Source organism: Chlorocebus sabaeus, chromosome 11 (assembly GCF_047675955.1).
Source record: "Chlorocebus sabaeus isolate Y175 chromosome 11, mChlSab1.0.hap1, whole genome shotgun sequence".
Classification (NCBI taxonomy): domain Eukaryota; kingdom Metazoa; phylum Chordata; class Mammalia; order Primates; family Cercopithecidae; genus Chlorocebus; species Chlorocebus sabaeus.
This window is the reverse complement of record NC_132914.1, coordinates 12,253,443-12,813,325: the sequence shown is the minus strand read 5'-3', so window position 1 is coordinate 12,813,325 and position 559,883 is coordinate 12,253,443. Positions and strand designations below refer to the sequence as shown.

Genomic DNA, 559,883 nt, shown 5'->3' with positions numbered 1-559,883 from the left:
TATAAATCAACAGCCCAGATCATCAGACTTTTGAGGGACGCTACCCAAATAGAAGACAGACGCCAAAATGTCTATGTGTGGGGAGAGCTATCAATTTTGAAGAAAAAGAAAATATTGTGAGGAAGAGGCAAAAAACAAAATGGACTTAAAGAGAAGTTATAAATATCTTTAGAGAGATGAGAAGATATTACAGCTATGAAACAAGATGGGAAGCTGTTAAAACAACACAACAACAAAAACAAAATACCAGAAGGAAGCACTCTTAGAAATTAAAATAATTAGAGCAGAAACAAAACAAAACAAAAATCAACAAAGTTTAGAAGATAAAATTGAGGAATTCTTGCATGAAGTAGTAAAAAAAAAAAAGACGAAAATAGGACACTGGCCCAGTGCGGTGGCTCATACGTGTAATCCCAGCACTTTGGGAGGCCGAGGTGGGTGGATCATCTGAGGTCAGGAGTTCAAGACCAGCCTGACCAACATGGTGAAACCCTGTCTCTACTAAAAATACAAAAAAATTAGTTGGGCGTGGTGGTGGGCGCCTATAATTCCAGCTACTTGGGAGGCCGAGGCAGGAGAATTGCTTGAACCTGGGAGGCGGAGGTTGCAGTAAGCTGAGATGGCACCATTGCACTCCAGCCTGGGGTACAGAGCAAGACTCTGTCTCAGAGGAAAAAAAAAAAAAAGAAAGAAAGAAAATAGGGCACTGGATTGTCTCATTCCTTCTTTACAACCCTCCTTTCTCTTGCCTCCCTGCACTTTCATGGTGGGATACTAAAACTTCCTTTTTTAGACTTTCCTGTAATTAGATTTGCCTTTTGATACATTTCTGGTCAAGGAGTCATAAGTTTAAGTCTGTAGAAAATTTCTGGAAAGGCTTTATTCTTCTGATACAACTACACCCCTTTCTGCTTCCTTCTGCTTCTTCCTTCATTCTGCCTTGAATGTGGATGGGATGGATAGAGTTGCAGCAGCTATCTTGTAGACATGGGTAAGAGACCAAGAGAGTTCTAGATATTTTTGCCCTGACATTCCCGAGCCTCTGAAATAACACTGATCCAATGACTTCTTGACTTCTTGTGTGAGAAAAAAAATAAACCCCTAATTTGTTTAAGCTACTGTTTAATTAGATACTCTTTTGATCCTAGTTGAATCATAATATAGACAAGAAAGTTTCAAAAACCAGAGTTGTTTAATATTTACCCAGAAGTTTCAGAAAGAGAAAACAGATGATGGGTAGAAGAAAATTATTAAAGGAATAAGAGCAGAAAATATTACAGAACTGAGCTCACTGCAACCTCCGCCTCATGGGTTCAAATGATCCTCCTGCCTCAGCCTCCTGAGTAGCAGGGACTACAGGAGCGTGCCACCAGGCCCAGCTAATTTTTGCATTTTTAGTAGAGATGGGGCTTCACCATGTTGGCCAGGATGGTTTCGATCCCCTGACCTCGTGATCCGTCCACCTTGACTTCCCAAAGTGCTGGGATTACAGGGGTGAGCCACCGTGCCTGGCCACAGATGGTATTATCTCTGGTGTTCTCATATGGTGGAAAAGGTGGAAGAGCAGAAGGGATAAACGCTGCACCCTCACGTGGCAGAAGAGATGGAAGGGCAATGGGCCTAGCTAGTTCCTTCCAGACCTTTTATAAAGGCACTAAACCCATTCACATGAGGGTGGCGGCCTCATGACCTAATCACCTTCCAAATGCCCCACCTTCTACTACCATTGCTTTGGGGTTTAAGTTTCAACATATGAATTTTGGAGTACACATACATTCAAATCAATGTATTTGTACATTGATTGTATTAAATCAATACGTTTAAGTTTCGACATATGAATTTTGGAGGACACATACATTCAAATCAATGTATTTGTACATTGATTGTATTAAATCAATACGTTTAAGTTACGACATGTGAATTTTGGAGGACACATACATTCAAATCAATGTATTTGTACATTGATTGTATTAAATCAATACGTTTAAGTTTCAACATATGAATTTTGGAGGACACAAACATTCAAATAAATGTATTTGTGCATTGATTGTATTAAATCAATACATTTAAGTTTCAACATATGAATTTTGGAGGACGCATACATTCAAATCAATGTATTTGTACATTGATTGTATTAAATCAATATGTTTAAGTTTCAACATATGAATTTTGGAGGACACATACATTCAAATCAATGTATTTGTACATTGATTGTATTAAATCAATATGTTTAAGTTTCGACATATGAAGTTTGGAGGACACATACATTCAAATGGCACCAGGTCACTAAAAATCACCAGGAAGTAGAATGGAAGTACTTCACAGTTTGCTTTCAGATAAATATCAGAAAATTGGCTTTACTACAATAAAATAATATGTAGTAAAAAGAATCAACAGTGCATATATATGCAAAAGGTTTATCAATAACTACTAAACCCCAAATGCTATGTTTTAAGAAGATGGGGACTTGGAGAAACTTAGTAGAATCCAGGATATTCATTCAACAAAATATGTTTAGTTTGGATTACTGGGTCACACTTGGAAATTACTATCATTTCTTTCTGTCTGTTTGTTTTTTGCCTGTTCTCTGTGTACCTAAAAATTGCTGTGATTTTGTCAGGTTCCTTTGAAAGATTATGTGCTTTGAAATGATACAGACCTGGTTCTGGTCTCAGCTGTAAGGTGCAGACCTTTAACTTCCCTGCAGTTCTTTCCTCATCTGCATGGGTGTTTTAGAGCTTATTGTCAGGACTAACTGTGATTCTGTATTTAAAACTTCTGCACTAACTATCAGCGAAATACATATTAAAACCACAGTGAGATATTACCTCATGCCTGTTGGAATGCTGTTATAAAAAAATATGAAAGAGAACAAACGCTAGCAAGGTTGTGGAGAACAGGGAAGCCTTGTGCACTGCTGGTGGGAATGTAAATTAACACAGCCATTGCGGAAAACAGTATGGAGGTTCCTCAAAAAATTAAAAATAGTACTACCATATGATCTAGCAATCCCACTCCTGGGTATATATATCCAAAGGAAATAAAATCGGTATGTTGAAGAGCTATCTGTACTGCCATGTTCATTGCAGCACTATTCACAATAGCCAAGATTTGAAACCAGCTAAGTGTTCATCAACGGATGGATGAATAAAGAAAATGGGGTTGGATAAAGAAAATACACCATGGAATACTATTCAGTCTTTTAAAATGGAGGACATCCTGTTGCTTGTGACCCAGATGAACCCAAAGGACATTATACTAAGTGAAATAAGTCAGGCACAGAAGGACAAATACTGCATGATCTCACTTACATGTGGAATCTTAACAAGTTGAACTCATAGAAGTAGAGAGTAGACTAGGGGTTACCAGGGCTTTCAGGCTTGTTGGGGGGCAGTTGGGGAGATGGTCAAAGAACATAAAATTTCAGTTAGACAAGAGGAATACATATTCAAGAGATCTATTGTACAACATTGCAACTATAGTTAATAACATATATTTTTGAAAATTGCTGATTTTAAGTCACCCCCAAAATGATAACTTTGTGAGCACATGTATATGTAATTAGCTTTATTTAACCATTCCACAAGGTATACATATTCCAAAACATGTTGTCTATAACAAATATACATAATAAAATAAAAAATCCTGACACGGAGCTGGCATTTCTGAAATGTTAATTCCTGGTAATGCCATTTCTCAAATCAAGACTCTACCTGCATGTACATACCACAGTCTTCCATCTTTACTCTGTTTTAGTTCATGAGAGCTAGAGTTACCCTCAAGATTTTCTAGTTTATTGGTTTCCAAACTGGGATTCCCTAGTTCCCAGGGCCTGGGAAAGTTGTAAGTAGGGTCTGTGGGTTGGTTTCAACATGCTGAAATCCTAACAAAAGTCATTCATGGGTGGGAGACCAGGTTAAGAAAGGATCGAGTGTCTTTGCTTTCTCTGTGATATGGACTCATTGTGGTAACTCTGGTTGCATCATGATCATCAGAAGGCCTGCCTGACATTTATACGTCTGATTCCTCAAGACAGAAAGCTTATTAAGCTCCTATTTTAGAGATGCATTTTGGTGGGCAACATCTTTCAAAAACATGGAATTTGTGGGAAAAAATAGAAGTTAACGAATCTAGGGCGTTGGGATCCACAAAGTTTAGGTAACTTCCCAAGGTGCCACATCAGGTTGGTAGCAGTGCCAGGACCAGAACTGGTTTCTGCTGATGCCTCGTAGCCTGCATGTTCCACTGCTTGCCGTGCCATCCAGACCACCTTATTTTCCACCCGGGTCCTTCATGTCTATCAAATATCACCTTGGAAACAGGCTTTTAGTCAGGATATTGTAGCGTCAAGGGCAACTGAAGTCTCCTTTACACTAGGACCCCAGGAATCTTGGTAATGGAGAAGGTATTTCCGATCATTTATTATGATTTGTAAGTTCAGCCAGAAATTTTTCTTCTACTTCCTTTCTCAATTAGGGAAATGTGTGCTTTAGAAGATTTTAAATGCTTGGTTACTTAAGAGAGAAAGAAAACTCTGTTGCTTGTTCATATTATTTGTGTTTTTTTTCCATGCAAAGACAGGAGGTTTTCAGCCAAGGCAAATCAGAGTGGCTGACATTCCCACGGGAAAGTGAGCCGGGCATGAGAACAGGATGTGTACCTGTCTGGAAGCCGGAGCCTTTGATGTACATCCACCAGAGCCCCGGAAGGAAGCTGTTTTGATAAGCTGTGGCCACCAGGTGGCGATACACACACGCTGTCAAGCCCAACAGTTTTTCAGACCTGCTGGATTTTTCCAGATTACTGAAGCAGGAAAAAAACAAGAAAGACAAAACGGGTCCAGTACTTCAGCTCAGAATAGTTGAGTTGAAAAGAGGTGGAGAGCCCCCCAGACAGCTTGCTCTCTTCAGTCGTGTGGCAGAGAATCCACTTGGTGCTCTTCGGATTGTTTGAGTAAGTGTGGAGCTGGCTGGCTCCTCAAGGGAGTGTGGAATCAAGATGTGGCCGGTTCTGGCTGCAACAAAGTCCTGGTTATTCTGCGAGGGCAACAGAGCTCCAGCGTCAGGGCTTCGGCAGAGGCGGTCGCTAGGGCGCACCAGCCCTTTACTTTGGACCAGTCTGACCTTAAGGGGAACGGCAATTTCCCTTTCTATATGGGGAACTCATTTCCTTTGTTGCTTTCCTTATTTTCCTCCCAGGGTCCTTTAATTCCAGCCTGGTTGGGGCCTGGGAGGGGGGGATGGATGAGGTGTGAACCAGCAGTGCCCTTTCTTCCTTATCGCTCCGCCCCCAGGCAACACCCTCCAGCCCCCAAGCCTACCCCCTCCCTCCGACGGAAAAATGCACACGGCATATCCGTGTGTGTCCACATGCTGGATTTCCCGGCCAGTTCTGATGTGAAATATCTTGAAAGTTTGCTTTCAAGGGGGCACTTTGTATTAAAAGAGGATTAAAAAAATAAACAAAATCCCATACCTCCAATCTGAAAGTCTTTTCTTGGTACCATAAAAAACTGAGCTATCAGCCCTCTGGTACCTTCTATTCCAGGCCAAAGGCCACTGCCTGGTGGTGACGACTAACGTGGAGGCACCCAAACCAGCTCCCACGGCATCTCTTCTGACAATCAGTGACTCCAGCAGATTCTAGCAGCACCTACACAGCCAGAGCCACACCCAGGCACTTGCTTTGCTGCAGTTTGGGAGGGATCAGTGTTCCAGAGCAGCGGCTCACCAACCTTAGCGTGCCTCAGTTGCTGGGCTCCCAGAGTTTTTGGGTGAGTGGGTCCGGGGTGCGGCTGGGAAATTTGCATTTTTAACAACTTCCCCCTGAGGCTGATGCTACAGCCTGGGGACCACACTTTGAGAACCACTATTTCAGAGCCAAATGCTGGTGTGAGGAAAGGAGCAGCAGGAAACAGCTGATGGCTGTGGTGTGGCCGGTCTTTCTCCCAGGCGGCGGGGTGGGGGGTTGTGTGTGCCAGGATCGCAGGGTCACCAGGAGGGCCGGTCCTCTGAGGCTGCTGGAAATCCTTATCCCTCCTTTCTAGACTAGTGGTTCTGAGACTTGGCAGCACATTGGAATCACTTTGGGAGCTTAAAAAAAATACTGATGACTGGCTTCTAGCCCCAGACGTCCTGATTTAATTGGTTCGGAATGTGGTTTGGGCCCTGGAAGTTTTAAAAGCTCCCTAGGTGTTTCTGATGTGTAGCCCAGGTCGAAAAATCACAGTGCTAGGTCCACTGCATTCTTATATCTAGTCCCCAGTGAGTGTAAGTTCTCACCAGGCATTCTCAAACCTTCCAGCTGTCTCTCATACCGCCCTGCCTCAGGATGAAAAACACTGGCACCTGTCTCTGAGTGCTGACTTCCTATTTATCCTTCAAGACCCAGGCCAAATATTTTTTCCGTGGTGGAGACTTTTCTGGCTTTCCCTAACAGTTCATCTCCTGAAGCACTCTGGATACACTAGAACTATAACCTTGGTCTTTCACTTCATTGCAATTACATTCACTTGCTGGGTAAGGATGTTTCAGTCAAAAACGGACTGTATGTATGAAGGTGGTCCCGTAAGATTCTAACGGGGCTGAAAAATTCCTTTCACCTAGTGACACTGTAGCCATTGTCATGTTATAGCTCAATTACTTTATTTTAAAAATCAACTTAGTGTCGCCTAAGTGTACTGTGTTTATAAAGGCTACACTAGTGGACAGTAATATCCTAGTCCCTCACATTCACTCACCACTCACTCACTGACTCACCGAGAATAACTTCGAGTTCTGAAACAGCCATTTTAGTAAGTGCCTTACGCGGCTGTATCATTTTTCATCTTTTATACTGTATTTATACTGTACCTTTTTCATGTTTAGATTTGTTTAGATACACAAATACTCACCATCGTGTTCCAAGCGGCTCTGATATTCAGTACAGTTACTTGCTGTACAGGTTTGTAGCCTAGGTGCAATGGGCTCTACACTGTAGCCTATTTGTGTTGTAGGCTGTCGGCTGTACCATCTTGGCTTCTGTGAGTGCACTTGGCGATGTTCACACAACAAAACGGCCTAAGGGTGCATTTCCCAGCTGTCTCCCTGTCGTAAAGCCCTGACTGTATTTGTGTTCATATCTTCCCTCCCTACTTGGTGGTTAATAAAACTTTGTAATTGAATGAATCCCATAGTGGGAGATAATGTTAAAAATGCACAGGTTCTGTTTCTTGTGTTGTTGTTTTGGAGGCAGGGTCTCACTCTGTTGCCCAGGCTGGAGTGCAATGGTGCAATCATGGCTCACTGCAGCCTTGACCTCCTAGACTTGAGATCCTCCCACCTCAGCCTCCTTAGTAGCTGGGACCACAGGTGTGCACCACCATGCCTGGCTAATTTTTGTAGTTTTGTAGAGATGGGCCTTCACCGTGTTGCCCAGGCTGGTCTTGAACTCCTGGGCTCAAGCAATCTGCCTGCCTTGGCCTCCCAAAGTATTGCAATTACAGGCATAAGCCACTATGCTTGGCTATTGCACAAGTTCTGGATAAGGAAGTTTATTAATATCCGTTCTGTACAATGAACCTAGTGCCTCCAGTGGGGTCAGACTTGGGTGGGTGCTTGAGAAGCAAAGCTGAGTGAGCGGTGCACACTGCCTCTGAGGAATGAATTCCTCTGGAGGCTGAGCTCTCTGAGGCTGCCTGTGCTTTCGTCATGAAATTTAGCTTGGGAACTGCTTTCAGAGATACTGACCTGGAGCACAGAAGGACCTGGGTCTCCTTTCTGTCATGCTCTTCTGCGGCTCTCACCACCCACAGGATTAAGTGGGTTTCTTTGCATGTCTTTCATGAACTTGCCCTTGTCTACCTCTCCCAGGTATTCAATTCCTTGACCCTATTTAATGCTTGGATCCTAGTTCCCTGCACATACCATGCTATGGCCAACTTATACCTTTCTATTCTCCTAAGATGACCTTCTCACCTGTTAGGCCAGGTAACTGCCAAGGCTCGTGGGCCTTCCTGACCCCCAGGCTGAGTGCCTTCTCCTGTATTATATTCTCTTAGCATTTTATACATACCTCTATCATTATGTGGAAATAATCCAAATTAGTTTTTTATGAGCCTGGCACACAGTAGGTGCTTTATAAGTGTTGAACTGAGATGAATGCTTACAGAGTGATTCCCAAACTTTATTCTACCTATGCACCATTCACATGCAAAACACACTCCCGCACTTTATATTATGCATGGGACATAGTGTTTCTCCATCCAGGGTAATGGGTTTCGAAGAGGTAGGCACATCCTTCCGGGGGAATCAGGAGATGAGTGGGAGGTAGGCTGGGACTAGTTAGAAATACCCTCCTCTTGCCACCTAGATTCTAATGTGTGTCTTGTTCTCAAGTTGAGAGCTGCTGAATACTATAGGCCAGGTGGTGAGCTAGGCACTTTTCACATTATTTCTAGAATGTTCACAACAGTCTTGCTAGGTGGTTATTATTATCCTCATTTTATGGATGATGAAACTGGGGTTAAAGGATTTGTGCAAGCCACATAGCTGGTGTGCTAGACCGTTCTTGCACTCCTGAGACTGAATCATTTGTAAGAAAACAGGTATTATTGGCTCACGGTTCTGCCGGCTATACAGGAAGCACAGCGACATCTGCTTCTGGGGAGGCCTAAGGATGCTTCCAGTCTTGATGGAGTGCAAAGTCGAAGCAGGCATATCACATGGCAAGACAGGAGCACGGGAGGGAGAGGTGCCAGACACTTTGAAACGACCAGATCTCACTAGAATGAACTCACTTTTGTGAGGACAGCATCCAGGGGTTGGGGCTAAACCATTTATGAGAAATCCACTCCCGTGCACCAGTCACCTCCTACAAGACCCCACCTTCAACACGGGGGATGATAATCCAACATGAGATTTTGGCAGGGCACATATTCAAATTCTCTCAGCTGGTAAGTGACAGGTGGATGCTTGGACACACTACTTTCTGATGTGTTGCCATGCCTGTTTCCTCCAGTAGAACTGGGTTTCCCCTTACGGGCATGGACTTGGTCTTAGTAATTTTTATATCCCCAGCACCTGACACAGAGCCTGGTGGCAGAAGGTCCTCAGCAAACGAGTATTGAACTGAACTGAATCATTCTTGGTCATTTCTCTCTGCTGCCTAGCTAGAAATGTTTGGGATGACACATTTAGACCTGGTGCTGTGGTGCCTTCATCTCCAGAGCCTTCATGGGTCAAATAACTGAGTCTGTCCAGACGTATCGTGACAGCTCTGTGTTAATTGATTGTCGTCTATTGCCTATTAAAATCTTGTCAGATTCTAATTTTACAGTTCCCCCTCCCTACGTCAGGGTTGGATTATACTTCTCCTTTCTAGATCCTCTGTTTTTGTTCTCTTCTGCCATTCTGTTTACATGATCCCTTCTGTGGACAGAGCCTTTTTCTAGTTTTCTTGGTGGAATTCCATCTGTATCACCCCTGGGATGCTTTCTATTGACTGCTTTTGTTTCCTCCTTGTCACATGTTGAGTAATTTTTTTTTTTTTTTTGAGATGGAGTCTCGCTCTTGTCGCCCAGGCTGGAGTGCAATGGCACGATCTCAGCTCACTGCCACCTTCACCTCCCGGGTTCAAGCAATTCTCCTGCCTCAGCCTCCCAAGTAGCTGGGATTACAGGCGCACGCCACCACACCCGAGTAATTTTTTGTATTTTTAGTAGATACAGGGTTTCACCATGTTGGTCAGGCCGAACTCCTGACTTCAGGTGATCCACCTGTCTCGGCCTCCCAAAGTGCTGGGATTACAGGTGTGAGCCACTGCGCCAGGCCGAGTAATTTTTTATTACATGCTAAACATTATGGGCTTTATTGTCTTCCCTTAAAGAGCATTGCGTTTGTTTTGGCAGGTGGTTAGTTTGTTGGTGGGTCTGCTTGACGTCATCTGCCCTGGTGGAAAGGGCGTCCTCTTTCCACCAGGTATTCACAGTGACTTGGAAGCATGTCTCTGGCCTTCCTCACATTTCAAACAGCAGCACTGGAAACCAGCTCAGCTTCCCCGCGCCCGGTGCCCAAACCCAGTTCATGTGTCTGCTCCGTAAATCCAGGAACATGGTACCTGTAACCTGGGCTGTGCACCCCAAGGGTGAGAGTAATACACAGCTGTGCCCCAAAAAATCAGGGTGAGAGGTGGCTTGAGCACCTAGAACCTATTCTATTAGAATTTCTATGTCCCCCCAAGTTTGCTTTTCTTCTTCCTTCATTGTCACCTTCCTCCCCTTCATCCAGAAACACACAGCCAGAGCCTCACATGTGTGATGAGGGCAGCTGTACCAGAACTCCATTGCCATGGTTTTGTTTCTTTCACCGTAGCACTGAGTTAGGTCAGGTCTAATTCTACCATCTTGCTATTTGTTCTAGATTTTCCCATCTATTCTTTGTTCCTTCCCACCGACTCTCCTGTCTCTTTTTGGATTAATGAAGTGCGTGTGAGTATTCTATTTCCTATATTGACTTCTGGCCTACAACTCTGTTTTATTTCAGTTCCTTAGCTGAGCACAGTCTGACTTGAATTAGTAAGACTTTATTTTTGCTTTAAGCAGACAATGTAGTTTAAAGAAATTAAAAGATAAAGTGTTCTATAGTGACTACATAGATTTACCATTTCTGGCACTTTCCTTTGCATATTATAGATCTGTTTCTGTCTGGTATCATTTTCCTTTGGCTTGAGGAACTTTCTTTAATATTTTTCATTGTGCAGGTGATAAGTTTTCTCAGCTTTTATTTATTCATTTTGTCTTCATTTTTGAAGGATATTTCCACTGGATGTAGAATTCTAAGTTCGCAGTTTTTTCTCTTTTAGAACTTCAAAGATGTCATTCTGTTAACTTCAGGATTGCAACGTTTCTGATGAGATGTCAGTAATAATTCTCATTATTGCACCACTGGAGTTAGGTGGGATTTTTTTTTTTGTCCCCTGAATTCTTTTAAGATATTTTCTTCATCATTGTTTTACAACAGTTTGGCTATGATGTGCTTAAATGTGGTTTTCTTTGTGTTTATCTTGATTAAGATACATTGAGATTCTTGGATCAGTGGATTGGTATTTTTTTTGTCACATTAGGAGGTCATTATTTTTTGAAATATTTCTTCTGCCCCAATTCCTCTTTGCTTTCCTACTGAGACTACAGTTATGTATCTGTTGAACTGGTTAATGATGTCTAATATGTAACTCAAGCTCTATTCTTTTATTCTAGTCCTTTTTCACTCTATGTGCATCAATTTGAATAATTTCTATTATTCTGTCTTCAAGTCTTCTAATCTTTTCTTTTGCAGTGTTTAATCTTCTGTTAAGCCCATCTTGTGACTTATTTCAGTTATTTTAGACACATATATATACATATTTTTTTTTTCTTTTTTTTTTTTGAGACGGAGTCGCTCTGTCGCCCAGGCTGGAGTGCAGTGGCCGGATCTCAGCTCACTGCAAGCTCCGCCTCCCGGGTTCATGCCATTCTCCTGCCTCAGCCTCCCGAGTAGCTGGGACTACAGGCGTCCGCCACCTCGCCCGGCTAGTTTTTTTGTAGTTTTAGTAGAGACGGGGTTTCACCGTGTTAGCCAGGATGGTCTCGATCTTCTGACCTCGTGATCCGCCCGTCTCGGCCTCCCAAAGTGCTGGGATTACAGGCTTGAGCCACCGCGCCCGGCCATATATACATATTTTTTAGGCAGAATCTTGCTCTGCTGCCCAGGCTGGAGTGCAGTGGTGCAATCTTGGCTCACTGAAACCTCCATCTCCTGGGTTCAAATGATTTTCCTGCCTCAGCCTCCCCAGTAGCTGGGATTACAGGCTTCCACCACCATGCTCAGTTCTTTTTTTATTTTATTTTATTTTTTATTTTTAGTAGAGACAGAGTTTTACCATGTTGGCCAGGCTGGTCTTGAACTCCTGGCCTCAATGATCTTCCTGGCTGGGCCTCCCAAAGTGTTGGGATTACAGGTGTGAGCCACCATGCCCAGCCAGTTAGTGTAGATTTTTGAGTCCCATGGTTTTCATCTTGTTTCTTTTCATAATGTCTATTTTCCAATGAGTAACTGTTTTTCATTCCTTATGTCCATTTTTTTCCTTTAAATTCTTGAATATATTTAGTCATGTTAAAGTTTTTGTTTGCTAATCCCATCTGTATCACCTCTGGGATTCTTTCTATTGGCTACTTTCTATTCTATTTGTTTCCTCCTTGTTCCACATTGAATAATTTTTTATTACAGGTCAAACACTATGGTTTTATTATCTTCCTTTAAGGATCATTGCATTTGTTTTGGCAGGTGGTTAATTTATTGGTGGATCTGCTTGGATCCATTATTGAGTGTTGGAATTTTGTTTTGTTTTGGTGGGTCCAGTGCGGCCCCTCTCTAGTGCTGCGGTGGCCCAGCTCCACAGGTGTGGCCTTTCCCGGGCCTCTGTTGAAAGCCCAGGCTGTTCATCAAGCTCTTTCCACCATGGACACGGAGAACACAGTGTCTCTTCCCACCGTGTGGCCTCTGGAATCTCTGTTCAGTGCACAGCTCCTACTACCTATTCTCTCTCTCTCTTTTTTTTTTTTTTTTTTTAAAGAAACAGGGTCTCACTCTGTCACCCAGGCTGGAGTGCAGTGGCACAATCTTAGCTCACTGCAGCCTGAACTTCCTGGGCTCAAGGGATCCTCCTGCCACAGCCTCCCAAGTAGCTGGAACTATAGGTGCATGCCACTACACCTAGCTCATTTTTAAAATTTTTTGTAGAGATGAGGTCTTGCTATATTGCCCAGGCTGGTCTCGAACTCCTGGGCTCAAGCAATCCTCCTGCCTCAGCCTCTCCCAAGGTGCTGGGATTACAGGCATGAGCTACTGTGCCTTGCCCCTGCTACCTATTCTCTACGAGGCTTTGTGAAAACGTTAACCTGTACGTGTGCAGTTTTGTTTTCAACTAGATTCAGGTGGTCTCCTCTGCAGATTTTTGGATTTCTGCTCTGTGCAGCTCCTGCCTCTCTCGTACCCTGTCCCACACACTCAATCCCTGCAGCAGCCCTAACCTTCGGTCTCTCTCCTCCATTGTCAGTTTGGGCTCCACTTCCGCGTGCTGTGGTTGGAAAGTCCCAGGCAGGAGGCCAGAGTAAATGTGGGTTTCACCTCTTGTGTTTCTTCTCTCAAGGGTCACATCCCTGCACCATCTGTAGCGTTGCACCTGAAAACAGTTGCATATAATTTGTCCAGTTTTATTGTTGTTTATGGCAGGAGGGCACAACCAATATCCCTTACTCTGTCGTGGTGACAATCACAAGTTAGACGGACATCATTGGTTTATTTTATAGTTGAGGGAACCAAGGCTAGCAGCACAGAAGCACTTTGCTAAAGATCACCTTGGAACCAGCTGGGTAAGGGCTGGTACTCAGGTTAGAGCCCATTAGAGCCCCAATAGGGGCTCTTGACGTTACCTCCGCTTTTTGTTTCCCAGTTTCCTTTCCTACCTTGTTCCCCTTCGAGGAGAATATACGGTCATCTTGTGTCCACCTTGGTATCTCCAATTCTATCATATTTCACATTGACTCTCATTTTCACAGCTTTGAACTTGGCTCTGTCTTATCTGGAAAATTCTACATTGTAGACCTCCTCCCCTTTGTGCTTCCATTTTTGTCAGAATATCTATGTTGCTTATTAATTCTTGTATTTTCTCAGTATCAAGCACTGTGCTTGGCACGTAGACATCTCTTGATAAATGTTTGTTGATGGGACCAAGGAAGACATGAGTATCATTTTATCCTTTTTTTTTTTTTTTTTTTTTTTTTTTTTTGAGACAGAGTCTCACTTCTGTCACCCAGGCTGGAGAGCCGTGGTGTGATCTCAGTCACTGCAACCTCTGCCTCCCAGGTTCAAGTGATTTTCGTGCCTCAGCCTCAGTAGCTGGGATTATACAGGTGTGCACCACTATACCTGAATAATTTTGTGTATTTTTAGCAGAGACGGGGTTTTGCTGTTTTAGCCAGGCTGGTCTCAAACTTCTGGCCACAAGTGATTCACTCGCCTTGGCCTCCCAAAGTGTTGGGATTATAGGCGTGAGCCACTGCGCCTGGCCTTATTCATCTTTTGACCCTTCTCCCCGTGTGTCATTGAAAACAGGTGCGCTTCGAGGCCCAGATGAGGAGCAAAAGTGTGCAGGTGTTGGCAGGGAGAGCCCCAGGCGTGGCGTGCCCTTCACACACAGCCAGAACATGCTTGTCTCTTGATACGGGCTGTTGGCTGAGAATCCATGCATTTCTTTATTATTCTTGTCATACTGGAATTAACCTACAGTCTTTTTTTTTCGCTTTCTATATCTTTCCTTCTCCTGGCAACAGTTTCATAAAGATCCCCTTCATTATCCATTTCAATCATGCCACTAAAATCTATCCACTTCTTTCTTTTAATTTTACCATCACTCTTCCCCCCTACATTTCTAGCACACACTAGAATCTTGTATGCAATTATTTCTGCTGTATCTTTCTCTTTTCCCCATTTCCATCTCTGGACACTATTCTAGAAACCTCTCTGTGGTACTTTACAATTCATCATTTCGATTCCAATGTATTCATCCTGGTTTCTCTGTTTATTGCTTTGCTTGAGGGACTCTGCTTATCTCTTTAAAGCCTTTGATTTCAGGGCCACTTTCCTTGAGCATCTGCTCACATCATTTTCTTCCTTGCCCACCACTGCCAGCCTGGGAAGATCAGACGCCTGCCCTCCCCCTGATCTCTCCTCTTTTGTTTTTAATCCCTTCTTGTTCCATCAGGAATTTCCTCCCTTCTTTATACCACTGCCAAACTTAGGTTTTCAGAGGTGAATTTTGGCTGTTGCCTTCATAAAATAAAAATGGAAACATCATTCCTGTTACGTGTCACAACCTCTGTTCTTTCTTGTACATAGACACTGGCCCACCCTCCTGGCTCAGTTTCCATTTGGTAGCCATGTGGCAGCAGCTGGCATGTGTGTTTAAATAAACCCCGTTCAGTTCTGTGCTCTTGAAACCTGTGTTATTTGGTTTGTTGGGCACTCTTCTTAGATTTCCCATTTCATTTTTTTCTTAAGAATCCGTGGAAATCTTTCTCTACTCCCTCCACCTGTACCTTTCTTGTGGCGTTTAGGAAGCGGATCATATGTTTATACATGGCTTTTCTCTTGAAAATTTCTTTAAGGGGCTATAAGGATTTCTTTTGGGGAATATGCATTTCCATGAAGTGAATCGTTTTGCTTCTTTAGGTCATAAGCATTGTTATGTATCCTCAGATCCAGATCCTATAAATCTTTGGAAGGTCCCTATAATACACTGTAAGCAAAATATTTCACTTTGAAAATTATCTGGTAAGGAAATCCACAGAGCCAGTTCCTTTCCTAGTTCCTGGTGAATAAACTGCTTCAAACAGGTAATACCTAGATTTCTTACACAAACGTATGCCCAGTTAGGTCGTACCTCTTACCTTCTTTTTAGTGTTTTTTTTTTTACATTGCTTCTCTGAATTACTCTTTATCTTCTTTATATGAATTTAATTAGGCTTTGAAGGCTTCTTTTAACATTTCTTTTTCTTTGCTTTCTTTTTTCTGCCCATTCCTCCAGGGCTTGGGATCCATTCATTCACAGTGAGAATTTCTTTTTTTTTTTGAGACGGAGTCTCGCTCTGTTGCCCAGGCTGGAGTGCAGTGGCCGGATCTCAGCTCACTGCAAGCTCCTCCCGGGTTTACGCCATTCTCCTGCCTCAGCCTCCCGAGTAGCTGGGACTACAGGTGCCTGCCACCTCGTCCGGCTAGTTTTTTGTATTTTTTTTTTTTAGTAGAGATGGGGTTTCACCGTGTTAGCCAGGATGGTCTCGATCTCCTGACCTCGTGATCCGCCCGTCTGGGCCTCCCAAAGTGCTGGGATTACAGGCTTGAGCCACTGCGCCCGGCCCACAATGAGAATTTCAACAGCGATTCCTCCCCTACTTCCTCTTTCATGGACCTCACAGAACTTTCCTCCTGGAGCCAGGCTTGCTGGCCCCGATTCCTCTTCTCATTAGAAGTGATCTCTCCTAGAGTCCTTCTTGCAGCACTGACAACTACAATGTGGCTTCTGTTTTCCCTTTTCCTTTATTTCTACCACCGGGTGAAATCAGACTTCTCCTCTGCATTTCCCTGAAGCTCTACTAATCCCCTTTTCCTTCCCTCCCCATCTCAGGTGGCTTCCTTGAGTTCACCAGAGCAGCTGTTCTCAGCTTCCCTTTGCCGTTTCTCCTCTCACTCTGCACCCTTGAACCCTTGAGTCCAGCCCCGCTGGTTCAGGTCATGGCATTAAGGCCTGCTCTTGGGCAGTGTGCCTAGCCTTTCTCCAGCAAAGGCCACACACTAGGTAATTATGGTTTTATTTTATTGTTATTAATTTTATTTTATTAATATTATTTTTCTGTCTCTCACTGTGTTGCCCAGGCTGGAGTGTAGTGGTGTAATCTTGACTCACTGCAACATCCACCTCCCAGGTTCAAGCGATTCTCCTGCCTCAGCCTCCCAAGTAGCTGGGATTATAGGTGCCTGCCACCACGCCCAGCTAATTTTTGTACTTTTAGTAGAGACAGGGTTTCACCATGTTGCCCAGGATGGTCTCAAACTCCTGACCTCAGGTGATCTGCCTGCCTTGGCCTCCCAAAGTGCTAGGATTAAAGACGTGAGCCACCTCACCCAGCAGATAATGTTTTTATTCTCAACACCTGCATGTTTCACTGCCTGATATGCTCAGATGATTTATGGAACCTCATCTTTTTCCATTTCCCTTAACTCTACTGGAGTATAGTTGACAAATACAAATTGTATATAGTTAAGGTGTACAACTGATGTTTTGATATATGTATACATGATTAAATGATCACACAGTCAAGCTATTAACATCTCTATCACCTCACATAGTAGCCATTTTCTCTTATTTTGTGATGGGGGTATTTAAGATCTTACCTCTTAGCAAGTTTCAAGTATACAATACAGTATTATTAACTATAGTTACCGTGCTGTACAACAGACCTCCAGAAATTATTCATCTTGCATAACTAAAACTTTTTACCTTTTGACCAATATCTTCCCATTTTCCCTGCCTATTATCCCCTGGCAACCCCTGTTCTACTCTCTGCTTCTGTGAGTTAGACTATTTTAGATTTTTCCCATAAGTCAAATCATGCAGTATTTGTCTTTCTGAATCAGGTTTATTTCACTTAGCATAATGTCTTCCAGGTTCATCCATGTTGCAAATGACAGGATCCTGCCCTCGGCCCTTTAAGGCTGAATAATATTCCATTGTATATATGTGCTACATTTTCTTTATCCATTCATCCATTGATGGACATTTAGGTTGTCTCCATATCTTTTGAGCCTCATCTTTTGCAGGCTTTCATCTTGTACAGAAAGTATAAGAAAGTATCTCAAACTTTTCTGATAACAGTCCAGTTTTCTATTTCCCAGTCTAAACTCCATAGTAGTCAACCATTATTAGTCTACCAAGATGGTTAATACCTCTCCAAATCTCATTAACAGAATCATAATGTCGTTATGAACAAAGCTCTCAGATTTCACCAGACAGTTATTCGAGTGCTCTGATCCCTTTTTACTGCTAAAGTCTCTGAAATACATCAGATTTCTGAATATTCTGATGGTCTGAACTTACTACTCATTTCTAGGAAGGTCTGCAAGTCTGTACTTTGGGTTCATGCATAATGAATGAAAACCAGGGTCTCCGCCACAGGTCTCAGATGGCAAGGGATTTTAGAAGGTGCTGCATGGTTGCTGTTTCCATTGACTGGGCAATAATGGAGAACTCTTGCTACGTACAGTTTCCTATAGCATCTGGAGCAAAGCCAGAACTTTGACATGTTCTCTTCCAGAACTTCTCTAAGTTTGGGGACCTCATGATTTTTAGTATCCAGACCCATGGGATCAGTACTTCTTTGTTTACATTTATGGTTGGTGTTATGGTCAGTAGAACTGATGACTATTTAATTGGTGCAGTAAGAGGCCACCCTGCTTCAAACCCACTGGGTCCGTATGATTGCATCAGCAGGTATTGGGTACGACCCCTGAGAGCTCTGTTTCCTGCTTTGTGAGACCCTGGCTTCAAGACACTCCTGTTAAAAGGCAAATATCCTGGCCGGGCGCGGTGGCTCACGCCTGTAATCCCAGCCCTTTGGCAGGCCAAGGCAGGCAGATTACGAGGTCAGGAGATCGAGACCATCCTGGCTAACACGGTGAAACCCCGTCTCTACTAAAAATACAAAAAATTAGCCGGGCGTGGTGGTGGGCGCCTGTAGTCCCAGCTACTCGGGAGGCTGAGGCAGGAGAATGGCATGAACCAGGGAGGCGGAGCTTGCAGTGAGCCGAGATCGCACCACTGCACTCTGGCCTGGGCAACAGAGCAAGACTCAGTCTCAAAAAAAAAAAAAAAAAAAAAAGGCAAATACCCTCGAAGAGTCTTATTAGATAATTTCCTGGGGAGGGGCCTGGCCATTCCATTGCCTTTGGAGTCAGATGAACATGGATTCCCATTCTGGCTCTTCTACTTACTAGGTGAATGATCTATAAAGTCTTTGAGCCTCATGTCCTTATCTGTAAAAACAGGCATAACAAAACCTGCTTCATTGGACTGTTCTCACCGTTCAGTGAGGGCTTTGGAAGGGTATTGTTATGACAAAGTGTTATGTAAAGGGCAGTAAATTGTCCCTCTTTTTGTTTTGTCCTCTTGCCTTATCCTTCTTGAGTGTGTGTGTAGAGGAGGGTCTCGCTGGCATCCACGACATACAATAAATAGTCAGGATGGTTACAAGAATATAGCACTTGGGGCAGATGGAAAAATTCGGCCCCAAGGTAGAGAGGGCAGCATAGGGCTAAGGGCAAGAACTATGTGAAATAGGCCAGGCGCGGTGACTCACGCCTATAATCCCAGAGCTTTGGAAGGCCGAGACGGGTGGATTGCTTGAACCCAGGAGTTTGAGATCAGCCTGAGCAACACAGTGAGACCACATCTCTATAAAAAAAATTTTAAAAAATTAGCCAGGTGGGGCCGCTAATGAATGGTGGTGTGCTCCTGCAGCCCTAGCTACTCAGGAGGCTGAGGCTCAGGGAGGATCGCTTGACCCAGAAGGTTGAGGCTATAGTGAGCTGTGATTGTACCACTGCACTCCAGTCTGGGCGACAGAGTGAGACCCTATCACCCCACCAAAAAAAAGAAAAAAGAAGTGAAAGAAACCCTCATGTCGGGTGAAAGGGTCCCTTTCTCCTCTTTTGTGGGAGGGTGGATGTCAGCACTTGTTTTATTACAGGAGGTAGGGAGGCAGTATTGTATGTTTCTTTGATTGACGTGTTGTTGTTGTTGTTGTTTTGGAGGGACTAGAACAGTATTAAGACAAGAAAGCTGCCAGATGCAGTGGCTCATGCCTGTAGTCCTCAACTTGGGAGGCTGAGGCAAGAGGATCGCTTGAGTCCAGGAGTTTGAGGCTGCAGTAAGCCATGATTGTGCCACTGCATTCCAGCCTTGGTGACAGAACAAGAGACCCTGCCTCTAAAGGAAAAAAAAAAAAAAGACAAGGAAGAATGTTAGATTCCAAAGGCAAAGGTATAGGACATAGAATTGTGCACAGAAGGTCAGGGGGCTCAGGGAAGGTAAACAGCGCTCACTCACCAACTTTGCTCAGGACAGACCCTCGTTTTCTCCTTGGTGTTGAGCGTATTCACGTTAGTCTCCCAGCCTAGAATGAATGGAATTTATTGTGTTAGACTGGTGAATCAAAGAGACATGAATGCTAACTGAGGAACAGCTGTGAGACTCTGTTGTGGGATCCCAGTTGTAGCAACTTGCTCAGGTGTCTGCGTGCAGTGTTGGTTGTCAGAGGAATGAGATCGAGTTTGGGAGGGTCTGCCTGTTATCCAGGTAATCTTGGATGTGTTTGCCAGCCTCTCTGAGCCTCCGTTCCTAATATTATCTAATATTACTACTTATATCACATACTCTTTATAATGATTAAGTGAAAATACTTGACCACTTTAAAGTTCCAAACAAATCTTATTTTTCTAAAAAACTTGTATGGAATATTATTAAAGTCCAACCATTTGTGTGTTCCAGATAAGGAAACCGTAGTCCGAAGAGATTCAATGAGTGTTCGAGGCAATTAGCGGCAGTGGTGGGAATGGAATCCAGGGCTCCACGGAAGGGAGTGGAGGCAGGACACTGTGAGCCTCTCAGGCCAGGTGAGTAGGTTCTGACCAGCCAGGGCCACTCAACTGGCAGCGACGGGGGTCCGTGTATGTCAGCTGTTGGGTGAGGAGAGCAGGCACAGAATGAAGTCTTTCATAAGGGAGTTACCGCTTGGCCGTCTTCCCAGAATGCCTGCTAAGCCGAAACTGCCCAAGGGAAGGGGCCTGTGTTGATCCAAGAAGCCTTACTCTTGTGAATTTGGATGGACTGTAGGGACATCAGAGGAGTTGGAGGAGGTGCGATTTTCCTCCTTTAGCCAAGCAGGAGTGTGTTAGATGGGACTGAGTAGGAAGGGGACCAGGGAGCAAGGTGAGGGGAGTTCATCCCAGGTGCTACCCGGGCCTGGCCAGCAGAGCAGTCCTATGTGTGTAGGGGACAGACTCCTCCATGTCAACCATCACCTTGTCTTTAGTATGTTGCAGAGGCAGGGCACCTCTTCTCAGGGATATGGGACGGACAGCTGCTTCCTAACATCCTTAGGAAGATTTTCCCTGGAAAATGATGGACTGAGACAGGAATACACTCAGGAAATAAGAAGGAGAGGTGGCTAAATACCTCACAGTTTTTGTTTTGTTTGTGGACCACACAGGTTTGAATGTTTGAGTTCCTAGCATTTTCCCCCACTCCCTTTTTCTTTCTTACCTGCATTCTCTGGGGGCTTTTTAGGGTTTCTAATTAGCCTTTTCCTGCCCCCACCAGAGTCCCTCCACGGTGAGGTGCTGCAGACTCATAAAGCTTGTGACTTCACCTGGAGCTCGTGATTCATTCTGGCACCTGAAAAGCCTGGGACCAAATGATTCCTGATTTCTGCATTCTCCTTGGGTTCCAGAGGGCTCAGAGCTGTGGTATAGGAGAGGGGCTCTGAGAAAACTCAATGTTAATTTTCAGGATTTTTGTGATCTAGTTAATATCACACTGGCCACTTGAAGTTGGCCAAGGTAGGAGAGTGTTTACACCACGGGAGTTAGCAAATGCTACAAATCAGGACCTTTTTTCCCCAGATACTTCGTTGTTAACCTTTTACCAGCATACTGCTTGCTAAGCGAGGGGTGCAGGATTCTGAGAAGTTTTTGGAGCAGCTTTTATTCAAGTTCCCAGAGACCCCTTAGAGCTCCCCAAGAAGGTTCAGTGGCCTAATACCCTAATTCCAGGCAGCAATCTGTTTGGGTGTTGGATACCCTGGGAGAGACGGGCAGGGGAGCCAACACTGAGTGATACTCTGGGCTGGACAGTGACCAGGCTCCTTCTGTCCCATGCTCCTGGCTCCCATCACCTGTGTGACTAGGGAACCACTCCAGGGCAGAGTGGCCACATTCTTTAATGTGATGGCAAGGCAGGCCCGGGGCTCTGAGCCTCCTTGGAACTCCATGCCAGGACCCTCCTCTTTCCCTTCCTTATCTTTGGATGGCAATCACACAAGACCCAGATGTCAAACTATCTCTAATTCCTAACCAAGGCATGTGGGGTTTGGCAGGCCCCCAGGCATCTGACTATGACTTTGAACCACCTTGACCTTGTTTGTGTGATCAGCGCCTCAGGCATTGTACATGGGCTCTGCTTCCTCCTACCTCTCCAAAACTTTCTCTCCCAACCTGCCATCTCCAACTGCTCGCGAACACAAATCACAACACAACAAAATGAAAATTTATAAACCAACAAAGCAACAACAAAAACAAATGTAACTCCCCTCTAAACGAGAAAACCACAAACAACATCCTCTCCCACCACCTCGGGGGGGAAACTAACTTGCTGCCTTCCAGAAATGATAGAAACATGCTATTGAAAAAGCACTCAACACATGAATCACGCGTCCTCCCACAACTTGATCTGCATGAAAACAGACAACTCATTTGCTTCCATCCCTAGTGTTTCTGCCCAGAAGTTACTATCCTTTGGTGGCCTCAGAACTGGTTGCTCCAAGAGATGGCTGCTGGAGAAGATGCCAGGGGCCTGCTGGTACTGACATGTCCCAGGAGAGGGAAAGGCGGGACAATGACTGAAAGACCCAGTCTCGGAGATGACCGGTGTGGTTCCCATGTCTGCAGTTTCTGATGGGATCAAGAGAGGGTGATGGAGCTGCCCAAGGTCATCCTGGGAGTGTGTGCAGAAATGGGACAGAGACAGAGCCGGTCAAGTCCTGAAGTTCCATTCCAGATGTTACAGTTGGCAAGGCTTAGACCAGGCCATTGCCCTCACAGTACAGGCACATCATGCCCAAGGGAAATGAGGGCAGCTGAAATATCACTTTGCATGGGCAAGAGCACAGCACAAGAATCGAATACTGTGTGCGGATGGGAATCCTACACTGAACCACCAGTCGCCGCCTTTCCTGGGAGTCAGATTTCTCCTCTGTCTCGGGAAGGGCTTGGACTAGATCAGGATTTGACAAACTATGGCCCACACGCTAAATCGAGCCCGCTGCCTGTTTTCGTCTGGCTAGTGGACTGAGAATGCCTTTTACCTTTTTAAATGATTGAGAAGGAGAGTAACGTTTTCATAATGTATGAAAATTATATGAAATTCACATTTTGATAACCATAAATCAAATATGATTAGAACACAGCCATGGCCATTGTTTTATGTATTGTCTATGGCTGCTTTTGTTGAGTGCTTGTGACAGAGACCGAATGTGGCCCACAGTTGAATACGTTTACAGTCAGACTAGATGACTCTGCCAGGCCCTTGTGGCTCTCGCATTCTAGACAGGGCACTTAGGGGTCTTTCCGTGGGCCCTGTCAACCTCGAGTATGCTTGTGAATCCTCCAGTGGTTTCTCAGTGCTGCTTCGGACCCCTTGTCCCGGTTGGTTTCTCGGCAAGGGGCACAGAAAAATGGGAAGAAGGTGATTCTGAACAGGGAAGAGAGAACTATTATGATTCTATTTTGATCAACCAAGAGCGAGATGGCTACTGACATTTATTCTAGTTTCCCCAGTGTCTCTAAAAGCTCACACTCATGGCAGAATTTCTAGTGGGCTTGAGACAAGGACCAGCCTCTGGGAAGGGTCTTTATCAGAGCAGACTCTCAGGAGGGAAAAGACCATTTTTTTTTTTTTCTGAGTTTCCTGTTTCACTCTCTGCCTTTGTGCGTTACAACAGATCGGGAGACACGAATCTGGACAGTTACGCAGCCGGGGAAGGGCCTTGGATGAAGCGCTGCCCTGCGGGGAGCGGGGTCCTGTGGTCAGCTCCTCCCAGCCCCGGTGCGTCCTGGACCCGGGCCTTGCTCTTTGACTCCCATGTCCTGTGCCCACTTGCTGTGTTCTGTGGCTGGGGCCTGTTTACCACCCTCCACCCGCAGCTGTTTCTTTAACCATAGAGACCAAGCCATTCTGAAAATTCTTCCAACTACAACTTGCGGGCAGTTATTATGACGCCACCACCGCTGCTGCTTTGCCCCTCTCGTCACGGGAAAATAAACAAGCAGACAGCTCAGGAGAGCCCATGGCACAGAAGATGTGGTGACAGAGGATGGTGTGGGGGTGTGGTGGGCACAGGGAATTGTCTCCATCCACAAATGCACAGCAAGGCCAAAACACAGCTCAGAGTTTCTTGGGCCACTTTTCTACCCATCTGGGAATCTCCTCTAAACCTCACCTGACAAGTGGCCTCGAGTCTCAGCACTTTCCCTCATCGAAAAGTGCTCTTCTTTCTTCGGTGACTGCTGTCGTGGTCTTCTCACTCCCCACCCAGCATGTCATGTCTGTCTGATTCTCTCCAGGCTGAACATCTCATTTGTCATGATTTCTTTCTCTCTCTCTTTTCTTTTTGTTTTGAGACATGATCTTGCGCTGTCACCCGGGCTGGAGTACAGTGGCATGATCATGGCTCACTGCAGCCTCCAACTCTTGAGCTCAAGCGATCCTCCCACCTCAGCCTCCTGAATAACTGGAACTACAGGCACATGTCACCACACCCGCTGATTAAACATTTTTTTTGCGGAGACAGAGCTTTCCTATGTTGCTTAGGCTGGTCTCAAACTCCTGAGCTCAAAGGGATCCTCCCACCTTGGCCTTCCAGAGTGCTGGGAATACAGGCGTGAGCCACCGTATCTGGCCTCACTGGTCATGATTTCTAGACCCTCCATACTCTTCTTGCCCTTTTGGGGGGCACCTCCAAGAGACACCTAGGTGTGATGGACACAACACAAGCTTTTCCAGGGGTTTGAATACTAGGCCTTTAGCTGTGTGCCTTTGGAGAAATTACTGAAATGTGCTGAGCCTCTGTTTCCCCAGATTTAAAAGGAGGATAATAATTACTTTATAGCATAATTGTCATGACTAGATGAGATGAATGTACAGTATGTCTGGCACAAAGTAATCCCTCAATAATAATATTTATACGCCACTTCTGCCACATTTGTTTCCGTTAATGTAGCTGCTAGAATCTAACACACTATTCCAGACAAGGCTTGAACCATAGTGAGTAGGTGGGCCCATTTGACCTCCTAATGCAGCCTAATGTGATCTTGGCTTTAAAATGCAACACAAAGTAAAGCCGGCTGAGGGATTGGAGGGTTCGGAGGAATTCTGACAGTCACCAGTTGGGCAGCCGCGTAGAGCAAGGGGATTGACTCAGGTCTGTGTTTTCAAACAGTGTTCACTCAGAAAAGCCCCAGGAGTTTGGGAGGATGCCTCAGGGGTCTTCATAAGATAGCAGGGAGGGGCGAATTGGTTGGGGGCTGACTTGTTAGACCCCTTTCCCTTACTCCTAACCAGAGCGGCACCTTTAAAAAATTTCTTTTCCCGGCTGGCTGCGGTGGCTCACGCCTGTAATCCCAGCACTGTGGGAGGCCAAAGCGGGCGGATCACATGGTCAGGAGCTTGAGACCAGCCAGTTGGAGATCAGCCTGGCCAACATGGCGAAACCCCATCTCTACTAAAAATACAAAAATTGGCCAGGCATAGGGGCATGTGCCTGTAATCCCAGCTACTCTGGAGACTGAGACAGGAGAATTGCTTGAACCTGGGAGGCGGAAGTTGCAGTGAGCTGTGATCGTGCCACTGCATTCCAGCCTGGGCGACAGAACAAGACCCCGTTTTGGAAAAAAATAAAAAATTCTTTTACCTACTGGGCCTCTGCATGAAATTCTAATTGATGAATGTTATTGTTTGAAAAGAGCTTGAGACTCTCTGTATTGGATGGTCCTCTACGTTCTCTTCTAGCTCAAAGACAAGGAATTGCTAGGAGTTTTTCATCCGAATTGCTGCTGAACCAGATCTTCCCCATTGTGCTAGTGATGGTGCTACTATGAGTGTAGCATTTACCCTAATTGGGTGTGTATTTTTACCTTCTTAGTTTTGGTCTATCCATCTCATAAGCCAAGATAATTTTGGAACATGAATTCTAGCATTCTACATATTAGTGATACTTTCCAGCTTTGGTTTTATCTGTAAATCTGTTTTGGGTACCTTTTTAACCTTCATCCAGGAAGTTTGTAAAAACATCAGTTAGGACAGGGCCCAGGGCTGAGGCCTTTGCTTCTCTGATAGGGATCATCTTCCAGGTTGATCCAACCATACTCAATAGCCTTTGAAAGGTGTATGTTCAAATGGCTACTGACTGACTGAAGTACAATAGCCTCCAGCCAATATTTCCCCCTTTCATCTCCAGACCATCTTCTTTTCTACACGTATTTAATCCCACTATCTGTCAAGCTCTGGGACTGACCTGGGGAAACAAGGTAAATAAGACACTGGGATTCACAGCTGGTGGACAAGGTGGAAACAGAGAGTAGTCGTCCTAGCCATGTCATGAGGGCTAACTGGCGATGTGTACCAGGAAGCGAGGGAGGCCATGCCCAGCTTTGCTGGCAGTGTCCAGGAGGTTTTCTCAGTCAGGAAGACATTAGAGATGGTCTGATTTAAAAAGGCATCCATGAGAGATGTCCATGCCATGTGAAATCCGGATACAACCTCTCTGGCATCCTTCTGATGTAGGTATTCAATATATAATTTGAAAAAGTGGGGAGCATCTAAAATGCCAGGGAGCAGATGAAATTGAGGTTGGAGAGGATGGAGGCCAGTCTTTGAGGGCAGAGACAGTGGAGGGATGGTCATAGAAGTGGAAGTGGAGAGGAGAGATCTTAGGTGGCAGGAAATCAGGACTTGTTATCATAATAAAATGAAGCGGGAGCGAGGCAGAGTAAAGAGCAATGTGTCTCTCGAATCTTTGTGTCCTGGGCACCGGGGGGCTGATGGTGTTGGTACTCAAGGGTACGAGGAAGGAAAAAGAAGTTTCAGTTTCAGAGGCCTACAAGAGACTTAGTGGAATGTATGTTTTCCCATGCTCTTTTCTCTTCTGATTCTGACTTTGATTTCAGATCTCCTCTACTAACTACTGAATTGAGAGAGGATGACATCTACTCATCTAGGTGTGCGCCAGGTGCAGTGGGAGAGCTGTGGTACGCTCCGTCCTATTTCCCCAGGGTGCTCTTACACCGTGCAATGTCGCCTGCAGTTCTCAGTACCCCGGCTAGATCTGTTCTCAAGTTTGGCCAGTTTCTTTTTTTTTTTAATTTTATTTTAAAAATTATCTTATGTTTGTTAAATTTTTTAAAAATTATTTTCTTGTTTGTTTTAAAATCACATTTATTATTTTTTATTTCTTGGCTGCCGTTCTGACATAGAATGTGCAAATGCCTATGCAAACCATTGTATCTGTTTGGGGGGTGACCAACTCATTTCGGTTTGCCTGGGACTTTCCCAGTTTTAGAAACGAAAGTCCTCCCTCCCCCGCCCCCGCCGCCTCATGAATCCCTTCGGTCCCAGGTAAAAGCAGGACTGTTGGTGACCCCAGAGGTGGGTGAGGAGCTAGGAGCACTTGGTGTGCCCAGAACATCCTAGGCGGCACTGGGAAGGAAATAGAATTGCTAGAACAAAGTAGAGCTCCTACGTCTTATATGTCCAGACTGTGCGGGGGCCTGGGAGGCCACAGGGAGGAGCCCAGGGCAGGTTTGTGTGGGGAGGTGACCTCAGGGCAGGAGTGCACGGCAGAGTGGCTGGGCTTGGAGCACAGCTGTGGGCGGGCTGCAGTCGGTCCAGTCACCTCTCCTTGGGGCTGAGCCAGGTATTCCCTTTTCTGAGCTCTTAATTTAATGGAGCAACTCAAAGAAGAAGAAGACACAACAAAGGATTGAGCTGGGCTCTCCACCCCTCAGGAGTTTCCTGGGATCATGTTTTCCCCCAGGAAGCCTTCTTGTCACTGGAGGACATTCATTGTTGCAGGAAGCTGAGGGAATCAAATAGGGCAACTGTCCTCTGCAAAAACCTTGGGTCAATAAAACCAAAATGACTGCCGGATATCCTGAGAGAGGTGGGCAAAGGAGGCACGTGGATGATTCTTCCTCCTGCTTTTCCCGGTGCTTTTACTCTCTCTCTCTCTCTCTCACACACACACACACACACACACACACACACTTGGGGAGAAGTATAGGATGGTTAAATTTTGTCTCTCTTCACTTCCTATATGAAGCATAAGAAAGCATTTGGCAAATCTAGTCCTAAACGTGTTGCGCAGGTCACATCCAGCGACCCCCTCGCAGCCCCCTCCCCAGAGGTGACATAGTTCTCACAGGGTGCAAGAAAGGGTTATTGAAAACAGCAGGTTTATTTATTTTTTTTTTCCTTAACTTCAGCACTTCTGGTAAATCTCTGATCCAGCATCTAGTGGTTAACCACTGATACAGGAAATGACATTTAACGTTTTTATCACTCAGCCAGAAATGGAAGAACAAGGCGAGTCTGTGTTTAGGGAAGATGGATGGCTGCCCACCACCTTCGTCTTAAAGGCACCCGGCTCTTTTTCTGATTGCAGGGGCTGATAGGCGGCTCACTTCCCCTCTGCCTGCTCGTTCCACTGACGACAATGAGTGGGAATGTCAGGAGAGCAGGAACCCAGGCTCTGTCAGCTATTGACAGGGGTGAAACGGGCAGTATTTGGTTCCCCTTTTTCAGGAGCCGTTGCATGTGGGGACAGGCAGGCCGGAAATAAGTTCGGAGGCTCGTGTGCCAGGCACATGGAACCGCAGCATCAGCCTAGGGTGTCTGAACCCGGGAGGCCACGTGATCGAGATGAGACTGTGAACAGAGCCCCACTGCCCATCGCTAAGCTGGGGACACTCAGCAGAGACCTCATTCACCCTCCAAGACAACCAGCCAAGCAAGAGTGTTGAGCACCGCAAGCCACAGCGAGAGAAATGACAGCCACTTTCACCTGCAGTTTTCCTTGGTCACCGGATTGTTCCCCATTTCTTGCCTTTTGAGGATGAGGGGCTTTCAGTGCAGTTACTAAGTGGGTTTCTTGTAACAACGGCAACAGTTATAGATAGTCACTCACTTTGATGAGTGGTAAGTAGTTTAGATTCATGTTGTTAACCTGCTCTAGGTCTAGAGCTGGTAAGTGGTATGGCCGGCCAGGATTTGAACCTAGGTCCATATATGGCCAAAGCCAACCCTGCCCTCCAGACATCTGATAGCAAGTGCCGCCCTAGGCCCCACGGCCCTGCCCGGCCTTTCGCTGATTAAACAATCTCTTGGCTGGGTGAGGTAGCTCACACCTGTAATCCCAGCACCCCAAAAGGCCAAGGAGGGCAGATGACTTGAGGTTAGGAGTTCAAGACTAGCCTGGCCAACATGGTGAAATCCTGTCTCTACTAAAAATACAAAAAAATTAGCCAGGCATGGTGGTGTGTGCCTGTAATCCTAGATATTTGGGAGGCTGAGGCAGGAGAATTGCTTGAACTGGGGAGGCGGAGGTTCCAATGAGCTGAGATCGTGCCACCGCACTCCAGCCTGAGTGACAGAGCAAGAATCTATCTCAAAAACCAAACAAAACAAAACAAAAAACAAAACCCTTGAGGTGGATCTGGGCATCAGAGTTTTATGTTTCTCCAAATCATTCCAGTGGGCAGTCAGCAATGAGCACCACTGAGTCATGCTGTGATTTCTCGAGCTCAGAGAGCGTGTTGGGCCGGGTTGGCCTTTGTTGCCAGTGCCCAGGAAACAACCCTTAATGTTTGTTACACAAATGAGTCTCTGATCACTCGACTTTGGTCTTCAGGGCAAAACCTGTACCGAGAGGGAATAGAGGAAGAGATGAGTCACACCCATTGAGAGCCTGAGGGTTCTCAGCAGATTCTAGCTGTGGGTGCGCCTGGTGGAGTGGGGTAGGTAAGATCAGGCCAGGCGTTGTTGGCAGAGACCCGTCTTCCCCTATTCATTAGGGCCCCCAATTCTTGGATAACATTTCTCTTCCCTCAGTAGGAAGTAACGTGATCCCATTTTTATGAAAAGGGGCACTCAGGTGCAAAATTGTCCCCCTCCTCCCACTCTTTGCATCTTGCCTGCAGATTCTTCGCCCTGCAGATGCGCCTCTGTCAGCACTCGGAGGCAGGGTGGTTTGGGGCGAGCCCGGCCTGCTCCAGGAGGCAGGAGAGTTAGGGTGGGCGCAGAGGCCACCCAGGTCGAGGCCAATTGCTCCTGGGGAGTCATGTACTGATTTCTGCTCTGCCGTGCTCTAGAGATTCGAGGTGAGGGCCACTCACAGTCTCTTGGAGCCTCAGTTTATTCATTCATGTACTTGTTCTGAAGAGGTGATAAAATTTAAAGTGTTTCGAAAAGAAAATTTATCCTTGCCTCCGTGAAGAGGAGTCGATTGCTGTTTGACTTCAAAGCCTTTCCAACAGCACAGAGTTGCAAGTGGGTGGGGTTCAGCTTTGGGATTTTGTACCAGAGGGAGCTGGAGTCAGGAGGGAGGTGTGGGTCCTCCCCAGGGCAAGTGTCTTCTTCAAGACCCATCTCTTCCTCTCCATGCCGTCTCTGTAGAGTTTTTGCCCTGCAGACCAAAGTGGAGTGATCAGAGACTCGTTTGTGTAACAGACACTGAGGATGGTTCCCTGTGCACTGGTAACAAAGACCTGGCTCAGTGGCGCCCACCGCTGGCTGCCCACTGGAATTATTTGGGGGAAGCATAAAACTCTGGTGCCCAGATCTACCTCAAGAGATTTTTGTTTAATAGGCATTAGCATTTTTTAAAACAAAGACTCTAATTTATTTTACAGGGAGTAGAGAACCATAGATCTAGATGGAGAGACAGACAAGTGAAAAAAAAAACCCACTATGATGCAGAGGATGATAGGCTCTGGTTTTGGCAAATCCAGGTGGCTATGGCAGCACGAAGTCAGGGTTGCTCACCCAGCCCTGAAAGAGCTGAGAAGTAGGAAACATCACAGCTGAGGTCTCAAGAGCAGGAATTAACCCAGGGAATCTCACTTGATGGGGCCAAGGGTAAGGGGCATGAGGTTAAGATGATTTTCAGAGAAAGCAAGGTGAATTTTCTGAGTCCAGGAGTGAAAGGGAGCCTGTCACTTGTATGGGACTGGAAGTAGTTTGGTATGGCGGAAGCAAGCTGGCGGGGAAGCCTGGTGAGGGCGGGAGAGGAGACCAGAGGCCAGCTCATGCGGATATCAAAGGCAACGTTAGCAACTTCGGGCCTTATTCTAATGGTAGAAGGGAGCTGATGAAGAGGCATAAGCAGAGGAAGGACTGCCATCAGTTTTGCAGTGACAGGAAGGGAGCCAGATGGGAGGAAGTTAGGACACGCTTCAGTGGTGGGTTCCAGAACTACGTTAGTGGTTATGGGGATAGCAAGAGGTGAGTGGATTTGGAAGATATTAGGACCTAGAGCCAATTAGACTTGGGGAGTAAAGTGGGAGAAAAGTCAAGGAGAGTTTCCAGGTTTTTGTCCTGGGCAGCGGGGTGGAGGATGATGTTTTTTCTCTGAGGCTCTGCATGTGTGTGAGGAGGATTGGCTCATGCTGTTCACAGAGCCTCAGAAGCTGGACAGGACTTGGTGGGGGGGGGCTCTGCCAGCAACACAGGGTCCCCAGAACCTGTGCAAGTCTCCTGTGGGTGGCCCAGCCCTCCTGGAGCAACATGGGGGGACATGGGTTTTGGTGAGGTGATGAGGGCATTTCTGTATTCTTGGCTACTTTGCTAGTCTATTCAGATTTCCTGGGCATCCTTCCCACTCAAGATGCTCCTTTCCCCAATGAGACCAAGCAGCCCCAGACACTGATGGAATCTCAAACAAACAGTAATGACCGATTTCCATTTTCTGTGACCTACTCCCCATTTTACTACTCTTAGTCAAACCTTACGGCCCACACCCACCCATAGAAGTCCTTTAATGACACATACACCTAAAAATCTCTTTTATTTTCCTGTTGACAAGTTCAGGTCTCGATAGACTCCTATGTCATCCCTGTCCCAGGGACTTACTGCCTCTAAACATTCTCATGAATTTCCTGCCCCACACATTATGTGTCCCCTCCCCACAATCTGTGACACCAGCATCGAAGACCACCACTGAGGGCCGGGCGCGGTGACTCATGCCTGTAGTCCCCACCTTTTGGGAGGCCGAGGAGGGTGAATCACTTGAGGTCAGGAGTTTGAGACCAGCCTGGCCAACATGGTGAAACCCCATCTCTACTAAAAATACAAAAATGAGCCGGGAGTGGTTGTGGGCGCCTGTAATCCTGGCTAGTCTGGAGGCTGAGGTGGGGGAACTGCTTGACCCGGGGAGGCGGAGGTTGCAGTCAGCTGAGATCGCGCCACTGCACTCCATCCTGGGTGACAGAGTGAGACTCTGTCTCAAAAAAAAAAAAAAAAAAAAAAAGGCCACCATTGAGGCCAACTTGAAAGACCGCTGCCCTCTTCCCAGCTTCAGAGCCCATCCCTGCATTACCTGCGGACAATACCCTTCCTCTCGTGACCCTTCCTTTTCATTGTCTTTCCATTTCCTTCTCTGTGCCTCTGCCGTCTACTCTTCTTGACTTTTTGGGAGTCTTCTTTTCTGCCTTACCTGCCATCTTGTTATTTCACAAATACATCAAAAATTATTCTGTGAAGATGTCAGAGTTAGAGCCTATGACCTACTTTTAATCTTGATTATAAGGGTTGTTTAGTTGTTTAATATGACAGCATAAGGAAAATGCTTTGTAAATAGTAAATCAAATACATTTTAGATAATGACAATGGCAGCTGGCTTAGAAGATCTCTGCTTATTTAAAAAATTAGGTGTAAATTACACCTAGAAACAAAGGTTGAAAAATAATGAGATTATATCTCTAAACTCTCCTAGAATCTGGTATCTCCTGAGCTGATCTTTCATAATTCAGATTCCACCCTGAGATGAAGTACTAGAAGATTTACGTAAAATTTCATTTGTCTCCTGTGCTTCTCTTGTCATTCATAAAAAAAATTTGCCCTGCAGACCAGGCAAACTTTTGTACCTTTTGTACCTCTACTTGAAATTCTTCAATCCAAGACACATATATTGGGTATCTTATTATATTCATTCATTCACTCATTTACTCATCCATATCTATTGAGTCCTACTATGTGACAGCCAGTATACTAAGAACTAGGGATCCAATAGTGGGCAAAAATTGGTAGGATTCATGCCCTTGTGAACTTGTAGTTTAAGGTTGAGTGTGGGGAGAACACAGTAAAACAGTCATACAAAACCCATAGAATAGCAGCTGTGCTGAGGGCTATGCAGGAGAAGTCCATAGTGCTATGAGAACAGACAAGCGGATATTTGACCAGGGCTGGGGGTAGGTGACAGGAACACTTCCCTGGAAGTGATGCTTCCCTGCTCAGATCTGAAGGATGAGGAGAGGGAGAGGGGAGGTTGGGGGGTTTCAGGCAGAGGCAAAGACGTGGAGAGAGAAGGTGTATAGGTTTGAGAGACTGAAGGGAGACCAATGGGACTTGAAAGCAGAAGGATCATGGCACCAACTGAGGCTGGAGATGGTCAGTCTGTGTGCGCTTTGAAGGTTATGGCAATGATTTTTTGTTGTTGTTTTTTAATCTTGAGTAGAAATCCTCTGAAATATTTTAATCAAAATGGTGTTAGGTTTGTATAAAGGAGGTTAAAAAATCATTGACCCACTCCTTATCATCCATTCTCAAGGGATCTTGATTTATGGCAGGCATCAAATTCATGACTCAGTATGAAGCAATGGGTTCAGTACTTTGATATGTAGAGTGTTATGGAATCTTAGGGAAGTGAAGTGTCTTTCTGGGTGAGTGATGGTCAGAGAAAGTTTTCAAAAAGGAGGTAATATTTGAGTGGGATGTTGAAAAATAGTAGGGGTTATCCATGTAATAAGAGGTATGGGAAGGGCTAAAGGTTCAGGGAGAAGAAGTGCGTTTGGGGAAGGAGGAATTGCATATCTAATACACAGGCATGAACAAGCACAGCAGGTCTGTATAAAGACCAAGCCTGTGGTGTGGATGGAGAGCAGAGTGCTCTGGCAGTCATTAGGGATGTTTAGCAATATTCCAGCTCTCCTTCTTTCTGTGCATGTGGTAGCTTTGCACTTTTGAATAGACCTGGATTTAGATGTGGCCAATCAAAGTAAGCAGGAGGATGTCTCTCACTTCCAGGTGGGAGATTTAAAAGTGGGCACATTCTTTGTCACATTCTCTTTTCCTTTGACCCCTAACAATGTTCCAGAGAGTGGATGCTTTGTCCGATTGTGCTCTAGAGTGAGGACAATGATGATAGAAGCAGAGCCAACAGCAAAGGACATGGAGAATGAGCAAGAAACTTGCCTGTGTGATAAACCACTGAGATTTGGGGGTCATTACTGCAGCACACTTAGTTTATCCTGACCAATACAGGGACCTGTCAAGAACTGTGAAGGAGACCAAGTGTGGTGGCTCATGCCTGTAATCCTAGCCCTTTGGGAGGCCAAGGCAGATGGATCACTGAAGCCCAGAAGTTGGAGACCAGCCTGGGCAAAAGGACAAAACCTTGTCTCTACCAAAAAATACAAAAAATTAGCTGGGCATGGTGGCATGTGCCTGCAGTCACAGCTACTTGGGAGGCTGAGGCGGGAGGATCACTTGAGTGCAGGAGGTAGGGGTTGCAGTGAGCTGAGATCGCGCCACTGCACTCCAGCCTGGGCAACAGTGAAACCCTGTCTCAAAAAAAAAAAAAAAAAAAAAAAAAAAAAAAAGAACTGTGAAGGCGAAGTGTCTGGGATTTCACATTGTATGTAAGCTCACAAGCTAGCCTGCAGCACTTGGATGCGTGAGATTCCTGAGTTAGAGACAAAGGATTTTTATTGCTCACACAAAACAAGCAGGATGAGATTCCTTTTTGCTTTGGGTGTTCTAACCCTCTAAGTTCACTGTGGCAATGCAGTGACCCAGATGGATGCTGTACCCAGTGGGTTTGTGTTACAGCTAAGAAACCTCACACGTAGGAAACCCCAGTGTTTTACAATGGACTGCAAGCAAATCCACTGAACCTTTTCCTGGAGGGAGATACTAGCTAGATACTAGAAAGCAAATAAACCTTCCCTCTGCTCTGCAGAGAGTCACTATCTTTATTTTCCGAAGCTGTTCACTCCACAAACATTCTTGAAAAGATAGTCTGAAACAACATTTTTCAGTGCCTCTTTTTGCAAGAAGTACAGAAATGTGAGAGACCCATGGAGAATTGTCTCTCAGCAGCATCTTTGCGTAAGTGGAGGACAATAAACGGTAAAAGTCATTTGGAGCCAGATTAGAAAGGATTTTATAGACCATGACAGGGATCTTGGATTTTTATCCGCTGGGCAATGGGAGCCATCAGTCTTCTAAAACATGTCCTATGGAAAGAAAAGGATGGATTGAGGATGGGGGATACTGGTGCTAGGAGAACAGTTGGGGCTAAAGATGTAGGTTTGGGAATTTTAACACAGAGAAGGGAGTTGAAGGCACTGGATTTCATCTCTCTTTGGATAAATTCTATAACCTTCAAGCTCACACCAAAGGACATCTCATTTAGTAGTTTAAAAACATTGTAGCCAGGCATGGTGGCTCACATCTGTAATCCCAGCTACTTGGGAGGCTGAGGTGGGAGGATCACGTGAGTCCAGTAGGTTGAGGCTGCAGTGAGCTATTACTGCCCCACTGCACTCCACCTGCCTGGGCAATGGAGTGAGGCCTCATCTCTAAACAATTATTTTTCAAAAGCAGTGGCTTTTTGTCAGAGAACTCTAATGCCACCTTCCAACAAATGAAACAGATGGAAGCAGCTGTGCTTTGGGTGATCAATGATTGGAGAGCTGAAGCCTTGCCTCTCAGCTCCCCACCTCCCCAGCAGACATCAGGAGACTCCTCTCTGGAGCCCTTGGGATCCGCCAAACACACTTTGAATCTACTTTTTATTTTCACCCCCAATTGGACCAGGCAGGATTAACTGCTCCCTCCTCTGTTTCTTTCAACACTTTGATCTAATCATCCAAGCAGCATTTATCGCCTTGACATGTGTTCGCAGAAAGCATCCTGAATGTCATCTCTGTATTCCCCAGGGCCCAGTTCAGTGCCTGTCATACTTCGAGAAGGTTCTCAACCAGTGTCTGCTGAATTGGATTGATGTGCAAAAACTCATCAATGAAATAATTTCTAGAATTACAGTTTTTGTAAAGCTTTGCAATTTACATTTCATTGAATATAATAGACAATCTTTGACACCCAACCAAGGGCAAATAAGAATCAAGGAAATAATGAAATAAAACAGCTCTTTCTATATGAAACAGTTATATGGAAATGGCTTTAGCTTGTCTAATGTATCAACAAACGCTTATTCAAGCAATGAAGAGTTTTTTTTTTGTTTTTGTTTTTTTTTATAAGAAAGGTGACCACAGTCCACATAAATACCATCCTGCAAATTGGTGTGAGAGGATTGCCAGGCCTTCCTCAGGTGTGTAAATTCATTTCGTTACCTGTGCTTCATTAGGCAAGGAAGAAGAGCTCTGTATTTACTCTGCTACCTTACGTTAGCAAAATATTTACTTTTGAGAAGACAGAATAAATAAAACAGCTAGGCAGGGCGGCTCATGCCTGTAGTCCCAACACTTTGGGAGGCCAAGGCGGGCGGATCACTTGAGCCCAGGAGTTTGAGACCAGTCTGGGCAATATAGTGAGACCCCATCTTTACAAATATTTTTTAAAAAGTCAGCTGGGTGTCCTGGCACATACCTATGGTCCCAGCTAGTTGGGAGGTTGAGGTAGGAGGATTGCTTGAGCCTGGAAGTTTGAAGCTGCAGTGAGTTGTGATTGCGCTACTGCACTCCAGCCTGGGTGACGGAACGAGACTCTCCCCCTCCCACCACCAACACAAAAGAGAATAATTAAGACAAAAACAACGGTAAAGTTGAACATGTTCATCCAGCTGTTATGTCTGTTTGGAGTTGATATGATTTGGTAAAAACAACAGTTCCTTGGGTCCCTGAGTACCTGGTGTTTTCATGGGCTTTATACTTGCCGTGAATCAATCCTACTGACTTTTTTTTTTTTTTTTTTTTTTTTTGAGATGGAGTCTCGCACTGTCTCCCAAGCTGGAGTACAGTGGTACGATCTCGGCTCACTGCAAGCTCTGCCTCCTGGGTTCGCACTATTCTCCTGCCTCAGCCTCCCGAGTAGCTGGGACCACAGGCGCCCGCCACCACGCCCGGCTAATTTTTTGTATTTTTAGTAGACAGGATTTCACCGTGTTAGCCAGGATGGTCTCGATCTCCTGACCTCGTGATCCGCTGCCTCGGCCTCCCAAAGTGCTGGGATTACAGGCTTGAGCCACCATGCCCGGCCAATCCTATGGACTTTTAAGGTAAAAAACACAGTGGGTAGAATTTCTGCTTATCTTGTTCCGGTTCTGTTCCAGCCACTGTCTGTCTGTCTGAAAGAGGGTCAGCCCTGAGTTTGAGTGAGGAGAGGGGGAGGGAGAAACGCAATATCCCATTGAGGATGAGTTCAGGGTTTGTAGGGCTGAAATTTAGACAATTTTTGGAGCCCCCTCTAAGTAAAAGCATGCAAAATTAGTTATGAAAAGTGAATATTTCAAATAACAGAAATTATAACAATATACAAATCTTCAGACACCTAATATTGAAAAAATATTTTTGACATTATTTTAGCTATGTACTTTTTGATTATGTTTTTCTATGACAGCAATTTTGTGCAATTTTCTGTGTAGAGAATGGAAAGATTATTCAATCTTATCTAGCATGGTTGATAAAAAGTTGTTTATTGTTATTATTGATAGCTTATAAAAATTTATTCCAGCTTCACAACTTATGATTGGTAATACCAAGAAAATATTTAGCATTTGTCAAATTTGGGCAAACCACTATCTACTTTCTTTCTGAGAAGAGCTGTTAAGATCTCAGGGCATTTGAGATTTTCTTGTGAATTTCTATCTTAAATACCCTTTGAACTGATGATATTCATGTCCTCATTTTCATAGTATATTATGAATTTTAGTTAGCTTCATTGATGCCAGTATTTTGTGTCATCAGCAAGAAATTTAAATCTTTTCCTATGTATTTTTATGATTCACTCATTAATTGGATTATCAAACAATCCAATAATTTGTTACTTAACATTATTTCTATTTGAAATGTGTCCCTTCTCTTTCTCTTAATGAATCACTTCTTGCCTTTGGTATAATCTAATTTTCTTATTGTAATTGGCTTCTTGATGTTAGAATAATATCTATTGATTTTATTTTTCGTCTTTATTGCTTTTATTTTGCATTTCATTATTTTTTAATCTGAATGTTCTCATAGTTCTTTGATAAATTTATTAAACTTTAATCAGAAGGCCGTAACTCCTCATTTGATTTATTAAAACGTTCCAAAACATCTTTGGGTATTGGAGGGAGGGAAGAAGCAGGTCGGATTAAGATCTTAACTCAGCGTACAGGTTGAGCCAGAGAAAGCTTGCTGGATTGGAGTCAGGATGGTCCAGGGAGGACCAGGCAAGGGTAGGCAGAAGCCTGGGATGTTACTTGTACATATGAAGACTTCAAGAAGGGAAGAGGCAGTTAATTTGGTTGGAATTGCTATAACTTCATCAAACCCACCCAAGGAAAAGGAGTATCAGGATGGGAAACTCAAGAAGAGAGTGGTCAGGCCAGACTGGAGCAAGGTAGTCTCTTTAGAAAGTAACAAGGAAGACCAGCCTGGGCAACACGGCGAAACCTCATCTCTACAAAAAATACAAAAATTGGCTGGGCATGGTGGCTCATGCTTGTAATCCCAGCACTTTGGAAGGCTGAGGCTGACAGATCACTTGAGGCCAGGAGTTTGAGACCAGCCTAGCCAACATGGTGAAACCCCATCTCTCCTAAAAAAGAAAAAAAAAAAAGTACAAAAAATTAGCCAGGTGTGGTGGCGTGTGCCTGTAGTCCCAGCTTCTTGGGAGGCTGAGGCATGAGGATCACTTGAACTCGGGAGGCAGAGGTTGCAGTGAGCCAAGATAGCACCACTGTACACCAGCCTGGGCAACAGAGCGAGACTCTATCTCAAAAAAAACCCTACAAAAATTAGCTGGACATAATGGTGCAGGCCTGTGGTTCCAGCTACATGAGAGGCTGAGGCAGGAGGATCACTTCCGCCTGAGAGGTCGAGGCTATGTTGAGCTGTGATTGAGCCACTGCACTCCAGCCTGGACAATACAGCAGGAGCCTGTCTAAAAACAAAAAAAGTAGCAAGGATACTTTAGAGAAGAAAAGAAGCAAATCATGGAAAGGGCCTGGCTGGTCAGGAAGCCACGTAGGAACACTAGTGCCCCAGGCACATGGTTAGGCTAGAGCATGTTCAAGGTGGGAAGAAGCACCAGGATTCCTCCAAAAGTCAGGGGGCTGGCTGCATTGCAGTTGGTGTGTCTTGGTGGTGACTGGTGAGTTCTCCTCAAGCAGCCCCAGGTTGGAGAAGATCCCTTCCTTCCCCAGGAGACCATGACTAATGGTAGATCCTAAATTCTCCCCTAAGGCAAATGAGTTGGAATTTTCTCAAGTAGATAGAAATATTGATTGAAAAGAGGCAACACTGATTGAATTTTGGAGCCAGAAGGACCTGGGTTTGCATTTGTCAGAGGCGTTCAAACCAGAATGACTCCATCTTGAATAGGGACTGGATAAAATAAGGCTGAGAGCTACTGGGCTGCATTCCCAAGGTTAGGCATTCTTAGTCACAGGATGAGATAGGACATTGGCACAAGGCACAGGTCACAAGCACCTTGCTGATGAAAACAGGATGTGGTAAAGAAGCCAGCCAAACCCCACCAAAACCAAGATGGCGATGAGAGTGATCTCTGGTCGTCCTCACTGCTCATTATGCACTAATTATGATACATTAGCATGCTAAAAGACACTCCTACCAGTGCCATGACTATTTTTACAAGCCATGGCAATGTTGGGAAGTTACCATATGTGTTCTAAAAAGGGGAGGAACCCTCAGTTCTAGGAATTGCCCACCTCTTTCCCAGAAAACGTATGAATAATCCACCCCTTGTTTAGCATGTAATCAAGAAATAGTTATAAGTATAATCAGTTGGGCAGCCCACACTGCTGCTCTGCCTATGGAGTAGCCATTCTTTTATTCCTTTACTTTCTTTTTTTTTGAGATGGAGTCTTGCTCTGTCTCCCAGGCTGGAGTGCAATGGTGCGATCTCGGCTCACTGCAACCTCCACTTCCTAAGTTCAAGCAATTCTCCTGCCTCAGCCTCCCAAGTAGCTGGGATTATAGGAGCGTGTCACCACACCTGGCTAATTTTTGTATTTTTAGTAGAGGCGGGGTTTCACCATGTTGGCCAGGCTGGTCGCAATCTTTGAACTAATTTCAGAGTTTAAAGCAGAAAATATCAGAGTTCTGATCCTCCCATTTTTTTGTTCAGTACTTTAAAATAGATATATTTTTGTGATATTGTGAAATGTGTGTATATATTATTATTATTATTATTAGTTTGAGACAGGGTCTGGCTCTGTTGCTCAGGCTAGAGTGCAATGGCATGATCTCAGCTCACTGCAACCTCCACCTCCTGGGCTCAAGCGATCCTCCCCTCTCAGCCTCCTGAGTAGTTGGGACTACAGACGCCTGCCACCACAACTGGCTAATTGTATTTTTTATAGAGATGGGGTTTCGTGGTGTTACCCAGGCTAGTCTCCTGCTGGGATTACAGGTGTAAACCACTGCACACAGCCTATATTTGGTTTTATACCAGATTCCTGGCGTACAACTTCTAAAATCCTTAGGTTTTTTTTTTTTTTTTTTTTTTTTTTGAGACGGAGTCTTGCTAGGTCACCAGGCTGGAGTGCAGTGGCGCAATCTCAGCTCACTGCAACCTCTGCCTCCCGGGTTCAAGCGATTCTTCTGCCTTAGCCTTCCGAGTAGCTGCGACTATAGGCATGCACCACCACACCCACCTAATTTTTGTATTTTTAGTAGAGATAGGGTTTCACCATGTTGGTCAGAATGGTCTTGATCTCTTGACCCTGTGATCCGCCCACCTCAGCCTCCCAAAGTGCTGGGATTACAGGGGTGAGCCACCACGCCTGACCCAAATCCTTACAATGTTTAAAGTGATATATTTTTGTGTGCTACCGATTGACTGGTGGCTAGCAGCTCCAGGCTGGAGGCTGGTCACCACAAAGACTGAGGCAGCATTAGCATTAGAGGGTGGGACTTTCCTTCCCATGCCCCAACTGCGGGGAGGGGAGAGTGGCTGAAGGTTAAGTTGATCACCAATGGCCAGTGGTTTAATCAATCATGCCGACCTAATGAAGCTTCCATAAAACCTAAATTCCTGGTTTGGAGAGTTCTGGATAGCTGAACACATGGAGGTTCCTGGAGGGTGGCGTGCTGGGGAGGGCGTGGAAGCTCCGTGCCTCTTCCCATACTTCTCCCTGTGTATCTCTTCATCTGTGTCCTCTGTAATATCCTTTATAACACACCAGCAAACGTGTTTCCCTGAGTTCTGCGAGCGGCTCTAGCAAGTTAATGGAACCCAAAGAGAGGGTTGTGGGAACCCCAACTTGAAGCTGTCAGAAGTCCTGGGGGCCCGAATTTGTGACTGGTGTTTGAAGTGGGGGGCAGTCTCTTGGGACTAAGTTCTTATCTTGTGGACTTGTCAGAGGCATTTGAACTAGAGCAACTCCATCTTGAACAGGGGCTGGGTAAAATAAGGCTGAGACCTGGGCTGCATTCCCTGTAAGTTAGGCATTCTCAGTCACAGGGTGAGCTAGGAGGTCGGCACAAGACACAGGTGATGAAGACTTGCTGATAAAACAGGCTGGAATGAAAAAGTGGCCAAAACCCACCAAAACCAAGATGGCAAGGAGATTGACCTCTGGTTGTCCTCACTGCTACACTCCCGCCAGATCCATGGCAGTTTAGGAATGCCATGGCAACGTCAGGAAGTTACCCTATATGGTCTAAAAAGGGGAGGCATGAAAAATCCACCCTGTGTTTATCATACAATCAAGAAATAACCGTAAAAATGAGCAACCAGCAGCCCTTGGGGCTGCTCTGCCTATGGAGCAGACATTCTTTCATTCCTTTACTTTCGTAATAAACTTGGTTTCACTTTATGGATTTGCCTCAATTCTTTCTTGCCCGAGCACCAAGAACCCTCTCTTGGGGTCTGGATCGGGACCCCTTTCCGGTAACAGGCTGGGACACTATCTTCAGGTAGATAGCAATGGCACTGAATCGAAGGACACCCAGCTTGTGTCCGTGTTGTTTGTTGTGTGAAAGCAGAGGAAAAGCAGTTTGTGTGTTTCCTCTTCCGAATTTTACTGACACAATGATTCTTTGATTTTGGAAAGGATTCTGAGTTCTCTGTGCACGGATGCTCCCTGGCTATGATTTCTTGGATTACTTCTTGAATTTCTTTGATTATTTTCCCTTATGTCATTATTTGGATTTGTTCTTTTGATGTGTTCTGCTGTAATGTAATCATAAGTTCAGGGGCAAGACATCAGGTGCCCTATCCTTCACAAGGAACAGGAGAGCACGTGCTCTTGGAGTGAAAGCTGATAAGACGCGTGGGGCCGGGTGGGAAGGAACTGTGTTCTCTTTCCTTGGCTCCATTGTGCATTCTTGCCCTCCACCTTGCCAGCATGTATGAGGTTTCTTTAAATCCTGTTTGTGATTATCTCACCTTGAGAAAGTGAAGTAAAAGGAATACAAGTGCCAATTTGGAAGGATTTGGATGTATCAGACCAGGAATTTCCCACAGAATATTGTTACTGTTATTTAACTTTTGCCCTTGGAGAAAGGTGAAGGAAAAGCCACCTTGATCATGTTAGGGGTGTGTGTGTGTGTGTGTGTGTGTGTGTGTGTGTATTTATTTTTTGCAATTTTTGAGACAGCATCTCACTCTGTCGCCCAGACTGGAGTGCAGTGGTGCCATTGACTCACTGCAACCTCTGCCTCCTGGGTTCAAGTGATTCTCATGCCTCAGCCTCCGGAGTAGCTGGGATTACAGCGTGCACCACAACACCTGGCTAATTTTTGTATTTCTAGTAGAGACAGGGTTTCACCGTGTTGGCGGGCTGACCTCCTGACCTCAAGTGATCCTCCTGCATTGGCCTCCCAAAGTGCTGGGATTACAGGCATGAGCCGCCATGCCCACCCAGGTGTAGATATTTTTTCTTCTTTTTCAAAAAAATTTAGAATTAGAGACAGGGGTCTCACTAGGTTTCCCAGGCTGATCTTGAACTCCTGGCCTCAAGCAATCCTTGCACCTCAACCTTCTAAAATGCTGGGATTACAGGTATGAGCCACTGTGCCTGGCCAGCCATAGTCATTAAGTATGATTTGGTTTGGAAATCAACAGTGTTCATTTAGCAGTTATTTTGTCTGACTTTCTAAGACCCCAGCCCCCTCCAAAAATTCTCTCCTGAAGGCACGGGAATCTCAGGATGATACACTAGCACAACCAATAACAATTAGTTCTCAACTCCTGTGCCTGGATCTTAAAAAGAAACCAGCCAAGGGCAGGTCCCCATTCTGATCTCATGGCCATGGAGAGAGGGATCAGCTGTTTCCCAGCCATCTGGATGAGTGGGAGCACCCTGAGAGTTGTAAGCCCTGGTCAGAATGAATGCTTTGGTGCATGTCTTTGGTTGGATGATAATTTGAGACCTAAACTGATGTTTATAATTTCCATCATAAAAGGAAGGCAAGCAAAAAACAACAAAACAAAACAAAACAGGGGGTGTCTTTCAATAGCCAAGTTATAAGGTAAGGGAGGTAATGAACATCCTCATGCTTCATTCATCCTGAGTGAGAAATACCAGATTGGAAGAATATGCTGCATTGGGACCTAGAGTGGGAGAATAGAGTGATAGCTTCTCTGTCTTTTCCTTTGCTGTTTACTGTCCTCAATAACCTTATCTGTCGTAAGTGGCTAGTGTAGAGTGGCCAATTTAATTAAAACACACAGGAGGACTAGGGAGGATTTGGATAAGCCATTGTCACCATGGGGGCCATATAAGAATGTGGATGACTAATAGCAAAACTCTCTCCACAACTGTGGAGACACCTCCTGCCAATGCTGGATTAACAGAATGATCTCTGGATATTGAGAGAGGCATCATAATGACTATTTTAAAATGACAGTAAGCAGCACATTGACCTCCCATCAGGATTTCTTGTTCCGAAAAGAGATGTCTCCTACAGAAGGCTGAAACAAACTGGAAGGAGCCCCTCCTCAGGTGAGACTGTGACACCTTCCTTGGGCATGTGCATAATAAGCGCGTGCTTGGAAATTTCAAATGGAAAAAAGAGAACATGTGACCGGCCTCATTCTGACCTGTGGTTCTTTTTGCCATATCATGTCTTATCAGACAGGATGCTTTCTTTAGCACCCGACAAAAGCAGTCCTACCCCAAATAGTTTAGGGAAAAAGAGAATTTATTATTCATGTGATGCTCTGGGCCTGGCGGGCTGCTTGTTTTCACGGTGCTGCCATCACGCCCCCTTTCTATGTATGTCATGACCCTGGACCTTCATCTTGGCCTTATGCTCTGAGTCTCTTCCTTTGGGGTCACAATGGCTGCACAACTCCATGCTCACCTCTTCTCACCTTCAAGTCTCAGGGGAAAACATATCAGGTCACTTTTCCAGAAGTCCCAGCAGACGTTCCATTTCATCTCATTGGTGCTATTGCATTGTATTATGGGTGCTACTGGGATTATTGCAGAGAATGCAGTGCTTTGGCTGAGAGAAGGAGAGTTAGATTCTTGTGATGGCTAATTTTAGGTGTCAACTTGACTGAGCTAAGGGATGCCCAGATAGCTTGCAACGCATTATTTCTGGGTGTGTCTGGGAGGGTGTTTCCAAAAAGAGATGAGTGCTTGAATCAGTAGACTGAGTGAAGAAGATAATCTTCACCAGTGTGGGCAGGCATCGTCTCATCTGTTTGAGAGTTCTGATAAAACAAAAAGGAAGATAAGGGCAAATTCACTCTCTCCCCTTGAGCTGGGACTTCTGTTTTCTTCCGCCTTTGGACACTGGAGCTCCTGGTTCTCAGGCCTTTGGACTCTAGGAGTTACACCAGCAGTCCCCACAACGTTCTCAGGCCTCTGGCCTCAGACTGAATTACCGTTGGCTTTCCTGCTTCTCCAGCTTGCAGACAGCAGATGGTGGGACTTCTCAGCTTCATAATCATGTGCGCTAATTCCCATAATAAATCTCTCTCTCTCTCTCTCTCTCTCTCTCTCTCTCTCTCTCTCTCTCTCTCTGTGTCTCTCTCTCTGTGTGTGTGTGTGTGCCCACTCAGTTTTCTTGGACAACGCTGACTGATATACTCCTGAAACAAAAATCTTTAGCTGTAGGCAAAAGAAGGTAGAATGGATGTTAGGGAGGCACATGTAATTGTCCACTCTATCTGTAACCTCAGTAGCCACTAGTTTTAGGCCCTTGTTCTCTGAGATTCTCCCACTTTCTTGTCTGTGGTAAGTTCAGAACACGTGGGTAGAAGAGAATGTACTGGGCTCTTCCCTGAAAATTTGTTGGAAGCTGATGAACTCCAAAGTCCTGCCCCTCTGTTGGGTACACAGTTGCCTGGAGGAGAGGGTTGGTATAAGCAGCAATTTTATATGTGCGGTGGAAGCATGGGGAGAAATATGGGCTCATGGGTCTTCCTGAACTATCAGGCACACAAGAATAATTCGTGTTCAAATCATCTTGCCTCCCAGCGGACGCTTGGTAGCTCATCACAGATCCCAATTTTAGCATCTGACCATTCCCAGACCAGTAAAAGCCTGCGCCTTTTTTCCCTTCCAGTCTATGTCCCCAGATGAAAGCATAGGGGCCACAATACAGTGTCTGGCGATGACTTTATCAACTAGGAATCTGGCAAGGGATCTGCTTTCTGGTAAGATAATAAGAAAGCTTCAGGCCATTCGATTTGGTAATTACTAAAAAGCAGAGGAAAGTAATTTTTTGCTCCCTATTCTCGGGAAAAGAACAAATAGAAGAATGTCACTGTTTTCTCCCAGGGTCTCATAGTTTTGAGAGAGGCTTGACCACTGTTATAACAGAGACACATATTTTTCATGTAAAGACAGGGCAGACTTCAACGAGAGTTTCTCTTGACAGGTCATCTTTTAATTAGGTTCTTGACTGCCAAGCCCCACTGGATGGTTGTGGTGGCTGTGAGGGCCTTTCTCACTAAGGGACCCCCGTGCTGGCATGGACATATCTTCAGCAGAACTCTGGGGGCAGTGCAGGAGGCAAACTTGGGGGACACTTTAAATCCCTCTCAATTGTACAGCTGTTCGGCCGGACTGAACTGCAGTGGTGGCTGATGGAAGCAAGGAGACTGGGCTAGAATGGAAGGAACCAAAGAGATCTCATTGGAACAGCCTTCAAATCTTCATCTTATATTCACTTTTGGGAACATTACCTTCCTTCTTGCCAAGGATTGACAACTCCTTCTCACTTAACCACACAACATCCTTCCTGGAATTATTGGGGTGCATATGATGGCATGGCATAGTTTGGTCAGAGATGTGTCCAGTTAGCCCCATGGTAGAATGACTACACTAGAACATTTTTCAAGAAATAAAAATGTAAAAATATTCATATATCATAGTCAGGCATGGCAGCTCACGTCTGTAATCCCAGCACTTTGGGAGGCTGAGGTGGGCAGATCACCTGAGGTCAGGAGTTCGAGACCAGCCTGGCCAAAATGCTAAAACCCCATTTCTACTAAAAATACAGCCAGGTGTGGTGGCATGTGCCTGTAATCTCAGCTACTGGGGCGGCTGAGGCAGGAGAATTGCTCGAACCTAGGAGGCAGAAGTTGCAGTGAGCCAAGATTACACCACTGTTTTCCAGCCTGGGTGACAAGGTAAGACTCTGTCTCCCCCCCAAAAAAAAAAAGTTAATATATCAAAAGATCAGGCAAAGAATCAGACTACCCAAGGAAACTTATTGGCTTAACTAATCTAAGCAGAAAATCAATTCATTCTGTCACCTGGAGAATACCAAATCTTGAATCTGCGCCACTCCAGAAAGATAGGATGCACAGCATATATTCTTCAGTTTAAAAAAAATCTTCTATTAAATTACGTTTCCAAAATTAGAGAATTCACAGATGTTCTTTATCACTAGTAAAATAATATGAAGAAAGAAGTAAAAAAATTAAGCATCTTTCTCATCATTTCATCAATTCCTTTTTTTTTTTTTTTTTTTTTTGAGACCGAGTCTCCCTCTGTCACCCAGGCTGGAGTGCAGTGGCGCAATCTCGGCTCACTGCAAGCTCCACCTCCCGGGTTCACGCCATTCTCCTGCCTCAGCCTCCAGAGTAGCTGGGACTACAGGCATCCGCCACCACACCAGGCTAATTTTTTGTAGTTTTAGTAGAGATGGGGTTTCGCCGTGTTAACCAGGATGGTCTTGATCTCCTGACCTCGTGATCTGCCTGCCTCGGCCTCCCAAAGTGCTGGGATTACCGGCGTGAGCCACTGCACCTGGCCTGGTGTTCCCAAATTTATTTAATCTTCATTTAATGGATTTTAAGAAGTTTCCAGTTTTTGCCTCTAGATATAATGCTGCAGTAAATATTCTTGTATCATTCAAAACTAGGGTTTTCCAGGCAATAAAACAAAAAAATAAATAAATAGGATTATATCAAACTACTAAGCCTCTGCACAGCAACAGAAACAATCAACAGAGTGAAAAGACAGCCTACAGAATAGGACAAAATGTTTGCAAAGTACTCATCCAATGGGGGACCAATATCCAGAATATACGAGGAGCTCAAACTTCTCAACAGCAGAAAAGCAAACAGTTCCATTGAAAAATGGGTAAATGACCTGAACAGACATTTCTCAAAATAAGACATACAAATGCCAACAAACATATGAAAAAATGTTCAACGTCTCTAATCATCAGGGAAATACAAATCAAAACCACAATAAGGTATCATCACATCCCACTTAGGACGGCATTATCAAAAAGACAAACAAATAACAAATGCTGGTAAGGATGCAGAGAAAAGGGAACTCCTATTCACTGTTGGTAGGAATGTAAGCTGGCATGGCTACTATGGAAAACAGTATGGAAGTTCCTCAAAGAACTAAAAATAGAACTGCCATACGATCCAGCAATCCCACTGCTGGGCATTTACCCAAAGGAAGGGAAATCATTATGTTGAAGAGACATCTGCAGTCCCATATTTATTGCAGCACTATTCACAATAGCCAATATATGGAATCAACCTAGATGAATGGATAAAGAAAAAGTGGTCTATATACATAATGGAATACTATTCAGCCATTGAAAAGAATGAAATCCTGTCATTCATGGTAGATTCCACATGGGTGGAACTGGAGGACATGATGTTAAGTGAAATATACCAGGAACAGAGTTAAAAACTGCATTTCTCAGTCTTATGTGGAAGCTAAAATAAATTGATCTTGTAGAAGTAAAAAAGAGAACAGAGAATGCTAGAGGCTGGGAAGGCTAAGGGGAAGGGGAGGATATGGAGAGATTTGTTACAAAATTACAACTAGGTAGAGGGATTAAGTTCTAGTGTTCTACGTGACTGTAAGATGACTGTAGGTAACAATAATATATAGTTTCAAATAGGAGGAGGATATTAATGTTCCTAGCCCAAAGAAGTAATAAATATTTGAGATGATGGAATTGCTAATTACCCTGATCTGATCACTATACATTATATATATCAAGACATCACTACGAACCCCATGAAGAGGTACGATTATTATCTGTCAATTAGATAGAAAAAAACCAAACAAGGAAAGTCTGAGAAACTGTCACAGTGTAGAAGAGCCTTAGAACAGGGGTCCCTGGCTGGGCATGGTGACCCACACCTGTCATCCCAGCACTCTGGGTGGCCCCGGTGAGTGGATTGTTTGACCTAGGAAGCTGAGGCTGTAGTGAACTGTGAATGCACCACGGCACTCCAGCCTGGGCCACAGAGTGAGACCCTGTCTCAAAAAAAAAAAAAAAAAAAAAAACAGGAAAAGAAAAAGAAAAAAAGATCAGGGATCCCCAACTCCCAAGCGGTGGACTGGTACTGGTCTGTGGCCTATTAGGAACCCGGCCATACAGCAGGAGGTGTGAGGTGGGCGAGCGTGTTACCGCCCTAGCTCTGCCTCCTGTCAGATTGGTGACAGCACTGGATTCTCATAGGAGGCAAGCTCTAACGTGAACTACGGTTACGGATGCGAGGGATCCAGGTTGTGAGCTCCTTATGAGAATCTGACTAACGCCTGATGATCTGAGATGGAATGATTTCATCTGGAAACCATCCATTCCTCTGCCTGCCCCTCATGTCTGTGGAAAAATTGTCTTCCACGAAACTGGTTCCTGGTGCCAGAAATGTTGGGGACCGCTGCCTTAGAAGGCAGGATGATCAAATATTATGTGGTACCTTGGATGGGATCCTGAAATATTAAAAGGATGTAGGTGAAAACTAAGGACATCTGTACAAAATACGGACTTTAGTTAATAATATATCAATATTGGTTCATTAGCTGTGACAAGTGTACCACACTAATGTAAGATGTTTGTAGGAAAAACTGGGTGTGGGATGTATGCAAATTCCCTGTACTATTTTTATAAGTTGTCTGTAAATTTAAAACTATTCTAAAATTAAAAATTCACTTGAAAATATGTGGTACTTTCATTTCCATAGCACCGAGTCCTAGAGGTGGGGTTGCTGGGTTAAAGGCTGTTTGTTTTTCAATTTTTAGTAGCTGTTGCCATCCAGATTTCCAAAAAAGAATGTAGCAATACCCATTCCATTAGCAGTGTGTGAGAGCACTCGCTTCTTCTCATGCTTGCTAGCACAGAATGCTATAGGTTTTTAATTTAAACATTGTTTTTTTTGCCAACCTGAGGAGTGAAAAGAAATGGCCTCTCTTTGTTGCTTTAATTTGGATGAGTATCTTTTCATACATTTATTGGCCATGTGTCTTCCTTCTTGAGTGAGTTGCCCGTTCTGTTGTATTGAGTTGGATGTTGGTCATTTCATATTGTAGATATTTATCCCAGCTATCATTCGTATTTTGATTTTGTTTACCTTTGTCTTTTTTCAAACGATATTTTAAAACATTTTGTATTAGGCTTATTTCTTTTAAACCTTTAGAACTTACCCAAGTAATAATAGTTTTTATAGAAAATTATAAAATATAATAAACCAAGAGAAGAAAATAAAAATCACCCATTATCCTACCACTCATAGCTAACCACCCACAGATAATATTTGTATTTGGGGGATATCCCTCCTGACTATCTTCTACACACACTTCATTCCTTATTTTAAAATATCACCTCTGATGCCAAGAGAGTAGATGTTAGGTGTTCTCATCACAAAAGTCATGACTCTGTGAAGAATATGAGGAGATGCAATTTTTTTGTTTTTTTTAGGGAGGGGGTCTCACTCTGTTGCCCAGGCTGGTGTATGCAGTGGTGTCATCACGGCTCACTGCAGCCTTGATCTCCTAGACTTAAGCAATCCTCCCATCCCAGCCTCCCAAGTAGCTGGGACCACAGGCACGTGCCACCACGCTCAGCTAATTTTAAAAATTTTTTTGTTTTGTTGTAGAGATGAGTTCTCATTATCTCGCCAAGGCTGATCTGAAACTCCTGGCCTCAAGCAAATTCCTGTCTCAGCCTCTCAAAGTGCTGGGATTATAGGTGTAAGCCACCATGCTCAGCTTGAAATACATGTCCATCAGACTATCATGTAGATGATCAATACATACAACTTTATCTGTCAATTAAAAAAATCTAGTATCACCACTGAAGAAGAGAACTCTGAATAGACATACTGATGAGAAGAAAGGAAGAGAAAGAAAAAGGAAAAGACGTTTGGAAATACACAAGTAACAGAGGAGTCACAGATAGTACTGCTCAGGAGGAAAATTTATTGTTCTTATTGTGGTGATTTGAAAGTGCCCATTTTTGGCCCATATTAACCTCTGAAATTGGGAAGTCTTTTACCAGCAGTGGTGTCTCACAAACATTGTGGGCCAAGCAGCAGTCAGACGTAGTCATTGTTTGCTTGTGTGTGAGTTTCTTCAAAGCTTGGCACAATATCTGCACTTCACTTGGATTATGCTCATCGTTAGAAGTACAAATGTTGAATTTAACTGGGATCAGAAATGTCTTCAGAAGGATTACATTATGACACTGCATGGTTGCATTTGAAACACTGCGACCTAAGGCAGGAGAAATAAGCAAATCTCAGATTTCTAGGTAAGGAGAGGACAGTGTGAGTCATTCACATGTTGCACATTACTATCCGTAATACATTCGTTACATGTAGGGGTCTTAAAATAATGGTGCGTCTTATAATTGATAGTGTCTTAAATATGATGAAATACGGTGCTCAGTTATTTGGTTAAGTGATATGTATGGAAAATGCATTTTTTTCAAGAGATTTCAAGGGGTGTGCGGCACTCTCTTAGGTCTTTTGCTTTGCCTCCAGCCTTTTGTCTAGTAGTCCCATGCACTAGTGAAGGCCTGTGGAGAAGAGGTGGGTAGGTGCCGACTTGCTCTGAGGCTGGAACTGCTTGGTGTTCTATTAATAGTTGGCCATGGTCTAAGATAAAAGCATTCTAGGAAAAAGTTTCTAATAAATTTGCTTTTTCTTTGAGAGAAGGTCTGACTCTGTGACCCAGGCTGGAGTGCAGTGGTGCAATCTTAGCTCACCGCAGCCTCAACCTCCCGGACTTAAGCAGTCTTCCCACCTGAGCCTCCTGAGTAGCTGAGACTACAGGTGCCTGCCACCACGCCTGGCTAATTTTTGTATTTATAGTAGAGATGGAGTTTCATCATGTTGCCCAGGCTGGTCTTGAACTCCTGAGCTCAAGTGATCAGTCCGCCTTGGCCTCCCAAGATGATGGAATTACAAGCGTGAGCCACCGTGCCTAGCTTCACGCTTGTAATAATTAACTTTTATTAAAAGTTTAGCTGGTTTCTCCTTATCTCTGTCTCTGGCTGATTTCTCCTCTTCACTCTGTCAGGGATGAAAGCAGCCATGGGTCTCTCCTCTCCTAGAAAGTGTTTATTACTTTCTGGAATTTACTTTGTTTTCATTTCTTTGTGTCCTCAGCTCTTTGTGATGAGTTTTAGAACGTGATTCATAGCTTATTTAGCTTGTTCTCAATGTTAGGGGAGAACCATGGTCTCTTGTGACTTTCTACATTCTAAGCAGAAACGTAATGCCTGGGAATATTTGAAAATACGGAGCTACCACAACCTGCCTCTTCTTAGTACTTTGACCATTTCTAAGTTTTTTGTAACAGAAGTTTGATTTCAGCAAGAACTGGCAAATGACTGATATTAAATCAGGAAATGTCACATGGGAGCAGAAATTCCAGGCTTTGGGGAGCCTATCACCCCTACCTGTGAAGGTGAAGTCTTCTAGACTTCTAGACTTGTCTTTCCCCCGCCCCAGGCGGTGTTCCTGCCGCTCACCTCCATGTGAGGGTCTCTGCAGGTTTCCTAGGGTCCATGGGTTGGTCTACTCTGTCTGAGGGCTGTCCTTTTCACTCATTAAGCAATTTTGAAATTAGCCATTAGATCTCAAAAATGTAATGAAGGGAGAAGAAGAAAAATAGTCTATCCTCTTTTGCAAAATAATACCTATGCCTTCCTCTTGTATGGTGGCATCACCTCCCCTTTTTTTCTTTTTTTCTTTTTTCTTTTTTTTTTTTTTTTACTGGGAAGAGAATCAGCTCTTGGAAGCTCTTTTCAGTTAGAGCCGCAGCCATGCTCTCTGATGCCAGACCCTAAGCTTGCCACCCTCATCCTTGGCAGGGTAGCCGACACTGGGAAAGTTATCAGCTTGCGGGTTCGTGTTTAATTACACCATGTGCTGCTTCAGTTACAAAACTACTTGAATAAGGTTGAAGACAGAGCAATAGACTATCAGGATTAGTTTTGGCTGTGACAAAAACAACAACAACAGAAACCCAGGGTAATGGTTTGAACATGATAGCAGTTTATTTCTTTTTCAGACCAAAAAAAAAAAAAAGTATTGGTCTAGGACACTCCTTGATGTGTGTGTGACTTTGGGCTCATGGTCTCAGATGATGGCATTCGAGGGAAAAGAATGGAAGAAATATAGAGCAGCTGTGCCAAGGGTGCAGGTGTGCTGTCTCTTAGGGAAAGTTCTCAAAGTCTGCGTAGTACCCTCCTAACTCATTCCATTAACAAAAACTTTTTCACATGGCCACGCTTAGCTACAAGACAGGTTGGGAAACATTGCCTTTACTGCAGCCAGCTACATGTCCAGCTAAAAATTAGGGGTTCTATTGCCATAGAGGAAGGAGAGAATGTATCTTAGCGGACAACTAGCAGTCTTGGTCACGAGTCACTCCTCTATCTGTTACTTGTATCTTTCTAAATGCCTTACGTAACTGTAGAAGGTGACTTGGTCATCAATCAGTTTTTGGCGAAGAGTGTTACAGGGTTCCGGTTTAGTCCCAGACTTTGGAACCATTTTTGGGGGAGAGCACTTAATATGTCAATAACCTTACATTCCAGAAACTGTTCCCCTTCCATGTTAGCCGTGTGGGTTTATAGAACCAGAGCAGTGATGTCTTCTGAGAAGGGCATCCAAGGTAATGAAGGAACTGAAAAATCACACCACATGTGGGACAGCTGAGGATATTTAGCCTAGAGGAGAAGCTGAAGAAACTGAGGATATTTCGCCTAGAGGAGAGAAGAGTGGAGGATGACATAATGTTTCACATATCTGAAGGGCTGTCTTGTGAAAGATCTAGATGGACCAGAAGGGCAGAATCCACCCAGTACATAGAAGTTATAGGGAAAGTAATAGAAGTTCAATACACAGAGAGGAATTCTATCATTAAGAGCTATCTCAGAAGGTATGAGCGTAGATTTACTGCTCTGTTCCCATTGCTGGTAGGCATTCAGGACAAAGTAGTCAGCAGAGAAGATTTGGTTCTTGCCCTGATAGCATCTGCAGTCTAGTGAGGAAGACAGAAATGGATCAGATCATCACACATTCATAAATGTATATGGTAAAACATGTCAATTAGGCCTTAGACCATTGACTGCAGAGAAGCAAGGGATAGTTGACCATTTGTAGACCTCATATAGACTGGATTTGTGCTCATGTAGGGTCTAAACTAAATGACTTATGACCTCTCCCAGTTCATTTCTAGAAATGGGCTTTAAGTAGTGCTACAGTGGGAAGAACAGAAAAGATCTGCCTTGGAGGGCAAAGTGAATTTCAAATCTGTGGAACTTCTACAGTGGATTTTGAAAGTTCCACAGTAGGTCACCATGACTGAACCCGGTTTAGTTTTCAGCTTGCAGGTTCGTGTTCGTGCTCATCTCTTGACAGGTAGAGGACATTGGTTGAATGCATTAGAGTTCAATGACTTGAGAACTTGATGACTTAGTCATTTTGGGAAAAGTAAAAATCCTCTAAAATCTGTAAATTTTCTCAAAATTCTGAAAAGTTTTTCCACTGAGGACTTTTTTTTTTTTTTTTTAAAAACCTCCCTTTCGCCCAAGAAAATAACCAGGAAAGAAATCATAAAAACGCTTTTTTCAGATCTCCCAATGTCTAAATATATCAATATACAAAACATGGTAATTTTATGAGTGAAACAAGTTATACATAATGCATTTTTTTGTTCCTAAACGAACAGCATGACTTTATATCTGTAAAGGGCACTAAAAATAAGCTTTGCATGTATTTCAATCCCCTGCCCCTAAATTTTCTTTGAAGAAAATTTTTTTTGTTCTTCCATGGCTTAAAATTTCTGAAAAATAAATGTATCTAGTCTGTTCCTTTGTTCTTACTGCCTTGTAGCTTGTGTTCTATTCCTGTGAAGTTTAGGGGTATGAAATAAACTGTTCTTTTAGCTTAACTGATGTAGAAGGCTTAACTCTGTCTAATGCCTCACATTTACCTGCTAGGTTGTCTAGAGACCAAAGGATGGGGGATGAGTGTTCTGTCAATGGTTTTAACCTAGTTGAGCTCCTTCATTTCATTCCAGCTTTAGTTTCTATGGGGGCCTGCCAGGTGCAATAACATACAGCAAGTTTATCCAGAGGACTAAAGAACCATATAGCTAGACAGTAATTAGTCTTCATGACATCCCTGAGAGACATTCAGGCAAAAAGGCTGTTACTAGTGTGGGCCATTGGCAAGAGGATCAGCTTTTGAAGTCTGGACAGTGTGGTTGGGGGCCAACAGTCTTGGGCTCTGCCACCAATTCTGTGGGGCCATGGGCAGGTTGCTCATCCTCTCTGAGGTCCCCATCTACTCACTGAAGGATGAAGATATTGACACAATCTCCATGGTCCTCCTAGGCTTTAACATGCCATGCATCTATTATCTTGGAAAGATATATTATGAAGTCAGAAGGTCAGAGGATTGATAGAAGGTTATATATATGGTAGAGTTGGACTTTCTTCATTTTGAATGGCACTGTGGTCTTTTGGGTAAGCATGTTCTTTGCTGGACAATCTTGATTTTCTATGGGAAGGATTGAAAATCCAAGGGAAAGGAAAAGAGGGTTGACAGAAGAGAATAACTTCTTCTGGTGCCAAAAAAAGCTCCGTTCCATAGCAGTAATAATTTCAACAACTGCTGTATCCTGTGTGACCTTGGTATCTCTTGGGGAGTAGAGTTGGAGAAGGAATGGTTCCTCAGTTTCTGATGCTGTTTTGTTGGCTTATTTCCTTCAAAAGCCTTCCCTTGAAAGCCTGGCTTAGTTTACAGTCAGCCAGCTTGACATTGGATCTGAGCTAGTCCTGACCCATTCTGATAATGCCTAGGCCCCTCCCCCCTGCCATGGTGATAGAGATGGGCTGAGGAGCTGGGTGGCATTTCTAGCTTAGTGATACAGGAGTCCATAGGATTCCTTTGCCCTTCCAGAAATGATGCCAAGGGCAGGATTCCCAGGCGGCCACCAGGGAGCCAGATCTTGTTTTGTCTCCAGCTTGGTTGGCAGACTTAAGAGGCTGAGATGAGCATCTGAAGTTCGGAGTGCTTAAGGCTGATTCAAAACTTAAGCTGGGTTCTTTAAAATTTTGAGTGAATTGTCACCAACATGCAAAATGTACATACGTGCTCTTTCAAAAATGACTAATCTCCACCCAACCACACTATTTCCTTTCTTGCTGCCCACATTTTAACACCACAAGGGTGGTTCTATTTATTGTCAATAAGGCACTGCTTAGATTTCTTAGATCTGAAAATGAAAATAAATGCCTCAGTTTGTATATGAAGTGACGTGAGTTATTATGCATGCAGAAAGTAATTCTGAAAAACTGGAAATAACCTAAACTTCCATCAATGGGGTGTTGGTTAAGTAATTTATGGTAATTTATAAATGAAATATAAGGCAGAATTTAAAATGATGATATAGACATATCTTTGTTGATAAGGAAAATTGTTCTAATGTGAAAAGCGGTATGTGACAGATGACCCCATTTTTGCAAAATAAATAAATCAATAAATTGCATATACTATAAATTTGAAAAAATCTGTAAGAGAGAACTCACGTAGGCATTTGTAGTTGAGAGATGAGAACAAGAATTTCTGGTGTTCAAATGGCCTAGACTCAGAGCCTTAAGATTTTCATGACACTGTTTAGGTAGCAGTACCCTGATTTCCAAGTCCCAAAATAACCCGTGTATAAAGGATTTGAATGGCAGCTAATCAGGGGTGATGGGGTTTTATATGGTTGTGTTTTCTACTCGCTAGATTGATTCATCCCCATAACCAATAAGCATTTATTGCCTCTGTAATAAAATAGTGAACATAAGATAAAGAGGGTCAGGAGAACATCCTGTGTTAGGTATGTTTTGGTTGAAATGAATTTAAACTTCATGTATAGTTCAAACAGCTACATCTCTTTCCTCCCCTCACTCCCTTTTTGCCTCTGAGTTCTTTATACTCAGTTATTTTGCATAATCATGTCCCCTTCCAATTAATGGTGATGTCTTGACACATGGCAGGTTGGGAGAAACTTTCCAAAAAGAAAACTTGTTCTTTCTCCATTGAGGCTTATAATGCTGTCTTCTTGGCATTCTGGCTCACCTGCAGGAGTCGTGCATGTGGTCTGGAAAGCGAAAGGAGAAAATCAGAAGTAGTCAGAAGAGGAACTGGTCAAGATTTAACCAGTGGAGATTTAACCATCACAGTGGATAATGGAATTGCTATTCTCAGTTCGTCACAGCACTCAAAGAGAATTATTCCTCAACACCCTTGCTGTGACCTCATGGTGGGAGGAGTGTCCCTCTTGCCCCTTAACTTTGGGTTTGGTCAAAAAGTATATTGGTAGATGTGATGGCAGAGGCTTGAAAACAGCCTGTGCACTTGATCTTTTTGTATCTCAGTGATCCATGACGGGAAGAACTTTCCCCAGGCAGCTGTTACCCACTCAGCTTAGGCCCAGAATGAACACACTTGCCTACAGCTCAACCTATAGGCTGGAGCTAAGGACAGGTTGGAGTTAAGCACAGCTGAACTGTAGCCTTGCTCAGCCTAGAGCCACTGAACCACAGTCAGTCTTGCAGACCTGCAGATGTGAGACTGAATTCTTGTGGGTTTTTTTTTTTTTTTTTTTTTTTTTTTTTTGAGACGGAGTTTCACTCTTGTTGCCCAGGCTGGAGTGCGATGGCATGATCTCAGCTCACTGCAACCTCTGCCTCCTGGGTTCAAGTGATTCTCCTGCCTCAGCTCTCGAGCAACTGGTACTACAGGCATGCGCCACCATATGCCCAGCTAATTTTGTATTTTTAGTAGAGATGGAGTTTCTCCATGTTGGTCAGGCTGGTCTTGAACTACAGACCTCAGGTGATCCGCCCGCCTTGGCCTCCCAAAGTGCTGGGATTACAGGCATGAGCCACCATACCCAATGAAATCCTTGTTGTTTTAAGCCACTGGGTTTTTAGATGGTTTCTTATACAGCATTACTGAGGATAGATACATTGGGATAAATCTGCTAAACAGAAACTTGTGGGTCCCTGGCTAGAAAGGGATTTCTGGCCACTTGTGCATATGGGTATATAAAATTATACAGAGATGTTATGACAATAACCTGGGAAATAAAAGAATATGGTCAACCATATTCCCATCCTTGGGAACCAACTGACACTAATTTTTGATCCAGGGCAAGATTTCTTTACCTGATTATAAATGCCTCCCAGCATAATTTGAGCTCTTCAAATTAAAGATAACATTGCCAATATTGTAGCTCTAGGTCCGTGGTCATTCAGTTTGTTGTCAATGCCTGACTATTGAGTGAGTCATTATGAATAGTTTACAAGCTGAGGAGTCTAGACTGTCCTATTGACTCTGGGTTTTCTGTCAATCTAATTTTTTTTTTCATATGCCCTCTTTCCTCCCATTTTAGCTTTGCTCATGTGAAATCCAGGAGGCTGCTAGACAGGTCAGAGGTCATGGTGGAGAATGGTGGCAGAAAACTCACAGAGATGGTGGCAGAAATATTAGATGTATTTTGCTTTCTTTCCAGAATTTTGCAATCTGGGGGTTTCCTTGAAGCTGAAATTATGTTTAGCTTCCTAAGTGCAAACATGATCCAGGTTCACCTTCTCCTGTGCTTGGCAGGAAATGTAGAATCCTTTCTTGGATGCTTGCCTCATGTGCATCAACTGTTAATGCACCTTAGACGACTGCAGCGCAGCCCGGGGATGGCACTCTTGAGGAACATGGGCTCAGGATCATTAGTGCATAGAGGTAGCTTGCCATTTCCCTGTAACAATGAGGAATGAGATCCAGTCAAGGCCTTGACACAAAGCACACCCAGAAGGCAGCATGGATGGAGCTAGAGGCCAGAGCTGCAAGACTCCCCATGCCCCACTGCCTGCCTTTCTTCCTTCCTTCCTTCCCCTTCCTTCCTTCCTTCCCCTTCCTTCCTTCCTTCCTTCCTTCCTTCCTTCCTTCCTTCCTTCCTTCCTTCCTTCCTTCCTCTCTCTCTCTCTCTCTCTCTTTCTTTCTTCTCTCTCTCTGTCACCTCTCTCTCTCTCTTTCTGATGGGGCCTTGCTCTGTCGCTCACTGACTCACTGCAATCTCTGCTTCCTGGGTTCAAGTGATTCTTCTGCCTCAACCTCCCAAGTAGCTGGGATTACAGGCACGTACCATCATGCCTGGCTAATTTTTGTATTGTTAGTAGAGACAGGGTTTCGCCATGTTGGCCAGGCAGGTCTTGAACTCCTGACCCCAGGTGATCTGTCCACCTTGGCCTCCCAAAGTGCTGGGATTACAGGCGTGAGTCACTGTACCCGGCCCCTGACCGCCTTTCAGGTGCACCTGTGGATTTCTGCCTTCCACCTTTTCTACGCAGGATAGTCTCTGAAAGCAAATTTACTTATGGGCTAATTTTTAACATCAAAGATTTTTAAAAACTATGAAAGTAATAAGTTGTCAGTATAGGCAGATTGGAATATAGAGAAAAGTGCAAATAAGTAAACAAAATCACTCATGATCCCACAACCCAGACTTAATCACTGCTGGTGTTTTTTATATTACACGAGCTCACAAGGAATTTGGTGTTTGGCATACAAGTCACTTCCTTTGAGAATCTGTGAATTTTCTTTTCAACTTGTGTCACCCAGGCTGGAGTGCCGTGGCATGATCGTAACTCACTGCAGCCTCGACCTCCCAAGCTCAAGTGATACTCCCAGTAGCCTCCCAAGTAGCTGGGGCCACAGGTGTGCGCCATCACCCCTGGACAATTTTTAATTTTTATTTTTAGTAGAGATGAGGTCTCATACATTGCTTAGGCTGAAAATCTTTTTTTTTTTTCATCTTCTTTGAAACCGCTTATCTTTAATCACTGAAAAATAACTCATCGGGATCTATTTTACTTTTCCATTCCTGATGGCTATTTATTTTTCCTTCAGTTTTTGCTCTCTGAAATAATGCTGCAGTGAGAATTCTTTCCTCAGGATTCTTTCTAGAAGGGGAACAGGAGTCCTCATGTTTGATAGTGAATGGGCGTATCACACACTGCTGTTAATGTATAAGTTGGTATTAGGTTGGTGCAAAAGTAATTGCCATACTGGCAAAAACTGTAATAACTTTTGTACCAATTTAATAAAACATTTTTGATTAGCACTATGAAGACCATTAAACAGTTTCATACCTTTTACTATAAAATTATTGATATGTTAAAGAAATAATTGAATCTGATGAAAAAAATCTGTGCTCAAAAGTTTTTTTTCTTTTTTTTTTTTTGAGACAAGATCTTGCTCTGTCACATAGGCTGGAGTGCAATGTGATGATCTCGGCTCACTGTAACCTCTGCCTCCCAGGCTGAAGGGATCCTCTCACCTTAGCCTCCCAAGTAGCTGGGACCACAGGTGTGCACCACCACGCCTGACTATTTTTTTCTATTTTTAGTAGAGACAGGGTCTTGTCCTGTTGCCCAGGCTGGTCTCAAACTCGTGAGCTCAAGCAATCTGCCTGCCTCGGCCTCCCAAAGGGCAGGGATTACAGGCATGTGCCACCATGCCTGGCCTCTATGTTCAAAATTTGCTTTGCAACGTTTAAAAAAAAGTGAAAGATTGAAAAGATAAAAGCCCTGGCTTAGGAAAATACTTAAACTATGGTTTATTCTTCTGACTGAAAGTAATATTTATGAGAGTTTGAAATGATAATGAAAAATGTTGATTTAAAGTGTAAAATGTAGGTACAAAATTGTAAGTATTGCATGAGCTTGAGTATGGGGAACAATGTGCTGAGGAGGGACCTCTGTCAAATATGTCTTTGCATGGCAAGATAAAATGATTCCCGCCCCCGCCATTCTCTGCATTTTTATACTATCTTAAATACGTTATTTTTATAATTGGGGAAAGAGTTGTGTTATTCACATATCACAGATGGGGTCACATGTCACAGATGGGGTCACTTCCAGGGAAGCAGACGTGGCTGGTCTGTGTGGGTTCCATTTCCTTCCTATCAGGAAGCATTCTAAGCGTCGTAAAAGTCATATGCTAGTGCTCTGTCCCCTTTAAACAAGACAGTGCCTTATTATTTTGTTCAGCTTAACACAATCTACACTCCAGCTTGGTTTTCGTGAGTATATTTTCCCCTAATTCAATATTTCTAGCTTTCAGACACTTCGATGTTTCCTCCCAAGTGAATGAAAGCCCAAAATTGGGTCTAACTCCCAACGTTTTCTCTTAATTTTGCTTCTGTTTCAAATCTCGGGGAATGTCATTTTTTCAGTTGTGTATATATGCATACACACATCTATCAACATTGATGAGATATAATTCACGTACCATACCATTCACACCCACTTAGAATGTACAACGCAATTGTTTTTAGCATTTTCCCAGAGCCATGTACCCATCATGACCATCATTTTTAGGACATTTTCATCAGCCCCCAAAGACATCCTGTGCCCATTAGCAGTGACTCCCCGTTTCTTCCCACCCCACCCTACGCGAGCCAACTCGCTCATCTACTTTCTTGTCTCTATAGATTTGCCTACTCTGATTCATAGAAATTGAGTCATACAATATGTAACATTTGTGACTGGCGTCTTTGACTTAGCATAGTGTTTTCTAGGTTCATCTTTGTTGTAACATGTATCAGTATTTCATTCCCTTTTATGGCCAAATCATAGTCTACTGTATAGATTTACCATTTTTGTCTATTCATCAGTTGACAGACATTTGGATTGCTTTTAGTCTTTGACTCTTATGAATAATGCTACTATAAACATTGTATAGAAGTTTTTGTGTGGACATATGTTTTCATTTCTCCTGAGTATATATCCAGGAATGGAACTGCTCGTTCATATGATAACTTTAGGTTTAACCTTTTAAGAAGTTGCCAGACTGTTTTCCAAAGTGGCTGTACTATTTCATATTCTGCCAGCGGCATATTGAAGATTTGAATTTCTGCACATTTTTACCAACATTTGTTATTATCTTTCCTTCTGATTATAGTCGTCTAGTGGGTGTGAAATGATCTCTCATTGTGGTTTTGAGTTACATTTTTCTGATAGTTAATAATGATGAACACCTTTTCACGTGTTTACTGGCCATTTTTATGTGTTTTTTGGAGAAAGGTCTATTCAGATTCGTTGCCTATGTTTTAATTATTTGTCTCTCTATTGTTGGGTTGTGAGAGTTCTTTATATATTCCAGATACAAGTCCCTTATCAGGTATATGATGTGCATATATTCTTTCTCATTGTGGGAGGTGTCTTTTCACTTTCTTGATGGTGTCCGTTAAAGCACAATAGTTTTTAATTAGAAGTCTGATTTATCTAATTTTTTTTTCCTTTTCTCATTTGTACTTTTGGTGTCATTTCTAAGAAGGCCTTGTCTAACCCAAGGTCGTGAAGATTTACTCCTATATTTTCTTCTAAAAGTGTTACAGTTTTTGCTCTCACAGGTAGGTCTCTGATCTATTTTGAATTAGTTTTTTGTGTATAGTGTGAAGATGGAACTACTATGGACTTAATTGTATCTCCTCCAAATTCACATGTTGAAGTCCTAACAACTCCCAGTGTGACTATATCAGGAGAAAGGGTCTTTAGGAGGTAATTAAGGCTAGATGAGGTCCCAAGGGTGGAGCCCTATTCAGATAGGATTGTGGCACTGTATGAAGGGAAAGAGCTTTCTCTCTCTCTCTGCCTCTCTCTCTCCCTCCCTCCCTGCCATGTGTGCATGTAGTGAGAAGGTGGCCATCTGCAAGCCAGGAACCCTACAATGCTGGCCCCCTGATTTTGGACTTCCAGCCTCCAGAACTGTTAGACAATAAACATCTATGCTTTAAGCCCCAGAGTCTTTGGTATTTTGTGATGGCAGCCCAAGCTGACTGACACAGGAACCCAACTCCATTCTTTTGCATGTGGCTATCCAGTTGTTCTAGCATCATTTGCTGAAAAAAACAAAAAACAAAAAACAGTTCTTTCCTATTGAACTGTTTTGGCCCCAGTTACAGTTAAACTAGCCCAGAACTGAGAATAGACTCTGTGGAAACCACCTGTGAGCAGAGGAGAAACAGGGAAAAATAGTGCCACTCCTTTCCCCAATTCGTAAGTAGATTAGGACATTGTAGAATTTTGATCTGAAACTTTGTTCATGGTAAGCATGAACTTTTCAATCTCCCTTTCTTTGCCAGTGTTTGAGATAGTACCTCAGGACCTTGCATCTGTTTTCCTGGCAAGATAACCAAGCAATGTCAGGCACAAATAGTTTAGCCCCTTAGTAAAGGTTGTCCTAGCGTTCTGGAGTGTAGCTGGTGCTACTGTGAGGAGGAAAGGAGCAGGGTGAAGGGGTGTTTGAAAGAGGACATGTGTATCAGTAGGTACGTATTTAGTAACAATTTCACTTATAAACCTATGGATTTTTACAGAAATCTAAATCCCAACCAAAGAAAGAAAGAGTTGTCTATCCAGTTCTTTTCCCTCTTAGCCCATGGCCAAGTTTAATTTCTGCTCCAAACCAACATTGAAAGAGAGAAAAAAGCAACAACAACAAAACACCCTTTTGCTCCCTGAAGCACACAATGGATGCATTGATCTGAGAACAAGTCAGTTCAATTGCTTGCTTTACCTTGCTGCTGGGAAAAAAAAGCAAAAAGCTCCTATGAAAACACAGCTTGTGGGAAAAGGTGCGATTACTCTAAAAAGCTTTTCTTTGTTTCTGCAGACACGCTACTCCACAGAGCTTGAGTTGTGTAGTGAGCAGGACATGGAGCTAAAAGTCAGGATTCACAGATTGTTCCTGGTTAAGCTACTGAGCCAACCTGTGGCCTGGGAATGCCCAGCAGTCTTCTCCAGGTACCCATAGGAAAAATAGAGGTGAACACAGTGATTCCTCTGCATGGCCATGTTCTTGGATTTCTGCCCTTCAGCTTTGAAGGATATCACCGTGAACCCCCTGAAGACACAGAGAAGAGAATCTTCCTTCTCTACCTTTTGGAGAGGACTTTTTCCCCTTTTCTTTATTAAATCATACATAATCTGATGTTAAATTCAACTCTTCCTGTTGTTTCGGAGATGGGCAGAATCCTTAAACTCAGAAAATATTACAATAGGTATTAAGTGATACCACATTATAAAGAATATGAAGTTGAACTGTTATTCATGACATGCCAAGAAATGGTAAAACCAGGCCCGCTAAGACTAATAGCCACCCACCTCCAACCTTTAGAGAGTTGAGGCTGGGCGTGGCGACTCATGCCTGTAATTCCAGTAGTTTGGGAGGCTAAGGTGGGAGGATCACCTGCACTTAGGAGTTCAAGACCAGCCACGATAACACAGTGGGACCCTTGTCTCCACAAATAAAACATTAGTCCCAGCTACTTGGGAGGCTTAGGTGGGAGGATTGCTTGAGTCCAGGAGGTTGAGGCTGCAGTGAGCTATGATCGCGCCACTGCACTCCAGCCTGGGCAACAGAGCAAGAGATGCGGTCTCAAAAAAAAAAAAAAAAAAGAGATCCAAGAGTGCAGATTCCTTTGGAGGCAGATGTTAGAGGGCTCATAGAGTACAGGAGTGAGGGACACGTCCCCTCACTGTAAGCCAAGTGAGAGGGGCTGTAGGGGGCTTCCGTATACTGCTGGGAGTGCGAGGAATATGAAGACTGAGAAGTGACAGTGAGATAGGCCTGAGCAGGAAGAACTGAAAAAAGAGAGGGAGGGAGAGTGAGTTGCAGTAGGTGCAAGCTGCAGTTTCCTAGACAATGGTGAGGAAAGGCATCCATTATCCACGGATATAGATAGAGCCATGCGGGAGGCAGACAGCCCGGGGCCTTCCTGAAGGGACTCTGTCCAGAGACACCCCTGGACAGACGCGGTGACCAGTGGGAGTAGATCTCTGGGGGAAGCTGAACTTTGTGCCTCCAGAGAAGCCTCATCTGTTTTAAGTAGGATGCTCCATAACTTATCACCTAACTGGAGATACTTTTGAGAAAGAATCCTTTCTCAAATAGCTGCCTACTGCCAGATAGCTGAGGCAACAGGCTTCCATTGGAACTGTCCCTGCAAAGTGGACATACGGGCACGTTTGTGTTAGGTTAACTGAGTTGGAGGTTCCCATGACAACCTGCAGTGCCTTTCACAAAAGGGTCAGCTTTGCATATCTGCCAGGCTCAGCAGGCACCAGCACCAGGTCCTGAGCGTCCCCATCGTGTAAGACTGCTGCTCTTTTCCTCTAATCCCCGCTACCCTGAGTCTGATCCTGAATGGCTGAGAAGCGGCAGCTGGGGAGTGTGGGAGGAAGGTCAGTGGGGGAGATGGGGAGGACGTTGGCCACGCAGCCCTGCCTGGCTACTGGCAAACAATCACCATCTGCAGTCTCGCCCTACTGTAAGAGGCGAGACTCTCCAATTTAAATAAAAGCTCAGGGTTTGTATTAGTACCATAGCCTGGCTACTTAAAATACTAAAATGAGGTTGTGCTTGTGATTGAAAATGACCCATGTGTCCGGGAATGACTCAGAAAGCCACCAGCCCTGTCTGAAATCTCAACTAGGGGCAGAGAAAGAACCTCTTAAAGAGAGGGTTTGAAGGGATAACAGAAGAAAGAGAGAAAGTTGTTTTATGATTGTAACCTATAGAATATATTTCATTTATTAAGATATGACTAAGAGGAAATATGAGCACCTCACCTGAATTGTGCACAACTACTACACAAATTGAGTTGAAGTTTTGCGAACTTCTCCGAGAGGCTGATCCTCAGCATTCCTCATGCCCTGAAATGAAGGAGTGTAAAATTGATCTAGTCTGGTTGAATTCAATTCAGGAGATTTATATCTAGGGCCTAGCACATACTTAGCCCTTGATAAACATCAGTGAATATGAGCTAGTGTAATGATTTACTGAGCATCTACTATGTGCCAGAGACGCGTATTATCTCATTACTTATAATCACCTTATGAGGTTCAAGGTCCCAGCTCCCTTTCTTCTGTCATAGAGTTAGGATTCCAACCCAGTTTTCCTTCTGCTGTCCTCTATCACCATCCCAAGAGGTGCCAACATTCTTAAAGAACAGAGAGAAGGAGATACACTTGTGTTAGTCTGTTTTGGCATTGCTATAAATGAATACCTGAGATTGGGGGATTTATAAAGAAAAGAGGTTTTATTTTGGCTCATAGTTCTGCAGGTCGTACAGGAAGCATAGTGCCGGGATCTGCTTCTGGTGAGGCCTCAGGAAGCTTTCGATTATGGTGGAAGGTGAAGGGGGAGCCAGTGCATCGCGTGGTGAGAGAAGGAGCTAGAGAGAGCGGGGAGGTGCCACACTCTGGTTCACGATCTGAACCAGATCTCCTGTTACCTCAGAGCAAGAATTCACCACGAGGAGGGCACCAAGCCATTCATGGGAGGTCTGTCCTTACCACTAGGCCCCACCTCCACCATGGGAGGTCACATTTCAACATGAGATTTAGAGGGGACAAAACATCCAACCATATCACACTTGATTAATTTTAGAGACTGCTTTGCAGTCAGATGTGGTGGTTAAGAGGAGGGACGTTGGTACCAGATGGCCTGCGTTCAAATCCTGCTTTTGAGCCTTACAAACTGTATGGCCTTGAACAAGGTGGTTAACCTTTCTGTGCCCCTATAAAGGGAAGTGATCATATTGGTTATGTATTTCATAGGGTTGTCGTGAGGTTTAAATTAGTTAATATGTGCGAAGGGCTCAAGAAGATTTTAATATGTGTTTAAAAATGTTGACTGTGTTTTAAAAAAGTTGGCTGGTATTATTTATATGCTTTGATTATCTCATTTCTGAGATGCATAGAGCACAGAACTCGCCATGGCCCATGAGATTATAAAGACTGCATCCTGATACTGAAGGACTCTAACCTACCCTGGGAAGCCTTATGTTGTCCTGTTCTTCTGTGCTCAGCCAGCGCCCTCGCTGCCCCTGTGGGAGGTCAGCCTCGTCTTGTCTGTTGTTTCTGCTCATGTCACCCCACCCTGCCTGCCACTCTCACCTCCCCAGGGTTCTAGGTTCTTCCAGTTTATATTACAGCAGAGATTAGATCTGCATCTGTGAGGACCAATCTTTCATCTTGTTGCTTTTCTCCCCTTTCATGTTATTTGCTTTTCTTAACAAAGGAAACTTGCAACTTCAGGTCAAATTTCCTTCAGTAAAACTTTCCCCCAAGATAAAGTCCTTCCCAGAAAGCTGCTTGGAACAGGAATCTGAGAGCTTCCTTTTTCCTTTTGTTTGTTGGCAGAGTTTCCTGTTTGCCTTTACGGTTGAGCCAGCCTATGCCCCAATCACTGTGGGCGGAAGGGACCCTCCAGGAGGCCTCTGCAAGACTCTCGTTGGAGATGCCTTACTACGAACTCACGAGCAAGTCTGAGAAGCTGCCTTCACTCCTCACCTTGCCTTCCCCATTTTTGCATTTTTCAGTTTATATCACCAGACTGAGTATTGGTTCCACCACCAGGCAATGAAATAGCCTCCTCCCTGATTCCCGTCTATCTTCTCAGTACACGCTGATCTGTGGTAGACAGAGTCTATATTAAGGGCGCTAAATGTGAGGGCAGGCTTCAGGAAGGCTGGCTTCGAAGCGGGCCAAGAGCTCCTTGTTAGGCAGCCAAACCACAGGCGACAATGTTTGAAGTTGTACCAAGTGTCTGGTCAAAGCAGAGATGGTAAAATTTAAAAAAAAAAAAAAAAACCTGCCTTAGAAATTGGGAATTGGAAAAAGATAGAGTTTATTCCATACTGAGCAGCACAGAGAGGAGACAAAGCTGGTCTGAAGGAAGGAAAAGTGTCTGGGAGGTGAGAGCCCAGCTAGTAGGAAACAGCTCCAGAGGGAAATGGCCAGGTGTGTGGTGGGGGGGAGGGGGAGTGGGTGGGGGTGGTGGAGGTGGACGAAAGCTGGGCAGAGGTGCCCTAGAGGATTAGGGAGAGGAAGACACTGGATTCACATGGCTGCAAAGAGGACTCTCAGCTGGAACACAGAGAGTTGACCTGGAGTGTACCACGAGAGAAGACTTGTTCGACAAAGGCCCGTACCAGGCAATAAGGCGTAGTGGATAAGACCATGGCGTTCTTGAGACAAACTGAGTTTAAGTCTCATCTCAGCAATTGATTAGCTAGTGAAATTAGGCAAATTGCTTATTCTGTGCCTCAGTTTTCTCACTTTTGAAATGAGCTAATAATCGTGTCTACCTCTTGGGTTGTTGTAAGGATTAATTGAGATAGTGCATTTCAAAGGGCCTAGCAGAGGCCTGACACAGTACTTGATCAATAAATGTCGACTGGTGGCAGTAGTCAAGTGGTATCTTGAGGGGAGGTGTCTCAATGAGCTGTTGGTCTGGAAGAGGGTAGGGGTGTCCTGAACAAATAGCCAAGCTATGATTTCCCTCTTCATAGACAGTGTCCTGGAATTCCTTACAGGGTGGGAAAGGAATTTCTACTCAAAACAGTTGGTAGATTGGTGTGATAATGAACCTGGGGTGGCCACCTGAAAGGGGGTCAGATTTAGAGTCTGGAGTGAAGAGTCACCTTTAACTCTCTGGGAGCATCTGCAGGGAGAAGTGAAAACCAACTCTGTTTCTGGATGATTCCCCCATGGTGAGTTTTGCATTTGGAGAACAGGAAGTTGGAGATGCAGCATGGCGTGGAGATGAAGTGAACGTGCTGGAACTGTAGTTCTTGGTCGGAAGTGTCCAGTAGAATCGCCTTGAGGCTTGCCAGGACACAGATGGCTCCACTGGGCCCCCCAGATGTCTGACTCGTTAGGTCTCTGATGAGTTCCCAGGAGGTGCCGATACGGCTGGTCTAGGGAGCAGACAGTGAGAACCACGGCTACAGAGTCACACAGACTTGGTTTTACATTTTCATCATTAAGTAGTTTTATGACCTCAGGCAAGTTATACAGCCTCTCTGGTCTTCAGTTTTTTCATCTGTAAATAGGAAAATAATTAAAGACAAGTTAAAACATATATAAAAAGTACCTAGTACTCAAAAAATAGGAACTATGAATGAGTAGAGGTAGGAATGGGAGACTTCAGGATCTGGAAAAAAACTGTAATTCAAAAAGGCACTGGCCTTGAGTGGTGGATCATGCCTGTAATCCCAGCACTTTGGGAGACTGAGGTGGGCGGATCTCTTGAGGTGAGGAGGTCGAGACCAGTCTGGCCAATATGGTGAAACCCCGTCTCTACTAAAAATACAAAAATTAGCTGGGCATGGTGGTGCGTGCCTGTAATCCCAGCTACTTGGGAGGCTGAGGCATGAGAATCACTTGAAACTGGGAGGTGGAGGTTGCAGTGAGTCGAGATCGCACCACTGTACTCCAGCCTGGGCAAGAGTGAGACTCTGTCTCAAACAAAACAAAACAAAACAAAACAAAACAGCACAGAGAGGCCAGGCAGAGAAGCCAAGCTGCCGCTTCCCGTCCTGCTCCCCTCTGCCCACATCATCAGTCACCAAGGTGGGCGGCGCTGGGAGTTTGTGTGGGGCAAAGGCACCCAAGGCAGCTTCCGAGAACCTGGCGTAAGGGAGGACTGGGCTATTTTGAGCAAAATAGGTATTTCTGGTTTGTTTTTTTAGCTTAGTAACTCAAGGCAAAAATCACATCCCAGAACTATTTTAAAGGCAGAGGAAACCTCCACTGAGCTGTAGCCTCCTCCCACCAGGGGCTCTCAGGCCTGGATTTGGGCTCCCAGAAGAACACGGTATATCTGGGCCTCTGTGCTGGGCTCAGAATATTCTCCTGCAGCCCCATCTGTGGAAATGGAATCATGCTTCGAGGTTCTTTGCCTCAGTGAAGCTAGGAGCCCCTCACAGTCTGGTTTAATTTTTAACTCATCATCTGTTTTTCCCCCCTCCTAAGGCTATAAGCACTGCTAAATTATGATCTAGAACATATCTTTATATGCATTTTGTGATATTTGGCAAAGGACTGACTGGCTCAATAAATGGTAAACAATAGAGGGAGAGAGCAAGGAAGGAAGGAATAAAAGATGAAAGAAAGGAAAAAGAAAGGGAGGAAAGGAGGAAGGGTGGGAGAGAAGGAAAGAGAAGAATGGAAGGAATAAAGAAGGGATGGAGGCTGGGCATGGTGGCTCAGGCCTGTAATCCCAGCACTTTGGGAGGCTGAGGCAGGAGGATCACTTAGGACCAGGAGTGCAAGACCAGCCTGGGCAACATGGCAAAACCCCATCTCTACTAAAAATACAAAGCTTAGTCAGGCATAGTGGTGCACACTTGTAATCCCAGCTACTTGGGAGGTTGAGGTGGGAGGATCCCTTGAGCTCAGAAGTTCAAGACCAGCCTGGGTAACAAAGTGAGACCTTGTTTCTGTACAAAATTTTATTTTAAAATTAGCTAGGTGTGGTTGATAGTCCCAGCCACTCGTGAGGCTGAGGTTGGAGTATTCTTTGAGCCTGGCAGGTCATGGCTGCAGTGAGCCATGATGGTGCCACTGTTTTCCAGCCCTGATGACAGAGCAAGACCCTGTCTCAAAAAAAAAAAAAAAAAAAAAAAAAAAGATGGAAGGAAGAAAGGAAGACAGGGAGGAAGGGTGGAAGGAGAAGGAAGGAAGAACACATTTCCTCAGCTTTGCTTTGGTAAGGCTTTCATTCCTCACATTTGGAAGAGCCGACTAGAGGGCACGCTCCTGCTTCTGCAGAGGTTACCCCCAGGGAACAAGCTCAAGGCCTGTGAGATCGCATAGGACACAGAGGAGCATCCTAGTCGCCAAGCTTTGGAACAGGAGGATGAAGGAGAATCAGAGGGAGTTTGAGAGAGGTGGTTTGAGCTTTCTTGCTGTGTAACCTGTAACCTGCCTGATCCCTTTCCCTACCCGATGCCTGCTCCCAGAAGGAAGTGATCTCTTTCTCCTCTGAACCTGAAAACCACTCCCTTTCTATGGACATGGTGTAAGGGCGGGTTGTGGGTGCTCTTGGGTGGCCCATGTGGGCAGAGCAACCGACCACCACTCTGAGCATCTTCTCCTTTTTTCTTTTTCTTTTTTTTTTTTTGAGACGGAGTCTCGCTCTGTCGCCCAGGCTGGAGTGCAGTGGCGGGATCTCAGCTCACTGCAAGCTCCGCCTTCCGGGTTCACGCCATTCTCCTGCCTCAGCCTCCCGAGTAGCTGGGACTACAGGCGCCCGCCACCTCGCCCGGCTAGTTTTTTTTGTATTTTTTTTTTTTTTTTTAGTAGAGACGGGGTTTCACCACTTTAGCCAGGATGGTCTCGATCTCCTGACCTCGTGATCCGCCCGTCTCGGCCTCCCAAAGTGCTGGGATTACAGGCTTGAGCCACCGCGCTCGGCCATCTTCTTTTTTCCATCAGTAAAATCCACAGATCAAAAGAGATTCCCAGGTGCTTCCACCCAGTCTCCAAGCCTCAGCTCATTTTGGTTTCTGAGACCTCAGCAGGTCCGCAAGCGGCAGGAGGCCTGACGGAGCAGATTCACCCCATTACCCGCGTTCCGGGCCCTTTGGCTCTGTGGGTTTGGGCCCAGATGATCTCTCTGAAATTTCATCCCCCACTGTGAACACAGTGCTGGTCAGTGCCTCTCTTCGTTTCTGGCCCCCAACCCCTGCTCAGGAGCCCCAGCGTGTTCTCCATTTTCAGCTGTGTGCTTAGAAACACCTTGACTCTTCTCACACCTGCCGGGTAAGTGGGTTCTCTCCTGCTCCATCTTGCCCTTAGCCCCTTTGGTCTTCTGTTGAGCTCCCTAACCTTTGCGGACCGGGGGCGGGGGGTGGGGACAGCCAGTGCTCTGGAGATAATGGATGGTCTCTAAATTCTCAGGGGGTATTATTAGTATTCGTATTCTAAAACAGAAGTTTCTAAAGGCAGGATCGATAATACTACCTTTTATTTTATTAATAGCTTCCACACTTAGTTCAGCCCCCTGAATACATCAGGTGTCCAGTAAATACTTTACAAATGTTCCTGCCTTCAATGAGGATTTACACGTCTGAATTCATGTAAAGAATTTAGAGTACTGGTACTTAACAACTTCCAGCTTGGTTTAATTTTTCCATTTTCTTCTACACAGGTTTATTTCTTTACCTTTTCCTCTGTTCAAGGCTTTATTTCATTTCTTTCTTTTCCAAGAATAAGATAATATATTGAACTCATAGCTAGAGGTATATAAGTAACTTCCTGTTTAAATTTAGTTTTAGCCTACATTCTTATCTGTTATAATTACAGCATTGAATTATTTTAAGAATCTACCTATAACAGGGAACTCTTCTCTCCCCATGTTCTGCTTCAACCCATAAAGGAAGAAACTTCCACTAACATTGCCACTTTTTTGAGGAACTGCTATGCTATGTATTTGAGTTGGTTTGGGCTGTTGTAACAAAATAGCACACTGGGTGGCTTAAACAAAGAAATGCATTTTCTCACAGTTCTGGAGGATGGAAGTCCAGAGTCAAGGTGTGAGCAGGGCTGGTTACTCTCGTGGCTTACAGATGATCACCTTCTAATGGTTTCCTCGCTTGATCCTTTCCTCTGCGGGGGGTGGGGAGAGAGTGAGCGAGCTCTGGTATCTTTTCCTCTTCTTACAAGGGCTCAAGTGATCTGCCCTGGTTCTATCACATTAGGGTCCTATTGTCATGGCTTCATTTAACCTTAAGTCCCTCCATAAAGTCCGTATCTTCAAACACAGTCACACTGGGATTTAGGACTTAACACACTATTTCTTTTTTTTTGAGACAGGGTTTCGCTTTTGTTGCCCAGGCCGGAGTCAATGGCGTGATCTCGGCTCACTGCAACCTCTGCCTCTCGGGTTCAAGCGATTCTCCTACCTCAGGCTGCCGAGTAGCTGGGATTACAGACATGCGCCACCACAACCGGCTAATTTTGTATTTTTGGTAGAGACAGGGTTTCTCCATGTTGGTCAGGATGGTCTCGAACTCCCGACCTCAGGTGATCCGCCTACCTCGGCCTCCCAAAGTGCTGGAATTACAGGTGTGAGCCACAGCGCCTGGCCCAACATACGAACTTTTGAGGGACACAGTTCAGTTCCTAACACTTGGTGGTTGCTTTTTTATTTTATTTTATTTTTTTGAGACAAGATCTCGTTCTGTCGCCCAGGCTGGAGTGCAGTGGCATGATCTTGGCTCCCTGTAACCTCCATCTCCCAGGTTCAAGTGATGATCCTGCCTCAGCCTCCCAAGTACCTGGGGTTACAGACGTGGGTCACCACACCTGGCTACTTTTTGTATTTTTGGTAGAGACAGGGTTTTGCCATAATGGTCAGGCTGATCTCGAACTCCTGGGCTCAAGTGATCTTCTCGCCTTAGCCTCCCAAAGTGCTAGGATTACAGGTGTGAGCCATCACACCTGGCCTTGGTTACTCTTCTCTATAAGAGAAGGAGGAATTAACTGGATGGATGAGAGCCTGATACACGCATTGGGCCATATTTTTAGGGGTTGGAGCATGATGTAAAGACAGGGTCTCCTGGTGCCCCACCTCCTGCTCCCTGGCCCTTTCTGTTGAGGCCGCAGGATGATGCTGAACTTCTGGCCACCCAGTGAGCAAACCTGGGCTGCCCTCGCCAAGCCCCTGCTCAGGTCTTTCTGCTTTTCAGCCTGGGTGGCCAGTGCTGCACGGCAGATCTGTCTGCCTGCAACTCTGAGAAGGTGTGGAGTGCCCCATTTTGGTCCATGCCATGGTCTCTAATCAAGCTTCATGAGAAAGCCCAGTTCTTTGAATGTGAGCTACTTGACTCCTATATTTTAAGCTGCACCCGCCCCTTGCATTCTAGCCTTTTCCATCCCCTTCCTCTGCTCCCTTTGTTTTCTTCGTGGCACTTTTCATCTTCTGACATTTCTCCAGTTCATTCCTAAGAATTTTTAACACGCTTTCAAACAGCTTTCCAAAAACCATACACTGAGAGGTTTCAATGTTAATTCTATCAAGGAAGGCAGGGGCATATTTAACTTAGGAACAAAAGCTTTTTAGGTGCAGCCAGGGGACAGTATATTAACTATTTTTGAATATGTAAAGCACGGTGTTGCAGAAGCATTACAAACAGTCTCTGGAATTTTAGCTCATGGAAGCTTAGAAGGGAATGGTGATGATAGTGAACATTTATTGAATCCTTCAACATGCCAGACAGAATGCGAAGGGCTTTTTGTCCATTTTTTTTTCCTTGTGATATAGCTAACACCATTCACACCATTTTACAGCATTTTCCCTGCCTCAGCCTCCCGAGTAGCTGGGATTACAGGCGCCCGCCCTAAAGCCTGGTTAATTTTTGTATTTTTTGGTAGAGTTGGGGTTTCGCCACATTGGCCAGGCTGGTCTCGAACTCCTGACCTCAGATGATCCACCTGCCTCGACCTCCCAAAGTGCTGGGATTACAGGAAACTGAGGCCCGGTAAGGTGAAGTGGTTGTCCACCTCAGGTCTGCCACATTCCAGGGTCCCTGTGCATGGTGCTAGGCTTAAGAAAAGAACATTCTAACAATCAGAGCTGGCCAGCGCTGCAATGGCAATGATTACCATGTGGTCTCTTTTCCACTCTGAGCCTGATCCAGCGGAGGCTGGGTGACCATCTGTTAGGATTGCTGCAGAAGGGAGATCGATTTAGACAACTTCTGAGTCTCTTTCCAACTGTAAGATCTTAGGAAAACTTGATGGGCAGCCCCATGGGAAAGGAATTAGATTTGTTCTTTGTAGCTCTGTTCCACAGAGTAGCATTTCTCAGCCTTCTCCATCTAGAAATCCTCAGTGTCAGAGGCAAGTGAATAGATACTCCTGGGAGGTCTGGATAGAGCTGGCAGTGGTTGCCCGAAGCAAAATTTTTTGTGCCAAATCTGAAAAAGAAATGATTTGAATTTTATATTATATACTAAAATATGCTTGTTTGTTTTAATAAAAAATATTTTAAATTGAAACTTTTTTTTTTTTTTTTGAGACAGACTCTCACAGGCGACAGCCTTTGCTGGAGTGCAGTGGCATGATCTTGGCTCACTGCAACCTCCACCTCCTGGGTTCAAGCGATTCTCCTGCCTCAGCCTCCCGAGTAGCTGGGATTATAGGCGCTCACCACCAAACCTGGCTAATTTTTGTATTTTTTAGTAGAGACGGAGTTTCGCCATGTTGGCCAGGCTGGTCTTGAACTCCTGACCTCAGGTTTTCTGCCCACCTCGGCCTCCCAGTGCTGGGATTACAGGCATAAGCCACCATGCCCAGGCTGAAACATATTTTAAAATGCATAGCCATTCGATGCAAAGCTTAAATTCTGTTTCCCTAATAAATCTTCATTTTAATTTTGTTCATAAGGAAAACATACCCTGTTTATTTAATGGGTTTACTGATCCCCAACACATCACCTAGAGTCCCTGGGAGAACATTTCTCTAAGTATGAGAACCAAAACAGTAGTGTTAAGACCAGTGGGGAGAAGTTATAAAAAGGCAGATAAGATTTTATTCCAATGCAAGAGGGATCTTTCTAAGAGCTGCCATTGTCCAACAGTGGAATGAGTTCTCCTTAAAAGTAGCCACTACTACTAAAAAATCTCTAAGCAGAGATGGGTCATGGATGGGGGGAAGCTGCCAGTAGATTCTACTTTGGGAACAATGGTGCTGGAGCAAATTCACAGCCATGATTAAAGGAACAGGCAAAACCCATGCTCTCCACCGCTTGAAGAAGACTCTGCACTTCTGGGGAAGCCATCATTGGAGTATTAAGCACCAACGTGGTCCTCACGATGTGCCAACCCCTTTACCCAAAGTTTGATGTGGCATTTAGTTCTTAGAGTGACCCATATTGTCATCAATCCTATTTTCCAGGTGAAGAAATAGAGGCTCAAGGACATTAAATAAATGCACCAAAGTCTCACAGCTGCCAGGAGTGGAGCCAGGCTTTGACCTCAGGCTGTTGAGTTGGGTTGGGACTGCCTCTCCCTCCCGGTGCCTTCCCTGACCTTTCTGTCCTCACTCCCTCCCCATGATGCCACTGCCTTGGTTCTCAGCCCTGGCCTAGAAGGGATCTTGTATGAGGGAGGAAGACAGGCAGTGGTGGGTGGTCAGGACACCTGGACTCTGGTTCACACCCTGCCGCTAACCAGGTGACCTTGGGAGGGCTGCTTACCTTCCTGTTTGTTTACGTGCTGATTCATCATTTCTGAATCTGCCACGTGGGCCGTCTTTTCCTAAAACTCAAGGAAACTGTGACACATCATGAAGGAGTCCCACTCCACCACCAGTAGGACAGAACTATAGTAAAAACAAAGTAGAACAAAGTAAACAACCGAGAAAAGAAAACCAACAAAAAGCAAAGCACCTCCTGGGAAATGCCTCTCTTTCCTGGGGATTTACTTTCCTGGCAGGTCTCCCAGGCGCGAGACTCAGTACAAAGCCTGTCTTTCACTGGACCAGGGGATGTCTAGTAAGGGGTGCTCTCTTTGTGGCGCCCACCACCAGCATTATAATAGGTTTTATTGGACTCTTCCTACTCACTGTGTATTTACACCTTCACAAAAAAACAGATAATTATGCCCAGGTGGCTGTTTGGTTTCCAGTTGAAATGACCATGTGATGTGATGTGTCGATGTGGGCCAGAGGTTTCAGCTGTGAATCATTTCTGGGTTTCCTGCTGTTATGGTGAGGTGGTGAGGCATCCTCGGGTTTCCCGGGGAGTCTCTGTGCTAAGGCTTCCCCCTCCAGAAACAGCGAGGATAAAAGGAAGCTCCCTACCATGGAGCCACGTTTACCACCGAGAGCTTTATCTTATAGCTCAGGGTGGGTGAGGCAAGTGTCAAGGATTTCTTTCCAAGATGCTTCTAAATCAGAAGAGGATCTTAGGGGAGCTGAACCACTGTAAGAGTCTCACTCTTCATCTCCGTTTCATTTTTTTTTTTTTTTTTTTTTTTTTGAGACGGAGTCTCCCTCTCATCCAGGCTGGAGTGCAGTGGTGCGATCTCGGCTCACTGCAAGCTCCGCCTCCGGGGTTCACGCCATTCTCCTGCCTCAGCCTCCCGAGTAGCTGGGGTCACAGGCGCCCGCCACCGCGCCCGCTAATGTTTTGTATTTTTAGTAGAGATGGGGTTTCACCGTGTTAGCCAGGATGGTCTCGATCTCCTGACCTCGTGATCCACCCACCTCGGCCTCCCAAAGTGCTGGGATTATAGGCGTAAGCCACCATGCCCAGCCCATCTCCGTTTCATTTTTAGAAGAGACTCTCCTCCACGTGAGAGGCAAATGCACTAAGGCTTGGTGTGATCACATATGCTGGAAAACTTGCCTGAGTGTCCTGAGGGTCTCACAGGCTTTTCAGTTTGTAGATTGCAAGAGAAGGCATTCTTTCAATTGGCTTAGCAAGACTGAAACCAGCTCAGAAGAAATGGTCTGTTCCCTTATTCATTCTACAAGTGTGCCTTGAGCGCCTGCTAGGTGGGGCTATACAGATAAAGAAGACACAGTTCCTTCAGGGAGCTCACAAGATGGCTAAGAAGTGTCTTCCGTAAATAAAACCTGGCAATATGCGGACACAAGTGCGGTATCAGTGGTGAATTCAAGGAGCGATAGAGGGAGAAACCGATTGTCTTGAGTAGGATGACAAGAGAAGAAGGACATTCCCGGAAAAGAGCAAAAAGAAAGGAAGGACAGAAAGATCCAAAGAGCTGCCACCTGGGAGGAGTTCAGTGTGGCCACCGCAGAAGGGGAATTTATAGGTCAGGAGAGTATTGGGGGCTGGAAAACTAGATTGGGCAGGTTATGAAGGGATTTGCCAACCTGACTCAAAGAAGTGCGAATGAAGGCAGTGAGAAGGCAGGAGGCTGAAGGCAGGTCCAGTAGATTGAGGAGCCCAGAAGGGTTAAGATGGGAGAAAATGAATATTAATAAATTTATGAAGGAAATATTAATATTAATAACAAACATTATTGAATACTTTCTATGGGCATAGTAATGTGGCTAGGTGCTGCATTTACATTTAATACAGTTACTCAAGGAGATGGGTGCTGTGCTGTAATTATCTTTTTTTTTTTTTTTTTTGAGATGGAGTCTCGCTCTGTCTCTAGGCTGGAGTGCAGTGGCGTGATCTCGGCTCACTGCAATCTCTGCCTCCTGGGTTCAAGTAATTCTCTCAGCCTCCTGAGTAGCTGGGATTACATGCACGCACCACCATGCCCAGCTAATTTTTGCATTTTTAGTAGAGACAGGGTTTCACCATGTTGGCCAGGATGGTCTCGATCTCTTGACCTTGTGAACTGCCCACCTCAGCCTCCCAAAGTGCTGGGATTACAGGCATGAGCCACCGCACCCAGCCTATTATCTTTTATTTTACAGATGAAGAGACTGAGGCTTATGGAGGTAACATAAATAAACCACTCAACGTCCCATAGGTAGGAAGAAGACAGCAGCTGGCTCAAACCTTGCTTGTCTTATCCAAGGGAGAAATAAGACAAGAAATGTAAAAAAAGGAAAGGAAAGTCAATTTACTTGCCTTGAGTTATTTCTCTGACCATTTAATTATATACCACTCATTTAAAAATATTTTATTTATCCTGGCCAACGCTTTTCCCCCTGAAATCTTTGGTACAAAGTTTTGTCTTTACTTATATCTTTTATTATTTCCTTCTCTCTGCAATCTTTACTATGTGTACACAGTTCATTGTGAAAATCTTTTTAGGATGCACTCATATGAAAAGCATAATGCAAAATGAAAATTTGTCTATAAACTATACAAACAGGGCAAACAGCATCTATTTGCAGTTTTCTCTGCACAGGTAGTTTGTTTCTCAGTGCTGAGCTTTGGAGAGGCTATTCACCGAGGATATTCAGAGTGTCTGTTTTGTTTTTCCATATTTTCTGAGCAGTACATTGAAGTTTTTAGAATGTGTGCCTATCCACTGATATTTCGGCATCAACTGAGATGCAAACTAATTGAATAGGACAAAAAAACGAAAATAAAAGGAAAGAAATGATTTACAAAACCACCGTGAGCCTAACTTGTGTACTTATCGGATTTATAAATACAGTTAGCTATAGTTAGGCTTTTCGTATGAGTGGGGCAGGGAGCAAGGCTGGGCTCAGCATATGGATGGACAATAAATGTGTCCTCTTGCAGGTGAGGAGCTCTGAGAACCACATATCCTTGATCCCTGAGCTCTGAGTTCTTTCCCTAATGGGGATCTAAACATTCATAGACCCTTATAGTAACTCCTAATAGAGGTATGTTTTTAGGGGTGGAGCGGGTGGAGTGAAAAGCTCTTCTTGGCCACACTGTGCATCTCTGCCATCCTAGGAGCTGGTGAGATGAGTGGATGCTGAGAGTGATCCACAGGCAGGGAGACCTGGACAGTGGCTCTTCCCCTTCTCCCACATGACGGTGTTCGCAAGGGTAGGAAAGGCTCAAAGTGATGTTCATGTATCTTTTCAGGACTTGTCAGAAAGGACTTCTACAAGGGGCATCTGTGTATGTGCAGCATTCTTCAGAGTCTCATAGTGGCAGAGGCGGCAGAATTGCCACCACCTCCCAATGTGGGCCAGTTCACCAGGTGTTGGTCCCATGTGCTAACATTGAGGACAGACAAGCTGAGGAAGGTGCTCTCAAGCTACCAGGGCACACAGAAGCCACCACCGGGAACTGAGACATGACGCTTCTCCTGGCTACTCATGAAGCAAAGTCCTAATTCTAGGCAGGAAGGATGTTTAGCTATGATACCAAAGTTTCTTGCTAGTGAAGTCGAATTGGAGTGAGTTGAGAGAATTCGGGAGAAAACTAGGAGACCACGAGTGTGGACAACACTTGCATGGAGTCGTATTGCAAGAAAGGTGAAGAGTACAACAGAGAGGGCAGTACTTGGTTGGTAAAGTTCGTGGAAGGTTTTTGTTTTTAAGATGGGAGAACTATTAGCCTTTGGGATGTATGAGTTAGGCAGCACGGGTCATTATGGCTCTATCGAAAAAGAGGATGTCAAGTGAAAAGAGCAAGTGCAGACTAGAACATACAATATGATATGATTTATGTAGAAAGAAAAACTCTATTTCTTTACACGTACATATGTAGTGAGTATTTTTAAAAGTCTTCAAGTCACCGCTACTATTAGCCTCAGGCTAGTGGCTGCCTGCTGGAGTGGAGGGAAGTGACTGGGATCAGGGAGGGAGGCTCCGACAGAAGTACATGCATCTCAATGCTGTTTTTTTGTTTGTTTGTTTTTACAAAAAATAAATTGGAACAAAATATAGTAAATTATTGTGTTAGCTAGATTGTGGCTACATAGGTATTTATTATTGCCTACACTTCTCTCTTTACGTTGAAATACTTATCATGTAAAACAAACAACACGCAAAAATGTCACCATCATCATCATCAACGTCAACAATAAAAAATTGCTCTACTTCTTTGGAGATTTCAAATATAGATCTACCAGAATATATGAGGCATTGGCTATGATTTTTCAAGGTCTTTTTTTTTTTTCCCTAGCCCGATGCTGTGAAAACAAAATTGCTTCAAGGCAAGCGTGTTGAGTGAAAGGATGTGTTAATTAGTTAATGCCCTGTTTTTTGCCACCTCTCTTCCCACCACCAGGGAGGGTTCTGCAGGTGGGGGTGACTGTGAGAGGAAGATGGGTGAGTTTTGGATGATGGTTCATGTCAGTAGAGTATACTTGCACCTTGTATTTGGAGCAATGTTGACACATTTGCTCAGATACTTCTGGAGAGAAGTTAAGGTTGTGGGCAATGCCTGAATGGAGACACATGACTGGAAATTAGAAAAACGTGAAGTGTATCATTGTGAGTTTTATTTTTCCCTTAATAATCACTGAGAAGCAGGCACAACTATCTTTTTCTTGATGTGCACAGCCACTTATGTTGGCCTTTGCCGGGTGTTCTCTGTGGTCTGTGTATGTCGAAAACTGCAATGACTGGAAGGTCTTGTGCTGTGAGGAAGGACAGAGGAGGGGGGCAGGAAAAGGGGCAACTGGAGAAAGCCATTTATAATTTGTCAAGATATAAGTCTAAATATCTTAACTTAAAAAAAGCCAGAAAACAAGCTAAAGGACCTCTCAGAGAGGAAGTTCTAGAAGAGATAGAGCAGACACCCGTTCCTTTTATTTTTGCTGCCCATATTTTTTGAAGATACAATGCAAGTGCATTATAGCTGATGGACCAATGGAAGAAAGTGCTAGAGAAGCTGGTTTCATTTCAGTATAAGGGAGTTTTGTTTTTTTTGTTTTTTTGTTTTTTGTTTTTCAAATAATTGAGTGTGTGTCAGAACCAGGGACAGCCTCATGCAGCCAACTCTGAGGAGGTTTGTACAGATCGAGCTGGGTAGCTTCCTGTCCATGAGGCCATGGGTGGTTTCAGGTTTGCATCAGGAAGGGAGGTTGCATGAGGTCTAATTCAAGGGTAGACTGATTCTTTGAATGGTAGGGGTTCTTCCTACTGTTTTCATAGCATTCTCTCCTCTCCCTACCGTTCCATGGGCACCAAGATAGGAGAGCCTTCTCCCTGAGGGTAGACTGTGAATATCCCTGTCTCCCCACCGTGATACTTAGGGAAATTGTACAGATGCAGACAGGTCGGCTACAAATGTACTTGAATTTTAGGAGAACACTGCAGATTCAGGGAGCTGTTACTGGATGTTCATTCCTGGATATCGTGGAAAAATTCCCTGCAGTTCTCCTCTAAACAACTTGAGAAAACTGAGAAAGAAGGAAAGAAGGAAAAAGTCACAGTGAGGACAATGACACAGCACCTGAAATTGACCTTTTAGGGTTTGGCTTGATTCTTTCTGATAGGCACAAGAGTTTGGAGCTGGACAAATAAATCCAATTGCTTACCTGTTACATCTCATCTGGTTGTTGCAAGAACTGAGATAAAAGCCCAACTCTTCATGACCCGTGTCATCTGGAGCTCAGCAGCTGCCACCAACAGTCAAGCACACAGTCCTGGCCTGAGTTCACCACGGGAGGTTCAAGTGTTTGCTTGAGGACTGCTCAGGATGGAGACCTTTGGAAAGACACCAGCCAGATGTCCAGGCATGCTCAGAGGGGTGGACAGCTGCTGCCTTGTTATCCTGTGATGTGAAGTGCCATTCTAGACCCTTGGAGCTCAGTGGTCAGGGCACAGCCATTCCGATATGGTGTTCAGCCAGCAGAGACAGGGCAGGGTCACAGAGAAGACCTGGGGTAGCGGCACCTGGGGCAGCTCCAGTGTGGTTAAACACTTGAGGATTTCTAGCAAAGGCTTTAGAAATTCTTCCTTTCCTCCCTGGCTCTTTGTTAATGTGCTATATAAATCTACGCCCAAGAAGGGATGGAAAGAAGGAGCTCGTATGGAAAGACGCCAGGCAGCCATTCTCCTCTGTGGCCCTTCACTTTCTGTAACTCCACACACACTCAAGGCAGGGAGCATGTGAGAGAATTACTCCTACCTGAGAGGGGTAGTTTGGAATATTCAAATACGGTATTTAATGGGGCCTGTCAGATTGCTGTAGAAAACTATCCTGGGTTTGATTAGCAGAAACATAGGGATAACAAAAGCTAACAGTTACTTAGCATCCTTTTCAAAGCATTTTTGGACAATCTCTCACCTGCACGTCTCTGCTCAACAGTATTCTTATTTACAAACGATGAAACTGACTCAGCAGTTGAGGGGCTTACAGAGATCGTGGGCCTAGTGATGGTGAGACCAGGACTGGACCCAGGTTCCTGCCTTCCAGTCCCATCTGTCCATTTCCACGCCAGCCTGCCTGCTGTCTGCCTGTTTTTGGACACTCCAGCACATGATGCTCACCTCATAGTCACTCCCGGGAATGGGGCTTCATCTCTCATTTATACCTGGTTTCTCCATACCTTGAACAAATGCACTCAACAAATACTTGCTGAATTAATTTGTTGCACTATCATTTCTCCTAGTAGATTGTAAGGAAAATGGACTGCACTATGGTCAATGCTGCACCTGCCATGTGAACTATGGAGGGATTTTTGTTTCATTTTGTTTTTTGAGATGGAATCTCACTCTGTTGTCTAGGCTGGAGCGCAGTGGCGCGATCTGGGCTCACTGTAGCCTCCGCCTCCCAGGTTCAAGCCATTCTCCTGCCTCAGCCTCCCGGGTAGCTGGGATTACAGGGGCCTGCCACCACACCCAGTTAATTTTGTATTTTTAGTAGAGGCGGGTTTTCACCATGTTGGCAAGGCTGGTCTCGAACTCCCGACCCCAGGTGATCCTCCCACCTCGGCCTCGCAAAGTGCTGGGATTACAGGCGTGAGCCACCACCTCTGGCCTGGAGGGAATTATTATAGTGAATGTTTTGATTGTTCTTAAGAGATAAATAAGCTTCAGATCCTGGCTGTATGCATTAGAAGTCTTGGGACCTGGAGGTAGTTACTTAAATCCCTCTGAACCTCAGTTTCTCTTTTCTTTTTTCTTTTCTTTCTTTTTCTTTTCTTTTTTTTTTTAGAGACAGGGTTTTGCTCTGTCACTGAGACTGGAGTGCAGTGGCCTTGACCTCCTGGGTGCAATGATCCTCCTGCCTCAGCCTCCTGAGTAGCAGGGACTACAGGTGCACACCACTATGCCTGGCTAATTTTGAAATATTTTTAGAGATGGGGTCATGCTATGTTACCCAGGCTAGCCTTGAACTCCTGGCCTTAAGTGATCCTCCTGCCTAGGTCTTCCAAAAACACTGGGATTATAAATATGAGCCACCGGGCCTGGCTTGAACCTTATTTTTATTCTGTGTAAAATGAGGAATACAGGAATGTTGTATGGATTAAAAGAGATAATGTACCTTGAGTGCTTAGCCTTTATACATTAAGATTTTTGGTTCCCATCATAAACTTGAATCACATAGACTACAAGGCCGATCACTACAGAGGAAGGGCGGGGGAAGAGCAAGCCACAGCCTCCTCCTCATATGTTTGGGGAGCCAGAGCATTCTTGCCATTTATCTCTCAGGTGTGTCCAGGTTCTCTTGCACATGACATGCTCTCAAAAAGTCGGGCATAATAGTCTTTCCTGCCCATGGTCACACCCCACAGTATAAACTGGCGGGTGTATGAATTCCACAGACACTCTCCCTTCAAAATAAGTATCATTTAGTGGTCCCTTTTTTTTTTTTTTGAGACGGAGTCTCGCTCTGTCGCCCAGGCTGGAGTGCAGTGGCCGGATCTCAGCTCACTGCACACTCCACCTCCCGGGTTTACGCCGTTCTCCTGCCTCAGCCTCCCGAGTAGCTGGGAGTACAGGCGCCCGCCACCTCACCTGGCTAGTTTTTTGTATTTTTTAGTAGAGACAGGGTTTCACCATGTTAGCCAGGATGGTCTTGATCTCCTGACCTTGTGATCCACCTGTCTCGGCCTCCCAAAGTGCTGGGATTACAGGCTTGAGCCACCGCGCCCAGATAGTGGTCCCTTTTTTGAGTGGACTGTCTTATTAACAAACCCAGGAAGTATCAAATGGTATTTGATAACTAAAGGAATTTGTTTACCTTGCACAATGTATTTAAGTTAAACTATATGAAATTCCGCTGTTGATTTCATTTGGTCCAACCCCAATACCACTGATTTTATTCTCCACTGTTTCTGTATCCTCATTCACTCCACTCATGCCAACTCTTAAGCTGTTTGAACCCAGTTACCTTTAATTCTGACTTCTGGGTTATAATTACTAGCATTTGCTGTTTGTCTTCATAATTATTAAATATTCTCAACATTATCTTGTTTAATCCTCAGGAGATGAGCCAATGATTAAGGAGTATTATCCCCATTTTATAGATGCAGAAAGTCAAAAAGAAGCCAAGCCATTGAACAAGGGTGTTCTGATTCCCGAGTTCAGAGTTTTTCCATTATCTTCCAGCTGTCCCCTCTTATCTCATCAAAGCCTTCCTCATCAGCTACTATATAAGGGCATTTGCCTAGCAAGTCTTCATCTATTTCTTTTTATTTCTGTTCCCCCTGGTTTTCACTCCTAGCTTTCCCTGGCTGTTCCAGCCATTTGCACTCCCAAGGCCAGCTTTAGCCGATTTACTTTATTACATCCCAAAAAGGAAGAAGCCCTGGTGATTGGGTCTGGTTCGCCACCTATTTTCCCAGCTTTTACCCAGACATCTTCGCCATAATTATGACTATCATTTCAGAACTTGGAGGACACTCTTCAATTACCTGCGTTTCCCCTGGCATAGCTGACAGACCATCCGTATGGGCAGAGTGCTCTTGCCTCAATTGTAATAAAAATGTTAATTATTCATCAGTACAGTAGCTGTTAGACAAATGCCCAATTATTATTCATCCATAGCTAAGTAACCTCCTGCTCTTTTTTGGAACGGTGACAAGCGCGGCCCTGCCAGAACTGGCAGAGGGCACAGATCAAAGGGCGCTTTGTGCTTTGCTTTTACCAGGAAAGAGAAGGAGAGCCAGAGCTTCCTGCTGGTGCCCCGGCCTCCTCCCTCACCTGTGCCCCAGTGTAGCTCCAAGACCAAGATCCCGGAGTCAGGAAAGCTGGGAGCAGGGGAGACTTGGAGTCCCTGCCAGCAGGCCACAGCTGTGGGGCATTGGGCATGGCCAGGTCACCTGGCAGAGGCTCTCTGGGTGGAACAGCTGCAGGGGGCTTGTTGCCAAAGAAGTGACAAAATTGCAAACGAGGGTATGAGAGTGGCTTTTGCTTAGACATACACTGTGGCTGATTTTCCTTCACGATAGGTGGCACCTCCCTGCTCTTCCCCTGACGGCCCAGGTGACCAGGCTGGCAAAGTCGTGAAGGAGGACATCTCCTCAGGTGGCAGCCCTTTCCCTCCCTGGTTCTGGTTTCTCCTTCCAGGGACTTTTCTTTGTGAAGCTCCTCCTCCAGGTCACCAAAGCATCAGAACCTTTAGGCTGACCCAGATCTCAAGGGCGGGGGCTTTTCCTGGCTGGATAGCTTTCCCGGTTTCCACTGTTTGCCACCTTTTCCTCTCAAAACTTACCACGAGGCAGCTCTTGGCCAGAGAGACTTGTGCCTCTGCCTACTCTCCAGAGAGCCTTTCTGCACATTCTAAGAGGCACCCAGGCTTTGCCATATCCCCTCTCATGTTCCATCCTGAGACCTCGTGGAACTTGCTGCCGACGGCTTCCACATGGAACCTCAACCCTTTCCCAGAATGGGTCTCCACAGGGCAGCTTCTTCTGCCTGCTGCAGACTCCAGGGGTCTGTGTCTGTGGGACCCTCACATCACTGCACTCAGCCTATCCAAACCACTCTGCTGCCACCTCCTTGTCCTTTCTGCAACACACCTTTCTCCCGAGGAGCACACCCTTGTCACTTTCTCACTGCAGGGTTCCCATTCTCCCATTCTCGATCATGTCACCTCGCTGCCCTGTAACCCACCATGGCTTTCCACCTTCAGCTGTAAAAGCTGAAATCTTGACAATGTGCCTACCTGGTTGGCCCCCCAGTTACAGTCCAGTGACTACAGATTCTCTTTCCTCCTCCTCCCTCTCTTCTGCAGCTCCACAGGTAAAATCTGGTCCTGCCTCAGGGCCTTTGCACTTGCTGCTCTCAGGCTCGGAAACTCTTCACGCAGATATTCACTGTCTTACTCCTTCATCTTCCATGTTCATTCTATACACAGTAATGCCCAGCCGCTCCTCACCCCATCAACCTAACTTTTTATAGCCTTATTACCTCAATATATCATTTATTTATTTTTAGTTTATTGTCCACCTCCTTCTAGTAGAAGCTCAGCTTCACGAGAATAGAGACTTTGTTTTTGTTCACAGACAGTGGAGTGCTATAGACTGAATTGTGTCCCTCCCCTCCCCAATCATGCATTGAAGCCCATCGAGGAGCTCCTCAGCTGGCACCACCATTCGTGCCAACTCCAGAGCTGACTGCCTGGGAGGAAACAGAGGCACCCAGGGCCTCTAGGCCTCTCGGTGTCTCTTCAAAGTCAAAGAACATGTGTGGTGGGAATGAGATGACGGGGAGTCAGAAGGATGGGAGCTGTGGTCACAACATGAAGCACAGGGGTCTAAGAGTTATGGGGGGAGGCTCAGGGTGGGAATAACCAGTTGGGTTACCCAATGTGATGGTGTTTGGAGAAGGGGCCTTTAGGAGTTAATTAGGTTCAGATGAGGTCGTAAGAGTAGGACCCTTATGGTGGGATTAGTGTCCTTATAAGAAGAGACACCTTATAAGAAGAGACACCAGAAGACAGAACGTCTTCTGTGTTCTCTCTCTCTGCCCCCACCCCAGGCCCAGAACCCAGCCATGCTGGCTGACACCCTGATCTCCGACTTCCAGACTCCAGAACTGATATGGTTTGGATCTGTCTCCCCACCCAAATCTCACGTCGAATTGCAATTCCCAGTGTTGGAGGTGGGCCTGGTGGGAGGTGACTGGATCATCGGGGCGGGTTCTCATGAATGGTTTAACACCACCCCACTTGGTACTGTCGTTGGGATAGTGAGGGAGTTCTCGTCAGATCTGGTTATTTAAAAGTGTGCAGCACCTCCTCCTCTCTCTCTCTCGCTCCCGCTCCCTCCATGTGAGACCTGCCGCTCCCTCTTTGCCTTCCACCATGGTTGGAAGCTTCCTAAAGCCTTCCCAGAAGCAGAAGCCACTATGCTTCCTGTACAGCCTGCAGAATCGTGAGCCAATTAAACCTCTTTTCTTTATAAATTACCCAGTCTCAGGTATTTCTTTAAAGCGGTGCGAGAATGGACTCATACAAGAACTATGAAAAATAAATTCCTATTGTTTAAGCCATAGTATTTCATTATGGCAGCCTGAGCCGACTAAGACATGGAGGTTCATTATTTGTTTAAATAAATACATATTTGCTTAAATGAATAAATTGATGTTCCAGGTAGCAACAGGCCAGGAGAGGAAAGTTGGGCTGTTGTGGTTGTTGCTTGTTTGCTCCCATGGCTACTGCTGTCCTTGTGTGAAGTTGTCCGAGGCTATTACCACCTGGCTCTACCTCCTCTTGTTGTCACCTACTGTCTCCTTGTGATTCTTCCACTGCAAACTTTGGAATTTGGCTTCATTCTTCTTTTCCTCCCTCTCAATTTTTAATACCCCAGTAGATGATCTGCTTCTCGAACTGCTTCCTCAGTTTCAAGATCTTATCACCACTGCACTCCATCCTCCCACGGGACTTGCTATCCCATGCTGAGGGGCCCCCAGAAGTCTTACATCCCTGTGCTTCATGCTGTGACCAGAGCACCCATCCTTATGACTCGCCATCATCTCGTTCCCACCACACTTGCTCTCCGACTTTGAAGAGACTCTGAGAGGCCAAGAGGCCCTGCTTCCTTCTGTTTCCTCCCAGGCAGTCAGCTCTGGAGTTGGCACAAATGGTGTTGCCAGTTGAGGAGTCAGGGAGGGGCTGAACCCCAACCTGCACTTTACTCAGCAAGCTGTGCACTGGGGCAGGGTGATGTCCCCCAAAGAAGGAGCATGTTTCTCTTCGTATAAAGAGCAGACCTTGCTAAGTCATGTGTCTGCAGGATTGCATATGCCTAGCGGGATATTTGAACAGAGAAGCAGCACATACCCTAGCAGCAGCCTTGCTATGCCCCAAAGTGCAGTGGGCTGCAACCTTTTTTGGCACCAGGAACTGGTTTCCTGGAAGACAATTTTTCCATGAACCAACGGCAGGTGGAAGGGGGCATGATTTCAGGATGAAACTGTTCCACCTCAGATCATCAGGCATTAGCTTCTCATAAGGAGTGAGCAACCTAGATCCCTCACATGTGCAGTTTACAATGGGGTTCATGCTTCTATGAGAATCCGATGCCCGCTGCTGATCTGACAGGAGGTGGAACTCAGGTGGTAAAGCTTAGTCACCTGCCAGTCACCTCCTGCTGTGCAGCCGGGTTCCTAACAGGCCATGGACTGGTACCAGTCCACAGCCCAAGGATTGGGGTCCCCTGCTATAGTGACTGGCTGTCCAAAACCTTCTGAACTCTTTCCACACTTTGATGGTTTTTCATAGTGTAAATACCAACCTCCCAATGGGGGTGCAAGGGGGAAGGGAGATGAAATGCACACATGCACACACACACACACGCACACACACACACGCACACACACACACACGCACACACACACACGCAGGTCCCCCTTGCCCCCTTGCTGCCAGGGGCAGATGTGTGATTTAGGTGTCACCAACCCTAATGCTTCTACATCAGGCTTTGCCTCAAAACTGAGTTCTCCAGGGGAGGCAGAGCAGAGGCCTCTGTTTTCCAGGAGGATGGTGGCAGTGGGGGTTTGGTTCTCTCGCGGGCAGCTGTGGTGGCCAGTCCCCAAGTGCAAACTTCATGATGATGGCGGAGGCTCAGCTCCTTTGATGGGCCGGCTCCACCGTGTGTGGTGGGGAGTCATTCCTGGAAGCTCAGCCAAGAGTCTGTTTCTTTGCACCTCTCAGGGGTTTTTTTGAGCTATCTATATCACTTTCTGCTAAACTAGCTGGAGCGGATCCTGCTCCCTCTAAAGAGAACGCTGGCTAACAGAAGCACCCTCCTCGCCTCCCTCCCTTCCCTTCCCAGCCCAAGTCCTGTGATCATCTGAGTTACTCTCCCCTCAACACCCTTGATATCTTTGCCTCCCCACACCCATCCTTCCTCTGCACCCGCTCAACAAAATACCTACCCCTACTCTCCTATCCTTTCACACCTGGGCAGCTGAGCAGTTTTTTTGGGGAAATGTCATCGCCATGCACACTGCCACAATTTGTGTCTCAGCCTCAACTGGGTCTTTTGATGCCCAATGCCAGCAACGTTTTATCTTCTTGGTACATCCCTTTCCTATTCTCTTCAACAACTTAAAAACCTTTGCCATTCCTCACACATGGCCTTCTGCACTCTGAGCAGACAGCTCTTTGACTCCCTGCTCTGCTCACTCCATCCCCCTGGAACCTCCTTGCCCATTTCCCCTGCCAATCAATCATACATCCTTTGTGCACTTCCTCCAGGGTCAGAGCCCAGAGCGTCCCCTCTCCTACTTAAAGGCAACCTCATCATGCTGCCTCTGGTCCTGTCATCTCCCAACCTGTTTGGGTCCTACGTCCAGCATTGCCATTTGCTCCTGTATCTTCTGAGATTTTTTCTCTTGTCAAAAAATAACTCAAAAACATCTAGTTAGTTTGCATGTTGGTTAATTATTTTATATGCAAATTGTTTCCTCATATGTGAGGGAATCAGCTCTGAAGCCTAGTTAAGGATTTATAAAAATAAATGGAGGTTGAGGAAAAACTGTAGTGTGTACACAATAAATCTTATCTATGCTTTCTGGGGCTGTTTAGAGGGTGGCAGGTAAAGTTCAGTGGCAGCTAGCAGAGATGGCCAATCTGGGCCTTCTGTCCTTGAGCAGGTTAAAAAGGGATATCAAAGAATGATTTCAGTGGTTTATAGATTCTCGAGAAAACTTTGGGAGTTTGATTGAGGGACTCATATTCCAGACTCTCCCTGTAATGTCTACCAATGTTCTTCCATCAGCGCCTTCACTTCCATTAGGATTTCTCATTGTTGAGCCTCTCATTATGCTCAAATAATTACCATCCTCAATAAATTATTCTCGGCCATGTGAGGTGGCATCTGCCGGTAATCTCAGCACTTTGGAAGGCGAAGCTGGGTGGATGGCTCGAGCCCAGGAGTTCCAGACTAGCCTGGGAGACATGGCAAAACTCCATCTCTGTAAAAAACACAAAAATTAGCCAGCCGTTGTGGTGCATACCTGTAGTCCCAGCTACTCAGGAGGCTGAGGTGGGAGGATCAATTGAGCCTGGGGAGATAGAGTCAGGATTGTGCCACTGCACTCCATCTTGGGCAACTAAGTCAGACCTGTCTCAAAATAAATAAATAAAATTATCCCCTGACGCTTCCCTGCCAGCAACCCTCCAATTTCTTATTTAAACATCTCTGAAAACTCTTCTCCTTTCCGTCTGCATCCTCACCTCCCTTTTGCTTCTTATTCCATATGGGGCTGTCTTCTGAACCCTATCATTCTACCAAAGCTCTCATGAGAATGTCATTCATGACCTACGTACCAAACCCAGGGGATATTTTTTAGCTCTCTTCTTCTTGGATTTTTCTGCGGCCTTTGACACTTTGGGGCTCCTGAGATACCCCTCAGTCCTGGTTCTTCTTCTTCATGTACATCCGCGATCATTGAAAAGCTATCTCATCCGTGGGCTTTCTTTCTTCACACCACAGCCTTAGATGTTGGCATTCCCCAGGGTTTTTCTTGGCCAGTTCTCTTCTCTCTGGACTCCCAGAATCATCGACTGTCGTTTTTACAGCTAATGACTATGTGCTAGTGATTCCCAAACCTGCCAACTATTGCTAGAAAATTACACAGAAGAAAATTACAGTCAAGTGATGGGGAGAGGATTTGTTTTTTGCTAAGAGAGAAATACGAATGCTTCACTGCACCCTTGCCATTTCTTATTCACCTTTCTCTGGGAGTTACCTGGATGTTTATGAGTAGGCGATCAGGTTTGCTAAGGTGACAGTGGAGCACCACTTTGTCTGGATCACTCCTTCACAGTGAAGACTGAGAAGTGGCTGTCTTTTGGTTCACTCCATCCATCTGTTGTCCCATGAGCTCCTCTGTCAATATTGACACTAGTTAGGCACATTGCAGGCAGGGGGTAATATACTCTGCCCCAGGAGCACCACCGTTACTCAGATAGGCTGACTGGGCTTGGGAATGAATGGTAGTGGCCTCTTACATCCATAATCTACCCCATCCAGCCACCTATGAGCCATTTTTCTGCTATTTAAGCATAATTACCGTGCCCCATTGTGTAGCATCAGGTAAAAAGACCTCTTGAGGGGCTGCTGTTGCAGTTTGCAATTTTTGTATGCAGAATTTGTCCTGGGAGCACTGGTAGAATTCCATGGAGGTAGCTAGAGGGATGTGATGCTTTCAGAAGGGTGACCTCTTCCTAAGGCACAACCCCTCCCTGAGAGACATCCCTGCAAACCACGTTCCCTGCAGCATGATTTGCCGCTACCATACATCTGCGCTTTCAATCACCCTTTGGCTCAACATTTTCTTTCTTTTTTTTTTTTTGAGATGGAGTCTTGCTCTGTCGCCCAGGCTGAAGTGCGGTAGTGCAATCTCAGCTCACTGCAAGCTCCACCTCCCAGTTTCACACCATTCTCCTGCCTCAGCCTCCCGAGTAGCTGGTGCCTGCCACCATGCCCGGCTAATTTTATTTTTTTGTTTTTTTAGTAGAGGCAGGGTTTCACCGTGTTAGCCAGGATGCTCTCGATCTCCTGACCTCGTGATCTGCCCGCCTCAGCCTCCCAAAGTGCTGGGATTACAGGCGTGAATCACCGCGCCCAGCCTGGGTCAACATTTTCTTGTCCCCCACCATCTTGTGTACATGACTTGCTCCTCGAAGAGGCCATGGGGGTTCCACATGGCATAATATGGTGCGTTTCTAGTGAGAAAGGAAACAGAAGAAAGAGCCCAGGCCTAGACATAGAAAGAGCGTAAACTCTGAGTTGGAAAAACCTGTTTATGAGTTGTGCTCAGTTATTTACAGACTGTGTGACTTGGGGTAATTACTTATCTGAAACTGCACTTTGTTAACTTTAAAATACGAGATTAGTAATTCACTTTATCACATGATGGTTGCAAAAGTTAAATGAGAAATCACAGGTAAAGCACTTGGCATTCAGTAAATGCCTCCAAATGGCAGCTGTTAGTAGCATCATTAATAGATGCTTAATACATATGTTCCTTACTCCTATTGTTTTCTCATTTCTTTCTAGAGAATTCCCTCAGTCCTGTGCATTTTCCTATTGCATTACATGGTGGATAATTTCTCTTCCAAACTCTCTCCTGTCTGTTCAGCACGCTCAGGCATTTATCATTGCAGGTGGGCATGGATGCAATAATTTTTATGTCTATGGTTTGTCTTAAGCTCAAGTTAAGGTTTCTGAAGTTGGGATTCTGTTTTATAGGTTTTGAATCCCTACTGGCTTACACGGTGTTACAGTCACAGTAGATGCTTAGTAAATATGGAGTGGCACAGATGAATAACATTTCACCTTAGGGTATAATCAGACCTATGCTGGGCTGAAAATACCCCCTTAATCGTCACATTCTATTCTACTCCCAATCACCACCACCCCTGCGCTCCACATCCTATTTTTTTTTTTTTTTTAAAGATAGGGTCTGGTTCTGCTGCTCAGAGTGGAGTGCATTGGTGCAATCTCCATTCAGTGCCACCTCCGCCTCCTGGGCTCAAGCAATCCTCCCATCTCAGCCCCTCGAGCAGCTGGGACTACAGGCACATGCCACCATGGCTCGCTAATTTTTGTATTTTTGTAGAGACAGGGTTTTGCCATGTTGCCCAGGCTGGTCTTGAACTCCTGAACTCAAGTGATCCATCTGCTTCTGCCTCCCGAAGTGCTGGGATTACAGGCATGAACCACCACGCCTGGCCTCTCCACATTCCTTTATACAGTGCTGACCCCACCCAAGCTGGGGCCTACTGTGGTAGCCCAAGCTGGAACAGATTGCTGTGCAAATACTTGGCAAAGTAATCATCTATTTGTGGATAAGCAGAAATTGGCTGTATCCCCAGTAGAGTTTTGAATTGTCACTATTAACACCCATGAGTCACTAACATGGTGGGCCGAGTGATTTTTCTGCTAAGCTTATAGGGCATATTATACTAAAAATGCCACTGGCTTAGTCTGTTTTCTGTTGCTATAACAGAATACCACAGAATGGGTAATTTATAAAGAAAAGAAACTTCTTTCTCACAGTTCTGGAAGCTGGGGCGTCCAAGAGCACAGCATTGGCATCTGGTGAGGGTTGTCCCATGGCGGAAGGGCAGAAGGCAGAAGCGATTACAGGAGACGAAGAGAGGAAATCAGGCCACACCCATTGTTTTTATCATGACCCAGCTCCTGTGATAACTAACTGCTCCTGTGGTAAGGGCCTCAATCCATTCATGAGGATGGAGCTCTCATGGCCAATCACCTCTTAAAGGCCTCACCTCTTCATACCGTTACAATGGCAATTAATTTTAACACATGAACTTTGGGGGACATAGCAGTTTACAGTCTTGTCCATCTGTCCGTCAGTGTCTGCTCCACTGATGTCACAGATATTTAAATGAGCTTCTTTATTTTTGACCAAGCACACAGGGTCTTTAGGTAATTCCTGGATCCCACATGTGGGTTGGTTTGGGGTTTAAATAAGAGGTGTTATTTTTCTCTTCATGGCTTCCAGGACAAGTTATGGTATGATGAGGGAAGTTAAGAGGAGAGATAAGAAAACTAATCCTGTACTTCTATTCCCTAAGCCAGCACTTTGATCTCACATCCTAGAAATGGAAGCAGTAGGAACTAGATGGAAGAGCAGATGACTGGAATGACCCTTAACTCAGTGGAATTTAAGCCCCAGAAAACATTATCTCATTGACCATGCTGTTTCATGTCCACCTTCCAGATCGCTCACAAATTCCTAATTTGACCAGCTCTACTCTGGGACATGCAGGGGAGTGAATTTTGGGAAGCATGGTTCCTGCTTAGTTAGACTGACACAGTGTAAAGTTACCACAGACAGCAGCTTAGTTAGCGTCCTAGGAAAAGAAAAGCCTGGAAGAGAGAAAGGAAAATACCAATTATATCTCTCAATTGTAAAAGTAATTTCTCCCTTCATAGTTAGTATGCAATCTGTGAGTAATAGGTTTAGGTTGTATGAAAATCCTGATGCCCAGCAAAGTTACCCAGTGGCTTCAGCATTTTCTCATGATCCTTGCTGAATCAATGTTTATAAATTATCCAGATTGACCCTTCAGGTCAGGGCCTGTGAACCTTTACCATGACCCTTGGACTCTGTGTCCTTCTTTACTTTGGAGTGGGAGGGAAGATATCTCAGGCTCAACTTGCACTCCAGTCTAGACCTGGACCCCTTGTTCTTTTTAGTGGAGAATGATATTTAGAAACCAAGATCTGGTTGTTGGACGTGCTCATTGCTATTGGTGTGTCATTACACCTAAGCCCTTTCAATGAAAGTGATAAAAAATACGTTTTTACAAATCATGAGTTCATACTGATAATTATAATTCAGATTTATTCTTAGCCTTTAACAAATTTTAAATTTTTAGTTTTTCTCTCACGGTGAAAACTTTGGTTCCCAATAATATTAACATTTTTTATTTGTTTTACGTTACAATATACATAAAATAGTTTCAGAATGTAATGCCATTATTACTACTACTAATAAACTACTAAGTAAAATTTATATTTATTTGCAGTTTGTCCATAGAATATGTGTCCTACTAATGATATATAGAATATATTCTTTGAAAATTACTTGGTTCTGCTATGTGGATATGCTATTGAATCTAGATAAAGTTAGGTTAGTTTAAAAAAATTAATAAACTTTATTTTTTAGAGAAGTTTTAGATTCACAGCAAAATTAAATGAAGGGCACAGAAGGTTTCTATATACCTTTTTTTTTGCACACAGTGCACAATTTCCTTCACAATCAACAGCCAGACCAGAGTGGTACATTTGTTATAATCCATCAATCTACATGGACACATCATTATCATCCAAAGTCTATGGTTTACATAACGGTTCACTGTTGGTGATGTACATTCTATGAGTTTTGACAAATATATAATGATACATATTCACTATTATGGTATCATACAGAATAGTTTCACTGCCCAAGAAATCTGTGCTCTGCCTATTTAACCCTCTTTTCTCCCTAACCCTTGACAACTACTGATCTTTTTATTGTCTCTATAGTGTTGGCTTTTCCAGAATGTCATCTAGTTGAAATCATGCAATCTGTAGCTTTTTCCAATTGGTATTTCTTACTTAGCAAAATGCATTTAAGTTTTCTCCATGTCTTTTATTGGCTTGAGAGTTCATTTCTTTTTAGGGCTGAATAATATTCTATTGTCTGCATGCGTCAGTTTACTTATCTATTCATCTAGTGAAGGACATCTTTGTTGCTTCCAAGTTTTGGCAATTATGAATAAAACAATTTCAAATTTAATTTTAAACTTTATAAGTTTATAGCAATATGTATCCGTGTGCAGGTTTTCATGTAGGCATAAGTTTTTAATCTATTCAGATAAATACCAAGGAGTACACTTGCTCGATCATATGGTGAGAGTGTGTTTAGTTGTATGTGAAACCATCAAACTGTCTTCTGAAGTGGCTATACCACTTTGCAATTTTAGCAGCAATGAATGAGAGTTCCTGTTGCTCTACATCTTCACCAGCATTTGGTGTTTTCAGTGTTTTGAATTTTGACTATTTTAATGGGGGTGTAGTGCTATCTCATTGTTGTTTTAATTTGCAATTCCCTAATGATAAATGATGTGGAATATCTCTTCATATTTTTATTTTCCATCTGCATATCTTCTTTGGTGAGGTATCATTTAAGTCTTTTGCCCAGTTTTTAGATATATACATATTTATTTGCTTGTGAAGATTTTGATGTATTACTCTACTAATACATTATTTATTATATAAACATACAAAAATAAAAAATTGAAAAGTTTGAGATGAAGATGAAATTATATTTTAAAACTATTTACATTACTAAATGATAGCAAATACTTTTTGCTTTCACAAAAATATTAATAATTTAATTTAAAATATTAAATATTAATATTTAAAAATATTAATATGGTTGAAACGGTCTCAATTTTTTTCTTCTATTGATAAATAATATTTTCATATATCAGTGGGGTACCTGTGAATGTTTTTTACATGCACAGAATGTGGAATGATTAAGTCAAGGTATTTCAGGTATCCATCATCCTGGGTGTTTATCATTTCTATGTTTTGGGAACATTTCAAGTCCTCTCTTATACATAGCAGCAATTTAATATATCTTTGCTAACTATAGTCACCCCAGTGTGCTATCAAGCATTATAACTTATTTTTTTATCTAACTGTAAATTTGTACCAAATAACCCACCTCTCTTCATTTCCCTCCTCCACTTTGCCCATTTTAAAAATCATGTTGTTGAATGTTAAAAGGTTTTTTGGTGTATTCAGATAACAGTCCTTTATCAGACATCTCCTTCGCAAATATATTCTCTGAGTCTATAGCTTGTCTTCTCATTCTCTTGACATTGTCCTTCACGGAGCAGAAAAGTCCAGCTTATTGATGAATTCTTTCATGGATTGTGCCCTTGATGATGTGTATAAAAAGGCATTGACATACTCAAAGTTATTTCGATTTTCTCCTATGTTATCTTCAAAGAATTTTATAGTTTTGTGTTTTACATTTCGGTCCATGATGTATTTTGAGTTAATTTTTGCAAAGGGTAAAAAGTCTGTGTCTAGATTTTTTTTTTTTTTTTTTTTTGGCATGTGGCTATTCAGTTGTCCCAGCACCATTTGTTGAAAAGACTATCTTTCCTCTATTGTATTATCATTGCTCCTTTGTAAAAAATGTCTCTCTATATGGGTCTGTTTCTGGGGTCTCCATTCTGTTCCATTCATCTATTTGTCTATTCTTTCACAATACCACCCTGTCTTGATTCCTGTAGCTTCAGAGTAAGTCTTGGAGTCGATAGTGGCAGTCCTCTAGCTTTGTTTTCCTCCTTCAATATTGTATTATTGATTATTCTGGGATTTTTGCCTCTCTATGTAAACTTTAGAATCAGTTTGTCAATACCTACAAAATAACTTACTGGGATTTTGTTTGGGATGGCATTGACTTTGTATGCCAAATTTGGAAGAACCGATACCTTTACAATATTGAGTGTTCCTGTTCATCAGCGTGAAATATCTATTCTTTTATTTAGTTCTTCTTTTATATTTTTCCTGTGTTTTGTAGTTTTCCTCATATAGATCTTTACGTATTTTGTTAGATTTATACCTGTTTCACATTTTTGGGTGCCAATGTAAGTGTAAATGGTAAGGTGTTTTTAATTTCAAATTTCACTTTTTTATTGTTGGTGTGCAGGAAAGTTATTGACTTTTGTATATTACCCTTGTTTTGTGCAAACTTGCTACAATTGCTTATTAGTTCCAGGAGTTTTTGTTGTTGTTATTATTGCTCTTTCAGATTTTCTACATAGATGATCATGTCATCTGGGAACCAAGACAGTTTCATTTCTTCCCTCCCAATCTATATATTTTGCTTACTTTTTTGGTCTTATTTCATTAGCTAGGATGTTCAGTACACTGTTGAAAGCAGCGATGAGACAGGGGACATACTTACCTTATTTCTAAGTTCAATTAACTTTTTATATTTGTGTTCAACCTTAGGCTTTGCTTAAAAAAATTATCTCCCCATTGCTCTTATCTGTATCCTTTCTGTCTCATTTTCATCCATCGTTTCTTGGTAACCCTTTTCACTTATTTCTGAAATGTATTTCCTGTGTTTCTTTTCTTTTTTAAAAAATAAGCAAACATGTATGCTCATATTTTTAATTTCCTTGTCATTCCTAAGCAAAAGTTGGCATACTCTATATTATCTTCTGCATCTTGCTTTATTCATTTAATAGTATATCCTGGAAATCACTTAACGTTATTTATAGAGATCTTTCACATTCTTTTTCATAGCTGCATAATATTCTATTGTGTGACTCTACCATCATCTATTCAATCAGACTCCTTTGAATAGGCATTTGGGAGTATTTCCATTATTTTGTTAATGCAAATAACGCTGCAGTTGGATAATCTTATATATACGTTGTTTGGTATTTGTAGAAGTATCTTCAGGGTAAATTCCTAAAATTCCTAAAAATCTGATTGTTAGATCAAAGGATAGGGGCATACATTGTTTCATTGGAAATTGCCAAATTCTCCTCTGTGTGAGCTGTACTTTTCTTTTTTGAGACAAAGTCTTGCTTTATTGCCCAGGCCGGAGTACAGTGGTGTATCTCGGCTCACTGCAACCTCTGCCTCCTAAGTTCAAGTGATTCTCATGCCTCAGCCTCCCAAGTAGCTGGAATTACAGATGCCTGCCACCACGCCCGGCTAATTTTTGTATTTTTAGTACAGATAGGGTTTCACCATGTTGGTCAGGCTGGTCTCAAACTCCTGACCTCAAGCAATCCACCTGCCTCAGCCTCCCAAAGTGCTGAGATTACAGGTGTGAGCTACCGCGCCCAGCCCATGTGAGTTGTACTATTTTGTACTCCAACCAGCAATACATAAGAAATCCTGTTATCTAAATCCTCACCAACTGCATGTGTTCTCAAGAATTTGAATTTTTACTATCTTGATAGGTGAGAAATTGTATCTCAGTGTGGATTTAGCTTGAATTTCTCTCATTAAACTGAAGTTGAGCATCTTTTTATATGCTAAGGCACACCCTCATTTCTTGACTGGACTATTAATAGTAGCCTCCTGACTGGTTTCCTCGACTTTATCCCTTTCTAATTTTCTGCAATTCTACTAGAGAACTCTTTTTTTAACAAAAGAAATCTGATCATGAAGTACACTTAGTAAAAGTCATTCAATGATGTCCATTGTTTATAGGAAAAAAATCTAAGGTTTTAGCAAGGTGTACGGTACACTTTAAATCAGTTCCCTGTCTGCCTTGATACCAGGGCAGACAGGGAAACTCACCCCTGGTCCTCTCACTCCAAATATGTCTTTAAGCATTTATGTATGCCATTCCTTCTTCTTGCAATTACCAGGAAACTCCTATCCATACTTCAAAGTTCAACTCAGATATCATCTCTTTGATGAAGTTTTTCTTTATTCTCTCAGTATCACTACTTACCTTTCTGGATTCCTGCAGAACTTTGCAGTACTGACTCCCACAACAGCATTCATGAGACTGTGCCTAATTATTTATTTTGAAGGCCATTTCCACTAGTCTTTGAACCCAGGGCCTTATTTTACATATCTGCCTCCAGTTTCAAGCACGGTGCCAGTTATATAGTGAGTGCTAAATGAATATTTGCCTAATGAGCAAATAAATAATGAGTGTGATTTCATCCTCTTGGTGTTTGCTGATATAAAATTTGATATTTTTTCTTTCTCTCTTCTGGGATTTTCTTTTTATAGGATACTCATGTATAGGTTTGGCTGCTTAGCAGGTATGATGAGGCTTATGACATTTCCACAGCTTACTACCATCCACTCTCCTAGACTAAGTTCATTCACCAAATGATGGATCATCCAGTTATTGAATCTTACAGCTGGAAAGGATGGTGAGGAATCATTTGGTTCCTCCTTCTCCTCAAGGAAGGACTTGGGCTTCTGTTCCATTGTAAGTGGGAGGGAAGAGAGGACTGTATGATTTCAGATCTCAACATCATCTCAGTGTACACCTTTCCTTTCAAATATATGTCCAATAGTCCTTAAGATAAGTCATCATGATTTTGGACAGGATGGGTTATAGAAGTGACAGTGATGGCCAGGCATGGTGGCTCATGTGTGTAATCTCAGCACTTCGGGAGGCTGAGGCGGGTGGATCACCTGAGGTCAGGAGTTCGAGACCAGCCTGACCTATATGATGAAATCCCATCTCTACTAAAAACACAAAAATTAGCCGGGCCTAGTGGCATGCATCTATAATTCTGGCTACTCGGGAGGCTGAGACAGGAGAATCACTTGAACCCAGGAGGCAGAGGTTGCAGTGAGCCGAGATTGCGCCATTGCACTCCAACCTGGGCAACAAGAGTGAAACTCTGTCTCAAAATAAAAAAAAAGAAGTGACAGGGGTTAAATTTTAAGGTAACAAAATAGTTAGTTATTTTCAGGTCAAAGAAAGTGCAAGTGCCCCATCACCAGCATTACTCTAACATCCTGCAGATCTTTTTAATGATTATGGTGTAGCTATGACTAAAATGTCTGAAGAACACAGTGAGGGTATTTAGCTGCCTATCCCTTTTCATCGTCTGGTTCCCTGCTCTCTTGCATTATTACAATTTTAATAGTCATCATAATTATGAAATGCTAGGCTGTTATGGCACCCATACTGATGTGATTCAAGTAGAAATTGGCATTTGACCCCATCTCCCAAAAGCCTGTCAAGATAGGGGTTCCTCCCTACTATCCAAGGAAGATGTATGATCACTTTTTAAAAACAGCATTCTTCCCCACCCCCGAATCAGTTTATCTGTGTGCTTTTCCTATTCTCTACTCCCTCCAATATAAATAGATACACTGTTGCACGAGCCCCATAGGGAGACGTCTTAGCGGTTTGGAGAGTGACTGATGCTGTGTCACACATTAAGGAGAGCTGTTGTCAGACATCTTTAATCCTTAAGCAAGTTTGTTGTGCTTACTCCGAAGAATAGTACGACCTGGAAAACTGCCTGGAGAGATGCAAATGATATTTGCATTCACTGTAGAACGTAATTTATTCAAACAGGTACTGTGCCAGATTCTAGAGATAGGGCATGGTCCTTGCCTTTATGGTGCTAATTTTCTACTGGAGGAGCAGAAGAATAAAGCAAGCGAATAGATAAAACCATACAATGAAAAATGTGATGAAGGAAGCAAGTAAGATGAAATAGACGATCACAGGAGTGACTTACTTTTGATAGGTTGGTGGAGGTGGTCTTCCTGGGGAGGTGATGTTTCTGTTGAGACTTGGATGGGATGGGACCAGTTGGATGAGGAGCAAGGCAAGCACCTTTCCGTGCATGTAGATAACATGGGTAAAGGCCCGAAGCAGCAAAGATCTTGGCTTTTTTTTTTTTTTTAAAGGAATTGGAGGAAAGCAAAATAATGAAGCTGGAACTTAATGAGCAAGGAAGAGAGTGGAGCAAATCAAGCTGGGGTTGAATAGGTAGGTGGGGGTCAGATCCAGCAGGGCCTTAGGGGTAACTACTGGAGTTTGTATTGCAGTTTGAGGGTGATGGAAAGACACTTTGGGGTTTTCCATGATCTCATTTACCTTCCTTCTTCTGTTTTAGAGATGGGGTCTCTGTAGGTTGCCCAGGCTGCTCTCAAACTCCTGGGCTCAGTGATCCTCCCACTTCAGCTTCCCAAAATGCTGGATTACAGGGGTGAGCCACTGTGCCCAGCCTGATTTACCTCTTACGCAGATCAGTTTTATTGCCTTGAGAATAATAAATTTATTACCTTGAGAAGGGGCGAGGTTGGAAGGAAGGAAAACAATATAGGGCTGTGTATAACTAGGAAGAGATGCTGGTGGCATATTTGAGGATGGTGGTGGCAGAGATGGAAAGTGGACGAATCAAGAAATATTTTGGATGTTAAACAGGTGAATCTTAGTGATAGACTAGTTTTGTAGGATGAGAAAAAAAGGAAGAATCAGAGATAATTTCCAGATTTCTCCATTCTTGAGCAGATAGGTTGTTGGTGGTACTTATATTTTCTTTTATTTAAATTATTTTTACCTGGCCAGGTCCAGTGGCTCTTGCTTATAATCCCAGCATTTTGGGAGGCTGAGATAGGAAGATCTCTTAAAGCTGGGAGTTAGCAACATAGTGAGACCGAGACTCTACAAAATGTTTTTTAAAAAATTAGCCAGGTATGGTGGTATGTGCCTGTAGTCTCAGCTACTTGAGAGGCTGAGGTGGGATAATCGCTTGAGCCCAGGAGTTTGAGGTTACAGTGAGCTACAATGGCAGCATTGCACTCCAACCTGGGTGACAGGGCAAGACCCTGTCTCTTAAAAAATTATTTTTATCTATATATGTGTATGGATATACACACATATTTAAAAATCAAACAGTACTAAAAAATGCACAATTGAACATATTAGTTCTTTCCTGTTCAAAAACTTTGCTCCCCAGAAGCAAATATCTTCAATTCCTTTAGCTCTGCTCTTGGTACTTATTTCTCAGTTTCTAAATAATCTGCTTACCTTGCTGTTTTCCTTAAATGCCTGTTGATCCTTGGCTGTTTATCTACCGGTAAGAGTGGGGCCCTACTGCATGAGTCAAAGCTTCATGGGCATGGCTGGGCCTTGCCGCTGGTTACCAGGAGGCTTCTCAAGAGGAAAAGTGGCCACACAGCCATGTCTGAAGGTCACTTCTGTGGAGCCCTTCAGTTTCTCCAGTGACGAAACTGCCTGGGGGTTCTTGCCTGGAAACTGGTCCTATTTTTCTGGGCGCAGTGCTGGATATGCTTCCTCCCATAGAGTGTACAGACTTTCTGTGAATTACCCTCTTTTCATCTCCAAATCTCCCTCTCACCCTTCTCTGTGCTTGGTGTCTGGAGCTGGAGCAGCAAGCTTCAATCTCCCTGAAGATCAAACCTCTAGTCTCCTGTCTGACTTACCAAAGGGTTCTGGTCACATTTATTCTGCAAGTGGATGGGTGGGAGAAATCAAGAATTCTGGGTTTGACCGTGTGATGAGATACTCATAAGTGGTGCAGTGAAATATGTGGTTGGGTGTGAGGTTTGGGACTCTGAGAAGTTGTCTTTGGAGAGAGAAGCCTGGCATCACCAGCCCTGGAGGGTACTAAAGGCCATAGAAATAGATGCCATTCACCAGGAGAGGGTGGACGGAGGTGTGCGGAGGGCACTGGCCCCAATTCTGAGGAGCTCCTGCAGTGGAGAGCGGACCTGCTTGTGGGCTGGGACGAAGGAGCAGGGGGAGGGCACCCCTTCTTTGAGGCGAGGGAAGGGAAAAAGCCCATGTCACCTTGTTTGAGAAAAAACGGTACCTGAGAAACCAAGTATCCATTGACAGAAGAGTGAATAAACAAAATATGGTACATCCGTATGATAGATAAATAATAAATTTTATCCCTAAAAAGGAAGAAAATTCTGACATATGTTACCACATGGATGGGTTTGGAGGATATTATTTTAATGAAAGAAACCATTCACAAAAGGACAAATATCATGTGATGCCACTTATATGAGGTACCTAATATAGCCAAATGTATGGAGACAGAAAGTAGAATGGTGGCCGCCATGGGCTGGGTGTGGGGAGAGGGAAGGGCTGGTTATTTACTGGGCACAGAGTTTCTGTTTTGGAAGATGAAAAGAGTTCTGGAAACGGGTGGTGGTGATGTTCAATGTGAATGTACTTAGTGCCCTGAACTGTACCAACGTTTTGAACGTCAAAATGGTTAAAATGATTTATTTCATATTGTGTATGTGTTATCACAAGAAAAAAGAAGGAAATTAGAAAGATAAAATGAAACAGGATGAGATGGAAAAACCAACCAACCAACCAAAACTGGTAGCTGAGAAAAGGCAACAGAACCATGTAAACCTGCTTTGTTAATTTCATCCAGTCCCACCCTCACCTGTTTCGTATCGTGCTTAGGAAGGTGGTATGATTGTTGCAGGGAGTAAATGGAAGGTGAGTACAGAGAGCTAGAGAGAAAGCTGGAGAAAGAGGAAAAATGGAGGGAGGGTAAAGGGGTGAGAAGAGAGCAAAGAATAAAAGTAGAAGGAGGAGATAGAGAAAGAGAAGCTTCCAGTAAAGGCAGGACAGCCAGGCTCAAGGACAAAGACAGGCTGGCCACTCGTTCTCTTGGGCTTGCACTACCCCCATGTGACCAGGACAAGGACGCAGGGTGTGGGCCCCACAGAGCTCTGTGCACCGCTGGAGAAGGCCCAAGTGAAGTAAATGGAAGCAGTGCTCCTGCGCCTGCGGACCCTGATTCTGCAGATGAATGAGATGTCCTCTCACTCATGCAGTCACAGGTAATCCTGATGCCTCTTAGGTCATGCATCGCTGTGTAGAGAGAGTTTATGGAAAATATACGGTGTGTTTCTGAGCTCTGTTGCTGTATCAAACTCACAAGGAAAATGCACGAGAAACATAGATTTGCTGTGTTGCATGGAAGAGAACTCTAAGCGAGATCGGTGATTTTTCCAAAACATGTATTTTATAACACAGTTTGTACTTGCTTGTTTAGACAAATTAGGCAATAAATATAGGCCAGTGGGGAAAATGAAAATCTCCCCAAATTCCACTCTGTCGGGATAACGACTATTAGCAAGTTGATGACTTTCAATTTCTATGTCCCGGCATCCTGAATCTGGGCAGGCTGGTGACTGCTTCAACCAATGGAGCAGGGTGGAAGGGAGGCTCTGTGACTTCTGAGGCTAGCCATAAAAAGCAGATGCTGATCTGCCTTTCTCGTTGGAACACCTGCTCTCGGAGCCCACCACGGAAGGGGTCTGACTGCTCTGAGGCTGCCATGCTGTGAGGATGCCCCTGCTCCACGTCGAGGTCGCATGTAGGCACGCTGGTTAAAAACGCCAGCTGAGTTATCGCAGCCCGAGTGCCAGACATGCAAGCGAGGAAACCTTCAGATTTTTCCAGCCCCAAGCCATTTGAGTCACACACCGCCAATCGGTTCCTCTCAGCTGGAGCTCCAGACATCAATGGGCAGAGATAAGCCATCCCTGCTGTGTCTTGTCCAAATTCCTGACCCACAGAATCTGTGAGCATGAGAAAATGGATGTGGTTTTATGCCACTAAGCTTCAGGGTGGTTCATTATAGTTACAGATAATGGGAACACCGGCACTTCAGTTCTCCTTCTCGGAGACAGCCACCCTTACCAGCTTCTTGTGTGTTCCATTAAGGAAGTTTATGAATGTACAATCACATATTTTCCCATTTAATATATTTTTAAAAGAATTGACTGCATAACAAACACATTCTGGACTTTGACTTTTGTTTTATTTAACAACGTATCTTGAAGATTGTTCTTCAGCTATACATATAGAACTTCTTCATTTTCTCATAGCGGCATAATTTTTGGTATTATTATAATTTAAGTAACTAGCCCTATATTCATAGGCACTTAGATTATTTTCAGCCCTTTAATTGTAAACACAGGTTGTGATTGCTGGGGTGGCATCTGTAATTTTGGTGACATTGACAAGTTGCTCTCCATGGAAGTTATTTTGGTTTTCTCTTCTAACAAAAATGCCTGAGAGTATCAGCTCTCCACAAACACAGTGTTTTGTTTTAAATCTCTATCAGACAAATGTATAGGAATGATATATTCCTGTAGTTTTAGTTATTTTGTTATTATTATTTATTTTGAGTGAGGTTGAAAATCTTTTCATGTGATGAACAGCCATCTGCATTTCTTTTTTGATGAACACTTAAGTTTAAATATTTAATCCATCTTGAGTTAAATTTTTGTATATGGTGAAAGGTAAGGGTCCAGTTTCGTTCTTCTGTATATGGCTAGCCAATTATCCCAGCACCATTTACTGAACAGGGAGCCCTTTCCCCATTGCTTATTTTTTGTTGACTTTCTCAAAAATCAGATGGCTACAGGTGTGCAGCTTTATTTCTGGGTCCTTTGTTCTTTTTTGTTGGCCTATGGTGTCTGTTTTTGTACCAGTACTATGCTGTTTTGGTTACTGTAGCCTTGTAGTATAGTTTGAGGTTGGGTAAAGTGATTGCCTCCAGCTTTGTTCTTTTCACTTAGGATTGCTTTGTCTATTCAGGCTCTTTATTTGTTCCAGATGAATTTTAGAACAGTTTTTCTAATTCTGTGAAAAATGCCATTGGTATGCTCGCTTTGGCAGCATATATACAAAAAAATGACACGGTAGTTTGATAGGAAGAGCATTGAACCTGAAGACTGCTTTGGGAAGTATGACTATTTTAATGATACTGATTCTTCCAATCCATGAGCATGGATTGTTCCATTTGTCTGTGTCATCTATGATTTCTTTCAGCAGTGTTTTGTAGTTCTCATTGTAGAGATCTTTCACCTTCTTGGTTAAATGTATCCCTAGGTATTATTTTTGTTTTTTGTGGCTATTGTAAATGGGATTGCATTCTTGATTTGGCTCTCAGCGTGAACATTTTTAGTGTATAAAAATGCTACTGATTTTTGTGCATTGATTTTGTGTCCTGAAACTTTACAGAAGTTGTTTATCAGTTCCAGGAGCCTTTTGGCAGAGTCTTTAGAATTTTCGAGGTATAGAGTTATATCATCAGCAAAGAGAGATAGATTGACTTCTTCTTTTCCTATTTGGATGCCTTTTATTTCTTTCTCTTACCTGTTTGCTCTGCTAGGACTTCCTGGTGAACACTATTTCTATCCCTTGCCCATTTTCCTGCTGGACTATGGTCTTTTACTTTATATTTGGTGAGCTTTTTATATAGTAAAAATATTAGCCCTGGACTATAATGTAAATGAAAAAAGATTTTATATTAGTTTTTTTTTTTTCTTTTTGGAATTCTTTTTCATGTTGTCAAATTGCTCAATCTTTTCCTTTAGGGTTTCTGAATTTTATGGCATTCATGGTGTGTTAGGTAGGATTCCAAGAATCACACAACTGCAAGAAACTAAAACTCTAAACACTGGCTCAAATAAATAGGATTTCATTTTTTAAATTTCATAGTGAGAATTCCAGAAATAGGTGGTTGATAGCACTGGTTCAGCTGTTCAACAATGTCAGGGCTACTGTCTCTTATTCTACTCTCTTGGCCTCTCTTATCTGATCCCAAGGTGATTTCTACAGAACTAACCTTTCAAAGGAGATGGGGCACCAGCATGTCTATCCATTTTTATTGAGAAAGCAAGAATTTTCCCATCAGATTTCCACTTATGTCTTATTGACCCAAACCAAGCCACACAGACACTATGGCTGTAAGAGAGCATGGGACAGTGGAGAACATGACTGTCAGTATGACCCATCTTTTGGGGTTAGGCTTATTCTCACCCTGAACAGAATTGGGGTTCTGTTTCTCTGGAAAGAAGAGGAAAGTGGACAACTGGTATAATGAACAGACCACTCACAGTGTCTGGGACACTAGAAAAGGTTTTCCCCACTACGAGATTCAATTTTCCATGTTTTCTTCTAATATTTTTATGGCTAATTTTTCACACTTAAATCTTTGATGCACTTGGATTTTATTTTATTATTTAAGGGCACGAATCCAACTTTTTCCTGAGATGAAGACCCAGTTGTCTAACACTATTTATTGAGTGATCCATCTTGTCTGCATTGATTTAAAATTCCACCTTTATCTTAAAAAAACCTCCTGTATGAATTAAGTAATTTTCTTGATTTTCTAGTCTATTCTGTTGACATATTTATGAATGAGTGCCACACTGTTTTAATTAACTAAATTTTAGTAGAATAGACTTCTTTCACTATCTTCCCCCCAGAATTCTCCTGCAATTCTTGTGTATTTATTTTTCAAATGAATTTTAGGATAATTTTGTGTAGTTACAAATAATATTTAATACTTTATGAGGATGATATACATTTTAGATTAATTTAGGAACCATTAACGTCTTTATGATGTTGATCCTTCCTATCTGGGAACACATATTATTTTTCATATGCTAAAGATTTTTTTTTGGAGGGGCGGACCTTCAGTAGCATTTTACAATTCTCTTGTATATATTTTCTCAGTTCCTCTTAGGTGCTTTATCTTTTGCTACTATTGTAATTAGGATCTTTCCTTTCATTATACATTCTAAGCAGATGTTATTTGTATACACAAATACTTGATTTTTGAATATTAATTTTGTACCTAGGCACCTTCAATTTCTTATTATTTATACATTTTCCAATGAATTTTTGTGGGTTCTCCAGGCAAACATCGTAGTATCACCAAGGGTTACACTTCTAATTTTTTCTTCCTATCTACTTGATTTGAGTAATGCTTCCAAAATCATATTAAACGGAGTTAGAAATAGTGATAGTTGATGGCCTTGGCCTTGTTTTATTTAAGAATTGAATAGAGAATATATATATGTTCCTTGTTTTATATATATGTAATATTGTGTGTATGTATATTCATATGTAACATTGTCAAGAAAGTATTCATCTATTCCTATGATGTTAAGAGCTTTTGACCTTTTTGAGCCTTTGATCTTTCTTTTTTTTCTTTTTTTTTGACGTGGAGCCTTGGTGGCACAATCTTGGCTTACTGCAATCTTCGCCTCTCAGGTTCAAGCAATTGTCCTGCCTCAGCCTCTCAAGTAGCTGGGATTACAGGTGCCTGCCACCACGACTGGCTAGTTTTAGTATTTTTAGTAGACATGGGGTTTCACCATGATGGCCAGGCTGGTTTCGAACTCCTGACCTCAAGTAATCCGCCCACTTCAGCCTCCCAAAGTGCTGGGATTACAGGCATGAGCAAAGCCTTGTTCTGAAAAATGAAATTAAGATATAAGTCCCTGCATTTTAGACTCATTGGCTAGATGGGAGATAATCCAAGCAGTACAGAGGAGAGGTGAGTGAGAAAAAGATTTTTTTTTTTTTGAGACAGAGTCTCGCTCTGTCACCTAGGCTGGAGTGAGGTGGCACGATCTCGGCTCACTACAAGCTCCGCCTCCTGGGTTCACGCCATTCTCCTGCCTCAGCCTCCCGAGTAGCTGGGTCTACAGGCGCCCGCCACCACGCCTGGCTAATTTTTTGTAATTTTAGTAGAGATGGCGTTTCACCGTGTTAGTTAGCCAGGATGGTCTTGATCTCCTGACCTCGTGATCCACCCGCCTCAGCCTCCCAAAGTGCTGGGATTACAGTCGTAAGCCACTGCACCCGGCCAAGAAAAAGAAATCTTATGTAGAGAGTGGTATGATGATTAAGTTGGTAAAAGGGGAAGCGTTTTCAGAATGGAGCATGTTGCAGTGAAACACATTTTTGTTTGCTTGCAAATGAGATCCATTTCCATATCGCCCAGGTAATTATCACACGGAATTGCTGCTCATAATTGGGAGTGAAGCTCAACATGATACATTTTGAAATGACCTCCTATTCTGTCACATGCCTGCACTGCTCTTCCTGGAAAGAAATACATTTTTAAAAAGTAATGTTTCCATTCATGTTTGCTTTCTTGTCAACATCTTTCAGACCTGCAGATCCTTTTGTAAACCTTCGTTTTTAATTTGAAAAATAAGGAAACTCTTGATTTGGAGTTAATGAAGAAGAATGTAGAAAACATAGAGGAAAAAGTAGTGTTTTGGCTTCTGGGGAAAGTTAATGTAGGCACAATAATGCTGGCTGAAGACCAAGGCATCTTTTGATGGTTTTAATTGCAGAATCAGTTTGTACTATGATTATTTTAGTATTTGGAAAGAGGTTGACTTCATGCTAACTAATCACCCCCCATCCCTGGGTCAGGTGTGCTTCGGCGCTCAGGAGGCTGACACTGGTTTCTATGTTAGTTTCTGCTTCCTGGAGGGAGCTTCTAATGGACTTGAAACAGACAGCAGCATAAAGAATGAATGACTGAACAAGGTTGAGTGACTCTGCACAGGTGAAAATGATGGCAGAGGAAGACCCAAGAGAATTAGAGTTGATAAGGATCCCACATGCTTTACTGTAGCACAAGCTCTCCAGGGAGTTCAAAGGATGTTACAGTATGATCTGATTACCTCTCCCAGCGACTCTGGACTCTGGGTAATAAGTAGAAAGGAAGCTCTGATCTTTGGTAGTTAAGTGCTGGAAGTAGAACAATAAGAGCCCTGTTCTTCTAGCTTTCCCCAGACACAGACACTGTACAATGGAAACCCCAGTCTTCTCTGGATCCTCTGTCCAGGTGAGGTGACACTGGCCAGGACTCCTTTTGCCCTCCTCTTAGTTGAGTCAGCTTCGGTTTCCCCCTTGTGTTGGAGAAAGTGAATCCCACGCTCTTTCTAATCATAGTCAACAATACTGGCTTTGTGGATTCAGCTGTCCCTCCAGTGCCTGCTCTTGATGAAGGGTGAAAAGTGATAACATAGAAACTGAACTCATTGAGCTGAGCTTGGCTACAAATCAATGACCCAGGCAAACAAGTCTTATCACTTTTCATTAGATCAGTTCTAATCCCTGAACTGTGTAATTCTTCCCAAGCTACAGTCCTTCCCAGATCTCGAGATGCCAAGATGCATTGAAAAGTAACCTGCAGGTGTCTGGGTGGGGGATTTGAGGAGGAATGTGTCACTGATAGATGCAGGTTTGGGTGATTGTTAAGAGTGACATCTCTTAAATAGTTTTAAAAGTTCAGAGGGAGCTCAAGTTGCTTATTTTTGTAAAAGTGAACTGGGGGAAAACTGAAAGGAAGGGGGAAATTTCCCAGAAGTTGAATTTTTGAAGAGTGATGCATTTAATATTTAGCTGCTAATTACTGTTGTCATTATTATAGTTGTATCAGAACAGTGCCTCACATCTTGAGGTAAGGCTCTTGGGTATCATGGCTGCCTGGATTATGCCTCTGAATCTAGAACTTTTGAGGATAATTCATTCCACAGAAGAGACAAAAAATTACCCTCAGGAACTCTTAGAGCAGCTATCTTAAACTTAAGTGTAAAATAAGGTTCCCCTGGAAACCTAGATTGATTCCCACTTAATTACAATGTATGAAGGAGAGAAGCTTGGAGGAACTGAAGGCGTGAGAACAAAAGGAATATGTTGTAGAAACGGTAGAATCACTAAAAGGTAATACAATCTGGGGTCATTTTATGTGATGGCAAAGAATAACACACATTTCTGAGTCATTAAAAAATTAAGATACATAAATATATGTTTCATAAGCCAAGGAATTATACCAGCAGCAAAGCTTCTATCCAAAAAGGTTTTAATTAATTTTAAAAAGTCATTCAGGCAACACAATATTGAAGAAGAAAAAAGTTAGAAGTCTGACACTGTCCAACCTCAAGACTTAATATAAAGCTATAATAATCAAGACAGAGTGATATCAGTGAAAGAACAGACAAATAGATCAATGGAATAGACGAGAGAGCCCAGATACAGACCCGCACAGAAACACACAACTGATCTTTGACAAAGCAACAAAGGCAATACAGTAGAAAAAGAATAGTCTTTTCAACAATTGACACTGGAACAACTGGACATCCACATGCAAAAAGTTGAACTTTGACACAGACCTTATACCCTCATCAAAAACTGATCAAAATGGATCACAGACCTCAGTGTAAAATTCAAAGCTATAAAACTCTCAGAATGTAACATAGGAGAATGTCTAGATGACCTTGGGTTAGTTGATGAATTATTATTTAAAAAATGTCAAAAGATTCTTTTTTTGAGGACCCGGGTACTAGCATGCAGTAGCACTGCCCAGAAGCACAACACCCCTCAGTGATGACTTTTTAGATAAAACGCTAAAGGCACTATTCATGAAAAAAATGGATAAGCTAAACTTCATTAAAATTAAAACCTTCTGCTTGGTAAAAGACTATGTTAAGAGAATCAGAGAAGCCACAGACTTGGAGAAATGTGTGTAAAATACACATCTGATAAAGAACGGTTATCCAAAATATGCAAAGAACTCTTAAAACTCAACGATTAAAAAAACCACAATTTAAAAATGGGAAAAACTTGGACACCTCACCAAAGAAGATGCATAGTTGGCATATAAGCATGTAAGTCCACATCGTATGTCACCAGGGAAATGCAAATCAAAACAATGAGATACCACTACATACCTATTAGAATGACCAAAATCCAGAACACGGACAACACCAAATACTGGTGAGGATGTGGAGCATCAGGAATTCTCATTCACTGCTGGTGGGAATGCAAAATGGTTCAGCCACTTTGGAAGATAGTTTGGTGGTTTCACACAAAAGTAAACATACTCTTACCATAAGATCCTGCAATTGCACTCCTTGGAATGTACTCAAAAGAGCTGAAAACTGATGTCTACACAACAACCTGCACACAGATGTTTATAGCAACTTTAGTCAGAATTGCAAAATCTTGAAAGCAGCCAAGAGGACCTCCAGTTAGTGAATGGATAAACTGGTACATCCAGGCAAAGGAATATTATGAAATGAGCTATCAAACCATGAAAAGGTGGTTGGGCACGGTGGCTCACACCTGTAATCCCAGCACTTTGGGAGGCCGAGGCAGGCGGATCAGGAGGTCAGGAGATTGAGACTATGGTGAAACCCCGTCTCTACTAAAAATACAAAAAAATACAAAAAACTTAGCTGGGCGCGGTGGCGGGTGCCTGTAGTCCCAGCTACTCGGGAGGCTGAGGCAGGAGAATGGTGTGAACCCGGGAGGCAGAGCTTGCAGTGAGCTGAGATCGCCCCACTGAGATCTCGCACTAGCACTTTGGGAGGCCAAGGCGGGCGGATCATGAAATGATCTGGGCCACAGTGCTAAAAAAAAGAAAAAAAAAGAAAAAAAAAAGAAAAGACATTAAGGAAACTGAAATGCTTATTACTGAGTGAAAGAAGCCAATCTTAAAAGGCTACATGTTGTATGATTCCAGCTGTATGCCATTCTGGAAAAGGTAAACTGTAGAGGCAGTAAAAAGGTCAGTGGTTGTCAGGGATTAGGGGGAGGGAGGCATGAATAGGTGGAACACAAGATTTTTAGGTTAGTGAAGCTATTCTATATGATACTTCATTGGCGGGTGCATGCCATTATACATTTATCAAAACTCATAAAGTGTACAATACCAAGAGTGAACCCTAATGTAAATGATAGACTTTAGGTGATAATGACGTATCAATATAGGTTCATTAATTGTAACAAGCGCCACTCTGGTAGGGAGAGCCGACAATAGAGGAGGCTGTGCATGTGTGGGGTCAGGGGAGTATATTGGAAGTCTCTGTACCTTCTTCCCAATTATTCTGTGAATCTAAAAGTGCTCTAAAAATAATTCTATTAACCTCCCTATTAACTGATAATTTAAGTTTTCTGAATTTTATGTACATTTCATGTCATCAATGTACATGACAAATGAATTATTTCTTTATAAAACAATTTTACATTCTAAAATTATTGAGCTCTAAAAATATTGAAATAGGATACATTTGGGGATTTTGCTAAACATTCTAGTTTGGGTGTCACTAAGGGTACAGAAGTCCAGTAACAGAACCTTATGAATATAAGTTAGGAAGCAAGAATTTTCTCCTTGAGTTATTTTTTTTAATTTGATCTGGGGAATATGTGTCTTCCTGACCCTCTACTTCCTAGCTTCTTACTCTGGTACAGATTTATATTAGGTAAAGGTGAGACTGGGCTGGCTGCCCAGAGAGCTAAGCATTTTTTTTTTTTTTTTTTTTTTTGAGGCAGAGTCTCGCTGTTTCACCCAGGCTGGAGTGCAATGGCACAATCTCGGCTCACTGCAAGCTCCGCCTCCTGGGTTCTCGCCGTTCTCCTGCCTCAGCCTCCCGAGTAGCTGGGACTACAGGTGCCAGGCACCACGCCCGGCTAATTTTTTGTATTTTTGGTAGAGACGGGGTTTCATCATGTTATCCAGCTGGTCTCAAACTCCTGGCCTCATGATCCGCCTGCCTTGGCCTCCCAAAGTGCTAGGATTACAGGCGTGAGCCACTGCGCCCAGCCGAGAGCTAAGCTTTTATTAGCCATTGGTGTGAAGGAGCAAAGCCCTTGCATGAGTATTGCAACATGAAGATGTTACTGAAAGGAACGTCCTAGGGGCTGCATTTCGGTACAGCGCATTCTACCTTTTATATTGCTTGGGGAATGTCACGGCTAAGGACTTGGGTAGAATCTGAGCTGAGTCTATGTGTAGTTGGGGCTAAGAACGTTGGCTCATTGGCAAGAGTTGAGCTTGCCAGAGGCTGGAGGTCACCTCAGAGGAAGACTGTGGCCATAAGGACTCATACCGTGGAAACAAGTAGAGGAGCAAGGTAGAATCTGAAGGAAGATTCCAGTAGGTGACATAATTAAAGCTGTAGGTGGGTTTCAGAACCAGAGACTGGTCCTAGTATGCACAGGTGTTGCCTTTACAAAACTGGACAGATCATTGCCACTTGAGCTGGATTTCATCACAGCATTTGCATCTGGTACTCTATCTGTTTCTAAAGGGAGGAAAAGGAGATGTTTTATAACAGGAAGGAATAAGGATGGCTGTGAGGATGTAGGGTCTACCTAGGTAGCAGGGCTGATGGACAATTTTAGTCATTGCTGAACTAGTTCATCTAATGAGTGGCTGGACAACTGGACTGGATGGGGTACAACCAAGAAGAGGTCAAAATGATTTAGAATGCATTGTCGACTCTTGCTTTTTCTCAGTGAATCTTGCCAGTGGAAAGATCTACTTACGTGGATCAAGGAAGGACAAAAGTGCCCTTTAAAAGCAATATGTTTACATTTGATCTATTCAGCCTATTGAATATGAATTAAATCATTAAGAGAAAGTCTTGGGTCTAATAGGATCTCTTTATTTGCGGGGGGCGGGAGGGGGTGGGCGGCGCTGATTTTGTTTTTTCATGTCTTTAAGTTATTGGCTGTTCTCTTCCTCCAGCCAGACAGAACTGCCTTAGAAACAGGACCACAGCAATCATCTGCGGTGATGTGGAAGAGCCCAAATTGTTAAGGACTCTATCCCCTACTTAATTAACTCGCCCAGGCCACCAGGTGTGATTCTTGGCTGTTGATTTATGCATGGCTCAGATCCCAGATTGCCATTCCCCTTCTAGACTTGGTGATTGAGATGATCAGATCAGCCTTACATCCTCGGTTTGTTTCTCCAGAGCTCCCACAGGGACAGTTAAGTCTTGATCCTCTTTCCTGAGAGCCTTTCCCAGTGGCAAGGACAGTAAAGCATGGATGTCCTGAGTCAATCACAGTCTTGCCTTCCTGGAGCTTAAGAAATTTGTTTTGGGATGGGAAGCAAGCAAGAAGTACATTAATAATTAGGCATCATGTCAGAATCTAAATACTGTCATAGAGAACCAGTACCCATAGAAATAAGTAGTCAGTCATCCAGTCAAGCACCTGTTATCAGAGCTAATTTTGGGCTAGTTGTGGTTTGAAATTTAGTATCTAGGAGTGTTAAAAAAAAAAAAGGGACAGATGCAGTGGCTCACACCTGTAATCCTAGCAATTTGGGAGACCAGGGTGGGAGGAGCACTCGAGCCCAGGAGTTTGAGATCAGTCTGCACAACATAGGGAGACCTTGTCTCTATAAATAATAGAAAAAAATAGCCAGGCATGGTGGCATGTGACTGTAGTCCCAGCTACTCAGGAGGCTGAGGTGGGAGCATTGCCTGAGCATGGGAGATTGAGACTGCAGTGAACCGTGATTGTGATCATTCCACTGCACTCCAGCCTGGGTGACAGAGAGACACCCTGTCTTAAAAAAAAGAAGAAGAAGGAGAAGGAGGAGAAGAAGAAGAAACTCTTCCCTCTTTATGGCCGGAGTGCCCTAGAGTGGAAAGAGCTATAGGAAAAATTGAGTAAAAGCTTCCTGTGATGTGATGTACATCCTACCCAGTAATGGATCTATGGTGAATGTCTTAGCCATGTCATATACTCCAAATCACTCTATTACTTCTCCCTCTACTACAGAATTGAAAGTGGGAAACTAGGCATGGAGAGTTCACAAAGGCATCAGTATGCTTTATTTAGTTGTGAAACAGACAAACAGAACTCCTCTTTTTGAGTGTGGAAATCTGGTTCTGCTTTTGAAGGCCACCTTTCTGATTGAATTATGCACTCCCAAGATATCAAGTGTTAAATGGCTTGGGTATGGATTTAATGATACTCACTTAGATGGACCAAGGAATGACCTTGAAGATATGTCTTTTAAAAGTAATATGTTTACATTTAATAGATTCAATTGAATGAATATTTGTTGAGTCATCAAAGAGTCCTGAGGTTTAATGAGGTCCTTTCATTTTGTTGGATATAAGCAGCTGAGACTCGTAAAAGAAAGAGATTGTTTTTAGGATAGAAAAAGGGCTGTCACAGGCAATTCAAACGATCTGGGAACAAATAAAATTAAGCCTTTGATGGATACTTGCCCCTCAAAGTATGTTTTGGAATCTGGTTGATGGATTACTCTGTATGTAAGTCATTAAAATTTTATATTGAAGGCATTATTTTCTATCATACCTCTCTGCTCCTGAAAGACCAGCAATCCCAGAACAAAGAGCAACATCTTTCATTCTACAAACAGAAAAAAATGACTGAATTCCTGCTACTTCCCAAGTGCTGTACTGTACATCTACCATGTATTAATTTATTTAGTCATTATATAACAGCTGAAGGAATTAGGTATTCCCACTGTTTTACAGAGAGATTACACAGCTGGTAAATGGCCAACCCTGACCCTAAAGCCTTTCTCCAGAGGGAAAGATAATAGGACCATTTAAGGTGAAGTTGTGGGCTGAGGGTAGGGAGAAGAGCAGACTAGGTTCCAAAGGCAACATTTACCTATCCACGAATTTGCATAGGGCCAGTTCTCTTCTGCAATATACAATCTGAAATGTAGTGTTTCCAGGACCTAAGTGCAGCCTATTAAAAGCTTGTTTGCATCTCAGTCAGGTGCACATTTTCCTGGGAAAACATCATGAAAGCATATTCCAATATGAAAAGCAACAATAAATTGTTTCACCAGTTTTCCAAGGTGCTTTGGGCCATTTCATAATACTTCCCAGGGCCTATGTAAATATTACTATTTGCTGGATTTGGAATTTTTATATCTATTTGATGAGTGAGACTGTCTCATAATTGTCCATTTTTTTGGTATCATCCTCATGTGGTTTTGGCAACAAGGTTAGCCTTGTAAATGAGTAAGGAAAGTGTTACTTCTTTTTCTACTTTATGGACAATTTTATATAAGGTTGGATTTTATGCCCCTTGGAGGTTTGGTAGAACTTACCCACAAGATTTAGTTCTTGTTTGCCTTACTCTGAGCTCCAGCTATTCTGGTCATGTGTCAGTTCCTTAGAAACTCCTGAGCCCTTTCCTCCCTGAATGCCTTTGTACACACTGTTCCCCTGACCTCACCCGTGTCTCTCTTTGCAGCCTCTTCCTAAACGTCACCTCCTCTGATGCCTTCTCTGATCATGCTATCCTGGGCAGGTTTCCTTCTTCATTTGGTATTCTCTATCTCAGCATCATGAGTATTTTCTTGATAATATTTATCACCATTTGCAGCTATAAAAAAGAATGAAATCATGTCCTTTGCAGCATCATGGATGGAGCTGGAGGTCATTATGCTAAGTGAACTAACTCAGAAACAGAAAATCAGATACTCCATGTTCTCACTTCTAAATAGCAGCTAAACAGTAGGTATACATGTACATGAATATGGAAATAATAGACACTGAGGACTCCAAAAGAGGGGAGTTTGGGAGGAGGTTGAGGGTTAAAAAATTACCCATCAGATACAATGTTCACTATTTAGGTAACGGGTACCCTCGGAGCCCAGTTCCCACTAGTATACAATATACCCATGTAGCAAACCTGCACATGTATCCTTAGAATCAAAGGAAAACAACATTTTAATAAAAAGTAATTATCACTGTTTATAACTGGTATAGTGACTTGTTTGCTTATTTGTTTTATCAATATGAGGGAAGAGGCTAGGTGTGAACTGTTCACCAAATGCTTAACCCAGTGCCTAGCACATGATGAGAACGTAATAAATACTTGTTAAACAAATGGTTGGTCATCCCCATTCATGTCAATTATACATAAAGCTGGAGAGTCCACACAGCTCAGTGTTTCCAAGTTCCCTTCCAGTTGAAGAGCCTATTCTTTGAAAAATTTCCTTTTATCTTTCCTAGTGAGAACCCAGGAAGTTAAGTGTGATTGAACCAAGTTGTCTTAAATTATTTTCAAAATAAACTATAGGGAATTTGGGGAAATTGCTGTACATACTACATTTCCCCCTGCCCCAACTTTGGCTTTCTTTCATTATTTAGCTTCTATAGTCAACAAACTGATGCTTAATTCCTGAGGCTCCCATTTTGTTTATCTCCAGTAATACTGTTTTGTTTTTGTTTTTGTTTTTTTTGCCCTGAAGTCTACTTTATCCAACATTAATATAGCCACTTCAGTCTTCTTATGGTTACTGTTTGTATGGTGTATTTTTTTCTATTCCTATTTTTAACCTCTCTGTGTCCCTATATTAAAACTGTGTCTTTTATAGGCAGCATATACTTGGGTCTTACTTCTTTACCCATTCTGACAGTCTCTGTCTTTCATTTGGAATGTTTAGTCCTTTTACATTTAATGTAATTATTGATTTGATTGCATTTAGATCTATATTTTTTCGTTGTTTTCTATTTGTCTCATCTGTTATTGTTCTCTGTACTGCTTTCCTGGCTCTTTTTGGGTTAATATTCAAAAAAATTTATCTGTTAGTCTTTTTGCATTTTAAGTGATTGCTTAGACATTATCATATATATTCCTAACCTTTTAGAGTCATAGAGTTAATATTTTATCACTTCATGTAAAATGTAAGAGCCTGATAGTCTTACAGATCAGTTTACCACCTACCCCTCTGTCATTTATATCTATTTGATATAGATGTCAAATTAGTTAGTTGTCACATGCATTACTTCTCTGTATATTATAAACCCCACACTACAATGTTACAACTTTTGCTTTCATCTCATTTTGTTTAAAGTTTTGCAATTTTAGGTATCAGCACATGATAAGAACTTAATAAATACTTGTTAAACTAGTATTTCATTTCTAATCATTTCTGGGGCAAGACTGAAAACCAAGGCCTAGTTTGTAGCTCTAGTAGACTCTTCGTTTCTGAAACTGTCTATGTGTATGTATAAATCACTGAGAAACCTACTGAAAGCTTCTTTTTTGGAGCACCCAACTACAGGCTTTCACCTCACAAATTAGACTTGTCCATCCTCTTTTTTGATTTAAATTTCAGTGACCGTCCAAACCTCCTTCGTCTCACACAAACCGGTTCCCTGTATTTCTTCATGCAAAATCAGATATTTATGGCATGTACTTTATTATCACACTCTGGCATCAAGCTGTCCATAAAATTAATCTTTTTTGTTTTTTTTTTCTTTTGCATTTCTTTCTGAGACAGTATCTTATGCCTTTTCTGCTTTGAGTATCTGTTTTTCCTAAGACTAAATTGTCTTTTTGTGTGGTGCTTTTTCATAACTGAACTTGTGCTTTCTGGAACATTTTCCTCTCTTCTTTCTGTCTTCATGTTTATGCTATTGGCTGGTGGCTTTTGAAGAGTGTTTTTAATTCTTTTCCTCTGATTCCTTGCTGAAGTATTTTTCTGGCTCTGTGTGCCAAAGCCAATGAACTCTACAGAGGCATGCTAGCAATGCCACTGAGAAGCTGTGTGACTTTAGGCCAGTCACTCCATTCCCGTGAGCTCTAATTTATGTGAAATTATCTAAAGTTCCTTCTAGTTCTAACATTCTATGTTACCATCACTTGAACTGTACCTTTACTGACATACAAACAGTCTTCAATAGGAAGTGGGGTTGAAGCTGCTATGGTAATATTGTCATCTGTTCACACACACAAGTACACACACACAAGTATACACAAACACGCTCCTCCTCTCTTGTTATTCTCTGACACTTCTGATTTTGATTGTCCTGACTCTTAAATGCTGTTTCTGTTAATCTTTTGATTCTCACCACGTATTTAGCTGCACACTCCTTCCTCTTCAAATACCCTCAGGGCTTGTGTTCTTGAAATCTGGGGGCTGTACTCACTTCAGCTACCTGGTAGCCCTCTGCTCCTCCCCTGGCATTGTGCTGACCTGTGCCTACTCAGTCACAGAGAGTTTTTTCCTCCTTAATCCCTTCACCAGACTCTCTCTTTCCAGGTGGCCTCACCTGGGACCATGGACGTCCGTTCTGCTATGTCCCCAGCCATTTCCAGTCTATGAACAAAGTGGGCTACATTCTTGTGGGTGACAGGATTCCTGAGAAAAGGCCATGAAAAAGTTGGAAAGGTTTATGAAGTCAGTACAGTAAAGAAGAGAGATGGGACTGGCCCAAGGTGAAATTATAACTTTGGGAAAGTGTATTTTCCATACTCTTCCATATCTCTTTCAGATATGTTTCCTTTCTTTGCTACACCACATTTCATGACACGAGTGCTCTCATACTACCTCCTCCCTTCTTAGGAAACACCACTGGCACCTCTACCTACTTCTCAGGACTCCAAATTCCAGATAACTGCCATGTCTGACTCTTTCCTCCAATCAGACTTACTTGTCTTTTTTTTTTTTTTGAGACGGAGCCTCGCTCTGTCGCCCAGGCTGGAGTGCAGTGGCGCCATCTCAGCTCACTGCAAGCTCCGCCTCCCGGGTTCACGCTATTCTCCTGCCTCAGCCTCCCGAGTAGCTGGGACTACAGGCGCCCACCACCGCGCCCGGCTAATTTTTTGTATTTTTAGTAGAGACGGGGTTTCACCGTGTTAGCCAGGATAGTCTTGATCTCCTGACCTCGTGATCCGCCCGCCTCGGCCTCCCAAAGTGCTGGGATTACAGGGGTGAGCCACCGCGCCCGGCCAGACTTATTTGTCTTATGAACACTCCTTAAGAGCTCTATTTTCTGCTAACCAATTCGAGAAATATCTGTATTAAAGGCTGACAATGGTTCAAAGAGTTTCCTTTCCTGAATAATGTAACAACATGTAAAAAGGAATCAGAGGATCTCGATTTGAAACCAAGTGTTTCTGCTTTCTAGCTAGGTGAACTTGACCAAGTAATTTACCCTCTCCTGAGTATCAGTTTCCTTTTTCTTAAAATGAGAGAGAAAACGTTTTTAATGGGGTTGCTATGAGGTTACAGATACAGTGCAAGCAAGCACTGTTTGTAAGTACTGTGCGAGGATAAAGGATTTTGAGGCCAGTTCATTTGGAAAAAGAGACATCTAGAATGATCACTATGCTAAAGTTGCTTATTTTTAAACTTTTTTTCTGTTTTTTTTTTTAAGGAGACGGGGTCTCACTGTGTCACCCAGGCAGGAGTGCAGTGGTGTGATCATAGCTCACTGCAGCCTCTACCTCCTGGGCTCAAGCAATCCTCCTACCTCAGCCTCCTGAGTAGCAGGGACCACAGGCATGGGCCACCACATCCAGCTATTTTATTTTTTCTTTTTGTAGATATGGGGGTCTCACTATATTGCCCCGGCTGGCCTCAGACTCTTAGGATCAAGTAACCCTCTTGCTTTGGTCTCCCAAAGTGCTGGGATTACAGATATGAGCCACCGTGCCCAGCCAATTTTTTTTCCTTGAATAATGAAGGGGAAAGAGAAGAAAATGTGAAGAGAGTAACTGATAAGATTTGATGAGTAGGAAGTAAGATTTTTGGATACAAGTTCCCCTATCTGGCTATCCATCCACTTTCTGGAGAAAGGACTCACCCAGATGAATATAATGAGTCCTGTTTATTGAATGTGTATTATGTGCCAGACAACTTACATACAGTGTCTCCACTTTTCAAAGAAACCCTTCCAAACCCTAGAGAAGGAAATGGCTACTCAAGAATCATGAGCACTTTTTCCAAGATGGCATTGCTGTGGGTGGTAGAGCCAGGTTCCAAACTCGGCTTTGTCTGATTCCAAGGCTGGCGCCCTTTTCCCCATACCACCCTGATCTTACTTCCCTGAGAAAGCTTAATGATGCACCTCAGGAGCCTCACTCCACCCCGGGCATCTGGATCTCCTTCAGAGTGTACTCAAAAAACAAAGAGCAAGCGTGTTCCAAAGTAATCTGAAGTTGATTAGCCTGAAGGCCTCTGGGCTTGACCTGTTAGAACTGCACTGAGGGCTGAGTGGTCTCCCGATAACTGGATCCTCTGTGGGGTACCCAGTGGGAAAGGGAAAGTGCCTTGGCAAGCTTGAGCTCATCCAATGGTTGGCACCGAAAATTACAAAGTGGAGGAGACTAAAGGAGCAGCTACATCGTGACACTGCATGATTATTTGATACTGGCGTAATTCCTGCTTGACTGCTGTGTAAGCCACGTCACATGCCTGAAGCAGAAGAAGCCTTTAGAGCTAAGTGTAGAGCTGAACTAGGTATTCCTCACGGCAAATTTCTCAGCCAGGTGGCCTAGTCCGGAAGTCCCTAAAGTGGCCACCTCTTCCCCTACTCATGTTGAATTTGAGTCCAAGTTTACACCCTTCACAGGGAAGGTTCTTAAGGGTGACTTTCCCTCATACCTGGCCAAGTGCCAATGTCACCATTGGCACCGAGGCAATGTTTGAAGATAACTATGGTGATGAATCCTGTTCGGGGCAGAGAATGAAGTAACTACTAGCAAGGGAGATTTATTTGATTGTTTAAAACCCTGATGGCACTGAAACAGACTAAACCAAACCCCAAATTTCCTTTAAATGGAAAATCTTTGGTCTGCGAATACAGCCATCTCCACGCCCTCCTAGGTTTTCCTCAGGTAGCGAACCGGTATTGGGGGCTGTTAAGGAAAGGAAACGAAAGAGATCCAAACTGAATTGCCCAAAGCAGATTTCAAATTTCTTGGAGAATTTGCATTCATCTCATGATTTGACTAACCAGCTCCAAGCTGATGCAAACGGCGCACACAGACTTTTACTAGGAGGAAGAGATTGAGTGGGAAAGAGAGCTTGTGGATTTCTAGTCTTGGGGGAGGCTCCTCTTTGGGGAGACTGGCAGAGGAAGGATGCTCTGACTTCCGGGTTGTGTCAAAAGGTAATTACCTTATTTTGGCCAAGGTCTTGACTGAGGGCTATACATCGCTTTAAGAGGTGAAGTGGCAATTCAGTTGATTAGAAACAAAAGGTCTAAGATACCTCGGCAATTGTCATTGGGTGATTTTCCCATTCATAATTTTATAGAATTAGAAGACGGAAATTTAGTGCTGGAAGGGCAGTGTGGATATGCGTTGTGGGGAGGATTTAGCAGGCAGGAAAAAGGGAAGGGAAATATCATGTATGGGTTAGGATTGTTACCCATTTTCATCATTGAATGATTTCCATGGTGCTTTGAGGAAAATAATTCTATAAGAAACTGAGGCTCCAACCTTAGGTGAGTTGCCTGAGATAGTGGTTAGATGGGACACAGCGTGGCTGCTGTTCTTCCTGTTGCAAAAGAGGATATTCTCAACCTGGTCATGTGCACCTTTTCCTTTTCTAGCAAAAGGCCGGGCGCGCTGGCTCATGTCTGTAATTCCAGCACTTTGGGAGGCTGAAGCGGGCCGATCACCTGAGGTCAGGAGTTCAAGACCAGCCGGGTTAACACGATGAAACCCCGTCTCCACTAAAAATACAAACATGAGCCGGGCGTGGTGGCGGGTGCCTGTAATATCAGCTACTTGGGCGGCTGAGGCAGGAAAATCCCTTGAAACTGGGAGGCAGAGGTTTCAGTGAGCCAAGACCATGCCATTGTACTCCAGTCTGGGCAACAAGAGTGAAACTGTCTCAAAAAAACCCCAAAAAACAAAAAAAGCAAACCAGGAGTCCAGCAGGGAGCAAGATGGTTGGGAGATTCTCACAGCTTGACCCCCTGGTTCCTGAAATGGCAAGACTTCTAGGGCCTAGCGATGTGGCTCCTCCACATTCAAGGCTCCTTTTTGACGTGGTGTTCAAATTTCCCAGCCCCAAAACTGAACCCAAATAATATTGTTTTGTGCATAGGGTAGCTGAGTCAGGACTTTCTTAAAAAGAAAGAGAAAACAAAATCAAAGAGCTTGGCATAGTAATTTTACATAGAATGAAACCTACACATTTCCTAAAGCTATTGAACTGGAACAAAATCAGATCAAAATATTCTCCGTAAACCTGAGTCAAGCCAATATTTCCCTTGGGTTGAGTCCATTGCCACAAATAAATATCACTGAGCGGTCAGGTGCTCTTCGAGACTGAGAATGTGGCCCCATGAAGGGGGGTGCAGTGAGGATACCAGGTGGGGACTCAGGCTCAGACAACCCCAGGGTATGGGAGGACTCAGGGTAGCCTCTCACCCCGCTGGACCTCTGACCCTTCATCTGTAAAGTGAGGGGGTTGCAATCCTTCCATGATGTTCAAACTGAAACAAAACAAAACAAAAACTATGGAAACTTTTTTTATGAGAAGGTATCTTTTGGTGGAATCCCAACGTGTAGAAATCATAAGAGCAGAGCTGCTCTGAGTGAAGCAGTGGTTGGTGGCTCAGTAGATCCAGACTAAATTACAGAAATCATAGCAGTTAATATGGAATGTGCTGTGCACTTTTCTAAGCACTTTCTCTGTAATCCCTCCTTTAATCCCCACAACCTTCCTTCTGAGATGGGCACTATTATTATCATCATCCCGATTTTGCATTTGAGGAAACTGAGGCACAGTGTGGTTAAGTTCATGGCCTGAGGTCACATTGTCACATAGCTAATGACACCAGGTGTGGGACTTGGATCTGGGCACTCTGACTGCAGACTGCACCTGTGTAAGTGTCCTGTGCTGTTGCTCTCAGGCCAGCCAGCAGCCAGCTGTGTTAGGCACCAGCCTATGTCAGGGATACTAAATCAGAAGGGAATAAACTTGGTACCAGTGAACTTGGTACCAATTCTAGTCGCTGTCTAGAATTCCTGATGTAACTGGCAAAATGAAAGTTGGACATTGACGTTCAGACATTGCCCATCAGACAGAATTCTCAGGTGGACAAAACCAACATCCTTTCTGGTACTGCCCTCTCTCTAATGACAGTTTTGCTCCACACACAGCAAAGCATGTGCTGAGACTGCAGGCTGTTCACCTGGCTCTGAGACCATGGCCTCAAAATGCTTTCCCTACGGTTGCAATAGGCTAAAGTTCTGAGGAAAAAAATGATTGACTGTATAATGCTATTTATCAGGAATGAGTGATTTATTATTATCTAATTTTAAAAGTCTTTCATACACCTCCCAAGAGGCTGCCTAGTTCAGATATTCATAAAAGGAAAGAGAAGAGGGAATATGAACTACAGAACAGTGAAAAACGTTTTACCAACATGACAGACAGAGGAAATCATTTTAAAACACATTTTGAAGATGTTTCCCATTGTAGTAGACATGGAATATATCTCTATCTTTTATACATGACTGTTATGAATGGAAAGATACTATCTTTTGAGATAGTTTTAGATAAAATAAAAACGTGATATTTTCAGTGCATATTTCTTACTTTGTACATAAAAGTCTCATCATTTTTGTTGTTGTGCTTGAGACAGAGTCTCGCTCTGTCACCCAGGCTGAAGTGCAGTAGTGCAATCTCGGCTCACTGCAACCTCCGCCTCCCAGGTTCAAGCCATTCTCGTGCCTCAGCCTCCCAAATAGCTGGGACCACAGGCACGCACCACCGTGTCCAGCTAATTTTTGTATTTTTAGTAGAGACAGGGTTTCTCCATGTTGGCCAGGCTGGTCTCAAACTCCTAACTCGTGATCCACCTGCCGTGGTCTTCCAAAGTGCTGGGATTACAGGCGTGAGTCACCACACCTGGCTAAAAGTCTCATCATTGTTGTTAGTAAAAAATCATTTGCTCTCCACTCTAACTAAATAGATGTTAATTTCATAGTTGAAGTGTAATAGCCCACAGGTGTGTTAAACCATCTCCCTGCTTGGTGTTCCCATTGTCTGATTTCAGTTGGGTCCTTCTCAGGCTCCCAGCTTCATTCTTGAGGCATTTCCCCCTCATTACTTCTTATTCCCTTTGGAATAAGAAGCCCTTTGGGAAGCCCTGGGGTCACACATAACCAAACACCGACTGATTCAGTTGGCCTTTATGTTGCTGTGTAGCTTTAAGAATCTATGACTTGGAGTCTCAGCATCAAATGGTCTTCCAATATCCTAGGCTACCAGTTCAAATTAGAGCCGCTGCCTATACAACTGCCTGGAGCCACCTGATACTGGCAGGGGGTGGCCATCACGGGCTGTGTGTTTCTAGGGTTTCTTTTGGGGTGTCCATAAAGTATTTCTGAGAGACTGTGGTTTACTCAGACTCCCTGGACTGTTGAGAGGCCCAGCCCTGGGGAGGTTGGTCGATGAACAGAACACAGTTGATGATTTCCCACTGTCACAATTTCTCTTAATGTTTCATTTTCATTAGTATATTATATTATTAGTATATTTTTCTATAGTTCCTTTATTTGAATCCTGTGTGCAGCTCCTGAAGACAGTCCCACTTACCATATAACCGGCATGAATTGATTTATGAAGACTTTTTTCTTTTTCCTTTTTTTTTGTATTAACAGCATTTTTGAAGTAAAATTATGTACCATAAAACACACTCTTTATAAGGGTACAGTTCAATAAATTCTAGTAAACGTATAGATTTGTGCAACCATCATGACTATCCAATTTTAGAACATTTCCATTATCTCCAAAAGTTCTCCCTTGCTTGTTTCCATTCAATCCCCACTCCCACCTCCATCCCCAGGTAAACACTCGTCTCCTGTCTTTATAGATTTGCCTTTACTGGAAATTTTATCTAACCGAAACTAGACAACATGTGGTCTTTTGTGATGGCTTCTTTTAATATGCTTTTGAGTTTCATACATGTTATTGCATCTATCAATGGTTTGTTGCCTTTTTGTTGCCAAGTAGTATTCCATTGCCTGGATCTACTACATTTTATTTATCTATTCACCAGTTGATGGATGTGTGGATTGTTTCTGGTTTTTGTCTTTTTCTTTTTCTTTTTTTTTTTGAGACAGAGTCTCGCTCTGCGGCCCAGGCTAGAGTTCAGTGGCATGATCTTGGCTCACTGCAACCTCTACCTCCCAGTTCAAGCGATTCTCCTGCCTCAGCCTCCTGAGTAGCTGGGATTACAGGTATGAGCCACTGCGCCTGGCCTTTTTTTTTTTTTTTTTTTTTTTTCTGAGACAGGGTCTTCCTCTGTCACCCAGGCTGGAGTGTAGTGGTGTGAAAACTGCTCACTGGAGCCTCAACCTCCTGGGCTCAAGCGATCCTCCCACCTCAGCTTCCCAAGTAGCTGGGACCACAGGTGTGTGCCAACACACCCAGCTAATTTTTAAATTTTTTGTAGAGATGGGGTTTCACTATGTTGCCCACGCTGGTCTCGAATTCCTAAGCTCAAATGATCATCCCACCTCAGCCTCTCGAAGTGCTAGGATTACAGGCATGACCTATTATGAATAATGCTGCTGGGCCGGGCGCAATGGTGCACACCTGTAATCCCCGCACTTTGGGAGGCTGAGGCAGGTGGATCACCTGAGCCCAGGAGTTTGAGACCAGCCTAGGCAACATAGCGAGACCCTGTTTCTACAAAAAATAAAAAAAAGCCAGCATGTGGCACACACCTGTAGTCTCAGCTACTCAGGGGGCTGAGATGGAAGGATCGCTTGAGCCCAGAAGTTTCAGGTTGCAGTGAGCTGTGATTGCATCATTGCACTCTAGCCTGGACAACAGAGTGAGACTCTATCTGAAAATAAAGTAAAATAATGCTGCTATAAATATTGGTGTATAGGTCTTTATGTGGACATGTTTTCATTTCTTTGAGAAGATACTTCAGCATGAAATTTTTTGGATATGACAAATTTATGCTTAACTTTTTAAGAAGCTGCCAAACTGTTGTCCAAAGTGGCTGTGCCTTTTTACATCCCCCACCAGCAATGTATGAGGGTTCCAGCTTTCCACCTCCTAGCCAACACTTGGAATTGACAGTCTGTTTATTATAGCCTTTTGTGGATGACTTGTGTGATCTCACTGTGGTTTTAATTTACCTTTCCTTAGTGACTAATAATGTTGAGCATCTTTTTGTGTGCTTAACAACCATTTCTATAAATTCTTTGGTGAAATGTCTGTTTAAATCTTTTGACCATTTTAAAATCGGGTTGTTCATCTTATGGAGCTGTGGAAGTTTATCCTGGATACAAGTTCTTTATCAAATGACTTGCAAATATTTTCTCCCAGTCTATAACTTATCTTCATTTTCTTAATATGGTGTTTTTTGAGGAGCAAGTTTTAATTTTGATGAAGTCCAATTTATTCATTTTTTTCTTTTGTGGATTTTTTGGTGTCATATTCAAGAAATATTTGCCTAAATTAAGGTCACAAAGAGTTTCTCTGACTTCACTCCCATTTAAAACACTTATTAACATATAACTTGCGCCAGCCACATGCAAAGGGCTGGTAGTAAGAACGTGCATAAAATACTCTACCTTTAGAGCGCTCTAGTGGGGGACAGAGGCACATGAGCAATTCACTGCATGGACGCATTTAGTTGCTTTTCTAGAAGTGCTTGCAGCTGGGCCACCGAGGTAGCACTTAGCTCTCCCAGAAGCATTGGAAGAAACAAATGTCAATTCAGGTGGATGATCTGACATGGGATCTCATGACCAAAATTCTGGTTGAGGGAAAAGGCATGAACATCTCAGAGGACTCCAGGAGGCCATTACTAAGAGGGTTGGGGGAGAGGAAATAGTCTTCTATTGTCTCAGACAAGATTAAGTAGACGTTCCTCAGTAGTTTTTACTAACAGAAATCTACCATCTGAATCTGGCAGAGACTGAAGGCCTTAATTAAAAAAAAATAAAAAAAGAGTGAATCTGTTAAGTCCTAACAAACAGGATTATCTGATTTTAATATCAATATCTTGGACTGTTTGGATGGAAGATCTGCTCATCCATCCTCTCTATCCATTTAGAACATCAAGAATGGCACTGTTAGCGTTCTATCTGCTTTCAGCAATCAAGACCGGTCTTGCTAGAGGGTGAGAGACAGCGATGCTTGGAATTCTCATTGCTTCCCACAAGAATGATGACCATGAGGCATCTGGTCATGAATGTCCGTATGAAGGTCCAGTACATGAATAGCTAGCTGTTCCTTCACTTGGTGAAGAGGCTTTTGATCATGTTGTTTACTCTTGATGCTGCCCTGAAAGGGAATAAGCAAATGTCTCACAGAGCAGGACTGGGCCCAGGGACCATTCTAGGGAAGGATTAACAGAGGAAAACAACAAAGAGAGGGGTTCGGTCAGTTTTGCATTACAGTCAGCATTTCGGGGTCTGAAGGGAGACTGCCCTCTCACTACTCAAAGTGTGGTCCCTGGACCAGCACCATCAGCACTACCTGGAGCTTGTTAGAAGTGCAGACTCTCGGCCAGGTGCTGTGGCCATGCCTATAATCCCAGCACTTCGGGAGGCCACGGCAGGCAGATCACGAGGTCAGGAGATTGAGACCATCCTGGCTAACATGGTGAAACACCATCTCTACTAAAAATACAAAAAAATTAGCCAGGCATGGTGGCGGGTGCCTGTAATCCCAGCTACTCGGGAGGTTGAGAAAGAGAATTGCTTGAACCTGGGAGGTGGAGCTTGCAGTGAGCTGAGATCGCGCCACTGCACTCTAGCCTGGGTGACAGAGCGAGACTCTGTCTCAAAAAAAAAAAAACAACAACAACAGTGCAGAACCTCAAGCCCCACCCAGAGAGTAGGGTAGAAGAATAGATCTTCTGTGCAGACTTCACAATATACTACTGAAGCAAAATCTGCTTTTTTCCCTGAGATCATCTGATGATCCATAAGCACTTTCAGGTTTGAGAGGCACTGGTCTAGCCCAGCGGTTCTAGAGTCCTCTGCAAATGCCCTGGTTAAATGCTCATCCAGGCTCTGCTTAATAATTCCGGGTACAGATAGCCAAGGTCAGTTAGCAGATGAGAATGATCCTTTTATTTTTCTTTTTAGATCAGGCTGGTTAGGCAGATAAGTGGGCATAAGTGGATAAATTGCTGTGCTCTAATTTGCAAGGGCAGGTCAGCTGTTAGAGTTACCCTTTAAAACAGCTCATCTTTACAAGCAAACTGATTGCTTAAAAGGTTTGGAGAAAACAAGATGATGACTTTGGTATGTGATTCTGTGTCCACTTAGCCTCATTCCACAGTATATCTACCATTAGGAAAATGCGGCATTATTGTGTGTGAGTACTATTAATGCAAATTAGTTGTCATCAATTATTTTGAGTTTATTGTTTAAATTGCTACAAGCTCTCTTTCACACTAAGATGAAGAAATTGGTAGCAGTGACTCTCAGACTTCAGTGTGCATCAGAATCACCCAGAGTGCTTGTTAAAACATACTGCTCGGCCCCTGCTCCAAAGTTTCTGATTCCGTTTATGGGGTGGGAACTGATAATTTGCATTTCTAGCAGTTCTCTAATGCTGCATTATAGAAATAGTAGCTTCGAATGCATTTTTAGCACCACAAAAAAAATATCTAGACCCTTATTTGATACTGTGCTCTGATCATACAGAATATAGGGCCAAATTTCAGCAATCATTCTCAGGGGATACAGAGTAACTGGGTTAACCTAAATACAAAAGTAAACTAACAACATTTTCTAAGACCGTCGATTTCTTAGACATTTCGAACCTGTGTCCAATTTGCTCAACAGCAACACATTTGCTTCGTTTTTCATTCTTCCCCTTGTTTCCACCCACCTCTGATGGCAGATAGTTCTGGTCAAGTGCAGAATGTTTGATCTTGAACTCCCAAGTGCCCACTGGTTGGCGGGTGGCTCTGTTGGCCAGGTTGGCTGGGACATTCTGAGCATGTGGGCTGGCTCTGAGCGGTGTGATGACTTTCTAGGTCATTACAGTCCTGTATTTAGTCATAGGATCTATCCCAGCCCTTACGCCTTCATCGCCTTGTAGGCTTAGACCCCTGATCTCAGCAGATTTAAGGGGCAATTCTATTGTGTGAGGACCAGGCATTGCTAAGTTCTCAGTGAGCTAATAAACCTAATGGGTCCCAAGCATCTCTGATCGGGGTTCCTCTTGGCAATTTTTCCACCTGTGGCAGCTGCTCAGCTCGGAATAGTTCACTCTGACTTTTCCGGTCCCACTTGTCTAAAGATCGCCTGCAGACTGCTCTGCAGTGGAGGCTTCCTGCCAGAGAAAAACCATTGACTGCCCTTTATGCCATAATTGAGTGGAGACAGGATTTACCTCATCAGAGCACCTTGTCTGACTGTATTTCATATTATTAAAAACAGAGACTCTGGACCTCTTTTTTTTTTTATAAAAAATTTATTGAGATGATGTAATTATAGGCTTTTCTTTAAAAATTATTTGCAACTCACTGGCCCTGAGAAAAGGCATTTTTTTTGTTTTTGTTTTTTCTTTTTTGTTACATTCATTTGATTCAGTCCCTTATAAACCCCACACCTCATAAACAAGAGATTAGAAACTAAACAAAAAGGGGGGGAAAAAGGAAATTCTAGATTCGTTCTGGTTTGCAGGTGGTTGCAGTCACAAAGAGAAATCATCAAGAATGTTCACTTGGCATGTGTGAAAGATTCAGGGGGTCTGCAGTTGTTTAGTGTTGATGCAGTTGGGTCAAGAGTATCAGGTTAGTCTTCTGTGGGTTTTAGGCAGGGATTATTGTGCCCCCCTCCCACCCCACTGGCTTCCTTGTGTCACAGCCTTTATTTCTACTCCGAAGAGGAGCAGGAGAGAGTGAACAGCCTCTAACTAGCACCAAATGCTTGGGCAAAGAAAACTGCCCCTTCTTCTTGATGTGTTTTCCCAAATCTTTTATCTTCAGTTTCCTGGGTGGGAATGGGCCAGACAAGGTAAGCCCAGGCTGGATCCTGATCCTAATTCCATTCTTGGCATGCTGTCTGCTCCTAGGGCAAGTCACTTCACCTCCCTGACCCCCAGGTTTCTTTTTTGCAAAAGGGAGTTACTGTTTCAAAAATGTATTCAGACTTGGAGCCCAGGCAGTAAAAGGTGGGAATGGTGGTTTACTTCATCATTTCAGTAAATTGTCACAGCCATTTGAATTTCAGCTAAAGCGACATTCTCATTTGGACGAGAGATCAGTATCAAGAGACACTGGATAAGAGGGTTCCAAACATACTGTTGAAAGGAGAAAATCCATTGGTCTGTCATTCCTCTTTTTCTGTGGGGATGACCTCACCTCCCCAAAGGATTTGGAACATGGGTGATGCCACCTGAAGCAAGACCAAGTCGCCCTGGGTCAAGATCTTAGAGTTCATGCTACCTTCAACATAGCCAGTCTCGCCAGTGCTTTCTTCTGATACAGAGGAGACGGCCTGGCTAGCTTGAGATGTAGGAATGAGAACTTCAAGACCCAAGTGACAGTACAGATCTATCACATGGCATTTTGCATTTTCTCCATCTCCTGAAAATCCATCTCCTTTGCCTTTTCCTCTCCTGACTTCCGATTTGTCTCCTGAAAACACCCCTAGTCCTTAGTGTTGAAATGAGAAAGTTCATGCTGGATGGATTGGGCAAGTACAATCTAAACTCTGAGAGCAGGGATTATGGCTGATTGAGCTTTGGGTGCCTCACTGTGTCCAGCAGCTACTTCATCAAGGTTTGCTAAATTCAATCTGAAATCTTTAGGGTCTGCAGGGTGTAAATACTGTATCCAGGTGCTGGCACTACCCAGGTCTTCTCATAAAGAACAAATGAAGAGGACATTTGCAGTTAGGGGATTACAAAATCATTATTGGTAGTACAGATGGATATCCCTTACCTGAAATGCTTGAGACCAGAAGTGTTCTGGGTCTTGAATTTTAAATTTTTTTGTATCTTGGAATATTTGTATATATATGAGAAATCTTGGGGATGGACACAAAGTCTAAACACAAAATTCACTTATGGCTCATATATACTTTATACACATAGCCTGAAGGTAATCTTATGATATTATAAAACAATTTGTGTACATTGAACCAGAAGAAAGCAAAGGTGTTAGGTGTGGAATTTTCCACTGATGGTGTCATAGCATTCAAGAAGTTTTGGATTTTGGGGCATTTGGGGGTTTTAACTGTTCAGATTAGGGATGCTCAACCTGTATCTGAATGGGAAATAAAGACTATATTGGAATGAGTGCCTTCTATTTCTTCTTCAAGTGGCTGAAGGTATCATCCTAAGTCTAACTTATTCTACTGGGATATTGCTTTAAATATAGAAACTCTTGGGGCAAAAGGGAATTTCTCTCTGTAATTCAACTGTAAGATTCTTTGAGCAGTGAGAGACTGAGTTCTTGCACTTGGGTGAAGAGGCCAGACTGAGAGGCTCTAACCCGAGCAGCATCATGCCCTGGTCTCTGATTTCATATTCATACAGAGGGATGCAGTACAAATCCCTTTCTCTCCATTCTTAAAATCAGTGGCTTTCACAATACATCAGGTATTTGGCTTAATCTCTGCATTTGAGATCAAATACCAGTCATCTTAGAGGCTGAATTAGGGATCACCATGTCCTACTGAACGCTCTCAAAAGACACCTGCAGTGTGCTGAAATCTGGCAGAATATCATCACCATCCAAGCAGACTGTGACCCGCTCACCTCACATAGAAGGCCCCTGACCTCCTGGAAGGTCGAATGGTGGGGCACCTGTGACAGTAGGAGTGGGTTGGCTACGCCCGTGTGTCTACCTGTGCTCTGATAAGAGGCAGGGACAGACCAAGGCTAAAGAAAGCCTTGATCAGTTCAATTCCAGTGTCCTCGAACCACAGTCCATCTGTTCGCACCCTAGGTTGGTGTCCTTGTCAGTAAGGCCCAGGGAAAACTCCTCTTGCCTGTGTGACCCAAACTCTACGGGTCCAGCTCAACTCAGAAAAGGCTAGGGAGAAGCCCAGGGGTCTGGCAACTTCCCTGGGAGCTGCTGCTGAGGGCACATACGTATCCTGGAGGAGCTGTGAGTTGCTCCCCCAGCTGAGTGGAGGAAACAGAGGGGAACGAGGAGGGGGTGCTTTGTAAGGCAGATCTAATCTGGATTAAAAGAAATTGTATTCCAAATATTGGATTTCTGAGACCTATATTGGAAGAGTCAATTTAGATGGCTAGAAAAGGAAAAAAAAAAAAAAATCTAAAACAGCTTTCTAAAAATATCTGTTATCATCAAAAATACTAAGAAGTGGCACTACCCTCATTTTACAAGATACCATCGATCTTATTTTGAGGTGAAAAAGAGCCACAAATGGGTCCTTTCTGAGACATAGCTATGAAAGAAAGAAAAGTAATGTATCCGAGGAATTTCCTGTCTGCCCAGGCTGGGCAAACACTGATTGCAACTGAGACTGCCCTTTGGGATCCTCCGTCTCCAATGCTCTGTGTCCAGTGGAGACCAAGAAACTTTAAAAAAGGCTAGGAACTGAAAAAAAAAAATCAGGCAAAGGCATGAAACTGACGGCAAGATGGCCTTTGGAATGGAGCAGAGAGGATCTTTCCTCACCAGCCTCTGTTACCTGCTTTGGAAAAATAAATCTCCACTGCAGAATATTTTTGCCCAGTTTCTGGACTGCTGGGCCTGTGTGGTCTTTTCATATTTTCCACTTTGCAACGCTCCCAAGCTAATCCCAACTGCCGAGGCCTTCCAAGTAACTTGGACAGCCTTCCATCCTTATCTTACGCCTTAGATGCATGGTTCTCACAGTCATCTCAGGGGTGGCTCACTGGACTAGCATGTATCTGTCTACAGTACAGCAGCATCTGTGATGATTTTGGCCTCCCTCAGATGGGTGGCCAAATGCTTGGATGTGGGTTTGATTCTGTGCTGCTGGCCACAAAGCACCCAGGTCACTGATTCTGTTTAGGTGCCAACAATCCCCAAGACTCTCCAAGAGGCTGAACTCTGTCAGAAGGCATCTGAATCGCAACAGAAGACAGGGAGGGAGGACAGAGGGGACCAAGGGAAGAACAGAGCAAGAGAGAGAAAAAGAGAGCTCTCCTTTTCATTTTATCTTTTTTAAAAGCATTTTTTTTTTTTTTTTTCAGCCAAGACCCAACAGTAACAGGAACAAACCTGATCCATGTGGCAGGAAAAAGAGGAACCTTAACCCCTCTGCAAGTATTCTCTTTCCTGACCAGCTGGGCTTGCCACACTTTGTGAGATTTGCAAAAAATATATATATAATAGATATATATTTCCATAGGAAAACAACATTGGATGTCTTCCCCTAGATGAATGATGAAGAGTCAAACTGCATGTTCTTAAAATAAAAACAAAAACACCATGAAACTAACAACAGTGGAAGGGTGAGGGTGAGGAATTACAGATGGAGATTCCAAATGAGAAGGAAACGTGACATGCGAGTCCCAGGCTCATGCCCTCTGCCAGAATTCCAGCCCCGCCTTTGCTGGGTGGTTTGTCCAAGGTGCTCCAGGGTCCCTCTTCGTCTGCAAGAGAAGTGTCCCTGCCATTTCCGGGTCGCTTCCTTTTCCACTCTCCTCAGCCCGCCTGCTCCGTCACACCTCCAGCAATCCTGGTGGGCAGGGGCTCCCTGGGCTGCTGGCCCGCTGAGGTGGACTGTTGGTTCCTTCAGCATTCATCTTCTTGGTATATTTGTTCATCCAGCTCCTGGGACTCTAGGTGCTCCAGACGGTCTGTTCGGCCACTCATGATTTCATCTGGGGTTTTCATAAACCTTTGGAAGAAGTGGAGGAGTTAAGAGATTCCATTTTCCTAAAGCTGTCTTCACTCTGAACTCTAGCCTGTGTATAAAGCAAGTCTCTATCATCTTATACAGCTGGAGAGCTACTGAACCCCGAGATTAACGCTAACTTAGTGCAAATTAGGAAAAGGTACCCCTCTCTCTGACGTCTAAAAAGTGGCAAAATGATTATTTAAAAAGACTAGGGCCAGGCATGGTAGCTCAGGCCTATAATCCTAGTGCACTGGGAGGCCAAGGTGGGAAGATAACTTGAACCTAGGAGTTTGAGAGCAGCTTGGGCAACATAGCGAGACCCCACCTCTACCAAAAAAACAAAACAAAACAAAACACAACAACCTGGGTATGGTGGTGTGCACCTGCAGTCCTAGTTACTTGGGAGGCTGAGGTGGGAGAATTCCTTAAGCCCAGGAGGTTGAGGCTGCAGTCAGCTATGATCATGCCACTGCACTCTAACTTGGGTGACAAAGTGAAATCCTAATTATTTATAAAAAAAAAAAAAAAAAGTCTAGGATGTCTGTGAGGTAGTGAGCACCCTTTGGGACCGTGTGGTGCATTACTGCATGACCATACAAGAAAACCTTTGTCCAGACCATGTATATATGTTTCTTTCTTTTACAGGATTAGATTTTACAGACTCACGAGAGCTGTGTATCCACTTCCATTCCAGACTGTGAGCCCAGGAAATGGTATTCAAAACTTACATTTCAAAGAATATAGTTAAATGTTAAGTGAAAAATGCTGACAATAGGACAACTTAGTGGAGCTTCTGGAAAATTAGAAAGGCAAAAAAAAGAGAGAATCTTTTACAATGTTATCACGGATTCACCCAAAATGACAGCAATGAACCTTTGTTAGTCTGTCTACCTTTGCAACTGGGGTGTACAACAAGCGTCATCTTCCTGTTCAATGGGTTAAACTGGAAGTGACATCAATGACATGTTTCGACCGTGATTTACAATGGCTCAGGAAGGCAGCCTGGTTGCAGATATTCCGCCTGCACTATAGGAGCACCCTTTCCAGTCCCCCTCTGTGCCTGCATACTTTTCTCTCCCCGTATACTCTGCCCTGTACCACTATCTTAGAACTTACATTTTCTCTCATTCATCCACGTGCAAAAGCCTACAAGGACCACTCAACAAGTCAAGGGTACATCCTTTTGCTCTGCTCATCGGGTTCTTCTACCATCTTTACCTAGGAAGCTCTTATTTTCCACTGTTCACCAGTATGAACCCACTGCAGTCTAGCGGTCTTGGCTCTTGTATAAATCATGGCACATGCTCTCCTACACATCTTTAGCTTTTCCCTTATCTGGAGCCCTCCTGACTCTTCTCACGAGTTGAGTCCTACTCATTCTTTGTGTTCTGCCTCCTCATCAAAGAGCTGCTTAATGGCACTAGTCCATGATTTCAACACTTAAACATCTATCTTCAACACTGAAACATCTTGTGAAAAGTACTCACAATTCAACACCTCACTTGACTACATACTAGGTCTTACACCAAGAAACCTTCATTTTGTGGCAAGTCTGGCTTCTAACATTTATTTCCTCAAAAAGGACTAATCTCTCCCTCACGAAGAACACTATTCCTTTCTCTTACAGAAGATCTTTTGTTGGAAGCCTATCAGTCTTCTGGCTACTACTGCTTTTCCTGCTCATTGTTGGCAAACTTCTCCAGCAGTATGATCTGTAGCATCTGCAGTCTTTCTCCTCTTTTATCCCCTAACTAAAATTTCTCCCTCCACATCCGAAGTCAATAAGGAGCGTCTCTCAGCCAACTCCACAGATGTGCTGTGCTTGGCCCCCCAAACTACCCCTTTCTTCTTTTGACGACTTTCCCATATTAAGCTTCTGATATTCCACACCAGGCTGTCAACAAGCATTTATTGAAAGGTGTAATACAGAATGATAAAAAATACAATCCTCTACCTTCTAGGAGCTTATAATCTAGTTGTCGGAGAGAAGGGCTTCACACATGTTAACTACAGGCTGAGCATCCCTAACCCAAAAATCGGAAACACTTCTGGTCCCAAGCATTCCAGATAAGGGACACTCAACCTGTATTAAAAATATAAATCATGTAGTTGCTCTAGTTACTCCGGAGGCTGAGGCAGGAGGATTGCTTGAGCCCAGAGTTTGAGGCTTCCGTGAGCTATGACCACACCACTGCACTCCAGCCTGCGCAACAGAGTGAGACCCTGTCTCTAGAAAAACAAACAAGTTGGCCAGTCACAGTGGCTCACATCTGTAATCCAAGCACTTTGGGAGGCCAAGGTGGGCAGATCACTTGAAGCCAGGAGTTCCAGACAAGAGTGGCCAACATGGCGAAACCCTGTCTCCACTAAAAATACAAAAATTTGCCAGGCATGGTGGCATGCACCTGTAATCCCAGCTACTAGGGAGGCTGAGGCATGATTATTATGAGAATTGCTTGAATTAAGGAGGTGGAGGTTCCGGTGAGTTGAGATTGTGCCACTGTGCTATAGACTGGGTGACAGAGAAAGACTTTGTCTAAAAAAAAAAAAAAAAAAAAAAAAAAAAGAAAAGAAAAGAAAAAGCAAATCATATCCCTTGGGGACCCAAGGGAACCCAAGCGATGATGGAAGATGATAGCTATGTGTGTTGGAGCACCCGAAGAAGGCCTCATTCAGGGCAATAGACTTGAGGTTGAGCCTTGAGGGTATAGGTATTAAAAAGGCAAAAGTTAAAGTCATATACATTTCTGGCATAGGGAATCGTATTAGTGTTGTAGGGCAGCTGGCAGTTTGTATTATGATTTCAAGAGGCAGGGGAGTGGACCAGAGACAGAAAGACATTGTTGAGTGAATCCCGATGCGAATCATGAAGTCCAGACATCAGCTTCTACTGCCAGGGAAGCCCTTGCCTTTTTCTCATCTCCCAGATCTCATGAAACTGCTTGTCATTGAAAGACTCCAACCTGGGACCTTCTGGCAACAAGCCCTGGGAAATGTAGTTCCCAGCCTTCTAGCCTCTGCAACACAGAATAGAGTGGGAATGGTGCTGAAGAGCCAATGGTCAATCTAGCACAATGACTGGGATACAGAAAGAGTCAAAGGGAACTCTAGTTTCAAAGTTGGCTGCTTCAAACAGCAGTGATGCCTCTGATGAGTAAAGAATTCAGTAATTCTGGGTGGAATTTATTTTTTCTTTTTTTCTTGAGATGGAGTCTCACACTGTTGCCAGGCTGGAGTGCAGTGGCGCGATCTCGGCTCACTGCAACCTCCGCCGTGCGGGTTCATGCAATTCTCTTGCCTCAGCCTCCCGAGTAGCTGGGACTACAGGTGTATGGTACTATGCCCAGCTAATTTTGTGTTTTTAGTAGAGATGGGGTTTCACCATGTTGGCCAGGATGGTCTCGATCTCTTGCCCTCATGATCCGCCCGCCTCGGCCTCCCAAAGTGCTGGGATTACAGGCATTAGCCACCACGCCCGGCCTCTGGGTGGAATTTCTAATCTGAGACGAGTTTCTGTTTTGAAGGTGTCATGTCTGAAATACTTAAATGTGACATTTAAGTGGACACAGCCTACAAGAAACTCTTGGACATTCACATTTGGAATTTCAGGGAGATTTTAGAGTTGGATGTAGAGATTTAAGAGCCTAACCACTGAAGTGATAAATGAAGTTGTGTGTTGGGGGCAATTCATCCACAAAAAAGGTACAGAGTGGGAATAAAGGGAGCCAAGGACTGCATTTAGGTTGAAGGATGAAGAAAAGGCATCAGTAGAGCCAGAGAAGGGAGGGTTCTTTTTTTTTATTCCTTCTATTCTGTTTCCCTTTCTTGAATAGCCTTTCTCGTTTCTTTTGAAGATCTTAATTGCTTTTACTATTCCTAAGTTACCATTCCTTCCTAATGCTAAAGACCAGGTTCTCCGCTCTTTCCAATAAATTAATCATATCAGTGAGCTCATCGGTTCATACATGGTATCACTTCCTACCTGTATACAGATAATTCACAATCTACATCTCTAGCCCCATCTGTCACTCTCTTCTGTCCCACCTGCCAAAACCCATCACCCAAGACTGTGTTTGTTGATGTCACTTCTACCAACCTGCACTTGGCCCCACTAATGACTACTACCAGCACCAGAGGTCTACTTCTATATCTCCTGACTGGTCCTTCAGATCCCTCCTTCTTCTAATTCTTTCTCCTCTCTTGCATAGTACTTGGAATCACAATCTATGTGGCAGGCTAACTGGTTATCTATGAGGATAACTCATTATGAGGAATTCTGGAAAGAAAAATTCTAGTACAGCAGCTTGTAGACTTTTCTGACTATGATGCATTATAAGAAATAGAAATGTATTTTACATCATGACTCATCACATACATACACACCTGGAACATTTTCATGAATCAACTGTCATTCTTGCTACATGTGATGCAGTCTGGCATTTTCAGCTCTATCCTATCCTATTTTTATTTCATTAAAAAAAAAGCTGTGATGGACCCATTCAATCTATTTTGTGACTCATGGTGGGTCATTACCTGCATTTTGACAAATACTGGTTCAGAAAGTTGCCTTACAGGGTTGGTAACCTGGAAGTCTAGGGTTAATTCCTTGTTTTGCCATTGACTTTGTGCTTTTAACTACACCGGACTTTAATGCCACATAGTATTACTTGATCACTGCGTTATTTTAAAGGTGAGTCAGATTCTGTTCATTTAGTTTTGGCTTTATTACAGGACAGACATAAGTTAAAAAAATAGTTTCCTTAAGTCCTAACAAACCAGTACCCGGTATCCAGTTTGTAGCAATGATTGGCTTTGGGTATCCGATAGGCAGGTAGAGATCTTAACGGTCTCCCCCCACTCCCCGTTCTTTAAAGAAAACAGCATCCTCCCAAAAGAAGGAAAGGAGAAAAAGGAAGTGCTACCTGAACAAAAGCCTTTGTCCTGGCTCCTTCCTGATAATGTTTAGTTTGTAGTAGTGGCGCAGGGCTCTGGACATTTTCTCATAGGTCATGTTTGTTCTGTTCTGTTTGTTCAAAGGAGGAAGGGAGAAAAAAAGCACAAAGACACAATGAAATGAACCTCAGAAAAGGCACTGGGGGAGCTATTAAAATAAAAGCTCTTCAGCTGCTGCCTGTGGCCCTGCCAGTTTGGGAAGCTACCTGCTAATCTGCTGCCTTCCAGGCACATCTGTCCCCACCGTTTAGCTTTTTATATTCCCTGTCACCAAGGTTTACTCCTAAGGTGAATCACCCTTTGTCCGAAGTCCTGGAGCCCTAGCTAATAAAACAGATCCCATAGCAGCCTCCCTTATTTCCTTTTCCCAAGACTGCTCTCTGCTCCGCCTAAGGAATTTCCTGCAGGTTCCCCCTATCTCTGGGTCACCCTTCACCTTCTGACCCACACAGCATTTCTTTTTTTTTGTTGCAATGACCTTTTCTCAAACTTGTGTTTCTGGCCTGTCGTTTTAAGGAAGACAATTTTTTTGTTTAAATTCCTGTTGCGGAAGCAAGAATACAGTGGTTCTGGGCCTGAGGCAAGGGTACAATGTGGGAGTAGCAGAGGGATTTTTCTCAGTGACTCACACATGGAAGTGTCTGTCAGTGGGGCCTTGCCATATTTGGTCATGGTCTGCACTACCCACTGCCTTCTTAGAAGGCTGCAGGTCTGGGCACACCTGGCTGGGCCTCCCTGCCTTCTCACTCAGCAGATTGAGGTTGTGCCACCATCGTGCCAACATCAGGCTTTGCTTCAGGTCCACCTATTGGCTGGCCTGGATCACGGCTACCCACTTTTTACATCTGCACACTTGCGCAGTCTTCCTTACTGCAAAATACTTTATTCAATGCCATTCCCTCCCCTCAGTTTGGAAAATTGTGGGGCAAACTTCTTGCATCGCTTGCTTATAAAGGGGATGTTTTACAGCCAGAATGTAAGTATTTCCTATAAAGAAATGGGCTTTGGGGAACATGGGAGTTTCTAACTGAGCAGAAAAGAAGTGGCACTTCCCAAAGGTCCCCTGTGAGTCACAGAGTCTTGCCGTACTTCCCTTTTACCCAGTTCCTAACAACAGTGGAGGTGGCGGGATCAGGTCAAGGGGAGTGGAAACAAGAGTCACTCATGATGCAGCCCAGTAAACCCGGATATGTGAGTTAATGGGCACCTGGTCTCAGGAACAAATGGAAAGATGCATCTTTAATTATTTCCTTCCCTTTGCAACTGCCTGATTGCTTGCCTAGCAAGGAATAAACTAAATAAGTATGGGCAGATGTAAAAAGCAGAAGATAGACGATTATCCTCCAATCCAGGGATAAAGACTTCATTTCAGCACTAGTTTATGGAGCAGATATCTGCTGCCCTTTTACCTTATGGTTTCCCCACAGTCGAGCCAGTCCGTTGGGATCCACTATCCGGAATATTTTAGATTCTTTGTCCTCCCATCGGATGAAGTTTTCGTACCGGCTGTCAGAAAGCAACTGATAGACGTAATCCCAAAGCAGTCTACAGTCTACAGAGGAAAAGGGCAAGAAAACACTGTTGAAAACGTTTCTTGTTGAGTCACTAACCAGAAGAATAAAAAAACAATCCATCAACTGCTTCTGCCTAGCTTGGGTTGACTGATTGTCTAACTTCCTTGTTTTACAGGGAAGGAATGAAGGCCCAGAGAGAGGGAGGGAGGTCCTGTTGTGTGACCTTTGACCCACTGGAGGCCTCAGAGATGATCCAGGCAACAGCCTCCCTCCACAGATGATGATACAGTGACCTGGAAGTCCACAGAGTCGTGACCCAAACTTAAACCTGGGCAGAGCCCATGTGAAAGACGGGAAGCAAGTTCTAACTGTGAATGAACGGGCTCTGAATGTGTGTTAAATGCAGCCTGGAAGGAGAAAAGGGTGGAAAGAGGGTCCTGATGTTACAGAGAGAGCTGTGTGGTAAAAAATAGTGGGATGAAAAGATTATCCTGGTGTTGGTGGGAGACGGATGGATAAAGATGAGAAGGCTGGGGTAGGCTAAACACACAGCAAAAAGGAGTGAGGAGTGAAAAACGGTGGGAAAAGAAAAATTATGTGGCTTGGTGACTCTGTGGGAACTGTGGCTAGCATGGTTTTAAAAAGAAATACAGATATTCTCATTCTATCACACTTTGGAGGCTTTTAAAAAATGTTTTGATACAATGGATCATGGCAGAAAGCAGCCCAGTGCAAAAATCACTTTCTCCATTTGCAGAACTGATGTCTGAACACTCAGTCAGGCAATGGATATTTATTAAGTGTCAAGTGATTTAATATGGCCTAGGCATGGTGTTGGGCATTGGCTTTCAGCTGTGGGTTAGTAAATTAAAGGAGAAGACATGGCCGGGCGTGGTGGCTCATGCCTGTAATCCCAGCACTTTGGGAGGCTAAGGCGGGTGGATCACTTGAGGCCAGGAGTTTGAGACCAGCCTGACCAATGTGGCGAAACCCCGTCTGTACTAAACATACAACAAATTAGCCAGGCGTGGTGGCATGTGCCTGAAATCCCAGCTACTTGGGAGGCTGAGGCAGGAGGATCGCCTGAACCCAGGAGGCGGAAGTTGCAGTGAGCCGAGATCGTGTCACCGTACTCCGGCCTGGGCAACAAAAGCGAGACTACATCTCAAAAAAAAAAAAAAAAAAAAAAGAAGACATGATGTGCACCTTCCCCTTGTTCTATGACTTTTTGGATGTGTGCTATGAAGGTGTGTGGTTGCCCTCCAGCAGAACCTGGAGAGGTAGCTGGGGACAGATGTGTGCCTTCTAGGTTGAGTTAAAGGTTAATTGGCCTCCAGATGAGGAGAAGCAACATCAATTTCCAGGTGTTCACTGCATGATTCTAGAAATGCCCACTTTTTATAGGCACTCGTCAGAATGGCTGGTGATGGGAGATCCATTACTAAATGCCAAGTATGAACTCAGCACTTTACCTGTATTATTTCCGATCCTCAGAGAGGTTGAAATAACTTGCCTGAGGTCACAGGCATTTGCACTCTGGACTCCTGCACTACAGTGTTCTTTCTTTTTCACTTTGGGCGAGGCCTGGGCCTGGCACATTTGAAAGGGGAGTGTCCAGTTGAGACTTGGAATATATTACAGCCAATACATCTGCACTGCAGAGAAAGACATACACCCTTCTCTGGGGGTATATTTACAAGGGGAATTCAGTTGGGCCACCCTGAACATGTTTGTTAATCTTCCTGAGGTTCCGCTGCCTCACTTATGAAGTGGGAATAACAGCACTTACTTTACAGGATTACTGTATTAGTGATAATGGGAGGGAAGAGAAAGTAATAAAAATAACAACGGTATTTAGTGGGTGCTATTTGTGGGTACTGTGCTGTGGCTTCGACAAGCCTGGTTACATCTGACCCTTATGCCACCTTATGAGGCAGGTGCTGTTGCTATTCCTATTTTATAGACCAGGAAGCTGGGGCTGGGAGGGTTTGATGATTTACTCAGAAGGACACAGCTTATGAATGACACACAGGATTCTTGGCTCTGTATGACCCCAGAGCCCATGCTATGACACACTTCCCAATGCAATTTCTAGTCTCAGAGAAACTCGTTAATGGGTATATGTTCGTAAAATTTTAGGGCTTTGCAGAACAAAGTACACCTGCTCTGTGTACCTTTTCTGAACTCCAGCATTCTCTTTGAACAGCAGAAGACACCGGCAGAAAAATGTGGCATTTTCCAGAAGCTTAATCTTTCAAGGAACTACCATTAAACATACAGCGACCCTAAATCTTTAGTATCCCTTATGGTATCCTTCTGTATTATCTATGTTTAAACATTAATGTGGTGTGTCACTGATCGTGTTTTGGAAAAAGACAAGTGGCCTCCTTCTTAAAACAACGACACCATAGTTCTGGAGTTTGAACTCCATTCTAACAACAGAAGCTGTCCAGACACTTCTATTGCCCACCCCACCTTGCCATGGCTGCATTCTGTATTGCCAGAGGGTGGGCTAAGGTGGGGGGTGTGGAGAAGATGAGTAACCCGAGCATCATAAGTACCTTGAGAAACCAGTGTCCTACTGCAGACTGAGTATAATCTAGCTCATTTTTAAGGCATTGGAAGGAGGATGATTCTAGTTTCTAGGCAAAGCAGTAAAAAGTGGCAAAGTATCTTTTTCCCTTGCAAGCATCTTCTTGTCTTGAGTCACTTCCACTATAAAGGGAAAATAGAGATCTGTTGTGGTCTGAATCTTCATGTCCTCCCCAAATTCATCTGTTGAAATCCTAACTGCCAAGGTACCTTTGGGAGGTGATTAGGTCTTGGGGGCTCCACCCTTGTGATTGGGATTAGTGCCCTTTTAAAAGAGGCCTGAGGGAGACCCCTCGCCCTTCCACCAAGTGAAGACACAGCAAGAAGGTGCTGTCTATGAACCAGAAAGTGGGCCCTCACCCAGATGCCTCATCTGCCAGGGCCTTGATCTTCCCAGCCCCCAGAACTGTGGAGCAGTCCGTGTCTACTGGGTATAAACTACCCGGTCTATGGCAAGTTTGTCAGAGCAGCCTCAAAAGGACTAAGGCCAGAACTCAGCTGTGGCTTAATATTTCAGTGTTTCTCCTACTATCAAATGGCAGATACATTTTAATTTTCCATAATCTCTTCCAACTGGAAGACATCTGACAAAATCAAATCTTATCACATAAAGTGCCTGTAAATTAGGGCTGGGCGTGGTGGCTTATACCTATAATCCCAACGTTTTGGGAGGCAGAGGCGGTAGGCTTGCTTGAAAGCCCGGGAGGAGTTCAAGAACAGCCTGGGCAACATAATGAGACCTCATCTCTACAAAATTTTTCCAGGCGTGGTGGTACATGCGTGTAATCCCAGCTAGTTGGGAGGCTGAAGTGGGAGAATTGCTTGAGCCCAGGGTTTTGGGGCTGCAGTGAGCCATGATCAACCCACTACGCTCTGCCTGGGCGATAGAGTGACAGAGTGAGACTGTATCTATAGGGGAAAAAAAGCCAGTAAATCAGGAGGAACAAAGGCAGTGTGTGTGCAACCCCTCCCATATCTCCCTATAGGTTTACAATCATTTTCACTGCAAATAGGCCGACGACACCATTGGATTCCTCTGGATTGGGAATGTGATTTTCTAGTGTGTTTATTTTAATAAATTTCAGCAATTAAGAAACTACCTGGTTGTCTTTTACAGTTTGATATAAAGACATTTTGCCCATATGAAGGTGACTGACATCATGGCAGCCCTCCTGACTCCAGGCGGAAGGCACCCCACTCAGAAGCCTACCGTAGAGCTAAAACAAAGCAGAGAGTTTTCCATCCACAAGCATGGGGGTTTTCACTGCATGTTTCTGTTGCTTCTCTTTTACTGTAATGGTACATTCCACTACTCACCAAACAGTGAAATGTGAACCAGACCATTTCTCCATGTAAGGGCTTAACCTGCGCTGGGCTACCATGTTGGTTTTTCGGAGGCATCAAACCGGGATCTAGAATGTTATCTACTTATCAGATGGCAAAGGAAGGGCAGGACTTCCAGAGAACGCCGTTTCCCTGTGAGCTTCAAGAACATTTGTATCCGGCGAACTTTTTCCTTTCATAAATGTGAAAACAACCCCAAACAAGCTGCCAATCGATCATTTTAAATGACATTTAATCCAGCAAAGCCAACTTTAGCTGAGTAATAAAAATATGTTGACATTCAGGACATATTGAATTACTCAGTCACTAACGGAGATAGCAGTAGGAATTTTGTGGCATAAAGCAGTTGTTTCAATCTCAGAGTATAAGTGGCTTTTATAACATTATTGATTGTTTTGTTTCTTTGGTAAAAACGATGCCTAGATGATAAAAATAACTGCCTGACCACACAACAGATTTTTTTTTCCTTTTTTTTTTTTTAAACAATTGACATTCAAGCCATGTCAGTTATTTTTGTTTCTAAGATTTCTATTAAATAAAAGGCAGATCCTCCTTAGGTTCCTAGATCCTTTAGAGGTTGCTGTCACGGCTCACCTGGAATTTTTCAGCCTTTTCGGAAGCCATGTCTGCATAGATACAATGTTCTTTGATCATCAATTTAAATGCACAATATTATATAATAAAGCGCACCACACTCTATAAATAGAAGTTCATTCCACTTCAAAACACTTGAACATATATGTATAAAATGTTTTTGGATCACAAGGTATTAATTTTAAGTGCATTTTTCTTAAACTAAAGGGCTTTCTTCTATCTCAAGGCACATGGATATTTTAAAGAAATTTCTACTATTTGCATTTTCTTGTCTAGGAGAAGTAGTTTATGAAAGTGTTTAGCCCAAGTATAGCTCCCTCTCCTTCCTGCTGGGTGAGGTACCCTCGGTATCCGCAGCTAAAGGCATTGTAAAAAATCCCTTCCTGTGGTTAAGGAGAAATATTTTCACTCCCACGTCTGTCTCTTACCAGAGACTCATTGTATAAACTTATTGAGCAGAGATTGTAAAAAGATGGGCAATTCACACATCACCAACATGGTTTCTGAAGAAAAAAACCACGCTAGACAAAACTGATGCTTAAAAAACTTGAGTAGGCAAGTCAAATTATTGAAATAGGGAATATTTAATGATCATGGTTAATTTAAATTTCAGGAAAGCCTCTAAGAAAGTCATTTTATGTTGTTTTAACTGCCCAAGTGGAATTCTAAAGAAGGCCTGGAAATGACAGTCCCATGGGTATAATTACCAACGGAGAGACTGCGTGTCCCTGTTACATTTTTTGAAATTTATTACCTAAAAATTAATATGTTTATTTCCAGTTCAGCAACAAAACACGCAAAGTACCATACGAAATAAAAAGGTGCTACTAAGCTTTACAAATACGGTTCTGAACTGGGGGCATCTGGCAATATCTGGAGGTATTTCTGGTTGTCACACTGGGGTGGAGGGTGCTCCTAGCATCTGGTAGGTAGAGGCCAGGGATGCTGCTAAATATCTTACAATATACTAAGCAACTGCACAAATTACTATTTGGCCCAAATATCAAGAGTGTTGAGAAACCCTGCTTAGAGAAACACGGTTTGCAACATTCAGGGGACCATCTGCTGCTTGGTTTTTTTTTTCTCCTCCTCCTCCATTCTAGACCAGCCATTACCTAGAAACAGAAAGTTGGTCACTCCAGTGCAGCCAGGTGTGTGTTGACACGCAGAGGTGTGTTTACAATGGGCAACTGCTTGTGCTTTGCTGTGGCTCAGGAAAACAGAAAACATATGTGCACAGTGGCACGCTGCGGGAGGGAGAAGTGGAGGCAAATAATACAAAAATCTATGCTTCCTGGCTTCCTGGGGCACAAGAACCACAGCTGCAAACGAGGCTGGACCTCTTCACCTCCGATTACATAAGGTGTGGAGAAGGCTAGGAAACACCGGTATCCGAAACTCACACCGTGCAGCTGAGACCCAGCCCGCAGTCAGAACCTAGCAAGGCCCAGCCTCTGCTTTGCTCAGGTGTGGGTGCAGCCTGGGAATTCACATCCGGGGACTGCAGAGAGGTAGGGACTCTGTATTACAGCACTGTGCGCCCTTACACAAACTGGAATTTCCAGTCTCCTCAAGCCCCTTCTATTATTTTCCACTCAGCCACCATGCTGTTGATGTTTTTTATCTTTTAAAAACATTGTCCTGAAACTTCCTCCTCTTTTAGGGCTCTTTGATTTCTCAGTCGTTCACACTGAAAATAAAGTGCAGTGACTCAGCCGCTGGGAATATTCCTGCTGGAGTGATGGCTCCTCCCCTCCCCAGTGCTCATCTTATTAATCCCCTCCAAATATGGACAGCAGGCAAAGCTTCAGGGAGGGGAAGCAGGAGCACGGAAGTAAATCTCCCAGGAAATAAGAAAACGGAGGTGGCCTTGAAGGGCACCCCACACAGGCCTTCACTGTCAGTGCCCTGTGTGGCTCCGCAGGCAGTTGTGCTGGCCGCACCCACAGCTCCTACACAGTCCCTCTCAGGTGGACAGGCTGGCAGCTCAGCAGTGAGGCAGAGTGGGGACAGTAACTCGTAGCGGTTAACCTTCTTGTGCCACGCATTCACACGCTGTCTCATTAACAGTCAAAAGAGCCCAGAAATGGGTTCTCAATATTACAGATAAGGAAAGGAGGACTCAGGGACATTATGCACCTGCTTGGGAGTCAAGAACTGGACTCCAATCCTGCTGACCTCGCAGTCCAGGCTTTTGCCACAGGCCCACACTGCTTCCCTAGGACTGTTCCGGGCTGGCTGTCTCCAGGAGCTCTTGAAGGTACTGGGCTACAGAGGTCTACAGAAGGGCATCTCCCACAGACAGTGTGGGTGGAAGCGGCTCTTTCACCTGGTACTAAAACACTGGAATCCTTGTGGCTTCTGGGGACATCCCACAACCCTATCTTTTCTTTCCTGCAAACACAGATATTTATGCACAGACGCACGTGTGAGAAGGTGCACATGTGTCTGCATGCCCCACACCTTCCAACAAAGGCCGAGGGCTGAGACTTGCCCCGAGCACTTCCATGCAGTCCCTTCACACTTCTTGTCTATGAAGTCTTTTAGCCGTCAAGGCTGCTCCTGAGGCTCATGTACGAAATTAAAAAAAAAAAATGTCCATAGGCTTCCTTCGAAACAAATTCACAGCAGCATTAAACACTGTGGGAGGAAGTGGAGATGGAAGCAAGATGTCGGAATACAGTGACTTCTCCCGGTCCTTGAAGCCCCTGAGGACAAGCCTCAAACTGCTTTCTCTGGAGTTTCATACTGTTTTCTTCATGTTGCTTCAGAGGCTTCCCGAACTGAATCTCTGTATTTATAATTCATCCAGTCAATAAAACAAAACCAAGGAAGTACACTGTTTGGCCGGGTGCGGTGGCTCAAGCCTGTAATCCCAGCATTTTGGGAGGCCGAGACGGACGGATCACAAGGTCAGGAGATCGAGACCATCCTGGCTAATACGGTGAAACCCCGTCTCTACTAAAAAATACAAAAAAACTAGCCGGGCGAGGTGGCGGGCGCCTGTAGTCCCAGCTACTCCGGAGGCTGAGGCAGGAGAATGGCGTGAACCTGGGAGGCGGAGCTTGCAGTGAGCTGAGATCCGGCCACTGCACTCCAGCCTGGGTGACAGAGTGAGACTCCATCTCAAAAAACAAAAAACAAAAAACAAAAAAACAAAAAGTACACTGTTTTAGTTGGGTGACAAATAAGACCAAATTGATGTCTCCCTGATTAGCATCTTTTTGTTTCTGTTAAGGATGTAACCTTGAGAGATAGTAAACGTATTTTTTAAAGTCCCAAAAGGCTACCATTAAAGATTCCAAGGATTGCTGCAAAGTGTGTTCTAAGAGGGTTAGGAGTGAAGAAGCCTGGAGCTGAGAGGAAATTCTGTGTCTTGCCTGCTGTAGGATTAATGACCCAATTGACCAGTGATAGCCTCACAAATCGAGAAGTTCATGTTCACAAAGATGGAGAGACTTCAGCAAAAGTTGTGAGATAAACACAAGAAAGGTGATACTCTCTATTTGGGCAGGCCATGGGCTTTTAACACCCAAATCTGTACAGATTTAGGTCCCCACTTTTGGGTAGCAAATGAGGGGTTATGAAATGAATGGATTATAAAACAATTCTCAGTGTACCAAGGAATCTTCTTCCTCAGCAGAGTTTTGGATTAAGGCCAAGGACGAGACAGGCAGACAGGAAATCTGGTGGCTTAGGTTTTAACGGAATTAAAGTACTTTAAGAGAAAACTAAAATGACTGAGAAGTTTTCTTTTAAGATTTAGCTGTCTATAGTCAAAGTAGGAGCTTAGTTTGTGTCATGGCATAAAGCAAGAGGACATTGCCTTCCACCAGCAAGGATACGAATTTTGGCATTCAGAGATGCAGTGCCCTATCACCTAGAACAATGCCTAGCACATGAGCAGATTGGCAATAATTTTTGAATCAATGAATGAAGAACTATATAATCCAAAGTGCAAATAAATCATTTCTTTTACTTACCTGTATTTTATTATGTTAATGATGTTTTCGTAACTATGCTGGTTGGTCTGAAAATATGCCTGCAGTCCAGAACCTGTCTATTCTCTTACATAACTGGTTATTGTTCCTTCCACGTGTCTTAAACATGCCTTGTCATCTAAAGTGCGAATAATTCCTTGAGAGCAGGGGGACTGTTTTCTAAGTCTGCATCCTACATCTCCTACATCGCACCTATGATTCCAAGCTTACTGAACACCGGGTATACAATGTTGCAAGGCAGAGAACATCAAATGTTTTCTGTAAAGGGCCAGTTAATAAATATTTTAGGTGTTGCTGGCCATGCAATCTCTGTTGTAACTACTCAACTCTGCCACTGCAGCATGGAAGCAGACATAGGCAATACCAAATAAATGGGTTTGGCTGTTTTCCAGGAAATCTTGATTTAAAAGAGACAGATGGCGGTTGGATTTGGCCCACAGTTTGGGCCACAGTTTTCAATCCTTGCTCTAGAGTCCCACACCAGAAGGGAACAATGGTTTTGGGAAGAACACTGAACAGAAGCTCGAGGCTAGACTCTTGATGTGTCTGAATCTCAGTTCCTTCACCTGTAAAAGGCCCTTCTATGTTTGAAATCAAGTCCAAATAAGGAATTTCCATACATACTGAAAACATGACTCACGGATGACTACAGTCACACCTCAGCCACCTACAGGTGCTTGTGGCCAACATACTTTCTGACTTTCAAACACACTGGTGGGACACAAGCCAGTAAAACTTTTGTAGGTAAAGTTTTAGAAGACTGACAGATGCTTTCTGCTAGGCTCCTTGCTCCTAAATAGCCCATTCTTAAAGATACCAAGTAGAAAACAAGCATAGAAAGGAGCAACTTTTTCACTGTTCCATACACCATTGGTTGCTGCACTCAAAACAGACCCCAGGCATCTTGTCTCACTCCATCTTGTGCTAAACTCTCTCTCATAAACACTAGTCATTCCAACCTAGTAAACTCTTAATAACACTTCTCCTTATCCTCTGCAAAGTAAGTGACACCTTTAAAAATAAGCTACGTTATATTTAAAAAGATGTCATTTGTGATTTGTATTTAAACTGTCAACCACCTACTGAATTTCCTTTCTTGATTATTTTAGTTTTTCCATATGGTAAATACCTAACAGACATACATTTGCATGTATCTTAATTGTACGATGGGATTTCAGTGATATTAGATAATGAAAAGAATTTATGAAAAATTATATATCATATATATAAAAACATATATATATATGTATTTTTTTTTTTTTGAGACAGGGTATCACTCTGTTGCCCAGGCTGGAGTGCAGTGGCATAATCTTGGCTCATTACAACCACCACCTCCCAGGCTCAAGCGATTCTCCCACCTCAGCCTCCTCGGTAGCTGGGACTACAGGTGTGTGCCACCATGCCTGACTAATTTTTATATTTTTTGGTAGAGTCGGAGTTTCACCATGTTGGCCAGGCTGGTCTCGAACTCCTGACCTCAGGTGATCTGCCAGCCTCAGCTTTCCAAAGTGCTGGGATTACAGGTGTGAGTCACAGTGCCCAGCCTGAAAAATGATAAGATTTTTAAATGACCTCAACAGACCTCAACTTGTAGATTTACATTTCTACCTGAAATAGAAAAAATACACTGAGCCTTATCTTGTTTTGCTCCTGGTAGGTTTTCTCCATCTGGAATGACCTCTTTTTCTCTAATCTCCCCACTTGTCCACATTCTAAGCATTCATCCAAGCCCAGGTAAAAGCCAGCCCCCCATGTAGCTTCCCCTGACATCACTACTCTGACCTCCTGTGGTACTTAACAGGAGCCCTTCTAAGATACATGTCACGTGCTTTGCTTTTATAGTTAACTGTGCTCAGCTCTTTCATGATAAAGACTGTGTCTTATACCTCTCTGTCGCCACCCCGTCAAGAATGCAGAACAGTGCCTTATACACAGAAGGTGTCCAAATGCATAAATCCTAGGGCACCTGAACAAATCACATCTGAATAGTAAGAATTTAGCTTCGTTTTGTGCTCCACATTCATGAGTACTATTTGCATCTATACCCTCCAGCTATAGTACTCATCAGTTTGACATTCAGCAGCACCTTCGTTTCTTTTTGTACTGTGCTCATTTAAAAAGCTTTAAGGAGCTAAGTTTTCTCATCTAACAGCTGCTTTATGGAGATTTAAAGGCTTTTTATGGCTGTTCAGTAATGACAGAACTTTTACATTGTACACAGGAATCACCCGATGAATTTCACCTCCAATAAATAGAATCAATTTTACAAGGATCTGAGGAGTCCAGAAAGATATCAGAAGAGTGGAGTACACACAGGGTTATCCTCAAAGAAACAAAAGTGCCTAAAACTCTTGTGTTTTCTTGGGAGGGTTACAGAATCAAGACTGTCAGATTACAGACTGGCAGAGCTGGAAGGAACTTTAGGGACCATCGAGTCCTACCTTCTTCACAGAAAAACAATGCCTTTCAGTGGAATGAGTTAAATTTGGATTTCGTTAAATTAGTTAAAATATACATTGGGAGATTTAAAAACTTGGCATTATAGCATGGTAATCAGTTTTAGGACACTGTGTCATACTGAAGGAGTTAATGCATTCCCCTAAAAGATCTAGGCCCCAGGATTATTTTACATGAATATTCTGACTTCCTAGAGCCATCAAGAAAAGCACATGTTGCCTATTTCTGTGTGCCCTTGAGAGAGCGGGCATCCAAAGACACCCAGGCTCATCATTTGGTGGGTGCAGTATTCTACCAAGCTTCCTAACTGATGAGGCTGCATCCATCATCAAACACTGATATTGGGGAATGAGATGAAAAAAATAGTAGTATAGGCTGGGTGCAGTGGTCCATGCCTGTAATCCCAGCACTTTGGGAGGCCAAGGCAGGCAGATCACTTGAGGCCAGGAGTTCAAGACCAGCCTGGCCAACACGGTGAAACCTCATCTCTACTAAAACTACAAAAAAATTAGCCAGGCATGGTGGCATGTGCCTGTAATCCCAGCTACTCAGGAGCCTGAGGCATGAGAATCACTCGAACCTAGGAGGCAGAGGTTGCCATGAGCCGAGATTACATCACTGAACTCCAACCTGGGTGACAGAGACTCTGTCTCAAAAAAAAAAAAAAAAAAGTAATATAATTTTAAGAGACTAATATTTTGAAATTTACAAACCTACTAAACAATGGAAAAATAACTCCTCAAGTCTAAACCATGTGTCTTTCTTGATTCATGGGCTTATGGTAGATTCCCAAAAAGTGGTGAAGGCAGTGTCACCTGGGAAGTAGACAGGAGAGATCTTGGGAAGGAAGCCAGGCCCACGAGGGCAGCACTGCGGACAGCAGCCATGGGGCAGCAAGGGTTGTCCTGCACACCTCGGTCACAGGGCCCCTATCTGACCTTGGCGAAGGCCTTTGCCTCTTCGGGGCTCAGTTTCCTTTGTGGTTTCCCCTGTACAAATGACCCTTCTACATAAGATGAATACTGCAGTAATGAGCTACCTTAAGAGCGGTCCTGAGAATTATAAACAAGCAAAAGGTATCTGCAAAATGTCAAGTACTACTGCACACACCATGCAAGAAACAAGACAAGAGGGTATATAGACAAGAAGGGTATTGCCTGGAAAGCACAATGCGTCATTTACAGAATTCACAATACACTGACCTCATCCTCCTTCTCCAATTATCTGGGGAAATTCACATGTTTTGCCTAAGCTCTTTGCTTCTTTATCTAGTATTCTTTTTTCTCCAGTTTTATTTGTTCATTTTCTGATTAAAACAATCTAATGTACAGGTAAAAGCGGAGAGATCAATAATATTAACCCCCATGCATCTATCACCCAGACATATAACCACCAGCTAGTGATGGCTAGCCTTGTTTTATGTAGACCCCACCCACACCCTACCCCCTAACTCTGCAGGATCATTTTGAATTGAATCCCAAACATATATCATTTCATTTTTCATAGTTTTTAAAACACATAAGTCATTTCTGTTTGTCATTTTATTTTCTTGATTCAACATCCCTGATGTAAATTATTTGTAATAATGAAACTGAGGCAACACTGGTGGTGCACTTGGGGCCAGAGAAAAATCTAGAAATAAATGACTCAAATAAAGAAGGGACAGTACCAGTGGTGGCTCATGCCTGTTAATTCTAGCACTTTGGGAGGCCAAGGTGGGCAGATCACGAGGTCAGGAGATCGAGACCATCCTGGTTAAGATGGTGAAACCCCATCTCTACTAAAAATATATAAAAAATTCGTCGGGTGTGGTGGCGGGCACCTGTAGTCCCAGCTACTCGGGAGGCTGAGGCAGGAGAACCGTGTGAACCCAGGAGGCGGAGCTTGCAGTGAGCCGAGATCGTGCCACGGCACTCCAGCCTGGGCAACAGAGTGTGAGGAAAAAAAAAAAAAGGGGACAGTACCTCAAGGCAGAGGTAGGCTTGTAGGAGCCTGTTATTCCATTGCCATCAGCATGGCAGCACCTTGATGGTCAGCTGGGACTCTGACCAGGTTATGGGCTCAGGGAGGAGGGGGCATTTCTCTCCTTTCCCTGAACAGGTCTGTTCTCTCCTGCCTCCAGGTCTCCCTCCCACTATTGAAAGCACAATCACTTCGGTGTCACACTCTCTCCCCTGCAAAGCCTTGCTTGGTCCCTCCGGTCAAAACACACCTTCCTTCTGCTTTGTTTCTACAGCACTTCATTACTCTGGCAGAAAGTAGGTGCTCAATGAATGCTGGTACATAAAATGAATGGGAAATGGGGCTTACTTCATTCTGCCTTATATCTTAGTGGTTTTCACCTTTGTCTCTCCCACGATATTCTACGTTCCTTGGGGAAAAAGATATTGCATGTTAAATTAGCTCTGCATCCTACTCCTAATGCATTTATTTGTACACAGCAGGTGCTCAACAAATATCCCACTAACGGAGTAAAGCTCTATGGAAAGAGCTAACCTTGTCACATGGTTAGAGGATTAAGCTTCTGAAGAATGAGTTCACATAAATTATGAGCATCCTAGGAAACAGACAATGTGTAGACATTTTTCCCACTGGTTTCCATTGGTTTCTTCCCTTAAGTAAGCAAATGTGGGCTTCTTATCATACATGAAAGAGAATCTGAGAGTGGTTTCCTCTGTCAAATGGCACAGCAACACCTGCCTCCAATACCATAATCCTGTTTTCCTCTCCTACCCGCTCCCAAGATGAAGGCTGCATGACGTTACTGCTCACAGGATGGAATTAAAGGCCTGAATTGGAGACAAAGCTTCTTTTTGCTATGTCTGGTCATTAATTAGCTGCTGGAAACTTCAGGACAGGGCCATTAGCATGCTCATAAACCTTTTATTTTAAATGTTTTCGCTTAGCCTTGATTCTGATGTGACTCTCCTTGTAAGCTGGACGTAGGACATTTGTTTCTTAACATTTCTGAGGCTCATTAACTACTCGATCCCAGCGGCTCATTAACCAAGCCATTAGGGATTTCGCCTCATGCAGGCAGAAGCCTCCACTTGCCCTCACAGAGCCTTGGAGGGCGCCTAATTGGGAATGGTGCGAGGCTGGCTGCAAGGATCACAGGGGAGAGTGGGGCTTCGTCAGGTCTCCACGATGCTGGAGCAGCGAGAGGGGAGCTCACTCACCTGCTATTCTCCCAATGGGCATGGCGTGCTCTTCAGGGGGGGAGACAGAGACCATGATGTGGTTCATGTAAGCCAGGTCTTCCCGATGAGAGAGGTTGATGGGTTTCCCTTCTCTATGCAGCCCGTCCTCGGAGAGCCTGGATTGTTTGAAATCCACGGAGTGCCGGGGGTTCAGGATCAGAGGGTGCATGATGGGGCTGGGCATCAGCTGGATCACGCGTGTGCTCTCCTGCCGGGGGCTGGATGGCTTCGGGTGGGACTCAGAGGACGCTGGGCAGTGATTATTCTCCATGGGAGACACTGACAGAGGGTAGGACTCCTGGTGGTTGTTCTCCTGGTGCGGCCTGGGTCCCTGAGCTCTCTCAGCTGGGGAGAGTCGGCGGATCATGTTGTCCAGAGGGGACCGGAGGGGCCGCTGCTCGGGGTCAGGAGAAGGCCGGTGATTTGTCGTGATGGGTGACCTGGAGCGGTGCAACAGTTCAATGGTGGGAGGGTTGTGGTGCACATTATCCACGGATGGCCTGGGGGTCCTCTGGACACAGTTATCTGTGGAGCAGAGGGAAAGGCAATCACGGTGAGTTGGCAGAACAGGAACCTCCCCGTGGCTCTACAGGCGGTAAATGGAGGAGCGTGTAGGTATGTGTAAAGAACCTTTCTCCCCAGAATGCAGTGTCTTTTTCACCGCTTAACAATTTAAAGTGTGCATATTGAAACTATTTTTCTATTGCCAGGCAACCTAAGGATGTCTACAAGCATTCCGTTAATCACCTACCTGTGGCCTGTAAGCACAAGGAAGCCAAACATCCATGCCCTATCTTTTGGTCATCATTTAACTCTTCTACATCACTTTCTGAGGGGGAAAGGTTCTTAGGGGTTTCTCTTTAGATGCTTTCATTGACTTACATTTTCACAACTAAAATTTTCATATTCTCTACCTCTAGGAGTTATTAGTATTAGTGATAATGTTAATCATATTAGTAATAATTATTAGTAATAACTATATCTTAGATGTTGGATTACAGCACTCCTGGCTGGGTGCAGTGGCTCCCACCTGTAATCCCAGTTACTCGGGAGGCTGAGGTATGAGAATCACTTGAACCCAGGAGGTGGAGGTTGCAGTGAGCCAAGATCACACCACTGCACTCCAGCCTGGGTGACAGAGCAAAACTTTGTCTCAAGAAAGAAAGAAAAGAAAGAAAAGAAAGAAAAGAAAGAAAAGAAAGAAAAGAAAGAAAAGAAAGAAAGAAAGAAAGAAAGAAAGAAAGAAAGAAAGAAACCCCAACCTTACAGCACTCCTAACCAGGAGATACCACTAGTACCCCTGTTTTACAGATGATAAAACTGAGGCATAAAGAAGTTAAGCAACTTACCCAAGGCCACACAATCTCCTAACAGTCAGTTAGGAGATTAGAACCAGACTCCAGTCAGATTTTAGAACCTGTGTACTCATGACATCTGTCACTGCAACATAGAAACTACGACGCAAAGTCACCAAAAACTGCTCTAAGCATGCACAGTGGCCCCAATTTACAGAATGACAATCTTACTGAACTTGAAAGAACTTTTGGGAGCACTTTCCTTCTGAGTGCACAGACCCTACAAGTGCTCAGAGACAGGCAGAGGTAAGGAAGAAGCAGGATGAATGGACACCTCTAACAATACCTCTAACCCGTCCCACTCGAAGTTGCACGTGTGTGCGAGGATAACATCAGAAGTGTACACAGCTCAGCAACAGAAGTAGCTCTGAGGGCTGGGTTGGGGAATGGACCAGCACACACCTGGCTCCAGAAGTCCCTGCTGAGGTGCAGAAGGACAGAAATGTGCCCATAAAAATGGAGATTTCTACATGGCTGCTCACCCAACTCAATGAACTCTCTCTGGCCACATCTTTTCCGAGGGCAGTCTCACCAAAAGGATGTGCATGCTTGCTGTCCTTGTTCTGGTCAAAGAATTGTCCACAGTTCTAAGTAAAGCAAGTCAAACATATTACCTTTGTCCATTAAGATAATATATATATAAAGAACACATAAAGGGAATTCAGTAATTTGATAGGGTCCGTAAACAGAGACAGACATGGTGGTTTTAAGTTTTACACAGGGTTAAGAAGAAAATGGGGACTTTTTTCTTTTTTGAAAGTTCTACTAGATCTCATCTATCATATGAAACACTGAACAAAAATATTGTTCATAATATTAAAAGATCATCTCCTTGAAAGCAAAGGGCTTATTTTGTGACTGCTGTATAACCCACTGCCGTAAGTTCAAAAGTGCCTCATCATTGGAATAGCTATCAATAGGAGACTGATTTAATAAATTATAGTATATATCTCTAAACAATGGAGTACTATGTAAATGTAAAAAGGAATGAGGAGTATCTCAATATTTTGCTAAGGACTAGCATCCAGAATCTATGGTTAGATACGAAAAGCAAGATGAAGTATTTATGATCTGCCACCACTTATCTAAACAAGGAAAGGGGGAGTTTCAGTTTCAACAACAGTAGAGTGGCTTGTACCAAAGGAACCATCCTACGGATAGAAATGAAAGAAACTGTATTAAATACATTGAAAAAACTTTTTGAAGGTATCAAAGGCAGACAAAAACCAGGATTTCACTTTTGAAAGAAGGGACCTGCACAGGGTGAGGTCCATGTTTAAACAGCTTTCTCCCTGGTTCTGCTGATCTCCTAACTGCCCTATGCTGCATGCTCCTCCCTAGTCTGTGCCGCACACGGCAGTTAGAAGATAAACAGAAAGTTGCTTGAGATAGAGTAGGTAGTTGCCAGAATGGCAGAAAATTGAAGAAACAAATCCCATACAGTGGGAGCCTCAGAGGGGAGAGTGATTAAATGTAAAAGTTTCCTCAAATTCTTGTCTGACTACTGAATAGCCCAAGTGCCAGGGAGACCCTTTGGAGTTCAGTGAAAAGCAACAGTTGTATAATCAAAAGATATGAGCAGAAATCTCAGCTACTGGCTACTGCAGTGGAGAGAGAGTTCAGAGTTTGAGTCTCATCAAGTTTGAAGGCTCTGTAAACACTTCAGGCTGTTTGTTACCCCCGAATGACCACAATGTAGGAGTAAAAACCCTAGGACAAGGGGATCTGGCTAAGGGCAAAAGGCAAAATAGAAACAGATTGGACCTAATGAAACATAAGACCATGCCTCTACAGATTCAAAGTCACTGGCCAGTAATTTGATTGCCTGCTAGAACAAAAGTCAACACTCTTCAGTGGAACAGAACACAATCCAGTGTCTCAACGTGCTCAGCACCCAGTCACAATTTTCTAGATATGAGAAGAAATACAAACATGCTACTCATAATAAGGAGGCAAGGCCATCAACAGAAACAGAACTTGAGAAAATGCAGATGTTGGAATTAGCACAAACAAACAAACAGAAAAACTTTACAGCAGCTATTATAAATAAGTTCAAGCCCTAAAAGAAAACGATGGTTGTAATAAATGATGACACAGAGCCTGCCAAAAGGGAAATGGAATTAAAAAAAAGACAAAATAAAGATTCTATAATTGAAAAGTATAATATCTGAAATGAAAGACTGGACTAGATGGACTTAATAGCAGAATGGACATGAGAGAAGAAAGGGCTAGAAAATTTGAAGACAGATCAGTAAAAATGAAATCCAAACAAAACAAATCCTCAGTGACCTGTGGAACAATATCACATGGTCTAACACACATGTAATTGGTGTCTAAGAAGGAGAATACAGAAAGAAACAGGGTAGAATAAATTAAAAAATAATAGCTAGATTGTCCTCAAATTTGGTAACAACATTATCAACAACAGTAAATTCAAAGATCCAAGAATCTCAAGTAAGATATGTAAAATAAAAACCACACCCAGGTACACCATAGTCAAACTGCTGAAAACCAAAAATAAAGAGAAAATCTTGAAAGCAACAAGAGGAAAAAAAGAAACTATGTACGGGGGAGATTATACTAATATACTATATATGTATAGTATGATAGTATATATGATATATGGTGTATAACTAATACCATATAAGTATATACTTATACAGTATATATGTATACACTAATATTTATAATATATTATATATATGAATATACTAATTATTATTATTATTATTATTATTATTATTTTTTGAGATGGAGTCTCGCTCTGTCACCCAGGCTGGAGTGCAGTGGCCGGATCTCAGCTCACTGCAAGCTCCACCTCCCGGGTTCACGCCATTCTCCTGCCTCAGCCTCCTGAGTAGCTGGGACTACAGGCGCCCGCCACCTTGTGCGGCTAGTTTTTTTTTTTTTGTATTTTTTAGTAGAGATGGGGTTTCACCGGGTTAGCAACGATGGTTTTGATCTCCTGACCTCGTGATCCGCCCATCTTGGCCTCCCAAAGTGCTGGGATTACAGGCTTGAGCCACCGCGCCTGGCCGAATATACTAATTATGACTGACCTCTTTTAAAAAACCTGAAGAGAGGGACTGCTCAAACATACACACAAGAAGGATACAGATGGGAACCTATAGATTGAAAAAGACTTAAGAGATACATTAACCATTTGCAATGTATAGATGCTGTTTGGATTCTGATTCAAACTGTAAAAAACAATTTTTTTTTTTTTTTGAGGCGGAGTTTCGCTTTTGTTGTCCAGACTGGAGTGCAATGGAGCCATCTCGGCTCACTGCAACCTCCGCCTCCCAGAATTCAGGCGATTCTCCTGCCTCAGCCTTCCTGAGCAGCTGGGATTACAGGCACGCGCCACCACGCCCGGCTAATTTTGTATTTTTAGTAGAGACAGGGTTTCTGCATGTTGGTCAGGTTGGTCTCGAACTTTAGACCTCAGATGATCCACCCACCTCGGCCTCCCAAAGTGCTGGGACTATAGGCGTGAGCCACCGCGCCTGGCTGTAAAAAACATTTATGAGATGGTTGGCAAAAAGTGAACACTAGTAGATTATTTGATGATACCGAGGAACTACTAGTTTTCAAGTGATATGATGGTTCTGTGATTGATTTTATAGAGCCTTTTTTTGAGACCTATGTTGATACTAGGTCTTTGACTTGTTCTGGTCAAAGAGCAAGTACTGTTTTTTTTTTTTTTTTGAGACAGAGTCTCGCTCTGTTGCCCAGGCTGGAGTGCAGTGACGCGATCTCCGCTCACTGCAAGCTCCGCCTCCCGGGTTCACACCGTTCTCCTGCCTCAGCCTCCTGAGTAGCTGGGACTACAGGCACCTGCCACCACACCTGGCTAATTTTTTGCATTTTTAGTAGAGATGGGGTTTCACTGGGTTAGCCAGGATGGTCTCAATCTCCTGACCTTGTGATCCACCTGCCTCGGCCTCCCAAAGTGCTGGGATTACAGGCATGAGCCACCGCACCCAGCCTGTTGATACTATTTACAAGGGAAATTATGTATCTGGGATTTGCTATGAAATAATCTGGGATGGTGAAGGAGAGAGGAGGTAGACCACAGGGGAAAACAAGATTGGCCTTGAGTTGACCATCAAAACTGGTGATGGGTACATGGTGATTCATTATACAATTCTCTTTACTTTTGTATAGGTCTGGTATTTCCTGTTATAAAAAGTTTTTTTTTTTTTTTTTTTTTTTTTTTTTTTTTTAATGCTTAATTAACCTTGCAAGGATATAGGTTGGGATGACAAGCACTAACTTCCTCACTTTAACCCAAATGCATATAAATGCTTACCAGGCACCGACTAAAATGATCTGTAATCTTCTGGAGATAAGGCAAACTTTCCTTTTATAGATAATATGGATCTGAATTCTGCTGCCCATAGAAATGTATTTATCTTTTGTTCATGGTTCACTTTTCATTGTCACAGAGTATGATCACTGTAAACAACTGAAGACAGTTCCAGTTTGAACTTTCCTATATTTTCTTCTAAATGCCATTTACAGAATATCTTTCTTTACTTAAAAGCTTATTAAGGTTTAAAATACGTAAAGATGATGAAGACCGTGTATTGAAAAATCCCATTTCCTGAATCCATTTCCCATCTTATAAATTTCAAAACAGTCACAGGCGTTGGTCAGTAATCTGGTTACCTGCAGGCTTTCTTTGATGTCCTGGGCTTCAAGGCTTCGTATGTGGGTGTGCACTCAGGCCAGGCCTTAGGAAGTCTGGGAGGACCAGGAGAGGAAGAACTTTCATGCCAAGGGTAAAGGAGGAACTGATGTAATGTCCTGGAGAGATTTCACTCTCCGTTCCTGCCCAGACCTTGGGAACAATGCAGAAGGGTGATAGTGCTTTGGATAATCCAACTCAGATTCTACTTTGGACTCAGGATCCAGGCGGGAACAGGACTTGGAGGAGCTTGATTTATTTATTTCTCTGCAGATATCACTCAAAGAGGAAGTACTTGATGAAGCTGATAACATTAACAGTAGAGAACTGGATCCGAGGGTATTTAATTCCAGGCTCCTGGTGGTCTGGGCACAACCACTGTCAAGGCTGAGAGGACTGCAGTGAGACCTTGCAAGCTTTGTTTCAGTCTGCAAAGCAGCGCCCGTGTACCAAGTGGGCTATGACGTTCTTAGCCTACTGCCTGCCGCCTCTGTTATTATAAGTTGGCAACAGGGCATGGAAACTTACGAGACCAGAGCCGGCAGGCAGAGAAGCTCCGGACACAGGAAATGCACTGAGCGGACAGTGGGTGCATTAAATCCCCCAGATGTAGGAGTCTTCTGTCTAAAACAAGAAGATTTTTTTGGTCTGGCCTTGATGTCTGGGTTTGTTCTTGGTGAGCTGCCCAGCTGGAAAACTGGGAAATTATCCACATTGCCCTCATTGTGAAGGTCTTGATATGGAAGGGAAATATACAAGGAAGAGGGAGGGAAAGCCAGACATAATTAGTCCCTGTGGACACAGAAGGAAGGGAGGAAGAAAGACCAAGGACTGGCAGGGAACTGTCATTCTGGTTGGAAGTGTTTTCTGATCTCAAACCTTTTTCCTTGTAGACCTCTGTTAGACACAAATAATCCCTTCTTCTCACTGCCAAACAGCCTAAAATAAACCAGGACTTTAAATGTGGTAATTTTCTTTACAAAAAGGTCTGATTTCTTACCCTTTCCTCTTGTTAGGAAAGTTTCTCTACTTAAAAATTCATAAAAATTTGACCCCATTTAATCACGCTATAAATAATAAATAACTAGTAAACCTAAACAAACAAACAAAAATCTGCCTTTGGTGAAAGTTTTGACTGGTAAGTTTCCAGGGTACAGAAAAGGCTAAGATCAAGTTTGCATCTCACACACCAGGATCACATTTCCACCATTGTGCTTTCCCTAAGCCCACAGATGCTGGTCAGAGAAGAAGGTCACCAGGGAGATGCAAATCAACAGGCCCAGCAGGTAATGCTCACTCAAGCCTCAGTCCACTGGGTTTCACTTTCTCCCTATCCCAGTCATTTTGTTAAAATTTAGTGGGAGTATGAATGATACACAGAGCTAGACAGAAGTCATAAGCTCAAGGTCTTGAAGTGGAATTCAAACTATATTTCATATACCACTCCCGGTCTCCTATGCCCATTAGGGGATGAAAATCTCTCCCCCAAAATTCATAAGTTGAAGTCTTAACCCCTAGTACCCTCAGGATGTGATCTTATTTGGAAAGAGGGTCCTTGAGGATGCAGTTAGGATGAGGTCATTTTATGAACAGTCAATATGATTGGTGTCTTTATAAAAAGTATACTTTGGACTTAGAGACATACACAGGGGAAGAAAGGAGGTGAAGATGAAGGCAGAGACCTCCAAGGCAAGGAATGCCAAAGCTTGCCAGCAAACCACCAGAAAAGAGGAGAGAGTCATGGAACAGATCCTATCTCAAAGCTCTCAGAAGGAACCAAGTCTGGCACACCATGTTGACCTTTGACTTCTAACCTCCAGAACTGTGAGATGATAAATATCTGTTGTTTAAGCCACCCAGTTTGGGGTACTTTGTTACAGCGGCCCTAGCTAACTAATACACCCCCTACTCCAGTTACCTGAGGTTCAACCTCTGCTTGGTTTGGAGCCTTTCCACTTTGACTGTGTGCCCGGCATTTCAGCCTATTCATCCCCACAATGTGCCAATGTCACTGAACTCCCTTGGAGGGCCTGAGAAGAAAACTGCCCTAGTTTGGAGTGGATGATTCACATATGTTTGAGGTTACCAACAATAAACCCTGTGTACGCTCCTAGAATTTTATAAGCATTTGATGAAAGGGGCTAAACGAAACAAAATGGGTAACTTGTAGTACTCTGAGGCTTAATCTTCATTACTGCAGCAGGCCTGGGCAGGACTGCTTCCAAACAGGCCACCTTTCCAGGGGATCAGTAGAGAGAGTACATGCACATCTGCCGACACAGGAGGCCTCACAATCGGGGCTGCAGACTGCCTTGCTCTTCACAGGCAGTATGGGGGAGTCTCCCTTGTCTCCATAAAGCAGCACAAAAGAAGTGAATTAAGAAATCAAGAGATTGGATTTCCAATAAGCCAATTAGGTCTGTTTGGGTAAACCTCTCAATCATGTATAAGGCCTGGAGTCACAGGTGGCAGAGAGGTAAGGCAGAGAGGCCCTGGAGTGGGGAAAAGAGCAAGATGACCCCTTAACTGAGGGCTTCCTTCTCTGGAGGTGAAATCAAACTGCTCCCAGCTCCTTATCTCAAAGATCAGATGGCATTTCCCTAGGGGTAAAGGAAGTCTCTTGGAGACTTCCTGCCTGTCTTGTGAGAGTCATTCATGCATATTAGGGATCTCTTGCCCCTAAAACTTCTGGCTTAAGAGAGCACGCTAGCCCTAGGGCTAAAAGCAGCCTCCAGTTGGAGGACCCTGGTGCAGGCAGGGAGGGTGAGGGTCCCTTCTGTAACAGGCCAAGGGCCCAGATGCAAAGAGGGTCTCTGTACAATCCAGTCCCTACACGCCGTCACAAAAAACACATGCTGCAGCAGGGGCAAGGGTCAGAAGGTAAAAGGTCATGCCGCCCTACGCCCTGAAATACAGGAGGCAAAGCAGGAAGAAAGGTCCTGGAGAGGAAAGCAGGACTTGCAGAAGGCTGGAATGAGGCCGGGTCAAGGGAAAAAGGTGTTAAGTGGTGCTCGGGGGCCCAGCTCCCAGGGGGAGCAGGAAGTCAAGATCTTAACCTGTTTCTGATGGGACCTGTCATTACCTGCTGCCAGATTCAAGATTCCCAGAACAGAAAGGGGTGCAAAAAGGCTTACCTTGTAGTTCTTAAGGGAGGAGACAGCCAGAAGTGTAATACAAAGGTTCCAAAGGGGTCATGGAGGACTCAGTGCTCAACAGGTATTGCAAGGTAACATAGAACGCAAGCAGTGCTCACTTCCAAACAGGCTGTGTTATGAGAGTAATGAAGATTGGTACTTTAAATGTATTTTCCCACAGAAACCATAGTGCCCATGAATCCACGAAGGTGTTCTTGGATAACAGCGAGGGAGGCAACAGCCCTTCCCTACGTATAAGGTGCACAAACCTGATGTTTGCACAAAGTGCACGCAGTTGCGATATTGAGAATGGTTAGGAAAAGTGGAAGGAAAAACCAACTGCACAACATTGTCAATAGAGATGTACCACTACTGAAGTACACCTAAAAATGGTTAAAATGGTAAATGTTGTATATTTTATCCCAATTAAAAATTTACATAAAAAGAGGGGGGAAAACAACCAAATAATAGCCAGAAATATTGAATCATGATAATGAGTAACATTTACTGAGTGCTTGGCTATTCTAAGGGCATTTTCCATATTAACTCATTTCTTTCTTTTTTTTTTTTTTGAGACGGAGTCTCACTGGGTTGCCCAGGCTGGAGACTCATTTCTTTCTTACGTCAACCCTTTGAGATAGGTCCTGTCATTTTCCTTCTTTTACAGGTGGAGATCTGAGACCCAAGGCAGTTGCCTGAAGTCACACAGCCGGTAAACTGGGGAGCTGGGATTAGAACTCAGGTAGTCGGGGGATCTAGAGTGCATGCATATACGTGCCAGCATGCTCTCTGGCTCCGTCATGTATTACACGGTTAATATGTGTAACGAAAATGTCAAACCCCAGCCCACAGCCTCCTTGACCCTGCGGTCATCAACACGATTCCAGCAAAACTAGAGAATCGAGTGGTTTTACAACAATCGTGAAAGGATGTGACTTGAGCGACTAACGACTGCATCTACCTGGTGCCTACTAAGCAACTGTAGTGAGGGGCCAGCTTTCAAGGCGTGATCTCCTCAGGGGGTGGGTGATAGCCAGTGCTTCTGCTCTCAGAAGCCGGTGCCTGGCTCAGAACCCACAGTTCTCACAGGCTGGGAGATTTTCATGATGGCCCATCCATCCCAAGGGAGTTAATCATCTACAAGGGTGAATTCAGTCCAACTCAGCATGAGTTTTTAATATTATGAACTAGACATACTTTGGAGTCTCAAAAGTCATCTTTGACATTTTTGGGTATAAATTTGGCAGTAACATAAGCAGGGGACCTGCCACACACTGTACCCCAGTCAGGTGACCTGAAAACTGCTTTGGCGTCCTCATCTCCACAACTTCTACTCATCTTTCAATCATGTGCTCTATTTTCAGGGCGCCTGCACTACAAACATTCATGAAGATGTATTTTGGTCTCCTCATTCCGCGCAGTGGAATGAACGCAGGCACTGGCATCAACCCCACCTGGGTTTAAATCTTAGCGTTGCTACTTGATTTTGGGGCATGTTACTTTATTGCTCTTAACCTTTATTTTTTCATCTATAAAGTGGAGGTAATAATATCACCTTCTTTTATAGGGTGGTGGTGAGGATTAAATGATTCAAACATATAAGAGCTTAGAACAGGGCCGGCACACAACAAGGACCCAATAAGTGTTAGCTATTCTTTTGTTATTAAGAAGCAGATTCATACACCTCATCTTCTTTAATTGTCTCATTAAAATTGTATACAATTTCCTTCCGCCAAAGCAGTCTTGGGGCACTTAGGTTTGGTGGTGGGGCGGGAGGGGTACGATTCCCCTCAATAAAGCAATCATATAAATAAAACTTCTGTGGGCCATCACAGAACCCTCTCCATCTCTCACAAAGAAATGACTTCTCTCAATTATTGAGCCATTCCCATGTGCTAGTTGTAAGAAAAACTGAGATCGATTGTACTTCGAGGCTTGAAATTTCTCACCACTTGTGATTTCCACATTTACCTCGTGATAAAGAGTTGTCCCAGAGCAGAACTGCCATGTTAAACTGCACCCAGTGCTATAGAAACAATCTCCGCCCTGCATATGTGTGAATATCTGCACACTAAAGTGATTAAGAATCACTGCTCCATAATCTGTTTGATGGGGCAGAGGAAAGGATGGGACTGAAGAGCTGAAATTATCAAGCTCCAAGGGGGTGATGGGATGAGAACATTGGAGAAATCCAGATCTTACTCCTTCTCCCTACAGACTGCACATCCAGTCACATTTTTATTTTTGGGACCCAAAATAAAAGAATCTAAGGTATGAAAAGAAGTTATCAACACCCCTGCAACGTGATAAAATAAATTTATTTTATAGTCATTTGCTGGTCTGCTATTTCTAAAGATGCTTTGCCTCCTGGTTTTTGTGAAAGAAGTAATATCATTGTTTACTTTACCTCCTTCCTACATAACTACCTACCTGCATTCTAATTCATATTACAAAGATAAAATGAGTCGTAACAGTCAAGGAAAAAGAATGTCCTTAAACTGAGCTTTTTATGATGAAATAAGTGAATGACACTACTCTTGTTGCCACTCTCAAGAGGGGCAATGTTATCTGAAGTTCTCAATAAGGTGAGACAAATCAGGACAGAAGAGATTTTCTCCTGCTTCTGAGCAACACCAGGCAGGACACTGCTACGATTTTCTAGATTTTAGATGCTCAAGACCCCGAAGGAAGGGAATACGCCTTATCTTCATATCACCCAGGAAGACTCAGACTCCTTGGATGTAATGTGGGGATTTGAGAGCTGTAAGAGACTGCAGAAACCATTTAGTCTAACCCTCTTCTTGTAACTGGGGAGACAGAGTCAGAGAAATGAGAAACTTCAGCCCTTATAATCTGTTCTGGCAGAATGAAGGGTTAGGACCTGGTTTCCTGACTTCCAGATCTCATCCTTTAAAACACTTACGCGCGCACACACACACACACTCACACTCACACCCACTCACCCCAGTTTGTTGAGGATGGTCTGGTTCTGGTTTTGCCTGAATATTTGATATGTTGTCCTTGCTTGCTTACTGATGGAGCCCTGTGTCACTGTCATAAGTGTGTTGGTATGGGTGAAAAATTACAAGGTTAACCAAATTATATAAAATCACCCTTCCTTCCCATAACTGATAAGGAAAAAGGGTGAAAATGCTGGTTTTTCTAGAGGTAAGTGTAATCTGAGGACTGCTTTGCTCAAGGCATGATGTGATTTCAGAATGGACTACATTATAGAGGTAATGAATGTTCACATATAGAGAGTCTGAATTAGCATGATGATCATCCTCGTCTACTGTCAGGGCATGGAGGGGAACCTCTGAGCTAATACCAACTTCCTAGCTTCTAGCACTGTCACGTGGCTACTAAGGAAGGCATGATTTCAATGTAAGAAAGTCATAGAGGATACATGTGGGGAACTGGTGCTAGACTGAGCAAGACACATTTGTACTGTGACATAAATGCCCATTGTGAAATTATGAATGCCTGAACTGGTTAAGTTTGTGGCCACGATGAGGGGAAATCACAAGGCGGTTGAATGATGCCTTGTGTTTGCACTTGACCGTGCATGCTTCACTGTGCCAGGCTGCTTAACAGCTGAGTTGGGCCTTGTTCTCTTTCCATTCTGTCATTCCTATCCACCTACCCACCTACCCACCTACCCACTTACCTACTTACTTATGCCAAGTTGGTAGCAACATGTGTTATCTTGGGTTAACATACTTTTATACGGAACTGTATTCCCAGTTATGTAAAATAAATCACTGGGGAAGTAATATTTGGTATGTATAATTTCACTTGACAGATTTTTTTTTTTTTCAGAACCAGAGCTTTCTGTATGTTAACATATGCCCACATCAATCATCTGTTATCCTTCATAATTAAATGTAACAGCATTGATTCTGGAAACAATTTACGTTGAGCTGGAGTTTTTTCTTTTCAGTGGAGAAGAAGGGAAAGAGAGAGGAAGTAGCTGGAGGCAGGAAACTTGTGCTGATCCATGCACCTCTCTACTTGTTCTCTTTGTCATCAAGGGCACCATATAGCTGAAAGGCAGGGGGATAGGGAGAGGGCCACCTCTTCACGTCACCTCTGTGCCTTGGACAGTTCTTCTCCCTGGATACCACCTGATAAAGACCTACACTTCTCTCCTTGTCATGTGCATCTGTTCATCGGTGCACATGCGCCCTGTCTGAATAGACAAAGGAGGGGGACATATGCTCTCAGACCTTGCTTCCTGGCCATCAGCTTTAAGGAATGGTCTCTGAAAATGCTCTATTTTTAAGAGCTGGGTCTGAAGCAGAGCTAACTGGTCTGCAGAGCAATGACACCCTTGACCTCGGCCTCATTAGCTCTATTCTCTTACATACCGCGCTCACCACTACCGACATAATAATACTTGAGAGAAAGCTCATGACAGCGTATGCGGTGGCACATCTGTATTTACTTGGTTTGAGAGTAGCTCTCAGAGTAAGCCAGCTTTCTCTATTGCTGAGCTCCTGCAAATGAGAACAACAAACACACCTACTTCTGAGTCAAATCAGGCCAAGGGGAAAAGAGGAAGGATCTGGGAGGAGGAGAGACCATAAGCCTCTAATCACACTCAGGAATAAAATGGGGCTAGAAATTCTAAATGAGATTTAAAAAAAAAAATAATGAGAGAAAGAGAGCATGAGAGAGAGAAAGAAAACCCATCACATACCCTTTGTATCTGAAAGGCAGGCTAGGTAATATATTTCTTGCCTTAATGTCAAGCTTCAGTAAACCCACCTCCTCTTCTCTAGAGTGGCTGGTGGCTATTATGCAAGCCGGAAATGCACATGGCAGGAAGAGCAAAAGAATGAAAAACCGAACTGGGGGAGGAGGGCAGCTGCTAAATTTAGCAAGGGTAGAGTGAGGGGAGGAAAGGATGAGAGGAAGGCAGGGAGCCTGCACAAAATGCTGTCCGTTCTCCATCACGGAAGCGAGGGGCCCTGCTGGGAAATGCTTGGCACAAGGAGGTGATGTCAGTCGCCTGGAGTCAGGCTCTCTTTTGTGAAGTGTTAATTAGGAAAAACAAGAAACTTCTCATCTTTTGGTTTCCCAACAACCAAACAAAAATGTTAGTCCTGCTCTTGGGGATGAGCAATCATTTTAAGGAAATGCCCCAAGGGACCACGGTTGGAGGTCCCTAGTAATCTGGACCTAAGGAAAAGTACATATGAAGAAACTGGTGCACGTTTGGACGTCTGTTGTCTGACCAAACCAAGTGGGAGGATGTGGGTATCATGACCCTCAGAGGCACGATCCATCACTGAGTGCTCGAGCTGTTCAACTGTTTAATGCAATGGTGTTCAAGTAAGGTGTTTTTTCGTTTTGTTTTGTTTTGTTTTTCTGAGATGGAGTCTCGCTCGGTCGCCCAGGCTGGAGTGCAGTGGTGCGATCTCGGCTCAGCCTCCCGAGTAGCTGGGACTGCAAGCGCCCACCACCATGCCCGGCTCAATGTTTTTTTTGTTTTTTGTTTTTTTTTTTTTTTTTTGAGACAGAGTCTCGCTGTCACCCAGGCTAGAGTGCAGCAGCGCGATCTTGGCTCACTTCAAGTTCCGCCTCCCAGGTTCACACCATTCTCCTGCCTCAGCCTCCTGAGTAGCTGGGACTACAGGTGCCCACCACCATGCCTGGCTAATTTTTTTTTGTATTTTTAGTAGAGACGGGGTTTCACCGTGTTAGCCAGGATGGTCTCGATCTCCTGACCTCATGATCTGCCTGCCTTGGCCTCCCAAAGTGCTGGGATTACAGGCGTGAGCCATCGTGCCCGGCCTCAAGTAAGGTTTTTATACTCTATTTCCGGGCCCCAGCACCTATTGTGGAACTAGGTCCAGGGCCTGAATTAAATTCTGGTCTTTTGCTTTCTATCAATGATTAAGAGGAACAACCGGGACACTTGAAATAAACACGGACACTGAGTGCACTCTAACCAGCCTCCTGTGATGCCTGATGCAGAAAGCCCTGATCCAACACTGAGTTTACAGATTTGGGTGTTTTTCTTTCCTTCCTCCAGCTTTTATTACCCCCTGCTAAAAACATCTTCAATGACTTCCCATTTCTTTCCTCCATATTCCAGAAATCAAAGTTCTCCACACTCTGGTTCCAAGCTAAGCCCCTTGAACTAGCTCTGCAATGACAAAATGGTGATCATTGTGAAGGCAAGGGTGACGGCTCAGAGGGGTTTATGTATTTTATTTTATTTGGAGTATGTTTGAAATTTTTTGTAATAAAAGAGTGGGGGAAGATAAGCTCTATAATCCAAGTCATCTAATTGCTGTCTGTTCCAAAGCCTTACCCCACCCTTACGTCATTTTCTTTGCCTGGAATGTTCTTCACTTCAACCTTATCAGAATCCTGCTGGATTTCTAAGGGGGGGTCCACAACCTCCAGGTCACTGACCGGTACCAGTCCATGGCCTGTTAGGAACTGGGCTGCACAGCAGGAGGTGAGCGGTGGGCAAGTGAGTGAAGCTTCCTCTGTATCTACAGCTGCTCCCCACTGCTCGCATTACTGCCTGAGTTCCACCTCCTGTCAGATCAGCAGCGGCATGAGATCCTCATAGAAGCACAAACGCTATCATGAACCGTCCATGTGAGGGATCTAGTTGTGCACTCCTTACAGAATCTAATGGCTGATGATCTGTTACTGTCTCCCATCACCCCCAGATGGGACCATCTAGGTGCAGGAAAACAAGCTCAGGGTTCCCACTGATTCTACATTATGGTGGATTGTGTAATTATTTCATTATGCATTACAATGTAATAATAATAGAAATGAAGTGCATAATACATGTAATGCACTTGAGTCATCCCAAACCATCCCTCACCTCCACTGTTGGTGGAAAAACTGTCTTCCACAAAACTAGTCCTTGGTGCCAAAAAGGTTGGGGACCACTGCTCTAAGGCATACTCCAGAGCTGCTTCCTTTATGAGCAGACCCTGTTTCCTGTGCCTGGCTGTCACTGACCCTTCCACCACACCTTTACAGTGCCTACTATACGGTTATGCTTCTGTGTACATCCATCTCACTGCTTCACTTTGATTATGAGCTTCAGGGAACCAAAAGTGTATCTTGCACATCGTAAGCACTCAGTAATTGTCTGTTGAATGAAAAGTGAACTTACACAAATAAGACCAGCTTATCAAGTTAACAATTAAACTTCTTGGATTTGTCTAAACCTCAGGCAAGAAAAGAGAAGCCTCTTCCAGTACCTTCCTCATGGTTCTGATGCAGTATAACCTCCGGCTGTGTGTGTATAGAGTTTCCAGGGTGGAAGAATGGTGAAAAAAGAATCCGAGGTTTCCTCTGCTTCAGAATATGCTGAAGGAGTTCATAGAGCACATCACCTGGAAAGAAAAAGGAAAGGGAAATCGAGAAACAGAAAATTTTTTTCCCAACAACAATTTACGGAGCAGCAGCCATGTGCCTGGCACTGTGCCAAAGATACAACTGGAGAGCAAAACAGGCCTGCCACCTCCTACCCTCACCAAGCTCACGGGACACAGAATGCAGCACTGGAGACTCAAAAGGTCAGAGCTATGTGAAGTTTTAAATCAAACTTTTTTGATCATGAAAATCATATATATATATATATTTTTTTTTTTTTTTTTTTTTTTTTTTTGAGACAGGATCGCACTCTGTTGCCCATGCTGAAGTGCAGTGCCACGATCTCGGCTCACTACAACCTCCACCTCCCGGGCTCAAGTGATCCTCCCACCACAGCCCTCCAAGTAGCTGGGACCACAGGTGTGAACCATCACACCCAGCTAATTTTTGTATTTTCAGTAGAGACAGGGTTTCACCATGTTGTTCAGGTTGGCCTCAAAGTCCTGAGCTTAAGTGATTCACCCGCCTAGGCCTCCCAAAGTGCTGGGATTACAGGTGTAAGCTACTGTGTACGGCCCCAAAAATGTTTTAAAAAGGCAGAAAATCAGAAAGAAGGCAAAACATTACCTAGAATCCCATCACTAAGATACAGAAGCCCTGTTAATACTATCTACAGTTCTATAGTTAGAATCAGGCTTTTAATAGTTGAGTATCCTCTCTTCCCTCCGCACTAGGATTCGAACATTTTCCCACATTACTGAACTGCTTCAGTAGCTGCCTAACAATGGCAGGGAATTTAAACGATCCCAATTTATTGCTCTTATATTTGTGAGGATGTTCTTTTTACATCTATCTTAGCTTGCACTTCAGATTACTCGAAGAATTATGAAGTCATTAAGAACATTTGTAATGCTCCAATGACAACTCATAGATTCTTCACAGAAATCTTCCCTACAGAGAAAAATATGCCTTTCTAACCAACCTCAATCCTAGGCAGGAAAAGAATAAACATGAAAAAAATTCACGAGTCCAGTTAGAGGTGGTAACTGTTCAAGATACTCTATAAGGAACTGGCATGTTCTGAGATGCTTCCCTCCTTTAAAAATGCACACAGGCATTGTTCCAAGGTTCCACAGTCTCTAGAAAATCATCTAGAGATGTCAGGCCATAGTCAGAGGATAGTAGGGGTTGGGTTGAGCAGGCACCTTTCTGTTCTGATATATTTGGTATTTGAAGTGTCCAAGGATTAATTAGCAAAAAACAAAACAAAACAAAAAACAGAAACAAAATCAAAACAAACCCAAAACGTGTCATGGTCTTCTCCCACCCCTTGACTCTTAGATCCAAGTTGAAAATGCAGGTGGGTGCCTCAAAACCCTTTGGGGGTGGGTGATTAATCTTTAAAATATCACAGGCCTCTGACTATCTCCTCACACCCTTCTCCACACACAGACAGGCAGTCAGCAGTAATAACAAACAATGGGCTTTTGTCTCTAATTTTAGCGATTTTTTAAACAAATATTTTAATTACCAACTTAAATTCAAGGCATATTTTGGGTTGAAGATATTGCTATATTATTTTTTCTTTCAAGCTCAGCATGGACCTGAGAAACGTTCCATATTAATGTCTTTTTTTCTACAAACACCCGCTCCTCTATCACTGATACTAAATAAAGCTCCAAGGATACCCGATTCTAAGGGATTCCTGAGGGAATTTTGTGTTTTCGCCTTGACTTTGTTCCTTCCTCTACCTTTGAAATTTGGTTGCTGTTAGTATAACTTTCTGCCACTACTTAGTATCATGACTAAATAAAGCAAAATACTTCAAAGACCTGCAGACACCATGTCACTTAGGTATTTTATTAAAAGGAGATGGGCAGGAAGATACAGAGGTGTCCTGGACCAGACTTTTGAAACTGCTATGTATAAGGGAGAACCATGGCACACATGACTGCATTTGAAAGCTGAGAACGGCTTCGGAATTCATTGAATCCAAACCTAGTAGTCATGGTGATGTCTCTGATGAGGCGGGGATAAGGAGCCTGAAATACAGTCCTATTTTAATGATTCATATTTTAATCTCATACAAAAATAAGCCCCTAATCAACACTTTGTTTCTTTTGGTTTAGTGTAATGACTTCCTGAACTTTTGCTAATTTACATGGCCTCACACTTGCTGGGTTTTATCAATGTTTTTTTTGGTAGTATGCGGAATAGAAAAATGAAAACATTGAAAAATGTGTTCCTGATGATTACTATTACTAAAAAAAAAGGTCAGTAATTAGTGTATCCATTTTGGAAGGGGAGGCCAGGAAATATAAATTTAGTGTCTGTGATGCTGTTCAGCTTGGTTCACTTAACCAGGCGAGCTGGTGTGGTGGTGGGAGGTGCTGACTGCAGAGGTGGGCACGGCTGCCTGTGTGGGAGTCCCAACTCCTGTGCACCAGGTAACCTTGAGCAAGTCCCTGAACTTCTCTGCAAAATGCAAAGAATGGCACCGACCTCCAGCATTTGCTATGAGGGTTAAAGGAGGGAAAGGACAAGAAGCACCCAGAGTAGGGTTTGGTACACAAACTGTTCACTGGACCCCTCTTGGTGGCTGCTTCTGGGCTTGGGGTGGCTCAAACAAGGGCTGGAGAGCAGGCAGGTGACTTTTCCTTCTGTGTTTTCATGAGAGAGAAATAGGAAAGACAGCAGCATGGTGAAGAGGCCATGCTCTGGAGTCAGACTGGTGCCTCCTCAGGCATGCCCCTTAAGTCTCCTCATCTATAAAATGGCAATGTTGATGGCATCTACCTTATGGGATCATTGTAAGGATTCACTAAGGTGGTCTATGTAATGAGCTCATCACGGCGTGAGGCAAACAGGAAAAGCTCAGTAAACACTAGTCATTGCTTTTACCACCACCACCACCAACACCACCGGGAACACTCCCATCATTACTATTCCTGATCTTGTTATAGTGGCTTAGGACAGGTGCGTAGATCTCTAAGGAGGTCTTACATGGAGAACACAGGAGTATCTGGGTCACGGCCAACTTTATGTTCTCCTTCCCGAAAGGGTAAAGAAGGCTAACTGAGGTCACTCTCCCAGTCTTGGGTTCGCTGGATGCCTCCTCCTGACCTGGTGGGTTAAGCCTCTTGGGGGCTGACACGTGGTCTGCTGCACACCTCCCAGACTTCTGCACAGGCTCACTTCAGCCTCCCACACTGACGCTGGCCAAGGGAGCAGGGACAGAGGGGTTCTTCCCGAGTGTGCAGGAGGAAGCAGGGGGAGGGGCGGGTCAACTGGACTCAGCCAGTTTCCTACCTAGACCATAAACCTACTACGAGACTAATAAGGTATCAGGAGTTATCTTAAATGCTATCTATGAGGTGGCTATGGGTGGGAGCATGGACCTGAGGTTCCGGGTACTGGGCCAGGAAAAAACTTAGTTCTAAGACCCAGGAGTGTGGTCTTAGTTGAGTCATTCCATGCACAGACATGTTTCCTCAGCAACCAAGGGCTTGGTCAGGGAATGCGGCCGGCTCAGCAAAAACACGTCACCACCACGGGGACAGAGCCCACTTGCTGGGCATGCACTGTGCACGTATGATGGGTAGTGACAGTGTGCCCCAATAATAACTTGGAATATTAGACCTAGACAGGATTCTAGAGGTTTCTTAGATTGACTCAAACTTTGCTCACTAAGTCTCCCACCTCCCCTTCACCCAGAAAGAAGTGGCTTTGACTAGGTAATTACAGTGATGGGTAGCCGGCCACGGCACAAGCAAACCATTTTTGGACAGCTCTAGTTGACAGAAAGTTTCTCTGCTGAGGTGAAATCTGGCTTCCCCCGCAATCCCTGTACTTTCTTTCTTAGTTTTGACTTCTGAAGTAACACAGAATATGTGTCTTGTCTATAGCAGGTTTCTAAGTATATGAAGACGGCCCTCCATCTTCTTTCATTTCCAGAGTCCCTTCATGCCTCAACACCCAGCCTGCTCTCTTGAGGTATTCTTCAAATTTTCATATATGTAGGAGAGGAGATCACATCCGAAAGGTGTTAACAAAAAATCTGGCTACGTGCTGTGCCTCACACCTGTAATCTCAGCACTTTGGGAGGCAGAGGCAGGAGGATCACTTGAGCCTAGGAGTTTGAGACCAGCCTGGGTAATATAGTGAGATCCCCATCTCTACAAAAAATACAAAAATTAGTGGGGTGTGGTGATGCATGCCTATTGTCCCAGCTACTTGGGAGGCTGAGGTGGGAGGATTGCTTGAGCCCAGGAGGTCGAGGCTGCAGTGAGCTGTGATCGCGCCACCGTACTCCAGTCTGCATGACAGAGTGAGACCCTTTCTCAAACAACCAACCAACCAACCCCAAAACAGTCCCTAGGATAAAGAATATATTTAAAAATAAGTTATATTTATTTGCCTACTGAAAATAAAGAGCATGTGCCACAGTACTGTATATCTAACTTAGCTAATGGCTAAAATTCAAAGGGCATTTTTCAGAAAATTCATAACCCATTTGATTTTTGATTTTTTTTTTTTTTTTGAGATGGAGTCTTGCTCTGTCGCTTAGGCTGGAGTGCAGTGGCGCGATCTCGGCTCACTGCAAGTTCTGCCTCCCGGGTTCATGCCATTCTCCTGCCTCAGCCTCCCGAGTAGCTGGGACTACAGGCGCCTGCCACCACATTTGGCTAATTTTTTTGTATTTTTTTTAGTAGAGACAGGGTTTCATCGTGTTAGCCAGGATGATCTTGATCTCCTGACCTCATCATCCACCCACCTCGGCCTCCCAAAGTGCTGGGATTACAGGCGTGAGCCACTGTGCCCGGCCACCCATTTGATTTTTAATAAATCTCCCCTCTCTTCCCAGAAAAGAAACACAGTGACTGGTCCTAACCACTGCTTCTATTGTACTATTCAATGGAACTGAGCCGTACTGGTCAAAGAACCATGGTTTTCATTGGTTCCTCCATCTGTCTTCACGCATACATACACAGTTCATGTAAACACACGCATATGCAGAGGTAGATGTGCCACGAAGCTAGTGAGATTCGGGGCCCTTCACTTGCGCAGGTCCCTGGGAAGAGTTCCAGAAATATTCATATTGCCTAAATTGTAAGCCTCGGGCCCATAAAATCTAGATATACTCCTGGGTGCATGCACACAAACACACACACGCACACACACAGAAACAAAACACAGTTTTGCATTGGTGATCTTTACGTGACAAGCCAGGCATGTTCTTTGAGCATCCTAAATTCCATTATTGTATTGCAATGTGTTTCAAATGGACAGGACAGAGCGAGTGAACAATACTGCTGTGACTTGGCTGATCAATCTTACTAACGTCTGAGGACAAACAACATACAAGATGCTGTTGAGGGGGGTTAAATTTATTTAAGTTACTTAATTTTAGAGGAAAGAATTTGGGCTCTGCAGCAAGGGAGTCCCAAGTTTGAATCTTGTTCCTCTGTTTGTTCCTCTGTTTGTCAACTGTATGCCCTTAGGGAAGCTATTTTTCTTCTCCGAGCCACAGTTCAGGGCTTAGTTCAGTATTCCTGTGTGTAAAATGAGAACTGTGCCACAGACTTGGCAGGGCTGTTGTAAGGATTAAATGAGATGATACGTGCAGAGCACCAGCCCCACGTCTGCCATCATAAACACTCAATGGATGGTGTCACTTGCAATTGTCATAAGTGTGAACAGACGTGTCTCACAAAATCTGGCAAAAAAATGTTTTCTTTGTTTCAGTACTTTTGTATTTAAAGCACATGCATAAGTTTTACAAAGTCGCATTCATATGGATGGAATTTTGTTCCCCCAGTTGACATCATTTCATACAGACATTTCCAGTTTACAGTTAGCTCTTACAGTCCCCATTTGTGGTCATATTGCCAACTTCTTTTGTTGGGTTTCTTCCCTATAGCTTTTAAGCAGTTTCAAGTTTTTTTCCTGTCCACATGCACACGCCCCTTGTCATCATCCTCCCTGTTAGGTCCTGCTCCTCTTTCTCGCCTCCCTTTACAGCCAAACTTCCCAGGGGAGCTGTCCAACACCATTCTCACTACTTCCTCACCTTCCATTCCGGTTCCCACTCCCACCCTTCTCCAATCTGCTTTTGCTCAGGTCACCTCCCTGTTGTCAAATCCAAAGGGCAATGGTTGGTACTTGGGGAACTGCCTGACTTCTCAGCAACATCCTCACCAGACATCTCTACTTCCTTCTCTTAGAATAGTCCATGGCTTCAGAGATTTCCACCTGTCCTGGTTTGCTGCCTACTTTTCTGCTCTTCCTCCTTCTCCAGCCCTTCAACAGTAAGGTTCCCCAGGTCTCCCCTTCTTCTTGGGCAACCTCATCTACTCCCATGGCTTCAATCGGCTCGTCTATGCTAAATCTACTCCAGCCAGGCACTTCTTCTGAACTCCAGAGCCACATTCCATGATCTCCTAAGTAATTCCTCCTGGAGGTCATACAGGCGCCACACATTTGATGCGTCTAACACAAACATCTTTACAAATGAGATGGTGTTGCTTAGATCAGTAAATGCTCAGACGATCAGACCAAGAACCTGGAAGTAATCCTTAAGCCCTCTCTTCTTCTCATCTCACATGAAATGGGTCACCAAGACTTGCAGACTCTGCCTTTTATCTGTTTCTTGAACCACCTCCTCTCTCAGTGAGCCTCACTTTAGTTAATATCACAACCACTGCTCCTAGACTGCAGCCTAAGAGGCCCTGCCTCCACTTTTCACCTCCCTACCTTGCCACGCCGACCCTCTGCTTAAAACAAATGGCTTCTACTTGTCTTCAAACAAACATGTAAAATCCTGAATATGACCTGCAGAGCCCTGCGTAATCTACTGAAGAAATAATAAATGAGTGAGTGAATGAACGGCTGTGAGGCTACCATGTATCCTATGATATTTACCTTCCCCAAGTGTGTTTGGCTAGTCCCACACTGGGGGTGGTTGGGGAATTTCCAGTTTTTAACTACTATAAATAGAATTGTTAAGGGCATCCTGTTTTGCCCACTATTGGATGGTTTCCTTCGGCTATTTGTTTAGGAATAGAATTATCAGTGAAAGGGTATCATTAGTTTAAAAGTTCTTATTATATACTACTTGTTCTCAGAGGGCTGGAATCAATGTTTCTTATCATCTGTAATGCTGCCTAGAGCCTCTCCCAGGGGGGTTTTGCAACTTTTAACTTCTCAAGTTGAGTAGGTTTAAAGTAGAACCCTAACATTATTAAAATCTGCATTTTTCAGGTGATGATTTGCTATGTACGTAATCTTACACGTAGATTATCTAAGTAACACATTCTTAAATTTGCAAACAGCTCTCTCTTCTCTTCGGTTTTTATTCAGAGGCTTCAGTTTCCTTCTGGCTATTTTTTTTTTTTAAGTGACAGTATACCTGGTGTGGGAGAGGTACTTTTTAGATGTGTCAGAATGTTCTCTCTGATGGACCCTTTCTACTTTTGATGGGTTCAGGATGAAACCCTAGGCTTCGGTCCCTTAACTTACATAATAAATTCAACAGTGAAAACACCAGTGCATAACATGCCCATTCCTGTAATGGGACTGCTTGGTTTTCTAACTCTGCTTGGTCGTAGTTTCTTTTTTCTTTTCTTTTCTTTTTTTTTTTTTTTTTTTTGAGACAGAGTCTCACTGTGTTGCCCAGGCTGGAGTGCAATGGCGTCTCTGCAACCTCCGTCTCCCGGGTTCAAGCAATCCTCCTGCCTCAGCCTCCCGAGTAGCTGGGACTACAGGTGCGTGCCACCATGCCTGGCTAAATTTTTGTATTTTTGGTAGAGGTGGGTTTTCACCGTATTAGCCAGGATGGTCTCGATCTCCAGACCTCGTGATCCACTTGCCTCGGCCTCCTGAAGCACTAGAAATACAGGCGTGAGCCACTGTGCCCGGCCTGGTCCCAGTTTCTAAGCATTCCATTCAATGCATTTTTGCAGGCCAGTTGAATTAACCTTTTAATTTAATATGAAGTGCCTTCTGCGACCACAAAAATAAATTAGTCTTTTACTTAGCAACAAATATTTGAAATTTGGTTTAATATTTATGTCTTATACACAGAGACCCTGAGAAAAAAGGAACAGGCTGTGGGAAAATTTAAATATTATATTTAAGACAAGAATAAATCTGTTAGAAAATAGATATAGTAAGACAATTACAGCTGGATATAGAATATAAGGTAAGATAAACAAAATAAGCTCTCGAGGAAACAGAACTTTATGAAATAAGTATGTGTTTAAAGGAAGCACTGTGCAGTTGGTTTTCCCTACGTTACCATCACATCAACTTGTATGACCAATGTTTAGCGTCATCTGCAGGGCTACCTAGGTCTCTCCAACTTTTAACTTCTCAAGTTTAGTAAGTTTAAAGTAGAACCCTAACATTGCTAAAACTTGCATTTTTCAAGTACATGACAGCAGGGTGGGAGACCACCTCCATTTCACAAATGGGACAAGTGAAGAGCCTAAGAAATAAAATGACAGCTGGGCGCAGTGGCTCACGCCTGTAATTCTAGCACTTTGGGAGGCCGGGCGGGTAAATCATGAGGTCAAGAGATCAAGATCATCCTGGCCAACATGGTGAAACCTCATCTCTACTAAAAATACAAAAATTAGCTAGGTATGGTGGTGCACACCTGTAGTCCCAGCTACTCAGGAGACTGAGGCAGGAGAATCACTTGAACCCAGGAGGCGCAAGTTGTAGTGAGCTGGGATCACAGCACTGCACTCCAGCCTGGTGACAGAGTGAGACTCTGTCTAAAAAAAAAAAAAAAAAAAAAAAGAAAGAAAGAAAATGACTTTCCCGTAAGTGACCTATCTAAGCATTTCTCTGACGTGTGATACACATTTTTTTTGCTTGCTGAAAGACACAGTAAAGAAAGAGCCAACTCTGGTGTCTTCAGACAAGGGTCATGCCTGCTACAACTCCCACGTTTCAGGGCTACAATTTCCCTTCTGTGACCTATATCCTTGGGTTCTCTGACTTAATTCTAAAAACGCCAGTTGACATAGTCCTTCAATCTGGCAAACCTACCATTGCTTAATAGAAATTAATAGGCCAACTGATTCAAGAAGTACTATGTAAAGACCAGTATTTTCGGTTTAACTTTGAAAGAAAATTTTACTATATTTGAAAAATATAAGCAAAGCATATTTCCAAAGACAAAGGTTCTGGTGGGTTGGAAAGGGAAAAAACAATTTGCAAAATCACACTCTAGTATATGAAAAGACTGCAGATTTTAGTCTACTAAAATCCTCAATATATTTAGCAAATCCCCAATACATTTTTGCTGAATTGAAGGAACTCTGAACATATGTTTCTTTCCCTTTTTTAGCATTGATAGCAAGTGAGCGTAACATGAATTAAATTGATAATAACTTGTGGGTTTCCTTGTTCATAGAAAATAATGGGTACCTAAATCCATTCCACCTGAATGTCATGCAATGGATAACCCTAAGTAAGGGTTAATACAAATGCCAACCTGTCTAGACGTTCCTTCCTGTCAATGCGTCTTCTCAGAGTCTCAAAGTAGTCACGTAATCAAATACGTCTCTGAATTTAAATTACTTCAGAACAAGAACAAGTTAATGTGATAACTATCTAGTAGCCCAAGGTCTATGTAAAATTATTCTGTTCAGGTGAAGTTTTATAAAAGTGGGATCCTTTCCATTTATTCTTCAACTTTACAAATGTTATAAATTTGTCATCTGTTATATCCTCCAACTGGGAGACTATTCCAAAGGAAAAATCCCATTTGTCTTCAACCTTGAAATCTTCCGGTTAGAGACCATATAATTATTTAAAGCACATGGCAAATGTTCCCTGCTTTATCCTAGGGGTTGAAAATGGAGGATTCTTGTCCTGGAAGTGGATGTGATAAATGTAATTTGTTAAGCTGGTCAAAGAATATGGCATTCAGGGAGTCTACCGTATTTGACTTAAGGTATAATTGTATTTCAGGTAATTACAATTCATTGGGTCCAGTGCTCTCCTCTCTACATTGGAGAGGAGTTGTGTTAAGGAATGTTGTTTCCATATATAGACAGCATAGATAACTACAGTGTTTGCTAGAAACTTAACACTGTTTCAGTGTTGAAGTTGGGCTGAACTGTTAAGAATGGAAGGGAGCTTAGGATCCATGTGGTGAGAACCACATTTTGTGGATGCGGAAAATAAGCCCAAGTGAAGGGATGTGATTTGTGAAGGGGCCAGGTGTAGAACCCAGGCCTGAGGACTTCCACTACACCAAACTGCTAAAGCCGAAAGCCGAAAGCCCACATCAGAAGAAACAGTGACAAATGTTACATCTGGAAAATAAAAAGGATTTTCAATCTAGATCTTGCCCCTGCCTAAAGAGAATGCCCGTGGCCTTCCTCCTCTTGCTGGGTGATCCCTTCATGAGATGGGTCTTCTCAACTCCTTCTTAATTCTGTCTTATAAACCCATTGACAATACTCCTGTGTTCTGTGATAAGTTTTCCTGTAGGCCCTGCTGGCAGGCATCACCTTGAAATTCTGTCCATGGCTTTCTAGTGGGTGCCTTAATTAAATTACCTTCAGTATATATTTATCTTTATTCCCAGCTCATAAAATTCTACATAATGGAGATGATGTATGATGCTCACATCTATTGTTCCTAGCTCTGGCCTGCCTCTTGTTTTAGATTTCCAACTGGAGAACAGGACAAGTCTTCTTGAATGTACTGGCACTGCGTGCTCAAAAATGAACTCTTACCACTACTTCCAGGTCAGCTCCCCATCTTAGCTGGCCACTTTGGGCCTGAGTATTATTTTGATCTCACTGATCCAGTCTGGGCTTCATTGCCTCCCGTTAGGATCACAGCAAGGACTCTAACTAGCTTTCCTGCTTTAAGTAAGTCAATGAATCTACCCTATGTACTGATGGCAAATGTCTGTTGCAAAAAGAGAGCTCCAATCATATTTTTCCTGATCAAAACTTTCCAGTGGTTTCCAATTCCCTGTAAAATAAAATCCAAACTTCTTAACCTGGGTACTGTCAAACTGGGTCATCATTCAACCTGCATTTGTTGAGTGCCACCTGGATGCCATGCCCTGGTGTTAGGTACTGGAGACTTGGCGGCTTAATAGAACACAATCACTGCCCACATTGAACTTTCCACTCTAGGGGAGGGATCCAGAGTAGCAAACAATCATCAAACAATGTATATAACACTGTATGTGCGTGTGTGTGTATGTGTCAAGGGCCATGACAGAGGTAGAGAATGCTCTAAGATAAAAGAGAAACAGCACCTAGCCCAGACGGAGGTAGAACAAGATGGGAGAAAGGAAGGTGGAGTGGAATTAGGGAAATAGGGATGGGAGTCAAGGGACGTCTTCCAGGAGACAGTCCACCAGTTTGAAATGTGAGGAGGCAATCAGACAATCCGGAGAGGTATGGTGAGGGATGTTTGACCATGTTTCAAAGGGAGTGTCTAGCAAGTGCAGCTTTCTCTCTGAATTCCTCTTCCATGTACACTGGCCTATATCTCCTTCTTAACACACTTCCTCATCTCCTTCTTGTTTACCTCTCCAAGTTTTCAAAGTCAGGCTCCATTACCATGTCTATGAGGTCTGTTTGATAATCCAGCTAGAAATGGCCCTTGTAATCTCTGAACTCCCTTAGCCTGTACCTGTGTACCTCCGGCATAGAGTTGCTTGGTGAATACTCATGGAATGAATGTCTATTGCCACCTCCTAACTGTGATCTAGAGCATCTCAACATCCATTCTAGGGCATCAGGCTTATCAGGCCTTCCTGCCTTTTCTGCCTCTTCTACTCATCAGGTAGGCATTCTCACCATCACCCAAATATACTTGGTGATGCTGTTCCAATTACCCTCTGCCTACTCAATCCCACCCATTCTTCACGGTCCAAACCAACTCCATTCCTTCTCTCCTGAGACCCATCCTACTCTGCTCTCGCCCTCCTCCATCCTTCTTTGGCCTTTAGATCAATGCAATCCTGGCTCTAACCAGACGGTAACTTCCTCGAGAGCAGCACCATCTTTCACATGGCCCACCCGACAAAGACACTGGACAAAGTGGCAAGGAACTGCGGACAGATTTTCACATATCTTTGTTCATAGCTTTGAGCAGAGAACCCAGTTTCACAAATAATGCTGAGAGGTCACTGTGGAGGAAAATAAACCAGCTATAAAAAGGAGCACCTGAGATAGGATGAAGGGGAAATTTATGAAGACTTGGGAGGAAAACTTGCCCAAGGCCCAAGTCAAATCAAGTCAAAACCCACCACTGTATTTTCCTGTTTGCTTTACATGAATGGTTTCATTGGAACACTAAAGAGGTAGGGATTTTTCCTCCAGATATATAACATTGCCTCTTTGAGTATATCTCTGAGTTTCCACTGGAATAGAAAAGGGAATTATTTTGTAATAAGTTCAAAAGAACTATTTAGGATAGTTTTATTTATTTATATGGTGGTTTCATAGTTTTCTTACTGTGAGATTACATAAAGAATTGGTGATCTGAGACAAAATATTTCAGGTATGTTTGTATCCCTTCCAAATTACTTGTTTTTGGAGATACAAATTTTCAAGTTTCAATAACATCTCTTACTTTTGGGGAACTTCTCCTTTAGCATTTCTTCATATAAACGGTCTGTGGCAATTGGGAAGAACAGGGGAGATATGGGTGCTGGGGCTTTATCTCATCTCCTATATTGAGGGATGTTTCCTCATGACGGTTAGTTTATTAACTTCTGGCAGGTCTCCAGGAGTAAATAAAGGTTGAACATAGTTAGGGACTATGCCAAGACCTTCTGCAGGATCCTCACCCTTTGTCAAGTTACATCAGAGTCGAGGTCTGCAATGGGATTCAGTAAAAGGAGGGCCTTGAGTACTTCAGTAACTAATCCCGCAAGAGGCATAAACCTGAGATCACAGTTCCCCTTTGACATATGTAGTTTCCACACAGATACCTTCTCAATATCCACAGGGTTCAGGAAATGAAACGGAGACAAATCTTTGAAGCCTTATCCACACGAGCAATACACTTTGCAGGTAGAGATGTTTGTTACTGAATTGAAATCTTCTAACGCAGTCTCAGGAACCCTTAATTAAACGAGCTTTCTGAGTCAGATGAACCCGAGGAGACCTCCGCTTGTATTTTTAAGGATTTCTACAGGCTACAAGATGCATTACCTCAAACGAGTCCTGCTTCTAAGGGAAACCACTTGAAGCCTTTCTAAACTGGCCTTGGCTACTAGGATCTCCCATTTCCCAGTCTTTATTGGCAGTTCTCCCATTTCTACTTTCTTTTCTAGCCCTTCTGTGTCCTCCTCCTTCCTCTCTTTGTTTTCGGTTGAGCAGTTCACAGCCTGCACTCACTCTCAGGTATCTCTTTTAGAGAGTCGAAGGGCCAGAATGGCATCGTTTTCTTTTTCTGAGACAAGTTCTCGCTCTGTCACCTGGGGTGGAGTGCAGTGGTGCGATCTCAGCTCACCGCAGCCTCCACCTCTTTGGTTCAAGCAATCCTCCCACCTCAGCCTCCTGAGTAGCTGGGACTACAGGTGTGCACCACCACACTCAGCTAATTTTTAAAGTTTCTGTAGAGATGAGGTTTTGCTACATTGCCCAGGCTGGTCTCAAACTCCTGGACTCAAGCAATTCACCCTCCTTGCCCTCCCAAAGTGCTGGGATTACAGGAGTGAGTCACCATGGCCAGCATTCTTTTTCTTCTTAGTGGCACAGTTACAGCCCTTAAGTTTCAGTGTCCGTAGGACTAAACTGCGTTCCTTTTCTAAGCTTAAAATTCTCCCCCTTGGTCTGTAAACGCTTCCTCTTCTTTCCTCAAACTGGCTCATGCCAGTATAATCTTCCTTCAACTTCCTTCCATCGTCATCCCTTCCTTGTGATGACTCACTGTTGGGATTTCTTGGGCAGGGTGAGGGGTGGTAAAGACCAACCACTAACTAACAGACTTTCCAAGTGGAGCATATGCCAAGAGTCCAGACTCTCACCTGAATGAGGAGATCGATAGCGAAAGTCCTCTTTGGTCAGCAGCAGGAGAGCTTTGCCATTCATTTCAAACGTGTTGCTGTCAATTGGCCTTAAAGAAAACTCATTTTCAGCCCACTTGAGCCACTGGGCTACGTCATCCCTGCTCCAGTAAATTGGCTGCAAGCCTGTTGGAGAGAGCGTGAGGCAGAAAGAAAGAGAGAAAGGTCTTGTCAGTTAGACAGCTGGAATAAAGGGAGAAGATCTCTGAATAGTTAACAAAATGAGTCTCCACATCTCAAGAGCCCTTATGTTCAACTCTGAGTCCCCTCTCCAGCCCTTGTTTGAGCCGCCCCACCGGGGGCTTCTCCAAACCCAGAAGCAGCCTCTAAGAGGGGTCCAGGGAGCAGTTTGTACACCAGACCCTACTCTGGGGTGTGCTGTCAGATTAACACTTTTGCTTTTATTTAGAGGCAAAATGAGAAAAAGATCCTTTTTTATGTGTTTAAGGGATGGTAGGTCTTAGAGACCTGCCCTTCCTTGCCCAGTTCCAGGCGCTGTTCCAGGGTGCCCAAGGCACCCATGGGGGCTCAGAACTATGACACATGTCAGCGTGGTTGGAGGGTCCTCAGATTCAGAGCTGATCTGATTGTAGCCCAGCGTCCTTCTGAAGAAAGAATGTTCCAGAGCTGGGCTTGACCTTCCAAAGCTGCCAACTAATGAAATGTTCCCTGACACTTCTTCCAGGAAGAGCAATTCACTCAGCCTCTGGGAAACCATCAGGCTGGCCTCTGCGAATAAGAGGGCAAGGTAAGGATAAAAGGTCTTCTGTCTTTTTATTCTACTCACTGACATGAGAGCTTCCTGGTGGGGTGGTACTTGAACTCTGAGTAGGACCTAAGTGGGCAGGAGAGGGGTACAGAGCAGAGGCTGAGAGGTTGGCTCAGGTTGGCTCTCTGGGAGCCTGTGAGTCTATAGTTTTATTTTATTTTGCTGCTGTGGGAAATCTTTGATCAGTTAGAACAGTGGTTCTCAAAATGTGATCTCGGGACCCATCAGGGTTCCCGAGACCTTTGTGGGGTGCCTATGAAGTAAAACATCTTATCATAACAATATTAATTATTTGCCTTTTTCGCTCTCATTCTTAGGTGGAATGTTCTAGAAGGCATATGACATTGTGATCTTGCAAAGATTGAATGCAGAAACAGAGATGACAGTCCAGACATCTTCCATTAAGCCAGACTTTCAAGAGTCTTTCAAAAATGTGTAACAATGCTACTCTTCTCACAAATTACTTTTGGTCTGGGAAAATGTATTTTAAAATATATGTTTGCATTAATATAGAGTTGGCTTACTATTTTACTTGCTACATTCATAAATATTTTGTAAATATCCAGTTTTAATTTATATAATAATATGGTAACTACAGATAGCTATAACCCACATAAGCAAAAACTCTTTGGAGTCTCCATTACTTTTTAAGAATCAAAAGGAGACATGAGACCAAATTTAAGAACTGCTTGTCAGAAGAAGCTAGATGTTCAATGGATCTTCATTCTCTAAAATCACATGGTGTGAATCAATAGTTCAAATAGAGCAATGGCATCAGTGTTGCTAAGAGGAGCTTCCGTCTTTCAATGTAAGTTACTTAAACTTGCTAAGAAGACTTCACAAGTGTGTTATAAAAGTGTCCCTTAGTTTGATCCTGGAAAAAATCACCTTTCATCCTAAAGCAGGCATGCCAAAGAACAATCTGCTTTGCTACATGGGGTGCTCTTCCTACCTGCTGAAGTGGGGAACAAACGGCTCAAATTCTCCAGGGCCTCTGGACATTCCAAGTGGCTCCTTTGCAAAGTACAGTTTTGAGGAATGGTAGTTGGCTTACTCTAAACCTGTGGAAGCCCCCCAAAACCAAAACCCGTTTTTTGTAGTGCACCAAAAAAAGAACTACTGGGCACTGGAACATTAGAGATGAGCATTTAAGAGTTTTTTTTTTTCTTGGTGTTTTTAGGATAATTTTTTTTTCACATGGAAACAAACGAGAATTTCAAATAATTTATGGTACGTGACTGCTTTATGATCTTTAGAATAAACTACAGTCACTAAAGGTTTTTGTTTTTGACTCCTGACTGGCCAGAAAGTGATGCCTATTAAAAACAGTCCACGGATATGGGAAGTACCAACTCTCTCCAATGACCTTGAAAACACATATCTGGAATCACAGGGAGGTAGGAGTGGCAGTGAGGGTTACTCAGCAAAATCTCCATTTTCAAACTGGTAAAATCCTTAAACCCAACTCCTTACTGTCAATGGTGTCACCTTTGAACAAGAATGGCACCGCAATTTGTTATTATGGACCCTCCTCTCCTTCACACAGGGAGTTCCCATTTGGGGACATACGTCAGGGTCTGGTCCCTCGGGCCTAGGAAGGTGCCTGGAGGTGAGAGGTCCAGAGAACAGAAGATGCTTGGGCAGAAACAGGAAAAAGTACGGGGTGGCTTATTGGAAACAAGGGCCTCAAAGCAAATACAGAACTGAATCCCGCTTGGGAGAGGAAATGAGAGTAAAATGCTGAAGTTTCTGCAGAGGACACGCTGCAATGGAGGGAGGCGGGTGAGAAGGGGGTGGGGGATGCAAGTAGTAATTTGAGGTTCTTTATATTCTATGGAAGAAAATACTCATGAGTAATCTTTTCCCTAAATACAAGAAGAGTCACACTCCAAACAGCTCTGCCGGTTAAGCACAACAGTTTCTCTTTTCACTTCCCATTAATCTCTCCCACAGCCCAGCCCCTGAAGCAACCAGGGCCACCGTGTGGAAACCCCCTCACCAGGACCGACGCGAATGCCCTGGGCTTGTGTACAAGAGGGACCTAGCAAGTTACAGGGGGGACTGCGGCGATCCCAGCAGTCATACAAAAGTGATCCTGACAGAGCAAGCTACCTGCTCCAGGCCACTCAATACATTTATCAGCGTCGCTGTTCTTCCTTACGCATAAAGAGAGAAGTAGGTGGACATGTTCGTCGAGCTGGAAAGAGGCTTGATACACTTTGGTGTTCAAAAGTCAAGTCCCACTGTTACTTGCTTTTTAATTCAATAGAATAAAAAGGTTGTGGTGTAGAATTGAGCCGGGAGGGGGGGGGAAGCCCCTTTTCCTTAAACCTACAGCCCTTAAGACCTTGTGTGTTACAGTGTCTAAATGGAACAGAGCCTTGCACCTGGAGGCAATTCTAATCAGGCTGATTTAATTTACTTAACAGTCATTTACTAAACACTACTATGCACCTAGTACTGCTCTAAGCACTTTATATGAATAGATATTAGCTCTTTCAACTGCATGCTCACACAACCCTATGATAGGGATTCAGATTAGGAAACTGAGGCCCGATGCATTTAAGGGACTTGTCCAAGGTCACATAACCCTAGTAATGAGAGAAGCGGAGATTTGAACCCAGGCAATCTGGTTCCAGAATCTGTGCTCTTATCCATCACACTGTACTTCAACATGCATGTCCCATCCAGATCCAGAATCGAGACTGGTTTTGAACATCAATTAGGGATTCAAAAAAGACTCAGTGAATTGACTCCCACCCATCCAAGACTTAGATCCTTGGAGACTTTCTCAAATTATCAACAGACTAAAAATATAGCCCCAAAATCTGTAGATCCCTGGAGAAGTAGATTTATAAATGGGAAGAGGAGGGAGGTGTAGGTGGGACTCTGCTTTTAATGTATCCAGGAATAAAATCCTCCCTTCACAGGCTACTTGCTCCCAGGCACTCATGGGTGCTTGGTCTTGAGAGTCTTACGTGGCTCACAGCTGCAAACGGAACAGAAGCTGCATGGGCAGAATGAGGGAGGCACATACATAACTTGCTTTATTTACGGCCATCTCTTGCAACTTTAATTCAACAAAGTTGAAGAATATAGATGTTAATGATGATTAGGAAAAGGACAAAAAGGAGAGAGGGAGACCATGATTCTGCACCCATGTTATCCTATTCCCTGTGTACATATCACGCTTCTGGAGGACTATTTACTAAGATCAGCATTTTTAATGCCAATTAGTTTCAGAGAATATTTGAAAAGAAAGTTGTACAGAGAAAATGAACCGCTGTGATTACGAAAGTTACTAAAAATTCTACTGTACTTCTCCCCCACTCCCGAGTAGGTCAAGTATATGGTGTCATATCCTTCGGTGACACACCCAGGCCCTTAAATTTATTTCTAATGTTTCTTCAATTCCATGCTTTAAGGGCAGCCACATTCATTAGTACATTTTCACCTGATTTCAGACTTTCTGAGATATTCTTCAACTAATGATGAAAAACATGTTGGGAGACAGGACCCTGGATTTTATTCCCAGATCCGCCGTGAATTAACATTTGATTCTGGGCAGGACACTCAGCTTCTCTGTGGCTCAGTGACTTCATCTATAAAATGAAGGGCTTAGAGTATGTGATCTCTGTTCCCTTCAGGGTTTAATGTAGTCAATATGCTCCTATTTAATTTGAATCCAAAAAGCCAAAGAATACAAATACAGCCGGGATCTTTTTCTACAGAATTACTCCATGTCCACGGCCATGACCCTGAGATTTTGTAACTTCCTGAAGGATCTTCTGAATCACAGAAGACAGATTAATGCTTAAGAGTGTTTCATTATATTCTAATTCTTAGAAAAGTTATAATCCAGCTATGGCAACAACCAAAATAACTGCCTGCATTGGGGTAGTACTTCAGAGTTGATAAGGTGCTTTCATACAGATTACTTCATGTAATTCTCATAAAAGCCCAGTGAAATCTGTTGCATTCTGATTTTAGTTTAAAAGATAGAAAACACAGGGCTTAGTCATTAGGTGATTTTATTGATTTGAGCAACACTCAGTTCAAGCTTTTCTGCTACAGTAGCCATTCAGCAAAACCACTCTTTATCCAAACTTTCTGTATAAATAGGAATCTGCTCTAGGTTCTACGTGCTGGAGACAGAATCATAAAATGTGAAAGATGGAAGCTCAAGCTTGGAAGTTAAGAGACTGACTCAGGATCAACCTGCCCCTGATTCCCTGACTTTTCCCAACATCCCATGTTGTCTCATAACTTGATTCAATGACACACACCAATTTTGTAACCTTCAACACAGTGAGGACAGTTACCACGTCCTTGCTTAGTCATTTTCCCTCCAGATGAAACATTCTTAATTGGTCCAAAGCTAACTCCTCCACTGCAGTCTGTAGACCCTCACCAACCTGCCTGCCTGTCTCCTCCAGAGATCTTATGTGGCTTCAATTCCCAAATGCAGCAGTAGGAACAGGACTAGCATTTTTCTTTCTCTGGACAACATACTTCTATTGATAATAACAGCTAGCAATTATTGAACATTTACACTGAATCTTATCACTGCAATGATTATTATTCTTTTTTTACAGATGAGAAAACTGTAGCACACGGAGATGGAAGTGATGGTGCCATGACAGGGATCCAGGTGGTCTAGCTCTACAGTCTCAACTCTTAACACCCCACCATAGTGCTTTTTGTGTAGCCTAATAACAGCAAAGCACTTACTTGTAAGCAAGGGCTTGCTATGTGCCAGGAGTCATTCTAAATGCTTTGCATATGTAACTCATTTAATCCCTGCAACAATCCTGTAAGACAGGAACGATCCCCATTTATGGAGGAGAAAACTAGAACACAGGGAAGTTAAATGACTTGGCCAAAGTCACCAAGCCAGGAAATGGAAGAGCTGACATTTGAATCCAGGTGATCTGGCTCCAAGCCCACATTAAAAACTACGTAATTCTCTAAGCTTATTTGGTCGTTTGGCAGGACATCAAATTAAATTTATGACTAAATTTTAAAAAGAAAACATTTCACAGTAGTTAAGCATACAGGCACTGAGCAAAAGCATGGAACCTTTATTTCCCAGCTGTGTGACCTTGTACAAGTTACTTAACCTCTCTGTGTCTTGCTGGCGTCAACTGAAAATGAGGACAACTTTCAACCTGTGAATTAAATATCACTGAATCATAGATAATGTACTTATACAATTTTCAGATGACATAAAACTAGTACAGAGTAAAATTATACAAATGATGATGATATGAAACACACAGGCCAATATCTGGCACAGAGCAATCACTTAATAAACATTAGCTATTGCTTTTGTACTGTTATTATTATAATCACCTTTATAATCTCACTCTACCTGCATATGTATAGCTAGCACTTGGAACCCAACTATAAGAATGTATATTAATTGATACTGCATTTTATCTTATTATTTTTAACCATCATCTCAGCCTGCTGCCGTCTCTCCAGATTTCCATCTATTTCTAGCATCTATACTATAATTTCACATCATCTACAGCTTTGCTAAGCATCTGTCACCTCCACAGGTTACTGACAAAGTACAGATTATATAGGGCTGAGATAGGAGTACCCTGGTGACACACCAGTCACCTCCTTTTGGATGGATACTGATCAAGTTATTGACTCCTTTTCGGAAGAGTTGTTCAATTATCAATCCATCTAAATACTCTGGTTTTTGGACATTTTCCAAGCTCATCCATGAAAGCACCATCAGAAATTCAATGAAATGCCTTCCTGATATCCTGAAATACAGCAACTACAACACTTAGAGCAACCTTATTAAAGAGGATGAGGAGAGAGGTTGAGGAGCAGATGGCCGGTTCCAAAGTGATAATGTCTTCCACTCGTAACATGTATATTTGAAAATCTGTCCCGAATTTCATCCGGAAGTTCCATCAGATTAGCTGTTTTATTTCACACACACATTTTCCCCAGCTTCTCTTCCTAAAATCAGGTTAACACCAGTTTACATTCTTTCAGTACAGCTTCCATTTTTCACAACCCTGAAGGATCACTGCCAGTGGCTTATCTTTCACCCCTCTGAGTTCTCGACCCTGGGACATCATTTGTCTGGGCCAAGAGCCTTACATTTATTCAGAACTTAGTTGGCTTTTCAATCACTTCACCCATCTCGGGCTTCAATTCCCTTCTGCCAGTGTTTGCACTACCTGTTTCAGTCTGACAATCATTCTCCTTCATGGGAGAGAGAAAGAAGTTGAACAGTTTTGGTTTCTTTGCCATTTGCTGATGTTACGCCATCCAACTCCATCAGCAGGCTGACATCATGCTTATTCTTATACTGCTGCCCACACTTATTGTTGTCTTAAGCGTATTCCATGGTTTGCAGCTCACTCAAGTTTTAAAATTCTAGAGCTAAGAAACTCTCCTTTATATGTTTCTTTTCATTAAGTTGCTTTTTCATCCATTATATACATCTTTTTAAAAATCGGAGCTCATTAGACTGGTACTCACAAAACAGTGAGAAGATAAATTGGCATCATCTCTCTGGCAAACAACTTAGTGATATTTTAAGAACCCTGTAAATGTTAACTTCTCAGAATCTACCTTAAAGAAATAACTTAGTATGTGGAAGAATCTTTCATGCACAAAGATGTCTGTTGCAGTGTTATTTTTAATAATGAAAAACTAGGAACAGCAATAAGGAAATAGTTAAATAATAGTTACTGACAATATCTATGATAGAAAATTAATGCAGACAGTAGCATGATAAAGAGTATGTATTCATATTGAAAAATAGTATGTGTACATATATGATAATCTCAATGCATAGAAAAATACAATACAACATAAAAAATATTCAAAACAATTGATACAGTAGAATTGTAGGTGATATTCTCTGTCTCCTTTTCCCTTTTTATTTATCAATTCTATTAAGCATGTGTTACTTTTATATTAAAAAAAGTATTTAAGGGATGGGTGTGGTGGCTCACACCTGTAATCCCAGCACTTTGGGAGGTCAAGGTGGGTGGATTGCTTGGAAGTCAGGAGTTTGAGATCAGCCTGGCCAACGTGGTGAAACCCTATCTCTACTGAAATACAAAAATGAGCTGGGCGTGGTGGTGGGTGCCTGTAATCCCAGCGACTCGGGAAGCTGAGGCAGGAGAATTACTTGAACCCAAGAGGCGGAGGTTGCAGTGAGCTGAGATCGCGCCACCGCACTCCAGCCTGGGTGACGGAGTGAGGCTCTATCTCAAAACACACACACACACACACACACACACACCCCTATTTAAAAATTGAGCTCATCAGAGAATATCCCCAATATAGCCTCATCAAGTTTCTTTAGTTGTCTCCCTTCCTTCTTATTCCAATGAGGGTCATGTGCAGTTGACAAGCCAGGATTTCATTCTCAAGAGCAGCCCAAATGGCTCTGAGTCGTGTCTCCGCATTCAGATCATGAGATCCTAAGTACTTTTTCCTAAATTTTAAAGATTTGCCTGAAGTCAAGAAAACACATCTGTTCACGTCTCTCATTTCCCTTCCCCAATCCTAAGATCATGTTTTTATTCTCACCCTCTCCTATCATTTCTACTTTTCCAGACAATTCCTCATTTGTCAGAGTTGAGTCCAAATTAGCAATGCTCCTCAATGCATCTTCCACCTTCTGGGAGATGAAATTGTGAATTGTTAGGTACATGTGTTAAGAGTTAAAACGTCCACGCAGGTAGCTGAAGGGGATTTCACAGTGATTTGCACATGGTGCCTGGCACGTAACAGTCCCCAGGTAATGCCAGACTGTACGGCCAAAGATTTCCTTTCCTAGGCTGTCCACATCTGAGCCAGCTCTGCAGTCTGTGATTGGCACCCCTCTCCTCCCCGACACATCTCATCACTTACTCCAGCTCCGGCTTTGATGGTCAGGACACTCAACTCTGTGCAGTTCAAAACATTACCAGATGCTTGCGCATCCATGCCATGCCATCATCTATTCTGCGAGGGAGCTAAAGCTGGCACAACCGTATTTTCAGAAGAAACTGAAGCCCAGAGAGACCGAGGGACTTTCCCAAGGTCACAATGAACCTAAAGACCAAAACTCCAGCTCCAGGCTTTTTGTATTATCCAGTGAACTTCCTCTGGGTTAAAGGAAATAATGGATGTAAAAGTGCCTTGCACTCTAAAATGCACTGTAAAAATGCAAGCGAATGAGGAATAATAAACCATAAACTCAACTTCTCATGGCAGGCCTGGTCTAGCTGCAGATCCCGAATTCTGCTCAGGGCCCGCAGAGCACCTTCTGACCTCTGCTTGCCAAGGGCAGGGTTTACTTAGAATTCTTCCCTGTACTCTGCCCTTCAAAAGAAAACCAAGTGTCCTCAGAGCCCTTCAAGCTGCTTCCCAGAGGCAGTTTTCCGGAGCCTTTTCTGCCTCCTTTCCCTTCCCCACCAGCCTGCTCTCTGCAAATCTGCTCAAAACCCCCAGGCCAGCCTCGGATGCATTCTGACAGGCTCCACATCTCGCTCCTCTGGGTCTGCCTCTAACCTTGACTGTGCTATCTGACCAAAGCTGCTTTCTGCAAACAAATTCTGTCACTAGGGAATTGGAAGTTCCAAAACATTTCCTATTTCTGTCCTCAAGGTTAGCCTGTATCTCAGCACCAAGTTTCCAAGTGGAGGTTGGAAGGTTATACTCATGTCTTTCAGCCAGAAGTCCAAGAACAAGAACACTGTATGTTCATGTTCAGATCCCAAGTCACAGTCAATTCCCTCGAATGATTTTTTTTTTTTTTCTTATAAACTTCATTCTGTGGATTTTTCTGACTTTTACCTGGTTTTAGCTACAAAGGGCTTTTCAGCAGAAAACCTGTTGACAGCAAAACTGACCCAGAGCTTGCCACTCAGCCTCGCAAACATGACTTAGAAGATTTCTTCTCATTTTTGCTTTTGGGCAGCAAGTCCAATGTGGTGAAAGGCATGTAGCATTTTAGATCAGACCTTGGGTTTCAGAGTCAAACTGTCCTGGGTTAAAATACTGGCTGCATCACTTACTAGCGCTGGGTAAGTTACGTGTCTGAATCCGTTTCCCCAGAAGTAAAATGGAGTCCAGCACAGTACTTACCTCTTAGGGCAAATGTGAGCATGAAATGAGGTGATCCCTATAGAGATGCTGCACAGCACCTGGTATACAGAAAGTGCGCAATGCATTTTGGGGAGTTGGGTAGGACAAGGACTGGAGAGTAGATGAGCTGCACTTTGTCCCATGTCTCCAGAAGACCAACATACTTTCAGCAGCTCCCTGGGGCCGCAGAAGCTGGAGCGAGCATTCTTAGAAGGTGTGCGACGGCTCTGGCAGGAGCTATGAAGCCCAGTACAGCGCTTTGAGGAGGGTACTGAATGGTCAGAGTGCAAGCTGGGAAAATGACTCAGGTGGGGTTGCGGAAAACAGCCTGGATCAGGGAGAGGCAGGAGGAAAGAAGGCAGAAGGAGGAGCCCACTCAGGCCCCAGGCTAGGCTGAGGCAAGTAAGACATTTGCCTCAGGTGCAAAATTTAAGGGGTGCCTTTACAAAGTTTCAGTAATTAAGTCATGTAACGCAATATTTTAAAAATGAAAATCAATGCAGAAAATGTATAGCGATCTAAGCATCAACATTTTAATTAAAGTCCGTATTTTTAAAAAAAGACAATGGGGAAGGGACAGCAATAAGGGAGTAAGGAAGAGATTAGAGCAAGTACTTCTCAGCTTTAGGAAGAAGGTACAGGATTCTTTTAGAATTCAGCCAGAGTTCACAACCCCCCCCTCTTCAAAATGCACAGGCACATGCACACAAATATTTGCCTGTGATTTCAAAGTTTATAGACTACCTTAAATTTATCCATGGATCCCTGGAGAATCCGTTTAGTATATTTTTTTAGTCTTGTGTATGCAAATGGTTCTGACAATATGTACCTGTGATGTAATGCAAAAACCAAATAAGGTTTCAGAAGAGAAATATATATCTCTCTTGATATTTTGGGGAGAAAAACAGAAAAGAGAGATAGGAAGGGTGTCCTCTTCTCACTTAGAAGGGGGAACAATGAAATGTTTGAGCTGTCATTTCTGTATTTGAAACACACATTCCTGACCTTAAATAGGGAATGTCCCTTCTTCAGGTATTACAGACATCACTGCTAACATATTGCAAGTTTTTCTTCATAGTAGTTAAGGTCAATCACTGCAAATAACCTTACTTTATGTAAAATGAGGCAACTTGGCTATGCAAGGAGAGATGCTATAGAAGGATGAGTTTCTAAAGCAAAGAGGCATTAAGGCAGCATTTCCTATACTGCAGGGCAAAAAGGCCATTTTTATTATCAAACTTACTGCTATGTCTGCTTACAAAGAAGCCTGAGTTTAAGACGAAAAAAAAAGCAGGAAAACAGATATTAAGAGTTGAAATGTTCCTCAAACAGATTTATTGAGAAATCGAAACTGCTAGAGGAAAGTTGGTGCAAGAATGTTTGTAATCCTCAGCGGAAATGGATGGGGTACAGAGAACATAAAGATCCTGCGGGATTTGCAGGGTTCACAGAACACCGATACTCTCCTGAAGGTGCCTGAATAAAGGAGGATGAACATTCTTTCCTCTCTTGCTCTTTTAAACCACACATGGACCATCTCTGGTGCCCGGCACAGTCTGTAGAACATCCCTTTGCAAAGTGTAACCAGAGTAAAATTCATTCTCATTCTGAACAGGGACCTGATCCGCCCGTCACTCGCACGGAGGAGGCTTGGCTTTGTGTGGCTCAGCTGCGCCTGTTCCCATCCCTCTCAGGTGTCTCTATTCTCCTGCGAAATTTTAAAAAGCCTCTTCTCAGGATGGAGACAGTCCGGATAATCACTGAATTCCAGGAGGTGGACAGGAGGTGTGGGCGCAGGATAGGGGGATGCTGGGAGAAGGGAGTGTGAAATGAACTTTTACATTAACAGACCTCAGAAAATACACACAGGGCCCCAAGGCAGATCTGACCTACAACACCTCCAAGGCATGGCTTTTCTAGTAGATGTCGTCTTTTAAGGAGAATTCCACTGCGCCCTCTTCTTCCTTGTCCTCTTCCCTGGCTCTCTGGAGAGCGCTTCCAAGTGCTTTCAAAGGCCCCGTTGGTTGCCTTTGGGTGTCGAATCTACTCTCCACCAAAAGGCTGTCTGGGCTGCCGCTGACTCAGCATTACGCGGGGCAGACTGCTGTGACACACAGGCAGGATGAAATCATTTTAACAGCGTTGCTGACGCCTCATCAAACAAACAAACAAACAAAAAACAAACTTGGAGAAGCAACTTCTATTTAAAGATAATTGTGTTGCATTTCTGTGTGTGTGTGTGAGAGACAGACTTCTTTCTATTCCATTCTATCTCATCTCTTTATTCCTCCTTTCTGAGGACATTCATAGGGAAATAGCTTTTATAGACCTATCAATAAAAAAGCTGTAATCTTTTTTCTCACCAGTTATTAATCTATTCCCCAGTATTAGAGTTGTAAAGGTTACTAATCCTCTGGCTTAAGATGGTCACTTGGCGTCAGGAAAACTAAACACCACCACAAACTGAACCCCGTCTCTCCCCTTCCAGGGCAACAGATACGTAATTGGACGTCTCGTGCTTTGTCCCTGGGCTCCTCTGAGACTCCAAGGCTCATATTAGGAGGCCCTCCCTTGCTGCAGAATACCTTTCTCCTTGGCTCTGTCAGCCCACCTGGGATTTTACATCATTCACTTGGATGCAAGCATGAAGATCTCTGTACCAGAGGAAGTAGGCAAAAGGAAAATGATAAATCAATACAGGCTGTTCACACTTAGCTTTGGTGGGCAGTCAGATGAATGAGTGGGGAGGAATAAGTCAGGTGAACCTCGAGTTTTAAGGGCAGACTCCCAAGTAGGTGGCAGGGGTCCTGGAGGCAGGATGGTAGGGGTGCCAAGAGGTAGGAGCCCTCACTCCCTTTGGCCGTCCTCACTCATGGCTTACGGTTCTTCAAAGGTGCTTTTCATTCTGTGCTAGAAAAGGTATGAGTGTTACAATATAGATGCGAAGATGCTGAGTTCTGGAGAAAGGCCGATGTCTGCTTTTTAACTTTGACATAAGAGTCAGGAAAATCTGTGAAGAGCATGAGAGGCCCATCATGGATGAAGCAAGTAATGCTAATCCACTAAGTGCAAAAATGCTCCCCTGGGGTTGGGCAGAGTGTGAGATGGGCTGAGGTCTCTGGGTGGTCTGCAGGCTGGCCTCCTGCTATCCTACTATTTGTAAAAGCATGCTGTTGGCCAGGTCCTGTGGCTCACACTTGTAATCTCACCACTTTGGGAAGCCAACGTTAGAGGATTGCTTGAGGCCAGGAGTTTGAGACCAGCCTGGGCAACATAGCAAGATCCCCATCTCCTTGAAAAACAAAATAAATTAGCCAGGTATGGTAGTGCATGCCTGAAGTACCAGCTACTCAGAAGGCTGAGGTGGGAGAACTGCTTCAGCCTAGGAGTGGCTGCAGTGAGCAATGATTTTACCACTGCACTCCAGCCTGGGTGACAGAATGAGGCTCTGACTTTATATATATATACATATATAAAGTCATGCTTTCCACTTTTGTTGGCAAGAATTGCTAACTTGATGGAAATATTTAAAATTTATCTTAACCACATTATAATAAAATGAAAAAACAAAATTCAAATCCTGTTTTTGTCAGTTACTAGCTCAGTGACTGGAGAGGGCTGGATGTTGGCTGCCAAATAGAAATGTCCACGTCCTAATCCCCAGAACCTGTGAATAAGACCTAATTTGAGAATGGCTCTTTGCAGATGTCATTAAGGATCTCAAGATCATGCAGGTGGGCTCCAAATCCAATGACAGGTGTCCTTATATGGAAACAGAAGAGAGACGCAGAGGAGAGGAGATGGCCATGTGAAGACAGGGGCAGAGAGTGCAGCAATGCAGACTAAAGCTTCCTTTATGGTTTTTTTCCCCCAGAGACTCCTATTACCCACATGTTGAAATTTCTTTGCGTTTCTTCAATATTTGTCACTTTTTCTTGAGTTGTTTTTAAAACCTTTCTTGTTTCTTCATTTTAAAAAATTTCCTGCTTCCCCCTTGTGTTTCTCTTTTTAAAAAAATCACCTTTTGTAAAGATTCATCTTGTATTCTTACTAGTTTACTCTTGATTTCTGAAATGATTTTTATTTTACTTTTAATTCTTTCCAGAGTTCTGTCATCTCATTTGGAAGTTTTTCTAATTCTGATTGATGTTGTGTTTGCCCCACGCTTCATATCTTTTTCTTACCTTTTAGCTCATTTAGAGGTAAGTACAGTTTTGAATTGTTCTAACGGCATGTTGTTTTGGCACACTTTCTGTAGGGATGCTATTCTGCTCCTTCTGCTCCTTTATCTTATAAAAACTTGGTGTGGGATTTGACCTCACTACTTTTCTGTTGCTCGTTTTCATCTGTAGACAGTTTTCCTAAATTTTTAAGAAATGACATGGTTCCAGCCTTAGCAAGCCCTCTCTTGTTTTCATGTAGCATTCAAATAAATGGCAGCTGGCTTTCTGAAATCTCCTGCTTCTGTTTCCTTTGGGAGACCTTGCATCTAAGCCTCTGCTGCCCCATCCCTTTCTTTCTCTCTCTCTCTTTTTTTTTGAGATGGAGTCTCGCTCTGTCACCCAGGCTGGAGTGCAGTGACATGATCCATGCTCACTGCAACCTCCGCCTCCTGGGTTCAAGCGATCCTCCTGCCTCAGCCTCCTGAGTAGCTGGGATGACAGGCATGCGCCACCACGCCTGGCTAATTTTTGTATTTTTAGTAGAGACGGGGTTTCACCATGTTGGTCAGGCTGGTCTCGAACTCCTGACCTCAGGTGATCCACCTGCCTCGGCCTCCCAAAGTACTGGGATTACAGGAGTGAGCCACCACACCCGGCCGTCCCTAACCTTTTCAATGTGTCTCCACTCCCAGCAGCTTCTCCACAGCTATCTTGAAAGCTGGCCATCAATGTGGCTGGTCAGTTGCAGAGTTCACAGAGACCAGAGAACTCTACACCTTTCAGACCTCCTCGAGGCCACTTGCACTCACTACCGGTACTAGGAATGAGCAAAACCGCTCCCACTTTCAGGCTTTCTGGTGAATACCTCTTGGCTATTTTTGGGTTTTCCCTGTTCCAAAGGCTACCAAAAGTCCCATTAAGGTGGGACTTGGGGATGTCTTGTTACTGGGTTTTGGTTTTGCTATTGAGTTGCTCTGCTCTATCCGTGGGGATTCTGAAAATTATACTGCTGCCTGTGCTGTCCTCCCAGACTCTGTCACTGAAGCCTTCATGCTGGGAAACACAGAGCCCTTTGGCGTCTCATAAAAAAGAGTTCCCATCTTCTGGTTCTCCTGGTGAATCGCTGCTGGCTTTTGTGGCAGTAAGTGAAAGAAATGTGATAATTAATCTAAGGGGTCTCTGGCCCCACCAAAGGGGGTTACAGTCCAAAGTGCAGGAACCACTGCACTCCAGAAACAGAGACAACAACCAGAGGGGATACACAGGAAGAATCAAATGGCTGTGAGCCTCAAAGGGCACTGGCCGTCAAGGGGGGATGATTGGCTTCTCCCATTGAAAGAACTAAGGAACAATTCTAGCGAACATAAAACATCGAAATAGAAGGAATTTCTGGCCGGGTGTGGTGGTTCACACCTGTAATCCCAGCACTTTGGGAGGCCGAGGCAGGTGGATCACAAGGTCAGTAGTTTGAGACCAGCCTGGCCAACACAGTGAAACCTGCCTCTACTAAAAATACAAAAAATTAGACTAGCCTGGTGGTGGGCACTTGTAATCCCAGCTACCTGGAAGGCTAAGGCAAGAGAACTGCTTGAACCTGGGCGGCGGAGGTTGCAGTGAGCCAAGATCGCGCCACTATACTCCAGCCCGGGTGACAGTGCCAGACGCGGTCTCTAAAAAAAAAAAAAAAAAAAAAAAAAACAAAAAAAAACCAAAGGAAACTCTAGTGGGGATTACAACAACAGTAAATACACAGCCTTTTACTGTCTTTCCATATCTCCTATCACTGAAAGTCAAGACGTCCAGATGTCAGAACTATGAAATTTTTAACAATTCACAAAAGTATGAGTGACTCGGCCTGTCAGACATCTCAGCAATGCTAGATTGTGGTGGAGACCTCCCCAAGTTCGTCTTTCCCAAGTTCAGTGATGAATTGAAGCTTCAAGGAAATACGGAGCTAGAGTCGCAGATTTCCCCACGCAAGCACTTAGAAGGAGGGAGCCAGCTGCCCATCTGACAGAGCTCTACAAAACCAATGAGGTGTGTGAACGCCAGAGGCCCTGCAGGTGCGGTTGGTCTTGCTGTCAGCTCTGACTTTGCTTTCCTGCTTGTGGCAGCCTCCTTTCTCACTGGTGTCTTGTCTGTTTGGAAGACTGGACTCATCCCTGACATGCCAGTCTTGTCCGAGGATGCTGTCATGCACTGATAATTTTTAAAAATGGCCTTTTTAATGCAGCCCTTGGAAACTTTGCAAGAAATGTATTGATTTGAAATACTCAAGCTGAATTATTGAGCTTTGGCAAAGGGAAATAAATCTTTCCCATTCCTCCATGCCTGTTGCCAAGCCCAGCTTCCAGGAAGCAATGGCTGTCCTTTCTGGAAATGAAGCAAAGCTCAAACATTCTATCACTTTCCCTTTACTTCCCCCACTCCCTCTTCTCTTCACTGGCAATTCACTGACAAAAGCACTTTACATTCATTGCTCATTTGCCTGAATAGGCATCCGAATTAGTAATGCCCAAATTAGTAATGCCTGGCTGAGGCAGCTTCCTAAATAATGAGGCCTGATCATTTTGGCAGACCCGGAGGCCCGTGGAAAGCAAGCTTGCAGCACGACGTTAGGTTAAACACTCTTCCGGTTTTATAACCAAAATTTCTCTTACAGACCTGGATGCGAACAGTACAGGGTATATGTTTACTGATGCTACAGATAAATAAGACCAGCAGCTAGAAATGGGGGAGAAAGGTAGGGAGAGTGTGCGGGAAAGGGGACGTATGCTGGAGAGTTCTAACACACAAGTCAGGATGAACAAAAACTTCCTGACATCTGCTGTTTCTTTCATTTCAGGCTGAATGATCATCTTACCTGGCGATGTGCCAGGGGAATTCCCATCATTACCATCAAAACACAGTTGGGTCTAACTGCTGAGTTCTCATTTTGTCCACCTCTCCGTTCACTCACCCACGCACCCATCCGTCTAACCTAGGAGGTACCCACTATGCCTCATGTCCCGGATTAGGTGCAGGGCACATCCAGGTGAATGAGACTGGATTTTGTGGTCTGGAAGGGAAGAAAGGAAAGTAAAGAGACATTTTCAAGTTAGTGCATTCGTGCACGGCCAGGGAAGCCTTTCTCAACTGGATGGGCTAACAGCTTTCCAGGCAGAGGAACAGCGGATGTGAGGCCTGGACACATGAAAGAGCACAACTAGTTTGGGGAATGTTGAGTAGTTCAGTAGGATTAGGACATGAGATATATGTGAGTGTGTGTTCAAATGGGGGTGAGGGTGAGAGGTGACAATGCATCTCCATGTTTGTTTTTAAGAGACAGAATCTCTGTTGCCCAGACAAAAGAGTTGTTGTACAGTGGTGGGATCATGGTTCACTGCAGCCTCGAACTCCTGGCTTCAAGTGATCCCCTTGCCTCAGCCTTCCAAGTGGTTAGGACTACAAGTGAGCCACCATGCCCAGTTAATTTAAAAAACATTTTTTTTTTAAGAGATGGGGTCTTGCTATGTTGCCCAGGCCGGTCTCAAACTGTAGCCTCAAGCAATCCTCCTGCCTCAGACTCCCAAAGTGCTGGGATTACAGGCATGAGCCACTGTGTCTGGTCAACATCTCCATTTTGATGCTTAATAGGCATGTTAGGCTTAATGCATGACAATCAACCTCCAGATGTCACTCATCTAAATCTGCTATTCTCACCCTTTCCCATCGCAGAGAAGGCAAACCCCATTCTTTCTGTGGCCAAGGCCCCACACCTTCCAATCACCCTTATTTCCTTCCTTCCTTCCTTCCTCCCTCCCTCCCTCCCTTCCTTCCTTCCAGACAGACTCTCGCTCTGTCGCCCAGGCTGGAGAGCAGTGGTACCATCTCAGCTCACTGCAAGCTCCGCTTCCCAAATTCATGCCATTCTCCCACCTCAGCCTCCCGAGTAGCTGGGACTACAGGCACCTGCCACCATGCCTGGCTAATTTTTTTGTATTTTTAGTAAAGACAGGGTTTCGTCGTGTTAGCCAGGATGGTCTGGATCTCCTGACCTTGTGATCTGCCCGCCTCGGCCTCCCAAAGTGCTGGGATTCCAGGTGTGAGCCACCACACCCAGTCCCTTGTTTCTTCTTTTACACCCCCTTCTGGTCCCTTGGTAAGTGCTATTGGCTCTGCCTTCCAAATGTATCCAGCTCTGCCCACTTCTGCCACCTCTGCTGCTACTACATTAGTCCCAGCCACCATCCTCTCTTGCCTGGATCATTGTTACTGGTCCCTGACTCGTCTCCCAGCTTCCACTGTTCCTTCCCTACATCTATCCTCAACAGAGCTGCCAAAGAGATTCATTCAAATCACATCGCTCCTCTGTTGGTAAGTTTCATCATGTCACTCTGCCTAGAATCCTATCTCACTCACAGTTCATGCCAAGGTCTTTACAATGATCTTCTGGGCCCTACATGACCTGACCTGTCTGTACCCAACCCCCACCATCCTTTCCTGCCACCATCCTTTCCCTCCTTCATTCTGCTCCGGCCACACTGACCTCTCTGATGTTCCTCAGACCCACCAGGAACTATTCCCACCTCAGGGCCTTTGGACTTGCTGTTCCTTCAGCTGATATTCTTCTCCTAGACATCCTCACTTCCTTCAAGTCCTCCCTGGACACTCCTTCTAACATCACATATCTGTTCTCAGACTCCCCCTTATCTTCTCACTTATTTTTGTTTTCTCTTAGCATTCATCCCTAATCTAGCTACCTAATAATTTTACTAACCATCCTGTTTCTTACTTATTGTTTTCATTAGCATGCGAACGGACCTTTGTTTGGAATCCTGCTATATCCCCGGTGTCCCAGGCAGCTTCTGGCCCAGTTTCAGTACTCAATAAATATTTCTGAATGGATGAGAAGCAATGGCACATGACGGAGACAGTGCAGCGTGTTGCTAAGGAGTGTGGGTCTGGAGTCAGGTTTCCTGGGTTTGAATCTTGGTTCTCCAACTTCCTAGCTCTGTGACCTGGTGCAAGGTGCTTACCTTTCTGTGCCTCGATTTTCTCCACTGTAAAACTCGGATAGTAACAGGACCTATGTCAGGAATTGTGAGCATTAAGTACGCTGACATAGGTGTAAAGTTCTTAGAACAGTGCGGAGTACGGATTGTGAACTTGATAAGTGTTAGCTATTATTAGGAAGGCTTTGTCTGCTGTACTAAGGAGTTAAGGCTTTATCCTAAGGCTACAAGGAGTCACTGGAGAATTTTAAACAAGGGCGTAACATAATCAGATATTGTTTTCAAAGGATCACTCCAGCTGCAGAGTAGAGAATGAATTAGAACAGGGCAAGACTGGTACAAGGCGGCCAGTCAGAGGCTGTTGCAGAAATGGAGATGACAGATATTGTTAGCCTGAACTAAAGCAGAAGGGATGAAGAAGGAATGGGCTGAAGATACTATGGGGTAGAACTGATGGAACTTACAGATGAATTCAATGTGGAGGAAGCCGTCAATGACAAATCCAGGCTCCTGATTCCTGAAACCAGGTGAACGGAGGGGCCCACCCATCTCATCCCACAGAGGATGGATTGGCGGGGGATATATTCAGCTTTGTTTAATGTGAGTTAACTATATAACATCTAGGTAAAGAGGCCCAGTAGGCAGTTGTATACATGCATCTGTTATTTAAGAGAAAGGCCCAGGCTAGAGATAAAAAAAATTTGGAAGTCCCCATCGCACTGGTGATTGTTGAAGCCATTGGAGTAGGTGAGTTTTCCAGAGGAAAACATTTAGGCAGCAGGCAACTTAGAAAAGGTGTATTCTTAAAGGAGGGAACAGCAGGGGACAAGTCAGGGGACAAGTCAGAGGACAGTGTATCTTGCAAGCCAGGAGGGTTTTGGGCAGCAGATGCCAGATGGATCTGGCATTTGGGGACTGCAGCCAGAGCAGAGGGGCAACAGGCATAGAAACCAGATCACAATGGGTTGAGGTGCTAATGGGAGGTGAGGAGGAGGCGCCCATGTGGAGAACTCTTTCGAAAACTTGGCTGTGAGGAAACAGATTTGTGGTAGTGAAGAGAGATGTGCAATCCAAGAGGGTTTCTTTGAAGATGGAATGGAACTAAGTGCAAATGAGAAAGAGGCTGAGTGTGGAGGAGGGGAGAAGCCAACTGGGGAGGCTGAGGCAGAGGAGCTCAGGGGAAGGGACCTCTGTATATAGGGGAAGGACGCCTCTTCCACTGGTGAGATGGTGAATGCATGCGAGTAGGGTAGGCTGAGGGCCAGGAGGGAGGAGCAGGGTGACAGCTGATCCTCTGCAGGAGGAGGTGAGGCTGCTTGGGAGCCTGCAGAGGAGGGGTGAGACGATAGGTTAGAAAAGGGCTGCAGGGGTAGGAGGTACCCCAGAACCAGGGACACCCCAAGGCTTGAGAAGCAGCATGAGTGCCAAGTGGAGGCAAGAGTACTGACCAAAGTGAACACTAACATTTCTACTCTCCTTGGAAAGCACAGATTTTAGGCTCAGAGATACCAAGCTTCATATTGTAACTGGTGTAAAACCCAAACCACACCAAATATTCAGTGAGAACATACAGTGTGCCCAGAGACATTTTCCTTAAGAACCATTCCCATTACCCTTTTTTTTTTTTTTTTTTTTTTTTGAGACAGAGTCTCTCGCACTCTGTCATCCAGGCTGGATGGAGTGCAGTGGCACAATCCCAGGCCATTGCAACCTCCGCCTCCCAGGTTCAAGCGATTGTTGTGCCTCAACTTCCTGCAGAGCTAGGACTACACGTATGCATCACCACACTCAGCTAATTTTTGTTATTTATTTATTTTTTAGTAGAGATACGGTTTCGCCATGTTGGCCAGGCTGGTCTCAAACTCCTGGCCTCATGTGATCTGCCCACTTTGGCCTCCCAAAGTGCTGGGATGACAGGTGTGAGTCACTGTGCCCGGCCCCACTGCTCTTTTGAATAAAAACCTTCACAACTCCCCACCAAGGGCACATAGAATAAAACCTCACTCTTCAAAGAGGCATTCAGCGTCCTCACCACCTGGCCGCCAAAGCCCTTTTCCAGACCCTTTTTCCCAGCACTCTCCATATCTGCCTTCGTCCAGATACACACCCCCCCAACACCCCTCCCTGCCGCCCCGCAGCCTTTGCTCACACAGTTGCTTCATCTGTCTGGAACATGCTTTTTTCCTCCCTCCTTGCATGTGGAAACTCACATCTTCTTTAAGGCCTGAAACGAAAGTCACTCCTTCCAGGAAGCCTCCTTCTAAAAATGTCCTTCCTCCTGTCTTTTTGCTTCCAGAGAACTTTGAAGATGGATACGGAATTTCTAGGACGCCGTGTTAAATTAGAGTTATGAGTGCATATGTCTTTTTTCCCGCTAGGCAGTGAGCTCTGAATGCAAGCCTAATTATGTTTGACTTTGTACTCCCCACAGAACCCTTTCCAGTAAGAGTTCATGCTCTTGAGCTGGCATGGGGGCTGGCCAGGCCTCGGGGTGCTGTCTGTGGCGAGGGAAAAAAAGATGGCTTTTTGAAAAGCAACGATTTGTGTATTAAAATGGAACGTACCCTACAAGTATTGTCTTTCTGGCTAGAAAAGTACATGATTAGTGAAGCAGGCATTCAGATCATCAGTGGAAATTAGTCCTTAGCAGAGCATAAGACATTTTTTACCCTGATCAATTGATGTATTTTTTGGTTCTTATTCCTTCCGAAATTTTCCCTGTTTGGTATCTTAAAAACATTTTTCTTCCCGCTATGCCTCATCATCAACTTCTATTTCTTGAGCTTTCATAATACAGTACAGCAGAGGCTGTAGGAACATCACACAAACAGGATCTCTTTTTCTTCTAGGAGAAGAAGTATTGAAAAAATATTAACTTCTGGCATTTAAGGGCAAAAGCATACATTGAGATTCTACTATATAGCTGGTGCTTTGGAGACACTTTCAGTTTCATCTTCACAATAGCTCTGGAGGCGGGATATTACTTTTCCCATTTTCCAGTGAGAAAATGCAGACACAGTCAGAGAAGTTCACTAACTTGGGCAGATCCTGAGTCCAGTGAGGGCTGGAACTGGGGTCTGCAGACCAGCCTGCTGGACTCCAAAGTTCAGGTTCCCTCACCATGTTCACAGCACATCACCAGAGGCTTCTAAAGGCTGGAAAGCATTGCTTCCTCCCCTCCATCCAACCCACTATGGTAATGGCATGTGCTATCCCTGGTTTGGGACTGTGAACATCCTAACTGGGCTGTGAGTCTAAGGGAAGGATGGAAGGAAGCTGGTATCTGGTCAAAGTTCCCATTTGCTATAGGAAAATATTGAAGAAAATGTGGGAGACAATTTATTTAAAATTGTCAACTGCAGTGAGGACCCTTCAGCCACCTCCCTCCCACCCTTCCTAACCCAGCTCTCTATCGTGTGGTGCTTCCATCATCCTTCCTAACTCAGCTCTGTATCGTGTGGTGCTTCCATCATCCTTCGGCTTAGCTGGAGAAAGATGGTTGACTGCAGGCACACTGAGGGAAAGGGAGCCAGGCAGATTTCCAATTCCACATTCCTTAGTCTCTATATACGTTAAGGTCTCTCCTCTATCCAATAAAAACTAAAAGGATCAGGGAGCTGAGAACCAAGTATGAGGTAATGATCTTTTAAAAACATAAAGCTGGCCGGGCACAGCGGCTCAGGCCTGTAATCCCAGCACTTTGGGAGGCTAAGGCAGGCAGATCACAAGGTCAGGAGATGGAGACCATCCTGGCTAACATGGTGAAACCCTGTCTCTACTAAAAATACAAAAAATTAGCTGCACGTGGTGGCGGGCGCTTATAGTCCACCTATTTGGGAGGTTGAGGCAGGAGAATGGCGTGAACCCAGAAGGCGGAGCTTGCAGTGAGCCGAGATCCGGCCACTGCACTCCAGCCTGGGCGACAGAGCGAGACTCCATCTAAAAAATAAAAAATAAAAATAAAACTAATTGTGTTTTTGCTTAAACATTTTCAGAGGCTTCCCAGGGTCTCCTAAACTCCTGCTTAACTTCCCACCTCACCCTCTAGCAGCCCTAGCTCCAGCCACACTGACATCTGACAGTTCCCAGGGGCACTGCGAAGACCAGAGTCTTCACATGTGTCACCCCTTCTGCCTAGGATGAGAGACTTGGCAGACTGTTTTCTGCCTGGTGAACCACATGCACTTCAGAATATACGGATATTCCTTACGGGGCACTTTCAACATGAAGTCTTCTATAACCTACCATCCCAGGAAGGATTCAACGCACCATCCTCAGAGGTGCGGAACAGCAAAAAAGCAGAAACTGTAATAGAACTGCCTTTTGTATCATTTTTTAGTTGCAAACCCTTCAATAATTGCTGGTTCTAGGATTTTCTACTACAGCCAGCATACTGTCCTCTGCCCCTGTCAAATGAATTTATTTGCTGTGTCCTATTCACAAATATCCCCAAGCCTAAAAGTCATCAAGCACACACCAAGCTCTTCACCTGGATGTCTTTCTGCCCTGAGCCAAATTAGGAGAAACGGCTGGCAATACTCCACAGTTTGCAAAGTGCTTTCAAACACATCATCTCATTTGGCCTTCACAGCCACCAGGTGAGTCAGCTGCACGGGCATTACCATTCTTACTTCCAGCTGAGCCACCTGAAGGGAACGGGGCTAAATGGCTTGATCAAAGTGGCCCAAGTAGAGGGAGGGCCAGGATCAGAATAGAGATCTTCAGGCTCTCATTCCAGGGCTTGTCTAATGCACCAACTTGCAAAGCAGAGGTGGCATCACGGGTCAGTGTCCTCTAAGAGGACTCTCCATGTGGACCAGCTGCCTTGCAGGGTGATCCTATTCTATTAGGGTATGATGGGCATCAGGAAATCATGGAGAAGGAATTAGAACCTTGTGCTTTAGTCCTGGCTTTGCCCCCTGCCTCGCTTGGATAGGACTCAGCTGAGGCACTCACTGTCTTTGAGCCTGTTTTCTCATCTGGAAAGTGGGAGTAACTTCTTTTTTTCAATCATGCCCATCTTGCAGGATAGCTGTGAGATCAAATGAGGCCATGGATGTGAAGGTTCTTCAACATTACTATAAAACATCACTAAGTCATAAGTAGGTATCCTATTCTGGGGCATGATTTGACTTCTCCTGGGAAGTATATGAACTGATGAACCACAGGAAAGTGGGGTGCATCATTTTCTGTTGTTTTAGGACGTCTGTTTCCTTCCCCTTTAGGCTTTTGCTGAGACTGAGCTCTGGGCAGCACCCAAGTCCTGCGCCTGTACCACAGCCACCTTGGATGACAGTTCACATCACACTTTCCAGGAAGGGCTGGATGCAAGGCAGAAGCAAGGGGAGAGAGGGGCATTCTGCTCCCATTTCTTTCCCTGCAGTACATTTTTGTCTTAACCCCTGTATTCCTAGACATTTGTGCCCTTTCAATTTCTTGGTGAAAGCCTCCTCGCTGTATACTGTATTTATGTTTCTGTATAATGTTTCCTTGAAGGAAAATGATGCAAACCGCATCTCACAAAGCCTGAGAGAAGGCTGCAGAGCTTGATAAGGAGAGCCATCGATCTGAGCCCTTTATGATGTGGATGCTAAGCTATGCCAGCTTCTGAATGCTGGTGTCAGACCCAGGCATGACTCACAACACACACAGCTGGGCTAAGATCACAGAGAAGTAGTGGAGAGTGTTTGGGGTGATCTGTCTCACATTCATTTTGGTGAACACATTTGTGATCTTTCACGTCTGCAATGCCTACTCTAAAAAAAAAAAAAATTGGTTTATCTGTCAGGTTTGAGATCGAATCATCTGTAGTTTGAACCCAAAGTATTGAAAATGAAAATTTGTTTTACAAGGTTTTGTTTACAAAGCCAAGAAAAGATAAAACATTTTAAGTTGGTACTGCCCTCGACAATGATGATGGATGTACACTTGGACTTTCTAAAACAAGATCTGAATATAATAGAATAAGACACTTAACATGAAAAACTCTATTGAATACAATTTAATCTTTCTTTGATTCCTGAGTGGGTAATTCAGCCTTTTACAGAACTTTGGGGTCACCATGATAAATATCAGCTGTCACTGTACTGGTAAAATATAAAATGTACCAGTTAATAATAGCTTTGCAATTCACAGAAAATCAGATAATGGAAGTATTACCGTAACTGGAATTATGATGTTAAAAGAATCAATGCATTTTTCCAAAGGAGCCTAAATGACCATTTCCAGGAAATAATTCATGCCTTGTAAGGATTTACAAGGAAGTGCTTGGTACTCCCTGGAAAAAAATCAGTTGTTCTTCATTTTTAAGTTTTCATTTTGCATGTGTACTTCATTGTATTATTGCTGTTGTTAATCCTGTGTCCATGGCCCTGGCCTCGAACCACACAGGCTCTTCTTAAACAGAGTGAAAGATTTCTTCGGCCTGTCCTAAATCCAAGGAACAATATGCAACTCTGCAAGTGCATATCACAAGAAGTCTTTTCAAGGTCGTGCTCTTGGTGACCCTTTGCTTAAAGGAATTTGGGCTTGATTTATAGTTGTCAGTTCCGAAGAATCAGGAAAGGGCAGGCAATGAAGGTTTGGGGGAGGGAAAGAGAAGGAAAAAGGGAGGGAGGGAGGGAGGGAGGCAGAGGCTCATACCATACACTACTGAGCCACCAAGGACAGAGTTTCTACACTGTTTCATTAGCACACGAAACCTACTCTGTTGACTGTGAGTCTGCTGTGAGCTGAAAAGAAGTCAGTTTACTTCTTTAGTATCTGGGGTCCCATAATTCTGAGTCATGGCCACATTACCTCTGCTACTGAAAAGGCAAGAGCTGGGTGGCTCAGACAGCCCCGCAGTTCAGTGCCTGTGCTACAGGCAGGAAGGTTTCCACCCAAAGGCCGGCAGAGGGAGGGCAGTTCAGTGCCTGTGCTACAGGCAGGAAGGTTTCCACCCAAAGGCCGGCAGAGGGAGGGTGTGCCCCTGGCGGGTGGGCTGGGGGTGGGGAGAGGAGGGGCAGGGAAGAAAGGGAAGGAGACTTCCTTTTTAATGCTGGTTCTTTTCTCAGTCCAATCCAATTCTCCCCATGGAAGGATAGAAAATTCTGATTTCCTGTATCTCTTCGAAAACAATGAAATCCACTCTCCCCGGAGGGCAGGTTTGCTGAAGCTGTTGGCTCCGGCTGGCATGCACAGCTCTGGCTAAGTAGCCACACGGCACAGCACAGACATCCTGGCGAACTGAAGGCTCACAACCAGTAGCCTACCCCATGCACTCCCTCCCCAGCACCGGGCCACCACAGCCGGGGTTCCTGGGGCCTCCGGAATGTCAGGGAGTCCCTCACTGCCTCTTGGGTGGCAGGAAATCACTAAGCTAGGAGGATAAAGACCAGTCAGGGTCCCCATGCAGCTTTAGGGCTGATTTCTATTTCCCCTTGTGGTGAAAAAGCAGATTTCAAACTGCACTCAAACACAACACAGTCCCCAGCACAGGAGAAATGAAACCCTTTAAATCTTAGGCCTTCACGCAGGAGACTCCCCTGCAGCTTTCAAACTCACAGAAGCCTTTTGTTACAGTCCTAGGAATGTGTACTTAGTAGAGAAAGCGTGGCTTTGTGGTGGCTGTGAAAGAATACTGAGGGCGGGGGGAAGAAGAGACCCGCCTCTGATAAGAAAAGTCTGATGGCAGCCGGTTTCAGAAAACAAGGAAATCCACCCGAGGACAAGGTACCCAGCCACCCCCAGGGCTCTCCCAAAAGTGTCAGAGTGAGAGGCAGGAAAGCACTAAATATATTTGAGTATGTGAGTGGGCGCAGGGGGAGGAGTGAGCTAAAGGGGTTTTACTGCATTGGTTGCTGTCATTTGTGGGGGGTGTCTAAGAATTACTCAATATCCTTCCCCAAGGGAACCTGTGAGGAAATCGGCAGCTGCTTATTGTGATCTAGCCTAACAGCACATAGTACAGCCAAAATACGCAAGGAATTAGAGGCGGAAGGGGCCTCAGGACTGATCACCAGTTTTCTGGTAATACTGGTGCAAAACTCCAGTGAAGAGTGTGCATGCAGTCAATTTCTCCAAAATGGGAGAGTATCGATAATGAGCAGAAACATAATAAAAAGCATTCTGAACAAGTGCAAGAAGACTCCTAATAAATATCTTATTACATGTAACATATTTTATAGCGTTCTATAAATTTTAGGTAGACTAAAACCAAGGCTTAAAATGAGTTAGCATTGGGACATTTTTACTGCCACACGCGTTTGATTGCAAAGGGATGCTTTTAGACAGGGTTAGCCTTCTGCAAAATTCGTAAGTAGGTGATTCCACCTCAGTTTTCCAGTTCTCTGCCCTTTTCCCTTCTAGGTGTCATAGAATAGCAGGACCAGCACAGGTTTTGGACCAGGCAGCTCTGGTTTAAATGCCAGCTCTGTTCCTGATGGGCCTAGGACCTGGTCAGGTCATCTAGTCTCCTGTCTTCATTTCCTCATCTGTAAAAACTGATCCCAACTCACAGGGACTGCTGTGAAAATTTTACATGTGAAAAGTGCTGGACCTTAGCCGGCACTCAGAAATGTTATTTTGCTTCTTTCCTACCTAATCATCCCCTTTCCCATCCGTTTATGATCTACACATTCCTGCTTCATCTCACCACCACCATCACCACTAAAACAAGCATCCAGGAAGGGACTGAAAAATGCTAAATGCTCTGGTGAAATGACCACCAAGAGCTTAAGGAGCCATCTCCCTGGTCTACATGTCTTTCTGCAAAAATCCATGCTCAAGCAGTAAACTGCTAATGGTAGAAATCCAGGCACCCCAGGAAGGGCTGGGAAGTATTTTGAAGGCGGCGAATCCTTTCTGGAAATCTGACACCAGACAGATAAGCAGATAGCTCCAGTGGCCAGGTCACCATAGCATATTCCGAAAGACACTGCTTCTTGGAATTATCACTGGCCTTTGCTAAACTGCCCTTCCTTTTTCCCATCGATTGCCAAGCTTTATATAAACAGAGCATTTCTCATTTTTAGTTAGATTCGAAATGAGTCCGGTAATCTAGATTCCACTAAGGCATGTGGTAAAAGCAGAAAGACTGGTTGAGGTTGAGCTCCTGTTATAAGCAATATCCGGGCAATGATTAGAGTTAGAGAAGACAAAAAACACAGAGGGGAAAAACCGTGAAAAGAATCAATTATTTGCTGTACCACCACTCTGAAAGTGGTTTGAGGCTTTGTTTTAATAAATGTCATGCATTTAAGAGTTTAAAGAACCTTCTGGAAATTGGAGGTGTTTAAAAATGACAAGAGCTACCTGTGAAACAGTAAGATTCCCATTGTTAGAGGTATCCAAGTGAAGGTGGGTAGCCATCACTCAGTGATGTCATATTTGGAACAGGGGCAGAGTGGGAGGCTGGAATAGGTGACCTGGATCATCCGTCTAACCCCAAGTCCTACCATAAATCTATGAAAGCAGCAGCAAACAAAAAGATAATAATACTTTCAAATCTTTCAGAAGGTGTAGTTGTTATTAAAGATTGACCCAATCCACCTTTCCAGGTTAATCCTAATCAGGAACAGAGAGGAAAATCTGACCTGTGGATCTCACTATTTGTGATAGTCAGACATATTTTAGGTTGGATTTTTGCCAACTCGAATCTCAAGACACCACAGGTATTTTTTTATTTTAGTGTGGTTTCTCTTACATTAATTCACACTTATACTTTTTGCCCTCCATGATATTTAGGAACTATGGATCATGGCACACAGATGCTTGGTTCTGAGCTGAGTGGCCACTTGTACTCACACACGCACCCTCCATACCTACGCCACCCCCAGCTCTTTCAAGGTCTTCGAAATGCCTTTGGATTGCTGGTCTTTTGTGCTCTTTCTGAAATAAGGAAGTGCTTTTCTTTATGGGTTTACATTCAAGGGCTTTCTACATGAGCTCTCAAATTGGGCTTCTACTTGGACTTGAAAGTCCATCTAGAAAGCCCATGAACATAAATCCACTTCCAACCCCTCTGTATATTCTCACTCTAGGACAAGGAATTAGGAGAAAAGTGGGTTGGAGTTCACTCCTCATACTCAGGACCAGCTCACAGAGGGCTCAAGTAAAATGCTCCATTCCAGAGAGGTGCGGTGGCTCACTCCTGTAATCCCAGCACTTTGGGAGGTTGAGGCGGGCGGATCACGAGGTCAGGAGATCAAGACCATCCTGGCTAATGCAGTGAAACCCTGTCTCTCCTAAAAATACAAAAAATTAGCTGGGCATGGTGGCGCGCGCCTGTGTTCCCAGCTACTCAGGAGGCTGAGGCAGGAGAATTGCTTGAACCCGGGAGGCGGAGGTTGCAGTGAGCCGAGACCATGCCACTGCACTCCAGCCTAGGTGACAGAGCAAGACTCTGTCTTAAAAAAAAAAAACAAAAAAACCCAAACAAACAAAAAAAACACGTTCCATTCCCTCCCCAATTTCCAAGCAGTAGCCAAGATGAGGGTTTTATGGTGGGCAGGGAAACTGGGAGGGTGGATGTGCATATGGCTTAATTATAGATTAAGGGACATCTGCAGATATTGATCCCTCTCAGTCGAAAAGAGGATGCAGAAAGAAGCAAACTAGGGATAAAAAGCTGGTTCTACTGAATCAAGTATATATCTTCTGGCTTCCTATTTTGGTAAAAAATTTAAAACCACACATGAAAGAATACAAATATACAGTTCGAGGTAATTATAAACATATACCTTAAGTCAAGACACATTAATGTTTTGCAAATGATCCATTATTCTGGACTATCCATATCATTCTCCTCTTTATTAGAAGAGGAAATCAATAGTTTGTTTCTTTAGCTATGACTAAATAGATCTTGAACTTCATTCCTATTTTACTTATTTTCATTCCTCCCTTTTCCCATCTCCTCTTTTCCTCGTCTTCAGTTCCCTTCAGTTTTTCCTATATTCATTTTGCATCTTTCCTTCTCGTTTTATTGTACGTTTTTTCCTCCCCCTTCTTATCCTTTTCTGCCTCTGTTTCACCATGCCATTATCTATGACCTCTCTTTTGCTCACTTCCTATCTTTTTTTTTTTGACACAGGGTCTCACTGTGTCACCCAGGCTGGAGTGCAGTGGCGCAATCACGGCTCACGGCAGCCTTAACCTCCTGAGCTCAGGTGATTCTCCCACCTCAAGCCTCCCAAGAAGCTGGGACGACAGGCGCGTGCCATCACACTCAGCTAATTTTTGTATTTTTTTTTTGTAGACGGGGTTTTGCCGTGTTAGCCAGGCTGGTCTCTAACTCCTGACCTCAAGTGATCTGCCTGCCTTGGCCTCCCAAAGTGCTGGGATTACAGGTGTGAGCCACTGCACATGGCCCTTGTCATTTTTAAGTAGGTCATCCTGTCATCAGTGAATTCCCTGAAATCACATTCTTCTATTCATCCTTTCTCTTCCAAGCACTCCTTTGTCATAGGTACCTCACTTTCTTCTCTTAGTTTCTCTCAGTGCTTTACAGCCTGCTATTACCCTCTTTGGTGTAGCTTTACTTTGCTTTCCAGTGCAGCCATTCCTCTGCACACACAAGGGATTGGCTCCAGGACCCCCCGCCCAGATACCTAACTCCACAGCTGCTCAAATCCCTTATATAAAATGATGTATATTTGCATATAACCTATGCACATCCTCCTGTATATTTTAAATCATCTCTAGATTACTTGTAACAAATACAATGTAAATGCTATCTAAATATTTGTTATATGCTATTCTGAAAGTTTGTATTTTTTAATTGTTGCATTGTGTTTTTTTTTTCTTTTGGTTATTTTTTCTGAATATTTTCTATCTGCGGCTGGATGAATCATGGACGTGCAACTCACGAATATGAAGGGCAGACTGTATACCTTGTCAGGTACCTTTTTCTGTTTATTGTATCCCATGGGGGAAATGGGTGGTAGATTGGTGGAGGTGGCTAGAATTGTAAAGAAAAATATGAAATTCACATGAAGGCTGGAGTTACTCACATGACAACAACAGCTTATGGGGACCAATTCTATTGCCCTGGTGTCTGTCACACAGTTGAGGTTCTGGAATGAACTATGGATGCCCATCCTTGTTATCAAATATTTGAGAACAATTAGCTTTGCTGGCAAAAAATGACTTACATGGAGAATTCTAGGAATGCCTCATAGGTATTCTTTTTTTTTTGAGACGGAGTCTTGCTCTCTCACCCAGGCTGGAGTGCAGTGGCCGGATCTCAGCTCACTGCAAGCTCCACCTCCCAGGTTTACGCCATTCTCCTGCCTCAGCCTCCCGAGTAGCTGGGACTACAGGCGCCCGCCATGTCGCCCGGCTAGTTTTTTGTATTTTTTTTAGTAGAGACGAGGTTTCACCGTGTTAGCCAGGATGGTCTCGATCTCCTGACCTCGTGATCCACCCGTTTCGGCCTCCCAAAGTGCTGGGATTACAGGCTTGAGCCACCGCGCCCGGCCAGGTATTCTTTTCCAAGTGAATTTTATGTTTCTTTTTCATGATTTCATTGATTTATGGGTGGGTGTGTTGCTGATGATCATTGGGGAAGGGGTCTGCTGGGAATTAAAGACAAAAACGTATGTTCCTACTACTTTAGAAGACTGTGCTAAATGCAAAAAACATAGGTCAAGCAACTGCTGGTTTCTCAAGTTCAAGAAGTAATTCCTATTGTTACCAGGAGAAAAGGTAACTTGATACCACCTACATTCTTTTTTCCAAAAAGGAAAATAAAATTTGTTAGCCCAATCAAACATCCATTGCGCTAGTAACAGACACCTCTAGACAGGTGCATCCTGCTTCATTGAGAAGGTGGTTCATTTACATATAACCACTTAGGTAAAGCCTCCCTCTGTAAATAGGGTATGTTGCTGCTTGCCAGTGAGTAAAGACTAAAGTGGGTTATTTGGTTAGTCTTTACATATTATTTTATTATGAGACTGCCCTTTCCCTTCTTATCCACCTTTCAACAGGCTCAGAAACGAAAAAAAAAAACCTTTCATTTTTGAGTTTTCACGGAACAGTTGCAAACTCATAGCCTTGAGCCTCACCTGCTCACTGCCTAATGGGCCCTGAAAATTTAAAGATTCCTGCCCAGGGTTACCGTTTCCTGACTGTGCATGTATTCATTTAAAGTTAATGTGGATCTGTCTATACTTTAATTCACTCTACCAATTTTCTCTACTAATACACATTTCTGCAAGTGTTAAATAAAAAGTGATGTTGGTGTACACTACAAAAATCCACCACTATTTAGTGTGCATTTATTCTCTTTGAAATTCTTTAAGATCAAAATTAAGTGGATGCCTGCTTCTGCTACAATTTGCAATTGAGAGTGGTTTCTACTGAGCTGTAAAAAGCAATGTAGTTATATCTGATCACATCCATCTCATGCAAACCACACGGTCTTTTCATGGATAACTTGACGACCTAAACATACTTGGCAAACTGACGTTTGTGACCCTCAGAATCTGTCTGCATCTTTAAAACCTAGAATGAATTCTAGAAGCCCAAGATAATCTTCAATGTGACAGTTCTGTTTGACTGATTTAATTGGTGGGACACCATCAGTGAGACGTATTAAAAGTCACTGCTTTCTTTTAAGAAATGCTTAGCTTGTTTGGGATTGTCAGATCATGAGTTCATGCTGATTTCCAGGCTCAAAGGGTGAAGTCACAAGGTTGAGCTGCGCAGGGTTTTTGGTGCTGTCCGGCAAAGGCGGGATGATTACCATGTGTGTAAGTGTCAATAAATGCAGGGGCCTGAAATTTGCTATTTATCTCTACACAGAACATGCAACTCTCTGGCCAATTCTTTAAAATAATAAATATGTTACAATCAAACAGAAATGTATGAATGCTTGAAAGTTCTTTGAGGACGAGCTACCTCTTTAATATTTTATTGTATGTTATCTACAGCGTCTAACACATTGCTAGGCACATTGCCAGGAAACTGTTTAAACATGAAAACCTCAAATGACAGGTTCATCATCAATGCATTTACCTCCATGTGTAACTAACAAAGGTGTGTAGAGCTTTCCATCTTTCCTTGGTGCCTGCTTCCTCTTTAGTTCCCAACTACCAGTTGATAAGCTTCACAGTTAGCCTTCACGCAGCATTCATTTTGCAGTATAGCTAGAACATTATCAAATGCTAATCATTTAACCTTTAATAGACTGTTACTAGACTTTTGGGGCTTAGAGCGATGCCTCTCAATTGTTTCTTACTTTATACCTTTCACTCAGTTGATCACAAAGGTTATTCTTCAACCTGATATCTTGATTATAGTGTTCTTCTCCTAGGGGGCTACAGTGACTTGTCATTGTCCAACAAGGATGGCATAACAAGGATGGCATATGTAGTTCATTCCAAAACCTCAACTGTGTGACAGACACCAGGGCAATAGAATTGGTCCACATAAGCTGTTGTTGTCACGTGAGTAACTCCAGCCTTCATGTGAATTTCATATTTTTCTTTACAATTCTAGCCACCTCCACCAATCTACCACCCACTTCCCCCATGGGATACAATAAACAGAAAAAAGTACCTGACAAGGTATACAGTCTGCCCTTCATATCCATGAACTGAGCAAACAAATATGACAGTCTTAGGTCAATACAGTGTGTATATGATGTCACACAATGCACGCAGCTCTGTGAGGTAGATATTACTGTGCCTGGTTTATGAAAGAAGCCAGAGTTTACGAGGTCCGAGGTTACTCAGGTAACACAGTCATGGATGCTTGTTGCTCTTAGGATAAAGATTAAAATCCTTAACGTGACTGTCTCGTTCTACCTCGCCATCTGCAATTCTCACCAAAGCAATGTGTCACTGTGCTTTTCCACAGCAAAGTCAATGAATGCCAGTTGGGCTGGGCTTTCCATTCCTCTTCCAGTCTCAGGGCCTTCACAGGCTCTGTTCCCCTCCCCAGAAATAATCCTACCTTCTTCTTTGCCCAATTCACTCCTACTAAGTTTTCAAGTCTACTCTTAAATGTCACACACCAGACCAGATTTCTGTATTTTATGCTTTCAAAGCATCCTGTACTGCTGCATCAATGAATTTACCTCCACGTGTAACTACATCAATGAGACATATCTTGTCTATCCCTGCTCCTGTCTGAGGTCCCACTAACCCAGGTAGAGGAATAAAAAAGGTACAAACCTACAAGACAACAGAATGGGAGAGGAAACAATGGCAGTTGAGGGAGGTGCACAAAATTTTGGAAGCTGGAACAGATGGACAATTGGTATCTGACTCAGCTGAGCAGAAAAGCTGAACTCAATCTGCCTGCAGGAGGAGATACTAAGAAACAAACTCATTTTCCTACCAGAACTTCATAAAACCTCAGAAACTGGGGCTTCCAAGTGCCTCTGAAGGCAGGTAGGGAACAGAGAAGACTAATAAAGCATCTGTGGCATGGCTGCATTCCACCCTCCCCCGGCCCAGCAACTGCTCCTCCTTGCAGATGAAAGGACAATTTTCTTTGCTGGAATCAGGATGAATCCGAGAACACCAAGTTCAGGAGGGAGCAAGGGCGAGCAGCTCTGGAATACAGGGGAACTCAGTGGAAATCCCCATGGTAAAAGCTCAAGTGCCATCACATACTGACTCCTTCTAAGGAGGAGACCACGGGATTTCTTTTTGGACAAACTTGCCTTCCCAAAAGAAAAGACTCTGGAGTCGGCCGGGCGCGGTGGCTCAAGTGTGTAATCCCAGCACTTTGGGAGGCCAAGACGGGTGGATCACGAGGTCAGGAGATCGAGACCATCCTGGCTAACACAGTGAAACCCCATCTCTACTAAAAAAGTACAAAAAAAAACTAGCCGGGTGTGGTGGCAGGCGCCTGTAGTCCCAGCTACTGAGAGGCTGAGGCAGGAGGATGGCGTAAACCTGGGAGATGGAGCTTGCAGTGAGCTGAGATCGCGCCACTGCACTCCAGCCTGGGCGACCGAGCGAGACTCTGTCTCAAAGAAAAAAAAGACTCTGGAGTCTCGCATGGGACAGCCAGGCCCATTCAATTACCCTACAGGTGGACCCACTGGCATCATACCCCAGCTGTACACAAGAATGGCCATTTTGAATAGATACTTAAGGGTCACCATCCAGTTTTTTAAAAAATTACATGTCAGGTGGTGAAAATTGCCAAGAAGAAAAATAGTGCAGGATAAGGGTGATGGAGAGTGAAGGAAGGTGTCGTTTGGATAATGCTGTTGGGGAAGCTTCTCTAAGGAGGTGATATTTAAGCAGAGACCTGGATAAGGTGAGGGACTCAGACATGAGAGTATCTGGAGAAACAGCTTCATAGGCAGAAGGGCAGCAAGTGCAAAGGCCCTGAGGTAGGAACATAAACTTGTGTGTTCCAAGAACACCAAAAAGATCAGGATGGCTGAAGAGGAACTAGCAGAACAAAAGGTGATGGAGGATGAGGGTGGAGAGGTTTATGAGATTTACAAATTTCAGATCACACAGGGCCTGGCAGTTCATACTGAGAATTCAGAAGGTTTCCAAATGAAACTGGAAGCCAGTGGAGGTTTTGGCACAGGGAAGTGACAGTCTGATTTATTTTACAACAGATTACTCTGGTTGCTGTGTGAGCAATGTGCTTTCTGGCTAGTGTGAATTCCATGGTAGACACTTATCTCCCCTAATAAACTGTAAGCAACATGAAGGCAGGGGTCATAACTGTTTTGGTCACTGATACATGCCAGCACCTCAGAGTATGCAACAGTCACCCAATAAAAATTTTTTGACGGAATTTACAGAATAGCAAAAAATAAAACTAGAAATCAGGTCAAGGAGTGCAAAGTTCCTAATCCTTCTATTACACTAAGTAGGCTTTCAAAAAAAGATAACAATATTTAGAGTCCCAAAATATTTTAATACAACTTTGATGAAGAACATGAGAAGATGATGATGATGATACTAATAATATTTTTGCTCAGTCTACATATTATGACATCAATGTGATCTATTTTAGAGCAAGTATGCATTGAAAATAGCAATTATTCTTATGTAGACAAAAGGTGCTGACTAGTGTTTATAATGACAAACTTTCCGAATTTATAACATATTCCAGTTAATCTCATTCTATAACAGCAAATCAAATGTAAAACCAAGAGTAATCATGTTGCAAAAAATTTAAACAGGCCCCATTCTTATTCTTCCTCTGAGTGCCCCAAACTAAATCACTATTTTGGATTTTTATATTTAGAGCTTATCCCAAGGCATTTTTACAAAATATTTTCCCTAGCTTTTATAAGTACATTACATGCAGCATCACTCATCATTGATAATTTACCATTCTGAAGATCAATACTCAATCACGAGGACAGCTTATTCTTAAAAATACATTGAGAAAATTCACACAATTTTTAACATGTTCTAGAAGCAACTCAAATCCAATAACCAGCTCCCTTTTGACTTTTAGGAGTCAACAAATATGTATGGAGACTGTGACAAAAAATTATAAAATATTATGGTCTCTATTTTTTAGGAATCTAACAAGGGAGACTTCTTATCAGTCGACAAATTTCTTCCTAGTTAATTATAATTTCTCTCATTCTTCTCTAATTTGCAAAGTGGACCAGGAATATAATCTCAAAAGTCCACCTAAAGACATGTCCAGTTCACTGATTTATTCTGATGCTGAAATTATTTCCTATAAACAAAGCAAAGAAGAACACCAAGCTGGGGCAGAAGTTTGGAGAGCTGGGACCAACAGAGGCCTCCATTAAATCCAGTCATTTTAGAAAGGAAGGCTAAAATAACCCCTAAGCCAGGAAAACGACTATTAAGAAACTTGCAGAGAAATGGACTTTGGTAAATCAAGCACTTACAAGACGTCCTTGACGTAGCAGCTGTCTACCTACATGAAATAGATTGAAGACAAGGAGTCAATTATTTTTATGACACAATAAGGACAGGGCTTACTATAATGGACTTAACAGGTCACTAGAGAAAATTCAGGCTAATTAGGAGACCAAACTTTTAAACTAAGAGCTGGGCTAGGAGAGCTGCTACGGGAACCTATGGAATTCCCAACATCGGAGACATTCAAAACTGAGTTCAATCCAGGGCATGATTTAGGAGTAATTATCTTTGCTGGAGTGCTGACAAAGAACAAAATAATCCACCAGAAGTCCAAACTAGGTGAAATGATTGTAAAGTCTATTTAAGAATTTTGTACTATGGCTTAAGATTGGTCATCCTGCAAGACATACCCCAGATGATTTATACTTGGTGCTAAGTGACCCACACAGCATACAGAGTCAACCATGTCTGACAATGACAAGGATTAATTAAAATTCCATGTTTGTGAGAGCTGAAAATAAATGTTTGCAGTGCTCATAAACCCTTAACATTGGAGAGTAATATAACAGGAATGTTTTAAAATGATATATGAAGAATCAGACCCAGAACTTTGAGATGGTTTCCAGAGACCTATTAATGCATCCAGCTAGTATGTCGCTGCAGGTACCACTCTTGTTATAAATCTAAGCAGTCCATTTAAACAGGAGGGCTGGTCTTCTAGAAGATCAGCTGATGAGAGCCGTAGCTTTTAGCTCCTGAAAAATACCACCCCAGTGAGATTCCTGAGGCTTCTGTACACTTGCACTTTGTTGTCCTCCCGGACTTTGAGAAAGCAGGGAAGGGCCATCCCATCCTCTTAGCAGCAGAGCCCTGAAGGTTTTAAGTGGTTCAGGTTATCAGCCCCCTGCAGTGGCCTAACCAACAGGAAGTTTCCCCAGAGTTTCCATCACAGGAAATTTCCTGTAAGGAAGTCCTGACTGCACAAACAAAGAGTTCCTCACTCCGCTCCCCTCCGCCAAAACTTCAGCACCCCACTGAGGGAATGTGGGCAGGAGGGCGTGAGTATCAACAGGGCTTGAAGGTAGCAGGGGTTGAGGGCTGGACGGCATAGGAAGAAATGGAGGGGAAAAAAGATGTTATCTTACTTCCGCTGGCCTTGAGTTTGTCAGATAATTGCTTATTCACTGGCTCATGCTAGCTTTCATCTCCTGGCCTGCCTGAACTTGCAGTGAGAAGACTGCATGCGGGTGCAGGTTCTCCTGGTTGACCTCCACCCTTAGCCTGTCTGAGTTTGATTCCTCATCTGTACACCAAGGGGTATTGTAATGATTAAATGAGATAAGTTAATATATTACATGAACACTGGTAAACCGTAAAGTAGCATGTAAATATAAGATACCACTAGCTTAACCATAACAGTATTTTCACTATAGCAAATGCCTGCGTGACTGTGTTATCTGCAGAATAGTCAGGTATGCCCGCGGAGGACCATTCTATTTCTCAGTCTTTGTCAAGACAACCTGAATTGAACAGAGCACAACCTAAACTTCAGCTCAATAGAACGCGATAGTAATAGTGCATTCCGATTACTTAAATTTTGGGGTTACATCAAAATTAAATAAGCTTTTACATTCCAGCCACAGGAAACACTTTCAAAATGTAGAAAATAGGCCTAATTACCCTAAGTCCTTAGCCAGAGACTTACCTCTTGAATTAAATCAGATAACTTTCTTTAAAAAAGTTTGCCTTGTTCTTTTAAAGGCCAAGGTCAAAGCTAAAAAAATTGGTCAGTTGAGAGGTCTATTTTGTTCCCTTCCAGTTAATTTATGTTTCTCTATTCACATATTTGCCATCCAGATGCTGGGAGTCTCCTTAGAAATACATTTTAAAAAGTCACATGGGATGAGTGAGGACAAATTTTCAATGAATCAAGTTCACTTTTGCTTCACCTGTATTTTTGCTTTTAATTTTAAAACCATGATGAAATTATAGTACTTTGGAGGGCAAACTAAACCTAGTATTATCTAGAAAACTCTCAGAAAATGTTTGCTGCAAAATATTCTTGCTTTTTAATTCTCGTTTTAAAAATACGAGACAGGGTCTGGCTCTGTTGCTGAGACTGTGAGACTGGTCTCAAACTCCTGGGCTCAAGTGATCCTCCCAACTAAGCCTCCCTATTAGCTGGGATTACAGGTGTGTGCCACCATGCCCGGCTACTTTTTAATTCTTTCTGGGGGGTAACTGGTCCCATACTCATGAAGAATATTTTAAATTTTGAAGCCCATCTTCAACAACATGGGTGAATCTGGTGCACATTATGCTCAGTGAAATAAGCCAGTAATGAAAAGACATATATTACACAATCTCACTTACATGTGGAATCTAGAAGTTGAACTCAAACAGAGTAAAATCAGGGATGGGGTTTGGGGAGGTGTTGGTCAAAGGATACAAAATGTCAGGAGGAATAAGCTCAGGAGATCTGTTGTATAATATGGTGATTATGGTTAATAATACTGTGTATATTTGAAAATTATGAAGACAGTAGATTTTAAATGTTCTCACCACAAAAAAAGGTAAGTATGTGAGTTAATGGCTATGTTAATTAGCTTGATCTAGCTAGTCCACATGTATATATATATTAAAACATCATGTTGTACACCATAAACACACGACTTTTATCTGCCAATGGAAAAATAATTAATTAAAATTTAAAATGTGATGGGGATGGGAGGTGAGGTAGATGATGAATAGGAGGTGGGATAGGAAGGTCAGATTACTTTCCCATGACCCAGAAAATGGCTTGGGATATACTTCAGTCTTTAGATGTCCATTCCCCTTTCCTATCCCTGCCAGAGACTTCCAAGGTCATATATATTATCAGATGTAAATTGCCACCAGCTGAGACTTTAGATTTTGAAACTCAAGTATAAGCCCTGCTCTTTAGAGATGGATTCCATAAAAGCACTGAGTGAAGGCTGTAAAGAAACATCAAGAGCCTAGGCAACATAGCAACACTTTGTCTCTAGGAATAATTGTTAAAAATCAGCAGGGCACGGTGGTACGCCTGTCTGTCCCAGGGACCCGGAGGCTAAGGCAGGAGGATCACTTGAGCCCAGGCCATCGAGGCTGCAGTGAGCAGTGATCATGCCACTGTACTCCAACCTGGGCGATAGAGTAAGACCTTGTCTCAAAAAAAAAAAAAAAAAAAAAAAAATTCCATACACACACATACACACACACACACACACATATCAGGCACTTGAATGCAAAGTAGACGTGCCCAGTTTGGGGACCAAGAGCGGGAGTATGAGGTATGAACGAGGACTTCATTTCTTACTGGCATCGTAGCACAAGAATGCATGGTTCTCCTGTTGGTTTTGATTGTGCTTATAAATTGGATTTATTAACCTTGTTTTTCATAACAGTTCCATAACATTTCCCTAATGCTTTTAGGGTCAAATGAAGGTATGTCAAAGAGCCACGGGTTCTCCTCTCCTTTCTTTCATACTTAAACTTGGGATGGAGAAAGATCGCCAGCTCCAATGCCTGGATACCAGAAGTTAATCAGGCGATTCCAAACAGTTGGTGGGGCTACAGAGGGCATTGATACTTCACGTGTGCTTACCAGGGGCTGGGGGACACAAATGGATAATGTGACAGTGACTGTTTTTAGGAGCCCTAGGAAAGCACCGGGGAGGCTGTGAAAGACGGATGGCAGTAAAGGAGGTTGGGCACAGTGACTTTGTTCTGCACTAGACATTTTGTTCACTTGGAAAGTTGTGAACCTGTATTAGCCCATTCTCTCCTCGGGCTACACAGATAAGAATGTCTGTGGGTAGCTGTCTCCTCTTCTTCCTCTCCCCTCCCCCTCTGCCTTTAGTTAATTGCAGCTGTGGTCAAGGGACTGCAGCCAAAAGTCCCACAATGCACTCCTCCACAGGAAGTTCCCAAGATCTCTTCCTGAACAGGAAATTTCCTGTGGTCCAACAGACATTCCTCTCTGAGTTTATCACTCACATACATTTGTTTTGGCAGATACTGGGTCTTGGGTAAGAACAACAAGCAACGGTTGGAGGGAAAGCTACCTTAGAGAAAAAAATGCAGTTATTGTCAGGGGAAGAAAGTGTGACTGAATTAACTCCTATCTCCAAGGAAAACAAATACTAGCAAAATGGACTCAAGAGATCTGAAATGTGTGAGAATGTAAATACCACTCACACAGCTATGCAACACTAGGGATTTTATTTGTAACTCAAAGTGAAGGTAGGCAGGCTTTTTGGGGGCCAACTTGAAAGCATTTAGAAATACTCTTGTAAAATTTTCATTTTTATAAATGTCATGGCTACAGAGTGATTGAGATTTTACATTTTTTCTGCTGTTTCTTTATATATGTGCCCTAACATAACTTATTTTCTCATTACAGAATCATTTCAATCTCTCCCACTTCTAGACACTAGCATTCCTCTTTCCTGAAGAGGAAAGAGCTACCCACGTGGCTCACAAGCTAGTATTTCACATTTATGTTGCTTCTCCATAATGGAGTCTACACTTTCAGGCGCTCTAAGAGGTGGTATGAGAAAAATGTAAGTACTGGGGCATGACCAGCATGATTTTCCCTTGTAACTGGTCTTTCTGCCCCCGGTCTTATAATCCATCCCTCAGCACATCACTTTCCTAAAATCCTTCAATGGCTGCCCACCATTAAATGGAGGTCTTTACTTTTAATTTCCTTCATGACCAACTTAAACTCTCTCCTTTCCTAAGTCAACTGCTTCTCTTCTGTGGCACAGTGACACGAAACACACCCCAATCACCCCTACATTCTAATTTGTTGGTTACTTATCTGTCTTTCCCAATGAATGACAAGTTCCTTGAGGTCAAGAACTATCTTATTTGTCTTTGGAATCCCAGTACAAAGGACTGTGACTGATGCATAATAGATAGTTGGTAAGTATTTCTTGGAAAGATAATCTCAAAATCTTATCCTTGTATGGTAATAAAAAACAAAGGAATTTTCTTTTGTTTCTACCATCACATTCCCAAATAAACCCATCACACAAAACTATCTTATATTATAAGCATTCTAGCAATCTAGCAACAACCTACAAGAACCGCGGAACTAAAATCTTTCCTTTCAAATCACACAAACTTGGAATGTCCACTTTCTCCGGTATGAGAGATTTGTGCATACCATTAGTCCTATTTATTTTACTTGTGTTTTAGCTGTAGTGAGATGCTTGGCTATCTGCCCCAATGGCCCAGAACCTTTCCAGTTAGGCTTACTTAACAATCCTTTACTTTGAAGTTCAGCTCCACCCAGACTCCGGGCCCAGTCCTACCCTTTATCAAGAGGAAGCTTGGGACCAGCGGTACAGGGAATCAGTATTGAGTCATGCCTGCTGGCTTTACTGTGCCCTTGTCTGCCACCTAAAAACAAGCCTCTGCTGTAATGGGATGCCCATCTTGGTTCCTACCCAGCTCTGTCTTCCAGTCCTTCTCAATAACAGAAGTCCTATGACCGAATCCCAGTCTCTGTGGCTGGATTTCTGCTCCTTGAGCTCTTTGTTTCTAAGGTTAATGCTGGATGCCAGCTCTCAACTGCCAACAGCCTGCCACCTTACCACACTCACCAACAACTGGCAGTCCTGGTCCTCCTCCCACTATCTGGTACCGAAACTTCCCTGTGACCCTGACTCTGTGGGTACAGCTGAGGTTTCGGAACTATGAATTTCTTAAAGAGAGTCACTTTTCGTTTCTGCGCTCCCAGTGCCGGGACTATTGCTAGGCACACTGTCTGAATAAAAATAATGGTGTTTCAAAGAATGAATGGTCTCTCAAAAACGGAGAGGCACGATTAGATTTGTTAGGGACATCATAGTAAAGGACCAACAAATGGTTTCTGGGTTCTTTAGAGGAGAAAAAGAATCTTTCATCGAAGAAAGGAGGACATCTAAATGCCTCTCGACAAGGAGGTAGTAAAGCTCTACTTTAAGAAATTATCCCAGGCCAGGCATGGTAGCTCATAGTGAGACCTTGTGTCTACAAAATCTTTAAAAATTAGCCGAGCATGGTGTGCCATGCTTGTGGTCCCACATACTTGGGAAGCTCAGGCAGGAGGAATGCTTGAGCCTAGGAGGTGGAGGCTGCAGTGAGCCGTGTTCATGCCACTGCACTCCAGCCTGGGTGACAGAGAGAGAACCTGTCTCAAAACACAAAACAAGAAAGGACAAGACAGGACACGACAGGACAGGACAGGAAAGGAGGAAGGAAGGAAGGGAGGGAGGGAGGGAGGGAGGCAGGCAGGCAGGCAGGCAGGCAGGCAGGCAGGCAGGAAGGAAGGAAGGAAGGAAGGAAGGAAGGAAGGAAGGAAAGAGAAAGAAAGAAAGAAAGAAAGAAGGAGAAAGAAAGAAAGAAAGAAAAGAAATTATCCCTTAGTGCTATTCAATGTCTTAAAAGAAAGAGACAAGGAAAGTTTATAGAGAAGCAACCTGTCAGTGCACAGCCTTGGTGTCCTTGATTGGCCCCACGCATGGACAGTGCCCAGTGGGAGCTCTCGTTTCAGTGGTAAATGATGTATAAGAGCAAGAGGCACCTTTAGGATGGCCAGTGCCTTTAATGCCCCTAAACACTTGGGAGGGCTGGCTGGTGGTTTCCACTGTTTTATTTGTATGTCACTGGGTTGAGAGTCAGAAGGTCTGAGCTGCAACACTCACTCTGCCACTGACAAGCTTGATGACCCTGGACAAGTCATCTGTGTCTCCTCATCTGTTATGGGCTGTTGGAATGATAAATGTCACGAGGTTGCCACATTACAGGGTGAGTATGAATATGGCACATAACAGGTAAATATGAATCTTGGCCGAGGACCAGATGATGATTAATGCAATGTTGTTTTTCTCCTTTCCTGCAAGAAAAGGAAAAGCCTAAAACTCAATCTACTTTCTTGTCTCAAATACGTCATAACTAGTCCTTTTCACTTAACTCACTCACAATGTACTTTCCTGCTTGACTGAACAGTGGCTGAACTGGAGGCTAAGGTGTCTGTATTTTATCTATGTGAAGTGAATGCTTCATTCAGAGGCAAAGGGAAAAATCTAAAGAATGTGGTCAAGGTAATTTGAGCTTCATCAGTGAGGGAATGGATTTGCTGTGACCACTCAGATCCAACTCATGATGTTATTTTGCTAGGCTTTTTGAAGCTGAGCTAACAGATAAGGGTGGCAGCCTCCTCCCCTCTTGGCTAACATTTACTGAGTCCTTGCTGTGTGTCAGACACCGTACTAAGTGTTTTACACTTATATTTTCACTTATTTCTTAGAACAACCCTATGAAGTGGACACTATTCTTAACCCCATTTTATCTAGGTCTTTGGAGAGGTTAGGCAACCTTCCAAGTTGCTCAGAAGCAGGAAGTAGCAGAGCCACAACTGAATGTTATTACCCACTACACAACATTACCTTTCTATATACCATGGAAACTGCACCTTGTTCTCTGGAATATGAGTGGGTTTGGCCCATGCCATCCATGGGTGGAGATATAGTGGTGAAATTGATGTGGACAGAAGCCCTGAAGGGCACGCCAATAAGTGACAAGCTGAACTTCCAAAGACTACATGAATGGTTTTTAGGAAATCAATCATTAAAGCGCTACACAATCTATCATGGTTCCCAATGGTGACTGAAATGGCTCACTTTGGCTCTACTGGCCTGATTTCCCTGGAGGGTGCCCCTCCTCCATGCGTCATCCCCAAGGCCAGTACAGCTGCTGCTCTTTGCTAACTGGGCAGCAGTTCCAAGGATAGGGAATCAGAGGTAGAATGTTTTGTGAGGAAGGCCCGGTGCTGGGGCACTCTGGCCACCAGCGGACTGACAGAGCCCCAGGCTCTTCAACTTCAGGGCTTTCCCTAAGTTATCCCAAGTTTAAGATTTTAAGTATATTCTGCTTTAACCGAATAACAGTTGCTGCTTTATTTTTATAAATATTATATGCTGAGGTCCAATTTGAAGGAAGCGATCTTAGAAATTAAAAGTAAGGCACAGATCCAGCTTATATTCAATGAAACAACTAAAAGCAAATATGCACATACACCTTGTACTCTTAGACTATCCCTGAACACAGACTTTAAAAATGGATTAGGCAAATATCATAGTATTTGTGCCTCTTGCTAATGGCATGCATGGACATCAGAGAAAGGCTGTTACGGTCAGTTAAACGGTCACAAAACAAGTTAAGACATGTAAGATGAATTATTTTGTGGGCAGTTACAATGAAAGTAGAGGACATGGTTCTTTACTTTGAAGTATTTACCACCAAATGAGAAAGAGAAAACAAATAAATGTATGCCTCAATGGCAAATCTCATTGATGTCTGCATGGAATGATAACTAGAAACTTTATTTCTGGGAACCACTAAGTAAAATAATGGTTTTCTCCTGCCAAAATCCAGGCTTCTACTGATCCCCACAAATCTGAAATGACTGGTTTATCTTGCATAGCCATAAAAAATGGGCACTGATAGAGTATAAAAGGAAAATACCTCAAGAGATAAAAAACTTAGGTGCAAGGAAACCCACAGGTATGAGAGTCAGGTGTCTTGCGTCAAGCTGACCTCTCTGCTCACTGAGTATCTCTCCCTTGATTCCACAGCTAGCACCACGAGGCTATTTTTAATTCTCAGGCTTTAGACAGCTGAGTCTAGTTAGAACAAGATATCTGAGTACGGAGGCAGCAGAGAGGCGCCAAACGCCTTGAGCGTGCACTAGAAAACCTGCCTGTGCCCAAGCAGCTGAAGCGAGAAAGAACAAACCCTGAGATCACGGACCAGAATGGTCAAAATAGCCCCAGGTAAGGGTCAGGCAGAGGTCGGTTTCACAGGAAGCATCTTCCTTGTCTTTGAGCTTAGCCAATGTCCAGTTCCAAGAGCTATTTTAAGTGCACTCTTAAAGCTGCTTCTACCTCACGCCCACACTAAGGTCCAGGATGGAGAGAGAGAGAGAAAGAGAGAGGCTGATTGATTGGGCTTTACTGCTCTTTCCCTGACTTCCGTGGGTTCCCATTGTGCATCTAAGAAAGCAGGATTCAGCGGGCGTCAGTGCTGTGGGCTATATTTATACCCATCCAGCTGCCCGGTTGCTGAGCTTTTCACATTTACAAACAGCAGGAGTACAAGACGCCTTCCAGAAGGACTATTTTCTCATGGTATTTATTCTAGATTTCTCTGGGATGATCTCAGCATTCATATCTTTATGATGAAGAAAAAAAGAAAAAGGGGGAGGAAAATAAACAGTAGGTGGACACAGTTCTCTGCTGCCGAGGCAAGAGTATTTTCTTCTACACACAAAAGGAGAACCTGCCTTCCTGGCGTTCTTTGCCATGCAGCCAGGCTTAGGCCTGGGAAACACAAGAAAGAGTCACACAGCGCTATGCAAGGTAACTGAGAGTAGAGGTACCTACTCATCCTTCATCTTTCCTTCCTGCCTCCTGAGTGGCAAAACAGAGCAAAGTTAACATACTAAGAGAAGGGAGGTATCCCACCAGCTGTAGAGTCCGACCTGGGTTGAATCCCAGCTGACAATGGTAGCCACTGTTCATCTGTGGGACCTTGATTCATTTACTGGAGTTCTCTGAACCACATCTCTCCTACTGGCCCCCAAACAGAGTTACCACTGGTTTTGAATGAGATGTTGTATGGAAGGAACAGCATGGCTTTCTTTGTCTAATAACGAAAACATCTTCTATAACCCTGCCCAGTCCAGGACATAAAGTCCTATGGGCCAGGCACCTGTGGTAAGCAGCACCAGGCAACACAGCAACATGGTTAAATGAACAGGGGAGCTCCACCACTCATAAGCAAGCTTGCCGTTTGTGCCTCAGTTTCCTCATCTTAAATCGGAGGTAATAACAGAAACTTCTCAAAGGGCTGTTGTGAGGATAAAATGAGTTAGCAGATGTAAAGTGCTTAGGACAGTATCTGCCACAGTTAGTGCTGGGTAAGCTTTAGCTATTATTACTGTACCAACTGAAAGCTCTGATATCAGTCACCATTGTTCCAACACTAGAGTACAGAGAGAATATGAAGGTAAGGTTTTTTTTTTTTTTTTTAAAGAACTATTCCTTCAAAACAGACATTAAAGCTTTAAAAATGTAAACATTAGTGGATGTGAATTTCATCATTCTTCAATTTTGCATTTCCCACCCCTCCTGCAGCCCCCTAACTAAAATTTCTGTTAAATTATTTTTCCAGCACTGCCCTAGTTAAACAAGAAGTTGCTATTAATAAAGTAAGTTGCTCAAATAAAATAACCATTTAGAACCTTCTGGGTCACTTACATGGAAATAAAACTTAATGCTTTTTATTTCCTCCTTTATTTCCTTTTTATTTCCTTCCTGCCTCTTAGCTCAGCTGCAAATAAGAATTGTTGAGTTTTATAGTAGATGAATGAAAATTGAACCCCATTAGCAGATGGGACCTGACTCTGAACGAGGATTAATATTTTTTTTTCTTTTTTTTGAGATGGAGTCTCGTTCTGTTGCCCAGGCTGGAGTGCAGTGGTGCAATCTCAGCTCACCGCAGCCTCCACCTTCTGGGTTCAAGCAATTCTCCCACCTCAGCCTCCCGAGTAGCTGGGATTACAGGCATGCGCCACCACGCCCGGTTAATTTTTGTATTTTTAGTAGAGACAGTGTTTCACCATATCGGCCAGACTGGTCTCAAACTCCTGACCTCATGATCCGCCCATCCCGGCCTCCCAAAGCGCTGAGATTACAGGCGTGAGCCACAGCGCCCGGCCGAGGATTAATTTTTAAATGTAATCCATCTCAGAGTTGTGTGGGTCCTATTCAGGACTTTGTCTAAAGTAAATTCTTAGCTGGGTCTGGCCAACACTTCAATGGCTGTCACTGGGAGAGCAGGAACAAATGCACATCCACACCATCCTCTTCTGCTAATCCTCCTATCCAGGTAAAATCTGACTAAAACAAAGGGGCAAAACATCATAAAGAAAGGGGGCAACATACTGCCTAAGCCTTCCGTACAGAAGGAGGGCCCGGCATAGTGCCTTGGTTTCCAGGTGTTCTATACATTTATACTCTACATGTATATTGATTTATCTATTTGCAGTGGATATAGCCTTTGCTTTTAGCCGCAGCTCTCAGAGCTGGCTCCTTGCTTCATTTTGCTGTCTTTCTAAATGACCATCAGTGATGTGCACGACTCTCCCAACGTGGTTCTCTAAATGTCTCACTTCTCCAGAAAATGGAAGCTCTGTTTTGTTACTGTATCCACCCTGAAGATTAGTAGGCCCAAGGTGGGAAATGAAATATTTTTTTTCAAACGACCACCAGGTGAATCTGTTGTGCAGCTGGGTTCGAGACACATTAGATACAACCCTTGGAAAATTTAGAAGTATTATTTTAAAAACCAGCATATAACAGTAACAGTATCAGTGAACACCTACATAGTAGTATGTGTCAGTCACATATCTATGAGCCTGACATGTATTAACTAGTTTATTATTCGCATATTGATGTCTTTATTGAATTAAATGGGTCGGTGTAAAAACAAAAATATAACTATCCGGGTTCTACCCAGATTCTTCCATAGATTTCTTGTAACAAAGGAGTTGTAGCAATGTGTTTTCATCAATTGGACACAGGAATACAAAGCTACAACTACTTGTCCCTTACGCAGGACCTTACAGGAATCTTTATGGGCCACACATATGACTCCAGTTGTACTGGTCTAAGGGTAAAAGGATAATCACTAGTAATAACAATTTCAATGGACAAAGAGCTTTCCTCTTGAGAAGCTCTAGTTTCACATACACAAGAACACGTATTTTGGACAACATCCCTATGGCAGGAAGACTGTCAAAATTCATCAGAGGAGGAAGTTAATTTTAGCCCTGTTCTCGTTCCCCCAAATCCTCTAAAATAACAGTAAAGAGATTTTTAAGAAGGCACAAATCTACAAGGACAAAGACACCAGAAGAGATAAGGGGGTGGGGGGAGGGGAGAAAAAGAAAGAAAAACCAGAAACTTGAAAGCAGATGAACCAGTGATAATTTACTTAGCAAACCCAAGAAAGTGGAATTCTAAACTCATAGTAAGGAAAGCTGTGATATAACCAAACTCACATGGCAGAATCCGTGAAAGGACTGGGGACTGGTGGCACTAGTTACGTGTGAAAATCTGGACAGTTAAGTCACGGCTCCTCCCCTTCCATGGCAGATTAGAAGCTTAAGCTCTGGCTGGGCGCAGTGGCTCACACCTGTAATCCCAGCAGTCTGGGAGGCCAAGGTGGGCATTTCACTTGAGGTCAGGGGTTCAAGACCAACATGCTCGCCAACATGGTGAAAGCCCGTCTCTACTAAAAATACAAAAATTAGCCGGGTGTGGTGGCATACACCTGTGATCCCAGCTACTAGGGAGGCTGAGGCAGGAGAATCGCTTGAATCCAGGAGGCAGAGGTTGCAGTGAGCCAAGATTATGTTACTGCCCTCCAGTATAGGCAACAGAGACTCTGTCTCAAAAAAAAAAAAAAAAAAAGAAAAGAAAAGAAAAAAAGCTTATCCTCTGGTACCAAAATGACTAGGTGGAATTAATGGAAAGTTTATATATGAAAGATTAAAAGAACATGTATATGTTGACCATTGTGCCCACTACCCCTTCTTCTCCCATCATGCTCCTAGGAGGTTGGTAGCTAGACTCTACCCTCCAGGATGGCTACTAGAAGAGTCAACCATCTCTGGGGAATCTGAGCATCCAAAGACTAAAGACCTGGAGATAGTTACCCAATGGCATCCCAAGGAAATGTGTGGGCAGGTCACTCTAGACAGCAAGTTCACCCAGGCACGGAGAACTTGCCTTCAGTGCTTGAGGGGTGCATCAACTCTCAGAAATGAGCAGACATGCAGGGATCACCAGGTGTTTGAGTATAGAAGGCAGACAGCAAAACAAAGACCAAAACCAGACAAAGGCAACGTGGGGAAAACAGACAACTCAGGGAAAGAAAAATACTAACCTGAGAGAAATAAGATATTGCAACTATGAAACAAAAACAAGATACTATAATGAAGAACAAGTCGAACAAAAAAAAGTACTTGAATATTAGCAGTATGATATCAGAAACAACAACAAAAAATAGAAGAGCTGGCAAAAAAGGTTGAGGAATCTCCCCAAGAGGAACTTAAAATATTAAGAGGTGAAAAATAAAGATAATTATTGATTGGACCTACATCCTAATAATGGGAGTTCCGGAGAAAGAATGAAGAAAACAGGAGGACATTTCCCAGAATGAAAGGAAATGAATATCCAGATTGAAAGAGCATCAGGATTAGCACCGACCCAGACTAAGGCACATTACTGTGAAAGTGCAGAACCTGGTGGAATAAAAATGCTTCCAGAGGACAAATAAGCCAACAAACGAAGGTTTAGGCAAAAGATTAAGGATCGGAATGGCATGGTCTTCTCAACAACGGCACTGAAAAAAAAAAAAATGCAATGGAGCGCTACCTTCAAAATGCTGGGGCAAAATTACCCCACGTCTAAAATCATACACTAAGACAGATAATCTATCAAGTATGAGAGACAAGTATCAAGAAGAGAGACGTTCTTCAGACATGCAAGGTCTCAATACATTTGCCCCCCCTACCCTTTCTCAGGAATCTATTGGAAACTGTCCTCCATTAAGGCCAGAATCCAGGAAAGGGACTCACACCCGAAGGAGAGGAAAAGTGAAAAGTGAAGAAAGGTCCTAGCTGGGTACCAAGCTGCAGCCCAGACCGAAGCAGGTGGAAGCTCTTGCTTCAAGGCTCATCACACCTATGGCATCTGAACTACTGACAGGAGAGCGAGGCAGGGCGGACGACTGGTGAAGGAGATAAAAAACCAAGTAAGAAGGACATTAAAACAATAAATACCACCGGGTGCGGTGGCTCACTCCTGTAATTCCAGCACTTTGGGAGGCCGAGGCAGGAGAATCACGAGGTCAGGAGTTTGAGACCAGCCTGACCAATATGGTGAAAATCCGTCTCTACTAAAAATACAAAAAATTAGCTGAGTGTGTTGGCTGGCACCTGTAATCCCAGCTACTCAGGAGGCTGAGGCAGGAGAATCGCTTGAACCTGGGAGGTGGAGGTTGCAGTGAGCAGAGATCGCACAACTGCACTCTAGTCTGGACGACAGTGTGAGACTCTGTCTCAAAACAACAACAAAAAAATCAATAAATATACTATAAAAGCATCATTATCAACTCCAGGGAAAAAGAAAAGTGACTGGAAAAGAAGAAGCATAAGAGAGTAGGTGACTCAGCTTCAAATGGCACTTATATAATCTTAATATATAAACACTCAATTGTTCTGTCCAAAATTATGGTTATGAGGATGCATCTATGGGAGGGGTTGGGGTAGGGGGAAGAAAGGACAAACTGTCATTTTCTACAGTGAAATAATGCTAGATAATATTTAGAACTGAAAAAAAAAAAAACCAATACAAGCACGTGATTTAAGAATTGGAGGTGAATGACAAAAGCAGCAGTTAAAAGATTTGAATGTGGCTACCCTGGTGAGCAGAAAATCAAAAGGAAATCAAGAGTGAAGGGAGGGGAGTGGGGACATTGAAGGTGTTTGTAACAAGCCTTATACAACTGTTGGGTACTTCAAACTCCGCACATCATAATATCAGTAATTACAAAAACCAAATATAGTTATCAGAAGAGAAATGATGGCTCAGAGGAAAAGGGACTGAGAACTGAGTGGTCCAGATGCTAGGTTTCCTTTCTATTCAATTATACACGTCCTCAAGAGCTCCATGACATTGCTGTATTTCCTAGACCACTTTTTAACAGGTGGTGGGTAGTTTTATTTAAAAGGCAGAATTGTTGCATTTGGTTACACACTGTGGAGGGGAAAAAAAGTCCCAATTTGTGGGTGAAATATTATTATAATTACCAGCCACATAAAAGTCTTATTAGTTCAAGATTAAAAAAAATATTTTAGAATGTTTTAGACCAATACTATGTAGTGTGAATATAGCCCCATGCTAAACACATATTGTTGGAGTCTCTAATCCTATGGAAATGATGTCAAATGAACTGCCTGGGGACTAAGAAACAATTTATTCTTAGGCTTAATCTTTTAATGGGCATTTGTTAAAGAGATTCTTGCTGTGTTGGAGGGAAAAGCATGATGGATGAGGTCTGGACTCCTTGTAAATGTTTTCTTATTGTGCTTTACTCCAGTAATTAATGTACTTTTTTCCAGAAATACCAGGGCACTGGCGTGAAAGAAATCTGTTCAAGAATGAAAACCGATTGTTCACTGGGTCTTTTATAGGGAGGTTTTTCCTCTTTCCTTTTCTTCCTTGTATTCTTTTTAATATATTTTTTATTGGATTTGATATTGGGGTGATACAACTTAGGCTTAATGCTTTAGAAAACTGCTAATATTCTACACAATATTTTTGGCTTTGACTCAAAGCAGCAATGTCATAGACTCCATGTAAAAAAATCACTATGATCCCTTTGGCCATTTTTGGTAATGGAAAGTATGCTGGCCTCCTCCTAACTTGGTTGGCTACCTGCTGTGTGATCTTGAATATGTGGCCTAACCTCTCTGATCCACTTTACTCATCTGCAAAACGAGGAGTGAATCTCAGCCTTTTCACACCCAGAAATCTCTCACTCTAGAGCAGTACTCCCAACAGAAATGTTACCCATATAATTTAAAATATTTTAGTCCCCACAGTAAAGAGAAATAAAAAGACACAATTGACATCACTTTTAATAAAACATTTTATATAACCCAATGTATAGAAAGTATCTTTTTTTTTTTTTTTTTTTTTTTTTTGAGACGGAGTCTCGCTCTGTCACCTAGGCTGGAGTGCACTGGCGCAATCTTGGCTCACTGCAAGCTCCGCCTCCCGGGTTCACACCATTCTCCTGCCTCAGCTCCGGAGTAGCTGGGACTACAGGCGCCCGCCACCACGCCCGGCTAAATTTTTGTATTTTTAGTAGTGATGGGGTTTCACCGCGTTAGCCAGGATGGTCTCGATCTCCTGACCTCGTGATCTGCCCATCTCGGCCTCCCAAAGTGCTGGGATTACAGGTGTGAGCCACCACTCCCAGCCGAACATATCACTTAAACAAGTAATCAATATAAATTAGTGAAATATTCACTTTTTTATACAAAGTTTTTGCAATCTGACGTGTGGTTTATACTCACAGCATAACCCAGTAAGGATCAGCCACATTCAAGTGCTTAAAAGCCATGTGTGGTGAGTGGCCATTATGTATTAGACAACAAAGGCTACAGACATTTTGAAAGATTCTGCTTACTCAAGAGCAGTTACTAGGAATAACTGATCCCATTTTCACATTTATAACTCCAACCATAAGCAGAGCAACCTCATGCTTCCACAGCTTGCTTAACCTTACAATATTGCCTCCAAATATAGAATTACCATGAGACATCTGAAATACTAAACTTGGCTCATGGACCCACCCCCATTACTCTTTCAGACTCTTTGGGGTCTAGGGGGCATAATTGGACTAGATAACACCTTAGGGTCTTTTTCAGCTCTATCATTTAGTCATTTCAGCGTTTGATCACTGGCAACAGTATCAATTATGCAGGCACTTATCAGAGAAAAAAAAAATATTCAAGGATTGAAATAGGGAGTGGGTCATCTGCCCAGGAAGAGTACTAGAAGGGACCGGCATCTGCTCTCTTAATATGAGCCATTTCCCTCTAAGGTCATACTGCTCCTGACAGCTCTCATTAACCCTGAATGCAGCAAAAGAAGCAAAAGGCAGGGATGTATGCAAATAATTAATGTGTTTTAATGCTGGAAGAGTCTTTAGAAATCACCTGGCCCAATACTCTCCATGGCATCCTTCTCCAAGGGACTCGTTCAACATCACACATCTGTTTTGGGGTAGAACTACTATCCGGCCTCTTGATGCAGTCCTCTTCACTTACAACTTAAGTCCCACACATTAAAAACAAAAGTAAAGATTCTCCTCTAGACATGAACGGAGGGTTCTCAAAATGCGTTACATTTGGTCAGAAATCCTATATTGATCCAGTGAGACTGTGAGGACTAAATCTACAAATTATTTGCTTTTGTTTTGGGATGATGTCAATTACATATCCTATTTCCAGTTATTATATTTCATACTTACTCTGAATTAGCGTATGTATGTCTTTAATTAGGGAAAAGTGAAAAAACAAATTAAGTTGTACTTAATTGATAACAGATTTTGTGGTAGAGAAAATATTGCAAAACATGAGATTCAGGCATGAAAAATATAATAAAAATGGAGACTTCACATGAAAAGACCAGAAATGATGGCATCATGCCATACTCCCCAAAGGAAGTATTACTGAGTGATGGTCAATGCGTAAGGCCTGGAATAATCCCAAGAGTATTGAAAATGAAGGAATATTTTAAAAAACAAGAACCCTAGCCCATCCTCAAATCCCTAGGACGGATTCCATCTTTTACCTCCAAATCTTCCCTTCCTCCCAGGATATGTGGCCATTTTTTTGTAGCCAATGGCTAAATTATGCAATCAAACCTGCTAAAACAAGTGCCAAAATTAGATGCCAAGCACATAAGGCATGTTATTGGCAGTATCATCCCTCTGGTTCTCAAGTTTCCAGCTAACGCCAGTGTCCAGAGTTACTCAAGAGTTTAAGCTAGAGGATTGTGAAGGGTGTAAGCAACGTGACTAAAAAAAGATGCAAAGACTGACACAAACCAAATGCAAGGCTACTTGCTATACAAGGAGCCAAGAAATCAACTCCATGGCTTAGTGACATACTTCTACCCTGCAGAGGAAGATATGCGAAGCTTGTTGCAGCAAGTCTTTCCAAAAAGGCACACATGGAAATGAAAAAATAACATTAGCACTGCCATAATTCCTCCTAATTATAACTGTAGAGGTGGGACTGGTGATAATGGAGATGGAAGAGCTTCATTCCCTAATTGATTCAACAAGTACTTATTGAGCATCTCCTCCTCACTGCAGGCATTGTTCTAGGCATCAGGCACACAGCAATGAACAAAACAGAAAAATCCCTGTTCTTGAGCTTACATCCTAGTCAGGAAATCAGGCAAGTAAACAAGTAAAATATATACTGTGTCAAATGGTGATAAGTGTTATAGAGGAAAAAAATGTCATGGAAAGGGGATGCAAATGAAGGGGTGAGGTTTACTAAGAAGTCCTCATGTTTCAGCAGATATCTCTGAAGGAGGGACGGAGTGGGTCAAGTATATATTTGGTAGAATAGCATCCCAGTGAGCAAGGTCAGCAAGTGCAAAGGCCTGAGGTAGGAACATGTTTGGTATGGCCTGCCATCATGTCTTGCCAGACTTAGTGGGATCCCTAACAGGCCTCTCTACTTTCACACTTCCTCCTCCTTTCTCCCACTCTCCCTCCTCCAATCCTCTACACAATAGCTAGAATGATTCTTTAAAATTCAAAGACTATGTCAATCGTTGCTTACAATTCTCATTGGCAAATTATTATTATTATTATTATTACTATTATTATTATTTTTTTTTTGAGACAGAGTCTCGCTCTGTCGCCCAGGCTGGAGTGCAGTGGCCGGATCTCAGCTCACTGCAAGCTCCGCCTCCCGGGTTCAGACCATTCTCCCGCCTCAGCCTCCCGAGTAGCTGGGACTACAGGCGCCTGCCACCTTGCACGGCTAGTTTTTTTTGTATTTTTAGTAGAGACAGGGTTTCACCGTGTTAGCCAGGATGGTCTCAATCTCCTGACCTCCTGATCCGCCTGTCTCGGCCTCCCAAAGTGCTGGGATTACCGGCTTGAGCCACCGCGCCTGGCCGGCAAATTATTAATACAAGCCAAAGTCCTGGCCAGGCACAGTGGTTCACGTCTGTAATCCTAGCAATTTGGGAGGCCGAGGTAGGAGGATTGCTTGAGGCTAGGAGTTTGAGACCAGCCTGGGTAACACAGCAAGACCTCATCTCTACCAAAAAAAAAAAAAAATTAGCAAGGCATAGGGTGCACACTTGTAGTTCCAGCTACTCTGGAGGCTGCAGCGGAAGGATCATGAGCCCAAGAGTTTGAGGCTGCAGTGAGCTACTGAGCTATGATTACACCACTGTACTCCAGCTGAGGCAAGACCCTGTCTCAGAAAACAACGACAAAAAACACAGAATCTTTATAGGGCCTACAGGCTCCTCCCAAATCCTCTTGCCCCACTCCTGTTTCCAAACTCCAGTCTTCCTCACTTGCCAATCACGTTAGACATATTTGCTTCCTCGCTTTCCTTTTAATACACCAAACACTTTCCCTCCTCAAGGCCTTTATTGCTGTTTGTGCTTAGAATACTTTGAACTCAGATAGTCACATGGCTCGCTCCTCCTGTGTTAAATGCTGTATCTTTTTTTTTTTTTTTTTTTTTTTTTTTGAGATGGAGTCTCGCTCTGTCACCTAGGCTGGAGTGCAGCGGTGTGATCTCGGCTCATTGCAACCTCTGCCTCCCGGGTTCAAGCAATCTTCCCACCTCAGCCTCCCAGGTTCGAGTGATTCTCCTGCCTCAGCCTCCTGAGTAGTGGGATTACAAGTGGGTGCCACCACGCCCAGCTAATTTTGTATTTTTAGTGAAGACAGAGTTTCTCCATGTTGGCCAGGCTGGTCTGAAACTCCTGACCTGAAGTCATCCGCCCGCCTCCGCCTCCCAAAGTGCTGGGATTACAGGCGTGAGCCACGGTGCTCGGCCTGTATCTTGAGAGTACAGAACATACTTGGCACATAGCAGGTGCTCAGTTAATATTTCCTGAAAGAATGGGTCTCACCATGTCCTTTCAACCTTCCTACACTGTGGTGTTAGCAGCACAGGGGGGAACCACACAGACAGACAAACTGCTATCAATACAAACTCCTGGCCTCCCACTGGGAGGTGATGCCACGTGGTAGGGGGGACCCCAACGTGGCTCAATCAGCCACTCTCCCATTTCCTTCACGGCCACTCCTGTATCTCTGACTTCTCAGGCAAAACAAGCAAACAAACAAACGAAAACAAACACAAAAAGGCTGTGAAGTGGGAATTTCCACAAGTTACGAAGCCTGCCCCTGTACGAACAACTGTCTTATGTTCACACACACCTTTCCTCTGGTTTCAGTGTCACGAGTGTCCATCTTTCCATCGAAAACGAAATACCTCCATTTTTACTTTGTCTCTTATTTCTTCTCATTTCTACAAGGACCCTGTTCCATAAATCACCACGTATTTCTCCTTTATTTTCAACTCTCTGACTCTTACCAACAACTCTACATGGCTAAATACCTTCCGTTAAATAAACAAACAAAACAAAAGCAAAAACCTCCCTTCACCCGCTGTTGCCTTCCAAATCCTATCTTTTCTCTCGATTCCAATCCAGTAAGAAAGTCTTCTATAATCACTTTCTTCCACATTTCAACCCACAGCAATCAGGTTTCCACCTGCCTCTCCCCGCCACAGAAATTGTTCTTACCGGGTCACTGATGACTTCCCTACTTGGAAAAGCCAAAGACACCTTCAGTCCTCATCTTGCCTGAATTCTATGCAGCATCTGATTGGGCAGGATCATTCTTTCCTTCCTTGATCTTTGTGATTTCCCTCCTGCCTCTCTGGGGAGCTCTCTTATAGGCTCTTGCTTCTCGTCTTGCCACCCTAGATAATGGGTTCCATGCAGACTTGTCTTTTCTGCTTCCCATCCCTTGCTCCTCATCTGGTCTGTCACTCACCTTGCCCAATCAGTCTGCTTAATTGCTTGAATGTTTATCTTTCACTCCATCTCTCTGACACTGCCTTAGTTTGTACTTGTTTTTTTCTTACCTAGATCATCGCAACAGCTGCTACCTATAAAAGCCTTCTGAACACACATCCTTTCTCTCCCCTATGTAAACTTCCAGCACAAAATCTAAACTCCTTAGCATGGCATACCCTAGGCATTTTAAAAACTAGTCTTCTTTTCTTCTTTAGCCAGTCAATAGATGTGTACTTATAATATATATACCTCCCATATTTTTCTTACACATGGAAACAACTGCATTTCTTCTGTCAACACACCTGAGGTTATCTTATATATAATTTTATACTCATAGAAACCGATCTGTTATAGTTCTAAATTACTTTTTGAGAATTAAAAAATTCAGAGAGAAATAGGACATAACCAAGCAAGAGTGTCTCACTCTGTAGTCAATACCTTGCACATCTACATAATAGACTGACTCCAAGCATTTCCCAGTGAGTCCCCAATCCCTCTGTCTTTCCACATTAGTGAACATCCTACAGAGCCAATTTTAAAATGAAAAACAAAATATGAGCCTATTATCACAAATATCCACTCGCAGAAAACACAAATGCACATATACTGTGTGAGTAAAATAAAAAACACGCTGTCTCTTAATAATAAAATGTTTAACATTTAACATTTCAGATATGTTTCAGCTGTCTTTCCAGGTTAAAAACTCCTCTCAGACAAAACCAAAAAGTCTTCTTTTCTCTCTTAAAATCACTGAGAGTAGATACGTTGATTAACAACAGTTTAACAAACTGTTAGACTGTTAAACTACCACTGACCCACGATGTCTTGTGTAAGCTGCAGTAGAAGGTTTTAGATTCACCATGAGGAGATGGGCAAAGTGACAGAGGGTACTTGGTAAAGATTTTATGGAGAGCCAAGCAGTGCATCTGATTTCAGCAAATAACTTGACAGTCTATCTTGACTTTTTCTTACGGGTTAGGCTGACAGTCAGCTGATATGTAGTACCACTGTGCCTATTTTCAAACGTGATAATGTGTCATTTAAGGCATATGGCAGCAAAGAGATTTATTTGCTAGAAAACATAATCACAATATACTTGTTAACTATAAAGATGGGTCTATGCCTACCTGGAAGGCAGTCTCTAGTGGTATGCCACGGGGATCTTTCACAGGTCCTGTCCCATTCAATCTTTTTCCCTTCCAAACAATTAACATATAGGCACAGAGAAAGCACTCATCTAATACAGAATCTATAAAGTAGGAAAGAAGAGTTCATAGAAGGGATGATAGGCATATGATCAAAATTACCTCAGCCAACTTAAATAAAATGTAATAGGGTTAAATGTAATGGCATATATTTAAGTTTTAAAAAATTCACAAAAGAAGAATTCTGGCCTTGGCTATAGTCCAAGTAAAAATGATCAATGTGAATAAACACAAATATTAAAATGCTAACATAACCTTTTGTTGCATTAATAAAATAATTGCCTATCTATTCAGCAATTAGTTCACACATACTAGACGAAAAATACTGTTAAAGAAAGTTAACTGTTCCATTTTGGGTAAATGGCAAAGCTGAGAATCAAATCCATATCAGATTCCAAAGTTCTGTCTCTAGACTTAATGTAGAAAGAATACGCCCTATTTGGTTTCACATGGCAAAACCAGAACCAACAGCAAAGTGACAGTGAGGTGAATTTCAACTCAATTTATTTTTCACATCTAGCACCATCGAAGAATGGGACAGAAAGGGGGCAGGGACATACTTCCCACTGAATACACACAAGCAGAAGAGGACTGTCCTGCTATCTCTGGGATGCTAAAGAGACAGTCGTGACTTGGATGACAAGCTGAAATATATCATCTCTGAGGTCCTTCACAATTCTTAGACTCATCGATCTTTATGGGAAATTATTAAAGGCAATTAAAAAATAAACACTTCCGAAGAGTTGGACATTGTACATATTAAACCAGCCTCACGTTTTTCTTAAAGCAGGGGTTTACCGTTGTATCATGAGGCAAGCTTCCTAGCATGCAAACAGAATTAGGAAACAAAACTCATTGAGATTTGCATAGTTTGCTAACATCTCGCACCTGTAACTGAAAGGAGGGGGAAACCCAAGCTGTTCACCTTTGGTGTGCTGATCTGAGGGAATGCAGATGTGGAACTGCTTAACTTTGCCATGAAGAAAGCTTCCACAGGACATAAGAACAAGATGCAACACACTGTTAAACAGTAATATACAATCATCTACTGCACTTCTATATTTTTGTCTGCTCAGCATCCACATACCCCATTTGGGAGAATCCCAAGATTGGCAAAGTCTTCTCCCCTGCTCCCTGGAACATAACCTGGACTCAGTCAATCAGATGCACTTGCTGCAGTGTTTAATGAGTCTTCAGGGAGTGACCAATTCCCCAGGGATGGTGAGATGTTATTTATGGCAGAGGTGCTAGTCTCACAAATTCATGTGTCCATCGGCAACCATGCTGTGGTGGCATCCTAAGAAAACTGTCCTTATGGCTCCATCTCAGCTAAGCTCTTGGCTGCCAAGTATCCTTTTGCTTCTGCTACCTTATCAGCTAATGAGCTGGCCAATATACTTCCAATAAAACCTTTTTTTTTTTTTCTGATTAAGTTGTTCAGAGCTTTTGGTGGTGGTTGTTATTTGCAAGGAAGAACTGGTACAGTTCTAAAGTGTTACACCACAGAATGAATTCAGGTGAATATTTGCTCTTGTCCCAGTGCAGTAAAAAAGGATACAGGCTACTAAACCTAAAACCTATTCTAATATAAACCCCAAATTTTCTTCTAAAAGGCTGGCAACCCAAGTGACAGATATTCATATAATCTCAACTTAAAAAAACAAAAACAGCTACATCTATCAAACTAGAGGTTGTAACAGTTACAGTTCTAAGAATATACTGTGTAATAAATTAAAAGTTTCAGACTGGGTCATTTATTCAGCACATACTTACTGGCAGCCTTCTCTGTGCCAGAAAGAGAGAAAAGGAAGGATTTCTAATTAACTCTTTTGTTTTTCAGCATCCATGTGAAAGCAGAGAAGGCTAAAGGTAGAGCAATTGTGAAAAATATGGGCAAAACCTTTTTAAAAGTCATGTCATCTATTTGATATTGCATACAGCTTTATTTCTTGTAAATTTCATCAGTTCATTTAATGACACAGCACACTAGGCAAATGCAGAAGGGAATGAATGGTTACTTCTCAGCAATTCTCTTCACACTTTTCATCTCTGTAAAGAAGGATTCTCATCATGCACTGAACAGTCACAGTGGGCACCGTCTATACCAACCAATTTTCTAATAAAAACCTGGCTATCTAGAAAAGCTCTGAAATGACCCATTCTAGAGATCCAAGTTTTCCAGGGTATCATACTAAGCACCAAAGGTTATTTCAGTGATTATTTTAAGAACTCTAGGGGAATTTTTCTACATTATATATTTTCCTTCTGGCAGAAAAGAGAAAAATAGCAGGCAGCCAAATGGTTGCATCACTTGAACTATGTCATTTCAATCCTGGAAATATTTCTGTCTTGATTCCCTAGGTAGAAAAGTGGGCCTCGGTATGGAGGCTATTTTTAGAGTCTGACTTCTTTTTTGGGCAATCCATTCCTTTCTTGATGTGAATGATTACCAAGTCTAGCTTTGAACTACAGTTTCAGATCAGAAATAAGCACATCACAGGAAAAGTCAAAGGAGTTTCAAGTTTTTAAGACGGGAACTGAGCAAATTCAGTACTGAGTTCTGGGGAAGGGCTTGTGTGCTCAATTTCTGCCAAATATATTTGCTGCAGTGATCCTCTAAGAACCATAAAAAGTACAAGCTGTAAGAGAGCAAATCATTTCTAAAATGATGAAAGGCTGAGTTTTAAAAGAGAACTTATTCGGGAAAGCATGCACAAATATACGCAGAGACGCACGTGTGCATCCACAAAGAGAGAAGTCAATAGGCTCAACTTGTATGTTTGGTCGAAGCCCAAATCTATGAAAAAACAGAGCAAAGCATTTAATCTGGCTCTGAACTATTCAGGGCCTAGATATAGGAAGGACAAAAGCCACACTAATATCTACTTACAAGGTAAATCTGGTTTTGGTTGTTTGCGAGATAAAATAACCACCAACCCAAGTCTGACAGTTTGACAATGTTCAAGAAGCTACAATAAGCGGGCAGCCCGAGGGCTGTATCACTTGAACAATCAGTTTTATAAAAGAGTAATGTGTCTAATCCTCTGAGGCCTTTTATCCTGAAATCACTCACATGGAGGGCTCCAATCTTAAAGAAAGAACTTAGCTTTTATATAAACCATGCAATACAAGCTCAGTGTACATAACTGGACTAATTTAATGGTGTTTGAAAGAAGAGTGTTTTTTGTTTTTTTTTTTTAAGAAAGAAAAGCTAAGAGCTCTATGGCTCAACAAGGGAATTCTCTTTCTCTTCTTCCAATAAGGCATCAAATAGTTTCAGGCAGAGTTGGGAACGATTTACCCTCCATGAGGAAAAGGCAGCAGGATATCCACATAAGTTTTCACTCAGTGCCTCAGCCTGCTTCTTCTGGTTCGATTCAATACACATATATTGAGAGCATCAGGCATTATGCCCGGCCCCAGGAATCTAAGATGGTTACATGAAAACACTGCCTTCCAGGAACTCAGGATGAGCACTAGCCAGGCCTCATTTTTCTGGGAAAAAAGTTTCTTCTAGGGACACCTCTCCTCAAGTGGTTCACAACAGACAGGGCTATATTAAACATGGGGTGTGTGTGTGTGTGTGTGTGCACGCGCGTGCGCTCGCCAGGCTGCTCAGGAAGGCTCTGTCATTCACTGAGGACCTGCCATGCGCCAGACGCTGGACAGGGCCCTTCATAAGCAATAACTCTTGTAACCTCACAATAACTGCATGAGATAAGCATCGTGATTCTCCTTTTTAGGGATGAGGAAACTGAGACCCTGAGACATTCAGTCCTGCAGTAGGCTTCAAAGCAGGTGCCTTTTCTACTATTTGGCATGGCTTGCTCTGAGAACAGAAGTTCCAGGTCATGTAGGTGACATTCACCCATTCATAAATGCTTAAGAACCATCTAGAGTGAGCCGAGTCCCGCTGTGTGCTGGGGGAATGCACTGGTGATCAATCTGGCATAGTCCCAGCTCTTGGGCTTCAGTGGTGAGGATAAACTGGGAATCTGTGTTAAGGAAAGTTGAGAGCATCTTGGAAGCCCATTGGAGGTGCTGGTGAGTCTTCTGTAAAGCCTGGCATGAATAAATGGCTTAAACTGAGGCCAAAAGGATGAATTAGAATTATAGTTCCAGGTTGCAGGGTGGAGGTGGGTCGGGGGAAGGGTTTAGAATGAAGAAGTGTGTTGTAGTCAGAAGAAAGAGGCAAGACAATGTGATCAGCATGGGAAATGGGAAAGGCCCCGTACAGCTGGAGTACAGACAGCAAAAAGGTGTGTGGACCCCAGTTCATGCAGAGTCCAGAGCATGCGGGATCTTGACGGCTGGTGCATTTATCCTATTTGTGGCAGGAAGACAAGGAGAGGTTTTAAGTGCAGGTCGGGAGGGGACAATGGAAAATGCCCGCCCAGATTTGCATTCTGACGCAATAAATGTAGGTGCAAGCTGCTGGCTATAGAAATGATCCACTACGCCCTGATGGACAGAAATAATCTTGGGCAGTGCTAGAAGGAAAAAACAAACAAACAAAAAAAAAAACCACAGTAAAGAAAGAGAACAAAATTCTACCCACAATCCTTTTACCTAGAGATAACCACAATAACTCTTTTCCTCCATAGCCTTCTGGTTTATTTATTTATTTATTTATTTTGACACGGAGTCTCACTCTGTTGCCCAGGCTGGAGTGCAGTGGTGCAATCTCGGCTCACTGCAACCTCCGCCTCCCAGGTTCACGCCATTCTCTTGCCTCAGCCTCCCGAGTAGCTGGGACTACAGGTGCCTGCCACCATGCCCGGCTAATTTTTAAAATATTTTTAGTAGAGACAGGGTTTCACTGTGTTAGCCAGGATGGTCTCGATCTCCTGACCTCGTGATCCAACCGCCTCGGCCTCTCAAAGTGCTGGGATTCCAGGTGTGAACCACCGCGCCCAGCCTGAAAAATGTGATTTTTAATTAGTGCATAATAGTCCCGCATAATGACCTGCCTTAATTTACTGAACCATTTCCTTGCTGGTGGCCCCAGCTGTTCTGCACAACCATGTGTAAGAAGGTTTGTCCACACCACAGAGTGTTCCCTAGGGATGGATTATTAGAAAAGGAATTAGTGAGCCAAAGAGCAACACTATTCTAAGGTCTTTACCCATATTGCTGAAGTGCTTCCATAAAAGTTATGCCCACTGGATTATATTTTTGTTCTGCGGCTGCTGGTGTTTCTCCATTTCACTTCTGTATGTCGGCTTCCAATGTGAAGTGCTGAAGGCTTGGAGTGACCAAGTGTGTCAGGTAGAAATAATGTGTCCATCTCCTCATAGCTACATGTGTACTGAAAATTAACATGTAAAAAATCCTAGCTGGGTGTGGTGGCTCATGCCTTTTATCCCAGCACTTTGGGCAGCCACAGCGGGAGGATGGCTTGAGGCCAGGACTTGGAGACCAGCCTGGGAAACATAGCATGATCCTGTCTCTACAGAAACAAACAAAAAAAAAATTTCTGCCAGTCCAAAAAACAAAAAACTGGTATTTTATTATTCTAAAAATCAGCATTTCTAGTATTTGTTGGGATTTATACTTTGGTGAGTTATTTAATTTTAATGATTGAGCCAAGGTGTAAGTCAGGTCACCATATTGGGACATTTTCAATGCTGCTGTGATGGGCTTTAGCATAGCGCATCGTCCTGCGTCCTCATCATCACATCACTGAGGATTCACTTTAAATACAAGGAATCAGTTCTATCACCCGCAAACCTCCCTGGGCTTAGTCTTGAGCTCCTCTTTCCACATCACCGTGAGCTCCCAGGCTAAATCTTGAAACGCCACTGCTGGTGACTCTTACAAATCCAGGGCTGGTAATAATCACCATCAAGCAAAATTCACAGGCTTGATGCCTGGCACTGTGGTAGACACGGTAGAAGGCGGATAAAACGGGTATCTAGAACTTTAGAAATGCTGGTCAGACTGAAAATACCAGGCTAGACAGACCCAAAGAGCCACATGAAATGAAAACAGATCAGCACCGTGAAACAATCAATAACATATTGACGTGTATGGAGAATAGTAATAACACGGTGCTCAGTGCAGGGAACCCTCGCTGTCTCAGTGACTGCTCAGAAACCACTTCTTGGATGTGCTGCTTGTATGGTTTATCATGTTCCCCCGGCCCTTCAGCAGCTCACCCAACAGGAAAACTTCTAAATGTGGACCCAGTGTGAGCAGTGACCTGAGCAAAGACCTGCAACTAAAGCAGTGATGGCGCCTTCTGCACACATCTGGTGGGGTAGGTGGAGTCTCCCCTCTACATTGTAAATTTCACAAATTAACAAGGAAAAACGTCTGATCTTGTCTACCACCGTATTCACAGTGCCTGGCAGCTACGAGGCTCATCACAGGTGCTCAGTTAATATTTGCTGAAGATGTGAATACAAAATTACCCTAAAGACATTTTAGTGAATAATAAAGACAGCAGTGTCTGTATTTGATTTATGGTTTAACCCCAGCACTCATCACAAGGCCTGCCACTAAATAAGACTGGTAAATGTTTGTTGTGAATGGTTAAGTTTTTTTCCCCAGTTCACTTTCTAGGATTAGAACCTGTGTGAGGGAGGCTGCAGTACAATACCAGCTTCCCTGGTCTCTGCCATCAGTTCTGCTGCCACCACCCAGTCATCTTCGTGAGGCCACAGTCCCAGGGACATCGGCTTTACCCTTCAATAGCCCAACTATTTCCTTTACTCCCAATTATTAACAGTGAAATTCTCAAACCACAGTTTTGACTGCAGAAAGCAAACTGATCAGTGGTTCAGGGCTTCTTCCAAGGCTGAAACCATACAGAGACAGAAAATTACAAAGACAGCACACAGAAGACGTCCAGCCACACCCAAGTCTGCAGAGATTGTGTTTTTATACCCAGAGTTCCTGATTAGAGACATTCAGCTGAATAATGACCCACACATAGCAAGGGGAAGGTCTGATCCCCTTGTCCTGCCTGACCCCAGGGCCACAGTCCTCTGCTGCATAAACTCAGAATTCCTGGGGGTTACCTAGAGCAGTACCCTCTGTCATTCAGAGACCAGTTAACCAGTTGCTGGTTGTTCATTTTCTCCAGGTTCCTTCAAGGAGCAGTTTTGATGTGGCCCTCAGTACCGTGGCTGGCGTGTAGGCTTGTATTTTACCAGCCTTGATTATGCCAGAAAAGGTGGTTAGCTGAAACAGGTCTACTGGTGGTATATTTCAGACAGACTATGAGTTTTGTATAATCTTTCGTGAGCCAAATGAAAACCCGGACACCATTTATTTACATTTGTTTGTTCCTCTTGGGAGGGGGGGAAAGGTGCTTCAGGTGCCAACAAAGTTTTGGAACATAGACACTAAGGTACAGCTCATGCTTGTTATGTCACATCTCTACAGGACCTGGGACAAGCAGATGTGCAGGACACTGTAACTGATGATATGAAGGCAGAGTCCATAGTCTCTTCACCTACATCCAGTCTTTGACTTTCTGATTCTTCTCTCTGCACCAGCCCCAGTATTCTAATTGCAGACTCTCTCGGGTGGTTAACACACAGGATCTCTGTGCAGTTCCCTAGGCGGTGGGGCTATCGTCAGGCCAAAATGAAATCCAGGCAGTTTGTTGACCAGGAAGAACACTGCTTAACCCTGGACCTGAAACTGCTCAGAACCTTCCCATTTCACCCTCCTTTCTCATTGAACTCTCCTCCTTTCCTTAAAAGCAAAAACAAGATGAACAAATAAGCACCTCCCCTTTTCCTCCCCTTTCTGAGATCTGCCAACTTCCTCTTCCATGGGTCTTGTGGTTGGGTCTTGCTCCCAACGGTCTCTCAAACCCTCAGCCGGCTGAGCTCCAGGTCCGCCCTCAGTTGTGTGATGGCAACAGCCAGTCTCTGCCTGCTTCACTCTCTGTCTCTTCTCTGTGGCAGCACCCAGGCGATGGAGGAGGGCAGATGCCAGCCAGCACGGCAGCAGGCAGCACTGCATTTCCCCAGTGTTCAGGTCCACCGCATCGTGTGGCGCTTCCACAATGGCATTTGTAACACAAGCCCTGTGGAAGGGAGTTCCAGGAGAACCTTTGCTCGGGAGGACTGCCTTCCCAGACTCGGGATAGACAGTCCAGGGTTTGTTTATGTTTTCCAAGATACCAAGTATAAGTCCTCTTACAAATATGTGCACTGTTTTCCTCAACTGCCTTCATTTTCCTACCAGAACCCTGCTTATTTCTGAAAGTCTTTCCAGCCAGGCCATGAGAAAAGTGCTTCAAACACCTTGGACTGAGCCATGGATAAAGTCTCCTTCAAAGGGGTTCACAGCTATCACGGATCTCTTCCTTATAAGCAGAATAAACAATTTAAACTAGCGGATTACAATAAAATAATGTATATTTATATTTGAACTAGACGGTGCCAATGTTCTGAAACTGGAATTTCACAATAAGGAAACCATGCTCTCAAATTCGACCTCTCCATCTTGTGCATTCCCACATCAGGTCAAGAGCTTCTGCATTTTCCACTCAGTCTCAGTGTAGTTGAGACTTGAGCAGAAAGATTTTTAATTAAAAAAAACCTTATATATATATATGGCTCTTTGAGCTCTTGCTGAGTTAAAAAAAAAAAAAGTCCTATTATATCAACAAAGTAAACTTAAGACAAAAAGGTGACAAGGCAGTAAGATCAAGATTTTTCATATTTCTTTTTTTTGTTTTTTGTTTTGTTTTGTTTTGAGATGGAATCTGACTCTGTCGCCCAGGCTAGAGTGCAGTGGTGCCATCTCGGCTCACTGCAAGCTCCACCTCCCCGGTTCCTGCCATTCTCCTGCCTCAGCCTCCCGAGCAGCTGGGACTACAGGTGCCCACCGCCACGTCCGGCTAATTTTTTGTACTTTTAGTAGAGACAGTGTTTCACTGTGTTAGCCAGGATGGTCTGGATCTCCTGACCTCATGATCTGCCCGCCTCGGCCTCCCAAAGTGCTGGGATTACAGGCGTGAGCCACTACGCCTGGCCAAGATTTTTCATATTTCAATCCTGATCTTGGACCTTCCTGAGACCAATCTTAGAAACAGCTTTATGGTATGAGCAATCTAAAGATCTTCCAACATCACGATTCTAAAATAAAAATTTTAGGCTTTTGTTGATTAAAGATAGACCAGAGAGAATCACAAGGAAAGTTTAAATGGAGCATTACCATTCTTAGTTGTTCTTTTAATCATGCAGAATGGTAAAGAGGCACTCTGACTTGGTGGTGGAAGAGAACTGCTAGTTTGTTTTAGTCAATATCAAGTCCATAGCTGACTTTTAGAGGAAATATGCAATCAGTTACTTCCTGGACTCACTGTGGTTTAACTCCCCCACACCCCAAGAATTAAACTCCTTAGAAAAGAAATTTTGGGGTGGGGAAACTGGTTCCCTTTAAATGTACACAACAGAAACCATCACCCCATCAATTAAACAAGGAATCTCATTTCAGAGTACACCCAAGGCCAGGCACGGGCGCAGACATGATCACTGAAAAGCATCTTTACTATTCGGACACCTTTGACTGTTGAGTCATAAAGTTTCCCAGGGAGGAGGTTCATGAAATTATTAAATTATATCACTGTTCTTCTGAATTCAAAAACATTCTCTTGTGGTTTAAGATAAACAGTGATCTCTGAGTCTTTCTGCAAACTAATAACCTTTTGCGACCAAGGCTCCAGAAAAATGAACCCTTCTGTTGGCTGCCTAGCCTCCAGACGTTGGATTTGATGCTCAGAGATTAATCTTTAACAGAGATGAATCACACCTTCTACTTTTTAGGTGTTTGAAAGTTTTTATACACATGATCACAACATTATCACACCTTTGATGGTGTAGGAAAAGGCACACTGTATTATATGTAGTCATCTACCTTTCTTACTGCTAACGTATCATACTAAGGGCTTTCGATATAATTGGATGATTGACCATTAGCCCTGGTGGGAATCTGAGAATCTGGAAAATAAGAACCTGTGAGGTGATTTCCTCATATCACAGTGTCAGAGCTGGGTCTGGAGGCCAGGCTTCCTGACTCCAAGTTACACTCTTGCTCTACTGCAATACGGTTCTTTGCTATGCAAGTCTGATTCAACCTTGTATGAATTTAGTTGAAATCTGAGAGAACACTGCATTCTCAGAAGAGTCTTGGTTTACTTGGAGGAACCCAAGTGGTTAAATAGGACATGGTGTTGGTTATTCGAACTGAAACTTCATGGCCAGAACTCTACAGGGAAGGGGAGTGTGGATCCATATTTCTTGATTTCTTCCTCTCCATTTGCTGTGAGGATCCACTTTCTCATGGGAACCCAAAGCTCTTAGTGTAGAGTTGTCATTGGCGCCATGTTGATCTGTTACCATGGAGATCACTCTGGTAACATACAAACCTGCCACCAGTCCAGACACACAAGTATCTCATTCTGACTCCCAGAAGGGTTTCTCTACCCCTACTCCCACCAGTTTAAAGTTTATCTCTGCTGAGATTTAGCTCCAAAGTATTTAGAGTTTGACTTTTAAATATCATTAAAAGTATGACTACTGAGACAAAGTGGGGGATACTGAAAAGGTGTCTCAACATTTTAAAGCAACAAAGTTGACACACAGCAATGGTTCTCTGGGTTAGAGTTACAGACTCGGTTCTTACATTAGTTGACCACACAAAATTACAATGTGGAGTGGGACATCACTGAAATCACTGCCCACCCTACCTCTTACTGATATCTGCAATGCACTATTTACACAATATCTTGCTCATCACAGTGAGCTGTAAAATGTGAAAGCACTGCTCAGTGTTAATCCCTACAAAGTCCTGCTATGTTTTCAGACACTGGAGTTCCTATATGTGGCTGGTCAATGGCAATGCTGTCACAACCAGTCTCTAATGGGAGAGACAAATAGACTAGATGTTGCTATGTAAGTCCATTGGATCAACCATGAGGGTGCCACAGAGCCATTGCATAGGCATTTTTCTTTTTTTTAAGAGATGAAGTCTTGCTCTGTTGTTCAGGCTGGAACGTTAGTGGCACAATCATGGCTCACTGTAGCCTTGAACTCATGGGCTCAAGCAGTCCTCCTGCCTCAGCCTCCTGAATAACTGGGACCACAGGCACACGCTGTTACTTACTCATTAGCCATGACTTACTCTTTATTCACGGAAGTCAAAAAGGCATTCTTTCTCAAGCATCAAAAAGGCTACATTTGTGCATGGGTCCCTGACACCTTTCTAGAAGAAGGTTTATTTTAATTTCCTCTAAATCCTAAGGTTATTGGAAGATATGTAGAGGAAGGGAAGGAGGACGGGCCTAACAAAACAAGTCTAGCATCCAGTTGACAGTGGCTAGGTATGACCCTCTCTGTCAAGAATTCCAGAAGTCACAGAAGGAAGGCTGCGACCGCCATGTTTATGTTCAGAACCCCCAGGCTTCAGGATGGGCCTGGATCACATGGGGACAGAAAGTTCTCTGGCTTCCTTTAACATGGCCACAGGCAACTCGGCATCCAGTAAGCATGAGGAAAGTGAAGGAGGGGGAACTTCCTTCCTCTGGATGCCCATCCTGAAACCCGAGCCACAGCCTCAGTCACACGGGGTCTTGGTGGTGCGGGGAAAGTGTCAGGCACGTGAGAAGGCACTGTCACCTCCCAATATCCACAAGGCAAGGCTTGATGGTCTACTGGGGATCTCAACGCCAAGGAAGCTTGTTCCTTTTCCCCAGAGCTGTTTCCTTGCATTTTCCTGATTACCAGGACCTGTGTCTGAAAAGCAAAGGCTATGAAGATGATGACATAACTCAAACTCACTTATGAGCAACTTTCTACTTTTTTAATTTAAACGAAAGGATGGTGAATTCCATCCACCTGTCAGTCATCTTGCCCCAGTGAGAGCCTCTTCAGCCCGTGACTCCTCTGTCTCTACCATCCTCCTCTTATCCTGTTCTTCTCCCTTGCCACCTGCCCAAGGGCACAGGTAAGAGACACACCCGGGGAGTCACAGCTCTGGGTTTCAGGAGAGTGCACACCCGTTCTGAAGACAGCTCTTACTCCAAGTAAGAGCTGCCTTCCTTCTTACTTCCAAACGAAATAATCAACCCCTCAATGTCTTCCACCTTCCCACACTTCCTCACCGGAGGAGCGAAGGGGCATGTTACAGTCTAGATCTGGTCACAGCATTTCAAGGATACTTTCTTTTTCTGTACCTTAAGCTCAAATGGGGAATATGAAGGAAAAGAATTTTTTAAAAGACCCCACTGGCTGCTATAGGCCAGTGAAAGATTAAAGTGAAAGATTAAATTTCTCTGCAGGAGAAATGACACCATTTCTCCCCTTACTATGAACTCGAAATGACACCTACATAGTATTTTGCTACATGTGCCAAAGAATAACTTAGTACTCTGAGTCTTTTATAATTAGGTGCCATCAAAATCTTTTTTTTTTTTTTTCTTCTCAGATTTTCTCCTGGATGTTATCTGTGTTTTAAATAGAAGTGAATTTAAAAGAAAAATATTTTGGCCTTGATTGAAAAATAGTTTTGAAAGTCCATATTCTCCAGGGAAGAAAAATGAGATTAACAATGAGAATGAGGAAGATAAGTAAATTCTGGAACTATCTATGCCCAAATAAGTGAAAAATAATAAAACTCTGGATTTCAGCAATAGGACATACACTAAAAGCTTACATGAACAGAGGAAAGCTAATAAAATCAAACACAGAAGCAAGAACAAATGTATATTCTGTGAAGAGTTATGTGAGTTTTAGATATTTACCTCCTGTAATTACCACTCTACTGGGCACAGTAGGTGCTCAATAAATACTGGTTTTGATAATAATTATCCAAGTTTTTTCTTTCTTATTCTGAGTTCCTTCCTTGCTTATCTTTGTATTAGCACTGAGCACAGGGGTTCTTCAATCAATCCTTATTAAATAGAACAAGATTTGAATTTTCTTCAGAACAAGCCCAAGCAGCCACAAATGATATCTCCAAGGAATTTCACAAGGAGAAAGAGGCAGTCAGGTGCTGGCCACCTTCTTTATGTAGCTGGAATGTGGTAGGCAGATTTCTGTCCTAATATGCAAGGTGTGGACAGAGCTGGCCAGTGGGGTTCCAGGCCAAGCTGGCCCCAGGATGAACCAGAACAGGCTCTCTTCCAGAGACAAGGGGAAGGGTGATGTTTGCTCAGTTTATCAGCCGGGTACATTATTTTCCACAATGGAAAGTTGCAGGCTTTTTCGCCATTTTGAGTATGCGGACTGTGAGGTTAATTTTGTTTCTTTTTGCAGCCCTGGTATGGGTTTGACTTCGGTTCTAAGCATGAGGTCAATTTAACAGCAGTCAAAACAGAAGGGGTGCACTGAGGGGATAAAGAACACAGGCTGTGGAGCAGGCAGACATGAGTTCAAATTCTGGCTCTGCTACCTGCCAGTTCTGTGGCCCTGACCCAATTACTTACCATCTCTAAGCCCTAGTTTCTGTATGTGTAAAGCAAAGATCCTATCAGCTACCTGCCAGGCTTGTTGGAAGGATAAAAGTAATGAGGCAATTTATTAAAGCACTAGTAACACACAGTACACACCCAGTAAACTGTGACTTTCCACATGGTATCTAAGTTTTCTGGTACCTTGGTTTTCTCCAATCCAAATGGGTGCTTAGAAGACTGTTTGAGGCAAAACTGCTAATAGTTCTTTACTAATACAAACGGAAAGACAGAGGAAGAATAATGCAGCAGTCCTAAAACTACGTATCAGCACATTAAAAAAAAAAATCAAATCAGCAGGACCAGTCAACACTGGGATTGTACCATGGAAGCCAATTTGAACAAGGAGAACCATAACGGGAACGGCTTAAATGAGCACCCATTTGGAAATATCCTGAGTGTCCCCTGGAGCAGCTGGGAGGAAGTAAACCAAAGCCCCAAGAGAACCTTCTCTTGAGTAAACTCATGTTCAACCCATGATCCTAGTCATTTTCATGTCAGCGTTCAGAGACCCCCTCAAAACAAGTTGCTATAGATGACATATCTGGCAACCACCCGTTTTTCCTGTTTACATCAGATATACTTATTACAAAAGTGCAGCTTTTTCATGCAATCTTCTTCATCAGACAAGCTGTTATACAATGAATCTTTCTTCCCTACTCTTTAGAATAAATCCTATAAACAGCTGCTAAAGGCAAAAACCTCTTAAAACGGATTATACAATGCTAGAGTTGGACAGAGTTTATTCAAGTCATAGAGTTTGATTTCTCCCAGTTTTACAGATGAGCCACTGAGGCTCATCAAGGTTAAACAGTTTACACCAAGTCACAGGCAACTGAGCGACGGACAGGATTGAACCCTGGCCTCCCGGCCCCAAGTCCAATATTCTTTCTGCTATACCATGTGGCCACCTGAGACTTTTCACTTGCTTATTTTCCCCCACAGGGCCCAGCCATGCTGCACACATAGAAAACTTCCGCTAAATATTTGCCAAATTGATCTACAAATTCTACAATTCTGCTGTCTTAGCCTAATACTGTATTTCAGTGCCCAAAGATCCCAATAGTGCTTTAATAAGAAGTATGAAGGCTTTAGAGGAATTCACAAAGTGCCTCTGAAATCATAATCTAATTTCCTCACAACAATGTGGCAAAGGTATTACTGTACCCATTTTAGAGATAAGGAAACTGAGGCTGGGAGGTTCAGTGACTTGTTCAAAGTTACATTGCTGGTTGTATATTGCTAGAGCTGGCCTTTGAATTTAGACAGCTGATTCCAAAGCCTGTGCCTTTTTTATTTCATTAACTTAAGCGTAATTAATAATGACTGTTCTCATGCCCCAAATGATACCGCCATCCTTCTTTCTTCTAGCCTGTTCCATTAAGGAAAGGAATTTAGTTCCTAAGGCATCATCATGTCAATTTCAGAAACAGAACAAAGCACAACATGCAGGCTGATGGAGCTGAAGAAAATGACATGTTCAGGTACAAGCACCTCGTCCGCCCAGCACAGGGCCCTATTTCCTTCAACAAAGCAATGAATTCAGACCCAGCTCCCAAGACCGGAATAGCACTTACATTTACTGCCTTCAAGATTTTAAAGGCCGGCCTGAGGAAATGGCTGCATTCTCCCCCAACTGCCCGCCCCCACCCCATTGCTGAAGACGTGTTCAATCATTGCTTTATGTCAAAAGGGGAAGGAAAGAGGTCATTTCTGTGTCTTGGCAGCATGGGGCTGTCACATAACCTATAAGGCCTCCATGCAGGTCAGGGATGGGCGAAGCCACAAAGCAAGGGAGCAAGAAACAGGCTCCCGGCCTGGCTGCCGGCTGCTCTCCAGAGCTGTTCAAGATGGAGCTGGTGGCAGCTAATGGCGGGGGTGGGAGGAAGGGAGCATGAAGAAGGCTGTGAAGAAAGGTGTGGGGGGACGGATATAATCCGGCATACAGAAACCTGTCAGGATGGGATTTATTTTTGTTCTGTGAGGGAGTATAATAGGGCTTTGCCTGCACTCTCAATAGCTGTTTTGAAGTGAACCCGGCTGGTATGTCTTTAATTTGTCATTTCATTATGAAACTGTTTCCCTTCCAAGAAGCCTTCAAGTCAGGAAGCTCTGTCTGCCCACACAGGAAATTCCTTTGCTTCAACTTCCCCAAAAAGGAAATTTCCCTCAGAAGTGAGCCCAGCATATGCCTTTGAGCAGAGCTGCTTCAAGAAACTTTGGCAGCTGAGTCCTGAAAACACCCCTGGCTTTCTGCTGCTGCTGGGATGTGTGGATAAACAGTTCAGCTTTCACCCAGCAAGTGGGGACCCCACCGAAACGGACCCTGGCCCACCTCTTCCTCCCTCTTCTTCATTCTCCCGTGCCCTTGCCCTTCATCACCTCCTGTGAGCCGCCAAGAGTTTTAACTCTGCGAGAGGCAACCAGTACCTGCGGCTTTCATGAAGAAACAAGCATACCTGCATCACCCAGAGGCTCACACACACCACAGGACTGTCCCAGGACAGTCTCAGCACAAGGCAGCTACTCTCGTTTCCCCCTCCGTCTCATACACAAACTTGACACTTAAGGTAGAAAGGCTGCAGCATTTCAAATGAAGAGGGCACAAGAACATAAAATAACAAATTATAGTTCCTAAAGCATGTATGTTACCGAAGTACCTTTTATCCAGGGTGGTGGGTTTTTTTGGTTTTTTGTTTTTTAATCCCATGCACACTTTCCCAGTGAGGATTTTAAGTAAAACAAGGAAGGGGGAGATATCTCAAACCACAGCCTAATAAAAATTAATCTCTCAGACATATTGTGAATGGCTAAGTGGTGAGAGCCCACAGCAGCTGTGCTGAAGTGAGTAAGATACAGTATTTTATGAAGCTTCTTAGCAAAGAGGCATTAGCAGAAAACTGCCAGATTCACAGTTAAGTTTTTAATTTTCCATTTAAAATCACTTCATTAAAAAAAAAAAAGTTGTGAAAAGGAAACAATACAGAGACCTAATACACAAAAAAAAGGGAATGGCACTGAACTTGAGACTGCATATCAAGCGGTGGGGACCAAGAGAGACGTGGATAGATGAAGATCTAAGACGGCCCTGGATTTTCACTCTGCAATGAGATTGCACTGGAATGGTAGGGGGTGGGTTCTGATCTTATGACACTATGTATGTGCCGGGGCTCTGAAAGGGATAGTATTTACCAGGAGACACAGCAAGGGACTAGGGAGAGTCATATAGCTCGCTAAAATCTGGATGTACAAACCCTGAAGTTTGGGCTTGTGGTAGATGTTTTCTGTGGGGTAGCTTTAAATTTTTATTTTAGTGAGTTATTCTGTTTTTCTAAAATTTGTGAAGCTTTAACCACAGTCGGATCTCAGAGGGGAACTCAACACTATTTTTCATGTTCTTAAAGCAAAGAGATTAGGCAATAGGGCTTTGGCTTCTATTGGAAGGCAAGGTGTAGACTGGATGGCCCTGTCTCCCACCTACCACCTCTGTGACTCCGGCCAAGTTTCTTTTCCTCTTGAAGTTTGACTTTTCGTCAGTAAGATGAGGATAATAAAACCCAGTTCACAGGACTGTCTAGAGGGTTAAATGATATAATACATGTGAAAAGCGCCTACCATAAGCACTCAATAAATGGAAGTTATTATTCCACATGAAGAACTACAAAGGATCTTCCCCCCAAATTCTGCACACCTCCTCCTTGTCACACACACATAAGCCACCCAGCTCTGGTAGCTCCTTCCCCAAGGGTCACGATTTTCCTGACCACTTACTTCAACTCAAGACTTGGATTACCATGCCCTTTATACATCTGCAAGATCTTGGCATTATGATCAAACGCGATCATCCCCGGAGTAAAGACATTTAGTGAGAATGGGTGAAAGGCTTAAGGATTCAGATTTATACTCCCAAATTCACTCCTCCTGTCAAAGAAATGCAGATGACTTGCACATTCTCAAATCGCCAGTGTACTAGAGGAGACCTGACCTTGTTTGGCCAAGACTGATGCTGGCAATGTCTCGAGACCAACGGCCACGCACAGTAAGTAGCAGACTGCTCATCCTGGCCTCAGAGCTTCAGTCTCACAATGTTTTGTCTAAATCAGGAGGCCTGGATTTTCCATCTAGTCTTCCGTCTGTCTTATCCACAGAGAAGGCCAGCCCTAAGCAAAATTATAGTGTTTATTTCCAACCCTACCTCCTCTGTGCTGGCCATGGTCCTTCCACTTCAAAAGATTCAAGAGATCTGATAACCTAATTTTCATTAAGATATCAGGGACTTGAGGTATTAATTATCTCTCTCCATAACTATCTGCTGCCATACAATTTACTTTTAAAAGTGGAGCTATGTGGAAATAATGCCTGATCCAAAAGGAATGTCTCAACAATGGAATTTCAGGCACCCTGGTCATTCATCGTGGGAGATATTTATGTTCAAAGCACTCTAAATCATTGCAACTGGGCGACCACATTCCCTGCTTAAGTATAACATTCACCCGGTTCACAGTCAACTATAAGCCCTCTGTCCTGGGTCCAAAGTAATGCTATCTGAACAATAAAGGTTTAGAAGGCAGCCACTTTCTGAATCTCAATACTCCTTTAGCAAACAAAGAAGTACCAGACATGAGAGAGCTGCACAGCATCTGCACAGTGCCAATGCTACAATACCCAGTTGTATTTCAAGTTCTTTCCCCCGATCACTTGGGGTGGGGGGATACGAATCATCACAGTAGTAGGAAATATCACAGAAGCTTTGTGAAGCAGATATCTGGAATAATAGCTGTGAGACGATCCCAATGAAAGCACGTGCGTGCACACACACTTGGATTCATCTGAAGTAAAATTTTTCTCTAAGAATCAAAAGAAAAGCTTATTTTCTTTCACAAGGTCCAAAATCTATTTGATCAAAAACAAATTCTCTCTCTTTTTAGGTTTTTGTGGGTCTCTGAAGCTCCTCTCGGCACTTGGTCAGGGCATTTGAGTAGTTTCTTTATAACCCATGAGTCTCAAGTGAAGAAAACCTCTCTCAGGGAATTTCTACTTTTATGTTCCTAAAAGACCTTTAATAAAACCCCAGATATCTGGGTGAATATTTGAATCATGGCCAAATTTTAAGGTCAGCAAGAGCCCCACGAAAAATGCTTGACCGAGTTGTAAATAGGGGAACGAGAACTGTGTCTGTTCAGAGAGGGGACTTTGTGAGGTGGCTTCACTACCATCTCATAGGAGAAGTGAAAGGAGTCAGTGTGGGAGCTGAGGAGTTCAAGAACAATGGCGTGAAGGAATCAGCATGAAAAAGGAAAGCGTTTTCTCCCCTACTTTGATGCCTAAGAGAGATGAACCTTCCAATCCATCCAAACAACAGGTTTGGAAAACCGGCACCACCTTAGGGTTCCTTCCTGAAGCAAGGCATGCGAGGAGGAGGAGGAAGGAGAAAGAGTCATTTTATGTCCTCAAGGGGGCTGGCACCAAATCACTTACTCATATTTGTTTCTCTACAAAGAGTTCCTGATGTTGATGACTTAAGAGCTACTTAAGGAGAAAAAATAAAACCCCTCATCAGCTTTGGTCACGAATCACTGCTGCTTTGGGCAAGTCTTTTCTCCCTAATCTTACACCCCCTTTTCACAGCCCATGGCAATGAGTAGATGATTCCAGCAACTAGTTGAGGGCCTCTATTTAGAAATAGTTTCCTTGGGTGTGAGTTTTCATGCCCAGGGGATGGTATAAGTGTCACAGATTCTCTCTGCTGGCTGAGGCGGATGGAAATGTACTTTCAAGCTCAGCATCAAAGCCTTCACTTTAGAAGCTGAAAGCCTTCATTCCCTTGCCAACTGTGCTTTTTTTCTCCCATAATTAATTAATGCAGTATTAATTGTGCATGTGCTACGGAGCCGGCTAAGGGAGGATACTGTGGCCTCTCCACACAGATCAGCTGGCTCTGTAAAGCCTAAACCCCAGTGGATACCATCTCCAGAGGGAGAGAAACGTAGACCGAAACTTTTTACAGGTTACAGGAAAGGCAAGCACGCCTTGAGTTGCGGAGGGGATTCCCACTAATCGCACAATTGGGGTCAAGTAGCTAGTTCTCAGAAGCCACACCTGTGCGTGGTGCATGGGGCAAAGGGCCAAGCCACAGACAGTTCTCAGACTAGAAAGGGGTCTACGAGAACAGGGGAGCAGGTCTGCGCTCTGGCTGTAAGATCCTGGGAACCAGCATAAGGCAAGAGTGGCGGGGACAGTCTTTAGAAGCCCTGCGAGGCCTAGGAGCTAGCACCAGTTCTCATCCCACAAAAGCATTAATCCGATTTCAATCACAGCAACCGTAGGGAAATGCTCAACAGAGTTGGGTGTTGGATTTCCCTATTTCCTTGTGGAAGGGCTTCCTCACAAAACAATCACAGCTAAAATGGAGGACAATTTCCTGTGTCATGAAAGTACCACCATCTGCACTAAAATGTGATGTTGAGCCCTGGAAATCAAGTGAATGATCATGAAATCTGGGCATTTACAGATAATATTCCACTACTGATACCCTTTGTGTTTCTCTTCTGGAATTAGAGAACAATGTGATGACTGAGTTGGGGAGAACTTAGGAATCATATGCCTAGGCCGTTTCACTGTGCAGATGTGGAAACCACAGTCCTGGGAGACGGAATGAACTGCTGAGATGACCCAAGCAATCAGCCACGTAGAACCAGAGCTCAGGAAACTGACCCCCACAAGAGCATGTTCTCTGCCCTCTTACCCCATTGTAGAGTGTTCTGGCACACATGCCATGTGGGTAAACTAAGGCACCAAATGTCAGGCAATTTTTCTGAAGTGTGTTGGCTTAACACAAATTATCAGGAAGTTCAGTGTTTTAAGGTGTAAACTCAGTAATACAATCTTCATTTAATCACAGCACCTTTCTTACTGTTTAATAACCATCTGTGAGGTAGATCATCTCTTTTAAAAAGATGGAAAATAATAGACAAAGAACCTCTAATATTTATTTAGTTATATTTATTTATTTATTTATTTGAGACAGAGTCTCGCTCTGTCGCCCAGGCTGGAGTGCAGTGGTGCGATCTCGGCTCACTGCAAGCTCTGCCTCCTGGGCTCATGCCGTTCTCCTGCCTCAGCCTCCCGAGTAGCTGGGACTACAGGCGCCCGCCACCACACCCGGCTAATTTTTTGTATTTTTAGTAGAGACGGGGTTTCACCATGTTAGCCAGGATGGTCTTGATCTGACCTCATGATCTGCCCACCTCGGCCTCCCAAAGTGCTGGGATTACAGGCGTGAACCACCGTGCCCGGCCAAGAAACCTCTTTTTACTTCATTTAATTTTGTTTCTAACACTCCAGAATTTATACACACACCTGAGAATATCTGGCATATAACAGTGTGCATACCGGATTGGATACGGAAATTTATCTTCCTTCAAGTTCAAAAGATAATTTGGTTTATAGCTCTGATTTTATCCATCTGGGCCCTCTTGTCAGTAATTTGTATTATGCTTAAAAATTGAAAAAAAAAAGTCAGCCGGCTAGCTTGGATATTCTCCTTCGAACCAACAGACAGAATGAAACAACTTTCATCTGCTCCTCAGACTTTTTAAAGAGTAATAGGGTGAAGTGGAAAAGAAAAGTCTGGGTTTTAGAATTAGATGTGGATTCAAATTGGGGCTCCTCCACTTTCCCTTTGTGTGACCTCGGGCAAGTGGTTTACCACTACAGAGCCTCAGGTATAGTATCTACTGTGCAGTGTTTGTTATTATTCAGGATAACATATATGAAGCATATACATATACATACATATATACTTTTATATATATATACACACACACATATATGCATTTATATATATACATATATAATAGTAGTAGTGATCATTATTTCTTATTCCACACAACAATGCCATAGAGATTCTCTACAGTGGCTTTATGATCTTAAACACAGTTGACCTCAGAGTGGCTCCTAAGGAGAAACACAGGCTCCTGTGAGCTAGCAGGTAGGGTGCAATGACCAAAAAACTAAAAGCTCATTTGCAAAGATGAGCTATTTCTGGAAAACAAATGGGTAATAAAATCCTAACAATGATACTTCTCAAGCAGAGCTCCATAAATTGCTGGATACCCCTATAATTTTTAAGATGGTGCTATTCAACACCCTAACACTTGTTCTAGGTGCTTTTAAAAAAGAATTGTTATATCCTCCCTTACAAACCTTCACCCCCTCCTCAGTGAACCATTTCGGTGAGTACCCCCACCCCAAAAGTTGAGAATTTAGCCTCAGCTGACCTGGTAAAATAGGGTATTCCCTGCCCAGCCCTGTGCAGTCCACCTTCCCTTCTAGGTATCCAATCCTCATCCACCCCACATCTACAGCTCTTTATCCATTATCTGTACCCACAGTCTGCATTTCTACGACTGGAATCTGACAGGCCCATTTGAGAGCTACTGGTATCCATGATCTGCTGGAAGCAGAAATGGAGACCAATGTTGAAAGAATGGAGTTTTGTCCACCCACCCAAGATGGAGGCAGTAAATTCTGGGGCAGCGTGACTAATTATACTTGGGGATTTACAGTCAGCATGTGGCCAGAGCCAGGGCCAGTTTAACTCTCTCAAGTCCTGCTCTACCTCTCCTTCAGAAGAGATCAGAAAAATGAACCACAAAACACTCACACATGGTACAGGCAACTGAGAATCAGAATCCACCCACGGCAACAGCAAAAGTAGCAACATCTAAAGGTCCCTGCTAACGTTCACCTCTGATGAAGCTATCAAGGTCATCCTGCCAGAAACACCAAAAGTCTGAATTACTGATGCGGTGTAACTCAGGCATGAAGCAAAATGGGAGAAAATATCAGTTATTTGAGAATGGAAACTACTGAATTTGTATATACTCAGCTCAACCAATGCTTTCTGATAATAAGAAGAGGTGAGAAGTAACTTAGAGAAGCACAGTTCAAGCCAACATCACACTGAACCTTCATCATACCTGCCAGAAAGTATTAGGTAGATACATGTAAGGGTGACCGTGGAGTGGAGCTCAAGGACAGGAACTCCTCAATCCATGGAAACCCATCAAGACAAGAGAAAGACCACAGAGGTATTGAGGGTTGGGAAAATCCAAGAGGAAGCAATAGACAGAAAAAAAGAAGAAATGGAAATAAAGTTTCTGATTTCCTGTTGTTGTTCAAGTCTCATAAAACGGACTGGTTCTCGTCGTCTTTTATTTTTCAAAGGGCTCTCTTAGTCTGCTATAACCTTTCAGTGTTGAGTCTAGAATAGAGCTGAGCATCTCTGGGCTCACATAAATAACGCAGAGCATCAGGTAGGGACAACCCATGGTCAACAGTTTCCAAACATCTACTTCAGAACTCCGAGGAAAAGGGAGAGCCCGTGACACTAATGAGGGTCCGTGCCATCTTCATCCTCCCCTCCCCATCCCCCACAGCGAAACCAGGGCCACTTTGTCAGAGCTGACGCTGGAGGAACTGCCTTAAATGTACACAGAGCTCACTGCATGAAATGTGAAGTGAAAGAAAAGGTCAGTAAACCTCTGGTTATATATTTTTTTTTCTTAAAAAAAAAAAAGACATCTATAAATAGCTGCATTTATTGAAGCTGCTTCCTTATCAGGAAGCATGGAGCTAGGAATTAACGTCTGCCTGCATCGGAAATTCTTTCAGACAGCAAACCCAAAAAGGAAATTTCCCTTCCAAAGCATCCTGGCTGTTCTGCTGCGGGCTGTTTTTGCTCTTCAAGCTGTTTGAAGCAGCTAACCAGGGCCCTAGTATAGCCACATGTGCCGTGGGGAAAGTAGAAAGCCTTCAAGCATTTGAATGTAAAAAGTGAAGGCACCCAAAAGAAGGCTTAAGGGGGAACAAAGTATAAAATGCTAGTGGCTGGTTGGCTTTGTTAGAAGTCATTACTGCTTTGTAAGACACTGACAGAGAATTAAATCTCTTCTCCTTGTCCTTGTCTCAACTCTGCTGGTGATATCACTGCACGTCACGGGCAGCTGTGAGGAGAGGCCATTTTTGGAACGCTGATGTGATAGCAAAGGACAGGGGAGGACTTGATAGGTATTAGAAGAGTGGGGAAGGCTGAAGAAGGAGACTCGCAGATTCAGGCGAGACCGGGAAGAAAGTTCCAGACTGAGGGAGAGATGTGTGGGTAGGAAAAGGTCCTGGGATGGAGTGCCCTGGAGCAAAACTGAGCCCCTGGAAATCACGGGGGATTGTTTGAAAGCAAAGCTTATTTCCATCTGACTTAGGAAAATTAGTCTGAATACCACAGACAGAACCCCAGGTCCTTTCTTTTAATGAAACACACAGACAACGACATGCAAGCTGCTTCCCTTGGCTCCTGCATGGGGAAGCCACGTCCTCAACAGGCTAGTCACTGTCACCGGAAATGGAAATGGAGCTTTGGTGAGCTACCTGGCCACTGCAGGCCGGGCACTGTGCCAGGTGCTATACATAAATGAGATCTGGTATTTCTAAGAAACCCTCATTAGTAGGTGTTATTAGAAACTTGAGTCTTAGATAGGTTAAATCATCTCTAATAGAAAGAGTCGACCCTGAAATTCAAGTCCATTCACATCTATCTGGACCCAAGCCCTGTCTATTACCATGGTTTTTTATTTGGAGACTTCCAAAAGCAGCGGGACCGCCCTCCTAGAAGGGCACCCCTAGCAAAATGCTGGGGAATTGGGTACTGGATTGAACCCACTCTCGGAGCTGGCCCATCAGGGCCTACAGGACCAGCTCTGGCATTCTGGTTGCAGGGAGAAATTCAACTCTAACCTGAGCTCACAAGAGAACAAACAGCGGGAGGCAGCAGGACTGGTGAACAAAACCAGCATAAACTATCCACAGGGACAGGCTGTTATCCTGATGCCTCTCCCTCATCCTGTTGAGAGGGAGAAGCCAGTCTGCTGCGGATTCAGCACGACTTCACGATCAGGTGGCATCACTAGAACCGCACCTGTCCCAGTCTCCCAGTCCCTGTACCTGTGGCCGCCCAGACTTCAGTGGTCAGCGGTGCCTCTACTTTCAAGTCCACGAAATTCTGACATTATGTTTTCTCCTAAAAAAAAGCTGAAAGGTGGTTTCAAGAAGTAGAAATCACATTCAGCCTTTCACATGCTGTGTGCACCTGGACAATCCAGTTGACCTATCGGAGCCACGGTCAGCTCGTCAAACAGAATGAAGAGCACCTACTTCACGGACTGTTGTACAATTAAATGAGACAATAAGTATGAGCGCATCTTGTTATGTATAAAAATATAAAATAATAACGATGATCATGTTCAGCTCCCAATTTTGCCTTTTTTTTTTGGGAACAAACATAATGTGAAAGCATATAAAATTGTTGCTCTACCCAATTAGAAAAGAGGCACTGCATCCCTTCTCACTATGCTGGTTCTAATATAGCTTTGCCTGTCACGTGGCTGTCTTAAACTCAGTTACTCTGCTGAGAAGGCAAAACAGCCGAGTGGGTGAGCAGCGAGGTAACGTTTCCAAAGGAAGGCATTAAATTAAATTATTAAACACACACAAGCAGGAGTAGTAATGTAAGAATTTTGAAAGATTCACAAGGAAAAGAAAGAGAGCCAAGGGACTATTTCTGGTGCTCTGACTCCAGAAAACGCCAAGTGGCTATTATGGCTATTTATTAACCCGCAACATCATAAACCCTAACCCTATTAAACATGATGAATGAGTCCTAGGTTCCGATTTTTAAATATCATTGACAGGGATTTTAGAAGGCCAAATGGACACTGCAAAATGCAAAGTCTGCGGGCAAATGGCACAATGTCAACTAAATGTGAAATGATCATGTTTAACAGAAATGTAAAATAAAGACATTTAATTATTTAAATTCTGCCCCATCAATCTGAACTATACTTACATTATTATCATAAGGCTGGGCCTGAGCATCACTGTCTGAGGCCCAGTGTTTCATAAGGTAAGCCTCTGCCAATCAGCAGGCTGGCAGAACCTCGTGAGGTGCTTTAACTGCCCCCTTCAGCAGTCACTCCCCCATGAGTTTAGAAAAAGGACGGCCTTTGGGTAGACAAATCAGAAAACGTCCCTCCCTTGCAAGACTACAAGTTCCCTGGTGCGAACTGGGCAAAGGTATCCTTCGCTCCCAGTAACGGCCCTTCTCTGGCCAGAGTCAAGAGTGATCTTGCCTGGGCACCCTTGGGGGTCCTTGGTCTTTCAAGTGTTTTCAAGCTACGATGAAAGGCTTATGTTCCTTTAAAGAATGGAACTTGGTTTTTTTTCCCACCTGTCTACTGTAATTGTACTTCGGCTCTTCTACTCTCAAGCTTCAAAAAAAATTCAGTATCCTTTATGGAAGAAGAGGAAGAAGAGCAAAAATGATGCCCTTTCTATCCTCTCAACAAACATACTTATGTTTGCTCTCCCGGTGAGCAGGGGAGTCCTGCTGTAGGACGGCTGAAGGGCACTGTCCTGGTAATCTGGGCAGTGAGTCAGAGCAGGATGGCACAGGTCTGGCCTTTCTTCCCTGGGCTCTCCTCTTGCACTCTACCCAGGCTGCTTTGCCAGTCCTTTTCAAGTCCTCCCTAATCAGCACTTAACACTTTACTCCATTTATCACTTTGCTGTTATCACTGGCAAATAAAAGGAAAGGCATCACTCTCTACTTCTCAATAACTTGCTAATTTGTCATGCTGTGTCTTCAGTTTGGGTCTAGCTCTGTCTTTGCAGAATAAAATGGTGAGAAACTCTCTGTATGAAAACCTTAGATATTATGATCTCTTCTTCCCTTAACCCCAACTCCCAAGAATATGTGTTGATTTAAGAATGAAAGAAGAGAAAGGAAGGATTAAGGGAGAGGATTTATCTGGTAATCAATGGAAAATGGTGAAAAGAACCCACTTCGAGGCATACCAATCTGATGAGTGTCTCTTTAAAACAAGCAGCTAAAAGTGCCTCCGACTTAGCAATACCATAAATGTCCCGCTGTTGTCTTGGCTTTGAGATTCTTCCCCGTACTTTCCATGAGCATTCCACTGGGAATTGTCTGGAATCCCAGATTAAAACAGCAATAACCCAATTCCCTGGTTAGAATATTTATTTTCTTTTAGGTTTGGAAACTCAGCTGGGATGCATCTTCAAGTGTGTGGCACAGCTTCAGTCATCGTAGGGGCTATATGCTCCTCTCAAACAGGATGACAAGCAGCGGAATCCTAGAACAGGAGCGGGAGGACAGAAGCTCAGCCCCATTCGGAAAGTCCCAGCCGAGGACAAACAGCAAGAGCCTGGGAAGCTCCACTTCCAGAGGATTCAGTACAGACATCAGAACCAATGGTGTCAACAATAGGTCTCATGCAGATGACCAAGGAGAGGTATATAAAGTTAGACTGCCATAAAGTAGGCATTCAGGCAAAATCTTTACCATCACCTGAATCCACAGTCTAACTACTGATGAAATGGCAAGGTTTCCAGGAATGTGTCACAGTTCTGTATTTTATAGCTGTCTACGTGGGGATCCATCCATGCTTTGAAGGATGATATGCAAACCATTCAACAAACAGATAGAACAGACAGGACGGCAATTAGAATAGATTCCAGCCATAAACCAATGCTACGGCCACATCAGTGAACACTGGCTAAGTGTCAACCCTGAATTCATCCATCCATCTATCCAAAAAATATTTACTAAACACATACTTTATGGTGGTATAGTGGATATAAGATCCTGGGCTCTGGAGTCAGCCAGAACTGAGTTTGAGTCTTGACTCTATTCTCTTACTGGTTCTATGATTGACCTTGAAAAATTACTTAAATTGTCTAAGCCCTTATGTGTGACATGCAGATAGAAAGAAGACCTACCTTACAGGTATTGTGAGAATGAATTAAAAGAATTCCTGTAAAGGACTTCACATAGTGTCTGCTACAGGGTAATCCCGTGATAAATACTAGTTATTACGGTTATGCGCTTGGCACATAGAAGGCGCCACCAAAATGCTGGTAAGCAGCACAGACACGGCTCAATAAGGAAACTGTCTACTCCAGAAAAAATGCAAGTGTTAGTATGGAAGAAACAATTCAAAGCAAGGAGAATGATGCCTCAGATGAGAATCATAATATTTGAAAGTGAGGAAGGCTGTGAAACATTTTCCTGTCCACACAGTATTGTATGCTAGGAGAACTGAGTTAAATTACCCACAGTCGAACAGCAGAACTAGGTAAAAGTTAAGATCTCCTGACCTCCAGTTCAGTGTGTTTGTTTGCTTGCTTGTTTGTTTTGTCAGGATAACATCTCATGGAAGGTAGTTAAGGAGCTTCCATATGTCAAGGCATCCAGAAGTGAACCAGGAGCAAAGGCCTCCTTGGGGGATGTTGCAAAATGTAAAAATGAAACGTTATGAAACAAATCTCAGTCTGTTTGTGATGAGTGTTTGACACTTTTTTTTTTCTCTGTGCTAGAATTTAAGTTCCACAAGAGCAGAGGAGTTTTTTCTGCTTTGTTCATTTCTGCACCCCCAGGACACAGAAGAGTGCCGGGCACAGCAGAGGCAATCAATAACTATTTGCGAGATGAATAAATGAATGAATTAGGTAGCAGCAGTGTTCTGCCTGCGTGGCATGAGGATGTTCCATCCTGAGGCGAATATTTCTGAAGTGAATATATCGGTCACAGGATGACTTCTGGAGGAAAATTTCCTATCACTTGGCTGCTATTTCTTTTCCAGTTGTGTCTGCTCCCATGGTGCCATAACATTCCAGTTTCCTAAGGACACTGATGTTCCCAGCCATGATCCTGGCACCTTTACAGTTCCAACCTCCTTAAAAGTAGAGGAAAAGATGGTAGAGTAGGGCTGTGTCCTTTACTTCCCTGCCCAAATGAAGCAGGAATGTCTTGACCATAGTAGGCAGCAACTTCGTAAATACTGATGGACGCAGCAACATGCAGGAGGGAAAGGATTCTCATGCCCCCAACTCCTTGCAAACATCCCAGCAACCATCTGCACTGTGGGGCAGAAGGCATAAGCCAGCAGTGTTCCCCCAGGAGCCCCAGTATCACGGTCATCTAATTCCCTGAATTATCAGAGAGAGAAAGGAAGAACCTGCATCCTCTGTCTCCTATTGTTCTCTGCATTCAGAAAGCAACCTTCTGAGGAGGGTGGAACAGGAAGAGAATCTCTATGCTGGAGAGAGATGGTGAGCAAGACTGTGCCACTACTGAAGTCACTGGAAGGGCCACGGTGACCCCAAGTGTCCTCTATAACCTAGTCTTGTGCCCTCAGGATAACATTCAAGGCAGAGAAGCTGGCATTTTCTTGGATACGGTGAAGAGGGCGGGAATCAGGTGATTCATCTCTCCAGCTGCCCCAATCCTGTTTTATCACCTGAGCTGGGCGGTAGTATGAGAAAGGCAGACAAAAAGGACACAGCAGGTGTCAACGGCTTTGGAGGCCAGTATCAGCAGCACAGGTGTGTGGGCCCCAAACCTCTGCCAAGTTGCAGCTGAGGACTGAGATGGGGAAGTGGTAGGCCAAGGGGTAGAGATGGTTTGGGAGAGAAAGGTGGAACCACTACAGACTGCAGCTGCTGAGGCAAAGCAAGCACAAGAGAAGCAAGAGAGAGTGGAGGAGAAGGAAAGGAGGTAAGAGAAAGGAACTACGCAGGCCTAGAAAATGAAGGGAAGAAAAGTAGCCAGCACAGACAGGGAGGGGAAGGAGGGCCCTGGAAAGAAAGAACAGCGCACGGCTTAAACACAAAGCAGGAGTGAGTCTGACTCACAAACTGAGCAAAATTTAGGACCAAAGAAAATATTAAAGTTGAGTAAGCGTGAATTTGAGAATACAGATAAACTTTGCACACACACAATCATCTTGTCTACTAGGAGATTTAGTTGGCTCTGCCATATACTGCATGCTTCCAGGTTTCTTGTTTTTTTAACGTGTCATAGTCAGGGAAGAAATGAACACACTGAGAAACAAGGAACAGGAATCTCAAACTTTTCAAAGGTATCTGGGGGCAGGGGGTGTGAAAGATTCCAAAGCAGCGTGGCGAAGTCCTGTGAAAACCACCTCGGAGCTTGCTACTCTCTGGCCTGGAGTCCACTGCCTGCCACCCCCGCCCCATGCCATCAATCGTCTGTCCCTCTCGGGTCACGAACACTCACGCAGGTGCGCAGGCAGGCGGATTGAGTCTTCCTCCATCCTGAGCGCTCGAGGCACTGGAACATGAAGTGGCGTCGAGGAAGCGTAACTCGGCACTGGGCTCTCTGGAGGTGTATATGAAATTCGTTCCTGCTGTTAAAAATAAGGGCAGGAAGAGGGGAGGGGGAGAGAGACAATGAAAGCTTGGAATGGAGGTGCGAGACCATCTGGGGACAGGGAGCAAAAGGGAGGTGGGGCATGGGCAGTACCAGCTTCCCAAGCAATCCGGCTTACTCTCTCTGTAGAGACACTGTATACAGTTGTCTTTCAGATGCCTAGCATTTGGGCTATATAACAAAACTCTGCCATCTTTGAAAACAGCTTTTACTTTGGACTCAGGTCAATAGGTGTACACCCTGTGGTTTGTACAAGTAAAAAGGAGGGACAAAAGGGAACAAAAAAATATGTCCAAGAGAATGGCCTAAAGAGAACTTTCTAAAAAATGACTTGCCCAAGTTGCATAATTAATGCCATCACTATATCGAAGCCACGTTTTCTCTTCTGTAGCAATATCCCCAGCTTCTAATCAAAGTATGATTCTAGATTCATTCCACAGAGAGTGAGCTGAACGAGTAAAGTGACAGCTTCAAAGATAAGTTCTAGATTTAGAATTTAAATCCATGAGGAAGATTTTTCTATTGTCCACCTATCTCACTATACAACAAACACAACCAAAAATATCCAACGTCTAATTGTTTCCTTCATTGCAAGGAATTATCTGCAACAGTAATGAATATCTCCTTGTTCCTTCATTCTCCGTCTCAGAATCGGTATTTCCTTTCCCTCTGAAGTATTTCATAGTTCATTCAAAGAAGTATCTGAATTTAAAAGAAGTACTGTTTGACCCCTTATCAACTATCAAAGGGTAGGGGACAGCTTCGGTGGGTTCTCCATTTGAATTCAAACAAGCAGTGTTTGCTAGATCAATTAAAACAAACTAGACGGGGTGAGAAGGATTACTGTGAGTTTTAAGTTAAAATACCGCAAATAATGGCAAGAAACCGACTACTGGGTTCAGCAGAACAGCAGTGCAATTTGTATCTTAGATCAGCATACCAACTAGGTTGACTTGCAGTCCATACATACACACAACTTCAGGAGTGTCTGTGGTTTAACTGGGCAATGTAAAGTGGAACACACAACATCCAAAAATACGGTGGAAAGACGAGTAAAATGCCGTTATGAAAATAAAACTCAGGAGCAAAAGAAAATCGTACATTAAAGTAAAGGGAAGGCAGTGTTTACGTTTTGGAAAGATACTTCTTTAACATTTTACATCTCATCAAATGTGCAAAGGGAAGTGGCGGAGTCCTCAGCCTATAACCAAATTAAAGCTTCTCTGCTCATAGCCTAGAAAGTTTGGCGGTTGCGGTAGGAAGTTCTGATTTTAAATGAATATATACATATTGTTATAATTTCCGAATGGAATTGCTCTACCTTCCCTAAGGCACCTATCAGAAGCAACTAGGGCAGTTGGAATATTTCTGTTTAAATATACATCCTGCAGTTTCTTGGTGAATTTCTTAATGAAGGGCAGGCACATATATCCCAGATTTCATTTCTGTGTCAATTAAGATATCCTGTAAAAAGTCACCCAGAGGCAAAACTTTCAACTGCACTTTTCTCGAACTTTAGCAAGCATCACACGTATTTTGAGAAACTTTAACTAAAGGATGGGTCATACTTTTTTTGGTGTTTGGTTTGGGGTGGTTTGGGATGAACAAAGCGAAAAAAAATAGTAATAACCCACACATATAGGAAACATAAAATCTGTTCAGAGGTTTTTAAAGGTGAGGTGGGCTTTTGAGCATTTCAAAGTCTGTTTTTCGAATTTAACAAATTCTCCATACTCTTCAACTCTTGTCTGACACCACCCCCCAAAATCCCACTATATGTCTAGATATCTACCGTTAACTTTATTCTCGGAAATAACTTTCTGTTTTGTTAGGGTTTTTGCAGAAGTGAAACTTGGTGAAGAAAACATCGGGCAGCCAAAGGGTCTTCAAATGGTGCTGCACGAGTGCAAGAAAAAAACAAGACAGCATTTCGAAATTCAATGACTCTTGTTTCCCTTGAAGCAAAGAGAAACTCACAAGACACTCTGGCTACTCCATGAGCGTGAGGCCACCTCATCCCCGCCTCCCCCAACTCCACCAAGGCAAGCTGGGAGAAACCCAGCCCTCCATGCTGACTGGACTTCATTTCTTGGGAACTCCATCTCCAGCCAACTGACAAAAGAGTCTGACTAGCTATTACCCTGAAAGTATATACTGTGATTTACTAAATTATCATGGCTTTGGACCTTCCTTTCACTGTGCTCTCTTTAAAAGCAACCCCTTGGTGTGCTTTCTCTTCTACATGTTTCCCTGACCTTACGCTGAAACACCACACTTCTGCACCTGTTCCGGGATCTGACGCCGTCCCCCGCAAACCCCGTCCAAACAATTTTAGATGGAGACAACCGCTACTTCATGATGAAAACTTATAAAAGGAAGGCCAGAGAGGAAGAGACTGTGGCCCACTGATCTCCTCACATTCCTGATGATGGTTTCTACTCAGCTGGAGGACAGTTTTCCACACCATTAGCTCTTTGTCAAAGGCTCGATGAAGAGACTTGTCAACAACAAGAGAGGTTACCTTGACCAAGACGGGACAAATGCAAAATGTGCTTCTAGGGCCCTAAGCACTCTTCTAGCAGCCATGGCACACCTAAGGTAACTCTGGGCTCAGTGGCTGCAGAGCACTCGGGGACCCCAAGAGGATGCTGTATAGTGAGGGGGCTCTGTTCCCGGGAGAACAGAACACACTCTTGGGAATCCCACACTACAAAGACTCCTTTTGTCTCTCTTTTTGTGAATCTCTAGGGTGACTCTCGCAGTCCTCATTTTTTACTCTATTGCAATAACCATGCACTTAACATCTACCCTGGCACATCAGCAGACTGTCAACAATTGGAAAAATTAAGCAAATACCACTATCTCAGATGGAGACATCTAGACAGAGAAGCTTAAGGACACTAACATCTAATTTCCCAAATAAAGGGAACCTCTTCACTCTCACAACTGCTTCTCTGGTCCGACCCCAACAAAGGAGGGGGTGGTGGTGAGAGTCCCAGCTTACAGCTCACCCACCTCTAAAGCAAACTGTCAGACAGATGAAAACCAGAGGTGCTTTCTTTTAACATTATGGGGAGTGGGTGCATGCGTGTGTGTGTGTGTGTGTGTGTGTGTGTGTGTGTGTGTGTGTGGAGGGCGGGATAACGATTTTCCCAAGAGGATTATAACCACAGCTCTAATTAAATTAAAATGCTACAGACAGTGATATTAATGTATTCAAGTGTTGTAGGGGGATAAACTGCTGGAGGAGGTCAATGATGTGACTAAGAACGCCGTGATGTGGTTACATTATTGTTTAGATGCTGTAAAAAAATAAAACATGCTGCTTTCAAATTTGCAGATACAACCTACCAAGCCAATCAGCTGAACAAAAGGGAAGCACTGCAATTTCTGAGGCCAATTGTAATACCTACGAGCAGGTTGTCGAGAAGGCAGCACAAAGGGCTGGGAAGAGAAAATAAGGCAGAAAACTGTTGTAGGCAGGAGCTGAAATGTAAATTTCACTAACCATTACAGAAAGCTTTTTTAAAAAAATGGAGTATGGAGTAGGGTTGTCTCTTAAAAGTGTAAGGACTGAAGCCAAAATGAGTTACGTTCCCTCTCCCATTCCTCTCCTAGCCATGAAGGGCCAATGAAGGATACCCATCTAATTCTGCTCATTTTTAAATTGAATGCTTAGGAGCCCGTGAATTCCCTGTAAAACAGGCGTATACAGTTTGTGCTCGGTAGGAGAATGGCATTTCTCCATGTCCCCCCACCCCCACCCTCAGGTTGCATATTACAGAAGAGTCAAAAAAAAAAAGAGTATTATTACCAAAAGGCCTTTCCTCTTCAAAAGTATTCAATATAAAGCTTTCATAAATCACAGGGATCCCCTAGCACATTTACGCATTTGTTATTATACCCTTCGAAAAGGCTGAGGGGTTGGGAAACCTAGAGCCTACTGCTAACTAAATATTAACATTCTGGAAATAAAGCATTTTTGGAATTAAGAAAAACAGAAATAAAGTTGGTTGCGCCTGCAAAAAGATGGTTTGCAGGTAATTTCAAAGATACCTCTGCTGCAGAACTGAGATGTCCTTGACACAGAAACTTTTCCTGGAAATGGTCCCTATCCCCATTATAAATGCCAGGACTGGACCTAGTGATGGCTTCTGAAGCCTAGGTTAAAAGTCCTGAGGAGGAAGAGTGTCATGGACACAGGATGGTGGTCATTTCCCCACAGCTAGGGTAAAAATGCCACAGGCATGCTTTCATCCCATTGCACTTCAGTGTCCCATCACTGTGAAGAAACCTGCAACCCAGACAAGATGGAAAACAGCAGGCACCAGCGACAAAAGTCGTCATGCCGGCAATATTCAATATTTTGAGAGAAGGATCTCTTTTCCACCCTGCAGGTGTTTAGAAAAGCTGCCCGAGAAAGCTGATGCTTGTACCATCGTCAACTTCTACAGATTCAACAGAAGAAACCTCTCCTATGGGAAGCTATTTATTGAAATTTACTAAAGTGAAGTCTGAATACACAATTATTTAAGTACACTCTTCTGGCTGCAAAAATGATTCAAGTGGTGGTGATGTTGACTTTCATTAAGTAAGCTTTTATTAACAAGCTGTAGACACATTAACAAAAAATTGAATACGCTGAAATTTGAGCTCTAGAGTTTTCTGAGTTTCTGCCATCAGGAAAGCACAAACAGACATACACAAGAACCTAAAGTAATACTCTCGAAAATCAACATTTTTTCACTTGAAAAAAGATATTCAATATTTTGTCCACTCCAAAATTCAGTGAGATAAACTTAAAGAATTTGAGAGAGATGCAAATGCCAGTCTTCTTTTCTAAATAGACATTGTACACGCAGCCACAGAGAGTAACATTTTTGGAATCTCCCCAGAAAGAAACATCATACCCTAGCATCTGGGCTAGAAAGAACACCACAGAGACTCAAATACAAATTTTGAAGTACCAAAATCCACATCTACCAAATCACAGAAGTGAAGTTCATGATTTCTTTTCATCCAGAGAGTTACCAGAAGATGGTTTAGACATCCAAGTTGGTTTAGGGGCCCAAGCTGGCTTTCTTCTTGGTGTCCAGTGTCTCCCTGCCCTGAAAGCAACATCCCTCTGGATACCGAGTCATTAGATTTTTACAAGCCAAATGGTGTTTGGCTCTCAACATTCATCTTGCAGAATACATATCAGAATCTTGTAGGATCTTGCAGAATCCAAGGAAAAAAAAAATAAGCGTACCCTGTGAAAATTAGGATGGGTGGGAACTATACTGCTGGCATCTGAAATCTCCTCCCTAGGTTACCCAGATGGCCCACTCAGTCCTTGGGGAGAGGGCGCGCCGGACAAACCAAACTCAATGTTGATATGGGGATCTCCCAAGGAGCCCGCTTCACCAATCTAAAGGAGTGCCCTTTCTCTAGTTTATGTAGATGTTCAGGACGTTGATATTTGGATTCCTGTTTAGAACTGAAAATGTCCCTTTCTTCTGCCTTTCTGGATGGTTACATCCTAAAATCAGACGGCAGTATATCGCTTGTGACAAACAGATACGATTAAGTCAAAGCATCTTAAGTCTTCCTCTTACCCAGACCTGTATTATCTTTGCATAGTGAGATTAAAAAAAAAAAAAAAGAGCATTAGCAATAGGCCCTGCAATCAAACATTGCTGTAAAAGGTCATTGAGTTTTTTTTTCCTCCTTATGATAAAGAAATATTTCAGCATTCATCAGCTGTCAACTATGAGGCCAGGCCTGTATCAGGCATTACAAATTATGCAATCATACGTCCTAGAATTTCCAGGATGGTCTCAATATTTAAAGTTCTGTGCCCCTTTACCCATAAATACATATGGGTAGTTACATATAAATACTTACACCTCTCAGAACACATGTCACAATTTTAGCTGGAAAATACAGTCACTGCCACAATCAGGAAAGAGAGCTGGCATTAAGTGAGCACATGGCATGTGTTCCTATGAAGCCTTTATTTTATTTCAGCCTCACAAGGACCCTGCAAGGAAGGCATCGTTATCTCCATTCCACAATGAGGAAACGGACTTGAAAACCACAGTTCCAGTCACCAGCTCGGGAGATGGTGTGGCTGGTATTTGGGTGCAGACTGATCTAACTTTACTTCTCTGAACTGCTTCGTAATGCCAACCAGTCAATAATGACTTCACAATGGGGAATTCCAAGAGACAGGTTCAAGCTTGTAAAAATCATAGCAGCCTTGGAATATTTCATTGCTCTGCATCCTCACTCCTCACAGAATTCCAGCAGGATTCTTGAGGGCGACTCAACAGAGCCACCTAAGCCAAGGCACCTACCTTCTTATGCATGTTGCTTATCCTATGGGCAGCACAGACTGAGGGGTAAACGCATTCAGCTGAAGGAAGGGGACTCTCTCTGATGTATAAGAAAGGTTCTCGTGGCATGATCTCTGAACAGAAGTAGCCATTCAAATTTATCCAGGGCTCTACATTAACCATGGGAAACAATCAGTGGTACCAGGAGGGCATTTCCAGGTTGCTTATGCAAACGATACCTTGGCCTGGACTAGAAATCTTATTGGGCATTTCTGAGTAAAAACATATTACTTTCTATCCTAACACTGTCCTTAACAACAACAAAAGACATTTCCCTTATTCTTATCCACTTATCCAAGAGCAGCAAATCTAAAAGTACAGGTGAGATAAATAGAAGCAGTAAGGAGGAAAGAAGCCTGCCAACATCTATTTGGTGCCTATAGTGGGCAGATCTCTATGCCAAGAAGGAGCTGAGTCTGCCCCCAGAAATCACAGTGGCCGCAGTCCAAGCAAGACCTCTCCAATGGCCAAAGATGCACATTCCCAAGAGGGGAATGGATGAAGGCATTAAGGATACATGTGGCCTGTGCAGGGAAAAAAGATTTAAAATCTCCTCAGAGAGGTCTTCAAATATAGGAAGGACAAGTCTAAGAGAGACTCAAGGCTTGCTTGTATTAGCAGAGGGCAGAACCAGCAACAGATACCCATGCACTAGAAGGAAGGCCTTTTAAACAGCTGAAGTCTCCAGATATGTGGGCGATTTACTGTTCTCCTAAAGCTGACTTAACGCTGAGGCTGAAAAGTGACTCTAAAACAGGTTCTTGCACTGTGAAGGAGCTGGAGTAGGAGAACTTAAAGGTTCCTTATAACTGCAAGAGGTTCCCTACAATCTTACCACCCCTGGTAAGTCAGAGCTTATAAATGACAGTGTGGGTAGAATGACTCCAAATAAAACATGGACACCATAGTCCCCTTCTTTATCAATTAGTTCCTTATGTCCCCTCACAGGATCCTAGGGTTCTACTGAATATAATTAGAAAAAGCACTAGTTTCTAGAACTAGGTGCAATTTCTTTAAAGACAAGCACCAAAGCAAAAAAACTCAAATCGATTTCTTTATTGTTCCCATTTTAAAACATTTTAATTAAGATACTTCCCACTCTTGAGGTGCCATGAATATTTTTTTTTTTCCTGAATTTCCTTAGATATTTCTAACATGGATAGTAAGCAGACACTAAAGCTGTAATTCCTTGTCATGTCAGGCTGTGGTTACCAGGGAGGTCTATGAAGGTGGCCCAGTTCGTGTGGCTGGAACCCAGTGTGGATGTACACGCAGGCAAAGTTACAAGCTTTGAACCTGCATGGGAAAATTTAAATCACACCATTCTGCAGCCCCAGGCTATACCTCTAATCCCTTCCATGATATAGAGGATTGCCTTTGTTCAAAGCAAAGATTGGATGAGCTCAGCAACACACATCACCACTCCTGGAAAAGCCATAAAAGTGCAGGTCCTACTGAGAGCAGGTCAGCAGCATCACTTCAGCCTAAGAAAGGTGGTGTGACTTTATTTATACAGAACCATCAGGTGTCACCTCTGGGGAAGAAATAAAGTCTTGCTGTTGAATTTATCCAGCAATGCCTCTAAGCTTGTGATCCACCCTTTGAAAGAGGGTCACTAAATCCTTTCTTCCTAGTTCTAACAGCAGAAGGAACAGGTATTTAAATTAACAGCAGCTTGTATCCTGGGCACAACAAAGTGGTCAAGTTCGGCTCTTTATTAGCTGCTTTCTCCTCCATTAACGCTATTCCCTTTAATGGTCTGGCTATTATAATTAGCCAATCTGCGTTGTCCCTGCCTGGGGCTAACAAGTAATGAACTGAGAGAGTTGCTATTTAGTTGTATCAAGGGCACCATTAGACAGCGCTTCTCAATCTCCCCCCAAATGAGAGATACCTTCCAGGCATGTACTATTGCCACGTGACTGCTCTTGTACGTCCCTCACAGTGGACCTGGGGTGGGAGCTTCCCCAGCGACTCATGAGACTTAAAACCTGGACAGAAGGAAAGGATGAAAGTCAGGCTCCTGCAGACACTGGCAGCCCAAAGGGCTTGGAACCTGAGCATTAACTATTAGCTCCTCCCTCCCTCCACCTGCATTCTCTGCCTCTTCCTAAACCCTTCACCTCCTCCTCAAGTAGCTTTCTTCTTTGTGCCACGGCATCACTTAGGGCTTTGCTCTTTTTGTGTCCTTCTTTAACGGCTATATCCTGGAAGTCTTGTAAAAGGAAGAGAAAGAAAAGCGACAGCTCAGACTCACAACTCCAGCGAGCTACAACTCAAACTAAAAAGATGTTTTGCCCTGTGATTTATCTTTTCGAAATGTCTAGAGCTTAAATGGACCACACACGCCTAATAAGAAACTTGAGGTTTTAAAGATCTGACCTGAGAGCCAGGGGAGAAGATTTATATTCTCATTCAAATGAGGGGAGTGTGGAGAACTGCTGAATAATGCTCCGTACTTGATACTACCCCACTGCTGGCCCAGGCTCTAGGCAGCCCGGTAAAGCTGTTTGTATGAAGACCCGCCAGCCCTTAAGAGATATCCCAACCCTCACCCGCCTCTGTAAGGAAGAAGGCTGGATTACAAACCGGACCACAGTCAACCGAAGAAATTCCCTCGCTCTACATACATCACAGAATTCCTGGGTCACTTCAGGCTCCGAAATAAACAGAAACAGGAACAGCCTCATGACCTCTACCTATAGTAACAAGCGCAAATGAGTCTGGAAAAGATTTATATCTCTGGAAAATGTTTACTACCGAAATAATTTTCAACAAAACCAAACAATACTGTACTTAAAAAGCAACGTAAAAGAAATGAGTCAACGTCTCCTCAGTGTTGCTGTGTGAGAGATTTGGATAACAATGCCCAGCCTTTGCCATCACATGATGTTATTTCAAGGATAAAAGAGGTCCTGCGCAGTGGCTCACCCCTGTAATCCCAACATTTTGGGAGGCCAGGGCAAGAGGATCTCTCAAGCTCAGTAGTTCGAGACCAGCCTGGGCAACATGGCGAAACCCCGTCTCTATAAAACACATGAAAAATTAGCCAGGCATGGTGGCATGTGCCTGTCGTTCCAGCTACTCGGGAGGCTAAGGCGGAAGGATCACTTGAGCCCAGGAGGTTGAGGCTACAGTGAGCTGTGACTGTGCTACTGCACTCCAGCCTGGGTGACAAAGCAAGATGCTGTCTCACAAAAAAGAAAAATGAGATGAAGCTTATCAAATATTTTGATCTTTTTGCAACAAAGGTTCTCTACTAATGCAAGGTGTTATTATGATGAAGAATTTGAGAAATCCCAAATTAAACATTACTTTTTTTATGTAAGCCTTAAGAGTTAAACTTGTCTTTACGTTGTAAAATGGGAAACTAAATTCAAAAGAAGACTGAGATTGACAGTGACTGAGGAAGGAGGCAGAATTTATCCTCCTCCTTTTATAACTCAAAAAAGTAACATACAAGCAATCTTATATACTGATTAGGAGTGTTACACACCTGTGTTTCCTTTAAAAACATTTTCCAGAAGTCATAATCACCTTGGCAAGTAATTTCTACCTATACGTGTCAAACATCATAGAAATTTCCTGATTCTTAGGAATAGGGGCTCAGAAAAGGCATCATTCCCTTCATTGTGGTCATGGGTAGAAAGTCCGGGAAGTTTTGTTCTGACAACTAATTTACTAAAGCAAGTTCTACTGACAAGGTGACTATTACTGCAAATGCCATCAGCATTAATACCATTCTAAAAAGTAAATGAATGAGAATGGAATACAGAAGTGTGTGTGCGTGATGACAACAGTGATTAACGGAATATGAAGCAGCTGGAAATAAGAAGGACACTCTTGTAGCCCTGTAGTTAAGACTAATTAGCAGTTTATTTTACATAAGATTCTGTGCCTTCATTAAAACTATTAGTGTGGAACACTACATAGAAAATATGCACTCAGGATCAGCTAACAATTTAGGAAACACATTTTAAATCAGGCATTCTATTATCTGTGTGTTAGAATCACCTGGAGAAACTTTAAAACGTAATCCCAATAGCCAAGTAAATCTCCAGGGATGGGAGCCAGGCAGGAACATGGTTAAAGCTCCCAGGTGATTCCAATATGCAGAGCTAAAGTTGCAAATCACTGTCTTAAATCAAGACATAAATAAGCAGAATAAACAAGACGTATGTTAAAGGATTCTCTTTCACAATAGGTTTTAGAAATCTTATTAATCAATTTGCTAATTGTCCTTCCCTCCTGAGTATATTATCACTGTCCTACCTTTAGCCATAAAAAAGAGATTATTTGTGTAATACAGGAAGTTCCTGAATGATGACTACCTGACCTACATATGAACAACTGCTCCAAGCAGTGTTCTCTCCAAGCATTGTTTTCTCCCTATTGCCTCTGCTGCTCCCTCCATGTCCACCCCAAGGAAGGCTTCTCAGCTTCACTTTCTGGAGCTCCAGACTCACTTTCTGTAACTCACTTTCTGGAGTTCAGGACAAGCTGGAGCAGTGTCCTGAACACTGGCTGCACTTGTGCATGGCAGGAGCAAGACAAGGTTAATAAAAAACAAGCAAGAGGAAATGAAAACCCATTCCACTTTTGGCCTGCACTCCCTTCCCTCTCTCGCATCCAAAAGGCTGTGTCTGTCCATCTTCATGTGATCAGGCTCCAGACCACTTTCTCATGCTGGAGAATGGAGAGACTGGAGACTGGGGAACCACTGTTTCCTGGGTGAGGGGAACGATCCCACATGATGGCTGTCAAGGTTGCTACAGAGATGCACCTGTGCCATTTTAAAGTGGCCAGTGGGACACATTTTTTCCTTACAGTAACCTTGCTGCTTACCGTGGTTTGGTCTTTATTTTTGCACACTGAACTATCAACTGATTATAATCTGAAGAAATGCCTTGAACTCCAAGCAGCTGACTTGTTAATAAAATCTTAGAACCCGAAACAACTAGAAACCTTGAGCCTACTAACGCTTTTCCAAGATAAAAACCCTTCAATTACATGCTCCTAATACCCCCACGAGTCATGTCACCAGAACTAGCACAAAACCTACTTGACAGATGTAGAAACTGATGCTGAAGGGCTAACAAGATCCCTGAATGAACAACATAACTGCCCTGGATGGAGCTAGCAGTCCTAAACCCAATGCTGTCTTCTTTCTCTAGAATATACCCTCTGCCTATAGCATTTTAAAAACTCTTGGCCATCATGATAAAGTCTATGTACAAAGTAGTTCTGAAGGATAAGAGTAGTTTACTCAAGAACCTAGCGTATTTATTTACTCCTTCCTTAATAAATTTTTTTAAAGCCTCTGGAAATCCAAGTTCTTCCTGTAAAACAAAATTCTCAACAGTTTCTGAGCATCTTGATATTATTATTAGTATTCTATCTCTCCTTCCTTTAGATACAATGCAATTCTAAAACAGTGATAGAATTATAGAACAGTGGCATGAATATGGTTTTAATATCTGAAATTCACTGGGTTGTTCAAACTACTAGAGTGGGTCGTAATTCTCTTTGCATCTTTAGAAAGCAACTTGCAAACCAAGCTGTGAAAGCTACAGCATCAAGCCTTACCAGGGGCTTCAACAACGCTTCCAACATGTAGCTGCCAACAACTGAGATCTATAAATAGGAAAATCTGGAAAGTTTAACAAAAAAGTTGAAGGAGGGACTCTGAAAATCACTTGGAGCTTATAGGGTTGAAACTGGAGCTAGACAAGCACTAATATTTCCTTTCATGCAATGGAATTCCCCTTTGGTTATATTACTTTATATTCCTTGCCACAAGGAAATGAAACCTACACTGACAATCATTGAGATTTCTGTCTGGCATAAAGGCACAAGGACCCAACAGGCACAAATTTGTACTATGCACAAATGTAGTTTTTTGTTCCCATGAGAATCAGTGGTTTCTAAGTGGGTGAAAATACATCTAAAAACCATTCGATTAACAGAGGCAAAGCTATCCTCTCAACTAATTTACTCTTATTAAAACCTATTTTCTAACCCTCAAGTGCCATAAACCCATCCATATAAAGCAACTTGTGAACACAACAGGAAAAATTATGACTCTAACTTTTGAAGTCCAGCAACTTTCCCTAGAAAGTCCAATAATGCTTCTGATGGATCCCGTAAGGCACTGTCTAGACTCGCACTGTCCCACAGAAATATAAGGGGAGCCCCACGTGTAATTTAACATTTTCTGATAGCTACATGAAAAACAAGAGATGGGTAAAATGAATCTAGATAACATATTAAACCGGACTCAATGTGGCCAAAATATTCTTTCAACGTATAGTCAATATACATAATTATGGAAATATTTTATGTTTTTTTATACTAAGTCTTTGAAATCTGGTGTCTAGTTTACATTTCAAATCTGACACTAAATTTTTGCTGGAAATACTTGATCTGTATTTAGAGTTCATAAAATTCACGGTTGAAAAGGTCAATTCACATATCCAAGCTATTCCAAACACACCTAAATAGGTTTTTAACAACTCAATTGTGTTTTTTACTTAAAACTGAATAAATTAAGAATTCCATCTCTCTGCTGCACTCACCATCCCCAGTAGCACCTCACGGGGATGAGTGGGGGCCACGTGCTATCCCCATCCTTTCAGAAACATCATAAACTCTGGAGAGGCGATAACAGAAGTTAACCCGTGTTCCTTTTCCTTCTTTTCTCCAACAGCAGTAGTCATCAGAGTCCCCCATACTTGAGGCCACTTACAGAGGACACAGGGGATGAAGGTGTTTTCCTGCCCTCTGTCCTCAGAGACCATGAGCCCCTTAGCACTCAGCAGAAAGAAGACAGTGGAGTTTAGGCTCCATCAAATTAAGTCTTCTCCCTCTCTCTTTTTTAAAAAATTACCTAACAAATTTCCCTAGAAGCTGAAAAACAAGTTGGTTCAGGACGCCAGTTCGTAAAGTTTCAGCTCTCCTCCCCAACACAAATCATCACTATGCAGTGCAACCTCTCCTCATTTGGGTCACTCCTGAACTTGGCCACAACACTTCTTTGGAGACACCTGAAAAAACGTAGCCCAGACACAACTCTTAGAGCTCAGGGCACTCTGTTGGATATGACTTGAGTTTGAACCATCTTGAGTTTGAACCCTGAAACAAGTTTAAACTTCTCCAAAGGATCATTTGCACCCCTCAGAAGAAAGATGAGTCTCTAGGAGAAAATAGAATTAAAATGGAGGTTCTATACGAAGTGAAATACCTGACTCGAAGTTCCTTGAGAGCATGTTTGTACCTGGGGTGTCGTCATTTGCTGGCCTGACTCCCAGGCTGTAGGTAAAGCAGCTGTGGAAAAGTGGCACAGGGCAGAGGCTCAGTGGGTCACACGTGTAATCCCAGCACTTTGGGAGGCAGAGGCAGGAGGATCACTTGAGCCCGGGAGTTGGCAAAGCCGTCTCCAATAAAAAAATTTAAAAGTTAGTCGGGCATGGTGAGGCATTCCAGCTACCTGGGAGGCTGAGGTGGGAGGATCACTTGAGCCCAGGAAGTCAAGGCTGGTGAGCCATGACTGCGCCACCGCACTCCAGCCTGGCTAACTGAGCAAGACCCTGTCTCAAATAAAATTAAAAATAAAAAAAAGCAGAAACAAAAAACAAACAAAAAAACAGAGAGAGACAGAAAGAAAGAGAAAGAGAGAGAGGAAGGAAGGAGAGGGAGACGGAGAGGGAGAGGGAGAGGGAGAGGGAGAGGGAGAGGGAGAGGGAGAGGGAGAGAGAGGGGAGCGGAGGGGAGGGGAGGGGAGGGGAGGGGAGGAGAGGAGAGGAGAGAGGAAAGGGCAAAGCACCATAGGCTTTCTATGCTGTGACTGATGTTGCACCTAAAGGAACCCTTCTTAAAAGGAAGAATGCTACATGGTAAGATACACCCAAGACACCACCATATAAATAACCTCTTACTGAGACTAACCTTACAGTTTAATGCACCTTGCATTCATTCTATCTCCAATTCTAGCCATCGTTATTGGCTTTCCTCCCCTTCCTTGCAAGGCTAAAAAATAACGAAAGTCTAAGCCTGAACAAACACACTCATTTACTTCCTCCACGTTTATTCTTCCCCCTAAAACTACAAAAAAAGGGGGCAGGGGCAGATCTGAGTCTCAGTCTCCTTGGCTATGAGATGGAGACAACTGCATTGACTGACCGATGAGGCCCTGAGAAAATCAGGTGAGTTAAAATACATGAAAAAGGCCATATAAACCACGATGCATTCTTCTCACGCCATGGCTTCCATTTCTTTCTGACCTAGCTTCAAAGACCAATGCTGCTTCCCTCATCCACTCCTTCCATCAAGTGCTTAGAAAATTAGTATGCATTGTCTCACCGTAAGACAACATTTTACATACATTAGATCACCGGGAGATATAAGAACAAGTACTTATTTTCCTTGGTTCAGACTAGAAAAATAAATCAATCTAATTTTCAGAGGCTTGCCTCTAACGTGTCTCATCTACATGATAGGGCAAATACTGATAGAATAAAAATCTCCATATGACCCTGAATTATCCTACAACCTCAGCAAAAATCCCACTTGTTTCAAAACACTGTTAATAAACACTTTCTAGTTGAATAAATATGTTGAAAACACCCCTTAGAGCTGCGTGCAGGGTCTAAATTACACCGGTCCCTCCCGCTCCATGGACTCAGCTGCAGGTGCCCCATTCGGAGCTCCCTGTCCTGCCTGTTGTAGAGTTCCGGGCCAAGTTGCCCCAGCCCATGCTGGCCTGACCTCCTCAGCAAATCCTGCCCTTAGGTCTGGATCTAGGTCTTGTTCTTAACAATCTCTTGTTTCTGAGTTGATGGTTCACTGGAGCTTGGACTTTGATTTCCACGGTTGCGGGCCTACAGTACCTTCATCCACCTCTCAGACCCCCAGACCACACAGGAGCCCCAGGTTCTCCCACATCTACACACCCAGGAGGAAAGGTTATCATGAGACTCTGCACGCACAGGGACCTTGTCTGCCTCGTTCACCACCATATCCCTTACACCTAGAACAGGGCTTGCACTGGATATTCGTGAAGTATTTACCAAATGAATGAATGAGCCTCATTAAACAATCTCAAAGTATTTCTAGTGCCAACACAAAATCATCTTTTGTCCTGTGTTTCCACCTAGGGCCTATCTACTGACTTACTGATGAAGTTTGAAGTCTAACTGTCTACATAAAAATCTTGCTACAAGCTGCCAACATGCCCCATCTCCTCTCCAGTAGATGCACTCACCGCCCTATCACCCAGTTCTGTGACTTGTGTTTAAGCCTTATTCCAGTATGTTCCAAGTTCCTGGAACACCTTGCCTACTATTATCCCATCCCATCAAGTCTGTTCCCTCTCGAAATAGATACTTTACAATGTATTTATACTTATTCCAAAAGTAGCACCATTCCTCAAAAATACTTTAGAAACACCTCTTTCAGAACTTTCAGAACCAGTTATAGGTAACGGTGTATTGCTGTTTCTTGTACCTGATCAGAAACAGTATCAAGTATACCTTGACAGACTTGACACCAAATGTCACCTATCTCTAAAATTTAAATCCCATCTCAAGGATCAAAGTTGTTCATTGCTCTAATTATCTATGTAATGTTTCTCTCCCAATCAGACTAAACAAGGGGACACCGATTGTTTGTGTGTGTTTTTTAAGACTGCACTGCTCCAAGAATAGTGCCTGATACACTGTAGATACTCAATAATTACCTGGTGAATGAATGATCTGAAGACCTTTGTAAAAGATTTTTCTTTCATTCAGCAAATATGTGCCTGGCACTGCTAAGGGCTGAGAATATGGGAATGAATGAGAAAAGAAAATCTCTATCTTCTTTAAGGAGCTTATAGGCTAGAGGGAAAACAACTTACTTAAGGGAAAAGGAAAAGAAACTATCATTTATTGTCAACTCGTATGTGACAGGCACATATATTGTTTCATTTAAACTTCCCAGCAATCAAAATAAGGGTGACATTTAAATTCTCATTTTAAAGACTAAAAACTTGGGATTCGGCAATGTTATATAACTCGCATAATAAGTGATGAGCTGGCCGGGTGCGATGTTTCACACCTGTAATCCCAGCACTTTGGGAGGCCAAGGTGGGCAGATCACCTGAGGTCAGGAGTTCGAGACCAGTCTAGGCAACATGGTGAAACCCCTTCTCTACTAAAAATACCAAAAATTAGCCAGGCATAGTAGTGGGTGCCTATAATCTCAGCTACTCAGGAGGCTGAGACAGGAGAATCGCTTGAACCCGGGAGGCGGAGGTTATGGTGAGCCGAGATCACGCCATTGCACTCCAGCCTGGGCAACAAGAGCGAAATTCCATCTCAAAAAAAAAAGAAAAATAAAAAAATCATCATCATAAGTGACAAGGCAGGCCTGGAACCAAGAGCCTACTGATAGCAAAGTCTAGGTCTTTTCTTTGATCACACCGAGCAAGGGCTGTTCAATTCAATTACGTGGTTTGTTTATTAGGGTGACAACTTTTCAAACTCCAAAAGAGACAACACTTACGTGGATGTTTGCTTTTCAGCCTCCCCTCGTACTATTCAAGAAATCACCCTAGGTGCCACACACGGATCTCACCACTAATCTCACCAAAGACCAACTCCCATAACCATAACTCGCACAGACATCAAGAAGCCAAAGACTGATACAATTGGGGGTCTGTGACCCTGTTCTATCCTGGGAGGTACTTTCAGCAGAGGTGGCCACGTGAATGTTGGTGGGTCTACTACAGACAGGTATAGTGCGGTGCGTGGATTAAGCAGCAGGTAAACCCTGGTACACATGGAAGCGAAGGAAATAGGAGGCTTGGAAGCAGGACCTAGTATTAGCAAAAAAAAAAAAAAGGCCACCTTGACACCTTTGGGACACATGCCATAAATTACCAAGACATTCTGCCCATTCTTAGTAAGTAGAAGATGAAGAACAGAGCCTTTCAAGTTTCACTTCCATGACATTTTAGAGACTAAAGGTTTCATATCGTTATCACAAAAGACCATTAGGGACCAGGTTTTCCTTTGCCTTAGATGTTCTAAGATGTTCTAAAAATATTTTTGAGCAGTATAGCATAATGGTTAAGAGCCATGGCTTAGAAGCACTGAGGCTTACTTTGCATTTCGGCTCTGGCACTTACTGCGTGCCTTCGTAGAAGTTACTTAAACTCTCCAAGCCTAAGTTTCTTCATTTATAAAATGGAGTAATAGCAACACTGGCCCTACTGCATAAGATTCTGAGGATTAAAGGAGATGATGCCCTACAATTTGGCATAGTGCCTGGAGCATAAAAAGCTTAATAAACATCAATGACAAAAGTACGTGTGCCAGCATTGTGGTAAATCTACATACCTATGTACAGACATACAGATATGGTCATTTCTTTTTTTTTTTGCTCATCTCAGTCCCCCAGGTAGCTGGGACCACAGGTGAGCACGATCACACACAGCTAATTTTTATATTTTTTGCAGAGACGAGGTTTCATCAATATTGCGCAGGCTGGTCTCGAACTCTTGAGCTCAAGCAATCCACCCATCTCGGCCTGCCAAAGTGCTGGGATTACAGGCATGAGCCACTGCACCCAGCCCAGATGTGGTCATTTCTGAGATGGCTCAGCAGCTCCACCTGTGCTAGGCTCAAGCTATCACATAATTACATAGGGGACTATATGATCAAAGATATAATGCTCACGTACAACTGTTATCTACTACAGAGTTTATATCACTTTCAAGTGCCTCTGCAAACTGTTTTTTTAGCAGGGAGAAAACAGAATAAAAATGGGAAAATGGAAATCCAAAGATCTGATTCCTATAAAGATGCTGCAATAGAAGTAGCCACTGCTAGGTCTGCACCTCCTGGTGCGATCAGATAATCCATCTATCTAGATTGGATAGACACTTGAGGAGGAATAATTCAAGATAATTTCTATTACACCACTATCCATGTTTTCTCAAGGGAAAAACATGTATTTGCTTCTTTTGATTAACATGTTAGTGGCTACAACTAAAACATCAAGTGGTCTGCTGAGCAGAGGTTTTCCTGCTGGTTTTACAAAATCAGTACAGAGGGCCATCTGTCAGCGTCAGCTTCACCTGGATTTACAAGTAAACTCTCCAGTATTGCTGACCAGGGCACGTGGGTGTGTGTATATTGGTAGCTGTATGGAAACCAGATTGCTCTAATAATAAACACATTTCATTCCCCGCATGGAGGTTACTGGATCTTTGCTAAAGATCCTTTTTCCCACTTAGTTCCATAAATATTCTGGGGAAGCATGGCCTAGGATGAGTGGTCAGAATGAGAACCTGTTGTGATATTTCGTCAGCACCCACTCACAGTGTACTTACTCTCCTTTACCTGTAACTTACAACTTTTCTGTAACCTCTGGAATTAAAGACAGGAGGAAGGATGAAAACAAGATGATACATCAGAAAACACGGTGCAGGGGCTTGAAGGGCTAAGGAAAAACAAAGTGTTTTTTTCCTTTTTTTTTTTTTTTCTTGTGACCGAGTCTCTCTCTGTGGCCCACGCTGCACTGCAGTGGCGCGATCTCGGCTCACTGCAAGCTCCACCTCCCGGGTTCACGCCATTCTCCTGCCTCAGCCTCCCGAGCAGCTGGGACTACAGGCGCCCGCCATCACACTCGGCTGATTTTTTGTATTTTTAGTAGAGACAGGGTTTCGCCGTGTTAGCCAGGATGGTCTCAATCTCCTGACCTAGTGATCCACCTGCCTCGGCCTCCCAAAGTGCTGGGATTACAGGCATGAACCACCGCACCCGTCCCAAAGTGGTTAATATTAATATGCTGAGTACCTTCCATGTGCCAGACATTTAAGAGACTGTATGTTTCTATTTCATCAATGGAGAACCAGAGTCTGGGTGAGGTTAAAGAACGTGCTTCCCAATTTCACACAGTGGGGCTAGAATTTGGAAGCAAAGGACGTCAGATTCTAAAGCCACAATCTGTCTACACTTTCACCCCAAAATGAGGAGTAAGAATGAAAGTGGCATTGTGGACTTAAGGAAGATAATAGAAAATCTATTAGAAAGATTTTTGTTTTTGTTTTTGAAATTTCCAGCATTTAACATGATGATTACAGAGCTGGAATTGGGCGATTGAAATGGAAGAGAGCACCTCCTGACATCCAGGGTCATGTATTCAGGCTCAGGGACACGGTGCTTTCAGAGCAAGGCGTTGTTCTAGGTCCTCTAGAGGCAGAAGGAGGAAGGGTGTCTGTGTGTCAGATGTGGTCAAGCTGGAACACCAAGGCAGCCCCCAACCCTGACAAACAGCACATTCAAACGACACAGTGCAGAACGGCAGAAAAAGATGGGGTGGGATACAATGCGGGGAAATGCCCTAAGTCAGGGAAAACGTTTGTACTTGAAGGACGACGCCCTTCTCCTGAGTAGAGCTTACTAAAGGAGACGCATCCATTTTCTTTTTGACCTCTCCTGCTTTCTACTTCCAGCTTCTTGCCTCGTGCTAAGTTTGGGCAGAAAGGGGCCTTAGAAATTGAGACCAGCATCCTCATTTTTCAGATGAAAAACCTGAAATCAACAGAAATATCTGAGATCACACTTCTTGTTTCGGAAATCAGGTAGTTATCAGTTCTTGTTTTCGTTTTTCACCATATAGCGCAGTAAAGGGAAAAAGGGTAGACAAAAAAAAAAAAAAAAACCAAGAAACCAGAAATATTCCTGTAAGTAGACATCTCTACTTACTCTGAACTGCACTAGTTCTGCGACTGTGTGCTCAGTGTTGTCTTCTACCAGGTGATGTTAAAGATTTGCACTGAGCCGTGCACACACTGCTGTCTAGGTCAATTCTAAGGTAGCTGGCTGGATTTAACATTAGGACTGCAGGGTGGAACATCTTCTGTTTATGCAGAGCTACCTGAACTGGTCGCCCTTTCGGGTGACCAACCATGCTGGTTTGTCTGGGACTGGAGGGGTTCCTGGGATGTGGGATTTTCAAGACTAAAACTGAAATCCCAGGGAAACTGTGACAAGCTGGTTATCCTACTGCCTTCAGTAGGATCACATTTTCAACTGAGCTAATACATGCAGACAGACAAAGTGCATTTAGCTGGAAGTTTTAGCTGGTAGAATACCAGCTAAATGGTAGTTAACGTTTTAATTTTTTAAGAAAAGAAGCAAGATGAAAATTAATGACTATAAAGGGCTTTGAGCCCTTGGGGAGGAAGGTATTCTCAAAGTAGGAAGTGTTAAGTTCATAAAAGAAACAATATGAGAAGGCAGTGGGGCTTTTTCATACCTAACAAGTATGACTAAACCTGTAAACACTTCCTGTTCCGTCCCGTGTTTTTCTGAAATTCGCTTTTCCTTAAAGGCCAAGAAGACAGAAAAAAAGTATTCTCTTTCTTCTCTTCTTAAGAATAACAGTGGGAAATTTCAAACCTCCAAAGACGCCTAAAAGTTTCATAAGCTCTTGCTTTTATATATAAATATTACGGAGAAACAAACAACACTCACTTTTCTCCATAAGCATCCTACATTCTTACTAGATGAAATTTTGAGTACGTAGAAAACCATCTGATTAGAAAAGACAAATACTTGCACTTAAGTAGCACTTACTCCTCCACCTAGTTATATTTTCAATACAAAAATTTTTGCTTTAATTAAAGCTGACAAGTGTTAGGTGCTGACAATACAACACTGAGTAAGGACATACTTTTATTTCATATGTCACAGTATCCTAAAGATCAAAACCTGCCTTTCTAGACTTACTCATGACTCTTCTTATTGCAGTGGAGAAAGAGAGCTGCCCCTAACAGAAAAGCTCACACTGAATATCATTTCTCCCCAGCAGCACTTCCCATTCACGAAGAGCAGTGCTACAAAAGGCAGCCTCACTTTCACCCTTTCTGGGTCACCAACTACAACTGGAGGGGCTTGGCCTAGAATCGGGTAGAGGGGATGTGAAACCAAGGAGGGGGTTACACTGGGGAGCATGCCACTGGGCCTCTACTCACAGAAACAGCTTAAAGCCACCCATACCCACATTTGGGAAACGTGTGTCTCTGGTCTCCTGGAAGCATAAATTGAACATTATTATATTCTAGGGAAGAGCAAACAGCAGCCCACTGAGGGGTCTTGGGCCATGGGAAGGTCTTCCGTTCCTCTACTTGTGCTCTAAAGGGTTGATTGTTGTACCCTCCAAAGCAAAAAAGGAAAATCAAATCCAGCTCAGAAGTCCGCCCACATTCTGCGGTGGGGAGAGTTGCCAAAACCATTCCCTGCACCTGTAGGATGAGGTCGCAGGTTCACAGGGCAGGGACAACTGTCAGATGTCCACACAGCAACACGGCTCCCTCACGGGAGAGTCCACAGTCATGGACCTAGGTTCACTGCTGGGCTGCGCTGGACGTCCCGTCCTTAGAACTCTAAATCCTGCCTTTGCACATGCTTCCTTGGAGCTCTCCGAGGCCTTGGTGACTTGCACCTTTGTGCACACTACAATTGGCTTCCTGGAGCCTGGCAACCCCAGAGCAGCAGCCTCATTGGACTTCTGTTTGTACAGGACTTGTCAAGCAGGTTATGCTGCTTTTCTGCCACCTTTCTTTCCAGACACCTCTAAAATGTAAAGATATCAGGAAATAAGAGAGGGATAAGGTTTTCTCACCACAATCCCAGAGGCCTACAAAGTCTGCCTAGACCGTGGGCTTTGCTAAAGGCCTGCTGCTGGTCTCTTAAATGGTGCAGCATGTTAAAATTTCTAAGAATTGTAGAGGAAGAGTTGTCAAAAGTAAGGTCAGAGTCAAATGCACTGTGTTTCTATCATTACTGCTGGCCTCTTTCCAGAGAGAGTAAAATGCACCCCTCGAAGCTGGCAGCAAGTCCTCTGGTTGCATCAATAATTTTCCCTGCACAGAAAAATCCCCCAGTAACGCATAGATGGTCATGAACTCCCCTTTCTATTTTGCAGACCTAGAAAGTGTGGTAGAGAGAAATTAAATGCCTTTGTGAATCAGCAAAAAAGACATAGGGAAAAAAACCCAGGACAGCTGGTCTATCTGCTTTAACCCATGCATTCAGCACACCACGGGGAAAATAGTTATTTTTTCACTACAAAAGAGGTGACCTTCTACTTCGGGCATGTAAGATTAAAAAAAAAAATTTAAAGATACCAGTTGTTCTGTTGAGAGAACAATCAATAAAATAGTAATGCAGGGTACAGTTTTATCCAGAGGTCAAGATAGCATCTAACCAAGGTCAAAAGACTGTATTGAATCAAGAGTTCAAAGGTCACTATCTTCCCCATAGTATGAGTCAGTCAAACTGAGATTGCTTCAAGGTTAAGGAAGGAATCATCAAATTGCCAGCAGTCATACCAAACAGGACAGGGAAACTGGCTATTCCTGTCACATCTCCTTTCCATTAATCATAAAGTAGTTGACCTAGGGAGCAGCCCTCTCAGATTCCGGGAGAGTCCATTTATGAGACATGAACTCCAATCTACCACACAGCAGCCCAGCCCCTCACCTGATCCCAGATGGCTGCCTGGCAGCTCTAAGGGCCTTCCAAAAAATTCTTCAGTTAAAGGCACAAAGCCTTTGAACAGGCTTCAATTCGAGTGCTTCCACCCAGAGGAGACTACTCAGGAGTTGAGATAAAATCCTGAAAACATGGGCAAAGTTCAACTGAAAGCTGCCCCTTCTAGGCCATGAACTGGCACACCTGGCCAGTTGGCAACGGTTCCTTCCTTCAGCAGATCTTACCTGCCTGAGCAGGAAACGGTGATAAGGCTAAACCTAGTTCATGTTGATTGTCACACTTTCTCACACTTGAGCACAGCCCAATTTAAAAATAGCCTTAAACTGTTGCTTCAGTTCGATATGTCACAGAGCCATCAAAAATAACAGAGAATGTATGTCAAAGTGTTCTGTAAGCTGTAAAGCCCAACCTACCATAGTATATATTAGTATATATTATTTTGATATTAAATAATGCTAAAGAATATTAAACTGTAAATAAACATTGATAACTATGGAACCGTGTGGGTATACGGCTAAAGACTTGAAGTCAGATACGGGTAACTGTAACTACGTAAAAAGGCTCATTTTTTTTTTTTTTAATCTTTTCAGGTGGTTTAAACATTTAATGAACAATAAAGTGTAAATGGTTTCCTTTAATTATAGATATCTATGATCCAATTCAACAGTGAAGCTAATGTCATAAATCTTAACTTGAAGGGGATTTCTAGGTAGATTTCCTCAAGGCCAGCCCTGCATCCTCTATGACTGCAAAGTAAATGGACCTAATTTTTTTAAGGCATAGACAAGCAATCCCCAACCTTTTTGACACCAGGGACTGGTTTGGTGGAAGACCATTTTTCCACAGACTGGAGGCAGAGGGATAGTTTCAGGATGATTCAAGCACATGACGTTTATCGTCAGAGTCTCATAAGGAGCACAGAACCTAGATCCCTCACATGTGCAGCTCACACAGGGTTCGTGCTCTTATGAGAACCTAATGCTGCCGCTGATCTGACAGGAGGCGGAGCTCAGGTGGTAATGCTCACTTGCCCGCCACTCACCTCCTGCTGTGCCGCCCAGTTCCTAACAGGCCACGGACAGTACTGGTCTGTGGTCTAGGGGTTGGGGACCCCTGGTGTAGCCTGTTCTCACGGGAGGTATGAAAGTGCTTGTCACTGCATAATCCACCCGTAATTTACTCCTCTGGGCCGAATAAACAGCCAGGTTGAAGAAGGAGCAGACAGGTGACAGGAGCCTTTACACAAGGCCCACGAACTGAAGCACAGGTCACAAGTGTTATAAGAAGGGGAGGCCGGGGAGCGGTGGCTCATGCTTATAATCCCAGCACTTTGGGAGGCCGAGGCGGGCAGATCACTTGAGGTCAGGAGTATGAGAACAGCCTGGCCAACATGGTGAAACCCCGTCTCTACTAAATTTTAAAAATTAGCCGGGTGTGGTGGCACGTGTCTGAAATCCCAGCTACTCGGGAGGCTGAGGCAGGAGAACTGCTTGAACCCTGGAGGTGGAGGGTGCCGTGAGCCGATATCGCACCACTGCACTCCAGCCTGGGCAACAAAGCGAGACTCCGTCTCAAAATAAATAAATAAATAAATATAAAAGAAAGGGGAGTTACTTTCTCCCACAGGGCCTCCTGTCATGGAGCCACCGGAGGGGCTCACACCTATGGGCCACCAAGCCTTTAGGCCTCTTCCCCACCTGCGATGCGGCCTACACAGACATGTGCTGTAATGCCGTCTTCACTTTTCATGACCATGGACATCACAGATCCATTCCCCTCACATTTTTAATCAAGCCTCTTAGCTAGAAAACCAGCTTCAAGGAGCCTAATGGGTCTGTTTTCTTAGGTCTTATTTCTTCTCCTCTGAGTCTTTCTTTAAGATGATTATGGCTCTCCAGTGACTTCACAGGTGACACCGAAGAGGGAGATGAGGAACAAAGCAATGCACAATGATCAAAGGGAACAGATACCACAAATAGAACAGAAAGCTCCCAGGCACGCTGCCACCACGAGGGAGACGGCCCTAAAGGATGGTTTTTACACCACAGCGCCTACACAACAAAAGCTGGGTCTGTGAGGTGTGCGCTTGGCTTGCACCCGCCTGCGGGATGCCGGGCATGTCTGCGTTATATAAGGTTTCTCCTGTACTGTGCTCTCTTCCGGGAGTCAGACAAACTCCCCATTCAACAGCTCTCAATCCAGGGTGGTTGTTTACAGATATGCAAGGGCAGGCGACCTCCTCAGAGCTAAAAGGCAAGTCCTCTGCATGCTGGTGTTCCAGCTGCAGGTCACCTACCCCCACAATCCAGACAACGTCCCTTCCCTGACACAGAAGCCACTGTGCGTGCCCTTTCTCTGAACTGCTGCAGACTCAGATTCATATCCTGGCAATGATATTTCCCAGCTGTGTGATTTGCACAAGTGACCTGGTCCCAAACCTCGGTTTCCTCACCTGTAAACTGGAGATAAAGACACTTATCTTGAAAGACTGTGCAGACGAAGTGAAGTTGTATGTGTGTGTCGATGGCCCCCACTCCAGTGTGATACAGTGTCTGGAACACAGGAGTCATTTCTCTGCCTCTCTCTAGCCTAAGTACTCATATGCTTAATCCTGAAATAATCTGTACTTTTCTTTTAAGACAGGGTCTGGCTCTGTCACCCAGGCTGGAGTGCAGTGGTGTGATCACGGCTCACTGTAGCCTTGAACTCCTGGGCTCAAGCAATCCTCCTACCTCAGCCTCCCAAGAAGCTGGGACTCTAGGCATGCCCTACAACTGGCTAATTGTTTTTTTTATACATGAGGTTTCACGGTGTTGCCCAGACTGGTCTTGAACTCCTGGGTGCAAGCGATCCTCCTGCCTTGCCCTCCCAAAGAGCTGGGATTACAGGTGTGAGCTACTGTGCTCAGCCCTGCACTTTTAAATTATTTGTGTATTTACAGTGTCTCCCCACCTAGATTATGAAGGAATCATGCCATTTTCATTTTTACTATTTACTGTATGAGCTAAGTGCATAGCGGGTACACAAAATTACCTGTGGCCTAGGCTACTGAAAGAGTGGATCATTTCCCCACAGCCAAGGATATCTGGTACTGTTTCCTGAGTAAACGACTGTGGGTTCTGAACACAGCTGGTCTCCCCTCTTTTCCTTCAGCTCCTCACACTCCTTCTTCCAAACATACCCCTTGCCATTTCAAATGCCCTTAAGAATTCTCATGAGCCAAGTTATCCATTCATTTGGTCATTTCTTGAGTACATTTCTAGAGTACATAAACATTTCTTTAGTAGGTACCATATGCCAAATATAAGAGGCACTGTGGATACACAGCTGGACGTAGAAATAGCTAAGATACAATTCTTGCCTACCCTTGAAGCAACTGGAGGGAGTCAGACGGGAAGTTAAATGTCTTAGTCATGTTGTGCTGCTAGGAAGGAATATCTGAGACTGGGTAATTTATACAGAAAAGAGGTTCATTTGGCTTACAGTTCTACAGGCTCTACACGAAGCGTGGCCCTACCATCTGCTTCTGGTGAGGACCTCAGGCTGCTTCCACTCATGGCGGAAAGTGAGTGGAGCCGGCATGTGCAGAGATCACGTGGCAAGAGCGGAAGCAAGAGAAAGGCGGGGACAGCAACTAGGCTCTTTTTAGCAATCTGCTCCTGTGAGAACTAACAGAGCAAGAACTCACCCCACCGCAGGGAGGACAGGAATCTACTCAAGAGATATCCACCTCCATGACCCACACGCCTTGCATTAGGCCCCACCTCCAACACTGGGGATCAAATCTCAACATGAGGTCTGGGGAGAGAAACATCCAAACTACAGCAGCAACACTTGAAATCATACAGATGAGTGTATATGTAAATCCTACGGGAAAGGAAGAAGCCATAACTCAGCCTCAGAATAGGATTCTGAAATTTTTAAAATATAGATTGCCTTTGTTTGTAAAATATAGATTGCACTTAACTTTGTTGAAACAGTAGGTAAAAAGGGAACTCCAACCTGGTCTGTCACAAAATACGTCAAAATTTATTAAAGCATCCCAAGGAAAAGCCCAGGGCTGCCAAGTCTTCACCAGTGTCTTTTCTCTCATTTTGAGCCACGCACGCTGCACAAAAGAATTTTCTTACAACTAAAATTTGGAATTCTGACCAATTCATTCACACACATATTCACAGCATGACATATAAGTACTTAGCACTAGACTAGAAATTGAGTGGAAAAGGAAAAAAAAAAAAAGCTAAAAAGAAAGATAAGTCTTAAGAGCTCCCTGCAGATTCCTGGCAGGGAACATGTTCTGGAGAAAAGATGTACCGCGACCCAAGGTGAAGCTGATGGGGAAATGGGCAGGGAAGTGGGGTGGCCGTAAGTTCACGATAAAAGAAACAGTCATAAAACTAGACTTCCCAAATGCAAATTTGAAGAACCCCAGGGCAGGCGGATGAGACCTATGTGTATGGACACTGGAGTAGCCACAAGCGAAACTCCGTTGTGATATATTCAGGGTCTGCCTTACAATTTCACGTCAATACAGAGCACCCAGTCCAAATAGATTTGAGAAACCTACAAGGGACTCGTGCATGGACCTCACAGCCAGACAAGCCTCATATCTAGGGACATACCTACTACAAATATCTTAAGGAACTGTTTAAACAATTTTCCCAAGTTAACAATAAACCTTCTCTAAGGTTTATTATTTTTCAGTCCCCCACTCCCCTCAACTGTTTATTCTTGTCACCAACTCAACCCTCTTCTGATACACAGAGCAGAAATACAGGCTTCCTAAAGACTAGGCGTTATTTGTCTTTGTATCCTACCCTCCATCTCTGCTAGTATCTAGCAGAGTAACTAGCACAGAGTAGACTCTCAATGTTCATTTAATCCTCAGCCACAGGGCAAGCAAAGAGAAACAATGAGGAAACCGACCCTGGAAAATCACATCGCTTACAGATTCTCCCCTAAGTACAAAGTCTCCTGGTGCTGATGGGCACAGACCCACTCCACAAGATTGGCTCAAAATACTCAAGATCCACAAACATGCCTTGCAACTTCCTCCCAAACCATACATACTCCATTCTCTGGGAGCTGCCTGCCAAGAAGGCTGTGCATGGAAACCTTAAACCTTGCTGTAAGCCCTGGCCACATCAATGGTGCAAAAGTAGCCCCTATCAGGACCTGTCAGAGGAAACCTGAGCTGCAAGAGTAACCAGAGACTCAGGCAGCTGACCTGCTTACAATCCTTTAGTTGAGAGTTTAAACCAACTGTAACTGGGCAGTACTTGACAACCAACTTCCCTAACAAGACCACGACTTAGGAGAGCTGACACACAGCACCCTTAGGTCAGGGGCTGGGGAGGGAGTACGCCACCACTGCACTGGGTCAGTGAGTGTCTTCCTCTGGGCACCCTCGGGAGTGTAGGTCCCACCCTTCCAGACCAGGGCTCCTATGCTCTTCCTGGAGACTCTCAACGACACCTGGCCTTGTCCCAAGGAATACTTGTTTTAAAGATTTTGATGGGTGGTCCAGGTACAAGCTAGTGAACTAAAAGCTTTATCAATGGTTGGTGATGCCACCTTGTCTTGATGTGCGGGCGTCTGCAGTAGGGGAAAAGAAAGAGCAGAGGCCAAATTTACCAATGTGTTAGTCAAGGAGAGGCCAGGATAGGACAAAGGAGGAGAAGGGAACCCTGACAGATAAACCCTGTTTGATTTGTAAGGATAACGAGATTCAAGTAATTAATGTTCACCAAACTCCTACTACGTGCCGGGTATCACGCTGGAATAAAAAGCAAAGAACAGGTGAAGAGTCCTGAAAAAACTCATAAAGGTCATACTTTATAACCAATGTACATTTTCTTTTTCATTTAGAATTTATGAATTTTGTCTCAATACGGCTTTTGAAGAGCAAGAACGAATGGAAGGGAGAGAAGGAATAATTGAGAGAAAGTGGAAGAAACAAGGCAAGCCAGGACATGGGAAAGGAGGGAGAGTAAGTTGTGGGTATTAAATGTGATAATCCTTGCAAAGTACTGAGTCAATCTCTGGCCTATAGTAAGTGCTCAAAAAATATGAATAAAATATACATTGTTACAGAGAGTCTATAATTGTGTCATACCAACCTACAATGCACACTTGCCATCCAGCAGGCAATATTTTAAGGGCTTATCACATATTAATTCATTTAATACTCACAATCGTATGAGATACTAGGATTCCCATTTTACAAACGAGAAAATGGGGATACAAAGAGATTCTGTAAACTATCAACTACCCAGTCACACAACTACCAAGTGAGAGATCTGAGATCCAAGCCCAGGGAGTCTGACTTCAGAGCTCAGCCTCTCACTGGTTTCACCGGTGGTTATTAAAGTGTGGTCCCTGGAACAGGGAACTTCTCAGATTTGCAAATTCTTTGTCCCACCCCAGTCCTACCAAATCAGAGAGAAGCGCCCAGCACCTGTTTCTAAAAGCCCTTGAGGTGATTCTGAGGAATACCAGAATTGGAGCACCACTGCATTAACTACATTACAGTGCTTCTCCACATAGTGCCTACACGTTAAGGCAGATAAGAAAACACCACCTCCTCCCCAGATCCGGCCTCATCTGACAATATGTAAAGGTCAGAATATGTGGGTTGTCCATTTCTCTCAGTTTAGGGCCTGGCCTACAATTGGAGCTTGGGAGAGTCACTTCAATTGTCTTCATTTTCTGAGAAATCAATTTGGCTTTTCTGACTTTACTCTTTGACGTAGAAAGACTAGGAGAGAATAACGGACCTTGAATATTCTTAGAACAGTTTAACTCCTTCATAACATCTGAACATCGGTTAGCAGATTTAATAGGCTGCAGTGTCCCCAAATATCTACCATTAGATAAAAATGAAACTTAAAAGAAAGTTTTGCTTCCAATGTGTTAATGCAGCTTCCAACAAAGCCTAGCAGGTGCATGTATCTCTACATTTTACTGGAGTTAATTCAATTACTCAAAGTGATTACACAGTTTGTGGATTTTCTGAGCCTCCCGCTTCTCCTCCCCGGAGCTGCTCACCTTTTGGCCATTTCACTGTTCATTAGCACCTGTACTGAGGGTACTCAGGGGAGAATAAAAGGTGAGGAAACTCAAACCAGTCGACTTTTCTCCTTGTTAGCAGTTCTGATAAAGACTTGGTGGGAGAAGAATTATTATTGGCTAAAACGAGACACTGGGATTATCTATGGCTTCAATTTTCCGTGGTCTCCCAGCCCCTAATTATCCGATACAGTCAAGTCAGCCTACCTTCATAGTGACAGCCCAGTGTACAAGTGAACAGGGGCATAATATTCAAATTCTAGATTTTCCACAGAGGTAACCTATGATACATTCTTCCTTAATACATTCTTCCAAAAATGCCAGGGTGATGGACAACTTTGATCACAGGTGAAAAGGCTGAAAAAGTGATCCCACAGCATTTTAAGAGCTGACTTTTCCCACCATTCAAACTTTCTATGACCTAACAGAATATGTACATCTTAATATTTTACTCTCATAAGAAAAATAAGGAAACTGATGTTCATTAGGAATCTATTATATGCTAGGGTGCCAGACCCTCTGCGGATATCTTATAAATATTATCTTGCTTAATTCTAGAACAATTTAGGAAATATTTTTTCTTTTCCAACTTTTATTTTAGACATAGGGTTTACGTGTGCAGGTTTGTTTCATGGGTATCTTGCATCCGGGTAGTGAGCACAGTACCCAAGAGGTAGTTTCTGACTCATTACCTCCCTCCCCCTCCTCCCTCTAGTAGTCCACAGTGTCTGTTGTTCCCATGTTTATGTTCATGAGTGCTCGATGTGTAGCTCCCACTTATAAGTGAGAACATGCAGTATTTGGTTTTCTGTTACTGCATTCATTCACTTAGGATTATGGTCTCCAGCTCTTCCAACATGGTTATCCATGTTGCTGTAAAGGACATGATTTCATTCCTTTTTATGGCTGCATAGTATTCCATGGTGTATATGTACCACATAAAAAAAAAAATCAAATCCACTGTTGATGGGCGCCTAGGTTGATTCCATGTCTTTGATACTGTGAACAGCATGGCAGTAAACATACAAGTGTATATGTCTTTTTGGTATAATGATCTATTTTCCTTTGGATATATACCCAGTAATGAGATTTCTGGGCTGAATGGTAGCTCTGTTTTAAGTTGAGAAATCTCCAAACTGCTTTCTACAATGACCGAACTAAGTTACATTTCCCCCACCGGCGTATAAGCATTCCCTTTTCTCCAAGCCTCACCAGCATCTGTTATTTTTTGACTTTTGGTAATAGCCGTTCTGACTGGTGTGAGACGGTATCTCGTTGAGGCTTTGATTTGCATTTCTCTGATGATTAGTGAAGATAAGCATTTTTTCACGTATGTGGGCTGCTTGCATGTCTTCTTTTAAGAGGTGTCTGTTCATGCCCTTTGCCCATTTTTTAATGGAGTGATTGTTTTTTGCCTGTTGATTTAAGTTCCTTATAGATTCTGGATATTAGACCTTTGTTGGATGCATAGTTTGCAAATATTTCCTCCCATTCTGTAGGTTGCTGTTTACTTTGTTAATTCTTTTGCTGTGCAGAAGCTCTTTAGTTTAATTAGTTCCCACTTGTCAATTTTTGTTTTTGTTACAATTGCTTTTGGGGACTTAGCCAAAAATTCTTTGCCAAGGCTAGTGTCAAGAGGGGTATTTCCAATGTTTTCTCCTAGGATTTTTATGGTTTGAGGTCTTAGATTTCGACTTAACCCATCTTGAGTTCATTTTTGTATACGGTGAAAGGTAAGGGTTGTTTCATTCTTCTGCATATGGCTAGCCAGCTATCCCAGCACCATTTATGAATAGGGAGTCCTTTACACCATTGCTTGTTTTTGTTGGCCTTGAGCACGAAATTTTTATCCTGATTTTACAGACAGGGAAACTGAGGCTCAGGGAACTTAAATCTGAGTTCATTAGTGTCAGAACTAAGAGCTGAACACAGAGTTGCCTTTGCCTCTCCCAAAAAAAACAGTGCTGTTTAACTATACAACTCAGCCTCAACGGTTTCTCACTTCCATCCGGAACTGTCTTTGACAGCGCTCTCTAGGTTTATTACGGAGATGACTGTGCTGATGGCTCTTTGTGACTCTTAAAGATTAAGGCTGTGCCTGAACATGCTAACGCCATCCTCAGAAGCCCCTTCTCATATCTTCAGATATCAACTCTTTCCCCTTCTATAATCACTGATACCAGTAACCCACAGCTTCTCGTCCTTTGCCAAATCCGTATGAACTGCCACCAGTCCTGTTTATAGCTTCTGATTCGTGGGAGACCAGGCATTTCCTGCATGGTGGGAGCCTGAGGCCACAGTGGGAGAGGGGGCGGTAAGAGATGCCTTTCCTTCCCGGATGACTCAGAGCCAACGACTGTGCCGGAGCCCAGACAGCAGAAGCCTGTGCCCTTGGCGTCACCACAGGACCGCTTCCTATCTCAGTGAGGGAAGTGGCTGAAAGAGCCAGTGTGAGGGAAGGGGAAGGAAGGAGGCAGAGCCTCTGTTAACAGTCCTTATCCCTGCCTTCCATTCCTGCTTCTCTCTTGTCCCTTGCCCCAGATCCACCCCCCTGCTGGATTTTAATGCATGGACTTGCCTTTCTCAGACTCAAGCCTGACTCTGCCCTAGCAACCCCAAAGACGCCACAGCCCACCAAGTTTCTCCCTGTGAGAGACATCGAGGCCTCTTGGTGTTGGCCAGAGATAAATGCATCTTTATTCAGAGCCCTGTAAAATTACAAACTGGTTTGCTTTATTACTTGTCAGCTGGTCCTTCCTTGCCATCCCTGGTGAGTGGAAGACAGGCTAGCGTGACTGCATCTCAGTGCAGGAAAATGCTACAGGAGCTTGTCCTTCAGGGAAGAAAATCTCCTGATGTCTATACAGAGCACTTACTGTCTCTATTGCATGACAGACCTAAAAGATCAGGATCTTTCGTGGCTCTGCGTTTGTCGGTATTTTTAATATGCATGACATTGCCCAAAGAGACTGTGAGATAACGTGGGGCAAGGACCACATTTCCTTCACCAAAGAGTATCGATACGATGCTAGATTTCCAGGCACTGCCTCCTGACTTGAGATGCAGGCCTCCTGCGTGGAGCAAATGGATTCCAGACTCCAGTATACAGCTCCCCGTGGTGCAGGCTTCAGTTTCCCTCTCCCCAGCGGCCTCACTAACAGGGTGGCAGCTTAGCCAGCCCCTGGGCAGCTTCAACAGCTTTGATTACATCTGGTCTGCTTCCAGTCGTGGAGATGCCAGAGAAATCACACTGATTACCCTAACAGACTGGATGAAACACGAAACACATACCTTCTGCACAGCCTCAACAACTTCAGAAGAGAGAGAACCCAGACACTGGGCAATGCCTGCCTGAATGACTCTTTCTGAATCACAGATCAGGGATCTGCCATCAGCTCCTACAGTGATTGGTCTACAAGTCTGGCAGCCCTCAACTGATTCCTGCTTATTCTAAAATACAGTATGGAGCACTGGGCTGGCTTTGTGAGCGTGCGACCTGTAACCTGTGCAGTCATACAGAGGTCCTGTGCTTGTCTGAGAATTTTTTTGAGACACGGTCTCACTCTGTTGCCCAGGCTGCCTCCCAGGCTTGAGCAAGTCTCCCACCTCAGCCTCCCGAGAAGCCGGGACTACAGGCGCACACCACCATGCCCAGCTAATTATTATTATTATTATTTTTTTTTTAAGTAGAGACGGCGTTTCGCCGTGTTGCCCAGGCTGGTCTCAAACTCCTGAGCTCAAGCAATCTGCCTGCCTTGGCCTCCCAAAGTGCTGGGATTACAGGAGTGTGCCACCACACCTAGCTGACCTGGATTTGTTTTAATGCTCTGTGGCTATCTTGAAATTCTTCATAATTTTTGAACAAGGAGCCCTACATCTACATTCTGCACCAAGTCCTACCAGTTACATAGCCAGTCCTGCCGAACACTAACTCCATTCAGTCACTTCAAGACATCTTGTAAGTCTGGGAAGCTGTGCCAAAAGAAATGGGGTGCGGTCAGGCAAGGGGCGAGGCTTCGGGCTGAGGTGTGGGGGCTGCTCAGCACAGGGGAGCTCAGGGTTCCTGGATAGGGCAAGACACCAGCTTGGATCAAGGAACCAGGAAGGGCCTCTCAATGCACACAAAAAATATTGCCCACTTTGGACCATTAGTTTTTGGAAGTTTCGGAAACCTCCCAAATCTATTTCAAGTTTTTATTATGGGCCTTATTTCTCTCTCTCTCTCTCTGATTTATACAAAATCTGACTTTCCCTCATGTTTCATAGAAGGCTGTTTTAAAAGGTGGCATTCTATTTGTTTGCTCTTTTCAGCCAAGAAATTTGCATGAGGTAAGGGGTTGTTGAGATTGAGAACTCCACTTCCAGGCTGTTAATTCTTTGTTGAAAGTCCAGGCCCACTCAGCTAGAGAATGTGTTGCTGCAGCGAGTAGCTGGAGGTCAGATATCACTGATCAGGCCAAGCGGGAGGGAATATCAGGGGACACGCACAGTGTAGAGTCTCTCTGGGTACAAAGTTCTCGATGATCATCAACAATAAACTACAGGAAAAATGTCCCACGGTGTATTTTCTAAGAAATGGCCTTGGGAAAGCATTCTCAAGCTTTTTCAAAATGAGTCAGATGTCAAAGACATTGCTTCTTCGAGTGCTTCAGTAACTGTCTTGTGATCACTTGCTGGCACATGAGGTCGAGCCTTTTATTAATGTTCTCAGACATGACAGCTAGAGATGGACAGATGTTCCTTAAGCACACACATGTACACATGACCCATAGCATTACCGTATTACACTACGGGGAAAAGCAGTTGCCAAAAAGATATTTATTTATTTAGGATAAATGAATATTCCATAGCACCCCTGCTTGTTACTACAGTCTGTCTGAATCCCTGTGCACAGCCTGTCCTCCAGAACCATGAAATCAGCAGGAAACAGATATGTTTTATGGGCTATGTGTCACTTAGCGCCGCCTGTGCATCCTAATAGGTGATGAAATAAGGGAGCTGCAGCAATTGCCATTGAAGCTGAAAATGTGGCACCCTTGGCTCCAGGTTTGTCTACTCTCAGGAAGGCAGAGCCGGTTGCCTGCTCTTTGCAAAAGGAAGAAAATGGAACTGAGCAGACGCTGCTGTATTTGGAGTGGCAGAACAATATTAACATATACGATGCAGGAAGGAATACAACGTGGGCAAAATAAAGCTTTCCCTGAGGCTCAGGGGAAGCATCTATCTGTGTCCACTGAACGCCCAAAGCACCTCAGCATCACCTGCTGAAATACGTGCTTGGATGAGAGCTTGCCACTTACCATACTGTGCTTTGACCCTTGGAATCAAAATCTACCTAATGATTTTAGATCTAAGAGATAAAGAGTCTTTGCCTGCTTAGAAGACTGGGAGAAGTGGCTGAGCAGTTTATAGACTGTGCACAACTGTCTGAAGGCCACAAAGGTGCTCTTGGCACTGGGCAGCATGAACATAGAGTTGAACCACACAGATCTGGGATGCAATAAGCTCAACCTACCACAGCAGTTCAGATGACTATTTCACTTACCATGTGAAAGAAAAATCATATAATTTTAGAGCTGGAAAGGAAAAGAGTGATGCTCTTGTTTGAGTCCCTTATTTCAGAGATAGAGAAATGCAGATGTCTAAGGCAGTCCAGCTGCAGCTCTGAATAATGAGTCTTCAAAAGCATCCTTGGAGCATTACTAGAAAAGAAGGCAGAAGAAAGGAACTAGTCCTGCTCTGCCCACATCCACCAACTTCAGCCAAAAGTGAACCAACTTCCATCAAATACTAACATGAATGCCAGTGCAGAAACTGAAGCAGGATCATGGACCCCACTGGTTCAGGTTAAGTCACTTGGGTGGCATAAATCACTCCCAATTCACCAGATCACAGACCTGATCTTCACATATTTGGTTCTGAACAGTTCTTTTTTTTTTTGAGATGGAGTCTCACTCTGTTGCCCAGGCTGGAGTGCAGTGGCACGATCTCGGCTTGCTGCAACCTCCATCTCCCGGGTTCATGCCATTCTCCTGCCTCAGCCTCCCAAGTAGCTGGGACTACAGGTGCCTGTCACCATGTCCGGCTAATTTTTTGTATTTTTAGTAGAGACGTGGTTTCACCATGTTAGCCAGGATGGTCTCAATCTCCTGCCCTCGTGATCCGCCTGCCTCGGCCTCCCAAAGTGCTGGGATTACAGGCGTGAGCCACCGCGCCCGGCCCTGAATGGTCTTAAATACAAGGGTAATAAGCAAGATGTTGCTTTCTTCAACTTTTCGGTATCAGATCCAGAGCATTCAGCAAATTCCCTTTTACCCAGATTGCAGGCTTAACACCATCAGGTCAAAGACACTATTCTTCTCTTGGCTCTCTTATTTATGTGAAAAAAAGAATTGCTAAATACTATTATAAGAAACCTACAGAAACCTGATGGAAATTCTCTGATTCGAGTCAGTTTTCCTTTATCCCCTCAATTTAGCTATTTTAAGGAACTCAAAGCCCTTACTTCCAAAGGTCACATTGTGAAGTTGTGACCAAAGTAATAGAGAGAAATCGGCTGTCCTAAATCCTCAATTCATGATTATCAACGAAAACAAAACTGCGTCCAGAAACAAGGAAAACAATGTATGACCTCTATAAGTTCGACTCTTCATCAGGAGCATCAGGGAGCACTCATTAGGAAGGCAGAGGAGTACATGGCACAGCGTGGCTGGGACACACACCTGGGTTTGGATCCCAGCTGTACCACTTATTAGTTGCACAACTGTGGGTGAGTTACCTCCTTGAGTTTTGGTTTTTCTCATCCCTAAAATAAACATAGCATCCCAATTTCATAGGATGGTTGTGAGGATTGAAGGTGATAATGAGTGTTTAAACCACCTGGCACTCAGTATTTATTTACTAATGGTGACCTCAAGCTCCATTCCTGCTTCTGATAATCATTTCGTATCTTGGCCTCCTTCTCTTCATCTTCAAAATAAAGTAGTCAAAATAAATAATCAGTAGGATCCATCTCCACTCAAGGCTCTAAGAAAAGAAGAATCCTCAACTCTCCACTAATCCAGTCTATCTAAAGGCCAGTGAAAGAGAAATAGCCTGTATTCCCGTAATATCGTATTCAGTGTATATGCTCATAAAACTATCGAATTTGATGTCACCCCAAGAATTCCTGCTCATTTGGGTTAAATAAAAAAGACATGGTCGGCTGGGTGTGGTGGCACACACCTGTAATCCCAGCACTTTGGGAGGCTGAGGCGGGCCGATCACGAGGTCAGGAGATTGAGACCATCCTGGCTAACACGGTGACACCCCGTCTCTACTAAAAATACAAAAAATTAGCTGGGCGTGGTGGCGGGCGCCTGTAGTCCCAGCTACTTGGGAGGCTGAGGCAGGAGAATGGCGTGAACCTGGGAGGCGGAGCTTTCAGCGAGCCGAGATCATGCCACTGTACTCCAGCCTGGGCGATAAAGCAAGACTCTGTCTCAAAAAAAAAAAAAAAAAAAAAAAAAAAAAAAAAAAAGACATGGTCTTCGACATTTGAAAAATCTCAAAACTATCTCCACATTTTACATCCTACTGCCCCTGCCACGGCTTTGTCATGTAACGTGGGTATTATCTTTAATCATCTCCAAACTGGGTGTGATGGGTCCATGGTCTTCCTTCTCCAGTCCACCTTCCATGACTGTCAGTCATCTCTTCAAAACACAGAACTGACCATACTCCAACCCTTTAACTGCCTTCTAGCCATCTTTGTGATTGTCAAAGCTCACAAGCATGCCTCCCTACCTTGTGTTCCAGCCACTCACATACTCAACTCACATGCCCCTGCCCTCCTCACCAGGAGTCTACTCCGACCCCTCAATCTGAAATAGTCACTTACTCTAGACCTTCCACACCACCTGTCCACGTGTCTGTAAGTGGCTTACATCACTGACCTTTTCTTTTCGTCTCAAGGTATGATTACTTACCTAAACGTCTGTCTCTATAGCTGGACTATAAGCCTATAATTTGTGCCTTTTCCATCACTGGTTCTCAGCCTCTTGATCCTGCCTGTGTTAAGCCATGCATGTAGTAGGTAGTTCATAAAATCATACTGAATTATTTACTTAATTGGTTTCAGCAGGCCCCTAATCAAATACATGCTAGAAGAGAAGAAGCCAGGCTGCGCAGTTAGGCAATTCATTATCACAGTATCTTTGATTAGTCAGCTATCACTTTGGAAAGTACAGAGAACTGGAGGCAAGCCCATGAGATGCTGGACATGAGGCTGGTTGAGTTTTGATTGGGAGCAAACAGCAAGAGAGAGCAATTATACCTGTGCCCAGGAAATGTGGGGAGGCCAAATCTGTTTTCTTTCTGTCTTCCCTTGCCTCTCTTTTTTTATCCTCTTTCCATCATTACCTCCTTCTTCCTCTCATCTCCAATGTTAATTCATTTGATAAATATTTGGTGAGTGCTTATCACGTGCTGAGTACTGTTCTGACACTAAGGATACAGCAGTAAGCAAAATGACGCCCCTGTATTCTAGTGCAGTGCATCTCAAGCTTTAATGTCATATGCATCATCTGTGGGTCTTGCCAAAGAGAAGAATTGGACTCAGCTTTCAAATAAAGGTGATGCTGATGCCACCAGTCCACATCCTCTCGGAAGTAAGGTTCTAGACTAGAACACTGGTTCTCAACCTTGGTTGCACATAGGAATCTCCTGGGAGTTTTATAAAATACCAATGCCAAGTCTCTTCTCTCACATTACTGAATTTAATTGTTCTAGAACACAGGAGAGGATTTTTTTAAACTCCCAGGGTGATTCTAATGAACATCCAAGGTTGAGAACCACTGTATTAGTGGGAGGATGTAGACAGAAATAAATATAAATTCCAGATAAAGACTACGAAGAAAAACAAAGTAAGGCAAGTGCAACAGAACGTGAGAGCATATATTATATTATTTATTTTCTATAAGGTGGTCGGGGAAAGCCCCTCTGAGTGGAAGACATTTGAACAGATACCTCAAACAAGTTTAGGAAAAAGCCATGACATTTGAACAGATACCTCAAAGAAGTTTAGGAAAAAGCCATGCAGTCATCTGAGCTCCATGCAGAGGAAACAGCAGATGCAAAGGCTCTGAGGGAGAAGTGTGCTTGACATGTTTGAGAAATAGCAAGAGACTAACTAATAACAAAAGAGGAATAGCAAAAGAACATTCGCTATAAGACTTCATGGAAACAATGGTTTACAATCATAGTAAAACAAGTAATCTAATCTTAACGGAAAGTCTACACACACAAAGGCTGAAGGAGAGTTCAATTTGAATAATGATTTAAATCTAAAAGGGTAATTACCAAACATTTGAAAGCAAAGGCAATGCACACGTATGTGTTAGGGCAGAAGAACTGTATCAGATAAATATAATTATCCTCATTTTAGAGGATAAATATCATTATCCTCATACAGAAAGTGATCAGAGAGGCTCACTGAGGCGTGTTGACTTGCCCATGATCACATAAGAGCTAGACCAACTCCATCCTGACTCCATCAGGATCTGTTCTCTTTCCAGTTTAAACTCATCACCCACCTGGTCGTTCCCCCTTCTTCTTACTTCACGTGTGGCTCCCATCTCAGGTAGCAGGTGGGAGGTGAAGGGCAGGTGTCAGAGGTAGGAGGAAAAGGGTAACAGTGAGGGGAGAGAAGGGAAGTAAAGGAGGCAGAGAGAGAAAGGCTCAAGCGTGAAGAACAGTGGCCTCCTCTGTGCACGCCTGCACCTCCTGACTATTCACACCTGATGCTCACGAACTCCTGAGAGAGGGGGGATGGGTGATTTCAGGTGTCAACTTGACTAGGACGTGACACCGATATTTGCCTGAACACCGTGAAGATGCTGTTTAGATGAGATGGACATTTAAGTCAGTAGACTCTGAGTGAAGCAGATTGCCCTCCATAACATGGGTGGGCCTCAACCAATCAGTTGAAGGCCTTAAGAGAAAAATACTGGGGTCCCCCAGGGAAGAAGAAGTTCAGCCTCCTGACTGCAATATCAACTCTTCCCAGGGTCTCCAGCCTGCCATCCCTACATATATACCTATCTATCTATTGATATCAACAGCGATGTGGATCTCCTATTGGTTCTGTTCCTTTGGAGAACCCATAATACCATGCCCATCTTCGACGAGATGATGGGTCTCCGAGAGGTTTTCCAAGGTCACATGTCTAAGAAGAGACTGGACTGAGACTGGCACCCAGGTCCTTTCTTCTACACAGGACCTCTGTTAGAACTGCCATTTCATCTTAAGTCTCAGACCAGATTACAATACTAAAAATCTGACCACACACGAAATGTTTGTAATTGCAATTTTATCCCTTAAAACGGATTAGATGGATGAAATAGGGACTACAGCAAAGGCAAATGAAAGGAATGTACTTCACTTTGTCTACATTGGATGAGATGATTATCTTTTTGATCTCTGAGATTGCTAAAAAGTAAGACGGGGGGTGAAGGGAGCGTGTTTACCGGGGTTCAAACGTCCACCTGAGGATTAAACAAAACGCTTTGTTTTCATGAGGCTTCCTTGTTAGGCTAGAAAATAATGATGGGAAACTAACACAATCGCAGATGCCAGGCTAGAATTTTAGGACTAAAAAACACAGAAAAAAGGCTGGAGTTTGCTGGAGCCTTGACAAAACAGGAGACAGAAAGTGGAAAAAAATAGAGAAAAGTGATTCAGTGATGCAATTCCACCCACGGGGGGAAGGTTGGGAAATACCATACAATTCTTCCTCCAAAATGTTGATCAAAATACTTTCTGGTTCAAAAATAATGATGTTGAAGAAAGCAAGGAAATGACGTACAAATCATGACTTCAGACGAATATTCCTCTATACCTTATTCATTTTACAGTCATTAAGAGTATGTCCCTAACAGGACCCAGGGGCCATTGTTCCCTTGTTTAGCTGACATCTGAAAATGCTTTAAGGATAAATGTTTGGAAAACAGAAGAGCAGCCTAGATCTCCCGCAAAAAACAATGGCACACAATGTTCTCTTTCCTTCAAAAAAGGAATTTCAGGATTAGAAACAGTATCTCTATATACTGGTGTCTATGTGAGACTGCAGGAGAGAAGGAACCACGATGTACGAAGAAAAAGGAAGGAAAATGTTCCAAAAAGAAAGTTTCCACACTTAAATGGGTAACTTCTGTTCCCTCCGCAAATGAAATGCAGAAAACTAACCTCACAGGCAAAGAAACTCATAGAACTCTTGCTATGTGACGGTCTTCTCAATGTATTGTCATTACTAAACAACTGAGTGAGCCTTCCTCACCTGATGCCTAGTCTCTGCTTAGATACAGATGCCTAGTCTCCTCTTAGTCTCAATGGGCTATCCTGCAGCCTCCAGATCTGCTTAAAAACAAAGTAGGGGGCAGCTTTCTTGACGTGACCATCTCAACAGGCAGGGAAGGAGTTAAAAACACTGAAGAAACAAAAATAATGGGCTGAGTTTGTGCTGAAAACCTGGAGAAATATGGCTGGGAAAAGAAAACGAGAAAGGAGAGGCAAAACTTAATGCCAGACTCAATTATCTGGGGACACCCAGAGCTCCCAAAGAATGGGCAAAGACCTTCCATGCTATTTGCCCAACTCAATCGATTAGTGGTGGTCAAACTAAGGAGTGCTGTGATTATTTAACATTTGCTATGGTCCTGTGAGGGAGAGGAAGTGCCAAATATTTACCAAGTCTAGCTGAGGCCTACGACCCTCCAAGCTAAAGCTTCCTCACCTGATGCCTAGTTTTTGCTTAGATACAGATGCCTAGTCTCCTCTTAGTCTCAATGGGCTATCCTGCAGCCTCCAGATCTGCTTAAAAACAAAGTAGGGGGCAGCTTTCTTGATGTGACCAGAGAGGAGACTCATGACCCTACACATCCACTAACCATCATGTCCTAGAGGCACCCTACAGGATTTCTTCTTGGGGCTCAGAAACTTTGGCCACCAGAAGGCTTCTGTCAAAGAACCAGAGCTTTCTAGGAAGAGCAATACTTTCCTATGAACAACCCTCATCAGCCTGCATCGGTTCCAAAAATGCCCTAGCTATCAACTAGCAGAGCACAGGGCCCCAAGGCAACAGGCACACTGTAATACTAGCATTGTAATACTAACAGTAGCTTATATGTGTAGAACGCTTTCCAGTTCATAATATGTTTCAGAAGCATCAGAAGCAAGGGCTCTCAAGTCGGACTACCAGGACTCAAATCCCATTTCTATGCCTTTCTTGCCATTTTTTTCACTGCAAAATGAACATAATGATAGTAGTTACCACCTGGGATTATTGTGAAAATACCATGGAATAAACAGGCAAAGCACTTAAATCAGTATCTGGTACATGGTGACACATAATAAATATAGACTGACATCTCCCCTCATCTCTGGGGCACATGAGGAGACAGGAGGTCAGAGAAACTAAACACCTTTCCTTGTAACAGGCAGAACCAGGGCTCCACACAGAAGGGATGGGAAAGCACGGACATGAGTGTGCATGTGTGCTGGGGAGGGAGTAGGGGTCTCTGAATGACCAGAGAAAGCCATGGAGCTTTGGGAGGGGACAGAACACTAAAAAGGAGAAAAAAGTACTCCAAAAAAAGCTGGCCTTTCTTTTACAGAAAATCAAGGTTTCTCTTCCATGGTGTAGGCCAGAATCATCCAAATGCCCTTCTGGTATGCAACTAATATACTGCTGATCTCCTGATGTGAGAATACTCTGCAAATTAATTCTGCAGTGCTACCTATGTGGCATGCAGAGAGGTGTGATATGCTGTATTAGTCAGGGTTCTCCAGAGAAACTGAACCAATAGGGTGGTGTGCGTATATATAAACACATACACATAAAAATATTTATTTTAAGGAACTGGCTTATTGCTTATGGAGGCAGACAAGCCCAAAATCTGCAAGATGTGCCAGCAGGCTGGAGACCCAGGGAAGAGCCGGTGGTGCAGCGTAAGTCTGAAGGCCGTCTTCTGTGGCATTCCCTCTTTGGTTCCATTCAGCCTTTCAACAGACTGGGTGAGGCCTACCCATATTATGGAGGGCCACGTGCTTTACTCAAAGTCTACCAATTTAAATGTTAGTCTTGTCCATAAATACCTTCACAGAAACATCCAGAAGAATGTCTGATCACACATAGGGGCACTGTGGCCCATCTAAGTTGACACATAAAATTAACCATCACTTGTGCCCTAGGTGTTCGGCATTCAGAGATCCTGTATCACAATTAAGAGATTTCCAAAGAAAACATGAGATCTAGCCAGGTGCAGTGGTGCACGCCTATATTCTCAGCTACTGGGAGGTTAAGGCGAGAGGATCATTTGACTTCAGGAGTTCCAAACCAGCCTGGACAACATAGCGAGACTTCATCTCAAAAAGAAACGAAACGAAAAGAAAAGGAAAGAGAAGAGAGGAGAGGAGAGAGAAAAGAAAAGATCAAAGGCTTTCAAAACACAGAAAAAAGGAACGGAATAAAATCTGTAAAATTTAAGACAGTGGCTAACTGGGTTGGAAGGCAGAGGCAGAATGAGGAAGAAGGTAGAGGAATATAGGTAGGATATCAATATAAGTCATGTTGGTTCTTATGTTGGGTGGTGAGTTCATAGGTGTTCACTGTATCATCATGCTTTGTAACCCACATAGCTTCTTATGTATGTATCAAATATTATGTATAGAATACAATGCAGGGGAAGGAATCAAGCTTTCCGGCCACGTGTGTCCATCACCTCAATGCAGCCTCCCCTGACCACTCCCGAACAGACATTTCTCTTTCTCTGATCAACTGTCTAGTCCATTCGTGAGCTGATATTGCTAGGTAACTTTTCATGTGCTTAGGTCTTGCCTTTTCAAATGGATTTTAAGTCCCTTAAAATTCTGGGACAGTTTCTTACACATCTTTCTACTCTCCCACAGGGTCTGAGTGAGTGTCTAAGAAACTCAATAAATTCTCATTGATGGCTGAAAAGCAAGATGAGTTGGGGTAGCAATAACAAAAATAAACCAGCAGAAAAGCAGGGTTGGTTGAGTGGCACTGGGTGTCAGCTTTTTGGAAGTCATTAACAGCTCCAAAAGCTGGCTTGACAGATCAGAAGCCAGGCAGGGTACATCTACGATTCCTGAATGTGCCCAGAATGAAACAATGCCCATCCCCTAAGATAGTGTCCTACAAGTGGTACCTGTGATAACACAGCGAGGCTTGCAGAAGGGAATGTACACAAGACGGGCGGAGTCTGGGCCGTCTGTGATGTCCAGACTGCAAGAAGCCAGTGGAAAAGTCCCTCCCAGGGAGGTGACACCTCAGCTCCAAGTTTCCTTAAGAAAACGCAGTTACAGCACCATGATACTTCTTACTAAGTCCCCACATTTCCAGTCTTTCAGCAGCACATTTCCAGTCTTTCAGCAGCTTTCCCACCCAGTCTGTTCAATAGCTTGGAAGACAACAGGACTCCGTTGCAGAGCATAAGTGAGGGCTGCTTTATCTGTTTTCAAATTCCAAGACTGCATTTTTGTTCTTTTTTTTTTCACTGCGACTCCCCAACCCTAAACTTGAGATGCTCCCATCTGTCCCATGAACCCCAGCTTTGTCTGGCTTATTCCAATTTAGGTTAAAGAGATCAACACTGGATGTGGTAGTGACAGCTCTCCCCTGTTGGAAACAAAGGTTACCCCAAAGGAAATGTACACCATTTGATGTATGCTCACCACAGAGAGAAGCATAAACAGAATGTTCAAAATTATAATGGAATAACTTAAAATCGGGCTGAGAAAATCACAAATACAACTGCTAAGGGAAGAAAGGATAGACTTCAAATGGCTTATAAATTGATCCTGCTAAAACGTCACTTTACTGCCATAAGATAGGAGAGAAAGGTGAGATTAAAATGATCATAACCACGTTCTAGTTCAGTCTCTCAGTTAACAGGTAAATATGGCCCTGTGAGATGACATGCCAGGTCACTGGACGGAGAAGAACCAGAGCTAGGGATCACCACTCCATGGCCAATACCTGTCTGCTATGACATTCTCTAGGACAGATCACCTTGGCCACTTGCCACGTCTGACTCGGAGCCTGTGTACCTGGCACTGAATCAAAGAAAGGTCCCGATTAGAATCCATACATCTACATGCAGGAGGTTAGAGGGTAGAAATTGAGGAGAAAATCAGTCTTGCCTTCACACTAAGAAGGAAAATCATCAGAGGCTAAAGCAATCTGAGAACACCCATGGTTCCGAAATTTCTCACGTTTAGAAGAAAACGCTCCATGATGACAGAATTCTCAACACCAGCCTGCTATTTGGAACTAAAGGGAACAAGTGAGAGCATGAAAGGGATCGATGGAAACGCAGCGCACGAAGAGGATTTTCAAAAAATCTACGTCCAGTTCAGGTAGAGAAGGGCTGTGATTCCCACAGGCGTGCTCCCGTTCTAAGCCAGGAGACCACCTCCAGCAGGTGAGCCTGCCTGCCACAGCAAGCCTGCCCATGGGAAATGAGCCTGCTGCTCAGGATTCTTTATTATTTTTAAGACTTCCCATTTGAGAAGCAGGGAATGTGATTTTTTTCCTCTCCAACACGTTTTTTTCACGTCTAGCCTCCTTTACACAGCTGCTCTTCTTCAAGACTCTGCAATTGAGCGCTCTTGTTTACTTTCTTCTGAGTTCCCTGAGGTTTGATTGTTGGGGCCTGTGCAAGTCAGTGATTAGCATTCTGACTTCAATTCCGTCTTCAGAGTCAGCCAAAGGAGTCCAAGAAGTTGGCCACAACCACCCCCTGGGAACAATAGACCCTTTCTACAAAATACAGGTTTGTCTTCCTTTTCAAACACACAGGAGTTGGCCCTCTGGCAGAGAGGTCTACCTGACAGTACAAACTGTTCGCTGTGAAGTAGAGGGCTTCCCAAGCGAGCAGCATCAACCTGCAGGTCATATGTGCATCAGAGTAAAGATTTCACCTCGATTCCATTTACAGAACTCAAAAGGTAAACTGTATGCCCCATCTGAAAGAAAACAGACATAGCCGGGAATGCAATCGTCCTACAAATACCTGGCTTGTAACAGTCGGGCCCTGCAAGGGCAGCTGGGTCATATGATGCAAGCCAGTGCTCTCCCACCCTCTCTACTTGTCTCTTATCTGTCCTGCTCACAAAACAGTGCAGGTGACCCTTCTGTCTCCTAGCACCTAAAACTGAAGTCATTAGGAAACTCAGTAACCTGCCAGGTAAGGAGGGCTGCCCATCACGGAAGCTCAGAGCACACTGATTCACTATTTAACCTATGAAAAACAAACCATTTTAGCTGCCAAAACAAACAATTTTAGCTCCAAAAGCTAAAATTCACATTATGCTCTCTACTCTTTTTTATTTTCATGCAGGACTGTTTTACAAGAAACAATCTCGCAATGTGATCGTGTTGGGCTCTCCCGGCGAAGAGACACGGAGTCTAGTCCCTGCTCTGCCCTTTACTCAACTGGGCAACTTAACCTCTGCGCATCTATTTCTCCATGTGTACAAGGACAGTTAAGACTGCCGTACTGCTTTTCTCACACGGTTATTATCAGGATAAAATGAGATAGCAAAAGCAAATATTTTTAAAGCTGCACTGCAAATGAAAGGCATTGTTATTTTCATTCCTTTAACCAACTGGGAAGCCAGGCCTGAGGACATCAAGAACTCAGATGCAAGGCCGATGCACCTCGACAGAAGAACATTGGCTTCCTATCTTCCCCATCCTAAAGAAGTCCTGGCAGGGGACCTCTGAGCCACTAAGCCCAAGGTCCTCCAAAGATTTGAAAACCATCAAAGTTTTCAGGGGGCGACCCCCCAAAATGGAGCTCCTGCCGCTACAGTAAGTCTCTCAAAAGGATTCTGGAAAAACCTAGATTCAAGGCTCCTGCTTTCATTTCTCTGTTTCCACGGATATTACAAGCACGTAAACACAGGCAGCTGACCTGACTCCTGGCCTGCTGTCTCACGGTGGAGAGAGGACAGTGGTGGCCAGAGGTGGGCGGACATGGGCTTAGAGTTGTCTCAATTGCCCTCTCATCTTTCCCTTGGAATATTCTTTTCATTATGAGGGCACCCTGTGGTTCAAGTCAAATGCCTGGGGGAGAAAAAAAAAAGGCTGTTTTTGTTTTGTTTTCTTCTAGTAGTTTGTGTTACCCTTTTGTTGATATGGTAATGTATTCAGTGTCTAAGGTCTGGGATATTATATCCTTAAGTCAGACTACAACAGGTTAGACCAGACTAAATCAAGTTATTATTATTTTTTTGGCCACTCAGGCCAAGAAGAGTCGAACAGTCCAAAGCCGTTTGCTGCAAAATTGCTCCATTATCCCAATGTAGATAATCTAATCGAAAGCTGCTTGAAAATCATCTGAAGGCCAGGACAGAGAATATAAATAAAGGAGTCAGATGCCTGAAACACACACACCCCTCCAGAGATTATTTATAAACCAGGAAACCTTGATTTTTTGAGAGCCTTTGGCTATTATAGAAAAATTAACAAACCTGACTCAGTGGCAAATCATCCTGAATTGTTTCCCAGAGCTAGCATGTTTGGGCACCGGCCCACTTCATCTCCCGTTTTTCAGATGATGTTATGTGTCTCCTGTTCTTAGCACACTATTACGTAATGCAACAACAGCAACAGAACGAAAAGGCCTCGTTAACTTGAGTCTTTGCGTTGTACATTAGGTCTCTAGACATGCTTATCCTCTGCACCTGCCACTTTGTGTCCTTTGACCCACATCTCCCCATTTCCGCCTGCATTAGCCACTGTTTCATTCTCTGTCTCTGTGTATTTGAGCTTTTAAAATAAGTATTTCAGATATAAGTGAGATCATACAATATGTTTCTTTATCTGGCTTATGTCACTTATAATGTCCTCTCTTTATCTGGCTTATGTCACTTATAATGTCCTCTAGGTCTATCCATGTTGTGGCAAATGGTAAGATCTCCTTTTTTTAAGGCTTAATAAAACAATATTCTATAGGAATTTTTGTTAAATATGTAGATTTTAGTTGTTCTTGTCACACACACACAGGTAAACTCCTCTGACAATGGTCGCCTACCTCAGTATAGCAACCCATTCTATTAGCTATATGTATACCATAATATGTTGTAAATCTCAAATATAAACAATAAAATTTATTTTTTAAAAGAAAGGGCTTGAAGGCTGGCATGGTGGCTCACACCTGTAATCCCAGCATGCTGAGAGGCCAAGATGAGTGGAACACTTGAGGTTGGGAGTTCGAGACTAGCCTGGCCAACATGGTGAAACCCCATCTCTACTAAAAATACAAAAATTAGCCAGTTGTGGTGGCATGCACCTGTAATCCCAGCTGCTCAGGAATCCCAGAACTCTGAGAGGCCAAGATGGGTGGAACACTTGAGGTTGGGAGTTTGAGACTAGCCTGGCCAACATGGTGAAACCCCATCTCTACTAAAAATACAAAAATTAGCCAGTTGTGGTAGCATGCACCTGTAATCCCAGCTGCTCAGGAGGCTGAGGCAGGAGAATCACTTAAACCTGGGAGGCGGAGGTTGCAGTGAGCCGAGATCATGCCACTGCACTCCAGCCTGGGCAACAGAGTGAGACTCTGTCAAGAAAAGAAAAAAAGGCCTTGTAAACTCACTCCTCTTCCCCTTCTTCCGCTATCCCCTCCACTTCCTTCTTCTCCTTCTCTCTGGTATTTGCAGCACTCTTCTCCCCATGGTCCACCTTCACTCACTGATTCATGCAGCCAGCATGTCTTCAGTACCTAACATGTGTCAACACTGGGCTTGATGGCAGAAACACAGTAAAGAACTAAAAAGACACAGTCTGTTTGCATGGTGCTTACATTGCAACAGTAAGACAGACGAAATAATGAGTAAACAGACAAAACACACGCAAGTTGTAATAATTTCAATGAAAGACATAAGTCTAAAATAAAAACTAGAGGGATGACCTGAAAATCCATTGTCTCCACTACATACCTTGTCTTTCCTCCTTTCTTCCTTTTTCTTCTGTTTTCAAAATATTAGAAATATATATTTATTCTAGGTGTTGACTCTTACACTCAAAGGGCGGTCAAGTACTGATCTCTTTCTAAAGTTGGTCAATTACTTATCTCTTTCTAAAGTTGCCCTCAAATCTTAAAATTGAAAGGAATTACATAATTAAGATCGTTTGGTTCAAACTCCCATCCAGGAAGCTCCCCGACTCAGTCCCCTCCATCTCCAAGAAGGAAAATCCACATCTCCTAATGGGTAGTTAGTTATCAGGGACTCTGGTGGGCTCTATTGATCATTCAGAAGCCTCCACAACTGAACATGCATTTGCTTTCACTTAGTGCTCTTGGGAAATAAAAAACAACTGAGTAGTTAACTGCACAATGGAAACGTGGTCAGTAGGTGAAAGCCCCATAAGGGCAGAGTGTGTGTTATAAACTTCTTGGTATCACGTCATTGGCTTGCTCGTAAATATCTTTCTGATTTTTTAAATATTGAAGATGATAGAGTCAGTCCATTTTAGCCCCCAAATTTCTCTAACCTTTCCTTTGAAAACCCATGTTCCATATCTTAAAATTATTTTTATCACACTTTTCTTGATCTTCTGTATTTATACACATTGTTTTAAAGGAGTGACTAAAACAAAAAAATAAGGACTAACTCAATGCAAACGTTAACAAAAGATGATTTTCTTTGAAACTCATTATTTTTAGTATATTTTAACACTTTTTCCTCAGTCTGCTTTCAGTCGAATAATGACTCGTGAGTATTTTCTTTCAGTACTTGTAGCAAGTAGTACTTTCACTTACCATATTTCTAGGTTTGGGACCCTCCTATAAATGTCACTTCTTTGTTTTCTTCCAGAGGAGGTCTCACTTTGTCACCCAGGCTGGGGGTGCAGTGGCACGATCTTGACTCACTGCAGCCTCAACCTCTCCGGACTCAGGTCATCCTCCCACCTCAGCCTTTCAGGCAGCTGGGACTATAGGCATGTGCCACCACTCCCAGCTAATTTTTGTATTTTTTATATTGACAGGGTTTTGCCATGTTGCCCAGGCTGGTCTTGAACTCCTAGGCTCAAGCGATCTACCTGGCTCAGCCTCCAAAATTGCTGGGATTACACGCATTTGATAAATGTAACCTTTTAAGGATCCTGATTAAATTCACATTTTTCTAATTTTCCAAAGTAATTTCTGACATTTTACAGTTCAGAATAGAAACTGCATATGAGCAACGACTATGTCTTCCTGGTAAGCTTATTATCAAAGCCCTTCACGAACAGCCAAGGTTCTATGGACCATTAGGTAGGTTCTGATGACTCCAAGTATGTTTATACCCTTGCATGAAAAGTTTGAGTTCTTTTGTTACTGAGAGATTATAGGCAGTGGGGGAGGGTCATGGGGGCAGGGTTGGGGGGATACTTCTACTGTAGCTTGGCTAACCTGTTTTAATTACAGTTAGACTCCAGCTATTGTATATTACATACAATCACTTAGCACATGAAGACTATGAAAAACTATCCTTCCAAGTGCACAACTGGGTAGAAAGCCTGAAGGCAGGAACCTGTCCAGCTATCTTGTACAAATCAATTCGTTCTTGCCACTATGGATATAATAAGATTTGAGAAATGTTCTAAAAACAGACCTCTAAACTGGAATTGAAATTATAAAAACTTCAGAACATAAAAAGCAATAGGTGGGAGCAGTCCAACGAACTCTGCTGCCAACAGGCCCAATGCACCTGACCATGAGCAAACTCTTTTTTTTTGTTTGTTTGTTTTGAGACGGAGTCTCGCTCTGTCACCCAGGCTGGAGTGCAGTGGCACAATCTCGGCTCACTGCAAGCTCCACCTCCTGGGTTCATACCATTCTCCTGCCTCAGCCTCCCGAGTAGCTGGGACTACAGGCGCCCGCCACCACGCCCGGCAAATTTTTTTTTTTTTTTTTTTTTGTATTTTTAGTAGAGAGGGGGTTTCACCGTGTTGGCCAGGATGGTCTCGATCTCCTGGCCTTGTGATCCACCCGCTTCAGTTTCCCAAAGGGCTGGGATTACAGGCGTGAGCCACCGTGCCCAGCCCATGAGCAAACTCTTATCTCTCACTGCCTTGCTTCAGGCCCTCATCATCTCTGGCCTAAATGCTGCAACCACGTTCCCTTCCCACTTGCTCCACACAGTGGTCTCTCCCATTCCAATCCATTCACAACCCCCTGTCAACCCACGGATCGAACGGGGTCAGTCTAACTGCATGAGGCCTCCAAGTTACCTGTCCCCCAATCCTTAGCAAGGCATTCATACACCCCCCAATGTCATTCCCCACACTCTCTCCACTTTCCATAAACATCACGCTGTCCTTGCTATTCTTCCAACAAACCTCATGTTCCCACTCGCCTTAGCTCAGGCCATTCGTGGAACACCAACCCTTTCTTCTCTGCCTTGAACAGCTTCAAGGTCTGTTTGAAATATGACCTCTCCTTTGAACTCTTCTTACCTCTCCCTCACGGTCCTCAGCAGATCACGCAGGGCCCTCTGTTCCTCCTTTGGCACCTAGCACACGGTACCACAGTTAGCTGAGTACCCGGTTTTCTCTTCTACGAGACCCTGTACTCTCTGGTCACAGGCAGAACCCCTGATACACAGTAGCTGCTCAGTTGGTAAGCGAACATTAATAGCCACAGTTTTGCTACTCAGCTCCCTCAAAGAATACCACTCAGGAAGACAGGATGTGCCTTTGGAAGTTTCGCTTTAGGAAATGCCCAAGCACAGAGCTGGAAGAAAAATCTACCTCTGGCTACAAAGACTAAAAACACTGCAACTCTTGAGTCTTAAGACAACGGCTGCCAAAAAGGAATGAAATTCTGACACACGCTACAACAGGGACAAACCTTTTAACATCGTGCTAAGTGAAATAAGCCCGTCATAGAAGGTCAAATGATATTCCACTTACGGAGAGACTTGGAGTAGTCAAAATTCACCAACAGGAAGAAGACCCCTGATTACCAGGGGCCGGGGGAGCGGAGAAGGGCATGCCAGCGTTTGCTGGGGACAGAGTGTCAGCTGGGGAAGATGTAAAAGTTCTGGAGAGTGCTGACGGTTACACAACAATGTGAATGTACCTAATGCCACTGAACGGTATACGTAAAATGGTTAAAATGGCAAATTTTATATTATGTATATTTTACCACAATTTTTAAAGTGCAAAAGCAAAAAGAAACGGCAAAAAATTAATTAAAAAAAAACAAAAACAAGACATAGGGTCATAAAGGATGGTGATACAGTGGCTCTGAATTTGTTTACCCACTCTCAGATTACTGGAATGAGAGATCCTCCTCAAGGCCTTAAAATGGAAGTTTTAGAACTAAAGCCTGGAAGTTTTAGTTTTAGTGTTTCCTACTGTCTTCCACAGTAGGAAACAGATGAGATACAGCGGACCCTTGAACAGCATGTTTGAGCTGCGTGTGTCCACTTATATGTGACTTCCTTTCAATAAATTTACACTGAGCGGCCTGCCTTTCCTCCCACCTCCTCTGCATCTTCCACTTCTGCCATCCTAAGACAGCAAGACCAAGCCCTCCTCAGCCTACTCAACATGAAGACGACGAAGATGAAGACCTTTATGATGCTCTACTTCCACTTAATGAACAGTAAATATATTTCCTCCTATGATTTTCTTAAAACATGTTCTTTTCTTTAGCTTACTGTACTGTAAGAATATAGCATATAATACATATACAAAATATGTGTTAACCATTTACGTTATCAGTAAAGCTTCTAGTCAACAGTAGGCTATTAGTAGTTATGTTTTTGGGGACTCAGAAATCCCCAAAACAGAAAGTAAGATACTGCATGTTCTAACTTACAAGTAGGAGCTACAGAATGGGTTTACAGGAACACACAGAGGGGAATAACATATATTGGAGACTCCAAAAGGTAGGAGGCAGGTTAGGGTTGAAAAACTACCTATTGGGTACAACGTTCACTATTAGGGTGATGGCTACACTAAAAGCCCAGACTTCACCACTACACAGTATATCCATGTAACAAAACTGCACTTGTACCCCCAAATTTATTTTCTAAAAAGTTATACACAGATATTTTTCCTGCGTGAGGGGTCGGCAACCTAACCTCCATGTAGCTCAAGGATCAACTGTATATTCAAATACCTTTCACTCAGTCCAGTCAATATACAGTGTACACCTCCAATGTTCCAGGCCTCATGCAAGGCACTGAAAGGGGATCAAAGTTGATTAAAAATGGCCCAGGGCATCCTAGGGAGAATGACACAGATACACAAATAACTATAGCACTGGGCTGACTTGGACTAAGGTTTATAAAAAGAAATACAAACGCAGTAGGAGAAACGACAACAGTAACTTCAAGACAGTTTTCCAACAGGAGCTCAGGGAAGGCAAATTCATCACAGTTTAGTGAAGGAAGTCAAACGCATGACCTTGGCCCATCTGCACCTTTGCATCCTCCCTAGTGAATGAGGAGGGGGAACGCAGTATATTCGAAGGTCCTCCCAGCTGGAGGACTCTGCTAGCCTACATTTTACATAACACAGAGGGTGGCCACAACATTTTGGGATTTGGGGCTGGGTCTGACCCAGAAGAGCATTTTCCTATCCTCTTTACTTCCACCCTACAGCTGCTCCATTCTATCGCCCATGAAAAAGCTCAATAATCAACAAACCTTCTCTACACTTTCTTTCTCCTCTGTATTTATATATATTTTCAAGTATCCTGCAGGATAGCTCTCTGGGTTTCCACAAATATAGAAGAAACACACACACCCCTGCATTTTTTTACTCTAAAATTTCAGTTTCTAATTAAATCTTGTACATCCCTCATCAAGATCCATCTACATACAGTTTTATAGGCTGGAAAAATAGACCTATGCTGCCTTTTCCAGATGATTCGTGTTTTATGGAATAATAAAATGGGTAATGCTTAATTAAAATGAACATTTTAAATGAATTAAAATGAGCAAGCTGTATTCCACCAACTTTGACGAGTTTGCATGTTTTAGTTCTTAGATGTGTATGCAGCAAAACTGTTATCAATACAGGCAAACCCCACTAAATTCTGGTTTCCTTCCATTTATCCTAGATGTCTTTAGAAAAATGAGAAATCCTGGCTCAAGTAGAAAAGAAAGAATGTCATCCCTTCATTTTATTAAAGCACTTTGAAAGGGGCAACCTATTACAATTATCCCTTTGCAATATTGCAGGAACTTAAGTATTTAACAAAAGATAGGAAGAATGCTGAACATAGCAGCATCGTGCTCTAATGGAGAGATCTTCAGAGTGCGATGATAGTGGGTTCTGGAATCTGCCTGTGTTCAAATCTGGGCTGTGCACTTTCTGTCTGTGAACCTTAGGCAGGTTACATAACCTCTCTAATCCCCAACTTCCCTGCCTGTTAAATCGTTTTGTAGTAGTAATACCTAACTTAGAGGGCTCTGCTAAGAACTAAACAAGAATGTACTGACGTGAAGCTCTTAGCACAGTGCCTGGCACATAGGAGGTGTTCATTTTGTTATTAATCAATTTATATTGTTCAATGCAACCACCAGCTGCTTTGCAATCTTAGGCATTTCATTCAGCCTTTTTGGATCTATTTTGGTTCTCCCTAATTCTATCTTACAAAGGTATTAGGGGAAAAATTGAGGTCACATCTATAAAGAAATACGAGCTACAGGAAAACATTAAACTCCTTTGCTAGTGTTGAAGGAGCAGGCTGCCGTGGTGTGGGTATCTAGGCTGGGAGGCCCACATAGTAAGGAACAGAGGAAGCCTCCAACCAACAGCTAATAAGAAACCGAAATCCTTTGTCCTACAACCACAAGATACTAAATTCTGCTAACAAAAGTGGGTTCTTCCTCAGTCAAGCCTCAGATCAGACCACAGCCCTGGCTAACACATTAATTACAGTCTTCTGAGACCCTATGCAGATGACCCAGATAAACTGTGTCCAGATTCTTGACCCAAAGAAACTGAGATAAGAAATGGATATTGTTTTAAACCACTAAATTTGTGGCAGTTTGTTATGCAGTAATAGAAAACTAATACTAATGTAGATATCAGGAATGCAAGCAGACCCATGTGGTGCAAAATACGCAGTACTTCTATGATTCAATACCATGCTGTAGTGATTTAGCCTTCTTGGAACACTGTGGCAGGGAAGGACAGGAAACTAAGGACAGATACTTAGAAGAGTCAATGGTAAAAACATATTCTCCATAGTAATGGGGTATGGAAAAAGATTAATAGTTTTCTACGGCATTTCATCAAACAAGCAACAACCAGAGGTTTTGTTTTTAATTCTTTTTGTTTTCAATTTATTTTCGAATTAGGCAAGTCAGCCTTTTCTGGATGCCAAATAGGGCAAGAGATTTCGTCAAGTCCAAATCCTCTTGCCAAATTGCATTACCTTACGGGCATGATTGGAAATCTCTCGGGGCTCAGTTATGGGAAAGGTTCACAAGTCAGATGCCCAGATTGGACAGCCCACATGCAACTTAGTTCACATTAAATATACTCATCCAAACCAGGAGATGGGAAACTTTTGTGAAGATGTGGATTCTGCCTTTATTTTCTAATTAATTACTATAATTTTTCGGCTCTTTTCACAAATGGACATTCTATGCTCTTCAGACCCTTTTGCATTGCTCTTACAGTAACACCCCCTGCCCTTTTATCAGTATCCCCACTTAAACTTATACCCCTAAATTCTTAATCAGTCTGAGGCCTTCTTAAGCATTTTTCATAGAATTAGGAAATGTAAAAAGTAAGACAGGTCCTTGGAGATAATCTTGGTCATATTCTCTAATTTTACCAGAGAAATTGCAAGGCCCACAGAAGTCAAATGAGTGACTCAAGCTTAAAAGCAGAATCCTTTTACAATCTGTTTCTTGAGAACGGAGATGAGGAGTATGTTTCTCCCTTAACCTTCCCTTTCATCTTTTCCGGCATCTGTCTGTTCAGATGCCTGCAGCCTCTGCTAAGTACCTCCTCTGACAGGGAAGCTTTTCTGTGAAGTTACAACCACGAATGGAGGAGTTCGCAGGTGGCTCCTGTGTAGCTTACAGGCTATGGTGACGTTCATGACCCATCAAGTTTCTGCCATTGCTGTCAATCCCCAAGAAATTTCAGCCAAGTCATGGCAACAAAATACATTATCAGCTCCACTGCCTAAGTGATGAGTTAAGGCACAGTGTAATCGTAATCTACATAATCCTTGTAGATTCACTGATTGCAGCTTAGGGAAAAAGGCAGGAAGGAAATCTATTCACTTAAATTTAACAATTATTTACAGAGGTATCAACTACAATTTTTCTATAATTTATCTATCTGTTCAACGAACATGGAAAATCAATCATGTGTCAGTCAAATTGCTACCAGAAATAAAATGATGATGTAAGAAATAGTCTCTGCCCCCAAGGAGTTTGCACTCTAGTGAGGAAGTAAAATATTTAATAATTATAGTAATAGGGAACTTATTTATTTTTATTATTATTATTTTTTTGAGACACAGTCTCACTCTATTGCCCAGGCTAAAGTGTAGTGGCATGATCTCAGCTTACTGCATCCTCCCATCTCCTGGGTTCAAAAAATTCTTCTGCTTCAGTGGGTAGGTGCCCGCTATCATACCCAAATAATTTTTGTATTTTTAGTTGAGATGGGGTTTCACCATGTTGCCCAAGCTGGTATTGAACTCCTGACCTCAAGTGATCCTCTTGCCTTGGCTTCTTAAATGCTGGGTTTACAGGTGTGAGCCACTGCACCTGGCTGGGAACCTGTTTATTGAGCATTTACTATGGGCCACGTGGGTTATAGGTACTTTAGATGGATTAACTCCCTTAGTCTTTATTGCAACTCCATGAAGTAGGCACTATTTTTATCCTATTTTACTCACAAGAAAACTGAAGTACAGAATGGTTATTTGCCCAAAGTTCATGTATTCATTGTTTTAACAATTATCTGCCTACCACTCTAGGCACAGCTCTATGTGCTGGGAATAAAGCAGTGACAGAGACATGAAAATCACTGTTCCCATGGAGTGTATGTACTAGTGGAAGGAGATAAATATTAAGCAGCAAGTAAAAATCAATATCAGAGACTGACAAATGCTATACAGAAAAAAGAAAGAAAAGCCCTTGAATCTTTGAGTCACTCATCACTGAGGTTTTTCCTATGTGATGTGTGCTGCATGTGTTAATAAATTCTCTATTTTTCTCCTGTTAATTTATCGTTTTGCTAATCTTATTTAGAGGAAAAAGTTTCTTTTTTTTCCCTACACCTATCATCTCCCCTCCCCAGGCCTTAGGGGTCCTCATCTCTAAAATGAAGGAATTAGACCACAGGAACTGCAGGGGTCTTGGTAATTCTAATATTCCATGAGTTGATGATTAAGAAGAAGAAAGATGTCACTGGAGATATGGAAAAAGCCAACTGAACATGCTAAGGGCTGCTGACCACATGAGACTCCAAAGCTCCCTGAGCCCACCGCCCGGTCAGAGGACGAGGGGAGCAGCTGAGGTTCCTCACAATCCTCCAGGATGCACGTCCCTGGGTCTCCAGCACTGGAGAAAGAGTGATGAGAAGGAGGCGCCTGGAGAACACAAACACAAACACAAGGGCAGCCATGAAGGCGAGAGCTGGAAACTCCACAAAATCTGACTCTGCATGTTGCGGAACTAGCAGACGAAACCCGGTTGAGAAAAAGACAGCCTTGCCAGGTGTTGAGTCACATCAAAGAAACTAGTCCTTCTCCCTCCAGCCTGCGCCATTAGGATTTGCTCCATTTCACTTCCCTGAAGTGCGAAACTGGAAGGGACTGTAATACAGCTCACTTCAACTGGAGGACCCAGGATCCAGTAAAAGCAGAAAGAAGCTAGGGCAAACCCCAGTGCCTGGCAGGAGAATTCCAGCGTCTGATGAAAGAATTCTCTTTCTAACAGCAATGGCCCTTGCTGCCTGTCACTCCCTTCCTCTCCTCAGTATTCTCTTCTCCAACTTTCTCCATGCCATTCTATCCCTGACCCTATCCCTGACTTTCTTATGTAACTCTCAAATCCTAAGTACGCGAGGGAGAGAAATCTCTATTTCAATTCATTAGAATCTGTTCCTATCACAGTAATTTTCTAAAGGGTCATATGAATTTGGACCAGATTTGATATCATTAAAAGGAAGGATAACATCCCTTCAGCTCACATCAGATGAGTCTCACATGCACAAAAATGCCAGAAATTAAATATTTCGCACGGGCCTGTCTTCGGTATCCTTTGACGGGTCACAGCAAAATTCAGTATACAAAAGGTACAAAGATGACCTACACTAAGTGACATACACCATCTTTACATGACGGGTTCCAAATTTTGGTTTTTTAAATCACATGTCAATCTAAGGCAAGAAAACACAGTGCGAAACTGATACATAAGACATGTTGAACCAAATTCTCTCCTAGCTCCTTAAAGAGAGGAAAACTAGCATCCCCACGGGGAGGGAAAAGAACATCTTATTCCAAGCACCAGCAGGAACACGTCTTCTAAGACGAGAAATGGGATGAACACACACAGAAGTACATGTGGATAAATGATGACGACTTTGCAGAGTTGAATATCTGAAAGCAGAGAGAAGGCTGTAACAAACACAGAGACAATAACCAGGTGGAAAAAAAAGTCTTCACTGGAAAAGTTTAATAGGGGAGGAGATATTTTAAAGCACTGTTTTGAAAGGGAGAGCCATGTTTAGGCAGAGCGGTGCCCTTTCTGTCTGTATGTGATCATCTTCCCACCGACTCTCTGTACTCAATGACATGGAAAAGATATTGAGCATCACAGAAGATAGTGCATTTGGTTTAAACATGGCCATTGGACTGACTTGTCATAAGGGGTGAACTTTTTATAAAAGAAACAGATGGGTCCCCAAATCAGATAATTCCATAAGAAGCATTTATAAAATATGGCATGTGCATTACATCTTACATAGCCCTCATACTAAGTTAGTGGCTCATTTTTCAACCGAGGACACTGAGCCTCAGGGGTTAAATAATATGCAGAGTCACAGAGCTCAGAAGAAGCAGAGGTAGAGTTCAAACCAAGATTTACCAAACGGTGGTCTGTGTTCTCACCACTGTGCTAGGTAGCTACAAGAATACAAATAAATTAGATCTCTAATAAGGTTGGCCTAAAATGATTTCCAAGAAGCCATCCAAAATATAATACCCTGTTATGCCACGGCGTGATACAGTGTTTCTCTACCGCCATCCCTTTCAATAAACTTTTTATTTGGTACAACTACATCCTACCTTCGCAAGCGTGTGTGTTTGTGTATGCAGTGGCTGTATAATCTCTCTAGTTTGAGGGAGAATTGGTCACCGAGGACCAGCTCTTTTCTCCAAGAGAGACTCCTGCTATCCACTGGCCCTCTCTGGTACTCTTCCCTGAAATCATCACTCCCTCTGCTAGCCATAGAGTCTCTGAGAACAGATGGGCAGGAATGGATGTGGGTGCAGCAGCCATCCCTTCAGCTTCCCCCAGTGCTTCATCACTAGAAAGCAAATGGATGGAAGCAGCTGGGGACAGAGATAGTGCAGGGAAAGCACTGAAGGACACCAAAAGTGGGTAGCGAAATTGCCCCAGCACATACTGTTGCTACCCCTGTGATGGGGTTATCTTGGTCCAGACCCTGGACAGAAAAACACTACTCCATGACCACAGGTCGCTCCTGAGTCCTAACTTGGGTGAACTCTACCATCCAAGCAAACAGTCTGACAAGGACCAGAGGTGATCGGGATCTCCTCCCTACTCCGGACACAAGGTCAGGCCTGTCCTGTTAGCCAACTGGATATGCCACCAACGGAAAGAGTGAGAGGATGACACTAAGTAGCACTGACCCAGACGACTATGGTGGGAGGGAGGTTAGGAGTAAGTGAACATGACCTGTCTACAAACCCCAAAACTGAAGAGACTCACAAAAACACAAGCACAGCATGACTTGCCTCATCTGCCTCCATGAACTGCATATGCTTCATGTTACAGTCAAAGCCAACCACCCGCCATGGCCTGAGCAGAAAATGTTCTCCCGTGCCTCTAACTTCTCTGAAATCGTTCAGCCCATGTGCCTTCCCTAATTTATCTGTCAGATGTAACACTATCTCCCACTGCCATAGGTCTTCTCTCCCAAGGAGAGGTAAGCACTCTTTCTCTAAGACCTAAGTTCTAGGAGGCACATATAATAATGCATTCTATTTTATTTTTAAATTTATTATTACTACTATTACTGAAACAGGGTCTCATCCTGTCGCCCACGCTAGAGTGCAGTGGTACAATCACAGCTCACTGGAGTCTCAACCTCCTGGGCTCAGGTGATTCTCCCACCTTAGCCTCCCGGGTAGCTAGGACCACAGGCATTGCCACCATGCCTGGCTAATTTTTTGTAGAGATAGTTTCGTCATGTTGCCCAGGCTGGTCTTGATGTCCTGGGCTCAGGCAATCCACCCACCTCAGCCTCCCAGTGCTGGGATTACAGGCGTGAACCACCGCACCTGGCCTCATAATGCATTCTAAATCTTAGTTTGCATACTGCCGCTCCCAACTAGATAGCAAGTTCTTCAACAGCAAGAACCAGGCTTTATTAAGATAGTGCCTGCCTAGTTCCTGGTAGATGCTAAATAAAATAATGCAAAGAATTGACCTGATTAGACACACAGAGGAACAAAAAAAGAGACTGATCTTCCTGCAAAGAATTTAACATAAGATGAAGTCAACAGGCATTAACTCTACTGAAGTCATGACTGAAGAAACAGTTGCTCCAAGCACTGCGAGGCTGGGAAGTTAGTGGGGGAAACAGAATTAAAATAAGATATGTAGTCTGTCTTCTGTTGCTTATAACCAAATTCCTAAAACTAGGTAATTTACAAAGAAATGAAATTTATTTCTTACAGTTATGCAGGCTGGGGAGTCCAAGGTCAAGGGGCCCCATCTGGGGAGGGCTTTCATGCTAGAGGGACTCAGCAGAGTTCCAGGACACTGCAGGGTAACACAAGGTAAGGGGCAGAGCATGCTAGCTGAGGTCTCTCTTCCTCTTCTTATAAAGCCACCGGTCCCATTCCCATAATAACTCATTAATCCATTAGCCCATGAATGGAGTAATCTATTCATAAGGGGAGAACCCTCAGGACCCAACCACCTCTTAAAGGCCTCATGTCTCAATACTGCCATACTGGGGATTAAGTGATTAAGTTTCAACGTGAATTTTGGAGGAGACAAATACTGAAACCATAGAAGTGTCTTGTCTCCTATGAAGTTTACATGCTACTTCTTCACACCAAACTGAAATACGAAGTACTGAGGACATACCTTTATTGTACTTTCCACAAACATTCTCCCAGTGTGCAGTACTACTGCTGGTTTCAAAATAATAGAGTCAAGAGCACAAAGGTCTCTTTTGCATGTGGACAACTGATTATATATACATGAATATATTTATGGCCAACCTGTTTGCAATTGCCAAAATCCCAACTTCAACGCCCATCAATGAGAGAGTGAATGAATAAATTGTGTATAATCGGGTCATGATGGAACATCACACAGCAGACAAGGCAAATTAACTACCATGATGAGTAGCAATACAGATGAATGCTGGCAGTCAAGACATTAAGTAAAAAAAGCAAGCCCCAAAAGATTATATATGGTCTGATATCCTTTTTACAAAATTGAAAGGTGATAAAAATTAAATACATATCTATATAGCTACATACTTTTTATGTGTATATGTCTTATGTTTTTATGTGTTCCATTTTAGAACTATATGTAAGTGAAATAAAGTGTAGAAAAGGAAAGACAGATGCATACAGGATTCAGACAACAGTTACCTTGGGTAGAGAAAAGAAGGGAGAGGAGATGTGGGAAGGACAGCAATCTGCTCAGATGTAAGTTATACTCCAGGTCCTAGCTTTTGTTTGGGGGATGGGTTGATGGTCACTGCTACAGACAAGGTTCGTGTCACCCCAGATTTCGTATGTTGAAATTCTAACCCTCAATGTGATGGTATTTAGAGATGAGGCCTCTAGAAGGTGATTAAGTCATGAGGGTAGAACCCTCATGGATGGGATTTAGGTCCTTATAAAAGAGGCCGTAGAGAGCTCCCTCGCCCTTCTGCCAAGTGAGGACACAGTGAGAAGTCAGCAGCCTGAAACCCAGGAGAAGGCCCTCACCAGAATTTGACCATTTGGGCACCTTGACCTCAGACTACCAGCCTCCAGATGGAAAGAAACAAATCTGTTGTTTATAAGCCACGCAGTTTATGTGTTTTGTTATAGCAGCCTGAAGTAACTACATAGTTGCTTATTACACTATTTTATTTCATTTTATTTATTTATTTATTTAAAAACAGAGTCTCACTCTGTTGCCCAGGCTGGAGTGCATGGTACAATCTTGGCTCACTGCAATCTCTGCCTTCCAGGTTCAAGCGAGTCTCCTGGCTCAGCCTCCCGAGTAGCAGGGACTCCCAGCGCCCACCACCACATCTTGTTAATTTTCATATTTTTAGTAGAGATGGGGTTTCACCATGTTGGCTAGCCTGGTCTCGAACTGGACCTCAAGTGGTCTGCCTGCCTCAGCCTCCCAAAGAGCTGGGATTACAGGCATGGAGCCACCGTGCCCAACCCATTTTATCTTTTTTAGAGACAGAGTCTTGCTCTGTTGCCCTGGCGAGGGTGCAGTGGTACAATCATAGCTCACTGCAGCCTCAAACTCCTGAGCTCAAGTGATTCTCCCGCCTCAGTCTCCAGAGTAGCTCAGACTCCAGGTGTGTGCCATCACAATCGGCTTAAAAATATGAAGATAATGTGTTATGAAGATTACGACTAATCCCATTCTTTGCATATGAAGTCCAATATCAGAAGAGAAACAACGAAAAAATGAAACTACAAGAATATCATAACACAGTGCCGCAATCTATACAAAGCAGACAGGTGTCTTGTAAGGATGCAAGGAAGGGGAAGGAAGGACAGCTCACACTACATCTGCCACAAACTGATCTACACCTGCCATCCTCTATCTAAACTATCAAGTGGAAGGAGGCAAGCACTGCGCATTCCTACGCCCCTTCCCAGTCTGCAGAGCCACCTCTTTCTTCCTGGCATCTGCAGGGGACACTTGAGCTCTGGACACCGCCAGATGCACTTCCGTTACCTCAGCACCACAAAGCACTCATGGGCTGGCTTGAATCTCATCTCTGAATATTCTGACCCTTTTCAAACTGCATCATAAATTCATGCTTGTGACACCGAGTACGTGGAGCTTTTGGCAAGAACACCCTTGTGAACCTGTATTTGCGCACGGAAATCCATCAGTTCTATCTTCTGTTAGAAGTTATACTAAGCAGATGAAGCTCTCCCAGGAGGGTCTGGACCGTATACCCTGGAGACAGTGTGCGGCAGATGTCAGAGAAAAAGACAAAGCGGGGTGGGAGGGCGGAGGGGAAAAGACTCCCAGTAGGAGACAAATGATTCTGAAGAATCTGCCCCAGGCGGAAGTGTGGCCAACCCGAACACGGAAACACATCCAATGTCCACAAAAGACATGGCAGAGAGCTCCCGCTTCTCCAAACATCCTCAAACCAAGCCCCTAACCTGAAATTTCAGTTGATGCCCGCTTATTTTTTCTTTTAAAAAAAGCTAGGGAGTCGAATGTTGGAACCAGACCAGCAAATTTGATCTGCTCACGGAAGCTTGCCTGATAGCCTAACTGTGGACATTTTTGTGCCAGGATGACAATCAAGTTTTTCTCCTGGAGAAGACTGGAGAAGAGTTAGCCATGGTTTAAAATAAAATAAAACAAAACAAAACAAACAAAATAAAATGGCAAATGTATTGTGCTGTGTCTTTAAGTATTCAAACCATGACTAGAGAAGCAGAGGTCAGGTCTGAGCCCCACTGCTCCCCACTTCCATCTGGACCCTGACCCTACTATTCCTAATTTCAAGCAGACTCCTTCCTCTACTTACTCTGGGTTTTGCAGAGATCCCCTAACAACAGAAAATGGTATTACAGCACTCCCTGTCCCCAGCCCCAGCACAAGGGTTCAGTCTCCTTCCATACTTTAAAATGCTCTTCTTCCATACTCCCAGCAAACACGCCCCATTTTCCCCGCCTGGCTGAGTCCTGGCCCTCCTTGGCAGTAAATAATCTTGGTGAGATCTTGCCAAAACATTTCCTAATCACATATTTTCTTTGTCTAAAGAGAGTTATAGATGCAGTAAGCAGCCTTTGTTCCTAGTCCTTCCCACATTTTCAGAAACCCATGTCATTTAATGTGAAACTTGGTTTCCTTCTTCAAAGTAAGAGCTACCACCACTTACACTTTATTTTGGAGCCTGTATTTAAATCCTAGATTAATCAGCATGTAGAAGAAAACTGTGGTAACTCCTCTAAACTTGCCCTCTAAACATATGAGATCTTGACCAGGGGATCACTAAGGATCCTTCTAAGCAGCCCCCGGGACCCAGAGCCAGACCTCAAGGAGCAGCTAAGGCTATGGTTATCTTAGTAGGGTCTCCACATGCCACCACACCCCTCCTGGGGTTTCTAGGGTTTCCCTAAACTGTGGATTCTTTGGCCCCAAATCCAGAGAAGCATAAAGAGGCCCCTGAGGTGGAGGGACAACTAACTCTGCCCTCTGCAGTCTTGAGGCAGGTTACACAGCAGGACACAGGCCTCGTATGAGCTCCCAGCTCATCACCAGTGGGACAGTAAGGTTTTGCCCCATAGGTGAGATTTTGTAGATATTCGTCCCTCGAGGCCAAGGGAGAAAGGGCTAATGGAAAATCAAACCACTAGACAGCCACGAGACTGAAGCAGAAAGCATCAGAAAACCCCAACTTGAGCCATAGTGAGTGCCCTGCAATGCACCCCACGTTCCTCTTGTTAAGTTCATTCGCTGGTTCTCCCACTGCTTTCTGGATCAGGTAGAAGTGCCTTTAGCAGGGACTAAAGGCCCTTTAATCATGGCCCAATATTGTACCTTTCACTCTTTTCCTGTATACACCGGACTCTTCCATGAGGTAGTCAGCTTCCTTTGCCCGTAAGGTACCTACTTTGATCCAGTTCTCCTAGACCACCTTGATGTGACTAAGATTGGGGTTCTGGAGTCAGGCAGCTGAGACTCTAACAGGCAGCCCAGACCCCACATTTCCTTGGTGTGGGACCCTGGGCCTGTTAGCTAACCTCGCTCAGTTTTCTGAGCTGTAAAGCAGGAATACTAATAGGAACATCTTTCTCATATGGCTGACATAAAGATTAAATAAGCGAATACCTGTAAGAGACTTGATCAGTACGTAGTATGTGGGAAGCACTCAGTAAATGCTGGCTACTGTCACTGCCATTGTTATCATTATTCCAGTTCACAACAAACTTTCTCTGTGCTTTAAACCCCTTTAGTACATATTTGCATTTGGCACTGATCACATACTGCTTTGTGCTGTTACTCGTCATCTTACACATATGGCTTCTCTCAATTAGGCTACAAGTCGGTTAAAGCTAAAGACCGCAGTTTATGTGGTTTTCCTTCCCTACAATGCTTAAAAGTGACTTAAATGGAGGAACACAATCAATGTATACTATTTAGCAATAATTGCACAATACTGTACTTATTAAGCATTACTTTGGCTACAATGGTGTTAAGTTCTTCATATTAACTTAATTTACTGATTTCTCATACTCAGCAATCTTGACTACATGAGTGATGGGCACTCATTTTCTTATTAAGAAAAAAAAGGGGGCGCCGGGTACGGCTCACACCTGTAATGTCAGCACTTTGGGAGGCCAAGGAGGGTGGATCATCTGAAGTCAGGAGTTTGAGACAATCCTGGCCAACATGGTGAAACCCCATCTCTACTAAAAATACAAAAATTAGCCAGGTGTGGTGGCGGGTACCTATAATCCCAGCTACTTGGGAGGCTGAGGCAGAAGAATCGTTTGAACCCGGTGGGGGGGCGCGGGGAATGGGGAGCCAGAGGTTGCAGTAAGCTGGAAAAAAAAAAAAAAAGAAAAGAAAAGAAAGAAAAAAGGTGGGGCGGGGTGGGTGCGGGGCGCGGTATGATGGCTCATGCCTTTAAATCCCACCACTTTGGGAAGCCAAAGCAGGCAGATCATTTGAGGTCAGGAGTTTTGAGACCAGCCTGGCCAACATGGTGAAACCCCGTCTCTACCAAAAATACAAAAATCAGCTGGGTACAGTGGCATGCGCCTGTAGTCCCAGATACTCAGGAAGCAGAGGCAGGAGAATCGCTTGAACCTGGAAGGCAGAGACTGCAGTAAGCTGAGATTGTGCCACTGCATTCCAGCCTGAGTGAAAGTTAGATTCTGTCTAAAATAAAAAAGAAAGAAAGAAAGAAAAAAAGGGTATTGCCAAGCAAACTTAAATTTTAAGAAAAAACTACAACAGAGCATTGAAAGTCATAGCAGGGCCAGGCATGGTGGCTCACGCCTGTTAATACCAGCACTGTGGGAGGCCAAGGCAGGCAGATCACTTGAGGTCAGCGGTTCGAGACCAGCCTGGCCAACATGGTGAAACCCCATCTCTACTAAAAATACAAAAATTAGCCAGGTGTGGTGGCACATGCCTGTAGTCCCATACATTCGAGAAGCTGAGGCAGGAGAATGACTTGAACCTGGGAGGCAGAGGTTGCAGTGAGCCAAAATCACGCCACTGTACTCCAGCCTAGGCAACAGAGCAAGACGGCATCTCAAAAAAACGTCATGACAGTCTAAGTTGCTGTATGCATGTCTGTACCACTCCAAAAACATCCCAGACCCCTTTCTGACAATCAAGGTGTGCAAAATGGTCTCTAAAGGGCATGAAAGCTCATAAAAGACAGAACAGTGAATTCCTGACAGATGTAAACAATAATTTCCTACTTCACCTTTGACAGCTCCAGGCCCTGGAAGAGTGCTTGAGTAAATAAAGACAAACTGAATCTATCATAAACTCTCTATCCCACCTACTGGTATCCTATCCCACCCACTGGGAAGAAAAATAAAATCACGAGTCCCTGGTAAACACAAGAGCATTGATGCTGGGCAAATCAAGAAGACAAATGAGGAAGAGTAATTATTTCATAAACTGCAAAACTATCAACAGCTTTTAATGCAGTTGACTGGTAAGCCTAAAATACCAGCACCTTTTACAGGAGTAAGAGTGATAGAATTGTCTGGATTAAATCAAAGATAACATTTTAAGCTGTCTTATAACACAATGGAATTTTACTTTGTGTTCAATTCAGGGGTGAATACTAACCCTGAAGATTTTCTTGTAAAAAGAAAATATGTGAATCAACAAATACTTCCACTGTGGACTAAATTTAATGTCTTCGAATGTTTAGTCTGACTGTGGTTGGCTGTGTTTGAAGAAAGGCTGACAAACTCTCTGTATATATATGCAAAGACTGTTTCAAATTCTTCTTTTAATGGCTAAGAAGAAAAAGGTTGAAATCATCCACTTTTGTTCAATCATAGGAACATAATGCCCCATTTTATCTTTATTACAGAAAAGATTAAGACAAGAATGTACTCTAATTTGCTATTACATTTACATCAAATTTGATCGAGACATGTTCTCCATGCATCCTCTTTTCTTCCTATCATCCACATACATTCCTATGTACATGAAAATACACACATATGTGTGTGTGTTGCTGGTTTTTATGCGTTTGCTTCCCACTTCCTGGTTTTTACTCAGAGAAGAAGAAGTATTAAAAAGTCACAAGAAAAAAAAAGTTGTCACTTTTATTTTATCCAGAAAAAATCAGGAAGTGTCCCAAATCTCAAGAAGGAGCCTTCCGCGCAGAAAATAGAACTCTGTTATTACACACGAAGGGTCTGTGCCCCTCGGTGTTTCTAGATTTCAAAGGCGTGATTTAAGTAGCCTGAATTTTCCATTTCTTCTTCTTTTTTTTTTTTTCCCTGAAATGTTCAGGGACAATTAAGCATAACTGATCAACAAATCGGCCAAAAGGTATCACAAAGCTCAATACTGGTGTACTCTGGATGGTCCTACCTACCCTGTTGAAAAGTTAAGACACTGAAAAGCTACACATTACAAATGACTATAACTAAAGCCAGCATTAACAGGGAGAAAGGTGCCTGGTTAGACGACACTCCGTAGGCCCACCAAGCTCTTCATGCAGTGGCAAATCCCTCTGCTTGGGACACTGTCCCCTGCGCCAGCTCCCACCCTTCACCTGATCCTCACACTCATGCCACCTCCTAGGCCTTCCCTGACCACCAACCTGGAAGAGGATCCCCCTGGGCCTGCGTCACTCTCTCTGTCACTCACTGTGTTTCCTTCCCAGCACTGACTGTTAGTAGAAATTATCTTGTTCTTATTTTACTTATATTTTGTCTGTTTCCTCACATTAGAATATTGGCTTTTGAGTATTACAACATCAAGGCCTTAGTTTTACGCATTGTATCCTCAGCCCCAAAAATACTAGGCATTTTATGTGAACTCTAGGTATTAATTAGAGAATATGAAAATATGACCGTTAGCTTTATGAGGTGTGATAATGGCATTTCGCTTGCTTGGTTTTTAAGTCTGTTAAAGACACAACCTGAAGTATTTATAGCTGAAATGATGAGTGACTTATACTTCAAAATAATAGGAGGAAGGGTGAGAAGGATAAAAGGATACAGATAGAACAAGATTAGTCACGTATTGATCACTGTTGAAGCCCAGTGATGAGTACATATAATTCATTAGACCGTTCTCATTACTTCTGAATATGTGTGGAAGTTTCGCTAATAAAATCTTAAGGACTGAATGTAAAAATGAAACAAGTAATATTCCATCTACTTAACTGAATATTTATTGGATCTTAGAGAGACTTTCTAAGCAAAATATTAAAGGAAAAAACCACAAATAATATGTTTTAAAAGCTAAATAACACGAGATGCTCATTTAGTCTGTGAAATTAGTGACATTTCAAAAAATGCCACAGGACAGAGGTGGATTTGTTAGAGGCACTGATTTATCTGCCACTAAGGAAAAAAACCCACTTTATAGTTTACAATTATTTTGTATTTATTGAAAGAACTAGATGTACACATGATGTTTACATTCATCTTAAGTAAAATTAATTGACCACATTGTTTCTGAAATTTCTTACATGCAGGGCCAACTCCGTGGAATCACCTTTTTCTCAGTTGTCAAAGTCAGTGACAAATGACCACCTTTACCCTCTATCCATGAGGCAATACACATCTGTGGAATTAATTGTCAATTCATTTTATAACACAGTGTTTAGAAAAGTCAGGCTTTCATCTTTATGCACATTCCCATAGTGTACTTAAAGAAATTCCTCTTGGGGAAAAAAAAAAAAAAAAAAGCTAAACAGAAAAGTTTGGGAGGCAACTATACGAAGTTCATATTATGAGACAGAATGCCACAGAAAAAAAGGTAACATAAGAAAAAAGTAAAGAGCCCTTTAGGGAATTTTTTGGGGTAATCTGTTTCTGAGTTTACGGCCTGGTGACATTTCTAGGAAAACAAACTTTACACTCAGGCTCAAAGTGTGCTCTCAGTTCCTTGAGGTATGGGAATCAAAGAAAGAAACAGACTTACAAAGCAGTCTTGAGAAGTTCACCCCCACTTTTCCATTCCTAGTACTGTGAAGCTATGTTAAATGAGAGAATAATACAGTTTAGTGGCAGATACAATCCTGGCTAAAAGCTGATCATAGTTAGGGTCCATCAAAAAAGGATGAGCAAATGTATTTATTAAAGTTCTTCTGACATTTAAAAAACTTCATCTTAGTTGCATTATAGTTTCAATGTCTTATCTACCATGGAGGCGCCAATATGAAAAATGTGGCTAGGTCTATGTGTTATGAAATGTGAAATTAAATTAGTCTTGTAAAAATTCAAACACGGCCTGGCTCAATAGCTCATGCCTGTAATCCCAGCCCTTTGAACGCCCAAGGCTGGTGGATCACTTGAGGCCAGAGGATCAAGACCAGCCTGGCCAACATGGTGCAACCCCGTCTCTACTAAAAATACAAAACTCAGCCAGGCAAAGTGGAGCATGCCTGTAATCCCCACTATGTGGGAGGCTGAGGCAAGAGAATTCCTTGAACCTGGGAGGTGGAGGCTGCAGTGAGCAGAGATCAAGCCACTGCATTCCAGCCTGGGCAAGAAAGCGAGATTTTGTCTCAAAAATAAATAAATAAATAAATAAAATAAAAAATAAAGTCACATGTTCATGTCCATTTTGAATTATTGAATCTAATCAAGGCAGAATCTTTAAGTAAAAACAATTAGCATTCACAATGAAAGTGCAAACAGAAATATGCTATATAAGCATGGTACTAGGACCAAAACAGATATATAGACCAATGAACAGAACAGAGGCTTCAGAAATAATGCCACACAACTACAACCATCTGATCTTTGACAAACCCGACAAAAACAAGCAATGGGGAAATGATTCCCTACTTAGTAAGTTATGTTGGGAAAACTGGCTAGCCACATGCAGAAAACTGAAACCCCTTCCTTACACCTTACACAAAAATTAACTCAAGATGGATTAAAGACTTAAACGTAAGATCTAAAACCATAAAATCCCTAGAAGAAAACCTAGGCAATACCATTCAGGACATCAGCATGGGGCAAAGACTTCACGACTAAAACTCTAAAAGCATGGCAACAAAAGCCAAAATTGACAAATGGGATCTAATTAAATTGCTTCTGCTCAGCAAAGAAACTATCATTAGAGTGAGCAGGCAACCTACAGAGAGGGAGAAAATTTTTGCAATCTGTCCATCTGACAAAGGGCTAATATTCAGAATCTAGAAGGAACTTAAACAAATTTACAAGAAAAAAAAAACAACCCCATCTAAAAGTAGGCAAAGGACATGAACAGACACTTCTCAAAAGAAGACATTTATGCGGTCAACAAACATGAAAAAAAAGCTCATCATCACTGGTCATTAGAGAAATGCAAATCAAAACCACAATGAGATACCATCTCATGTCAGTTAGAATGGTGATCATTAAAAAGTCAGGAAACAACAGATGCTGGAGAGGATGTGGAGAAATCGGAACGCTTTTACACTGTTAGTGGGAGCAAAAATTAGTTCAACCATTGTGGACAGTGTGGCGATTCCTCAAGAATCTAGAACCAGAAATACCATTTGACCCAGCAATCCCATTACTAGGTATATACCCAAAGGATTATAAATCATTCTATATAAAGACACATGCACACGTATGTTTATTGCAACACTGTTCACAATAGCAAAGACTTGGAACCAACCCAAATACCCATCAATGATAGGCTGGATAAAGAAAATGTGGCACATACACACCATGGCATACCATGCAGCCGTAAAAAAGGATGAGCTCATGTCCTTTACAGGAACATGGTTGAAGCTGGAAACCATCATTCTCAGCAAACTAACACAGGAACAGAAAACCAAATACTGCATGTTCTCACTCATAAATGGGAGCTGAACATGAGAACACATGGACACAGGGAGGGGAACATCACACACTGGGGCCTGTTGGTGGGTGGGGGCTAGGGGAGAAATAGCATAAGGAGAAATACCTAATGTAGATGACGGGCTGATGGGTGCAGCAAACTACCATGGCACGTGTATACCTATGTAACAAACCTGCACATTCTGCTCATGTATCCCAGAACTTAAAGTATAATAATAAATAATAATAAATAAAACGTGAGAATTTAAAAACTTTACTGTATGGATTTATTCACTAAATTGTGGTCTGAAAGTCCTTAATCAGTGGTGAAAATGAGCATGACACATATAGTCAGGAATTTTTATTCTTAATTTCAGTCTTACTTCCTGCTTTTCCACATCATTCCATGGAAGTCACTGAACTTCTGTGGTTTACGATACATGGAAACCAAAAATAGCAACCACGCAGCAGAAAGGGGCATGAAATTTGTTTAAAATCACAAATAGCTAACTTCATGTAAATGTTCACTTAAGACCACAGACCCCAAATCTGTAGCATACTATAAGGGAAAGAAAATTATCCTGAAAAACAAAGAAACCCAATGGATTTGCTACTGCTCCAATTGCAATGGAACCCAGATGCAGATGGCTTACAGATGCCTTAGCATGATAAATGACCATGCTTATTCCTCCATCCATATTAGAAAGAAATTAGGTCTAGACTCAGTGGGATGCAGAACAGAGTCTGGCCTAGCAGGTTTCCATAGAAAATGGTTTCATCTGTGCCACAGAAAATGCTGACCAGGCTTTGAGCACCTTAACGTCTCCTACCTACCTATATATGATGGTGCAACATTTTCCTTGTCTACCCTGGGATCCAAAAGCAAAGAAGATTTTAAAGTACAGAAAGTAAGGAGCATCACAGAGGAGTAAATGCCCTTAAATGAATCTGAAATAAAAGGTCTGAGATTCATCTGAAGGAAGAAGCCACTCTCAGCATTCTCCTATTAGAGGGAGACAGGCTAGGGAGAGGGCTGCTTTGTGGCCAGTTCCTGAACATGGTGCAACTACTGTCTAAGAGATCATAGGCATGTAGAAGTAGATCACCAACACCATTGGGGAAATGCTCTAATTAGTTTCTAAGCAGATGATTTTGCTGCCTGAAGGTGAAATAGGGACAGTTCATCATTTTAGCAAACACTTTGCTATCTGTTCTTCCCCTCACATGAGTCTTTAATAGAGAGAGTTAATCCTTAGCTGTAAGAAAATCAATGTATTAGGGCTGTGTCAAATAATATGAGATGCCTGCCCTGATGTGGTCCCTGTCTTAGCGGAACATGTAGTATGGACCTTTTGGGCTGAAGAGAGCTACAGCACCATCACTAAGAGGAGAAGAGGTTCTCAACCAAAACCAAAGGAAGCAAAATACTCCACTATTCAATATAGTTTAGAAATGAGAAAAATGTTAACAACGAAAATACTAAATAGTATACATGGGTCCACTTTGCAATTTGGTTCTAGCATATTATCAGCAGATGTAAAATATACCGCCTGTCCCCCAACAACTGTAAGCTTTTTATTTCTAACAGTTTCTATCTGAAGGGGCCAGAGTAGTTCCGTTTGGTTCTCATGGGAATGCATCAGATAGCTAACCAAATTACTCTTGGAAAGTACAGAGCACGAAAGATTGCAACCCCTACCTGCATCCTTTCAGTATTCGGAGGTCAAAATGCCCTTATAGTCAGAGAACTATCAAGCTGGATGTCTCAACTGTTACAGAGAAAAACTACAATCCCAGAATGGTAAGCGTCTTATCCAAGGACACAGCTAGTCCTAATTCCCAGCCAAGTGTTAGTCTCACTAGACCGTGATGCCAAACTAAAATGAAATCAATGAGAAGAGATTTGTAAACTTGAGAAGAGTAATATAATGAGAAGGCGTGTGAACACAGAGGATACATACTGATGGAGGCCTACAGAAACGGGGTAACTCTCCTAGACCGCTCATGGGGTCAAGAACAAGCAAGTCTGAAAGTTAAGAAGCTGTTTCTCCAGCTCTGATACATGGTCTATGAAAGACACAAACCATCAAATGTTACAAATAATGGAAACTCTTCCTAAATGTGCCATTTCCCTGTGGGAGGAGAGAAGAGAGCGACAAGAATAAATAGAGTCGGATCCCATGATGGCTCCATTTAAAAAAGTATTTATTTATAGACCGGAGAAACATCAAGACCATTCAACATGCTTTGTGGCAAACCCAGTAAGAAGGAAAGAAAAGATCAGTCTGTTCCTACCCTTCACCAGTCTGCAGAACCTACGGAAGGGATGAAAAGAGAATCTGTGAGAAGAAGAACTAGCAAGCTTTACCGAAGAAGAAATGGTCTTTCTAAAAAATGCAACCATTGATTCATTTACCGAGCACTAAGAACTTACTCTACCTAGAACGCTGTGCACAACTGCTAAGAGTGGCTGTTTCTTTCCAAACCACCATCTGGTCTTACTTTTTTCTTTTTTTCTTCTACTATATAGCTGCTCGGGGCCTTACTTTGATTTCAATGCTGAGAGTCAAAGGGGTGGGTAAAGAAAAAAAAAAAATGATCCTTTGAGACATGATCTTTTCCCCTAAAGTGCTTGTTCCTTATTTCCTGCACATTCAGATTGTGTTAGAAATTGTACTTACACAAACACACACTAAGGACAAGAACACACTCCTTTCAACCTCAATGACATTAATAGCTGTGATGGTTCATTTTATATGTCAATTTGACTCGGATTATGGGGTGGCCCAGATTAAACATTGTCTCTGGGTGTGTCTAAGAGGGTGCTTCTGGAGAGATTAGCTCCTGAACAGTAAAGCAGTCTCCCTCCCCAATGTGGGCGGGCACCATCTAATCCATTATGGCCCTGAACAGAACAAGAACAAGAGGCAAAGGAAGGAAGAATTCACCAGTCACTCCCTTTTCTCGCCCTGCCTCACAGCTCACATTGGGACATCTCATCTTCTCCAACCCCCAAACTGGGATGTATTTATACCATCAATTCCCCTGGTTCTCAGGCCTTCAGACTCTGATTAAATGACACCAGTGGCTTTCCTGGGTCTCCAACTTGCAGATGGCAGATTATGGGACTTCACAGTCTCCATAATCATGTGAGCCAATTTCTCATAATAAATAAATACATTATCTCCTTGTGGTTCTGTTTCTCTGGAGAACCCTAATATAATAACTCATATTCTTGAAGTTGTATGAACAGCAGAAAAAAGAGATATAATCAGAGCAGAAAAGAAGGAGATTCCAAGAAAAGGAGAAACACATTTCTTCCTGCGAAAGGAAAGGAAACCAGGAGGAAGAAGGTGCTGCCAGGTGAGTTGTAGAGTATATGGCATAAAACAATCAAAATGCGCCTCTGATTGCCAACCACCTAGGTCTGTTAGTTTTGGTAGCTAACCAAAATGTAGACTGACCTCCAGACTAAACATACAGACCTCCTTCCTGACCTCAAGAGGTTCCTTTACCTCGGGTAGTTGATCAGCATCCATGCTCAAAAGCGGCACACAATTACAGCCTTCAAATTGGAGTGCGATATTGCCGAGATTTGCTCTGATCTCCAGGGCCTCAAAGCACTCTCCCTTTTTGTTCTGTTTTCTGGGCCAAAGTTCTTGTAATAATGATGTGATATGCATGGTACCTGGCCGTCCATAATCCTTGTTCTTTAATTTATTCAGTAACAGCCATGTGTGAAGTGCTGGACCCCATGCTTGGCACTAGGAATCCAGAGATGGGCACAACGAGGCTCTTCATCCAAAGGGTTTGGCACAAGTGCAGGAACTGAAGCAAAGGGTGCTGACAGCATGGAGTGAAGTGTCCAAGCAGAGAACTGCACGAGGGGAAGTACCTACCTGTGCCAGAGGATGCTGGGAAGCACTCAGGTGACTGCACTGGGAGATGTCAAGGATGAGCAGGTGTATGTCAAGTGAATTTTACCAACATTATCATGGTAGATGCTCTTGGAAACACTATAAAGTAGGTGTCACTACCCTCATTTTATGGCTAAGCAATGGGACATTTAAAGAGGTCCAGGATTTTGTCCACCAAAGTTATAGAGTAAGTGGCACTAGTGTAACCACACTACACAGCAAGCCACTTCAATCAGAGGCCTCATCTTCTTCACCTGGACAATTCTGATAATGTCCAGCACATAATAGGTGCTCAATACGCATACATCCAATCAATCCAAGTTACTGGACTTCATATCCCCTGTTCTTTTAGCTCCGTCTCAGTAAAACTAATCATGAAAGAAAAATCTAGCTGTCCATCTGCTTAAGAAACAAACAACGGGTCTTAGTGTAATGCCGTCATTTCAGGCCAAAGACAGAGTGTATGTGTGTATGCATGCGTATATGTCCGTATACAGCCAAAGAATCTAGATGCATATGCTATCTATGTTCTCTTAGTCAGAGCCAGGAAAGAACTTGGATTCTCAGTAGCAGTTCAGTTCAGCTTTGTAATTATTGGCAGAGAGAGAGGCAGGAGGAGGGAGGAGAGAGAGAAACGTTCCTCACAAAGCCAGACCCATCTATCTTGTTCTCCTTTCTCAGAGGCAGCAACTAGAATTGATCTGTGATCGTTTTTCCTGTCTTACAGGAATATCCAGAGAGCCACACAGTGTCCTTGTAGAGAGAAGAGACCTCCCTTTAGTTGATTCGGGTTGGGTTTAACAACAAGCAGAAACTCATTTTAAAAACCAAACCACTGCAGGTCATGTGTAACTCAATATTCTGAATTTGCAACTAAAAATTAAAAACTCCATTTTGTTTTTCCTGCATAAGCAAACTTGTAACAACTGGCGATGTCTGACAATATTGCAGATATGCATTATCCTCTGCTAACAGTCCTGCAAAGTCCTGTGGACTGATAAGAATGCTGGGGAGAGCATGAGACACTGAGCCGAACACAGAAAAAAATCAAAGGCCAAATTCTGTTTTCTACGAACTATTTCAATCAACAGACATTTATGGAGCACCAACCGTATTCCAAACACTACGTTCATAAGCTCAAAACCAAGATGGGCTCTGATCTTGTGTGCCTATTGACAAATGATGTGCACACACGAGATGACGTGATAGAAGTTTCAAAACGGATGTCATGAGGGCACATATGAGGGACATCTCATCCAGATCTGAGGAGCCCAAGAAAAGACCCCAGGGAGATAAGACCTAGGAAAGAGCCCTCAACTGAGAGAAGAGAGATAGAAGGAGTGTTTCAGGAGTTGCATGGGAAAGGCCAGGACAGAAGAGGATGGCACCTCCGTGGAATGCTAAGGAGTTGGTGTGGGCAAGGGCAGTCCAAGACAAAGAGCAAGGGACAGGGCCAGATCACGCAGGGCCGTGCAGCCTGGTCAGGGTTAGTTGGGCTTTAACCTGAGGGTAACAGAGACTTGTCAGGGCAAGGAATGGTCTAGGAAAACAGGATGATCTGGGACTGGGGGAGGGAGAGGCAGAGTGGATGATGCAGGATCGGGGGAGGAAGAGGCTGACTGAGCTGTGTCACTATAACTCCTACATTTCCAAGCTGAGAGTAGACTAAGAAAAAGGCATAAAGCTTGTGTGCTCTGTCACGTCGCCTCGCTTGGCAGCTTCTAGTCTCTAATGACTGTCTGCTGTCCTCTCCAAAGCCATCAGCCAGGCAGGGCCTATTCCAAACTAACAACGAAAGTGACAAGAACAAGCAAGAAGTGGCCATAGGTGATGGTGAGAAATAAAAGGCAAGGAATGGGATGGGAATCTTAGATTACTTTACAGGATAATTTCATTCAACCACTTCTAGGTACCCAGTTCCTCCTTCAATTTCTTTCCCTTTCTTTTCTTTTCTTTCTTTCTTCTTCCTTCATCAATTTCTCTCCCTTTTTCTTTTCCCTCCCTCTCCCTTTCCCTTCCCTTCCTTCTCTGTCTCTCTCTCACTCCCCTTCCTCCTTTCTTCCCTCTTTCCTTCCTTCCTTTTTGTTTAGAGACAGGTCTCACTCTGTTGCCCAGAGTGAAGTACAGTGGCATGATCATAGCTCACTGCAGCCTCAAACTCCTAGACTCAGGGGATCCTACTGCCCCAGCCTCCTGGGTAACTGGGACTACAGGCACACATTACCACATCCAGCTAATTTATTTTATTTTTTATAGAGACAGTGTCTCACTTTGTTGCTCAGGCTGGTCTAGAACTCCTGGCCTCAAGTGATCCTCCTGCCTTGGCCTCCTAAAACGTTGAAAATATAAGCATGAGCCACCACACCTGGCCAAATTTCCTTTAGAGGGAAAACACCCATGCCTTGCTCTAAATGAACATTTCTTCTGAATGTACAGTATATGCTAACTAACTTTAGAGGGATACAACATGAAGTTTGAGAAAGCATATTTTCCAAAAGGACTGAAATGTATAGATGCCCCTGCTCAGTGATAGATAACACTTTAAAAATATGTATTGGGATAACTAAAGGATTTCCAGGAACTTTTTTGTTTGTTTTATTTTTGCTCCTTGTAGCAGAAATACAAATGGCAGACTCTATAAGGTCTTCAAAGAATGTTTTCTGGGTAATTCTGAGATCAACGTAAAAACACCCGGGAGCCACAGGTGCTTGGGGGTTACAAAAGAACATCTGAAAAAAAACACCCTGGTGTTCTCACTCTTTGTGGTAATAAACTGTTGGGAGCTGAAGACTAGGCTTACCCCCATAACTGCAGCTAGGTCTACAACTATTAACAGACATATGCATGCAAAAAGACAAGGCCCATCTCAGAGAGCTGACGGAGGACCTGGCTGTACCTTCATAGCCCATGATGGATTCAATGCCTTCCATAAATGTTGACTGAGGGGGCTCCAGTTTTCCTCCAACATTAGGAGGGCTGTGGCTCTCACCAGATTACCCCTGTCATCCTTAGGGAAGTGGGGAATTGGTGGATCCAGACACAGCCAAAGGCCTCCTGAGCACCAGGGGCCTCCGCTCCTGGGGCAGTGAGAGAGTGGCAGCCGGAGAGGCCTCTCCCTGCCCCTTCCCACACCATCATGTCTCTAGGTGGTGGACTCATGCTTTCCTGGAAAACAGCAGAAAGCAGCTGGCTCACACAGGGTCACACAACCAGGACTTGATGGGGAAAACACCAAACACATGCACACACACACACACACACACACACACACACACAACCTCTATGGGCCTTGAGCTACAGTGCACATTTTAGCAGCGTCACAGAAGCCGCCAAAGTGTTTCTATCATTTCTGGCTGTTTTCTGCATATATTCATTATATTAAAACCACCGTCTCCTCTTTGGACAGTAAATCTCAAGGGCAGGAACTCGAGGACCACTTTCAGAATCCTCCAACTCGGAGTCTTGGTGCTCCTTAATGAAAACTGCACATAAAAGAAACATTGCTATTGTTTAAAAGCCTGAGCTTCCCTTCCTAGGTCACTGGCTGGCCACCTGCTCTCTGGCCCAGAATTCCTGCTTTCCCTCTTCCTCCACACGCCCATTTGAACATCCTCTGGCATTTTATATTGCTATGTCTCATGGCCTATGGAACTAACGAGGCAAGGACTTCCCAAAAATGAAGGCGAAAAAGGAAGGAAGCGAACAATCCAGCCACGCGAGCACACTGCTCTTCATTGTTTGCTAGATTCCGTGCATTGTATCTGTGGGGTGGTCTGCCGGTCCCCAAGGTAAAAGCCAACTCACGTGTCAAATATGCATCATCATTTGTACCTTTTAGAGAAAGGTGGGATGGAGGTCATTCTTTCTGAATAAAGAGAAATTCCCTGAGATAGATTTGCATTGGTAGAGGAATAAAAACTATACCTGCTTCAACCAAATTCCAAAATATGGCCATTCCATTCCTGAGTTTTGTTAGCCAACTCCACTCACAACAGCCATGGAATCACTGCCAAATCTCAGTCTAGAAACCATGGACACAGTCTGACTACATCAGGGGAAAGGAAAAGGATCACTAACAACAGTCACAGACAATATCTGGCCAAGATCAAATACAGGACCATTACACAAGACGACACTTGAAAATGGAATACAGCAATAAAAATGAGACAAGCTCTCTTACATAAGAGAGAAACTGATGTATTTGGGCAACTACAAAGATAACATTTGGAGGGCCTAGTAGGAAAAAATACTGATTTCTGAAGGAATGATTCACTCGTCCAACATACTTTCTCTCTAATCCCAGACACCTCCTATGTAAACTTTGTACTACTAAAAACTCCAAGTCTAGACCTGACTTTACTGCCTTTTCGGTTCATTCCATCTAGAACTCTTCCATGGTCTCTCCTCAGATACTTGGGCAGCGGCTCTTGATCCTAAGATACCCTTTATTTCATTCTGGTTTGTAGTATGAGCCCTTCTCGCCAACATCAGCCCTCCCTCAATAGTCATCTAGACTTTCTTCTTCATGGACGTCTCCAAATTATTTCCCAGCAGAGTAAACTCATATCACTTCCTGCTCCGCCAAATCCCCTCCTCCTTCGCCACTCCCACCTGCTCAGAAAGCTGCCCCTTCCGCAGCCAGGATCAACACCCTCATTCACACACCCTCGGAACACCGTAGCTTGGCACCCTCAGAGCCACAAATGGCCCGCTGCGAGAGCCCTGCACAGCTCCCCAGCTCCAGCAGCTGAAACCCTCTCCCTTTCCCTTCTGTCACTGCATGTTCAAGTTCAAGGTTACTGAGAAGTGCCAGATTTCGTCTGGAAAGTCCTCCAGTCAGCGAAAACACTGAGGGAACACAGGGGTTTTCTCCACCAGGCAGCCTTCCCAGAGCAGTAGGATGGTGATAACTTTTGCTCTTGGCTAATTCAGGGTTTCCCACAAAGCATCTGCTCTGGACTCTTCCACCATTCTCATCGACCCTGTTCACCACCTTCCTTCCCTCACCCCGAGGGGATCTTACTTCCACTTTGAAGTTCAATACTGCCGAGTGGTCCCTTTCTTAAGACTTGGTCACTCGGTAATAGCTAATATTTCATAGCAGTGACCCCGCTGTTAATGTGTGTGGTGGGGGTCAGTGAGATTTCAATAAGGTGGCCGTCTGCTATGAGCAGCATGATCTACAGGCTATGTTGCTGATTATCTCTTAAAATCTCTTTTAGCTCTGCATTTTGGTGAAGAGCACTGTATATTATACGCGAGCTTTGTCTCACCCCATTAACGGAGGACAACTGTATTAGCCATCTGAGCCTGAGTTCCCATGTTACTTAATTGCTATGTCGTTGTGTTAACGAAGTTAGGAGGGGGGTTGGCAAGAGTGTAAATCACCTTCACGTACAGATATTTGTGGTTTTATTTTTCCTTTTGCCAGCTTGTCTCTCTGTTTCAATTGCCTACCATCTGCCTTTGAACAATCTAAGTGCGAGCAGATAGATTTTATTTGGAGGATGAAATGCTTTGAGCTCATCCTAGCAAAGCATTTTCATATACTGGTGTTCAGGGCATTTTCTGTTTAATAGGATCTCAGAGGCGATTTGATTTGGGTTGGGAGTTGGTTCCTTCCAATACTCAGAGTACACTGTCAAATAAAAACCTCCTGATTACATTTTTCAACAGAAGGAACAGGGTAGTCAAGGGTCCAGAAGTTACCTGTCACCTTACAGTGAGCCCTAGGAACACCCCACCAGAATGCAGGTGACAAAGCAGAAGGGCAAGTACTGTTTTATGCATACAGCCTAGTTCCTACTCCACCATCCTTCATTCATTTTGAGCTTAAAAAAAAAAAAAAAATCAGATCCAAACATGAAGCACACAGGACCTTCTGATTTGTGTCTTTTTTTTTTTTTCCACGACCTAAAAACACCCAATTAAAAAGTAGGTTCATTCACTGAGTTCACCCAGTTGAGTTTTTCACACACAAGATTATTTTGACTTGAGCCAATCTGTTATTTTGAAAATACAGCCTAAAATAAAACTAACTGCTGGGTCAAAAGTCAACATACACTGGTGGGAGTCAGAAGACCTGACTTCTAGTTCTAACGTGGCAATAATAGCCTTGGGTCCTTCAGTAGGTCACTTGACTGAGCTTTGGGCATTGGTCTGAAATTCCTTAAAACTATAAATGTCTACATTCTGTTATTCTAATGACTTTTTATGTATTTATTTTTATTGATACATATTAGATGTGCATATTTTCAGGGTACACGTAATGATTTGATACATTCATAACCAAATCAAGTTAACTGGTATATCCATCACCTTAACCATTTTTCTTTCCCTTACACTAGAAACATTCAAATTATTCTCTTTAAGCAATTTTAAAATGTACAATCGATTAACATGAACTATAGTCACCCTACTGATCTACTGAACATCAAATCTCATTTCTTTCTATCTAAATCTAATGACTATCTTCTGAATCACAAGTGTCTCGCAGTCAGAACCAATTGGATAGATGTCAGCATGATACTTACCACAATCCTTTATTTTTGGGACAGGAGACCCAAAAATGAAGGAGGCAAAAAAGACAAGGCTGCCACCTTGGGCCTCTCTCAAAAAGCTCCCAGAACTAGCCACTCTAGCAGCAGTTTTAAGCTAGAACCCTAATTTCCTTCCCTCTTCCCCCCCACCCACCAATCCTACCCTTTTTCAGGAACAAGTGGGATGACAACAGGGGAGACGAGGAGGTCCCTATCTTGGGGGAAAAACAGCCCCAGGAACCTGTAAGGTTTGGGTTATTCCTATCACTTTTTAGGGGCAAGACAGTTAAGGAAAATCAAGAACCAACCACAATCCCTGCTCACTTAATATCCCTCTCCAAAAAATATGGGTTTTAATAAAATGCTAGAGACTCTTCATTATAAATGATTAGAATCCAGAAAAGAATATTTTTAAAACCCTGCAAGGCAAGTTTCAAAGTATAGTACTTATTGAGATGTCATGCTTTAGGTGGAACAATATTTCACCTACCCATCTATCCATAAGAAAGCTATTAAAGGCCACTTCTCATTTACAAAGAGAGAATTTGTGCGTTACGTCTGACCTGGTCTTAAAACTGATCCTACAAGCCACCTCCCTAAATCTTCTCCCCAGTTATATTCAGAAGAGTGTGAGCTTCTCTGCTTTTGTTCCTAAAATGATGCTACCCTGCGGTGGGGTAAGACTCCAACACAATTCCCTCAATCCCTTCCACCTATTCCCAGGACAGGGTGTGTTATAAACACGACGGCACTATCCTTATGGTGAAAAATGTTACAAATGAGTAACAATAGTTAAAGAATATAACTACTCAAGTACAACCTTGAATAGGAATGCGTACTTAGTTATTGAAATTACAGCGATAATTAGTTTCTAAGACCACTATTTGAAAAATTGGTAGCCTCAAACTGGGTTTCTTACCCAAACCAATTAAGACTCATATCGATTACAAAGAAAAGGGTAATTTTTAAGCTTTTACTCTACAGGAATCACAAGAAGTACTTCTCAGTTATTAGAAATTTGAAATTATTGTAATCAAAAGCTGCCCAAAATCTACTGTTTTTCCCTTCTTCCTGAAAGGCATGCTTGATACCAAATACTCACTATTATGTCCACTTGGCAAATTTCAGCAATGAAAACTGATATAATCTCTAATTACAAGAATACAGTGTATCCCCGAAGAACAAGAAAATTTTAAAGAAAAAAAAGGAAACAATGAACTACAAAATGAACAAGCCCAGGTGAACAATTAAGTACTAACACAGTAATTTTGGGAAGGAACATGATTGGGGTAGAATCATCGAAAAGCAGAGAGAAGGGCAAGAAGATGGTGTGAAGATGAGTGAATGGCCGCTGAGGAAGAAGGGCCTGCAGGTCAGTGGATGAGGCGCACTTGCTTGTGAAGATCTCATTTCAGCACATCCTGCTTTAAAAGTTTACAGGCCAGACATTATGTGCTGGTGGCGACGGTTTCTATTTTGGGAATACAAATGATTGTATGATAAAATGAGGGAGGGCCAAGATTACTTTATATTAAAAAAGGAAAAGAGGGTTCCTGTATGAATAGAACATGAATGGTAGCTCCCCAAAATACCTTTACGGAGGTGAAGGGAAAGAAAGGCTAGAGGAAGACGGGGAGGGACCCGGGGGGAAGTGGAGAACTGAATGGTAAAGCTAAGTAAGCTAATAATAGAGGCAGAAGGAAGTACTGCGCCACAGGAGATAGAGATGTAAAGGCAGAAAAGCAGGCGAGCCTGGGATTCGCTGGTAATTATCCTATTGCACAAGAGGCAGTGCAGCTGGGTCCTCAAAAAGAAGAAAGAAAAGAAAAGAAAAGAGAAGAAAAGAAAAAGGAAAGGAAGGGAGGGAGGGAGGGAAAGACAAAGAAAAAGAGAGAGAGAAAGAAAAAGAGAGAGAAAGAAAGGAAAGGAAAGGAAAGGGAAGGAGGGAAGGAAGGAAGGAAGGAAGGAAGGAAGGAAGGAAGGAAGGAAGGAAGGAAGGAGGGAGGGAGGAGGAAGGGAGCATGGGAGGAAAGGAGGAAAGGAGGAAGGAGGGAGGGAGGAAGAAGGGAGGAAGGAAAGAAGTCCATCCCTGTCCCTTCCGCCTCCTCCCACAGTCTTTTGGATCAGACTTCGAAGTCGCTTACAACCCAAGCTTGAGATTGGCAACTGCAGACCTCATGGTTAAAGAGTTCTACTATGATTTATGAACAGTATTTTGATATTTTGGGAATGTATATGGGTTTGATGTGGTGTAAAGCCCGGGAAGGGGGAAGCAAAGCCCAGGAAAGGGGAAGAAAGTTTATGGAAAACTTTTTAAAAGATACGTGTGCATGTGCATGTGGGTGCGTACAGAATTAGACCTAATTTTAATTCTCCCACAAAGTGAGAGTTGCAAAGAGTTGTAGGGATCTGAAGACGTGGCCCTGAGCTCAGTACAGCACACAGAGCCAAGTACAGGAGCAGACAGGCAGCTGCCTCCCATCTTTGAGCGCAGGGACGTGCCAAAGGAACCGGGCTGCTGGCCCACAACGTCCAACATCCTGCTCTGAAGATGGCCAGTACGGAGGTGTGTGCTTGTGTGTGTCTTTGTTTAACAGAGGTAGCACACCTGGCTGGGCAATTGTGCAATAGGAAGCCACAGGGGAAAAATTTCTTCCTGATCTCAACTTGTGATCAGATTCCACCCTGAAGCGTAAGGCTTAAGTGTCCTTGCAACTTTCATCCAGAAGGAAGAAAAACATACTAACTAGCCCTTCTCCGACCCTGCCGGGGATTATAAAAATGGAAGAAGTTCAGAAAAGACCCTCAGCGTCTGTGCTGTCTTTGGAAACTGGGTGCCACCTTTGCCACATGGAAGACTGGTTGAAAGGCTGCTCCTCTACAGTCCTAATCTCACGATACTCTTTTCGATGGAAGTCATTTGTGAGAATATAATGGCATATCCCTTTGTAAAGCTTACATATCAATTTTTTCAAAAAAAAAAAAAAACAGTGCGAAGTCCTTTACCAAGTCACACATCAACATTTAGAATTTGGAAAGTACATTAGCTTTTGCTGGGTAGAGGGAGGGGAGGGTGTCCCTCCCACACAGCTACACAGGGTACTTCTTATTGCATTCCCATGGACATTTCCATCATTCTTTAAGAAAAGGCTCATGAAATATTCTCCAAGGCAGGTCAATTTTTAAGCAATTTCGAGTGAAAACAATGTCCAACAGACCTATAGTTGTGGTAGTTCAAAAGTCTGTTCTCAGCTGGGTGTGGTGGTTCACACCTGTGATCCCAGCAATTTGGGAGGCTGAGGCCGGAGGATCACCTGAGTCCAGGAATTCAAGACCAGCCTGGCAACATAGTGAAACCTTGTCTCCACAAAAAATTTAAAAACTGGCTGGGCGCAGTGGCTCACGCCTGTAATCCCAGCACGTTGCGAGGCCAAGGCGGGTGGATCACGAGATCAGGAGTTCAAGACCAGCCTGGCCAAGATAGTGGAACCCCATCTTTACTAAAAATACAAAATTTAGCTGGGTGTGGTAGCATGCACCTGTAATCCCAGCTACACAGGAGGCTGAGGCAAGGAACTGCTTTGAGCCTGGGAGGCGGAGGCAGAGGCTGCAGTAAACCGAGATCACACCACTATACTCCAGCCTAGGTGACAGAGTGAGACTCCATCTCAAAAAAAAAAAAAAAAATTAGCCAAGTATCGTGGCATACACTTGTAGCCTCAGCTATTTGGGAAGCTGAGGTGGGCGGATCGCTGGAAGCCCAGGAGGTCGAGGTAGTGAGCTATGATCATGGCACTGTACTCAAGCCTGGGAGACAAGGGAAGTTCCCATTTCAAAAAAAAGAGAAAAAGTCACCAGGTTTGTTCGTCAGCAGGTTGCTAGAACCAATACGGTAATCCGCCATAGAACTAAATGGGGGGAGTCTCCAGATTAGTCTCCATACTAATTCTCAGGAACCCTAAGTTCATGAGCACCAAGCCCCAGGTCCCTGTGTCCTCTGAACACTGGGCCTGGTAAGGCTGTAAAGGGAGGGGAAGTAGAAGGGGAAGGAAATGGCTTCTCACTCAACAGCCTCAACAGTGAAGACATTGAGCAAGGGTTCTGGTAGCATTCATGGAGGAAACTTGAAGTCCATAATAGAAGCTTAATAAACACCTGATGATTAAAAAAATTCTGTTCAACTACCATCCATTGGCCTTCGTCTGTGCCAGGCACTGTGCTGGACACTGGAAATGTAAGCAGCACATTGTATGACGATCAGGTGTGTACGCTGAGTGTTTAAGAGGGAGCACAACTTCCGTGGCTGCCCCTACCTGAGCAGCTTCTTAAATGTCTATGTTCACATTCGTATACAGACCTATGCTTTCTGCTCCCTGAGTGGTCCAGATCAGCACCCCTGTAACAACTCTCAACCTCCTGCACAAGTCCTCTAGGAGCCCATCTGAGCAATGCAAGAAGACCCTTAAATGCCCTGAGTGGACAGACAGGCCAAGAGAAGCTGCATGGAGACCGACCCACCTGTAGCCAAGATGAAGTCAAATCTGGCAGGGCTGGCAGGCAGCTGCCGCGTGGGTCTGCAACAGAGAGCCCCCCGCAGGTGGTCAGGAAAACTCGCGATGGTTTGGGGGAAACTGTAAAAGGACTCTTGTTGGGGTCTGGTTGGGTTCAGGAAGTTAGAAGTTTTCACACATCCTGATGCCCTGAATCCCAGCTGTACATCAATGGCAACAAAAATAGGGAGAAAACGAGCCATTTGGGCTTGTGTGGAAGGTCCAGTTTTGTCTGCTTATATCTGAAAGTAATTGATTTCTCCCAAGTGGTCCATTTCACACTTATCATATCACAGTTAATCAGATTCATAATCCTAACAACACTCTCTTAAGACTGCCCTCTTTAAACAAATGCCACTGGGCTACCCGCTGTAAACAGCAATGTTGAGGCTGTCCTACCATCCGTAAGATATAACTTATAGAGTTGTTTTTCTAGTCCCATAGTATGCTCAGTCATTCTCACTGGTTTAGTCCCTCCAGGCAATCCATTAGGAGTAAAATGAGAGCTCCAGAGAGATCTTCATCTCAGATAGGGTAGGAGAGAGCATGGGCTATACAAGAGAAGACTGGAAAGAGCTGACTCAAGTAAGACAGGGATTCTTCCCTCGACATGGAAAGGCCATTACAGATCTCAGAGAAGTTTCAGCAAGCTGTGCTGCTCTTTTGGACTATCTCTTCCAACTAGCTCTTAGAGGAATAGGGTGAGGGAGCAACTGGCAGCCCTATATAGTGGTGACCTGCCACTGGGTCCCAGACACCACAGCCAGCTGTGGCAAGACCGCACATGGCTACAACCAACAGCCACTGGCTCTGTTTTTCTGACCCAAGAGGCAACCCGGGCCACATCAAAAAAGAGGATGATCAGTTAATACATTCATTTATCCTGGGCTGTCTGTGCTGTTTCTGGCACATCCAGCCTGAAAGTTCTCAAGCTTCTTCTCCAGCTATCTATATTCCCCTCCAGAAAGTAGGCAACTGAGAGGGAGAGCCTTTGTGAGTGCCCTGTGTGTACATGTCTGTTCAGTATTTAAGCCTCACAGGAGCCCCTTAGGTATCGGAGGTGGCAGTACGCTCGCCCTGACGTGGAGTCCTGATATGCTTCAAAACACAGGTCTCTACCTTTCTTCTTTCCTCAATCCTCTCAGAGTATTTGCTCAGGATGTCAACTGTGTGAGGTCTTTATCTTACATATCAAAGAGCCTGGCACCAATTAAGTCCATAATAGAAGCTTAATAAATACCTACTGATTAAGAAATTCTATTCAATTAATAGCCATTGGCTATCCTCTGTGCCAGACCTTGAGCTGGACACTGGAAATATAAAAATGAACCCATCAGACTCCTGTCCTCAGCAGGCTTTCAGTCTAGTGTGGATGATAATGCAAGGATAACTGGATTGTTGCCAATAACAGAAGCAAGTTCAATGAGCTGCGGGAACACTGTGCCCAGCAGCAACAGGGAGGCTTGAGAAACGGACTTCCAATGACAAATTGGCTGCCAGGCAGAAAGAAGATTGAGGGAAGATTCCAGGCATAAGTGTTCATTACATGGGCTGGGTATAGGGGCTCATGCCTATAATCCCAGCACTTTGGGAGGCCGAGGTGGGTGGATCACTTGAGCCCAGGAGTTTGAGACCAGCCTGGACAACATGGTGAAACCCTGTCTCTACTAAAAATACAAAAATTAGCCTAGTGTGGTGGTACGTGCCTGTAGTGTCAGCTACTCGGGAGGCTGAGATGGGAGAATCACCTGAGCCCAGGAGGCAGAGGTTGCAGTGAGCTGAGATTACTCCAGCCTGGACCACAGAGCGAGACCCTGTCCCCCCAAGAAAAAAGTTCATTATGTGGTTGGAACATAATGTGGAGATGATACTAGAAAGGTAGGCAGTAAAGGGCCTTGCAGGTGATAAGAAGCTGGGGTTCATGCTACACTGTGGTGTGAGACAGAGAGTGACAAGATCACATTGTTTTTATCTGCAAAGAATCATTCCAAGTTGTGTTGGGGGTGGGGACAAAATGGAGCTGGGAAGATCAGAGAAGAGACAACTGAAAGGTCCTGGGCCAGAAGGAAGGCAGTGACAGCCGGTGTGGAGGAGAAAGCCGAGTGTGCACCAGACTGCCTGGCAGGCTGGGAAAGACAGCACACCTGCCCTCCCAAAGCTTCCATTCTGGTAGCAGTAAGAAGCAACAATTGGAAGAGTCTGTTGGCGTATTGTGGACCAAGCAAGGGTCACCGTTCGCTAATCTTAGCCCTGGATGGCTTTTGTGGCAGCGCTGGCTTTAAGTTGGCCTTAGAAGACTGACAGAGAGGTGACTTGGCAGAACCATTCATTTACTACCCTTCTTTTGGCGATTCTCCCCTGTGATTCGTATCCTGGTTTTATTTAGCCCTATCTTCATAAGACTCTTAGATGGATTCTTGTAACAGAAACCTCCACCAAGAAAAGCTGCCATCTCCTCTCATATTAACCCCACTCATCAACATCTCTTGGCAGTTTCTGACTTATGTGGGACAAAAATAAATAAATAAAAACAATAATAATAAGACTCTGCCAACTGGCAAACTGATCCAGTCAGAGGATTATAAGAGACACCTGTTTTTCAATACAGCAGCTGCTAACACAGCAGAAGCATGGCATCATAGTAACAAGAAAGAGTTCTCTTCCATTAAAAACCCAGTAGTAGCAGAAACTGGCATGGACTGATGTTCAACTATGTCACCTGAATGTGAAAAGAAGTTCAAATAAGACTAGACACATAATAGGAGCCCTGCTTTGCCAATGTGGGAACTCAAATGCTAGTTTGTTGATGGGGAGGTGGTTTACCTATTCATCCAAGCACACTAAGGCACAAATCCTTAAAGCGGCTATTATATACTTAAGAGTGTTATCAAAAACATACTGAAGCTTTTTGAAGTTTGGTTGACTCATACCCTGTGGCTGACCAAACACCTCTTCACTTAAGCCAGCTTAAAAAAAAAAGTATTGCCCAGTTTGGAATGTAGACACTAACACAGGAGCAAATAAACAACACTTTAAATTATTTTTTCAGTTTACCACTGAAGACAGACAAGACACACACACACACATGCACACACACACACACATACATACACAAAACCTACCAACATATAAACACCACAGGCAAACTATCTCAAATGTACAATATGTACACATTACCTTTTCAGACCAGACCAGGGAGATGCTTTTAGAAACAGCTTGTTAACAGCCCCTCACATTGCTGTTTAACAATCCGTTTATAGCCCATCACAAAGCCAAGCCTCCAAGGAGATATATTTTACATCTATGTTAGGTTTCTTTGCCACAACAAGGCTGGATTTTGTGTCATCTTTTCCTCATATGCCAGAAAACAGATTATGCCATAATTTCTGCAACTTATCATCCCATGAGCATGCAATACATGTGGCATATATGCAAACAGATCACAAGCACAAATCCTGGAATAAATGCAGGACGGTGCCCAAGAAAGCACAAGCCACTCCAGATAGGCTTGACTAAAGCTAAAAATAGCCCATAAAGGCATTGTGTCAGCTACCCTCTCACTGTCCTCCCTAGAGCATGCTAATTCTAACCTCCAGTGTTGGTGCTTAAGTCTGAGCCTTTGGTAGCTGTACCTAGGAACCTTTCCCTAACCCAGGAAGCTACTTTCTAGGTGTTGGAGTATGGAGAAATCGTTCAATGTACTTCAATTATTAGTCCATTCATGCACACAAATGCAGATAAAAGACTGAACCTGAAATCGTGCATTTTCTCCCAAAGCCTGACATTTGTGCCCTGGGGCACTAGGACCAGCTGAGAGATGTCCCTTTTGGCAAATGGTGTAACAGAAACCTCTCAAGCGCTAAGCATGCTCAACTGCCCAAGAACCACCCGGCCATCAGGACTAACTGTTGCCTTACCCAGGCCAGTGTGCAGCAAGAAGTTTCCCCAAGAAGCACAATCTTGTCCACACAGACCCCACTTGAGGTCCCAAAAGATTAAAGGGAGTGCACTCTCATAATATGAGACCCTAGGAAGAATCACAGACACCAATTTGGGGACCAGGGCTGTGAAGAAAATTCTTTCCAATGCTCTATTTGGCATTTAGTCTGACAGAAATATGTGCATAAAGGAAGGGTAACTGGGTTTTCCCAAACCAACCTCTGCAAGTCATCCAAAAGTGCACCCAAATAAGAAATAGGCTGTGTTGTGAACTCACATTCACCTATAACCTACATATAAGCCAACCAAGAGGCGGGAAGACTATATTCTCATCCACCCACGCCTCCTCCATGGTGAACCTTCAAAGACCACAGCTGAAATGAAAATGTACACAGACCAACTTTCCCTTAAATCAGACTGTTGAACATGATGGCTAACAACAAACGCACACACAGACATTCTCCCTAGTTCAGAGAAGCTCCATTTGGCCATTTTACCAAGTTTTTCAAGACAAAGAAATTCTCAGAACTGGCTAATGTTAGTGATTTGTGCCACTGGGCCCACCTCTTCCCTCTTTGCTGGAATAACAAGGCCTTTCAGTGGGACCTGCTGGCTCCCCTACCTTTCTTCCTTCTTGCATTCTTAAGGTTTTTTTCCACTCTGGGGCCTTATCCCACATCTCTCCCAGCAGGGCAAACTGTCTCGCATCCAAAAGGTAAGTAAACATACTGCTGTCCATGTCAGTGGTTCCTTGTTCATTTTCTAAGGGTAGGTGGCTTCAAAAAGATAAAGTGTTGGGAAGAGTGGGAACACGCAAGACAGGTGTACTACCAGGTGCCCTAGTTGAGATGTCACCTAACACCTAGGTCCCTTTGCTCATTGCTCTGCCCGTCTCAGCGAAACTTGAAGATACTCTTACAGCACGCCGCAAAAGATTAGAGGATCATCACTCCAGCCTTCCTTTGCTCGCCAACATTCCCCCTGGATTCCACTGTGTTCCAAAGCCACATCTGACCTACAGCTGACTTTTGCCTGCAGAGAAGCACACCCTCACCTCCTCACTCACAGCCCTGCCAGACACAAGGAGCCTCGGAGATGCAAAGAGGCAGAACACAAAATTCAGAAAGGGAGTCTTTGTTTCTTCAGTTCTCTGAGGGAAAACACTCTTACCTCACCAACTGGTATGCTCTCTCCTTCCACCTCACCCTAAAGTATTAGCGTCAGCAGACGAAGGGAAGGACTAAATGGCACAAAGTCAAAGGAGCTGGCTGCTGTCCAGGGGACTGGAGGTGTAGTCAGCCAAATCAGGTCATTCAGGTCTCAGAGTCGGGGAGAACAGGAGACTTACTCAGCCTGAGGAATCTGTGTTACCCAGACTTTATCCCCAAAACAACAACTCTCCCACCGGCTTCACCCCGCTTTGAACAAAGACCAGATCAAAAGGTGCAAAGTGAGAGTGTCCTGCTGTCCCCAGCCATCGCTGGCCATGAGTGGCAGTCAAGACCTATTAGTCAGGAATGGGTCTCAAAACTGCAAAGCACCAGTCAAGTGACCTCATGACACGGATCTTCAAAATCTCCCAGATCTCAAGTCAAAATGAGGACAAAATGGCCGGGCACAGTGGTTCATGCCTATAATCCTAGCACTTTGGGAGGCTGAGGTGGGACGATCGCTTGAGCCCAGGAGTTCAAGAGCAACCTGGGCAACAAAGCAAGACATTGTCTCCACAAAAATTTTTTTTAAAAAGTAGCCAGGTCAGCCAGGCTTGGTGGCTCATGCCTGTAATCCCAGCACTTTGGGAGGCCGAGGCAGGCGGATCACAAGGTCAGGAGATCAAGACCATCCTGGCTAGCATAGTGAAACCCCGTCTCTACTAAAAATACAAAAAAATTAGCCGGGTGTGGTGGCGGGCGCCTGTAGTCCCAGCTGCTGGGGAGGCTGAGGCAGTAGAATGGTGTGAACCCGGGAGGCGGAGCTTGCAGTGAGCCGAGATCAGGTCACTGCACTCCAGCCTGGGCGACAGAGCAAGACTCCGTCTCAAAAAAAAAAAAAATGTAGCCAAGCGAGGTGGTGCACCTGCAGTCCTAGCTACTCCAGAGGCTGAGGCAGGATGATCACTTGAGCCCAAGAGTTTGCGATTACGGTGAGCTATGATCATGCCACTGTACTTCAGCATGAGTGACAGGGCAAGGCCTTAAAGAAAAGAGGATACAGCAATTACAAAATGCACCACAGATCCAATCCTTCAAATGTGCCATTTTTCCAAAACCTGTGACAGGGACTTGGGTTACGAGTACCCAAAGAGGCCCAAAGAAAAAGAACTCAGCTCTGTCCCTTTGGGTGCCTGGCCTGTGATCCCAGGTCAATACATGAAAATAATTAGTGAAACCACAAAGGTGAGCCAAGAGACACTACAATGAGGCTTATTCTAGCAGGAGTCTGATTTAATGGCCAAGGGCAGTTTGGGAAAGACAAATGGTCTGGAAATAACAACCAATAATAAATTTGAGAGAAGTTTCCTAGTCCAAGTTCTTTAAAGCAGTTAACAAAAGAGCTTAGCAAATTCCCGCCATCTCCCCCATCTCCCTTTTTTTTTATTTTTCTTTTTTTTTTTTTTTGAGACAGAGTCTCACTCTGTTGCCCAGGCTGGAGTGCAGTGGCACAGCCTCCTCAGCTGACTGCAATCTCCACCTTCCAGGTTCAAAATATTCTCCCCGCCTCAGCATCCCGAGTAGCTGGGATTACAGGTAGGCTAATTTTTTTGTATTTTTAGTAAAGACAGGGTTTCACCATGTTGGCCAGGCTGGTCTTGAACTCCTGACCTCAGGTGATTCGCCCGCCTCGGCCTCCCAAAGGGCTGGGATTACAGGCGTGAGCCACCGAGCCCCACCCCATTTTCCTTTTTATGAAGTCTCCATAATAGTTCCTCCTGTATACCCTAGTGCAGATCTACCTGTCCACATATTAGTCACTAGGCTTGAGATCATACTCATTCTAAATTGTCTCTTGACTTTGATTTTTTTGTTGATATATAATAGTTGTACATATTTTGGGGGTACATGTGACATTTTGATATCTGTGCAGATGTGTAATGATCAGATCAGGGTAGCTGGCATATCCACTGCCTCAAACATTTTTCTTTTGTGTTAGGAACATTACAATTCCTCTCTTCTAGATATTTTGAAATACACAATAAATTATTGTTAACTCTAATTTCCCTACTGTACTAATGAATACTATACCGTATTCCTTCTATCTAGCTGTATTTTTGTGCCCCTTCACCAACTTCTCTTCATTCCTTGACCTTGATTCTTCAGTAGAGACCCCGGCATTCTTCCAGGCCACACCTGCAGTGAGGTGGGCAGATCTGGGCCCTCCCTCTTCCTTCCTCACCTCATAGCAGTGCCAGAACTTCCACTGCCACAACCTAGATTCACACTTTCACTTGGGAAACAAGAGAAAGTGTTGGGGGAATGGTTAACTTCAGAGACAGGCTGTTCTCTGGGGTTCGATTTTTTTAATTACAAGCCTTATTTCTATCCGTAGCTCATTTTTTCCAGGAAATGCTTTAGCAGGTCACCTTTGGCTGTGGCATTCTCACGTATAGGGGACGTAAGTGAAGCAGGATTACTGACCTCATCAAAGAGATAAGTCCTAAGAAAGATAAAGTTACACGGCCTGTCATAACCCAAGGGAGAGGGGACAGGGCAGCTGAGAAGAAAATCACAAACTTCCACTTGTGGTTTTCAGGAGGACATCAGAGGAGCAGTTCCTCTCCCAACCTAAACTCTTGGTTCAAGAGTATGAAGTAGCCCACGCTTATTTCGTGGGGGCAGGAGGGAGAGACAGGTAACATTTTCTCCATGATTCCTCAAAAAAGGGTCATTTGCCAGTGTATAGTTCATCTTCTCATTGGCTATGTACATACAAAGAATGACTTAGGATCAAACTTAGGTCCACAGCAAGAAGAATACAACTGCTGAAAAGACACTTTGGTGCCCTCACATCTGCTAGAGAGGAAGGTTTCCCCATGCCCCAAAGTAACAAATTTGGCCTTTTCAAACTCTTCTGTATAATTTAACTTCCACGAAGAGCCATCTACTCCCCGCTCTTGAAAGTGAACATTCACCAGCCCACAGCAAACAGTGTCTGTTCTGTGGTCAGACAGACACGGAACTGCCTGTTAAACAAAAGCAGACTAGAGAATTGATGCTCTCTTTCAAGTCTCACCCCAGTCACAAATAATAAGCAACTGTATGAAGGAGCCGATCCCTGAATAGGTTCAAATACTTGAGCGCTGAGTAATAATGCTAGTTAGACTCACTGTACAGTACTTCCAGACTTAGGTTTTTTTCCTTTTCTTTCATCTCTGGAAACTTACTCAGAATCATATTAGCTATTCCTTCAAAATTCTGCTGTAAGATGCAAAAGGCATTTGCTATTATCATATAATTGCACTTGGCTAGATTCTCTCCTATTGTTGAGGCTTGTATTCAATTAAAGTTAAAATAAGAGCTTTTTTGAGCACTGACTGAGTGACCCCAGCCCTGTGAACAACTCAATGGGATAGTGACAAGACCACTGTGCAGGGAGTCAGCTGACTCGGGAGGCCTAGATTTTAGTTTAGATGGCACCACCAACCAGCCACAGGAGCTTGAGCAAGGCCATTCACATCCCTGGCTGGGGGCTGGGGACGGCGGCTTACGCCTGTAATCCCAGCACTTTCGGAGGCTGAGGCGGGAGGATCAATTGAGGTCAGGAGCTTGAGTCCACCCTGGCCAACATGGTGAAACCCCATCTCTACTAAAAATACAAAAATTAGCCAGGTGAGTGGTGCACACCTGTAATCCCAGCCACCTGGGAGGCTGAGGCACCAGAATCTCTTGAACCTGGGAGACAGAGGTTGCACTGAGTTGAGATCTCGGCATCGCACTCTAGCCTGGGTGACAGAGCGAGACTCTGTCTCAGAAACAAAAACAAAAACCATCCCCTGGCCTCTGTATTCTCAACTGTATAATGTGGGCACAGAACCAGAAAATCTCCAGCCTCTTCCAGATCCACGTGTTATGGAGGATGTACAAAGGAGGAGGAGAACTAACTTTTTAGCAGTTTAAAGCACTACATTAGACAATGTACCTATCCCAACAACCCTAAGAGACACACATTTTTATCACCACTTCAGATGAGTTAACAGGTTCCTGATTAAGTAACATGAACAAGTTCAAGTTCAGGAACCAGGAGTCATGGGTCTGTCTACTCCACTGTCTGTGCTCTTCCCCTGGGGCATCCACAGCATGGCAGTGAGGTAGAGCCCTTTTCTGAGCACCTTACAATCCCCTTACGGGAAGTCAACTTGACAGGTAAGAACCAAAGAACAACATAAGACAGAACAAAATGCAAGTCAAAATCGAAAGACGTGGTGATTGGATCTATACTGTGGCAACACAAACACCACTGAGCACACTCACCAACGGCACCCAGCAGGGCAACGCGTCCTTTCTGGGTCATTCAGGAAATGAAGTCGTTTTCCGTACATCTGACTCCCACATACAAAGGGAAAATACCCCCCAGGAGGCCATCAGGCCTCAAGCCTGCAAGATGCATTGGCTACCTCTTTTGTGTCTTCATGAGGGAGTACTTTTCATAAATCAGTCATCCCCATAACTGAAGCTTAGCCTTTTAAAACTTAACATTATTCTTATGCCAACCATTTTTGTTAGAAATCTTTCCAAAATACATTGCATTCTTTCTTCACTTCTGAAATCTCATAACATGAACTCTGGCTTTCACTTGGAAGTCACAACGATGAACACTAATATCAAGTCATGTGAATCTGCAAAAGCAAGCTATGCTTTCTGAATTCTTGCCTGCTTTTTCTCATTTTTCCTCTGCTATGGTCTTAGAGGAACATGGGCCTAGGACAGAATGCTGATTCTGACTCTGGCTTGATCAGTTAGGAATGTGATCTCAAGCAAGCTCTTTAAAGGCCCCAAGACTCAGTTTCCTCATTTGTTTCATGAGAAACGTGGATAATGCTGAGTCCCCTCATATTACCTCCACAACACATCTCTCTCTCTCTGTTTCTCTCCCTACATCTGCTCTGAAGACTGTCTTCCTTAGAGTTGTTCAAAATCAGAAATGTATAAAGTCAGATGGCAAAAATGCTCTCTTCGTTCCAGGAAATTAGAACAGGCGAGTCGGGTCAGGCCATCGAGATAGGAGTCAAAAAAAGATGATTCCTTTTGTTATAGGGGAAAAAATCAGGGAATATCTGAAATAGATTCCTGGAAATCACATAATATTAAAGATGTACACGAGAGATGGTTTAAGAAAAACAAAAATTGTGATTATGGATTGTGTGAAACGCTTTAAAAGGGAAAAAAAAAAAGTTGTGTAAGGAGAAGCAACTGACCAGGAAGTAAAAAGCAGGCAAAGAAGGTGTCTAGCCTGAGGCCAGGCAGGAGGAGGACACAATCTCTCAGATTTCCAACCACTTCATGAAGGAGTCATTAAGCACCGGAGGAAGTAAGAGAAAAACAGAGATGGAAAAGAAAGGCCTCTGAGAAAAACACAAAAGGCCCAAAATGAAGCCCATCAAAAGACAAAATCTCACCAGAGGACATTAGAGACGGGTGTAAATATGGAAAAGTTAGACATTCATTCCACAGTGGGTGGTGGCTTGGTGTGACCATCTGGTTGTCCCCACTACTTGTGTCATGGCTAGGAAGATCCATCTTCAGAAGAGACCGGGAAGCAGAGGAAATTCAGAACCTCTGCAAGCGCTTCTGCCAGCTCTATTCCTGCCTCTCATCTCAGCTTACGTAACGATCCACCAGCCACCCATCACTTCAAGTTTCCTAATTTTCTTCGCAAAGATGGCTGCACTTTGGAATACCCTCACAGAAAATACTTTGGAATGAGAGTCCCACGATACAGATTCTGGCCTTAGCTTTGCCACTTACAGCCTGGGAGATCTTAGGCCAATACATCGCTTAACCTTTCTGGGCTTCAGTTTCCTCATTTGTAGAATGGAGAGAAAAATGGCATCCCTGAGAGAGCTGTGAAGAGTAAACGAGATAATGTACACAAAACAGCACAAGGACCAGCATGCAGCAGTATTCAATAAATGATGCCAGTGATGATGATGGAGGAGGAAGAGGAAGAGGAGGAGGAAGAGGAAGAGTAAAAGGGGAAGAAAGTGTTTTGTAATAAATCACTATATAGCTGTAAGCTACAACGGCCACTAAAACAGCAGACGAACACTTTTAATTACACAGAATTTATAAAATTTCAGAAGTGCAAGCATTCTAGTTTCCTGTAAGCAAAATCCATAGGGCTAAGTGAGCAGTTATGCTCATCTGAGAGTCCACACTTACGGGGTAAAATGCCTTCCCTAATCAAGCCTCTCGCCCACACTCTGGGAACTCCAGATCATTTAGACATCAACCACGCTGAATTATATATTTTCACTATCTAAGAAGAGAAGGTTATCAAATTAACAGAGCAAATAAAATGTGTGGTAATATTTTGACACCAAAGGAACAGTTCCAAGCACATGGTAGCACTGGTTTCTACCCAATGAATAATGTGGAATACGAGTCACTTTTGCCTATTCATTGGAGCTTTCCCTGAGATGCCTCAGTAAGCAACACTTTATTAGTTTGGTTCCTGTATGTTCGGAAAATCAATAAAAATGTGTTTGTTTTTTAATAGGCTATAATTCTAACTTTTCACTAATTTAGTCTAGTCTTTCTGTCCCCAAATACTAGGTTTGGCAGTGAACAGTCTTTAAGCTGGGCCCCTTCTGGCGTGGGAACCCTGAGTAAATGCACACTCATTCTATTCAACAAATACACACGGAGACTGGTTCCCAACACACATCTAACAACAAATACGGCAGAGGTGGACTCCTGCCTGAAAACAAGCTCCAGAGTTGTCTCTAAAGTAGTATTCACATAGAAAAAAAAAAAAAAATGTCATTTCTATCTCGCACACGCTACAGGGCTTCATCCGACACTGAATCACTTGGCTGGGAGATCCACACCAAAGGGCAAGTTTTAATTGGTGAAAAAAATGAAACTGCCGTGTGAGTTACTCCCAGCAACCCTGTGCCCCTACCTTGCCCCCAGCTCTTTCCTGGTGTGCACAAATACAGCTGCACTCGGAGGAGCAGAATGCGACTCAGCTCTGCCTGCCTCTGGTGCTCACATTTGGGGTACTTTTTGCCCTTGACTTACTCATCCTGAGGAGGATACTTTCCATAGCCACTTCTTTAGGGCCAGCTGCCACGTTTTTAGCTTTGGCTGTTTGAAACAGGGAGCTTACTACACAGAAATTAAAGTATAAATAGGATTGGCTGACCCTTGATAAAAGAGCCTACGGCCCACCCAAGGATTCCTCAAAGGAGTCCTAACAGCAGATAAGGGGCCTTCAGCCCAAAACAGAACTTGCAGGCCCTTGTGCGCTGTAAATACATACATATACATATATATATATACACACATACATATATATATAGCTGCAAATAGTGGTGCCAATACAAGTCCGTCAGGCCCGTCTTCCCTCATCCCTTCCCTCCTACTACTTCCTCTTCTCACACCTGACCAGACCCCAGTGGCCCATTTCTCCCCCCACATACCATCTTCCTTGGCACATACCCCCGTGCCCTCAGACCAGCTGGCTTGTGATTAAAATGGACCAAGCTAGGAAGTGCCAGAGAGAGTGAAGCCTATTGTATCGAGTTTCCTTGGCCTTTTATAGGGACACACCAGGAACCCAGAGAAGCAGTGGCCTGAGAACCTGTAGGCCTGTGTCCTCCAAACCTGGCTCACTCACCCATGGGTTGAAGCAAACCCCTTAGGTCTCTGGATCCCCTCTCTATAAAAAATAGGAGGTTGGCTCAGGGGATCTCTCAGGTCTCTCAATTCTGAACGTTTGAAAGTTCCCTGATTCTATTGTCAGAACCACTGGGGGGCACTTAGAAGCCTGCTAATCTGAACCTGTTAAAGCAATTCCTCAAGCCCCTTGGTTGTACCTTTTCCTCAATTTCCTTCTCTGTTAGTTTTGACATAAAAGCAGTTTTTGAGAATTTTATCAAAATAATAAAACGTTAGGCTGGGCGCAGCGGCTCATACCTGTAATCTCAGCACTCTGGGAGGCTGAGGCGGGCAGATCACTTGAGGTCAGGAGTTCGAGACCAGCCTGGCCAACATGGTGAAACCCCCATCTCTACTAAAAGCACAACAATTAGCCAGGCGTGGTGGCAGGCACCTGTAATCCCAGCTACTTGGGAGGCTGAGGCAGGAGAATTGCTTGAACTCAGGAGGTGGAGGTTGCAGTGAGCCAAGATCGCACCACTGAACTCCAGTCTGGCAACACAGTGCCACTCTGTCTCCAAAGAAATAATAATTATAAAACATTTTTTGTATCAAAATTCTATTAAAAAGAATGTGAGGACAGACCCCCCAGGAGTGCTCTAGCCCTCTCTAAGGCTGTAGTGGGCCCTACTGAGGGCTTTCTGCAAGCGAGCTAGTGGATGAAAGTGTTACGTCACCTGAGGTTACACGCAGACAGAAAGAGCAAAGGGGCTGGCCTCCTCCCACCTCTCACTTCACATCAGCAAACATTACTGAAAACTATTTCTATGTCACCTGCCAAGTTAGCTACTGGGACACCAAGGTAATCATCACTAAACCCAAGGAGCCCACAGTCCAGAAGGAGAAGTCGAAAGAGTCTCCCAGTTAGTAGCAAAATTTTAAAAAGCAGATTTCCTTTTGCTATGGAAGCTGACTGATAAGGACAGCAGGGAAGGAGGGGACTAGAGACACTGTGCGACTCGTTTTTGTGTTCTGGTTAGTCCTGGCCCACTGACACGCTGTGCCAAGCCTGACGAGGGACTGTGTCTGCTAGGCCACAAGCACCTTCTGCGGCAACTTCGGCAAACTTAGAACTGAACAGGTGACTTGAAGGTGAAGGCTGATGATGGAAAAGACAACCTCTTCCTTCTTCCTGTGACCAGCACAGTCAGCCATGCAATCCTCTTTAAAATAATTTGACTTTTTATAGAGAGTTGATCCTTTCCTTCCATTTAAACAACCCTAAATGGTCAAGAATTGAAGAATCTGAACTTCTATGACAACAGGACCACAACCTTCAAGGGTTGTAGGACAGACGTCCCAGGAGCGCTCGAGCACTCCTGCTTTCTGCAAGTTGCGTGCAGAGAAACAATAAGGCTCAGTGAGAGTTTCGGTGCCCTTGGAGTAGTCAACTTCTCTTCTACTGTAAAAAGTGTGGGCCTGATATTAACTTCCCCAGGTGATGGAAGCAAACTTATACAGTGCAAAAGAAATAGAAAAGCCCTTATCAGGCATTCACTGTGAGCTGCCACCACATGAGCCATCTTTACAAAGGCGTCACTGATTAACCAATTCAGAAACTTTCACCTTGGAAACTCCACCCAAATCGGACACTACTCTTTTCTAACAGAGCAGGCAATGCTCAGAAATAAACAAAGTACTTCCCTCTGTGGCTGCCTCTGGTCAGGCTGCATCTCACCAGCTACTGAGGAACTGTCTGCCTGCTGACCCACTACTTGTTAGGAATGAAAGCAAGTGAGGACGGTTTCAGGAGTGGAGAGAAGGAGTGGGAGAAACCTCTCCATAGTGAGAGCCTTTTGTGTCACATGAGTTCGGTATATCAGGTTCATCAGCTCATCCTTGAAAACCTCTGACATTTGTTCTTCCCTACACAGAAAAGCGTATTGTTTACTGGACTCTAGAAGCAAGCAACTTGCTTGTGGGTTACCAGCAAACATTTTTTATTATGCAGTCACTGTACCACATCCCAAGGACTAAATGAAACGCAGCACACATCACCAGAACATTTCAGATGACCTGGAATAATCCCAGTCCTTGATCTCTAGTGCTTATTATTGGAACATTGTGAATTAAACAAACTCCATGGAAAGATACTCTTCACATACGTTCACCTAGACACATGCAGTCTAAGCAAATACATACTGGTTCCATTAAGAACAATCCAAAATAAAAGTGATTCTTTCCTTTCTGGTAAAGAACATTAAATCTATTTTAATTACATAGAAGTACACAGTAATGAAAAGAGGCACCCTAAAAGAACTGAGTTGTAAGCAATAAGGAAAAAATGATATGCAAATTGTAGACACAATTTTCATGTTGCATTTAAGAAAGCGTTTTGCTTGGGATTGGTTCTGTATGTGAGTAAGGCAAGGGACTGTTGTACTCTTTTGCCGACTGGAGCACAATGAAACAAACCACTCAGTAGCAGTCTGCAGCCAGCACACCACCATAAGCCCATTAGAACGGTGGGGATGCAGTTTAGAAGAGATTCAAGAAAGGTCACAGAAAGCATTGCTTTTTGTTGTTTTGTCCTAAAGTTACTGATCTGTAATTGGTCCAGATTTTCCTGACGTCGGGTTTATTGCCACTGAGCTAAATACAATTTATTGATTGAATACCCTAGTCTTAAGTTACCTCTATGTTATGAAGCATCAAATAAATCAGATTACCTATACCGCAGGATTTTCCTGAACTCGGTATAGAATCTAATTTATACCACAAAAGAAACTGGTTTTGAAGTATTAATATCAAAGTACCCCAAGTTCTTTAGTGTGGCACGCCCCATGCCCACAGACATACTGCTACCTCCAGATATGTACAAACACAAAAGCCTAAAAGTTCCATTGGGCATTTTTGTGAGGCAAAAACAAAGAAGCCCAACACACCTTTTGATTTCACATTAGCCTCTCCTCAAACCCATGAAAATGTTTTCTGGTAAGAAACACCAAAATGTGATTCTAATTATAAAAAACCTAGTAAGCCCGTATGATGAACTACTGCGTTTCCCCTACACAGATTCTAATTGAAAGGCAGTGTTAAAACAGGAAGGGTCTTTCTAACTCCCCATAGACAAAGAAAACAGGTTATTTGTCCGTTGTGGCTATAGTGTCCATTCAATGAACATACATTAAATAGGCCAAACCAAAAACAAAACTTCTGCAGCTTCAGCCTCTCACAGGGGCGGAAGGCTTTCTACCTGGGTACTGGTGGAATAGTGAAATGAATAAAGTGTACAATAAATGCAGCGATGGGAAAAATAACTGGGGTAGACGGATAAATCATCCTGCCTCCCAATGGTGGCAAACTTTACAACAACTTTTCAGAAGCAACAAACCGCAGCACCACAGTCTTTACAGATATATAGACATGCATACACACAACTACTGGGTAGCCCAGCAGTGTGTTTACAAACATCCACCGCCCTGCATTTACAATACTGCAAAACCGGCCAGAAAGCTGGGAGAGTGCTGCTCTTAGACATCCTCTCTGCACTGTCAAACACAGAAGGTCATTTTGCCTGGTTTGCTTAGTTCTTCCTCTCCCTGCATCACAGGAGTTTTCTACTTTGGGATTGCTCAACTTTCATATGGATCAGAGTAAAATAACTATTCAGCAACTTTATTCACCTTGGTTAAAAAAAAAAAAAAAATTCATTGTGCAATGCCTAGGAAAAGCTGACACCAGGACTGTCTCCGACAGCGCTTGCAATTACAATCAGACGAGGGGGAAAAAAATCATGTCTGATCAGACCCAGAGAGTCCTTTAAAAAAATAAAGAAAAAGATTCTATCGCAGCTGGGACTGAAGAACTTTTTTTCTAAGAAGACCACCCCTCGGGGACAAAAGTTACATTTCAGTCACATGTTGGGTGTAGGAATAGGGAGCAGGTTTTTTGGGGTTTTTTTAAGCGCACTAATTACGGGGGTGTTTTACAGTTCTGGAGACAATCCGGGTTGCTCCTGACCAATTGTGACCGGCATTTCATTGTCAAAAAGCAAGAGGGTGGGGGCCGAGGAGCCGGCAGGGGCTCGGCGGTGGGGAGTAGCAAGGTTACGCTAAAGGGTACAGCCGCCGCCGCGAGCTGCATCTCCTTCCCTCGCGCCCCAAATAATTTACTGCGAACAGAGCAACTGCAACAGCCCGTTCTGAGGAGCCCAGCACGACTGCCCTGGCCGGTGCAGCTCAGGGTTTCCACCACGGAGAGGGAGGGGAGAAGATTTTTACCTTAATGCTACACTGAGCAGGAGTCTCAGACATGTCTCACAGCGAGAGAGATCAGGAAGTTCTCAGGTTTTTTCCACTTTCCTTTCCTCTCCCCAACCCAGAAAGGCTCCACGGCCAGCCGGACGCGGTCATTTAAGAAGTTTCTTCCAGCATCTCTCCCGGCAGCCGCCCCGGGGGTCTGGAGCGCGCCGGGCGGGGCGGGGCGGCCGGCGGAGTTGGGCGCGCGGGGCGGCGGGGGCGTGGGAGCCGGGCCCGAGCGCGGCGGCGGGGTCTGCAGGTCGCGGCGCGGCGCGGGGACCCGGGACGCAGCCCGGCCAGCCTCCCGGTCTCTCCTCCCACCCGCAGCCGGCGCCCCCGCCCCCCGCCCTCCCGCCGCTCTCCCTCGCTCTCTCGAATGTTTTCCTTCCTGGAAGAGAGAAACTGAAAGGCAGAACTGAGAAAGCTCTTTGCTCATTGATCTTGAGAGTTTCAGTGCAGAAACTGACGTGAATTCCCAGCACTGAGCTCTGCCTCTTAAAGGAGCCACCAGGAAATAAAAGCTCGGGTTACAGCCCGGCATCGGGGAAATAAAAGCCGCGCGGGGGAGGGGCGGCCGCGGGGGCGCGGGCGGAGGAAACCCGGGAAGCGGGGCCGCGCGAGGCCGCGGCTGCAAGCGGGGCGAGCGGCGCAGCCCCCCAGGCCGGCCCCCGGTGCGGGCGCCCGCCCTCCACGCCGCGAGACCTCCCGCTGGCGGAGCCAATTTCCGGGCTTAAGGAAGACACCTTTAAAAAACGTTACATCGTGGCCCCAGACACCACAAAACAGGTTTTATTAAACTCCTCCCACCTCCCCTGGCTCCATCTCTTGGATACATCGATATGCACAAGGGTTTTGAAACGTTTCCCTAAGAGCAGATGCAACGAAAGTAATTATCTATGAAGGGCCATTCCGGTAAGGACGCGGAATCCGAAGGAGGAAATAAAACAATAGCCTTTGTTCTGCTTCTCGACCGCTGCCTCTTTAAGAGAATCCACCAGGAAATGGGAGATCGGGTTACAGCCTGCACACGGGGAAATGTAGGGAGAGCGGGCGCCCGAGCGCGACGCCGGAGACAAAGCCAGGGCGGCCGCGCCGCAGACGCTGGGGGACCGCCGGGCGGGGGGATTCCCGGGGAAGGTGGGCGCCCCGGAAAGAGGTGGCGCCGCGCGCCCGCTTGGGGATGCGGCGGTCGCGGGCGCTTCCCCAGCCGAGCACGCGCTCCGGGAAGGGATGGTTGCAGGGCAGTTATCAAAGGCAGCTGAGTTCCTTTTCCTGACCTCCCCCTCCTGTTTCGAAATCCACTGCCCTTTTAAAGAAATAGCGGCCGCCACCAACCGAAATAGGTGACTCGACTACAAACTTGGCAGGACGTGTTCCTGCAGATAATACCCCTCCCCAGGACCGCTTCTGTGAAACCGTCATTGGCCGGTTGATTGGATGGCCCTGGGATCCTGCAGGGGGAGGAATATTTGGTTGGAAAAGCAGTTGAGGGTGGTTGAGGCCGTTGGGGCTGAGGGGTCTAGCCTTGAGCACAAGTGGTCTGATTACTTTATTATTTTTATTATTATTTACAGTCTCTTAAATTGCCCTGAAGTGTCCACCACAAAAAACTGAGAACATTATCATCATACTTAAATTCTAACCTTGTTAACACATATATGGGGGTTTAATATGTGGATGTGTAATGTAAAACGAAATTTGTTGTAATTTCGTCTTTATTGAGTAATATATTAAATATGGTGTAAATATGTATATACCCATATATGTTTCCTACACCGAACCAGGACACATTTCCCCGAGTCTCCCCACCCTACAGATTTTTTCTACCCACTTTTCTTCACCTCTCCCTATTATTAAATGTGTTCAGACTTGTACACACAATACTTTTGTTCACACATTGATCAGATCACTCCGAACGAGGCTAGGGTGGGAAAGAGTGCTGTTGCTGGGATGGTGGGAACTGGTTTTTGTGAGCCTCCAGGAACCTGAACAGTGTTTGTCAACTGGTAGTCCTACTCTCCAAGCGATCTCAGTCTTGTCCACACCGACTCCTCTGCCTTTGACCACCCCCTTCTCCCCTTTAACAAATCTCTGTATTCTTTTGCTTTTCTTAATTGATGTTGCAGACATTGGTTCAGATGTCCCATTGCTGGGTTATGTCTTCTACATCACTTAGCAATGTGATCCCTGACAACTCAGTCACTAAGCTTCTGTAAAATGGGGAGAAATAGTACCTAGCTCATAAGATTATCTTATTAAATAAGAAAATATATACAAATGCCTCCTTAGCAGAGAGCCGCACAATATATGTGCTCAGTTAAAGTTGGCTACAATTATTATTTAACCCCAGGACTAAATTAGTTCTCGACTTTTCTTCTTAACTCCTCCTCAACGTCTAGAAGTGATTCATAGAAGTAGTAGTTTGAAGTAGACTGTTTATGGTTCCAAAGTAAAAAACATAGTTAACAACTCTAGCAAAAGCTACATTTAGACCAGGGGTTGCCAGTCTCTGTAAAGGGCCGAGTTGTAAATGCCTTAGTCTTTGTGGGCCAAGAGACAAAATTGAGAATGTCAGGTAGATACTTATATAACATGAAGAAAAAAAAGTCCACAGTTTTTTATTTTATCAATTCAAAGTGTAATAATAGCAATTTTAATACAGGTATACTAATGAAAGGCATGGAATTCTTTTGGGGGGAAATAACATTTCACTTGGTGTTCAAAGTGTTCTCTCATAAAAATTGACTGCAGATGTTCATCTATTAATGCTGATTTTTTATGAGATTTTATGTACTTCATTTTTGAAATGTCTTTCTACCCAGATAGGTACTGCCAAAGACTGGTATCAACCCATGAGCACGTGATTTTACTTGAGTGTATTCATTGCTTAGAAGGCATTTCTAAAATTATATTAGAATTCTATAAAATCTCTTGATATTTCCCCTTTAGCATGCCATTACATTGCAGATTAATCACTTCCAGTTGAAGGTTAAATGGAAGCTTCTCAGTTGCACAGTTAAATAAATTTTAAATATGAAAATTTCCTTTGCACTTGCATTAAAATTCAAAAAACACTGTTGGTACTGTAGTTTGAGTTCAGAAAAACGTAACTGCCGCAAATTTGTGTTGGAATGGAGATCTTGCTTCTTGTTTTAACTTTTGACAGCATGAGAAGTGTGTAAAACAGCTTGACATTATTTGTGATTCAAACAATGTTAGTTGTGTCAAAATGATTTTACTGCAGTTTTAAGTTTTGCATGCAAGCTCTGTTTTGCCATGTAGTTTTAGGTTAAATTCATAAAGAAACATTATCAAGTCTGTAGTAAAAGCTTATTGGCAGAGCCATTCAGCGTTCAATAATAGTGGTTGAGGGAAGTTCTCATTCATTCATTTCCATTTGTCGCTTGTTTCTCTGTTCCTTGTTTTCTGAGAACAACTTCTGGGTAAATTGGATTTTTTTTTTTCATATTCCATTTAAATTACTAGATTGTCTTTTTAGGTTTTCTTCTTTATGTTAAATATGGGGGTTGCTTTAGAAATTACAATTTGTGTATGTTATTATTACAGTCTACCTTTAAATAATATTATGCTGTTCTATGAATCTGTAAAAAAGTTGCAGTGTAATTCCATTTATCCCTCTTCCATCCTCTGTATTGTTGTCTTATATTTTACTTCTACATGTTATAAAATTCATTTTACCTTGTATTTTTATGGTATTTAGAAATGTGTATATATACATATAATGAATGTATTAAAATATGTCTCTTTTAAATTTGCCCAGATATTTATCCTTTCTAATACTTTTTTATTCCTTCTTGCAGATCTGGTTTTCCATCTGGTATCTTCCCTTTGGCCTCAAGAACTTCGCTCAGCATTGCCTGTGTGCTGTTTGTTGGAGAAGTCTCTCAGCTTTTGTCTGCCTCTAAATGTCTTTATTTCATGTTCACTTTTGAAGGGTATTTTTACTGTATGTAAAATTTTATGTTGACATTTTCTTTTCTTTCAGCACTTTAAACATGTCATTCATCTTCTGACTTCATATTTTGATTTAAAAAATCACTTGTAGTTCTTATTTTGGTGCCCCTGTGTATAGTGTTTTTTCTGTAGCTGCTTTTAAGATCTGCTCTTTAAATTTGTTTTTTAGAATTTTGACTATGATGTACATAGGAGTGGTTTTCTTTGCATTTATCATTTATTCTCCTTGATGTCAGTTGCAGTTATTGGACCTGTGGGTTAGTATCTTTCATTAGTTTTAGAAAATTGTCACTGCCGGGCGCGGCGGCTCATGTCTGTAATCCCAGCACTTTGGGAGGCCGAGATGGGCGGATCAGGAGGTCAGGAGATCGAGACCCTCCTGGCAAACATGGTGAAACCCCGTCTCTGCTAAAAATACAAAAAAATTAGCCAGGCGTGGTGGCGGGCACCTGTAGTCCCAGCTTCTAGGGAGGCTGAGGCAGGAGAATGGCATGAACCCGGGAGGCGGCAGAGCTTGCAGTGAGCGGAGATCATGCCACTGCACTCCAGCCTGGGCGACAGAGCGAAACTCCATCTCAAAAGAAAAAAAAAAAAAGAAAATTGTCATTTATTGTCTGTTTGAATATTTTTACACCCATTCTGTTTGTTTCCTTTTTTATTCTTAATACAAGTATTAGGCCATATATTATTGTTCCATGTATCTCAAATACTCTGCTTTATCTCTTTGTATTTCAATTTTTTTTTTTTTTTTTTTTTTTTTTTTTGAGATCAGCTCAGGCTGGTCTGGAACTTCTGGTCTCAAGCAATCCTCCTGTCTTAGCTTTCAAAGTGAGATTACAGTGCTAGCCACCACACCTGGCTTGTTTGAATTTGAATGCTTTCTACTTATTTCTTTTTAAGTTTCTTTCCTCTGATTTTTTCCAATTTACTATTAAGCCTATGTAATTCTCTTTTGTTTTTTGTTTTTTGTGTTTTTTTTGAGACGGAGTCTCGCTCTGTCGCCCAGGCTACAGTGAAGTGGTGCTATCTTGGCTCACTGCAATCTCCGCCTCCCAGGTTCACGCCATTCTCCTGCCTCAGCCTCCCTAGTAGCTGAGACTACAGGCACCTGCTACCACGCCCAGCTCATTTTTTTGTATTTTTAGTGGAGACGGGGTTTCACCATGTTAGCCAGGATGGTCTCGATCTCCTGACCTTGTGATCCACCCGCCTTGGCCTCTCAAAGTGCTGGGATTACAGGTAATTCATTATTTACTTTCTTGCTCTGTCTCCCAGGCTGGAGTGCAATGGCACAGTCTCGGCTCACTGCAAACTCCGCCTCCTGGGTTCACGCCATTCTCCTGCCTCATCCTCCCGAGTAGCTGGGACTACAGGTGCCCACCACCATGCCCAACTAATTTTTTTTGTATTTTTTTAGTAGAAACGGGCTTTCACCGTGTTAGCCAGGATGGTCTCGATCTCCTGACCTTGTGATCCGCCTGCCTTGGCCTCCCTAAGTGCTGTGATTACAGGCGTGAGCCATGGCATCTGGCCCATATTTTCTTTTTTTATGTGTATCTGTGTGTTTCCATATTTTTTGACCGTTTGCTGGACATTTTTATGTAAAAATACAGTAGACAATGAATTAAATTAAAAAATTAAAAATTAAATTTAAAAAATTTCTTCCAAGAAGGAAGTTGGGGCTCAGTTGATATGATCTGGAGTTGGGCTGGGTTTGGGTTGGGATTCAAGTTTAGTTTGATTCGATTTACCATAGGCTTCAGATATTTTGAAGGCAAGATTAGGATTTTTCCTATAAGCAGATATCGTCTTAGAGCTGTTACTCTCACCTGATTGGTGTCCTCCTTAGCTTCAGGTCTTAGGGGAAGATCCTTCTGCTCCTGCCGTCTCCTCCCTGCACCAGTCTTTCTTAGCTGACGGCCTGGAGTGCTTGGGGATTTTCTTTCAGCTCTCTTGCCCCTCTACAAGTCTTTCTTAGCTGAAACCCCAATGTGTCTCTGAAAGTTTTAATAACTCTTTATTGCCCTTGTTTGTGTGGTCCTACCCCAGGAGTTAGTGAATATCAGTGAGAAATAATTGCGAGGTAGTATGGTTTTGCTCTGTGCCTGTGGCTCCTGTGGATTCTAACCTGTCACGTCAGCCACACACTTTAAAATGTGTTAAAAGTTAGGCTGCTTTCTCCTTACCGTTAATTCTGGTGATTCCTCCTCTTTCCATTTCAATCAGGGATGAGAACTGTGGCTCTTTCCTCTCATGTGAATGATTGTCGCTTTCTGAAGTTTAGTTCACCTATGTTTCTTTGTGCTTTCATATCTCTGATTTTTTTTAACTATAATTATTTAGATTATCTGGTTTGTTTTGGGTGCTAGAGAGTGAATTACGATCTCTTAAGATTTTCTACACACAAACCTGTATGTCTAACCTTTATTCTCCAAAAAGAGTGATGGGGAGGGGCAAAGAGTGGGGAAGGATGAACATTTAAGAACACGTGGAAGTGCTGGAAGTGGTGGCTCGCACCTGAAATCCCAGCACTTTGGGAGGCCGAGGTGGGTGGATCACGAAGTCAGGAGTTCAGGAACAGCCTGGCCAAAATGGTGAAACCCCGTCTCTCCTGAAAATACAGAAATTAGCTGGGCCTGCTGGCAGACACCTGTAATCTCAGCTACTTGGGAGGCTGAAGCAGAGAATTGCTTGAACCTGGGAGGCAGAGGTTTCAGTGAGTCGAAATCATGCCACTGCACTCCAGCCTGGGCGATAGAGCAAGACTCTGTTGCAAATAAATAAATTAATTAATTAAATAAATAAACAAACAAACAAACGTGGAAGTGGATGCATTTTATTTGAAAATTTATAGTCGTTATATAATGTTATATTTGAAAAATGAAAGTAATTGCATGCTAAACAAGACAAACTACAAAAGCAGATACCATGGCTATATCTATGCCAGACCAGAAATTCCTCAACCTAATGGGCATGTTTCCTTAACAAGGGTCTGTCATAACTGATGAAAAGGGAGAGAAGAGGAGAAGTGTGTGTGCTTATCCAAGTAAGACATGGAGTTTTAAATATTGAGAATTAGTGCCCTAAGCTATATGTTTCCTTTATTATAGTCATCATACAATCAGAGCAGAAGTGTGTGTGTGTGTGTGTGTGTGTGTGTGTTCTGCTTCTTTGATTGCGTGCTGACTAACATCATAAAATATATTTAAGGCAGTCATTTGGGAAGAGGAGATGGATGTAAAGTGGGTGAAACAAATTACAAACTAGAACTCAAAAGCATGAAGTGGATCTCGTGAGAGTGGACCAAAACCCATATTAATTCTCATTGCCTCTGACCTGGATGGCCTGGGTGTTCTATACAAGCTGGGGTCTTTTGCCATGGAACTAAACACCCACATACCTGGCCCAGGAGTTGCAGAAGCTGAAGAAGGATCATCTCAAATGTGGAGTAGTTGCAGCCCCAGTCACTGGCTCATTCCCATGAGGTGAGCCAGCAGTTAAATGACCATGTGCATGAGCTAAAAAAAATGCTTGCTGCTTTGTATCTACCCTCCAAATCGCTCCAGACTCTCTCTCTTTGGCCCACCATAACTGGAATCATAAAGGGAATTCTGGGAATGTAGTTCAACCTAGCCAAGTTGTCACATTATAAAGTCACTGCATATACTAATCAACTTTCCATCAGCCCACTCTTTGGCACCTATATTTTTAGAATATTTCACAATTTTTGTCACATCTTTTTGTACCTGACCTTCAAATTACTGTCTTCCATATGTTTTCTCTCTATGGCTTCGCCACCTTTCTTACCAATGCCACCATATTGTTAACCTTCGAATTAATGAACCTCAAAATAAGTTTTGACATATTGATCTCTTCTATGCTTCATATATTCCTGTTGCCAACTTTTTCTGTTTTACTCACAGATTCTCCTCTATATTTCCAGTTAGTAACAATTTTCTGGTTTGGATTCTTGCCATGTCCCTTTTTCCACCACCAAACTTGTGTAGTTCATCTATTTTCACTATTGAATCTCTCATCTCTGCTAAAACACTGTATTAGGTTTCTCTAGAGAAACTGAATCAATAGGATATAGATGGATGGATAAATAGATATGTAAGAGGAGATTTATTATGGGAATTGGTTTGTGCAATTATGGAGATTAAAAAGTCCCACGATGTGCCATCTGCAAGCTGGGGAACCAGGAAACTGGTGGTATCATTGAGTCTAAGTCCAAGGGCCTGAGAAGCAGAGGAGCCAATGGTGTAACTCCTAGTTCAAGGCTGAAAGTCTGAGCACTAGGAGCTTCAATGTCTGAGGTCAGAAAAAGATGGATGTCCCAGCTCAGGAAGAGGAAGACAGAATTTGCCCTTCCTCCACACTTGTGTTCTATTAGGGCTCTCAGTGAGTTGGATGATGCTTACCCACATCAGTGAAGGCAGTATTTTTACTCGGCCTATTGATTCCAATGCTAATCTCTTCCAGAAACACCCTCGCAAACACATCTAGAAGTACTATTTTACCAGCTACTCGGCCATCTTGGCTCAGTCAATTTGACCCATAAAGTTAACCATCACAATCCTTACTTCATTATTACAATTTCTATTTTTAGTCCTTGTTCATATTATTCAAAATTCACACACACACACACACACACACACAATGAAACCATTTGTTTTCTGTTAAGTAGTACCTGAAAACAGCATCTTTCATGAATTCTTCTCACATTGCTATAAATAGAAGGTATCCAGAAGACAAGCAGGCAGTATTGCTGGAGTGGATTTATTGTGTAAGATCCCTTCATTAGGACCTGGGAGGTTCTCCTTTTATCAAAGCTTTAAGAAATGTGTTGTTGCTGGGTGGATTGGTGCACATGTGTAGTCCCAGTTACTCAGGACACTGAGGTGGGAGGATCGCTTAAACCCATGATTTTAAGGCTGCAGTGAGCTATGATTTTGGCACTGCACTCCAACCTGTGCAACAAAGATAAGGCCTCATCACTAGAAAGAAAAGAGAGCCAGGGACAGAGAGAAAAGAAAGAAAGCAAGAAGAAGGAAAGGAAAAGAAAAGAAAGGAAAGAGGAGGAGGGTAAGGAGAGGAGAGGGGAAAATAGGGAGAGAAAGAAAGGAAGAAAGACAAAGAAATAGAAAGAAAGCATTGCTGAAGCAAACACCAGAATCCTTTTGGAGTTCTATAGTAGCCATTCTCTGTAAGCCATTAATGTTGCCATCATCCGACAATTCACTGGGGATAGTGGGCTACTGGAGTGAGAGGCACCAAGTGACATCACGTAACTATCTTTACTGCTAGGGACAAGAGAGACATGGTTGTAATAATGGACAGCAGAACTAAAGTGATAATCCGAATGGTTTGATATTTGGTGTTGGCTAATTTATTTTCATATCCCTAGAATTAATGTCAAGGTGAGGAGATCACTTGAGGTCAGGAGTCTGAGACCAACTTGGCCAACATGGTGAAACCCCGTCTCTACTAAAAAAAACAAAAAATTAGCCAGGCGTGGTGGCGTGGGCCTGTAATCTCAGCTAGTTGGGAAGCTGAGGCAGGAGAATCACTGGAACCTGGGAGGTGGAGGTTGCAGTGAGCCGAGATCGGGCCACTGCACTCCAGTCTGAGAGACAGACTGAGACTCTGCCTCAAAAATAAAATAAAATAAATAAAATATAAAATGAGAAACTAAAATGATGGGTTACTAAAGTCTTACTCGATTTATATACACAAAAAAGTTCTAGGTGTGGAGAAGAGAAGTCTGAGTTAAATTCCAGAGCAGTCCTGGATCCTCAGCTGATTGCTGCACCTGATCCAGTCCATAGACACAGAGCCTCTTGAATCAAGGGGAAGCAAGGCCTTTTGAGAAAGAATGCTGCTAGACTGCAGAAAATGTATTGTAAATCTTACTATCCTTTCCCAAAGGGATCTGTGACCACTTACCAGTGTGATTGTACCTTGTGGGAGGGGAAATAAGTAGAATTTGGGAGGATTGCTGCACAGTAGCACTGTTCCTAGAAACCCAAGATGTCACTGTGGTGCACCAGTCACAGTAGGGCCTTAAGAGGTCAGGAAATAAGTGGAGGTTTTGGCCTGAGTTCAACTCATAGTGGGTCTGGTGGATACCTGAACCCTGTGATTATTTTCCCAGTTCTAAAATGCAGAGGTGGAATTCACATATTCAGCAAATGGCAGATTCCCCAAATTGATTCCACAAATTATGGGCTGTATTAGTCTGTTTTCACACTGCTGATAAAGACATACCCGAGTCTGGGTAATTTATAAAGAAAAACAGATTTAGTGGACTCACAGTTCCAGAGTGTGGCTGGGGAGGCCTCACAATCATGGAAGAAGGTGAAAAGCATATCTTACATGGCAGCAGACAACAGAGAAAATCTGAACCGAGCAAAAGTGGTTTCCACTTATAAAACCATCAGATCTCATGAGACTTATTCACCATGAGAACAGCATGGGGGAAACCACCCCCATAATTCAGTTGTCTCCCACTGGGTCCCTCCCACAACATGTGTGAATTATTGGAGCTACAATTCAAGATGAGATTTGGGTGGGCACACAGTTAAACCATATTATGGGCGGTAAGGGATTTTATGATAGAAAAGTCCAGGAAGGAGTCCCTAGAACTGTGCCTACCTGCTAAAATAGTAAATCAAAGGCAGTAGAGAATTCTTGGAAGGAATGCAGAGAATGTGCTACAATAAAAGGCTTAAAGGATGGATGGTAAAGATTATAACTGCTTTTAATTGTTAGGGCCAGCACTACCCCTCCACTGTCCTATTTCGAGCCTTTATCAACCCTGAAGCCTTCTGTCATAATCTAGTCTGAAAAGACATTGATTGCGTCTCAATTCCACAAGTTATTATTCTACTCAATTATGGTGATGCTACACTGTTGACTGGACTGGATAAGCAAGAAGTAGCAAATAGCCAGAGGACGAGAAATCAACTCCACCAAAGTTTAGGAGCCCTCCACTTCAGTGACTGCCTCCTCTGATCTGGGACATGGTCAAGATACCTCTTCAAAAGTGAAGAACGAGTTGCTGCATCTAGCCCTACCCCAAAGAAAGAAGCTCAACTGCTAGTGGACTTCCAGTTTGCAGTGGAGCCTAACACAAGGGAAGGCTCTTCAACAGGTCCACGCTGCGTGCCAGCTCCTCTGCCCCTGGGGCCCTTTGATACAGAAGATCCACTGATACTTGAAATGTCTCTGACAGATTGGGAGGCTGTGTGGGCCTTTGGCTGGACCCTATCTGTGAGTTATAGTATAGACCTTTAGGACTGGGAAGCAAAGCTATGTGCCATCTTCTAAAGATTAACTTTCTCTTTTTAATAAATAGCTTCTCATTTGCTACTGAACCCTAGAAAAGACTGAATGCTTGACTTTGGACTACCAAGCTGTTATGCAATATGAACTCCCCATTATGAACTAGATGTTGTTTGACCCACTAAGCCACAGGTTGGGCGTCCACAGCAGCACTCCAATATAAGTGGAAATAATATATCCAAGATTGGGCTTATGTAGGTCCCAAAGGCATAAGTAAGCTGCATGCATAACTGGCTCAGATTCCTATGGCTCTTATTCATATTAAATTGCCTTCTCTCTCTCAGTCCACACCCGTGGCCTCGTGGGAAGTTCTCTATGTCCACTTTACTAAGGAAGAGAAAATTCAGGCCTGATTACAGATAGTTTCTCAAGGCATGCTGGCACCACCTAAAAGGGGACAGCTGCAGCACTGCAGGCCCTCGAGGGGCACCCTAAGGTACAGTGCTTAAGGGAAATCCTTCCAATGGGCAAAACTGAATATGGATTTTTTTCGACCTGCAATGCTCCTGGGAAAACAATCCTTTCAGAACTTGCAAAATTCCATATTCACCCTTGTGGTATTCCCCACCACATTGCTCCTGACCAGGAAACTAATTTTATGCCAAGTCAATGATAGCAATGGGCTAGAACTCATCAAGTCCACTGGGCTTGTCATGTTCCTCATCACTTTTAGGTAGTTGGTTGATAGGATAGTGGGTGGCTCTTTGGAGACTCAGCTGTGGTACCAGCTTAGTGGCAACATGTTGCAGGGCTACAGCAGTGTCTTCCAGGAGGCATTTTTTTTTTTTGGTAGGGAGTTTCGCTCTTGTTGTCCAGGCTGAAGTGCAATGGGGTGATCTCGGCTCACTGCAACCTCCACCTCCCAGATTCAAGTGATTCTCCTGACTCAGCCTCTCAAGTAGCTGGAATTACAGGCACACACCACCACATCCGGGTAATTTTATATTTTTAATAGAGACGGGGTTTCACCGTGTTGGTCAGGCTGGTCTCAAACTCCTGACCTCAGGTAATCCACCTGCCTCGACCTCCCAAAGTACTGGGATTACAGGCATGAGCCACTGCACCTGTCCCAGGATGCAGTTGGTTGCACTGAGCATACAATAACCTTGTGGTGCTTTTTTTCCCCCTCAGGTGGAGAATTAAAGGGAGAAAATGGGATTGGCTCCTCTTATTACTAACTTTAATGGCCTACTAGCAAATATTGGGTTTTCCATCCTTCCAACTTTGTTATCTGCTGTTTTAAAGGTTTTAGTTCCCAAGGGAAGAGTGCCTCTACTGGGAACACAACAGCAGTTCTATCAGACCGGAATCTGAGACTGTAATGGAGCCATTCTGAGCTCCTTATGCCTCTGAACCTACTGACAAAAAAAAAAAAAAAAAAAAAAAAAAAGGCCAGACATGGTGGCTCATGCCTGTAATCCCAGCACTTTGGGAGGCCAAGGCGGGCAGATCACAAAGTCAGGAGATCGAGACCATCCTGGCTAACACGGAGCAACCCCGTCTCTACTAAAAATACAAAAAACAAAAAACAAAAACAAAAAAACATTAGCTGGGCATGGTGCCGGGCGCCTGTAGTCCCAGCTGCTTGGGAGGCTGAGGCAGGAGAATGGTGTGAACCTGAGGTGGAGCTTGCAGTGAGCCAAGATTGCGCCACTGCACCCTAGCCTGGGCAACAGAGCGAGACTCTGTCTCAAAAAAAAAAAAAAAAAAAAAAAGGGCAAGGGGAAGGTGCGGCTTACTCTCCTAGCTAGCATAATTGATTCTGATCCTTAAGGAAAAATTGGGTTGCTAGTACATGATGGGAGCAGAGAGGAGGATCACTAGAATTGAACAGGTCCTCTGGGGGCACCTCTTTATACTACTTTGATGAAAAGTTGATAGAAAACTGCAACACCCAATGGAGCAGGACTGCAAATGTTACTGACCCTTCAGGAATGAAGGTTTGGGTCATCCTTCAGGAAATCTGGGGTGCCTGTTGAGAACAAATAATGCTGAGCGGATAGTGGGAAAAGCAAACTTTAAATACCAGCTATGACCATGTGACCAAATGCAGAAATGAGTTTGGTAGTCGGTATGAGTGTATTTTTATTTGTTATGAATTTATTTAAGTATGTATATATAAACACACACCACCTTTGTTCTTCTTTACTTTTTTCTCTCATTCTGCTATCTAACATAACGTATTAACTTTATCCATTAGTATTTAAGTTACAGCATACCAAAGGGGGAATGAGAGTGGGCTAAAAGATAAATGGACATCATCCAAAGATGAATCTCATTTGTGTATCCTTTAGGGCAGCAGTCCCAACCTTTTCGGCACCAGGGACCAGTTTTGTAGAAGACAGTTTTTCTACAGACCAGGGGGTGGGGGGAGGTGATAGTTTGGGGATGATTCAAGCACATTACATTTATTGTGCACTTAATTTCTATCATTATTACATTGTAGTATATAATGAAATAATTATGCAACTCGCCATAATGTAGAATCAACAGGAGCCCTGAGCTTGTTTTCCTGCAACTAGACAGTCCCATCTGGAGGTAATGGGAGACAGTGACAGATCATCAGGCATTAGATTTTCATAAGGAGCACACAACCTAGAGCCCTTGCATGCTCAGTTCACAATAGGGTTCATGCTCCTGTGAGAGTCTAATGCCATGACTGATCTGACTGGAGGCAGAGCTTAAGCAATAATGCTAGCTTGCCCACTGCTCACCTCCTGCTGTGCATCCTGGTTCCTAACAGGCCACAGTCCCGTACTGGTCCATGGCATGGGGTCTAGTTAAAGGGCCCTGCTACAGGAGACTGGATCAATGTCTTTTTAGGTATATGAAGGCTAGTTCCATTTTAAGTGGAAACATACTTTTGCTATTTATCTGGAAGTGGTTAAAAGAGGATATATAAGGCCGGGCGCGGTGGCTCAAGCCTGTAATCCCAGCACTTTGGGAGGCCGAGACGGGCGGATCACGAGGTCAGGAGATCGAGACCATCCTGGCTAACACAGTGAAACCCCGTCTCTACTAAAAACACAAAAAACTAGCCGGGCGTGGTGGTGGTCGCCTGTAGTCCCAGCTACTCGGGAGGCTGAGGCAGGAGAATGGCGTAAACCCGGGAGGCGGAGCTTGCAGTGAGCTGAGATCCGGCCACTGCACTCCAGCCTGGGAGACAGAGCGAGACTCCATCTCAAAAAAAAAAAAAAAAAAAAAAGAGGATATATAGTTACCAAAGTGAAAAAGGGGGACTACACTGAATTGCTATGCCATTTTCCAAAATTCCGTTTGTCTTATGATTCTGAATGAGAGTTGGCCAAAAGAGGAGCCTGCATGAAATCTGAAAGACAGAAGTAGAGTGGTGGCTTTCAGAAGTTTCTGGTAGTCAGATATAGTGATGGATGCAGAGGTCCCCATTGGAACCAAGCTTGTCCTCACTCTTCTTAAATTGCATGTTCAGGCCGGGCGCGGTGGCTCAAGCCTGTAATCCCAGCACTTTGGGAGGCCGAGACGGGCGGATCACGAGGTCAGGAGATCGAGACCATCCTGGCTAACACGGTGAAACCCCGTCTCTACTAAAAACACAAAAAACTAGCCGGGCGTGGTGGTGGTCGCCTGTAGTCCCAGCTACTCGGGAGGCTGAGGCAGGAGAATGGCGTAAACCCGGGAGGCGGAGCTTGCAGTGAGCTGAGATCCGGCCACTGCACTCCAGACCGGGCGACAGAGCGAGACTCCGTCTCAAAAAAAAAAAAAAAAAAAAAAAATTGCATGTTCAGCCCTCAGAGGAAACAGTTTTCCATAAACCTCTCTAAGAGCTGCCTTTCTATAATCCCATTTGGGCAGCTGGATATGACTGGCCTCTTGGGTTTCCTTACATGTTTCAACTTGTCACCTTGTGCCAATGTCTTCAGGTGATTCATTACTGACTGCTCAGTAGTATGGTTCATGTAGGAAAGTATGATAAATGCTTGATTTTTTTTCTCTTTATTTAAATGGTTCCCTATCATCTTCCCAAGGTGATCAACTAGCTTTTCCCCCAAATATCTAAACTCATGAATTGGAACATATTTGATCTGTTTTCAGTGTATTGCAGTTAATGCCCTTATTAGTGTTCCAATTGGCCATCCTTGGCCGTCTCTCAAGTTTTAATATATAATAGTTTTGTTATTTGCTACATAGTATTCTTAAATTTCCGTCATTATTTCTCCTTTCACCCATGCATTGTTTAAAAATATAGTTTCCTTTTAAATTTTCAAGAGTGTGGGATTATTTATTTTTTATTGGCTCCATATGTTATCGCATTATGTTTCAAAGATTGTTGTTGTTTGATGCCGATATTTCGAACATTGCTAAAGTACCTTATGTCCATGTACAGAGGTCAAAAAATTCTTCTGTAAGGGGCCAGATAGTAAGCATTTTAAGCTTTGGAAGTTTCATTCATTTTTTTCACCTTATTAATTTTTTACTTTATATAATTTGATATCATTGATAGCATCTTATTAGATGCATACAAGTTTAGAATTTTTATATCTTCTTGGTGAATTGAGCATTTAAAAATTATTGAGTGTCCCTTTCTATACCTAATCATTTTTTAGTCTGAAAATGTGTATGTTTCTGGTAAGAATACAGCCACATTAGCTTTCTTTTAGCTATATCTGCCTATTACATCCTTTTCTTGTCTTTTAAATTTCAAGCTTTATTTTTTCTAACGTTTAGGTGGGTCTCTCCTGAACAACATATAAGTAGATGTTAAAGATATATTATGACATTACTTGCTTTTTGAGTGTTGTGATTATAGATTTATTTGGATTTGTTTATACTATATCACTTTAAAATTTCTATTTGTCTCACTTTTTCTGTTTCTCTTTTATTCTTTAGTGGAAGAGACGGTAATGATCAGGAAATATTTCTTGTCTTCCCTACATGACACTTGCATATAGAGGAGGCAACATGAATGATCCTGGGCAGTAGGAATGAAAGTGACATGTGTCACTTCTGGTCCAAGGCCGAGTTTGAATTTGGGGTCTTCATGTGTTCTTTTATCCTGTTGCAACAACTTAAAACATGCTGAATGGAAAAGCCTTCATCAGTCAAGCCCTTCAATGACTATGTGCAGCAGAGTCTCCTACCAGCCTGCACTGGTATGCAGCAAGAGTGAGAAATAAATGTTCTGTTATGTTGGTGAGTACTGAAGTTAATTTATCATCACAGCATAATGTAGCCTATTGTGACTAATATGTTATCTTGAAATCTTTGGAATGACTGTTTTTTAAAGTCTTCTTTCCCCTTTTTTTCCTTGATTTAGATTTCTATTTACTCTGTGGTTAGTGTGGGCAGAAGGAGGGGTAGCTGGGAGATTTCCATTACTGCTTGTAAGCCCAACATGGAATTAAAAGTAGGTTTTATTCCATATCTAATTGGGGTTTTTTGTTTTGTTTTTTTTTTGAGACGGAGTCTCGCTCTGTCGCCCAGGCTGGAGTGCGGTGGCGCGATCTCAGCTCACTGCAAGCTCCACCTCCCGGGTTCACGCCATTCTCTTGCCTCAGCCTCCTGAGTAGCTGGGACTACAGGTGCCTGCCACCGCGCCCGGCTAATTTTTTGTATTTTTTTTTTATTAGAGACGGGGTTTCACTGTGTCAGCCAGGATGGTCTCGATCTCCTGACCTCGTGATCCACCCGCCTCGGCCTCCCAAAGTGCTGGGATTACAGGCGTGAGCCACCACGCCCAGCCTATCTAATTGTTTCTATTTGTATTGTTGTGCCCTTCAGAGTGGTACACCATGCTACTGAAAGTGGAATCCCTTTTCCTTTTTCTTGCAGATAACAGATACCCACCATTAGTCTCCTTTCACATATGAGACAGGTTCCTAGTGCCTGAGTCAAAATTCTATGGCCAGATGTGTTCCTGATTTCAGATATTTTGGATTTAGAAAGGCCATATAGTACACTTCCAAGTCAAACACTCAAACATTCAGCAGCCAAATACGTGAAGAGGATAAATACAAATAATTAGATATCCTCCAGTAGTTTACATCAGGTTCTGCCACTTAATTGGTTATGGAAAAACTTGTTTTTAATATTTTTGGGGGATTGCAGATATGGGATTCTTGACCTGTATTTCTTTAAATAAGCTACAAAATAATTTCTTAACTTATTGATTTGTAAATTGCATTCCAGTCCTAAAGATGACCTCTCATCACTTTAGTGGAAATCTGTGTTTTCCAAGGCTCTTTAGTAGCAACTCATTTCATATTAGTTTTTACCAACACTATCAAGGTCTCCAAAGAGAAGTTATTTTCTCATAACCCCATTCCTGCATCGTATTTATTGATTATAAAATTTAATTTTGGGGCCTGGCATAGTGGTTCACACCTCTAATTTCAGCATTCTGGGAGGTGGATTTGGGAGGATTGCTTGAAGCCAGGAGTTGGAGACCAACCTGGGCAACATAGCGAGACCCCATTTCTACAAAAAATTTTAAAAATTAGCTCGGGTTGGTGATGCACACCTGTAGTCCTACCTACTTGGGGGGCTGAGGTGGGAGGATCACTTGAGGTGAGGAGTTCAAGGTTGCAGAAAGCTGTGATTGCCCCACTGCACTTCAGCCTGGGTGACAAAGTGAGACCCTATCTCAAAAAAATTAATTGTGAATATAAAATTTAAAGGATATTTATTATGTTAATATGTCTTCATAACAGATTGACTAGAAAAAAGATCTGGAAGCTATAGCATATGAAGAAAATTTGGAGAAACCAAATATGTTATAGAGTAGAATGTCATGGTGAATGCCAAGTATAGTATAGACTTTTCAAATTATGTAACTTGAGAGGCTTCTTATTCTAATCTTCTATCCAATAAGAATCCCACCCTAAAGACCTCCCAGTAAATAATCACTGCTCTCTCCTGGAACACCTGAGCTCACTACTTTTTAAGCAAGCCTCCACAATGTTTTCATTGCCAAATTAATAGCTAGGTAGTTTTTCCTTACATACCCTTCACACCAATCTCTCTAGGACACATGCATACATCTTGTTTTCTCCAGGTTAATTATACTCAGTTCCCCGAAAATATACAAGAGTGGAAAAGTTCAAATCTGCAAATTTCAGAACTAATATCCCAAAGTGGACGTGATAAAGTGACAGACTAACACTCACTCTAAGAAAGAATTTTTCTTTCCTTTTTTTTGAGCGGGGGGTGGTGGGGGGGGACGGAGTTTCGCTCTTGTTGCCCAGGCTGGAGTGCAATAGCGCGATATTGGCTCACTACAACTTCCGCCTCCCGAGTTCAAGTGATTCTCCTGCTTCAGCCTCCCGAGTAGCTGGGATTACAGGCATGCGCCACTATGCCCGGAATTTTTTTTTTTTTTTTGTATTTTTTTTTTGTAGAGACGGGGTTTCTGCATGTTGGTCGGGCTGGTCTCAAACTCCCACCCTCAGGTGATCTGCCCGCCCTGGCTTCCCAAAGTGCTGGGATTACAGGCAAGAGTCACTGCACCCGGCCAAGAAAGAATTTTTTAAGTTGAGCTTTTCAATAATAAAGCATGTGCTTTTCTAGAGCGGGGAAGATGTCACTATTGGTAACAAAACAGAGTGGGGAAGCATTTGACCTGAAGAAGACATTTCTGCTATAGGATAAAGGTATAGCTTTCTGACTTGTAAGTTCCTCTCCGCTTCCCAAGTTGTACAATTATTTGATTCCAAATGGTTGGGAAATGACGAAACAAAACTTCTTTTCTGGTCTTCTTCCTTCCTCCCTTAATGAATAACCTCATGTGAAATTATCCTTCCTAAGAAAAGGTCTGAGTTTGTTATACCCAGATTTTTTTGTTCCTGTTTTTGTTTTTGTTTTGAGAAGTGAATATATTACTAGCTTCCTAGTCAGTTTGAACTTAAAAGGCAATTTTTACAAAATTCCCAGCAGAGGAGCCAAATATTGATTCGGTGGTTGCCAGACCGAATGTGTGTCTTGCGGTAATCTGTAGTAAAGTCTATTTTAGGAGTCAAACTAGACTTAAAGGAGCTTTTAAAAAATATTTTGGATTGGGCTAGGTATGATCGCATGATTGTTATTAAGAATTACTCTTGTGAGGCATTATTGCTTTGTTGTCAGAAATACTGTTACCAAAGGCAGATATAATACAGAATATTTGAAATTATATAGAAAGGCATCACAAAGGGCAACAGTCTACCACCACACACAAATCTCATTAGGCACAAAATAAAATATTGTAGAAGTCTTATATGATGTGATCTGAACTGGGTATAGTCAACAGTCGATTAATAGAAAAATTCACTAAAATAATATACACACATATCTTGAACATTGTGTTTTACCTTAAAATGTCTAAATATACGTTTTTAAATGTAGGGCCAAAGCTTTTTGAAAAGATATATTTTATTTTTTATTTTTAGCATGGGTCTGCTGATTATAGTGACACATCTTTTTTTTTCATAAACTATATCCATAATTCATGGTCTATGACTTCTAAGCTTGAGTTTCTTTAAAGTGAATCAAGGACTTCAAAACACATATAAAGCAATTAGAGTACAGAATCTTAGGCATTGCATTTTTCTTTTGCCAACCTTTTATAGTGCCTCCCCACAACTAAATCAACAGCTATTTCTACCACTTACCCTTTTTCAATCTTTGCAACGTGTTGAAATTAATTTTCAAAGAAACCACGACACTGTTTTTTTACACAACTTTGTCAGTTTGTTCATTAATTTGGATAATTAAAATAACAAGTACAATGGGCAGACCCCATTCTGGGAACACATAAGGGTGCTTGGTGTATACACCATTCTGGGAACACATAAGGATGCTTGGTGTATACATAAAGCATAACTGGAGGGAGTAGAGGTGCCCGAGGCATACTAGGAGCAGCCTACCAACAGCTGGCTTGGGTGTGCCATGGACACATGTCACTGTGTTTTACAGAAGGCATGAAAAGCATGGCTCAGTCTAGAGAGTATGTTAAGAGGAGTTGTTTTTTGTTTTTGTTTCTGAAGAGCACTACTACAGTGTCCCAAAACACAACACAGGGCTTATGCCGTGGTTGCAGCTAACCCGTAGGGTGCCCCTGTGTGAGTTAGAAGAAAGTAACCCACAAGTTCAGGGTTTGGTGAGGGAAGCATGGGCTAGATTTCAGCCTTCATTGGTCCACTTGGCAGGGTGCCACGTAAGCCAGTTCTTTTGTGTAGGGCACCACCCAAAGAACTGACACAGCAGCCCTGGCTCCTGTGGTAGCAGATGGATTATGATTAGGGGAAGGAGAGAGAAGTTGATCTGTATTCATGCATGAAAAAATGGGGCACAGAAGCAGGAAGGAGGCAGGAGAGCTGAACTGTAGGGCAGGAAGGCTTCACCCCTGGAAGCAACTCCACACAGGTTTCATGACAACAAATACAGACCATCTTGCCTAGCCCACTGACAGATTGTCCTTGCTGGAGGAGAAAGTTCCTTAGCAAAGCAACCAGTGTATTCTGTATTAATTTTTACCACAATTTCCTGGACTGCATCCTTCTCCATCTCCTCTACAACTACTATTCCCAACCCTACGCCAAGAAGGTCACTCTGTCTACTTTAAGAATTCTCCTTACTGACCTTGGAGGCTTTTCTGCTCCTTCCAACAATTTCCCTATTACGTGATATCTAGAGCTCCTTTAATAGATGACAGGCTCTTTCCTTTTAGAATTCATTATAAAAAACAAAATGAAAATGCTTGATTGAAAGAGTATTGTGAAGTTTATTCATACTCAAATATAAACAGTCAATGAATTAACCAACACACATGACTGACAAGAAAAATGAATTAAAGAGCAGGTATCTGAAGGTGAAGGGAGAAGGCCAGAAACAGGACAGTATAGAAGTCAAACTAGATGTGGCTGGGTGCAGTGGCTCATGCCTGTATTTTGAGAGTCCAAAGCTGGTGGATCACTTGAGCTCAGGAGTTCAAGAACAGCCTGGATAACATGGCAAGATGTCTACAAAGAATAGAAAATAGCCGGATGTGGTGGCTTGCACCTGTAGTCCCATCTACTTGGGAGGCTGAGATAGGAGGATTGCTTGAGCCTAGGAGGTGGAGGCTTCAGTGAGCTGTGATTGCACCACTGCACTCCAGCCTGGGCAACATAACGAGACCCTGTCTCAGAAACAAAGAAAGGGCCGGGCGTGGTGGCTCAAGCCTGTAATCCCAGCACTTTGGGAGGCCAAGACGAGCGGATCACGAGGTCAGGAGATCGAAACCATCCTTGCTAACCCGGTGAAACCCCGTCTCTACTAAAAAAATACAAAAAAACTAGCCGGGCGAGGTGGCGGGCGCCTGTAGTCCCAGCTGCTCAGGAGGCTGAGGCAGGAGAATGGCGTGAACCCGGGAGGCGGAGCTTGCAGTGAGCTGAGATCGCACCACTGCACTCCAGCCTGGGTGACAGAGCGAGACTCCGTCTCAAAAAAAAAAAAAAAAAAAAAAAAAAAAAGCAAAAAAAAAACAAAGAAAGAAAGAAATCAAGCTAAAACCTCTCAGTTTTAGATCCTATTATCTTCAACTATGCCTGGACAGAGAGAAGTTGATTTGTTTTGTTTTATAGCTTTTAGGCCCTATGATACCACTAAAACTTCCCATAAGCCTAGACAATTTTTTTTTTAAACATATGCAATGTTAATACAAAGCAACTAATTGTAAAGTAGTTCAATAACTAAGCTGTAAGTATATATATTTTTTTAAATGTAGAACTTCGAACATTGAAAGTTCCACTTCCCTTGGCTGTCCACATGCTGAGCCAGTCTTGGTATATACATTCCTCATATGGAAATTACTCCCACTGCATATGTGACCATCCTTGTCTTAGCACTTGTGGTCTTTAGCTTTATTTCAACTCAGGTCATTTCATGGTCGGAATACTACTTGCGTGTGTACACGCCATTCTCACATCTCATAAAATTCAGTGGCAAACATTTGTACCGTTCCAAAAATAATTATGTCATCCTGTTGAATATCTTTTAAAAATTTACTGTACCAAATACTAGGGCCACTCAGCTTATAATTTTCCTCCTTAGCTTACAATTAAATTAGTGTGTTTATAGCTATTAGGGACATAGAGATCATCTGTCCAGTGGCTTGCTCAGTGGTTCTCAAGCTTTACTGGATGCCACTGAGACAACTTGTTAAGACATAGATTGAAGGGCACCATCCTGAGTTTCTTTCTTTTCGTTTCGTTTTTTCTTTCTTTCTTTCTTTCTTTTTTTTTTTTTTTTTTTTGAGATGGAGTCTGGCTTTGTTGCCCAGGCTGGAGTGCAGTGGTGTGATCTCAGCTCACTGCAATCTTTGCCTCCCAGGTTCAAGCAATTCTCCTGCCTCAGCCTCCTGAGTAGCTAGGATTACAGGCGCCCACCACCATGCCCAGCGAATTTTTGTATTTTTAGTAGAAACGGGGTTTTGCCATGTAGGCCAGGCTGGTCTTGAACTCCTGACCTCAGGTGATCAGCCCACCCTAGCCTCCCAAAGTGCTGGGATTACAGGCGTGAGTCACCACACTCACCCCGAGTTTCTGACTCCGTTAAGTCTAGGAAGGCAGCTAAAATGTGCATTTCTAATGTGTTCCCTTGTGATGCTGATGATTTTGGTCTGGGGATAACCCTTTGAGAATCCACCGAATTCTTCACCTCATGGCTGAAACTGAGCCTTAGAGAATTGAATTGTTTGTTCTGGAGTGACCCAACCCATCAGTGACAGAGCCAAGACATACACCCTACTCTGTTCACGTTTGTATGCGAATCATACACATATCCAATTGTTTCTTCTGAGGTTTATTAACAGTCCACATTACTGCCTCTCTGTTGTTTTGGCACTGGTCAGGATCTTAAATAAAATTTTGTGACTTCCATCTATTAATCTCTATAGTAAACTTACACAATAATGTTTGGTATAAATCCTGTAGTCTTGCAGCAGCACCAGGCCTGGATCCTTCCTCTCCTGAAGCAAAAGAGTCTTGTGCCATCTGTTCATTTTTCTTTCTAGAAAACCTTTTGCTGAACCCTTAAATAACAAATTTTTTGTAAAATTCTCCAGTTTGCATTTTGGGTTAAAAGTGTTGTTTTTTTTTTTTTTTTTAATTGATGCATAATAATTGTACATACTGATGGAATACATGTGATATTTTTATACATGGACACAATGTGTAATGATCAATGTATTTAGGAAATCTACCTTGAACATTTATCATTTATTTGTGTTGGGAACATTTCAAATCTTCTCTACTAGCTGCTTTGAAATATACAATATATTGTTGTTAACTATAGTTGCCTTACTGTGCTGCCAAACACTAGAACTGATTCCTTCTGTCCAACTGTATGTTTGTACATGTTAACCAATGTCCCCTTCATCCTTCCATTCTCCACCTTCCAAGTTTCTGGTAACAATCATTCTTCTAGTCTCTGTCTCTGTGAGATTGCCTTTTACCTCCCACATTTGAGTGAGAACATTTGTTATTTGTCTTTCTTTCTTTCTTCTTTCTTTTTCGAGGCAAGATCTCACTCTGTTGCTCAGGCTGGAGTTGCAGTAGTGCAATCGAAGCTCACTGCAGCCTCATCCTCCTGGACTCAAGTGATCATCCCACCTCAGCCTCCCAAGTAGCTGGGACTGTAGGTGTGTGGCACCAAGCCTGGCTAATTTTTTGATTTTTTTTCTTGTAGAGATGGGGTTTCACTATGTTGCCCAAGCTAGTCTCAAACTACTGGACTTAAGTGATTCTCCCACCTTGGCCTCCCAAAGTGTTGTGATTATAGGGGTGAACCACCACACCCAGCAATATTTGTTTTTCTCATCCTGACTTATTTCACTTAACATAATGACCTTCAGTTTCATCTATGCTGCTGCAAATGACAAGATTTCATTCTTTTTAAAGGCTGAATAGTACTCCATTGTGTATATATACCACATTTTCTTTATCCATTCATCCACTGATGAAGGCAGGTTGATTCCATATCCTTGCTATTGTGAATAGTCTGCAATAAGCATGGAGGTGCAGGTATCCTATGGATATACTGATTTCCTTTCCTTTGGATAAATATTCAGTAGGGGGATTACTAAACTATAAGGTAGTTCTAGTTTTAATTTTTTTAGGAAACCCCAAACAGTTTTCCATAATGGTTATTCTAGCTTACATTCCTGCCAACATTGTATAAAAGTTCCCTTTTTTCTGCATGCTCCTTAATATCTGTTGTTTTTTGCCTTTTTGGTAGTAGCCATTCTAACTGGAGTGGATGATTTCTCATTGTAATTTTGATTTGTGTTTTCCTGATGATGAGTGATACTGAACATTTTTTGTATAACTTTTAGCCATTTATATGTCCGCTTTTGAGAAATGTCTATCCAGATCTTTTACATACTTTTCAGTTGGATTATTTATATTTTTGCTGTTAAATTGTGTGAGTTCCTTGTATATATTGGAAATTAGACCCTTGTTGGATGAATAGTTTGCAAATAGTTTTTTCTATTCTACAGGTTTTCTCTTCAGTCTATTGTTTCCTTTGCTGTGAAGAAGTTTTTAGCTTAATATAGTCCCATTTGTGTATTTTTGTTGTTGTTGCCTGTGTTTTGGAGGTCTTAGCCACAAAATCTTTGCCTAGACTGATGTCCTGGAGTGTTTCCCCTATGTTTTCTTCTAGTAGTTTTATAGTTTCGGGTCTTAGGTTTAAGTCTTTAACCCATTTTGAGTTAATTTTTGTATAGAGTGAGAGACAAGGGTCCAGTTTTATTCTTCTGCATATGGTTACCCAGTTCCCAGCACCATTTACTGAAGATGGTGTCTTTTCTCAGTGTGTTTAGTGCCTTTGTAAAACCCAGTTGGCTATAAATACGTGGATTTACTTCTCGGTTCTCTCTACTCTGTTCCAGTGCTCTATGCATCTGTTTTTATACCAATTCCATGCTGTTTTGGCTACTATAGTTGTGTAGTGTATTTTAAAGTTTGGTAGTGTAATGCCTCCAGCTTTGTGCTTTTTGCTTAAGTCCTGATTGCTTTGGCTATTCAGAGTCTTTTGTGGTTCCATATGAGTTTTAGGATTTTAAAAAATGTATCTGTGAAGAATGTCATTGGTATTTTGGTAGGAATTGCATTAAATCTGTAGGTTGCTTTGGGTAGTATGGTCATTTTAGCAATATTAATTACTTCGATCCATGAGCATGGGATGTCTTTTCATTTGTTTGTTTCCTCTTCGATTTCTTTCATTAGTGTTTTGTAGTTTTCCCTGTAGAGCTCTTTCACCTCCTTGATTAAATCTATTCCTAGATATTTTATTATTTTTGTAGCTATTGTAAATGGGATTGTTTTCTTGATTTTCTTTTCAGTTACTTTGTTATTAGTGTCTAGAACACTACTGATTTTTGTATGTTGATTTTGTGTCCTGCAACCTTACTGAATTTATCAGTTCTTAGAGGTTTTTTTTTTTTTTAATTGGAGTCTTTAGGTGTATGTATATGTAAAATCATGTCAAATGCAAAGAGAGACAACTTGACTTCCTCTTTTCCAATGTGGATGCCTTTTTTTTTTTTTTTTTCTTTCTCTTGCTTGATTGCTATGGCTAGGACTGCATTTTGGTTTTCTGGGGGAGACAAATAACTTATTTTCCTTCTACCCGGTAGATTCTGTGGCTGAGGCCCTGGAAATTAAACTGACAAAACATAGATTAACAAGAGGAAAGAACCAGTTTAATTATATACATACACACGGGAGTATCACAAAGAAAACAGACTCAAGGAGATCCAGATGATTGAAGCTTATATAGCATCTCAGGCTAAACGAAGGGAAAGGGGTTTGGGGCTTCTGAATGGAGAAGACAAGTCCTGAGAAGGTGAGGCAGGAAATTTATACTTGTATGTAAATAAGGGTTATGCAGGTAAGAGTGTCTCAGGTGATGGGTTATCTCCAGGCCTAGCTCTCTTTCTGGTACAGAGGAATCTTCACCAAGAGAAATTTACTTTATAAATGTAAATTTCCTTTACAAAAGGGGAAATTTATATTCTGCTTTTAGGCAGTTAGGGGACAGAAAGAGCCTTTCCTGTGTCTGCTGGTTCTCAATTGCATGTAGCTCAAAATAATCCTTATATTGGGTGGCATATTCTGGAACCCTTTATCCCACCCTTTGAAACTTTCTGTTTCTCAGGACGTTTCATATATCAAAAGCCAAGTATGTAGCTGTTGAGAGAGATCTGGATTAGGTGTTGCAAGATAAGAGATCTGCAAAGGGAAAGAAAACAGATTGGAACAAGAGTGAGTAAGCAGAACAGGACAAATTTAAACACATTGCCCCATCTCACTGAACCAGTCTCTCAGTCCTGGGAATAGCTTACATTCCTACCAACAGTGTGCAAGAGTTCAGTTTACTCAGACAGTTGTATCTCATCTCAAGAGATTGTGTTGCCAGAGGGAATAGGGTGCCCACCTCTGTTAGGTCTCTATATGGTACTATAAGGCATTTAATAAGGACATTTCTGTGGAAACAAAAGAAAACCGAAGGTTAATGGATAGAACTATTTATAAACCCAGTTTCTGAGGCCAGAGGGCAATCAGCTGAGATTTCTGAATGTTGGGCTCAAAGCATCTCTAGGTAGTAGAAGGAGGACGGGCAGTGGCAGTCTGAGGTATTTCCGGGTTTGTGGTTTGAATGTCTCTGGGGATGGCATATACAATGTGACAGTTATGGTTATTTCTCAGAGCAGAGCACGGAAGGGCCCAGTTTCAGCTTGCAGGACTTTTTCTGGGTAGTGTCAATACGGATCTAGGCAGTCAGATTTTAGTTCTCAGTGGTGCCAAATTAGGGGAGATTAAAATCAGAAATGTTAATTACTGACAAAATGCAAAACATAGCAGGAGTCAGTTTACAGAGAGGTTAAAAAAGCTGAAAGACAGTGAACACAGCTAGAATTTGACAGTCCACAAGGGTGTGCTATAGTTTTCCATTGAAACATAGCATATTTCTGTCTACAATCACCCCTATTTCTATGAAAGATAATCAAAGTAAGACTATTTTTGTTGCAAAATAAGTCTAATCTCATTGAGCTTGGCCTGATTATTACATAAATATAGCAAGAATAATGATTGACAATATAAGCTCTTTTTGAGTCTGCTTTGTTGCAACTTTTAATAAGGCATTTCAGGGTAGACTGTTAAAGTCTATCAAAGCTGGAAACCAATCCATTGGCCTTCACCAGCAATACCTACAGATTTGGGTGAATTCCTTTTTTCTTGAGGTCCCCAAAATATTTTCAGCTTCCTGGGCCTACCAAGAAGTGACGTTTTTTACTCACCTGTTAGGTTGGGAACCCTATTAATCAGGTACCAGGCCAGTATTTCAAGGGGCTTCGTAAGCACTGGCTTCATAAAGTCAGCATTCGTTCTGTTACCAGAAAGGGGTTCTGATCTAGACCCCCAGAGCTGGTTCTTAGATCTCAAGCAAGAAAGAAATCGAGGCCGGGCGCGGTGGCTCAAGCCTGTAATCCCAGAACTTTGGGAGGCCGAGACGGGCGGATCACGAGGTCAGGAGATCGAGACCATCCTGGCTAACATGGTGAAACCCCGTCTCCACTAAAAAATACAAAAAACTAGCCGGGCGTGGTGGCGGGCGCCTGTAGTCCCAGCTACTCGGGAGGCTGAGGCAGGAGAATGGCGTGAACCCCGGAGGCGGAGCTTGCAGTGAGCTGAGATCGCACCACTGCACTCCAGCCTGGGCGACAGAGCGAGACTCCGTCTCAAAAAAAAAAAAAAAGAATTCGAGGGGAGTTCATAGATTGCAGTGAAAATAAGTTGATTAAGAAAGTAAAGTAATGAAAGAATGGCTACTCTATAGACAGAGCAGCCCCAGCACTGCTGGTTATTTCTTGATGATATGCTAAACAAGGGATGGGTTATTCATACCTCCCCTTTATAAACCACACAGGGTAACTTCCTGGCATTGCCGTGGCATCTGTAAACTGTCATGGTGCTGGTGGGAGTGTAGCAGTGAGGACACCCAGAGGTCACTCTCATCACCATCTTGATTTTGGTGAGTTTTGGCCGGCTTCTTTGTTGCAACCTGTTTTATCAGGAAGGTCTTTGTGACCTGTGTCTTGTGCCGACCGCCTATCTCATTCTGTGACTTAGAATGCCTAACCATCTGGGAATGCGGCCCAGTCGGTCTCAGCCTCATTTTATCCAGCCGCTGTTCAAGATGGAGTTGCTCTTGCTCAAGTGCTTCTGACAGTTCCTTAAAATGGTCTGATCTTATCTGATTTTATGTACATCATCCTAAAATATGATATTCCAGTGAAAGCCTTGCTAATACAAGCAATATTTCAAATTGCATTCTGTTATAAGGACAAGAGATTCTTATTGAACATATGCAAATACATCACCATGAAAATCAGAATATTCAGTAAAGATTTCTGAATATTCAGTAAAGGATCAGGTGGGGAGAAAAAGTGTTTCTGGCTGGACATGGTGGCTCACATCTGTAATCCCAGCACTTTGGGAGGCTGCAGCTGGAGGATCGCTTCAGCCTTGGCAACACAGTGAGACCCTCATCTCTAAAAAAAAAAAAAAAGAAAAAATTAACTGCGCGTGGTGACTGATGCACATTTGTAGTCCCAGCTACTTGGAAAGCTGAGGTGAGGGGATTGAGCCCAGTAGTTCAAGGAAGCAGTGAGCTGTGATCACACCACTGCACTACAGCCCAGATAACAGAGTGAGACCCTGTCTCAAAAAAAGTAAATGTTTTATCTTTTCATCTTTGTTCACAAAGGTATACTTTACCAAGTTACTGTAAGTTATAGATAGCTTAGGAGAAAAAGGGTTTCTTAAATATAGGAAAGCATTAAGGAACCAGTAATATTTCAAACAAAAGGGCCATACACGTTAGAATTATTCTTATCAGTTCATTCAGTCTCATGGAATTAATTCTTGTTTTGCTTGATGTTAGATTTGCAGCTTTATGAATTCATGTTTCTTCTTTAGTGTTTTGGAAATCTTTACCCAATCCAGTGGCATAATCTTAAATACTTGAGAACACCTCTCTGAGTCTTTTCCATGGTCTCCGTGAAGATGAAACATTTTCTCTTGTTGATTGCAAAAGCATTCAGAGAAGAATCATTGTGAAACAATAATTGGCTGTGAATGGCAAAAGACTTAAAAATAACCATGAATAAAGATCTGATGAGAGTTCATTATAGTGTAATTAACAAGGAAATTTGGTTATTTCTGTGGCTTACAGCATTTTAAATAATAACTGTACTTACGCCTGATAACACTATATCAGGACATACGAACAGCAAAGATTGATAAATATCTAGGAACTTTATACAGTTTTTGAAACACATATTAATTACATACCTATACAAATATAACATAAAGAAGGTTAAGCATCATGTTTTAGTTGACAATGATTCTCGTGTAATTTAGCATATCAAATAAATCTAATTAGTGTAACATCTCTTTTTTTCAAGGTGAGAGAGCAAATCCTTCCAGATTTTCAAGGAGCGTTCTATGGAATGTCAAAGTTAGTTCAAAGGGAAAAGGCTAGGGCCAGCGCAGTGGCTCATGCCGGTAACCCCAACACTTTGGGAGGCCGAGGCAGGCAGATCACTTTAGCTTAGGATTCGAGACCAACCTGGGTAACATGGTGAAACCCCATCTCTACCAAAAATACAAAAATTAGCCAGACGTGGTGGTGCATGTCTGTAGTTCCAGCTAGTCGGGAGCCTGCGCTAGGAGGATCACTTGAGCCTGGGAGGTCAAGGCTGCAGTGAGCCAAGATCGCGCCACTGCACTCCAGCCTGGGTGACAGAGTGAGACCACAAACAAACAACAACAAAAGTAAAAAAAGCCGGGCGCGGTGGCTCACACCTGTAATCCCAGCACTTTGGGAGGCCGAGGCAGGCCATTCACGAGGTCAGGAGATCGAGACATATCCTGGCTAACAAGGTGAAACTCCATCTCTATTAAAAATACAAAAAAAAATTAGCCAGACATGGTGGCGGGCACCTGTAGTCCCAGCTACTCAGGAGGCTGAGGCAGGAGCATGGTGTGAACCTGGGAGGCGGAGCTTGCAGTGAGCCGAGATCATGCCACTGCACTCCAGCCTGGGCAACAGAGCAAGACTCCGTCTCAAAAAAAAAAAAAAAAAAAAGTAAAAAAGACTACAGAATCAGGCTGGGCACAGTGACTCACGTGCCTGTGATCCCAGCTCTTTGGGAGGCCAGGGTGGGAGGATCACTCAAGGGCAGGAGTTCAAGACCAGCCTGGCCAAACATGGTGAAATCCCATCTCTACTAAAAATACAAAAAAATTAGCCGGGCGTGGTGGCACATGCCTGTAATCCCAGCTACTCAGGAGACTGAGGCAGTGAGCCAAGAGATGGAGGTTGCAGTGAGCCGAGATTGTGTCAGTGCACTCCAGCCTGGGCAAAAAGAGTGAGACTCCATCTCAAAAAAAAATAAAATAATAAATAAATAAAAATTAAAAAATTAAAAAAAGAAAGAAAAGAAAATTGGAAAAGACTTTAGAATTTGATTTGGGGAAGACTATCAAAAATTGCAAAAGGTGTGAACCCTTGATAAAATAGGATAACAGATAACTATGAAACAATACTTAGTTATCTATTTAACCAAACGGAAAATATTGTTGTAAAGGTAAATACAGAAGGTCACATAATTGTAAAAAACCAAAACCAGAACAAAACCTTAGCTTTTTCCACGCTGAGAAAACTCTTTTTTAAAAAAGTAATCAAAGATATGCTAAAGACAACATGAAGCATAAGAAATTATTTAATTTTTTACAGGTTTGGGGTCTTGCTCTGTCACCCACGCTAGTGTGCAGTGCTGTGATCACAGTTCGCTACAGCCTTAAACTCCTGGGTTCCTCCTGCCTCAACCTCCCAAGTAGCTGGGACTACATGTGGGAAATTATTTTTGACAAGTCACAGAATCATTGTTTCCTAGGCAAAGTACTCAACAGAAAAAGAAACCCTTTTACAATCTCTTATTAGGAACAGACCAACAATCCAAATTCCGGTTCTACATCAGCACATTATTGATATTAGAGTTTATTTTTAAACATTATAATAAATCCATTTAATTTTATTATTTATAATAATTTTATTATTTTTTATTTTTTGAGATGAGTTCTCACTCTGTTGCCCAGGCTGGAGTGCAGTGGCACGATCATAGCTCACTGCAGCCTCAAACTCCTGGGCTCAAGTGATCCTCCTACCTTGGCCTCCAGAGTACTAGAGGGACTACAGTCTAGCTGGAACTAGAGGGACATGCCACCACATCTGACTAATTTACAGGGTCTCAGGTCTCTCTATGTTGTGTAGGCTGGTCTCAAACTCCAGGTCTAAAGTGATCGGCCTGTCTCGGCCTCCTATGGTGCTGGGATCACAGGCCTGAGCCACCGTGCCCAGCCCCATTTATTTTAGACATTTGACCACACAAAATTCTCTCTCTCTCCTTTGACAATTTCCTATACCTGCCTAGGTTTTTGTCCTTTATTTTCCTCTTTCTCACTCTGAAATAATCTTTAAATAACATTAAACTACTGTAGGACAAAATTATTCTCCCTTTTCCTTAACAAAAATGTATCCTTCGTGCTTCCTATTTTTCCTCGCCAAAACACATCTTACTGTCTTTTTAAAAAATTTTTATTTTGCTTTAAGTTCTGGGATACATGTGCAGAACGTGCAGGTTTGTTATACATGTATACATGTGCCATGGTGGTTTGCTGCACCTATCAACCTGTCGTCTGGGTTTTAAGCCACATATACATTAGGTATTTGTCCTAATGCTCTCCCTCCCCTTGCCTCCCACCCCCTGACAGGCCCTGGTGTGTGATGTCCCCCTCCCTGTGTCCAACATATCTTAGTTTCTTTGCATACTTCGCATGCAGACTTTTCTCCTTCATCCTTATTATTCCTAATAGTTCATTTATGCATATTGATTAGAGTTTTTAATGATTAATATCTTAATTTCCAGTGAAAACAAGGAAGTAGGAAATTGTGAACTGTTATATATAGGGGCATTCTGTAGATTAGCACATTTATGAATACACCCTTTCACAATTTCTAGAGGCACGTGTTTCCTCATAGTACACTTTTTCAGTGTGGCAAGAAGAATATGTTGACTAACAGACTCAAATATTCTTTAGTCTCTCTGTAATAAGAAGCCAAATATAGATAAACTTATGTTAAGTGATTAACCTTTCAGTATTATAGCATATTTAGAAATGATCAAATATTTAATGACTATCCCTCATTTAACTTAGAACTTTCTATATCTTTGAGGTTTTAGGTTACCAAAAAGATTTGGATACTATATTTAAGCAGACATATTATAAAACATAACTACTGTTGAAAGTTCAGCTATAGAGTTTTATCCCACTTACATCTATTTAATTAACTTGTTCCTAACAATTGTGCTTGGATTATTGATGAAAATTTCGTGCAAGATTAAATAAAGCTAGTCATCATCTAAAGTGTATTTTCTTGTGAACAAATTTGTGACAGGCACGTGAGGTAGATATCAAAAATCACAGAAGTAAAGAACCTACAAGTTAATTATATTGCTTTCTCTCTCTGTCTTTCTCTCTTAACTGCCATCTTTGACATACATCAAGGAATTTGTTTTTATTGTACATTTTATTCTTAGGTTGAATTATAATTTTATAATCTGAAACATCTAATAGAGATAACATCAGCTTATTTGGCTAGTAAATTCAAGTAGAATAAAACTGCATGTTTACATTATATTGAATGCTGACAAATCTAGAGAAATACCTATTTGTATTTGTATTTAACCAATAACAATATTGAACTAGCCTTATTTACCAAAGAGTATCCCAGAGCATGTGAATTTGAAAACAAATTTTGGATTAATTTGTATTTTTTCAAGCGTTTTAATAATAATGTATATGAGCACTTATTTTTTTCTAAGCCAATTAATGCAGAGCTCTTTGATAAATTTTGGCAATACCATTCAGAGGTAGAAAAAGATCAATATACAAAACACACACATAAGCATATGTAAGCACACAGATGCCAACAGAAATCTCATAGCTTTCATTTTAAACTTTAAACCATGAGTCAGGCATCATATTACAAAACTCGCTAGTTTATGTAAAACAGTTGGGTCCACTTTGTGTCCTTGGCAGATGGAACAAGTTAAGGTAAACTTCTAAATAATGGCTACAACCTTTCACCAATATTTGTAGAGAAGATGCTATGGTTTGGATCTGTGTCCCCACCAAATCTCATGTTCAACTATTATCCCAAGTGTTGCCGGAAGGCCTGGTGGGATGTGATGGGATCATGGGCGGATTCCTCATAAATGGTTTAGTACCATCCCCTCCATGCTGTTCTTATGATAGTGAGTAAGTGATTTATGAGATCTGGTAGTTTTAAAAGTGTGTAGCACAATCTCCCTGCCATCTTCCTCCTACTCTGACTATGTAAGACCTGCCTGCTTCCCCTTTACCTTCTGCCATGATTGTAAGCTCCCTGAGGCCTCCCTAGAAGCAGAAACACCTATGCTTCCAGTACAGCCTGCGGAACCATGAGCCAATTAAGCCTTCTTTCTTTCTAAATTATCCAGTCTCGGATATTTCTTTATAGTAATGTGAGAATGAAATAATACACAAGATTTTTAAGATTTTTATTTGTCTAGTTTGTTTCCAAATAGTTATTAAATTTTTTTGTCTTCCTTGCAGTCGATTTTCCTATCAGTACCAGTAGCACATTTGTTTTAGGGTGCGAGCTCTTTAAAAAAAAAAAAATCCTTTTGGATATAAAGTCCAAATTTTCAGAGGTATACCTAGTCCAATGTGACTCTAAACCAATCAGCCTTTTTACAGCTTAACCATAGACACAAGAGACCTCCCCAACGAGGGTTGAAAGGAGACAGTACCCACTCCTCCTCCCTAAGATTCAGAGTTACTCCCAAAGATAGCCTGAAAAACAAAGAAATTCATTGTCGCAGTCAATAAGGAAACTACAGTCTCCCATAATAGTGAGATGCCTTCAATCACAGACTCACTAATCTGTGATATCAGGTAAGTAATACCGGGATGGTACTTTTCCCAGCACAAACAAGGCAACAAAGACTAACAATAAAGGCCCCGATGGACTGGGGCCCCTTGTTAAGGCAAACTCTCCCGACAGCTGCAAGATTGGTCAAAGAAAATGCTGCTTGTGCATTTTGTGCTTTGGGTTCCTAGCCTGCTGGCTAGCTACCCAATGCAAGTGTGACAACCTTGCCATCTCAGCTGGCAGAAACCAGACTGCTTACTAGAGACCATGGTAGTTACAAAGCTAAACTCTCAGAACACAAAATGAGATAAAAGAAGAATCTCATCCAGTTTTTTCCCATTGGTTATCTGCAGCAAAGTTTGTCTAAATCGATGCTGCTCTAGCATAAACTGTAAACTCACGGGTCTGGGAGGCTGACGTAAACAGCAGGCTTATAGGGCCTATGCCTATAACTATGACAATTCTCCAAAACTATGACTATTCTCCTCATTATAATAAATCACACAAAAGACAGAAACAAAGGAAAACAATGACTATTCTTAGGAAGCCAAAGATCAGTAACCAATGAGTACTCAAAACCAAATTTACAAGAGTCACCATCCAAAGAACTAAATTTTACAAATATTTTTCTCTTGCTAATGCAAATTTGGAAAAGAAAAGACAAGGAGACTTCTACCATCCTCCTTCAGTCAGACTCTACAGACGGAAATCCAGGAGGCTGACTTTAGTAAGAACTTTTGCTTTTTGCCGACTTTGTCAGAGATCCTGGATCTCAACTTTAGCCTCCTGAGCAAGTGAGATGTCCTTGCTCTCCCTTAGCGGTTGCCAAAACTCTTGGTGAGGAAGACTACTTCCTTCTTCTTTCCTAGGTTCGCTGACTGGGGCCCTGGAGATTAAACTGACAAAAGACAAACTAACAAGAGAAGTTAAATTGTATACCTATGCATGGAAGTTTCCACAAATGACTGAGACTCAAGGTGGCAACCAGCTGATTGAAGCTTCTGTACCATCTTAGGCTCAGCAGAGGAAAAGGGGTTTTGGGCTGCTGAAGGGAGGAGGAAAGTTCTAGGAAGGTGACAGGAAGAAGTGTATAGCAAATAAGCGTTGTGTTGTTATGCAGATAAGAGTCTCTTGGGTGAATACCTACTGTCTCCAGGAGCAGCTCTCTTCCTTTACAAATGGAAATTTCCTTTATCAATGTAAATTTGCTGTACAAAAGGGGAACTTTATAGTTCATGTTAGGTGATTGGGGGAAATAAAGAGTTTTTAGTTGGTCTGCTGATTCTTTATGGCCTTTAGCTCCAAATAACCTGTGTGCCAAACTGACATATTTTGGGGTTGCATATGCTAGTATGCTTCAGTTTCAGGAAGAATTTTATTTTTTTTCTTGTAGAGATTTTTTTGAGATAATTATTTTGTGTTTTTAAAATTATTATTCCCTTCTTTTGGTGAGGCTCTCCTTTGAAATTGTTTTTTGTTTACATTTTTTGTTGTTGCTATTAATAACATCTCAGGCAATCTTGAGAAGCTGCCTCTCCTTTTCTTCACGTCTTTTTTCCCCAAATAAATAAATCTGAACAAGACATCTTTTACAATTTTTTTTTTTTTTTTGAGATGGAGCCTTGCACTGTTGCCTGGGCCGGAGTGCAGTGTCGTGATCTTGGCTCACTGCAACCTCCGCCTCCCAAGTTCAAGCAATTCTCCTGCCTCAGCCTCCCGAGTAGCTGGGATTACAGGTGCCCACCACCATGCCCAGCTAATTTTTTGTATTTGTAGTAGAGATGGGGTTTCACCATGTTGGCCAGGCTGGTCTCAAACTCCTGACCTCATGATTTGCCCGCCTTGGCCTCCCAAAGTGCTGGGATTACAGGCATGAACCACCGGGGCCCGGCCTATAATTGCTAATTTTTTTTTCTGTTTTTTTTTTTTTTTATTTTGAAATTTATTTTGTCAGTTTTTTATTTTGAAATTTATTTTGTCAGTTTCCTTTCTGTCAACTGCTGCTTTTGTTCTGTATGGGAGCAGATCAAGTAAAACAGTGCCTGTTTTACTCTCTCTCGTCATCTTACCTTAGCTCATGCTTCTCTCATTTGTTCTTATTATGCATCTCTTCCTTCCATTTCCTCTCATTAACAATTTCCTATTGAAGTCTCTTGAGTTCCAGTTAGTGAGCCTCTAAATTACCCTCTTTTTAATATCACCTTTGTCTTTTCCGGCTTTCAACGTAGTTTCTTCAGACTTTAACCTCACCACTTATGTTTACTTTCCAAATCTCTTTTCTTTTGCTAAATAAACCTCATCATTTAAGTGAGAAAGCATGGGATGGAAAAAGGAATGTATGGAAACGACACCAACAGACGTGTATGGTTGGGTGAGTCATTTGGCTTCCCGGGGCCTCACTTTCTTATCTATAAAAATGAACAGGTTGGCTTAGCAAGGGCTTTAAATTCAAAAGCTGCCAACAGAGTCCAGACAGATTATGTAAATGAATTAAAGGACGCCAGCCAGGGACTGTGGGAAACTAGGGACTCGAGCAACGTCCAAAGGGCAGGATCACTGCTCAGCTTTCCATACTGCCACCGGGAAATGCTGGCAACGTAGGATCCACAGATTTTCTAGTTTCCCAGCAGTAATCAGGAATCTGGACTTTTAAAAAATGTGAACTGTTCTTTTTTAAATGCTGACAACGAATTCAAACTATGAACCAAACAAGACACGTCACATCTGTGGACCAGATTTGGCTCTAAGGCTGCCGTTCGTGACCTTTAGATGAGATGGAGTCTTTAAGTTTCTTACAAGTCAAAAATTGCATAACTCTTTAGCAATACATTTTAAACCTAGCTAGTTCTCCCTTATTACATTCCTGAAATGGTTGCCTTGTCACTTGTATTTGTTGGGCTGTCAGTCTCCCAAGTGAGCACTCTAGAGTCTGTTATTAGAAGAAAGTACAATTTCTTTTCCCTCTGCCTCTGACATAAAGTAACCGAGTGTGTTGCTCCCAGACCTTTATCGCCAGTGTCTGCAGAGTGTGTGTGATCTCGTAGGATGGCGGACTCTGGTGTGCAGGCAGGTCCTGGAAGAAGCAGCCTTCTTGCAGTGTGACACGCACTCCTCTGTTCCTTTGTCTGGATGCACATTTGTAGTCCTTTCATATATTTTGTGTAACGTTAATTTATAAACTAGTCTAAGTAGGCTGGGCCTGGTGACTCACGCTTGTAATCCCAGCACTTTGGGACGCTGAGGCAGAAGGATCACTTGAGGCCAGGAGTTCGAGCCCAGCCTTGCCAATATGGTGAAACCCTGTCTCTACTCATAATACAAAAATTAGCTGAGTGTGGTGGTGCATGCCTGACATCCCAGCTACTCGGAAGGCTGAGGCAGGAGAATTGCTTGAACTTGGGAGGTGGAGGTTGCAGTGAGCTGAGATTGAGCCACTGAACTCCAGCCTGGGTGACAGAGCTAGACTCCATCTCAAACAAACAATCAAAAAATAAATAAACTAGTCCAAGTAGGAGGAAACGCAACAATGAAAGAAACACTTGAGACTCAGAAGCCCAGGGAAAGGAATGAATGATAAACAGTAAAAAAATAGAGGAAGTACCTGACAATGACAAGAAAGCCGAAGGATAGTCATTAACTTCTGTCATATCCCATTTAGTGACACCTTCCTTAGAAATTTCCCCCAAAGGAGTTCCTTTGGTCATTTCCTACAATGTAGCCTTCCTTGGGCCTGGACCCCGCTGTCTGAGTTCCTCTCCATCTTCTCTCTCACTTTTTTTTTGTTTTGGTTTGGGTTTTTTGAGACTAAGTCTCACTCTAGCCCCCAGGCTGGAGTACAATGGCATGACGTCGGCTCACTGCAACCTCCTCCTCCCGGGTTCAAGCGATTCTCTTGCCTCAGCCTCCTGAGTAGCTGGGATTACAGGTGCCTGCCACCACGCCCCGCTAATTTATGTATTTTTAGTAGAGACAGGGTTTCACCATGTTGGCAGGCTGGTCTCGAACTCCTAACCTCAGGTGATCCGCCGGCCTCGGCCTCCCAAAGTGCTGGGATTACAGGCATGAGCCACCGCGCCCTGCCTCCATCTTCTCTCTTCTAAAAGCTGTCAATTTTTTTCTAGTTAAACTGACCGGCTTATGTTCTCTCTTTTATTACCCTTGGTCACTCATGACTAGAGCTCATCATTTCCTCCCTACACATGGACCTTCAGAATCTTTACCTTTCAGTGTTTCAGTGGAATTGACTATAAGTTTCTAAATGACCCTCTAGATTAGAAAGAGAAGCCACGCGCAGTGGCTCATGCCTGTAATCCCAGCACTTTGGGAGGCCAAGGCGGGAGGATTGCTTGAGCCCAGGAGTTTGAGACCAGCCTGGGCAACAAAGCAAGACCCTGTCTCTATAAAAACTTAAAAATTAGCCAGGTGTGGTGGTGTACGTCATCCCAGCTACTTGAGATGCTGAGGCAGGAGGACCACTTAAGCCCAGGAGTTTGAGCTATGTTTACATCACTGCCCTCCAGCCTGGGTGACAGAGTGAGAGCCTGTCTCAAAAACAGCAACAACAACAACAAAACAAAAAACCAAAAAACATTAGAAAGAGAATAAGGCTTGAGGGTCAAGGATCAATAATACTAAGAAGGAGAGAAAAACTCTCCCAACAAGTTAGCATTTCTCTGAGGTAGCAGGAAGTATTACTGATAAAATTAGGGATCCACACGTTGATAGAATTGGGAGACATCCCTCAAACTACAAGTTCTCTACAAGAATCTTTAATTTCTTAGTTTTCATGATTATATAGAAATGTATGATTTTTTTAAAAGCATGGTCCGAGTCATTTTATAATCTTTTAACCAAGGACTAAAGTGCAGTTTCAGGTAATTCGTTTGAATTTCTGTTTATGACTAAATTGTTGCCAGCTATTCACCTACACGATCACTGTTAACTCCTAGTTCAGTACTTCTCAGGTATTTTCTTCAGGAAATCGCAGGAATTGCTGAATTTTACGTTGAAGAAATGATTGGGGTATGATGAAGGGTATATGAATGTGCCACCCCAAAATATGCTTCTTGGTCATATAGATTATTTTGAGCTAAAGGCAATTGAAAACTATCCGATGCAGGAAAAGCTCCCTATCTCCCTGTGACTGCCTGAAAGCAGGTATACATTTCCCCTTTTGTAAAGGAAATGTTCATTTGCAAAGGGAGAGGGCTGCTCTTGGAGACAGCACTCAGCACCTGAGAGACTCTTTTTTTTTTTTTTGAGATGGAGTCTTGCTCATCGCCCAGGCTGGAGTGCAGTGGCGGGATCTCAGCTCACTGCAAGCTCTGCCTCTTGGGTTCACGCCATTCTCCTGCCTCAGCCTCCCGAGTAGTTGGGACTACAGGCACCCGCCACCTCGCCCGGCTAATTTTTTGTATTTTTAGCAGAGACGAGGTTTCACCGTGTTAGCCAGGATGGTCTCGATCTCCTGACCTCGTGATCCGCCCGCCTCGGCCTCCCAAAGTGCTGGGATTACAGGCGTGAGCCACCGCGCTGGGCCTGAGAGACTCTTATGTGCTTAACAACACAGCCCTCATTATTTCCTCTGCTCACCTTCCTAATACTTGCCTCCCTCATCCCAAAGCCCCAAATCCTTTTTCCTTTGCTGAGCCTATGATGATACAAAAGCATCAATCATCTGGCTGCCGGCTTGCGTCTCATTTCTCTGTGAACGTACCATGCCTAGGTATGTATGAAACTGTTTTTCTCTTGTTAGTCCGCCTTCTGTTGGTTTAACTTCCAGGGCCCCAGTTAGAAAACCTAAGAGGGTAGAAGAAAAACTATTTTCCTCCTCTACAATGGTTAGGAACCAGGCCCTGAAATGAGATACTTTTAGATGTTATTTAACCCAGCAGGTTATTTAACCTCTAAATTTCCTCATCTCATTGGGATGCTAATAAGGTTTCAATAAAATCATGCTTAAAACCTACTCAGTACAGTGCCTGGTATATAGAAATCACTAAAAATAATGCCAGCTACTTCTGCTGTATGATTACTACTACCAATGCTGGCTGCTTTTTAAAAATTGTCACCTATTCTTGTTTTTGGTTCTATTTTTTGTCGTGTATATTTAATCTAATATTTCAAAATAATACAGAGACACAGACTTAGGAGACAGAGTTGGTGGTTACTGATATGTTATGATCTGAGGTACCCTATGAGGAACTACTGAATGCTATTAAAAAATATCCCCCCCCCCAACTAAATTTCTGTAATTCAAGATTCAATCCTTATCCTCTTATATCAGAAACAACCAGCCGTCTGCGAGAATTTGTGCTTCCCTTTAGAAAATGGACTTGTCACTGGAAACTGCTCAGACAAGGACTTTGTTTCCTGGTGCACCTGATGTGGCCTTTCTTCCTTCCTTCCTTCTAACCTGTGGAATATGAGCAGAAGTGAGGTGTGGCATGTTCAGGTCAAGATTTAAGAAGAAGGTATATTTTCTCCATTATCTTTCTCCTTCCATCAGCTAGATTCATTTGCAGATGTTGTTCTACGGGAAGACTGAACCACAAGATGGAAGAAGACTAAATACTTGAATCACACTGTGGAGGAAAGAAGACCACCAATGGGACATGTGCTTCAGGTGGTTAAAATAATGAGAAATAAACATCTATTTAAGTTTGAGCCATACATTTTGGGGTCTATTATGTACTGCCTCTAACATTACCCTAATTAATAAAAAAAATTGATACCTTGAAAAAAGTATTGCTACAATAAATACCTAAAATAACTATTCTTCTCTGAACACTTGGGTAGCAGGTAGCAACCCCTCCCCGCCCAAAATAAACCAAAAAACAAACAAACAAACAAACAAACAACAACAACAAAAAACAGGTGTTGGGTGCTGGAAAGATGGAGACGCATGTTATGCCTTGGCAAAGCATTTTATTTTATTTTATTTATTTTGTTTGAGACGGAGTCTCGCTCTGTTGCCCAGGCTGGAGTGCAGTGGCACAGCCTCGGCTCACTGCAACCTCTGCCCCCTGGGTTCAAGCAATTCTCCTGCCTCAGCCTCCCGAGTAGCTGGGATTACAGGCGCCCACCACCATGCCCAGCTAATTTTTGTATTTTTAGTAGAGACAGGGTTTTGCCACGTTGGCCAGGCTGGTCTTGAACTCCTGACCTCGTGATCTGCCCACCTCGGCCTCTCAAAGTGCTGGGATTACAGGCGTGAGCCACCGCACCTGGCCTTGGCAAAACATTTTAAAAACCATGTTTATGATAACCTAAAAGACAGTATCCATTTCTACAATGGACCAATGACTGCTATGTATCCACAATTCTTCTCTTGCTTAATGGGAGCTTCTATTGTGGTTATCTTGTCCCTGTCTTATCATTACATATTAGAGGGGCAGGAAATTTTTTAAATATATTTGGATGAGAAGACTTCATATCACCCAGAGATGCTGGTCTTTGAGCTGTATACATGAACTGGATCAGACTTTAGCAGGTGTCCTTGGAATGAGGAAAGAAGGGAATATACAGATATTTGGTGAAAAGAACAGCAAACTGAGGAAGAGGCAAAATTTCTCCTCCCTCTTCCGTGTTATAAACCAAATTTCGGCCGGGCGCGGTGGCTCAAGCCTGTAATCCCAGCACTTTGGGAGGCCGAGACGGGCGGATCACAAGGTCAGGAGATCGAGACCATCCTGGCTAACCCGGTGAAACCCCGTCTCTACTAAAAAAGTACAAAAAACTAGCTGGGCGAGGTGGCGGGCGCCTGTAGTCCCAGCTACTCGGGAGGCTGAGGCAGGAGAATGGCGTAACCCGGAAGGTGGAGCTTGCAGTGAGCTGAGATTGTGCCACTGCATTCCAGCCTGGGCGACAGAGCAAGACTCTTGTCTCAAAAAAAAAAATAAAAAATAAAAAATAAAAAAAGAAACAAATTTCATCTAGCCTAAGATTCCATTGATTGTAAAGCTCACTCTGTGTCTGTACTGCCAAAAAGGAAAAATGCCAACCAAATTTGAGTTTACCTTGAATAATAAACTTGCCATTGATTGAACAATACATTCCTCTTGAAGAGACGTTAAAATGTGAAAAGAATGTGCAAATCTAGATTGTTAAAAAACTAATTTTTCTGAGATCTGGCTGTCCATCAGACAGCACGTTTCTCACCCCGTTTTCATCCAGCTGTTGTCCGGAGACTAGTTCTCACCAACAGAGTGGATTTGAAGTGTATTACTTCTAGGTCAGGCTCTTGAAGATGTGGGTAACTTCTCCACACTTTTGTGTTTCTTTCCTGGCTGACATCAGCTGACAGTGAGGTTAAGGAGATGGCAGAGTCACAGGAAAAAAAAACGAAAAAACCTCTAGCCGGGCGCGGTGGCTCAAGCCTGTAATCCCAGCACTTTGGGAGGCCGAGACGGGCGGATCATGAGGTCAGGAGATCGAGACCATCCTGGCTAACACGGTGAAACCCCGTCTCTACTAAAAATACAAAAAAACTAGCCGGGCGAGGTGGCGGGCGCCTGTAGTCCCAGCTACTCGGGAGGCTGAGGCAGGAGAATGGCATGAACCTGGGAGGCGGAGCTTGCAGTGAGCTGAGATCAAGCCACTGCACTCTAGCCTGGGCGACAGAGCAAGACTCTGTCTCCAAAAAAAACCCAAAAACCAAAAAACAAAAACTTCGATTCCTGAATCTCCAAATGGAGAAAAGCCACCCACAGACCCAGATGGAGGAACGCCCATCCTGGCCTGTAATGTAAGCAAGAAGTAAACTTGTGATTTTGTTTAAGGTATATATTTTCAGTATTTATTTGTTACCACAGTTAATATTACCCTAATTAACACACTCTGTTGCTTGGGTTGTTGTAAGAATTAAAGAAATTATTATGTGTTAAGTTCTTAGAAGAGTGTCTAACATATAATAAACACTAAATTAATGTTAACTATCATTATTGTTTAGAATTCTCTTTAAAAATGAAAATAGCCCTGGAGAAGTGATCTTCAAATTTGGTTTTGGGATTTACAAAGTCACAGTAGAAAACATTTTCTATACTAGAAGGTAGTACTAAATAGCAATCAAAATTCTGTGTTTTTAGAGAAAATTAAATTTAGTCAATCCCTGAGAAGATGAATGATTTGCTCTAAAGTCACCTGGTCAGTCATAAGTACTTTAGTATGAGTTAGCTGCTTTCTGTTTCATCCAGGAAGGGGCAGTCTGCTGTGGGAATGAGACTGTGGATAGGAAGAAGGAGTGCAGATTCATCCAAAGATGCTTATTCAAAGGTAATAAACGTATTTTGGATACTTGACACAAAGTCCCCTTCTCTGGAGCTTAGCCCCAATAAACCTTTGTTGAAGGGCTGAGCCAAAGCGCTCATTAACAAAATGTATCCTAGTCCTTCTGCTGTGGCAGATCTACACAGGGATGTACACCTCACCCACACTGAGACAATCAACATCTTTTGTTTTCAACGTGGAACTGACTCTCTGAAAGTTTGTGCTAGCTGCTAGGAGCCTATCTGTCACATAGCATCATGCCTGGGGGCAGTTTTATGGCCTGGCAAAAGCCACATGCAGGGCAAAATCACAAGAGAGCAGAAATTTTGAGTAAGGGAAGGGATCTGGTCTACTGAGATAAGAATGGGGCAGATATTAAGAAAAGAGCAGGCCGGGCACGGTGGCTCATGCCTGTAATCCCAGCACTTTGGGAGGCCTAGGCGGGTGGATCACAAGGTCAGGAGATCGAGACTACCCTGGCTAATACAGTGCAACCCCGTCTCTACTAAAAATGTAAAAAATTAGCCGAGCATGGTGACGGGTGCCTGTAGTCCCAGAAGGCTGAGACAGGACAATGGCATGAACCTGGGAGGTGGAGCTTGCAGTGAGCCTAGATCGTACCACTGCACTCCAGCCTGGGCGACAGAGCGAGACTCCGTCTCAAAAAAAAAAAAAAAAAAAAAAAGAAAGAAAGAAAAGAGCAAAGGAAAGAGGCCATGAATCTGCCAGGACTTATGAAGCATGGACCCCAACCCAACAGCTCACCAGTTCCCATCTGCAGCTCCCACAGGCTGGACTGAATCATGTTTTCATGGTTCTGGTGTCCTTAAAAATAAACTTACTTTCAAAAACTCTGAGCCAGCTGATTTAGTTTCTGTTTTTTTGATCAAGAACTTGGTGATGACTAAGTCACTAAAATAAAAATCTCCTAACCATGCTTGCTTACTTACTGTCAAATAATAGCAACACCACCACAAAGTTCACCTCTGCCTAGGCGGAAGGGGTTATTAAAGCTCCTGCTACCACTGGAACTATGTCCTCCAATTTCCACTTCTAAGAGCCTGGATTTGATGCTCTTCTGAATAGTCTAATTTCCCAGAGATTATCTTAGTAGTCATTTGAATGACAGGATCACATTTCTCGTATTTCTGCCACAAAAGATCAAATAAACCAAAGTTTTAGATGTTGTCCTATCAGAATTTTTCTTTGTGGTAGAAGAGGAGAGGAAGGGGAATTTTTTTATTCCAATAGTAATACTTGTTCATTGTAGAAACTTTTGATGATACAAACATAAGCATAAAACTTGTAAAGATCACTTACAGTTTCTCCAACAATATATAACCATCAGTAATTTTTAGGACAAAATCTCAGCAATGAAGAAAATATAATCCCATCATTATCTTGAACTGCTCTCAAGAATTCATGTTATTTTACTGATTGCATTTCTTCATGTGCTTATAGACATTTTCTTCAAAGAGTTTACCAAGGACCAGAATCGGATTCACTGGGAAATGCATTTGGAAGCAGGCTTCTTTATTCTTTCCGATAACCAACAAATACATTTACTTTATTCAGCCTCTTTGTTCTTCAGGAAATGAAAAGAAATCATTATCTAATTGAGATATCCTGTATGTCATAGAGACAAGGAGATTTAAACCATGTCCCTAGTTCTTTATATTCTGTCATCTGCTTCTTATCAACAGTTTAATAGAAGCATATTCTTTACTTCCTAGCTGTCCACTTGTATTTCCTGTTAAGACAGTACGTCTAAAATGACTTCAATTCCCAAAAGCTCTGGAATTATGTTTTGTTTTTTCTCCTTATTTGGGGGTTCCATTGGGCTCACCTCTGCTCATTTTCTTTTCTTTTTTTTTTTAACTGAGTCTCTCTCTGTCTCCCAGGCTGGAGTGCAGTGGTGCAATCTCAGCTCACTGCAACCTCTGTCTCCTGGGTTCAAGTAGATAATCTCTTGTCTTCTGAAGTGATTCTTCCACCTCAGCCTCCCGAGCAGCTGGGACTACAGGTGCGCACCACCATGCCCAGGTAATTTTTATATTTTTTTGGTAGGGATGGGATTTCACCATGTTGGCCAAGATGGTCTCAAACTGCTGACCTCAGGTGATCCACCTGCCTCAGCCTCCCAAAATGTTGGGATTACAGGTGTGAACCACCACACCCGGCCTGTGTTCATTTTCTAAAATGCAATATTTCATTTTTTCCTTTCTTTGGGATAATATTCATTATCTTTCATCTTCTTATCATTATCCCTTGTTAGATTTAATTAACTGTTTCTTGTTTTATTTATAATATTTAAAAAAGGAACTATATGAGCCCATGTGACTTGCTCCCCACACCAGTGATTTATTGTTTGAGTGAAATTCTACTCTTTTACTAACGAAGGTAGGAATGTGTCTTTGAGTTTTAGAGGTGCTTTGCCTTCCTTCACACGCATGATTTTTACAATTAGCCACATTTACCTCTGTTTTCCACTAATGAAAGGGATATAGTCGAAATATGAAATTTCTTAAAATCTGTTCACCTTCCACTGTGGTTTTCTGTTTTCTGAGTTTATTTTTCCACTTTTAATTTCAAGTTGTTTCGGAAGGGCCATTTAGGAGGACAACATTCTCTTGACTGGCTGCCAATGTTCCCGTTCTGCTTAATCATTATCTTTTTTTTTAATGGGTAAAGAATCATACTTCACTTTTTATGTGAAGTTTCTGCAAAAGTTTTGTCAGAAGACTAGAGATTATCTACTTAATCTGATCACACTTGACTGCCAACCATCATAGCTGAGGTTCAGAGCTTCCAGTCATAGGAAGCTAGGACAGCAGCTATGACAGGTAGAACGTAGGAGAGTCCTCTGATACTCAGCTAACTGGGATTCCACGGGATTCCTACTGTGTGTTGGACATGGTTCACCTTGAACGGGATGGACACCATCCCTGTGCTCAAGGAACTCAGGGTCAAGTGGGGAAGATGAGCAGATTCGATGTGTTGCAATACCCTGCATCAACATCTGTGACTGGGATGAGCACAGCGTTGGAGGAGCACGGGCCAGGTGGGAATGACAGAAAAGGGATGCACGTGCTGAGACTTGAAGGACTAGAAGAGGGAGGCAGAGCGGAGGGTATTCTTGAACCTGGGAGGAAGAAGTTGCAGTGAGGCGGAGATCGCACCCCTGCACTCCAGCCTGGGAGACAGGGATAGACTCCATCTGAAAAAAAAAAAAAAAGAAAAGAAAAGAAAACGAACAGAGGGGAGCCCAATGAAACCCCAAAATAAGGAGAAAAAGCAAAACATGATTTCAGAGTCTCTGGTAATTGAAGTCATTTTAGATGTGATGTCTTTACAGGAAATACAAGCGGACAGCTAGGAAGTAAAGAATATGCCTCTATTAAATTGTTGACAGAAGAGTGGAAACAAAATCAAAGCAGCAAGGGAAGGGTTGTTCGGAGAGCTTTAAGGACTCTAAGCAACTAGTGACAGTGTGTGTACCATTGTGGTTATGGATGTTTTTGGGGAGAAGGGAAAAATGCAACCAGATCATGAATGGTGGGTGTGCCACGCTGAAGAGTTTGCACTTCACCCTGTAGAGGCTGAGAAGGCACTGAAGAATCTTCAGAAGACATGTAACGGTCAGGTTTTGATTTGTAGGAAGTGTTCTGGCAGTGGAGGGTGTTGACACGGCCCAGAAGGTCTTGTCTTACATGTGTAGAGGGGGTTTCTGCATGGACTGAGGCTTGCGCTAGTGTAGGGGGTCAGCACCACCCACCAACACTTGAATATTCGCCTCTTTTTCCTTCTTTCCTTTTCTCCCCTTTCCCTCTCCTTCTCTACTTCTTTCTGTCCCCACCTTCTCTCAAACGTTTTCTTGGGAAACTCTTAAAACTTGAACAGTTCATAGGCAGGTTAAAAAGAAAGTCAGTGAAAACTTTCCAACTGTGGATGTCCTGTCTTTCCAGTTGTGGATGTCCTGTCTTTCTCTCTGGTTAATGTTAAATTACTTGCTGGCAGAATTTCCTTTCATGGATGCTCAAAGCACTTACTTTCCCTTTCTCTACTTGTAATTCTTTATCACTGCCTATTATCACCTCTGGCATAGGAAGGGAGAAAATAGAAATTCAAGTAAATTGATTGTACTATTGACTTGTGGTTCTTGCAGAGAGTTTATTGGTAGAACATGAAAGCTACAAGTGATCTTCATGTTTTTTAACCTGTAGATTGTGACCCATGCATAGGTTATTAAATCAATGTAATGGATTATAACCTATATTTTTTAAAAAACAGGACATAATCTAATAGAATAGAAAATATCAGAGTGCACTGAATATACTGAGCATCCATAATGTCTTGTGAAACTTTTGTTTCAGTTATGGGCATATATGTTTATGGATGTAGATAATAGAAAATATGTGTCTTATTGTGTGGGTGGTAACAACAACAACAACAAATTAAATTTAAAAAAAAAAAAAACAAAAAAAGACAAAACAAGTTTGAAAACCCTTGTCCAAGATTAACCTTTTTCCACTGGGAAGATGGAGGAAACTGAGAACTAGAGAAAGTGACTTGTCCAAGCCCAGAAATTAGTGGTGGTTGCAAGAAATTTAACTCAGGTATCCTAACAGTCTGATGTTCTCTGAACAAAAGTTGACTAATTACCTAAGTTAAGGACTATAGATTGTGCAATTAATTTACTTAATTTGTCCTTAAACTCACATTGGGAGAGATAGTCAAATGTTCACCATACTTTGTTATCTTAGCAGTTGTTAAAAAAATATACCATGTTTCTGTTTTGGTTTTGCATCACAAATGAGCATTGGATTTTGATAGGTTGTCAGTTTATGCCTTTATTTTAAATTATTTCTTGTGGGCAACTTTGATATATACAGTCGGTCCTCCATATGGGTGGGTTCTGCTTCTGTGGATTCAACCAACCAAGAAGTTGAAAATATTTGGAAACATATATTCCACAAAGTTTCAAAAAGCAAACTTGAATTTGCTGTATGCCAAGTACTACATTGAATCCATGCAAAGGAAGTGATGTGTAGACTTTGTATTAGGCATTATAAAGAATCTAGAGATGATTTAAAGTAAATGAGAGGATGTGCGGAGCTTGTATGCAAGTGCTATGCCATTTTATTTAAGGGATTTGAGCACCTGTGGAGTTTGCTATCAGTGGGGGCCCTGGAACCAATCCCCCATGGATACCAAGAGACAACTATATTCATGCTTATGTTTATGAATAAAGATAATCGAGTATTTTGTTTCTAAGTTAAGTGCTGAATAATTATTTTGACTCTTGATTTCATATTCCTTAACCATCTTGAAAAATAATCATTCCAGGATGTTTACAGGGTTTTTGCCTGAAGTCAGGGAACTGTTCAGTGGACCTTTCGAGGCTCCTTTAGTCTTGAGATTCTATTGCATTGACCTTTGTTATCAATTTAGATTTTCTCTTCTATTTTCCAAGACACTAAACATTTCTTTTTTCTTCACATAGTATTTTATAACTCAATTTCAGGAAGGCATTGTGGCACAGCAAAAAACACTAGAAGGGGAATCGAGAGACCTGAGTCTTGGGTCCTCTTGTCACCTAATTTATTGTGTTTGCATTTTAGCAGGTTCCATAACATCTTTGGGCCTTGATGTCTTCATTTGAAAACTGAGGAAGTAAGTCTAGATTATCTGTAGACTCATCTGTTTCTGCAAACACTTAGTGTTTCCTAACTATGTAAAAGTTATGAGTTCCTTTTCAAATATGATAGAAACTGTTGCCTAGAAAATTGCACATGCAGATATGGAGACATGTATTGTATACAATTTTTTGAGTGCTCGTGGATATTTGTAAGCCATTTAAAGGTTCGCAGTTTCAAAACCCTGCTTTAAATAACTTCCCGTTTGTCATACAATGGGCCAGATTCTCCAGCTTTCCTCTTCTGAACTTCCTAAGGAATTCCTACTTTTGCTTCCTTCCTGTTTCCTTTGCACTTCCTTAAAGATATCCTCCATAGATCAAGGACTCATAGAGCTAGAAGAAAACTTGAGAGAGCCAGGCCATTCATCTAATTTCCTTCCAGTCTGTTCCTTCACCTGTTAGCACCATTCATTTGTCCATTCGGTAACTCCACGGTGTTTTTACCTCAAACACTGATGTGGACAATACCACTTTAAAATTTGCACGGTGGCCCACGCCTGTAATCCCAGCACTTTGGGAGGCTGAGGTGGGTGGATCAACTGAGGTCAGGAGTTCAAGACCAGCCTGGCCAACATGGTGAAACCCTGTCTCTACTAAAAATACAAAACTTAGCTGGGCGTGATGGCGAGTGCCTGTAGTTCCAGCTACTCGGGAGGCTGAGGCGTGAGAATTGCTTGAACTTGGAAGATGGAGGTTGCAGTGAGCCGAGAATGCACCATGGCACTCCAGCCTGGGTGACACAGCCAGACTCCGTCTCAAAAAAAAAAAATCTATTTTTTATGTAAGAGCACTTTATTCGTTCATCCTACAGCTATTAATTGAGCATCTCCTTTGGTCAGGCACTGAGCTCCATGCTAAGGTTATAATGGTGAGGAAGATAGACATTGTCTTTGCCTCCATAGGCTTACATTCTCATGGAGACAGAAACAAAAAGGATGTTATCAAAGAAATTAATAAAATTACTTCAAGCTGTGATCAGTATTGGGAAGGAAACACACATGGAATGGAAGAGAAGAATCACAAGGGGAAAGTCCTCTGAAAAGGCAACACTTAAACTGTGACTAAAAGATAAGAAAGTATTTGCCATGCAAGAGGAAGAAAAAGCATCCACACAGAGGGACTCATGCATTAAGGTCCTGTAGTACTTGGCATTAAGGAAAGGATGGTGTGGAGTTTAGGAACCGAAAGAACAAGTTCCTGAAGCTTTGTGAGAGAGAAAAAGAAGGTGCAAGATGGAGTTGGACAGATGGTAGGGGCCTGATCATGCGGACATTGTAGGGCATGGTAAAGGGTTTGGGTCTTATTCTGCAAGGCAGTTTATCAGTGAAATTTTAAATGTATGGGCTTTGAGGCCAGGCTGCCAGAGTTTGTACCCCAGCTTGAGTCCTCACTGCCTGTATGTGTCAGCCTCTTACTGTGCACTACTTCAGGTTCTCTGGCCTCATGAGTCCTGGGTGTCTTTAGCTACTCGCTGTGCTCCAGTGGTCAGTGTGACAGGCAGCTCTGCCTGGGTTCCGATGGGCTTCATGTGGACCAACCTGGTAATCCCTTGCCTTGTGCCCTGTCACACTTGTCATCTTTTGCCTAGGTGCATTCCTGTTGGTGCAAAGATCTGCTTGTGGGCACAAGTGCAAGGGAGCTAATGCCCCATGGGGTAAACCTCTGATCAAAGAGTGAGAGATGTCAATGAATAAGTTCTTCTCCTCTACCCCGATGGAGTGTCCAGGAGAGCAACGGGGATGCAAGACCAAGCAATCAGTTGTGCTTGATGCCATTCCGTGGACTATTCTTGAAAACCGTGGTCCTTCTTTGCTTGACTCACTCCTGCTTTTCTGAGATTGTAATCTCCAAGAGGGGAGCGGCACATATGTATTTAGTGGAGCTCTGTTTTCTGGGAAATCCAGGTTAAGGTAGACCTCCTGAATGAATCACCTCCCAGTGCCTCAGTTTCCTCATCTGATAGATATAAATTATGATAACAGCACCTGCCTCATAGAATTAAATATTATATACATTAATCTGTATAATGCTGTTAGTATAGTGCCTGACACACAGTATGTGCCACAAGTGTGCTGTTACCATTATAATTTATTCTAAGTGAAATGGAGAGTCATTGAACTTTAAAAAGAATATCCCAGGTATCTGAAAATGTTTGATAGACATTTTAATATGTTCTTTCTTATATCTATATGGGAAATAAATGAGAAGAAGAAAAGAGCAGAAGTGGAGGGACATTTACGAAGCAGTTGCAATAGTAAAGAAAAGAGATCTTAGTAACTTAGAACAGAGTATTAGCAGTGGAAACCAAGAGAAGTGGATAGATCCAAGAAATACTTTGGAGGTGAGATCCACGAAATACTTTGGAGGTGGAACCCACAGAATTTAATAGATTGGACGGAGAGTAAGCCAAATGGAAGGTCACCTAAAAATAAACTTTACTCTTCCTGCCGTGAGGATGATATATTCTTTTTCTTTTCCTTCTTTCTTTTTTTTTTTTTTTTGTTTCTAGAAGGAGTTTCACTCTGTCCCCCAGGCTGGAGTGCAGTGGTGCAACCTCAGCTCACTGCAACCTCCGCCTCCTGGGTTCTAGCGATTCTCCTGCCTCAGCCTCCCGAGTAGCTGAGATTACAGGCACCCACCACCATGTACGGCTAATTTTTGTATTTTTAGTAGAGACAGGGTTTCACCATGTTGGTCAGGCTGGTCTGGAACTCCTGACCTCAGGTGATCCACCCATCTCAGCCTCCCAAAATGCTTGGATTACAGGTGTGAGTCTCTGCGCCCTGCCCGAGGATGATATATTCTAAATCCAGCCTTTTTTCTTAAGATTTCTCCCCTTCTATATGCCATAGACATACTTTCTTTCTACTTTTGTTGTCTTTGGTGAAATTCTTACCTTGCTGTTCACTCACACATCTCAAGGCCACAACCAACAGGATATTGTCTACCACCTGTTTTTAACCTCCTGCCCCCTCCTGTGGCCCCAGTCAGTGATGGAATCTTACAACAGCAAGATACAAGGCTTCATCTTGTGCTCCCTCAATTTCCTGCCTTCTCCTCCCTACTCCTCAACTCAACCATCTGCTTTAACCCGTTCCAGCAATCTCACTAGGTAGGCCCATCACTCACCCTCATATTTTGCATCTATGTTCTCACCTATTCTTGGAATGCCATTTTCATTCCAATTGCCTAAATTCTTTCTCCATCTTTACTCATTAAATCCTGACTCCCTCACTTACCACAATAGAATGAAGTGGAAAAATGATCCTTGACTTCTCAAGCTAATCTACTCAAGCCAATTCCTACTCACCGTTGTTTCAGTCAATGCCAATTGACCCTTCCAGCTGTTCAGGCTGAAAAGCTTGGAATCTATCTATATACCTCCCTCTCTCTTACACCGCACATCCAATTTGTGAGCAAATCCTGTTGGTTTTACTTGCAAACCATATACCAAATCCAACCACTTCCCATGAACACTGCTCCCATCCTGGTCCAGGTCCCCACCTCTACCCTGGATTATTTCAATGGCTTTTGACTGGGCTTTCTGCTCTGTGCTTGCTCCTTGCAGTCTGTTCTCAACACAGTGGCCTGAGTTATCCTGGATAGCATTTAGACATGTTACTCTTCTGCTCAACGTCTTTCGACGGCTCCCCATCTCACCCAGAGTAACCGAGACAGCCAGGTGGGAAGGGCTCACTACAGAACCTCTCCCACCTGTCTGCGCAGTGGGAGGAATGCGCACTGGGGTGGAGCCTAGGGAGGTTCCCGCCATTTGCAGGTGGGAGGAGCCTGGCCCCTCCTGGTCCGGGAAGGTACCTGGGATTCAATATGTGAGGCAGAAAAAGTGGTTAACAAGTCTCTCGCTCTGCTGAGAGTTCCTGTTTCTCCCACACCCTTTTTTTTTTCCTTTTTGCCTAATATATTTCATTTTTCTCGCCCTTCAACTTGTATGCGAACCTAATCTCTCATGGCCTTGTAACAAGAACCTGGCTTTCAGCTGAACCAAGGAGAAAGTCCTACAACATGACGTTCAGTGTCTTTCGTGGCTCTCCCCACCCCATCTGGCCCAGTTACCTCTGATCTTTTTTATTAACCTTTTCCTGCCACCCCCCACCCCCCTTTATTCCTCTCTGGCCTCCTTGACCCCCTTGCTGTCACCCATGCACACTAGATGTGCTCTCAGCTCAGGCCCATCTGCTCTTTGTTTCTCTTGGTGGGCATGGGATTCCCCCAGATCTCCATGTGGATGGCTCCCTCACCTCCTTCAGGCTTAGATGCCACCTTAGCACCTTCCTCTATGGCCACCACCCATCCTCTATGCCCACCACCCAGGACAGTCTCCATTTCCCTAGGCTACTTTTCTCCAAGACACATTCTATCATATTATGGACATTAACCCCAGATATAAACCATCTTCTGTCCAGCCTCGGTCCAGTTCTTAACCACTCAAAATTCTTGTGGGGGTGGGTTGGGCAGGGGAGTAGTGATTGGAGGTGGGGAGGACTTTAGAAGTGACTCCCTCCTGATAATCTGAGATTTATTTTATCAGTTTAGTGTCTATTCGTTGTGTGTATAGTTCGTTTTACTTTTTTTGTGTGCTTTTTGTGATGTCAGCAACTGAAAAATATCATTCTACATGAACTCCACAATTATATAATCCAAAATTTGACCTAAGTGACTTTTTGTAGCCCTCTTTGTGTTGTTTTTGTTTGTTGGTTTTGTTTTTTTTGAGATGGAATTTCACTCTTGTTGCCCAGGCTGGAGTGCAATGGTGCAATCTCAGCTCACTGCAAGCTCCACCTCCTGGGTTCAAGCAATTCTTGTGCCTCAGCCTCCTGAGTAGCTGGGGTTATAGGTATGCGCCACCATGCCCAGCTAATTTTTGTATTATTAGTAGAGACCGGGTTTCTCCATGTTGGTCAGGCTGGTCTTGAACTCTCGACTTCAGGTGATCTGCCTTAGCCTCCCGAAGTGCTGGGATTACAGGCATGAACCGCTGTGCCCAGCCAGCGCTCTTTGTTTTTACTAGTTCATTGTTTGTCTATATACTGTCCCTGAGGACAGGTATTATAATCTTTTTGTTTTATCTGCTGTATCTCCAACACTGAAAACACTCTTGGCACATAGTATGCTATGCTTCCAATAAACATTTGAATTAGTATTGAATTAGTGGACTGTTCATCCTCTCTCTATATATATTGTACATAATTCTCCTGCTCTCAAATCTAATAATGGAAACGATTTGCTTAAGCATAATGTTAACACGTCACTTTGTGAACAAGTCCATAACCAAAAATTCATGATACCTTACATTTACATAACACTTTGCAGACTCTAAAGTACCTTCATGTACATTGTCTTATTTAATCCTCACAACTTTATATTCCAATTTTTCACAGGAAGCTGAATCTGAGAGAAATGGAGTTTTTCATTCACAGCCACAGGAAACTGAACCAGAGAAACTGAATGATATGCTCAAAGTCTACATGAGGGAGCCAAGATTCAAACTCAGGTTGTTCTGAGCAGAAATCTGATGCAATTTTCACTCCCGTATCCCAACTCTCTGGTTCCGTATCAGATCAGTTTCCTCTATGTTATTTGACTTTGTATCAGTAACATCTGTCTAGTGCCCTTGGCCAACCAGGCTCAGGACTCAGAATCCAGTTGATCAGGTTTGTTTCAGATCCTAGTAACTGTGTGAACCTAGAAAATTAGGCTGGCTGAATGGCTCTACTTGGTGGGAAAACCAGGATAAAGTTGTCTAAAAGCAACTGTTTTCAATGCAACTTATCTGCAAAAATTTTGATATAGTTTCAGGCTATAAATGCCTGGAACCAAAGACTCTTTACAATTCAGTTTATATAGAATTGTATGCGGATAGGGGCTTAACTAAGTTCTGGTCAAACCATTTATATAAGTCATCCCTTAGCCTTAAAATTACCGTGGTTCTCTCAAAGGAATAGTTTTTCTTATTGATTCTCAGTTCTAAGAATGTAAGTCCTATCTTTTAAGGACTGTCCAAATTCTTAAATAAATGGCTATTGAGTATCTACTACAAGAAAGGCACAAAGCTATTTCTTCCCTTCCTGTTTATTCATAAGCAAACATTTCTCTTTCTTGGGTTTCTTTGTAAGCTTTCATTGCTCTTAGTCATCCATCCTCATTCTTCTCTCCCATCTTCCATAGCTCATTCCTGCACACAGAAAAGTCATTATTATTAAGGGTTCTCTCAGTGTTTCCTTCTCTTGTGGCTTCCTTACTTTAACTGGACTGCTTAGAGTTCAAAATCCATTTCTTTTTGCTATCACAGATTGTAAATCTTCAAAAGCTGGTGACTAAGGGAAGGGAGAGGAACTCTATTTGTGACTTGGATCAGAGAAAGGGAGCAGATGTTATCAGATGCCCCATTTTTATGTCATACAAATAACATGACTCAAACTGGTTCAGGTGCAGTCTTCATAGATCAGATGAACTGCTAACTTGGCAAAATGGCAAAAGAGTCACAAATAAAAGTTGACTTTGGTTTGATACCTACAATTATACCTAAGCCATAGCTTGCATTTTGATTATCTCTTAGAAGAAAGAAAGAAAAAAGGGGGAAAAAAAAAGACAGGAAAGAAGGAAGGAAGAAGGAAAGAAGAAAGGGAGAGAGGCTGGAAGATGTTTTTTTCTTAATGGGACATAATCAGGCATTCAGCTTTCTCCCAGAATTTATTTTGAACTGGGACTCCTCTTACAGAGGAAATCCATGAGAATGGTAGGATAGAAAATGATGCAATTACCTAGATTTTCATAATAAATGTCTCACAGATTCCATTGGAAGCCTTAATTCCAACACTGAATTAAAGTTGAAGGAATAAGAGGAGAAACAAACCCTCTTTCCAAATATACATGTCAAATCAATTTAACAGATGTTTGGTGAAAACTTACTAGGTAATGTTTGGTACTAATGGTTAACATGGAAGAGTTTCTGTCCTCAAGAAATTTTATAGCCTAAACGGAAAATAAGACATATTAAAATAACTGTAGCATAAAGCAAAGTAGAGGTATCAAGTGCTCTAGAAGCAAAGAAAATGTAGCTTGCTGATGTTAAGAGATTTTAGGTTTCATAAAGAAGGTGGCACATGGCCAGGCATGGTGGCTCACGCCTGTAATCCCAGCACTTTGGGAGGCTGAGGTGGGTTAATCACTTGAGGCCAGGAGTTTCAGACCAGCCTGGGCAACATGGCGAAACCCCGTCTCTACTAAGAATACAAAAATTAGCTGGGTGTGGTGGTGCACGCCTGTGACCCCAGCTACTCAGGAGGCTGAGAGGGGAGGATTCCTTGGACCTGGGAGAAGGCTGCAGTGAGCTGAGATCGCACCACTGCACTCCAGCCTGGGTGACAGAATGAGACTCTGTCTCAAAAACAACAAACAAACATTTTTAAAAAAAGAAGTGGCATTTTAAGAATGGGTAGGATTTGTATTTCTGGTACATGGAGAGAAAATTGCAAGCATAGAGACAGAGAAGTTCAGGAAATATTTAGTGATAAGTGAGCGGTCATGTTTGCCTGAAGGATATACTGAGAAACAAAGTGGAAAAAAAAAAGCAAGTGCCAAAATCATAGGATGTTTGAGGCCATTTGAATTTAATTTTTATTCTGTGGGTTCCAGGGAGCCATTGAAGACTACTGAAGAGAAGGCTGACACATTCAGTTTTTTTTTTTTTTTTTTTTGAGATGGAGTCTCACTCTGTCACCCAGGCTGGAGTGCAGTGGCGTGATTTCAACTCACTGCAACCTCCTCCTCCCAGGTTCAAGCGAATCCCCTGCCTCAGCCTCCCGGGTCCCATGTAGCTGGGATTACAGGCACCTGCTGCCGTGCCCAACTAATTTTTGTATTTTTAGTAGAGACGGGATTTCACGATGTTGGCCAGGCTGGTTTTGAACTCCTGACCTCAAGTGATCCTCCCACCTTGGCCTCCCAAAATGCTGGGATTACAGGTGTGAGCCACTGTGCCCAGCCACATTCAGTCTTTTAGAAGCTTTTTTTTTTTTTTGAGACAGAGTCTTGCTCTGTTGCTTAGGCTGGAGTGCTGTGGCACCATCTTGGCTTACTGCAACCTCTGCCCCCTGGGTTGAAGCGATCCTCCCAGGTTCAAGAGATCCTCCCACATCAGCCTCCTGAGATGCTGGGTCTCTAGGTGCATGCCACTACACCCGTTTTAGAAGCTTTCTGACAGCAATTGGAGGATGTTTAGAGAATGCAAGATTAGAGTCTGGGAATATGGTAAGGAAGCCATTACTGTAACCCAGGGCCTGGGCTAGGTGAAGTGGATGGGATACATATGGAGGATGTCCATGAGGAAGAAGCCACAGAATTGGGCAACTGATTAAATCTTTTCCTATCTGGTCAGGGGAAGGGGAAGCATGGGTGAAAAAAGAAAAGTTTTAAGTTTGGACATTGTAAATGATGAAAACCCAACGTGGTTCGTTATAAAGAAAAAAGGGAAAATGTATTTGCAAAGTCAGATGATGAACCTAACTTTGGGAAAGACAGAGATACAGTCAGGTAGGGACAATGAATCAGGGCCTCAGGTGTCATTCTTCCTTCATATCCCCTTTCTGAATGTGGCTTTCTTCTCTGCGGTAGAGACTCTCTCCAAGCTTGAGGGTCACGGCCACAGTTGGTGCAGGAGTTGTGTTCTTCTAGCTGAGGAACTCAAGAAGAATGGGATCTTCTCCTGGGCCAGTCTGAAGGTTTCCAGAGAGGAATTGATGGGCTAGGGCCAAATATCCACCGATTGCACTAGTCACTGGACCTGGCAATGAGGTACTGTTTTTGGCAGACCTCATAAAAATCATGATTTATGAGTAAAGGAAGGCATTATAGTCATGGCTACACGGGAACTTCTTGTGAGTTGAGGAGGCACCTGAGCTATCCCAATGGCGGGGGACAGTACAGAGGAGTTGAAATTATGATTGGAGTTCCAGGCCGTTATGTTTGGAAAGATAGTGATATCTTTAACAGTGAGAGAAATAGATTCGAGTAAAATGCTGAAATTTATTTTAGACATCTTATTTTTAAGGTGGCATCAGACTATCCATGTGGGGTTGTGTAGGAGGCCCTAAGAAATTGGGGTCTTCAGCTCTTAGGAGAGGTTGGTTTTAGAACTGTAGATTTGGGAGTCATTAGCATATTACTTATGATGCTGCTAAATGGATAAAACTGCCCAGAGAGAAAATATTCAAATAGAAAAGAGTAGAGGGCAGAATCAAGGAAATTTATATCATTCGCATGGTGGTTCTGAAAGGACGAAGTAACATCTGTCTATTGCCTTTGGTCAACCAGGGTTAGGATTCACAATCCAATTAATCAGTTTTGCTTCTGTTCTTATTAACTGTGCTAACCTAGCAAAACTGGGGCTGGATGAATGACTCTACCTGGTTGAAAAACCAGGATTAGGTAGTCTAAAAATGGGTGTTCTCAATGCAACTCATCTGCATAAATTCTGATATAGATTCAGGCTATAAGTAGATTGAGAAGGAGCTATCAAATAACAATATCCAAGAGAGAAGTGGGTAAGAAAGTGTAAAAAGTCACTGAGTGTTCTGCAGTTCTTTTCTTGTTTTCTTTATCAAGTCAACAAGTTATCTCTTGAGTATCTATTATAATTATAGATAAGGCACCTAGTGAAATAAAAAAGAAACAGAAGACACAGATCTTGCAAACTGTCAAGAATAGGCAAGGCAATGGTGGGCTGTGTGAGACTGTGCTGAGGCAGGGAAGAAAATGGCTTTGGCCAACCAGAATGCTGATAATATTTGGCTCACTTGCCACCATTGGTGTATGCATCAGAAGTTGCAATAAGCCAATACAAGGAAGCCAGGTGTGGTGGCATGCACCTGTAGTTCAAGCTACTCGGGAAGTTGAGAGTTGGAGACTAGCCTGGGCAACATAGTGAAACCCCATCTCCCTCTGAAAACAAGGAGGGAGAGAGAGAGGAAGAGAGAGCGAGAGAATGAACACAGGGAAGAACTGACCGTGGCAGCCTATGGGAGCATTTGCTGGTTAGTTTGTTTTAATAGGAAATTATGTATGGGACATAGTTCCAAATGAATGAATGGTTCTGTAGTCTCAGAGGATGATTACCCTCCTGGCTTGAAACAACACTAAGGTTAAAAACATCAGATAACGACTGTCATTATCTTATTTTAATTAATTATTTTGGAGACAGGATCTCGCACTGTCACCCAGGCTGGAGTGATTCTCATGCCTCAGCCTCACAGCTGGGACTGCAGGTACCCACCAGCACACCTAGCTAAGTGTCTGTGTTTTAGTAGAGACAGGGTTTCACCGTGTTGCCCAGGGTGGTCTCCAACTTCTGAGCTCAGGCTGGGATTATAGGTGTGCACCACCACACCCGGCTAATTTTTTTTTTTTTTTTTTGAGACGGAGTCTCGCTCTGTCGCCCAGGCTGGAGTGCAGTGGTGCGATCTCAGCTCACTGCAACCTTCTCCTCCCAGGTCCAAGGAAGCTCCACCTCCCGGGTTCACGTCATTCTCCTGCCTCAGCCTCCCGAGTAGTTGGGACTACAGGCGCCCGCCACCACACTCAGCTAATTTTTTGTGTTTTTAGTAGAGACGGGGTTTCACCGTGTTAGCCAGGATGGTCTGGATCTCCTGACCACGTGATCCACCTGTCTCGGCCTCCCAAAGTGCTGGGATTACAGGCGTGAGCCGCCGCGCCCGGCCTAATTTTTGTATTTTTGGTAGAGAGACGAGGTTTCACCATGTTGGTCAAGCTGATCTCAAACTGCTGACCTCAACTGATCTGTCTACCTCGGCCTCCCAAAGTGCTAGGATCACAGGCATGAGCCACGGTGTCTGACCTGTCATTATTTTAAAGGAAGTAATTTCCTTGTCAGGTTGGGCAATGTATATATTTTTGTTGCTTATCTTTCCTTTTCTTTTTTCAAGGTGGATTTCTTCAGTAAATGGCAATTGATTGGTAAGAGGTGTCATCACGAGGTGGAAGGAGCACTGTGTAAGAAGGAAATTGAGATGTTAGTTCTGATCACCTCCTCTTCCCTTCCTGCCTCTGTCCCCATTGCACACGTAAGCCTGTGCATTGCACTTTGCAACCTTAAATAAGTTGCTTCCTCTGCATGTTTCAGTTGCCTCAATTAATAAATAAGAATGATAGTATTTCATTGGCTCAAGGACAGAAACTATACAGATAATTTCTTGAGCTTCCTTCTATCTTAAAAAATAGAATTCTGTGATTATGACCATTCCTTTTTGCCGCATATGTGCAAGGGATGCCAAGCTCAGAGGATTGGTTCCTGCCCTCGAAGAGGCTACAGCCTGGTCTGGGGAAACAGGAACTTACAATTCAACACAAAAGTGCCGTAGAGAAGGCACATGAGATGTGCCCAGGGCATATAAAGTATAAATACCCACGTCAGTCCAGGGGAAATTAGGGAACTTCCTCAGGGGAAGTAACATTTGAGCTGAGCCTTGAAGGAGTTTCTATGCCAACAACGAGAATGGGGGTTTCGGGCTGGGAGAACAGCACATGTTTTAAAAAGGAGACATGTTTTGAGAAAGAACTAAAAGTAAGTCCGTATTTCTGGGATTTAAAGAAGAAAGTATGGAGCAGTAAAAATTAGGGGCTGGACAGATGGTCAGGTATTACTCAATCTAAATGATAATCAGACACTCACTGGTTGAAGGACAGTATGCCAGATGCTGGGTTGACTGAAACTAGGAATTACTGATCCTGGAGAAAGGTCTGGGAAGGCTTCAAACGAGAGATAGAACAGGGATAAAAGTGATAGCTAGAATTTAGGAAAGATATAAGAAAGATCTATTAAAGGCAGTGGCTGTGGGGAAGAGAGGTGAGGGGAAAATATAAAGGATATTTAGGAGATAGAATCAACCTTTAGTTTATTGATGAGGCATAAAGAGAAGGGAAGAATAAAGGGATCACTTTCAGCTCTCTGGCTTGGGAAACTGGGTGCATGAGGGAAGCATTCATTCACTGAGACAGGAGGCGCAGGAACAGACACAGGTTGTGGAGAAGCATGACGTTTTGGCATTCATGTCTTTTATCTTGCTCTTGTTTTATGGATGCAATGTCATTCTTAATTTCTCTGAAGATGCTAATGTGCTTTTGCTGGTTGTCTGTTTCTTACTCTTGCCTTCTGTAGAACTGTAGTCTCCAAGTTGAGACAATTTCTGAGTTAATTCTAGACAGATCGGCTCCCTTTCTGGCTGTAGTCTCATTCCTCAGGGCTACCAGGTTGCAGCTTCCTCATCAGCTCTGATCAGCAGTCATCCCTCTTCATCCATCTCCTGACGTCTAGAACTTTGCTGTAACCTCTATTCCTCCATTAGCTTCTCTTCCGTTCTCTTTGTTTGGTTGGGTTGGGCGGGGAGAGTGTTCATACCTTTTCTTTTCCTTTCCCTTTCCTTTTTTTTTTTTTTTTGTGAGGTCTATGTTGCTCAGGCTGAACTTGAACTCCTGGTCTCAAGCAATCCTCCTGCCTTGGCCTTTGGAGTAGCTAGGACTACAGGTGCACGCCACTGTGCGTGACATTCTTTTTATATTTTTCTACTATGATTTTAATGTGGTTTTTGGGAAAAAGATAAACAAATGTGCTGTTATCTTAAATAAGAGCCTCTGGATTTGATCTTTGATATGATATATTTAAGGTAGCTATTAATGTATGGTATGCCCAGGTAGAGTTGTCTTATGGGAAATGACCTATATGTATGGATTTGAAATTCAAGAAACAATGGCAATCACAAGTAAAGATCTGCAGTTCCCGGTTTAGAAATTATGGGTGCACTTGCCTGGGGAGAGCATGCAGAATGCAAAGAGAATAGGAATTAAGCTTGATGCAGGGAACATCAACATGTAAGATGATTGTTTTAAGATACACTATTCCTCCAGAATTAGGGAGACACATAATAACTCAGAACATTCCCCTTATTGATAAGAAGACCTCAAAGAGGCTCTTCAAGTTCAGGAAAATTGCATTTAATACACAGTAAAGGTGTAAAAGCAGTAGCAAGATGGCTACATGTAACAAAGTTGAACAGGGTGAGGATAGCAGTTCCTAAGATGAAAGAGATAATCTAGGGTGTCACCAATTCCAGATGATGCTAATTATTTTGGCTCTGGGACCATTCTTATAAGTCTGCTGAATGCTGACTCCCATGATCTGCCTTCTTATTCTTTTCTTCTGCTGAGAACGTGGCTCTGATTCAAGTACCACTGTTCAGTGAGATATGTCTTGATAGTCTCTAGAGGTTTTAAAATATACAAGACACAAGGTGAGATGCTAGGGATATACGAAAGTATATAAAACAACATACTTGCCCTCAAAAAACTCAACTGCATGCTCCAACTGAGTGTCATCAACTGCCATTATTCTTATTAGCAAAAGTTTTACCATTAGCATTTTTTTTTTTTTTTTTTTTGAGACAGGATCTGGCTGCTGCCTAGGCTGGAGTGCAGTGATGCAATCATAGCTCACTACAACCTTGAACTTCTGTGCTCACACAAGCCTCTCACTGCAGCCTCCCAAGTAGCTAGCTAAGACAACAGGCGCTCATCACCATGCCTGGCTAATTAAAAAAAAATTTCTTTTAGAGAGGGGGCTTTTGCTGTGTTGCCCAGGCTGGTTATGAATTCTGGCCTCCAGCTATTCTTCTGCCTCAACCTCCCAAAGTGCTGGGATTGCAGGCATGAGCCATCATGCGTTTTAGGGAAAGTTTGGCTACCCTTCCTTCTAATAGGTAGATTTGGAAGTTCTTATTCGGGTGTCCAATGTAGCCATTTTCTGTATCTGGTGAAGCAAAGGGTGAGGATTTTCTTCCTCTATCTCAAAGGTGATAGAAAGTCATCACTCTGAGCCGGTATAGCACAGTGCCTGGGCAGAGTGATTTCTTATCATCTATTCTTTTATTTTGTCTTTCTTTTAACTTTTACTACCTTAAATTATTATTAAGTAGGATTCTAAAGGCACAAGCCACTGCACAATAGCATATTTCAGAGATGGTCAATGAAATAAAAAGTTTTTTGTTTTTTTAAAAAAATAATAGTAAAACTTAAGCACAGTCTGCAAATAAGTGATTGGTTAAAAAAAATACAACTAATCAAAGAACAATAGTCTACTCATAAATGCCTTCCTTATAAACACCAATATTCAAACACAAATAATTTCTTTTAAACCTGGAATTTTAGCTGTGGTGTTTCTAATCTCAAGTTTTTTTTAAACCCTGAGATTTAATGAAAGTCTCCAAAAGCGATGAGAAAAATTTAATTCAGTAGAGAATAAGGATGTAGGTTGTCAAAAGGGTTAGTAGAGAAAATTAATCTAGTAGGATGCTTTATTAATATTACTAAAGCTAATTAAAATGACAATAGTAATGATGGGATAAGAAGAGAATGTGGTCATTTCAAATGATGACATTTTTCTGGTTTAGGTGAGTTGTCAAAATTCCCTCCTTCCTGCCTGCCTGCCTGCCTGCCTGCATTCAGTCAACACGTATACCCAGCATGTGCCAGGCACTGTAGTAGGTGTTGGGATACAAATTCCTTCTTATGAGCTATTCACTGATAGCTAAATTAAATCCCACCAAGGAAAGTTAGGGCGCAAAGTCTACAAGATGAACTTCAGTGTTGCCTTGCAGCCTTGTTTTACTTCGGTTGTCTGGTACTGCCACCTGCTGGGCGTTTTCTTTTTCTTTTCTTTTTTAAAATCTTATAGCCGTCGTTTTTAGGGGTCTGTGTGGTTTTTGGTAACAGGAATAAGTTCCTCAGTGGTGATTTCTTAGACTTTGGTGCAACGCTGGGTATTTTCCTTCTCAATGAGTTTAACTACAGGTGTGGACAGAATTTCTTTATTTTATCTTATTTTATGTTTTTTTAGAGACGGTATCACTCTGCTGCCCAGGCTGGAGTGCAATAGCACGGTCGTAGCTCACTGCAGCCTAAAACTCCTGGGTTCAACTGATCTTCCTGCCTCAGTCTTCCTAGAAGCTGGGGCTACAGGTGTGCACTACCTCGACTGGCTAATTTTTTAATTTTTTGTAGAGACGGGGTCTTGCCATGTTGCCCAGGCTGGTCTTGAACTCCTGACCTCAAGTGTTCCACATGCCTCGGCCTCACAGAGTGCTGAGATTACAGGTGTGAGCCACTGCACCTGGCCTAGAACCCAGAATTTCTTAGGAAAGAAAGGAAGGTGGAGAGGGCATTTCCATGTCTCCATGCTAGACTATCCATTTTTCTTTTTTTCTTTTTTTTTTTTTTTGCCGCCACCTCGCCCGGCTAGTTTTTTGTATTTTTTTAGTAGAGACAGGGTTTCACCGTGTTAGCCAGGATGGTCTCGATCTCCTGACCTCGTGATCCGCCCGTCTCGGCCTCCCAAAGTGCTGGGATTACAGGCTTGAGCCACCGCGCCCGGCCCGACTATCCATTTTTCTTGATGAGTACACATTCTCTCTTCCTCTCCACCTAATTCCATGGTGGCACCAGCCCTAACTTCTCCAGAACTACAGGCTCCTCTCTCATCGGGTGCTGACTCATCTGCCCAGTCTGCCTAGGGCAATTGCTTTACTTCTCTCTCTCCCACAGTTTTGTTACTGAGCTTCTGTTTGGAGAAAGTTTTGGCCTTCTTTGGCCTTCTTCCCATTCTCGTGGGAGTTGGAGTTTCTTGGCAAGACACTGGAGGTGTGTGCCCAAGTTGCTTAACATGGGCAGGCAGAGGCCAAAAGCCCTTGCAGCAAGCACTTCCACCCAATTTTGAACCTGTTCTCACTTCTGCATGTGGGGGCAGTGTTGTGGGTGTGGGGGGGTTTACTACTTCCTCATGGGTAGTCTAGGATCAGTTACTCTGGGCTTCTTCAAAATGCTGCACAAAGTTGGGGTATTGGGGATTAAGTATGAAGTAGGTCATTTACTTTGCAGCATTAGTTCATGAAGTGAGTCAAATGCATTCTGGGATGGTTTAATCCCTAAAAAGGAGCTCAATGACACCAAGTTCAGCACTTACTCAGTGCAAGCCTTGACTTCCCAAGAATTGCTAATGTTTTATCCAGAAAAGATTACTCAAGTGTATATTACGTGCTTGGACACAAAATCATAGACATCACCATGTCCCATTGCTTGTCATCACATGAAAAATTATTCTGGATTTAAGTTGATAAGAATAACTCTTGGAACATTGAATACACATTTTAAAAATGTAATGCTTCATTTTATGCTTTTTACCCTCACTCAAATCATGCAATGGAAAATGTACTAAAGTAGGCACACATATTTCTTCATATTTAGTATGCCCCCTCCCCCAAAACTCTCCTCTTCAGAAACCCCAGCTTATCCTTCCTGGCTCTGAAACTTTAAGGGCATATCCTGAGCTCAGGGATTGTGCACTGAAGCAGGAGAAAGAAGGCTGGAATGGCACAGTATTAAACAAATTAATTGCTGAATTTCTTCCGTGACCTCCTATTTCTTGATTCATTTTCTTTCTTCCTTTAGCTTGACAAACCATGCCATCAACTCCTCAGCTCTCTTTCCATTCTCAGGCTCTAATTTGTGTTCTCCTTTCCTCTCTTTCCTAGCTAGAATTAGTAGCAGTTATGATCCGCCTTTCACACAGCCTGGAACCTTCCATACCTACACTGCTGTTGGATGTAGCCCAGGGTGATTAGCCTTGTTTTTTTTCCTTTATCCCATTTTTTAAGGATGAAGTGATTTTCATGAAAAAGGTTGTGTGGAAATTGGTATAGACCCCAGATACTCCCCACATGTGCTCCATCCAGTAGATTAATGCTTCTCACAGTGAACTTATGTCTCGTGTGGTCTTGAGGATAAAAGAAGATCCTGAGAAAGGGGAATGGGGAAGCCTAGAGGTAGGGGATAATAGGAAATTAGGGGAAAGGCTGGGCGCGGTGGCTCACGCCTGTAATCCCAGCGCTTTTGGAGCCCGAGGCAGGCAGATTACTTGAGGTCAGGAGTTTCAGACCAGCCTGGCCAACATGGTGAAACTCAGTTTCTACTAAAAATACAAAAAGTAGCCGGGTGTGGTAGCATGCGCCTGTAGTCCCAGCTACTCAGGAGGCTGAGGTGGGAGAATCGCTTGAACCTGGGAGGTGGAGGTTGCAGTGAGCTGAGATCAGCCACTGCACACTCCAGCCTGGGCAACAGAGTGAGACTCTTTCTAAAAAAAAAAAGAAAGAAAGAAAAAGAAATTAGGGTAAAGACAAGAAGACAAGAAGATCTGGGCATGTGAACGTGGATGGTATGGGGAATAGGAAGAGATGTGGGGCATGGGTTCAGGGTGGGGACAGAACAGAATGAAAGAATAGAGAAATTTGCAGGTTAACAGGCATTAGTTGAGAAAAGGGGATCAACTCCCACAACCGCAACTGAAAGTGATCCTTGAAAATTAAGACTCAAAACCTAGCAGGATCAAATCTTAATTCTTGAGTTTATCCCAAAGTGTGGCTTATTTTAAGAAGCCCCCCCTTTTCTTCTCATTTTACTCAATTTCCTCACTTGAATCAGAGGTGCAGAGTTAAGAGATGATAGACAAGAGAGAAGTGAAAGTCTGATTATTCAAAATGAAATTCATTTTTATTTGTTTATTTTTTAGAGACAGGATCTCGCTCTGTCACTGAGTCTGGAGTGCAGTGGTTTAATCATGGCTCACTGCAACCTCAACTTCCTGGCTCAAGTCATCCTAGTCAGCCTCCCGAGTAGCTGGGACTACAGATGTGCACCACCATGCTTATCTAATTTTTAAAATTTTTTGTAGAGACAAGGGTCTCTCTATGTTGCCCAGGCTGGTCCCAAACTCCTGGTCTCGAGCCTCCCGAAGTGTTGGAATTACAGGTATGAGCCCTGCACCTAGCCAATGTTCATTTTTAAGTAAAAGTTTTAGAGAGTATCATTTGAAACTTACTGCTAAGCTTAGGGGATTTTTTTTTCCTCCTTATATCCATATTTTTCTTTTCAAATTTTTATTTTATTGTTTAAAAAATATTACATGACTAGATCATGCCCCTTTTTCAAGCAAAACAGTCTTGGAGCATGCAAACAAAAAATTAGTCATTGCTCCACCTCCTTCCAATACCACATACCAAAGAATTGGTGTTAACAGTCCCAGCCCTCATCATCACTGTTCGACTGCCCAGGTGGACTCAGGGGTCCTCTGTGAGGGTTGCAGTTGCTCGGGTTGTCAGGAAAGGCAGGCAATAGTCCTTTTTGCTCTGGAATACATCACATGCATGCATCTGAGCTTATTATGCCTCTCTGCAAAAGGTTGGCCTTGGGGGAGGAAGTGATAACACTGGGCCCCACTAGCGATGGAACCCTTAGCACATCCTTCATTAATCCCCACCTTCCTGCCTGCTGGTCAAGCTTTGATCTTCTTCTGAGCAGGACATGACTTTTAGGACATCACACATTTCTTTCGTGGTTGTAGTATAAATATTATGTACTTGGCCCTCCGGGAATTGGCTTTGGATATTTAAAGTCCGACTTTGGGGATTTAAATAACATGTTTCTCTAAGTCCCTGGCTCTAATTATTGAAAGCAATGACTTTTAAGACCTTTTCCTCTGCTATGGACTTTACGGAATTATTCTCAAGAACTTCAGGTTAGAGATTTAATTGTTCTTTCTGTATCATCTTTGTATCTGTATTTCTAAAACCCTAATGCTCCTTGAATGGTGGGGAAAGAAAGGACAAGTAAGAGGAAATAAGAAAAACCACATAGTTGAATATCAAAATATTAACCCACTATAGGAACAAAAATATTCACTGAACAATGAATTATGTGAGATGATAAAGAAACTTTTATTAACAAGAATTTCACTGGTAGGAGGGACTTGACTAGATGAAAATCTTTTAATCACCTTGGAGTAAAAACTGAAATACTAGGGGCGTGTTACAACAAATTTGGTCTCCGAACAACTGCACTAAAGACAAAGGGAGGAATTTGTCCTGCGAAGGAGGATGGAGGTTAATGAGTAGAGGATACTGAGGGAGAGAGAAGGCAAGAAAGATGGTGAGATGATGTGCACTGTGAAATGGAAATGTTTTCTATGACAAAGAAAAGTAAATTTCACCGTGAAAGAAACGTAGGATTTGGAATTTAGTAGGCAACCTAAGTAGTTAGGAGCTGATATAGTTTGGATGTTTGTCTCCGCCCAAATCTCCCATTGAATTGTAATCCCTAATGTTGGAAGTGGGCCTGGTGGAAAGCGATAGGATCATGGAGGTGGACTTCTCATGAATGGTTTAGCACCATCCCTCTTAGTACTGCCCTCACAATAGTGAGTGAGTGAGTTCTCATGAGATCGGATCATTTAAAGTGTGCGGCACCTCCCCTCTCGCTCTCTTTTGCTCCTGCTTCCGCCATGTGAGACTCCTACTCCCTTTTCCCTTCCACCATGATTGGAAGCTTCCTGAGGCCTCCCCAGAAGCAGAAGCCGCTATGCTTCCTGTACAGTCTGCAAAACCATGAGCCAATTAAACCTCTTTTCTTTATAAGTTGCCCTGTCTCAGGTATTTCTTTATAGTAATGTGTGAGAACAGACTAACACAGGGACATACAGGAGAAAATAAAACTAAGCAACATGGCATTAGTTTGGACATAATTACCTGTCAGGCTATTACGTTAGCTTGAATGATCCTCACAACACTAAGATTTAAGTACTATCATTATTATCCGCATTTTAAAATGGGGAAACAAAGTCAAAGAGAAGTAACTTAACCAAGTATCAGGGGAAACTCCTCCCGCATAGAGAATGGTGAAGAGTAACAAGAAGGCCAAGGAGATGACTAAACCAGAAACCAGATTGACTTGCCACCACTTTGGAGGTATGAAAATAGACAGACTCTATGGATCACAGCAAGACAGCACAGCACACAGTGGGAACATCAGCATGGTAATTCTGGTTCTCCTGTCCCGAAGTCCCATCAGGTGGTAATGGGCAACTACTCATGCAGTGGGTTGTGCCACATGTGGGGAACCTAGGGTTAAAGGCTCAGCACCTGTTACAGCAAGCAGCGAAGGGGCTAGTCCCCTGCCCAAGAATGAGCTGTAAGGTAATCATGATGTGGGTGTCATGGCCAACTTAATTGTTACATGACTAGCTACAGAAACCTCTTTTTGAGACATCCTTAGAGATTCTCTGCCTTTTCTCATAAGGCCACTTCCATACAGACAGTAAACTGGAATACACTCTAAGGACCACCCTTCACTCTTTGCCTATATTTCGTCTCATATTCTTCTACAACACATTGGCAAAAACACATTAAAAATATAATAAATCCTAAGCTGCATAGTTTATGAGTCCCCTTTATATACATTATAACATTTATATTTTCTTTACAAGAGTGGTTTTTATTTGGAGTTTGGGGGTGATTTTACCCCCCACTCCCTGGGGACATTTGGCAATGTCTGGAGACATTTTTGGTTGTCACACTAGAAGTTGGGGGAGTGGTACTGGCATCTAGTGGGTAGAGATCAGAGATGCTATGATGCACAGGGCAGCCCTACATAACAAAGAATTTTACAGCTCCAGATGTCAAGAGTGCTGATAATGAGATTGAGAAATCATGCTTGACAGTTTCCTCATATTATATAAGGAAAACTTAATGAAAACAGGCCCAGAATGGAAGGGAATCAACTAATGATGGAACAAAAGATCTATCTAGCTATTCCAGTAGCAGTAGAGCATCAGTAAGCATTTCAATACTTTGTAGATTATAAGAGAATGTAAGAAATCGGCCGGGCGTGGTGGCTCAAGCCTGTAACCCCAGCACTTTGGGAGGCCGAGACAGGCGGATCACGAGGTCAGGAGATCGAGACCATCCTGGCTAGCACGGTGAAACTCCGTCTCTACTAAAAAAATAAAAAAAAATAAAAAAAATAAAAACTAGCCGGGCGAGGTGGCGGGCACCTGTAGTTCCAGCTACTTGGGAGGCTGAGGCAGGAGAATGGCGTAAACCCGGGAGGCCGAGCTTGCAGTGAGCTGAGATCCGGCCACTGCACAGAGCAAGACACCGTCTCAAAAAAAAAAAAAAAAAATAATAATAATAATAAGAGAATGTAAGAAAGAAGAGGATTTCATCTTTATGGCTGGAACAGTTGTTAGTTGATCTATTATTTGTATAGTTGAAGAGAACCAAGCACATAAAATCTTGTGAGAGGTATAGTTGATCAAAAGCAGACCTGCTCCCAGAAGTCATAACTCCAGGCTGTTGACGTTCACACCCAAGTAGAAAGGGTGGCATGTGAAGAAGACAGGGGCCTTATAGGTGGAGAGAAGCTGGCAGGTAGAGGATGTTTGCCCAGTTCACATTTGGCTCAGGTAATGGGGAGAAAAGTATGTTTTTCAAAGTGCTCTGTGGCCTTTTCCATCATGGCAAAGTAGTAGAGGCTTAGGGTTTTGTCCATAAGAGTAATTTAAAATTACTTCAAATTTCTGCAACTCTATAATATGAATACATTTAAAAGTAGATACAGAAATAAAATTGCACATGACCCTTCATCAAAGATTCTTTTTATTATAATTTATAATTTTATCCACATGGCCAATAATAGAATATAGGATTCCAGTATAATTCATGAAAAGAGTGGTAAGGAAGAACTAATAGAGCAGCACATTTTAATGTATAAAATTAATCAAATTATCTAAATTGCTTGGTGCTCTGTATTCAGTTTTAGTGGTGATATTTAGTATCATTTCTTTCTTGGCTAGAATGAGAACAAATTCTCACTGTTCTCAGAAAGACATTCTGAAGTTTCTTGAAAACTGTAGAATCTGACATTGTGCTTGTGAAAGAGAGAGAAATCTCTAATTCAGGACCAGGTTACACAGTGTGAAAGAGAGATTATGGCAAAAGAATTGGTGTCACCAGGTACCTCTGTGCATGTATAATTTTGATTAAAATAACAGATGGATCATATAAGCACAGAGATGGAAATTCTAAGAAAGAATTTAAAAAATACTAGAGCTCAAAAACACTATAACTGAAATGAAGAATGCCTTCAATAGGCTCATCAGAGACTGCACATGGCTGAAGAAGGAATCTTAGAACTTGAAGATATGTCAGTAGAAACTTCCAAGACTGAAAACCAAAAAGAAAAACACCTTGAAAAGAACCCAGAATAGAACACCTAATAACTGTGGGATAACTATAAAATGCGTAACATATCAGAATAAGAGAGAAAATAACAGAAGAAACATTTGAAGCAATAATGACTGAGAATTTTCCCAAACACTTGTCAGACACCAAACTGCAGACCCAGGAAGCTCAGAGAACATAAAGCAGGAAAAAAGCCAAAAAAAAAAAAAAAAAAAAGACACTTAGGGCATATCATTTTCAAGCTTCAGAAAACTAAAGATAAAGAAAAAATCCTGAAAGAAGACAGAGGAAAGAAACACCTTACCTACAGAGGAGGAAAGTTAAAAATTACAGCTGACTTCTCCATGGAAACCAAGTAAATAAGAAGACAGTGGAATCAAATACTAAACATGGTGAGAGGAAGAAAAACCTACCAACTTAAAATTCTATGTCCTGTAAAATTATCCTTCAAAAATGAGGGAGAAATAAAGGCTTTCTCATACAAACAAAAAAATGAGGGAAATTGTTACTGGTAGGCCTGCCTTGAAAGAAACATTAAAAGAAGTTCTTTAGCAAGAAAGAGAATAATCGAGGTCAGAAACCTGGGTCTACACAAAGAAAGGAAATGCACCAGAGAATGAGTAAATTAAGGCAAAATAAAATCTTTTATTTTTCTTAGACTTAATTGATCTAACGGATAATCATTTGTTCAAAATAATAATAGCAATAATGTTTTTGATTATATGTGCTTATGTATATAACTTTGGTAAAAATAAATAATAGGCCAGGCACAGTGGCTCACACCTGTAATCCCAGCACTTTGGGAAGCCAAAGCAGGAGGGTCACCTGAGCCCAGGAGTTTGAGACTAGCTTGTGAAACACAGCAAAACGTCATCTCTAATAAAAAAATAAAAAATAAATTAGCCTGGCATGGTGATGTGCCCCTGTAGTCTCAGCTACTCTGGAGGCTGAGGCAGGAGGATAGCTTGAACCCAGGAGATCAAGGCTGCAGTGAGCTGTGACTGCACTCCAGCCTGGGTGACAGAATGAGACCCTATCTCAATTAAAAAAAATAAATTATGCCTTTCTGTTTTTCAAAAAATGAGTTATAGCCAGATGCCAAAGGTGTATTTTCTCAATTTCTTGCAATATATACCCTAATGAAGAGAAAATATGAAAACTTGCATCAATATTAAAATTAAGAATGATACTCAAGATATTGCCAGAATCTGAAATAAATGTTCACTCTTTACAATTACTGTGGAGTTTGCAGTACATTGTTCTTGGGACAGGTGCTGGTCTTCAGATTCTCTCTTTTCTGGGCCCTTACCCCTTTCATATAGGCAACCTGGTTGCCATAGTTCGAGGTTGTATTATGTGACTCTGTTTCCCTGGCCATGATTAATATTGATCCAGGGTGGCCATTTGTCTCTTATCATTATTCATGGCCCTTTTAGCCCCACAGATATTTTTACTTTAATAGTATACAATTGTATAATAGACAAATATTTCCATATTTTTCTTAGTTGCCATATCAGAAAACCCTTCCCCAGAAAGGATATATGGTTTTATATACATATTCATCTATAGTTCTTCCAGTATTTATAAATGTGTTATTTATTATTTAATCCTTAGCCCATCTCTATAATGTTGGTTTATTGGTTTGAGACAGCATTTGCTGAATCAGGTGAAGAAAATAAGCCTTTTTTTTTTTTTTTTTGTGCAAAGTGCTTATCAGGAAACACTAAAAAAAAAAAAAAATCATACAACTCAAATCTTCACTGAACCCTCAGTTGGGTAAATAAAAAAGTAATTACACCTATAAAAGCAACTTTGGGGATATTTGAATATGAAGTAGTTATCCCACTTTTGTAGGATTATTGTTTATGTTTCTTAGTATGGTAATAGTACTGTGGTTTTGATGGATAAGCCCTTGTTCTTAGGACATGCATGCTAAAATACTTGGAGGTAAAGTGTCACTATGTCTGAAACTTAATTCCAAATGATTCAGCAAACAGAAAATGCAGATATCCAACTCACAGCAGATATCCAAAGTATATGAAGCAAAAACAGTCAAATTGAGAAAAGATACAGAAAATTGAATAACTATAGTCAGAGACTTTAATGCGCCAATTTCAATAATGGGTAGCAAAACCAGACTGAAGATTAACAAGGGAATAGCAGATTTGAGTAATACTATTTGTTTAGTGTTGTATAGTTTGTGAAAACTGGACCTAACAGACACCTGTAGAACACTTTACTCAACAACACGATACACATCCTTCTCAAGCACATCTGGATCATTCTCTAGCATAAAACATACACTAGGCCATAAGAAAAGCCAAAATACATTTAAAAGGCTTAACATCCTTTGAAGTATAGTCTCTGGCCACAGTATAATAAAATTAGAAATCAATAACAGAAGGAAATTTGGAAAATTCACAGATATGTGGAAATTAAACAACATACTCCTAAATCATGAGTGAGTCAAATAAATCTCAAGGAAAACCAGAAAATACTTTGAGATAAATGAATACAAAAATGCAACATACCAAAATTTATGGAATGCAGCAAAGCAATCAAACTCTTCCAAAAAGTTGAAGAGAAAGAAGTGCTTCTTAATTATTCTGTGAAGCCAGCATTACCTTCATATCAAAACCAGAGAAAAACTTAAAAAAAAAAACTACAGACCAATATTCCTTATGTATACACATGTAAATGTTTTCAACAAAATGACAACAAACTGAATCTAGCAACATATAAAAAGGATTACACTTTATGACCAAGTGATATTTATCTGAGTCATGCAAGTTTGGTTCAACATATGAACAGCAATAGATACAATATATCACATTGATACAGTAAGTACCAAAAAACATATGATCCTCTTAACAGATGTCAAAAAAGCATTGGACCAAATTCAGCACCCTCTCATGATTAAAAATACTCCATAGACTAAAAAAAGATGGGGACATCTATAATTTAGTAAAGGGCATCTACAAAAAACTCATAGCTAACAACATATTTACTGGTGAAACATTGAAATAGTTATCCTTAAGATCAGGAACAAGACAAGGATGTCTGCTCTTGCCACTTTTATTCAATATTGTACTGGAGGTTCTAGTTAGGGAAATTAAGCAACAAAAAGGAGAAAAAGGTATCCAGATTAGAAAGAAAGAAGTGAAAATATATCTATTCACAGTGACATAATCTTATATACAGAAAATCCTAAGGTATCCTCTCCCACCCCGGCCACACACAGAAGCAAACAACTAGTAAATGAATTCAGCAAGGATGTAGATATAAGATCAATATATAAAAAAGGTTTATTTCTATACCCTAGCAATATCTAAAAATAAAAATAAGAAAATAATCACTTGTAGTAACACCAAGTAGAAAACCTAACTAGGAAGAAATTTAACAAAGGTAGTATAAATTTTGGACATTGAAAAATGACAAAACATCATTGAAAGAAATTAAAGATCTAAATAAATGAAGACATCTTGTGCGCATGGATTGGAAGGCTTAGTATTGTTAAGATGTCAACATTCCACAGATATACAGTTTCAAAATAGTCTCTATAAAAATTCCAGCAGCCTTTTTTGCAGAAATTGGCAAGCTGATCTTAAAATTCATATGGAAATTCAAGAGACCCAGAATAGCTAAAACAATCTTGAAGAGGGGGAATAAATTTGGAGGACTCATACACACTAATTTCAAAACTTACTACAGGGCAACAGTAATCAAGATAGTATGTTGCTAGTATAAGGATAGACATATAGACCAGAAGTGATAATCTAGAAATAGACTCTTACATATTTGATCAATTGACTTTTCACAAGAGTGTCCAAATAATTCAATAGGGAAAGAATAGCATTTTCAATAAATGGTGCTGGGACAACTGGATATTCACCTGCAAAAGTGCAAAGTTGGACTCTTCACAACGTATACAAAAATTAACTAAAAAAACATTGACTTATGCAAAGAATTCATGACTAGTACATCAGAAATGCAAGCAACAAAACCAAAAATAGACAAATGTGACTTAATTGAACTAAAAAGCTTCTGCACAGCAAAAGAAATAATCGGCCAGGGGCAGTGGCTCACACCTATAATCCCCGCACTTTGGGAGGTCGAGGTGGGCGGATCACTTGAGGTCAGGAGTTCGAGACCAGCCTGGACAACGTGGCAGAACCCCATCTCTACTAGTAAAAATGCAAAAATTAGCTTCGCATGGTGGCGGGAGCCTGTAATTCCAGCTTGGGAGGCTGAGACATGAGAATCACTTGAGCCTGGGAGGTGGAGGTCTCAGTGAGCTAAGATCACACCATTGCAGTCCAGCCTGGGTGACAAAGACTCTGTCTCAGAAAAAAAAAAAAAAAAAAAAAAAAAAAAAGTCAACAGAATGAACAGACAATCTGCAGAATGTGAAACAATATTTGCAAACCACACATCTGACAAGGGCCTAAAATCCAGAATCTACTCGGAACTGAAACAACTCAGTAACAACGACAACAAAACCTTCCACAAATAACCTCATTACAAAGTGGACCAAGGGGGCAAGAGTAACCCTGAGCCGGTTGTGAGAAGCTCCAGGCCCCTTGCTGGTTTGTGAAATATCAAATTTCAAGCACAAGTCAGAGATCCAGGATCTGCTTGAGATACACTATCACAATTACAGGAAGAAAAAAAGCTGGCAACAATGTCTCCAGAGGCTGCTGAGCTTGTAGGACTTAACAGGACTGTTCACCAGGCCACCCAGAGGCCCAAACCCTATCCCTGTCTTGAGGGAGAGGTCCTGCAGCGGACCCTGGGCCAGCACTGGGACGATCATGTCTCCTCAGACCCCACTTCCCAGCAGCAGTGTGCGGCCTCCGCTGACTCTGAACCAGGTCCTGAATTTAAATGGCAATTTGCACTTGGATCCGTATTACACTTCAGAGACAGGGAAGTATCACAGTTGCATATACTCATGATTCCTTTCCTTCTCCAAACCCAATTTCATGAAAATAGAATGTGAAATTTAAAAAAAAGTGGGCAAAGGGCATGAACAGACATTTTTCAAAAGAAGACATACAAATAGCCAACAAGCACATGAAAAAAAAATGCTCATCACTAATCATCATCATCAGGGAAATGCAAATTGAAATCACAATGAAATATCTCACACCAGTCAGAATGGCTATGATTAAAAAGTAAAAAAATAACAGATGTTGGCAAGGATGCAGAGGAAAGGGAAGCCTTAGGCACTGTTGGTGGGAATGTAAATGAGTTCAGCCTCTATGGAAAATAGTATGGATATTTCTCAAAGAATTAAAATCAGAACTACCATTTGATCTGGTAATCACACTACTGGGTATCTAACCAAAGGAAAAGTAATCATTTTATCAAAAAGACACCTTTCATTTGTGTGTTTGTCACAGCACTATTCACAAGAGCAAAGACATAGAATCCACCTAAGTGTCCATCAGTGGATGATTGGATGAAGAAATGCTTCCACATAGTATACTAGATGTGGTATACTATTCAGTGGTATACTAAATAGTGGAATACTATTCAACCTTAAAAACAATGAACTCAACTGGGCGTGGTAGCTCACGCCTGTAATCCCAGCACTTTGGGAGGCCGAGACGGGCGGATCACGAGGTCAGGAGATCGAGACCATCCTGGCTAACACGGTGAAACCCCGTCTATACTAAAAATACAAAAAAATTAGCCAGGCGTGGTGGCGGGTGCCTGTAGTCCCAGCTACTTGGGAGACTGAGACAGGAGAATGGCGTGAACCTGGGTGGTGGAGCTTGCAGTGAGCTGAGATCACACCACTGCACTCCAGCCTGGGCGACAGAGTGAGACTGTCTCAAAACAAACAAACAAACAAACAAACAAACAAACAAACAAAAAACTCATGACTTTTGCAGCAACATGCACGGAACTAGAGGTCTATCTTAGGTGAAGTAACTCAGAAACAGAAAGTCAAGTACTGCACGTTCTCACTTATAAGTGGGAGCTAAAAAATGTATATATATGGACATAGAGTGTGGAATAATAGATACTGGAGACTCAGAAGGGTGAGGAGGAAGGGAGGTTAAGAGATGAAAAATGACTTAATGGATATAATGTACATAATTCCGGCAATGGTTACGGTAAAAACCCAGACTTTGCCACCATGCAGTATGTCCATATAACACAACTGCACTTGTACCTCCTACGTTTAGATTTTAAAAGTCAACTCAAAATGAAATGTAAACATAAATATAAAAATTAAAACTAGACTGGGCACGGTGGCTCATGCCTGTAATCCCAGCACTTTGGGAGACCAAGGCAGGCGAATCATGAGGTCAGGAGTTCGACACCAGCCAGGCCAATGTGGTGAAACCCTGTCTCTACTAAAAATACAAAAATTAGCGGCATTGTGGCACGTGCCTGTAGTCCCAGTTACTCGGGAGGCTGAGGCAGAAGAATTGCTTGAACCCAGGAGGCGGAGGTTGCAGTGAGCCGAGATTGCACCACTGCACTCCAGCAGCCTGGGCGACAGAGCAAGACTCTGTTAAAAAAAAAAAAAAAAAAAAAAAATTCAAAACTATAAAACTCTTGGGAGAGAGTGTTGTAGTAAATATTCCTGAACAGTGGTTAGGCAGTCTTCTAAGCTATAACACCAAATAAAAAAGTGGCCCAAAAAAGTAATAATAATAAATTAGATTTCCTTAAAAAGAAAATTTTTTCTGCTTCAGAAGACACTATCAAGAAAATGAAAAGACAACCCACAGTATAAGAGATAGTATTTGCAAATCATATAACCAATAAGGGACTTGTATCCAGAATATTAAAAATCTCAAAACTAAACAATATAAGACAACCCAAGTAAAAATGGGCCAAGTATTTGAATAAACATTTCTTCAAAGAAGATATATATATATATATAAAAGATCAATAAGTACATAAAAAAGCTTGGCATCATTAGTCATTAAGGAAATGAAAATAAAAAATAAAAAACACGTGATACTGTTTCACACCCACTGTGATGGCTGTATAATAAAAAAAGACGGCCAATAACAATTATGGGAGAGAATGCAGAGAAATTGGAACCCTTATACATTGCTGGTAGAAATGGGAAAATGCAGCCACTTTGTAAAACTCTTTAACTATTCCTCAAAACATTACAAATAGAGTTACATGTGACCTAGCAATTTCAATGTTGTATATCCAAGAGAATTGAAAACGTGTTCGCACAAAAACCTGTACACGAATGTTCATAGCAGCATTATTCATAATAGCCCAAAAGTGGAAACAATCAAAATTTCCATCTACTAGTGAATGAATAAACAAAAGGTGGTATATGCATACAGTGGATTTCCCCTTTCACTCAAAAGATATTTCAGGATATTATTAAACTTAAATTTTAAAATTAATTTCCTTTGCATTATGCTAAGAGACTGATAAGGTCTGTTGGATTTGTGATTTCTTAAAATTATTTTCTGACAAACTATTAAATTATAATAAATATTTCAGGCACATTATAAAAGAGGGCAGGTGGTTTTGAAGCATACATAATTTTATAAGTATTTATTAAATAAAATATGTTACATCAACCATCCCCAACCTTTTTGGCACCACGGATAGGTTTCATAAAAGGCAATTTTTCCATGGATGGGGGTTGGGGGATGGTTTCAGGATGAAACTGTTCCACCTCAGATCATCAGGCATTAGATTCTCATAAGGAACTCACAGCCTAGATCCCTTGCATGCACAGTTCACATGGTTTGCTCCTATGAGAATCTAATGCTGCTGCTGATCTGACAGGAGGCGGAGCTCAGGCGGTAATGTTCACTCACCACCCCCGCCACCTCCTGCTGTGTGGCCCAGTTCCTAACAGGCCATGAACAGGTACGGGTCTGTGGCCTTGGGATTGGGGACCCCCGAATTGTGTTACTCATTTATGTATTACTTATTTTGCCTTCCAAAGAGTAAACTGTGTTAAAACTTCCCACTACAATTAGGTTCTGTAATTTTCTTCTTGTCTTTCTGTTGTGTTTTGCTCTCTATATATTTATCTAGTGTTTATGAATAAAATCACACAGCTCAGACTACAGCACAGCTTTATCAATAAAGTGGAGATTTTTGCCCTACTTTTTGTTTTCTACCTTAAGTTACACTTTGTCAGATATTAATTCCTGCTTTCTTTTTATTTTAATTTCTTGGTATACCTTTGCTTATCTTTTTGCTTTCAATGTTTTTGCTTATTTTGGTTTGAGTATGTTTTACAACCTACATAGACTGTGTGTGTATATGGTTGTGAGTGCAAGGGTGTGTATTTAACCAGCTTGAGAACCACTGTCTTTTAATAGCGAAGTTTAAGAAGTTCAACTCATTTTCATTATTATTATTGTTATGTATTTCACTGTAATATATTATATGTAATACGTATTTTTATATTTCATTGTGTCTGGGTATGGTGGCTCACGCCTGAAGGCCTAGCACTTTGGGAGGCTGAGGCGGGGAAGATTACTTCAGCCCAGGATTTCGAGATCAGCTTTGGCAGCATGAGATTTCCGTCTCTACAAAAAGTTTAAAAATTAACCAGGTGTTGTGGCTTACACCTATAGTCCCGACTACATGGGAGGCTGAAGCAGGAGGATAGCTTGATCCCAGGAGGTCAACGTTGCAGTGAGCTGTGTTCATGCCACTGCTCTCCAGCCTAGGCAACAGAGTAAGACCCTGTCTCAAAAAAACTAATCAAACCAAACCAAACAAAACTTCACTGTTGTTTTTCTGTTTTGTAATTGCTAGACTATGTTTTGTTTTATTGATGTCTTCTTCAATAATGTTCAAAATTATCAGCTACATTCTCAGTTTTTCAATTGAATAAATCAGAAAAAATGGATATATATATTAGGAGAAACATAAAAACCTTATGCACATTGAATAATATCTTAAATTAAAGGACAAAAAGACTGAGAAAATATTTGCAACAAACATGATATATATTCACAATACAATCCACAATATAAAAGAAGTCATGAACATCCATAAGAAAAAAATGGGTATAGCAGTCAAAACTGTATTTGGCTACGGAGAACCATCAAAACAAACATAGTGGCTTAACAGATGAAAGGAAGGACTGTTTCATTTGGGTAACAAGAAGTCCCATGGGGATCAGTCCAAAGCTGATACATTGACTCCAAATATCACCAGTGTCCCAGGCTCTGTAAATCTTTAGGTTCATGCATTCTTAGTATGTAGTTTTTATCTTTTGGTTTTAAAATGACTGTTGCATCTCCTGGCAGCTCAAGTGGAAAGAAGACGGAAATTGGAGAGGAATGTACCAGAAGACTTATTTCTCATATCAATAGGGGGGTGGGGGTGGAACATTAAAATTTAGAGTTCACTGTCTCTATAGTGGAGTCAAGGGAGGAACATGTTGCAAATGGAGATTGATTTGGCCAAAGTACAGTGTCTTGTACACAGAGAACCGAAATAGAAAATTCACAAAATAAGAAATTAAAAAATAAAAAATAAAAAATCATACCAAAATAACAAACCACCAAATGGTAATCAAAGCAATTTACGAAAAACTCTTTGGCAGGATTAGAAAAGTTCTTACCTCTTTGGCCGGTCCATTTTAAGTCCAGGACCCAATCCTCAGAAAATAATTTGAAACACAGACAAAATGTACCTTCTAGACTATTTATCACAGTGTTTTGTTGTTGTTTGTTTTAACTTTATTATGTAACCTATACATTTGTTTACACCAGGCAGCTTCTTTTAGGTTGCAAGGAACAGATACATCTTGAGGTTGCCTCAGTTTATGGTTTATGTTGTGAGAACATATGAAAGCAGGAACAGAATAAAATAGTGTCATCAGTCACAAGCCGAGGAACGGGACACACAGGTCTCCCTGAGCCCAGCTATTCTGAGAAGAAGCAGCTCTATCAGTCCATTATCTTGTTATTTAAGAGTGGACATTTGTGGTTCTCGACACAGTGGTCTGCCATTATGACTCAGCCTCTCTTTGCTTCTGTTTCTTCTACTTCCACTTCTCTTTCCACAAAGTTTCTAGCTCAGAGTTGCTAGATCAATTACTAGTTCTCTATAACACTGGTGTCAGCTCACTGTCACTGTTAGCCTGCTGATATGTCTCTGATCCTTAGGCACTCTGATTCAGGGGCTTTGGGAAGCCAACATTATATTGAGATTAAAATTAAATGTGGACCACACAGAACTGCTCACAAAAGTGTTTATTCCTCAAGTTTTTGTTTTGTTTTGTTTTTAGACAAGGTCTCATTCTGTCACCCAGGCGAGAGTTCAGTGGCATGATCATAGCTCATTGCAGCCTCAAACTCCTGGGCTCCAGCTATCCTCTCGCCTCAATCTCCTGAGTAGTTGGGAGTACAAGTGTGCAACACTATGCCTGGCTAATTTTGTAAAATTGTGTAGAGACGGGGTTTTGCTATGTTGCCCAGGCTAATCTCAAGCTCCTGGCCTCAAGCAATCCTCCCACCTCACGCTCCCAAAGTGCTGGCTGGGATTACAAGCACGAGGCACCACACCCTCCATACTCCTTAAGTATTATGCTCTTGAAATTAATATTTTAGGTTAAATCTACTAGAATGATGCATGAATTTTATAATTTTATTTCAATTCTTAAACAAGGTATGCTAACTATAGAGCACTTGGGAAATACAAAAAAATACACAAAACAGTAAAATCGCCCACGGTCTCACAGTTCAAAGGTAACCATTATTAATATTTTGGTGTTTTTCCTGGGGCCCTGTTATCTGTGATAATTTTTTTCTTTTTCTCTCTAATTTGAAGAAGAAAAAACCTTGTTATTTGTATCATCAAAAGTTAGAGAGTATATGTGATCAGAAATAAAAATGAGCTAATTACACAACATATTTTGGGTGATGTACAGCACATGAGATCGAAATGAACAAACATGGGATACCAAATGCTGCTAATGTCTTTCTATTTAAAATAAAATTTCAGGCTGGGCTTGGTGGCTCATGCCTGTAATCTGAGCACGCTGGGAGGCCGAGGCAGGCAGATCTCTTGAGGTCAGGAGTACGAGACCAGCCTGGCCAATGTGGTGAAACTCCGTCTCTACTAATATAGCACAAAAATTAGCTGGGTGTGGTGGCACGCGCCTGTAATCCCAGCTACTTGGGAGGTTGAGGCAGGAGAATTGCTTCAACCCAGGAGGCAGAGGTTGCAGTGAGCCCAGGTCATGCCACTGCACTCCAGCCTGGGCAATAGCAAGAGTTGGTCTCATAAAATAAAATAAAACAAAATAAAATAAAATAAAATAAAATAAAATAAAAACCTCAGAAATTCAGTTCCATTCATTTGCAATTGTTTCTACATAAGCTGATCTGAAACTTACCCTTAATTATGTATGAAACAATTTGCCAGGTGAATTCATAGCATAAACAAAATGACTAGGGGCATGTTTGACTTATGTGAGAGCTTTTAAGGATTTTAAAACACTTTAACAGCACCCCTGTTTCTTTTTTTTTTTTTTTTTTTTTTTTTTTTTTTTGAGACGGAGTCTCGCTGTCTCCCAGGCTGGAGTGCAGTGGCCGGATCTCAGCTCACTGCAAGCTCCGCCTCCCGGGTTTACGCCATTCTCCTGCATCAGCCTCCCGAGTAGCTGGGACTACAGGCACCCGCCACCTCGCCCGGCTAATTTTTTGTATTTTTAGTAGAGACGGGGTTTCACCGTGTTCGCCAGGATGGTCTCGATCTCCTGACCTCGTGATCCGCCCGTCTCGGCCTCCCAAAGTGCTGGGATTACAGGCTTGAGCCACCGCGCCCGGCTACCCCTGTTTCTATACTCATTAATTATTAGTTTTCAGACAAGATCCAGCACATTCAGGGTGGTATGGCCATAGATAGTAACTAGTTTCCAATGAGTCTCATCCATTCATTAAAGTTTGTCATCCCATAGAGCAATGAAAAGAGAAGAAAATAGGTTTACATTCTGAGACAAGCTTCATCATCTAAAACCAAAACATGCAATCTAGTGTTTACTTTTCTTAATGGCCCAAATAGTGTCTATAGTTACTAAGTAAACTATTTTCTTAGTGAAAACAAACCAATGGGCCGCGCGCGGTGGCTCAGGCCTGTAATCCCAGCACTTTGGGAGGCCGAGGCGGGTGGATCACGAGGTCAGGAGATCGAGACCATCCTGGCTAACACGGTGAAACCCCATCTCTACTAAAAATACAAAAAAAAAAAATTAGCGGGGCGTGGTGGGGGGCGCCTGTAGTTCCAGCTACTCGGGAGGCTGAGGCAGGAGAATGGCATGAACCCAGGAGACTGAGGTTGCAGTGAGCTGAGTTTGCACCACTGCACTCCAATCTGGGCGACACAGCAAGACTCCGTCTCAAAAAAGAAGAAAAAAGAAACAAACCAGTGAATCTTGGAAGCCACATTGAAGATGAAGAATATAACTCAAAATTGAAGACTTTTTCCCTTTATTTTAAGAAGCATTCCTTGACTCCCAACCATGTTTTACATTCCCTGACCACATTTCTTTCTTTTTTTTTTGAGACGGAGTCTCGCTCTGTCACCCAGGCTGGGGTGCAGTGGCGCGATCCCGGCTCACTGCAAGCTCCGCCTCCCGGGTTCACGCCATTCTCCTGCCTCAGCCTCCCGAGTAGCTGGGACTACAGGCGCCCACCACCTCGCCCGGCTAATTTTTTGTATTTTTAGTATAGGCGGGGTTTCACTGTGTTAGCCAGGATGGTCTCGATCTCCTGACCTCGTGATCCACCCTCTTATTTTGGTTTCTTGGTAAGTCTTTCTTAGGAGATTTTTAAGCTCTATTATTATGATGTTTTTACTTTCTAGCATAATATTTAGTCCCTAATATTTTCTCAATGAATATGTGTTGGCTGAGGGAATGCACCAACACGTAGTTTAATGAATACATTAAATGTGTTAGGTTTTTAAACATTGAGACCATGTTCTTTCATTTTCAACTTCTTCAGGGCTTGCTGTTCACCTTAGATGAGATGATGATTAACCTAATGATTACATAAAGTCACTAAATTAGGTGAAGCAAGATGTAAGAAAGATTTCAATGGGAAGAGAAAATCATCCTCAAGAAAACCACAGAGGTAGGCTGGGCACTGTGACTCACACAGTGCAGTAATCCTGGCACTTTGGGAGGCCAAGGTGGAAGGATTGCTTGAGGCCAGCAGTTTGAGACCAGGCTGGCAACATAGCCGGACTCTGTCTCTATGAAACATCGAAAAACCTAACTGGGTGTAGTGGTACACACCTGTAGTCACAGCTACTCAGGAGGCTGAGGTGGGAGGATCACTTGAGCCCAGAAATTTGAGGTTCCAGTGGGTAATGATTGAGCCACCGCATTCCAGCTTGGGTGACAAAGCAGAATGCTCCTCCCACCCCCCCAAAAAAGAAAGAAAACCATAGAGGTAGATCTATAGGGTGTAAACAGACTATACAATGTAAAAGCTGTGTACAGGCATTAAACAAAAACCACAGTATCAATATTAATGGTAGAAATAAATACATTTGGCCATAAGCTAATCTATTTTAAAATCTTCTGTAAGACAGATGTATCTTTAATTAGAATCATTTTCAATGATTTTCATCATTTCCAAGTAGTAAAGTCCTTTTAAAGTCAAGAATATAGATTTTTAACAAGGATCTAATGCCTGCTAAATATTCTTAAATTCTCTTTTCCTTAAATTCTCAGTCCCTTTTATACTTCTTATTTAGCACTTTTCATGATTATCAGTCAGTAGAAGACAGGGTGTTTGTGTCTTCCCACAAAAGAATGAACAGATGGAGGAAAAGCACCAATTTTTTTTACTCATGTGGTACCAATTTATCTCCTATCTCAATATATTTCTCATAAAAGGAGCATAGTAATTTTAATTGAACCAAAATAATCTCAACTTTTTGCAGGAAATCATTGTCAGAGAGGAAACTGATCTTCTATCTGCTTTATGTTCTACAACCTTCTGGGCTTCTACGGATGCTCACTTCATCTCTTTTTAAATAAAGGGCAGACTATTTGAGATGATTTTACAGAGAGAAATGAAAAAAGTTAAGCGCTACGAGTGAGAAACCAGGAGTCTAAGTCCTCTCTCTGACATTGACTATCTGTGTGACCCTGGATAAGGCACGTAACCTCTCTGGTCTTGTTTCTTCATCTGTTAAAACTATTTGAATTGGTTGACATTTACCATTCTTTCCAGGACTTTCTATGATATTCAATCAATTATCTGTCTTCTCCAACTCGTCTTTGCTCTTCTCGCTTATCTCATGGAAACATGTTATTCCCACCTTCTCCCACACTCAACTACTGTTTTCCTTAGGAGAGACCTTGAGTACTGTGAAATTTCCTCAGAGAAATGTTAAGCAAGTCGCTCAAACTCTCTAGGCTACAGTTTCCTCATATGTGAAAGAATAGATCACAAGCTCACCAGCCACAGAGCTCAGCATCAGATCCTTACAGGGGAGCGGTGACCAGGTGAGCAAGGGTCATCACTCTAGAGAGAAGCTGATGCCAACCAGGATAGGTCAAGAACCATCATAAGACTAGAGGCTTCTCACTCCTTTTTCCAAAGCTACATTATGACTGGGAAATTTCTAAAAGATTATTTAAATTATTAGAGCAAACTAAACTCTGAATCAGATTCCTGTTCTGCCACCTCCACTAATCATGTGCCTAGAAAGGGAAGCAGAATAGGCAACTTTACATTAAATTACCATGTTTCCTCTAGAGTGGTAACTGTGATTCAAGACATGTGACTTTGTTTATGGCTTATCTTTAGCAAGCTGACCCTCACCTGGAAGATTCACTTTGTGACTCTTAAACCAGAAGGTTGCTTATCGCCCCTTCCTGTTTAATGGAGTTCATGGAGACCCAGACCTTCCAAACATGCCAGTCCTGCTCTCTCCTGTGTCTGCGTAGTGATTTAGATATGATTTTTGCCTGTGCAGACTGTCCTGATGCTTCTGCCTCTGTAGGAAAGACAAAAACATACAACTTCCCAACAATCATATTCCTAGATCTTTACCTAAGTAAACTGAAATCTCACATTCACAAAACAACCTGTATGCAAATGTTTATAGCAATTTTACTCATAATCTCCAAAACCTAGAAGCAACCAAAATGTCTTTCCACAGATGAGTGGATAAAATAATTGTGGTAATTTTTGTTTTGCTTTGTTTTGAGATAGGGTCTCACTTTGTTGCCCAGGCTGGAGTGTAGTGGCATGATCATAGCTCACTGCAGCTTCAAACTCCTGGGCTCAAGCAATCCTTTCACCTCAGCCTTCAGAGTAGCTGGGACTACAGGTGTGCACCACCATGCTTGGCTAATGTTTAAAAAAATTTTTTTTTTTTATGGAGATGGGGTCTCCTACGTTGCCCAGGCTGGTCTCAAGCTCCTGGGATCAAGCGATCCTCCCACCTGGCCTCCTAAAGAGCTGGAATTACAGGCATGAGCCACAGTTCCTGGCCATGGTACATTCATATAATGGAGTACTATTCTGTTGTAAAAAAAAAAAAAAACAGGAAGAATAAACTATTGATTCACACAATTATGTGGGTGAGTCTTAAATGAATTTTGCTAATTGAAAGGAGCCAGACTCCAAAGGGTGCACACATTGTATAAATCCATTCATATGACATTTTAGAAGCAGCTACACTATGGGGATGGAAAACAGATGCCAGGGATTGGCGGTAGTAGGAAGAGGGTAGATTAACTGTATGTTAACTGCAGAGATAATTCATGGGTGGAATTTTTAGGGTAACAGAACTGTTCTGGGCTGGGTGTGGTGGCACACACCTATAATCCCAGCACTTTGGGAGGCTGAGGTGGGAAGATCGCTTGAGCCAGGAGTTCAAGACCAACCTGGGAAACATAGCAAAATCCCATGTTTACAAAAAGTAAAAAAATTAGCTGGGCATGTGTGCACACACCTGTCGTCCCAGTTACTCAGGAGGTTGAGGTAAAAGGATTGCTTGAGCCCAGGAGTTTGAGACTGCAGTGAGCTATGATCGCAGCACTGCATTCCGACCTGGGTGGCAGAGAACTATTCTGTCTCCAGAAGGGGGGATGGGGGGGGTAGTTGGGAGTGGGTAGGAACAATTCTGTATGATACTGAGTTGGGATAAATGGCTCTGCATTTGTCAAAAATCTCTAGAACTGTACATCACAAAGATGGAACTCTAATGTACACAATTAAAAAAAATATATCAACCAGGATGGTGGGAACTACAGACTTTCACAAATGAATGTAACCGTGCACATAACATCCCTGAAGGGGTTGGGAAAAGGAGCAAACCAAAGTAACCTTGCAGGTGCTGCTTTGACTTACAATTGTAAGGCTAAAGGCCAAAGGAACTGGACATAAGCACTGTGTTCCAACTGGCAAGTTAGTTTCTCATCGGGTTGGGGCGGCGAGTGGGGGGGATGTTACTCATGCTGGAACAGCTTTACATGCACCGTAAGTAATAATGGGCAAATAAGTAAATAAAAGTGGATCGTGGGGTCACGTTTTTCACTGTTGGAGAGAGAAGTTATAGATATGCACAGGCAGAAGGCTGGAAGGAACCCTGTGATACTGGATTAGATTCAGAGATATTAGTATGAACTCATATTTAACCACATATATAAAAATCATAATAGATATGTGTATATACATGGGTTAATATATATGGCCCCTATCTGTGCCCTCTGAGAGGGCCTAGTACAGGGCTACAGCTAATATAGGGCTGCCAGATCAAACATAGGGTGCATAAGTAAATTTGAATTTCAGATAAACAATAAGTAAACACACACACACAGACACATACACACACAGACACTTAAGCCTATAAAGGAGTGAAATATATTTGCAAGGGTATACAAGAAAATTGTAGCTGGGTGGCCAGGGCAATGAGATGGGAGGAAGATTTACTTTTCACTATATACGCTTGGACCATAGGTTTCTTATTCACAAAATAAACAACTTTACAACAATTAAGCAAGTAAAACCGTGTAGTTAACTCAAGAAATAAAAGTATTTTCTACGAATTAGAATAAAAAAGGGCTACCTGGTTAACTTTTAAAAATTTCACTGCTTTGTAGTGAAATCACTTACACATTATATAATTCACAGAAGCTCCAGACAGAGCCGTCTTTTTTCCTCCATAAGCGAGTCTTCTCTGCCTTTCTGCGGACCAGGCGGGGGTCACAGGCAAGTGTGACATCTCCTTCCTGGACCCCTTCTTCCATGGTGCTGGGGGAAGGACACCTGCACATCTGGGAGAGGAGACGGGAGGAAGACGAGCTCTCCAGAATCACGGCTGCTTCTCACTTTAATCAAAGTCTCCTGCTGAGTTGGAGAAGTGAGAACTGTTATTCTCTGCTGTTGACACACGGAAACTCTTTAATTAAACTCAGCCTGGCTACCTGTGCTAAGCCTCTCCAGGCCAGCGCCAAGGCAACATGCTCTAAATGATGAAGAGGAACCTTTTAAAAACTTTTTAATAGAGGAGATAATTAGTGTGTGCAATTCATTGTTACAGAATCTCCCAGAGACAAGGTAACTTATTACAGCTTTTTTTTTTTTTTTTTTTTTTTTTTTTTTTTTAAAAAAAAGCTTTCAGTTTTATTCTGGATAAGAATGGCCTCCCTGTGACACTGCGAGACAGGGCGAAGCTTCCCAGGTCTCTTGAGGCATATGGTAATTGTCAGAAAGGATTGCTGAGGTCAAGAAGAAATTTCTTCCCACCCAGTAAGGGCAAAAGGTAGACGAGAACCACTGTGGGAGGAGGGAACAGTCTGTCTTCTGCAGCATTGGACTGTACCGATTGTGCTGAGCCAGAGAGAGTATATCAGAAAAAAAGTAAATAGTGCAATGAGACTGCTCTTTGGTTCAGCCTTTGCCGGAATACAAGGACCTGCCCAGGCTTTGTCACAGGCTGTGCTAACAAACCCAGCCTTGGTTTTGTTCACAGAACTGAGAGAGGCTGGGGCATCGTTAGGGACACGGAGTTGAACAGCCCTGAACTCTCCGCTACCTGCAGATCAGCAGACATGGAGCAGGGACAGAGCTTTCTTCCTACCTAGAAGGAATCTGCGCTTTCCTCATGAGAGTCTTCTGTTCAAAGGACAATACCCTCAGTTTGATGTGAATGTGATAGGGCTGGTGAGTAGAGCTCATCACTGTTGACTGCTACCTGGTTTCCTGAGCTGCAGAAGTCATGATGAAAGATGTCAACTTTATGAAGCCTTGGGGGACATTTTAGATATCCTTTTCCAATTCATGCCTCTTCTCTTTGCTCTCTTCGGTAAACAAAGAGCTTCCAAACCAAGCCATCAGGACTGGCTGCCTTGATAAGGATCGGCTGGAGCCAGTCACATCCTACACTAGTTTGTGGGCAAGAAGAAAGGCACTGAAAGAAAACCCCCACCCTGTGTGGCTCAGTGGCTTCACTATCTGCACTACCTCTTTTTAAGAAAGCAGGTGTTTGGCACTGTGGTGAGCTTCAGCCTAAGTTCCTAAACAAGCTTCCTTTCCCTAGTTTGAGTTGGGGAAGATGGCGTTACTCCTTGGTAATTTTTTTGCCCTTTCTTGTGTTGCTGTTTGTCAGTGCTTGTATATGATTTTTCCTTCATTTGCTAGGGATTAGGGAAGTTACGTAGGGTTGCACTATTGATAGCAAGTGATTCTGCTTCTGTGCAGTCTCCTACCAGATTCTTTGTTGCTGAATGAAAAAGGAATAATAATCGTGATGAGGAGGAAGACACGGAAAACAACTCTTAAAAAGATGGAGAAAAATGGTCGCATAGCTTCATGATAGCTCACCTGTGAGGGGGTGCTACCTTCTGTGCTAAGGCTTAGGTAATCGTACCCTTTACCGCTGTGTGTTGGCAAGAACTGCACTTGAAATCAGGAGACCTTGGAAGGCTGAGGAGGGAAGGTTGCTAGGGCCCAGGAGTTCGAGGCTGCAGTAAGTTATGATCATGCTACTGCACTCTAGCCTTTGACAGACGACAAAGCGAGATCTGTCTCTAAAAAATAAAATAAAGCAAAATAAATCAACAGATCCAGATTTTGAATTCTGTCTTTGCCACCTGTATTATTAACACCAGTTACTTAACATCTCTAAGATTGTTTCATCATCTATAAAATGACATTAAAAATGACTACTGACAAAGATGTTTGAGAAATAAAGGAATTAAAAATCCTGCCAAAACACCATATTCTCAGTGTTTGTTGGATCTGGATAATGTTGTGATATATGAATTGCATCAGAGTGTCATCATTCATCATCATTATCATCATCCTTCATTATTTCTTAAGTATCTAGATTTGTTCTAGAAAATGTAGCGTGCTTCCCAAAGACAGTTTCTGACAACTTAGGGTTGGCAGTGGAAGGGAATATCCCACAGAGGTGCTGAAGTCAGTTTGCAAAGAGTTTCCAAATATTCAGCAGGAAACTTAACTGGTAAAAGAAAAGGATTATTCAAGGAGCACCCAGCATGCCACTCATTCTATGTGTGACTTGTATATACTTATTAAAGAATCAGTTACACTGCAGTGTTTGATGTGTTCAATAAATGTTAACATAATTTGTTAACATATTAAAATGGCACAAAGCGATAGTTTTTCTACCTACTTACCGCTTGAGAGGTTTTTTCCTTCTCATCCACTTTGACCAATTTCATAGAAATTTTATTCTCGAATTCTAAAAAGCTATTTCTCTCCATATCCTTGAATGCCTTTGACAGAAGTGACTGGGATCCCCTTTCTCTCCGAACAATGTTCATTAAATGTATTTGGTTAAAAATATGTGGAACTTTAAATAAGTTTTATTCAGATAACGCAGAAAATCACACAGGGTCTGCATACTTCATGCTAAAGAGCCTTGGGATTTAGTGAAGAGGAGAACAGAAAATGTCTCTGACTTTAGCTTTGGTCTCACTTCCTCTGATCACTAATTTCCTAGCCCACGTGTCTAGGTTAGGACACCATTGTCTGAGAGAGACAACTTCTCTTGTTGTTCCTACAAACCATCCTTGTTGCACAAAGCACAGGATAATCTCTCACGGGCTTTTTGGCTTCCTGCTTCAGCACCATCTCTCCCTGAAATGCCATGTGTGGACATGGGCTCACGGGTTCCATCTAGCGGCCACTACTCAAATAATTCGAAAGTCAAGAACCTTTTACAGATGACATTGATCTCACCTTTGCTTTGACGTATGGGGAAGCTTAGATCTAAACAGGTGAAATGAAGCATCGTAGGCACATGGCTAGTTAGTGGTAGAACTGGGGCAATGATCAGCCTCCTGACTCCAGCCCAGTTTCTCAGCCACAACAAGGTTTTTTTCACAACCTTGATATTCTTCCTCCTACAAAATACTTAACTCTCCAGGGACTTAAACATCTTCATTCAACTCTGATATGAAAATAAGCAGAAAATATAACAATTGAAATAACTATAGCAATAAAAATATTGTAGATTTCCATTGTATGTATTGTAACAATAGGATTCAAATGAATGAAAGATACAGCAGATTTCAGTATAGGGGGAGTTAATGGAGGAAGATGGAACTCCATTATCTTCTTGAATATGAAGGAGTAGATAAGTTGGAGGAAGTTCCTGGGATAGGTCATTTAAGGAATGTGGAAAAGCATGAAAAAAAATGTCTTCATGTGATGAAGAGGTTGGTTGTATTCCCTAGGCAAATATTAGGAATTAAAAAACAATTCTTTCATGTTATTTAACCTATAAATAGATTTTTAAAGTGTGCCACATAGTAAATTTTGACCTACTTATAAATAAAAGGGGCCACTGACATAATCAAGATAATGAACATGGCTGGGCATGGTGGCTCATGCCTGTAATCCCAGTGCTTTGGGAGTCATAAATAGGAGGATTTCCTCGAGACCAGGAGCTCAAGACTAGCCCCAGGCAGCATAGTGAGACCTTGTCTCCACCAAAAGGGGGAAAAAAAAAAAAAAAAAAAAAAAAGCCAGGCGTGGTGGCCTGAGCCTGCAGTCTCTCCCAGTTGCTCAGCAGGAATATCCCGTGGGCCCTGGAGTTTGAGGCTGCAGTGAGCTATGAGCTGAGTGACATAGCATGACCCTGTCTCTAAAAAAGAAAAAAAAAAAGGATATTCATATCCTCTCCACCAAGTTCCCTTGTTGTGTCCCCTTTGTAATCCTGACTCCTCTCCCCTCTGGCCCGTCCCCACTCAGACAACTAGTGACCTGCTTTCCATCTCTGCTGATGCGTTTGCATTTTCTAGGATATTTATACTTTTTTTTTTTTTCATTTTGAAACAATTTCAAACATATGAAAAAGTTGCAGGAGTAGCAGAAGAGCTTCCATACACCTTTCATCTGGATTCCCCAATTCTTAACATTTTATCACGTTTGTCTTATTCTATCTACACATTTATACGTATTATTGCTCTTATTTTTTTCTGAACCAACTGAGAGCAGTTGCAAATATGATGCCCCATGAGCTTTTACTACTTCAGCATGTATTTCCGTAAAATGAGGACATTTATATAACCAGAGCGCATCCATCAAGATCGGGACATCATGCGGGATGTGGTGGCTCATGCCTGTAATTCCAGCTACTTGAGAGGCTGAGAGGAGAATCACTTGAACCCAGGAGGTGGAGGTTGCAGTGAGCCGGGATTGTACCACTGCACTCCAGCCTGGATGACAGAGACTCTGTTTAAAAAAAAAAAAAGAAAAAAAGAAAGGAAAAAGCAATGAAAAAGAGCAGAAACTTAACACTGATGTAATACAGCCACAATCCATAGACTCCGTTCAGATTTCATCAGTTTTCCAATACGTTCTTTATAATTCCAGAATCCAACTCAGGATCATGTGTTGTATTTAGTCATTATATCTCTGTTAGTCTCCCTTAATCAGGAGCATTTTCTCATTCTTTCCTTGTTTTTCACAAGGAAGTTTTTAAAGAGAACAGACTAATTACTTTGTAGAATGTCCCTCACTTTGGGTTTGTCTGATGTCTCCTCATTGTCAGATTTGGGTAGTGCATTTTTGGCAGGACTTTCATGGAAATGATGTTGTGTTTTCTCAGTTTGTTAGGAGTAACTTAATATGGATTTATCCTGTTTATAGATAACATTATATTTTATCACTCAACTAAGATGATATTGGCTAGGTTTCTGTACTATAGAGCTAAATAGTAAGGAATTTGTATTTCTAAACTACTAATAAGCACTTAATCAATATTTTGGGGGCGATACTTTGAGACTGTATCCATTTCCTCATCAAATTTTCACCTACTAGTTTTTCCATCCAATGATGATTCTATCTAAATTAATTATAACTATAATGGATGCAAAATAATAATTTTCTGGCTGGGTGTGGTGGCTCATGCCTGTTATCCCAGCACTTTGGGAGGCTGAGGTGGATTGTGTGAGCCCAGGAGTTGAGACCAGCCTGGGCAACATGATGAAACCTTGTTTCTACAAAAAATACAAAAATAGCCATGTGGTGGCACGTGCCTGAAGTCCCAGCTACTGGGGAGGCTGAGGTGGGAGAAATGATTGAGCACGGCAGGTTGAGGCTGCAATGAACTGTGATTGCACCACTGCACTGCAACCTGGGTGACAGAGCAAGACCTGTCTCAGAATAGTAATAATAACAATTTTCTAATTCCATCATTACATTTACATTAATTAGTTGGCATTCTACTCTAAGTTACAGCTCTCTCTTCTCTCTCATATTTATTTATTCATGTATTATATAAGTATGGATTCATGAGATTTGACTTTTCAATGGACTCTAATCAGTTACTATCATTTTTTATTTTGATGCACAAAATGTCCCAGATGTGGACAATTGGAACTCCATTAAGCTGGCTCCTGTGTCCTTTAGACATGTCCTCATCATTATCTGAGTGCTTCCTTACTTTCAGTACAATGGAGTTCCAGGCTCATTTTGTTCTTTCCCTGCCCCAGCCCTGGAAGCAGACATTTCTCCAAGGAGCCCTGGTTCCTTTTAGTGGAAAAAGGTATTTAGAAACTGAGATCTAAATGCTAGGATGCTCATTGCAACTGGGGTGTCATTGCTCCTGGACTAGGAAATGTAACACATTCATACATTTCTGTTTCTCAATTTACCTATCTATCCCTTTCTATCTGTTGTCTCTCACACTCCTATCTTTAAAATCCATAATTTGAGACCTATGCCTTCAATTCCAATCCAATATCACAATTTCACCTTTGCGTATTTATAACTCCTTTCTTCAACAGTGAGAAGTTGCATTCCCACTCTCCTTGATATGTTGACTCATTCACTTGATCCTCCTGCATGTAAGGAATCTCCCATCCGGGCCAGCCTTGTCCCCTTAGCCCCAGTGCCACCCATCACACCATTTGAGTGTTCCAACTCCAGAAGAAGGGAAGGAGAAATAGGAAATTATTTTTGCTCTTCTCTTTCCACATTCCTTATGTGTATACTATTATTTTTCCTTTTGGATATTGCTCACATCCATTTTCTCCTCTCTGGCTTTACTTCTGTGACTAGAATTCAGGCTTGAACAGGTGTTGTTGCTTCTGGTTTTGTTCCTGGTAATCTGTCCTGCACATAGCAGCCCAGATGATCTTTCACAACAAGAATATGACTACCTTATTTGTCTTTAAAGTCTCCAGTGGCTCCTCATTTTCTACAAGGTTAAGTAAACTCTCTGACTTACCATGACCTGGCCTCTGTTCATACCTACATTCTCATATTCATGCCTTCCTTCCTTGAACCATCAGTAGAAGTGAATTTTTGTAGCTGCCTGCATATACCATGTTCCATCACCACCATTTCAGCATGATGCTCTCTTGATTTGTGAACCTCTTTCCCCAGTGCACCCTTAGAAACCCTGCTCAGGTGTCACTGTAGCTAACAAGCTTTTCTTGACACCTCTTATCAACCATTAGTTGTTAATTATCCATACTAATTCGATTTCTTGTACATAGTTTTATGATTGCGTGTGTCACTCTCCACTGTATTTGTTTACATGTCTGTCTCCTCTACTAGGTAACCAATTCAGAGGACAGGAATTGACTTATTTGCCATTATAGTTTTAGTATCTAGCACAGTTTCTGCCATGTGTTATACACTTAATAAATACTTATTGAGGCCGGGCGCAGTGGCTCACGCCTCTAATCCTGGCTCACTTTAGGAGGCCGAGGTGGGCGGATCACAAGGTCAGGAGTTCGAGACCAGCCTGATCAACATGGTGAAACCCTGTCTTTACTAAGAAAAATACAAAAATTAGCTGGGCATGGTGGCACGCGCTTGTAATCCCGGCTACTCAGGAGGCTGAGGCAGGAGAATCACTTGAACCTGGGAGGCGGAGGTGCAGGGAGCTGAGAGCACTCCAGTGTGGGCGACAGAGCAAGACTCTGTCTGAAACAAAACAAAAAACAACAAAAACTTATTGAACTGAAACATATATGTATGTGTCTGTGTGTATTTCTTTTTCTTTTTCTTTTCCTTTTGCCTTGGAAGACTGCGGAGAAACATCTGACAAAGGAGCTGTTTTAAGATACCCAGTTTGTGATCATTATTATGGCAGCCACAGCAAATAAATACAGTATCAAGCTTATCAGAATGCACTTGCATCGTGCTTGCTAATATCCCCATTGTCAAAGCCAGTCACAAGGCTAACCCTGCTGTCACCATGACAGGGGACTATGCAAGGGTGTGCATTCTGAGAGGTGTGGTTCATTGGAGAAATCAAAGTAACAGTGTGCAGTGAGATTTATTAGATGATTTCATGTATCGTAGTAAAAGACATTGAATTTCTGACGAGGGATTTCGAATATGGTAAAATAATTCAGTGGGAACCCAACGCAGTGCCTTGAAAAGAGAGTTACCTTGGGTCAAGTACAACAATTGGCACTCAGACCTGACACTTCCTTTTCAATGGACTAAATTCACCATGCAGCAATTATTGGAGCTAATAAAGTGTAATCTATATTGGAAGAGAGTTATTGAAACAAGTACTTAAAAAAATTATATTGGGAGGCTGAGGCAGGCGGATCACAAGGTCATGAGATCGAGACCATCCTGGCTAACATGGTGAAACCCCGTCTCCACTAAAAATACAAAAAAATTAGCCGGGTATGGTGGTGGGCCCCTGTAGTCCCAGCTACTCGGGAGGCTGAGGCAGGAGAATGGCGTGAACCCGGGAGGCGGAGCTCACAGTGAGCCGAGATCGCGCCACTGCACTCCGGCCTGGGCGACAGAGCGAGACTCTGTCTCAAAAAAAGAAAAAAAAAAAATTTTTTTTGCAGAACTTTTCAAATAAATTCTTACATTAACACAGAAACAAGTATGGCAGAATACTCATGGTTATTTTATTTAAAGTTGGGTTTTGGGGGTACCCTCTCTTTTCATGCATCTTGGGAAATTTTAGTAATGAAAGCAAATAGTGAAATATAATTAAATATTCATTTTATAAAATACGACAAACAGGAGAGTGGCTCTGAGTAGAGGTTTGGCGCTTTTCCCAGGCCATTGTCTCTCACTGCTGTCTACTGCTGCGCCTCTCACTGACAGCCCTCAGACACCTCTGTGGAATTCAGGACTGCCATAGAGGGTATTTTCAAAACTGTTGACAAGGCTGACTAGGAGACGCCCTAGAAGCCCCAGGTATGTGTTTCAGTATGATTCTGGCAATACTGACTTAAAGCACTGAGTAGAATTAGTAGCCTGCAATGGATGCTGCCCCATAAGGAGTGACTGGGGAAATGTTGCCGATTAAATAGATGGTCTTTTGAATTGGGCTGATGGTAGATGCAATAACTGAAGTTTCAAACCACACTGGGTTCGTTTGCTAGGGCTGCTGTAATAAACGACCACAAGCTGGGAATCTTAAAACAGCAGCAAGTTATTCTCTCACAGTTCCGGAGGCCAGAGGTCTGAGATCCAGGTGCTGGCAGGGTTGGGTTTTTCTGGGGGCTGTGAGAGAAACCAGTCTGTGCGTCTCCCTTAGGCATTCCTGGGCCTGTAGAGGCCTCCCTCCAGACTCTGCCTGTGCTGTCACACTGTGTTCCCACTGTGTCTGCCTTCGCCTGTTATAAGTGATATAGGGGTTAAGAAGAAATTATTTAGGCAGGTAGTGAGGGTAAAGAAGTCCTCAGTAAGGTTTCCTTTTAATGAAAAGCAGCTCTCAAATCGTTTTCTTTTCTAATAATGAGCAGCCTGTAAAATCGAGCTGCAGACATAGACAAGCAAGCTAGAAGCTTGCATGGGTGAATGCTGGCAGCTGTGCCAATAGGAGAAGGCCACCTGGGACTAGGCATGTCCAACACGGCCCCGCATCTTCTCTTCTCTTTGTCAGCCATGTGTACAGTAAGGAGAAGACAATATGGCCCCGGCCAGGCAAAGATCTTATTTCCATAATAAGATTAGGGTGATGCCGCCAGATTCCCTGTGCTATGTAAATGTCACACCTGGTCCAACAAATCTTTGGGCCCTACATAAATCAAACACTACCTCCTCAAGGCTGTCTATGAAATCAAGGGCACTGCCGTGGGCCAGGAGTCCCATTCAGGTGCCCCTTTCTCTCTAGCAAGGGAGAAAGAGCTGTTTTCCTCTCTCTTTCTTTTGCCTATTAAACTTCTGCTCTTAAATTCCTTCTTGTGTGTGTCCGTGTCCTTAATTTTCTTGGCAGAAGGAAACAAAGCTCAGGTATTACCCTAGACAACGACGCCGCTTCATAAAGACCTGTTCCTATTAGATTTAGAGCTCACTCTAGTCCAGGATGACCTCATCTTAACTCCATTATGTCAGCAAAGACTGTATTTCCAAATAAAATCCCATTCACAGGTTCCAAGTGGACATGGATATGGGGAGACATTATTCAACCCAATACATGTGCTTGTGACTGTGGATAGTGAGGACGATTGGTTCGCTCAGGGTGGCTCCCACTTTCACCCCACTGTGAACTCTGAATATCTGAGACAGGTCTCTGTTAATTTAGAAAGTGTATTTTGCCAAGGTTGAGGGTGTGCGCCCATGACACAGCCTCAGGAGGTCTTGACGACATGTGTCCAGGGTGGTCAGATCACAGCCTGGTTTTATGTATTTTAGAAAAACATGAGACATCAATCAACATATGTAAGATGAACATTGGTTCGGTCCAGAAAGGAGGGACCACTCAAAGTGAGGAGGGGGCTTCCGGGTCTTAGGTAGGTAACAGACAAATAGTTACACGCTTTCACATCACCTACCAGGCCTGCCCTGCTCACCAAAAACTTCATATACTTGGTCATCATTTTCTACATTCTCACACGGAAGAGAGCACTCAAAAAAATAGTTTTGAGAATCATTTGCTAATGATTTAATACTATTATAAGGGAATAAAAGACTTTTCTTTTAAATGAGTGCTTAAAGACGATTGGAAGCCCTCCTGAAGTTTGGGGGTGAATGGTTTATTATTTTTTATATTTTAGGGCAAGGACTTTCCAGTGAAGACTGGAAAACCTGCTAGATCAATTCTAAAAGAGCTGTAACACTGGGTGGATGCTGAAGAAGCACATAGTGTCAGGAAGGTGTGGGTCAGATACAGCTTTAGAGAATGTAGCAACTGAAAGCCCAGATGGGAAGCTTCATAGGCAGCTGGATAAGCTAATATTTCTAAACAATATGTTCAGATATCCAGACTGAATACAATTGCAACCTTCTCCACGAGCCAGCAGTGAGTTCTGAAGTTACAGAAGTGTGATGAATTGCGGTCAGTATGGGTTCTACCTTCAATTTGGAGTCAGTCAGTGACCTTAAAATACCTGCCCAGCTGAATATTCTTAGAGCGCTTCATATCCTGTGGACACTTTTACTCCCAATTCCAGATGATGGCTTTTAGTCTGTGGGGCCGCTTTAAGAGGCAGAAACCTGATCGGAACTGCTAAAAGGCTGTGAAGGTACTGCTGTGTGGACAGGCAGGGCGTGGTGCTCAAGGCTTCCCAATGCTCCTGCAATGGATCCTCCCTGCCCAGCTCACAACCTGGCAACCCAGCGGCCAGCTGTTCTCTGCAGCTTTCTACTACCATACACGCAGGAAACGGCGGTGGGTGGCTTCTGGTTTCTGACTGGGGGAGTAGAAAGTGATGCTGCACGGATCAAAAGCAGAGAAGCTTTTAAGCCATTTGAGAAACTGCATCTGAAGGCAGGTGGATTTTAGCAGTAGCAGCAGCAGACCCCAGAAAAATTTGAAGAAGCATTAGTTCGTGCACTGTGAATGCTGTTGTCTCTTGAATGCTTTCCTAATGAAGGATGAAGGCAGGCGGCTGTTTGCCAAAGGTGTTGAGTGGCACGGGGAGGAAGGGAAGGAAGCTGTGCAGTGTGTACTGCTTGCTTATCAGGAATCATGTCATTTCCTGTGTAAGGGGGCTGTGTGGTCTCCAGGGGCACTGGGAAGCCTTGGATGGCAGCATTTCAACTTCTTCTTGCTCATCATTTGAGGAGCTCTCATTAGTGAATATGCTAGCCTTATTCATTTCATTATACATTTACTGTGTTCATACTGTGTTCTGAGCTCCGTGTTTAATCTTAGCAGTCTCATAAAGAGGAGTAAGGACACTTTTGCTTGAAAATGCTCATGGTCTCACATGTGCTTGGGATCCGGGCTGCTGGAAAACCCACTAAGCACTCTAAGGAGCACATGGGAAACTAGAAAAGCAGAGGAACAAAGTTTTGGGGTTTTTGGGAGAGTGGGGTGAAGAATGACGTATTTTATTCCAAAAGCATAAAATCTCTAATAGTGGAAACTATGAATGATACTGTTTAATTTTCAGGAGACCAAAATATTTTAAGATTTATAGGTTTTAATCTGGCCCTGGAGTGAGGGCAGAAAATATGTACACAAACAACTCTAATACAAGACTGAATGTGATGTACACCGTAAGAGCACCAAAGGACCAATGAATTGGGAGACAGAAGAACCACGATGTCTTTATAAAGTGGTATTTGAAGTGGACTTCGATGAATAGATAGGCAGGGTTGGAGTGCAGGATCACTAAATCCATTCAAACCTTCTCACATTGACTTTTTATGGTGTGGGGGTGGGTGGGATGGGCAAGGGTTCTCCATGCAAAGGGACTATCTCGGGAACAGACAGTCACGGTGGGAGGACTAAGCTTTCCAGTGTGCCTGGAGAAAAAGGCACATGTGAGGTCATGGCTCTCAGGGCCTAGGCTAGTCTAGTTTGGCTGTAGCAGGAAGCGTTCCTTGCTCTGCTCAGACCCAGGCGCTGCTTCAAACCAGAAAGTCTGGAGAGTGGGTTCCTCCCTCCCCTAATGGGGCAATTTGCCCAAGAACAAAGTCCAGGCTTGCTCCTCTGTATCAGACCCTGCTCTGGGTAGAGGGAAACCACCGCTTGCTTTCTTGTTTGATGTGCTGAGTGCTCAGCGGAGCTGTCTGTGCACCTACACTGCTTCTGTGTACTTAGAGTCAACCTTTAGAGGATGATATTTGAACATTCTGCATGGAGCTTCCTCTGTAAAGTACAATGAGTTTGTGACTGACCAGAACTACAGACATTCCCTTTTGTTTGTGAGCTGCATGGCCAATGTGTTTGGCCTCATTAAAAATGAACTGGGCAAGCTGGGCATGGTAGCAACTCAGGAGGCTGAGGTGGGAGGCTCACTTAGCCCAAGAGTTCGAGTCTAGCCTGGGCAGCATAGTGAGACCCTGTCTCTAAAAATTATAATAACATAAAATTTTGAAATAAGAATGAACTGGTCAAATAGGAAAGTTTTCAAGGACATCAACTGGTCTTTTCTTGCACAGAGGAGATTCGCAGGGTGAAAACACTCTGAGGCTTCTTCCCACTAAAGGGCACAGACCTGAGTTAAGTGTGGCCTGGCCCTCAGCACTTCCCAAGTGCCATTGGTGCATCCTGGTGCTGACCTGTGCCCCCCCCACTCCCGCTGTGCAGCGCCTTCTACCCTACAGGAGCCTGCTCCTGAATAACCCCTGTTTTTTTCTCTCTGTGCTCTTATAAGTCACCAAAACTTGCATGTGAATTTTATTCACAGGGTTTTGATGGCTTCTTTCTGTCCAAATTTATTTCCTCCTTGACCTCATTCCTCCTGTCTTGTTTCCATCATGAGTCAAAGCCAGTATTATTTACATAGGGAAATGTATAGTGGGTGGAAGGATACAGTTCTAGGAGTCACAGGACCAGCTGAAAAAAAGTTCTGTGTAGATACACACACATATGTATAAACATAACAAACTTAACAGCAGCTTAAAGATGAAGATTAATAGTGTTAACCGTTTAAGGAGCTCAAAGATAAAACATTTGCAAATTTAAAGCATACTTACACATGTATTCCTCTTGAGGATTTGGAAACACAGTTTTGCAAAATAACTCTGGCTGCCAGTTAGCACGAGAAGAGAGGTGTTAGGTGTTGAAAACTGTTAACTCTTCATGGACCAGTATAAATGGAGTCATAGGGATGAGGTGTTTTTATGTTTGCTGTATTTCCTATTTCCACTGCTCTTCTGAATAAGTACATTTACTCTGGGTTAATTTTTGAAATAATTTTGAAATTATTCAACACATCGTTATGTATATGTGCAAAGACTAGGGAAAAGAAGCTTGGATTGGTAGCAAAAAGCCAACTGTGACTTTGAGCAAATTATTTGACCGCTCTCAATGTATCTTTTCTTATTTTAAAGTAAGGAGGTTGAACTAGATCATTTCTAAGTATTCTTTCATCGTTGCAATCCACGAATAATGGAACACTGCATAGAATAGTAAACACTGGGCTCGGATCCAGTATTGGCTCGAATCCTTAAAACTGTGTGATCTGAATACAGTAATTTCTTCTTCTTGGGCCTTACTTTCTTCATCTGAAAAATTACAGGATTGGCCTCTATCTTCCTTATTGTCTTTTCAAACTCTCATGTTTTGTAGTTTTCCTCAGTTAGGGTAGAAATCTCATCCTTCTCTTCTTAACATTTACTCCTGTGTTCCAGGGAGAGAGAGGAGGGAGTTGGGAGAGGCTTGATATAATCTTTAATTTTCTCTGTCTCTCTCTTTGTTTTAACTCTCTTTCTCCTTCGCCCTCCCCACCTTCTCCTCCATTTTTTTTTCTAGAACCCTGAGAAAGTTTCCTCACAGTCTACTTGGCAGTTGCAGCTGTCCCTAGAATGAGTCCTGAAACCTAGATCTGAGTTGGGGTAGAAAGTCTATCATTTCCTTGCTTGTTTGAGGACAGCCTACTGTAAGCCCTATGGCTTGGAGGTGACTAGGCTCTCCAGGAGATCAACACTTCGAGCCCTGCATGTTTAAGGAATAGTTTTGACTTAGAGTGATAGAGAATACCTAAAGAGACCATGGCTAAAAACAGAAGTTTCTGGGTGTGGTGGCTAATGCCAGTACTCTCAATACTTTAGGAAGCTGAGGCAGGCAGATTGCTTGAGCCCCGGAGCTCAAGATCAGCCTGGACAACATAGTGAGATCCCATCTCTACAAAAAATACACAAATTAGCTGAGCGTGGTAGTGCGCACCTGTAATCCCAGCTACTCAGGAGGCTAAGGTGGGAGGATCACATGATCCTGAGGGTTGAGGCCAGAGTGAGCTGAGATTGTGCCACTGCCCTCCAACCTCAGTGAGAGAGTGAGACCTGGTTAGAAAGAAAGAAGAAAAAAAGAAAAGAAAAGAAAAGAAAAGAAAAGAAGAGAGGGAGGGAAGGGGCTAAAAATAGTTAAGTATTATAAAGCAAGCATCAGTCCAGAAATCCAGCAAGAGTGCCTCCTGGAATCTAATGGCTTGCCTCAACAGATTTTGGCCCTTCTCTTTTAGGGTTGCCAGATGAAAATACAGGATGCCGAGTTAATGTGAATTGCAGAAAATAATAATTTATTATTAGATAATACATAATTTTTAGCATAAATATGTCCTTTGCCATGCTTCGTTTGGGGCATACTTATGCTAAAAAGTATTTGTTCTTTATCTGAAATTCAGAATTAGGCATTTTATATTTAAAATTCAGAATTAGGCATTTCATGTTTTTATTAACTAAATCTGGCTACCCTATTCTCTTCTTAATATTCTTAATCTCTCTCAGCTTTGCCCTCCTTCCCTGCTCCTTCTTCTATGGGGGTTGGATCGAGTTGTAAGGAGAACATGCCCACTGTCTCGATGGCTGCAGTGTGTGGTCACCACAGGTGGTGATGAAGATATGGGTTTCCACCCATGCTGTAGATGGAATGTTTGTGTCCTCCCGAAATTCCTGTGTTGAAGCTTAACCACCAATGTGATGGTATCTGGAGATGGGCCTTTGGTAGGTAATTAGGGTTACATTAAGCCATGGGACGGGGCCCTCACGATGGATCTGGTAAGGAGAGCACGTTGTCTCTCTCTTCCCACCAGGTGAGGATGCAAAGAGAAAGTGGCTGCCTGCAAACCAGGAGGAGAGCCCTCACCAGGAACCAATCTAGCTGACACTTTGAACTTGGACTCCAAACCTCCAGTATTGTATGAAATAAATATGTGTTTTCAATGTCATTTAGTCTACATTATTTTGTTTTGAGTAATATGACCTGAAAATACATTTTCCCTTCACCCCACCTGAGCGATATCTAAGTTACTTAAGGAACCCAGGGCACATCAAAGGAGAAATGTCCCATTCACAAGGCACAGCCATGCCCAGGAGAAGCAGCCCGGCACAGAAGGGAGCACACGGGCTCGGGGCTCTGCCACTCATTCTTCCTTGACCCTGGGCAAGTCACTGAGGGGAGCCTTAGCTGACCTGTTCGTAGTGGGCTTAGTAGTGCTTGCCCTGCCGCCTGTGGAGGGCTGCAGAGACCAGATGTCAAAGCACTTTATCTGTAGGGTTTATTTGAACAGGAAAGGAAATGTGCATATGCTCCAGGATGTCTGCGTATCCAAAGACACACATACACACACAGTCACACACACACATTCACACACACACTCACACACTCACACTGTCTCACACACACACTCACACTCTCAGACACACACAGTCACACACTCACACTCTCACACACATTTGCACATTCACATTCACACACACATTCATACATTCACTCATACACACACTCACACTCACACACTCACACTCTCACACCCACACACTCACACCCATACCCACACACACTCACACAGCCACACACTTACACAATGCTTTCTCACACACACGCTCACACACTCACACACTCACACCCCCACACACACTCACACACCCACACACACAATGCTTTCTCACACACCCACACTCACACACTCACACATTCACACCCTCACCCACACACACCCACACAATCCTTTCTCACACACACATACACACTCACACAGACACTCACACACACATTCACACACTCACACACCCACTCACACACTCATACACATACACGCACTCACACCCACATGCTCTCTCATGCACACGCTCACACACTCACACTCTCACACTCACACAGTCACACACCCACATACACACGCTCACACACACACATGCGTGCACACACACACTCCATGACACACCAAACCTGGCTGCATGTTCTCAAAAATGTGCTGCTAGGCACTATTCCCAGTTCTAGACCCAGACCAGCCAGTTTACCCTTAACTTCATAAAAGTTCTCTATCTACTACTGACAGGCTCATCCCAGATCTAATTTTATGTATTTCCTAGGACCTGGATTGCAGACTTTTAACCTCACCCCTCAAGCTGCAATGGGAATCCTTGACCTCAGCCTCACAAGGATAATTTCAAGGACAAGCAAGATTGTCCTTCAGGGCACGCCTCAGAGGAAGGGCACGGTGTGAGTGCCGGACATTGTCAGGATTGTTCATTTACCTTCCAGGGTCCCTCACTGATGTCTTCCTCGTGTCTTTCTCATCTCATAAAGCAGGTTGCATCCTAGGAGTTGTGTATGGCTCAAGGTCATGCAAGGTTGGATGCCTCAGCTGGATTTAAACAAAGAACCATTGAGATCCTAATCTATGGCTCAGCCCACGGAACCACAGTGACCTCTGGTCTCAGTAGTACCTGGAAACCCAGCCCGGGTGGAGGAAATAATGCATCTTCCCTATGGATGGCGTGGAAACCTCTTATGCAGCTGCCTCCTCCCTCAGAAACCGGGTGGAATCCAGCTTTCTTATGCTTCTCAGCATCTCACGCCTGCCCAGGATAGCCTGCTCCTTGCAGAGCAGGTTTTGGCCGTGGAGACACTCAGTCTGGCCAGGGGAGAGTCAGAGGACACAAATCCACTTGGGAGATTTGGAAGTGATTGACAGGCTCCAAGCTGAGCTTTCCAGACGAATTTAAATGTTCCTATTCTGTGAAACTTTGAATTCAATTTGTTTGCGTATGAGGCATCTAAAACAGAAATGCCAGGACAGAACAAAAAAAGTGGAAAAATTCCTTCTGAGTTGGGGATGACCCCGGCCACCGGACTGCTGGACTGTAGTTGTGTTCCTGGATTCCCTGCTCTGCTTTGGACTGCAGTGCTCTGTCTTCTGCAAACTTCATTTCCCAGGATCCCTGGCCTCCTGCTCCTGGCTGGGCTCAGCCCAAGGGAGTCAGTAAGAATCAACCGCACGGCTAGAGGAAGGGAGATGCCAGGGAGTCTCTCCATCTCACTCTGGCCTGGTCAGGGCCCCTAACACTGAACCTTTGTGGGTGGATGGCCCCTCCCTCCATACTTCCAATTCCCACCAGACAGCCTGGGATTGGGGTTTGGGTAACATTCTCTTTCCAAGCCCAGGGTGGGTAGAAACATCTTCCTGTTACATCTCTCTGGTTTGCCTCACTAATCCTATTTGACTTTTCAGCTCCTTCAACATCTTTGTGGCCAGTTCCCCACATTACAGTCCCCTCTATTGAAGTCCTAGGCTGGGCACAGTTTTCCTGTCTGATCTGTGCGTGGAATCGCTGAGAGACCTGGTCTGTGATACAAACGAGGAGCCCGTGGACCTGCCCGTGTGAGCTGCGTTAGAGGTGGGACTGGGACCCGCTCCCCCAGAGTAACTGAAAGACTCAGTGGCTGTGCTTCCTTGTTGGGCAGAGGTACTTGAAATCTGAGGGTCGCAGTGGGCCACATTTTAATCGTAAGGAGAACCCCAGAAAATAAGCTGAAATTGCCAGTTGGTGCAGAGAAATGGTTCAAATCCACTAACTCTGCCAGAAAGCCCCTTCTTTGATTAACATCAGATAAATTAAAATCTTTTTTTTTTTTAAAAAGAAAGAAATGGAATAAAAGACAAAAAGAGAACCTCAGGTGTCAAGATATTAAGGGAACAGGGAGCTGTCATTTCTACTTTATCATCTTTGCCTCTTTAGACCTGCAGGAGAAGCCCTGGCTGGGAAGTGACTTCTTTCAAAGAGAAGCAGGGGCCCCTCATCCCTTACCCAGAAGGACTGGACCCTGATGGAGACACCAGTGGCTCAACCCAAGCATCTTGTGATGACGACTCCCTGGGGCACGTCTAGGAGTCTGATGTTCACCATAACCAGGCCTGGGCTCCAGGCAATGTGCATTTATGCCACGACACCACCAGCCTGTCCATGTGAGACTCAAGCCCCGCTTCTGCTCCTCCATGGCTCAAACCAGCCTGCTCAAAGGGCACTCTGAGGTCAGCAGGGCCTGCAGAGCCCTGGAGGGCAATCCCTGACAATGGCCCTGAGTCATCATGCATTATTCATAGGCCCCTGAGCCTGTGCCAACTGCCACCCTGCGCAGCTCAGAGGAAGGTTCAGCTCCAGAGACACGGGTATTCCCAAGGAATATTTCATGCAGGAAATTGCTCCTTTAACTTTATTATTGTCATAAAACACACATCACATAACGTTTGCTATTTTATTTTATTTTATTTTATTTTATTTTATTTTATTTTATTTTATTTTATTTGAGATGGAGTCTGGCTCTGTTGCCAGGCTGTAGTGCAGTAGCACGGTCTTGGCTCACTGCAACCTCCATCTCCTGGGTTCAAGCAATTCTCTTGCCTCAGCCTCCCGAGTAGCTGGGACTACAGGTGCCCGCCACCACGCCCAGCTAATTTTTGCGTTTTTAGTAGAGATGGGGTTTCACCATGTTGGCCAGGATGATCTCGATCTCTTGACCTCGTGATCGTCTTGCCTCGGCCTCCCAAACTGCTGGGTTTACAGCTCATTTTAACCATTTAAAATGTACAGTTCAGTGGCATTTAGTCCATTCACATGGTTGTGCGAGCACCACCACCGCCATCCGTCTCCGGAACTCTTTCATCTTTCCAAACTGAAACCGTGTCCATTAAATACTCACTCCCATTGCCCCCTCCCTCTAGCCCCTGACAACCACCATTTGACTTCCTGTCTTTGAATCTAACTCCTATAAGTACCTCATATAAGTAGAATCAGACAGTATTTGTCCTGTGTCTGACTTAGTTCACTGAGCAAATGTCCTCAAGTTCCATCCATGTTACAGCATGTGTCAGAGTTTCCTTCCTTTTTCAGTCTGGATAGTGTTCTGTGGTGTGTAGCCTACATTTCATTATCTCTCCATCCACCGATGGACACTGGGGTTGCTTCTATCTGGGGGCTCTTGTGAAGAATGTTGCTATGAACATGGGTGTGCGGGTGTCTCTTAGAGTTCCTGCTTTCAATTCTTTTGGGTGTATTTTCAGAAGTGGACTTGCTGGATCCGACGGTAATTCCAGGTTGAACTTTTTGAGGAGCCTGCACACTGTTTTCCATAGCAGCTGTACAATTTTACCCTCCCACCCACAGTGCACGAGGGTTCCAGTGTCTCCACATTCTCACCAACACTCATTATTTTCTCTTCTAGGAAAAAATATTAGCTACCCTAATGGGTATAAAATGTCTTTTAACTTTTTAGTTTAATGTTTAAAAAATTATTCTATATATGGGATACAAATTTCACATTGCATAAGAAGGTACACAATAAAATCTGAATTATTTCTGTCTCTTGACCTCAGTTTCCCAGCAACCAGTCACCACCCTCAGAGCTGCTTCCTGAGATGGTCCATGCCTAGACAAGCTTATATATGTGTATACATATTTTAAAAAACAAATAGGAACATTATTTTATGCATTGCTTTTTAAAAAATGAAACATGCAATTTTTCACTAAATATCATTCTCCGTAACTGTATCTAGAGATGACAAGATATTTAAATCTCCATAGGCTACTGATAGCCATAATTAAGAGATCTCATCCTTCCAGCCTAATATGGAAACCTTGGACTTCAGAAAGATAATACATATATATATAGATATACATGTGCACACACACATATATACACATACATATATATGTATGTATACATGTATGTATATCTAAACATATGTATGTATACATATATACATACATATATGTCTATACACATACACATATGTATATACACACATACATATATACATATATACACATACATGTGTGTATATATATACACACACACTGTGTGAATATACTGTGTGTGTATATATACACACACTGTGTGAATATACTGTGTGTGTATATATACACACACTGTGTGAATATACTGTGTGTGTATATATACATGCACACTGTGTGAATATACTGTGTGTGTATATACACGCACACTGTGTGAATATACTGTGTGTATATATATACATGCACACTGTGTGAATATACTGTGTGTGTATATATACGCACACTGTGAATATACTGTGTGTGTATATATACGCACACTGTGTGAATATACTGTGTGTGTATATATACATGCACACTGTGTGAATATACTGTGTGTGTATATATACACACACTGTGTGAATATACTGTGTGTATATATACACACACTGTGTGAATATACTGTGTGTGTATATATACGCACACTGTGTGAATATACTGTGTGTGTATATATACACACACACTGTGTGAATATACTGTGTGTGTATATATACGCACACTGTGTGAATATACTGTGTGTGTATATATACGCACACTGTGTGAATATACTGTGTGTGTATATATACACGCACACTGTGTGAATATACTGTGTGTGTATATATACGCACACTGTGTGAATATACTGTGTGTGTATATATACACACACACTGTGTGAATATACTGTGTGTGTATATATACGCACACTGTGTGAATATACTGTGTGTGTATATATACGCACACTGTGTGAATATACTGTGTGTGTATATATACGCACACTGTGTGAATATACTGTGTGTGTATATATACATGCACACTGTGTGAATATACTGTGTGTGTATATATACATGCACACTGTGTGAATATACTGTGTGTGTATATATACACACACTGTGTGAATATACTGTGTGTGTATATATACGCACACTGTGTGAATATACTGTGTGTGTATATATACACACACTGTGTGAATATACTGTGTGTGTATATATACACGCACACTGTGTGAATATACTGTGTGTGTATATATACACACACTGTGTGAATATACTGTGTGTGTATATATACGCACTGTGTGAATATACTGTGTGTATATATATATACACACACACACACAGTATATTCACACCACTCCCAGCAGGGACTGGAGCAGCAGCCTGTCATCAAACACATAAAGATTTCTGTGGAGAAAAATAAGAGTGAATTGCACTAAGTGGGATGTAGAGCCATACATTCGTTGCAGTCTGGTTTAGCCACCAAATGAGTTTAGAAAGCTTTCAGTTTTTAGAGGTTTTTGGATTTCAGAATTGCAGGTAAGATTATAGGCTTTTATTAATAATATTTAGGACTTCTCAGGCCTTGGACTGGGAGTTTTTCTCATCTTATTTTTGATACTCATAATAACCTTATGAGATTGAAATTTTACAGAGGGGAAACAGAAGCTCAGAGGCAGAAAGGCATTTGCCCAAGTGTGTCCTAAGCTAGGATTTGGAACCAGGTCTGCCCGTTCCTAAGTCTGGGCTCTTTCTGCTATATCCCAGGAGACCATATGCTGTTGTCCACCGTGATTATCAACAGTGCCCCTTCATGCTCAAAGGAACTGGATCTCGGAATATGGGTCACATGGTCACAGTAGTCGTACCATGCTATGCCTTCGCGACGGGGCTGCCTAGATAGTTGAGGCCTGGCCCTTGATTCCTATAGACAGCATTAGGTTTAAGGACAGCCTTCACACTTTGCTGGACTTCATTCTATAGGTGGACAGGACTTCCTGGTGTATTAAAAGGGGTGTGACAGCCACATAAACTTGTCCTCTTCCAGGAAGACTTCCCTGACTTCCACGACGGCTGGATCTCATGGTCCCTGCTGCATTGCTTACCTCTTAACTTTGTGGAATTTTTTCACTCTGTTTTGTCTTTTAAAAACTGTGGTAACATGCATATGACATAAAATGAACCATCTTAGCCTTTTTTTTTTTTGAGACAGAGTCTCACTATGTCACCCCGGGCTGGAGTGTAGTGGCATGATTTTGGCTCACTGCAACCTCTGCCTCAGAGGTTCAAGCGATTCTCCTGCCTCTGCCTCCTGAGTAGCCGGGATTACAGGCATGTGCCACCATGCGCGGCTAATCTTTGTATTTTTAGTAGAGACGGGCTTTCACCATGTTGGTCAGGCTGGTCTCAAACTGCTGACCTCATGATCCGCCCGTCTCAGCCTCCCAAAGTGTTGGGATTACAGGCATGAGTCACCGCGTCTGGCCCATCTTAGCCATTTTTCAGTGTACAGTTGTGTAGTTTTCTCTTTAGTGACGGGGTCTCACTCTGTGGACCAGGCTGCAGTGTCCTGGCATAAGCATCGCTCACTATAGCCTTAGCCTCCTGAGCTCAAGCCATCCTCCCACCTCAGCCTCGTGAGTTGCTGGGACTGCAGGCATGACCCCCACACTGGCGGTTCTGTAGTATTAAGCACGTTCACATTCTTGTGTTAACTTCACCACCATTCATCTGCAGAAAACTTGTTGCAAAACCGAAACTTTGTACCAATTAAATGCCAACTCCTCACTCCCTTCTCTTCCCAGCCCCAGGCAGCCACCATTCTGCTTTGTTTCTATGACTTTGACTACTCTAGGCAGCTCACGTTAGCAGAATAATTCAGTATTTGTCCTTTTGTGTCTGGTTTATCTCAGTGAGCATCATGTTCTCAAGGTCCATCCGTGTTGTAGTGGGTGTCAGAATTTCCTTTCTTTTTAAGGTGTTCTTCCTTATTCGCTTCTGTGTTAATGCTCTGAGGGCGAGGACATCCTTGTGGCTTTTTGAGTCTCACACAGGATGGCAGTGTATTTGGCTGCTCACTCAGTGTTAATGAGTGGATGATGATTTGATATTTTTTAGGACTTGTAGTTGCCCTGGGAGTGAGGCAAGAGAATTGCAAGTTGAAAGAAGCCCCCAGCCAGTCCACAGCCTGGTCTTTTATGGCATTAATACTTTCTTTTCTTTTCTTTTCTTTTCTTTTCTTTTTTTGAGACGGAGTCTCGCTCTGTCGCCGGGGCTAGAGTGCAGTGGCCGGATCTCAGCTCACTGCAAGCTCCGCCTCCCGGGTTCACGCCATTCTCCTGCCTCAGCCTCCCGAGTAGCTGGGACTACAGGTGCCCTTCACCTCGCCTGGCTAGTTTTTTGTATTTTTTAGTAGAGACGGGGTTTCACCGTGTTAGCCAGGATGGTCTCGATCTCCTGACCTTGTGATCCGCCCGTCTCGGCCTCCCAAAGTGCTGGGATTACAAGCTTGAGTCACCGCGCCCGGCCGGCATTAATACTTTCAACCGCACTTACCCTTTAGTTTATGGGATAGATTAATAATTGGCTTATTACACATAATTAAAAAGCAGGTGTTACATAATGGTGCCTCAGTTCAGCAGCAATGCTGCCCTTCCCCTTCAACCAGAGGTGTAAATATGCATGTGAGTGTGAGTGTGTGTGATTGTGTGAGTGTGTGTGATTGTGTGTGATGTGTATGAGTGTGAATGTGATTGTGTGTGTGATTGTGTGTGCATGTGTGTGAGTGTGAGTGTGTGTGAGGGAATCACTTTGCAGTGGCAAGCTGGAATGCAGACCACAGATAATTTCTCTTCCATTTACCTTAATAGAAGCATCTTCCGTCTTACCTTCCATTGCCTTAATAGAAGCATCAGTTTAGACAAATTATGGATACATTACTTCCAAGTTTGAGAGCCTAACTGATCTTCTAGAAGTGGTTCTAGAAGGAAAGAAGAAAAAATCTTGAGTTTCTTCTTCTCTCTTTTTATGCGAAGAGTGTTCTCTTCAAAGGAGAATGAGAAAGAAGGCTCTGGATTTGGGCGCATGAACTCTTTTCTCACTTAAGGCCAAGAGTCTCCATAGCCATGGTGAATGTTGGCCAGGTTCTCCTGCAGGCAGCCGCTATCTCCCGGGCTTTATAGCCAACGTCAAAGCTAGGACTTTACCTCCCTGTTTCACATTACGGAACCAGGGGAGCAGAGAGCCCAAATGACACACATGTGGTCACATAGCCCATTCAAGTAGGGCTGCTCCGGCTCTGTTGATGAGGTGTGTTTAACCCCTAGTGAGGGGTTACGCCTCGGAGGCATCGAGGTGTGCTTGGCTCCAACTCCACCTGCATCTAAGCAGCTGAGTTTGCTGCATACTATGTGCTGAAGCCAGGCCTGCGCCCTGACTCTCCCATCTTCAGACAGCAGCCTGGGTCTGGCCTCGGCCTGCTTTGCTGTCCCACTAAGAGAAACCTGCGAGGTGGCCCAGCATCCTCCAACTGTGGAGTTTCAAGCCTCACATGGCCTTGTGGCCCAAGAGCTCATTCTGATGCTGGGCTGTGGTCTGAGGTCAGCCTGGAGTTCTAGCTGGGCCTGGTGACCCTGAACCTGTCCCCACTCAACACTGCTCCAGCTGCTTAGAGGCCACGGCTATAGTCAGCACCAGGAACACACACTGCCCTTTCCAGAAGCATCCCTATGCGAATGGGAAGCACATCGCCTGCGGTGGAGGAGGGGAAGATGAGAGAGGGCATCCAGGTTCATCATCCGGGTACAGGTCTCTTCTGGTACCTAAGCTCTTGTGAGTGCCTGAGAACCACTAGGAAGCCCATGGAGTTTAAACAAAGAAACAAACACTGAGCTAGGGCACTGCCCCTCTAGGATGCCATGTTCCAACATGTTCATGGTGTCCCTGTAATGGCATGACATGGCTAGTCCGCAAAAAGAGCTCTTGGTGGCAATGCATTTGGGGCCTTATCAATCAACCCAAACCAATAAAGGCACAGTCAGAGATGGGCACAGGATTCGAGCTAGAAGTGTTCTAGATGTTGAGCAGGGGGAGTCTGTGGAAGTTCCAACATTTCCCAAGGTGGTGGAAAGCAGCCCTGCCTGCCTGGATGGGCTCCTGGGATGCAGCCTGCGGAAGCGGCGGGTGGGTCAGGAGACATCTGGCTGTCAGGCCCGGAGCTAGTGCACACATGGAATGGCCCTGGGCCTGCTCGCTGGCCAGCCTCAGGGAAGGGGAAGAAGCCACAGAGGGCGTTGGCGGGTGAGGCCACCACGTGTAGACTGGCTTGCAATAGGTCTCCACGTGTCACTGTGAGGGCAGGGCGTCCGACAAAAGCCAGAATCTTCAGCCAGAATCTGAGTTGCTTTTGAGTCTTGTACAGCACAAAATGGATCCAAGGTAAGCAAACGGTCTGGATTTACTCCCTCAGTTGATATATTTTAAACTCTAGAGCACATTGACATTTTAAACCACATGCTGACTTACTGTTTGCGTGCGGAGCTCTGTGCTCTCCTAGTGCCTCATCACAGTGAGAGGTCATCTGAGGCGGGGCCCATTCGTGCAATCCGGAAGATGGACTGTGGGAGAAAAGACTTGAGCCCTTGTGTAGCTGTTGTGGTACCTGCTCCGAGAAGTCCCCCAGCTGCTGGTGGTTTGCCCTTTGCCTGAACATGTCCTCGGCTGCCAGTTCAGTGGGTCTTGCCCACACCCCAGGCTGTCTGTCATCTCGCCAGGCTCTGAGCCAAGGGCCATGGGGCTGGGGGAGGCTCTGGCAGTGGGGGTGAGGGCCAGGTCTGGCCTAGCCAGGGCGAGCCCACACAGGAGGCAGCCCTGTGTCCAGGAGCCTGCAGGTCTCCAGCACTGGCTTGCACGGTGCTTCCTGCGTGGTTTGTATCACAGTCTCGGCAGCTGTCATGTCAGCTGTGACCTTCACAGTTGGTGAAAAGGAGCCACTTCTAGGCAATGTGATCGGGAGGAGCAGCCCCTCTGTTCCCACCCTCCTCGCTGCCTGGGGAAGTGTCCACCTGCCTCACGTGCTGAGGGGGCCACCACTAGCTACTTGGCATTTTAAAAATTTAATTGACGTATTTTATTTTATTTTTAATTTTTTGAATGTATTTTATTCTACTTTATTAATTTAATTCAATTTAATTTTAGAGATAGGGTCTTGCTCTGTCACCCAGGCTGGAGTGCAGTGATACAGTCTTACCTCACTGCAGCCTTGAACTCCTGGTCTCAAGCGCTCCTCCTGCTTCAGTCTCCTGAGTAGCTGAAACATTCAGGCCCTTGCCACCATACCCAGATAATTTTTAAAATTTATTTTATTTTTCATAGAGACGAAGTCTTGCTGTGTTGCCTAGGCTGGTCTTGAACTTGTGGTCTTAAGCAATCCTCTTGCCTCAGCCTCCCAAAGTGCTGGGGTTACAGGTGTGAGCCACCGCATGGGCCTGTTTATTTTATTGTTATTTTGAACCTCAGTGGCCTGATGCACGCTGTTAGAGAATTTGGCTCTCTCCCTCCCTGCGGAGGCCCAAGATTGGCCCCCTGGGTTCTGGCCTCACTGCTCCGGCCTCCAGGTGTCGTTTGGCCATGCCCCCCACAGCACGCACGTGTCCCCTGATATTTTGATTCTCAGCGGGGCTTGAGGAGCCTCCTTCTCCCAGCTGTATCTGACTTGAAGAGGATTCAGGTGAAAGGAAAAGATGCGGGGCACTGTGCAGAGGACCTGGCAGAGGAGGGTGGAGGAGGGAGGCATTTCTGGGCAGGAAAACACCAGTCGTGCCTCCCAGCAGCTCTCAGTCCTAGAGAGGCGTGATCCTTATCATTCAAGGCAGGCTCTAGGCCTGGGCAGAAGGTTCTCAGGGGAACCCTTTTCTCCCCCTCATTGCAATTGAGGCTGTTCTTCCACAGAACACACCTGAGTCAGAGTAGGCCGGGTGAGAAGCAGAGTGGAGGGTAGTTCTAGGAAGAGGAAGCAGCACCGGCAAACCACGGCACCTGGAGGGAGATGCGGGTGCCATGGGAACCTAGTGCGCTTGGAGAAGTGTGTGAACTTGAATGTGGCACCGTGGAAACAGGGAGACAGTGAAGCTGGGGGAAAGGGAGAAGAACATTGAGGTTTCACTGTGCACTCTGTGAGGCATCGTGAAATTTTTATCTCATATACAGAACAGTTTAAAAAATTAAACTCAAAAAGCACAATTTTTCACTGACTTCTTGCGGGTATTTCTAACCTGGAAACAGGTGGAGACAGAGATTGTCCTAGTGACTCTCGGTCAGCCTCCACTCATGGGCATGGGTGCTGGCGGTGTCAGCCCCCTGGTGTCTTAGCACCCAATGACAGTCCTCCTTGACCCCTTCTCAATTCCAATTAATCACCACGTTCTGCTGGTGGCACCTCTTAAACATTCAACACATCCGTTTCTCTCTATTAGCCCCCAATCCAGGAGGCAGTAAACTGTAGCTCTCAGGCCTGATCTGGCTGCTGACTGTTTTGAAAATAAACTTTTATTGGAACACAGTCACACCCGTTCACTTCTATACCAGGAATGGCTGCTTTCTTTCTATAAAGGCAGAGCTGAACATGCCCCAGATATTTACTATGTGGCTCTTTACAGAAAACATTTGCCTGCTCCTGCCCTGATTAGCATCTTCCTAACTGATGTCCCCGCCTCCACCTTGTTCTCCTCCAATCCATTTCCCACACTCTAGCCTTTGTAAAGGAAAACTCTGAGTATGGTACCTGGCCTCTGGCTTCTTGATGGATTCTGAGCACCTTCTCATGGTTTGCAGGCTTCCTCCACTTGGCTCCAGTGCTCCTTATGCCACTGTGCCACGTTTAACTCCATGCAGCTGCCAAGTGCAGTGAGTTTCCAGGGCACCTGGGTCTCCCTGCTGGGGTAGGCATTTGCGTGTGCTGCTGCTGCTTCCTGGAATTACCTTGCTCTCCGCTCCTTACCTGACCTCTGACTCGTTCTACAGTTCTCAGGAAAGCCTCGACTTTCCAGGCCTGGCCTAGGAGGCTTTTCTATGTGCCTCCATGGCTCTAGATTCTTCTTTCATTACAGGACATATCGGGTTACATTAAAAACTTCCCTCCCTCCCTCCCTTCCTTCCTTCCTTCCTTCCTTCCTTCCTTCCTTCCTTCCTTCCTTCCTTCCTTCCTTCCTTCCTTTCTTCCTTCCTTCCTTTATTCCATCCTCTCTTCCTTTCTCTTCCTACTTCCTATATACTGTATTAGTCACTAATCTACGTGTTCTAGGTACAGCAAACAAAACAACATTAAAATAATCCAAAGCTCGCTGCTGCTCTCAGAGGCCTACCTGCTGGTCGGAGAGATGGCAATTAAACAAGATTAGAGAGTCGGGTAGAGAGTATTAGAGAGGAAGATGTTCTGAGAAGAAGAAATAAATTAGGAAGAGGATATGAAGTGCTGGGGAGTGTTGACATCTTAGATGTGGTGGGGCTTGACAAAGCCTCCCTGAGAAGGTGTCTTCTGAGGAAAGGCTTGCGGGAAGGGACGGAGTGAGCCATGTAGGTGTTTGGGGGAAGAGCATCTAGACAAAGGAAAGACAAATACAGTGCAAGGTTGTGAAGGCAGGAGCGCACTCGGCTGCTGTGTTTGAAAAGGAGGGCGATGTGGCTGCAGGGGAGGGGAGGAAGGGGATGGATAAGAACTATGGGGTGGCCAGGTTCTATGGGGCTGTGGGAAGGACCTTGAACTTTACTCTGAGGAGCATGGGAGTCATTGCAGAGTATTGAGCAAAAGAGTGACATGACCTGGCTGGAGTCTTTCATAGAGTTCTTCTGGCTGTGATACGACTCTCTATTAGACAGCAAGCTCCTCGAGGGCAGGCATTGTGTCTTACTGATCTTTATTCTCAGGGCATAGCACATCTAGCTTGAAGAACACTTCGAAATATGTTTTTACAGGTGAATGATGAATGAGTGAATGAATGCATGAATGAATGCTGTCTCCCAACAGCCAGATCCTGGTTCCTAGGGACTCTGGGAGTCTTCTCACTGTCGAAGGAAAACTCTGGTAGAAGATGCTGCCAGCAGCCAAGTCCCTGGGGCTCTTCGCTGCTGCTGTGGCAGCAACACACATCCAAACCCATTTTCCTTGTTGCCACAGAGCAGGCTGCTTAATGGATCACTGTCACCTGGAGGGAGAATTTCAGGGATGACCCTGCCCTGGGCTATCTTCTGCTTGATGATGTCCTAAAGAGTTGTTAACAAAATTGTAGATGAAGGTGAGAGGAATAGAGGATTTATTGATGGATGGACTCAGGATTTACAATTATATATAGGTTCAAGCCAAGAGGCCTTGTCAACATTTCACCTTAAAAACGTCTTTGGGTTGAACCTCATGCTTCTCCTTCCTTTACCACAGGTCATCATCTGTCTTCTCCATAGTTCATAGAACAAAAAACAACACAAAGTCCCATAAGAGCTAGCATTTCTTGTGAGGATATAATCCTCTGAATAGCTATGATAAGGGAAGCATAATTAACTCATTTTACAGATAATAAAACCAGAGCTTGGATAGTTAATACTTTGGCCAAGATCTCTGAGATAGGAAGTGGTGATACCCAGGACTGGAATCTAGATGCTGTGATGCCAGAGTCTTGAACCAACCCCTACGCCTACTGGCATTGGGGTTAACCAGAAAAATAAAAGTCTGGGTCCAATTGATTGAATTTTTTTTTAACTTTTAAAGTTCAGGGGTATATGTGTCGGTAAACTCATGTTACAGGGGTTTGATGTACAAAGTATTTCGTTACCCAGGCACTAAGCGTAGTACTCCTTCCTCCCACCCTCCACCCTCTGTTAGGCCTTATTGTATGTTTTTCCCCTCTTTGTATCCATGTATTCTCATCATTTGGCTCTCACTTATAAGTGAAAAGATACAGGATTTGCTTTTCTGTTCCTGTGTTAGTTTGCTAAGGATAATGACCTCCAGCTCTATCCATGTTCCTGCAAAGAACATGATCTCATTCTTTCATTCTTTTTTCTGGCTGCATAGTATTCCTTTGTGTATACGCACATCATTTTCTTTATCCAGTCTTCCATTGGTGGTATTTAGGTTGATTCCATGAATTTGTGTGTTGAAGCATAGCATGCATGCCTAAAAATATGGAAATAAGAAGTGGATATCTCAATGAGTTATCCAAAGCAAGTGCACCCAGTAACCAGTACCCATAAGTAACCAGTATCCGAAGCAAGTGCACCCATAACCAGTACCCACCAACCCTCTAGGAGTCCCTCACGTTGTCATCCCAGGCCACTGCACTCTCTTCTCCTGTGGTAACAAATATTTTCACTTCTGAAGCTAGGATTTTAATATTAGTTTAAAATTTTAGTTAAATGAAATTGTTCAGCATGAACTCTTCTATGTCAAGATAATTTATTACATTTGAAAGTCTCATGTGTATTTCTGAATGCAGCTATAGTTCACTTTTATTTTTATATAGCTTTCATTATATGTGTATATATATGCAATATCATATTTTATGACTTTTGTATGTACATATGTATTATATTTTATTTATTCCTTTTATTATTGATGCACATGTGGGTTGTTTCCAATTTGGAAAAGTGCTAAATGAGGATGCTTTTTAGGAAAGAGAAAAAAATCAAAGGGGAAACTAAATTAACCCACAGTTCCAATACTGAGAATTTACCTCCCTTAACTGTCATAGTTCTGGCCCTTTGTGGACGTTCTTTTGCGTGGTGAAGAGATGCAGGCATTTCTAATGGATCTACACCTGAGTCAAATTGTGGGACCATAGAGTGTATATGTCCATCTTTAGAAGATATTATCAAAGGGCTTTTGAGGGTGTTTGTAGCAGTTTACACACACAGCGGCATATGAGAGTCCCAGTCACTCAGCACCCTCGCCAACACTCGATGTTGCTTTTTAAATAAAACGTTATCCATTGCATAGCGGTATCACATTGTGGGTTTAATCTGCGTCTCCCAGATGACCGAGAACGTGCAGCACCTTTCTCTACACCTGTTGGCCGCCGGGCCACTCTTGGGGAAATGTCCGGATTGTTTACCCATTCTCCCCAGCGTCTTTCTTCTTAATTGATGGAGTTAGTCCCGCCTCCTACATGCCAGGCTTTTGTCACACAAGTGGTAAATGTTTCTTCACACTCTGTTCTTGCCTTTTTATTTTCTTGAAGGCATCTTTTAATGAAGAGAAGTTCTTAATTGTAATAAAGTCCAATTTATCAAAGTTTGCTTTTGCTGTTAGTGCACTTTGTGTTCTAAGAAATCTCTACCTGTTTCAAGATCATGAAAAGATTCTCCTGTTATCGACTAGAGATATATTTTTTAAACTTCCACATTTAGATTTAAAATTCACCTGAGATTAACTTTTGTGCACAGTGTGAGGTAGGAATCAAGTTTCACTGAATTCCCATGTAGATAACCTGTTGCCCCGGGCCATTCACTGAGAAGCCTTTGTTGCTCTGCGGTGCTCTCTGTCATATGCAGAATGTCTGGATCTGTGGGTCTGAGTCGGATCCTCCATTTTTCCTCCTTCTCCTTGTGCCTACCCCTGCACAACTAAACCATAGGACCTTGATTACTGTAGCTTTGAGCTAAGTCTTAATATCTGACAGTGTAAGTCCTCTAACTTTGCTATGAAAGTCTTGACGGTTCTTGACTCTTATTTCTATGTAAATTTTGAAATTGGCTAATCGGTTTTCAAGACATATCTGCTGAGATACTTTACTGTGGTTGTATGAACTTGTAGATCAATTTGGAGAGAAGTGGCATCTTAATAATACATAGAAAATGAAACAAAACAAACAAAACACCAAGAAAATTCATTTAAACCAGAACTAAACACCACAATTTAATAAAAAGAAATAATAAACTAGGAATAAATATTTGCAACTCATTTCACAAAGGGGTTCACATTCCCATTATAGAAAGAACTCCTAGAAATTAGTAGAAAAGAAACAACTGCCCAGTAGAAAATTGGACAAAAGGCAGTAACCCATAGATCACAGAAAAAGCGACCTCAGTGGCTGTAAGTTCAGGAGCATGTGCTCCGGCTCAGTAATAATATAATGGCGTTGTCAGATTCACAGTTTGACCACACACTCTGAAGCTGTGGAGCAACAGGAAAATGGCTCCCTCATGTCCAGGCCCACCGGGCCTAGCACCCTGCAGCCCTGCCTGAATGCACTGCTGGTGCCCCTGGGCCCTGAGGGTGTGGGATACAAAGAGCCGTCAGAGGCTGGAGGCGAAGGCTCCCGTGGGACTGACCTTGACAGCAGTGCTATTGGTGCCCTGCACATGCCCACTTCACCTCTCACAGGGTCCCTGGCTTCCTGTGCTCCACGTCTGCAGCCCAGGCTGTGTCAGGAGGCCTGCACACCCATGTGTGACTGAGCCTGGCCATACTGACACCCTGTGTGGTACGAATGAAGCCTGAGCCCATGTCCTCAGTGAGCACGCACTTATTCAACTCTTTATTGTACAATTGGGAAACTGAGGCCTAGAAAGAAAGAGAGTGGCCCAGACCACAGGAGGTGGACAGGGCCACAGTGTTACGAAGTGCTCCGGCTTCCACAGTCTTGGCTCCACCTTCTCCCATTCCATTTGCTTTGAAAATGGAAGCCTCTAAGATCCCAGGGGACCCCTGCCCACTTCCCCACCCAGGGTCATTTTCCTTTCCACATCCCAAGTAAGCCCAGACACACATGACACACACATGCATAGTGACCTCTCGGGTGGAGACCATGGAGGCAGCAGTCACAGAAAGAGTAGACATCAGCAAAGTGACAGGAGAAGAAGAGGAAAGAGGGTGGGGGCAGCTCTGTCATGGGCAGTGGCATCCACTCCTCTCCGAGCCACAGGCTCAGGAACCTGAAGCATAGGCAGGAGGATCCACAAAGTTCCCAGGGTTCAACCAGGGCTGGGCCATACCCAGCACAACCTTGAGGGGACAGGACTGGGGTCCTACAAGTCACATCTGTGGACACCTGGAGCGAAGATGAGCCCACCTGCCCTGGTGTAGAGAAGGGGCTGCAGACCAGAAAGTGTCCATTTTCTCCTGTGTGAATTGGGGTGTTTGACATGACCTCAAGGCTTCCATAGTCATAAATGCCTATTGTCCTTGGTTCTCCACTGGTGACTGTGCTCAGAGACTCTGGGAAAATGCTTTCCACTCCCAGGAGGTCCTTCAGAAAGAAGATTGGGGGCTTGGGCAGATGAAGACTTGGATAGAGCAGAATGTTTCAGAGCACTGGACCCCAGGTCTGAGGTCTGGGAACAAGACCAGGCCCAGTTGGGTTCCTGAGGTCCTCACTGCGAAGTGGCAGAAGTCATTGCCCTAGATGAGATGAGGGTCCTCAAGAGTGAACAGTACACCCCAACGAGTGCAGGAATGAGGGCAACGGAGGCTTTCGAGTTCTTCTTTACTGACATTGATCCTGCAGATTCGGCTCTAGGGCCTACTGGGACCCTGGGAGTCACTGTCCTAAGGACCTCCAAATGCACGTGCCTATTCCGTCCTGTCCTGTCCTGTTCTGTTCTGTGATGCTCCTGCCTGGGGCTGCAGTGCTAGAGCTGACCCCCAGGGGGCAGCAGCCTCCTGTGTCCCTGGTGCCCACTGAGCTTTACTGGAGCAGCTGGAGCCTGGGGAGCATCTCCTGAGACAGGTGCTTCCTGTTGTTATCAATGATCTCCACATTATGAGGCCAGCAGAAGCAGGACGGGGGGTTTAACCACCCCCCGACTTATTCACTCAGTGACTCTGTCCTGAGCACTCATCTTGTGCCAGGTGGCCTGGTGGGCTCAGCATTGGTGCTGAAAATGACAAAGGAGCCCCTCTCCACCCCGGGAGCCCACAGCCTTAGGAGACCTGCACAAAACCACTAGAGCAAGTCCACATGAAAGACAAGAGCAGGTTCTGTGATAAAAATGTGGTAGGATGACGGGAGGGAGGGCTGGAGAGTCACTGTGTGGGGAGAATCCAAATGCGTCACTGAGATGGCATTTATGTCATGGCCAGAATGACAACAAGGGACCAATGCTGCCCAAGTCAGGGACAGGGATGTCAGACAGAATTCACCCTGGGGCAGAGCCTCACAGGTGGCGTGGGGACTGTAGCTTCATGCATAGGAACATTCTCCTGGATGCTCCAACAGTCCTGACTCCCTTAACTGCGTGCACTCGCCCACTGACCCACACAATGGTTTGCATCCACACTCATTACTCTGCACTTGAAGAGATCAGCCAGACAGGGCCAGGCTGGCTCACCCTCCCCACGCAGTTCTGGCCATGTCCATTGGCCTGTTTGGCCTCTGGCTTGGCTTTGTCACAAGCTGCATCCTCCTGTGCAAGGGCCTATTAGAACTCAGTTTCCTCATCTGTAAAAGGAGACTCCTAAATGAGTGGTTGTCATACTTTTTTTTTTTTTTTTTTTTTTAGATGGAGTCTCGCTCTGTCACCCAGGCTGGAGTACAGTGGCACAATCTTGGCTCACTGCAACCTCTGCCTCCTGGATTCAAGCGATTCTCTGCCTCAGCCTTCTGAGTAGCTGGAACTACAGGCGCGTGCCATCACTCCCGGCTAATTTTTGTATTTTTAGTAGAGATGGGGTTTCACTATATTGGCCAGGTTGGTCTCGAACCCCTGACCTCGTGATCTGCCTGCCTTGGGCTCCCAAAGTGCTGGGATTACAGGCATGAGCCACTGCGCCCGGCTCATATTTCTTTTTAAAACTCAGCACATATTATTCCAATGAAACTTTGTATGAAAATGAAAAAAAAAAGAAGAAACCAATAGAGCAGAGACATTCAGGTTAGGTGGGTGAGAAGGTGAAGGAGGGATTCTAACTCTCCTTCTGTGCCCCAGGGAACAGAATTTGAAAACCACAACACTCCGATGCCTTTGTGGCCTCTTTCATGGGACGCTGTGGCTCAGTGAGGGACAGGGGTGCAAGGCTGAATGGGTGGGCGATTGGAGATGGGTTCCAGTAAGCTGTGCCTTTTTGTCAGCAGGAAAGCAGAAGCCAGCCATCAGGGGTTGCCAACCAGGGCATAACATCTTGTCCATCTTTTTATCCCTTTCTTTTCACAAACCCGATGGTGGTGGCCTTCTGTTGTGCCCTGGAGGTCATGAGGTTGGTGCTCCTGGCAGGTTCATATGACAAAGTGGTGGCCTATGGAAGCGAGCATGGCTGTTGGGAACTGCTGTCCAGTCCCAGAGCTTATTACACAGGGATCTTGGAGCTCACAAGGTGGGACCACTTCCCCAGGACCCCTGGCACCACTCTGGCCCCTGATCCTAGTCTCCCAGGTCTCAGGCTTCAACCCTCCCTCCCCATCTCCCAGGCCTCTGGTATCCTGATTCCTCAGCCCTCACATTCTCCCCGTTCTCCACACACTGGTCCCTGGGCACTCCTCACCCCCCTGCAACTCCTGGTTTCCTGTGACCCATCCCAGTGGCATGGTGCAGAACTGTGGGTCCTCCATCCTTCCTCAACTCGTGAACCAGGTGTGGAGCCTGCTGTACAGCTCAGATGAGCAGAGGAAGGTCTGGCCAGGGCCTTCTATGTACAGGAGAGAGCAGGGAGAGCTCAACAGCTCCAGCCATGCATTTCCTGTAGCTGTGCAACTAAGCATTTCACAGGATCTTAACTAACTTGCTCCTGAAAGAAGAGAAGAAGAGAACCAAGGCATCTCAAACCGGGTTCGCTTCCCTGGCACTTCAGGGGCACGGATAAGGGAGGCCAGGAAGGCCTGGGGAGGGGTCAGCAGCTCCAGTCCTCCCAGAACAACCCATGGGTCCCAGCATCTGGCTGGAATTCAAGCTGTATTAGCATCAGCCTCCAACTTCCTCAACTTTGTCTCCACCCCATGGGAGCAGATCTGCCGTGCTCTCAGCAAGATGCAGTCTTTACCTGACCATGGGGCCTGAGGGAGGGCTGGGGGCCCTGTAGCCATAGTCTCCTGCCCTCACAGAGATGTGGGTGACAGTGCAGGTGGTGAAGAGCCTGCGCAACATCCTCTGCCACGTGCAGGGCGGGGACATCAAGTTGCTTTTCTACGGCATTGCCAGGCAGCTGTGTCCACTGATTAATGATGTATGTGCCTGGGTCCCTAGGGTCAGATGGATACAATATGGCCTGGGGTGAGAATGGACCCCAGGAACTTAGCTGAGGATACTGGGTTAGAACAAGGCACTCTGGTGCCAGGCTGGGGTCACCAAGGGGCAGAAGAAAGGGGACTTGTCTACTTGAAGCTGTGCAGCGGACATGTCCCAAATGCATTCCCTACTCCATATGGATGAGGCACACACTGCATTCCCTACTCCATATGGATGAGGCACACCTTCACTCACCAGAAGTTCCTGGAGGAGTCACTGGCCCCAACATAAGAAACCAACCTACTGATATGAAGTTGGTTCTGACTCGAAGGATCTTCTTCTGCAGACTCCACTCATGGAGTGAAGAGGGGGAGAGAACAAGTGGCTCTACCCCCTCCCAAATCATACAGAAACCTGGGTCCTCATGGCAAAAGAAACGTGACACTCAGAAATTTGAACTGATCAGACCTGACCCACTCCTCCCCATATCTCATCTTCCTTGCAGGTGACACAAGTTTAGAGCTGGGAAGGACCTGATATCCCTGAGATACAGGTTTATGGGACTCCAGCTTTGGTGTCTATAACTGTCTCAACTTGTGAGCCTTGGATTTCAGTTGTTTTTGTATTGGTCTCATCTCCTCTATGACTCTGGATACTGGCTGGTGGCAAGGCCAATGTCAGACTCACCTATCTTTCTGTTATGTTTAAAATTTACCATATATGCTGTACTTGACTCAACTAAATCTGAAGATAATATCTTTTTCCTCCCTCCAAATGATATAATCCGTGGACCTTAGAATGCTTGAATTCTGATCACAGCCTCCCACATTATATACTAATGTTGTCCAGTATTTTAGCTATACCTTCTTATTAAATCCCTAAATTTGGTCTTTATGTCATCATCTTCATGATTGTGATGATTTTATACAGTTAATACTGGTTTAGATTTACCCATATGCTTACAGATTTCTTGGCTTATTTTTCTTTCTTCCAGCTCTTTTGTCGCTTCTAGATTTGTTTTGTTTTTCCTTCCTTTGTAGTTCCTTCAGCGAGGGTCTGTTAGTAGTAAACATTTTTAGTCTCTGAAAATGACTTTATTTAGCCTTACGTTTGTCACTGTTTTCAGCAGTTTATAATGTTTCTAGGCGTACATTTCTTTGGTTTTAGTTTGTTTGAGGTTCTTCAATCTCTAAATTGATACCTTTCAATAACTGGAAAGTTTTTACTATTATTTTTTAAATCATTTTGTTCAGCCCCACCATGCTCTTTCTCTTCTTTTAGGACTCTCATGACGCAAATGTTACGCCTTTTGTTATGGTCTCAGGTCACAAGATACTTTTGGTTTTTGAATCGTTTTTCTCTCTGTTCAGATTGGATAATTTTTATTGATCTGTCTTCAAGTTCACTGATTCTTTCCTCTGCCATCTCTACTTTACTATGGAGCCTACCCAAGCTTATATTGTTCAGTTCTAAAGCTTTCCACAGTTTTTCTGTATGTCTTCTATTTATTTGCTGAGACTATTTCTGTTATTTCAAGAGTGTTCACCATGACTTTTTGGAACACTTTGCACAGTAACCGCTTTAACGTTTTTATTACATAATTTAAATCTCTTTCCCCTTGACTTCAGCATGTTCATTGTCTTCCCATGTGAGTTGAAATGTTCCTGGTCCTTTGCATGCTGAGTGATTCTGGACTGAGTCATAGACATTATGAAGATGATATTATGTGACTCTGAGTCTTCCAAGAGTGTCCTGGTAATTTTAGCAGGTAATTGACCTATTTACCTTCAGGCTGCCAATCCTGGTTGGTAGTCCATCCTGTAGTTCAGTTCTCATTGTCTATGGCGTGCTGGTCAGGGTCAGACCTGGGCATATAGTGAGCTCGGGAGTTCATAAACACCTTTATAGGATCACTTTCCTCAGCTGCCTCCTCTCTGCAGCCTCCCTGGTACTTTACAGTTCCCTGGGGCTCCCCTTCTTCAGTCCTGTGACCAAAAAGCTGGAGCTTTTGTTACCGCATAGTGCCAGGCACTTCTGTGACTGTTCCCACATCCAGTGCTAAGTGGCAGGTGGCAGAGAAGACATAAAGCAATGGGAGTTTTCCTCATCCTCTTGGGGCCACAGTGCCTGCAAATGGAGAGGAAGGCTTCCCTCCCTCAGAGTTTTGGCTTCTACAGGCTCCCATGGGGCCTGCCTGGGGGCTGAGGCTTGAGAGACTGAGAGAAAAGGAAATGAGGGATTTCTTCACTTCCTTCGAGCATTGTGAAGTGTTTCCTGGCTCCTTGGGTGTTACCTGGAGGGCTTCTCTCAGAGTTCTCTCTGTATCCTGGTGCATACACCTCAGTTTTTGGTTGTGTGGCTGCAGCCTGTGGATCCCAGGAATATTATAACCCATGCCCCTAGGAGTTATTGGGACCAGTAATGTCCTCCAACCCCTAGGGCAGGTGGAGTGTCAGCAAACCTTTTGGTTTTGGTCTCTAGAGATTTCTGTTACCCTCCTGTAAGCTCAGCTATGCATATATATAATATTTTATCTAGTATATAAGGTGTTTAGAGTAGGAAGGTTGTTATCTTCCGTATTGTTGGATTTGGAAGTCAGGAGCTATAGTTCAAGTGAGAAGTACTAAGTGGGTATCACCTACACAGAGGTCACCTGGGGAAATGGAAAGAGCTGCCCCACACGGGCCCTCAGATCCGGGTGCTGGGTGCTGCTTTGCCATTCACCCAGTCATGTGGAGGGAGGCAGGACACCAGGCAAAGCTTACTGGTCTCATCATCTGTGAAATGTTCTTCTACTATTTTGGTTCTCATGTCCTCTTTTCTCTTCTGTCTGTTCCATTTTTGGAACTTGTTTGGATTTATTCTCTATGTTTCTTAATTTCTCTTTCATATTTCCCATTTCTTTGTCTACTTGGAAGAATTCCTGGACTGATTCACTTTTAACGAATTCACCCTTTAGTTGTGGTTAGTTTGCTATTCAACCCACCTATTGAATTTTCATTTAACTTTTTGTTTTTCTAATGAAGGAGGTGCTCTATATTTTTCTCTTCTGGTTGACTGTGTGGTATCTTGATAGTTATTTCGTTATTCTGTGGAGATACTGCCTGATCACTGCCTGTATTGATTTACATATATATAACTTTAAAGTTTGAATTTCTAAGCACTTTAGAAACTGAACTCAATATCTTTAAAAAAAGTTTCTGGAGATTCAGCTATGCTTTTTCTAAAGTTTTGTTCAGAGTATGTTACTAACACCATTCTTGGATGGTTTTTTTTTTTTTTTTTTTTTGGCCTTGAGATAGGGTCTGGCTCTGTCACCCATGCTGGACTGCAGTGGCAGGATCATGACTCACGGTGGCCTTGACCTTTCAGACTCGTGATCCTCCCACTCCAGCCTTCCAAGTTGCTGGTACTACAGGCACATGCCACCATGCCTGGCTAATTTTGAATTTTTCTGTAGAGGTGGGGACTCACCATGTTGCCCAGTCTGGTCTTGAACTCCTGGGCTCCAGCAATCCTGTGCCTCTGCCTCCAAAAGTGCTGGGATAATAGGCGTGAGCCACTGTGCCCGGCTGGATGCTGGGTGTTTTTTTCCTCGAATATTTCCTTTCATCTGTAGTGCTGGTTTTCCTTAATGTATACCGATCCTTGGTAGTGATTTCTGGCATTTCTATGCTGGAGTTTCTTGGCTGGTCCCGTGTGAAAGCAACACCCGTGACTGCAGCCTGTTTCAGTAATGGCTGGGGAGCATCCAGAGATCTGTGGACAGCTGAATGTGACACTATCCAGTGTTCTCACCCTGGGGCTCCTGCCCCTCCAGGGTGTTGTCAGACACCCAGGGAACCGCCCCGTGTCTTTGGTCTCGACGCTATGCTCCCTGCTTCACTGGGGTGCTACCTGCCCCTCCTGCTTGCCACTTGCTAAGGGGGCTATTGGGAGGGCGGGATGGAGGCAAACGGAACCGTGTGGCTGAACTGCTGCCCCGCACAACCATCCAGGGTTGCCCAGAGTCGTCTTCTGCTGCCTGTGTTCACAACCCCTGAGCTTAGTGCATTCCAGAGCCCCTTCCACCTCCAGCAGCAGGTTCTTCCTGCCCTCACCATGGGCTACGCTTTCTGCTTCAGTTCCAAATCTGCCTGCTGTTCATCTTTCAGGGATACTCCAGTCCTCAGAGGGTGGGGCATGGGGAGCGGCTAATATTTCAGGTTCATTATGAATTTTAAGAACATCTCTCAACTATGTTTCCCAGGGCTGTGGGGCAGGAAGGGGTGACCGAAAAAATGTTCACTCACCCATCCTGAGCTCGTCTGCATGGGGTTCTTTTTCCTGGTCTTCACAGTGCCGACCCCGAGTCATCTCCCTGTTTAGCCATTGTGCTACAACGTGGCCTCCCACTTGTGAAAGTGTCTGCTCCCGTGTTCCGGGGTTCTCTGTCTTTTCCCACCGTGTCTCTGTGGTTTCTACTAGGCCTGACTCATGGTAGGTGCTCAGTACATATTTATTGAATGAAAATGTACAGGCTTAGCTGATTGTGGTCATTATGAATTCACACAAGGTAATATAGATTTAAACCCTGTTATTCACAGCATACCGAGGATAACTACACGTATTTTTTAAAAATTTGGCGTTCTTGGGCTAATCCATAGAAGGCAACAAAGTCACAAGCTGCAGATATAGTCCACGGCAGAACTGAAACAATGACCCTGTTCCTAGCACTGCGCCTTCATCAACGGGCTTCTCAGCTCTAGGTCTCTAGAGAGAACCCCTCACATACACACATCGTGTTATCTATTTATCAGCTAAGCACAGTGCAGCCGAGACCCCTTGCACACAGAGACCAAGATGTGGAAGGAGGAAAGCCAGGCCAGACTGGGCCAGGGAAGCCACTGTCTGTCATCTCAACTTTATGCTTCCTAGCAGGAGCGGGAGAAGGTGAGGATCTCAGCCACCTCTGCTGTGGGCGACATGCTGCAGCAATGAAAAAAGTATAAGCCTGGAACCACTACCCAGAAACAAATTTTCACATTTCTGGTCCTGATGCTGCTGAGCTTGCCGGACAATAAGACCAAAGTGCTCCAGGCATGCTGGCTGTCTCTCTGGCTGCCCCTAGGGCCAATTCATATCCCCTTTTGTGGTAGCAGAGTCCCTTTCCTATGGCTTCTTTCCATGAGCCCAGACTTGGCCGTATGCTGTGCGTCCACCTCTTTGGCATTGTCCTCTGGGTGGCTCTGAGCACATTTGTGCTCTTCATGATGGAGGGGCTTCCACTTAGCCCCCTGGCTGGAGCATCACAGGAACGGGTTTGGGGCCTCCCTCTCTCCATCCCACATGCCTGTGGAAGGGCCCCGGCAGCATGGGCTGATGTAATCATCTGGTCCTCACTCATCCAGCCACTGCTGCACACCACGTGGGCTCAGTAACCACATGCAAGTCCTGGAGGAAATCTGCAAGTACCTGGTGAGTGAGGGTCTCAGGGGAGGCTGGGCACAGTCCCCATGCTGGGGCCTCAGCAGCGGGCTCCGTGGACACAGAGGGGTGGGCTGGGATCATGCTGGGGCCTCAGCAGAGGGCTCCGTGGGCACAGAGGGGTGGGCTGGGATCATGCTGGGGCCTCAGCAGCGGGCTCTGTGGGCACAGAGGGGTGGACTGGCAGAGACAGGTTCCTGGGCTCCTTGTTCCTCACTCTTTCATATGTGCCCACTCTGAGAACCCACAGCTGGGGTGCCAGTCCCTGGATCTCTGTATTTGACTTTTTGGGCATCCTGATCACTGCCTCAAAGGCTGGGGAGGTCATGCCAGGTCACGGGATGGCAACTGGACAGAGTCCCTCTGGTTGGAGGGGCAGGGAGAGATGTGGGCGGGAGCATCAGGCCTCTGGTCAGTAGGCATGGGGTGAAGGGTCTGTGGCTCCTGCGAATTTAAGAATAGTCCAGGGCTCAGGAATCCCAGTTGAAAAGCAAACATTTAAGGGCTAAGCAAGTAGGTTAAGGGCTCACATGAGTCATTCTAATACCATGAATCCCTCCCATAGGTGGATCACTTTACAAAGCAGTTTTCTGTTCATTACCCACACGTGCCAAGCCATCCTGTAAGGGAGGTCGGGCGGGTTTGCCTCCCACTCTAGGCAGGAGAAAGTGAAGCCAGTAGGCGCCAGGTCCGACATTCAAATCCAAGGTTCTCAGCCCCACGGAGTTGTTTTCTCTCACATCCTGTGGGTTCCCAGGAGCAATAAGCTTCCCGCTGCAGAGGGGCGGGTGTCTGAGTCTGCAGGGTCCAGCAGTCGGAGCTGCCTGAAGGTGCGTTGCTGCTTCTGGGGACGGCGGAGAGGCCGTGGCTGCCAGGAGGTCTTCATCAGGGCTCCAGTGGCTCCTCTCCTGGTCAGCACGCCCCTCTTTGGCTCCACAGGTCCACACAGACCAAACTTAGCTTGTAGGGCAGTTACTTCACAGAGCTTTGGCTTCCTAAACAGCCCGCAGGTCTCCCTGGGGAGAGCTGCAGTGAGGTTTTTTTTTTTTTTTTTTTTGAGACAGGGTCTCACTCTGTCGCCCAGGCTGGAGTGCAGTGGCGCGATCTGGGCTCACTGCAAGCTCCGCCTCCCGGGTTCACGCCATTCTCCTGCCTCAGCCTCCCGAGTAGCTGGGACTACAGGTGTCCACCACCATGCCCGGCTAATTTTTTGTATTTTTTGTATTTTTAGTAGAGACGGGGTTTCACCGTGTTAGCCAGGATGGTCTCCATCTCCTGACCTTGTGATCCGCCCGTCTCGGCCTCCCAAAGTGCTGGGATTACAGGCGTGAGCCACCGCGCCTGGCCAGCTGCAGTGAATTTTATAGGTAAAGTGGCTGCTCCTGTGACTCCTTCCTCCTCTCTTTAGCAGGGGAGCTCTTATTGGCCTTCTGCTAAGGGCCAAGCCTGACCATGGAATGATGGAGCAGGTCTCCTCCCATCCCTGCCTCACCCTGATGGGAGAGGCTGACCTGTGAACAGGCCTCAAGTTCTGCTTTAGTAAGGCTCACGGAAGGGAGAGCGAGTAATTCTCCTTTACTCCAGCTCTGTGGGGTCTCCCCACACGGATCCACATGGGGGTCAGCTCTGTGGGGAGGAGAACAGTGTACATCTGAAATGGGAGAAACTATTAATCCACTGGGACTCCATGCATTTTCCAAAAATTTTTGTTCTGAATTACAATAATACTATGTGTTAATGCTTAGAAAAAAAAAGATTGGCAAAAAGATAGATAAATCCCCCATTCTACTATTTGGATGGAAGCAGTGCTAACATTCTGGAGTCTTTTCCGAAAACAACGATACACATGCACACATGGCCAAACAGTTTTAAACACCGCAGGTTTTGTATACTGATTTTTCTCCATACTGTATCACAAACACAAACCATTGTGTAGTCTCCAGCATTAATTTTAATGACTATAAAATACGAACTCTTGAGGTGGGAAGCCCTCAACATACCCGGACATTGTCCACTACAGCTCAAGGTGAGCTCTGGGCATGTGACGGGGCATCACCAGCGTGTGGTGCACGCTGTGTTTTATAAAGTCCGGCAAGGAGCATCTGGGGCTCTGCCAAGTGAATGTGTCTGAGAATGGCTGCCTCCTGGTGCCTCTTCACGACGTCACAGACTGGAGGCCACAAGAACACCTTCTATGGAGACCTCCAGGTATGTGACCAACAGCAGGGTTCCAGAACTGGAATAGCAATTTCTTTTTTTTTTTTTTTTTTTTTGAGACGGAGTCTCCCTCTGTTGCCCAGGCTGGAGTGCAGTGGCCAGATCTCAGCTCACTGCAAGCTCCGCCTCCCGGGTTCACGCCATTCTCCTGCCTCAGCCTCCCGAGTAGCTGGGACTACAGGCGCCCGCCACCTCGCCCGGCTAGTTTTTTGTATTTTTTTTTAGTAGAGACGGGGTTTCACCGTGTTAGCCAGGATGGTCTGGATTTCCTGACCTCGTGATCCGCCCATCTCGGCCTCCCAAAGTGCTGGGATTACAGGCTTGAGCCACCGCGCCCGGCCAGCAATTTCTTTAGTTGTAGAAAGATTACCAAAAAAATCTTTTGTTTCTCTGGTTTTATTAGAAGTAATTTTAAACGTAAAATGTTTTCCAATTAAATACTTTAAATTGTATCATTCTGGGCATTTCTGAAAATATTACTAAGAAAAATGTAGGAAAATACTTTTTGGCAGCTCACTTTATGAGTTCAAAGCAACTCATGTCAGCTCCCAGTGCAATATATCTTACTTTAAAATGATTCTAGTTAATAAACTGGCAAGTTCAGAATCAAATACCAAGAAAGTCCTAAATAAAAGTTTACCAACATTTGAAATGCTAATAGACTATTGTACTTTTTAGTTGCTGAAAAAAAAATTTTTTTGGAGGTTATGTACTTCTTTTTAAAAAATTTTTATTTTACTTTAAGTTCTGGGATACATGTGCTGAATGTGCAGGTTGGTTACATAGGTAACCAATGTGCCATGATGGTTTGCTGCACCCATCAACCCGTCATCTAGGTTTTAAGCTCCGCATGCATTTGGTATTTGTCCTAACGCTCTCCCTCCCCTTTCCTCCGACCCCCCGACAGGCCCCAGTGTGTGAACTTCCCCTCCCTGTGTCCATGTGTTCTCACTGTTCAGCTCCCACTTATGAGTGAGCACATGCGGTGTTTAGTTTTCTGTTCCTGTGTTAGTTTGCTGATGATGATGGTTGCCAGCTTCATCCATGTCCCTGCAAAGGACATGAACTCATTTTTTTTATGGCTGCACAGTATTTCATGGTGTATATGTGCCACATTTTCTTTATCCATTCTATCATTGACGGGCATTTGGGTTGGTTCCAAGTCTTTGCTATTGTGAATAGTGCTGCAGTAAACATACGTGCGCATGTGTCTTTATAGTAGAATGATTTATAATCCTTTGGGTATATACCTAGTAATGGGATTGCTGGGTCAAATGGTATTACTGGTTCTAGATCCTTGAGTAATTGCCACACTGTCTTTCACAATGGTTGAACTAGTTTACACTCCCACCAACAGTGTAAAAGAGTTCCTATTTCTCTGCATCCTTGCCAGCATCTGTTGTTTCCAGACTTTTTAATGATCACCATTCTAACTGGCGTGAGATGGTATCTCATTGTGGTTTTGATTTGCATTTCTCTAATGACCAGTGATAATGAGCTTTTTTTCATATGTTTGTTGGCTACATAAATGTTTTCTTTTGAGAAGTCTCTGTTAATATCCTTCACCTACTTTTTGATGGGGTTGTTTGTTTTTTTCCTGTAAATTTGTTTAAGTTCCTTGTAGATTCTGGATATTAGACCTTTGTCAGATGGATAGACTGCAAAAATTTTAAATAGTTGGAATAGTTTCAGAAACAAGGAGGACAAAACACAAAAATTAATGTGTTCACATGTGCATATTTGTCATATATTTAAACTTTTAAATTGAAGAATTATGTTTCAAAAATGCCACATCATAAACCATTTTCACAAAGTCAGGTTTTGTAGTGCTCTGCAAATAGTGGTCTTTGATAAGGGAAAGCATCAATTTAGCCTTTGTCCTGTAGTTTATCTTTTCTCTTGTTAAGTAAAAAGTATTGAAACTTCTGTTTTCAGAAGCCTAATAAGCACAAGTCATATTCAATTGCCTGGAAAATACTCTGCACTTGATGTGTTTGGTTCTCATAATGAAAAGATCCATCAGTTCATAACAAATCTCTCAGAGCTGAGTCTTTGGAAAGATACCCCTGTTGCCAAAATACACTACCATCCCCTCTGCTGAAATTACATAAATGGATTTAGTACTAAGATAGAATGTTCTAAAAGAAACAAGTCAACCAAGCTGTTCTTTAGTCCTGAAGAACTTAGATATTGGCAAAACATTCAAGACATTTTATAAAGCTCTGGCTTCTAGACATGTACATGCATGACGGGTCACACTAAGGGTCTTTCCAGACAGTGGTTCTATATTGGGTTTAATCTTCACTGTATTTGGAAGAAATCTAATGCTGTTATAAACCCTCATTACCAGTGGGATAACTTCAGGTCTTAAACTGACCAGTTCTGTTCTACTGTGTTCTTATGAATGAAACATGTTGAAATACAAAGAAAGAAACTCATCAAAATGCACTTGCTAAATAGAAAATGACACTTTACGAGTAACAATTCTCTTGTTTTTCTTGGAAGAGGAGTCATTTTTATCTCCAAGTGCAAAGACTCATCGTCTCAAATTCAACTTTTAAAGTCATTGCAAAAATGAAGGCCAACAGCAAAGTTAGGGGAACAGGCCACAAGACTGCCTTCACTTCTAACACAAACTGCATATTTGGGGGGTTCCCAAAACCACCTTCAGGTTCAATAATTTGCTAGAAAGACACAGAACTCACTGAAAGCTGTTGTAGTTGTGGCTATGGTTTATTACAGTGAATGGCTAGATTAAAATCAGCCAAGGGAAGAAGAGCACAGGGCAGGGGCCAGGAAGAGTACTAAACGCAGTTCCCACTGTCCCCTCCCCATGGAATGAGGGTGACATTACTTTCCCAGCATCAATGTGTGACAGTACACGTGGAGTAATGCCAGCCTGGGAAGTCACTGGAACGTTGAGTCCAGGGTGTGTACTGGGTCTCCACTGCACAGGTGTGACTGATGGTCAGCCTGGCTGATCTCAGCTTACAGACTCCTGCCCTCCCAAAGTTGACCAATACCACATGGTCCAAAGCCCCCACTCCATGTCACATCGTTGCCACCTGGGGAGACCAGGTCTCACTCTAAGACTATCCAGTGTGGCAGCCTCATCCTAAACCACATTTAGACCACCCATTGTGAGCCCAGGACCACAGGTAAATGAAGACAATCCTAACAGGTGTGACAGGAGATCATCTCCCAGAAGCTAAGACAAGTCAGAGCTGCTTAGGACAAAGTTCAATTCTTTACTACACAGTAATAGAATTGTTTGTGTGATTGTTACAGTTGTGTGCTTTATATTTCAAGGACTGTGCTTGGCTCTTGTGAAATATGGTTGAGGCCTTTCAAGCCTTTAAAACTAACAACTATATGTTTCGCATATTTTGAAATAAAAGTTGTGACTTTCCATCAATGACAGACTGGATTAAGAAAATGTGGCACATATACACCATGGAATACTATGCAACCACAAAAAAGGATGAGTTCATGTCCTTTGTAGGGACATAGATGCAGCTGGAAACCATCAATCTCAGCAACTATCGCAAGAACAGAAAACCAAACACCGCATGTTCTCACTTATAGGTGGGAATTGAACAATGAGAACACTTGGACACAGGAAGGGGAACACCACATACCGGGGCCTGTTGTGCAGTGGGGAGAGCGGGGAGGGATAGCATTAGGAGATATATCTAATGTAAATGACGAGTTAATGGGTGCAGCACACCAACATGGCACATGTATACATATGTAACAAACCTGCATGTTGTGCACATGTACTCTAGAATATAAAGTATAATTAAAAAAATACATCTTAAAAAAAAGTTGTGACTTATTTCTTACTTCAGTGATAGCAAGCAAAAATAAAGCTAATCTTAAGTTTGGCTTGGAAAATAAAATGAGTGAAAAGACAAGAAGGAAGAGAATGAGGCAGATCATTTCTGGCTCACTAGAGTTATCTTGCATTTTAACATCATCAGTTCCAATAGATTGTATCTTTTTCTTTAAAATGGGGAAATGCCACATATTTGAAGAGATTAAAGAGATACAATAACTATATGCAATGTGGGACCTTGAATTGGATCCTGGAACAGAAAATGAACACTAGGGACAAAGTTAGTGAAATGCAAATAAGGTCAGTAGTTTATTATGAAATATAACTATTGTGCAATATGCCAATGTTATCCTCTTGATTTTGATGATTATGTTATTATTCTCTGTGTTGCTCACATTAGGAAAAGTTGAGTGAAAGATATGTGTGAACCCAAGCCTCTGCATTGCTTTTGCAACTTTTCTGTAAGTCTGAAATCATTTTAAAATAAAAAGTTTTTAAATGTAAAATTATCTATCTCTGCATATTCAAGGATTCTCTAAGGCATTTGTTTTAACCTTTTTGGAGATTAACCAACTCTTTGATGAAAAGTTCGTACCATCTGTTCCAAAGAGCCTCAAGTCGACTGCTATAGTTTGAATGTCCCCCAGTGCTCATGTTGGAATTTGATCCTCAGTGTCACAAGTGGGGCCTAGTGAGAGATGTTCGGGTAATGAGGGGGGGGCCCTTGTGAACAGATGAATGCCCTCCCTGTGAAGGAGGGGAGTGAATGAGTTCTCACTCTGTAAGTTCCCCCAAGAGCTGGTTGTTAAGAAGAGCCTGGCACTCATTCCTTTTCTCTTGCTTCCTCTCTCATCATGTTACCTGCACACACCGGCCCCCCTCTCACCTTCTGCCATGAGTGGAAGCAGCCTGAGTCCTCACCAGAAGCAGATGTGGGTGCCATGCTTTTTGTGCAGCCTGCAGAAACATGAGCCCAAACCTTTCTTTATAAATCACCCAGCCTCAGGTGCTCCTTTATAGCAGCATAGACAGACTAAGACAGCTCTCAAAGATCGTCTGGAGTCTTTCTCACATTTCCCCACCAGGTTGTTTTTCTTTTCTTGTTGACTTTGTGTTGGAGTCATCATACCAGGGGCAGGAGAGCCAACTTCATGAGACCCAACTGCAACCATCTGTTCCCAAGTCCCTACTTGGTGACCTCATGTTGGTGGCTTGAGATTGGCCACATGAAAGTACTTATATCTTGGAAATAAGCAAATGCTAAAAATTAGGACTGTTTTTGGGTTTTGAGAGCCATTATTAAACATTTTCCAGCCCATTGCTATTTATAGAAGTTCCTTATGTATCTGAGTTCTAGTCACTTGTTAATTACATGTGCTGCAAACATTTTATCCCATATGGTAGCTTATAAAAATGTTCCTTTGAGGTGACTTCTGATTAGCAGAAATTCTACACTTTGATATGGTTATATTTTTAAATTGTTTTTCTATATGGTTAGTATGTTTTGTGTCTTCTTAAAGGATTTTTTTCTACCCTAAGGATATTAAGATATCCTAGTATATTTAATTATGAAAGCTTTGAAATTTTGTCTTTTATATTTAGGTCTCTAATACACCTGAAACTGATTTTTGTGGATTGTGATATAGTGGTCCAATTTCTTTTCTTTTCTTTTTGAAAGCTTAGATCTCTTATATATCTTCAGAGACATAGAAGAATGCATTTTATCCCACATATCAATAGCCATGCCAAATTGGGTGAGATAAGGCAAATAATCCAAAAACTGGCTAAAAAAATCAACTGTAGTGAGGAGACATCTATAAATTTAATTATCTTATGTCTGTCATTTGGTTGAATTGTCCTAAGATACGTATCTGCATGGTTGCCAATTATGGCAGATTAATTGCAGAAATAAGCCCCATTTTTAATGCATTGTTGTCAACACTCACTTAGGTAGGGCCCTCCCAAAATGATGCTGTGCTTGGTGCCATAACTTGTTTTGGCCAATGGGACAGGAGCAGAGGCTGGGAAAAGCCTAAGTTCATTTTTACTTGTTTCCTGGACCTCCATCACTACCATGAGAACAGGCCCAACTTAGCCAGCTGGAGGAATGTGAGGGACATGTGGAGGAGGGCTGAAGCCATCCAAGATGAGCCAGGCTCAGCCAACCCATCTGCTGATTACCCATGAGCCCGCCATGATTGGCCACATCCAGTCCAGAGCAGCAGAACTGCCCCACCTCCCTGCAGACTACTGAGAAATAATAAAAGGTTACTGTTTTAAGCCCCTCAGTTCTGAAGTGGTTTGCTACAGAGCAATATCTATTACACCAGTTATCTGAGAGTACTCCAGACCCTTGATGTCCTCAGTGGCATTATTTTATTTATTCAGGCTTTAATATTTATTGAGTGTCTTCTATGTGTGATTCCTTAAGAGTACTCCTTGAAAACTTTGGTCAAATTTCCCCTTTTGTTTTAACAGGAAGGTCAGGGTTAATGAAAATTTTCCTTTTAAATTTTAAGGCCATTTAAAACTATGAATGTTGTACTGGGTAGTATAGTACATTGGTATTCTTCTTTGGTACTAAAATGTTTTGTTTTTATCACCTGTTATTTTACTCCTAAGTTACTCTTTGATGCAAAAGTTATCCGTGAAATTGTATCATGCAGTCTGGCTACCTTAATATCAGCTGGGGAAAAATGGTGCTGGGTTCTGCATCCTCTTGGGTCTCCTTGTTCTCTTTCCTTTGGCAGTAGGATCAGCTCCCTGCTCTCTCCTTCTCTCTCTGCACTGCCCCCTGCGTGGCTCAGTTCCTGTCCAGGAAGGAGATGGAAGATCCTTATGGTACTACAACCCAGTACCTTAGAATCTTTCCAATATTATGAAAGACTTACTTTCTGGACTAGGATTTACCCGAATTATTTTAAATAATATCAGGTGAAAGGTTTAGACCACTAAGAGGCAAAGACAGTTGTAGAATCTTTTTTGTGCCTGTGCAATTAATAATAATTATAAATATAACAGTTAGCATTTATGTGTGCTCACTGTGTGCCAAGCACTCTTATAAGCATTATAGATATTATTGATTCATATTAATTTTCAAAACAATCCTGGAACATGACTATTCTTATAACTATTTTACACATGGGGCAACTGAAGCCTACAACACTTAGCGAACTTGACCAAGACTACACGGGAGTGTAATAGGGATTCAACCACCTAGCCCCAGATTCTCCATTTTTTTTTTTGTTTGTTTTGACACAGAGTCTCACTCTGTCACCCAAGCTGGAGTTCAATGATGGGATCTCGGCTTACTGCAACCTCCGTCCCCTGGGTTCGAGCAATCCTCCTGCCTCAGCCTCCCCAGTAGCTGGGATTACAAGCATGAGCTACCACTCCCTGCTAATTTTTGTATTTTTAGTAGAGATGGGGTTTCGCCATGTTGGCCAGCCTTGTCTCAAATTTCTGACCTCAAGTGATCCGCCTGCCTGGGCCTCCCAAAGTGATGGGATTACAGGCTTGAGCCACCACGCCTGGCCGAGAGTTTGCATTTTTAAACCAAGATAGCGGAGAGCTGTGCTCAGGCATCACCTACACTGTTTACAGCCCTCTGAGGAGTGTAAACACTTGCTTCAAACACCGAGCAGCCTGGAACCCCTGAGTTGGCAGGACACACTTGGCTTCAGACCTCACCAGGTAACAGTTTGTCCTGCTTGCTCTCTCTGTCTCACCCTCAGCCATTTGAGAATATTTTGCAGATTTCACAACCATTTGCAAACATTTTAGCCTGTCTCCTAAAACAAAGACACTCTCTTCTATAACCATAATATAATTTTCTAATTTAACATTGATTTTTTGACATCGTTGAAGCAAGCTACGGTTTTGTAAAACGTGTTTTATTTGAGTTTGCTGTTCCTTCATGACTAGATTTGGGTTGGGCATTTCTGGCAGGAATGGTGGTGTATCTTCCGCAGGGCATCATCACGGTGCTGGTTTGTCCTGTTACTCTTGTAATCAACCTTGAGCCAGTTTCAAGGGAGTGTATCTAAGATTTTTCCATTATAAAGGTATGTTTTTATTTTTTAAAATTAAAAAGCAATTCATATAAAGAACCTATTCCTCAGTTAACTTCCATCTAATGGTTTGTTCGTCCATTGATGTTTTTACCTGAATCACTTGTTACAATGGTGGCTATAAAGTGTGGTTTTCTAAGTCTACACCACTCCTTGTAAGGAAAAATGTTCATTCATTCATTTTGTTACTTATACTAACTCTGTGACAGCATGTATTCTATTGTATCCGCTGTGTTGTAATCCTATCATTGCACATTTTCATGGCTAGGTTATATGGGATTTAGCCAGTGGGGGCCTCTTCAAGCTGGATTCTGGTGTTTTCTTTCACCCTGATCAGTTTTCAGGCTCTTCTGTAGTTTCTGGCAAAACAAAATATTCTAGGCTCATAGTGTATGTATTAGACAGGGTTCTCTGGAGAAACAGAACCAACAGGTCTTATATGTGTGTACATATAAAATAATCAAGACATATCATAATTAAACTTGCTAAAGCTAAAGACAAAGAAAACAGCCAGAAAGAAATGACACCTTACCTATAAGTGTTATTTAAATGATGGTGGATTTCTTATTTGAAACCGTGGGTGATATGATCTCTTATAAAATATTTATTTATCTTATCATTATGATAAGTTCAGAAGGAATTGAGATGACATTTTTCAAGCACTAAGAGAAGGAACTATCAACTGTAATTCTATGTCTGGTGAAACTATCCTTCAAAATGAAGGGGAAATAAAGACATTGCTAGATGAAGGAAAACTAAAAGAATTTGTCAGCTCCAGACTTGTCCTTAAAAATGGTCTAAAGGAAGATGTTTAGCAAGCAGAAAATTATAAAAGAAGGAATCATGGAGCATAAGAAAGAAAGAAAGAAAGAAAGAAAGAAAGAAAGAAAGAAAGAAAGAAAGAAAAGAAAGGAAAGAGAGAGAGAGAGAAAGAAAGAGAGAAAGAAAGAACCACAAAGAAAGTAGATATATGGGTACAAAGGGTAGGACATCCTTTTTCTCATGAGGTTTATAAAAATATTTAGAGGTCAAAGCCAAAATTATAACACTATCTGATGCTCAAGACAGTAATATATAAAATCATGGAAGATAAAGAGAACTAAATGGAAGAAAGATTTCTACATTTCACTTAAAAGAGCAAAACATTGATACCACCAGACTGCAATAAATCACATATGTATGCTTGAAATATCCAGTGCAATCAAAATAAAAACTATTTAAAGAAACACACTCAAAAAGATTATCAATAAACCATGATGAAATGCTGAAGTTTACTCAAGTAACATAAAGGAAGACAAGAAAAGAGAAACCAGAATGAAAACTCAAGGAAACAAGCAGAAAACAAATGACAAAATGGGAGGCTTAAGCCCAAACATATCGATGATTACCTTAAATGTAAATGCTCTAAATACACAAACACAAAGAGAGAGATGGGAGGAGTAGATTAAAGCACACACAGAGACACACACACTCACACCTCAACTATATATTGAGTACAAGAAGCTCATTTCAGATTCAATAACCTAGGTAGGTTGAAAGTAAAAGGATGAAAAAATTACCATGAAAAATTAATTTAAAGAAAGTAGTTAGGAGTGGCTACATTTTCCAATAAAATAGACTTCAGAGCAAAGAGACTTAGTAGAGACAAAAAGCAACATTACATAGTGATGAAAGACTCAATCCACCAGAAAGTCATAACAATTCTAAATACGTGTGCATCAAAAACAGTGCTCCAAAAAATATGAAGTAAAAACTGATAGGGATGAGAGAAGACATAGATATATCCACAATTATGGTTGGAGACTCCAACACCTCCCTCTCAGCAACCGTTAGAAATACTAGACAGAATATTAACAAGGATATAGTAGACCTGAACAGTGCTGGCAATCAACAAGACCTGGCTGATCTCTGCAGAATGTTCCACCCAACAGCAGCACACACATGGTTTACAAGTGTCCATGAAACAGGTCAACAAAATATAAAATCTCCAGGGTCATAAAACAAACCACAACTAAATGAAGTAATAGATATCATATAGATTGTCTTCTCTAACCAGAAGGTAATCAAACCTGACATCAATAACATAAAGACAACAGGAAAATCTCTAAATGTGTGCAAATCAACCAACCCAATTATAAATAACTCATGGGTCAAAGAAGTCTCAAAGTAAAATTAGAACATACATAGAACTTAATGAAAGTGGAAACGTAACTTACCATAATATGTGAGATGCAGCTAAAGCGATGCTGAAAAGGAAACTTATGACACTAAATGCTTACATTCGAAATGAGGAAAAGTCTCAAATCAGTAATATAAGAAACTAGAAAAAAAAAAAAACCAACAACGAAATAAACCCAAATCAAAGAGAAGGAAAGAAATAAAGATAAGAGCAGCAATCAATGAAATTGAAAATGAAAGCAATAGAGGACACTAATAAATTTAAAATCTGGTTCTTCAAAAAACATCAGTAAAATTGATAATCTTCCAGCAAGACTTCTATGGATAAAAAGACAAACACACATCACCAATAAAAGGAATGAAACAGTAAAATTACAAAAAATCTGGCAGCTATTAAAAAAGATACTAGAAGAGTACTATGTCCAACTTTCTGCTCATAAACTCAACAATTTGGAATAAATGAGCCAAGGACAATCTCAAAATAAAGTTTAAGAATGCATAGAACAGAATGAAAGTGAACATACAACTTATCAAAATATGTGGGATGCACCGGAAGCAGTGCTGAAAGGGACACGCACAAAGTTGAATGCACCCCTCAGAAATGGGGGATCATGTCCCAAATGAGGACAGATCCCATGAAAAGCAAATACAACCAAAGTTTGACAAGGATTTGGATTTTGTCAAATGCTTTTACTGCATAAATCGATGTGATCATGTGAGTTTTCTTCTTTAGATGTTGGTAAATTACAACTATTAACAAAATCCTACAAGCCTTAACAAAACTGAAATTGAAATTCGTAATGTAAAATCTCTTGAACAAGAATCCTCATGCCCAGTTAGTCTCACGGGGAAATTCTTCTGAGCAGTTAAAGAAGGAATAACTCCAATTTTAAACAATCTCTTCCAAAAAATAGAAGAGGAAACACTTCCCATCTCATTTTATGAGGGACAGTATTAGTATATAAAGTCAAACATAGCCACTATACTAAAAGGAAACCACAGGTGAATATCTCTTATAAACTTTGACATGAATATCCTCTACTGATTATTAGCAAATCACTTCCAACAACATTACCCAGTGAGATTTATTCCGGATATGTAACATAATCAAGCATACCAACAATCTAAAGAAGAAAACTCACATGATCCCATCAATTGATGCAGGAAAAAAATTTGACAAAATCCAATACCATTTTCAATAATTTTTTAACTCTAAGAATGTTAGAAATAGAAGGGAACTGCATCAATTTCGTAAAGAGCATCTTAAAGGCATACAGCTAAGATCATACTTCAGAGTGAAAGACCATTTTCCCCCTAATATTAGGAACAAGGTAGAGATGTCCACTCTTAGCAACCTTATTTACATAGCACTGGACGTTCTAGCCACTGTGATAAGAAAAGAAAAAAAATTCAATTGAAAAGGAAGAAATAGCCAATCCCTGCGTGAAGATAATATGATTATCTACCTAGAAAATTCTAAAGGATCTCCAAAAAAAAAAAAAAAAAAAAAAAAAAAAAAAAAAAAAAAAGAAAATCCAGAACCAAGAAGTGAGTTCAACAATGTCTCAGGACATAGATCAACACACAGAAAAAATCAGTCACATAATTTATATACTAACAATGAACAAGTGGAAACCAAAAGTTAAAATTCTATACCATTTACAATGTCACCAAAGAAAATGAAATAATATAGACTTAAAATGTGTACAGGACCGGAATGCTGAAAATTACAAATGCTTATGGAGAAATCAAAGATGAAAATAAACGTGCTGTGTTCATGAATGGGAAAACTTCCATAGTGAAGATGTCCGTTCTCATCAAATTGATTTATAGATTTTTTATAGACAAAAGCAAGCTTATTGTAAAATTTATGTGGAAGTCACAGGCCCTAGAATAACTGAAATAATTTAACAAACAAAAATAAAGTAAGAAGCAATACTCTATTCAATATGATGGCTTAATAAATCGCTACATGCCGGGCGCGGTGGCTCAAGCCTGTAATCCCAGTACTTTGGGAGGCCGAGATGGGCGGATCACGAGGTCAGGAGATCGAGAGCATCCTGGCTAACACGGTGAAACCCTGTCTCTACTAAAAAAAATACAAAAAACTAGCCGGGCGACGTGGCGGGCGCCTGTAGTCCCAGCTACTCCGGAGGCTGAGGCAGGAGAAATGGCGTAAACCCGGGAGGCGGAGCTTGCAGTGAGCTGAGATCTGGCCACTGCACTCCAGCCTGGGCAACACAGCGAGACTCCATCTCAGAAAAAAAAAAAAAAAAAAAAAAATCGCTACAGTAATCAAAGCTGTGTGGTATTGATGGAGAGGCAGACGTGTAGATCAATGGAACAGGATAGAGAACCCAGAAATAGACTGATATAAATATGCTCAACTTATTTTTTGACAAAGGTACAAATGCAATTTGATGGAAGCCATTTCAATAATGGTAAGAGCAATTTGATATCCATAGGAAAAAAAATAAATCTTCACCTAAATCTCGTGCCTTATATAAAATTAACCTGACATGGGTCATAGACTCAAATGTAAAATGTAAAACTGTAAAAATTTTAGAAAAAAAACCCAGAAAAGAATATCTGGGGTCTAGGGCGGGGTAACGAGTTTTTAGTTAGACCTAACAGAAAAGTACAATCCATAAAGGAAAAAATTGGTAAGTCCAACTTCTTTATAATTAAAAACCCCTGGCTCTATAATACAAGTGGAAATAAAACATTACATGAGACTAACAGTAATAAGGCATGTGGGGGATTGATCTGAGCTCATTGTATTCATTGAGAGAAAACTTTCTAATGTTCATTAATTCAGTCTTTTTAACCAGCAAGTTAAAATACAAAGACAAAGAACTAAAACTGTCATTATTTGTAGATGCTGACAGTATATATAGAAAACCCAAAGGATAAGTTTTTAGAATTAATAAATAATTTTAGCAAAGTTACTGGATATAAGGCCAATATAGAAATAACAATTGCATTGTTGTACAGTTGGAACAAACATACATTTAAAAATTTAAAATGATACCATATGCAAAACCATCGAAAACAGAAATCAAATACCAAGGAATAAATCTAACAAAATGTGTGCTGGAGGTCTGCACGAAAACCACAACGCCTAAATGAACAAGATGTATCATGTTGTCAGATTAGAAAATTTAGTTTAGTAAAGATGTTAACTATCCCCACATTGATCTTAGATTCGATATAACCAATCACAGCCAAAATGTCAACGGGATTGTTAGAGGGACTTGAACTACCATGCCAAGCCATAAACATTATTAATCGAAAGGAATATGTTTTCTAAACTTATTTAAAAAGGTGTTTTGCTCTACCAGCCCAAGGCAAAAGTAGGGAACGGCAGATTCGGATTTATCCGATTACCCTCCATGACTTAAAGAGATTCGAGGCTTTTGCTCTACCAGCCCAAGGCAAAAGTAGGGAACGGCAGATTCAGATTTATCCGATTACCCTCCATGACTTAAAGAGATTCGAGGCTTTTCTACACATGGTGAAAGTTTTTCTTGGGAGTTCAGGTTGACCTTATGATGGCCAAACTTTAAAAGTGGCACACAAATTAGTCACAAAAATCCAAGAGCCATATATAAAAGAATGGCATCAAACCTAGATGATAATAGAAACTAAGATAATATTTAGACATGTTTAAGTCACATTTTTATAAATTAAACATTATCCTGTTGTTCCATGACTAATATTTGTCTAAGCATATATTTAGTGTTTTGTTTGAGAGTTTAATCTATCTCCAAGACCTTTAATTAGTCAGGGATCAAAACACCACATTTTTTGTTCCTTCACAGGACAAACAAATAATAATAATAGCTCTATGAATAAGGCAGTGAGAAGTCTATTTTTCCTTTCCATTGTGAAACCCCATCCTATAGAAAATTGCTATGGGTGCAATTATGCCAAAAAGACTGATTTAGATGAAATACATTGACCACATTGCTTTGCTGTCTCCTACATTTTGACTTGCAAAGTATTTTATTCTGTGAATAAAACAGCAAAAATGACTCAATGTGGGTAATTATACAATCATCGGGTATTTCCATTTCATCACTATTGCTTTAAGGTAGCAAGTATGTCAGGTTAAATCTCTCCAAAATTGGCCACTTTTGTGTTTTTCTGGCATCTAATACTTTTTTGTGTATGCAATAACTGAGTATGTAATAAGTATCTATATATGTATTAAAACGTGTTATTTGGAAAAGAAAAACTACCTGGGGGCAAAAACACAGTTTACTGGCTCATCTCTCCAAAGCAGTTACCTCTTTAATCTTTCCATTACTGTTTTATTAAACTTAATTAATTGCTCTCAATAGATTTATAATTTGTAAATCTATTAATTTATAGTTTGTAAATCTATTGATTTACAAATAAATAGATAAATCTATAAATCTATAAATCTATTGATTGATTTATAAATAATGAGAACAAATTAATTCATTTAACTGGTATAGTATGGGTTACAATTACAGCCTATAGAAACAATTTGAAAATGAAAAAAGGGTGGGAGAAAAGGATTTATTTTTGTGGAAAATCAAAAGGGCTGTTACACTTACCCCAGAAATTGAAATAGTGAAATTCCTTTTAATCATTTGGGCAATTAATTTTTGACAATTTTCTGTTTCAATTTAATAAGTCAGAAAAGATGTTTGGCAATGTTTGGTATAAGACGATTCCCAGCTTTTCAAGACCAATTATTTAGTGCCCTCTATTGCTGTCCTATTGATCAGCTATTTTAATTTAAACCCTAATTATTAAAGGTTTAAGTATAATTTTATTTATAATTGTAGCTACCATAATATGTTGCCACTTAAAGTTTATTTAAAGTGGGTGCCGTGTGTGCTTAGCCTTTTCCAGGTGTGTCCAAGAATATTCTGAACTGTCACACACACGCATATGTGCACACACATACAGTGACTAGATGGAACTTCTATATTTTGGATAGAAAAACATCATCAGATATGTAGAAATATCAATCAATTGATGAAAATTTGCAGAAAGATATTCCCTGGATATTTCACATTCTGTTTGACAGGCCAGAAGACTCTCTCAGGAGGTGAAATAAAAAAACGTAATTATTAGACTGACTCTTGGACACAAGCCACATCAATCTCTTCATTCCTTGCACTACTACTGTTGTCTATTTTTCTTTACCAGTTGTCTTAACCTGTTCAAGTAGTGATAACAGAATATCATAGACTAGGTGGCTTTTAAACAACAAACATTTGTTTCTCACAGTTCTGGAGGCTGGGGGTGCTGCAGATTTGGTGTCTGGTGAGGGCCCACTCTGGTGCATACACAGATGTGAGGTGTGTTCTTGCTATGTTCTCACGTGTTAGAAGGGGGCAAGGGCATTCTCTGGGGTCTCTATTATAAAGGCACTGGTCCCTGTGTAAAGGCAGAACCCTCTTGACTTAATCACTTTTAAAGGCTCCACCTTCAAATACCATTACCTTGGGGGTTGAATTTCAACATACAAATTTTGTGGGGATATAAACGTTCAGTCTCTAGCACCAGTTAACCATTAAGCCTTTTGAAAATAATTTTCTTTTTTTTGTCCTTTTTAGAGACAGCGTCTAGATCTGCTGCCCAGGCTGGAGGGCACTGGCATGATCCTAGGTCACTAAAGCCCCAATTTCCTAGACTCAAGTGATCCTTCCACCTCAATCTTCCAAGTAGCTAAGAGTACAAGCATGCGTCACCATGCCCAGCTAATTAAAAAAAAATTCGCAGAGATGGGTCTTGCTATGTTGCCCAGGCTGGTCTCAAACTCCTGACCTCAAGCAACCCTCCTGCCTCAGCTTCCCAAACTGCTGGCTGGGATTGCAGGCATGAGCCACTGCACTTGGCCAAAAATATATTTTTTTTCAATTAACGTCTTTTAAAAGTTTTCTTCTTTTATAAAAGACAACTCTTCCATGAGTAGGAAAATCCTTTATTGATTAACTAACACCTTTCATATATAAGTTTAATTCTGTTTTTCTCAAAGAGGAAAAATAAACTTTATTTTTGTGTTTAATACTGAAATAATACTGAATTACTGCCAGATAACCACACTTACAGAGTAGCTACCTAAGTTATTAACATGAATCGTGAGGATAAAATTATATTAGAAATAAATGTGCATTGATGTCTTCAACTTAACTATATGTATAATAGAACATTAATCATCTTCACGGGCCGGGCGCAGTGGCTCATGCCTGTAATCCCAGCACTTTGGGAGGCCAAGGCGGGTGGATCACGAGATCAGATCGAGACCATTCTGGACAACACGGTGAAAACCCATCTGTACTAAAAATACACAAATTAGCCAGTCGTGGTGGCCGGTGCCTGTAGTCCCAGCTACTCAGGAGACTGAGGCAGGAGAATCGCTTAAACCCGGGAGGTGGAGTTTGCAGTGAGCCGAGATGCCGCCACTGTATGCCAGCCTGGGAGACAGTGTGAGACTCCATTTCAAAAAAAAAAAAAAAAAGAAAAATCATCGTCATGATAAGTATTTTATTTTCTGATGTGTCTTCTAAATACTTCTAAAATGATTTAAGGCAAATTTTCTAAAGTATAGTTAGTTACAAAAGCATTTGAACTCATTATTTGGAAATTTTGTTATACATAAGTTTGAAAGGATACTAGAAATTAGCCACACATGTTAATAAAAAGCTCTTCTGCCTCTGACTGTGTTGGACTTTATGGTTCATCACAATTCTGTACAAACATTTCACCATATTGTAAGTCATCCAGCTTCACCTTTCCACCACCATCTCCACTTTCTATTTAATTCCTGAGGCTGCTGCTCTGTAGGTCAGTGGGGAAAGGAACATTAGGCAGCCTCTGGTGGCAGGAACTGTGATAATCTGGAAATGTTGCTCAGGCACTGGGCCATGAGGTAGGCATTCGGCATGAACACACATGACCAGATCGAGAGAGCCACGTAACCAGCATAAGAGGAAACACCCGGCCAGGTGACAGGTATAGGATGTGTTGGGATTAAGGCGGACTGGATCTTTTTGAATTGCATTTACATGGCTTACTATATAACTTCTTACATTGTTTCCAAAAAAATGTAAACAATTTTTGGTATGGTAGAATGAACATACGGTAGAATATGTAAACATATTTTTGATATGGTAGAATGAACATTTTGTGGAATTAAAAATTCCTCATGATGATTTTATACTTTAATTTTTTCCCTAGAGGCTGAATGATTTCATTCACATTTTAGGCTTGCTTTCTTTTTAAAGATTAAGCTGTTTCATTTCTAAACCTCTGTGATTTCCGAGAATGGGGCTACCAAACCATAAATTAATATTATTAAATGTTCCTTTTTACTTAAGCATTTTTGTACTTAGTTCTATAATTTATGTTATTAAGCTTAAGACAGGGCCCAGGGTTTGCCATGAAATATGCTGCTTCCATAGAAATCTATGTTACACTCGATACAGTTTCTGGAAAAAATTCCAGTGAAATTAGTTATTTCTGGGATAGCCTTGATGTTTTTTTTTTGAGATTGTCCTCTTAAAATTGACTGCAATAAAGATAATTTATTAAGAATGCTGTCGGTAATTGAAAAGTAATTTTAATTAAAATCTAATTTTCTTTGATAGTTGATGTTTGATAATAGCCTCCTTGTAAAGATTTTTATTCAATTAACTTTTATACTCATAAAGATCTGTACATTTCAATTGCCAAAAAATCTTGTTGTTTGGAATTTTCTTGTAAGGTGTTTTAAGCATGTACTTTAAGCATAAACAAAGTAAAAATGTGTTTTTATTCTTATTAATGGCCAGTTTTACAAACATTGAATTCCTTAGACTCTTCTGTAATCAACAACACTGACCTCTGTACTTGCTCATCACTTATTTAGTGCCAATTATTAATTGAGGTGATATTAGGTGTTGAAGATACTATTGTAAAAACACATAGCTTAGTGTGGTATGTATGCATGTATACAAATGACTGCAAGTGAGTGAAAAAAGTGACAATGGTTGTGTGATGAGAATACCATCGGGTCCAAGCAAGGCATGATAAAATGTGCCTTGGTGAGTCAAGGGAGATGTTACAAAGGAACTGAAGTTTAGAAGTAAAGGAGAAATGCTGGACAGAAGAGTGGTGAAATTTCTAGGCTACAAAAACATCACAAGCAAAGCTACAATTACAGAAATGGAATCATTTTTGTCAGTCCATGGTGGCTGTGGGTAAGTTACAAGTAGGAGATTAGTTGGTAATTACCTGGGAAGATTAGATCACAGAAAGTTTTCTCTAAGCATGGGAAATTGAGATGTTATTCTCTAGCTACTGAGAAATAATGGAAGGATTATAAGCAAGGAAAGTTCAGATTGCAAAATGAGAGAACTCATTTTTGTAGTCAGCTGTAGGAATCATTAACTAGTGGTGGTGGGGGGTGGGGTGTCGCTGGGATGTGCCTGAAGTCGAAGTAACCTATTAGAAGGCTAAGTAGTTAGGAGAGGTGACTAGCTTCTTAGTTAAGGCAGTATAGGTCAAGGGGAAGAAGAAGGCAAAGTCTCTCAAAAATGTTTAGGAGGAACATCACATGGGAGGGGAAATCTTTCAAAGTTTTATTTTAGGAAACAAGATACACATTGATACCATAACAGCAGACATTTGATATATTGAAATGATGATAAAACAGCGTGCTTTGAGGAAGAGAAAGACAAATAATGGTTTCATTAAGCATATCCTTGAGTTTGAGAAGGCTTTGTATGATCCTCTTTCTGTAGACAAAAAAAAAAAAAAAAAAGGTTAATCTGGACTTTAGGATGTATCTAAAGATAAATATTTGGTGTGGTTTTGACCATCTAGGGGAAAACTGGAGGGGGAAGGAAAAAAGTCCAGAAAATGGATAAAAACAATATTTAAGCAACATTTGATAGAGTATCCCCCAAAAGACTAAGAACGTATTGTGAGGTAAGGGAAAAATCAGTGGAATCATTTCATTTCAAGAAATCGTATCAAGAATGGTAAGGTAATCTGTAGAATTAGATATCAAAAACAAGTGAAGAAAATTTATACACCTCTATGGAGAAGACTTCAATGCCTGAGCCAACTGTCAAGGTTCATCTTATATTTTATATCATTGGAAGGGAAATAAAGAGAAATAATTCTCAAAATTAATCCAACTACCACACAAATGAGAAGCAGCTTGCTGTTAACTGCAGTTTTTTAGTTTCCTCTATTTGCTAAACATTTTATTATGTGAACAAAAAAAATTAAAAAGGATGTAACTTTCAAAAATAGTTCTTACTCTTAGAAAGATAATTCTGGTTCAACATAAATATGTACCTAAAACAAGGAAAAAGTGTAAAAATCATACAAATAAATATATAATCATAAAACAGTGCTAAGTAAATTATGGCTCTTAATATTTTTTGATTAAACATTCAGGCCAATAGAGAAAACAATTATTGGGTGAGGTTTCCTGAGTAATTGGAAGTACTATAGCAGAGCAATTCCAGTGTGAAAGTGTTCATGTTGGAGATGCTTCTTCAACAAGAGTGTGATTTGCCCTCACTAAGAAACAAGATCAAGTGTTATTCAAGGGTGATGCCTAACAAGCACAAACTTTAGCTTTATGTTTATATGCAAAATAGGTGATTATGATAGGAACCTGATCAGTGTAAACATTGGATTACTGTAATCCACATTAGAATATGCTTTCAAGAAAGAGTCTGCCATTTTTAAATGGGTAAATATGGTTTCCCTTGGTGCTATGCATCTCTATTTCTCTTTGCTTCTTTCATGAAATAAGTCTAATTTTCTTTTATTTGGACTACATGTGGCCATGTTTTTTTAACTAACAAAAAATAGCATGTCGTGTATGTGTTCTCAGTTATATGCAATGGAATCTATTGCTGTTGCTTGATGTTTTAGTTTCAGAAATTTTTATGGAGTATGTTGTTTTAGTTAGAGAATCTATTCTTATATTATGCGGTAAATTGAAACCTTATGAGTTACCACCTGTGAAAATAGGTCTGTATCTTTTTGAAAATCTGTCCTTAGAATTGGATATGCTGTATTGTACTTAATATTCCTTATCAGGACAGGAGCTTTACCAGTTGCCTCTATGAGGGGTTGAAGGGAAGGCAAGGTCTTTCTGAAAAGCAGTTATGACACAGACACGTCAGAAATGGTGGAGCACGTATTTTACCATAAGGTCTGGTTAATTTAAAATTATTTATTATGTGAATTCATTCAAAGAGGGCCTAAAACACTTTAGTTTGTAACTCCTGATTGATTTCTCCTCCTTAATGCTCAAATGAATACACCAGATTTCCTTTGTCACATGTAAGCAGAGACGTTATAATCTGTGGCATCTCTCAGTTTCTTTATTGTTCTTTTTATGTATTATTAAAATATGGCACTTGGAATACAAACCTAGATAGATGAGTGGCATAGTAGTTCCATTTTAAGCTCCAAACATAACATTGGAATTCCAACAGCACATTTTGATGTTTCAAAGCTTTTTAAGTTACACAAATCTTACGACGTGCACTATCTTTGGCTGTTTAAATTATAAAAATGAGTCACTGACACTTAAACTCTATGTGAAGAAAATCTTTGTTTCTGAAACCATTGATGTAGACCTACATATTTAAGTCTGTGTTCTTTTCAGATTTCAAGAAAGAATGCTATAATATACATACAAAGAAATAGTTGGAAAAATCTATTAAAAATGAAGATGTGGCCGGGCACGGTGGCTCACGCCTGTAATCCCAGCACGTTGGGAGGCCGAGGCGGGCGGATCACGAGGTCAGGAGATGGAGACCATCCTGGCTAACACAGTGAAACCCCGTCTCTACTACAAATACAAAAAAAAAAAAAATTCAGCCCAGCGTGGTGGCGGGCGCCTGCAGTCCCAGCTACTCGGGAGGCTGAGGCAGGAGAATGGCGTGAACCTGGGAGGCGGAGCTTGCAGTGAGCTGAGATGGCGCCACTGCACTCCAGCCTGGGCGACAGAGCGAGACTCCATCTCATAAAACAAAAAACAAAAAACAAAAAAAGATGTTCAGAAGTTAAAATAACAGATGTGGAAATTAAAAAAAAGTTCTGAAGTATGTTCTTCATCTCAAAATAGAAGCTGTTTTTCATCAAGGAGAACCTTGTTTCATTTTTAAACAAAACAAAACAAGAACAAAAATTAACTGGGCCTGATGACGCTGGCTTGTAGTCCCAGTTACTTAGAAGGCTGAGGTGGAAAGATTCCTTGAGCCCTGGAGGTTGGGGGACTGCAGTGAACCAATATCATTTCACTGCACTTCAGCTTGGGTTACAGAGAGACCTTGTCTTAAAAAAAAAAAAAAAAAAAAAAAAAAAAAGCAGAGATTTTGCTGCTCTTGTTTAATCTTGAGTGATGAAGTCACATAGCCAAAGCCTGCAGAGTTGTGTTTATACTAATATAGTTTTTATATCTTTTCATATTGCTTATAGAAAGGATTTAAACCAAGTAGGAAGATAATTTTTGTGACACCTGGCAAGTGTAGTCATAAAAGTGGGAAATTCATTAGATAAAAACATAACTTTTTATAATCATTTGTACAGTATCAAAAAAGCAGTAAAATTTTAAAGAAATAAATATTATGAGGTAGTAAAAGAGTATACATATAAAAAAGGCTCAAATTATGCTTTTGGTAGTCTACTTTTTTGAATAAATTAGTGCATTGGTCCTATTCAATATTGTATTTCAATATGATAGTAAAGACATATGCTTTTTGCATGTGCCTGGCTGTTAAGTTTGTAAATACAACCAGCAAGAAAACCAGTCATTTCACAACAGATACAGGTGTAGAAAGGACTTTTCTGTTCTCTTTTCCATCAGTGAAAAGGCTTCTAAGATTCTGTTTATCTCTCAATCTTAGGTGAAGAGTACAATTTTATGAAGAGGGATGCTGGAGAAGTAAACTCTCTGGAAGAAAGTTATGATTTTGACAGCATCATGCGCTATGCCAGGATCACCTTCTCAAGGTTGGGGTCTCGTGTTATACTTTTTGACTATTAATTCCTTTCCTCTATGTGGCTCTTCACAAAGGTATGTTTGAGATTAGAAGTATAACCACTTTCAAATATTGTTGCCTTACTGAAGAAATAAAGTAGAAAAATAGTTGATTAAAATTTACTGCCTTTGGAAGGTCGAGGCAGGTGGATCACCTGAGGTCAGGAGTTTGAGACCCGCCTGACTAACATGGTGAAACCCCTTCTGTACTAAAAATACAAAAATTAGCCAGGAGTGGTGGCACACACCTGTAATCCCAGCTACTTGGGAGGCTGAGGCAGGAGAATCACTTGAACCCGGGAGGCAGAGGTTGCAGTGAACCAAGACCATTGCACTCCAGCCTAGGCAACAGAGTGAGACTCCAGTTAAAAAAAAAATTATTGCCAACAACAAGCATTTAAAAGGCATTTTAAAAACGTATTTTTACATTTTCTACCAATTACATAAATTTAATGTGACAACTAAGATGGCATGAATTAAACATTTTTATATTCCTAAATCATTAAAAAGCCCAATTAAAAGGATTACCAAACCATTCAGCATAAGTTGGCTTATTTATGAAAATTAGACATTTTTAAGTTAAGTTAAATAGGTTATTCAGCTGTTCAGCTGGAATGTCACACTCTATGTGATCTGTGCTTTATACTGTGCATTTTTTATTGCTCAAATACCACTTGTGTTCAAAAACTGATATTATTAAAGGAACTGTCGAACATGTTAGAAAGACATTTTACTTTGTATAATTTAGAATTATATTTCACCATTCCTCAACCTTAAAATTCTTTTATTAATGAGTGAATGCTATTTTTACACAATACAACAATTTGGGTTTTTATTTACTTCATTCTAAAGACAAAGCCATCAATCCAATAGTTCCCAGGTAATGAATTTGGAGCTGAAACCATTAGACTCATTCCTTTTTCCATTTATGCCCAGTTTACACTCACATGTCCATTTCAACTCATTCTTTTGCCCACTTGTGTCCATTTCACAGTTCATTAACATCTATTTCTAAAGGCAGGGTCACAAAGAAGAGAAAATACTTCAAATGTGTTCCCCTGTTTTTATAAAAATTTCTTAGTAAAAAATAGAGAAAGATGAGTAAATGAGCCCTTAATACTTGGACACATTTTTAAATTATCCATTTTTACCAAACCAAACTGTCTTATTAAAAAAACAGGGTAACTGTATTTTAAAAATATTGTCTTCAAAAGTATATTATAAATATATATGCACATATGTATTTATTTGTTCAATTATATTAACTATCCAAATGCTTATTGTTTCTGTTTTTTAAAAGGACACAGTTTATTCAACAGAAGGCATAAAAATTAGAATTCTGTCTCCCAGAATATGACTTAATTCCGCTGTTTTTCAGCTGTTCACCAATAAAACAATACTGGGGCTATTCTTTTTTTTTTTTTTTTTTGTGAGACGGAGTCTCGCTTTGTCACCAGGCTGAGTGCAGTGGCACAATCTCGGCTCACTGCAATGTCCGCCTCCCAGGTTCAAGCAATTCTCCTGCCTCAGCCTCCTGAGTAGCTGGGACTACAGACTCGTGCCACCATGCCCAGCTGATTTTTGTATTTTTAGTAGGGATGGGGTTTCACCATGTTGGTCAGGATAATCTCTATCTCTTGACCTTGTGATTTGCCTGCCTTAGCCTCTCAAATGCTGGGATTACAGGCGTAAGCCACTGCATCCGGCCAGGACTATTCTTAACATAGAATAACTCTAGCACATTAGCTATCTCCGCAGGGCATTGAAGGATAACTGAAGTCCAGGGCCAAGAACACTCAGGGAGGCCAGGTGCCTAAAAGTACTAAGGGGCTTTTAAAAATCTAAAACCAAGTATACTTCAGTATCTTAATGTTTGCAAATAACTACAAAATAGCATTAGAAAAAATGGGCACACACACACACACACACACACACATATATAACCCATCATAATAAATAAATATTGAAATCTATTATTTACACTGAATTTTATGTTTTCTTCTGTTAGACTACTTCAAGACTGGAATGTTTTTAGTCAAATATTCATGAGTGTAAAATCCTTCATTTCTCCCTAATCTGAAAGGAGAGCTTTCAGAGATGTGATTCTTTTTGGATGTCTCCTGAAGTTTTGATTTGCAGTAAAAGCAAACAGGAACCATCCACCAAGTTAGGAAACAGCTACGTCCTTATGGGTTTATCTGTGGCCCTGGTATCAGTAGTCATCTTCCAAATCTGAGACACTAAATCAGCTGTCTTGATTGTTCTTTTGCAACTTGTCAATAAGTTCTTCTCAAATTCTTCAGTAATTTTGCCTTTAGAAGTATTTTTCAAGAGCCTGGAATCATTCAGAAGTTCTTCCATGTCCTCATCTTTGTATCAGAACACGCTTCCCTTTTCGTTATCTCATTCATGTTTTTCTTTTTCTTTTTTGGCCTTCTGCTTTGATCAAGCTTTATTTTTTTTAATGAATTTTCTTCTCCCTTCATTTTCTGTTTTTCTCTTTTCTTTGTTGCTCCAGTAATTTCTGCCTCTGCTTTTCTCTAATTTTATCTTTAAGTGAGATAGCGTCTGTATTAATGTCCACAGGCACAAAATCTGGAAACTGCTTTCCTCTCAATTCTGGCATCTTGGGCATTCTCAGCAAGGAAAAACCTCGAGCAAGACTTGCAAAATCAAGATTATTTAATCTGAGAATCAGCTTGCATTCTGCTTTGCATATACCTGGACATAGGACATAAAAGCTTTCATGCCCTTTTCAAACATAGCTCTTTCTGCCAGGATCATGGACTTGAATTTTGGCAGAAGGTCAGCTGTGTTTTTCTAGAGTTTCATCTCCGCCAGGGGGCGTTTTTGGTTAATTGCAAGGAAATTGATGTATGACTCTTCCATGGGCAGGAGGAACACCAGAGCTCTGCCTGTGTAGCCAATGCGGGCTGTGTGGCCACAGCCCTGCACAAAGGCACTTGCATTGTTGGGGCGATTGTACTGCAAAACCCAATTTACTTCAGGAATATTGATTCCTGGGCCACCATATCAGTGCACGCTAAAATCCCGCTTTGCAATTTGCGGAACCCCATGAAGATCGTATTTCATCTTCCCATGAATGCACACAATCTTCACACTCCTCATCAGCACCTCCAGAGCCTTCCGGTAGTATTCCACACAGGTGCGGGTGCTGAAGAAGACCAGGTGTTGCTCTTGCTTATGACTGCGAAGAAAATGTAGCAGCTGGCTAAATTTCTCATCTGCCTTGCATACTATGTAGTAGTTATCCGGGGGAGAGTGGTGTTCTGGGCACTGCTGGCTGCCACACCCTTCGCCTTCACTGAGACTGGACAGGGTTCCGGAGGCCCACTCTCCCCAAGTTCTCCAATTCCTGCTTCTGAATGGCAGAGAAAAGGCCTGTTCTCCTTTGCTTTGGCAAAAACTCCAGGATGGTATTTATGCTTGCCTCAAATCCCATGTCCAGAAGTCTGTCTGCCTCATCCAACACCAGGACATGCAGGGATCACACACAGCTGGCCAGATACAAGTCTTCTGCCTTCCTTCAGAACCTGTCCTCAAGTGGCCTGGAATGGCCACAGTGATATTCCCACCTTGTTGCTTAAACTCGTAAATTTGGAACAGAGGATGTCCTGGAAAGCAGAGGAGATTCATTTATTTTGTATTTTATTTTATTTTATTTTAATTATTTTATGTTTTTGAGATGGAGTTTCACTCTTGCCACCCAGGCTGAAGTGCAATGGCACGATCTCAGCTCACTGCAACCTCCACCTCCCAGGTTCAAGCGATTCTCCGTTTCGGCCTCCTGAGCAGCTGGGATTATGGGCTCCCGCCGCCACGCCCAGCTAATTTTTGTATTTTCAGTGGAGATGGGGTTTCGCCATGTTGGCCAGGCTGGTCTTGAACTCCTGACCTCAGGTGATCTGCCTGCCTTGGCCTCCCAAAGTGCTGGGATTACAGGCATGAGCCACTGCATCTGGCCTAGAATCATTTATTCTGTCTGTCCTTCATAGATGATAAACAAAGTTTTAAATAGATGTTTCCCCTCATCCTGCCCTCTTTTCCATGTTCAATTTCTCATTTCCTGATAAGCACATCTGCTCTGGCTGCCTGCAGTCCACTTCCCCACACATGACATTGTCTTGCCTGCCAGTCAGCCTTGACCTACTCTCTCTTAAGGTTTCAAAATGATATGATTCATTTTTCATAAATAAACTTAACATTTCCACATTATCATATCTACCAGTTAGAAGGATAGTAGTCTGATTGCTTCAGTTCACATGTTTTTGGTCTTTAAATAAGCTGTTTATTAACTTATATTTAAATGGCTTCTTCCAGGGAAAGAAAAATTTGACATACTTCTCTCTCCACTCCTCCCCCTGAAGTATTTGAAGTTTCTTTTTTTAAGTGTGGAAAGAATTCAAAACATAAAATTTACTGTCTTAGTCATCTTCAGCATACAGTCTGGTGGCATCGAGCACAGTCACATTGTTGGGCAACTGTCACCACCATTCATCCACAGATCCTTCTCATCTTCCCAACCTGAAATTCTGTACCCATTAAACACGAACTCGTCATTCCTTCCTCCTCCAGCCCTGGCAAACATTGTTGCATTCTCTATCCCTACGAAATGGATGACTCTAGGTAATGCTTAGAAGTGGGATCATGCAATATGTGTCCTTTCGTGCCTGGCTTATTTCACTTTGCATGATGTCCTCAAGGTTCATCCATGTAGCAGTGTGTGTCACAATGTCATTCCCTTTTAAGCCTGGATAATACGCCATTGTATGGATAGACCACATTGCATATCCATTCATTCCTCAGCGAACACTTGGGTTGTTCCCACCTTTGGTCTATTGTGAATAAGTCTTCCGTGAACATGTATGCAGAAATATTAAAAATGATTCATAAAAGATAATTGATTCAACCAGTACTTCCTGAGCTTTGCTATGGGGCAGACACAGTGCCAGTAGCCACAATAAACAAGACTGCAGACACAGGCAGCTGCCTCCTGGAGCTCAGAGCTTAAAAGGAACAGAGACTCAATATGGTGAGGTAACTGTCAGGACTGGAGAAACAGGGTCTCCACGAGCACATGGGCTGGAGCCTGCCCACCTCCCAAAAAATAAAAGGCCCCAGAAAAGTTGTGTGACTTGGTATCTGGGCTCTGAAAAGTGAATTTGGGACAAGGTTGTGGGAGCAGGCAGGAGAGGGCAGAGCAGATGGCAGAGACCAGAGGCATCTGAGTCAGAGGACGAAATTTGGGGGTGCAGCCACCCAGGCTCAGGCACACGCAGGAGCCAGAGCAGATGAGGCCAGCCCTGTGAAGCTGTTAACTTGGGCTTATCTTAAAATAGTAGGAAGTCACTGAAACATTTCAAGTAGGGAAGTGACAGGATCTAGTCTGCACTGTACACGAACAGCCTGTCTGTGGTGTGAGTGCATTGGACTGCATGAAGGCAAAAGTTCAGACAGGAAGTGACTGTTCACAGCCAAGCCATCAAGGACAGAGGCCTGAGCTCATTGGATAACAGGGAAGGAGATAAGGCACAGCTGGGGGGTTACTGAGCCCAGGAAGTGAGAGAAAAGGTGGCATCGAGGAAAGAAAGCCACATGCTTTTTATAACAACCAGCTAATTATATTTATATAACCAGTGAATATATATATAAACATATGTATTTATATATAATTACATAAACATATGTGTTGATATATAATTTATATATAAATATAATTTAAATATAGTTATGTTTATACAACCAGTGCATTTATATATATAAATTATATTTATATAACCAGTGAATTATAGGATAAGTAGAGGTGCAGCGAAATATTGATGCTGTTGAGTGGGGTCTGGTGTTCACGTTCCGTTCTTCTCCAAGGATGTGGGGATATCTTGGTCTTGGTATGGTCAGATCTTTCTTCATCAGCCTGATTTGCTGCAACCTGCTAGACCTTCTGGATGACCCACATCCAAAAAACTACCATTTTCAGAGTACAATCTATGCCCCGTGAGCCTCAAAAAGTCTGTTATGAGTTTAATTGTGTCCCCCCAAAATTCATGTATGGAAGCCCTAATTCCTAATATGACTATTTGAAGATAGGGCCTATAAGGAGGTATAAAGGTTAAATAAGGTTGTAAGTGTGGGACCTTAATCTGATAGGACTGGAGTCCTTATAAGAAGGAGAAGAGATACAAGAGATCTCTTTCTCTGCATGTGTACAGAGAAGAGGCCACATGAGCAAGAAGGCAGCCATCAACAAGCCAGGAAGAGAGCCCTCCCCGGAAACCAACCCTGATGGCACTTCAATCTCAGACTTCCAGTCACCAGAACTATGAGAAAATGCATTTCTATTGTTTAAGCCCCCCAGTCTGTGGTATTTGGTATGGAAGCCTGGGCAAGCTAATGCACGACCGTAAGAGGTAGGTATTATCATCTCCATTTATAAATGAGGAAACTGAGGCTCAGAGAGATTGACTTGACTAAGATCCACAGATGGTAAGCTGCTCATCCGCTGCCCTGCAGTGGAGGCTTCCTTATAACAAGCCTTTTGTTTTTGCAGAGAATTTTCTGGGCATATCTTTGAAGAACCATGTCTTTACTAACCATTTCTAAAGCTCTAGCTGTGACTCTGCCTTACAGCCTGCTGTGCAGATCCACACAACAATGTAACTACAGGGCCTGCTCTGCAAGATCACCCAGAGCAGGCTTCCCAGTCTCAGAGATGCAGAAATGTGCTGTACTTTCTCTGTCTTCCTGAAGTAGTGAGAGGGAGTTTTATGATAAGCCAGCTATATACTTTTCTGCTGGAAAAGAGTGACTTTGTGGCTAGATGGATTTCCACATGAGTTCCCTGCTTCCTAAGTGAAGCAAGTGCTTCCTTCTGTGACTGTGATGCTGCAAGGTGCACAGAGGAGCCTTGCTGCAAGGTTTCCAGTCACCTTCCTGTAAGTGCCTTGAGTTCCCAAGTGCCTGGCTACAAGTCCAGTTAAACACAAACCCTACTGAAGCAAGTTTTGAAATTGTGGTTTGAACCAGACAAACTTATGATTTTTGTAGGTAAGAAATGACCAAATATCAGCAATTTCATGTGAATCAACCTAATGTAGTTGGCCCTTTAACCCTGACCCCTCCGTCTCATTCTGTCCTCTCAGGCTGCCCTCAGATCACTCCAGATCCCTGGCTTCCTCCTCCGACCCTCCCTGGCAGGGTCTCCATGATGGACAGGGATGGATGCCTGGGAGAGAAGTTCACAAAGGAAGAGAGAGGAAATGGTCAGAGAGGTAGGAGGATAGTGTCGGGGTCCAGAACACATTTCCCCAACATGTGGCCGCTTGGCCTGCTGAATATTTTACACGAGAGGAAATGCAGAAAACAGCAGGAGCAGGAAGGTCACTCTCTGACCCTTTCTCCCCTGAAGCATGGTCAGAAAGGAATTCTCTGACTTGCCTTGCCTGAAAGTAGGTCGGGAGACCCTCATTCCAGAGAGGTCTTGACTCAATCCCCGTACCGCCTTCTTCCCTGCTGGCCTCATCAAAGCCACTGCTCGAGGAGGGTTCCATGTCCATCTTTAGCAGCTCAGGGCAAATTTATTCCCCAGTCTCTAAGGGCATTTTCCTGTGAAGCTTTGTTCTCTATGACATAAGAGGAGAGGGATGTTTAGAGAAGCTGGGGGAGGAGACCCCAGGGGATTTCCTTGTCCCCACAGATGCATCTCTTTGTGAAGCAAAACACACACAAGGCACCCGGCAGTGCCCAGCACACAGTCAGTGCTCATGAAGTGTTGGTTCCCTCTCTGCCCACTGCAGTTGGAACAAACAGCACACAGGGTGCCAGGATTCAGCTTGATGAAGAAAAGTGTAGCCCACATTGCTGCTCTTGGGCCTTGTCCTCCGTGTTGCAGCTCAAAGTTAAGGACAGCTCAGGTACCGGCATTGCTGTGCTAAGGATAGGCCAGCACATCCTGTGCCCAGTGGTCCCCAGAAATGCTATTGCCTGGTGACACTCTGCATCTCCAGTTCATCTCCCTGTGCCTCTCCAAAGCCCACTCTACCTCCGTCCCCTCCCAATCCACCTGGAGCTCCCACCTCTCATTTTTCCTTCCCACTGCGGGGCAGGTGGCGATCTGCAGGCCTCCCCGAGAGAGAACTGCCCTTACCCTGCCTGAGATCCTCAAAGCCAGGGGCACTGATCCAGCTCTTGGTACTGACAGGATGGACTGGGATCTTTCCCTGATGCCCTCAGGGGTCTGAGGATAAAGTGTGCCAGGCATGCAGGGTCTGTAGGAAGCAAGACAGAGGGAGGCACTGAGCTGAGCACAGATAGGAAGGGGAAGAGCTCGTGGCCCAGAGCTAAAGAAGATATGACCCAGTGACCAGAAGACCCTGTCCCAGTGGGAAAGGCACATCTTAGTGTGGAAGGGTGTGGGGCTCAGTAGGGATTTAGACTCAGCAAGGACTCAGGCTCATTGCCCTTCTGCTCAGGAGAGCAAAACCCTGCAGGTGAGGTTTCCTCGCTGTGTCTTTAATCCAGGGAGCAGGTGTCAGAATCAAGGGCACCATCAAGATAGGATGACAGGAACGTCTGAGATGTGCCAAATTTTCAAAGGCCTAGCTGTCATAGCTGGGGGCAGATGGGGGACAGTCTTCTCATGGGTCCACCCTGCCCTATCTGGCACAGCCTAGGACCCTTCGGTCAAAGCTGGCTCTTTCCACCCTCAGAGCGATGTCTCTTCTGTTGCTTCTGAGTTAGGCAGGGCATATGTAATACAAATTTCATAGAAAGGGAAACTGAGGAATTGGGTGGGCTAAGTGACTTGGGCCAAAGGATAAGTGCCTTGGGGTCAGGACTCAGATCTCCTTGGATCCAACACCAGATGTCTTCTCCCACATGGAACCCTCTCCCTAATCTTAACACTTCCATGGCTCCATGGTTTCATCAGCCATCACAGGAGAATGAAGCCACAGAAATTGCATGCATGTTCACATGTGTGTATGTGTACATATTTGTGCATGCATGTACATGTGTGTGTGCATGAGTAATGTGTGCACGTGTGCTGAGCAAAGCAGGGGAGGGTTGGCAGTTCCTGATGATTTTCTCCATCTCGAACATTGTGGTGCTTTTCCTGGGAGATCCAGACAACCATGGTGTTGTCTATTGTTTCATAGGACAAAACCTATGAAGTGAAGATGAACAATGACACAGAGGCCTGCATTGAGCCCAGCCTCCTCCCCACAGAGATATGAGCTCTGTTGCCCTCTTCCCAGGTTGGCCTCAGTGTGGGAATGGGTTTGGGGAGGCCAGGGCCAGGTCTCTGAGATCCCACCTCGGGCTGATTTGCAGGAGGAGAGGAGATCACAGAGAAAAATCTGTACAGCCCATCTCTCTCTCTCTCTCTCTCTCTCTCTCTCTCTCTCTGTCTCTCTGTGTCTGTGTGTGTCTCTCTCTCTCTCTTACACACACACACACACACACACACACACAGAGCCCTTTTTTTGTTTGGCCTTTTCACCAGGAGCACTTCTAAACATTGCCTCTTAAATCTTTTAGGTTGTAACCAACAGACATAAATCTATTTTCTGGTGAGACTCAGTGCACACATACAGATGTTGACAGTTAAACAATGTTTCAAGACAGTACTTATAATAAAACTGCCCAGAAGAGGGCACTGGTGGCAAATCTAGGCCTGAGTTTTTGTCCTTGCTGGAATTTTTGAAGTATTTTAGCTACAGATCTAGATTCGTTAGAAAGTTGTGACATCCACTTGGTCAGTTATAATGGGCCCTTAAAAGAATAGCATAGCCTAGCATAGCATATCAAAATAGAAACCATCAGAGTGCATCAAATTTCACAAAGGTAAGTACTGTGTTGTGCAAGACTTGCTTAATTGCCAATATCTGTGTGTATCTAGGGGATCTCTTTGTGAAACATCTTTATGACTGTGGGTGGCATTCATAGCAGTTTGAGACACACAGTTTCAGAAGCTTTTCTGAAAGGACTTTAGAGTAAGAAAGGACTAGCCTTGTAGGCTTTTGAAGACAGGAGAGGTGTGGCTGGAGGTGGGGGGAGGGGGCACTAGGTCCCTCTCCCTGGGGAGTGTGGGGGAGCAGCAACCAGGCCAGCACAGCATGTGGCTTCCAGGGGTCCCAGTGCTTTCTTCTTGGGAACTGGTGGGAGGATTAGCAGAGATACCTCCTTTTCCTCTGGCGTAGAAAGAAGAATCTAGTGAGTAAGGAAAAACATGGAAATATCCCAACCAGTGACTCTTGACAGATCACTCAACCTTCCTGCGCCTTTGTGTCCCCGCCAGAAAATGGGGTGGTGGGGGTGACAGAACTACTTTTCTAACTCAATGAAACATAGCCACTATAAAACCAAGATAAATAATCTGATGTTCCTTATGAGATACTGTTCTCTACATTGATTTTTAGAGAACACAAATTAATACCTGACCACTTACCTTAGAAATCAGAAAAGTCTATATTTTAACATATTTTAGTCCTTCTAGAGTTCTTGGTACTCTCAGGCACTCTGCTATGTCATGAAGAACCTGGTCTCTATCCTCAGGGAGATCCCACAAACTAGGAAAGTAAGAGGGTCTCAGAAGAGGAAGATAATACAGACAGTTTCTCACTAATCTGCCCCAGAATGGTACAACACTGAGGGGTACAGGCTTCAGAGAAGGTTGAGAGCAGGGTGACCTTAATGGGTACCATGCACAAGATCAAACAAAGAGAAGTGTGCTCTGCAAGAATGGGGGTGATATGCAAAAGAAAAAAATATAATAGGGAGGCCCTACCTGGCTGAGAATGAGAATAAGGCTTGCAGGCATAAACACGTGTGGTCTTTGCACAAACAGCATTCCTGCACACCTGTAAGTACTCCAAGTCTCTGTACTGTGCCAGGAACAGGTGTGAAGTCACCCTCACAGGTGTGGGGTGGCACCATGGATTAGCGAGTCCATGGTCTTGTCTGGAAAATGGGGTTGGAATGCAACAGTGCTTCTTGGACTGCAGGCTGAACCAATAGGGATTGTGAATTGATTTTTTAATGAAATAAAACAGACTAAAGTAGAGTAGGACTCACCAGGGTGCAATACATGCACCTAAGGTAAATAAAGGGCATGAAGTTTCATTCCATTAGGTGCGTCTGTACATGATGGGAATGTGTCAAATCTATGTCTCATTGAGTCAAGGCCTAGAAACCATAGACTAGATGCCCACTGGGGTCCCTTTTAGCCCTGCTGTTCACCTACTGAGTGGTTATAGGATGCTTGTAGGCAGCTGCTTATGGGCTCTTGCTGATGAGGCAGGTGTCAGGGAACACAGAAATCAGGGGCCTGAGAAGACCTCTTTAAAACCCCAGGGGAGTCAAATACTTGCTCACAGAGGCTGGGCTCATTTTGGTTTTTAAAGAAGACCTGGCTCTGGGTAAATACCAGCACAGAGAGGACCGGGAAGGGTGAAGGCAGGCAAACAAGGGGCATATTTTTGACTCCCTCTGTGTATTTTCCCATTTCATGGAAGAACGTGTTCAGCTCCCCACCCACAGTGACCAGTGTGTGGAGCAGCTGACGTCTCAAGGATTTACTGTGGGAAGATGAGAAAAGGGCGCTTTTCATTTGTTGGTGTTTTTCCAGCCGTATCAGCCTACCTTGCGGGATGTGAGTGTGTATGCCACCCTGTCCCAACTCTACTGATGTTCCTCCCCTTGTGCTGCCCAGGTGCCATGTGACACAGGCTCCTGTGTGAAGGCAGATGGGAAAGCCCTAACCTCACTCACAGGGCAGCCCTCAGTCACCCGAGTCCGGGTTCTCCAGCAGCTACAGTTTTAGGAATTTGTAGGGAAAGATATGAGGGAAAGAAGTGTCCTACAACTGTCAGGGATGGGGCACTTTTTCCTGTCCCTAAGCACATCTTCCTCTTCCCGCTGCCTCCCCAGCCCCAGCTCCCTTTCCTCCCCACAGCCTGATGAGAGGGACGGTGCACTGAAGGAAGTCCAATGGGCAGATGCTTACACAGCTTCTTTGTGAAGCCACTTTTAGATTTAACTTAATTCATTAATTTATTTTTATGACAAAGCAATGAAACATTTCTTTGTGAAGCCAGATGTCAGTGTAACAGGTAAATGGGTTTCTGCCACATCTCCACATTGTTAGGGGGATGCTTGAACACCCCCCACCACACACGCTTAAGGCCCAAGGTTGAGCTCTAGATGAGGGAATTTCCTGCTACTGGAAGGGCAGGCACTGTGTAGACAACCATGGAAAGAGAGCCAGAGTGACTTCCTTGTGTAGGAAAGTGACTTCCTTGGGGGGAAGAAAACCCAGAAATAATACAAGGTCAACATATGAAACTAAATTCAATATTTATATGCTAGTGATAAATAACTGGAAATTTAAAATTTTGCAAAAATTCCATTTATAATACCTCTGAAAAATGAAATTTTTAGGCATATAAGAATCTGTATTCTGAAAACCAAAAATGCAATGAACAAAATCAAAGAAAGCCCAAACAAATGAAGAGATATATTCATGGATGGGAAGACTCAATGTAGTAAAAATTTTAATTCTTCCAAAATTGATCTATTTCTTTAAAGCAAATCCACCAAAATCTCAGCACAGGATATTCTGTCTATATAGACAAACTGATTCCTAAATTTATATGCAAAGGTAAAAATAAAGAGATGAATTCAGTAGGAGGAGTTGTGCTACACAATTTTAAGTTCTACTCTGATGTTAGAGGAGTCATGACAGTGTGTTTTTTGGGGAAGGACTGGATATAGAGACCAGTGGAACAGAATACAAAGTCCAGAAGTGGATCTACACAAACACGGTCAAGTGATTTCTAACAAATGCAACTCAATAGAGAAAGGAGAATCATTCACCAAATGCTATGGGAACAATGGCATTTTCATGTGCAAAATTTAAACCTCAACTTAAAATTCCTATCTTATATCAAAATTAATTTCAGTGGATCACAGATTTAAATTTAACATGGAAAGCTATTGAACTTTTAGAAGAAAACAGGAGAAAGTTTCAACACCTAGTTCTTAGACATGACACAAAAACAATTCGTGGAAGGAAAAACTGGTAACGTGGACTTCCAAAAAATTTAGGACTCTTGCTCTGTGAAGAATCCTATTAAGAGGACAAAAAGAAATGCTACAGACTGAGTGAAAACATCTTCAAACTATATAACAAAGGACTTATATATAGAATCCATGAAAAACTCTCCAAACTCAACATATTTTAAAACACTGTCCCATGAGAAAATGGTCAAAAGACATGAAGAGAAATGTCACCAAGGAAAGAATGTGATCAGCAAATATGCATATATAAATATGATCAGAATCATTAGCCATTAAGGAAATACAAATTAAAACCACAATGGGCTACCACTATGCCTGTTAGAATGGATAAGATAAAAAATGACACAAAATGTTAGCAAGAACGCAAAGAAACTGGATATCTCATACATCGTGGGGATGACTACAACACGGTATAGTCACTCTGAAAAATATTTCTTAGAAAATCAAACGTGCACTTCTCATGTGACCTGGCGATTATATTCTTTGGCATTTATCCCAAAGAAGGAAAAGTTCTCTCTCCTTAGAAGAAAAGACAACTTAGTTTTGTGGAAGAATGTCGCTTTTTGCTGAGACTTGAGGAATGAAGGAAAACTGATTTTCTGCTTTTTATGCCAGACAAACAACGAAACAACCATCACCAAAAAAAAAAAAAAAAAAAAAAAAAAAAAAAGAAGAAGAAGAAGAAGAAAAAACAAAGAAAGAAAGAAAAACAGGTGAAACTGAGGGAAGTGCAAATGGGTCTTTGAAGGAGTTGGGGTAGAAAACTGAATCGTTTTGGGACTTGAATCAAATGTTGTAGGTCTGCCAAGCCAGATCATCTTGGATCTTTCCTCTTGGATTCTATGGTTCTAGTCAGCCTACACTGTGAACTAACATGCCGTAACTTTACTTCTTTAAGTCCACAACAGATGAGAGAAAAAAAAAAAGTTTTAATGAATACAGCAAATCTTCAGTTATCCCTCATATTTGAAGCACACGTGAGACTGAATGAAGATGAGATCCTCAGCTCCACTTTACCCCTCTCCATCCCCTTGAGCATCACCATTGTCAAGGCCAAGTGCTGACCAGGTACAATTTCCCTCTCACTGGTCTTCCATGCAGTTTCCCATCACCTGTCTAATGAGAGAAGGAAAGCTGACATGGCCACAGACTTTTCAGTACAGAGGAGAGAACATTCCATCCCTTTTAAGGCTTCTTCCCATATTTCTAGTTCGTTGACCTCCCGAGTGAAGAAAGAGCTTGAGGTCCTAGGTCCTGGGAGGATAACACTTCTCTCATGACCCACGGTGAGATTTTAGTGATCAGTAAATAGCCAAAAGGAAATAAGTTTTGCAATTTGCTGGTCCTAACAGGAAGATTTAAACAGGCATGACAACCGAATATCAACTCCATCTGCCAACCATCCCTTATGTCATTGTTCCCTTTCCACGATGGCCAACCCTACTGCGTGAAAATCCTCCTTGAGTCGGAGGAAAACGCTATTACCGGAAGGAATCCTCAAGGTATATGTGAGTTCTTCACTGGTTTGATGGGTGTTTCCTTGCAACATTTCGACCCCTTTGGCTCACTTCGAAGTGAACACCGCACTTTGGGGGTTGCTTAGAAGAAAGGTGCTCACTTGGGTCAGAGCAGAGAAAACTTCCCCAAATGAGCCACTCGGCTGTGACTCCCACTGTACCAGGTAAAGAGCCACATTTTCTCTTCCTCTGCCTCCAGCTCCCCTGCTTTTCCTCATCACTCCTGTTTTTCAGCTTTGTCCTCCACCTTCTGAATTCCCCTCTACCCCAGTCCTATCTTTCCTTGCCCCAGCCCTTTTAAAGCTCTTCACATGCCTCTATGTCTCTGACTTTTTCATATCTCACTCCCCATTCAAATACTTCTACCACTCAAACTCTCTTCCAAATTTTTTCTAACTTAAAAAAATATTTCAATGGTTCTATTTTCTTCAGTTTGATCTTCACTCCAACTTCCTTCTAGTCTAGCCCCTTTAAATGCTGTCAGATCCCAATATCCCCAATAGCTTAAATATCCCCTTTCTTTCGCCTTTTGCCCCTACTGATGATCTGGTTACTCCTTTTTGTGCCAACATTCCCCAAAACCTTCTCAAACACTGATATTTCCCCCTTTCCCCCCAAATCTCCCTGTAAGGCTTCTGTCCCCAAGCATCTTCTCACCCCCTCACGCCGCATCACCCAGGTCCTTTAGACTCCCATGCACCCGATTTCTCCATCTCCCCCTTACACCCACTTACTTCCCTTGCTCCCACCACAGCAGTGCCCATCTACTCCTCCCCGCTCACTCAGATCTCCTGCTCAGGACGCCCTTGCCGAGGGCGCGGGAGATTCTTGCTGCAGGGGGGTTTCGGGGGCAGTGCAACAACCCAGGGACCTTTCTTCTCCTTGTTGGCCTGGACCCCAGGTGTTCCCGGGTGCTGATGGGACGAGTAGGGTGTGTGAGCTCTGCCGCCAGGACGCGGCTGGGGTTGCTCCAGGAGCTGTCCGTGGTTTTGAAACAGTGCCTGCTCGGGCGCGGGCTGTGGCCGGGCGAACGAGCGCTGTCCGTGGTCCTGAAGAGGTGCCTGGGTCACTGCGGTGGCGGCAGCGGTGTCTAGGAGGCCGGCAGCGGGGATGATGACTACGAGGGAAGGAATCCGGGCGGAGGCTGCGCTTGCGGCAGCTGCTGATGCTACCATAGGCTGCGATTCTTGGCGCTCAGCTCGTCCAGCCGCCGCTCCAGCTCTTCGGAGCTCCGGCGCTGGATGTGGACGAGGCTCTGTTGGTCCAGCACGATGGCCCTGAGCTCCTTGAGGTAGAGCCCGGCGCACCGGATTCTCCAGAAGTCTCTCCAAGTCGCTCGCCAGCCGCTTGCGCCCTTCCTGCGCCTGGGCGGGCGGCAGGGAGCGCGAGGGTGCGGGATCCCAGCAGCCCAGCCGTCGGTTCCCTTCCTTCTCTCCCTGGCCTAGCCTCCCTCTCGCCTCAGGGGCCGCGTCACCGCCACCCTGACCTTCACACACCAACCGTGGAGCTGGGTCATGGCCCAGGGCAGCCCTTCCTGTGTCTTGGAGTCCAGAGGAGGCTCTGCTACTCGCCGGGCATAGAGAAGAGGGAGGAGGCGAGCAAGAGGTTCCGGCGTGGGAGGGAAGCAGGATAAACGCAAGTGACCGCAGAAGGATGGTGAATCTGACTGGCGAGAGGCAAAAATGAGTGAGTGAGTGAGTGAAAAGGAAGCAGCGATACTTGGAAGGTGCGGTCGGGCCAGTAGGAGAGGAGAAACAGATAAGAAAGAAAGAGAAGGGGAGAGACTGGCAGAGAGGAAGCAGAAAAAGAGAAAGTGGGGCAAAGAGAGAGATAAATGTGCTGGAGGAGAGGAAGGTGTGTGGCTCTGAAGGGGCTAATTCTTTCCCCTGACCCAGTCCTTCCAGAGGCTGGGGTCCATCTAGAGACCTGCTGAGAAGAGGCTACACCGGCCTCTTTTGCTCGCAACAATCCATTCTGCCGGAGAATTCCCCGGAACGTAAGGATCCTGGAGCTCTAGGGGACCCTAGAGAACATCTGGTCCTGCTCCTTCCTTCACCCATGAGGAAAGGTGGGGTGGGAAGGCTGTTCATGCTAGGTTTTCCCTGGAAATGGGACCTCAGGACAGTTTTGGCAGTCCCAACTAGGAACACGAACTAAATAGACCAGGCCCTCTTTGGCAAGGGATAATGCTTCCAGAAACTTCTGAATGGATCTTTCTCTTTGACAAACATTTATGAATTGCACGCTATTACCAAACACTGGGTTAGATGGTGGTAAGATAAGGATTAGTAGAATGGAATCTTTGGCTTCTTAAAGCTTATACATAAGTGGGTGAAGTGAGTCATAGTTAATTTTGATGCATGGTGGTGGTGGTGGTGATAAGGTAGAGGTTTGCTCAGAGTGCTATAGGAGCCAGCAGCTGGGAGATCCAGGAATGCTTCTTGGAGGAAGCGACCCTTGAGGTGGCAAGGGTTTTCTAGGATGGGGGAAGACAGCATGAGCAAAAGCTTAGAGATATTGATAATCATGGACTAAATCATTCATTCATTTCTACAATAATTTTATGTAAAGTACCCATCAGATGCAAAGTAATGTACTAGGATCTCTGCAGGCTACACCTGACATAGATACAAAATTATTGTTTTTGTAATCAAATTGATTCGAGTCTATGGAATAGATATGGCATACACATGAGTAAGTAAAATACAAGTCAAAATTTTGCAAGAGCTCTTCAAACCAAGTGCCACAGAGTTTAAGGGAGGGGGAGGTTTCATTTGACTATGGTGATCTGATAAGTTCTAATGGAGGTGTTATTCAACCTGGACCATGAAGGATGAGAAGGGTTTCAACAGGTAGAGAGAATAGTGGGCCAGATATGGGGAAGATATAGCAGGAAGAAAAAAAAGACTAATGAATGGAAACAAGGCAGTATTTCCTCCTCCCACAACGACAACTGTCTTTCTAGTGCTCTCCTTTCTGTCTAAAGCTCTTCCTCATCCTGAATCGTTACATGCCCACATCTTGTCCTACCAAGGCTACAAATAAATGCCACTTATGCCAGGGGTAGCTTCCTTTTCCTTTCCTTTGATTCTCATAGCTCCTCACCTATATCCTTCTCTGGCTTTTATCGCTGTCTTTGTTGTGTAGTTATTTGTGTAGTTTTGTACAAAGACTGTAAACTCTTTGCGGGAAAGAATTAGCGCCTATTAAACCTGAGCACCTGCCCCACACCGCAACCTGCACTAAGTCAGAGGCCTTGGGCACAATGGGCGTTCAAAAATATTTGATCTTGCCAGGAAGGACACAGTCCTAGAAAACGGCACTTTTCCCCTGTGGGCCTGGAAGTCTCACTTTTCACATGACAGGGTAAGATATTTGATTGTGTGTTTGTGTTTACATATACATATCTACATTAGATATACATGTGGACACACATGTATGTGTATGTATATACTACATAATATACTTTTTCTATATGTATATATAATCAACAATAAAATGTTTCAAATTTGAGATTATTCAATGAAAGTATCTCTAGATTTCTTTTTTTATCTCTGACATTTTAAACATGTACATTTTAAAATCGTAACTCCAGGATAACTTGATGAGAGCAGAAGGGATTTGAGGGAGGCTTTAATGTCCAAAGACCACCTGCAAGGCATTGGACTTTTCTAATCTTTGGCTCATGCCTGTAATCCCAGCACTTTGGGAGGTCGAGGCGGACAGACTATTTGAGGCCAGGAGTTAGAGACCAGCCTGGCCAACACTGTGAAATCCCATCTCTATTAAAACGATATATATATATATAATTTTGTATATATATACAAAATTAACTGGGGGTGGTAGCACAGGCCTGTAATACCAGCTACTTGGGTGGCTGAGGCAGAAGAATAGTTTGGACCCTGGAACTGGGGGTTGTAGTGAGCTGAGATTGTGCCACACTGCATTCCAGCCTGGGCAACAAGTGAGACTCTGTCTCAATAAATAAATAAATAAATAAATAAATAAATAAATAAATAAGTTCTTATCACTGAATGTAGTGTCTCATGCCTGTAATCCCAGCACATTGGGAGGCTGGGGTAGGATTATCACTTGAGATCAAGAGTTCTGAACTAGCCAGGGCAACATAGAAAAGACCCTGTGTATACAAAAATAAAAATTAAAAAAATATGGGTGTGGTGATGTGCGCCTGTAGTTCCAGCTGTTTAAGAGGAGGCTGAGGTAGGCAGATTGCTTGAGCCCAGGAGGTTGAGGCCATAGTGAACCATGATCATGCCATAGCCCTCCAGCCTGAGTGACAGAGATCCTGTTTAAAAAAAAAAAAAAAGTCCTTATCTTTTAAAGATACATATTAAGATATTTACAAATGAAATTATATGATGTCCAGGATTTGCTTTAAAATAATGAGAGGAGGAAAAGTGGGTAAGAGTACACAGGAAACAAGATTGGCCATGAGTTAACAAATATTTAAATCTGCTGATGAGGAGGTGAAAGCTCATTACACTATCCTCTTGTATATACTCCAAATACAAAGTTTTTCTAAAAATCTGCTTCATGGGTTTGTAGTGAGCATTGAATAAGGTCATGTATACAGAGTGCTTCATCACCATGGCTGACAGGTAGTCAGCACTCAAACATTGTTTTTAGTTTCATATAGTCTTTTTCCATTAACCACACCCAAAAGAGGTAGGTTATTTACACCAAGAACCCTGGCCCATAGACCTTTGTCCACTTGGAGGTATTTTATTGAAATTTGAGGTTTAGGATGAGGAAATGCCAGCCTTCAGAGTCCCAGGCCTATTGTACAACAGCAGAGCCAACAGTCCCAAATGTCTCCCTAACATGACTAGTAAGTAGGATCACTTTCCTCTCGCCTTGTAGGCATACTGGAGATCATTCACTCATTCATTCACTATGTTTCAGTCATTTCTTATGTGCCAGGTATTGGGTGCTAGGGATCCATAATACAGTGGACCCTTAATTGACTGGAAGCATCACTTTCTTTTTTTTATTATTATATTTTAATTTCTAGGGTACATGTGCACAACGTGCAGGTTTGATACATAGGTATACATGTGCCATGTTGGTTTGCTGGACCCATCAACTCATCATTTACATTAAGTATTTCTCCTAATACTACCCCTTCCCCAGCCTCCTACCCCCCAACAGGCCCTGGTGTGTGATATTCCCTGCCCTGTGCCCAAGTGATCTCATTGTTCAGTTCCCACCTATGAGTGAGAACATGCGGTGTTTGGTTTTCTGTCCTTGTGATAGTTTGCTGAGAATGATGATTTCCAGCTTCATCCATGTCCCTGCAAAGGACATGAACTCCTGCTTTTTTATGGCTGCATAGTATTCCATGGTGTATATGTGCCACATTTTCTTAATCCAATCTATCATTGATGGACATTTGGGTTGGTTCCAAGTCTTTGCTTTCGTGAATAGTGCCGCAATAAACATATGTGTGCGTGTCTTTATAGCAGCATGATTTATAATCCTTTGGGTATGTAAAAAAGTCATAGCAGCCCATTATTCCTTACTCTGCTACCTGGCTACCAAGACATGTGCAAATGGCCAAAACTGCCAAGCTGACATCCCACTGGGGTGATTAGGACTAATTCAGAGCAGTGGTGGCAGCGATACCTATTGCAACAGAATCCTCTTAGATTCATGAGACGGCTGCTGTGCCTACTCCAAACTACCTATGTTCCTGCCCACTTCCTAGTCTGATCTTCCAGCATCTTGATAACTTGGTGCACTTTTGATATATCTCCAATAAATTTCTCCTTTTATTTAAGTGAGAATAGGTTTACATGACTTGCAACAAAAAAGACTCCAAATTGACGTACCAAATTTCGATTTCACTTTCTTCCAATCTATTCTCTATGCTTCTGCTGGAGTGGTGTTTGTAAACCGATCTAATCCTGTATTTTCCTGCTTAATACCCATCAGTGGTTCCCCAGTCATTGCCTCCAGGATAACCTCCCTAGTCTGGCATGTGAAGTCTTCCATGATCTGGCCTCCTTTATGTCTCTTGGGACCTATTGCTACACCTTGTGGTTCATCCACAGTAAATCACCCAGCTGGAACAATATCTCCACGTTGCCTGTATTTCTGGCTGGAATTCCTAACTCCTCCTTCTCATATCTACTTGTCAATTCTTATTCGAGAGACACCTTAGGGTTCCTTACCTCTATAAAGCTTCCCTAAGTGCCCCCCACACTGGTCATCCCTAGTAGATAGACAACTCTGTCCTTTGGACTGTACACTGTATCCTGTCCTTAACCGTCTTTCTACCATCTCATCAGAATCTCACCTGCCTTCATGTCCGCCTCCACAATATTGTGCTATTTTTCTATTTATAGCACCTGTTTTAAAAAAATAATTGGTGCTTAGTATAGGACACCTGTATTAAATCAAAGTAAAACATTTGAAAAGTTTAAAAATAAACCGATAGGTGGCAGCAGTGTTGTGCTATTAAAAGTAACCTTCGCAGGTCTAAACGTTTTTAACCCTCATGAGCCAGCAGGTGGTGCTCTCTGACACCAAAGCGCTACTTCACAACGATGCACAGTCTATCACAATTTTATGTGTGTGCAGATTTGTATTAAAACCGGAAAGCATGGACACCCAGACAGCTTACTGTTAATAAGACTGTACTATTCACTGTCTTCAACGAAAGTCAGCTATTCCAGGAAACTCGCGTCCAGAAAGATAAAAATTGCAAGGAACTGTTGTTTGGTTCAGGTAATTCCCCAGAAAACAACCCTTGAGAAAATCAGACTGTTCAACTTTCCAGCTGATAGCGCTGAACAACCTTTTACTCCTCAGGACTCTTCAAAATCCTTGGTATTTACTGATCCTTAATTATCACATCATGATCTTTACCAAATTCTGATCAACCTCATGCCCCCACCTTGAAAGACCCACCTTAAATGTTACAAATATCCCAACTTCGGCATCTGGCTTTGAGACACTACTAAGAATCTAGATAGTGTGAACCCAAAATATCTGAGACAGGTCTCAGTCAATTTAGAAAGTTTTTTCCCCCAAGGTTAAGGACGTGCCTGTGACACAGCCTCAGGAAGTCCTGACATCGTGTACCCAAAGTGGTCGGGGTACATCTTGCTTTTATAAATTTTAGGGAGAATGAGACATCAATCAATATATGGAAGATTTACATGGTTTGATCTGGAAGGGTGGGACAACTTGAAAGGTGAGGAGAGAAGAGGAGCTTCCAGGTCATAGGTAGGTTTAAACATGTTCTGATTGGGAACTGGTTGAAATAGTTATGAAAGGAATGTCTGGGTTACTAGGAGGGGTTGTAGAGACCACGGTTTTATCATGAAGATGAAGCCTTCAGGTAGTCAGCTTTAAAGAAAAATAGATTGCAAGTTTTTCCTATCAGACTTAAGGTCTGTGTTGATGTTAATGAGGCATGTCTAACCCTCACTTCCTGTTATGGTCTGAGCCAGTGTTTCAGGTTAAAATTTAGCGTATCCTGGCTAAAGAGCTAGTCCATTCAGATCGTTGCCAGAGGCCTTCAAATTCTATTTTTGGTTTCCCACAGGGGTCTCTTACCCCTGCAATAACTTTACCTAAAAGTATCCTGTTAGGAGCCAGACTGCATAACAGGAGGTGGAAAGCAGGCAAGTGAGCATTACTGACTGAGCTCCGCCTCCTATCAGATCAGCAGCAGCTTGAGATTCTCACAGGAGTGCGAACCCTGTTGTGAACTGTGCATGTGAGGGATCTAGGTTGTGTGCTCCTTATGAGAATCTGATGTCTGATGATCTGAGGTGGAACAATTTCATCCCCAAACTATCCCCACCTGACCACCCCATCCAGAGAAAAGTTGTCTTCCATGAAACCCATCCCTTGTGCCAAAAAAGGTTGGGGACCACCAGTTCACAGTAGCCATCTCCGTATGGTGGTGAGCAATAAACTCAACTTTGCCTTATGAAGAGATTATTTCACTGGTGTTTGGGAGAAGCCAGCATTTGACAATATATGTCAACTTAAACATACAAAAGTATTTTAGGGCTTTGCTACTCAGAGTGTGGGGTTGATTAAAAATACAGGGTCTCAGGCCCCATCTCAGTCCTGTAGAACCAGAATCCACATTTTCACAAGATGCCCAGGTGACTGTGTGCACATTGCAGGCTGTGGTCTTGGGCATTATTCTTCTAAAGAATGAGTGCAGGCTGGGCGCAGTGGCTCACGCCTGTAATCCCAGCACTTTGGGAAGCCAAGGTGGGTGAATTACGAGGTCAGGAGTTTGAGAGCAGCCTGGTCAACATGGTGAAACCCCGTTTCTACTAAAAATACAAAAAATTAGCTTGGTGTAGTGGTGAGCACCTGTAATCCCAGCTACTCGAGAGGCTGAGGCAGGAGAATTGCGTGAACCCGAGAGGTGGAGGTTGCAGTGAGCCAAGATCGCTCCACTGCACTCCAGCCTGGGCAACAGAATAAGACTCCATCTCAAAAAGAAAAAGAAAAAAAAAATAAAAAAGAAAAAAAGGAATGAGTGCAGATGAAAGTTTAAACTTTAAAGAACAGTGGTTTTGTTCTTTTGTTTTTAGTCTGTTTATCTAGTTAGTATTAAGACCAACAGAATAGAAGAAAGATTTGGATTAAAATTTCTGCTTTATTTAAAAATTCTTCAGTTTTGTGACCTGCCTTAAGAGGATGAGTGGGTTTTTCAGGTATCTGGGGAAACATTTATCTGCTGAAATCCTTTAGATCATTAAAAACAAAAACAAAAACAAACCTGCTCGTTTTTCCTAGGAGGCACCTGTGAGGACATGGGCTTGTATTTCCTATATACATTTTAAATCCACAAGCACAGTGTACTCAGTTATATCTAGAGAGCTGGTTGATATAAAGGTATTCTAAAAATACATATTTTAAATTTCGATCTGTTATTTATACCACACTTTCTTACACGTTATATTTGTTCCTTTTTTCAATGGTGAGTCCCATTTGTCTTAATGATTTCTGCTGATATACCACACAGATGTAATGAAAAGAATATAGTATTTGCCTTCAGAAGATATGGATTAAAATCCCAGCTCTAGGCTAGGAGTGGTGGCTTATGCCTGTAAGCCTAGTGCTTTGGAAGGCTGAGGTGGGTGAATCACTTGAGCCCAGGAACATGGTGAAACCTCATCTCTACAAAAAACACAAAAATTAGCTGGGCATGGTTGTGCGTACCTGTAGTCCCAGCTACGCGGAAAGCTGAGTGGGCAGGGTCGCATGAGTTGCAGTGAGCCAAGATCATGCTACTGTATTCCAGCCTGGGTGACAGAGCAAGGCACTAACAACAACAACAACAGCAACAACAACAACAACAACAACAACAACAACAACAACAACGAAAATTCCAGCTCTGCTTCTTTCTGGCTATGTAACGTGGGCCTATCCCCTTAACCTCTCTGCGCCTCAGTTTTCTCATCCTAAATGGGGAAAATATTATCTATATAAAAGAACTGATTGTGGTATTAAAAGAGAGAGTTTGTAATAAAACTTCTGTAAACCACATTTGCTTTTGCAGTCATTTCTCCTAAACCGTCATGCTGCCATAACACATATTACCAAGCAGTACAATGGAGGATATTAATGAAAGAAATAATGCATCACCTATTAAGTCATTTAAATAGGAATAGAAGGGAGAGGCAAGAGTTTCCAGAGGCGATGACTTACCACTCCCAAATACTGTTTCTCATGACGGTAAATGGCAACTTTGGAGGTATGGTAGGTATGTGGTTTGGCTCTGGGGTATCTTATATCACACCCCACATTGTCTACTTACCTCACTCTGCATCAGATAGGTTACATGTATTTCATTTGAAGTAGTAAATCAGAAAGTGCACTTATCTTTAGTTGAACTTCCTTTCATGTCAACTTCTTTAAAAACCACCTGACCCACTGCTTTTTGCTATTGCTTCTTAATGAGCTTGTTTCCCCCACCATGATTACCTCTGTACTTACACTAAGGCACTCCTACAGATTCTTCAACCTCTTTTCATGTGATGCGGAAAGAACAAAGGAGAGCCCTGACCAAACTGTCCAGTTTAGTAGACTATCCAGAGGAATAACTGTGTTTATTTAGGGTGTTTCAGAGCTTGCTACCCTGCCTATTGTAAGAGCTCTGAAACGATTAGAGCTTTACCTAAAAATATCCACACCTGGGTGTGACTCAGTCATAGAAAAACAACTGACCCAAGACACAGAGAGTCTGAGTTTTGGTTCTTATTTTGTTTTGTTCTTACTGTGTTTTTATTTTGTTGCATGACAAACATGAAACCTCAGGTCTTGGGATAGATTTGGGTCCTGACTCAGTCAGTGATAATTTGTCTGACCTTGGGTGAGTTACTAAACTTCTCTGGGGCTAAATTTCTTCATCTAAGAGTGGATTAGATTCAGCAACATATTATAGTTCAAAGATTCTGGCTGGACGTTGTAGCTCACAGCTGTAATCCCAGCATTCTGGGAGGCTGAGGTGGGAGGATCTCTTGAACCCAGAAGTTCAAGACTAGCCTGGGCAACATGGCAAAACCCTGTCTCTATAAAATATATGTAAATTAGTCAGGCATGGTGGAGCATGCCTATAATCCCAGCTACTCAGGAAGCTGAGGTGGGAGGATTGATTGAGCTCAGGAGTTTGAGGTTGCAGTGAACCATGATTACACCACTATACTCCAGCCTGGGCAACAGAGTAAGACCCTGTCTCAAAAAGAAAAAGAAAAAGAAGAAGTTTTTGTGGAATATGCCAAATGGGTACAGCCCAAGGTTGTTTCAAGGATCCATTTTTTAAAACCTTTTTGTAGAGATGGGTGTCTCACTATACTGCAAAGGCTGGTCTTGAACTCCTGGCCTCAAATGATCCTCCTTCCTTGGCCTCTCAAAGCACTGGGATTACAGGTGTGAGTTGCTATGCCTGGGCCCAACAAGGGTCTATCTATTGCCCCAGGAAACAGGTGATTGCTCCTAGACCCATTGGGGTGGTAGCTCTAGAATAGCCATGAACTGTGCAGGTGACTCGGGAAAGTAGAAGATGGTGCTAAAAGAGACCGAGGGACAATCAGCTGACAACACACCCTCCTCACCCCTGTGTTCCTCTGTGAATGCTCTCATTTTAATAACTAGATTGAGTAGTCTTCTCCTCTTCTCCACTTCCCAAGTGAACCTTTGCTCTGCCACAAGATTTATCTTTGTGAAATGCAAATATGATCATATTGGTCCTCTCTTTTAAAAGGTTGATCATTTATTGTTAATAGTTTGTGTGTGGCATGACACTTAATGCCTTCAGAATCTGCCCCAGTTTTACATTTACTCTTTGCCCTTTTCTGTATCTCCAAAGTATACCTTCAGAATGTCCACGTAGCACTCGTATGTGTCCTCTCAGCCTACCATGCACATCCTCCATGCTGTGACTATTTATATAGGCTCTTAACTATATAGGAAACATAACTTCCTTACCACTAGGTAAACTGTTTCTCATACTTCAAGTTCTAACTCAGTGATCATCTCCTGTAATCTCTTCATTCCCTCTGCAATTGATTACGTTGCATAATTAAAAAAATCATCTGAGCCCATTCAAATGATTTATTTTCAACAAACATGTAAGCTCAGTAATGAGTAACTGAAGGGAACTTATCCAATAAGATGAAGATGGCATCTCTTCTTCTAAGGTTTACGTTTCAACCAGAATTCCTGAAACATGGAATAGCCCACAACAAGAGCCATTGCTCCCACAACAAAGCCTTGCGCTGCTACACACATGTGGATCATGAATGAACATTTTAGTATTTCCCTTGCTCTTCAATTTATGTAATTCATATGCAACAATTGCTGAAAAGCCCACCATTCTAATGGGGACACTTGATACCGTTTTAGTTTTTC

At 43.0% G+C, this 559,883-nt stretch overlaps 1 protein-coding gene, 2 long non-coding RNA genes, 1 other non-coding gene and 1 pseudogene across 7 annotated transcripts; 2 read left to right on the top strand and 3 right to left on the bottom strand.

Annotated features, from left to right (window-relative positions):
• Positions 1-3,606: 3,606 nt before the first annotated feature.
• Positions 3,607-67,373, top strand: LOC119621306 (uncharacterized). 2 transcript variants are annotated; one of them, XR_012094644.1, is made up of 4 exons: positions 3,607-4,953; positions 5,548-5,773; positions 20,116-20,240; positions 22,114-22,803. It is a non-coding gene; the product is annotated as an uncharacterized lncRNA (long non-coding RNA). The 2 variants fall into 2 exon arrangements; XR_012094643.1 differs by lacking the exon at positions 22,114-22,803 and adding an exon at positions 66,786-67,373 and having other exon boundaries at positions 3,608-4,953.
• A 64,326-nt stretch (positions 67,374-131,699) lies between these two features.
• On the bottom strand, positions 131,700-379,332 carry ETV6 (ETS variant transcription factor 6). Of its 3 annotated transcripts, none has more exons than XM_007967682.3 (8): positions 378,788-379,332; positions 275,110-275,239; positions 186,621-186,785; positions 172,489-172,623; positions 156,054-156,599; positions 141,782-141,924; positions 140,342-140,442; positions 131,700-135,419 (listed from the first exon to the last, which is right to left on the bottom strand). In XM_007967682.3, the coding sequence occupies exons 1-8, from the start codon at positions 378,818-378,820 to the stop codon at positions 135,314-135,316; spliced, it is 1,359 nt and encodes a 452-aa protein (XP_007965873.1). In that variant the 5' UTR covers positions 378,821-379,332; the 3' UTR covers positions 131,700-135,313. The 3 variants fall into 3 exon arrangements, with proteins under 3 accessions (XP_007965873.1, XP_007965874.1, XP_007965875.1); XM_007967683.3 differs by having other exon boundaries at positions 275,110-275,236; positions 378,788-379,135; XM_007967684.3 differs by lacking the exon at positions 275,110-275,239 and having other exon boundaries at positions 378,788-379,137.
• Positions 379,333-379,402: 70 nt separating this feature from the next.
• Positions 379,403-382,877, top strand: LOC140712736 (uncharacterized). The gene is made up of 2 exons (XR_012094454.1): positions 379,403-379,717; positions 382,627-382,877. It is a non-coding gene; the product is annotated as an uncharacterized lncRNA (long non-coding RNA).
• Positions 382,878-477,728: 94,851 nt separating this feature from the next.
• LOC119621326 (U7 small nuclear RNA) lies at positions 477,729-477,790 on the bottom strand. Its single transcript, XR_005237876.2, has one exon. It is a non-coding gene; the product is annotated as a U7 small nuclear RNA (small nuclear RNA).
• Positions 477,791-534,802: 57,012 nt separating this feature from the next.
• On the bottom strand, positions 534,803-537,118 carry LOC103218631 (ATP-dependent RNA helicase DDX55 pseudogene; annotated as a pseudogene).
• Positions 537,119-559,883: the final 22,765 nt, after the last annotated feature.

What these genes read in the sequence shown, in the direction of transcription:
- ETV6 (XM_007967682.3), bottom strand. Translation starts at nt 378,820, where the DNA reads ATGTCTGAGACTCCTGCTCAGTGTAGCATTAAG. An exon ending in CTGCTCAGTGTAGCATTAAG is followed by an intron (nt 275,240 to 378,787) that starts GTAAAAATCTTC and finishes TATTTTTAACAG; the next exon opens with CAGGAACGAATTTCATATAC. An exon ending in CCGCCTGCCTGCGCACCTGC is followed by an intron (nt 186,786 to 275,109) that starts GTGAGTGTTCGT and finishes TCTCTCCAACAG; the next exon opens with GCTTGCAGCCAATTTACTGG.